The sequence below is a fragment of the Poeciliopsis prolifica genome, unplaced genomic scaffold, assembly GCF_027474105.1.
Source record: "Poeciliopsis prolifica strain line A6 unplaced genomic scaffold, Auburn_PproV2 SCAFFOLD023, whole genome shotgun sequence".
Classification (NCBI taxonomy): Eukaryota; Metazoa; Chordata; class Actinopteri; order Cyprinodontiformes; family Poeciliidae; genus Poeciliopsis; species Poeciliopsis prolifica.
This window is the reverse complement of record NW_026562398.1, coordinates 3226241-3655415: the sequence shown is the minus strand read 5'-3', so window position 1 is coordinate 3655415 and position 429175 is coordinate 3226241. Positions and strand designations below refer to the sequence as shown.

The window sequence follows — 429175 nt, the reverse complement described above, 5'->3', positions numbered from 1 at the left end:
TAACACTGTTCCCCCTGTGCAACGATTAAATGGCTTCGGGTTCTTCAAAGGGCCGTCTGAAACGAGCGCAGGGAACTCCCTGGGAACCCGGAGGGATTCACTTCATTTCCTGTTTCATAACTCAGAAGATGTGACACCAATTGACTCTGTGATTAATTTGCTATGAACAAACCTGAGCACAAACTGTCGCTGTACATTAGCCACACCCATCAGTGCTACCCGAGTTAATTGATACAGATGCCATAAATTAATGTGTTTCTATTTTTCGTCTTGTAAAGCACAGGGTCTCTGGGCGAGCCGGCTCCATTTTGTGGCCAGATCGGAGCGCTGGAACATTGTCTGGTGTTTAGCATTTCTTGGCACTCGTCGTCAAGAGACTATTTTTAAAGTTGAAAAGTGCTCACAGTGTGGCTGCAGGAAAGAGGGACACTGAGGTAGCAAAAACTGGTGATCCATGATGCTTTCATGAAAGGATGACAGAGCTCTGCAGCTTATAGACTCACACACACACACACACACACACACACACACACACACACAACACACACAGAAGCACGCATGCAAACACACGCAGCCATGATTTATCCTCATAGCCCATTTAGAGCAAGAGAAGCTAATTCTGCTGTGATGATGAAAAGGCTGATAATTATTATTCTACTTTCTCTGTTTTAACCCAGATGCCCACAGAGTTTCTAAATCATAATGCCAAATCTGGATTTATGTTGTTCTGGGTCACTGAACCTTCATATTTTTCTGACATTTATTCTGAGTGATTATTTTCAACATTTTTTTTTTTTTTTTATGCTCAGATGCTTTCGGTTTGTCCCAGACTTTCTGTCTGAGGTACTCTCACCCGAGAATTCAGAGCAAATAAATTAATGAATAACTAATCTACGCAGATGCATGAATCTACATATCAATGTAATCAGAGGAAGTTGTATGCATGGCTATTTCCAGCGCAGGGGCTGAGAGGATGTCAAGCATGCAAAGCCTCTCTGCATATATGCTAATCGGGCTCCCTTTTTGCACTCTGAATGTGAACCTTGCTGGAATAAACTTGTTTTCCAATTCACAAAGTGTCTTTTAGCAAATGCACAGTAGCTGCACTGCTGCTTGTATATTAAGCCCTGCATTTATGCTGTAACTGGAGACCCAAGATGAATGGCTGCACACTGGGACCCATTGTGGATTCCCAAAGTTTTTGCTGCTTTACATCGTGCCGTACTGACATGAGGATTTTTGTTTTCATGACAGTGATTTCAGTATGCATGCAAAAGAGAAGAGTCTGACAAATTATGTTTACAGTGTTCCTGCTTGAAGAACTAAATCTGCCTCTTTAACCAACTCCACAGACAGAGAAGAAATTAATCCACATCTTATTTTAACAGCACATCAACCTGTAACAACATTGGGGAAAATAAAGTCTCCCTGATATGAATTCCTACATGTCTCTGTGCTCGTTAAGAACTGAAAATCCAAACCGAAGGCAGCATTTTTTTTTCTCTCCAGTCAATCAATATATGAAAATAACTGCAATCAAAATAAGTCTTAGTGACTGATAGGGAATGCAAGTTTAGCTAATCAGGAGCCTGTCCTCCACTACCTTCAGTTGGCTCCAGCACTTCTTGTCTTTTGTCACAGCTTATAACATCTCCCCGATGTGCCAGCGGCTTATGGGGGAGTCACTGTAGATTACTGCCTGGGTCAAAAAAGGAATGCAAATCAGGCAGAGGAATAGGCGGAGTGAAACACAGAGAAAAGATTTAGGCAGCAGAATGTGTCCAAAGAGGAGGCAGCTTTTGTTCTAATATTCTCATTTAATGTGTGTGTATTCTTGAATCTGTCATTTTTCAAGATAGATTAACCTATGATGACACCCAAAAGTATTCAGGTCTCTTTTGCTTTTCTCATTTTGTTACAATGTAACTGCAAATACTCACGTAACATACATGGGGTGATATCTGACAGAAAAGCATCATGTTCTGTGAGAGGGGAAATATAAGTCTGGAAAATGCTGTACGTATCTGTGTTTAGTGCCCTAACTTAAAACCTTGTCAAAGCACCTTCTGCAGGAAAAGGCTGCAAGAGTTTTGGGCTTATGCAGCACCAGCTTTTGCAGAAGAATTTTTTTTATTTTTCCACTGGTTCTTGTCTGCAAAATATCTTAGGCTGGAGGGAGAATCTCTGTGAACATCACACTGACGTAAATCCAGATTCTCAGCTGGATTTAGGTCTGGACTTTGACTGGAACATTCTGACACACGAATATGCCTTAATATAAATCATTTCATGTTGTCTCTAAGGGGTATCGTCTTGTTTGGAGGTGAACCTCCTCTATGGTCTCAAGTGTTTTTCACTTTCTAACAGGTTTCCTTCTCGGATTGTCCTGCATTTACTCAATTCAGATGCTGCAGTGTCCATTTCCTTGCAGAAGAAAGGCATCTCTGTCACCATAGTGTTTCACCAAGGGAATGTTGTGTTCAAGGTAATGTGCAGAATAAATGTTTCCCCTTGACATAGTGTCAACATGATATTTTTTATTTATTTATGCAATGCTATTTCACAAATATTGTTTCAAAGCAGTATACAAAACATGAATTTTGAGAAAATATGTAATTGCAATATCACTGACATTAAAAAAAAATTTCAATGAACAATATTGATTACAAACACCCTAATCTTCAGAATATTTTTCTTTATTCACCATTACAAAATGTTTCCACTACTCCAAGAGCACTGGCATCTCAGTCACTAATAAATACACCTGGTGTGGGCAGTAACGGGCGTTAAGAGTTAATTCAGCTGACCCGACATGTTATAGATATTCTGAGCTTGAATGCATAATACTTTGGAAATAATCTTTTACAATTTGCACCCAAGTAGTCCTGTGCAGTAGCCATATTAGATCAGTTTCAGCGGTTCTAAAATGTTCTCTAACAAATCTCCGAGGCCTTCACAGAACAGTTCTATTCTCATTATTGGCTTACACCCCGCTGGACTTACTAGGTGACTTCAGAAGGACACTTATTCCACTGAACATTTTTGGAGTTGCTAATAAAGTAAATAGCTGTTAACGCTCAGCTATTTACTTCCTTTTCAAGTTTTCTTCCCAAAGTCTCCTTGCTCCCATTTATGCAATCAAACATAGTAAATAAATGATAAACTTCCATAGTTTATCATTTAAAAGGGATTAAAACAGAACAAAAACACACTGTGCTGTTCTCAAATTCATTATTTTCATGCTACTGAAACCTAAACTACAAGAAGCCATGCTTCCCCCACATTGGAGGTGCAAATTATTCTAATTGTGCATGTGCTGTGTAAGCGCTCAAGCTTGCGTTCGTGTGAATTGTCTTTATGTTAGCTTGTGTGCATCAAGTTACTGTATGCAGACGTGCACAAACGCTCCTGTTAAGCGTGAAGACAGGACTAGGCAGCTGCTTCAGGCGCAGCTTTACTAAAGACCTGCTTTCTAAATAAATTCTGTCAGATTACGCCAGCACACACTTAACATGTCACTCCTCGGGATGTTGTCCAAATCTGTTCAGTTCATGAGAATTCAAAACTGAATGTGGAAGGTTAATCAAATTTATGACACAAAACTGTTGTTTTTCTGAAAAATTAAATGCTGGAATTATTTGTATGAAATGGGCAATTGCTTCTTGAATGCACAAGAAATCTTTGTGTTTATGTTTGCATGCTAATCCGTGTTAATTTGATTATTTTTGGCACATGGTCAAACCCCAACTTAAACAAGTGACCTCCGTGCGTGCCATGAATTCATTCCCCATATTTAGCCCGACATTTTCTCTCATGTGGTTTTGCCCTTGACTGCACATTGTAACTCTGCAGAATCCACACAGATATTAAGGCTGACCCACATGGACAAATGCTGCTTCAAAGAGGAGACAAATAAAAATAAAAATGTGGCAAACGCATGAGATAGTTCTCATAGCTGTTCTCTGGGAGACACTCTGAAGGCCTGTTGAGATGTGCTTTACTCTTTCTGACACACAGAAACACACTGGCAACTTTTATAGAAGCGCTGTCATACAAAAACAGGCTCATTCATTCCTCGTCTGTCTCGCTCTCTCTCCCGTAAACAACGTCCACACATGCATACGCGATGATTAAGAGATCTGGCGGCCTTCTGGGCATCCTTGGTCTGGAGGCAGTGGTGAATCACAGCTATGATGTGGTACGTGCTTTCTACTCCGATCTGTCAGAGAGGTTTGGGAACCGTGCTCAGTGATGGGTGAGTCGGCCCAGGCTGATCCACAGCGGCCCAGTCTGCCCACTCTGTCCTGCCTTCCTCAGGCATCTGGGTCCTCCAGCTGCTGCACCCTGAGCTGCACGGTGACAGGTAAGACATCCTCAGGAACACTTTGACCAACACAAGGCTGAGGCAAGCAAAAGGATCAGGGAAGCTGAAGGAAACGCTGAACAGTGGAGCAAGCAGAAAGCAGCTTCCTAACTAAGGCAAACAGGAACAGCAACTTCTATTTAGTCGACAGAGACAGGTTAGTGTTGTGGACACTCATACTCAGAAGTAATATAATCATAGCGTGTTTCTATGTTTCACATTTCCACTGAGAGGAAAAAACGTGATAGCCATTTTGAAGTTTTAATTATTTTACTCAAGGGGAAACAAAGAAATTCAGATAAACTTTTATTTTTTTAAAATATATGTTTCTTTAAATATTTGCTAAAACTGCCTCCATGTTGCGATAATGTAATCTGCAAAAAAAAAAAAAATCATTTTTCTCAATGTGGTTCTACTGCCATTTGCAGAAATAAACTGCTCCTGGTCAGAAAGAGTTGTCAATGATAATTGGTTGTATCATAATTCCACCCAGAAAAATACCATTTCAAATAAATGATTTTGAAGGTCCAAATCAATATGACATGTATGCCCATGTTGAATAGTTGTGAACATCTGGTAAGTGAGGAAGGCAACTCAAATGAGCAAGAGCAAAGAATAGTCATTCATCTCTAAAACTGCTGGCCAAAATATACTTCTGATAATAGAAACTACAGAGAAAAGACTAAATCTGATGAACACTTTCAAACATATTTCATTTGAAACTGAGCCATAAATTGAGCCAAAATTTTCAGAAGTCAGTATAATTATTAAGATCTAATACTTATGATCTGGTTTTACGTCATGAGTGGGACCACAGCTCTGTGGTGAACTAAATTTTCCGTGCAATGTCAGACCCATCCTGTGGCCAACTCTAATGTAGCGTGTGACACGTCACACCCCATCACTCTGACCAATAGATGACCAGCTGCTTACGTATGCCGCGTGCACCACTGGATCCCAAACCAGACGCTGTCAGGTGCGATAACAGTTTGAGCACCAAACCCACTCTGAAGCTTTGCACTCCTCTGTTCCCCCTCACAGTTCATCTGATGCTGCTGCCACACAGTTTGTGGTCAGCCATGCACTTCTATAAGTCCATGCTATGACCTAACGATGCTTTTATTTCTGGTTTACCTGCTCATTCCCCCCTGGCTGAGGGTCAAAGATAACCCAGCCGCTCTGCTCCCTTCGACCAGCCAGTCGGTCTCCATCACCGGGGGCTTTAACAGAGATAAGGACTGCTGCTGATCCCAGCTCTCTGAGAGGAATGGAAACCTCCTCACCATCAACTAGGGTTCATTTTGGAAATAGTTTGAGTCACAGACAAAGATATATGCAAGTGGAGTGTTGCAAATCTGAGTAAATAAGAAATGTGGTTTTTAAATGATAAATTAACCATATATTTTGGTTCAATTTCACTCTGAAATCAAGAACTAATCCGATGATCGGATGGTTGAGGTTAAACGGAACCTTTCCGTCAACCTGAAGTAAGCTAAAAGATTTCAAAGAGCAGCAGATTATGTCATGATTCAAAAATAAATCTGATTACAAATTGACTGTGTGATTGACACTGCAACTAACAGTTACCTTTGTACAGTTTCAAAACTCATGTCAAAACCCAAAGGTGGTTCGTCTGGTCTATCCCACATGTTCACTTCATCCCAACTACCACCACTGCTCTTTCATCATGTTTTATGAGCACTGTTTTATTTAGTAGTTTGGGATATTGTTCTCTTTATTTTTTCAATGATGTCTTTTATGTGCTGTTCTTCAGAGTCTTAAAATGTACTGATACATAAAATGTTTATTCTCTGTGGTTGAGAAAGAATTGAGAGGAAAGCTCTGTTTGCTCAAATCTCTGGTCGGTGATCAATCTGTGATTTATTTATTATTCAATGCTCTGCCGACCAAAGAAAACCCAATAAAACTGTTGAGCCATGTCAAATATTTTATGGCAGAATTATATAGTGTCACTGAGTTAACCAACCTATGACTCTTCTCCTGTTTTGCTCAACCATGAACACTTCAAATAATGTTCTTTCTTTTCTCCTCCTTCCCCTCTTATATTTTGCATCAGTCTAATAATAAGCTTTTTACACTGATAACTTGCTGCCCATTTATTCATGGACAGGCATCCCAAGGAGATCAGCTGATTTATCTTAAATAAACCATTTTATGTTGCCTTTGCAATATAAAAAAAAATAAAAAAAAAAAAATGACTGGTCCAAAACCAGATAATTTCAAAGGCAAGTGCAAGACTAGATAGGTTGGTACAAAAATCGGATAATTTTAGCCCAAGCCAATTCCCAAATTAGCTGCCTTAAAGTTATTGACTGTTTTATGAAAGATAATGCAGAGGGAGAATTCAAGCACACAACAGCGCCTGTAAAATGCAAAGTTTTTCATTTGGTTTCAGCAATTAAAGCATTACAGCCATTTGTCCCCCTGCTTCCCAAACGGGAGATCGCTTTACAATGTAATGGTGAACCAAAAACAGTTGTGTTTCCCAGCATTATTTGGAAAAGTCACATCCTATTGACTTCATAACATCGAAGAGATCCTGGACAGTGGAAGACAATGGACATCTGCAGCATTACCATTTGGTTATGGGTTATGAAAACAGCATGACCTGTGTCATAACCAGAAAACAACATTCTCTAATAATACAGCCTCGTTTATGAAAAGGACTTAAACATATAAATAAAGGAACGATTGATCTGAAGGACAAGATGACTCACTTGCCAAAGGTGAATACTCTTGATTCAACAATGTGAAAGAATATGGCAGCCGTGGCAGAAGGACGAAGGTGAAGTTGCTGAGCAACAAGAGCACATGCTGGGAATCTGTCTCAAATTTACCTGAAAAACATCTATTTTGTGGACAGATGAAACAAAACCGTGACTGTTCGGGAAGTGACTTTCTCCTCAGTGTCCTAGTATGACTTTAGCCTGGTGGAAACCAGCTCCTTGTTCTACACTTCACTTTGTACAGAGGAATTGAACCCTCCGCTTTTGAGAAACGATCGCCTGCAGAAGCTGTGGACTTTGTTAAATTTTTCCATTTTGAATGTAACATACTGTATGTAATGCGCTAGTTTGACGCTATGACATTTACAATGAATTGCCTGCACTGTAAACAGCCATTCTCACCACAAAGAGAGAAATGACAAGATGACTGTTTAATAATGATTCAGTATTTAGAATTAGTATTATGACTTGTTCACTGCCAAACCATAAGCAAACTTTAATTCTAAACCAGTCCAGAACATTGATTGTTCACTACTTCTGTTTCTGTTCTCTGATTGACCTGGTCGAAATTCAAATAGAATGTCGAACTTTCATTGAACTATAGATATCGAGCTCAGTGGAAGAAAACTCAGACAGAGCACTGAAGGGAGATGAGAATTAAGCAGTATTGCATTGGAAAACAATGGCTAGATTAGTAAAGAACATGAAACAAGGGCTGCACTGTTTTACTGCTTCAGGACCTGGGCAACTTTCCTTAATCAATGGAGGAATGAAGGAGAAAGTCCAATTAGTACTATGTGACTTTAGGCTCAAGTACACTTGGATTATGCAGCAGTATTATTTTCTGAAGCAAATCAGCCTATCTACACCTGAATGAATCAACAGACAAATAAATAAAATTAAGGTTTTGGAGTGGCCTATTCAAAATCTGGACTTGAATCTGATTAAAATGCAGTGAACAGTCTGTTTGCATCAAAATCCCTGCACCATGGCTGAATCCAAACAACTCTTCTCAGAACTAAAACCTGTCCACTGCAATACTAATTGTGCCACGACCAGTTTCAGGATTGGAAACATGTCATGTTATATTGGTCTGATATTCAAATTTGCTGAATCCATCATAGGACAAAACCTTGTTTTAGAGAATGTAAATCTACCATGTATTTAAAGCACATCATCTTTTTAGTTGCAGTTTAACAGCTGCAGCCTCTGGTCTTACAAAGTGCTGTGTACAATTTGTTATGGACGGTAAACGTCCCCTCAGCACAGCCTCGTTATCTCAATGCTCACGAGGATGTGGACAGGCCGAGCCTCGTTGACAGCATTTAATGCAGTCTTGCTCTCCCTTCCTCTCCCTCTCTGCGTCGCTTTTTTCTTTTTGTTTCAGGATGAAAAAGAGCTTCTTGTCGTTGGCCTGTTCTCCTTTCAGTCTGCGTGTGATCATGTGCGGTTAAACGTTTCATAACAAGGAAAGAGACTTTGAGCGGAAATGCTTCTGGAGCGATGTTTTCAACAGAGTTGCATCAGGTTTAAGATGGAGGAAGTGCAAAGTAGATTAGATTTGAAAAGTTACGCCAATTTCTTGAGGCAGTTAAAAACAAAAAATCAACAAATCTCTTTATGTTATGTTAATTCTGACAAAGTATTACCTACCCAGCCTAATCTGGGGCTTTTTTCCCCCCACTTTTTTGTCTCCTTACTTTTTCTTCTTTCCTTGCCTCTTTGATTGGTTTTCTACAGGAATCCTGGAGCTGGTTATAATGCACTGTACTACACAGAAGTCTGAAAAAACAATGTAAGGGCTGAAGAGAGGAAAAATCAGCAAGGAGCTATTTCTCTGTGCTGGATTGTTCTCTTTGATCTGGAGTGCAGTGAAAGGAGGGCATTATGTAACGTCTTCAGCACACACATGGCCAACTGTGTGACTGCCAAACACACAACGGGGGGAGATGTCGTAGTAGCGGTGGTGGCTGTGGTGGAAGAGTTGAGGGGGAAAGGATGGTGCTGTGACAAAAAAAGGGGGGAAGAAGACCGGCAAGAGAAAGTGATAAGGCCACGAAGGGAGCAAATAGATGGCAGTGAAAGGTAAAATGCTGCCGCTCATGTTGGTGTTGGGTCACTTTCCTTATTAAGGCTGCCCAGTCAAGCAGCTGTAATGTGGGCCTTAACAAGCCTCATAATGAGACATGAGAATGCCCCTTAGTAATGGTTCAAACATCCATCTGCTGTTCGCTGCCCAAAACACGCCGTCTCAACGCACATCATCTTCGCCTGATGTTAAACGAGGAAATCTAAATGATTACATGGAGTCTTGACCCTGTAGGGGGGGGAATAGCAGCATTTGAGAATTTTTAGCTTATCATTAATTAATACAGTATCTTGAAAGGTTTTCATATCCATTGAACGTTTTTCTGCATTTGACAAACACAAAGTTCAATGTATTTAACTGGGCACCAGGGGGTCCACCACATGGCTCAGAGGTAGAGCAGGTGCACCATAAACAGAGAATATGGTCCTCAATTCAATTGTCCTCAATTCAATTCCCGGCCCCAGGCCATTTGCTGCTTGTCTTCCTCTTTTCTTTTTGCCCCTTTTCCTGTCCATCTACAGTTGATTAAAGGCCCTTCACAAATGTTTGCTACTTGTGTATTTATGCTTTTCTATGGACATTTCGTACCTCATTTGATTTTTTGATTTTTTCTCTTGCAGAAATTAGAAGTAGCATGCTTTTGCAGCAGATGGCTCTTTAAATCAATCATTACAAATCAATAATAGATAACACTGTACCGCCGATGCCAACCAAATCTCAGAAATCACTGGCTGTGTCAAGCACCATACGGTGATGCAGCAGGCCAAATGTTCCCAACAAAGCGGGTCAAACATGGAGCTGAGGCAGCACATAGTGCACAAGAAAGTAAAGTAGAGGGGTATTATTAGTTTCCCCGACAAATCAAGAGCATGGCTTATAGGAGAAGGAGCCGTACCAACTGATAGGAGGGAGGATTGAGGAAAAGGCAAAGAGCGATTGGTAGGTTGTGTTCGCAGTGGTGTGCAGCCTAAAACTGATGCTGAGACGGCCTGACAGGGTCTGTTTTTGTTCATTGCGAGACTGTTATCCAGAGTGACCGTGTTGTCTTCCCTTCCCTCTGCAAAGGTTATGCCATTGCCAGCAGTCCACATGACACATTGAATGAGCCACTGCTCCGTGAGCCGGAGATGTTCATCAGGTCCGTCTTGAAGCACAGGCGGCCGGCCCTCCCCTTAGATCCTGACATTGCTAAGAAGCCCTTTATGAAGGAAAATCTGCGTGGCTTCTCAACATTTTCTTCTATTTATTTACGACATATCGTACGGCTGCTGCTGCATTTTGCAAATGACGTGATTGGTAATCGGGTGTGTTGGGCTGTCAGCTCAGGGTGCATGATCTTGCCAGCATGACTCAAGTCTGCCCGTGAGCTGCTTCCTGTGCCTGTGCATCTACTCCAGTTGCTCGTATGATCTATTTTAGATTCTTTTGCCCAAGGATGTGTGTGCATCCTCACAGCGAAGAGCCACAAAAAAAATAAAAATTAAAAAAAACTGGAAAAAAAAAAGGAAGAGGAGGAGGAAGAGGGGGAGGTGGCAATGTTCATATAATCTACAGGCAATCATGCAAATTCCCCAGACATATAGTGCACTCATAGATGCTGTGGATAGGGGTGCAGCCCTGGACTCTGCTCAGGCACAACAAATTTGGAATTATGCAAACGAATGACTGAGATCTCTATCAGGCGTTTGAGCAGGACAGTATGTACAGAGGACGTGAGTCAACATGTGTGACACTGTAACAGACACTTTTTCTATTTAGCCTGCAGTGGAACCATGCAGTTATCCTACTGGATTCATTTATACGCCATACCATGGCCACAGTGCACCGTGTTAAGCTCTTCTCATTGGTTCAGTTCTTTTACAAAGGCGACGGAGCACACTATTTGACATATGTGTGTCCTGACTGTGTGTCTCAAAGCAGCAGAGTCTGTCCAGTTGGGGAAATAACACAAGGCAGCGGCCGAGAGACCTGGCCTCCATTTCAAGCACAGATGTCATGCTCCTTGTGGCCTTCACACATTGAAGAGGCCAAGCCGAATTTGGCATGACCCTGAAGTGTCATCTTGATTAAGACACTCGCCTCATGTCGGCTACCGATGTGGTCTGATATTTGCGTGCCTGCGTCGAGTGTGTCTATACAGGAATATTAAGGGGTTGCTTTCATATTTTTGTTTTTACGTGAACTAGAAAAATGTAGATTTCCTCTCCGTAAACCCACAAGAACAGGCATCCGTGGAAGGCATGGCAGCAACATTGGTGGTTATTGTATTTGCTGAATGGCGGCATCTAATCTTGTGGAGGCAGTGGACATTTTTAGGAGCTTTCCAGCAGATTTGAGAACAAGGGTCGAAAGCAGAAAAAGAAAAAATCATTTTCAAATGCAAAGAATTGACTGTTGTCATTTGCTTGAAATATATGCATTTCTTAATATTGCAGATATTTTGTATTTGGAAAGCTAAATTAAGCATGGTCTAGTTCCATAAATGACATAATAATCTAAAATAGTGTTTAAAAACATCGTAAGAAAACTATGCAAAATATCTTTACATGTTCTATGTTAAATTGATGTCACAATATCTCTTTTAACCCATTTGATATTTACTGTATCAAAAGGAAATATTTAGTACACAAAAAGACATATCAAAGGCATGCAGCATCCACTCCAATTGTCTGGGGATGATGATCCTCTTTGTTTGGTCTCCAGAGATTCAGGAGTTTTATAGCGCTTCAAGAGAAGCATAATAGTGCCATCTGCTGGTCAGGGGAGGAAAAACATAAAGCCAATAGTACTCAGCTGTTTAGTGTTATGGTATTTCAATTATATATCGTCATAAAAAAGTGCTATTTGCAAAAAAGAAGAAGGGGGGGGAAGAAGAATATTAATCACATTTTTATCGTGTCACACTTGCAGATTTGTAAATGTCAGTTACCATGGCACCAAACAAACAGAGAGACTGCAATTGACATCCAGGGGAAAATGGCAGCTGCTTGTGGAGAATAAGCCAGCCTGGCTGCAGAATGTATTGCACACACATGGTCAGTAAGTAGAAAATAGAAAGACATTAAATAAACAGTTGCTACAAAGCCTCCATGTCAACAGGACTGTTATGCTGTGGAAAAGCACGTCTGTGGATCGCAGAAACTTTCAAACAACGCCCGCCGGGACACGAGTGCGAAGACGAGGTGAGAGCAGTTTGTGTTTGACTTGCTCTTGAAACATCACTGCAAATGCTCCAAATCAGCCATGCAACTTTTTGTCAGAGGTTGCCGGGCAACCGATTGGCTTGAAACTCACCCACCTGGGCAGAATTTAGCAGGTAACATTTAGGATCAGCAGGCAGACAGGAAGGCGTTTATTGAAGCAATATGTAAAACTGCTGCAAAACCAATTTAGAAATGTCTCCTAAAATATTAGTGAATTGCTCTTTTCAGTTACAATAGCCAAGAATATCATGGTAGATGCTAAGGTTCAGACTTCCTTCTTCTTCTGTTAAAAATTTGTAGGAAAAATGGACAACAAAAACATGCAAATGTAGCCATTATAAGTTTATTTTGAAAATATTTAAGTACAAAAAGTGTTTTCTTCCAGAGAAATAAAGATGGAAAAACCCTTTATATTTTTCTACCAGGATGACTCCTAAAACCAGAACTTTATACAGTCTTAAAGACGCAGGTACTCTAAAAAAAAAAAAAAATTAAATATAGGCCTAAAACCGGCAAATACATTAGTGAAACTTTTACTTGTCTCAAACAAGCAGATCCCATAAATCACTCACTTCTACAAATACATACAGAAAGCTTAAACTCCAACCCGTTACAGAAGTCTACACAAAGGAAGCGTCAATGTCAGAAAACTGTTTCTGCACGTACGGAAAATTTAAGAAGACAAGCTGCATTGCGTCATTCTACATTGTAGAAGCATCATCTACTTCAGCGTAAGTAGATGACGCTGAAAGGAAACCAAACACTGATCATTCCGCACCGCGCAACGATGGTCCTGGGTGTGTAAAATAAAGTAGAAAAGATTACATTGTTTATTTAAAAAAATGTATATTAATAAAACCAAGGGTGTTATAAAAGAACCTTAGAATACCAAATGTTATAAAAAATGTCACTATCGCATGTAGTGTCATAAAAAAAAGTATCATAATCCCCCCCAAATTTGTCACATTAGTGCCACAAACATTGATGTAATGGAAACATTTAGATCAAAGTACAATTGTTACAATAACCCAGACCAGACTTTTTATAAATTATCAGGAAGGCACAGGACATATTGGTAAAAACTGTTGAAGATTTTGCATCATCCTTCCTCTACATCATAATTATGTGAAACATTGTGTTCACCTGTCAGGTAAAATCCCATTTAAACATTTTTGTTTGCAGTTCAACACAACGTGGACGGTTGTCAACGTGGAAGTTGAATTCCACTGCAAGACATTAAAATTTCTGATTTTGATAAAACAAAGAATTAAAAAGTTGGAAGACCTTTCAAAGTCAACAAGTTTTCGAATCTAGAAATGAAACAACTATCAGAAACGTGGCACTCTATTAAGCCATCATGAAATAAAACATTTGGAAACAGTAGACAGCTATTTAGATTTAGGGGAAAACAAAAAACAAACACACAATGTTGTAACAGTACCAGCTAAGCAACTGATGTGACTCCTAAAGATCAGCAGCATTGGTGGAATGTTCAATGCAACTTCTGTCTTATATTAATAACAAACCGAAAATCAACTTCTTTGTTAATGAAGTAGTTTAGGAATCCTCTCCAAAGCAAAAGTTTCACAACAAAAATCAACATGTTGAGAATAAATAAAGTCACTGCTTATCAACTATAATACAGAGGAGATTTAGCCATAATTCAGTCATGTGTTAAGCTACAACATCCAGCTCCGCAGAGTAACAATAATGCAGCTGGTAAAACTGCAGACAGCCTTGCCAGAGGCTGCGATTTGTTGATGGATGCCAAGCTATGCACCTAAATAGAGTCATGAAAACCAGATACAAAAACATACAGAGTACAACTGTACCAGCAGTGACTATTTCTAAAATATCACAGATAAAAATAAAATCTGGCTAAATACATAGTATAAGGATAAAGTTTGTAATAGAAACCAGCTATCAGAATCATGCTTTCTAGTTAAAGTTCTACTATGATTGATGTTAGTGGAAATATGTAATCAGATTTAGTGAATGTGTAAGCAAACTAAAGTTATTAAACAGTGAGTAAGTCCAGTTCACCATCATAAAAATAACAGTTTGATCTAGTGTTTTCTGAAAGCAACAAGGCCAAGGCAGTAATTTTTCTCATATAAATCTCAAAACGCATTTTTGCACATTACTTCCAACAGGTAACCTGTGACACCAGAGGTCAAGAACATAATAGTGCAAGAGACATAGCTGTCATTTTCAAGTAATATTGATTGAAAAGCAGTGTGATCTTAGAGTGGCAATGAAAGAACAGATAATATGGCTTACAGCAGGGGTGTCAAACTCCAGTCCTCGAGGACCACTGTCCTGCAGTTTTTCGAGGTGCCACAGATACAAAACACAGGAATGAAATGGCTTAATTACCTCCTCCTTGTGTAGATCAGTTCTCCAGAGCCTTGCTAATCACCCAACTATTCTATTCAGGTGTGATGCAGCAGAGGCACATCTAAAAGTTGCAGGACACCGGCCCTCGAGGACTGGATGTTGACACTCCTGGCTTACAGGCTGGTGGAAAAAGGCTGGAAAGGTCTTTGGCTATCAAATCAGATGACAGGCAGGTGAAAAACCTGTTGTTATGCCGGCAACTGACAACTTTGGGAATCTATGTTCAGAAACTTTCAGTGTGATTAATAATTTTCCCACAACAATCAAACGACTCAAAATTTTGTTTCTTCTTTGTGGGTGAAACTTACCAATTTTAAGAGACAAAACTGAGCCGCGTGTTCTACAAGATTGACTTTGAGGTCCAAAGAGCACCCACATATGTGAGCGCCACACGTCTTACACTGTACTGTTCCTGGCTAAGAGAAGTTGATTCTTGGCAAGAAGAGAGAACAATAAAATGATCCCTTTCAATCCTTCCCCCCCTCTTATGGGTCGTCCTCTGGAGACTGGTGGCTGCTACCTCTGGCCTGTATTTGAAGCCAGGCGTCTCCCAGCGCCTTCGCAAAGTGATCATCCACAGAACCCGTGATAGAAACTGAATTGGACACAGCCTCAGCTTCCTTGTAGTTTTTCCCAAGACTGCGGCGGAAGTGTTCCTCAATGTTGGTGTCGCATTCGGTCTCAGCTAAAAATAACATTTTGGAAAAACGAGGACAAAAAGAGAACAAGATTATTGACAAGAACTTCAATTACAAAGTAAAAAAAAAAAATTTTAAAGTGAATGACAAATTAATTATTAGATTTCATTTTAAAATAGTTACTTGAAAATATTGTCAAGTCAACAAAAAAGTTAACTTAATTAATTGTAAATGTAAATTAATTCCACTAATGTGAGACAACATAATTTAGGTAAGGAACCAAACTTTGGCTAAGTTATAAAAGAACCTGTCATCATTTCTACTAATTTTAAGAGACAATGGGAAGTTTAGAGAACCATCAGTGGATTTACACAGCAAGTCTTCATGTTCACCCTAAAACTAATTTCATGTTAATATTCTACTGAAACTTGAAGAAAAAGCAGGGTGAGATTTTCTGCATTGAGAAATGTCAGAACTTTGCTGTCCAATGTCTATAAAAAAAATTTTTCCACTTAAGGGGAAAAATGCGGATTTCAACACTGGTGTCTCAAAAATAATGGTTTGCTTAAATTAGCCAATCTAACAAGATTATGAGAATTAAGTACAAAAAAAAAAAACTACGAAAAAAACAAAACAAAACAAAGCTAACCATTGGTCTTTCTCTGATTGTCAGGCGGGGGAGGAGTGCAGCCATTCATGTGGCAGTGTGAGAGGTTACAATTCCGGTTATTTGCTGGAGCACATGTGATAACTGAGGGTCGATTCTGGAAAACAGGAAAATGAAAAAATCTGATGAGTTTCATACAACAAACTAAAGGAGACATTGATGAGTATTAATATTTTTGAACTACAGGGCCTGGTATCTATGACTGCCAAGGAATCTTTGTAAATACTTTAAAAACCACCAAACTACTACACTCAAAAATTGAAGCTTAAAGTGTAAACAAACATTTTGAATAAAGGTTCCAAACATCTGTTATTTTTATGAAGTGATAATTTTGCAGAAGAATTTCTTTTATGCAGAGGTTTTCTGCTCTGATCACCAAAAATTAACAAGCATTCATTTTTTAATTTAATGCCAGAATTTAATTCACAGAAACAATTAAATTTACACAACAGTTTGTTCCAAAAACTGGTTAAAACTAAATTCAAATGTATTTTTCAATCAACAAGAGGACTGTAGCAGTTCATAGAATATCATTTACAGATCATTTCAGTAAATATGGACGCACCTGCTGCCGTTCTGCGGTCCCACTCATGACAGGCCGCGACACTTCAGTGCCACTTTGGCCTTTGGTCAGAGCCAGCGGCTGGTCTATAGCATAGCCAGAAATGGTTGCATATGGGTTAGGCCGCTCCGCAGGACTGTGGCTCAGGCTCCAGTGCTCATTGCGGTTGTCTCCAGCAGACGGACGAGCGCTGAGAAAAACAAATGGAGATCGGAAAATCAACCTCACTGATGCATCTCTGCAGACACTTTAAGGGTCACCAGTTTTACCTTTATAATAAAAATATAATGCAAGCAGAGGTTACTCTAAAAAGACGTAGGCTTTCTCCAACACCCATTTCAGAAGTTAAAATGCAACAAAAAGTACAGGTGTGAACAAATATTTCTGAATCTCCTTGACATTTAGAAGATGACATTAGAAGGTGTAATATGAGGATTAGAGAAGCAATGACGTTACAAATTAGGATAAGGGCCGTATTCAAAGGTTTCAATTTTACCTCAATTTATTTCCACTTCCATTGACATAAATGTAGAAATTTTAAGCTAAGCTGCAAAACTTTGCAAAAATGCTATAGGGTTTTGACATTTTAGAGGGTGTGTTTATTGCATATTGTTTATGCTTTAATCTTATTTACAAGTTCCCTGATTTACAACTTCTATATGCAAATCAAAACTCAGAAAGAAACGTCAGCAGACTTAATTTAATTTTGTGACTTCTGCTCTTAAGTGCACTTACAGGTGAGTAGCAAACATTCTGCTCATTTTGGCCATGTGGTCATCATCACAGTTGAGTCTGTTTTCCATTTGTTCGTCCCCATACTTTCGTTTGTTTGGGCAGTGTGAGGAAGGACCAGTTATGGTTGACACAGCAGTAGACAGGGAGGGGATCCTGGACTCATCTGTGGAAAAAAAGTCAGCAGTTAATTCATTTCTTCTATCCTATATTAATTACAGTATTAAAAGACTTGTTTTTGCTGACGTAGTTTCAATTGACATATTGTTTTCAAATAACTACAAACAAAGACAATTATGAATTTAGCAGTTTAAAATATTTCCCAGTTATTTGTGAACAAGAATTTCAGCCATTTCATGCATTTATCAAAAGTGACCGAGCAACTACGTATGCACTTTATTTGTGATTCTTCATAAAAATCAGGAAAATTATGGATAACCCTGACAACCCTCTTTATCAGAGAAAACAGAGTATCTTAAGTCAGAGGCTTTATTAAATTTGCTGTAATACGGAAAGCTATAAGAGATTCTCCGAAAAACTTGAACTAACATGGAGTTACAACATTTTATTTACCTTCAGGAATAAAATATTTTTACATTTGAATCTAAATTCCATAACAACCATTCAGTTATAAAACGTCTTGCATATCATTAAGAAACTTGAAACACCACCTGCAGCAATTAATTACCACGCACCAATACGCCCTTTTGTGTTTAATTAAAAGCAATTGATTAATACTTGCCAAAAGGAGAACGCAATAAGTCCGAGAGAGTGAGGTCATATAAACAGGAATAAAATGTCATATAAACAGAAATAAAAAAGGCAACTTCACCGTCGTAGTGCAGTCTCCCAATGTTATTGTTCATCTTGTCCAGGAACTGAGAGTTCAACAGGTCCATTCTAGTGCACAGTATTTACATGTAGAGGCTAGTTGCTAACGTTGACATTAGCAGGCTATTCCATCCAACGCGAACGTATATCCTAAAAAGAAAAAAAAAATAAGAATGTTATAACACGCTTTAAGTCAAAATAGATTAAACAGAAGTCATTTCTTCAGAGAAATATTCCATTGGCAAATTGTATGTCGTAACACACTCAAACACCCACGACTAGCATGACAGCTAACCAACCGCAAACCACTAAGCTAGCGGCTAAAACGTTCTTTAGCCCTAATTGGTTTATTTTAACACTTCGTATCAATAGTTGTATCCCGAAACAAAGTTAAAGTAATTTTTAAAGACAATGTCGGAAAACTACAAATAAATTGTAAGTGTAATTACACGCGTCAACGAAGGAAATGGCTAACTTTAGCTCAAGTCACACAAAACTAATGTTAGCACAGTCGCAAACTCAGTTGGCTCGAAAAGTTAACATTCAGCTAAAAACTATGAACGACGCGTTAGCGACAATCCACTGTGTTGTAATTCAATAAAAATAATGTCAAAGAGGATAACGGCGAGTTTCTAATGATACCTACTCAATCGATAATGTTGGTCTTACCACAACAAAACCATAGTTTGTACTGTGCTTCGCGTACTTTCCCATCACAGGAGGCGGAGCCCCGAAACAAAAGACCAGCCCTGGCGAAGAGACGAGACATGTTTATGAACGCACCTGAATCACAATCATGTGATCCGTCAAGCTAAAGTGTATTTATAAGTTATGAAAATATTTATTATCTGAGAGAAAACAAAAAACAAAAAAGGTTGTTTGTGACAGCAAATTGAACAGAAAGGATAGTGGCTGGGATTTTAAAATGCAGATGCTTTGTCACCACTTGAGCTTTTTGCTGGATCATACTCTATTGAATGGATCTTTCTGGAGTATAAACTGGATCATACTTCAATTTGACTGCAATCTGCACTACTGTAAAACAACCAGTTGGTGTCCCTCTCACACACAGTAAACTCAAAGCAACAGCTTTTGGTATTCCTGGGATCTGCAATACTTGCAAACTAAAGAGACCTCTCTAATTACCATCAAACTCAAAATATCTCGGCATTTATATATTTAGATATATATTTATGTACAAAAATATATACAAACGTCTATATTTATACACTTTATATTTACAGAAGTGGTAGGAAATGCTTAAATGGCAGGAAGATATAGGAGTAGAGTAGAGGAAGAAAATGCAAGTCAACAACTTCAAAATCTGCTTCTACACCCTCCGAAAGAGACAAAAGAATAAAATATTTATACCTCAGGAACTCACAGCATGCATACGTAATAACAATTATAACATCACCAAAAAATACAAAGTACAAGTTAAAACAAGATGCATTCTGAGGCAAATGCAGCTCAAAGTAGAGTGTATGTAAAAAAAAAACACCTGAATATGAACACCTTTGTCTTTTGCATGATTAACATAAATAAAAGCTTTAAAACAAGAGTTTTAAGAGTGTGTAATTCAATTATATTGACAGAGTCTATGTGCCTTTTTAGACTTACGATCACTCTCTCAAAATGAAAAACAGAATGAGAAGCAGGTGAAAATATTCATTTCAAACTATAAATATTGTATATTAATCTGGGTGATTAAAATGTAAGTAGTAAGAAAAGTATACATCTATTTATTGCTTTTAACTGCTCATGAGTGTCCTTGTTAGAGACAAACTGTGTTGGCCTTTGTTAATATTTGTTTGGATCTCTGGACACCACAAGCTATTGATTAAGTGAATTCCTTCCCAACCATTTCCCACACATCCATCTCTCTCATTATACTTCATTCTACATTTTTCTTGCACATGCATTCCAGTTTTGTGAATGCAAATATATTTACAAAATAGTAGCTTTAGGGTTTGATAAACCACACCAGAGATTGTTTACTGGATGCATTTGTGCCTCAAGGGTCTGCTGCTGACGTTTTCTCCCTTTCAGTGCTGCCCACAGGTCCAAACAGCCATTTTAGAATTTGTGGCTGACAGAAGAGCTCCTCATAGACAGTGGGCAGAGAATCCTACCAAACATGGGTAGGAGGTGTGAAGCCATTGTGATGCATAACCCGGATACCCCCTTGCACCTCCACTGGGAACCCCTCTTTTTTTTTTCATGCTGTGGTTCAAAAAAGGATGATGTCGGTAAAGCAGAAAATGGGGGAGGGGTAGGGAAATCAGGCATGCCGCTGAGAGAGAGAGAGGAGAGAGGACGACGGGAGGAAGGCACAGTGGAGCATCATGTGCTATGCTTGATGAAAGCACAGGGTGAGGGGATTGGCTGCTGGAAGCTGTAGCGTCACTGCCAGTGAGGGAGAGCTTGGAGGATGCTCAGCAAAGCTGGGAGGTACTACATTCGTTAGGAGTTTGTACAGAGACCCCAGCCTCCATCCGCTACACACTCACAGTCAGGAGAAACCTGCAGGATAAATTTCCACACCCGGCTCTTGTTTACTCCGCTCCAGCCATGAATTACCTGCGCCGGCGTCTCTCGGACAGCACCTTCATTTCAAACCTGCCCAACGGCTACATGACAGACCTTCAGAGGCCTGACCCTGCTCAGCCTCCTCCACCTGCTTCCTCCACCCCTGCCAAGTCTCCAACAAGCGGGCCGACACCTCCAGCCGTTTCCCCTGCTCCTGAGAGGAAGCCTCAGACGTCTCAGTCGACCGGCGCTGGCTTCTTCAGCTCCATCACAAATGTTGTAAAGCAGACAGCTGCCTCAGCAGGGCTCGTGGAGCAGACCCAAGTCACGACACCCAAGAAGTTTAAGATTCTGCTTGTGATCGATGAACCCCAGCAGGAGTGGTAAGACAATACGTCTCCATTTCTAATTAGTTTATTGTGAGCCATTTTTGTGAGTTATTGCTGCTCCATTCTTACTGTCAGTTTTCTTTTTTTATCTCTCTCTTGGGTATCATGTAGTTTTGTAAAGCTTAGAAACTACTATAACAGTATTTCTGTCAAATGCACAGTAAATATTAACGGTTATTGTCAACTACTGGTGTTCAATTGCTGCCAATAATCATTTAGCATCCTTAGTGTTCAATAATTATTGAATACTATTCCATTTTGAGGAATGGTCCTGTAATGACATAACACCAAGATGGAGGATTCCAGTTTCCCTCCTTCATCTATTTGTTTTCCTATTTTGATGCATTTTTCTCTTCTCATACATAATTTTCTGGTGTTAAATGTGGCATTTTAATGATGTCATTACTTTGTAACATGGTATGCTACACACATGTTGAAACTGCTGTGCCACAGGTTGTGCTGAATCTAAAACGAAGTATCTTTTTTTTCTTCCTCTTGTTCCCTTCAAAGCACTGCAGCGTTTTCCCTCAATCAATGGGGTTTCCCCCCTGCTCACCAATTGCACATGCACAATTAAAGGACATGCTAAATTGTAAGACATTGCAACCCCTGATTTATTGGACAACAACAGTGTAAAATAGAAAGAAGCAGAAGGAACGTTAGATCGTTGTTGTATCTGTTTCCTGTCCTGTTCCAAGAGTAGACCTTCATGCCATTAATATGAAGAAGCTGGGGGAACCTTAATTATTTCAGCCTAATGGTGTCCAGGGTCCAGGGGGATCTTGCTCAGAGATAGGATAAACAAACATCATTGTCGGCTTGATGGACTCAAAATCAATAAAGGGAGTATTTTTCTGCTAGCTGTATGCAGTATTACTATGCAATTTTAATACATGGTGATTGTATTCTTTCATGGTGACTCTTCATTTGTATCAGATCAGAGCTAATTTTTCCTCTTTATGTTTGTGCTGAAATATTTGCCTCATTGTTTAATTTAAATAAAAAACAGAAGATTTGCTGAGACTTAAGTTTGACTCTAATCCTCAACCAATCACATTGCGGGAACTCAATGCATAAGATGTGGTGAAGATGATTTGGTGAAGTTAAAACAAATCATAAAAATGGGGAAAAAAAGAAGATTTAATGGACTTTGACCATTAAATTATGCTTTCTGCTGAGGTTTTTGCATGCACCAATCCCCTATATTTACAAAAATGGATAAAAAAAGAGAAACTATATTGTGAGTGACAATTGAGCAGATGAATAAAGTTTTATGTCGCAGTTCAGACGAGAATGGGCAAGATGATAGAAAGGCATCAGTAGCTGATTGAATGCCAGATTTTGATTCAAATGGGCTACAGCAGCTTGAAACCATTACCGGGTGTAATTTACAAAGGCTTGCTAAAACAAGATCACAAAAGATTGGAAAAAGTTTGTCTGTTTCTACGAGTCTTGAATTCAGCTGCAACATTTAGATGTTAGTGCTGAAATTTGGCATAAACATAAATAATCCATCCTGCTCTATATCCACAGTTTAAATCTGTGGTGGTGAAATTGTTTGGGATTATTTTCTTGGTATGCTTTGAATCTCTTAGTCTCAACTGAGCACCCTGACTATTGTTGTTCACCATGTTCATGATCCCTTTTCACCACAGTGTGTCCATTTTCTGAAGACTACTTCAGCAGGATATTGATAGATGAATGCATTAGTAGTGAGGAAATTATGACATAATGATGTAGGAAACATTCATCTGCAACGATTAGTTCAGACTCTTATCTGCAGGATGGATGTCAGCCATGTGTATTTGTTGCTTTTAAAAAAGTGAAGTTATTTTTTGTGAAGAAGGAAGGCTTCACAATGTGGCGCTCAAATGTACTCATATATCAGTATGCAAACGGATGCAGATCATGTCAAGTAAGATTTCTGTGTGACCTCATTCTCGCTGTTGGTTTTTATCCAAATCTGCTCTGAACCAGTTTCTGTGAGCAATTTTTTGCTCTGACATTGTTTTTGTTCTTATTGTACCAGTCTCTGGTGCTCAAAGCCCTTTATCTTCCTTAATGTGTATCAATGCGCCGTCACGTAGGAGATGTGCTAAAATAATTAATTTACAGGGTTTCCTCTGTCTGAGAGCTGCATCTATTTTTAATGACAGCTCAGCAGCACCACGCAGAGGTGTTTGACTTGGTTTGGCTTCTTTGGGTTGTTTTTACAAGACCTTTCACCCAGTAGTTCTGATTCAACTTGGCAGACAAAATTTGTTGTTCCTACAGTGTTTAGATAATGTAACAAAACAATTTGAAGTAGTATTTTTTGAGTATGAAAAGAAAACAACACCGAATACAGCTAAAAAGGATTAACATTAGAAGATTATTGATGCTTAAAAAGATAACCAATTTAGTATTTTAGTGCTCCTATTGGCAGGACGGAAAGTGGTTCTAATGTACTGAGCTTTTGGCAAGCCCTGGCAGGATGAAACAGCTTTTTATTTTCTTATGGTTTTGGCAGGCTTCTCATGTTCTCAGCGTTGCTGCACATCTTGAGTCTGGGATTTATGATCTATGCGACTAGCTGTACTTTGACGTTTTTGTTTGTCCTGCCAGAAATTAAAACCAAAAGGACCCTGCTTGCTTCCTATACTTTGAGAGAACGGTAGGTAGTAACGGTTCAGAAATTAAGAAAATTATAGCAAAGTACTGTAAGTTAATGGGAACAGTTGGTTAAATTTGGTCAAACTGACAGAAACAGTGAATTGTTACTAATGTAGTTGTAACAATTAATATTGAACATATTGCCAATATTTGTTTAGGCAGAAGAAATTAAGAAAACATATGGAATTTATTTAAAGAAGTGACAGAGTTTGTATGGAAAAGGAAATAAGAACATTGAATAATGTACTAATGATGTAATAGTAGACTACTTCTTGAATTTATTCCTTTTAGGATTTTTTTTTCCAATAAGGTATCTTGGCTGCAATGTTTTCCTATGTTGCTGGTGAGACAACAACATGTGGTCTTTAGATGATAAATACAGCATTAATAAGTAGATCAAGAGAGCTGGATCAGTCATCGGTTCATCCACAGACACTTAGGGCCTCTATGAATAGGAAAAGGAGGTCAAAAAGCAAAACCACCCACATCTTGTGTAATAATTTTGCAGCAAACACCGGGAAAACGATACAAATGTAAGATCGTACTGATGGCAGACTCAAAATAAATTAGAAAATAGAAACTACTTAAATAGATGTGTCTTTAAACTGTGAGTTTCTTATGCAATACATTTTACATAAGCAAGGTTCAGAGAAAAAAAATGAAATGGGTTGGCTGCCACGAAGAAGCATTCTGTCATCCAGCCAATGTCTAATGCTTTAGATGAGGCTACCAGTCAGCCAGACAGGTTTGGATAGTTCCAGGAATACTGTGTTATAAATTACGCCTATGACAAGAGCAGCAGATGAAACACTGTGTTACTTATGAGACTAGTGGCTGTGATGCTCGTTGCAATTCAATATGTTGTCATTTAAGGAACAGATATTGACAGATTCTTGTGATTTATCAAATGTTCTGATCTTTAAATTTCACCTTTCTACCTGACTAACAGCAGAAATGTACCTTGTACTGGGAGCTTAGTCTTATGCAAACATAAGAAGGAATTGAGAGTGAAAGTAATTAGATATTAAAATTCAGCAAGGTCTACTGCTTGCCGAGGTCTCAGGTGAATAATCAGAATGAAAGATTCTGCCACAGTACAGTGTGAAATATTTAATCAAGAGAGTTGTTTTTCTAGATTAGTTTTGAGAAAAATTGGAGACTAATTTATTGATTGACTGTTTCATATCGTCTCATTTCTTGACATAACAGAGCTTGCTAAATGCATCTAAGACCAGATGTTTGAATATTCCATATAAAACAGACACAATGTTTTTCTCACTGTGTAGCATTAAGTTAGATTGTATTGTTTTCGTTGGATATGCAAAAATGTATTTGTTGTATATATATATATATATATATATTCTATGGCAAATCTCAAATTGAGAAGCTTGTGAGAAGATATCTAAAATGTTTTATCCAAGTTGTCGTCTTTGTAAGGTTACTCTACCAAACACTAAATAAATAAATGTATATAAACTTCTGAATTAAAAAATGTAAAAACACTCCAATTATTCTGAAATTAGACAACAAATAAATTTGGTAAACCTAAGCAGCCTAAAGCAAGCTTATTCTAACTTAATATCAGACATGAAAGGAAATATGCTATTTGTCTTTTTATACAGTCAGTGTTATATTTAGATGCAACTGTGCATGACGTTTCAAATATGGAGTAACATTAACAGCTTAAATCAAAGTCCTTCCAAAATTGGAGGACCTTGCTCCTGTGGGGAACCTGATAAACCTTTCTGCATATTAATCCATGCACTAAAGGATCGTTGAATGTGCTACCTCTGATTTGCATGCTGTTAGTTGTCTTTTGCTTTGCAATACTGAAAAAAAAAAAAATCACCATATGCTACACCATCTTACTCAGCCTCATGCTGGGAAAGATTACTATTTAGATAGCAGCGAGGAAATCATATGCTTGTTTTCTTTGTGGCCCTTTTCTGGTCGCTGCTGATGTTTTTCTCACTGTATATTGAATTACAAATGTTGATGCTTTTCAGCTTTTCATGTGCGGGAGCTGTAATTCATGTTTTAATACCTATTTTTCTTCCCATGCTCTAAATGGGCTGTGACAGAATTATTCAGTTGTTTTCCCTTGATAAACAAGCAGCAGCAGCAGGAAATGCAACAGCAGAGCAACACAGACTAATGAGGAAAAGGATGGAATTGATTTTAAAGTATATTGAAAAATACTGCATGTATGTATGTTTATCGGATTTCTTCTGGGTTGAGCTGTCACCACACAGTACAAAATGTACCACTGCAGTATATGCTGTTAGTTTAAGGGCTGAGCTGTGGATAAAAACATGCCAAAATAAAGGATTCTCCATGGCAACTCAAGGAAATTCATGGGAAAGAGTGTTTTGTAGAAAAGCTCTTATTTGGTTACATATCGGCCATTTCTTTTGTCAAAACGTGTGTTGTTAGGTTTTCCCTCTGCATATTAACAGTTTTCTTGCAAATAAAATTCAGTGAAATTCATTGGAGTTGAGATGCTTTCAAAAGTGACTTACATATGTTAAAATAAATCAAATTCTATCATTACTGAAATGTCTCTTAAATTCACAAGCAATAAATTATGAGTGAGGCAAAGTTCAATAATTTTCTGGCATCTTGAATACAGATGAAATGTCACAGGTTTTTTTTTTTATTTGCATAAGCCTGATTTAACTTTTACGTGTTTAGAATGTGAAAACCACAAACTTCAGTCTACCTTATTAGGATATTATTTGACAGACTAGCACAAAGTAACATGTGATTGTGAAGAGGTTTTCACATTTTTCACAAATGAAATCAGAAAATCATAACATGGATTTACATAAAGCCCTTTATGCCTTAATTAGATCCAGTGCAAACAATTGCTTTGAGAAGACACATATTAAACCCATAGAAGCAAATGAGATCCACTGAGGTTCAAGGAAACTCTGGAGGAGAAAAATGCAACCTCAAGGTTGGGAAGATGGATGGAGCTAAATACAGAGCCTGAGACCTGAGAAGAACAATCTGTCATTGACCGCAAAAGACTTGAGACCAGGATGGAGGACAACAACTGGAAACATACAACCTGAGAATGAACATGAGAATGAGAGCAAAGCACATTCATAGGTCTGAATGGCACTGTCAAAGTCGAGATTTTTAGTATATTTGTGTTTATTGGTTGTCAGAATAAAGTGAGAAATTGTGAGCATTTCTGTGTTTCAGCAGTTTGAGAAAACTGCTGAAACACAAAGGGGCTTTTTTTCTTCTTTGGTTCACTCAGCAGATTGCCATTTATTCAGCAATGACTCACTTTTTTGCTTGTTGCAAAGTCAACATAATCGAGTGATTTGTTCACACTGGATCTGGCATTTACTGGACACCTGTAGTTCTGTTTAATTAAAAAAAATGCTTTTTCTGCTCCTCTTCTCCACCAGGGCGAAATTATTGAAAGGAAAGAAGGTTCACGGGGATTATGATATCAAAGTGGAACAGGTATGTTTAATGAAGACACTTAGATCCATTTCATGTGCTTATGCAACACAAAGAGGATTAAATTTACTCTCCCTGTGTTACGTTCTCCCCTTTTCTGAGTTTAGGCTGAATTCAGTGAGATGAATGTTGTTGCCCATGCCAGCGGTACATGCAGCGTGAACATGCAAGTCCTCAGAAATGGCACCAAGGTTGTCAGGTCAGACAAACAAACTCCAAATGAATCTAGTGTGCAACTGAAACTCTTTGTTTTGACTGTTCTATGTCCACCCACAGACTGACTCATCCACACTGCTATTATCCCTTGGCACAGTTTTGTTCACATTTCTGTTGCTATTCCATTCTCCAGGTCCTTCAAGCCAGACTTTGTTCTCATTCGCCAGCATGCCTTCAGTATGACCCAGAATGAAGATTTTCGCAACCTGATCATCGGTCTGCAGTATGGGGGTGTTCCAAGCATTAACTCCTTGGAATCCATCTACAACCTCTGCGACAAGCCGTGGGCAGTAAGTGCTGAAGCGACGTAGTGGAGCTAAAAATCTATTCTGCATTCTGGGCTGTATGGTTGCATTTTTTTTAGATTTTATAAATTTCCTTTCCTAATTTTTCCCAAATTAATTACTTGTGTGCACATCCAGTTTGCTCAGCTAATCAACACCTACAGGAAGTTGGGACCTGAGAAGTTCCCCCTCATTGAACAGACTTTTTATCCCAACTATAAGGAGATGGTGAGCATCCTATTAGATCCAAACTTGTTTTACTTGTGACAGTGATGTAATTATACAAAACTCCAAGTAAATGTCTTTCTTATTTAGGTGAGCATGCCCTCATTTCCTGTTGTTGTAAAGATTGGACACGCTCACTCTGGGATGGGAAAGGTAAAGTGACATGTCACTTGTTTTTGCTTTAATCCTTGTACATGTACTTTGCCTTGCAAAAGTATTCACATCTGCTGAAGTTATTTGGAAAAGTCAATCCAACCACCATACTTATAAATGTATTTTATAAGTATTTTCTGTAATAGACTAGTAAAAAGTAGTGCACAGCTGTTAAGCAAAATGAAAAAAATACATTAGATTGTCTTTCAAAATTGTAACTGTGACTTGGTTTTCAACCTAAGTCAGTACTTGGTATAACCATCTTTCATCAAAGTTACAGATCTTATTGTTTTGGTGTCTCTCTTAGCTTTTCAGATCTGACTAGATCATTCTAACTCATAAATATGATTTGATCTCAAGAGCTATCTGCAACTTTTAGATTCAATCCTAAAACTTACATTCCTTCTTCAATACAACTGAATGAAATGAATGGCTCATTGCCATGCCTACCAAGCTGAAAGTCATTTAAGGGAATTCATCCATTTGTCTCAGTTGTGTTGGCAAGTGGACACACTCAGAAGTTGCAGAAGAGTAGCTCTAGAGGACCAGACGTGGATCATTTTGGACCTAAACGACTCCTTTGCAGTTCTGTCAGTAAGTTTAGTCTCATCCTGCTGAAAGGTGAACTTCTACTCCAGTCTCAAGTCTTTATTACATTCCCACAGGTTTTTCTGTATGCTTCCTCCAATATTTATCTCCTCCACTCTTGCACATGTCAGTTTTTGACCAGCTTCCCTGACCCTGCAGAAAACTGTATGATGCTACTACCACCAGTATGTTTTGCATGTGGGCCAACAGGTTCAGTTTGGATTTCAGCTGTACAGACTCGTTATGCCCCACATAGCTTGACAGAAAATACAAACCGGACTTCCTATCACGTTCCACAAGAGTGGCTTTCTTCTTGCCGCCCTTCATTAGAGTTCAGGTTTGAGGAGTGACTGAGACCAGTTCTGTAAACAGGTTTTCCAAACTGAGCAGTGGATTTCTGCAGATCAAGCCTGAGTATGACTACTTTTGCAAGGCACTGCACTCGCTTTTTTATTTAAGCCTTCATCATCATAGGAATATGAGAGACATCTTTTTTACTTGACATTTTGTGTGTACAGGTGAAAGTGGACAACCACAGTAAGTTCCAGGATATAGCCAGCGTCGTGGCTCTTACTCAGACCTACACCACCACAGAGCCTCTCATTGATTCCAAATATGACATCAGAATCCAGAAGATTGGTGCTGACTACAAAGCTTACATGTAGGTATAACTAAGCTGTTGTTACTCCTCATCAAACAGAACAAAACTAATCTTTATTTTTTTTATTTGCATTGTGCATTCATCAGGAGAACATCTATATCTGGAAACTGGAAGACAAACACAGGCTCTGCAATGCTTGAGCAGGTCGCCATGACTGACAGGTAATTCATTCCTATTATTGTATGAAATAGAAAAGCTGAAATGTGTGCTTTGTTTCTTAATTTTTAAAAAATATTCCTTTAAACGTCTGACAATCTCTTCTGCTTATAATCGGAGCACATTGTGTGATTTGTTCCCCCGTGCTTCTTAATCATATGTTGACTGTTTTTAGGTACAAGCTATGGGTGGACACTTGCTGCGAGATCTTTGGGGGTTTGGACATTTGTGCAATTAAAGCTATCCATGGGAAAGATGGCAAAGATTATATCACAGAGGTAAAACTCTGACATAAATGGACATCAAATCAAAACCTGAAACTTCCAAATGGATTATTCTTTCAGAAGACACTTAACTGTTTAAATAAACTAAACACTTTATTAGCTTATTTGATATCTAATAAACTGCTTATAACTGCTTACTGCTTCAATAATTATATTGCATTGTTCTGTGATATTTCTCTGCCGTAACCATCTTCAATGTGGGGCAGGTGGTTGGTTCCTCCATGCCGCTGGTTGGAGAACACCAGGCTGAAGACCGGCAGCTCATTGCAGACTTAGTGTTGGCAAAAATGAACCAGTTAGCTGAGAGAGAAGCTAATGCTCCCCAGAGACCCACAACCATACAACCGTCCCAGGTATGAAAATACACTGAACGGAGCATTTTTTGTTTGTTTATTTTTTGTTGTTGTTTTTTTTTCTGTTACTGAGTTAATCACCTTTAAGGGATTTATTGATACTAATGCATTTGTTTTTTGTTTTGTTTTTCATTTTAAACGTGATACAGGGAACTGGCCAAAAAGGAGAGATTACTGGCGAACTCACTAAGAACGGTGCTGGGCGTCCACCTCAAGGTTGCCTGCAGTACATTCTCGACTGTAATGGCGTTGCAGTGGGTCCAAAACCAGTCCAGGCCAACTGAAACCTGCAGAGGGAAATGTTCTCTCAGCGTCTGGATGGATGGCGGTGTGCCCCCTAGCTGCGCAGACGTGTCGGTGAATGCTGGCAGCTAGAATCAGATCTGGTTGGTGTGAGCTCTCGGTGCAACTGCGAGTAGGCCTGGACTGTGTTTTTTCTTAACTCTATGCAGTGTCAACATGTACTGTCTACCTGTCCACCTGTTGGTTTGTGTGCTTGTATTGGCCACTTGTGTTTCAGCAGCCGTGTGTTTTCTGAATTTCTTTGAGCCTGTTGTTGATGATATAAAATGAAAATTGTGCCTACACTGAGTTCAGTGCTGCTCTGTGCTAACTTTCTAACCCGGCTATGAAGCTTTTATTTCCCCCTAACAATGTGTCTTCAGCTTATTTTGCATAATTTGGTGTGTCCCTCTAGTTATTATTCAAACTGTGGGTAACCATAGAGTTTGAACTTGTATATCTTAATATGTATAAGATAAATGTGTGTGTATGGTTGTAGTGGTGAATATTTTTGTACTTCTACTGATAGATATTTATTTTTATTTGTTTGCATGACTGACACAAAGACAGGTGCAAGTCTTAAACGTCTGATGATGTGGGATGTTTTATCTAACATGGCTGTTAAATCGCTGTGTATAACTAAGGTGTGTTTCCTGTGATTCCACATTGTGAATGTGTATGTAACAGCAGATACATATTAAGAGATTCATGCAGTATTTTTATTTTATTCAAATCAATATTTCCTCATAGAGTGCTATCCCTAGAAATTAGATTATTTAGTGGTAGAATATAAATTGATGCCCATGTAATAAAAACTAAAGGTCTATTGCAGATTTTATAATGTAGAAAGATTCTAAACTCAGAACTTCACTGTAATTGTTGAATTTTGAACCAAAGAATATAGTATTTAGTGTTAGTCTTTGCACTCCAGAAATTATCAGTGTAAATAAGAGTAAGCGGACTGTTAATCCTGCTTGTGGGCGGTGCAGATTAATGGACTAACAGTGGTACAAGCCAATAGTTATCCTTTCTAAACCCCTTGTTTCAGATGTGATTAAGTATCAAAGCTCTGTTTCTGTTGTTTGGAGGCAAAAATTATTTCTGATAATCAAAAGGTGTGTCATGTGTGAATATTCATCTGAAATATTTTAAATATAAAGTCCTGCTTACACCATTCACTTTATAGAAGCTTCTGAAGAGGCCTTTTTTGTTGCAACAATCATTGTTCTGAGGTCTAGTGTTGCCTTATCTGGCACTGCTGTGCTCAGATTACTGCCATTGCTGGGAGTTGATGGAAAGTGCAATATGAAATCTTATTTGTTTCGACTCAGTATGCTTACAGGTGCATCTCAGTTTGTTAGAATATTGTCAGAAATTACCCTTTTTTTATCCGATTCAAAACAGAAACTCCAATATTATCAATGTGTTCTTCATTCACTCAAATTTTCATGGCTAAAGATATGAAGGTATCTACTCCAAAACATAAAATATAACCTGATATGCTACGTTACTGCTATGTCACGGCATAGAGAATTGTGGTGGAGAAGGCTGAATTATCCAGTAAGTCACAAGTGATCATTGCTAAATAAGCTGTCTGTTCAAAGACTGCTAAATACCAACATCGTGAAGGAAAGTTGAGTGGAAGGAAAACATTTTGTGCAAGCAACAATGACAACTGGAATCATTGAGTTTGTTGAGAAGGTCATTTAAGAGATTGGGGACAACTCATAAGGTGAAGTCTGCAGCTGGAGTCAGTGAAATCAAGAACAACCACCAATAGATTAACAAGAAGTAAAATGTTTCTGGGTTTAAAGTTGTATAAAAAATACTACACTGTCGGAATGAAATACTGAATAAATCAGACAACTGATTATATTTAAATTTATTGAGATGCAAATGTATACATAAAATCAGATCTTCCATTTAAATATTTTTTCAAAAAGCGATAATCACCCACAGCCCGAGTAGTTCTTTTTACCGAGTGGCTTTTTGTTCTACTGTCTTTATGTGCTGTTGTCCAGTGGTTTACTTCAGAAGGCCATCTCCTTTATCCAATATCCTAAATGGTGAAAAACAAAAAAAATGTAAAAAAAAAACAAGAATCTTTTCAGCAAGTTTTGTGTGCAGTTCTTTTTCTCAGCTGTGATAAGTGCCATTGTTTTATCTGTGACTGTATCCCTGTAGAAAGCCATGCCTGAGGCTTTATGGACGTGTTGTTCCGTTTATTAGGAAATATGCCATGACATTGACCAGCGGAGAGTCACAAGTCTGTGACGGCTACGTTGTTCGGCCTCAGTTTGGAAACTAAATACATCTGAGCTTTGTCATTTGGCCTTTGTGTTGAGGTGATACTTCTGGCTGCAGATTGAAACTGCAACTGAGGCAGCAACTTTGAGAAGCAGAGTTAAGCTGTAAAAACCCAGATCTGGAAAAATACAATAATGTGTGAACTCTTTATGTCACTGGCAATAAAGCTTCCTTTGCAATAGCTTCTTTTTGTCTTGATGTGTTTGTGTAAAGGGAACATTAACACCAATATATCTACTTTTATTTGCACATTTGATGAAAATTTGTAAAAAGCCTTAAAATAAATGTATCTCCAATTACAGTTGCATAAAAAAATCAAACTTTATTTCAAGTACATTTATTCAGAAAAAAACAATCCATGTTAAAAAAATGTTTTCGATTAAATCCCCAATGAGATGCTTATTTCTTTAACTTTATACTTTTACTGCAATACCATGCTGTGAAAAAATATTAGACTTTCCACATATTTCTTCCATTTTTATTTTTTATACCATGTTTCATATCATCAAACACATTTTAATTCCAAACACAGATACAATAGAACTAAAAACAGTAAAAAATAAAATAATAATTATTAAATATATCAAAAAGACGTGTTATTTACTATTTCCCTTTCATCCAAGTAGTTGAGCCAGAATGTATTATTCACCCCACATTCATCAAAGCAATCATGCGTATTTCTGTTGTCTTTTTCTCTCTTATGATACCTTGATTGTCTTTATGACTCAAGGCTCAATCTCTGCAGACTCTTATGAGACCTGTCCACTGAAGGTTGATAGCACTGCAGATGCCTGTCTGGGACAGCAGGGACATTAACGCTGCAGAGAATTCAATGGTACCACAGCTGCTTTCAAAGAGCTGTTATGATTATATCACAAAATGTCAGCAGTCTTTCAGCAAACATCAGCAAGCTACTCCCAACAGATGCAATCTACTCTGCAAGAGGCATTTGACAAACATCCAGATGGTGCAGATGTTTCCCCCCTCCCCCATCTTAACAAGCTGACTGACCCGGCCCAAAGCCTACAAGAAGTACAGAGGAGCTCCGAGCAAAGTCAGCGTTGGTTTTTGAAGTTCCAGCTGAAAGGCTTCTGTCTAGACTCCTCCCAGCTGTCTGCCAAGCTGCTACTCTACATGAAACAAGTCGTGCCCTATGGAGGGAGGGGGGGTGACACAGTGCTGACCATCTGCTGAAGAGCACAGCACAAGACAAGCACTTGAATCCTATGATGAAGTTAAGTAAAAAGAGTGTCTGATAAATATTGTATATTTAAATATTCAATCATAGCAAAACTCGACGGGAGATTTTTTTATAACGCTACTACATGCAGTTGTAACACTGTACCACACAAGTATTATAACACTAAATGTAGCAGTAGAAAATTTCACAATTCAACACGTTTTATCATTTGAGAGTATTTTAGATCTGCTTATTTATCTCTGATAAATATGCAATCCAGTGGCAACTTCTGCATGAATAGTGCCATACGTACAGCATGTTTGCAATTAATGTCCAGGGATCTGAAATGATCAGAGATCCTGCAAGGGAATAAAATATTGCCCACCACAGAAGCAACTTCAGGTAATAGAGATAGATTCCCACAAGTCACCATTAATTTCATTCTTTAATTCTCTGATGTTTCTGGCTGAAAATCCAAAGAAAAACTTCCTATATTTTCAATTTAACATACCATGTGTGATCATGTGATAGGTGCAACTTAATAAGTGAAAAGCTGAAAATAAAGAAAAATCAACAAAACATAAGTATTAATCAATTTACTGAAAAGTTGACGTGCATTAACACGACGTCTGCAGTGCCATGTCACTAGAAAACGAAACGGGGAATAAATCCAGGTGAACTGCTGAATTTCTGTTGCCACCTGGTGGAGTGGATTTACAAGTCAAGAGGTCTGCAGCATTTTGGTTACTATGGCAAGCACAGATCAGCGTCTCCTGAGCTCCCTGTAGAAATAATAAAAAGAAATATCTGTCGTGGCAATCAACAGTTTTTTTCATTTTGTACAGCACATGTGTGGGTTTCTGATCCAGAGCTGAGTTCTACTGCAGAATCATGACAATATCATTTTACCATGCATTTGACTGACAGCTTTTATTATTAGCGACCAAATAAAAACTGGAGGATGTTAGACATAAGTGATCATGGGATTCTGCATAGTCTTTGTCATGTCACATTTGTTTCAAGAGTCTCTTCCTTTCCCCCAGAGCGTGCTTTGCCCGAAGGGAACGCTGCTGTCCAGTCCGGTCCAGTGAGTCGTGTCCTTGCTGTCTGGACATAAAAACTCACTCACACGCTCACCACGGTGAGAAACAACATGATTAATGTTGATCATGTTTTAAAAAGAACATTTGCTCTACTATTGTTCTCAACCAAAAAATATGCCTTGAAAATTTCTAATTGTGAAGTGGAAGGAGAAAGAGGCATGGTTTAACACGTAGTTAGAAAAGAGTGATGTGCTTTGGTTTTTAGTCCCTAAATAAAATCCAGCAGCAATTATAGGTCTACAGTCATTTGGATCATTTCTTTCTCAAAAAAAGAAAGCCTTTTTTTAATTAAAAGAAGATTAAAATGTGTTTACATCAATACACTCGAAGCAAAGAGTTTTTGGCAAAATGTAAACATCTACGTTCACAGACTCTCCATCTAATGTGACTCAGCTTGGGAGGAACAATTTGTCTCTGGATGTGCAAAGTTCATAAAAAAATAAAATAAAATAAAAACACTCCAAAGTATTTGTATATGTAGCAGGTGAAAGTTTTTACTCTATCACGTGTCGACTTGGAAGCTTAATACAAATGCATGTCACATTTTCAGATATTTGCTTTTGTATGTATAATTTTCCATCCATCTACATGTCAGGTTTGACACCTACTAAACACAGATTAAACAAACACAGGAGAAACAAGAGAGCTAGATTTTTTGTTAACTCGTGAGGACAGAGATGTGTTTTCAGTTATAAATCTCCTACCGCTCTGGAAACACATTTGCCTGCTCCTCTCTTTTTATTGCTTTCAGGATCCCTAATCACAAAGGACGCTGCAACTCTAAAGGGAGGGGTAAACACTTCATCACGTAGTTGCAGCGCCAATGGCAATCAATAACTAAAAGCACAAGGTATCTTGCACTAGATTATCTTGTTCCAGACACCGGTTTAAACAGAGCAAGTTGCACATCTTCACGGCGATGGTGTTCTAGCTATCTAACGGGTCAAGGAAGCAGCGCTTTCTGCTGAGCGATAACCCTGCAGAAAGCTGTTGTCACTGCTCTTCTTCAGAAAGGCCTTCTGAGGAAGGAATCAGAGTAATTCAACAGCACAGAAACATTCTTAATGCCAAGATGAAGCAAAAAAAATAACAGCATAAAAGGCAAGAACATTATAAAGGTACGTGAAACAACAAATATTTGATAATACATACAATTTACCTAACAGTATAATTTTCCATTAAGCAATATTTTCTGTGCAAACTCCTGAAAAAAAGTTTCAAAGCTTGACTTTATTTTATGAGAGTTGTATTTTTACTTTGATGAAACAAAAATTATTTCAATTATTTTATAGGACTTGAAAATGCCAATAAGAGCAGTTTGCGCTAAAATAATTAGTTCTTTCACATCTTTTCAGTGTTTTTCTTTTGAGCATTGGAGCATGTAGCAGCAATAATAATAAAATACTTTAAGGTTTCATAAACTTTCACCAGAGATAACAGTGAATATATTGGCTACGTGTAGATTCTTCAAAATTGGTGCCAAAACTAACACTAGGTGGTGCCGTTGCTTGAACAGAAGTAGGCCACTGAGCTCAGCAGGATGCAGAAATAGAGCAGATAAATCCACATGATGCTATTGTTAAGCCTTTGCTCTTATTTTGCTGAAATGCATCTTATTTGGACTTCTTCACCCGTGTGGTGGAACGTTTTGCACAAACAAGCCTTTGCAAAACGTGCTTTTTATAACCTGGCCTAAATTCAAAGGTCCATGAAACACAAAATAAAGCTACTCCCATATTTAGCTCTCATGTTTACTGTAAGCCTCAACGCTGAGTGGCAATACCCTACAGGAGCAGCCCGCTAAATGTTTATACTAAAACAAAATACTAGTGTCCTGCTCCTTTCCATCCCTTGGCCCCCAGCCTGCTGGTTGATTGTTGTTGCAGCATGCGCGCCAGTGACTGTGACATACACAGAGGCGGCAGCCAATGGCAGAATCCCCTGGTGGCGTATGTGGACTGGATCCCCAGTGAGGTTTCACCACGTTGCCACAGCGCTGCAGCAAACATTACACCCTGCTGCAAAGTCTTGCACCTGTGTGGGACTTTACTGTATCAGGAGGCCGAGCAGGGTTACACCTGTCACCACCACTCCCTTCAAAAACTAAGTTAAAGGGATCTCTTCTGCAGTTTTTTTTTTTTTTTGCAAATTTCTACATTAGTCTTTTTTTTTGCACAAATAAAATAGTTGTTTTTACCGTTGCAGTTTTTCTTCACTTTTTTGTTTATTTATAAAAATGCACTATTTTTCTATATTCCGTTCCACTTATTTAAAAAGTACTTTTTGTATTAAAAATACTCCTAATAGGTCAATTTTAGCTGATGGATTCTGTGAGAAAATGGATATTGTTTTTTAATTACCGTAGCTGTAAACTTTTAATATCTCAACATATATTTAAAGTACATCCTTTAAAGAAATTAATCTATAAAAAAATTATAATTACTTACTGGATTAATTTACTAAAAAAATAACTTTTTGATAATATTCTAACTTACTGAGATGGACCTTTACAAGACATAAAGAGTAATAACAGATGCATTTAAAAACATAAAATATAAACAACATATTTCATCAAAGGACTTTTTTAACTTAATTTTATTAAAATATTGAATAGACAACTTTCCCATCAAGTTTAAAATAAAACATTTAACCTCCTCAAGGTGACAGCAAAAATTAGTTCCCGAATCACTTTAAATATTTAAGACACGTGCCCAATGTCCAGTTCATAATAACCAAACAATAGTGTATAGAGTGTATAGGCATCGACAAATCTGTTTAGTGAATGTGATAAAACCCCCTTCCGCAGTGAGACACGACGACTTATCAAATATAACCAAAAAATAAAGACTGATTTTTAAGACGAAGCAGAATCAGCTACTGTGCAACTTGATGGGCGTCTTCCAGTAGCTTTCTGATAAACAGAGGAGGTGAAGTTCTTCAGAAACTTAGTCCAGGATTTGATTCCTCATAAGGCAGCAAAGCTTAAGTCGTCCTCTCTTCAAGCCTGATGAAGGCAGGACAGAAAACGGACCAGGAGACAAACATCACCTAAGCTTCCTTCAGTGTCCATTCATTGTCTCAGGTAGGCATGTGTGCTTCTGTATACAACTAAAATCAAATACAATGCGAACACCAAGCCTCAACATACTTCTTAATGCATGTGCAATGTACCTTGTGCAGATCCGATTGCAATCTTTCATAATTCATCTCAGATGCTTCTCCTTCTGCTACTCTCCTTTAATTACATAGTCATTGACTAACATTGGTTTATGTATGATTGCATGTATATAGATCTATACAAATGTCTTTAAAGAGGGAATTTGCGTTTACTGATGGAGCGGAATAATCTTGTTGCTAAGGAGAAGCCTATGTGTAAACAGGCAGCCTGGTGGTCAGAGTGCAGGCATTGATGTCCTCGGTCTGCGCGGCTCGGTGCAGGGACGGTTCTGAGGCACTGCGGTTTATCTTAGGGAGGGCATGCTGGAGGAGCTCAATAGAGGACAAGATCTGAGAACAAATTCAGATTTAAGGAAGATGCAAAGAGATTAGTTTGAGGAATTTATGGCTCAACCCAACAGCTTCTAATAGCAGAAGAACAGCTCACCTGTGGAAACAGCGGTCTTTCTTCCTTGGATTTCTTGATGCAGTCTGCCACCAGTCTCTTCATTGCTTTGGGGCAGTTTTTGTAGAGCTTACTGAGGTCTGGGCACAAGCGGCCTCTTCCCACCATGAATATAATCTAATGGGAAGGGAGTCAAAGAAAAAAAGACTTGGTGAAGTTGAGAGGAAAACTGATCACATTTGATTATTACAGATCCTTGGAAAAGCATTCATAGCCCAAAACTCATCCACAAAGCATTTTATGTAGCAGACCAACACAAAGTCATGGAAAACTGTGAAGTGGGTGCAAATGATGCTAAAATAAAATATTTTTTATTAATTAAAATACTAGAAATTCTGGTGTGTACTCATATTCAATCACCTGTACTCTACAGCATCTACATAAAATTTTTTGTTAAAAAAGTAAAAAAAAAATCTTTAGAGGTCACTTAAGTAAATAAATTCAGCTTTAGTGTAATTTAATCACCGTACTGTTTTGTGAAAGCTGGCTGGAAGATCAATGCAAAAAAGTTTCAAGAAAACCTGGAGAAAACACCAGACATTACCGATAAAGCTGGGTTATAAAACTAAACTTCCATCATAGATAAATCTATCAAAAATGGCCATTTCTAAGTAAGATTTACAAAAAAATATTTATTGTCACTATTTCCTTCCACTTCACAACCATGCACCATGCAGAGTTGATGTATTACACAGAACTCCATAAAAGCATGATCAAATTTGAAAATGATAGGAACATTTTGCAAATATTTTTAAATTAATGCTTTACTGACAGACATTTAACTTTGGTCCTAACTTAAAAAAATAATTTGTAACATCACAATACCATCTTAATTTAAAAAAAAAAAAAAAAAAAAAAAAACGGTAATAGTGGTACATGAACTGAAAAAGTTTTGCAAAGCTCTCTATTGAAGGCAAACAACTGTGAGAGAGGGCGACATTCACCCTGAAGCAGTGGTCATTCTAACATGCAATTTTTAAATATGGCGAGTTAGACTAAGGTGACAGATATCTAAAACACTAGAACTATTGTAAAGGTATGAGGGCCTGATGGTGCAGAGATAAAAGATGACAGGAGCATTCAATGTGCCTGCCAGATCAGCCGGGTACAAACTATTTTCACAGGATCAAGAAGAACAGGTTCCAGCAGTGGACCGTAGCAGTACTTAAGGCACAATTTGAAAACAATATTAGTCTGATTTTATACAGATGCGGAATCAGCTCTGATTTAGCCAACCCTTTGGCTCTAAAGAATAATAAAAAAATAAAAACACAGGACTCGCACTCTGAAATGCAAACCTGAGAACCCCTTTTCTCACACAGGGTTATGTTACGAGATCTAAAATTAGGCCAGTGGCTCCGTGTCGTCGGTCTGTGTCGGGCCAGAGGCCAGCCACGCAACCCCCTTCAGATAGGAGCACAGGGTTTTCATCATCAAGGACTTGAACTTGCGCAAATGTCTTATTGTGGAATGAAAGATCTGCCGTAAAAAATACTAAAACCTCCAGCCTGAATGCTGAGTCAGGCTAGCTGTGAGCCGACCATCTCTATGAGTTTTTTTCCCCCCCCCCAACTTCCTGCAAAATCTCTGAAATATACTTCCCTCACTTGTCCGCTTGTAAGAGATCCATTACTGACGACAACTTCAGAACAATTCAGTCCTTTTAAATGTTTAGGACTGTTAAAAGTGGACCATGTAAATACCAGCACTCAAAAACGAGCCAGACAAATGTAAGCAACTTTACCTGATCTCTGTTTGCTATGTGGGAGTAGGGGAGCTCTCCGGTCATCAGCTCAAAGAGAACAATCCCATAGGAATAGACATCTGACTGGAAGCTGTAGGGATTGTTATTCTCCATTCGGATCACCTCAGGAGCCTGCCAAGGATAGAGAGAAAAGGTTTACAGAACATCAAAACAGTACGATCAATTTGTCCATCTTCAGAGGAGAGGCTGTGACACTGAAATCAAAATGGTCACAGAGTTCTAAATGTACAATGTCTTTTAGAAATATTCCCATTTAGAACAGTGGTGTCCAAGGTTCTTGCCACAAATTCATTTCAAATTATATAAAAACTCCAAACTAATTTATTATGATTTTTTTCTGCTAAACAGTAAGCTAAATGAGGAACATTTTAAGGAAACAGTTAATGAGCCACATTTTAGCCACAGTTAATGAGCGGATGTGCCCAAGTCTGCTGTTGAGTGAAAACCTAACAAAAGACATTTTTTGTTGTACTTAATATTTTCTTCTTAAAGAGATTTTAATTTGTCAGTGAAAATCTCAAAAAAGTGTCCTCCTGTAACAAATACATGTGTTGCCAGGTTAAATTTGTATGAAGTACTTAAATTTCAGTCAGGGGCTGCAGGCAATTTTTCCACAGGCTGTGCTATGGGCTCAACCTGAATTAGCATGAATAGAATTAATAAGTGCTAACATCAGTTTGCGTGTAGTCTCTTGTAACTTGCACTCGATTATCTTGTTCCAGACACCGAGTTAAACAGAGCAAATTGTACATCTTCACAGCTGATATTTAAAAAAAATCCCAATTCAGCATGTTAGATAGCAAACAGAGGCTGGAAGTTCAAAAAGATAAAAGCTGTACAACTTTCGGCCTTTCTGGTATCTACTTAAACACATACATGTGTTTGTACAGGCTGCTGTCCAAACCAGACATTTAAATGTCAGTCTGGTTGGTTCTTCTGACCAAGAGCATCACAATGTACCAACCATCCAGAGAATGGATCCAGAGGGCTGCTCCACCTGTTGTGATCCGGTCCACCTGGACTTCACAGTCGCAAGACCAAAGTCCCCAATTTTCACTGTTAACCCTTCATGCAGGAAGATGTCTGCACAGATGTCAAAGATTTATAACTGAACCTTCTGAGGAAACCTGGTCTTTATGTTTTACTCACTGTAAAACCACAACAAAGACATAGAAAAGGATACTGTTGGACTTCATGTCACGATGAATTATGTTTTTTGCATGTAAATAGCTGAAAAATAAAAAGAAAGGGAAAATAATTAGTGGGGAGACATTTCTCATTAGCATCACCCACAAAGCTCCATTCTTCACAACTTACTCCATGCCCTGAGCGGTCTGCCTGGCAATATCTATAAGCTGGATCATGGTATAATTAGTCTCTAGGACGTGGATGTGTTTGTACAGGCTGCTGCCCTCACACCACTGGGTCACGATGGCCAGGTTGTCCTTCGTCATGTAGCCCATAAACAAAAGGATGTTAACATGTCTTGTTTTCCTGCAACCCAACCAAAGGGGAAGAGGAAATCAAGATACTATCAGATAAAAGTTTGCAATGAAGATGATTCACACACACAGTTTTAACAGCTGTAAGGAAAAAAAGCCTCGTACAAGACAGTAAAGGTATTTCTGTGGGCTGTTACCTCAGGACGGCGACTTCATTTCTGAATGCCTGGAGCTGCTCCGGAGTTGGGTCGGTAACCTTTAAAATCTTCACCGCAACATCACCTGCAAGAGAAATACTGTTACATAAAAGGAAACATTCAACTTTTTTCTCAATTTATGCATCATTTACCTAATCTATTGTGCAGGAGAATGTTATACCAGACTGTGCCCTGCATAACAGATACTTACCATGCCATTTTCCTTTGTATACTGTTCCAAAAGAGCCTGACCCAATGTGGGAATGTAGATAAACCTCGCTTGCTTCAATTTCCCAGTAATAACTCGAGTCTCGCTTATCCCGAGGCCTCTGAATGAAAAAACCAAAGATGCAACTACTCAAACACAAGTTTCACAAACGGTGCATTATTAAAAAGAGCTGGTTAAATATAAACGCAACACAGTTCGTACTATTTTATTTTTCTCCTGAGTGTTGAAGGTCGAGGCTCTCTCTCGCTGGGATGGTGCTGGAGCTTTGGACTGGGTCCAGCCTGTGGGGCTCTGGCTGGGGGAACTTCCAGCTTTTGGATGGGGGGGGGAAGAAAAAATATTAAATGGTAGCACCACAACTTTCAAAGAAGCAACTTCTTCCACATATTTAATGGTGCTCTGTACAAGTTCTAAACAAAAATGTTTGGTGATTTTTCCTCCCCAACAAGAGTTTTATTTTCTGTACTCCTGTCTGTCATGTATAATTTTAAATATGTCATATTATGTGACGAATCATGAAATGGTGCAAGGTACCTTTGCAAAGTACTGTACACTCACTGTTTTCAGAGGTCACTTCATATCTCAAAAAGAGATGGATGTAAATTCACTTCAGGTGATTTAATCTAACTTTCACAATCAAAAAGGTTCTAAACAGAAAAGCAAATATAAGAGAATGTTTCATTTGAGGAAGCACAAATGAAAATCCCCTTGAATTATAAATACCAAAACTAAGGGGAAAGGTGTCATTTTTCAACCAGTTCCCTAAAATAGTATGCTTCTTTTTTCCTTATATGATCATATAATTTATCATGTAAAATGATGAACATACAAGTTGACCATTTATGGATAAAATGAAATTTTATAGGAAGCATGCCATGCAAATATGCATATTGAAATGCTGAAAAGAACTTACCTGAGTCATGATCACGCACTGCTTCCTAAAACATAGACACACATACACACACACAAAAAAAAAACACACACACACATTAGGTTTGATAATCTTATTCAAACACTAAAATACATGCCATGCTGCCACTCATGGTTTGACAACTGCACTTCTGAGATATAATTTTCAAGGCATGCAAATCAGTTTGCACACAAGTGACTCTGCTTTCTAACCTTTTCGGCACTCTCTGACTCGGAGAAGTGCACAATACCTACTTTCCTCTTCAGCCAGAATCTGCGGCACCAGGAACTGGGAGAGGTACTCAGACAGTCTAGCTACTCCAGAGAAAGCAACGCAACAGAGCAATGAAGGGACAGGAAGGAAAGGACAGAATTAAAGAAAATGAGGATGAAATAGAGCTCAGGTTTTGGGCTTATAACAGAGTGGGTATAACAAATGAGAAACTCGCGAGTTGATTATGCAACAATGGTGGTGGTGATAAAGCAGAAACTGGAACTGAACATGGGGAAGTCAAAATGTGCAAGAGTGTTAAAAAAATTTGTAATAAGATGTCATCTGGGGCTTAAATAAATACACACAGCTCTGTTCAGGTGGGCAACTAACTTAAAGCCACAGTAGATAAGAGGTGAGACAAAGACGGATAGAATCCCTGAGATATAAACAGTTTGATGCCTGAGATGTTTTAGGTGTAGCACCCTTGCCCTGCAGGAGAACACAGCTGGCCTCCATGGTGAGCAGTTTACCTCAAACATGCTGCTGTCTACAGGCAGGGTCGTGCTGACCATGTGGACGTTGGGCGTGGAGGTGGAACGCTGCCTCTGGGAGAGCCCGCCGCCTGTGGGTGGGTACGTGGTGTAGTTGAAGGCATGAGGGGTGGAATTTCGGTGGGCCGAGCTGAAAAGAGGGGGCAAAAATAAAATTAAAACTACGCTGCAGAACCGCAGAGAAACAGCCTTTACACCGACAGTAAATTATCTACTTTGGTAACTTCTTTAAAAAATGGGCCAAAGTGGGTGTGGTGGCTGTGGGTGCTGCTAGTTTCATTTCTGTCATGTTTACTCATTTTCTCCATTTGAGTATTTTGTTTGCATTATTTGCTTGTTTTTTTTAATTAGGCTGCAAATGCACTGTCAGAACACACACAGAAAAAATACCTCACTCAAAAGGTAAGCTTGCAAACAACAAGGTTAAGTAAAAGCTTTTTGGGGAAGCAACTTATTGGTTAATATTTATTACGGCCTTCCTCTTTAAGCCAGTGTTGGTTACGTCAAAGCTACACTTTGCCAACATCGACACTGGCCCAGTTAAAGAGTACAAAGCTTACCAGCCAGATATGTTAATCTTAAAATGACCTGAATGCTGCTCAGATCTGAAGTCTGGACGTACAGCCATTCACTTTCTAATTTTAGCAAGTTCAAATATTTGTAGGCATACAGTGGCTGCTGCAGCAGATCATAGGTATAATTAGAGCAGAACAGCAGAAAGTAAACATATTACACTGTGTGAGCTCATTAGGCTTGTAAACCATTTTATTATTTCTCAAACTAAAGTTTTCACACTGCGTTTCATCAGGTCCTTCACAGATAAGAATCTCTAAGACACAGGAAGTCACTGAAGGCAGAACTCATTTCACACGGCATCATACAAAAGCATTCACGAGCCTTCAACTTTCTTTTTTTTTTAATTTAGTTGGTTACAACTGCAAACAGTCTTGTGTATTACTGGGATTGTGTTGCTAGATCAACACAAGGTAGAGGCTAACACTGAAAGAAGGAGGGGACAAAAGACTTGAGATTGGAGAGAAGATTCACGTTCTGGTAGGAAACAATGCTAAACACACTTCAATAGAACTGTTTTAATAAATGCATAGTTCTACGTTAGGATGGGTTAATCAAATAAAATTAGTGTGACAAAACATGTTGATTATAAAAGGCTCTCAGATGCTTCTTATGCAGTCTGGCAGGGTGTAAAGAATTTTGCAAAGAAGCTCCAAAGACATTTTCAGTCTCTGAAAAATAAATACCCCAAAATGTAATTCCATAACCAGTATTTGTAGTCTGGTTATACAAAGTACCCAGAATACAGATGCATATTTTGAAAGTGAATGAGTTCACAATTATGCACTACTCTGCAGTTATTAAATCAGCAAAAATATCCTGGTACACCAAGTTTATGATCGTGAGAGGACAAAATCTAGAAAAACTTTTGCAAAAAGTGTTCATACTTCTGCAAAAATCTGACCGCACCTGTGCTGCATATAAGCAATGACGGCAATGACTTTGGTTACTGAAAGGTGATAACACCAGAAAAAAAAAAAAAAAACCACAGCTTCCACATATAAACCCCTTATATAAAAAGTACTTGAAATCAATCTGATTGAAATTATTCATGTAATAAAATCAATACTCCAAAGAAAAACTTTTACATGGTTTGACTTAATATTCCTTCCCTCGTTAAAAAAAAAAAAAAGGAGTTACATTTAGAGGAAAGAAGTGATATCTAATCATAGTTGCCAATGTAGTTTCAGAGACTGCAATATTTCAATTGCAAATGCCTGCTTTGATGCAAAGTTCTGTAGGGTGCAATGTTTTAGTGGTCATACATAGGAACTGATTGTGAACTATATTTCTGGCAAGTTGAATTGCCAGAAATATAGTTCTGGCAATCTGACACTAACAATTAGTTTAGATCTTAGTGGGCACAATGCAAAAGCTGAAGTGGGGACATTGCAATGATGGACCACAAAAAGAGTATAGAGGAAAACTTGGCTCAACTGCCTTACTGAAATAGTAAACTGTAGTAGATTATTAATATCATTTCTTAGCATTAATCATCCCTTTTAGAGAAGAAACAAAATAGAAGAACCTATCGGTTTTTAGTTTTTGATGAATCAAAGTTTAATTCACCTTGGAAGCCTGGTTAGGGATTCTCTCATACGTCGGGATGTGAGCTGTGGCAGGGATGGGAAGCCACTCTCACCTGGTGTTGGACACAACCTGATGAAAGAAATAAACAAGTAATAAAGTGTATTAGGTGCCTGTGGGTACTTCACAATGAATTACTATTTCATCAAAATTTAGATTTCAGAAAACAGTCTAGTTTTTTTTTTCTTCTTAACTCAAGTGAGACGCCGCTGAGAATATTTCTTCATAAGAGGTTTGAAACATGGAATGCACACTACAAGTATACAATATAACGTGAGTTTGACTCTGAGTTCTGAAAATGTTCTAGAAGAAATTATACTATTGTTTACTGAGATGCACCTGCAGAGTGGGTGTCAGGTAAAGGGGATTCTCCTCTTTGTTAATTATTACTGCTGATTCTACATCCAGCACAGAAAAACATAAAGGTCTCCATTCAAAGTGCCTGTATGGAAAGCCATGCAAATGAGAATGACCTAGTCAGAAGTTTGATACCAGAACAGCTCAACTTCCCTTTTTTATCTTTGCAGGATTATGAAACTTACCTCACAAACATGTATAACCCATTTTTATTTGCATCCAATTATAATCATCTGCATGCAGATGTGATAATGATGAAAAGTTGGCTCTTATCAATTTTTAAGACGATCAGTGAATGCGCAAGAATTTTTTTAAACTCTGATTTTTTTAATCTAGTTTATCTGCTCAAGAACTCTAAATTATAGTGTCCAGTCCAGTCTAGAAAAAGTTAACAACATTACATTTTTTCCTCCTATATACTTACAGAAGCTGTCTAATGTTGCTCCAGTCCACACACATCGTGGGCACTTTGGTGCTACAATGCTCATGAAATTTATAGCCGCATGTTTGGCAACGGAATCCATTAAGGAGAAACTTCTGGCAAATGTCGCAGAAGGCTAGCTTCAAATAGGTCTTCCGGACCTAAATTTAAAAACAAGAAAAAGTGCAAGTTTTCTTTCTGCAGTAACGTTTGAGAACAAAGAAAGCTGTAATTTTTTGGAGTACTTACAAAGTTATGTGTTGTCAAAGGAACATGATCTAAAACCTCAACCAGGAGCTCTTCCCCTATCAGTGAGGTTGAATCGGTATTCCAGTCCATCCGGGATTTTTTACTGATTTGGACAAAAGTAATCAAACAAAAAACATATTTAATACTCACAACAGAAGGTTTAATAGTCTTTCCAAGCTCTGGCTGGACAATTTCCTGAATTTACCTTCTCTGTCCAGGATGCAGCTTGAAGACAGCACAACACTGGGGCTGTAGACCTCGCACCTTCAGGGCTTTGATCAAACAGCTGTAAAGAGTCATACCTGGTCGCACGTTGACCTAAAGTAACAGACCAACAACTAATATTAACGATACCGATCAATCGAATCTGAATCCTCATTCGGAACCTGGCATGTCAAGACTTGCCACAGTGCGCTGCTGATTTGGGAGGAAGACACGGATTGTGCTGCTGGCCTTGGAGTCCGTCATCTTGCTGTCGTCTGAGGCGCGTCGCTGGCAGCTGAAGCCCTGGACCATGGTAGGGGACAGGCAAGGGCCCTCAAACGGTGAGTCCTTCATTCCAAAGCCGTTGCTTAGAGTCTTCCATGCTCCCTGAAACTGCTCCATCACTAAAACTAATCACTCACAATGGTCTTAAAACAAAGAGAGAAAAAGAAAACATTTACTTACATTCTTTCTTTACTCAGACAACACTGTAATATATATTTAGCACAAAGGATAAGAATAAAATGCATGCATGCAAGGCAAGGAAAGGGCACAAAATACTCAAAATTTCCAATTGTTCAACCTTGAACTTTATTTCAACACCAAGGAAACCACAACAGATGGGTTGAGCACGACCTGATTACAACAGCGACTATTTTTGTCTGCAGGGGAAAAATGTAGCAAAAGAAGAGTTGTGGGTTACGGTATTGTAACGTTAGAGGTAATCCTTAAACATAATCTTGTTGAAAGCAACCTTCTAGGACTTTGCTAATGATTAGCTTAATTTTAGGGTTTATGTAATGGCAGCAAATTTCTTATTTTCGCTTTGCGCATACAAAACTCAAAGCAAATATGATACTGAACAGTTTTCCTGTTTTCAGGAAACAATGTAATATGAAATTTCCACTGTGTTCAGGGCCAGACTACACAAACACGAACAGGACAAAAATAAGTTGACTATGTGGTTCTTAAAATAAAGAGAAAAGAAAAAAGTAAGGCCCTCATAAGCAAACACGCCCTCTTTTCAGCTTTGTTTGTACTACAAACTGCAGTGCTATATTGTAAATACACAAAGGTTTTCACTCATTCTTGGCAGCAGCTATATGCATGAGCACCATCAGCTTGCATAGCTCCTAATTACCACTGCTGTATTTATACAAAGACCGGCTGAGCCTGGAGAGATGTTTCTTTTTTAACTGCTGTCAGTGGTTAGCTGTTCCAGCAGGCCTGTTGATTCATCAGATGTACAGAAAAAACTTTTTTTTTTTTAAAAAGAAGTTTTTTTGGGAATGGTGGGTTTTTACCCTTACCTTTATGCTTCTGGATTTGCATCTATAAATGCTGCATTGTATCAGAAAACAGCACAAATACAAAACAGAACTACATATGAAAGGAAGTATAAATTGCACTATAATGCAATGAGAAGTTTTACACAGTTCTCTAGTGATAGAAGTGAGAAAACGTACTTTGGGTTGCCCAAAATGTGATGAAGATTTAAAATAAATTTTTAAATGGAAAAAAAAAATAGCACACTTTAAAATGATCTAAATATTCTAGTTTTTCATAAGAAACATGATGAAGTAATTTAAAGTGGACAACAGTTAATACCAATTTGAACGAATACTGTATTTATATTTAATTTTTCTGTATTTATTATCATTTTATGTACAACTTTAAACTCTGGCTCATAGTACAAAACCCTAACATATGATCGGTTGATCTGCAGGACAAGTAAGTTTCGATCGATTACCTTTAACTTTCTCTGAGTTGGTTCACATCTACTGACTTAGAAACTTTCAAGATACCTTTGAAAGTTTCTAAGACTTCAGTTAGTAGATTCATTATTAAATTTATTTAAATATTTACAAAAAAAAAAAGATTTTGCAGCGAAAGAAAATCAACATTGTTACCACCGCTATCTTTAATTTCATTTGTAAATTGGGCAATTAATCTTCAACTGCTATATTTAAGAACATATGAAGATATACATTTGATGTATATGTTTATTTTCAATATTCTTTAAATAGTAACATAAAGAAAAAAAATTCAGAGGAATTCAAACATCGTGTTAAGTATCATTCAGTGTGAAGGTACCATTTAAGCTTCAATCACTAGACTGGCAATTATATTCCTGGCTTCCCCCTCAAAAAGCTTTTTGTTTAACCTTGTGAATTGCAAAATTTCCAGACAAAACCAGGAAACTATTTTTGTAAACAATGCACTCATGGATTATTGTTTAGGTTTTGGGATGACAAATTGGAAAATTCAACGAAAAATTGAGTTTTTTAGCCCTTTTCGTGTGGCAATTTTCCAAAAAGTAAACTGATTAGATATGCAAGCACGTATTTCATTATCCAGAATAAGGTCGAAAAAATTTGCAGTATTATCACAAATATATTTTTTATTTTAAGGTCAAAATTTTGTGGTAACGTTTATAACGCAAACTGCATGGCATTTTTGGGATCAGGCAGAATATTTCCTACTACTGCTTTCAAATTGTAAAAAAAAATATATTCCAACAACTATTAGAATTGGGCTGAATAAAGAAAGGATTACAAGTCAAGTGGCTGACACTCATGCAGCGCTGCAGGCACAAAAAGAAATGTGATAAAAGATGAAGCTGATAAAAACAATATTAATTAAGGGTTGTTTTTTTTTTGTCACGACATTTCACAGTCCAATTTAAGTTAAACAAATGAGCACATAATTTTATCTTTTAAAATGTTAAGGTTGAATCCTCTTGCCATGCCAGGTGAAACTGTTTGTTGACACAACTCTTAAACAGTCTGCAAAGATGCATGATTTACACTGTGGCACTTTCAACCCTCCACAGTCATCATCAGCGTGTTAGCCTTATGTATGATTCGGGACCGTTTCTCATTCAAACGTAACAAAAGAACTAAAACTAACCACTACCATTAAAACGCGTGCAGCCCTTTCTGAAACTATAAAAAGATAACCATAAATGTAGCTACGTGTTTTTTCCCCCGCACCAGGCCCGGTTGTTCCAGTTAAAACACTAACATTCCCCGAAGGCCCTCATAAGCAGACCGTATCGTTACATTTTACGTGCCTTCTCTCTCTGTTGCAGTTCATTAGCTTTAAACCGAAGCGTTTTAGCCAAGAAAGTTGCCTAATATACGCGTAATTCAAAAGAGTAGTGAGTGCTAGGTTCTGTAGGCGCTGTGTGCTCACCAAGAGAAGTTTAAAAAGTTGTGCTCCGCCATAACTTTAGGGAAAAGTGGCGTCGGTGACATCATCATAATTGCAACGCATTCAAAGAAAAAAAAAAGGAGGAAAAAGGAGTCAAAGCTGGTGAAGCTCCCGACGTTGAATCGAATGACCCTACCGCGGATGAATATTGCGTTAATCAAGGAAAGGGGAGGTCACAGGTGGGTCTCTTTTTTTTCCACGAACCACCTAAAACAACAGGAAAAAGTTCAATCCTGCAAGTCGTGATATGCGAGATGAAAAAAAAGAAAAAAACTCCGGTCCCTCAAAGTCATTCAACGAGGGATTTACTTCGGCTCCAGAGAAGCACCTTCCAAAGTACAAGTCCGACGAAGTGCTTCGTAATGCGGCGCTGTTCCAATCAATATTTACGTTGTTTGGGGAGAAGGTGAAGCGGGCTGAGTTGGTGTTGTGCGTCCGTCTGACGCCAGTGATTGAAACAGGACCTTGCAGTCATAACAAGACCTGCAAACATCGCTCACACTGCGCAAGTATTGCGCACGCTTAAACCCTCCCGCCGAGGTCACGCTGATGCTTTTACGTCGGTAAGATATGCAGCAATTTTTTTTAAACGCTCACATGTTGATATAATCGCATTCAACTTACACGCACTTCAAAGTCCTGCTGAGCAGTCGACGTAGTCTTTAAAGCTGTGCACATAAAAGCGTAAGAACAATAGTCGCCTTTTGGTTACGTTAAAACATTTGAGTCAATATAACCAGACAGTTTAGTCAATCTAAAAGTACATTTGTCTCGAAGAGTAAGTAAATTAGCAACTAGCGATTTGTTTTAGCAAATAACTCATAATGTTATCACGCGCGCCATCTGCTGGAGAAATGTGGGTATTGCGACATCTTCGCTTTGGAAAATTGCTTGCTTTTATTGCTGCTCTTCATGTTACATTGGAAATATTTGGTAAGAAAAAAAATCTGAAGATGGCGTGCAGGTAGGTTACACAAGCAATACATTCTCTTAAACCCCAACAGGCCTAAACACATTTCATCTCTTATTTGCAGTGTAGGTGATGTTTTTCAAATATTATCACTGTTTTTGCTACGCACAAAAATGGCTTATTCTCCCTGCAATTGACCTTGAAACAAAATATAACTGTATACAGCTACCCAGCTCCACTCACCATGTGTTCACCATGTCTGTGGCATCCCGGTCTGGGTCCCCTGAGGTGCCCAAATCACAGATGGCCTGGAGGTCCCTTCAGCAGGCTGGAGTTGACACCACCTTAGAGAGAAGCAGCTTTGTTAACATCCTGTATCTGCAGCTCCTGATGGATTCAGCATATATTGTTTCCATAAGGCCGCTCTAGACAATTCCGAGGAGAGATTGCTTTTGAACATCTATGTGGATGTTCAAAAGCAACTATAGGCATTAACTTTGACTTATTGAACTTTCCAAATACCTATGGCATTTTTACAGGCAAGTAATCAATCCAACAACTAACAGAAACACCAACTAATGTTTCTGTGAAGATGAGGGCAGGGCTTTGTCATTGTGAAGCTTTTTAAGGTATCCCTCTCCTAATACAATTGACCTACTGTTTTTAATTGGATTAGGATTTAATCAGCTTTGAATTTATGCCAGACACATTGCTATTGTGGTGATTTTCCTGACTGAAAGTTTACAAGCTTCTAAAACTACCATTATAGAAAACAGAAAACCTAGCGCTAGAGCTTTAGATCCAAGGCCACCTTAAGACAGATGAGAGCATCTCTTCCACCTATTGATCCGTGCACTGAGCACTCCTAGCTGAGATGCTTTCAGCTCTGAGTGTTTCTGTCAGTCCTCTTGTTTACTGCAGTTAAAATGCAGTAAAATCTTGTTTTCAGGAAATTCTCGTTGAATTATGTTACCGTACATATAAAAATTTGGGATTTCCTCAAAAATTTTAACATTGTTCAAATTATGTACGCTATTGTAAATGTATGCATACATCCATCGATATTTGGTTTAATGTATTTATAAGAGTTAGAGAAATTACAAACTTTTTGTCACCATCATGAAATAATTCTGAAATAATTGGAAATAATTCAATTTATTTACGGTAAATTGAATGGTCTCCTGGGACATGCAGTGTATTAAACATAGTTCATAAATGCTTTCTTAGGGTATAGGTCACAATCTTTCCAGAATTCTTTAAATTGAGCCGTGATCAATTCTTTGAATTGTTTCAATTGAGCCGTGATCCCACATCACGTCTGGTGGGGGACGTAATGTGGGATCACGGCTCAATTGAAACACTCAGCTGTTTCCAAATTGCAACCATTCAGCTTTTCAGTTGAGGTTGAGTTAAAGAATTTGGAGTCAGTGCTCTCCAGCTGAGACAGACACAGCACATGATAAAAGCTACCACTATGCTACACAGCTGGTAAATTTGGCCTTAAACTCTAGCCTTGACTTTACTCCTACAAACATGCTTTTTATCACTGAGGTCAAATACCTCAATCTTTGTCTTATTTTTCTACAAAACCCTCCTCCAGAAGCAGTCCATGTGGACAGTGGGTTTTTAGATAAGCTGCAAGATTTCAATTGTCTGGACATAATGATTCTCTTTGCTCTATCTTTTATCTCCTCACATGAAAATTACTGTATTATGCATAAAAGGTCTGTTCCAGAAAACCAACCAAATTAAATAAACGTTGTCACTTCTGATAACAAGAGTGACTGCGTATCCAGACAGAACTATGCTAAAAGCTTGTTACTTGCCACAAAAACGACGTAAATGAAACATCATCATGCATAATTTGAGTGTTTCATAGTAGTTTGGATTTCTGCATAGTGTTAAAGTTTATCAAATGGCTCATAGGTGTCATAAAAAATATTCAGATTTTAAAATACATTTGTAAATTGTGGTAATTATCTTGATGCTCTCAACACACGAAATACTGCAGCAAGAACTTTCTGTTGCGTTAGCTTTGTGTTACTGTGTTATTTGTATATCTTTTTTAAGTATCAGAGCTGATCAAACTCCGATCAATTTGTCAGATTCCAAAATCTGACAAATTAACTGTTATGAGGTGGACAGCATTGAATTATGAACAATGTTGGAGCCACTAGTGTTGTTCCATTAATATCTGAGGGTTGACATTTAAATCTGAGAATGAAATCAAAAGCAAATCAAATGAGTTTCAGGTCCAAGCTTTATTTAACTACGATTACAACTATTAGTAAGCGAAAACATTGCATTTATTGATTTGAATAAAAACAAAAAAACAATAGAAACATCTAATTCATGGGTTTAGTTTTTGAAAATGAGTTTTAAAAGATCCAAAATATAACAGTTTTTATATCCTATTTATTGTGGAGTTTGAGCGTCTTGGTTGATGAGAAACTGCTCACTTTTACAATCAAATTTTAACATCCAAAAATATTTATTTTCATTTTTGCAGCTTAAAATCTGGGAATATCGATTTGTGAGTAAAATTTGATGTTTCGTTCAATAAATAGTGCAAAGCTAACGGACAGTGTTTTTCTCTTTCATGTTTTCATGACAACACAACGACCCCAAAAAATATCTCAGCGTTCTGGTACAAGAAAAACCTGCTTGTAATTATTGAGGTGATCCGCATATTTAAAAGTTTGAGAGCAACTGCTTAATTTCTTCAACTTGAAAGAAGAAAGCGAAATTAAATCTACCGAAGGCAAAATGGGACCGTTCCGTGTTTCTGATTGGCTAATATCCAGAGGCGGTGTCCAGACTTCTTCGCATTTTATTGGTTGCTTGGCGAATCCGCGGCCAATGACTGTGAGGGTTTTTACTGGATAATGCGAATGACAATTCAGGAACTCCTGCTGGCACCGCATGTAGCGCAAAGAAGGAGGCGTAAACACTGACACAGCTAGGTAGCCATCAAGGTAAGCAATAAAACGGCTTTAATTCTCGTAATCATAACATCACTTATGCACATTCGTTTTCCGCTTATTGCGTGATGAAATCATCAGTGGCATAAACTTTGTTGTTTGGTTTGATTCCTCCCGTTAATAGGTTCTGCTTTTAATTATGTTTGCTCCCACTAAAACTTAGCAACGGGCTGTTAGCCCGGCCTGCTAACGTTAGCTCGTCACAACGACTTTGGTGTGTGCGCCCTGGCGGGAAATTTTGTTTTCAAGGCATATTTACCCGAATGCCCACCAAAATGCGTGTATTGTGGATATTTCTTACAATTAATGACGGATCGTCAAGTTCTTGCTGCGCAATGTGGCTCGATCGTCGACCGAAGCGCGTTTCTTGGTCGTGAGGTGTTGAGCTAGTGTTTGCTAGCAGCTAGCGTAGCTGGCGCTACTGTCTCGCGAGTACGCAGGAGAAAAATCAACGTGACTAGGCCGACGTTAGCGGAGTTTCAACCTTTGGCATTTTGTTTTCTGTTTTACAAGCCGGTAAACATTTAGTATCCTCACGTCTTGTCTCAATTCATGGACTGTGTAATCCGTTTATGCGTTCCAAGCTGTTAGTTTTTCTGTTTTAGTCGGTTAGACCTGCGGCTTTGTTGCTGTTGAACACGCTTCATCACATAACACGATGCAACGCGCTACTCACGGCGTGCTCTCGCAGTTATTCCTCTGCTAGTCAGCAGATTTCCACTAACATGGATTATTTAGATTAAGTTCATTGTGTCTGAATTTACCCTGTATAAACATGTACGTTCAACAGAGAGTTGTTTTAAGTTGCCCGTTTTAAACGTTGTAGCCTCCTGGTTTTGTGACTTTATGCTAGGTCCTATTTTTAGGAGCCTCATTACCTTACTTAGTATTCACTTTAGTGCTTCATTAACTTCCACTCTTCTTGACCTGATGTCTTCAGCAAACAGAAGGTCGACCTATGGCGATCACATCATGATCCCACTGAGGAAGTTTCTGTAAGTTAGCTCACTAGTTAGTCTGATGGTTGATGTTAGACGCAGCAGCTGATGAATGTGTCTCCCCGATCATAGAGTAGAACCCCACATGGTAGTCATTTTGTTGGTTTGACTGAATCTCGAAGAACCATGTTAAAATAAGTTTTTCAGCAATTAAAATATGCATATTTTAGAAACTGAAGCAGTCAGAATTATTTGATTTTGTTTATTTACATAGCTTCAATTTACTACAAATATTTTAATTTACTACAAATATTCTCCTTAGCCACTTTACAAGGCCTATTGTATTCATTTACAGAAGTCAATACACAGATTTATTTCAAATTTGATCCTAGTTATAATCCTAACTTGTAAAAATAAATAAATAAATAAATGACATTGTCCAGCTGAGTCTAAGCACATTTTACTGCAAATTTAAGTAGGCAGTAAAGTTGTTCCTGTTTTCCAGGAAATGACTGTATTGGAGAGAAGTGTTTACCTCTGTATTTTTCTTTCTGTTTAGGTTATGGAGATGAGCAGCAACAGTGAGTGCTTTGGATGTGGCCGCTCTGGTCATTGGGTCAAGCATTGTCCTAATGCCAGTGGTGCACGTGGACGTGGCAGGGGCCGGGGACGAGGAAAGGGTACTGTTTGAGTTTCTTTCTCTTATTTTTTTCCATATCGAGGATAACATTATTGTTTCAAATATTTGAGCTTTATTAAGGGCCTTTGGATATTCTATTCTGGTTTCAGATATAATACAATCTTATGTTGTTTCTTTTTTGTTGTTTTTTTACAATTGCATAACTTATCACATTTAGTTTTAGAACACGAATTGAAACCAATCGTATGACCCAACTCATTGTTTTAATCATATTTGTACATTGTAATAGTATTACAAACTGAGTATTGTTCTAGTGGCAGTTAACCAAAAATGTTATAAAAAAACAAACAAACAAACAAAAAGACATACACACCCTTATTTGCATACTGTTTTTGACATTACAGAGCTGTTTTGTTATCGCTGTGGAGACCAGGGACACATGGCCAGGGACTGTGACCAAACTGAGGATGGTGTGTAACATGGCTTTTTTATTTTTTTCTGTATTAGTTTTTTTTTCACAGGTGATAAAGTGATAACCCTTTTTTTACCACCTCCTCCATGTCCAGCGTGCTACAACTGCCACAGGAGTGGTCACATCTCCCGGGACTGCAAGGAGCCCAGGAAGGAGAGGGAGCAGCTCTGCTACACCTGTGGCAAAGCTGGTCACATGGCTCGTGACTGCGACCACGCCAACGAGCAGAAGTGCTACTCCTGCGGCGGGTTTGGTCACATTCAGAAGCTTTGTGATAAGGTGAAATGTTACCGGTAAGTGGAGTTTTTACGCAGTTGCTTAGCTTTTTTTTTTAAGTACTAGTATATAGCCTTCTTATTTGTTTTTATTTTGTTTTTGTCTTCAGGTGTGGTGAGATTGGTCACGTCGCTGTGCACTGCAGTAAAGCCAGCGAGACCAACTGCTACAACTGTGGAAAGGCGGGCCACCTGGCAAAAGAGTGCACCATCGAAGCAACCGCATAATCAGCACCCTCTGTTGCCCCTCCTTTTTTTTCAGATTGATGGTTGGTTGTATTATTTTCTCTGAATCCTCTTCACTGGCCAAAGGTTGGCTGACAGAGGCTAGTCCCAGGCCTGTGAGCCTCTCGATATGTAATACAAAGAAAGGGGTGATAAAAAATATCTTTCTGCATTCAATACAAAAAAATGTTTTAGTTTGGTAGCGGTGTTATGTATAATGCTTTGTTAAAGAACCTCCCCCTTTCCAGGCCACTGGTGATCAGTGAGGAATAAACGGGACTAAACATATGGGAATCTATAGGACCTCTGAGCTTGTGGACGTGCATCTCAGTAAAATGAGATGGAAGACAGGAGTAAATGGAAACCAAACATCCATGTGTGGTTATTTTGGTTTGTTTTAGTGGAATATGAGTTGGCCAAGAGAGTTTGACATGGAAACAGTTCATAACATGATGCATTTCAGCCCTACAAGCAGCTACAAGTGGGCGATAACAAACGCTATATTACTAAGATATGGAAAAAAAATTTTTTGGAGGTATTAAAAGAAACATGCTCTTTTATAGAAATCTGTTTACAATTTAAATATCACTTTGGTAGTCCAAGGTAGATTTTCTGTTTTAAAAAAAAAAGGCTTTGGAAATGTTCTGGTTTCCTTTTTTTATTTTCTTTTTCTTTTTTTTTTTTTTTTTTTATTACCTTGGCAAAAATTTAACATCAAGAACAGTCGTCGGAACAGCAGAATTAGGAGTTATTTGGGAATGACAAATGTTTTCACAGAAATCGAAATGTTATTTTTGTACAATATCACTTAGACTACTGTATAAATACCATTTGCTTGTACTCAGTTTTTAAGTCGGAAGGAAAGTGCAACTGAAGTCCTAGAAAATAGAAATGTAATTTTAAACTATCAATAAAGCTGGAGGAGCACGGGGCGGAGTGTTTTTGTCTGATTTTCTTTGCAGGATGTTTCAGAGTTTTTTCAGAGTTTTACAGGTATATTAATACAGCACCAGTTCAAATGTGAATCATGGACATTCTCAGTTAAATGCAGCAATATTCACTTTAATATCTATTGGCAAAGTTAAATTAGCAACGTCATTCAGTGTTGTTTCTTATGTAAACTTGATAAGAAAAATGCATTGGCAGAGGTACAATTTGACAGTTTTATGTAGTTCTCCCGTAAGTATTTGCAATACTGTATTCATAAAGTAACCATGTTTCCGGTATAATATCAAGCGACATCATTTTTGGGGGCAACAGCGCTTAATGGGGGGGATTCTTTTGTCGTGAATTTAGGACACGAGGGCAGCCAGCAGCACGCGTTTAAAATGTAGCACAATCAGGAACTTCGTGTTCATCGTGTGCTTTGGAGATCACGCACACAACCCCGCCCCCCCTTCACTCCCCGTTAATTGCATGCAGAAAATACGACGATCTCAAATTGGTTCTGATGAATGAAAATGAAAATGAGAGCTGGTAATCTCCACCTCGGGTGTCTAAAATGGCAGCGGGAGTTGCGGTGCAGATGCAGCGCATAGAGACCCTCCTCCTCCTCATTCCGCGTCACCGTCTCTGCTCCAGTCATATTTTAAAGAAAAAAAACAAGCCGAGCAGCCAGCCAGCCAGCGCGGCCGGTGTGAGCCGGCTCCAGCTTCATGTTTGGGGGGGTCGTTTCCATTTATTTATATACACGCCGTTTTTTTTTGTTTTGTTGTTTGTTTTGTTTTTTGTTTGTTTTCGAAACCCCTCAGGGGTAAGCAAAGGAGATGAGGGGACTCCTGCCGTTATTCCGGGGGCTGCACACCGTGAGTAACCGTCAAGCCAGGCACAAGGCTGGGATTGTCGGTTCTCGGTGCGGGCTTTGCGGAACTCAGTCTGTGAACAAGGTACGGTCCGAGCTGTTGCTGCTCCTCGGCTCAGAAGAACGGTAACGCTGTTGAACTCAGGCCGGGCCTTCAAGTCGTTTTGGAGATTGGTTTCAATCTTAACGAATAGGCGTTGGTGCAAAATGTTTCACGGAACTTTGTGAAGCCTGGATGCGATGACGACTTTGAAACGAAAGGAGGGGGCGGTGGAGGGTCCTGACATCAGGGCAAAGGCAGCTGGAGCCTTTACGCAACTGTTTTAGACAAACAGTTGCTTATATTTATATTGTTTGTTTTCAGGAAATTCTGCCTCAAATGACAGGAAAGCACATTCGGATGTGCTATAGACATGATTGGAAAATCTTTGAATGACTTGTGATGCTGTAATAGTCAGACCCGGCCAAAGGTACAAGCAAACTAAGCCGCTGCTGTTCCCCACCCAGACCAGCAGGGGGCTCCCAAGAGCTCTTCTGAGAGAGAAGACAGAACTCAAAACTCCAGATTTGTTGTAGGATCAAACTCAAGCTTACTTATTTTAAAGTTTCAGATGAACCTTTAATAGGGCATTTAAAATAATTTAAACTTCCTTATTAAGTTTAGCACAAAACATACTTTTTTTTAACTTGACATCTAAGTATAGTTTTTAAACTTAGTCACATAAATAAACATATTTTATTCCGTAAGACATCTACAGAATATTTAGATTACAATTTTCTGTATGACTGTATAAAATACTAATTTAGTTTTTTAAAAAATTATTTGTTGCTTGGCACAATTATCCTTAGAGACAAAATTAGAGCCTGTCAGCTTTATAATCCCCCAGTGTACTGCTGTATTATCGGTAGTATTCTGTCACATGTAACTGGCACTTATTATTACTGCATGTCCTACTTAACTAAATCACTAAACTACTCCAAAGAACAGCAGTGGGAATCAATTCTAGACATTATGTAGACCATTTGTGGCCTATTAAGGCAATGTATAGTATAATTGAGACCAATGAAAAGTAATGTCTAATTGCTGAATGATTACCGAATTCTTAAACATCATATCGATAAATACCAACCTTTTAGTGGAAGTTGGAGGCAGAGTGCAGATTGAGTTGGTAATAAAAAGAAGTTGGATGTCAAAACCCAGAACTTGGATCTGAAGGATGTTTGCCCCTAGGCTGAAGACAGTTAAGGGCTGTACCTTGCAAGATTTATATTACTCGCTCAAATAGCTAACACTCTGTAAGATACTCATCACTCTTAACTTTATGTGAGAAGTTTCGTCTGAAATTGAGCTTCTCTGTTACAGGACATTTTGTACTGACCGGCCAGAGAAGTAAATTGAACTGCTCTGCCTGGAACATTTTGTACCTGATTTATACACCTGACCGTTTAGTGTAAATTTATGTTTTCTATGTATAGTTAAATTGTGTTTAAGCATCACCAATAATGATGCCTTCCAGGTGGTTAGCCAGCGTTTCCAGTTTTTCCCAATCCATCAAATTGAAGAAAAGTCCCACAATTTTTAGAAGATACATAACAGAAATAATTTGTAAGAGGGATTTAAACATATTTTATGACTGCTTACCTTTGTAATTTATTTAAAATAGTTAACTTTAAACAGACACAAATAGATATTAAGTGGTGTAACACATGGGTATGGCATGGTTTGATTAAGGGTATAAGATTGGAAGGGGAAAATTGGGGATGAGTCGATAAAATAATATATATATGTAAATACTGTACATGTAATAAGAGGCCCCATCTAGCAGGGGTAATCTTTGTGCTTTGTCACTGATCTTCATTGGATTCAACTTTTTAAAACCAACTTTTACACAGCTTCTCAATATTTTTTCTCTGAATTTATTGCAGTTTACACCATTCAACAGTTTCTCTCTTTTTCCCCTTCAGCCACAGCCAAGATTTGGGCTGCTGTTCGACATCGATGGCGTGCTTGTCCGAGGACGGATGCTAATCCCTGCTGCCAAATTGGCTGTTGAGAAGTTGGTCGACTCTCAGGGAAGGTTTGTGGTGCCAGTTGTTTTTGTCACTAATGCAGGGAACTGCCTCCGACAAACAAAAGCAGACCAGCTCTCTCACATCCTGGGAGTGCCTGTGAGTTACAAAACATGATCTGTTCTTTTGATTGCTCTGGTTTGCCCTCATATTTCTGCTAATATTACTTGCTCTAATGTCAGATTACACAAGACCAAGTCATCATGTCCCATAGTCCCCTGAGGATGTTCAAGAAATTCCACGATAAATGTGTCCTGGTGTCGGGTCAGGGGCCTGTCCTGGAAATTGCTAAAAAGTATTAATAAATTTTATCCTTTTTGCGTTGCTACTTAATTCTTATTTTCAAAGCAAGACCTAAAGGTTTAACTAATTATCTGTTAAATTCCTGTATTTAGTGTTGGCTTTAAGAATGTTGTCAGTATTGATATGGTGAGGGAGTCATACCCCTTGCTGGACATGGTGGATCACAACAGACGTCCCAAACTGCCGGTGAGATATGACAATATTTGCTGAAAATTAGATGTGTTGCATAGAAATTCCCATATCTTAATTATATAATAAATACATTTTATTATGTAAAACAAAATGCATTAAGATTATTTTCTGTTGTTTCAGTCCACTCCTGTCGTCAGCCTTCCTACAGTAGAAGGTATGAAAACATTTTCTTGTAATTTCCTTCTCAGTGTTATATGTTTGCCATCTCAGATGTTGTATTCATTGATTTAACCTTATATGCAGCTGTGGTTTTGTTCGGGGAGCCAATCCGATGGGAGACAAACCTGCAGCTGATAATTGATATTTTATTGACCCATGGTAACCTCAACAGTCCTCACCAAACCCATGCAGTACCTCACCTCCCCCTGTTGGCCTGCAACATGGACCTGATGTGGATGGCAGAGGCAAATTCTCCAAGGTAATCTTGTAAAGTCTGATGTTGACACAGGGGTGTTTTTTTTATGTTTACAACTAACAAATCAGATGTTTTTTTTATATTGTTTTTGTTTTATTTTTCAGGTTTGGCCATGGAACGTTTCTTGTGTGCCTGGAGAACATTTATAAAAAGATAACTGGCAAAGACCTGAAGTACGACGCACTCATGGGAAAGCCCAGTGAGCTGACCTACCATTTTGCAGAGTATCTCATCAGAAGCCAGGCCATGCAGAAGAAATGGAAACTTCCCATCACTTCCCTTTATGCCATAGGGTGAGACCTTTTATCTCTTCAGGCAATCCTAATGACAGTTCTCACTTAAGTAATCAAAAAATACAAAGAAAGCCAAAGACTACTGATTAAAATGGTACGAAAATAATTTACTGACAAAATGAATGTGAAAAAATAACTAAGCCTGATTAAGTAACTACAAGTGATGTTTCAGTTTAACTTGCTTTTTTAATTTGATAATTTTAAGACCACTCTAACATAAACAATTATCCTTAATTTCTAGCAAATATTTATTTCTGGAACCGGAGGACATCTTAAATGTCTTCCAGTTAACAATGTTTGTTGTCATTTCAAACAAACAAGTGAAAAGACAAATAAAATGAATACTGAAGTCTCCGTAAACAAAATTGCCCTTCATAAAAGGGGATAGTTGAGACCAAAGCACCAGACTCAAACCTTTTGTCATCTAGTAAAGAGGAAAGAGAGAGAGACAAGGAAAACAAACAATTCCTGCAAATTTAAATTATTGAGCATATTTTAATTTCTCATGCAATTAATTGAAGGGCTTAACAATATCATTTAATTTCATTGGGATTTAATTGGATAGATCTACACAAAGTAATGCATATAATTACTTTATTGTATTCCCATTCCCATAATTATAAACATGTTCAACTACTTCAGCCAATCGGCTTTAGGGGTTGCCTAATTGGCAAATAAAGTTCACCTTTGTGTAATTTAATCACATTAGAAATACATGTGTTCCATGAAGGCTTGTTAGAGAACATTAGTGAACACACAGCATTGTGAAGAGCAAAGAACACAGCAGATAGGCAAGGGAAATATTGTGGGTGAGTTTAAAGAAGGATTAAGTTATGAAACAATCCCCCAACCTTTGAACATTTGGTCAAGTGCTGCTTAATCCATCATCCAAAAATAATAGTAGGATATGGGACACTTGCAAATCTATCTAAACATGGGCACTTTAAATGATATGCAAGAACTCTGACTATTAATTCTACATTCCATAAAGAGTGGCTGAAAGAAAGTAATTAAAAGTCCAGTTTGCCACAAGTGATAGAGGAGACAAAGTGAATGAATGGAAGAAAGAGTTCTAGTCAAATCAGACCAAAACTGAACCTTTTGGTTCACCAATATGGAATATTGAAACATGAATTAGAATGAGCTCATGTTTGAATTTCTGCTGCAGAAGAGCTGTTGCAGATATACTTCTGCAATGTAAGTAGGATCTACAAAGTGTTGACTCACGGACACTAAATACAAGTAAATCCCACACCATCCTTATGGATGTAAGATTCTGTGTCCTTCCTCTATCATTTTCATATGCTTACACACACACTGCTGGATGTTTACATAACTATAAAATATAAGGTTGGCGACAGTCACATATAAAGCGGATAAAGACAGGTCAGCACCTCTTACCCTGGGCATAGAATCAGGGATAGATAAAAACACACATGCCATTCTATGTTTCATTCAGTGGCATCCTTAAGCAAATATTGCTGAGTGGAACCCAGTTCGGGACGGTGACTGTATTAACTGTGTTACTGTTCCAAAGTAAATTTGTTTTATACACTTCATCAGTGGGCATCATATCATCTTATATATAACTAGCAATATTCTTATTTCTTAAGGTTGACTAACAAATACAACTCAGGGTCACCCCTCTGTATATTCTTTTTCTTTTCCTTTCACGTTACTATGATGTTCTACTAGGTCTATCATATAAAATCCCAATAAAACACACTGAATTTTGGGGCTGTAACAAGATAAAAGTTAGGAAAAAACATGTAGAGGGTATCAGTACATCTGCAAGGTAGTGTGATTTTGTAACTGTTCCCTATTTTTCATTACCATCATAGTTAAACAGATCAATAGAACATAAACTTGTTGAGGCATTTTCATTTATTTTAATTTCCCTCCTTTTTCATTTCCAGTGATAACCTTATGACTGATATATACGGAGCCAACATGTACAATCGCTTCCTGGAGGAGAGAGCCACTATTAAGAACCCCAAAGCTGTTGCCCAGGTGGTGGCTGCCACCGGGTCCAGCACCGCCATGCCTGGGGGGGAGGAGGAGTTCGACAGCATGTGGGAAAGTGAGCTGGCTCTGCCCTCTGCCACCTCCTGTAAGTCCATCCTAGTTTGCACGGGGGTCTACAATCCCAACGCAGAGGTGCTGTCCGACGCAAGTCGCTGCATTAAAGAGACAGTGTTCCACGGTCACCGGGACTTCAGGTTTGACCCTGCGCTGGTGGAGCCAAACTACATTGTGCAGGACGTGGCAGAAGCTGTGGACCTCATCTTCCAGCAAGAAAAGTTTGTGCCTCATTAGTGATTCGAGTCCCGAAAGGTTCTGTGCCATACAAGCACACGTGTGGTACAGTATTAAGCTGGGAACGCACCACTTAATGCAAGAAGCTGTTGGCAGGGCATCACTGTGGACTTTGAGTAATGAACTGACAGACAGGGCATTAACATAATATAGATCATCTTCTAACATTTAACATAAAGACAGGTTTAAGAGAATATGAATCATTTAACTGTGACCACCATTTGGTTTCGGTATCGTCTTTAACAGTGTGTTTTTCGTATGAAAACGTGTTATAGCTGCCTTATTTGACCATGGTTAGTTTTTAGATGATCAGCTGTTCTAGAGTGCAAGATATTTCCAGAGTTTTAGGAGAGTGTATTACAAGAAAATTTGACTTTATTTACTCCCTTTTCAGACCTATGTTTACTCAGTTTACCCTTAAAGATCTATGCATGAACACAAGAGGAATAGTCTTACTGTAATTCCAGCTGTTTGATGTGCAATATTGTTCCTTAAATTGTATTGTCGATCCACGTTTTGTCTTGCTATGAGAGCCATAACTGATATTTGCACAGATTCTTGACTTTTGTTAAAAGTTGCAGTTTTTCTGCCATAACGTGTGTTGTTTCATGTCCAACTTCTGTTTTTTGCTCTCAGACTTTTGTTCCATAGACAAAAGCTAACAGCACATCAATTAAGTCACACTTAAAGCCTTTACCAACTCATTTTTGCTGTAATTACCTTACTTTGGAAGAGAATATAAAGAATAATTGCAAAGTGAACTTAATGTGTGTTTTTCTCCGACACATTATTAGCAAATTCTTAAAAAGAGCAAATAAACATGTTCTTTTGATTATGTGTTATATAACATAATCCATGATGGAGTCTTAGGTGGGAATATTCTGCAAGGCTTCTCTTCCGGTACATTATTGTTAGTTTCTGTAAGTTGTCCTTAAGTCAGAGTTCAAATAACCATGCATTGCACACTCAGTGTCTGTGAGTGACTATGGGTGTTTACCATCTCTTGCCCAAATGGGCACCAGCTACCCTAGAAAGTATAGACAATAGGTGGATTTGACAATTTTTTTTGTCAAAAGTAATAAGGAAGTGACATTTTTTTTTATTTCAGCTATGTATTACAGCCTTAAAATTAGGTGAACTGCATTTGACTTGTGGATACAATAGAAGGGAAACAGTGGTACAAACCGATATACAAAATTTAGGTAATTGTTTAGAGCAATTTTATAGAACAATCAAGTTACTATACCAACTTCAGTTATTATAAAAATGCTGTATATGTATATATATATACATATATAACATAACTTAAAAAAATTGACTTCACAATTTGATGTCTTGAAATTGGGCCGCTGTCATTTTAAGAAGCAGCCGTTCTTTTAAACACGGCAGAGAATATCTAAAACATGCATGAAAGAGTCAAAGCAACACACCAGGTATGCTTTTGATGAGGGAAAAACATCATAATATGATGTAAAGCTAAAATAGTTCTTTTTACATAATAGTTCTTTTTTACCCCTTTTAAAAATTACAGTTGTTTGACATGTTGATGTCTGTACTAAAATATATATTTTTTAGTAGTTCTAAAATCTTTAGTTTCAGCTCATTCTGTGTTATATAATAAATGCTGACCACTAAAAGGACCAGATTTCGCAAGCTGTGACCTTTAAGGCATTAGCGTGAGAAACCACCATAATTATTTGACTGACTTTGGTTTAAATCCAGCTTTAGCCCATGAACACACAAAAATGAGACAACAGTTGCAAAAACAAGAAACAATGGTTGGTGTTTCCTTTGATGACTTGTCTGTACTGTAGAACTTGATTAGGATTCCCTCACTTGGTGCGCCATTGATTTACATTAATGTTTACCAGTCAACGTAGCTTATGAGCTAAGCCAAATCAGTCCATCCAATGAAGAAAATGAGCTATGTCCAGGCACAAGCTTGTAGGCTGTACTGACCGTCCCTTTTGCCGTACAAAACAAAAATTTTTGATGTGGAAAGGAAAAAAAACTGATCTTCTTTTTTTTAGAAATGAAACTCTTATGACTGGAACAAACATTAGTATTCAACCTTTTTACTCTTAAACTCTATAAACTCTCTTAAGCTATAAGGGGAAAGGAAAACATGCAAATAAGGAAAACAACATAATAAATTGTGAAAAATAGTAGTAAGTATCCCTACATTAGGATGTTTATGGAAGATGAATAGTTCAGTATTGATAGCAGAAAGCAAACTGCAATTGATTGTAAGAAATGTTGATATTTATTTAAGCAAACTTAGTTTGGATCGTAAAATATAAAAACAAATTAAATAAAACTTACAGAGGTGAAGTTTCTGATAAATGGGTTGGTGCAGTTTAGGATGAAAACAAATAATAAAAAAACCCATCTTGCAACTGTCTTTGCAAACACTCACAGCCTCACTTCCACTTCTTACTTATTAGTTCAGCTAAAGTATGAATAAAAGTCTGTTAAGTGGCCTTTATCTTTATATTGTGCTTCTTCTGTAATGTTTCTAGCACTTGTGGGAGTAACTCCATGTTGAAAAGTGGCCTCTCCAAGTCCTCTGACAAAATGGCAGAATCAGAGTCGGCGCCGAGCCCTGACAGTTCTGTGTGCAGCCTCCTCCTGTGTTTGGGTTTCAGTGAGCGCAGAGAGTCCGCCTCAAATCCTGAATGTCGCTCTTCCACGTACATGGTGAAAGTAGATTTTCTGGCAAGTATTAAGCTCCACAAAAGTAGAATAATAACGCAGCACAGCATCACCGATGCAATGGTGTTGTAAGAGACATAAACACAGCTTGAGGCGCTTATTTGACGTAGGAGTGGAAAGGTGCAGTAGGAGAAGTAGGTATCACTTAGGTCAGTGATGGCTTTCTGAGCTACAGAGCCTGGACTGGAACATAAAGGCTCCTCTGAGACAACAGCCCTGTTCTTCAGCATCCAATACCTCAGGTACTGGATGCTACAGTCACAGCGGAACGGGTTCGGAGACAGGGACACCTTTTTAAGGTAAGCCAACTGGTCAAACCTTCCTGGTGGCACTGAGGTGAGCTGGTTGTCTTGCACAAACAGTTCTGTGGTCTCTGAAGGCAGATGAGGCAACTCCATGAGGTTTAAAGAGCTGCAGTTGACTCTCAACCCAGATGGCTGGAGCTCTGAAAACACACAGGACTGGACAGTTCTCTGGGCACTTGATGAGGTCAGGAGAAGATAAACAGCTAAGGTCACACTGTGGAGCAGCATCCTGTAGGAACAAGTTATAATAATAATAATAATAATAACACAATTGAAAAGGTTTTGTACAGTTCAGCTTATTAGATGCATTTGTAGTCAGAGGTTTACATACATATCTTGAGCTACGGTCTGCAGTGAAGAATGTGCACCATTTATATGATTAATACAGAGCTGAACAGGGAGGAAGCACCTGTTCCGAAAATTATGTCTTCCAGCAGATTTGCAATCCATTACCCACATTATAAAGCTAGATGTTTTTTAAACATGTACAGTAGGCGGGTGACACAAAGATTGAACTGTCTGGAGGAATCAAACTGACGTTTTAGGCCTAAGAAAATGCATCATGGTAAGCCGATTTGACTGTATGAGTTAACTGATTGAACAATGCAGGTTTTTTTTCATTCTGAGTGATCGATGATCAGCCTGTACTGCATATGAAACCAATCTCATCCACTAATCTTATCTGTCTTCACAAAGCTCTGAAAATCAGCCACTGTCCCTTTTTGCTCTGCTGTGAGAGGACTGACTGACAGACATGGCGAACAGGTCATATGCAAACTTTTCATTTGTTTTATATATGAAAGCACCACTGTGTGCAGCAAAAAACAATTTTGTATTAGTTTATGAGTATTGTTAAATGTTGTTTTTTTTTCAATGAAAGAATATTGGAATATTGAAGGCATATTGTGATCTTATAACACATTGGTGTATCAGTTATAAAAACTAATAATCAATCAAAATCAAAATTAGCAGGTGAGGCTCTTTAAAGATTGGTGATCGGCCAGAAAACAGCAAAATAGTGTCTATTAGTATAGATAAGTGAATCTTCTCAAAAGAACAGCTGAATAGTTCAAATGTTCTCATAACTAGGTGTTCCAAAATGGTAATCATTCCAAACCCGCAGCAAAACTGGTTTTCAGGACAGATGAAATGTCCCTGGTCTGAAATGTAGTAATACAGAAACATTCAGACTATGCTTGATCAACTTGTATCCACTTCTAACTGACATTACCAATTGCAAATGAATCCAGGATTATGAATTTTGCCAGAATATCTTTGATGACTACAATTTATGTTTCTCTGCAATTCTGCAACAAATGTCAGTGGAGTGTATGCATAATTTTGACCCTTTGTGGAAACAATAACCCCTCCCCGCCCCCCCCCCAAAAAATGATTCAAATGCAAAATGGAAATTTTAAAATTTGTATGAAATTCATGCAGATGACGAATTTATTAAAATTTTTTGACTGACACTGTCAAAACCTAAAAGAGCTAGGCCTATTACGTTCAATAAATATCACTGAACACAAGTGAAAAAAAAGGTAACAGTAGTTTGACTTCAGAAATCCCTCCCCCTCCCAAAAAATAATAAAAAATAAAAAAAGAATACCAACCTTTATGTGTCAGGCCAATCTCACGATTTCTTCTGCAGATATCAGTCATCCTTATAAACTGTCTGCTATTGTCCAGTTAGAGCATTAGGAAGATCTTCTGAAACATTTACCCCTTCTAACTGATGCGCAGTGAGCACAGAGATATAAAACCTCAAACTGAACGGCGTCAGGTTGAGGAGTGCACCAATAGCACCGCAGTTATAATTCACATGACATGAAGGAAGTCCATCTGCTTTGAAGTGATAAGACTTATCTATGAATATGTTAGCTGAGGCTTTCCAAACATCCCTGCAGTGAATGCACTGTAACCATTCACTGCATGGCTCGAGACTGGGGATAATGGAAAACTATAAATGGTGTAGGTTTTATATGCCAAAACTTATGCGATCTGAGCTTAACGATACACTTCAGTTGTGTAGTTTAGAAAAGTAAGATTATACACTTCCATCAAAGAAATTCTGCACTCATACTTCTGACCTATAGGTGGTGTAACAGTGCAGGGTCTCAATTTTTCTGATTTAAATTTAACAGATGCTCTCATGTGGAATTATAGAAAGTAATATTTTAATGCTCCCCTGTTATGGAAATTAAAGTTCCTGAATCCTTTCTATACCACATCAAAACTGAAGCAAAAATGAAAATGAAATTAAATGTGACTTTTCTTATGATGAAAATCGTCAAATGTCACAACATTTGAGTATATTCTTTAATCCACTGAACATCTCACTTTAGCTAAGGGGATTTGAATTTTCTAACCTGGTTGTGTACCTTCTTTTTTAAACATTTTTACCAGATGTGTACCTGATATTGCATGCAGAATAGTTTTTTGTTGTTGTTGTTGATAGATTTCAAATTTCAAATCTTTAAAAACCAATGTCAGGACAGTGTACTAAAAGAAAAGATTCATATCTTGTTTTATTACTGTACACAAAGAAGAGACATACTATATCTTTAATAAAATGAGTAGGTATAATTGGTCTTATTTCTTAAAAGTGTTTTTCACTATCCATTCCATACAGGCCTGCTGAAGTTCCTGTATATGAAGTTTAAACACAGCAAGGGGAGTCTGAGCAAGATGCTGATCTAAGAAATGGACTGAAGTATAGACACTTGAATGAGTTACACATGCCTAGTCAGGAGGAATGGGAAGACTATCAAAAAAACATTTGATGCAAATCTAAAAGACAATTCTACTAAATACTACAAAATTGTACGAAATGCACCGGAATTATTATTATTTTTTTTAATCCATTGTTATTCTGGCATTTAGAAACAAGAAATAATTTGGATGATTCTAAATGAAAACTGAAAAAAGTCAAGTCAAATATCATCTTCAGATGTAGAGAAAAGCATAAGTTTTTACTTTTACCATTTGTGTAAATGCCTGTTTCCCCAACTCATTTTTCTTTGTTTTGCAGCAAGCTACAACAAAGAAGTCTATTAATTTTCACCCTGAATGGCAAAATTTACCAACGGAGAAACACAGCCAATGTACCATAAGTCATATATTTGTTTATTTTGCGTTCTCAACATTGTCACAGTTGAAGTTTTACAATAACTGGGGTCTTACTGACTCACTATTCACTGTACAAACAAAATGCACATTTAAATGAGGCCATTCCTGTCGTTTCCTTTCTTCAAAACATGCCACTCGTCAAATCAAACAGCTCGCAGCCGGTTGTGTGTACATTTGTTTGTGTGCGTGTGTGTTTGTGTGTATTTGCATGTATGAAAGGAAAACTGCATGTAATTGATGGCAGCGCACTTCCTATAACAGTCTGGTTTTGATTTTCACAGCAAATCTCAGTTCACAACTGCTGGAGGAAGAGAGAGTCGATCGGTTCAATCAGCACTGCTCCAATCCTTTCAGGAGGCGACATGTACATCCTGTTCTCAACTGCAGATGTCAGAGTAGAGCACTGGAAATATAGACATTATGTACATCTCCTTTTACCCCAGTTTTGGTCCCTTTACAGTCTTCACGAAGCTGAGCTCTCTAATCAAGCAGTTCATCAGCTTGCACAACAGATTCTTCTATTTACACAATGAAAGCCCTCAGCGACGAAGTGCAACGTTTTCTTTTTTTCTTCTCCTTCTTCCATGTTTGCAATTTACAAAATGGCTTTGTAGATGAAATGCATGCTGAGCTTCAATAACTACCAGGCAAAAAACATGGAGCGACAAGGACAAGCCACCATCGTAAAGTTCCAACTTATTCAAAACTCAAAAAAAAAAAAAAAAAAAAAAAAGAAGTCCAACGTGTTATAGGCTGATCTCTTCCCCATCAGCTCACAGTGAATAGGACGCATGATGCATCAGATCCATGCAGTGCATTGTTGGGGTACTTTTGGACAAAAAAAAAAAAAAAAAAAATCACAAACATTTAAAGCACAACACACCAAAATAAACATCTGCATCAGTTTCACACCATTTCCAAAAATTTCTGAATTATAGCAAAGATATGAAATTATCAGAAAAAGACACATTCAGCGTATCATTAATGTCCCGCGTGTGATATGTCTGTCGTCTAAATGAAAAACAACAAAACAAAAGATAATGTGTGAGCCTGACTTCTGTGGATTTCTTCATGAATATTAAAATACATTTTTATAACCTGAATATTGGGACAAACAGCTTACTGTCACTAATTTACACACTAGAATAGACTCTTATTTGTAGAATATAGAAAGATAATCTTTACATATACCCAGTTCTTCTGTTTAGCTTGCATTTGTGTAGGTTATAACTGCAATTCCTGAAAAAAATTGAACTGTCCTTTTATATGTGCTTGTCCAGCGAAATATTTCAGTTTCCTTTTTATTAAAATATATACACACATTCTTCTTTCCACTCTGAAGTGTCTAGGTACTTTTACGTCTTTTTAAAAGAACAAAGAAACAGTTTTTTTTTTTTTTCACCTGAATCTCATCCTGGACAACAAGACGACAGACTTTCACTCTCAAGTACAAGCCTGCATGATTGCACTTAAACTTACCATGGTAACACTGATTTGTTATACAATGTGCAGAGGATAGCCTCACATCAAAAACATTACATGCAAAACAAACAAAAACCTTACAAGACATTCCACTGAGCTCCAAGTCTGTACCCCTCATAAGACCACGAGGATAGGCGGACAATTTACAGAGAAAAAAAAACCACGCAAACATGGGGTCAAAGAGAAAATAAATAAATAATGACGCAAAATGACAAACTCTCAAAGAGGAGGGGAGATCTTGCTTGCTCTTGATGTACAAAATCAGTACAAAGATATTGCACATTTAATAGAAAAAAAAAAGAAATCCACCAAAACCGAGTTGGCGAATGAAAATAATCTGAACAAGGCAAAAACGAAGATTTCAGGATATTTTCCCAGTTGATTTCGAAAGCAAAGAAAACAGCTGCTGCATATTGGCTTTATTTCAGACCATTTGTAACAGAAACAGAAATTTTACCTTTTAAAAATATAGTTTTGCACTAAATTCTTTATTCTGAGTGTTTTTTTAGGGGAAACGTCTCCTTCAGGAATTCAGCTTTAATCAAACTGTTTTTAGATGTCAAATGTGCAGCAGCTGCCATCTATAGGCTTTGTTTTGGGTGATGGTTTTTTGTATTCACCAGAAAGGAAATAAAACAACTTTAAACCAGATCATAGGTCTTGACCGGACCAGGCCTGGGCAGAATGGGAGTTTGCTCCTTTTTCAGATCTACAACCCGTCACTGAAGTCAGCTTAATACTGAAGACACCATTTTTGCTGATAATAATTGTAAGTATAATCTTACAAATTACTTTACACACAATATACTGTACATAAAGTCTCGACTAAATAGATTATGCGTTAATAATTGGCACATTTATTTAATGAGAGCTAAGACACAAAACGTATAGCTGTCGTGTACAGTAAATACAGCACTAGAACTACTATGAGTTGTTTAGCTGTCTGCTGACAGTGTGAAATGCTTATATCTACGTTTTTTTGTATTATATATGAGCTCTAGAGGAGGCGACAACAAATAGCATTCACATGATGGCAGGATTTGCAAAAACCAAAGACTCAACAGCTGAAATTCTGAAATTGTGAAAAAACAGTCAAACATGTTCTCGTCGTAGGGCATCCTTCCTCCTGATTATGTGATGGTAGGAGCAGTAAATGCGGGAATAAAGCAGCAGGATGGAGCTTGTGGAAATTAAAGAGCATCTTCCTGTGCAGACCACCCAAACCCTCCACACGCAGAAGCCCCAAATCAGGCAAACTAGTGAAGGCCCCTATTGGAAGATTTGAATCCGTTTTCTATCCTGCATATCAGTTGGACCTGGAAGTGAAAGCTGTGTCTGGGTGTGACTGCTTCCCAGCACAGCAGCTAAAACACAGTGGACAGGCCATAGAGTTATGCTGTCAGTCCCTTTGGTGTGAGCGATTGTCCTTTCTTCATAAAATTTTCTCTTTTGTCTTCCTGTCTCCGCGTGAGGAGCATCACACTACGGTGCTGATGCCACTGTGTTTAGGTTTGTGCCCGCCGTGTGCTGGGCCCGCCTGCTGGCCATGGTGGTGAGGGTGCTGGGCGTGGTGAGGGTGCTGGCTGAAGTGGCCGTGCTGCGAGTGGTGGTGCGCGTGTGAGGAGTAGGCCGGGTGCTGGTGGTACTGCGTGTGGGGAGGCGGGTGGTAGTGGTGATGGTGGTGGTAAGGCGGGGGGTTCTGCGGGACCTGGCAGTACTGGGGATGTGGGCCGTGTAGCTGGGCCTGCACCGTGTGCACTACCTGGGCCGTGTGGTGCAGGTTGGTCGGGTGCGGCTTGTGCGATATGAGGGTGGGGTGGCTGGGTGGCGGCAGAGGGGGCTGGCTCTGAGACGACGGCTTCCCCCGCTTGCTGCCAAAGAGCGACCCAAGGATGGACGTTGATGCGGAGTTGGGGATGGAGGGATGGCCGCGGGAGGAGCCTTCACGTGCTGTTGTAGGTCTCCGACGTGTGTGCGGACTGCTAATGATGGACCCCTGGAAGAGGACAAAGTGAACAAATAAATACACTGTCGCTATGAAGCATTACTAGAACTATAGTGCCCTGCAGTACTATTCAGATCCCTTGAACAATTCTACCTTTTATCAGATTACAACCACAAACCAAAGGTGTAATTGGGAATCTGAAGGGAAATGAAGTGTTGTAGTGTAGATTTATATTTGGTGACTCTGAGTGAAAACTTTGAACCTCCTTTCAATGCAACTACAGCAATAAGTCATTTGAGGTGCGTCTCTACCAGCTTTGTTCATCCAGAGATTAATTGCTTTGCCCATTCTTCTTTGCAGAACACCTTAAGATCAGTTAGATTAGTTTGGCGTAATCTATGAATATCTTTCTTCAAGTCTTATTTTGTTTGTTTATTTATTTATTTTCTTTAAACAATTGCTCAATTTGATTTAGCACTTCACCAGGGGTCCTCAAAAACAGGCCTCCAGGGCTGGTGTCCTGCAACTTTTATATACATCTCTGCTTCAACACACCTGAGTCAAATAATGATGTCATCAGCAAGACTGAAAACTTGACTGCATACTGAGCAAGTAATTCGGCCATTTGATCCAGGTGAGTTGGACAAGGAATATCTAAAAGTTGTAGGTTACCAGCCCTTAAGGACTGGATTTGAGGACCCTGACTAGGCCAGACAAATATATGCTGACCTACACCAATTATGTGCAGTCATTCCTGAAGGACCAGAATCCTACATATTTTAGTTCTGTCCTTGGTTCAACACATCTGGATCAAATGATTGCTCATTACCAGGGACATGACGTGCTGAGGAGGTACAACCACCAAGGGGAGAATTAAAACATACAGGATTTGAGGACAGACTTTGGACAACCCTGACCTACATTTCCTACAGCTGTCTCAATGTTTTTTTTTTTTTTTTGAGAAAAGCTCTTTTCTCAGAACTTTCCTGCATTTAAGTCTAGCCATTTTCCCATGGGACTAACTTCCCTGTCTCTGCCTAAGAAAAACGTCTCGTAATGAGGCTGCCTTTATTAAGTTGAACTGTAGGGATGATCTGTGCAGGGTTGGTTTCCCATGTTGGCCAAGACATTCAGTTTTGTTATTGTTTGAACAGAGTAACTTCTCCCACATATTTGCTGTATCCAATACATGGCCTGCAGTGACCGGTGTTTCGGATGCCTCCTGAATTTCTTTCAACCTGACTTTCCGCAGGTCACTCTTCCTTTAAGACCAAATTTGTTCAGTTCAATGCTAATAATTGTCAACAGATTATTCCACCTAAGTTGATTATCTCTGCAGCTCCTCCAGCGTTACAATGGGCCTGTTGGCTGCTTCTCTCAAGATTGAATGGGCTCCTTGCCCTTTTTATCTCGATAGCAGTTGCAGCTGTGTCATAACCTTTCCATTTTTAAATGATAGAAGAGCATTCCATTAGACACTCAAAGCTTGAGAAATTGTTTTGTAACTTAACTCTGTTTTAAACTTCAACAACTTTGTCTCCGTCTGATTTGTCTTCATGACAGTTTGTTCACTAATGTTCTTTAAGAGACCTCCTCAGAGGGTAGTCACTTTTAATGCACAGATTGAATTACACACAGGTAAACTACTGGCAACCTAGTTACTGGGTGAATTATTAAGGTTTTAGGGGTAGCAGGCAAAAAGGGGATACTTATCACTCCATACATTTCACATTTTGATCTATAAAATATTTTAAAAGATCATGTTTTTTTATATTGCATATTAAGCGCAACTTTGTGCCCATTGCATGAAATCCTAAATACTACAAAAAAAGCATGTGGTTGTAACACGTGAAAGTTTGAAAAAGTTCAAGGGGTATGAACACTTTTGCGAGCCTCTGAATTACTGTTTTCTTTTCTCAGATAAAGAAGTAGCAAAATGTTATATAGCATGCAAATGAAAAACTAAAAATGTCATGATAGGCAGCAGCAGGAATATTTCAGCTTTCATGACAAAAAGGGAACCCATTTTCAGAGAAGCTCTGCTGGTATAGACAGGTAATCAATCATCTTGAAAAAGTAAATCTGTGGTCATCAATACTTTGACAAGGATAAATATTGAAAAGAGAAGGAAGTTGGGAAAACTAGATTTCTGTTTTATGCCTCTAAATTAAAAAGTCACACATGCAACTTGGCATTATTAATGAAGGCACAGTTTCCACATGCAGAGGGTGTGACAAGCAAACTTATCATTCACACATCAGCATTCAACTAGAAGTCAGATGGCAGAAGGAACTAAGCACTCGTGTGCAAACTTCACAACAGGGTTGGGCACTCTGCCTCCTGTTTTGGATCCAAAACTACTCCATGGGTGCAAAAAAAAAGCTTCTTTTTTTCCCTTTACCATGCTTTGTATAAAACTGAACAAACAACATTTGCACCACAAGATTTCCAAGATTCTACACTTTGACTCATGAATATATGGAATGAGTGCACAATGAATGGATGAAATCCACATCTTTCTAAAGTGTGTGAAGCCCATGGCTTTTTATGCAGGCTACACTCCTCGCTGAACCTTACAGCATCTAAGAAAAGTTGTGGATAAGAGGAAAAAATAAAAGACAGACCCAGACAGGGAGAGGGGCTGCAGGAAATGAAGAGTTTCCTAGTGTCTTTCAGAGCTACCACCCTGCCAAAGAGAAGAACCAAATGAAAACCGCTTGGATGTGACTGAATGAAAGACAGAGACAGGCGACAGGGAGAGGAAGGAGGAGGGATCAGATGAAGCATTAGTGGGAGTCATGCTTGTTTGAGGGTAGAGTGTATATTGGTCATATAACATGACCAAAACTGGAGATCTCTGGCTTCCAAAAAACTCCCCCCACCCCCCAAAAAACCCCCAAAAACAAAACAAAAAAAACAAGAGGGGAGGCAAGCAACCCATGCATGCACACTAACTGAGGCAAGCAGGTTATAAAGGCATCCCATCAAGAAAAATAAATGATCCAAACAAATGGACTGGAGTCTATGAAGCAAAGGAAGTATAAGACCAAAAAAATAAATGGAGTGTTTCACAGTGCACATCATCACAGAGAGAGAGGAGCTCGGATACCAGCTGCTTCCAACTTACTTCCATATTGCTGTCTAGTGATCCTGCACTGCTGCGACGCCCTCGCTTGCCTGCCCGAGACATGCAATACCAGAGATTAGAGATCGACAGCACTTCCTGGGTCGACTACAGACGTTCCGGCCGCCCAAAACCAAAAGAGGGTGTGGGTGGGGTGGGGCGGCGCAGTGGCTTGTGACGTTGAGTAAGATCCAAATACGAGAGATCGAGGCGTATGGAGAGAGGGGCGTTCAGGTCTGAGAGGGAAGTGGGAGGCAGGTGGAGCTTTGTTTTTTTTGTTTGTTTGTTTGTTTTACTTCCAAGTCAAATTAAAAATCGGTGAAGAGAAAAAAAAAATATTACATAATTTTGGCCGGATTTTGCATTACGTTTTAGTCTAAATTTTATTCATATCAGGAGATCCTAACTCCCAGGATTATTTCTAAATCCCGTCTCAAGGTTCATCAGTGGAGCAAAATGTCAACAGATTTTCTCTTGAGTAAATTGAGACAACTCATTCTTAAAGTTGTCAGGCAGGGCAAAAATAAAATAAATAAATAAATAAAAGCCAGTCTCAGCAAGAGTCACAAAGCAGAAGACAGATCAGAAGCAAAACTGTGGCTGCTGCACATTCGATGTGTGGGCACATCCAGGTCTAAGGGTGGAGCTTTAGGGCCCACTTAGCCAGTGATATATGACCAATAATTACACATAAGCAGGAAAATACCTGATGTGTATGGACAGTAAAATACATGTGGAATGGAGTATGGAGAAATAAAATAAAACAAACAAAAATGACCCCACTAACATGCCACATCCTGCACAGAAAAATAACAAAAAAAAACACAGGAGACAGGAGGGCAAAAGGGACGACTATGAACTACCTGACCTGGAGTTTCCCCCCTGAGGGTCAATCGATACAACAAGAAACCTCATGCTCAGAACTGTGAGGCAGACCCCCTAACTGGATTTCATCGTGTTATCAAGTTAATCACCTGATAACTTTCACATAGCTGTTATTTGTAATGAATGACATGTATTTCTGATTCTAAGACACAGTTATACACACTGACGTTCGGGATATGGGGTGATTCTCAATGCAAAGACTATCTTCATCTTGTTGCTGCTCAGATTGTGGTTTGCTTACAGGTGAAAGGAGACGGCATGGGATTTCTGAGTAAAACGTGTGTGTTAAATGTCTTTGGATATATAAAAAAAACAAAAAAGAAAAAATAAACTGAGGAATGCAAAAATGCTTGGGAACAAAAAAAAAGATAAGCAATTATAAGAATGAGACGATGTTTAGAAAGAAATTTAATCAAATAAAAACGAGTGAGTACTGCCCAACAGTTTATTTATTGATCAGGAATAAATGTTTAAAAGCTGCTAAAGCTGCTAAACCTTTTCTCAGTCAAGTCACTCTTAAATACAGTGTGTTGAAAGAGCAACCTTTGACCTTTCTCACATTTTGTGAGGTTTCAACAACAAACATCAATGTGTTGTATTAGGATGTTATGGGATACACCAACACAAAGTAGTGCATACTTATAAAGTTTAAGACAATTATAATTTATTTATTTATTTTCACATTTGTATTCAGCCTGAGTGAGAAAATACTTTGTAATTACAGGTGCAGGTCTTTTGGGGCGTGTCTATTAGTTTTACATGTCTAGAATATAATATCTTTGTCCATTCTTCTTTGCACAACAGGCCAAGCTCAGTGAGATTAGATGGGGAGCTTTAGTAAACACAGAGCTCCAGTTGAATTCAGGTGTAAACCTTGGCTTGTTCACATTAACGCATGAGTTTAATTTAGTCTCAAGTGACCACAGCACCTTCTTCTCTTCCACATACTAGCTGGGTTTCCTTAATGGATGATGGCAAACTGCAAACAGTTTTCTTGCAACTTACAGTTCTCCCATTGACAGATTGCCCTGGGGATGACCTGTGAGTCTCTGCAGCTCCTCCAGAGTAACGTGAGTCTTCCTTATTAACGTCGCTGTTTCACTAAAACCTCAGATAAATGGCTCAGACTTTCGACTGAACTGGGCACCTCGTGATGTTAAAACGTTGGGATCTTGTTTTACAACTTAATCCAGCTTTAAATTTCTCCACAACTTTTCCCTATCCTGTCTGGTATGTATCTTGGTCTTTGTGATGCTATTTCTTTTCTAATGAACATCTGAGACCTTCACAGAACAGCTGGATTTATGTGAGATTAAATGAACTCCATTTATTAATTACTGCAGGTGACTTCTGAGGATTAGTGGTTTCACTGGATTTTATAAACGATTTATTTGAGTAAAGGCTGCTGAACACAAATGCTGATTTTTTTTTTCTTTATTATTGAAAAACCATGCAAGATTTTTCTTCTGCTTCAACTATGCACAACTTTGTGTTTGTCTATCAGATAGAATTCAAATAAAACATATTGAAAGTTCTGGTTGTAACCTGACAAAATGGGTTAAAGTTCAAAGGTAATGAATACCTTTGCAAGACACTGTAAACCCTGAAAGAGAAACACAACTTCTAGACCAAACCGAGTGAGTTAATGATTTCGGAACGATGGTGCAGTGACAACATTTTGCTATTTTTATCCCCTTAAACTTCTCGGCAGAGAGGAGAATAAGAAAAGCAAACTGCTTTTTCTTTCAGTGTGAAAACCAGCTGGCAGAACACAAGCTCCGTATTTTTGCTCTACCTGCTTCAGAGAGGTCCCGCAGGGAGCTGCTGAGGGCGCTCCTCTTCAGACCCTCGCCCATGGCGTAGCTGTCGTCCAGACTGGCACGGTTCATACCCCCATTGCCGGCTTCCTTCTTCAGGCCGGAGCTTTGAGACATGCTGGGCCTCACCACCCCCTTCTGCTTCTCCAGCTCGGCTGTGAAAACGAACCGTGGAAACACCGGGGTTAAGTGACAAGGACTCGCCCGACATAAAGACATTTCAACATCCTGCTCTTTATTTTAGCATCGCTTCTCCAGAATAATCTGAGCCATGCTGGGAGCTCTTGTAATCTACTTTCTTATAAATTGAAGCAGCTGAATAATGAGGACCATGCCCTGTTTCTGTTTAACTTGGCCAGAAAGAGAGAGAGAGAGAAAGAAATAGAAGGGGGGATGGGAGGGACAAAAAATAAAAAAGTCAGCTCACACTCTATTCTGTATTTCTCCATTTCCTGGACCTCTGCAATTGACTCTCTCAGGTCGTCTGTGAACTTCTTACGGTCCTGGGGGTTGGGTGCATTAAAGTTGATGAGAACTTTGATGTCTGCACCTGGTATTGCTGATGTAAGTCTGATTCCATTTGGGTAATCTGGAAAATGAGGGAGCAATTTACAACTGGTCAGTTTAAGCCTGGAAAGTTTGACTAGCTTACTGACTTTATCAACCTCTGGGATGTGAACTGTCATCTGAAACACTTACACTGGTTTTCAAACAGCATCACTTGCATCCCATACAGAGAGAAGGACTGACGGAAGCTGTATGTAACCGAATTCTTCTTTTTCTGGAAAATCTTTGTTACCTGAAATCACAAACGAGATTGTTTTTATGGACCTGGGATGGAAGATGGAGAAGGAGTAAAGAGGGAGGTGGGAAGAGCAGACGGCTTTTACCACAAGGAGGTCATTGAACAGGAAGATCTCCCGCTGATGCAGGCCCAGCTTCTGAGGCTTGTTGGGGTCTGGCACTTCAAACAGGCGGCAGTAGCACACCAAACGTCTATGGGGCAGCGACAGCACCTATGAGACAAAAAAAAAAGTCCTCACAAATGCTTTAGAGGTTTTTATGGCCTCAGTCTACAGACTAATAGGGAACAGAAGTGTGTTGCAGATACAACAACTTGGATGAGTCACAAATCATTTAATGAGATTAATAGGTTACTCACACATCCCAGTCCATGGTGGAGTGAACCAATCTGTAGAGAGGACAGATTTTGGAATTACTTTTCAGTTAATGGTAAAATAAAATATTTCTTAATGAAGTCAATGGCCATTATAAATAACTTGAAAATCGCGCATCCAATAAAACTGGGGGTGAACCGATAAATATGCCGACTGATAACCTAGCCCCGTATCCCTTAGTTTTGGGAAATCAGCTCATGCATGAGAAAAAGATCTTATTTACCAATCTTATCAGTCTCTGTACAGGCCTAAAAATCCTCCACTGCTTTGTGACCGACAGACCCACCAACCAGGTCATGTCTGCACATGAGCAGTTAACTTTAGTCAGCAACTTTTCAGACAAAGAAAATTGTTGTCAGGTTTTCTAAAGATCACCGATCTAAATAAACCAGCTAAATAAACTAATTTTTGAAAGTCAGTAATTTCTGATGATAAATAACTAGTTAGGTTTCCAAGATTATCACTCAAATGTTCATGTAGGGGGGAAAAAGGTCATGATTGTTATATTTGCAATATATTTGCAACATTTTCTTTGTTGAATTTGAATGACACAAATACATCAACAACACTATAATAATGAATAATATAACCATTGAATTCTTAGTATGACCGATACAGTCAGTAGAATGTGTAATAAGAATGAAAAAGGCACTCATTTCACTCAGGGGTCACATTTGAATAGATTTTATGATTTCCAGTGGTGCAGAAGTAAAATTTGTGTCCTCTCAGCAAAGTGCTGGTCAAACCTTGTCATAAGTGGCATTGATATCATTATAGCTGACAAAACTGCACAAATGCAGCATTTAATTTACTTGACTTACCATTTTGTCAGCAAACCTCCAACAATTAAACACATTTTTATTGAAGTGAGGAACAAAAACCTAAAAGTGCTTCTAAACTTATTTGATTTTTAGTAACATTTTCAGATTATTTTGCTTTCTGACAAGTGACATGGGATACAGTAGCATGAAGGACAACAGTTATTTGGGAGGAATTTGGCCATAATTAAAGGCAGTTTTGCAAAGAAAGCAAATAGAAAAACTAAGAATTACAAAATTAAACATGTTAAAAATATATGATATTCTATTCTGTTTTCAAAGATTTACGTCATAAAAAGATTACGGAATGCACAGAATCCGGATTATGCTGGCGATGAGACTTTAGATCTGACCATTTTGGTGGTGAACTATGGTCATGTATAAATGCAGCTTTGGCCAGACTGAGCCGAAAATAGAACTAGTACTTGTTCAGGCTGAACTTTTAAAACACTGCTGCTATGCAAACCAAACCTCACTAGCAAGGCTTCACAGGTCAGTCACAGTTTTACCCTTTACACATGACAGAAACAACACTGCATGCTGAGCAGTGCAGAACAATGTAGAATAATGGAGCTGTGTTCACTGCTGGAAGAATAAAAGGCTCAAGTACATCCAAATCTGGAAACACTTTCAATTAAATGTAGAAATAACACTGGCCTCAGTGTTTCAACACCGCAGGTAAGTTTCTCTGAAATCTCATAGTTTCTACAGTGCGTCAAGGAGGAGGCAGGTAACCATTTGTTTTAATCAGTACTGCTGCACTGGGCAGCACATCTCAAGGGCTTTGGGTGTGTTAAAAATCACCAGCATGAAGGTCTATACTCAGACATGTCAGGAATTTCACAAGTGTAGCCAAAGGCATGTGTGCCATTTCTAAACTTAAATTCCTCACATTTCCTAAACTTTGTCATTAAAGAACTAGAACTGCAGGGAAAATTCTGATTTGACTTATAAAAGATAATTTTAGACTCTTGAGAGTAACTAGGTAAGAGATCAATTTCTTCAATTTCATCCAAAATCAAAGAGCTTGATGATGATGTAAACATCTCTATGACTGTAATAGTAAAACAAGTGTCATTACTCACTGGTTTCTTTCCCACTATGAGTTTCTCCACCTTCTGCACTTGTGACACATGGTCTTCATTAGTCTTAAGCTCTCGCTTGCGAATCCTCTCATAGATGCCGACCAAAGTTTCTCTAGGTATGTCCTCCCCATCATCCACACCTGGAGAAGACAAAAGACTTGATTTACTGCGTCAAGCACATTAAAAAGGATTTATATTATACATTTGTTAACTAATATTCTGGATGAGAGTATGGGAGACTGCCTTAATGTTCTTCCAGAAATAAAGCGTCTAGAAAAAAAAACAAAAAAAGAAAAAAAAAACACTCCTCCATATCTATTGGCATTTTGTGGTAAACTATGCAGAATGATTTAAAATAAATTCATTAAAAATAAACTTAAATACTGAAAATGAACCCAGCCTTTATTTTTGATTTCAGGTATTAAGTCTGGAGAAAATCTTACTTTAAGCCATAATTATTAATGACACCACATCAGCAAAGAACGTAGTTTTTAATTTACACTTAACACTTGAGAGTTCAGCCCTGATTTTGGGACTTCTTATTAGTTATTGATGACTTTGCGTTTTCAAGAAGGTAGAAATATGCAGTGACAGTAATTTCACTGACTGCTAGACTGGGTAAGGACATTTATTTACTGTGTTAACGTGGAAAGTCAAAATAATAAGAAGAAAGATAACAAAAATTTGCACATGGTTATGATCTATACCTAACAGTAACATCTTAGGATCATTAAGTGTCCAGCCTGATGCAAACCAGTTGCCCGGTAGGTAAAACTGGAAAAACCCTTTATTTTCTACAGTTATAAACACAAAAAAGTACTTTAAGATTTTAACTGGAATGAAAGCTTGTAAAATGCCTGTTGCATATTTTACCAAGAAACGAAGACAGCCCAGAACCTATAAGCGTAATTTAACACGCCAGTAATGACGGCCATTTCCTAAAACCAGCGGAAGCCATGCTAAAGACGAGAGTCACAAAGCAATATAAGAACCAGATGTACCAGCACATTCATATAGGTTTAATGTTTGATTTTTTCTTAACTCTGACCCTTTTTAGTATTTTCATCATAGACAGATATTGCAAGAACTGCAGTTATTGCCGCAAGACAGCAATGACTCAAGCGTTGCACCAGTGAATGCATATCTCCATCTGTACAGGAAACTGGTGGAGCAACTCTCTCTCTGAACTGATCTACGATTTGCTAAAGTCTGCATTCAATGAGGGGAGGGGCAACTTGACTTCATTTTCCCAGAATTATTTTGTGCTTTTTAAAAGCGCAATATAATTTTGTTTTTTTTATCCGTACGACTTGCTGTGTCAGAGTACTTTAAGTTTCATTTAAGAACAGGACAGGAAAACCAAACTTTGTACCCTCATTACAAGGAACACACTTTTTTATACATCAATAAACTTTTTTTTACTTTGCTACCTCTTAAATTCTTGATGAAGTCTTCCAGTTTCATTTTCCTCTCTGGCTTGACATTTGGGCTGTACATGTCAGTGTTGAGAAGAATGATGGCAAAGGCCAGGATGAAGATGGTGTCAGGGTTCCTAAACTGTCGCACCACCGTGGGGTTACAGATGCAGTACCGCTGGCTGAACATGTGAAAGCACATCAGTTTACAACAAAGAACACGTACAATACAGATCAATTTCATTGTGAGGAAATACTGTCAATGCTGTTCTACAAAAGCAGAAGTAATGATAAAAAAGGTCCTTTTTTGTCCACAAAACAACTATACAAACAATAGAAGAGTAACTGTCAAATTGCAAGATTTAATGAGATGTTAATATAAAAATGACTGTTTTTACTCTGTTCTACTTTTATTGGTTTCAGAGTAACTGTGAAACTGTTTTTACTGTGAGATTTACTGATGATTTGTTTTATATTTTTACGAGTGAAGTTGTAGCTCGCCGTCTGACCTGAACGCTTCAATGAGCCGCTCCACCTTCTGAGCTTCCCCTTGGACACGGATGTGGTTTTGAAACTTCCTAAGAGCCTCATCCAGCTCCATGCTCTGGAAGTCCATTTCATCTACCACACAGCTGGTACAAGAGGAGAGACAATGGATTTCCAAAAGTAAAGTTAATAAACACAGAATATAACTGTTTTCACAAAATAGAAACAGAATTTAAGAGTATTAAATTATATTTACAAATTAAATATTGCACTCTAAAGTCATAAAACCTACAAATTCTTAACAGTAATAGTACTAATTAAAGCTACAGTGGGTTTTTATTTTAAAACACTGACACATAAAGACTCTTTTGAGACAGAACCCTATAGTCACATGGCTTTAAAGAAAGTGAAGTTTTGCTATAGAGTTTATTTATAGATAGTACGATGATCTGGAGAATCCTGTACGGATCACTCATTGAAAAGAGTGTTTTTTTTATATTTTATTTTTTTATAAAGAAGCACTTGTCCAAGGAATAGGTTACAATTCCTTGGACCAATACAAAACAGAGGGTTGAAGATCCCTCTTCATCAAAGTGTGTGCTTCAGCTGTTTCTGACAAAAATAGCAGGAAGTTAACATCCAGACTCGCATCAGTAACTCCATTAAAGTAGTGTAGCATAAAACTGATATATAACACAAATTTGTAATGCAGAGAAAAGAGAAACGTTCACAACCACTGTTTGGCTCTCAAATATAACATTTCTGGTGACGCCAGAGTTGGAGAAAAAAGAACGTGTCAGAGTCACATCTGGTCAAATCTATAGTAGAAATTGCAAAGTCCGCCAGATGTTTTAATTAGTTTTTGTCGCAGTCAACCATTTGCCATTAATTGCTGGCAGACTGGAATTGCCACAGAACACTTTTATATCTCTGGGTCCATTGCTGGTATGTTAGGTCTCCAAGACACTGCTTTGAGAAAACATTCTTCTTTCTCACTGAATAAATAGCTCAGGGTAAATTTAACACCATGACCCATGGCTACTGTTGGCCCCATTCTTGACATTCAGATATGACAATATCTGAATGCTTGATATCCTTGGGTTTTCACAAGCTGCAATCCTGAGATGCAATTTGTTTCATTGTAAATAAATAAATGCTAACATTTATTGGAAAGTTCACTTGTTAGCTTAAAAGAATGACCACTATGACAACATAAATTTGAATAAAGGTTTTCTGTTATTTAAATTAGGGAGAGAATTGAATAAAAACAAATCAGACTTACTCCAGGACATCTCTGTTGAACTGTTTTTGTCGATTACCCAAAAATTCTCCAATCATCTGCCTGCTGAGCCCCTTCCTTTGAAGTAGGAAGTGGGCAACACCGACCGGCGTGTCAGGAATGAACCCCCGCTCGGTCAAGTACTGGATGCCCTTCTCGGGTTTCCTGAAATTTCAACATGCAGCATCATGTTAGAATTTTAATCACAATTTTAATACTTAATGCCAGAACTGGAGAGAATGATCTGTTAACTGCTTGAGCTTCTGAAAATTCCTATTGAAGACATCTTCAGGCAAGCTGGTTGATAATTTTCATTCAAGCATTAGATGACTGAGACGGGCAAAATTATACATTTAATTTTAATTGTTCTTTGAGTCCTCATTATCATTTGGATAATGGAGAAATATTCGCAAGGTTTTAAAACTATAAAATAATCTGTTAGAAACCTCTAATCGGCAATATCTCTGTAATTTAATAGTCAGCTAGGTTTAGCTTCTAACAACAATCTGTCACATTCATCCCCCTCTGCAAAACAAAACTAAATCTCTATTACACAACAAACACAAAGTGACCTTTTTTTTTTCTTTTAAAAAGCAGCTTTAAGACTGACTTTGTACTTGATATAGACACAACTGGATGCAATTTATAGAGCAAGAGAGGGCACAGCTTCTCCGATGGCTTTGCAATCACTCAGTCTATTTTCTTGGTACTAACAAGAGAAGTCAAGCAGCTGCTCCATCACAGCTGAGTACATACTTGTTGAAAAGATTGAGACCGATGCGGTAGTGTCTCTTGCGGATCACATCATTGCTGAAGATTGGCGAGTCCCAGCTGTTTCGAGTCTCTTTGTGGTACGTCTGCTTACTTAGCGTCTGCTCTCGAAGGCTGTCCCTCGATGAGGACTCGGAGCTGCAGTTTATAGTGTCGTTTGAGTTCGATGTGCTATTGATGCTGTCGTTGTCCCCATCTGAGAAGTCGGATTCAGACTTGCTTTGCCGGTTTGCTGAGCCATTGATTGCCAGGTGGCTTTCTAGCTGCCGGTGGCGATGGCGCAGAGGCGCGTCGTCGTCACGGGAGGGCGCTCGTGGCGGGGGTCCGTGGGATATGTGTTTGGGGCTTGCCTGGGAGGACGTCACGATGTGGCCGTGAGGTTCGTATACAGGCGGTCGTTTGACAGAGCTGCGGTCAGAGCGATCGCTGAGCTCAGCTGAACTGTCACTTGGAGGTTCTATAGTCAGAAGAGGGAGGTGGTCCACTCTAAGACGCTGTTCTTGGCACTCTAGAGAAGGAGTGCTGCGGCAGCTAGTGTCTGTGTCACGACCCTCATCCTTAGAGTCAATAGGCCAGTACTCCTGGGAGGAGTTTACTGACTGCAGCCGTAAGTCTGATTCTGTACTGGACGGCTGGTCTCCTGACCTCAGAGCAGCAGAATGGGGCATGTCATCCTCATCGATGAACAAAGTAACGTCACTATACGATGCAACAGTTTCATCTCGCATCCGACCAGCTGGCCTGCGGTGGGACTTCATCTGATAGGGCACTTCTCCTTGCACTTTGGAGCAGCCCATAGCCTCAGGGTCAGGCCCCTCATCCCCCTGAAGACTACGACAGTTCAGCGCATCATCTATGGACTCTGCCAGAGATTTAACCTGCCTGGAGAAGGCATCCTCCAGCTCTGTAATGGCATCGGTCAGGTCGGCCTGCGGCGGCGGATGTGACGTCATGTTTGCTGGCTGGTGGACTTCCACATCCCCACGTTCAGACTGCACCATGGACAGCGGGGTGCCATCCTCTGTCATGGACACCTGCCTCCCTTCAAAGTATGAGCTGTGCACTTTCTCAGGGCCCTCAAATGAAAGCTGCATCCTCATGTTAGAAAGAACGATGCGTCTGGACATACGGTTCTCTGACATAGAGCTCCTGAGACGTTCAAAGTTCTTGTTCATCTGATACTGCCTGAAGGCCGTCTGAATGGTGCGAGCTGCATGCCGAGTTATGAACCTTCCACCATATTTTCGCTCCAGCATTTCCACCTAAGCAAAGGAAGAAGAAAATTAACTGTAAACCTGCACTACCACCAGAGCACTACAGTAGTTGAGCACATAGGTTTGAATTTATCTTGGGTTTCCTCTGCTCTCAATGTTTGGAAATTAAAATAAATGACTAATGTCTATTAATATATTCACCTCAGATGATAATTATTAATATTAGAATCAAATGCCCCACAGAAAATTGTAAACCACACATTTTGTGGCTATGAAACAGCCTCTGACAGAGTTCTGTTTTGATATTTAACCACTGTTATCAGAAATGGTACAGAGGTCATTTAAACTGGTTGGTTTTTCTGGAGGGGATCTGGCTTTTAAGCTGTACATTTTCAGTAAGGTAGAAGTTGGGGCTTCGTAGAACCAGAAGTTTTATTTTCCATTCCATCTCGATGTTCCTTCTATTGGAACATTCATTTACAAACAAATGACAAATATCCTAACACAAACTTTTACTCTGCCAATGAACTGGAAACCTTGAGAACACTAATGTAACCACATGTAGTAAATAAAGAGTGGGTGACAACCAAGAAATACACCTGTGCTCCAAAATGATCTCATGGTGAAGAGTTGTAATAGCTGTAAAGCATGGTAGAGGCACCATTTTGTTGATGAGCTAGTTTGGTACCAGACGTACTGGTGTATTTTAAATGGTGGATGGAATAAAAGAAAAGGAGACTGTACCTCAATCCTCTGAACTCAAAACACTTAAAACAAAAACTGGTTTTCTGATAAATTTCAAAATTCTAGATTGTTTTTACAATTTTAAAAAATGTAAACTTGACAAGAAGAAACCTGTCCAGATAACTTCTAGGTATACCTGTTTATCCTGAAGGTCAGCAGAGAGCTCATAGCTCTCAGAGAGAGAACGAGACCGCTTGATGGCCTCCTCCTCGGCCTGCTTGCGGAGGATGGATTGCGAGTGCTGAAGTTTGGGTCGACGGGGCCTCTGCGGCCCGGGTTGGACCCCGTGGCTGTAAAGCGGCCCGTCGAATCGGTCGGGGCTGATGGCTGACCCGTGAGTTACGGGACCCTGGCCATAGTTGGCTCTGCCGTCCAAGGAAGGACCGCTCTCACTTGGCCGTCCATCTCCTTCCACACTGAAATCAGAGCAAAGGGATAGAGAGCGATTTTAAAAGCAGCGACAGAGATACTTTAAAGTTTGGGTCTGAATATATTGAGATTATATTTTGATAGTAGACAGTAGGTTGATGCTGGGGATTTATAAGCTTTTCAAATGAGGTACTGAAACCAGCAGATGTATTTTAAAAAGCTGAACAAGAGAAAATGCTTTTTCTAACATCTTTTTTGTCTCAAGTACAATAAAATGAGGCACTTTCATTAAGTTCAAAGAAGTTAGAACACATTACTTACAATAACCTTAGAAATTCAGAAAACACCAGTGCCATATAAACAGTCTCAAACAGTCAGACATCTATTATTTTTCACAAACTCCTCTCTTTACTTACACACTCTTGTGCTCTGAAGCCCTACGAGGCGATGGCTTACTGCGAAAAGATCGTCTGTTTTCAAAAAAATGCCAACTCTTCCTCCATATCTTGTCCACCATTCTTTCAGTCAAGTTAAGTCCAGAGTACACAGGCTCCTCCAGGAAACCAAAGTTTATGCCAAGTTAAGGGCCAATCAGTGACCAGTGGGGAATTACATCATGTGTGCAGGCGTGACGACACACTGTTCCACTTCATGATACAAAGTCCAGTTTAGAGCAGAAGCACAGAGCAAATACAGCTTCCAGTAAATCCTTAAGCGACTTGAAATGTCGCTGAATGTGTTGCCGATCTGCTCAATCGGTCACACCATACCAACATTCCTTCTCCGCCACAGAATGGTGTGCCCACGGTTCACTCACAGGCGAATGTGTTTGAACTGTGACTTGACACACCCATACAGTGTACACAATCCACTTCCTTCATTAGAGGGGCCTGAAATCAACATTCAGCAATGGCAGCAGCCTATCAAACAAGAGAAAGCTGCACTGAGTGAAAAAAGGGGAACTGAATGACTTCAGACACCAGATGCATGCAGTTTTGCAGTTCAACTTAGTATGGATTAATTGATTTGAAATGCATGCCAGTGAAATGACAACAACTAAAAGCACTATTGAATCTTTCTGAAATTTTAAACAAAAATAAATTTGATTCGATGCACTTTTAGCTGACCCAAATTTTTCTTGCTTTGGGAAGTGTATTTCTAACACAAACAATATGTTAGATTTTTTTTCTGCAGTTATGCTGCTTTTATGGCTGGCTAAAATACTGCAAATGCAAGTAATACGATGCATATATTTGATCATAAACCAACGTTTATGATAGTCTGTTTTTAAAAAATGCATTTATGTAATTTATTTAGCAACATGTCCTTATTCACAATCCTACAAATTCTAAAACACAACAAGAACAATTCCTTCAGAAAAGACCCTGAGGAAAATAGAAATAAAAAAAATCCACTATTGTAATATAGCTTTTTAATTCAGACAAATCCATCAAGTCTGCATACAATTTAATTTAAACCTATATGATTGGTTTGAATATTTGATTCATTTCAGAAAAATCAATCAAGTTATTGGTCCAATACTGATATGTTAAAAAATTACCAACATCGACCGATGAATTGGTTCGTCATTTGAAGGGATTGAAATGACGTGTTCCGAACTCGCACTATTCAGTTAACTAACTGAAAGTAACTGTTAACAGTTTCTTTTCAGGGCAGCACGAAGACAATGTTTAATTGAGATTAAGAATACAATAGCAGGGAAAAAAGAGCCACGCTTTTATACTGCTGCAGAAACACCAGAGCGACCACAAGTCACTGAAAATCCAACCTCATTGCATAATCACCACTGGGACAAATCTCTCCAGCCATCTGTCATGGCACTCCAAAGCTGCTATTCTGTGAGTTACAAGTGACACCTTGCCTTCTGTCACAGAGCCAGAATATGGCTGAGAGGTGTCACTGATTTCCTACAGCAATCAACAGAGGTTTAATTAGACATGTGGTTAAATGAAGGTTGTAAATGCTCTAATGCTTTTCTTTATTTTGCAAGCAACAATGACCACTGTTTGGTGGAAAGTTTGCCTCTCAGATGCTCAGTATAAATGAGAAGTTTTTCAAATAAATCTAACAAAACCTGAGATAGGGCTTTGACTTTTAGACTTAAGATTTTAGACTTACATCCTACTTAAGTCACAAAATCAGACTTTCAGACTTGACCTACACTCTAAAGACCTGTTGTTTAGGACACAAGTTTCATAAACAAGCTAATCTCATGTGAAAGTAAGAGTGAGCCATTTGAGCAAATGATTGTTTTCCCCACTTAATTACCATAGTAATATTCTGAAAACAGATAAATATGATGAATGTAAATTAGGCTTAAGGATGATAATTTGAATTCGTAACCAACAGCACTTCTTTTTTTAGGCATGCAAATCAGAAGCCATCTGACTGTGAAAATAAATTTCAGTAATTATATACATTAAGCTTACCTTGGACAAAAATGACTTCTGAACATCTGAAATCTCTTTTCTTTACACCCCAGGTCGTCACTGCAAACTTCAATTTACTTTATTACTATGTGTGAGATTGTTCAGCAAATGCTAACTAGACTCTGCTAAACTAAGACAGGTAAACTGTACCTCTGCAAAATTACTAAACCTCATGCTTAGGCAGAATTTAAAAAACATGACAAAGTTTTGAGTTTAAGCCCTTAACTGTCACCCTCAAAACACTTACACAGAAGTCAATAGATCCATGAGGACACTTGTATCATCTTGACAGTTAAGGGGTCAATCACAAAAAAGACACAAACTGTATGGATGCGTCACTGGGTGTGTTGTCTCACTCCCTTGACACTAAGAAAATCAACAGCTCTGACTCAAAACTTTAACTGCAAAGCTGGCTTTGCCTTTCCCCAATGAGGCTCATGGGCCAGAACATTTTTTCACTTAAGTGCCTTTCTTCTGCTTCTCATTTAACCATCCAAATATCCAGACCGGTATGGGATTGTGGGTACGTGGAGAAGTAAGAAAGTATGAGTAAGTGCGGCTGCGCTTTTTGCTCTGAGGTCACTGAATACTTGACTGAGTGAGGTCAGCTGCTCCTGATGGAGAAAACGGAGGGAGAAGGTGGAGAACAGAAAATAGAGGAGTTTATATTTTAAGCTGCAATGGACGTTGGAGAGAAAAAAGGGAGAGGCTGAAAAAGGGCAGGGGATCCATGAGAAGCAAAGAGTAAATGTTATGATTTATATTAACATGATGTAATATATATATATAAAGCACTCTGAAATAATAAGAAAACACTGTTAAGACATGAACAAGAATCATGACTGTATTAACTGTCCCTCCTTTAGGGTCTCTAACCAGCTGGAGTCCCTCTTGCTTATGATGTAGGGAAGCACAGCAACACGGCTGGCAGTGATTTTCAGATTAAACGATTTGGAGGAGTGGGATCGGGAACCGGGTGAGGAGGGACTGGACAATAACCCTTTTCCCCTCTAAACATCCTGAGTGAGCAGACCTAGGCCCTTGCCCAGGCCTCAACCCATTTCATCAGTAGGACCTGGGGGAGAACATTCCTACATCCCGGAAAAGAAGAGTCACATCAACAGGAGTTCTGAGAAAAGAAGAAAGCTAATGAGGTTCAGGCAGAGTGAGCTACAGCTTGGAACTAATTTAGTCCCCAAACAAGGTCACAAAAACAGCTACAAACTGTCAGCTCTCGGAAACACTTAGGAAATGTCTGCACAACAGTAGCCCCATCCCTTTGCAAGCCTTCCTGTAATAAAGACACAGATATTAATACGAGATCTGATTCCTTCCCCCCCCTGAAAACAGAGCTGTTAAATTACAAAATGGGTGTTAAATGTTTTTAATTTTAACCAAACAGCTCAACTTTTTTTTTCAGAAAGTGAAGAAATGCAATATATGCTCAGAGGAAATGTTGCAAAAAAGCATGACACTCACACAAACCACAAAAGTGACTGTTTATACCAAAAACTCACTGAAAACACGAATGCAAATCATTCTACCAAGTAGCTGACTAAATAGTTAAATGACCAGTTAATTTGGCTTATTTTACATATTTGCTTTCAAAAGATACTGTTATTATTGAAACAACTTTCTAAATACATTCAAGTCCAACAAAAGAGAGCTTCACAGAAGATATAAATGAAAAGCAATAATCAGGAGAGTGTAATAGCTTTTTTCATATTCAGTAAAGGCATTCCAACTATGAATGTGCATCATTTTTTGGTTTATACATCTATCAACAAATAATATTTCCATTGTTTTCAACAATTAAAATAATAAATGTTAGGCATATGTTTGACACAAATATATTCATTCCTTCTTTTCTGCTGGATTACAACATACCATACCTATTAGGAACCTGCTGCATATTTTTTTCTTTTATGTATAGGAATCGTCAGGGGAAAAAAAACTGTCAAAATCTACATGAATAGATCAGATCTTAAAGACAAAAAAAAAAAGAATTGAAATTCATTGCACCAAAATGTATGAAAAATAAGTGAGATGTAGTATTGGGGAAAAACTTCAGACATGACTCAGAATGATTATAAACGTAACACTTGTTTTGCCCTCATTTTGCACGAGCTGAACTGAAAGATTTCAGACTTTTTCCGCACACAAATCTATGTTGACATTGTCTGGATCTGGGTTAGTGAGCACTTCTCCCTTGCTGAGATAATTCATCCACCTCACAGGTGTGTCATATCAAAATGCTGATTAGACAGCATGGTTATTATACACAGGTGTGCGTGTTCAATAAAAGGCCTCTCTAAAATGTGCAGTCTAATCACGCAAAGATTGTTGAGAGCACAGCTTTCTTCAAATTTACACTTCAGCATCGTTACCTAAAAGGGTAGAGTATTCAAACTTTTAAAAGCACAATACTTTGAGGAACATTTTTCTAGAGTTTATTTTATTTTCCACTTAATTGTAAATAAATAGAAAAAAAACAAACAGCTGGCTGACATTGGTTCGACTGGTTTTTTTTTTAACGGTTTTTGGACTCTGCTGCACACCGTACAACTCTGACAACACAGGTTTTTGGAAACCCACATCTTTCTCGTGCTGCTAAATAAAGCAATGAGACTGGTCATCATTGTTCTGTGCATTTTCACCAGCTCATATTCTTGCATTGCTTTGGTAAGTGGTGCTTTAGATTGTACCTTCCATTTTCTTTTTCTCATTGAGCAGTAATAAAAAAGAAAGGGATTTGTCCTCTCCTGAATGAGAGAGGTGATGGCCAGTAGCTTACTATATTCCATTTGCTTGAGCACCATCATCAGCTATGAAGAAACAAACCTCATCTCCGCACCACTAATGTACATCCATAAGTACAACCCCCTTTAACCCTGTATTTTAAAGATGCCAGTTTTTATGAGAGCATATAAACACAAGCAGTTAGGTGACCCTTTCAATAAAAATCAAGCAGCACCTCCACATTACACTGCTTACCACACATGCAGTGATGTGCTCGAAGCTGCATCAAAGCAGATGTTTTCACCCTTGTCAAAGTGACTCAGAAAGCTCATAAATACAGATGCACCCAGCAGATCTCACGGCACACAGATGGAGAAGTGAGAAGACTTTTCAGGTAGAAGCTCAAGAGACGTCATGGTAGCATATGAATCAAGTCCAGCGTTTAAAAGGTGAAGCTGCTAATAAACACAGCAGCAACCCGACTGTCTCAGCTCCAATAAGTGGACTAATGAATTATCCTGCAGCTGCTATAAAACACACACAGAGGAACAAGTTAAAAATTTTACAGTTTGACCTGGCTGTGTACTGGAATCAGCACTGGCCAGCTGACTGACAGTATTGCTCCTGAGAGTATTCTTCAGACTGTAAATAGTCAACCGGAGTCTCATTACAACTCGTGATTGATGACTACTGTCAGCTCTGTAATTCATTTTGAGGGGTTTTACAGTATTTCTATGGATCAAAAATGGCTTTTTTTGGTAGCTATTTGTACAGGAAAGTAGTAACTAAATCTCCTAAGGGGCACAACTGGCTCTGTTTTTAGGTAAAAAAAGACCACAGATTGTAAAAAAAAGAAAAAGCAAAGGAAGGTGTATTAGTCATCTAAATGTCACTCATTGTTTTGTGTACGCATGTTGTGAAGTCTCGAGTTCAGCTCAAGGCTATATGAAACTAGGTCTTCCCAGTTAAAATGAAAAGAGTAATGAAATAAATCTACAGGTTAATATATTCTGGCTACAATAACAACTTTGGCACAAATTAAAATCAAGCTAAACTTTTCTTTGATAAATTTATGTTTCACAAGTGTGAAATATAGACAAGACTTCTATTAATTAATCAATACATGTACTGTTTATATATTTTATAATAATCACTGACCTGCTTCCAGTGTTTATTTTCCACTTTTTTACAGCACATGAGCTAAGTTGGACACTTGATAATCTTTGTCCTTACAGATGCAAAGATGATCTTTTTAGCAGATCTCATTGGGGATGTAAAAAACAATTAGAATGTAGTTCAGCATCACTGAAAGTACATGCACATAATATTTTCATTTTACAGAAAAGAAAGAAAAGAAAGAAAACAGGATTGGCTTCTTTTCTATTTTAGCAGTTGATGAGCAGTCATTATTTGTTGATCAAATGACAGCATCACACATTCAGGTGGAGCACATAAAATTTATGCTGCCAACAAAAGTTAGCTATCTGTTTGTTGTCACCATCCACAGACTTCTGAAGTAATCAGAAATCAGCGCTAATCTCCTGTTAACCACCAGGCCTCATTCTGTGTGATGAAGGCATTTCTCCTCCTCCTTCCTCACAAGATCAAACAACAGAATGAGCTTTCATTTTAAATGAGAAGAATAAGGCTTATGTCTGAAACTATCCTCAGCACCTGTCCTTGAGCCTTTCTAGTTATGGAGCAGCTCAAAGTCAGTTGGTTGGGGGGCCATGACACACCACAGGAATGCAATGCAATCCAGTTCCCAGATGGATCCTGTACAGTAAGACTAAACACACACATACAGTGAGTCAGAGCAGGGATCTGATCTGTTTTCCATTGGAAGGGAGACAAACTTAGAAAGGGGGACCAGTCTCTGGATAGATCTTCAAGATTTGCATTAAGCTAGTCATTCTCTGAAAACACAACACCAGCCTCTTTCATTTTCCTTAAAAGGAAAAAGAAACTGCCAACATGTCCTCACTCATAGGCAAATAAATATACACAGACGAGCTTAAAAAAAATTACATGCACATTTTCCACTTTTTTGATAGTCTTACCAGCCTTTCAGCTCCAGTTCCAGCAGCGACTGAGTCTTCTCTGAATTACACTGCAAACACCACATGCTGGCCGGCAATCACAAGACGATGTACTCCAAACATTAGTGGGTTCCCTCATGAATCCCCATACTGCCTAAAACATTAGTCCAACAGTAAGTGCATCTCAGAACCATCTTTTGTGTCAGGCTGCAGCCAACTGCATCTCACCAACATTCCCATTTATTTTCCTGTCCTATAGATGGTAGACTCTTAAGTCAGACCTAAGAGGCAGTCTGCGATCACTGACAGACACACCGAGCTCTCTCTTTTTGTCTTTCTTCCTCTACGTCCCTCTGTGCGCCGGGCTGGTAGGAGTTTCCAGGGGGGTGGAGGCTTGGAAACATGGGGAGTGTGCAAGTGTCTGCCAGACCCTGAGCAGTATTGGAAAGGGGGCGGGGTGCAGAGAAAGGGGGTGTGAAAGGACGGGGCTTTTAGCTGTGGAGGATTTGGAAGAAATATGCTGTTGATGTCAAACATCACGCATGACATGAAATGCAAAAGATCGAGGCAGCAGGGGAAGGAGATAGATAAAAGGTTTGTTCGGGCATGTTATGAACACGTGAAATGGAGAAATTGCAGCCCAGAGAGCAGAGAGTGTGATGGAGGAAGGTGCTAAAAATGCAACACAGGAGGGAGAGAGTGTATATAAGCCTATATGTTTAAACCCTGAACATATGGATGGAAAAGTGTAGACAAGAGGATGCATCATCCATGGAGGATGAAGAAAACAATGTACTACAGATTCAAACGAAAAGAAAAAGGGGAACATACTGGGGAGATAAAAGCAAATAAGTGGATCTCTATTAATAGAGCCTTTCAGGTCTGAGATGTGGAGAAGAAAAAGGGCCTGAAGAGATTTAATCTCTCTTAGCTGGAAAGAAAAAAAAAATCTCTTTCGCCTCCCCAACTTTATGTACAGTGCCTCAAAAATATTCATACCCATTAAAAAATTAAGAGTGCAATAATGCTCAACAAAAATAAAATCTATGTGTGCATTTAAATACAACCCAATGAGCCTACAGTATCCTTCTTTTGTAAAAAAAAAAAACAAAAAAAGATATACATTAATATCTCAGCATAAACCAGATTATCTAGGGACAATTAAGAGACTTTTACTGAGCCATTCTAACACTTGACTATGGTTTGACCTAAACCATTCCATTCTACTTCTGGATATTTGTTTAGGGTTGACTGAGAAGACAAAAGCTTATGCTTGATATGCTGATGTTGTTTCAGAACCATCAATGTTTGTTAGAAAACATTGTTGACTGATGTCTTCTAACAAACCCACAAAGCCTTAACAGAACTGCGGCATTTAAATTGAGTTGAAATGATACACAAATGGACCTTCAGTAAATGTCTCGTCATTAGTCGCACTGGTTTTTAATGACAGGTATCATACTAAAAGGAAGTCAATTCAAATAAATAATACTTTTCAGGTTTTTATTTAGATAAAGCTTTCAAAGTCATGGAACCTTTTCTTTCCACCCACAATTGCAAATCAGTTTGCAGTGGTCTTTTCCAGTACCTCCCAATAACATTCATTGGAGTTTGGGGTTGTAGCGTGACATTTTGTACCTCTCCTAGCGGACTGCAGCAAATCTACAACCCTGGCGTATGTACTCCCCATGCCTAACATGCATCAGACCGTTCTCTGACAGCCCCTTGTTGTTACACTTCACAGACCACAGACGAATCACTCCTCTGAGGCTGGGGGTGCGGGGGTAAACTTCCCCCCAGTCAAAAGTATTTTCTAAAGAATGACACGAGCACAGGAAACAGGGGAGAATGGCTCCCACATGCAGCCAGTTTACAGGGACACCAATCATCCAAACAGACACACACATACACCCAGAGGAAGATTCTTCTAATTACAGGCCTGGGCCCCTGAAATGATCACCTTCTGTCGCCTGTTTTCATCTCAGACTGTAATGAAAGACGCAGAATTAAAGACATAGCCAAACAGGGTAAGTAAAAGATATTATAACAATCCACTATAAATGTCTGACCTAAGCGGGGGGATTATCTGCTGAAATAGATCAGCAACTGACCAGCTGATCTATTTCAGTTTGAAACCTTGGCCCTGCACTCCGATGACTACAGCTGCTAATGCTTTGTGGAGATGCAGACACTTGGCTCGGCTTACATGCAACCACTCATCATAAAATAACAAAACAAAACAAAAAACAAAACAGCGGTGACTCATTTAAACTTTTCCTTATTAAACTGGGACTCTGATTATTCCACACACAGAGGCACAAAGCACCTTGTTTGGAAATGTCTGCGTTACATCAGACATCAGCCTCAGCGTCTGGCTTTGTTTTGGCGAAGCACCACAGGGAGCACCTAACCAGAGTTTATTTGTCCTATTGAGAGAGAGAACTATGAAGCAATTTATTGGTAAAATTATGATGCATTTGGCATTTTACCCCGTGATTGTTTTAGCACGAGGCTCAGGGGCAACATTGGTTTCGGAATCAAAAAGACTTCTTTCTAAACTCATTCCCACTTGATGAGTTTATGTAAACCAAGAAATTAAAGTCTTCACAGGATTAGTTAGACTCTCCGGCCTCCGAGTCTCACTTCCTCTTCTAAAGTTACGATGTCGTCTAGCCGTCCCGTCTGCTGAAGGCCCACTCCATCTCCAGAGTCCTGACTGCACGCCGCTCTGCTCCAGCATGATGTCATTGAGAATTCCAAGCGGAGGCCCACTCACTGCTCATAAAATACCATTTCTTCAACTCAATACATATGGTCTTTCTGGATTTCAGCTCCTTTTTCAATCAGCAACTCCTTATGGTTTCAAACCCTGCCCTTCTTTTAATCTTCACAGTCATGGCAGAGCAAAGACAGGCTGAGGCTGGATACGTTACAGTTGGACCGTTGCCAAGGAGGCATCCGCGAGTCAGATACAAGCAGCTGAAAACTGCTTTATCTGGTGAATTCCCACAGATGTGCTGCTTAAATACTGTCAGGGAACCAAAAAAAAAAAAAACTCTGGACTGTGCTTTTGCAAGAAGAATGAAAAAACACAGAGAAGGGGAAAATATACAGCATAGGAAACGGGAGGGGAAAGTGATGGCTTCCTGGAAAGTTGGTCACAAGATTTTGGCGCGATGCGTCTCGTCTACATGACATCATGTATCGTTTCTCCTCATCTTTTCTTTTTCCCTTTGCTAGATGCAGAGAAGCGAGGCCTGCGCAGAGAAATGGAAAATAGAATGAAAACGCAACCCTTCTCAGGTCTGGAAACAATTAGAGCAGGCTGATGTCATAGTTTGATACAACAGCATACTAAATGAGATGTAGTGGCCCGGTAGAGCTTTGTGAACACAGAGGACTTTGTGTAAGACAGGAGGGAAAGAAAAAAGAAAGAGTCCTGTAGATTCTCAGGAACAAAGAATGCCTGTGCATAACAAAGATCTGGCAGCAGATTTATAAATAGAGCTGATTTAGGAGTAATTAAAGGATATGTTGCCTCTGCTCATCACGTCCTGGCATCAAAGCTGGACCAGATGTGTTGGCAGGGGGATCCTATGGGAATCATCAAAGTTTATAAAAGGCAAGTGATATCTGAAAGGCTTTTCTTCTTTTTTCCATTTGTGCATCTCTGCAGTAAGCAATAGAAATGGCTTCCACCTCGAACAGAAATCATCTATCCAGATGCTGTGAAGCTGGAAGTTATCCTGTTTTAGCTTGGTATTAGCCGATTATTATTTCAAACTGCAGAAACAAATATTTACCAATCCTGTCCTGACTGGGTCAGTCTGTAAAATCTCTGCCTGACCCTGGTGTACATGATGTGTGTCCTTTATTGTCTCAGGCTACATGCGTCGGAACAGATCATTGAGGTGTTGACTAACCATCTTGGTGTTATCTTGGGAAGCTTGAGCGAAGAAAGAACTATCAAACACTCAAAAATATTTTTGTCAAGAAGTACATTTTTACCACAGTTCAAGGTGATAATTCAAACAACACACGATCTTGTTGAAGCTTAGCTGTTTCTCGTTTATAGCACGGGCTTCTAGAGTACAACATGCTGATATTAGTTGGTTAATGAGTCGTGTGGTTTTTATTCTCTGTATCTGACTGTCCTCACCTGTCAACAACAGGAAAGATATAATTTCATTTTTGTTTGCAAACAACGGGTGGGGAAGGGGCAGGCTTGCGTCATTCTATGCTCCATAAGGTCAAAAAAAGAGAGACTCCAGATACTCTGACACTTTCTCTAAATTGTTTCATTAAAATGACTTCAAACAACAGGAGTGGGATGACATTGATCCAGTAAACCAGCTCCTCCCAAACTAAAGGAGGAGAAATTAAAGTAAGGCTAGGATACCTTTAAAATATATTTTAACATATTGAAAATAATGCCAGCATTACTTAATGTTGGCACTAAAATAATGCTGAACAGAAAAGATATAGTGAACTGTAACAGATGTAACAGATCTATAATGATTTTGTGTCTGTGGAAACTTTTTTTTTTTACTTCCTGCAGTACTGAGTTGTACTGTACCAATGTCTTATTTATAAAAACATACATGCAATCCATGCAGCCAGTTCTAAAATAAAGAGTTCATGACCTGGTTAAATATATAATGTAATGTAAAAAAACACATTTGAAAAAAGATCAAAGGTTTTTCCTCCCAAATATAAAATTGGGAGGAAGTTTATTTTAGGTTAACACTGTATGAAAGAATAATTGAGCATGCTGTGGTAAAGATGTTCAAAGCTTTACAAAAACCAGAGTAGCAATCAGTCACAACTCTGCTTGGTGCATCTCTCGAAAATGTGTTTCTGTAAAAACCATAATGTCTTCAACCACATAAAAAAGAGAAAAAAAAATCTCTTGCTTCCTAATCCTTAGAATTGGTCCAAATAATCACCTTTGATTGATACATATGCAATAATATTTTTTTTTTGGGAAAAGTTACTGGATCCTTGCTTTACTAAAAAAACACAAGATAGATTTCAGAGAGGATTTATTTAGCACTTTCTTGGTGTGGCTGCATGTTTCCTTTCACATTCCAAGGTCATATCCAAGCCAGGTGCAGACTTTAAATTGCACTAAAATATGAATGCGGGCCACTAGTGACCAGCTCCTGGGCATTTCTCTGCAATGTTTAAAATGACTGAGTGGGCAGCGAAATTGCAAGAATTAAATAACACCCTTTCAGTGGAAACAGCAGACATGTACTTTACAACTCAGCCACATGTTTGCCTTTTCCGTCTGTGATTGCAGCTGGATGGGCTAAGCTTGAGAGCTGCATTTCTCCCTGATTTCTCTTTATTTTTCTAATTCCATTGATATTCTACAGTTCATGTGCTGCTTTCTGGTGGGATTATCAGAAGTGGGCCGTGTTTGTCCTGTTCAGCTTACCATTTATCGCTTTTCGTTGAAGCTGTTCACAGTTGCCCCACCCCGACATAAAAAAAAAAAAACATACTACAGCACAGTTCTCCCTCTGCTAAAAATAGCTCCATGTGAGGTGACACGCTCTGCTAAACACAAAGCTGCAAAGAAGTAGACAAAGAATACACATTCACACAATGGAAAAGCCACTGAATGCCCTGCTGATTCCATCTTGTTTGCTCCTTTTTGACACTGATGAGAGGTGCTTTTTATTCCCCCCCAATGACCCACACTGTCAAATCTGGAGGTCAGATGGAAAACAAAGCAGGACTCAGACGGTTTTTTTTGGTGGTTGGTGTTCAGTGTAGCCAAGATTTCTAAATACGACAAAGCCCACAGTGGGTATAAATACTCATGGTGGCCATAATGACTACAGCCAGGCAGCCTAAATGACAAAACAGAGGCCTTGCAGAATGGGACACAGTCCAGAGTGTGCACTTAGTGTCACATCGCCTCCCTCTGGTTATAGAGTACACAACATGCTCTCTTAAAGATGCAGTAAGCCGGATGGTGATGGGGGCGCTGGGGGTCTCAGAGCAGCGATGTCATTCAGGATGACTGAGGTCAGATATTTTTTGTTCTGAATGCAAGGCAAGAAGGGGGAGATGAGGGATTATTCAAAGGCACCAGGACGCAGCAGGCCGGCTTTTTCTGGTTGTGGAAAGTTTGCGTGTGAGGTGACAGAGGGGTTGGGTCCTGGGGGCTGTGCAGTGATCTATTTGTGGCGGCAGCAGCAGACTCGCACCTGTCTCAAGCAACAGCCCTGCGGTTTACAGAGCAAAGTAGGTCAGGAAAATGAATCCCCGCATTTGAGTCCTCTTCACTTCAAATCCTAAGCTTTGTGAGAATTTTTCAAAAATAAAAAAATGTAAAAAAAAAATGTAAAAAGTAGTTAAAAACGACAAATTTCACTGAGTGCTTTTTAAATATGATTCTGCATCTGGCAAATTAATGATTGTGGAGTCAGGAAGTGAAATGGATGAACAAATTTTGGAATTCAAACAGATAAACTTGATGTTTCAATCCAATTTCCTTTTTATTATCGGTTAAATCAGGGCTTCCAGGACTTTCTTTAAAACTTTAGTATTTAATATAAGGGGCTTTGAGCCCTCAAATGTAAAACTGAAAATAGATGCAATCATTATAATAGTATCAATGCTCTGTGAAAATAATGCAAGAGGCTAGTATGTAGCATTAGTATAAGATCCATGTGCTGTGATGTCTGACTAAAATCACAGTTTGCAGGGCATTAGCATAAAAAGCTTTTAGAAACATTTATATACTGTTAGTGCAAAAATAGTACAACATATTCATCACAGCTATCAAAATCGCGTGCTTGGTTTTATTTTTGATTCATTTCATATTTTGTTTGTACATTATAATAACAAATGTAATGTAATTACAATAGTTATTGTAATTTTTTTGTTACTTTGTCACCTGACAGAAAGGGAAATATAAAAAAACTGATAATAATGATCTGCTTAATTTAGCAGATTTTGAGTGCTTTTTGTGGTTTACGTATTAATATTATGTTTGTTTTTTGTTTTTTTAACTAAAGCAACTTTCGCAAGCTGATGATAGTTGATTAGTTGGCTACTTAGACATCACGTCTTTGCTGCTATTAAACCTGAATTTTTCTATAATGAAGAACAATCCTGTTCACTAAATGCATCTAGATATAAATCCTTCATTCTTTGGGTAGATAAGAGTTTCAAAAGCAGCATGCTCTTTGATGCCCGTTATGTTCTTTGAGCTGAGCAAAACACATAAAGCCTAGAGACATGTGCTTTGATGAATGAATGTGTTTAATATTGCCCTCTGTTCACTCTTCTACCTTCATCAACTGCAGCACAGTTTGAATTTTAAGGTCAACGATTTATGAAGTTGCTCAGCTGAAACAAGTTCACATAAACGACTGTATTCATTATAACCTTTTGAAAGAAAATTGAAATCAGTAGTCAGACCTCAAATTGGTTCATTTCTAAATATGATGCAATATACTTCAGAAAAATATGATGGCAAAGCAGACAAAAAAGATTGAAACGCGATAGACGTCACCATTTCTCACCTCCACCGATTACCGTAAAATCAGTTTGCTTTCCTGAACTCCACCTTTATAACACTGTCTCATTGCATATAAAACTCAGCAAAAACACAGTAGCTACTGATGCCTAAAAGAGCTCCTTCAAGTTCACTGGCAAAAGTCATTGTTTGTCCTGGCGCTGCTTATAGAAGGCGGCTTTCTCATATGCTAGTGTGCCTGATTCAGGCAAACAGTCAGTGAACAGGAAGGGCTGTTCTGTCATGACCAGCAAAGTGTCAACATGTCTCACAGCTCAATATTATTGTTTCCTTTGGGGACATCTGATCGAGAGGATATGCAGCAGCAGTCAGAAACAGTTTTTCATTTTCTGCTTTGCTTGGATAGTGTGTTTTATTTAATACATCTAGTTACAGTAGATGTATTAAATAAAATTATTTGAATTTTTTTCTTAGACAGGAACCCAGTTCCTCCATTATTATTATTATTATCATCATCATCATTGTCACAGTTCTGATTACAGACACTCTGAGTGTCTGTAATCAGTCATCTAGTTAGACTAGATGTATTAAATAGAAGGGAAAAACTGAGTTAGGAAACAGTGATGGCAGCAAAAGATCATGAAAACTAGAACACCTAAAATCTGGGACCGTTATGAGAAACTAATTTTTACAGTACTCAAACCCAATTAGCTATTCGTACATTAATTCCAGAATCTTCATTGGATTTTAATGTGCAAAAAAAAAAAAAAAAAAAAAAAAATCAAAACAAAAAAAATAATAATCTCCTGCAATTACAAGTTCAGGACTTTGGGTAAAGTTAGCAAATATAAGGACTGAAACTTTGCCCATTATTCTTTGTAAATGTGCTCAGATTTAATCAGGGTGAATGGAGAATATCTCTACAGCAGTTTTCAAGTCTCTCTTCAGTTTCTCAATTATATTGTGGTATAGATTTTGACTGGGCCACTCAGCATATAAATATGCTCTAGTTCCCAAACCGTGTCATTGCTGCTCTGACTGTAAATGTAAGTTATTTGTCCTGTTGAATGCAATTTAACTGATGAGAATCGAAACAACATCGGACAACATCAGAACGGAAAGGTTAATGATTGTACAGTCAAGCAGATTAAATGAATTTGGCATTACAAAGGCATAAATACCACTTTCCTGTTATTTTTCTTTGTCTCTGGGAGTGAAGGGTAATAAAAGTCAGTAACTCAGCAGAAATTGTGTGTCAGGGTCTCTAAATGTCAAAGGAAATCCTGACTGCACTGCTTTCTTTTCCCTTTTGTTCAAAAGTTTGCACATCCAAGCAGAAAACAGGTCTCATTCTAAACTGAGCTTTTCAAGAATGAGTATGAAAAAACTAAAGATACATTTTTCCCCACAGTGAGAACTTGATCAGCTGGGTTGAAATATTAATTCAAGGCCACAGTTAGAAATGTCTAAAGAAAGAAAACTATTAAAGAGATAATTTATGAATCTTGTTTCACTTGTCCATGCATTTATGGAAAAAAAAGTCATCCATGTTTTTTTGGGTTTAAACAATGAATGAAATGCCAAAAAGTCATCTTCATGAAAAGACAAGATTGTCGGGTCAGAGATTAATTCGCACAGGCAACCGGAAAGCAATCAATCTCAGAACAAAAGCATAGAGATAAAGCAGGCGCTCCTGACTCATTCTTTCTTCACACAAAATGCAAAAAGCAGCTGCAAAACACCTTATGTGCAGGTCATAGGAGTGCTGAGAAATTGATTCATGTTGACATATTCCAGAGGAACAAGATATCCTGAGTCTGCAAGTTCCATTCATACCACCTCTCCGCAGGACCTGCTGCCTGCACGTCAGCAGATCTTATATTTCAACCTGCGCTCCATTCAGACAGGCCGGCAGCCGTGCAGGACACGACGCGGAGCTTCATGCAGAACAACAAGCACACTCAAATTTATGATAACAACTCCTCTAGGAGGGGTTAATCAGTGCTGTCTCTATGGTTTCATTAGTCTCAACGCCTCCTGTGACCTCCTTAGCCGTTTACGAGGGAGTTGGGTTGCAGGAGTGCACAGATTAATTCACTGTCTCTGTGATGAACAAGACGATAGCTAATGATGTTTGGCTTCACAATCAAAGCTTAGTTTACTTTTCTTTTTTTTTTTGCGTCTGAGCGGGGGTCAATAACAACAGTCTTTTTCTAAAGAATTTACAAACGCACCAAAATGAATAAAATGATGATATATTGAAAAAAGAAGTACATTTCTCTGACTGCAAAGCAAGGAATTTCAATTGTGCCACATATCCGTTTGAATCCCCAGAACTTGCCCTTATGCTCCAGAAGCCTTATTATATTATCGACTAAACTTGCAGCTCAGATGTCTGCAGGATGCAGAAATATCGATCCATAGCCCCTCAGTTACTTATTAAAAGCTCTGTCTTGCTTCCCCAAGACCACATCATTACAGAGAATGGGTTTGGCTGGATCTTCGTAATTCAAGTTCTAATAATGTGATTGGTATAATTATAAAATAAAATAAATCTGTACACACTGATAGGTGTTTTTTTTTTTTTTTTTTTTTAAAAACAAGCCTTCTACACAACCTTACAAAAATATGAATTCACATTGAGATAAACCATAAAGTACAACACATTTTACTGACATTTTGTGCAACAGACCAACACTAATTATTGTATACTGGAAAGGCGGAAGTAAAATGATACACTGTTCTTTCAAATGGACAGTCACCTACAAAAGGTTTTCTTTCTGGACTGTCTAGCTCAATCCATTCCATTCTATGGAAGGAAAGCTTCCCCACAGCTTGATGTTGCCACCATCTTGTTTTCAGGTTCGCTTTCAGGTGCACATAATATTCTGCAACCATGTCTGGCAAACTGGGCTCTCTTTTAATAATGGCTTTCTTTCTAACACTCAGATTTGTTGAGTACTTGATTAAAAGTTGTCCTGTGCACCAAGTGTCCCACATGAGGTTTTTACATCCTTCAAGCTCCTTCAGAGTTATCATGGATTTCCTTGCAACTATTCTCACTATTTGCTTCTATGACCAGCTTGTACATTTAGAGGAATGACCACGCCCCTTTAGGATTGTAAGAGTTTTTCCAATTACTGTGGAAAAATAGTTTGAACAACACTCCAAGAGATGTTAGTTTATGCACAATTGTATCTCTGACCTTTCTGCTGTGGTCCTATGTCTTTGTGAAGCTGTTTGGTCATTAATGCTCTCTAACAAATCTCTGAGGATTTCACAGAACATCTGCAAATATACTGAGACACGCGCACATAGACTCTGTTTACTAATTTGTTCACTTCCCAAGCAAAGGAGGGATCAAACTAAATGGTGTTGAAGACACACACACACATCAGTTTTCAGAGTTTTTGTATAAAAAACCCCCAAAAAGCAAACAAACATGTATTAACTTCTCTCCATATCACATTAATGCATTTCAATAAAATACATAGATATTTGTGGTAGTAATTTTATGTGTTAGAAATTTCAAGAGCTACACATGTCTGCACAGCTTTTCCTCACAAAACACTTCCAAGTGAGCAGGCTTTAAGAAAACAGAGGATGTTTTCCCACCTCCCATTTTCAGGCATCCCACAGTTTTTTCCTGAGAATTCGAGTGTGCACAAAGAGACCTGCATGTTCCGACATGTTGGTTTTGGGTTCTTTTCATAATGAAACCAAACCAATTCTGTCATTTTAATCAAGCAAACTTCCCATTACCCTCAGTGAAAAGCAGGGGGTTGAATCTCACGCCCACATCATCCCCACTGTGATTATGACCGACATTAAAATCAAGAAAAGGTCAAATATAAATGCGTTCTGTCCTGGCGGAGTCTATTTTCTAAAGGTGATTCAAAGCAAGACCTTGAAGTACAAGTAAAAAAAAAAACAAAAAAAAAACAAAAACGATTTTTTTAAACTGCCCTGTCGAAACCACAGCAAAGGAAGTCAATATTTGAAAAATATGTATTTAATTTATAAAAAGCAGTGGTATTTATTGCTGTTTATCTGATGAGACCTAACACCCTGGCCTGAGATTGAGTTGCATCAAAGCCAGGGTAAGCAGAGACATCGACATGCAGCAGGTAATAAGAAGCAAAAATAATTAGGAATTCATGGCAGGCAACCTGATATATTCACTTCAGCCGAATTAATTAGGCCACCATTAGAACCAATTACTCTTGGTAGCTGCATCCTCCTAAATGAAAAATAAGAGTACAGTGCCTTGCAAAAGCCTTAATACATCGTGAACATTTTTCACTAATTAGGTAACTTCTGAAGGAAATTGGTTGCATTGGATATTTATTTAAAGCTATGCAAATACAGTGATGTGAATATAAATGCAGGGCATACACTCCACATTAACCCCTTAACCATCACCTCTCAGACATAGTTTCCTTGAGAAGATTGGTATTTTTCCTTCTACTTGACATGTATGAAGTACCGGAGTTCATATTGCTCTCTCTGACAAAATTTCAAGGAAATAGGTTGAGGTTTCCGGTTTTAGCGTGACACAATGTGAAAAAGACTCTGACACCACAGCGCAACATGACCCATAAGTTTGCATTCATTTTGGTCCTTATGAACTAAAATGCACTAGCACAATTTCATGCTTCCTTATTTGTGGTGACAGCTTAAGGGGAATGTTTCAACAAGGCATCCTGCGAGATCCATAAAGACCTATATGAACAAATATGGAGTCCTGACTTCATCCATCCATCCATCCATCCATCCATTTTCTAACATCCTTTTCCCTAGTGGGGTCGGGACGAGATGCAAGGTACACCCTGGACAGGTCACCAGTCTGTCGCAGCCTCAGTTCAAACCAATAAGACTCTGAACATCATCCAACATCACTGTCTGACCTCAGAAATGTACATATTCAAGAATCATCAATAATCCACATAGATGCACTTTTAAACCTTCTGAAAATCCTTTGTTTCTAGAAGATCTAAGCATCATATTGAACCCTGCTCATTTAGAACGGGATGCCGCTCAAGTTTATGTGAGAGAAGACAGAAGGGTCGATACTTTAATATTAGAGTGTATAAATATTTGGTGGCTTTTATGAGGTGATTATTTCAGGTACTGATTTTTCTTTCATAAGAACAGCAACACACAGAGAATCAATCTAATAAATGGCCAATATTTTGAAGCCAAAGACTTCTTGAAGCGCGGCAACACATTGTGTTTTAAGACATTGCCAACCCTGACAGTAATATATATATTCTTTATACACTAATGCAACTACACTTTGGTTTTTATACCTGGTCCCTTCTATTACATTTAAAATTTTAACTTAACTACTGACAAAAAATGCTATTAAAAGCTTATTTAATATTCAGACAGTGATACATTGTTTTGATGGAAGCATATTTTAGTTATTGTCAGTTTTCAAGATATATATCATCCCTGCTGTCTAACAAATCCATTGTGTAAATAAGGTCAACTGCCTGACTTAAACTTTGTGTACACCGTGCAGCGTACCACCACAAGCTTGCAGTGACAGCTGAAAGGAGCAGCATCAGAGTGAGGGATTTACAAGCTCCCTGAGAAAGGGATGAGAACCTTTTTTACTCATAATCCACACGTTTTCAAAACTAAACGCTTCAAGTTCCACAGGAGGGTTTTTGTGAGTGCGATGGGTCCCAATAACGCCCAACTTACATGTACAAATGCACAAACATCTGTTCAGTATCAACTAAACATATTCAGGAAACATGCTCTCAGATGCATTGTGTTTAAGCAGCTTTGGGAGGTTATTTCAGCCATGTCCAAAGCAGAATAATAAGCTGAAAAGCCAGGTCACTGCGTTTGCCACTTCACAATAAAGCACCACGCAAGATTGTGTAGTGAATTACTCCAGAGATTTGAAGCAGGCACCATTTGTCCCTGAAGGGTATTTCCTTTTATCTGCTGTACCATGAAATGCAACACAGCAACTACACTTCTGCCATGTTGAAGATGGGTTAACTGAGGGGAGGACAGGAAGAAAAGGGATAAGCCACAACATGTGCATGGGTGTGTTAAGCACAGTGCAGCTATGTGTCCTCTAACCACTGCTGCACTGTTCAGCAAGTCCAATGAGGTAGAAACCATTTCATAATTTGTGCAGCTAATACATTCTAATGATGTCCTCACAAAGCATTTATTTTACCAATCCGACTAATGGGAGGAAGTTGGGATGGACAAAGCAAGCGTCTTCATAGTAAAAGGTCCATCTAATGGCTGCACTGGAAAACATCAATAAGGTGCATCATGGTAACAAACGACCATCAGGGATGAGCTGTCAGAGGGACACAACTCAAAAACTTTCTGCAGTTTATAGGAAATCAGCAAACTAGGGAAAACCATAGAGAAATCAGATAACACCTAAAATCAGGAGACTTGACTGGGTCAGGCAGAAATTTGATGGTGGTAAAAGATAAACAGTGGGTTGCCGGTTTGATTCTCACTCTGTCTGCCTCTGTCATTGTGTCCTTGGGCAAGACACTTTACCCACCTTGCCTGCTGGTGGTGGTCAGAATGCCCGGTGGTGCCGGGGCAGCTTTGGCTACAATCCAGCACTTTGCCACCATAAGGCTGTGAACAGGATGAATGACTGAAAGCAGTGTGAAACACTTTGGGATCCTCTGAATTTAATGCAATTCTATACAAGTACAAGCCATTTGACAAGTTTTTAATCAGTGAAAAAGTAATAGTAATTATCACCAGTTAAGCTAACAACACTCTTCAGTGTAAATGCTTCTATTGAGGAAAGAAGATCTTATGAAGGTGTTTAAAAATGAAGTCAAAGGTAGCACACAATGACGTGAAGAAAATTATTCTCAGAAACTTGTTGGAACATGTCTGTAGTTTGTTCGTATTGCCAGAGAGCATAAAACATTTCAGGTGGATAATAGGAAGGCTAGTTTCTCATAGCAAGAGTAAGAGAAGTTAATATTTAAAGTGCATTAAATTTGAGGTCTTTGTTGCTTTTGATCTCAAATGGCCTGATGATGTCTGTCTTCTCATTTTTAGGACAATAACTCAGGTGGGGTTCAATTCTGATAGCTGGCTTCATTGTTACTCTCATTACAGGAATCAAGCAGGCAAAGAAGCAAACATATTTAAGATATAATATTTAAAATATGTAGTTAAGATGTTTTTGACCTTTTGCATAAGGCATATAAAATAAATCCAGATAAGCAGGACATTGGGAATCTGCCAACTCTGTTGGCATATCTGAAATCTGCCTCAAATTCTAATAAATGTGTTGCCTCATGCAAACACAGAGCAAACGTTACACATTCAATAAACTTATTATTAGCTGAAAAGGGTAAATACTATAAAAGAATGAAAATCACAGAGTCCCATAAGTCATTTAAAAAACAATCATTAAAGTCATCCCTCCCACAACGTTGACATTTATGCTTCATTAATGACATTTCCATTTATCAAACTTGCTGGTAATTACTGTTTCGACATGCAGCATGCCAGCCTGTCATACACCTGCAGGGATGAACAATGCAAACAGCTGCTGCTAATGTCAAAGAACCTATAGGAAGGCTTCGCTTCACAGCCAGAGAGATCACACACTCAGCGTAGAGCCCACCTACCTCCACACATCTGCTTCTGGGTTGGTCTGTGCAACGAGAAACCAGATCCAGGCTCTGGTGATAAGCCACAGACAGGTAAGGTGACTGTGGTGACTGGAAAGCGAGCCTGGCTCCGTCAGGCATGTGAGAAAGGGAACCACCATCTGACGCTTAGAGGAATGTGCCGCAAATCAGCACATTCCCCTAAGCGTCAATAAAAAAGAGGAGGCTATTTGTATTCCCCGCTCCCTCCCCCTGCCTCATTCAGCTGTGTCGCCCACAGCCTCACTCTGCCGTTGAATATGTCCCATTATTTTCCATCTCTCCCATTTTTACAATTAGTTTCCTGCTCGCCTTCAAACCTCCCTCTGCCCTCTGTGTGGTCAGCGGCTTTAGTGGCTGTGATGCCTGTGGCTCGGCTGGGACGGGTTTGGAGCCTGCGTGTTGCAGCTCTGCAAGGTCACCAATTGTTTCTCCCTCTTTCCTTTCCTCTTTCGGACACATGGTGTGGCCGAAGGGGAAAACTGAGCTCTCAAGCAGACAGCGAGAGTACACTCTGAACTGCACTAACATAGCAAAGTCTTTAAATTTAAGGGAAACCAGAATTTATTTTCACTTTGGTTAGAAGCTCAGAAACAAATATATACCTATAAAACCTATTTGGAAGTAGGAACATCTAAAAATAAAAACAGAAAGAAAAAAACTCCTTTGTGAACTAAAATCACAAACTACTAACTTATAAAAGACATAGTTGCTGCCAGGCATGAACATTCTTGTATTAAAACAGTTATGCAATCATTGGCACCGAAGCTCAATAGTAGCTATCTGGGAAAAAAGCCAGCAGATGGGCCCATCCGGCTGCAGCAGCCACGGTAGGACACCTGAAAAGGCAAGAACCCCATCTGCCTTAATTTGTTTTCCTTCCCTCCTCTTATGACCCAAACAAAAATTCTTCTTCTTCTTTTTTTAAAAAAAATCCCCCATTGTTTTATTTCTCTACTCTACGCACTCAAGCCACTGACAGCAATTGAATTGTTTGAAAAACTGGTAATTAGCAGTGTGATAACTTTGATGGCTTCTGACTGCAGATAGGCGTTCAAAAGGAGGCTTATTGACGTAAGGCCTCGATAAGTCACAAGAGATTTGTTTGGAGGCATTGGAGCTGCTCCCTGCCCTGACGTGTCTCTGCCAACAGATGGCACTACTGCACAGCGCACACGAACTGGCAGGGCTTCAGGATAACATGACCGATAGAATGGACTCATTCATCTTGATTGAAAGGAGGCAGGAAAACAAGATGGTATAAAACAGAGCAGAACTGGGAGGAGAGAGAGAAAAAAAAAAAACAAGTTAAAACAACAATAAAATCCCAGGTCCCTCTTGAAAATGAGATCCAGATCTCAACACGATTTACCTGGTTAAATAAAGGAAATAAGAATTTTATAAAATGGGTCGAGGACTGCAGAGGAGATTATTTGAACTGCAGAATGGTGTGTTTCAGTCCAAATCATTTCTTTCAGTTCATAACTCCATGATTTCAACCCTTGTTGGGCTTACATTGAACAGAAGAGATTATTTGATTTAATTAAGATTATTTAATAAAAAACAAACATTAATACTAATAATTATAATGCACCGTAATCCAAAGTTGCAATTTTGCAGGATGTGTGAGCGGTGGAGTGTCTCCGAGGAGGAATCAGGTGACTGTGGGAACCTCAATGATGCAGGTATCTACATCTCTGTGGAAAAAGGCTCATTGACGGGAGCAGGATTTATCACAACTGCACGTGCTCAAATCCAAATCCAGTTGTCAAGGCAACAGCTACAGCAGACCCACCATTCACCGAACAGCAGATACAGATATGTTCACATGCATTCACACAAGAACATCTGCTGCCATCTACACACACCCTCCAGCTGTAAATCCAGTAAGGATAAACATTTAAGTTTAATGACTGTTTACCAGTCAAAGTCTCAGCCCCCCGACAGCTCTGCTATTTCACTCTGAAGAACAGACAAGTGCTATTTTTCCAAGTAATGAGCCCACACAACACAAGGCAGAGAAAAACAAAACTGCTCTCGATTGAGTATTATTCAAAAGAAAATAGTAATTTCAACCAACACAAAGAAGAAAATAAATGAAACACATCTTTTTTCAAATTCTCACAAAGAAAAATGACAAAAGTGTGGCACAGATATGGACTTAATCAGTCCCCTTTAATCTGATGTCCCAAAATGAAGTCATGCGCAAACAACTACTGACTGAAGTCAGCTAATTGGTAAAAAAAATAAAAAATTAGGTTTATGAATATTTTGAGAAGCATTACATTCACACTTTTGTTGGAGAACATTAATAAAGAAAAAACCTTAATATAGACCAATAAACACAAGAGACAGGACAGGGACACGTTTGGAGACATTTGAAGCAGAAATATCATCCCAAATTGTTAAATCCATAATCTGAAAATCTAGATTACATCAAAACTGCAACCTTCTAAGAAATGTTCATCTGACTAAACTGAATGTAACAGCTGGCCATAAAAAAAGAAAATTATATCCTTTCCCTACCAACCCACAAATATCCACTTTCTTATGTTGGTATGACATAAAAGTTTGTGGTTAAAACACAACAAAGTGTGACAGACCTCAAGGGCTATGAATATTTTATCAAGACATAGTGTGATGCAGAGAACTGCAAACTATAATTTTGTAATACTTAAATCATTGGCAAACATTTTTTTATCCATTTGTTCTCCAGTCCAGGATGAGACCAAGCTGAAAGGCCTGATGGAGTACTTTGTTTAATAGAAAAAAATGCCATAAAACCAAGTGGCATAGATCTTGTGTCACTATTATGGACACCTATCACCTGACCTTGCTTCTCTTTGTACATTTCACACATAAATCAAAACATGTGCCAGATAATGAGGGACTTATTTGTCACATAAAAAAAAAAGAGTTGGTGAACCTAAAAGTGATTGCTGAGCTATGGCTCAGTTTGATCATGGCAGAACATAGTCTCTGTATCATCAGTGATGCAGGTAAAAGACAGTGTCACCTATAATACCTTTCAGAATTATTAATACAGACACTGAATGAAAAACCTGCCTGCAGAGCTTCACATTCTGCTAGAAAAATGTTTTTTTGAGGAACCACATTCATGCAAATCATCAATCAAACAATTACTGAACATTAAAGGAAATTGCATAAATGGACTTCAATATGCATAACAACATATGGCATGAAGCCAAAAGGTGCAGAGTGTCTATAAAAGCTGCAGTGCAGCAGCATGAGCTCATCATTCTTCTTTTTCTCCTCCCTCCTTCTCTTTTACTCCCCCCTCCCCATGTCTCAGGCCCCTGCTTGCTTGCCATTACATAAGTTAATGCAGCAACGAGCCTCATTATTCTCCAAGCAGGCACAGGGAAGAGATGCAAAAAGAACATGTCATCAAAAGTAAAACAGCAGCAAAATAAAGAACAAAGCTCTCACAAAGAGATGGTGCCCGTGTTTCTGAGCTGTCACAGTCCACTGATCAAAAAGAGCAGAGCAGAGGCGAAATATCTTTTTGCTCATCTTTAATCATACAGTGTGTCTACAAAAATAAAAAACAGCAATGGCGAACCAAACAGCTAGATGCCAATATTTCCAAATGAAGCATTCATATTCATGTGCATTTTTCTGATCAGACACCTCGATGATGAGGGCGGTGGGGGGAATGAATAAGACATAAAAATGTGCTCTGTTGAGAGGGTGGCATTCTTGTGCATTAAAGTAAACAAACAAGCCTCCTCAGATGATTAGCATTTCAAACGCTTCACAGCTTATGCATGCACCAGAAGCAGCGTTCCCAAATACTGTATCTTCCCCCCATAATGTTTCAGCCTTGCAGCCATGACAGGTGAAAAGAAAGTGATGGATGTAGTTTGTTTTCCTGCGATTCATTTATATGCAGACATTATCAGCACTAAAGGCTACAAACTATTTTAGAAAAATAATAACTCTTAAACAAAATTAGAAAAAAAGGAAAGCGAATCACCTCTCTGGGAGAGACATGAACATAAAATATTCAGTAGTTTGTAGACAGAGACTGCAGCTTAAGCGTAGATCTCTGTATAGAGATACATATCTATATGAAAGGCTCCATACAGATGGATAACTATAAAAGTCTGCAGGTAACTTTTTCAATAATGAAAAATTGTATCAATCAAAGCCGCACATGTAAGCACTCTCATATCACACTTAAAGTGTGGCAGTTGATGAGGGAATAAAATTCAAACTTCAAGCAGGTTTTTAAAAGGAAGTCTATTAAAGCGCACATCTTCAGAAGTCATTTCAAAGGAAAGTAAACTCCAGATGTTTGTACGGTTCTTTCAGATTACCAAATGGTAAGAGAGTGAGACTTTCAGCAGATAACAGGAAGGCTCAACAGAAAACAACGAGGGCACCAGTGCGCCCTTTAAGTATCTATGTCGGTCCTTTACCCATTTTTGAAGCATAAATAATAGTTGCTCCAGGAGTGCCATTCATATTCCATGGTGCTGACAGGTTCTACTCCCAAGACTGTAGATATTAGCTTCTGTGCTAGTACCAAGATGGTTTCTACTGTGAATATTAATATACAATATGGCGTTTTTGATGCTTGAACTAATAAAATAAACAACTAAAAGCATTTTTTAAAAGGAGTCTCAAGTATTAATACATTTTAGTTATTCATGGACGGTTAGAGTCCCAATCTCATGAATACCGGGGATCCACTCTATTGCATATCATAGTTGTATCACTTATTGCACATTATTTCTTTGCAGTGCAAGTGTTGCACATTGCCTATTTATATGAAAATATTAAATTTTGTCCTAAAATTAGCCGAAAAGGTCAGTGCAACTTCAGTTCTCAGGCATATTTACTGATAGGCAGTTTCTCAAATGGCAGCCTCTAGTGATGGAGCATAATACTGAAGCATGAGCACAAAAACAATGTTTGGCAAAAAGTGAATGGAAATGTGCTGAATGGACTATGAATGCCTTACCTGGGGTGACAAATAAATTCGTGCCTAAATAATTTTTTGAGCAAGACCCAATCTGATGTCCTGCAAACGGTAAAGCCTTTAACATGGTCAACATTTCTGTCATGTCTAACTGCAAGTCTAACCAAGGTAATATTTCAGAGCTGAGCATGGCCTCGATTTGAGACACGTCTCAGCTTTTCCACCTCCGAGGCTTTTTTTTCCTTCCTCTCCACTCACCACAGTGGAACTGTGAGTTGGCAGGTTAGTACATTTCCATTATCAACAGCTCCTCTCAAACCTCTCCCCAGAAAATGTGTAAGTTGTCTTAAAACCAGCACACTAAGGCAAAGAAACCAACACAAGGTCAAAGCCTGCTCTCATTTTATTTTTAATCAAGTCACAGTCAGTCACAATCACAACTAAGTTATTTTACCTTTTACGAAGCGCTGTGAGGCTGCCAGGAGGTGCTTTATCATCCCGGTTCTTGTCAGAGTTTTCTTTCTGCTGCTCAGTTACTTGGATATTCACAACGGGACGAGCAAGCACCGTTAAATAAGTAATGCTCTCGTCATTGCGCTCTTGAAACACAACACTGGCTCGTGTTTGTCACTGAGACGACTGAAGCAGCCAGATCAAATGCACCCTGGCGTCTAAAGTGTCACAGCTAAAGGTTTCCTGATGTATTCATGCATATTTGCACATAGCCCTGTTACTGTAATATGTCAGCCACCCAACAGGAAGATATTTCCACTTACCGTCAGTCGTCACTGACTGCATCGGCATTCGAACAGTGTTTATTTAACTTTACTACTGCTGTTTATGGAAATCACAGCTAAGTTTTAGTGGTAGCTAATAAGTCAGGAGCACAAAGCCTAAATTTAACACTAGACATTCACTAAAACTAACTCCTGGAGATCCTCCATGGTGTCCATTAGCCATGGCGAGGTTGACGATGTCACGGAAGCAAAACGCAAGATAAACATCTCATTTAATAACAATTCCCATGTCAAAGACTGATAGACAGACTTCTATCTTCTCACTCTGTAATGAAAGTCATTTTTTACTCCCAGCTCTTGCCAAATCTCACAAACAAAAGACAAATGAGAGGCAGCTCCTTTATATCTACGGTTGCTGTTTTCAAACTGAAAGAGGTGACCTGCTTCATCCAGGTCAGTGGTCAATCTCTGCCTCAAGTGGAGGAGTGCAATTATCTTGCAGTCTGCCTCATTCATGATGGATGGTAGGATGGAGCAGTGCATGCAGAGACGGATTGTTTCTTTTTCTGCAGAAATTCTGGTGCTGCTTCCACTGATTTATCTGCTGATATTTCATTTATCTGTCTACCTTTCTATTCTCACCAATGAAAAAAAAGATTATGACTAAAAGATTGAAATTGCTGACACAAGTGGCTCATAGGACCCTTGCAGCAAGAGGAGGCTAGACTCAACGTTTGCATCAAGAGAACTCAGCAGAGATGATATGAAGTTAGAGTTGTCAGAGCCCAGAATCTCTAAAACATGTTGGGAGAAGTTCACTGGGGAAGAAATGTCTGAGTTTTCCTTTTGGACTCGACACAAACCAGATTGCTTTCAGGTGGAAAGACAGTAGGACACAAGAATGGATTTGCTGAATCAAATTCGCTACATTAAAGACATCTGCCACCAATTTCAGGACAGTATTATAGTGCAATACTGCTGCTGAATTTCTTATATTGATCATTCAGAGGACACTTTTCTTCCTTCACAACTACGAAACATGTTCACTTCCTTTGAGATCCAGAACCTCAGCTGTTAAAGACAGACTTTTTACAGGGACTTTAGTAGTTACAGTAGTATTCATTTAGCTGGCCAAATACAATAAACAAGAAATGAGCATGAGACACTTAATGTAATATAATATTTGTCAAAATATTGCATTATATTCATATTCATAATATTGAGCACACAGCTCTAATGCACAGCATACAGAGCAAAACCAAAAGTCTCACTGACTGACAGCAGCATTATTTTAGTACCAAGTCAAAACTGTACCTGAAATTCCTCTTGAATGCAGTTTTAACAATGTGCTCTGTATGTCTTCTGGTTATACAAGATTTCTACAAGACAGAAAACCATGCATGCAAGTATTCACCACTGAATGTACTACATTTGTGTACCTGGAGAAAATCCAGGCGTGAACAGGAAGGAAAAACTCCACACAGGACCAGTTGTTGACCACTGACCCTTCCTTGCTGTGAAGCAATGGTGCTAAAAGCAATACCTCCATTTTGTGAAGCCCCAAATGGGTTTTGACTGACTTGTAGGTTTTGCTTTTCACACCTATTTACAAATCATTAAGTTTAATTAAAGTCTCTTTAAGTCTATGTTGTGGCTGACTGGGTGAGATGAATAAAAGCTCCAGGGAAATCTACATGGGAAAGTATCTACAGTGCAAATTCATAGATAAGACCATTTAAATGCAAAAACTCAAAATCAATCAAGCGTATGTGTGAGTGTATTCTTTACATAGTTGTTTTAAACTCCAGTAAACAAAGATGTTTAGAGAAATTATGCTGGCATGACTTTGATTATCTGAAGCAATTGTGATTAAATGCTTAATTAATTAGTACAAGCCTGATTGTAATTAGATTGGGGATTGAACCATTCACCGTGATGCACTGGCTTAATTCTTTTCATTAAGTGCCAGTTGCCAAGATGACGTTAAAACTGAGAATCTGTGGAGGCCTCAGACTGAAGCACGTTTGAGTATTTTAGTCCAAGAGAATTGATTCTTTATATTTGCTCGATTAAATGCATTTTGAAGTGATCTCATAATGAGTTAATCATTACACACACTATAATTAGAAACTACTCTGCATGTGTCCTTTTATTCATCAATTATAAAAGATCATTTGATCCAAGCATGAAAAGAAATGCTTAAGTTACATCTATATATGAGAAAGAAATACAGATGTCCACTTGCTTGGACAAGTGAATATTTTTTGCAGTCAATTTTAACATTGATAGAAGCAAAAAATGCAGATTCTAACAAAAAAAATGTTTTAACTGATACGATAGTAATTGTATCACTAGATTTAGTGAGAAAAAAATGTCACACAGAGCAAGGGAAAGCTTTTTTTCTTACTGGTTACTTTCAAAACATTTTATGTCTGGGAACATCTTGGATGAAGTCCTCTAATCCAAGACAAAGATAAAACTTTAATAAGGCTCAAGGAAGACAATAAAAGAAAATCCAGATTATATTTTATGCCTTTACGGTCAGAGACATGTCCTTGACAAAGAAAAAAGTACCAGGAAAGACCTTGAACATGTCTTCACTGTTTCCTCCCTGCCTTTTTTAGCTGGCTGATAATATATTTCCAATGGTTTCAGAGAGGAAACCACCAGGCTTGTGAGCATATGGACAGGAATGTTACTTGATCAGAAATATCTGCACAAACTGCTGCGGTCAGTCTGAAAAACAACCAGTGCTCCGACCGCAGGCCACTGCCATCAACACTCTTCGCCATATGCTCTCCTACCTTATAGTCCGACTGGCAATGCAGTACTTCCACATCTTGTTCCATATGACGGTGACATCAACGTGGGCATCAGAAAAACAGATACATGGCACCCAAAAGCACTTCCAAAAAAAAAAAAAAGTCTCAAAGTGCAGTAACTGCTCCCTAAAAGCAGCAGCAGAAGAAAAAAAAAAAGTCTGTGCAAACTGCTTCCTCAACCACAAATTACACCCCACATGTTTCACTTTCCATAGACGAAGCCACAGTAAGATTCATTCTTTCACTGCTGAAAGTTGCTCTGTCTTTGCCTTTCCGAAGCCCTCCCTGACCCACTTTATGTTGGGCTCAGAGTTGCAGCTCTTGCAATCTGTCTGATGACCAAGTAAGGTAAAGGACTAGAATGTAAAGAAGAAAAAAAAAAATCATCTCTCTTCTTAACAAAAGCTCTCCACCCACATTGACCCACACACCAGCCCTCGTTCTCCCCTCTGCAGACACTCCTTATTCCGTTCTGTTCTGTCCAATGCAATCCTTCACTCAGCTGCTACTAGCAGGATGCTTGCTTCCCTACAGTGTCGGGCAGGCCCTGCATTCACTTTTCTTTTTTTTTTTTATTTTGATGGGGAGAGAAGGGCTAAGAACTTTAAAAGCAAAAGACAAAGCACAATAAACTTTGATTCTTCTTGTGTATCATAATACCCGGGCCTGGGTCCAACAATCACTTCATTCTCAGCAGGAAGGTCATGCGGGGTGGAGGGTGAACCCCAGTTCAGCAGCTGGGAGAGGCTGTTTTCAGTTAGTTTTCCAACCTGGCTCAAACAGCACAGTCTCAGGACACAGACAACGCTATGCTACAGTCAAAGCATTGTAATGAGTTACACCCACTGACCAAAATATTCCAGTAACTTTGGAATTAGACACATAATGAGCTACTAAGATTGGGTGGAAAAATCAGATAATTCCAGAAAACACTGAGTCATAGACAGCTGCATGCAAAGTTAAACTTATTTATAACTACACTGAAAAGCAGCAGAAGTTTACGAAAATGTTGTATGCAGAAAATGTCAATGCGTATGCAAGGGAAACGGCGCAATAAGATAATGACGTACAGAAAATTAGTACAGTTTAAAATAGAACTGATCAAAGTACAGAACAAGTTTTCTAAGCATAAACTTCTTAACATTTGTTAATACACTATAAATAAGTTTGTTTTTTTCTCTTCTGTGAACACTGCACTCTGCAACTAAGCAACGCAATGTGATGCACTAAACCTGCAAAAGAAAAATGATGTTTATTTCACATTGTTCAATTCCAGCATGCTGTCAATTATGGATGCGTCATCGCAAGGCATTTAACGCCCAAGATGCCCAATCTGCATTGGTGTGTAAATGTCACCCAACTGAATTGATTTGAGTGGTCAGTATTCATAGAAAAGTGCTATATAAATTCAGTCCATTTTAACATAAATAAATAACAAAAACAACTGCATCAGAGCTAAGAAATGAAAATAAGATCTGCTTTTCTAAAAAAAAAAAACTAAAAAAACAACCTTTTGAGCTGGTTTATATAATCTTTCTCACTTTGTCATGAACACACACTCAATAATGGCTCTGCTAACAACTACTTAGCACTGCAAGCGGAAAAGCTTGTTATTGGGGGATTTTGTCGAGGTATGTGGCTATCTTTTTAGACTACTTAGCAACATTTACACCCCGATAAAACTATAGTTTAATTTACCTTTATGCTCTTAGGTCCACTTTGCACCTTACGTCCCTGTGACTCTGAACAGGTTACAGAATGGGCAGCTTTTTAATAAAAAGTTTATTTAGCCAATAAAGAGCTATTCTTGACCTTATGCAATTATAAACCGTGTATGTTAATACAGCTAAGAAGAAATGTCGGCAGCAGAGCTGGCAGCACAATATAAGCACAAAAGCAATACTAAATGCTAAATTAAAACTATTAAGTTTAGAAAAATATTAGTACCGGATATTTAATCTTAGATCTTGGAGCAAAACCAAAATTAAATCCTTATTGAAATAGTCTTTATTAAAACGAAGCACCAAGCAATTTAAAAATTTTAAATGAAAATGAAGAGAACCAGAAAAGAAGTCATGACAGTCGAGATCAGGACTTGCCTGCATTTGTCTTTTGGAAGTCAAGCTGAAGTGTTTTGAACAAGTTGCAATACTTTCCCAAAAGTTCTGAAGTTTGGAAAAGTTTTTTTTAAATAAACTTAAAATATCAACTAGAATTTTCAAAAAAAAAAAAAAAAAGTTTGTTATTTTCTTTTATGTTATGCCATTCATGATTTCAAATCATTCAGAGAATCCAGTGAGTTATTCAAATGGACTACAAAGTTGTTTCGATAAGGAGAAAAATCAGAGAATTATTAGCATAATTGTGAAATGAAAGATTATATTTCTTGAAATTCGAACAAAACGGGAAGACAGGGAGAAAAAACAAGAGTGGACCAAGAATGGGACCTTGTGAGACCCACCGCCTGGTGGAACAGGAAGATCATATGAGCGTCTTATTTTAATAAGAAAGGCCTTCTCAGTAGGAAACGCATTGAAAGCCATTTGTAGCTGAAGTTCACAGGAGAACAAAATAAAAAGCTGTGTGGAACACAAAATCCAAACAATAAAAAATAGGAGAAAATACACATTTTAAAGTACTTTTGAACTCAAACTAGTACAGTGAAGCGATTATTTCAAATTCAGAGAAACACAACACAACCTACAGGCAGGGGCTTCCCTGCAGGCTGGAGGCTAAAAGTGATAAATTATTAATAAATCCTGGACACACTGCATTCTGATTGAATTTTTATGGAGCGAGATCATGAGACATCAAGATTGCATGTGCATGTGTGTGTGAACAACACGAGAACAGATTAGCATATAGACAGAAAGCAGCATCTGATTTCAAACATATTTCACACTGCGGCTCGCCTCCATTCCTGACATCAAACATCTGCATGTCGGGGGAGCGCTCGCAAGAAATTTCCGACACACAGCGAGAAATCTTAAATGTAGCAGAGAGAATTTTTCTGGAGATATACGTCTTCTACAAATACTAAAATTTGAGGGCTTTGTGCAAAACAAATCAAATTGCATCTCAGCCTGAGAATGTAGAGCATATGTTGACGCACACATGGCAATAAGCTCAGAAGGTGTGAAAATATAAATAATGAGTTTGAAAGATGAGCTTAAAAGATAAAAAAAAAATTAAAAAATCTTGTGATTTTTCCTGCCACTATTTACAAATTGAAAACATTGGCAAAAGATCTCTAATTTTATTTGGTGTGATCCCAAGACTTGCATGTCATATTAAATCAAATAATAATTTGATGTAAACTGCAAAGACAGGGTTAAAAATGAGGAACCGGGTGTCCACCAGATGAGAGGTCAACATAAAGAGATGGACAGAAATGCAATCTGCTCAATACAGTGTTGTTGTTTTTTTTAAACAAAAAGTTATGAAGCCAAGAGTTTGTGGAAAAAAACAGATTCACTCAGACACTGATAATAGCCTGATGAAGTAATCGCACTCTAGTTTTAAGTGATGTAGTGTAGGAGGCAATTTAGCACACACAGAAACAATGACAGGCTCACAAAAAAAAATGCATCTGCATGCAGGGCAAACATATTGGCCAGATGCAACTATTTATAAACATACCTCTTGTAAAAGTTGTTGTGTGGGTGCAGACACAGCACGTGCCAATAATCCAGGCAAAACGCTTTGAATTTCCACATCTTCAGTTCAGAGAATCAACAGGGTAGAAGAGTATCCGACCATATTACAAGACATCCCTGCAGCAGAATCACAGCTGGCTGTTCATAATTTTTTTATTAGGCAGAAAATCCCGAGCATGGACGTCAGCTCCGTCCTCCTCTCCAAACTCCAGCTTCACCACTGCCTCTGGATGACAGAGGGAGAGACTTTAACCCGCCCAGAACAACCACATCAATCCTGGAAGTGGCCGCAGCCTTAAGAGCCAAATAAAAATAAAAATAAAACAGATCAGAAGTCCTCACGAACGGATTTAGACTCCGTATTAATGTCTGGGATCCACCTCCCAAAATAAGCAGAACATTGGCTGCTTTGGCTCTATTTTAAATCTTATCCAGGTCAGTCAGTGTGTCCTCTGTGGATGCCTCTCCTCACGTCTTGGGATCCTCTGAGACGTAACGCTACGGTCAAAGCTTGGCGCCCCTCCAGCACTGGCACTGGAATGTGTGAAAATCTCCTCAACTCCCTCATCTCAGTTTGAAAGAACTGAACGGGGTTCCCAAACCCCTGTTCCGGTCCATCTCCTCCTGCTGCAAGAACAAACTTTCCAATAGGGGTTTTTTTTTTTCCCCTCTCCTGAGCTTCTAGACATCCTCACCTTGAAACCATGAACCTTTCCTCTCCCTTCTCCTGCTTTTCCAAGTCTTGCTGTCTCTGTCTCTCTCTCCCTGTTACAGCTGCAGCCATACACACAGGACCTCCGAGAAATGTGCCGACTCCCGTTGCCGGGCAACACTACCGTACTACCGAAGCTTCAAATGAAAGCCTGCGATTGGCCGGCCTTTTGAACAGGGAGGGGCTGCTGCAATGTTACAGGACCACATGAGTTCAGGCAGGATCTTTGCTTAAATAAATGAGGTTTTAATTCTTCCCTCTTTTGTCATTTCATGCAAGAAGAACTGGTAAATGCAAGTCTAATCTTTATTCTTTTGGATGACAATATAATTTTTATCCACAATTAACCTTCAAATTTTAATTTCAAGGCACTTAGAAACCACCATTTTAAACCTAGACAACCTTCTTCAGTCACAGGTTCAGAAGTGCTGCAGCATTTAGAAACTGCTTCACCGCCCTCTTTTCCAGTTAAAGAGGGTTTTTGCATATGAACACAAGCAAAGTGCTGATCTTTCTCTGCCTGGGATCCAGAGCCACTCTGACACAGCAGCCGTGGGAAACAGGCATGGATGGGGATTGCAGGGAGGGGGTAGCGTTCATCAATATTCAGCCACTCACAGTGTCCGCAAACACATCGAGGATTTCATGGATTTACGCAGATGAGGACGCACTAATACTCAAACTGGAGAAAGACAAACATGCATCATTGCGTGTGTGTTAGAGTAATCGCTAGTTCGATATGTTGGTACTGACGAGTCGATCCACACAACTCCTGGTGAAAGTTTAACTTCAGCAGGGAGATGCTAATAATGTAAGTGCTATTCATTGGACTTTTGCCTCAATTTAGGCGCTCTCCATACAGTCATGACAGTAGGAATGCAATGAACTCCTATGGTGTTCATTCACTCTCAGGAAGAGCCATCGAGATGCTGTCAGCGAATGTCTTTTGCTGGCTGAATTCAGTGAGCTATTGCTATGAGCCCTGGAAAGAAGAGTGCTTTAAGCTCAACAACACAAATGTGTAATTACAAAAAATGCAAGCATATTCATTCTATGCGCCTGTGCCTAGCTGTTAGGTGAGGGTGACAATGTAATGCTATTCTAATGTTACTGCATTGTATTAACTTTCCCGTTTTAAAATTAAATTTCAACCATATTATAATATGAATAAAATACATTTTTGTTTCTTGATCAAAGCCCAGCATCACAGAGAAACATAAGCAAGCAAAAGCTTTTATCAGGTTCTTTCATTTTCTGTGCTAACACTAACTTGTTGAGTTCTGTTTCTCATTGACAAGTTAGCAAAAAGGATAATACAAGCTTTCAAAACCGTGCAAAAACAGAAACTCAGTCTAATTCAAGAAAGTCTAAGGCAAGACGTCAATATTTTGGACTCACTGTGAGAAGAGAAAGACATGCGAAAGGTTTACAGATTCTTTAAAAGCATAGCTGGTGATTTGTGAATCTTTTACTCTGTAATAATAAAAAAAAATAATGGGACCCTTAGTTTCTCAAAATGTAACTAGAACTTTGCCATGTGAAACCCAACATCCTTTACTGTCTACACATTATTACTGTATTTCATCTCTCTTATGACAATCTGATAAAAAATGGAAATTGCAACCTTACGGTTTTACAGAATGTAATAATATGACATTGTTAAAATACATTTCTATGTATTTGTTGGAAACAAATGGAGGGTATTAGTAGAATATTATTGGATTATATTTTTAAAAGAGTTGTCATGCTGAAGATGCAGAAGTCATAAAACACAATTAAATCACTTATAAGAAAAGCCTCTTTAAATTACATGCACAAAAGCTCATAACATCTGTCATCTGTTGTGATGATTCACTCAAGTAGAAACCTTTTAGTTCCTTTCTTTTTAATTCACGAAATGTTAACTTTAGAGGTGAGTGCATGTTTTGGCCCTGCTGAGTCTGTCACTCAAAAGTCAGAGCAGGAACATTTTCATTCAAACTGCTTGAAAAGAAAAGCTCATTTTCCTTTTGAGTGAAAGAGATTAGAAAACGTGTGTAGAGCATAACCGGTTTTCGTTTTGATGGTTCAAAATGGCAGGCATGTGACTAAGCTGAAAGCTGCCGGTTAATTGGATGCACCAAACAGATCCACCTACACAGGTTTTGCCAGCTACAGCACCACAGGACACAAGTCAGATTACTACCAGTGCTTTCAACATTAGAGAAAGAAAACATGGCAGAAACTTAATTAAAAGGTTTTAAGGCAGATGGGGATCTTCCAGTCGTCAGCTTGAGGTCCTGATTAAGACTTTTTTTTTAATGACTGGTTTTTGATAAACCTTCACTAATCGTAACACTCAGTTAAGATGGTACTTCACTAAGCGGCAAACTCTCAGACAGGTCTACTGTCTGAATTTCTGATTTTTGGAATAAAGATTAAAAGTATTGCACAAGGACAAAATTTCAAAAATAAATACAGTGTAGTTGTATAAAAAACAACAACAGTGCATGTCTACTTGAGCATTAAATAGACTGTCAGAATAGCCTGTAGTGAAAGTCAATCATCTAATGTATGACAAAGAGCTTCGAATTGTTTTTGTAAGTCAATCTTATGTAGAAATATTCAGAGAATATAAATGCCTTATGAAGGTTTTTCTTTGCATTGCACTGCAGGCAAATCAATACAAATCCTCCCTGTTTCAGACATCAAAACGCTATCATGGCTGTTCAACCATCAATCTGAACAAATTACCTCTTTGAAAAACCACCTGAATTGCTCAAAATGTCTCCTCTGCCTTGCCACTTTACACTGCCGTATAGGGAGCCGGCCTGATATGAAGGTTGAGGAGAAAAGAGAGCACACTTCCCTCTGCCAGTGACAAAGACACTGATTATCTTCCCTGTGGATTTCACGATGGCTCACTTTGGGCAAGGCTTGTGCAGTCAATAAACACATCAATCGAAAATGGGCCCCATGGCATAGGAGGAGGAGGCAGACAAGTGAAAAGAAAAAAGCAGAACAGAAAGCATCCCTCTCTTTCCCTAAAACCCTAAAAGGAATTTAAACCAGGTGGAAACGCATGTAAGATAATCCGTTTTACTGATTGCCAAATTCTTTCAAACTGTGTGGTAAAAGCACATGAAAAATTCTTCCTTGAGTTATACAAATGTTTACTAAAGAGTCGGAGCTCGCCCATATGAACAGAGACTGAAAAAATGTGTTAGAAAAGTTCACCCCCTGGTGGTAGACTCCAGCAGTTTCCATGTTTTGAGAGCTGAGGAGTCAATGAGCTGATGATGTGATGGGAGGAATGAGGAGTCTGGCGGATTTGGGGATTAGTCCCGAATGCATTTCAACACAAAGGTACATGTACCGTATTCTTTTCCCATTCAAACTGCATCTCAGGAGCATTCAGTGAACACCAAATAGGTAGAATCACATTATGTCATTCCTCAAAAATTGTAAGAATGAGATTTTAATCATGGAAATGTACAAATGTCAAACTCACCAAGCACCCAGCAGGGTGTTACTGTTGATGGCACAAGAGAAGCTGCAGAATATGCATGTGCACGTATGCATGTCCTTTGCATGTTTGTTTCTCTGTGACTACAGAAGTACCAATCAGAGTGTTTCCTACTGATTCCAATTTAAAATTTCTCTGTGCACAGGCTAATCAGTCTTAATATTGACTGATTTACTAATAACAATGCCACCTGAATGAGAAGAATGTGCTGCATATTCTTGAGTAACTAGTAGTTTTTGATCCAGATGAACCCAGATGAAAACTTTATGTGGCTGTAAACATGTACCTGAAATTGTGTGGGGTTTTTTTTAGTATTGATGCATTAAATAAATAAAGCAGAGCATCTTATCTGCTGACCAATGATCAGAGACTGACCAGAGGTAAAACTGGCAAATAAACTGGCTGATTGATTTCTGCTACATCTCTACTTGAGGTGAAATTATGACATGTCCAGAACTTGCGCCGCATTTCGCCCCATGAACATGCAAGGGTTAAACGGGCACAGAAATTTGATAAATGGACTAAAACCACAGAGCATAAGAGATCTAAAAAAAAATCAACATCATTCTATTTAATACAAACAGAAAGGGTCATATCATTTTTAATGAACAGCTTTTCACTTTCTACAGTTCTGTGTAGAAAGACCCCAGGCTGGTTTTCAAACCTGGCACTCTCTTGCTGCAAGGCAACAATGCTAACAACTAATAACCATCATGCAGCTCTTACTCAGGCCAATCTTGCATAAAAATTACAGCAAAGTCATATGCATTAATAAAAGCTCACACATATCCTACAGTACAACGGTGTAGCCATGCGGAGTGGAGGGAGTGGAAGGAGTGAAAGCGATGACAGAACAGAAGGTTCGTAGGGAGAAAGCATAGAAGAACTAGCAGAGAGGATAACTTAAACTAACGCTGATGCAGGATAATGCTCATATCATGATGCAGCTCAATTTACTGAGGGCCACCTTCTACATATTACACACAATCTGCAAACTGCATGTCATGATTATTGGGTTTTTTAATACTCTGCTACACCAGCTACTAATTTTCTTGCCATGTAAAGATTTATTCGGTTGCTGATGTTGGACTGCAATTATTTTGAACACAATTGTCTGAATGAACTGAGTCAGCATTAGCACATCAATATGATTTACAAATCAAAGCCTAACAGGATTATCATGCTTGCTGTGCTGCATGGGAATTAAACATTTGCAGAAATTCCAAAGTCATGAAAGAGAATACGTTTGCGTGCAAAATATAATTCTGACTGAAAATACTCATTACACACAACTGGACCTCGTTTAATTACAACCCAGTGAGGGGAGAACAGGAAATGCTTGCTCATGTCTTAATCTGGTTTCCTTTAAATAACATTGCTGTTCGCAAACATATCCTCATATGTATCCACAGGAACAAAATGTTCTGGAAATGCATCCTTTTTCCATTGCACCCCTCACTCCTTCGTGCTGTCGCTTCTGACGTTGCCGTTGGCAAAGGCAGGGGCTTATTATGGGCCGTTTCAAACCACGGATGCATCAGTAAGCGCCTCTCCCCGGAGGAAAGTTTAACTCAGTGAGATGCTCCCGTGAGAGCACTGCAGCTATCGCTGGTTTTGACCATCTTTCCACATGGCTGCCGCAGCTCCAGCTGCAGACTCAGCTCCTGGAAGCTGAAAGACAGACGGCAGATGTCCTGCAGTTGAAGTTCTCATTTGGAAATGACAGCTTTTTCAAGCTACACTGAGGCTGATTGAGGTTTATGCAAAACACATAGTGACTAATGTGTCGGATGAGAGAGGAAATACAATTCTGTTCATCGGATAATTGATGGACCCAGAGAAGAAATACCACACAAAGTTTCCACTAGTCAGAAATAGAGGAGACTGAACTGTGCTTTACAGGATCCTAGGCATAATGACTCAGTGCCAACAAAAGTGATTATGTCCACCTTGCCGCATGACAGTGTTTATTTATTGCAAAAGAAAGCCAAAGCTGATATCAAACTGAGTTTCCTTCTGATTTAACAACTGCTTCACATTTTGCTTTGTAGCATTAGGCTCCGTATACTTTGATATGTGAACTGACAGCATCCTCAATGCCAGATCATGTGCTTCCACTACACAACCTTGGATGGTGTTGTCTTATGCAATTGGACCATGCATCCTACAGTTGCAGTCTGCAGTGGAGGCATATTCGGAACAGCGCTGCCAGTTGCATACTCCCTCAGTCTGTAGACCGAGCACACTGTGTTGTCAGAAGGCTCAAGCTTATAGCAAAGGAATGTGCCATCAGTGCCTTACAGCTCTGGTGACGCACTCTATTTTTCATCATCGCTGGCGTCACTTGAACAGGAGCACTGCATTAAGTATGACTCCGCCAGAGATGGGGGAAAAGGGCATTCCTCCTGGAAACATTTCATAACGCGGCTGCCCTCTGAGGATACATGACATTATATCAGTTGAAGGGTAAAGCCTATCGGTGTTTATCTGGAGATCAAAAAGTACGGCTTCTCCAAGGAATCGATTACAAAATGCTGTTGTGGATAGAAAAACAACACTGTGATCAGATCTAAAGGCTATTTAAAAAAAAGAAATCATGGTTCTTTTTTGAGCCCAAGTTATACAAAAACTACCAGCAAGTTTAATAAATTTACAAAATATAATTAACCTGCAAGATAAAAATACAACACAAGTTGAAGCCAATTAATATTTTCTACACCTGCAAAGTGTGTAACAACTAAAGAGGCACAAAAAAAAAAAAATCTGCTGTTTACTGGTTGGCCACTCAAATATCCAACTTCTTTCGAATCAGTGAATGCAACAGATAAGCACTCGTTGGCCATGCTGCCAGTGACACATTTTGTTGTGGATGCTTTTTCTGAGCAAAGACACAATGTTGGCAATCCTAAGGATCAACAGAGTGTTTAGAATGATGACGTTTTATGACGAGAGTAACACAGACTTTTTGCTATATAAAATTGAAATATTCAAGTTTTTGTTGTCTAGGACATTTGCCAATATCCTTGTTTTATTCAGGCCATCAAGAACGAGACAGAGATTTTCAGAAGATAACAGGAAGGTTCAATTAGGTACAAAATTGTTCGGTTTATACATTTTGTAGATTCAAATTTTATTCTTTTATGATAATGTTTCTCCACCCTGTTCTCCAGGGCTGACTGCCTTGCTTGTTTTAGGTGTTTGTGTGCTCCCACACAACCGAATAAAAATAAAATCCTGATTACCAGGCTTCTGCAGAACTTAATGGCAAGCTTAAGAAATACTGCAATTATTCAAATCAAGTTTTCAGGGGCAGATTCACATCTGAAACTTGAAGAACAGTGGTTGAGAGTCCCTATGTATTGGAACATACTGGATAAGTTGGTGTGTTAAGGTAAGAATTTACATCTAAATTCTGTTGGGAATTGAGAAAATTCATCCTGTGCCAGCCACTCTAATTGCAGAGATGTAAAAAGCCTTTTGACTTTAATAATGTTGCCTTTGTCTATAAGTAATAGTAAAACTCCTTTATAGTGACAGGTCTTTCACACACGCAAACACACAGTGATGTCGCCTCTCTCACACACACACACACACACACACACACACACACACACACACACACACACACACACACACACACACACACATACACAGTGATGTCGCATCTACCCGTAGTCATTAAGGAGGGCTAGAATAGTTCCTTGGATCTTGTTGTTTATAGTTATTTAAATAACTGTAAAAGCCAGGGTTGTTGTTTTTTTCTTTACCTTATCTGCGTGTTGTTTGTACAGAACTGAAAATGGCTAGCGTCTAGCTGTCCGGATCTGCCTGTCAAAACAGGGACATGTTATCTTTAAAAGCTCGAGAAACATCTCTGCTTCTGGCCTTCCAATGAGGTACAATCAGCTTTAGTAATTCAGAGGGCTGCTGAGCTGCCAGCGATGATGAAATGTGACTTTCAACAGAACATCAGTGCGTCCAACCCGAGTTATTGGCAAGACACTGGCGTCTTAGTACCCATCCCTCACAAATCTCCTTTGTCCTCCATAAACCAATGTTAAACCAAGTAGTGGATTTGCATCATCTTTGTGAGATTTGTACCCTTAACCGGTCACATCACTTTGTACGACAAAAGCTTTTCTTAGATTGACCCAGAGACAGAGAAAGAAATCAGTCATTGCAGAAACATATGTCCATCTGCATTTTGTGCAGCTCCAAAAGCTTATCAGATTTGGGAATCTAGTAAATTCTTCCTCACATAGTTAAACTACGAAAATTTGATAATATGAGCTAAATATTAAAGCATGTATGCCTGGTGCATACAAAAAAAAGATGCAAGGCAGAGATTTAGGACACTAAAAGAGCAGCACCAGCAGTTTGCTTACAGAAGGCTACATGGAGACCAGTGAAGGTCTCACATTCATTAAGGTGACTGATCCCCACCTATCATGCCATGACAGGGTCATTTAACATTACCCATCAACTTGTAAAATGCATGTGCAAAATATATGCGCACATGCTCACAAATAAATTGCTTATTTAATTGTATCTCTGCAGAGGAATATAGTCGAAAGACCTTATTCAGCTGATTGTACGGTGCACAAGGCAACAGAAGTCGGTTTGAAGAATTGTTACACAACTGCCCAACGGTAATAAAACAAACATGACATTTTGTCAACCTTTTGTCCTCGCTGGATTCCTAGATGGTTTACTTTGGAAGAATTGTAAACCTTGCAACACACCGACTATGTGTAGGATCCATCCTAAAATAAAATGAAAGACCCAGCCGCATTTTGCACACATGCGCACAAGCTGACTTACGAGCTGTGCAACACACACACACGCGCGTGCGCGCACACACACTGAGATTGTACCAATCACGCACAGGACCACAATCACTCCCACAAAAATACAGCAGAGGCTGAAAGGGACTCATGTGCCCAGTACGGGCTGTCACAGCATCATGCAGAAATGAGTCATGTTTCCCCGAGGCTCTAAAAGCATCTCTCACATGACTCCGCTGTGATCACAGCTACAACGGCAGCTCCTCAAACACAAAACAACCCTGAGGTGTTATCATGTTACATGAACACACATGGCATTCATACATCTTGGTGTTATTGGAGACTGCCATCCAAACAAAAGCACACTGCACCGTACCACCCCTCCCTGGAACATAGACGTTGTTTACAAAGAGTATAGGAAGGGAACAGGAGAGACACAGCAAGGTCTGAGAGCCGTAGGTGACTCAGCATGGACTGTAGAGTGGGTAGACACAGTGCTTTCCTCTGCCACCCACTTGACTGCTCTGCCTGTGAATGGGAGCCGCACCAGCGCTGCCCAGGCAGGCGAGCCTGCCCGCCTGCCCGTCTACCTGTCCGACCATGTTCACAACCATCAGGCTTTACTCACATGTCGTAGAGCCTGTAGCCCATGGCCGAGCCCGGTCTGCTCGGGTGGGACCCGGGGTCTCGTGTCCTCCGGGGGTCCGTGCTGCTCACCACAGCGCGCCACACACTTGGCTTGTCCATCCTGTCTTCTGGTGAACGGGACGTGATGGTGGGACGGCGTGTGCACACAGGCTCACTCACTCAGACTCTCACTCTCCTTCCCAGTCACAAACATGGGCTGCCACAGAGCAGTGCGTGCGTGATGTAATGAGGAGCATCCAAGAGGCTGACGGACGATGGGGAGGTGCAGAGGGGTGTGGAGGACCAGCAAGAAAGGAGGAGGAGATGGGAGGGGATGTGGAGCCCGGGAGGTAAATGAGCCGTGTGGTGTGCAGCCTCTGTTCTAAGGCATGATTGGTAATTCTTCACAGGTAGGAGTGTGAAGACTGCCACACATAAATAAATGAAAAGAGGGCAAACCTGCAGGGAGGCTGCTGGGAGGTTCACTGGGATTACTGTGCATCTCCAAGATACTGGGAAGCATCTGCGGATACGTCTCTGCACCCTCTCATCTACTCTCAGTAGTACGGTCCTCAGATGGGGCCATTTGATTGGCTGCAAGGTCTCCATAGAAACAAGAGGATGTGTCAGAGGTAGGGCTCATTATCATGCCTCCTATTTCCCCTCCTTCCCATTTTTTGTTTTCTCTCCCTTTCTTCTCCAATTTCTTTTCTCCTCACACACTGAGCCCCACCGCAGCATCCCTCTCTCCACTGGAATCAATGATTTTTCTCTGCAGAGTCCTTAAAAACACATTCTCATTATGATCCAAAAAGCTAGAGATACCTACTGGGTATGCTTTCTTTATACACACTAAGTTACTTAGGGGGAAACGTAAATCAAATAAAGTATGCACCGAAAAATCCGCTATGGACCGGGGCGATCAGCTCTGACCAAGAGAAATGACCAAAGAATCTATTTCCAGTCAGTGAACACGCGATACAAATGCACAACCATATCATAGTAACAAAAATACTTCTTGGAGTGGAGGCTGTTAGTAAGGTAAATCTAATTTTAGAAATAAGAAAACACAAAGTGAGCTATTTTCAGTATATTGGGCTGTTAAAAATAAAGTCAGGAGAAGCACAAAACCTGTTGCAAGCTAAATTCAACACAAATAATAATAATAATACACTTTTAGTTTGATTGGTTATTTCTTTGTGCTAATAATCATTCTTGGCAATTCAGGACAATTGAAAAGTATGTTATTAATCCCAGATGTTGTTAGAACTTCAAGATTCTCCAAAGAGTCGTTTTAGACGTTGTTGGCTGTGGGCAGAAAGGATCTGCTGTAGCAGTCAGTATTACAGCGAATCTGAAGAAGCCTCTGACTTAAGACATTTTGTTGATGTCAGCAACCTGAAGAAGAGCATGATCAGTGAGCTACATAATATTCATCATTTTATGAAGAATCCTTTCGATTTTTGATTGGTAACAACAGAACAAGAAAAGCACCTGAGCTCAGCATTCAGAGAAGGATTTCTTACATCTCAATGATTTGAAAAACATTGGCTCAATGTGGAGGACTAAACAACTGAATATCTGACAAGCTCTGCTAAGATCCAGAAAATGGACATTTTATTTCAGTTCTTTGATTATGAACTGAAAAATGACATTTTGGCTGCAAAATGAGTCAGAACTGATGCTGCAAAATACATACAGCAGCCACAGTGTGCTGAGCTTCTGCTAAATAATGCAGATGATAATGTTCAAGCTCTCACCAGGTAACAGCAACTAAAGCGGGACAGTTGTCAGGGATGGGAGAGGGTGAAAAGAAAAACAGTCTCCTACGTGCATACATGCACACACAAGTTTGTATTTCTACTCATATTAGGGCTCTGTTTGATTCTGATTAATTTCAGTATAGAAGTATGTAACTCTAACCCCATGTAGTAAATATAAAAGAGTCTGCAGCATTAGGACCAGGCCTTAGTCCCTATAAGGCCTATTTGTCTTCAGAAGGTTAATGAAAATACAAGAAAAGTTCATAAAAAGCAAACAAAGAAACACACACCTACACACAATCATGGAACAGACATCCCAGGCGGATGGCCTCCCGTCTCCAGAGCGATGCACTTGATACATTGCTGTTGATATCTTGATCTTTAAGGTCAAAGAGAATAATAACATCAGACCTCTGTCTTTTTTGTTAATGAACCTGTCTGGCGTAGTAATGGTGTATGCACATCATCTAATCGTGATTACATCCACTGTGTAATTGCTTCAGTCTGTAATCATCAAGGATGAGAGCCCTTTCCGCCGTCAGACATACTGATCATGAAGTGCTGCGTGAGTCTGTGCATGCGATAGGACGCCCTGCATGATGTGTGAACAAGCACCAGCGCTACACTACATCTGAAACAGCCTCTACCTTTTATTTCACTCGATATTCTGAATGCTGGGGCTTCCGACTTACAGAGCTTTGCACTTTGAACCGCTTAACTCTTGTAATGCAGCTCCTCTCATGTCACTTCTAGACAGTTAATTTGTGGGGAATTTCCTCGAAATGTCAAGTACAATTCCACCAAAGCTGGACATGTAACTTCACTTCCAGGCCAATTTGCGTGCCCTCACTGCTGCACAATGTGTGTACTACATGCTGGTGTGTGTGAACAATGGCTTCTTAGAGCAGTGGAGACGACAGCTCAACTACAACAGAAAGTCATGTCTGTAAGATCCAGCAAAGAGCGGATATAGGACCTGTGAGATACACCATCTCTGGACCTTAGCTGTATGCTGATAACTAATAGAAATACAAGGATACAGCTCTAAGGGAATCATCTAGCTGGTATCAAAATACTATTTTATGTCTGTCAATGTGTGTTCACTGAGGTTTGGTTTAACTCAACAAAAGAAAAAGGAACAGTGTGACGCAGTCTTTACGGAAGAAAAACCCATTTAAAACTTATTTCAATAATTGTTATACAAATCTATTTTTTGAGGCATAGTGATACATTTCAAACTTTTTTGAGTTAATTGTGATAATTATAGTTTTTAGCTAACAGTAAATTACAAAAAAATTTACAATGTTAAGTTATGGCCATGTAGTGGCCTATACGATCATGGGGACTATCAAGATCGTCTGACTTGATATTTGTCCAGCAGATTGGAGGATAAGCTACAAAAGGGCACACCGTCAAAAGCTTACCATTTAACCCGGTGCTGTATCTACATGTATTAATGAATAGTTGCGTGGTAGGAAGAAGTACTGTTGAAGACTGTGCTGTGCTGTGCTGCATTGGGGGAATTGTGCAGCAAAGTCCATCAAAGAGTTTGTTGTCCAATCCTTTTCACCACACTGACATATCCAGGGGCTGCAAATGTCACACTGCTTCTGCTATATCCATAATGAACCAGAGACAATGTCAGAAGTGTCTTACCTGGGCAGAGGAGGAAAAAGACGGGACTGTTGCTTAGAAATCGAAATTTTCAGGAAAACTTTGCATTTCTTTTAGAAATGACGACCCAAAAATCTGGTGGTAGAGTTGAGAGGTATGGAGTCCAAGCTGCTTGGGGTCCATTGTGAGATGCTTTTTGCAATCAGTGATTCGAAGAGCCATGTTATCTCCTGATGTTGGTCCAGTGTGCTTTATAAAGTCCAAACCCAATGCAGCCATCTACCAGGAAATTTTAGAGCACCTCATGCTTCCCTCTGTTGATGAGCTTTATGGAAATGCTGACTTCATTTTCCAGTGGGATTTGGCACCTGCCCACACTGTAGTACGAAGCGACCCCGAGGCAGCTCCAAACTACTCCACGGTTGATATTTAATCTCCCTTGGCATTGGATCCCTCGCAGGCCTGAATGTAAACCTAAACTGCAAATGTACAAAAAGTTAAAGGGACCCTTTTAAAAAAACTGACAGAGGGTCGAACTTCTTGGAAGCTGCTTTGTGGGCTTTTAGATGTACAAATATTGCACATGTTAGTGTTCTTCTCCCAACCTCCCCGCTGTCCTCTCTCACCATATGGCCCCTTTTTGATCCAGCTGGCCTTGGTGAACAGTTTGATGTGAGCTGCTTAACTCTAGCTGCAGGAATCTGTTCAGGACTGCACAGACGGCATGCTATCCAAATCACAAACCCATGGCATGCGCAGCTTACTCATTCTTATTAGAACATAAATAGAAAAATCTCCCTAATAACTTGAATTATTAGTATATTTCCAGTTTCCATAATTTATTTGTGCAGTTTGAAGTATTTATTTCTCACAGTGGTCTGAAGTTTTCCCACAAAATTCAAATATCTTTTAAAATCATAAGCAATTTTAAACTGAAGAAATAACAAAAGAAAATGTTTTAATTCCCAAGCTTCAAAAGAAACTTTAAAAATGTGTGTTCAGATTGTTTTGTAGCACATCAGCCAAGGAGAACTTGGTGATCAAAGAGCTTGGTCCTGCAAAGCTGACCTGTCAGCTTCTGAGTGAGAACGTTAGAACCTGACTGATAAAGAAAAATCTGTGCTTCAAATAATTAAAGCTTTTACCGAAATCAGAGGAAAGGAAGCAAAGTACTAACCGTGGCCTTTGAATCTCTCTCTCTCTCTCCACGGATTTCATGAGATCATCTGAAAGCTCTTGATGAAAATGGTAAAACCTAAACCCAGCACACACCAATCTTTACCTTTAACCTTGCTCTCTTCCCTTATTAAAAACTTCTTCACACAAATGGATTCTCTGTTCCCTTTTCACAATACAACCATTTAAGTAAACCTAAACATTATGTATTTTTTTAATGACAATACCAACCCCTTTTTGAAGTATTAGTCAAATTTTTAGCTTCCGTTTATTTGAGAACATTGTAAAAACTGAGTAAATTATTCAGATTTCCTGACATTTATGACTAGTCAGTGTTTTACGGTCATAAGAAACACTAATGAGTTGTAAAACTGAGGATGCTCAGATCAGATTAATAAAAAAAAGTAAGAAAAAAGGAGTGAGACACCAGACGGCCTTATTAGATCTTTAACAACGGTGACTCATGTCCTCGCACTTGAGCTGAGACAATTAACCTTTGAGTCAAGCCTACAAGGATTAAAAACGGCAAACTCTGACAATGGCTTATAAACCATCAAAGCATATTTTTATGCAAAGAATTTGAAATTGTTTTGGCCATTTAAACAACTACAGGGCCTTAAAAAGTATTCACAGGTTGTCATGTTACAACCACAAACCTCAAGGGCTACTATTAGGAGGTGATGTGATGATCAACCTGAGGTAGTGCATTTTTCTGAAGTAGAAGGAAAATTGCCATTTTTAGGGGGGGTTATGATAAAAAGCAAGAAATGTCACTGTGGAACTCACCTGACAGGTCAAAGATAAGATGGGGATGGCAGTTCATTTTCAAGCAGTGCATCAACCCAAACATCCAGTCAAAAAGCAATATTGGAAATCTGTGGTTGATTTATACTATTGGAAACATCCTTTAAAAACTGATGTTGACCGACATTCTTTATCCAACCTGACTAAGACTAAACTAATTTACAAAGAACAGGCAACAATATAAGTCTCTAAACCAAAAAACTGGAAATACAGTCGAAGTTGATTTTTACAAAGTCTTGACTCAGAAGAGCCAGATATAAAAACACTATTTTTCGGATTTCATTCGTAGAAGTTATAAGGCTTGCCTCTTTTCCTTCCTCCTCCAAATTATGTCCCATTTAAATCTAAAACTATGATTAAATAAAGTCACGTTTGTGATTTTTAAATTCAACTGGACATTAGAGCTTTTGAATCTTGTATTTTTATCTAAAACCCGCCCCCCAAACAAACTACACTTCATTATACATGTAGTCAGTAATCAGGCAATACCAACAGCGTGTTGATTTCCCAAAATAATAAGCGAACCATTCAAGGTTTCTTAACCTTTGCTCGCCTAGTTTAGTGATATTGGGAGTTGATCTGGCTGACATAAACACAGATAACACAAGTACTGAAGGTCAGAAACATCATGTTTTGTGTTTGCCCTCTAACAGACTGATTCACCACTCTGCAATAACAGACCTTCAACCTGTCTGTGCCGTTATTTTGTGTATGAACCCAAGGAAGCTTCGATATGCACACACTCTTATGTGGGAGCCACAGCGCTTCAGAAAAATCTTCTAACAGTGAAAACCAAATAGAGAGACTTTTTTTTTGTTTGTTTTCTAAGACATGCAGCTCTGCAGAGATTTGGCCTCCTCTCATGAGGCTTCCTCCTAATTCAAACATCTTCAAAAGAGAGAGGTGGCGAGAGCTAATCATTTCCTGGGCGATAGATGCTACAAACCACAAGATGGCAGTGCATGATCTACTCTGCCAGAGGAAGCCTGCCTCTCTCTATCTCTCTCTCTCTCAACCACTGCTGCTGCTAACCTAATTGGAGTGTTTATGTATCACAAGATTAGACTACAGTTACATATATTTGGTCTCTAATATTTTAACTGCATTTACACACAAAAAAATAAAAATATAACAACCTATCGCCACTTTTGTTATTTCAGCTTTGCTGTGTTTAGTTATAAGCAACTTCCTCTGATTAAAACACACCCATAAAGTTTTTTTGTTCCATATAAATATTTTTCTAGCCTCCCCAGTAACAGCGTTTAAACGCCTCCCCCCGCGTTTAGATAAGGAGACCTCTCCGCCCTGCTCTGGGCATGAGAGACGAGAGGTTTAGTTCCCCTGCTGTTTTCCATGTTACGGCTCTGCACGGTCTCTCTGCGCCTCACTGGCGGAGGGTTCTGCTGCTGTGCAAAGGCTCCTTCTGTTCCCTGCTTGGCCTCAAGCCTGAGAAGATCAGAAGTAGAAGACAGACGAGCTTTTCATTGGCAGGCCAAACAAAGCGCTGTCTCTCTCTGTCTGAATGTGACACAGAGACAAGAGCGTGACCCCCCCAGCCAGCAGCTGAGTCTCTTTGCTGCCATCACAAAGATTTAGACTTCAGTAGAAAAACTGATATCAGTAGAGGAACTGGTATCTGTAATAAGCCACTCACCACCTCACATGCACAAATGTACACACATACCATTTTTAAATGCATAAAATTTTAGAAAGAAAAAAATCAGATGGCATCAAAGAGCATCCTTTTTGTTGATGATTTTCTGACTGAGAGTATTTTGTTTTCTATTTAGTTTTATTGTAATGAACAGAAAATAAGATTTAGATTTCCAAATGGTTGGCCTGTTGATCACGGAACAAAGCCTATCTTAGGAGGACAGCTTTTCAACATTGGTAAGTAATTATGGAATAACTCTCAGGCATTTCAGTCAAATTAATAACACTGACATTATTTGTTTCAGTTTAAATGACCAAGTAATATAAATTCACTACCTCATCTATTAGAGGAAAACTTATTTTCTTTTCTCCTTCAGCCTCTCATTTTCACATTTTACGTTGAGATTTGTCCACATTTTTATATGCCGTGTCATCAGACTGTCACAGGCAATTCCCAGTCAAGTTTTATTTCTTTTAATTCAAGTTAAAATCAATTCTCAAGTCTCTCATTAGATAAAAGCATTAAATCGGTTGTTGATTTACTTGATTTAGTGGAGATGCTTGTAGGTTCCATCAGATACAAATACATGTTGCTGCTATTCTGTATTCTAGGGAGTTGTAGCTGAAAAGTTTGATAAATACTAATCTAGAACATAACTATCTGAATCAATTGTTTTTTGGGGTTTTTTTTGGTACACCTTCATCTAAAGATACAGCACAAATTCAAACACCAATATATATCCAGGTCAAGCCTCTTGTCAATAAGTTGTTGCACATGTTCAGATTCCTTGAAAAATCAGCTGAGATCGGTCGTGGGTGCTCTCCGATCTCTAGGAAACTAGAGAAAAGTGTGACACACCGTGCTCTATTAGCTGATCTGTGTGACGCTCTCTTTACATCTGAGCAGCTTTGGAACAGCAAATTTCTATTATCAGACTGGCAGACAGATCTGATACGCTTTGAGGCTCTTTTGCCTAATATCACTGGTGCGTGGAACTGATGAAAGGATAAGCTGTGAGGGAGTTACAGTATCACTAATCTATCACTTGATCTAATTATCCAACCGAAGTGGCACGGGGTAATATGGAGGCAGTAAAGCTGGGAGAGAGAGAAAAAAAGCATGACACGTCGTTGCTATAGTGTGAAACATCTGCTTCATGTTGTTTCACTCTTGGGCTTTCTGAATCCCACTAACATCACATGAACATGACACACACCTATCTGGGTACTTACTGCTGAACCAATATGATTGTTGTGGACTTGCAAGCCTTTCTTAACCTCGAATGAAACACAAACTCCCACCTTTGTGATTGATTCTGATTTTAGAATCAAATTGCTTTATTATGCATGCAGTTTTTAGATTGAAAAGTTTTCTTTTCCACCCCATCAGCTAAAAGATAAATTGAAATTAATATTTTACAAGAGCAGTTGTCTTGATAATGACATTGCAATTCAGAGAGACGGCTTCCTGCCTGATATCTGATTCGGGTGGGGGGTTGAAGGCAACACAGATAGCAGGCTGCTCGCTGAAACCATAATAGTGTGTAAAAGGACAAATTGGTTATTATGACTGAAGGTAATCACGTACTTTCATGCTGACAGTTTCACCTTTAAACCGGATGGAACAGAACAAACTGAAATACAGTTTATAAATAGAAACATGTTAGGAAACATTGTTTTAAGGGAGAAGTGTAAATCAAGATCATTTCAGCAGTTCCCATGAAACATCCAAACTGTGCATTGATTAGATTTCTGAATATTAAATGTTTTAGTTATTTATGACTGTTTTTACCACATTTTTATTCATGTGGTCTGCTATTGTTAAGTGCACCAAGTTGGAGATAAAAAGCAGACACAGCCCCATTAGAACAGATTATGTGATATCATATATTAACAATATGTTAAATAATTTAAAAAACATTTTCCAGTAAAATGTGACATGATTATGCTATGTACAATTTAACTGAAACAAGAAAAATAGCTGAAGTAGAAAAATATGACCAGAAAAACTGCAAAGAGCTGGTCTGTTTAAATGTGAAACCTTTAACACTGTTTTGATTCAATCTTTGTGATTCGTTTTCCTGTCATCAATCTCACTGAACAGTTCAGTTCAGAAATAAGTTCAGCAGTCCTTGTCAAATTTTACTGACATGTGATCTTTTACATCCTTATTCTAAAGCTACAGTTTGCAGGCATGCTAAAAAGTACCGACAATTATATCATTGTGCAAAGGTATCAGTCAGCAGATCTGGCACAGAAACAGTACATTTTTTTTTTTTTTTATTGAAATCAAAATTGGAAATGAGTTAATTCTGATGCACATAAAAGGGTAATCAATACAGCTGATCCCTGCTTACCTTGCACTGCGTCAAAATTTCTAAAAATATTATGACATTGCATAGCTGCATAGAGGCTAAATAGTGTGCATACACACCACACACTCTGCGCATGGCTTCATGAAGTGAAAGGCACACTGCGAAAATGTTCTCCCATCTGACTTTCGGTCAAAGAAACTTATTCTAAGCCGAAAGGAAAAACCATGCGCTCCTTGATCAGAAGCATGCATTTCCTCAGATCCAGCCTCAGAGTCCCGAACTGAGCCTGTAATTAACTGTTGGGGAATATGGTGACGAAACAGAAGCTGGGAACCTCAAAGACAGCGTTCCCAGGAGTTCAGACTCATTACTGAAGTGGGCTTTTGGTTCTATAGGCCTATTAAATAATTGTGAAGTTGTGATTTCCCATCTGGTGGCATCAAAATTTTACAATACAAACAGCTGTAAATAAAAAGCCCAATAAAGATGGATTTCCTACAGCTGGTGGAATGTTATGTTCAGCAGAAGCCATTTTCTTTATTCCTTTTTTTTGGGGGGAGGGGGCAGCAGTATTTTATCCCCACAATAACTGCTCATTTATTTACCAAATGCTGTCTGCTGCCACATACAATAAATGTTTATTGTGCTGTTTAGCCTGTCTCAAAATGACTTCAGTTATAGTCATCCCTCACAAAGGGGAAATGCTGCGATGAGACAGTTACAATTAATGCCACAATGCGGGGTTCATGAACCTACGCATGGGAAGACATTTCCACTTCAACAGCGTGTCATTTTCCACCGTGTTCAGCTCTGCGACACGTTCTTATGAGCTGCCTTTCTGCCTCAAGCAGTCAGCAAATAACAGGGCAGCTTCTTCAGCAGCAGAGGCAGCGTCTCCGCGATTCTAAATCGATAGGCTCTGATTCTGCAGTGCTATTATTTAAAAGGCCTGGAGATAATCACAGGTTCTGTCCTGAAATGGACATTCGCTGTAATGAAGAACATAATGTGTATGAGTTATTTATGCGGCTCATTCTGATGATCACCAACTAATTAGGAGGTGTAAACCTAAATATGTGCCGAAAGACTAGTGAGCCTGATACGTTTTAGGAGCGTTCAAGAGATGGCACTTTAAAAGGCCTTGAAGGCTCTTAGATTTAGTCAAAACAAACTGTTAAGCATGCCAGATGTAGTCTGAGTATATGACGTTAGTTGTTCCTGCACTGTTTATCATTTGGGAAAGGTTTCGCTTAGATGAGCAAAATTGAAAATCTTATTTTCTTCATTTAGAAAACCAGGCTATGAATGTAATAACTTGGTGTTGAAGTAAAGCATCAAATTTTTTGTTCCTCCTGCTTCTTTTTTCGTAATGTTACACATTGCTTCATGGAATGGAAGTCTTAAATCTCCATATCGAGTTTGACTGATAGACATATGAACATAAATATAACTTACTGTAGTTTAACCCTATTAAAGGCCTTGGGCCGCAACACAGAGGGGAGTATAAATATGAGCTGCCAAGCTTACAATCTATATCTATATCTATAAATCCAATCAGATTTTCATGACTGACGACACAGAATGAGAGACGAGGAGAGTCGGAGAAAGTGGCAGGACTGAAACCTGCCAGGCGTTTTTTCAACTGAGAGGAAGAAGGAGAAAAACTAAAGTAAAGGGGAAGAAAAAGGGGAATCAAAAGAGAAGCGTGAAGTCAGGAAAAAGGGGAAGCTCAGAAAGCATCTTGGGTATTTAAAAGCCTTCATTCAGCCTTGAGCTGGACTTGATGGGTGCAGAGGCAGGGAGGTCTTAACTCCACACAGGACTGAACTAGAAGGCAGCTGCGGGCGATGAATGCAGCAGCTACTTCACAGGCAGTACACCAATCAGTTCAAACTTTATTTTTTTCTCCTGGATTTAATGATGACAAGGAAGTGCCTTGGACAGGAAAGTTGTTTCCTCCTTAATTGATGAGTTCATCTGTACTTCTGTAAGATTAGGAGATATATTCTATAAAAACCTTGTTCTCTTCATGTAAACCCGACAGTACAAAGCAATCCTTCTGTCTAACATTGCTTTTTGACATCTACTCTTCTTCCTGACCACTCCACTTTTACAGTCTCAGTCTGACATAAACACAGTTCCTGCGTTTACCTCTCAATGCCACAGAGCACTCAGCAGACACTGGAGAACACGGCGACCATGGAGCCGAGAGAAAAACAAAACAAAAAAGCAGCCAAACATTTTTAGAACAAAAGCTGCAGGTGTGAAAAATGTTGCAGATCGTCATCACACAGGAGGACATATTAAAGTAATATTAATAGGTGAAAGAAAATGCACCTATTTCTGTACTGGAGTCAAGTCAGTTTAGGACAACACTCTCCCTTGAGCCCTCATTATAATATTTTAGTGCAGATTTTTTTGACTTTTATTGAGATTAAGTGTTGCACAGCTTGGCATTCTCAGGAAGCCATTTTAAATGTATTGGCTTTTTGGCCGGTGAGACACAGTTTAAGCTAATGGGAGCTAAAGTATAACAATTAAAACTCACATTCAGGTAATCACCACTTTTATTCAGTTTATTCCATATTTACTCTTTAAATCTTCAGTTATTTTTTTAGTTTATTTCTAAATCCTGTGGCCTGCTGGCTCAGGATTACTGTCGGCTCCTGACTGGATGCGCTATGCCAAACGCACACAAAAACTACAGAGAAAGGACATTAAACACATCGAGGAACAGGTCTATGACAGAGATCAGGCAATGTAGTGCATTTGGTCAAGTTCAGAAATGCTACTTTAGCAGAAGCATTATAGTGCATGTTTCATTTACCTGTGCTGACCATTACATCAGCTCAAACATGTTGCTACCCAGGGTGCTAAACCCCAAGAAAAACATGTGGATGATAAAGACAAATTGTGCAAAAATAAATAGTCAGAAATCCCTTTCGCTCTGTTCTCCAACTCTGTGAAAGGTTGCAGAAGAAACATAAATACTAGGCATATTAAAATTAAATATTCCCCACTGAACAAAGCCTATAATGAATAAATAGTACAGCAGTAATACCTGTAATAGTTGAAAGGAGATTGTTTTTCTTTCAACTGAATAAAGGAAAAATCTCCCAGCAGTCTCTTAACGCTGCTTGTATATCACCATCACTTGACAATAGTCACCAAAGCTGGAGGAAATTTGATTTATTTATCAAGATTATGTCTCCTGAGAAAAATGGCAACGTTTTCCTATCACAAGCTCACTTCAGTTCCTCCTGGAACATCTGAATCTCTGTTTATTATTATTATTATTATTATTTGAACTTCTGTCATGCTGTCTCTGGATAATCAGTGGAATTTATCTTTCTGAAACTTTACTTACTTTCTTGTTGAAGTTACGAACAGTTTAGGAGGATTTCTTTTGTCTACAGCAAACCCCAACAAGAAAGGTTCCAATAAAAGTGATCAGTAGATCATTTGCTATTTAAAGTGAAACAATAAATCACTTTGTTAAATATTGGTTGCAACAGTTGCTTGTTGGCTGTTGCAGTGAGGTGCTCACTTGTGGAACTGTTGGCAAATTTGCACACAGAATCATCATAACGTGCACCGTCTCATAAACATTTTGGCACAGGAAGTAAGTCATCACATCTAAGCCTTTAGAGCGCTTGTTAAGTCCCTTACACTTGCAGATCAAATGTGCCTTATGCATGTAATTGTTAAAGGCAAGAGAAGCTTGAGCTTGCGCAGCAGAAAAAGAAAACCAGCATGGTGAGACACAAGGAGTGCAAACACCTCAGAGATGGAAGGAGACGAATACAACAGCAGTCCCGATTCAAGAATATCCCTTGAGTATTTTTTCACTATTACAGTAAGGCAGTCGTTCTGCTTGCTTTGAATCTGACTGCTCGTCTCCAGAGACTGCTCCAACTCCAGCTCTGATCACGTCTCTGTGAGTAGCATGACTCGAACGTCAAGATTCATATATTAATTTCCAATATCTTCTCAAGCTCAGAACTCAGAGGCTAAAGTAAATCACGGAGATATTAAAAAATAAGAGTTCTGAAAACATAAGCATACAACGCCTTGCTAAGCTATTTATACCCCTTTAACTTCTGCATATTTTCTCATGCTTCAATATTAGCTAGCTTGAATGCTGTATTATTGTGAAGTGGGAGTAAAACCACTTCACAAGTTTATTTGTATAGCACATTTCAGCAACATGGCAGTTAAAAGTGCTTTACATCATGCTTTACATTTCAACGTTTTTCACAACTATAAGTTTGAAATGTTGGCACTATCACTTATTTCCCAAACCAATACCACGTTTTACTGCAATTGGGGAATGTCTACAAAAATGTATGCCCATTTATCTTTGCAAATAAGCTCAATATTTATTTGTGAGTTTTGACTGGATCATTTCTGCTTTGATCTAAACCACTCCATTGTAGCTCTGACAGTCTTTTGCTGCTTTTAACACAATTCTTCCCAGGACTGCCCTGTGTTTAGCTCTATCCATCTTCCAAACCATTTCGACCAAGGGTATGCTGTGTTCAGGATGATGTGCGGTTTTAGTTTTCAGACTTTTATTTGTGAATTAAAAAAAAACATGTGATTTACTTTTCCCTTCACAATTAGCCATTATCTTCTGATGTTCTATCACACACAAGCTCAATAAGATCTCAAAATTTTGCAGCAGCAATTAGAAAATTCTGAAAGAAGTTAAGTTTTGAATGGTACTGTAAATGACCGGGCAACAACTCAACACAGGTCAGACTCTCCCTTTTCCAAACAACACAAATTCGTAATGATTAATTTAGTCCTCCGAATTCTTTGGATAATAGTTTTTTTCCTCTGCATGTTCTATTATGCAACACACACACACCTAAACCAACACACACCTAAACCAAAGCGAGGAAATGTGCATGCTGCCGGGCATAGTATCGCATATCAGAAGTGGCAAAGTAATTAATATTTCACCCACTCGTTTCACATTAACACCACGCAAACACAGTCAGAAAACACAGTCGCAAGAATCAGTCACTCATCAGGAGTCTCACACAGCCGCAGAGTTTCAGCGGGAAATGATTACACAATATCTTTCCTCATTTCGCTTCAAACACAATGCGAAAAATGCTGTTTTCCAGTGACTCCATGGTCAACAATACATCCCACATCAATGCAACATCCTGAGTTCAAATCTGGTGCATGACCTTTGTCACGTGGTGAGAGAGCTTCCACTACTGAAGGACATCATCCCTCAAAAATACTTCATAACAAGATAGTCGTGATGGAGGCCTCAGCGTTTGCTCTCAATCCATTTTGTGCAGCTATTCGTTTTTCAAACTTTCCTTCAGCCGTGGACAGTGTGTTTGTTTTCCAAAGCATGCATTCAGCAAGCTGCCCACTCATACTCATTGTTACACTTCAAACTGGCCTGACATGTTTGACACAATAAGCAGCTGAACAATGAGCTTCACAGTGTCACGGATGCTTGACACAGAAAATACAGAGAGAATCGAATGACTGGCACAAATTACCTTTTCTGGCCAGAGAAACCTGAAATGAAACGTTAGTGTTGGTTGATGTCCAAATTCCTGAAGGAAATCCATTTAGAAAACAGGATGGAACTGTTTACGAATTAGATGAATGATCAGCCTGTACTGTCTCGGTTTCTGAGAACACTTCACAGCTGATCCTGATACACCGTTTGTTACACATTTGTTTCAATGTGTAGAACAACAGAAATCAGCAGGGTTATCTTTACTAAGCTGCTGATATTAGGACCATTGCATATGCAATCACTAAGTTACCACTGACCTAAATTTACAGTGACATCGAGACTGTATTGACTGGTGCACCTCTCTGCCTTTCTGTATCTTGTCTGTATGCTGCCCACAAACCGCTGCTGAGTAAGAAAGAACTCCAAGAGAGCATCTGAAACATTAAATTATAAGATGTTCAAAGCAAATCGCTAAGCTATGGAAGAATGAGAGCAACTTTTTCTGCAAGTTGTGTCTTCACATTATTAACTCAAACCACACTAAAATATTTTATAAAAAGAATGATCAAGTCATATTAAAAAGAAAACAAAAGATTTAATGTGCTAACATTAACCTTGCACTTCACAAACTTCATTGTCAGCTGAAGCAAAATGTGACTTTCTACTGTAAACATTGACTCTTATCTTTAATTTTACAAATTAAAATTTGTAAAATTAAAATTAAATTATCTTTAATTTTACAAATAAAAGATAAAACCACATTTTACACCACATTTTTACAAATAAAAGATAAAACCACCTTACTATCCATAAATAGCTAATTTCATAGCAAAATACAATGATCAACAACACAGAAATGCCTAATGCAGCAGCATATCACATGTTACATCAGTACAATAATTGGCCAATATTTATTTTTTTTTTATTGCAATATATATGCTAGGTTACAAGAAAAACATTTCAGTCAACATGTCCGACAATTTTAAAAGTTTTCATTGAACAGTAATAAATTACGTTTGTTATGTCTGACTGTCCGACGTGTTTTCACAAACAATTCTGATCATTTATGCAGCTGGCTCCACCACAAGCTGACTCCGCCATGAACTGAATAACCAACTAGAAACACAAAAATGTAAATAGAACTGATGAAATGAAAAGAAACAAACGAATGCGCAAGGCCAGAAAACTGCAGCAACAAAGAATTCAAACAAGACCAAAGCCAGAAAAAAAAATACCAGCAGAAATATGACCATCATGGAGTTCCTTTGCAAAGCTCCCACTTTTTCAGAATTTAACTCAACAAGAATTCTGATTCATTTTTGTGACCCACTATACCCTTAATACTATCCTTTTTTTTTTTGGACCAGACTATGCTGTCTGTCAGAATACCTGAAACTCCTAGTCAACTGTATAGAAAGCAAAAAGGATTATCATGTTCTCCAGCCACAAAATCATAGCTTTTAGCATGGTATGGTGAGGTTCCATTATTCTTTTGACAAGAAAAACTAGCTTTTTTGCCATGTACCACAACTCTTAGCTCCAAATAATACTGCAGTTTGTGACAACCAATCCAGCAAGGACTAAAAAGCAGATTTTCATGGAGGCACACAGCATTCAACCATTATCATTTAGCAATCAGCTGATTGTAATTGTGTCAGGATAATCCTGCTGTACAGTAAACAAAGCTTCTCAGCTGCTTACAGTCATCATAATCCATTTAACCTAATAGCCTTTAGCTGTTTTTAAAAATGACTCACTAAGCAACAATCAAGCCAAGACAAGAGGAGAGGAGTGCATACATAAGTGAATTAATCGGTGATGTTTTTACAATTTAACAAAGTCTAAAAGCAACGTGCAAATGTTTCTCATCAGACACTGAACAGTTTTTTTTTTTTAAATCTATTTCTTTTGTGGAACTTCATTTTTTTAAACCATGAAGAATGATTTATTTTTGTGCTGCACATGAGTCAAAAGTGGGCTATGGATTAAACGCATATTTCTTTTTAATGATGAAGCACAAAGCACTAGGAGGCAGCTCTGAAACTCTCACAAGTCTTTTGAAGCTCCCACTAGTCAGTCCCACAGATTTGACAGGCTGCTCCCTTTTTCTCCTTGCTTGCCGAGAAGGTTTCTGAAGGTCTGAGCTCAGTGCAGGCTAATGGCTCAGCAGCACTGAAGGCTCATTTAAGAAAAGTTCATATTTCATTAAGGCTGAACCTGATTATCTCCTCCTGTAGTGCACATGGTCACAAAAAGATGAGCGTACACATCAGGAGAACAAAACACAGGCTCCCAGACCTGCATTCATGAAACGCTGATGACTGAAGGACAGCTGCAAAGCCTCCAACATTAAGACACGGCAAAGTTTGCAGCTGTCAAGCTGTCACTCCCGATACATCTGACGAAGAAAGGCTAACTACAGCAGGGCATTGATTTTAGCTGGGACAACTTCTGGACAATGACAGAAGGAAGACAGAAAGCCCCTGGTGTTTGGATGTGATGTATACATGCTGTTCTTATTAAGAGACACACTGCACATTTAGAACTATAACACCAAATAATATCTTACTGTACCCAAAGGATGCAGACTTCCACTTGCGGCAGGGGATGACCCTCTTGCAACCTTCGGATCCTAACCTCCCGGGGTTTTCTGTGGCTTCAACCGGCAGTGATGCATGCCTCCTAAAGAAAAAGAAAAAAAAAAGGACAGACAGTGTCACAGCACAAAACAAACCTGCAAACGTGCGATGACAGACGTAGAAGAAAAATTATCAGTGTGAAACTGCCACTTGGCAATGAAGTATTAGTTATTTGAAGGACTAATTCTCTTGATGATTTTCACTTTTTCCAATATTTTGCTTTGGAAAAATACATTTTTATAGAAGTAATCAAACATTTCAGATATCAACTGCAAACTGGAAATGACACATGGCTACAATGTGACATCAAAAGGAAAAAAAAAATAATTTGCTAAACAATACCTTTTTATCAGTTTGGCACAAATAATACTAAGAAAGAATATTACCTGAATTCATTTAAAACATACTAAAAGGTAAGTTATAGGAACAGAGAAACGGCCTCAGGTCTCACTATGATCAACTACAATCGACATATAAACTGTACCTGCTACCCGCCTCGGGCTCGTCAAGAGCAATGAGCTTGTATTCTTTTTTTTTATTCCTGTTCTATTGATCATATTTCTGTTACTTTTGAGGCATTTATTTTAATTTTCTCTCTTCTATTTTGTAAAAAGTCTCTACATCTTTTGAGCTGGTTGTTTTTGACATTTAGACAGCATTTCTTAGAAAGCTGTGAGCAATTGAAAATGGGATGAAGGATTTTTGTTATTGACAACATCTGCTGGGATTGGTTTTACACCATCTCCACCCAATTAAGTAAAACACCTGCACTGCACTACCAACGTTTTACTCTTTAAATTACAGTAAAATTTAGCTGTAGAGATATTCAGGAACCTAACCCTATTAATTTAAGAAGGTGGATCACTCATTTTGAAAACATTTTTCTTGAACTGAACTTTTCTCCACATTTCTCAGATCTCCCTTTGTGTAAAACAAGGTCTCTCAGAAAAACACAGTCCGCTCAGAATGGGAGAAACTGAATTATAAGCAACAATATCATCTAGTCCAACAAACATTAGAAAAGAAGCAAGGCATTCACTTTTTTGGACACAGACATACAAATTAAAGATAATAAAACTATTTAGTCAATGTACATACATTTCAGAAGGTAAACGCTGATCTGGCTTATCTAATAGATAATGTACATTCGTTGATCAGCTATGAATTATATGCATCATGATGTGCAATATTTATCTTCATCTGTGTTTTCATTGTTACATTTTCTAAACAAGTCTTCATCAGCAATAATAGGCTAATAGAAATTATAATCTCGTCCAATATGGAGGATCACAGAAAGGAAAAGTCAATAGGACTTCGGTTTAATTGTAGAGCATGTGACCTCACTTTTAAGCTTTGTTTGTATTCTACACAAGAGTGTTGCATGTAGAGATCTCCTAAGAGGCATGTCTCTCTCATCTATTGTTTACCAATGCTTTAACAAAACAAAGCCTTCTGGTTGTTTCAAATGGATGAAGCACAGTTCTTAAGCTTCCAGCTTGCAGCCCAACACTAAGAACAAAGTTGTAATCCAGTTATTTCAGTACCAGATCAATAAATCCAACTTTATTCAACGTTATTTCAAAACCACAACAATTTTCCATTTTATTCTTCCCTTAAATGAGATGGCAGAGAAAACATCAGGGTGGTAGACAATTTCTCTTGCTGTATGGGGCATAGGTCACAACCCTGCCCCTCCACCACTTGTTGCTGTGCACTGTCGGTCAGCTGGGTGTGAGACTGTTCTATCTTTGTATACTTGTATTACTCTTTAAAGACCACAAAAGCATTTAGTAGCATTAATGAGTCTTAATTATACATTAAAATGTAATGCTACAAATAACAATTTGATCATGTCATACAACTCAATCACCTATTTATAAATGTAAAACATTTATTGCTTTTAAATTTAATTATTATGGCTAAGAACTAAAACCAAAACTCAGTACTTCATAAAAATTTTATATTTTGTAATAAGACTTTTGACCAGACTTTTGACATATAACACTGCTCAGCCTGACACCCTCAGCATGCTTTGTCCAAGCATAGACATGGAAAGTTGAGTGGAAGAAAAAACTATGGTAGAAAAGGTTGCACAAGCTACAGAGACCTGAACCTGGTGAGGACTGTGAAGCAAAGAAAAAAAATTTAAAAAAAAAAAACTAACTTAAATGCTTTGTGTATTAAATTTATGAGCTTGAATATTTTGTAATCACTTAAAGGAGATGCATCTGTATATTTCTGGTTTTGAAATTCTGTGTGAATACAGCAAAACGCTGGTATTTTAACTCAAGGTTATCATGTCATGAGAATCCCATACCAGCCCGTGCTACTTAGAAGATCTCTGAAGATCTAGAAGATGTCAGATCTCTTCTGTGCTTTTATCTCCAAGCATTAAATTAATTTTATTGTTTAAAACAAGTTGCAGACACAAATCTAGCTCTGAAGTCTAGAGAGACAGAGGAGACTGATTGTGTCATGCCTTCTGCCATTTGCTGCTGTTTCTGCATAATGAAATATTAATTTGAAATATGCAAATTCCGGATTCAGAGCTATGGACCCTAACTAAGAAGGAATTTACTCAGTTTCTCACCTTTATCTACTCCAGGGCTGACACCAAGTCAAATGCTGTGAACTTTTTTCAGACCTGAAAGAGGCAACGCTGCTTTAGAAAGATTCTCTTCCCCAGACGTGTGTTGCAGACGAAGCCGTATGTCTGCTGTCATATTCTGGCATACACAGGTTACTGTAAATGGAGTTTATGTATAATGGAGTGGATTTAAATAGCACTCCTCTCGCCTTGTTGGTCTAACAAGTCCTACAGGCTGCCCCCTTTAACAGTATAACTACAGATTTTGGATTACTTTGATACTGGTCTTCAGAAGAATGAGTCCAAAGAAATGTCGTAAAGCTTTTTCTTGGTCTTTTGATGGCTGTTAATTTAGAAAATTCTTTAAACTTCAGCACATCAATAACAATGACGTGTTTTACATAACAGCCTTAGACATCCAACATGCATTTCTGGTTCTGCATTGACTTCTGTCCCTTCTATTTACAGCAATAGAGTTTATGATCACTCTTCAGTGAAAATGTCTTTAACCAGTGGGGCTCCCCAAGACTCAATACTCAGTCCAGGTATTTATTCAGTTTCAGAATTATATCTCTTACAATTTTCATGATATTTGTTGTCTTCTAAAACACATTAGCATGAAATGTTATCTAAATTGATCGACTGGGTCGGGCCTAATGCAAACCTCCTGGTCATTTGTACTTACCCAATAAGATTCATTAAGGATCCTTGTAGTTCAGATTTTTGTGATCATGGTGGCATAGAGGGCAGGGAAAGCCCATCCAGCCAGGAAAATATACTTTAGGTGTGCATTTTAGATGTGTGCCACTTGAAATGTAATATGAATAAACTCAGGATTGAGACTTGATATAATGTGCTGTTCTAATGGATTACAAAAGTACACTGATGCCGTCTAAGAGGCCATTGTAAAAATTGTACGACTTTGAGTGAAACATGCTTGTTCAGCTGAGCTAAAATGGAGCTCAGCTGAATGAAGTACTTTACTCATGAAAAACCTATCTGGCTTATAATTTCCAGAAACACTGATTATAGAATCGCCGAGAATTTACTCATACATCAGTCAAGTAATTTAATAAAGTCCAACATTTATAACCTCGGCTAAATTTTCATTCACAGGACTTGCATATAAAATGAATCTCTTGGTCTTTCATCATTCACTTAAAAATGTTCAGAGCATTGTGACGCCTCGTTTATCTAAGTGTAGAAAGCTTCTCCTTTGCTGAAGCAAGGTCAGTGGCATGTTGCAATAAGTGAGATCATATAACCCCCGTTCTAAATTCTTCACACTGGCTTCCTGTTGAGCTCAAAATTCATTTTGAAATATTAGTCTTTACACAAAGCAGCAAATAGTCAGGAAACAAGGATATCCTTTAACTACACACATACAGTTTCTTGTTCTCTAATAAGGAAAATCTTAATCTAATTTCCGTTTCAGAGTCATAAAATCATTTTAAGATGGATTAAAATGAACTGTATTGAATTAGGGCAATCAATTTAGTCACACATTTGGAAAACAATACCCAAAATTTAGGTTGCTTGTCAAAAGGGACTTCTACCCTTGTCAAGGACAGAGACAAAGGACACAATTGAAGCCCTAGATACCAAAGTTGAGTATTTGTCGGCAGCAGAGGACGGGTTTCAGTGATCCCTGAGGAATACTCCTGCTTTGGGTGTGAGACAGTCTACAGCAGGTGTTGAAACACAGCACTGTCACTTTCTGTCCCTGAAGATAAATATCAGCTCAGCTATTCTATCACTACATCAAAGGACTTTTTAAGGTTAGATATCTTTGTGAACTAAGTGTCGTTTGGTCCACACCGTGTGCCGTTTTAGAAACGCTTCCTCAGCTGCGGAAAACCGCTGCTCCAAGGGTTTTCCTGCAATAACTTACCTTGAAAAGAAACTGCAAGTGTGCATCCTCTGTGCTTCAGTTTTATAAATGCATTACATTAATTCCTTTGGCATAATATTCCGCTTCATTAATTATCTCACATTCCATTGACAACAATGCCATGAATAGAGCAAATGATGCAATTGATCGGACACGCTGTGCTTTGCTGCTGTGGTTTTGAAACGCACTAAAAGAGAGAGGTTCAGACCTCCAACACATCAGCCCAGCAGAGCTTTATTCTCTTCACTGTCATCTATATAATAATGGTTGAGCTATATAATCCTCGCCTCTCTGTTTTCTCCAAGTCTCAGCAGAGGAGTAAAAATAAAATAAAAGCCACAGTCCAAGGTTTTTCTACAATGCATGCAGTCAATCATTATGCTGGAGTCTCTCACGAGATCCCTTGTCTTATTTGGAGTCAATTCTAATAAATATGACATTTCAATTAGCCATAATTTCTTTTATACTCTGTCAAATACAACTGCCATCCATCCCAAAGCTCACTTTGCAGCTAAACTTTTATGAATGAGTGAAAAGGGCACAAGGAGGAGCGGTATTGTGGGAACATTCACTGAGGAACAGTCCAATGAAAGCAGGTCACTGTGAAGCTGTTGATCCCCTGCCTGAATATCTCAGCCAACTTCTAATCACGTCTGAATAAAGCCATCCATTCTGATTTCACAACAACAGACCAATTAAAAACAACCATGTCGGTAATCCTCTCTCATTAAACTCGGAGTGTGGTGGAGAGTATAGCCAGCAATGCTAACGTTTCTCCCCATACAAACCTCTTTCAAACCAGTGCAAAGCAATCCTGCAGGATTGTGCCTTATTTATTTATAGCGCCAGTGCCAAGTTCAGAGGCTTCTGCATTATTAATGATAATGAAACCTACCGAGCCATGTTGCACAGAATTTTTTTTTTTGAAAACTGCCAGTCTCACTGGCATCATGCTGTAGCATATTAAGGTGTGAGATGTAAGCAACTGTAAGGGTTCTGTGTGTTGTCAGCAGATTGCTGTTATGACAGTTCAGTTTATCCTGCTGTCGGTTCAGGTGACAAACAAGGAACAGCAAAATGATGGAGGAAATCACAATGACAGGTAACTGTGATGCTTCCCAAATAGATGCTACAGCAGACTTGCACGCTATTATTATCAATAGAGATTTATCTAGGAGATTTTACAAACTACAATTACAAACTGATTATAAAAGCACATACTAAACTGCTAAATTCTGATTTTGCAATCAAAACAAAAATCTTTCAAAGTAGTTTTTATGTTTCACTGGGACATTTCCAGTGAAACATCCTGGTAGCACTATTGCCTTTGAGCAAGAAAGTGTAGGTTTAAATCTGGGCTGAGGTGTTTATGCATGGAGTCTGCATGTTTTCCCTATGCATTCTATATGGGCACTCAAGACAATCCAAAAACATATGTTTGCTGGGTGAGAGGAGAAATCAACATGTCTGACAATTTTTGTTTGACTGTCTTAACTCATGTTTGCTACCAAATTGTGTGTTTTTTGGGGGGGACTTTGAGTGGCCTATGTGTTTGTTTGGCGTTGTGTTTTGTTGTTGATCATTCTTGTCAGACAAACAGAGAAATTATTCATGTCCAAAGACAAACTTTGTCACTGGCAAATGCGTCACTTATAACCAGCAAAACGCAGAAAAAATTTGGTTTCAGAAGGGCACCAAAAAGTTTAAGCTTTATGGTGCCCTATTTAGATGTGTGTTTGGGATAATTGTGCAGTTAAAGTCATTTATTCCTCTCATAAAAAGAGTATAAAACCAAAAGAAGTGACTGACAAAATAAACTGTTGACAAAAGCCATAATTTTTTAGTTTCAGAAAAGAGAAATTACTTGATTCTTGTTGCTCGATTTGCACCATTTGTCAACTTACATTTTTGGATCCAAGTTTTACAAATTAAATATGACTTTTTTAAATGATTTGTAGCTCCTACATAATAATATAGATGTACATAACATAATCAAACACTTGTAACCACAATAGGCATCCACCCAGATGTAACAGACCAGTGAACACTTGCTGACGCCTCATCATGTCAGATCTGTGAATAGCAGAACTGTTAAGAAAATGTAAACATGTTGATGTAAGTAAAAAAATAAATAAATGTTTCATCCTTCTGCGGTTCCAAAATAAACAGCAGAGCTGGAACACAACTCATTCATGGATTTTTGTAAGAGGTTGTTCATCAAAACATGCGCCTGCTTTTCACAGGATGATGATAATGAATGAGGCTTTGATGTGAAGCCACTTTGCTGTTGTATTTCGCATCCATAAAAAAGCTCTCAGTGGCCGTACTCGACCAGGTCTACTTTTGAAGCTAAAGAACCATGATGTTTAATGAAGCCCTGGATGCAATGGCACAGCTATTTCTTGTCCGTTCTATTTATCAAACCGTCTTCAGAAACATCATCTCTTGTTTCGCATAAAGCCGAATCTACACTTATCCATCATTTTTTTGTACAGAATGAGGATGTCGCCTTGGGCTGTGAGCTTAGTACCAATTAAAGAAATGTAATTAAAGAACAACAGCTAAGTATGTAGAGGCTGTTTGGTTTCCAAACACATCAAATTGAAGTTCTGTTTCCCCTAACGGTCTGTCTGCGCTGTAGTTTCAATTCCCACACCGACTCGCACAAAAATAAAAAGATCTATCTGTTTGAAAATAGTTAAAGCAATACTCTACATTTTTAGCACTCTGTAAAACATACTTTCCTGACTGTGATCAATTTTTTTTTCCATTAAATATTTTATATCAGGCTTCTATTATTAATGCTGGGAGCTACAGAGTACAGTAGATTCCAGCACTAGTCATAAAACAAATTGGTTCACAGGTGTTGAGCTTAACAGGCCAACTATACTGAAGTCAAATAACTTTATATTATTTAGTATTTCAGAAATATGGTCTTGCTCAAATGCTGCTGAACTTTGTCTGAAATTATGTCACTAAAAATCCTCAATTGTTAGATTGGAATTAGGGCTATGTTTATGTTTTAAAATTATACATACTAGTTTAGTTAAATGCTTTTGCAAGAATTCATATTTGGTTTTACATCCCTCATGAAGATGCAGTGAAATCACACACTTGTTGCACAGTCCTGGCATATCTCGAGCTGGATATTTGAGTAACCATCTCATGAGAATTGGTAGAGATCTTTCCAGGTGGTTGGGTTACGGTTCTGTATGGGTACGGATTTAGACCATTGATACCAGTTTATACATATATTCTAAACTGGTTTAGACAAGTTTAGATCATTCCCATAGCTTGTTAGTCTTTTATTTTGTTGAATCTATTACTAGTTTTGATAATTGTCTGGGATCCTCTTGAGACATCTAAATAACTGTTTGCATGTAAGGCAGCGCGCCTTCTTTAATATTTCACCTGATGAAATATCACCACCAAAATAGACTGAACATGGTGTTATTACTGCCATGCTTTTAATAAATTGTGAGTGTCCTTTGCTTGAATAGTCTACTCATGCCTCCTCCAAACATTCTTCTTGTTTTGGGGCTGAACAGCTCAATCTTTGTCTCCATTGACCATAAAACCTCCCAGTTTTATGTTCTGCAAATTTCAGCAGAGCTTGAAGGTGTCAATTTTGGAAAAGGAGCTTATTTGTTGGTCAGCAGACTCTCAGTCCATATTGATTTTAAACTTGCTTCCTGGTGGACAGTGACACTTCTGTTTCAGCAGCTTCCAGTTTATGAGGCACTTGAGTCTGGGTTTCTGGATTATTCGTAAACATCCTCACCAATTTCCTTTCACCTGAGGTGACGGCTTGATTTGGAGGATTGAAACTTCAAAGCGATTTGGTGTTTCTGCGTAACAACGCTCGCAAATACATCAAAGTTGGTCTTGGACATAAATAAATGAGGCTAAGAACAAGGTTCTGGGATAAATCTCAACACTATTAAAAATGAATGGGCGACACTTACGATTTGTGTCAGGCAGAAATATGCAAAAAGATTATTTGAGGTGTGAAAAAGCTTTTGGTTGAGGCACAGTTTGCTAAGTGATATACATTCATTCAATGAGGCTAAATATATTTAAGCCAGCATTTAAAAATTTTGAAGCTGTATGAATTGCATAAAATTTGTATCAAATTCAATGTGGAGGACCTGGGTGAAATCAGGACATTGCAGGGTTGGTAACCCCACTCCAGCCAAAGAAAAGAAAGTTTATTGCATCGTGAAAAGCCCAAAATCAACATGAAAATAGCGTCGATGATGAGTGAGCTTTAACTTTTAATCAGAACTGTACGTGAAGGCAAATAAGTAACTTTCAAGAACAAGTGTCCTTGTGCATCAGCTTCAATAAATACTGTTAGATATCACTTACAAAACATTTTGTGTATGCAACTACCTACAAAGAATTCATATTAACGTGTATCTGATCTTCTGAAGTATAAATCATTGATAATAGCAATTGCTGTGAATCTACTACCAAGAGTACAGACTTTTTCAGCTGACTTTCTTTATCCACACTTCTTTTATTTCTTTAAATTGTTTTAACAGGTAATGTTGCCAGTCTGCTGCATGACAGAACATAAACAACATAAAAACACAAGTTTTATAGCAGGAATTATTGTGGAAGAATACCGCAGGGAGAGCCTAGACTGCAGAACAGACCTGAAACGTTATTTATTTATTTATTTATTTATTTTTAACCTAAAACAGCAGACAGTTTGTGTGACACTTTCTAAAGTACTTAGACTGCCTTTGGCTGTGAAAACATAGCATTCTAAGGTTGTCTGAGGTGGAGGATGCTTGAAGAAAAACTGCTGATAAGAAGTGTGTTTACCACTGAGCAAAACCCATCTACTCTCTGCACATGGTTTATACTCCTCAGTTATGTTCCCAGTAAAGATTGGTTTACTTCGGTTTTAAAGCCACTCTAACTGCCAACAAGTAAAAACAAAGACAAGGGGCCTTGATGAAAAAAATAAAACATAAATCCCATCATTTTCTCTTCACTCTGTAAAATCTACCAGTCGGCAACACAAACAAAAGTGACGAGTTCTGTCTCTGTCGTACAGGTCTGTTCTTGTCCTTCAGAGAAAAGAAAACGTATCACCCCGACTAGTGTTCTGATTGCTGTTATTTACTTTTACACAACCACAGCTTGAGATTTTTGAAACCCAATCCCAATATTGTGTCAAGGATCTCCAAAGCAAAATGCTGTTGTAATGGAAAAAAAAAGAAAAATCTGCAGAAGTCTACTACTGATCATAAAAACTGGAATCACAAGAAGCAGCTTGACCTACCTGACCATTCTGGTGGGGTCAAACTCCAATCTGTAAGAGAGAAAATAAATATGTTAATTTTGCTTGAACAAATTGAAACTAGAAAAATATTTTATGAATAAAGCTTCAGATATTGCTACACAAAATGAATTAAATAATTTGATTCAGTGACGTCAGAGGTGAGATTGAGTGAAGCAGTGTGGAACTGCAAATGATCTCCTGAGAGATTGTAGCAACTTACGATCCCACAATGAAATATGGAAGTGAGATTAAACATGTAAAGCCATTTTTAGGTACGTCTTGTTAATGCAAAAGAGTGAATTAGCCAATCACATGGGAGCAACTAACTGTATTTAGGAGTCTGGATTCGATAAAAATGAGGTCAAACTGAGCATCAGAATCTAAATGAAATGGGATTTTAGTTACTTTTGGGCTGCTGTTGCCATTGACAGAGTCTGATCTGGGTGTTTCAGAACCTGCTGATCTAAAAGGACTTTCAAATACACACAATAAGCTTAAAAGCTTAAAAAGATATCTTGCCTTGTATTAAAGGTGTCATAGTGCTGATGGTGGAACAAGCAGAGAGAAGCTTTCTTGGCTTTCTTTCTTTATAATGAGAACCACAGCTGAGTATTGTTGCTGACCAGGTCTATTCTTTCATGACCACACTATACCCATCTTCTGATGGCTTCATCCTGCAGTAACGCACCATGACTACCGACTTAAATCCTTCCAAACTGCTTTGTAGAATATAACACTGAGTTCCCTGTACTCCTAAGGCCTCTTTAGTGACCAGAACTCAGTCCAACAGAGTACCTTCAAAATGGATATCAACATCGGAGAAGTGAAACCAACAAATCTTGTGTTGTGGCTTGTTATTCTGATACATAAAACTGTTTAATTGCATTAAATAGCAAATAAAGGCAGCAGATATCTGAAAACTAAATATTTTCTTATGTATAAATAACATAAGTCTTTTGTGTGTAAGGTCAGGAACACATTGCCTGTTACCAGCTTAAAGTATGGTTCATTAGTTATCAGCAATGTGATCATTGAAACTTAGGTACCTGTTAAGAAATTTGAGTTTTTATTTTTGATAAGCAGTTTGTAAAAAAAAAAAAAGAAGAAATTTTTAAATAAGCCTCTTAAAATAGGGCTTCCCAACTATTTAGTTTGTATTTGTTTTTGCTGTATTTATATGTCTGAAATTTTATGCGTGCATCTGGTGCATCTGGTTTTATGGGACTATGGATAGAAATTAGCATTTTGCTGAATCCTGTATATTTAGGACAATAATGTACATTCATTAATATGCTCCGCCCCATTTAAAATAAAAATCAAATCAATCAAAACACAATTTAATTTTCCTATGTTGCTTAGCTTTGGTTAAGGTTACATTTTGAGGTTTTAGTGAAGAGTTGAGCTTAATGTGCTCAAAAGCTGAACTCTTCTTTTTCACCTTCTGCATCCATGACTGTCATCAGATTTTCTGTTACATTAAATTGTTGCTAAGAAGTTTCAAAGGCACGATTCGGGGTCCACTGCAGTCGAGATGACTGCACAAGAAAGGGAAAGTACTCTTCACCATGCAGAAATAAAATGTGCGGCCTGTTCTTCAAACCATAGCACTGAGGAGCAATAAAGCAACTGCATGGCTGCGTCAGGCCAAATTTATGAGCCGCCTGGTTGGCTCCTCTCACTGTGGAGGAAAACGGTGAAGTAAAGTCCACACAGACTTGACTTTGTGTGGACTTTTTAAATACTGCAGGCTATGTGCAGAAATGTTGCACTGTTCACAAAATAACAGCCCTCTGAAACTTCATTTCTATTTCAGAAACATTTGTTTATGTTTCCACAGATGTCTGTAGAGCGACCCTAATCATCTCTTAATAATTCCTACAAAGCACAACAAAAACATGCTATTAGCTGTTTTTCTTTGTGCATATTATAATATTGAGATTGCAGAAAGTGGTTCAGGTGAAGGTTGCAGAAGTGTCAGTGAAACACGGTGGGTGGATGAGATTCACCGATTCACTCTCTGCGGTTCACTTACAACAGCAATTACTCAAGCTATTGATTGCCGTGTAAAAAACACATTACAGAAGAAAAAAAATTGGAAAAACTCAAACTAATCATGAATCAGTTGTTGAATGAAACACCTATCTTTTACACTGCCCTCCACCCACTCATTTATACGCAAACCATAAATGGAAGGAGTTATTATATTCTGAAACAACAACAAAAAAAACACTTCAGGCTACTATCACCACTATTAATATTACCTCAAACACCAAAGCTGTTTTCGTTACAATTTGTTTTAGTATGCTGACGCTGCAATGAGGGTCCCACTTCCACAGAAGACAGATGGAGTGTCTGCTGCAGCGTACGAAGCATGACGCATCATCAGTCACTATTATTCATGTGGAACGTCACTTTGTGCCCATCTTGAGCTGCTGTTTGATAAGTTCAAACCTTCTTGGCCACTTCAAGGCCAGCCCAAAGCAAACACCAACATATCAAGAAAAGTTCAGTTTTGCATGCTTGTTTTTAAATTAAGAATGTCAAAACAAATGTTTTCCTTTTTATTGTAAACTTGGAGCAAAACAAACGCATCTTTTATTTAAGGGTGCACCGATTGCAGTTCTCTGGTCGATCGCCAATGTCTAATAAATCCTGATCTGCCAATTCCATGTTATTTTTTTGTCTGAAATGTTATCACATACAGCAAAAAAAATCGCTGAATTGGTAACCGTACTATTCTTAACTGCGAATGTGCAGGCATTATCTGGTGGGCTGGGCTATCGCTCTCACCTCTCACAGAGGTTTTGTTGGTTTTGACGTAAGACTGAAGTGAAAATTAACTGAATTGCAATTGAAATTGAATATATACTTAGTTGAATACAAGAACAGAAAAATAGGACACAATCTTATCAAAACTACTAATTAATTATTGTATTTATCCTAAAGTTACACTGAAGCATTAGCATTCAGTTAGAATCAGTCTACTCTCCCGATATTTGCTCTTTGTCCTCTTAGGTAAACGTGTCTTGACACAGTAAATTCTCTATTATATTCACAAGCTTACTGCTTTTATTAAAAAATAAAGTTTATATATATATATATATATATATATATATATATATATATATATATATATATATATATATATATATATATATATAAATAAAAATTCCCTTCTCACCCACCGCGGGTGGTTCTTATCCTCTGAGCTCGGGTCCTCTACCAGAGGCCTGGGAGCTTGAGGGTTCTGCGCAGTATCTTGGCTGTGCCAAGGACTGCACATTTCTGGACTGAGATGTCTGATGTTGTTCCTGGGATCTGTTGTAGCCACTGCTCCAGTTTGGGGGTTACTGCCCCGAGGGCCCCGATGACCACAGGCACCACTGTGGTCTTCACCTTCCAGGCCCTCTCCAGTTCTTCCCTGAGGCCCTGGTATTTCTCCAGTTTCTCGTGCTCCTTTTTCCTGATGTTGCAATCACTTGGTATTGCTACATCTACCACAACGGCTTTCCTCTGATTTTTATCCACTACGACAATGTCTGGTTGGTTCGCCATTACCATTCTGTCTGTCTGGATCTGGAAGTCCCACAGGATCTTAGCTCTGGTGCTCTCTACCACCTTTGGGGGTGTTTCCCACTTTGATCTCGGGGTTTCCAGTCCATATTCTGCACAGATGTTTCTGTACACAATGCCTGCCACTTGGTTATGTCGCTCCATGTACGCTTTCCCTGCCAGTATCTTGCACCCTGCTGTGATGTGCTGGACTGTCTCAGGGGCCTCCTTGCACAACCTACACCTTGGGTCTTGTCTGGTGTGGTAGATCTGGGCCTCTATTGCTCTGGTGTTTAGGGCCTGTTCCTGGGGGCCAGGATGAGGGCCTCTGTGCTGTCCTTGAGTCCAGCTTTTTCCAGCCATTGGTAGGATTTACTGATATCAGCCACTTGGGTTATTTGCTGGTGGTACATCCCATGTAGGGGCTTGTCCTCCCATGATGGTATCTCTGGCACCTCAACCTCCGTTCCCTGTTGTCTGAGACATTCACTGAGCACATTGTCTGTTGAGGCTTTGTCCCTGATGTATTTATGGATCTTAGTTGTTTCGTCCTGGATAGTGGTTCTCACACTCACTAGTCCTCTGCCTCCTTCCTTGCGGCTCGTGTACAGTCTCAGGGTGCTGGATTTGGGATGGAACCCTCCATGCATGGTTAGTAGCTTTCTAGTCTTAATATCTGTGGCTTTTATCTCCTCATTTGGCCAGCTAATTATTCCAGCAGGGTATCTGATTACTGGTAGGGCATAGCTGTTTATCGCACGGATTTTGTTCTTGCCATTGAGCTGGCTTCTCAGGACTTGCCTTATTCGTTGGAGGTATTTAGCTGTGGCTCCTTTCCTTGTGGCCTCATCGAGGTTGCCATTTGCTTGTGGTATACCTAGGTACTTGTAACTGTCCTCTATGTCTGCTATTGTTCCTTGTGGGAGTGAGACTCCTTCTGTGCGGATCACCTTCCCCCTCTTTGTGATCAGCCGACCACACTTCTCTAGTCCGAATGACATCCCGATGCCTGTGCTGTAGATCCTTGTGGTGTGGATCAGTGAGTCGATGTCTCGCTCACACTTGGCATACAGCTTGATATCATCCATGTAGAGGAGGTGACTGATGTTGGCCCCATTTTTGAGTCGGTATCCGTAGCCAGTCTTGTTGATAATTTGGCTGAGGGGGTTCAGGCCTATGCAGAACAGTAGCGGGGACAGAGCATCTCCTTGGTATATGCCACATTTGATGGACACTTGTGCAAGTGGTTTGCAGTTGGCTTCAAGGGTGGTTTTCCACAGCTTCATCGAGTTTGCAATGAAGGCTCTCAGAATCCTGTTGATGTTATACATCTCTAGGCATTCAATGATCCAAGTATGCGGCATTGAGTCATAGGCTTTCTTGTAATCAATCCAAGCCATGCACAGGTTGGTGTGTCGGGTTTTGCAGTCTCGGGCAACTGTGTGGTCTACGAGGAGTTGGTGTTTGGCTCCTCTGCTATTTACACCGATACCTTTCTGTGCCGTGCTCATGTGTTTATCCATGTGTTTGCTTATCTTGGCCGCTATGATGCCTGACATGAGCTTCCAGGTTGTGGAGAGGCAGGTTATTGGTCGGTAGTTGGGTGGGACTGGACCCTTTGATGGATCCTTCTGGATTAGGATTGTTCGCCCTTCAGTTAACCATTCAGGGTGAGTCCCACTTTGCAGCAGCTGGTTCATTTGGCCTGCCAGTTGCTCATGGAGAGCAGTGAGTTTCTTTAGCCAGTAGGCATGGATCATGTCAGGCCCTGGTGCTGTCCAGTATATATATATATATATATATATATATATATATATATATATATATATATATATATATATATATATATATATATATATATATATATATATATATATATATATGTCCCTCATCCATCAAGCCTATAATGTACACCTAAATTAAAGCTCATATTTAAATCAAACTGTTTTTCTCCTGCATTGCGTAGAAATACAGTCTGCAGAAGCTCACTGAGGTCCATTCCCAAAGCCTTTTAAATAATGCATGAAAGGCCAAATCCCAATGGAAGCATTATTCCACAGTAAGGCCTCTGCGAGGTGTGTGATTGCTTCCTTCCATGCTGGACCAGGAGCGGCCAAAGCTGCAGTGGTAAAACTAATACTTTATCCCACCCACTTCCTTAAACTAAATCTTAAAGTTCTGCCTTTGCCTGTAGGGTCAGTGGCATCACTCTGCCCCACAGGGGCGGGCATATTCACTCCCCGTTTCCTCTACCTCAGATACATAATCTGTTGCTATGAGGACAGCCTGTTTCCTGTTGAGGGTGGAAAAGAACAGAGGGCACACCGAGCATGGAAAATGCTGACTCAGAAATTATCAATCTGCCTTTCTGCAGGAGTAAGTGCAACCGGACACGACTGCAGGAATGCAGCAGCCTCGCTCGTTTAATCATAGCTTGCTGCTTGGCTTCAAACGAACTGGAACATCATTTACTGCAGGCCATGCAGCAGCACTGAATCGCATCTTAGGGCAACGCTCCATCTGAGACTACTCCTTCTAAATGTGCATTAAACTTGTGTTTCAATATACTTTTTTCTTATAGTTATGCCTCTTAAACATGTTCTGTTAAAAGCTGTTTTGCTTTGGCCGGTGTGTTTGAGATAAAGTTAGTTTCTTGTACACTTTGTATGGATAAAAGCTCGAAGGTATATCAAATTGTTGCTGTGATCGCGCTAAAGTAAAATATCTAAGCTTCACAAATAAGTTTTTTTTTCCGTTGTTTAATTTAAGTTATACAGTTGATTTGATTTTGAAAAATAAAGAGTGAAAAAAAAAACATGACTTTTCTGACTATATTTGCTTGTTCAAGAAAACTTATGTAAGTCGACATCATCTACAAAAAGTATATAAAATGCTACTACATGACATTTCGGCGAAATATTTGCAAAGTGATTTTGCACTGGCTCTTTGAGGGAGAATCCCTTTTACAAGAGGAATACATTTACACTCATTTAGTGTATTTCCACTGCAGAACCTTTAGTGAGCCCTAAATACAGAAGGACATCTGACTGTACATGTGAATGAATTAACAGCAACACTTGTTGGGAGCATCTCACACAATCTGATAAAGAGTCATATCTTATCAAAAGAAGTTATAAATAGAAGTGAGTGAATGAGCAATCTAAATAAAGCCTTGTTTCTTTTAGCTGAAGCTGCTCAGGTTAATTATATGACCTCAAACTGCTGTGTCAGCATTCTCTTTAATCCCTTGACAAATTGATTACAATGACCAAAATCAATGCAGAAATCACAAAACAGCAGCCCAATTTAAGCAGCCTGTTTAAGATGAGACCACGTCTTAAGATTATCAAATGATACTGCAAAAAAATACACTTCTCTTACATTCCTGTGCATTACATATTTCATACATACTGAAACCAGAACTTTATTAACGCCAAGTTTCCTAAATGCCACAATAAAGACAGAACGGATATCTTAGAGATTTATTTCATTAATGTCTTCAAAATCTGAAATTTACACACATCCGGCTTTGTACTTGTGTAGCACGTCATCAGGCCCAGAGGACCCCAAAACGCTTCACACTTCAGTCATTCACCCATTCACATACACACTTTCACTGAGTAATTGGCAGCATTTCCATTGAATTGCATAACCTCGGTCAAAAGTTTGGTTGTCATTTTCCATAAGCTTCTTGATAGAAGTTCACTGGAAATCTGGTCCATTCCTCCTGACAGAACTCATATAACGGATTAAAGTTTTTATAGGCAACCTTTCTCTCCCACACCTTTTCAGATTCTCTGTAGGACTGAGATCAAGGCTTTGTAAAAGCCACCTGAAAACATTCACTTTGTAGTCCTGAAGCCACTTTGGATGTATGATGAGGGTTGTCGTCCATTTGGAGGATCAATCTCTGCCCAAGATTTTACTTCCTGGCTGATATCTTTAGATGTTGTGTCAATATTACTACATAATGTTCTTTCCTTTTCCATTTCACGAAGCGTAACAGCCGAACAGCCCCAGAACATGATGCTACTGTCCTGCTCTCTTCATGTCTATATGTAATGGCATATAATTGTTTAAACACATCTGGAAATTGTCTAAACCAGACTTGCACGATTCTCTTCCTGATGTCTTGACTGATTTCTTTTGACTTTGCAGTCATGTCAAACAATAAAGCAGTGTGATTCAGGTGTGGCCCTAAACAGCATCGACAAGTATTCCTCCAATCGGTTAGTTAACCATTCAGAAGTTTTCCTGGGCTTTCCTTGATTTTTAAAATTGGATATTAATCATTCTGTATGCAAACTTAACATTTTGAAGACATGCTCTCTCATTATTGTGGCAATAAAGCAAATATAAATATTTTTCATAAGAATTTAGTACAAGTATTTTACAAAATGTTGCCTAATTACATAGTTGGTGACTTCTACACAGCACCAAGTATTCAGGAAACTGAAGTTTTTCAGATTAAAAGCATATAAACAAGCTTGACTATGCAACAGAAAAAAGCAGTCATTTAAATAGTCAACTTGAACAACCGTTAGCGTGGTTATTTTCAAAGCAATGTAATTCCATGGCTCTGCTCTCATCAAATTCATGATTTTGAAGCCAAAAACATGACAAAACACAAGAATCATCCCCCACTAAAGTGAAAGAGGAAGAATACTTGAGTGATTTCCAATGTATGCACACCTGCTAATCAAGAGAAAATATTAAACTGGCTCAGAACACAGATTAATACCACTGTCTGATTGTGAAACATTGACAGGCTACATAAAAATAAAAAAAAAATAAAAAAAAACAGACACACCAAAAGAGCTCCATATGTTTGTCACAATGTCTGGGTTGCATGAAGATGCAAACAGTTGATACTGTGATTGAACATGTGATGATGTCTGTAAAAACCACATTAAAATGGCAAAAGATGATTTTAATTCTGAATAACAATTGTCCTTTCTGTGAACAAACAAAATTAAATTAAAATTAAAAAAACAAAAAATAAAACATGTCTCTTGTCACCTTTTTGCTGTGAAAAAAATTACCATCATTTAGTGACAGCAAGTAATTTACTGATGTCTGGAATCAGGCTATTATTTGGACCTGAGTGGCCCTGACCAGTGACAGACTGATCGCAAAAATCAAATAACCAACATTTTTGTGATCAGTGAATAAACCATATTTAAAACTCTACGACATGGGCAACAATCTTTGATGTGGAAGTTGTTACTTTCGTTAAGACTCTCAGTCAATTTGGGCATATGTAAAACTTCATGGCAAACCATTTTATGCAAAAGAACTCTGTTTTGTTATTGTAGACTTGAAATTCGCTACAAATCCCTGATCAGAGCATCATTTTTAGTAAATAAAGATGTCAACTAAATATGTCTTTAATCTTTAAATTTCAATAAACAAGCAAGAGAGAGACATAGAAAGAGATTAAGCTAAACACCAGGGGAGGAAAAACATTGCAGTGAAAATAAGATGAGTTCATTTAGCCTTGAAATGAAGGGACTGGATTGGTGTCCAGGCAACCGAGAATGATGATGAAATAAACTGAACTTGTTTCTATTTAAAGAAGAGATAGGACAAAGATTGTGTTAAATGTTTTATGCAAAGTCATTTAAAAATGAAAAAAGAACACATAATAAACAGAAAGCATATTTTTCTACAAGCAAAAACAATCTTTTTTTATTTCTACTTTTAACTTAGAAATATATAGGTATATTTGCATATGTATCTCCAAACTCCTCCAAAACTGTGCTTAATAAACCACGAGGTTATCATTGAACTTGGCCAAAGTTATTTATTTTCTTCAGCAGCAACTTTGAAATATTATGTGCTGTCCCTTATAAACTCCTCGCTGACAGAATAAAAACATAATGAATCACAATATTTGTACATTTGCCTCCATTCACAACAATGTCACAAAATGATCAATGAACCTGCAAACAAATTCAGCAGCTCATTAATGTTAGTAGGTTGCTTCAGCACTTCATCATGACTTACATTTCAGCCCATTAAATGTCAATATTTCAAAAGATCCATTTTTCACTGCGGTCATGATATAGTGTACAGCGTTTTACTCCTAAAGAGGAGTTTGCTCTGTTTTTTTTCCCAGATGCGTGGTTATGGGGGACTGGATTTGTCATTGCAACACTGTCTCAGTGAAATACTTATACTAGAGGTATTTACTGCACATTCTTAGCTCTGACTTACATCTAGCATTCATGTTTTCTGCAGAAACCAGCAGCACAAACATGAGGAAGAGCGCTCCTCTGTGGAGGTTTGCTTCTCACATTATGTGCTGCATCTGGATGGAGTTACTGGTGCGTGACCCTCAATAGCTGTCTGGCCCAGAAAAATGAGGGTGGCAATCTGTCGCAAACACACACACACACATACACATGCACACGCACTACTACAAAACTCTGGAAACTGTTCCAAATAGTTCGCCCACTTTCTTCACCTGCGTTGATTTCTCATTATTTACTCTGACACTGCACTACCAGCCAATACATTATTTAGATAAATGTCAAGAAGTGTGAGATGCACGAGCAGAGGGACTGAGCCCTAAAGAATTGATGTACTGACCCAGTGACATGTCATTTAAATTGAAGTCAAGACACATTAATCTCATTTCTTCCCAAAACATAAATATATTGTATTGATTTCACTGCCACAATTTGAAGTAAATTCTTTGTATTATAAGGAAATATGTCACCTTGTGGTTGAAAGCATAATTCTTTATGTTTGTGAGTCTTCTTTGATCCTTTTTTAAATGTGTCATAAATTTAGAATGCAAGATGATTCCCACTTTTGATATAAAAGCATCAGAAAAATAAAGCATAAAAAATGTGAAATATTGTGGGTTTCCTAGAAAATGCCCTCAACCTTGTCAGTTTTGACTTACAAATTCAAGCTGCAAGTCAAATTTCTCATTCCTGCTTCTGGTCACCCTTAAAGTTGCATTTAAAGGTGCATTTTCTTTCAATAAAAACCGCACACTTATAAACCACCACCCAACCCCACCCCCAAGAAAAAAACTGCTTGAGATTTCTTTCTGTTAAAGCAGTTAAGGATGAGGGATTGCTGTCCAGTTGTAATCATTTGTAAATTTGAGAACCTTGGTCATAAAAGCACCAAATACTATTTTTTTTTTTATTCACTCATGTTGTTTCTCTTAAATCATATCAGACTTCCAAAAAACAACAAATTCATTTGTTCTTAAAAAATTAGAACTCAATATGGCACTCAGGTCCACATTTATGTAAATATGTGGTAAAATTTATTTTTGACATATTTACTGCTGATATGTTCATTCTCATGCAAAACTGCATTATGACTTGAATCCACTCTGTGTGGCTGCACTATATAGGGAACCATCTGGAAAGTGTTTCAGAACAGAAAATGTTAACTGAAACCAAAGCCATAAAACCAATTACAAGAAATAGCAGTCCTGTTCTTATTATGGTATTTTTTTTTTTTGAGGCACCTACTACTTTATAGTATGGTAACCTATGAGCACATTCTCAAATCCCCTCAAGGAAGGCCTGACTCTCACACATCGGCCAGACGACTTCAGAAGGATTGCTACTGTTTTTGGTTATCATTGTATAATACATTTATTTACCCTTCATTTATTTGAAACAAACTACTTTTGCTTCGTAGAAGAAACCACTGGAACAGGTTAATTAGCTCTGACTTTTACATTTCGGTTCCCTTAAAGCATTTGTTCTCAATGAAAAACTGGCTGACCTTTATCCTACCTTAATTTGAGAAACTGCGAAACAGCGGACCTGACACATGGAGCAAGAGATACCAGGAGATCTGACTTTTATTCTGGATGCATTCCTGAAAATATTGCCAGGATTTAAACAAGCCCTAAGCGTTTTTTACAAAGTCCGAGGTTAATAAAAAAAAAAAAAAGAGGAAATAAGTACACACACCAGCAGGCCGAGTGGAAACAAATTACAGCCCCGAAGGAATGACTGGAAACCAATGTAAACCAGCAAGCCACTCTGATATTCGTCAGCTGCGTCTGACTCAACACAAGCCAGAAACCAAAACTACAGTGCCTACACTGTGTGCGTCTAAATTAACTCGTTTACATGTACTACTTCTCACTAAAATTTCAACCCAAACAATGTGTGGTGCAAGAAGAGGAAGTCTGTGTTGACATATTTCCCTGATGACTAAGAAGATGTGTGAGCAGCAGATCCTCGTCCGTGTTTAGCTGTTGACTCAGCCTCCACCTTGTCAGCTGCGCACACACACACACACCCACACACACACACACGCACACACACACACACACACTCCGGCTTGGCAGAAAACTAGTGGCAGCCTTTCAAATGGCTCTCCACAGGTACTACGCAACAAATTGCCTTCGATTCGGCTGCTGCATCAGCTGGTTTTGACAGCTGAGAGCTGGATAATTGGTTCAACTGTGAAGAAATAAAGAATGAACAAGCCAACCTCAGTTTGGCCTCCTGGCCCCTTCAAGTGTGATGTTTTAGTGTTGATTACAGTGTGGAATAATGAAACAGTGTGGAATGAGTATGGTGGGGCTTTACCAGGCTAAAGTAAAACCAGTCGTGGAGTGCATCAACATCAAGAAAGGCAGTTTTCTTTTCGAATATTTCTTCAGTAAAGGAAAAAGAATGTTTTTAAAGACATTTCCCAGTTGCATAATTGCTCAAAATCCTAAACAAATATTTTAAATATAACTAGTATCTTTTGGTAATTCATAAGTATCTGTTTAGTTGTTGGAAATTTTTGAATTTGGACTTTTTTTTTTTGTGAAAGTGTCCTGCTCACCGAGTTGTGTCAAAACATATATATGTGAGCAGTGTCTGAATAAAAAAGTGGGGCTCCATGTCATGTCATATTTACCCAGGGGATTTTGGGGTCATAAAGTCTCTATAGCAAGCCCAAAGTGTCTCTTATAAGCCAATATGTTGTTGGTCTAATGTCAGCAAAGAACTCTTATCTCCTAAAATCAAGTTCTTTCATCAAACCTGCAACAAATGGCATCTTGCAAAAATCTACTGTAAAAGTTAAAACCTTTTCAAAATGCCAAAACCCAAACCTAGTTTTAAAGGCTGAGTTTTAGACACCCACCACTACCAATGACAGGAATTACTGGACTATGGGTTAAACAGCAGGTAAACTCTCATAAACATCTGTTCTACTGCAAAATTGCACTGATGTAGTTCAGCTGGCTACAACTGAAGCCATCCAGCAGCTGGATCAATCAAACAGAATATGATTGACTCAGAAAAGATTCTGTCATTTCGACATCTACCTTTTTTCAAATAAGAAAGCAGATAGACGCACAATAATCAATGTTTATGCAAAGTTATTAACAGTTGACCACAACAGTGTGGGGGAGCAGCTTCCATGCTCAAAGCTAAGCAGAATGCCAACCACTCTGGCACTTTGTATAACTTTTTATTAAAATAACTTTAAACAGTACGGATGATATGATTTGAAAATTTTAGTGGTTCAGAACTTTTTAAAACCTTGAAATACCTAAATGACCAGCTACTGTCTCGTAATGACCATTTCATAAGGAGCCTGTGAGTGTGACAGGAAGTGGCCTGCAGTGAGGTCTGCAGCTCTCAAAGATTTATCATCTCTGTCGCTCCCTCAGCCTAACTGCTCCTCTCACTTTAAAGTCCCACTGCTGCTGGCTGGTCCAAGTCATATTTTCATTTTTACCACTGAGACTCAGGGCTGAGAACAGGATAGGGTGTTCTTTCTGCAAGCAGAGACTGGCCAGCAGGCAAATGAGAGGGAATTTTGAAAAAAAAGAGAAACATTTTAGAAAAGCAAAGCTTTTTCCCCATATCAAACTGTAATATCCCACTCCCTAGCTTGTAACCTAAGGAATGCTCTTAAAGATTTAATTATGCTTTCCCTTGAGGCAAATGACATGCAGCATCAAAGTAGAAAAGCATGTTTTAAACTCTACATTAAAGACTTGATTCAAGTAACAATGGGTCAGCAGTTGATGGCTTTCTTCAAGCAGGATTGCTCCCATACTAAAATGCTTGGAGAGACATGGTCTCTTACAGATGAAGGGAGCCTGCAGCTAATTTTGAGAGCAAGCTCCATGTCTTTGGCCATTGCCGCAGATTTATAGGTTAGACCAAATGCAAATCATTCCTGCGTAGACATTAATCTATCAAGGGTATTTCATTAGAAGGCATTTGTTGAAGAGCGGGAGAGTGTGTGCTCGTAAATTTTGTTTGGCGTACTGATTGTTCAGCAGATCACTGGGTAAACGTGTGGACAGCACCAGCCAAAGGAAAAGGCATTCCCCATTATGCTATTATTTCCTGCTGAGGGGCCTCAAGACACATGCTAACCCTGCTACAGCGGCTCGGGGTGAACTGTTTATGAACTTGCCAATCTTCAGTACACAGGCTCCATCCAGGAGCTTAGTGAGGGCAGCTGAAGTTTCCTCGGGCAGCAAATTACAGTAAAGAAGCCAAGATTATAACTAATAAAGAAGGCAATTATAAAGTCACCAGAGGTTTTAAGAAGATATATGCAAAGGCCAAAATCAACAACCTGAAACAGCCCTCATGCAGAACTTTAATATATGGTGCCTATTTCATTAAACCACATTATTTGTATTTAAAGTTGTCCTGTGGTTATCTGCAATACAACCATGTCCTAGTATTGCATATCTGCTTTGAATTTATATAGGAAAACCCACTGTTTTAGTTCAATAAAACTCTCTTTCAACACATCTGAGATTATAGCTTAAAGTGTTTATTATCAGCAAAGTGAGGCTGACCCAGGGTTTTCTGGATGTTCAAAGAAAGTTCTGCCACATGGGTAACACAATTCTGACAAAACTTATTTATTTAGCCACAGTATGCAGACGCTTCATCTGCTCTCATCAAGATTGATTCACCACAGCAGACCAAAAAAGGCTTTCAGTGGCTCCTACTCACTGTAGTCCAACCTATTTTTCTGGTAAATTGTGTTAATTGTTGCTGATTGTTCAAAGCACAGAGTTTTCATCCCTGGATGGTGAGGTCATTATAAAGTATGCAATACTGCCCTGATGAAGAAAGGCTTTATAAATTGTGCACGTTTTATCCAGAGACGGGCTTGAAATACATAAGCAACAAGCTACACACTAACTCTTACCTCTCAGTTAAAACAGAACTTGATTCACAAATCCTACTGTATTTCTTCACATCTAGAATCATTAAAACATTCTTAGATGGCATGCACAGCAAAATAAAATGAAGAACATAAAATAGACAACTAATGATACTCCCAGTTGACCTCTGGTTCTTCTAAAAGTACAATCCTGTAAAGTCAATTATTTAAATTGACAACATTTGAAACTTTTGTGTCCCTTCAGAGACCAGCAGGATATCCAATCTTAACCAATCAAAGTTTCTTTATCATTTCTACACATAATTAATGGCTGCACTGATCTGGTGCAGCAGGAGCATTAAGTCAATCACAAACTGGACACTTCTCTATTGATGTTCTCATGCTTCATTCAGACATGCCTGTACAATTGATAGGTGCTGCCACAGCGCATGATATGTGTTATTTAGTGAGACTGGGAACTACATTAAGTTGAGTGACCTGACATATGATGAACCTTATGAAATTTTAAATTGCTAAAACAACTTAAGGCATGCTAGCTGCAATATCTGCAAAGCAAGGTGGCAGCATAAGAAAGCAGATGAAAACAATTTTATTGCACATTAAGGGTAAATTTCTCAACTGTCACTATATCTAGGGAAATATAATTTCATTTCACTTGAGGACACCTTTGGTAGGTCTCGAAATTATTTCAGCTTTTCAATAGAAGAGCATACATTTTCTATAAAAATCCTATCATCCAAACAGATGCTGAGCAGCACCAGAGGGTTAAAAGAGCTGTGGATGGGACCAGCGGACCAGTTGAAGTAAATAACATTTGATTAGACCAAAAGAAGATCTCCAGCTGCAAATTCAACATTTCCAATATTCACAAACGAACTGGAAGATGTTGCGCAACCATGCGGGAGGAAAATTTAGACCGCACAGTTATTTATTTATGAACACAAACAATTCGAGCAGCTGGACATGTTAAATTCCCCATTATAGTGATCTACATAGGGCTTAGATATATTATGACACAAGTAAGTTTTACTCCACATCGAACTGAAGATGGAAGAATAGACAGCAATGAACAATGCATCATTTCAGCAAGAAATTAAATAAAAAATAAATAGAAATGAATTAACCTAAAATCTGTTCTTTTTCCTTATTGCCTGTGATATTTATGGAAACCTATTCTAAGCAGGCTTCAACTTTCTCTGAAACCTGAGTGAACAGAATATTAGGGAAAAGCCTTATTCAACCTAACAATTTTATCCACAATCTTATTTCCAAACTATTTACAAAAGTAGACAGGGGGTGAATCAAGAAACACCAAGGTTTAAAAAAGCTAATTTCAAATTCCCACAAGATTTCTGTCATGCTGTGCCTGCAGTTTAAGCTATTTTAATGGGGTACAATAGAAAAAGGGAGAGTGAACAGGGTTTTGTCCCGCTACATGGATCATAGAGCAGAGCTTCACTGTCCTTAGTATATTGGTTGTTGTGTGCTAACAGTCAGCTGGCTGAAAAGAAACAACAACAAAAGGTACTGCACTCTTTTTGGCTTCCAAGAAAAACATATTTTACTCTTTTACAAAATCATGATGTGGACACTGAAGTAGGCACACGAATTACAATTATTAAAGTAATGTTGCTTTAACACTACAGTGAGCAAACTATGAGTTGTAGGGTGGCCTAATTAGATATCTAATCGTCAGCTTCTTGTGCTTCTGTAACTACAACAAGTATAAAATGACAAAAAGCAGTTTTATACTGAAGAATAAGCTCTGGAAAAACCGCTATTCAACTTAACAGTGGTTTATAAACTTATATTTTTAAATATAAATAAATCTAATCAAAAATAGTTTTGAAATATCCAATATATTATTTTTGCAACACTAAAATTGTTGCTTTTTTATGTATAATAAAAGTTACAGATTATTTTATGATTTCTATTTAAGATATATTGTGATTATTTCTACTCAACGTTATTGTAAAAGTTTCATGATTACATTCCAAAATAAAAATAAATATTGATTAACTTTACTGAATTTACATGTAAACGGTTGGCAACTTCTGCATCATTCATGACAATGCCAATAATGTTATGTGCATATTAATAAAATAGGTTTAAAAGGAAAAAACAGTTTAAACAAAAAAATACAAATGCAAAAGAAGGTAAGATTATTTTTTGAATCTTACCTTATTCTGTTTAGTTTTACTGGTCAAACATCCAGAGATATGACAACATTTATTAATATTTTTATTTTTTTATTTATGTTTTAAGAAATTCTTCAAGCTAAATTGCTTAAATAGCTGTCCAAGTCTTTGCTGAAATAAAATGAATACAGTAAAGACATTTTCAATCAAAAATCCCTATTTGCATAATTTTGCTGCTGCTTGAATTCACCAAGAACATAAAAACTGCAGGGCTACGGCATCAAAGCAATTTCAGTTTAATCACAGCTAAAAATATACTGGTGAACATAAACACCATAAAACGTTATTTTACTGTATGTACAGCCTGGCCTCACAAAGCTGCAGAAATGAGAACGTGGAGGGAGACATCTTTTCACACATCGAGGTTGAGATGAATTGACACCTCCAGAGCTTTGATGCACATTCGTCAGCACGGAAACGCTCATTAGTGCGTTAACAAGACGGGTGCTGGAGTTTGTAAAGATTTCTCACGTCATTCATTAATAATTGATCTTTAAGTCTAATTTTGCTTCTTTACCCACTCAGATTTATGAGAAATTTAAATGACTACTTAGATAAAAACAACTTGAGAGATGACATCCTTTTGATGCCTGATTTTCCTTTATTCTGTCAGGAAACAACGAGTATGCCTCTCTCTGTGCAACACAAGATAAGCTGCCAAACCAGGCATTAAAGAGCTTCGAGTTTCAAGAACTGCATTCAAATACAGCTTTTCTGGAAACGACGCATCAGCTGATTTCCATCCCCGGCTGAAGAAGTTATCTCTCCAGAGATCGGGTCAGCATCCCAAATATTGTTTACACTCGGTTGGCTATCTGGGCCTGGGACAAAGTTTGAATGCTAAACATGGACTGGCAGATGCACCAAGCAGTTAGAAGATAAGAAATGAAAGTGATTGCAGGGAGTATACACCCACATACCCCAGAGACGGGTTAATATCGTGAGTGATGCACTCTGATTAAACCAGCAGCAACCTTTCATCAGAACCACTGTCAGCAGTGACTTTATACTGGATTTATACAGGAAAAGGAGACACGCATTTTTAAAATTAGTTTAGAAATAACCGTCATTGGTATATATTAGAAAAGAAAACTAGATAGTCAGAAATGTAAACAGAGAAGAGTAGCATGTTGTTTCTAACTTATCTCAAAATTTTGCAAATTGTTTTTACATACCAGGTGCCAATTCCCAAAGACAGATCATACAGTTTAGAATCAGGATCAGTGCTTACTATGTTTCCTAAATATGTGCAGCCTTTGTGTACACCCATAGAACTAGACTGACCATGTTATACAGGAGCTTGTTCTGCACAATCCACAGACAAATCTGTTGACTTGGCAACACCAGCTCTGCGATCTGTGGTGCATCACATTTGTGGCTCTCTGTCTTTTGTTTCTAAAAAAAGGGTCAAGGAAAGAAATACAGACACAACACGAAGGGAAAATAGCATCCTATTTTAGGCCAACCCAAGATAGCAGCAAACACATTAATGGAGTTCTCTGCTGAAGAAACACTCACTCACGTGTTTGGTTGTGCACAGTCTGTTTTCTTTCTCCCTTCCTTTATATTTCTCCGAACATGAAAGAAGACTTTGAAACATCTTCATGCTGAACCGACTTGGAAATAAAAGCAAACCTCACCTATTTCCACATAAACTATGAACAAACAGGATGTGCTGTATTTGCAGTAGGTATCTAATAATAAAAAGAAGGAGTAAATTAAGATAAAGGCAGCACATTGACATACAGTGCAATGGAAAAATATTTGGTCCCTTACAGATTTCTATTTTTGCTATTTATAATTTTGTCACACGAACATGTTTTAGCTCAAATGAATGTTATCATCAGACACACTACAATATGCAGTTTTGAAATGATGATTTCATTTACTAAAGGGGAAAAACATCTACCCCAAAAGCATCTATATTTAATGTGGAAGTAAAAGGAGTAATTGGCTTCCCAAAATGACTCCAAGAGCAAATCAACATCACAGCTATAAAGTCAGAAAAGAATCCAGAGTAACACCTAAAGTGCTGCAGATTTAATTTGCCTTAGTTAGGATCAATGCTCAGGATTCAACAATGACAAAGAGACTGAGAAATGATGCTATTAATGCTGGAGCACCATGGATGTAGCCACTATTGACTGAAAGTAATGAATGACCTGTGTCAAATCTACCAAATAAAACTGATGATCACCAAGACGTCTGGAAAAATATCAACAAGACAAAAGCGGACCTTTGTGAAAGATGTGAAAAGACTGAAGTGTGATCATCTGGAGTTGCTTTGCTGCTTTAGCCCCTGGACAGGTCAACATAATTGCCATGGATTCCTCTCTCTACCTTAAAACCTTAAAGAAGAATCCCCACCCATTGCTTCATCACCCTAAGCTAAACTGTTCTTGGGTTACACATCCAACAAGACAGTGATCTAAAGCAAATTAGTAAATGTATGTAAGGGCTAGAAAACCCTCCACTAAATAAAAGTTTGGGAGTCACCTAAACAAAGCCTAGATTTAAACTTGATTGAAATGGATTAGCATAGCTGTAAGCATGCCATTTATGTTGGGTATTTTACAAACCCACCAAATTAACAGCAACATGAAAATTAAGACAAGTGATGGCACTTATTGCTATCAAAGAGTGGCAGAACCAATTCCCATTACTTTCACATAGGGCCAGGGTAGTTTGGTTAGCTATTTTCATTCAATAAATATTGAAAATCTCATTTAAAATCACTTTCTGTATTCGTTCAGATTATCTATGTTTGGTATTAACATTTCTTTGATGCTCTGAAAAATGCAAGCGTGACAAAAAAGGAAGAAAACTTTTAAACTGCACTCCACGTCCACCAAATGTTTGAGCATTTCTTTGACAACTTCATTACCGTTCTACTTTTTCAATGTACACAGGGAAAATATTTCACCGAACTGAACACTGTCCATTTTACAGCTAGAAACTGAGTTAGTGTATACAAGCTTGGAAGTTTGGAGGTGAAATAGCACAGTCCCTAACTCAGCTACTCTATGTGCATGTCTTGTTTAGGGCCATTAGCTTTTACACTTCGTTTCAAGTTCACCTCAAAATGCTGATTCAGCAGGTTTCGGCATTAAAGAAGTGGACTGTAGTGTGTACTTATATCTACAAACACATCTGCAAACTACAAAATACTCCCTGGGTTTTCTGGCAGAGCCATACTAGCTGTAAAAAGTAAACAGCAGAAAAGGAACTGTTTGTTCTAATAAATCAAAAGTCTTATTTTTACACAATATGGTGTAAGTATACCACAATGACCATAGTGGTGTTTGTTAGATAAACACTAATTTAGACAATAACCACAAATGTTATTTAGCACAACTTTTGATTTATTTATGTCAAGTTAGTTGAATGTAATCCACTGAAAACACAAAAGCAACTTCTAATGCAGCATTTTTTTTTCCCCTCTTCCCCATTTGATAACCAACCAATCATTGGGGGTTGGGAGTCTCATGCTCTGCACACTTGCAAAGACAAGCGTCTGTCTGAGCTGCTGTAAGATTTTCCAAGTGCTATCAGTGATATCCAGCGATCAGTGGTTAATCAAGCAATGTGGAGCCAGTGGAGGTGAGGAACTAAACTCAACTGAGCCTATATAAAGCGTTACACAGAAAATCTGATAAACATCTTTCATGGTTTACTTCAGTTTCCTTTTTTAAGCCCAACTGATGCTGAACAGGTCTGAGCCAATCGCAGTGGGTTTCTACTGTAAATCTGCCAAGCATAGATTTCCGTAAATCTGTCGGTCATCCCTACATCGCACAATCAACATAAGTCAAGTGAAACGGGGCAGCTGACAAATGATCTACATGATGTTACCATACATGGATTTATTCAACATTATGATCAATTCATTGCCACAAACTTTGCGTAGCAACAATGAAGATTTTGGAGCAGCAGTGCAAGTTGTTATGTGAATGCCACAGAATATTCTGACATGGACGAAATGTATGTGAAACACCATTGCATATGCGACACGTAGCGTTTCCCAGCCTTGGTCCTCGAGGCGCTGTCCTGCATGTTTTAGATGTTTCCTAGCACACACCTGATTCAGATAATTGCAGCTCAACAAAAGCTTGTTAACTGGCCATCATTTGCAATCATGCATGTTAAAGCAGGGAAACACCTAAAATATGCAGAGCAGTGTGCCTTTTGGAGCAGAGTTAGAAAACCTTCTGCTACAGCACAGGTGCCTAAAAAAGTTACGTCTACACGTCATTTACTCAATCGTCAAATGTCCATATACACCATAAAAGATAGGCATTAGAACATGTAGTGGGGTATTTGTATAAACTAGGTATGCACTGATTAAACAATTTGGACAAATATTGATGTCTGAGTTTAACACCACTGGCTGATTTCCTGAAATTACACATAATATATACATTTCCCTTTTCTTTCAACACCATGTAAAAGCGACCACAGTGCCTTCATTGTTTCTCTGCTTCGGTTAAACAATCCTGTACAGAATACAGTACAGGACTGGTATTTGATCTAACAAATACCAAATGACTAACACCGTCTCCCTGAAACACAAGCAGGAACAAAATAGAAACAAACATTGGTTGTTCATATCAGCTCAGCTTTACTTATCGGACAGATATGGATATGTTAAAAAAAAGGCATCTGTTGATCCTTATGTTGATATCAATATATTGTGCATCAAAGAGTGCTCTAAAAGCACATGAATACGAAGTTCTTAAAATTAATTTAAGATTTCTCTACATGCGTTTACATCCTCTCTTCCTCTAGGAGAACTACACTATTCTGATGCTTATGCAACAAGGTGAATGTTGGACTCACAGTTCCAGCACTGTACAAACTTCACTGTTTGTACAGATGAAACCCAGAAATTCTGCAAATTTGTTCAAATATTCAAATATATTCTAATATTCAAAAGTTCTTAAGAGGTCAATGTACAATAATATCTTTCCCTTTTTATTTGACACAAGACAGAAAAAAAATTATAGTACAAAATCATGTTTTTCTTCAAGAGGAAAAGGCTATTTATTTAACTGGAGGAAAACCTACTTGCTTCTCTCATCCAGTTCCTGTAAGTCACAGCAATGACAACTATCATCCAAGTGAACAAGGAAAAGGAAAGTCTTTACACTACAAACAGCTTTGTCTACATTCTTGGCATACTGTTGAAAAGACACTTCAGTGTGTCATGTCACAAGAAGCCGGATATGCTTTGTCTTCGCCAACCTGCACAGCATTCATTTTAGAGGAAATAAAGGCAATGCCATGGACTGGAGCGTGTTCCTTCAAACATCTGCTGTTTGAAGATAGTGTTGATTTTCAGACACGTGATCCTTCATTTGCTCTGGAGTGTTTATTCGGTTGATAATGTGGCCAAAATATGTGTGAACATTCACACACTCAAATCAATTTTGGCTCAAAACAAAAGAGACAGCGTTCACCGCCTCAGAAAGAATAAAATTCTTAACACCAAAATAACTTGCACTCATGATAAATGTCAAATATGCATTTCTTAAACTCGGTCAGCATTTGCACTGCCTTCAAACAAAAGCTCCCGGAAGTAAAATAGATATAGAGATATGTATAAAGCTAGGATTTTGGGGTGTTTTCAGTGTTTTCTGATAAAACACAGAAATTGAATAGTTGTACGCCTTTTGGCACTTCTGATGCTGCTCCATACTCACTTTGAAATTATGCAGAGAAAGTCAGATACAGAGAACACTTTCAGCACAGACCTTCCTGGAAAACCCTGAAGGTAAACAAGGAACTAAAGAAAGATATATTTGCTTCCATTGCTATTCGCTGGTGACTAAACAGTTTCATTTGAAAGAAGAGACCACAGTAAGTTCTCAGTACACACCGTATATACATATATATACAAATACAAAAAATAGGGTAGTTGTGCAACAGAAGATAAAGTAAGCATAGTAATAACTTTTTGTCACTAATAAAAAACCTAGAGAGTGTGGAGTTTCAAGCTGGATTATGTTATCAATCCCCTACTATTCAATTTATGATTCAAAAAGAGAAACAGTCTGGCACATGTGTAGAGCTACCAACACCAAACCAGACAGGCAGAGCAAAAACAGAATTTGTCAGAAAAAACCCTAATGGGCCATGGAAACTTTAGAGAAGCTACAGAACCACCACTCAGGAGGGAGATTTCTATCGACAAATGAAAGTATCAATCATGCACTTCCCAAAAACAAAATGAAAGTAAGTCAAGAAAAACATATTATTTCAAGAAAACTACACGAGGTCCACTTTACAGTTTTCACAAACCATTAATGGGACGCAGTAAACTTACATAAAAATGTGCCCCGGTCAGGTCCAACTGAAATTAAGCTTTTTGGTTTGCATGTGCAATGATATATGTGGCAGAAAACATAGGCTGAACACACCTTGAAAACGCAATGTGAAATAGAATGATGTCAGAATCATGCTGTTGGGATTTTGTTCTTCAGTACAGCTGATTAGAGTTGAATGGAAGATGGATAAACCTAACTGACAACCAATCCAGGAGGGATTGGTTTTCAGTGTACACATTGCATTGTGTACAATCTCAGGCATTGAGATGCTTCCATATGCTCTCCAATGTTCCGATGTGCAAACCTGCTGGGGACACACTCCCAACGATTGCAGCTGTCTTTGCAGTTTAAGAAGTTTCTGTAGCGCATGGAAATATTGGACATGGTGCACCTTTCAAATTGTTGTTTGTAAATTAATATGAAAAGCAACTTCTTCTTCTTCTTCTTCTTCACAGTTATCTACTACTTTCTGTTGGTCTATCACATTGAACTCTAATAATATACAAGTTTATGGTAGAAAAAAGGTTATTCATGGAGTGATCAAACTTAAACTGGATAATTATCTTTAAAAAATAGACTCCTTTTATTTATTTCCTCACATTTCATACTGTGAGGAAATGTGAAGTGTTTAAGAGCTACACATACTTTTGCAAGGCACAGTGAGTACATATTAGAAATTGAAAGGTCCATATCCCTGGTGTAAGCTTTGCTGAAGGCCTCTGTATCTTTTTAAATGTCTTTCCATAACTAACATTTTAAATAATTCATTCTCCATAAACCAAACAGCAGTTACATATCCATCAGGAGTTGCTGAGGTAAACAGATTTCTGAGTAAAATTCAACACTCAACAGCCACTGAGGCCTTAGGGGGATCAAAGATGACAAAAGGCTGATTTTATGGAGAAGCCCCCACAGAATGCTCTTTCATGACGCTACAGCAAGATTTACAGATGGAAGTATGCTAAAGGTCAGCGGCCTAATCTCATGAGTCGGGTTTTATCAACCAGCAAAGACACACAGCCCCTGAGTCAAAAGTATTGATTTGCTGCCACTGATCCCCATGACATGGACATGTCCCCGGAGACAAAGGTCAGGCACAATCACATGATCCTAGAGGCTGTCAGAAGCTCAGTCAAATGTCTGCATGCCGAGGCATTTTGGGAATCCAGCTGAACAACAGTGAACTTTAACCGGGGAGGGTAATCCTGATGGTGCCCAACTATAAAGGTCTTTTATAGAAACTACAGCCAGATGCTCTGTGAGGTTACTCTATCTGCTCTCCTCTTCCTGAAGCTCAACCCACTGCCTTGCCTGAAGCATAGCTGCATAATCAATTAGTGTCCCTTGTTTTGTTACATAATTTCACAGATACTAATGTGTTTATCCAGAACATTTAAAGATAATATCCAGTGCACTTTAAAAAGCAAATGTGGATTGAAGATAAAAAAACAGACAAGTACTGAAATAGAGACTGCCACTGATGTTTTTGCATGGTATTCCAAAAGCCTTCAATGAAACACAAACAGCGTAATCAGCTTTGTGTGCATTTGACTTGACGACGTCACAAGAGGCCCGCGAAATGCGTTGATCTGCTGATATTGGTGAACAGATAGCGACTTTTCATTAGTTTTGACATCACTTTGAAGGTTGCCAGGGGTTCAACCTGATGTATTTGGGCCAGAGTTTGACTCTGATAACCCCAAAGATGATAAAGTTAGCTTATCATCAGTGCCACGCTAATAAACCATTTTAAGAACATATTTGAGCATATCTAATTCAAAATCTAAAATGCAGTGGTCAAACCTAAACTGAATAATTATCTTTTTTTTAAAAAAAAGAAACAGTTTAAGATCCATTTTGTGAAAACAAACAACAACAACAACAACAAAAAAGATCTTTTGTCACGTTTGACATCAGTAAATATTAGTTTACATGAAATATTGCTACAATAAACTTAATATCATGAGTTGGATGCATTGTTATGCTTCTGTCTATAAAGTGGCTTGAATGGTCCCAGAGGATTTGGGGTGATTTAATTTGACCATTCCAGATTGCTCTCTTGGTCCTCAAACCTCTTCCATGTGCTTCATCTCTGCCAAATTTTCCTGTGTTCTCACATATTGCTTAATTTAAGTAGATGTTTTAGAAAGAGGAATTTAAATACAAAGAAAGACACAAATTAACACAAAAATAGGGCACCATATGTCAAAGGGCATATACCTGGAAGCTTGTTTTGCGTGTGCGTGGGTGTGCGTGTGGATGATTTATCACCAAACAGCGAAACAAACGTGTTTTGGTGGCAGCAAAGTGAGTTTTACTGAAAAGTATGGCAACTTTTGCAGCAGAAATTATTGAACACGATTGCGACGAGGGGGAAATATTTGAATAGATGATCAGAGGCGGGGGAAATAAATAAACACACATTACCGACCACATTCGCGTCACTGACATCCCGTCTAAATGTGCTCATCTGCTGTGGCACGTCGGTCAGACAAAATGCAGCTCTGCGTTTTAAAACGTGTGCTTGCTGCTTCATCCTAACGCACACAGGGATGGCCAGGGTTTCCCCATACGCATTTTCAGGGCTCTTTTACAACCCAACTACAGCGATTTTCTGCTTTTCTGTGTAATTGAGCGACCCATTTTTAAGCAGCAAGACGCCACCAACCCCAGAATGAACTGCCGATCAGAGCGTGGCAGCCTGTCATTGGGGACATTTCCCAACTTTAATGAGTATGCTGATGAGCGTGGGTGGGGGGCATTTAACTTTGATATAGAAAAAGTGATGATTATTTGTCATCTCTTACTTGTCGTGAGTGACATGTTCCTTGATGGCTCCCAGGGTGACCAGGCTGCTGGTGCCCTGCAGCAGCCTGCAGGTTGCCAGGTGCCGCTGGTACTGCTCCTTCAGGCAGGCGTTCTCCGCGCACAAGTCGGACACTTGCTGCTCCAGCTCCTCTATCCTCCCTCTCTGCCTTTCCAGCAGCCCCTGTTGGGTCTCGATGATCTTGTTAAGCTCCTTCAGATATTCCGCAGCCCTGGTAGGGTTCTCGGTCGGACAATCCATGTCGCCCCCCCACCCCCTACCCCCACACCCCTGACTCCTTTCTATATCTTTTCGCCGATCTTTCTCCCCCCGAAGAAGCCGTGAGGTTGGGGCGACAAGGAGGAGGGGGGAGAGAGACAGCTGTTTGGTCTTGGCTGGGTTCAGGCGGAACAATTTGGTAGGTCGAGCCTTTTACGCCTCGTCATTGTTTTTTTTTTTTCCTCTCTCTCTCTAAGTCTATTAGTTTCAAAAGAAGAAAACCAGAAATGCTCCCAGCAGACGCGTGTCCAAGTCGCCACGAAGCTCCGCGCGTGTGAAACCTGGGAACGTCAGCGGACGCTAACCGCGCATGAGAGAGGCAGACTTCACGTCGAGGAGCGCAGCTGACTGTCCGCTCACATTGAGTCTGACTGTTCCCCCCGCTGGCAGCGCGCTGTTTCATTTCTCCGCTCGCTCCATGCTGCTCCCGTGACTTTTCGTAAACAGACGCTGGCCGCGCGGTGTGGGCGGGGCTTTTCAAGTTTTATGAATCTGCAGCTTCTCCGCGAGCGGTCAAGGTGTTGCTGCGACGCCGCAGATTTGAGTTGAAGCGCAACCGCACCGAGTTCCGCTTCTTCCTCCAAAAACGCACCGGATTGGGGAAACGGTTCAGGGTAACTTTGCTGCATTGATCGGGCTCTACCAGGCTGCGTGCCTCTCTGCTCTCCCTCAGAGCCGTTTACGGTCATAACGCAGAGCTCTGTGTCCCTTCTAATAAAAACAACTGCAACAACGAGAGTCAGGTATGGACTGCATATATTTTTCTAAGCTGCTCAAGTACAATTTAGGACAGCTCATATGATGATGTCATTCGTGTTTTTGATCCTCTAATGTTCATTCAAAACATTTCACACGAAGACACGCTGCTTCCTCCTGTGACAACATGGACAAATAGAAAACCAGTCAAAATATCAGGAAGGTAATTGTAATATGTATGTAAATATCTTGTTTAATTATCTTTACACACTCCTTTCTGTTAGAATGGCATGTCAGGCAGTGAAAGCCCCTAAAGTGTTAAAACCAGGAACAATGAACAAATGTGAGGATTTGAGGGAGTTTGGCTAAAGCTGACTAAATGACAGGATCAGAGCATCTTCAAACCTGCAGGTCCTGTGGGGTGTTCCCAGCCTGCAGTGTTCAGCTTGATCAAAAGTGTTCCAAGAAAGGAACGCTTTCTTGGAACACCCCAAGGAATGGGTAGAGGGTCAGGAAAAGGCTACTGGATGCACGGCGAGTGAAAGCTCCCTGCCTCAATAAGTGAATAAGTTAGTGCTGGATGTAATAGAAAGAACACGGAGTATCTCCTTTCATTGTACAGTATATGACCATATATCTGTGGACCATTCAGGTTTCCCATTTTAACCCCTGCTGACTCCACATCAAAATCAGGACCATACAGCATTAGAAAAAATAAAATAAGTGACTCAGAAATCTGGAACTGTGTTTTGAACTGTCTCTATTCAGAGCTGATTAAAGAAGTTCAGTTTCGTTCAGGTTAAGCACTTTTATTTGTTTAAACTGTACAGTAAAAAGAAAATAAAAACAGTTAAATGTTCCTTTAGAGTTATTAACCCACTGAACTACTGTTGCACAGCTTCATTTTCTCTCTATGCAAAATAACAGAAGGCCCCAAATCCCCATTCTGTGGATCCAAAATAAGCAACAGGAAACTCAGCTTGGGGCACAACTGACCAAACCTCTTTTTCTCTTCCTTTGCAGCCCATGAGAGAAGGGCGTCCAGGGCGCTGAACTCCATTGCATGCATCAAAACCCCTCACTGAGCGCATCTGCATAAATGAGTGTAGAGCTGCAGATTCTACACAAGCTGAGCTCAGTATGAGTTCCCGATCGGCAGCCCCGTCAAGCAAAAATCGATGTGGAAGTGTTCACTGGGTGGCCATCGCTTCTCCTTCTAGCACTGGATGATCCCAGAGAGGGGTGGCATTACAAACACCACCCCTGCAGAACCTGGTGTCACAGACGTCTGTACAGGAGCTGAGAGGCAAATCAATAAAGAATCCGAGCAATGGTGGCTTACATTAGTGGCCCTGCTTAGTGCAACTCACAGGGGGATTATGGGAACGTTAAAAATCTGTCATCAATGTCTTTTTCTCTGGATCTTTGTGTTAAATTATCTTTTAGTAAAAAAAGCGAGAGAATAACTGTAAGGTGTGTTGCTCCATAATTGTTGGCCGGACTCTGTTCTCCTACTGTTCTACTCCCTTCTCTTACATGCAAACTTGTCATAATCCTACGTTTCATTTAAATTTGTTGGCATCCAAAGTGAATTAACATAGAAAATTTTTAATATATACTTTTGTCATCTGTAATTTATGCGCTATTTGCATATTTAGAAAACAAAGATGAAGCCAAAATGGAAAACTTAGTAAAAACAAAAATCCAAAAAGCACAACTAAGAATCTGTAATCCTCTTGTGTGACACGTTTTTGAACTATAGCAGCCTGTCAGCCTTTCAGTGTTGCATCTCGACATCTTCCTCTGTCTCTTGTCTTTTCTTGCTCCTCCTCTTCACTTTTTATCTCCCAAGCTCTGCTTAAAAAACAAAGACACAATCACAAAGGAGCTGAAGTTTAAATAGATTTCTTCTTTTTTTTTTTACATCTCATAATTCGACTAAAAACTGATGTCATAAATAAGTTTATTTCATATAGAATCGAATTCAGCCAAACAGGCAGTTCAAGCACAAATGTGATTTATTTAGATGCTTTCTGTCTTTGCGTCTTCTTTGCTCACTATACGTTCATAACGAGGTTACATCATTTTATCATTTCTGTAATCTGAGCTTTTGTTATGTTTTTGGGTTTTTTATTTGTTCTAACATGAGAAATCCACAGTCTGTCTGGAAAAGATGCCTCACAGACAAAGCTGTCAAGAACAAAGTCTATTAGTCAAAATTACCAATGTTTGTAAAAAAATAAAATAAAATAATAAAAAACTTGTAAGTAAAGGTCTGTGTCTTAGAAAGTGACTTCATAAATAATCAGAGACTCACTGATTCAGTTTGTCGTCAGGAAGTTGAGATTATAATTGATGACGTTGGATTCTGCTGCCATCAGTAAAAGAGACACAGCTTCTTCTTCCTCTGGCCTCACCAAACTCACCCAGGAAAGAAGATAATACATATGTCATCAGCACCACTGCATATCTGCAAAAGCCAAAAATGATTTCCCTGGTGTCTTTGTATTTATTTGTTTCACCATGTATTACATGTATAGAGTTGAGGTTATATAGGGCAGGAATATCACATAATTTGAGGGAGTTTAATGATGAACCTGAACAGTTGATCAAATAAAATATGCTGAAATATGTACCAGCATTAATAATTGGCTACATATTTAGCAAGTCGGATGCAAAGTACAAGCTTTTGCAAAGTATCAACAAGCCTTTGATTTTGCTCTTGCTGGACATGTTGCCATTCGTCCCAGGAAAATACGTAGTTTCTTTTAATCGGTTCTTTGTTTGGCTAAATTTATGTTCCTTTTGCACCTATTTTCAAAAATTTTGCAAAAATGTTGCTTTCTCAAGCCAGTTTTTATTCAACAGGAGGTGGGAATGACATTCTGCCATTAGCGACCTGTTACTGAGAGTTTCCAGAACTAAACTATAGGAGGCAGTTTCAGCTTTTTACGGTGCATGTAGAATGAAGTAAATATACATTTAACTTGAAGTAATAATAATAATAATAATAATAGCATATCAGACATTTCCTCGTTATTTTTTAAATATTTAATACATGGGTCAGACGATGTTCAGGGCTGCAGCCTCGGATGCTCAGGGTTAATAATGCTGACGCTGCAGCACATGACCAAACTCAGTCACTGGGACTTATTTTATCAAGCAACATACATCTGCTCTGAAGAGTAGTAATGAAAAACTTTGCTGCTCTAGTTCTCTCTCTTCTCTCATTTTCTTTGATTCATTTTTCAAGGCCCTTTTGAAATGCTGCAGTTCCTGGCCTGGGCTGAAGTGAAAGTGGGAACGATGAGTGCTTTGTCCATGAAACTGGATGCTTTGTCTTCATGCCGTTTCACCTGAGGGCTGTGTTTATATGATCAGAGAAATCTGAGCTTTATTGTGGAGGGGGAGTGGCAGCAACCAAATGGGAACATGGCATGCAGATGAAGTAGGAAAAGCTATTAGCAGCGAATGTGAAGTGGTCCTAGGGGGGTGGCTAAAAATACAGAAATGTTGTAAACAAAAAATGGAATCAAATTTTTAGGCTCTGAGAGCAAAGTGTTGATAATTTCACAATTACATTTTGCACAGCAAAAACGGAAACATTTTACAGAACACAAGAGAAAGAAGAGTGCAAAAACCACTAAAAACAAAAAGCTTACATTTTTAAAAACACCAGGATTGCTTTAGTCGATGAAAACAGGAAATCAACAAACATTTAAATGCACAAAATTGCATCATAAACCCTCTTTGACCAAAAATACCAAAACTATGTTGTTGTTTTTTTTTAAAAAAAAAAAAGCATAAACACAGAAAAGAGAATCAAAGAAAAGCCAAAAAACATCATATGAAATAATAATCCTGTGATTCTGACAATCTATTTCTGATCTAAGATTCCACCATCAGATCACATCTTTTGCCATCAACTCTAAACTCAACCACAGTCAAGCAGCCATTTTAAAGTTTTGCCACAAATTCTCAATTTGATTTTGGTCCAACGAGTCCCTAAAATATAAAAGCCCCCCCAAAGCATGATACTTCCAATACCGGGTTTCAAAGTGAGGAAGTTGTACTCGGAGTAAATAGTACATGCTTTGTGTCATTTTCTCACAACACATGACTTCAAAGTTGAGTTTAAACTTCTCCATATTTCCATGTTGCGGGCTGCTCTCTTTCGTTTCCCTCGTCGTCAAATACTTTTTGAAGGCAACTGGATCTTGCATTTTGATTTGTAAAAACATTTTTAACATTCATTCCTTTCATTCTGGATTACTTTGTTAGTCACGAAGAATCCAAAGGAAATAAATCACGGCTCATAACTGTAGCAGGACAAAATGTAAAAACGTTCAGAGCATTGCACATATAACACCATGAAACCACATGGCTCAGCAGGTTCTACAGACGTTTAATTTATAGCAACTTTAAGAAGTTGCTATAAAAAAGTCACTTTGAAACACTATGTTGCTCATCATTAATATTGTCTTGTTCTCTCACATTTTTGGCTCACAGCTAAAATGCCAAAAATGAGAGCAGGTTTCTGTCAGCAAAATTTCATTGTCAAAGGTCAGACTGGAAAACTTTCCGGTAAGTTTCCCAGTTGTAAATGTGAGTCTATGGTTCACTGAATCTGCAACACCAAGAATGTAATAAGCCGTGTACTCTGTGTCCTTAATATTTATGAAATCCAGGATTAAAATGTTTAATAGCAAAACAAAACGTGTCATTGACTTTCCTCAGTTGTGCCACAGCATCAGTCCTATACAGCGGTAATTTACACAAAGCTTGATTAGGTTTAAATTGATTTGTGTGAAATGTATGAGAAAAAAAAATCCTCTTCAGCAATTTTCTCCTCACCCTGGCAGCTCTTACTCTGGGGAAACACACTGCCTTCTTTTTTTTTTTTTTTATCCATTCCCAAACGTTCCCAAACATCGTTTAAAAGTGTTGGTGGAAAAGTATTTGCCCCGGGGCAGATTTCTTCTGTTTTGGTGTTTTTCTCACCAAAATATCTGAGACCACCTGAGAAACTTTCTATCAGACTAAAACAAATTTAATTCAATGCAAAATACAGATAACAACTTATTTCTTTATGAGATGACAAAAATAACATTCAAGTAACCTGGATTTATGTTAGAAAGTCATCATTAAACAAGTATGACGTTTCAATAAAATAGCAGAATTTAACAGTGAAATACGGTGATGGCATTTGTCATGGATTCACTCAGAATGATTGGCAAATGATGTACATCACTCGGAAAAAATCCCAAAGAAGCAAAGCACACTCCAATTTACATTCCTGGAAAATAGAAAAAAAGAGTTTTGTACTCATCAAGTACATAGTAAGTATTCAAATCTGATATGATGCTGAGGTATGATTCTTACTAGGCATTCTATACCCCAAAACTCCAGTACGGCTGAATTAAAACAATTCTTTCAAGTAGAGTGGATCAAAGTTCCTCAGGGATTCTGTAGACTCGTGGTTGACAGCATTTCTCTTTGCTGCCAAGGACTGGACAATCGGTAAATTGGTTTAGGGGCTAATAACTGCTTCACGTAGGGTCAAGTTTGTTATTAGTATCTAATTTTTGACTGCATTTAAGTGTGATTTGAAAAAAGCAACAAACGGACATTGGTAAGTGTCACAAAAAGTGTTTGTTTTATTAATATCTAAGCTTCTTTCAGAAGTCCAGCAGAAGCAGGCTAACCCGGCTGGTCAGGTTCACTCAGTTAGGCCCTCATTGATCACCTCCACTGACAGCACAGTAAGCCATGTGGAACAGTTTCCCTTCACTGCAGGATCAGTGCGGCAGGCTGACATCAGGGGCTGGAGCGGTCCGCATGCTTTAATGGGAAGAATAAATTGAGTGTCATTTAAGCCTCCGTAACTGCTTTAATCATTTAGAAAGTGCAGTCACTCTGAAAACCTACATGCCACTACCTATTGATGAGAAAAACAAGTCATTTTCACTTTTGCGTTTCATCCCATTTTAACTGAAGGGGGCAGTTAATTAAAACTGGTTTGCAACAAATGTCTCCAATAGCCATCTGCTGAATTAGTCGGGCAGCCGGTGAGCTGGTTTGTTTGCTTCTTTGCACAATTCACTTGTTTACTTGTTTGTGCAGAAGACCAACAGTCAGGGCTCCAATGAGGCCCTCTAGAGCTTTATAAACAGCTTGCAGGCATGCATGTGGGAGAAACTGCAAACACCATAGTCCAAATTGTTTGGATGAGTTTACGTAGGTCGGGTCGTCTGTGGTTCACCTGATATCAAAAGACACAGTTAAAACTTAACAGATTTCAATTAAGGAACGTTTTCAGCACAATGTGAGGAGCAGTGAAACAGCTTTTGTATTATTTAGTGTTTCTTTTATACATTAAAGAATTTCATTGATATGTAAGAAAAAAAATTACAGACACTCATTGGAGTCAGTATTTACAGTGCTGACCCACATGCTTCATATCAGCTTCTGGGACAAATCCTAATGGATATTGATTCATTCTCATCCTATTAATGCCTTCAGTGGACCACAGTTTTCTTCTCTTCTATTTATGCTCCTACATTTTCTTAAATAGGTTAAAGATCAGTGGACTTTCCTGACCATGAGTTTAAAATTCGATATTGGGATCTGTGACTCACATTTCCAATCACTTTAGCCTTGTGGCACATTGATCCAACATGGTGGGAAATACACTGATCCTCCTCAGTTTGTTTACTGCATGTAAGAAATTGCTGACATTTTCAGCCCACTCTTTTTATGAAGGTATTTGGAGGCAGGACTGAATAGAAACCCACTCTGCTTGGTGAAAAGTAACTGTAATGAGCACAAATGATTTGGTTCATCATGTTTCCCATTTGACTTTTTTTCTCTACAGACAAGTTATTTTCTAGTTGTCTCATGAAATCAGAAGGAGCATTCAAATTGTCCCTTCTTGCACTTACTGCAAAAATGTAGTTTTTTCTTTATGTTTTCTTTAGGCCAGCTCTGCGATATTAGGAGAACTTTTTAGAATGACACTCCTCGATAACCCAAAGCATTTTTGTACAGTAACAGAACGTCTAACCTTGATGATCATACCAGCAGTTTTGGACGCAAATCAAAAATAGCTGTATATTTATAAAGGTCACAATTTCAAACAAAATTATTTAACTTCTGGAAAGCAGTTTGCAGATTTAATTGACAGAGCATTTTCAGCTCCACATCATCTTCTAACTTTACTGCAATAAGTTGGGTGGAATTTTGTTTTTTTTTGGTCAAAGCAAAAGTACTGAGTTACATAGGGTAACTAAATACAACTTTAGTCATTGTGCATCTGATCAATTTGCCCAACAATCTGAAAATAGTGTAAATAATCACAAACCTAAAGCTGTATTATTTAGAGTGTACACAGTTAGATAAATCAGAAAATAAGAGAAAAGATTCAAATATTTCTTATGAAACATCTTTCTAACAATATTTCACTGTTTCATGCGTAAATTGGAAATTTCAGTCAGAAACTATTTCACCAAATCAATCCTATAGGATTTGTCTTATCTATACATTTCTTTCAGAGCAACAACCTTTCAACTCCCCAAACAGCTAAAAGGTGAAAATATGCATGAAATAAAAACAACAACAAAAAAAAACACATCCAAAATAAGCCACTTTGACAGCTGCACAGCTTAAGTGAACCCCATTTGATGTTATGCTGCCTTCCATATCATATCGTAGTGTACAGTGTGCTCACCTACATGAGATTGTGAAGCGGTTTTTGACACAGGCTGCTGCTGCGGGCATACAAATGAGCCTGGTGACTAACACCACAGCAGTTCTGGGGAAAGTCACTGAAAAATGGGAGACAGACTGGATCACTGGCCAAAGGGTATCACAGAACCTGGGTGACAAAAAGCGTTCCTTCTCTGGAGGTTTGTTTTTGCATAAATATAAAGATTTATAGATACCAGTTCAATTTATCCAAACAGCGGCAATTCACCGCAAACAGCTCAAGGCACTTTAAGAAAACATATTCAGTTTATATACAGAAACAAACAATTAACATAATCCAGATTACAAATGAATTGGAATTATTACGATGTATGCAACCACTGGCATAAGTATAAATGTAAGTTTTCCGAAAACATTGCTAAACAATATCCTTTTTTTCTGGCATCATGTATTAGAATTGTCTAAGAAACCGACTTTCTCAGCTAACCCTCTGACATCTGGATTAAATGACAAATATTTTTACCACAGTTCTGTTAAGTCTCTGTTTCTTCAATTTAACAGAACTGAGGTAAAAATATTTGTCATTTAATCCAGAGATCTGGCTGGAAAAAAATCTGTGAAGAAAAGCTAAACTGTAGAGAAATTTGATGAGTCAAACTCCTGACATAAAAAGTAAAATCTTTAATTAGCCAAAACAAGCACATTCTCACAGAAGCAAACAAGATCATTTCAATCATGTGCCAAAAAGCTGTTCAGAGTTAAATGTAAGGCAAAACATCAATCAGATATAAGAAAACAAATATAATCTTTTGCCAATAATAATCAAATGCCAAAATATGTCACATAAAAACCAAGTTGCACTTTAATAAATCAGCATTTCAACAGTGTTGTAAGTCGTTCTTGAAAAGCTGGAAAAAAAACCAAAAAAAAAACATTTGTTTTTTTCCAACATGAGGCCATGTCACATTTGAGTGCTTTTATAAAGACACATCTACTGCAGATAAAATGAATGATGCTTCACATTTGCAACTGTTTCACATAAAAAAAAATAATAATAATTATAATTAAGAGCTGCTTTCATTGAGGCTCAAACATTTGAACAGTTAAATAATAATTAAAAATGCCCAAGACAGAAATTAGACCAACTTAGTTGGTGTTCAACACATTTGGAGGGTTCGGCACCTTTCAGGACGGATTCAGTGAACGGCGGTTATCAAAGCTCCAACCAACAGAGGTCATTTTGTTCTTGAAAAATATCAGGTTCCAATTATCTATAGGGTTGTTTTCCTGAGTTAAATATAAGTGGCACACAAGTTAACACCAAACACAATATACATCTTTTCAAGCTCAAACAAATGATTTGGTGTTAGAGCATTTTGCAAATACTTCAGTCATTAATGAAGAGGCGAAACACAACAAAACAGAATCATTTCTACACCACCCGCTCTTCATATACAAACCCCACATCACACTTCACAGAAAACATACCAAGAAACAGACAGAGCCTTGCAATCTTTCTGCATTAATTTTAAATGATATTTATATATATATATATATTTTTTTTAAGTTTCTGTACCAAAATTTGAAGGCAGATCTTCTGCAGCATCCCTCAGCTTTCCTGCTGAGGGTTAGAGGCACATTCTTCATATATTAATGACCCGAGGTGTCGTGTCGAAGAACAGAGGACGCAAACACGGCTCCCAATCAGGACTTGTAATCTGGAGAATAGAGCTGCGATCTGTACGTGCCGTTTGGACTAACTCTCGGAGTCATGCGGTTGAAAGAATTTGCTATGGGCGAGTCGAGACCTGAAAGAGTCAGACAAACAAACTTGATGAAGTATACAAAACACAGAGGAGCAGGTTCTGTTAGACAAAAATCATCAGCTACAGGTGGGTGACAGTCACATAAGAGAGCAAAGTTGGACAATTAAAATACAGAAGGATGGCATATATAACACATCAAAACATATTTATTATACAGAATGATTTTTTTTCCCCTGGAGCATTTTAATGAGTATGGTTTTAGAAAAAAAATTAAAAATATTACAAAAGACCAATTTAAATGTCATGGCTTATTGGAAACTGCTGACTTGATACTTACCCAGCAGTCACTGACACCCTGCACATGAAAGTGAAGCCACTTTAGAATACTGCATCAAAGTATATTAATGAAAGTTCAGTGGAAGGAAAAAAAATCAGTACAAAATGATGCACAAGCATTAAGAATAACCACATCCTTGAGAGGTTCCAATAAACTGGGATCAGTGCTGCAAGAGACATCACACGCTGACATGCAACTGCAATCACAACTACAACCTCAGAAGCTGCTCATCTGGGTTAAAGGAATAAAAGAATGGGACTGTTGCTCAGTGGCCCAAAATCCTGCTTTCAAATGAAAGAAAACACTGCTTTTCTTTCACCAAACAATATCCACAATATCCTCAGAAGTCAAAGTCTGAAGGAACATGTAGAGGAACACAATCCAACCTGACTGAGGTCCAGAGTGAAGTTTCCACACTCATTGGTAATTTGAGTAAATACAAACATGCCAATTCAGGTAAAGCAAAAGTCCCAAACACATATTATGAAGTATGTGGACTTCAGTAGGTCAATGACGTTTTATTTTGTCTAATGCAATTTTCTATTTTTTGATAAACTTATTTTTGCTGATTTCATTTGCTGTAAGCCGCAATCATTAATATTAAGTGAGATCAACACTTCAAACTATATTCAACAATTTTTTATGACATGTTTCTCTTTTTGAATCAAATAACTGAAAACAAAAAGTCAGTCATATTATAATTTATTGAGATGATCCGGTTTGAGATGCTTCTTTTCTAGCAAATTAATTTCTTCTTGATCCACATACGCAAGGTTGTACTGCAAGCTGCAGCCACTGGAAAACACTTGGACTCCATTTATTTTATAAAAACATCAACAAATACAGGCTGAGAAGGAACTATTCTGCCAAAAAGATAAACAGAAATCCTGTTCTTCCACCTGTGGGACAGTCAACCATAGCACGCCATCAGCCAGCAAATCAAAGTCTGTCTGAAAAAGAACAACTCCAATTGCAAAAACACACATATGTATACCTGGAACATACTATAGATAAGCCTGTTGAACTGCTGTGAAGTAACTATTTTATACTTTACAACTGATTCAAATAATACACTGCACCTATATCCCATTCCACCGGATGAAACGCAGCTGCATGTCTCATGTTACCTGTCAGTTTCTATGAAAGAGTCACCAGCTTGGCTGAAACTCCTTTTGCTTGCTTGTTGGTGCAAAGCATTTGAACAAACTCAGGAGCCAATCAATTAGTTAGTGATCACAATTAGCCAATATCTTTTCGATCAGCTCTGCCTGGTGACCAGCAGCCGTATAAATAAGGAAAAAGAATTTGATTTGTTTTGTTTCTGTTCGTTAAATTAACCAAATGGAAAGCTTCCACTTGGTTAATTTAAACCAAATGCTGTAAACACAGCACAAGCTGTAAACACATGGTGGCAGTTTTCTTTGTTAAAAATTAATGTGAGAGAGAAGTACTTTGAAACAAAAATGAGGACATAATCTTGATATTGTTATTTTGCTGATCTAAACTAATGTAATAAGGCATAGGATTTCTCTGAAAAGCAATGCAGTGACTGCATTGCTTTTCAGAGAAAAATAATATTTCCTTTTCACAAATCTATTAACTACCAATGTCCCCGAAAATCTCTAATTTTGCCCATAACGATGTGGAAAAGCTTTAGAGTGAATTCACATTTCTCACCAATGAATCGAGAAAAATGAACTGCTGTTTCATGGTGGATTCACCGGAATGGATTTGCTCTTAGGTAATTTTGCAGAGGTTTGCTTCACATTGTGTGTGTCATACCAGTAAGGGGTGGCGGTGTTCTCTGGATGAAAGCCGGGTGATACGACTGCTCCTTTGGAGACAACAAAGAGTGCAGGACTGCCAGGGAAAAAAAAGACATTAAAATTATTTCAGTTTTTTCAAACAGGGTGAGTTTACATGAAAAGTGATGCCGCAGCTTTTCTAAAGTTCTATGCATTCAGGGCAAAATACACATTCAAGATATGCAACATACCAGTCTGAGAATGAAAAAGAAATTATTGAATGTAAGCAACTAATAGGGAAAAATATCGGGAAGTTTTCATTCCCACAGTTTTACATTCAAGTAAAAAAAAAAAAAAAAAAAAGACAAAAAGAAAAAATCAAAACCAAAAAACAAACAAACAACATTAAAGAGAAAATGCTGAGAGATTTTCAGTAATGAACTAAAGTATAGAAAAACTGCATAGCAGAAAGTCCTTAGTTTGTTATATTTTTAGTTGGATTTAATCCAAACCACACACAATGGCTTTATGATGAAAATAATGCATAATAAAATATAGCTAAAAATATACATTAAGTAAAAAAAAAATAATAATAAAATAAAATAAAACCAATTAAAGTTATTTGAACAACGTAGCAAAAACATTTTTCACGCCAAATGGGATAACAAAGAACTACAAAGTTAAATAGGTTTTAATGACAGGTTTATATTTCAAATCGATACAGTACTTTTCAAGCAAATGAACATTTAAATATCATTTAATTATTTCTATTTTTAAAAGAAAGATCTGGATTTATTTTTTATTTTCCACATTTAATATGTGGTCAGAATGAGATTTAAATGGTTCTTTTGACAGAACTGTTAAAGCAAACATATCCTCAGATTTCATATTCCAGGTACCAACAGGAAACTCGTATCAGTGTGTGCAACATTGAAAAAACTAAAACTGCTTGGATGTAAAATTTAGTGCAGGGACATTTCTTTAAATAATAATTGGCCAGACTATGATCAACTTTCATAGCCAAACCTGATCCAAATCCTAATGACTGCTGTGCTAAAGCTCATTGAGAATATTGGGGTCATTGCGATGAAGGAAAAGAGGGATTAAGGTGAGTTATTTCCATTTTATAGAATTGCAGAAGTCATAAATAACATTACAATTTTCTGTTTTCCAAAGGTCGACAGAAAGCCATACAAAAATGTTCCACAAAAAACTGAACTACTGATCTCTGGAGCATTTGATGAAGTTTCTAACAAAATAATAGGACAAAGAGAGAAGGTGACCCTGAGCAGAACCTTGTGTGTATCGCTGATGTACTTCTGTTAATGGATGTGCTGCTGCCAATAAAACTGGCACATTTTGATTTTGTCTTTGCCAACAGAGTATGAAAAAAAAACAAGAGCCTGATGGAGAAGCATCTTGTACTCACATTGAGACACATACATCAACATTTACAGACATTTTATCATTTAGAGGCAAAACAATCTGAAACATTGTGCCAAGCAGCCACATAGCCTTTCCAGATGAAGAGGAGGGATGTCTGAGTGAATCAACAGTCTGATATAGATCCAATCCTTCAGCCAACCAGCTAATGAAGATCTGATTGATAGAGATATCCCACAGAAGGCAGGCAGCGTACAAGGATTATGAACACCTTTAACTTGATTTTCACTAAAATCGACCCTTTGAAGCAGCCATTTCTCTGACTTGCCTTTTCCCAATTAAATTTAGATTATTTTCCTCTAATATTTGATGTAGCTAAAACTAGCCGTCCAGATTAGACACTGAACGCATCATCAAGTCTTATTCTGTAGAATTCTTTGACTATGGACTAAAATACCACAAAACTTTAACTATTTGACTTTGTCAAAAGTTCCTCCACCTACAAAAATCAATATTTTGGAAGCAAAAAAGTGAGGTGACCCACCAATGATGATGATAGCTGTGCCCGCCAGCAGAGCGAACAAGGTGCAGAACATCATCTGGTAGCAGTTTATGAAGCTGTGGAAGGAGTTATCCTCTATGAAACTAGGAGAAGCTGCTGCAGAAAGGAAGCAGAGAAGAGAGTCAAAAGCTTTGATGAAGAGTTGAGAACATCACACAAACATTAACTTATTCTAGGAAATTGCACTGAAGTTTGTTAAAATGCTCTAGGTGTGTGAAATTTCTGCTCCTGCATTTATTATCACTGACAAAATGCATCAATATGTCCTTGTTTACCATAGATCAATTTAAAACAACTTCTTACTCAGAATAACTTATGCTTAACTTACTTAATGGGTTAAGAAAATATGTCTTTTTTAATGGTTGTGGAATAGTAAAAAAAATTAAAATAAATAAAAAAAAAGATACCACAACAACAACAAAAAAAACAAATAGCAGTAAGTGAGTGAGGCTGCACCTTTTTCCAAAACCTCAACTTGGAAAAAGCAATAACCTACAGTACATCAAGTCAAAATTTAATAACTGATCAAATTTTGTATACAGCTCTGTAAGATTGTATGTCTGCTATATTTCCTGAGAGCTGCCAAAAAAAGAGGAAAAAGTACATCCCTTGGCTTGTTGCTCAGCAGATTAACATTTGCACAGAAACAGTGACTGACCTTGCTTGGCAGCGTTGGGATCATTAACATGAATGAAACTGACAGGGATGACCAAACTCTGACCAGAAGAAGCACTGCTTATGTCGACAGAAGCTGAAACTGCTGAATGTGGGTCCACAGCGTTAACAATGTACTTCGTATAACTGGGGAATCCTTGCTGGACCTCCTTCTCATAGACGGCAAGACTGGGAGAAGTGGACGTCACCTAAAGACAACAAAATGTGTTTACTCACAGCTGCCTGTCGACATAGAGTAATATTGTGGAACATATTTGTGGTACATATTTCCCAAACCACTCCTGACCTCGATGGTAGACAGAAGAGCGGGGGGGCCGTAAATTGTGAACTCAGCAGATGGGTGCAGGTTGGAGAGCAGCAGCTCAGTCTGGTCTGAGTAAAGCCCTGGCTCGATGGGCAGCTGGGTGCTGACCTGCTCTCCGGTGAAAAAGCTGCCAACCAGGCCAGCTTTCACCAACAGGTTGGTCATGGACACGCTAAGCACACGGATCTGTTGATTAGTCGTGGGCTGCAGGGTCATTGTGCATGTGTAGAGACCTGGAGCAAAAACAGGAACAAGGGCTCAACTACTAGTCATACCACAAACTTTTTCCCCCACATTTTATCACTTTAAAATTTTTATTTTATTGTTATTTTATGATAGACAGATACAAAGTAGCACATGATTCTGTAGTAGAGGGAAATTAACATAGTTTTATTTTTTGTAGCAAGTTAACACATTTATATTCAGTCATCTATCATTTGATGCCCCTAAATAAAACCCATTGCAACTTGAGCCTTCAGAAGTCACCTAATAAAAAAAAATAAAAAAAATCAAAGCCCATCGAAGTAGAATTTTATCTCAGCATATATTTGGCATTCTATGAAGGCATCAGTTTATTAGAGGACATGAGTGAACAAGCAGCAATATGAAAATTAAGCAACACAGCCAGCAGGGCAGGGATAAAAAAAAACAACATAATCCCAAGTTTTCAAAATCTCATGGAAAACTGTTCAATCATATGCAAACTGAAAAAGCATGGTGACACTACAAACTACTGGATCTACTGCATCCCTGCTCCAACACAGCTGGATAAAAAAAAAATCACTGAATTATTCTTCAGCATGCCATCACGTTTGGCAAAAAAAATAAATAAAAAATGACTCAGCTGTGTTGGAACAAAAATGGAGCTAAATGCATAGCAACTGGAAGAATGAAAAGTGTTCGAGTCTGCAAAAAGACTTCAGACTAAAACATATTAATGTGTTAAAAGGGCCTAGTTAAAGTCTATATCAAAATCTAATTGAGAATATATGGTAAAACTAAGTTCACATTTCGTCTCAATCTACCGTAGTTGGACAGAGCTGGAACTGATTGCAAAGAATAATGGTCCTGACTCAGGGAGAAGGAATAACGATGCTTAGCACAGTTTGCTTTATGTTTTTCTAATCATCCATCATTTTCATTCCCTTTCATAATCTTACCAAGCTTGCACATTTCAATGTTATAAAAGTCAAAGAAACAGCATAACAATGTAAACTTGTGACATGAAAAGATTTACTGACAAACTAAACTCTGTAGTTTGTTCTAGAGTTCCTGGAGTTTTGACCTTTAACCTCAGGTTCACAATCAAATGGTACATTTAGAAAGTCAGTAGAAAGAAAGCCACAGTATTATTCAGTGGTACACACCCAATGGATCCAACAGTGATAAACAAGCAACAAGGGTGAGTCCCAAACCCCAAACACAATTACATCAGCGCTTTCAAGCAACATGGACTCTCCTCAGTTCGATACATCACTTGGACACCTTTTATGGCCTCTGTTAAATTCATTCCTTGGGCAATGCAGGTATTGATTAAGCCCTTGTAAACAGTATTTTCCCGTTCTCATAAAGTGCATAGACATTAACACTGCTAAAGTTAGATTTAAATGTACCATTTCTATGTTTTAGAACAGAACACCAGAAAAAACACAAGAAATGAATGTGAACGGAGCAGAACGGGCAATTGTAAGAGGTTAACGTGACATTATGGTCTTGTGAATAGATTTTCTGATCTGCTGCAAAAGTGAGTGATGTGGTTAGGTCCAAAAGTTTCTAAAAACAAAAAAGTGCTGTAAAAACCAAATTATGGGTGTTAAGTGGCCAAAGAAAAAACAAAAGCATCACCAAAATTAGTATCAGACATGTGAACTTTCTGTAATTTAATCCAACAAAGGCCATTAACCTCAAATGCATCAGAAAATTGTTTATTTGTACAATAACACAAGAAAAAAATGTGCTTAGAAGCATCTTTAGTCATGAACCTACTTTGTGACCTGAATTCAGATGAGTCTTACCAATACTGGAGTCAAAGCTCGTGTGTGTTTTGAGCACATCGTTGGTAGAGAAGTCGATAGTGTCGCTGGTGAAGCTGAGAAGGCAGCTGACAGATTTCTCTGGCTCAAGCTTTGCAATAGCTGCTATCTGGGTGGGCGAACAAGTTCCTGCAGGGTAAAACAGAACGGAAAGCTAAAACTTACTTTTAAAACAAATACATAAAAATAAAAAATGGTTAAACTGTTTTCTATTTATTACTTTATAGAAGGTGACTGTTTCTAGATTCTAGCTTGGCTAAAACATTTTAGCTTATTTGCGCTTCACACAGTTTATTTTTATGTAGCCAAAGCTAAAACATAACGGAACATTTCGATTGACTATAAAACAAAGTAGCTAAATCCAGAAACATTTCAGTAGTAAATTCATCTTGATCACCATTTTCTTTAAAATCATTCTAAAACAGATAACTGCTTTAAATATCTTTACCGATGAGGTTAGTTCCTTTCTCTCTGGTAGTAAGCAGAACTTTTGTCTCCTTTCCAGACCTGACAGGTGAAGGTTGAGCCATAGCAGCTGTTGTAGTAGGCGCTTCCACAATTATCTACAGAGTAACAAACACAGAAAATAAAGTTAAACTGGAAGATTTTCAATGTTTGTGTTTGGAAAGGAGAAGCTCATTCCCTTGCTTTCCCATTTTATATTTTTGTAGCTTTGATCACACTTACACTTTGAGGTCAGGAGAGAAAAAGGGCCGTGAACCATAGAAAAACAAAAATTTGTACTGGGCGGCTCAGACAGTCTTTGAATAGCCTATAATTTGTTTTTATTTATCTGCTGTGCTGTGATATATTTGGTTTTGTGACTCCTAAAAACGTAGATCTTTACTTATTTTTTTACTTATTTAAGAGTCAGTGGACATAGCGTTCAAAATAAAGTCCTCCAAAAATATATATTTAAAATTAAGAATATATGTGAGACTTACATTTGCATCTGCTGTACAGAAATAACTGCAATAATGATGGGAAAATATAGAAAAAACTAGCAAAAAAAAGACACCAACATGATCGTGCATTGGCATTTTACTTATTACTACAAAGTCGTCAATACTTATCCTCACCAAATGTTTCAATCTGCTTTGTGTTTGACCACGCAAAGCATGTTAAAAAGACACCCACAAAGCCAAATTCATCTTTAAGTAAACATTAGTTTTTCCATTGTGTACACTCTGTTGAGTCTTAATCTCCACGGCTCAAAAGTGGGTTCAACCATGACCTAGAGAGACGTCGTTTTTTCTGTCGACTAGAAAAAAAATGTACAACTTAAGCATTTTCCCCCTGGAGTTGAACTAATAATATATTGTTCTGGGTTTTGTTGTAGTTTGATACATAAAATTAAATTTCTGTTTGGATCTCCTGCCAAACCAATTCCAGTTTCAGTCACAAAAACCTGGTGTGAGGTGTCCAATTTGTTTATAACTCCTCAAGCACAATTTTTTCTTTTTTCATTATTATTAAAGATGAAAAATTCGGAGGTTTTTGTTTTATTTTTCTAAGTCTATTATTTTTTTTTATTAATTATTCATTTTAATACTTTACTATTAAGAGAAAAGCACTGATGAACAATGATTAAGTACAAAGGTATGAAATAGTTAATTGAGGGGTGCAAAAACAAGTAGGTTGAAACACAATGGCAAAAAATGTGGGTATATGCTGACAAACAGGCATATTGTATCCCTTTTCTCTTTTACTGGATGTAAAATGTAGGTGTGGGTGATGTGAAAATAAAATTTTATCACAAAATATTGTGCCATTATTGTGGCAATAAAAATGATAAAAATGCATTACTTTTTTTTTGGTAACTGTACAGCTGTCACTGCAGCCTCAGCTCCACAAACACAAATGCTGATCCTTATAAAAAGTTATTTTCAAAGAGACTTTTTCAGGACACCAGTGACAAAGCGTGATTCTTATCACTAAGCTACGAATACAACTGCATTTGATCATATTTTTGAACACATTGACGTTGAGTCATGTTCTCGTAGAACCGACAAATAAACCCAGAAAATACTGACAGCATTTTGAACCCTCACATATCATTCATTTCAATTTGTCGATATGATAACCAAAAATTCTTATATTTTTTACAACGAGCAATACCAGCTCAACCACCTCTTGCGTTTCTAACATTGACAGAAACTGTTCAGTTGAGTCTCATGAGCTTTTTAAGAAAATCTCAACACAATGTATCACCATGTCTCATTCTGCTAATGTATTTGTTTTTATTAATTTCCATTTGTTTTAAATTGCTGGTTCTATTGAATTCACGGGAAAATTAAATGTAAAGGTTGAAAACTAAGACACAGCAAATTATTGTTGTCTTCACAATTACTCTTGTCCAGTATGAGTTAAGAAAATATATATATATTTTTTGCTTTAATAGATGAAGAATAAACTTTATTGGTCTTAAAACCTGTGCATTATTTTTTAAAACTATATTATTGTGTGATGATTCATGAATCTCCAAAGGAAAGCTAGAGTTGTGCAATTTGCTCAAATCTGCCTTAATGAAAGATAAAACACATAATTTACCTCTCTGTAGGTTTTCAAAACACCAGATATCTCGTAGAACACAGTCACTATGCCAGAGTCTCTGGCTACAGCTGCTCCGCTTTTAGGGTCCACCTGGAGAACACCGTCTGCAGAGGAACTCCATGTGCCAGGAGCTCCTGAAAAGATAATAAAATAATCTGTTGCACATATCAGGTATTAAATAACAATTCTATACATTATGGGATATGCACAAAATATTAAGTTATGTAGCTGGAAAAAAAAAAACTGGTGAAGAAAAAAGATGTGGGGAAAACTGCAAACACAACAGAAAAAAAAGTGTGCAATATAAATCTATACTGACAGAGTTAATAAATGTTATGTTGGTACATTTTATACAAATGTCTTGGAGAAATTTATGGTACACTTACCATCTGGGTTTGTTAACTTGGCTTGGAAGCAGACCACATCACCCACAATGAGTTTATTGGTTTCATCCATATGGATAGCATGATCAACAGGAAGTGGAACGTAGTCCGCCATGCCCATGTTTTCATTATCCCACAGTGCCAGAAGTGTGAGACCCACATTGACTGTTCTCACTGTCACTGAGTGGTTAGTGGGGCCGACTCCAAGCTGGACCAGATCATCCCTGAGAGAAAGCACAGAGCCACAATGATAGGCACTCAGCAAGAAGAACATGAATTTGTTGTAAAAAGCATGCAACTCCATATATTTCCAGCTATTTGTTATTATTTTGATCTGGAAAGTCTCATTTCTCAAAAAGGCAAACGTGTTTAAACCTCATATACTGAAACCTATTAGTTCTTCCTAATAGTTATTTTAGGATGTGGGTGTAACCTATTAGGTTACTCATTGTGGGTGATGTGGTCTGCTTCCAAAAACACAGTTTTAAAGTCTAAAATTATCTCATGGACTGGAAAACAATGTAGCAGTGTAACAACGTATCAATTTACTGAGCAGGATGGTGAGGGAGTCACCTCCGTGAAAGAGCAGCAACTCTACTCTGTGTTCACTGCCTCTATTAATTTAGGTTCGTTCCTCAGGAGAAAATCTGAGGTGAGGTTACTAGTCGAGTTTGAAAAATTAATGTCAACTCCTCAAGGAGGCGGCTGAAACACTCTGAGGTGACCTTAGCAAGTATTATCAGACTGAACATATAAGAGACTAAAGTGTAAGAGTATCTACTCAGAAGAAAAATAATTGAAGTGTAAATGACCAGCTGTTCTGTAAAGCTGCTTTTTTCTTCAGTGTGCCGTCTAATTTAGCTCAGAAACAGTTTGAAACAGTTTTTCTTCACATGAATAATCAATTAGTAGATATGTACTGCAGGGCCAGATTTGGTCAATTTTTAGCTTGATTGTGGAAATCTTAGTTTTCCACAACAAATAGCATTTGACATGTAGGCAGAAACATGGAGACCAGAGCAACACAATGAACTTCCTTTTAAAATTCTTTAATAAAGGCCAGATTTGTAGAACAAACAGCTAATAGCTGTGCTGTCAATAGATTATCCACCTGAACTGCGGCTCTCTGCAACTTCTCCTGAGCTTCCATGGGTCTTTAGGCTGCTTTTATAATTAATGCTCTACTCATCTGTCATGTTAAGTAAGTTCTGGATCGAACCTCTGAGGTCTTTGCACCACAGGCATACAGGAAATTTAAATATACAAATGCAAGTGGGCGATTTATTAATCAGGGGATTTCTAAAGGCAATTCACTGCACTTGATTTCATCCAACAGTATTTAAATATTTGTAATTTTATCCTACTTTGTGTTGGTCATTAAAACAAAACAAAAAAAAAAAAAAAAAAAAACACAATAATATGCAGTTTGTGATTGCAACATGACAAAATATGACAGAGACCAAGAGGTATATGTACTCCAAAAGACAAGCACTGCCGACTCCTCATTAAAACATTGTAGTTGGCATCGAGTCGGTGTAAAAAGCTGCATGCCTTAAGGTCACAGAGCATTTAACAATATTTTGTCCCATCCTGTTTTGCAAGTGGGCAGGATTACAGGATGGGGATTCTGTAGTATGCGTTCCCCTACACACTACAAGTAATACTGCTCCCTCCTGTGTTCTGTACTGGTCATAGACTACTTTCATGATCCACATGAAAGCAGTGCATGTCCTTTACGATATTAAAAGCAGAATAATGTTCATCTCAGAAAGCAGAATGAAAAAAAAAAGACAACATTGGAAAGCCAATTTCTAAAAAAGGACTTGATTTATGTGTCCAGCAGAAGAAGGAAAGTTAAATGTGTCAACCTTTAAACTGTCATTTGGATCATTTTTCTCTGGCTTCAAGATTAATGGGATGATTTTTCAAACTCTGTCAAAAAGTTTTACTTTGGGATGTCAAGATAAGAGATGACTGACCTGCTTGTAGAAAATGTAAGCTGGGAGTTTGAGCTGTGCATGGCCTCTCCAGTGCTAGCATGAAAGTGGACAGTGAAAGTGAGCAGGATTCCCAAAGGAAAGGCGTTCAGGCCTTCTCTCGTGAGGGTGTTCAGCACTGGACTGGCACTGAAGCGGACATAGGACACAGGAACCACCTGAGGAATCAAGTAAGAGGTGTTGCAATCAGTCGGAGCTGTCAGCTGTCACTTCAAAAGCTTGGGAACAAAAAGAGGAGCCACATAGACAAGAGGCTCATATTTCTCAGCAGTGTGAATGTTTCATTTTTTTTTTATTCTTGTTCAACAGTTTTTAGCATTATTCAACAAGATTATCTGAAACTATTCTGCACAGATTTAGTGTTAAATAAAAAGTCAAAAAAGTATCTGCAAGTTAAATACAGAAAATACAAAGAAAATATTTTTTACCTACTTATTTAAAAAACATAATAGAGCTACCCTTACATTTTAACATCTACAAGGTCACTTAAAAAGTCATTGATTTTGCCAAAACAACCTTTATCCAAAGCACTTACCATCCTGAATCTGACACAGATGAATTTCTTCACCACGAAAGGCTACTCTCAAAAGAAATATCTGAATGCCTGTAAATATCTGTATTAATTCTCAGAACCTCTTGAATTAAAATTTAATTTTTGCTAATTTAGAAGTTGGGAATATTTTACTTGATTAATTGAGTATAAAGTAGCAACTGCTGGCATAAGATCATATTCAATATAAATGATAAATTATTTGCATTCCTGGCCGTTTATTTACAGAAAGTGGAGTGGGAAAAAAATAAATTAAATAAAATTTTTATTATCGGCTAACGAGCACCAAGTGGACACATGATTCAGCCATATGTGCATCTGACTGGTTGATCAGCCCCTCTTAACAACTTCTTCCCAGGAAGTTGTTGGTTTCTGGAGGAGCTCTCCTTTTGGACACACATGCAAGTGGGAAAGTTTTACCCAAATGGGATCAAGATTTCAGATTCTATCATTTTTAGTTGGGTTGTTTGCTTTGCTGTGTTAGCGAGCATCATTATGCAAGAAGGTACTGTAGATTTTATATTATTAATTTTTCATTTTTATGTCACAGTATTTAAATTATTTGTTAATGTTCTATATTATCAAAATAGCCATAACATTGATGGCTCCATGATGAAGCTTCCCTGCCTCATGGAGATGATGGTTCTCCCATATGCTTATTGCTTATAACTTGGCAATAAGCAAGTTGCCTCTGGCAATAAGCAATTAATTAATTAATTGCATGATTAATTAAAATGGGCTCCATAACTTCTGTTCTATTTATTAAGATGTTTTGAATGACAATTTTATTTTTGGAGACATCATAATCACACACAACTTGGCTTAAGTTGTGTGATTTTTATAAATTTGTTAACTTTCGTTTTTGTTCATTGTGTTATATTTTCAACACAAATATAACAATATTTATTATGACACAGTTTTGAGCTGGAAATTTTAAAAATCACACTTCCATTATAATGCCATTACTTCAAAATGGCTTCAAAAGAACAATATTATCAACTCAATAGATTCTGGGACAATATTTATTTTGGGTTTTTTTATTTCTAAAAAAATGTTTTATTTTAAATCAAAATTTATCAATTTAAGCCTTTAAAACCTTGTTGAACTGTTGGCAGGGAGTTCGATGGATTTCAAAATTACTCTCCAAAGGCTAGAGGTTACAAAAGCAAAAATCCTAAAATCATTTCGTTCAACTGACTGAGCTGACCTTCACAGTGAGGATGAGAGTTTGATTGACACCAAAAATCTCCTGTGAGGTGACCAGTAGAGAACACATCCCGGTGAGAGAACCAGATGAGAGGAGGCCCTTATTGTCAACTTGAGCAACAACAAGCTGGTCAGGGCAATCCAGCATCCGGTAGGAGAGCACACCCACACCATCCCTGTTAGACAAAGGAAAAAAACAACCACATCATGTTTCATGTTTATAAATAATGACTAAATACACTGTACAACAAGAACAGATAACTCACCTGTTAGTTTGGAGCTTGAGGACAGAGTTTGGAGCCATCAGGATCTCCTCAGCTTCTACTTGAGGATGAAGCACGTGTAGTTTGTCATAGACCTTGATTAAAGAAGAGCGTTAAAACTCAACTTATTAGATGACCTTTGATGTTTCCGCACAAGTGACATGTCATGGTTTATTACAGCCGGAAGCCAGGTGCATTCAGCTTCAACTAATCTGCAGTGTTATCTCTTCAAAGATCCTTCAAACCTCTGCATTTTCAATATTCTGCTGTCACAAAGAAAGCTTTCAACATTATAAAGCAGCAGGGAGCATAGTGGCGACGAGCAGAGAGGTGCATAAAACAGGTTTAAATTATTTATAATACTGGTGCTGAGATGAAAGATGAACAGTTCTTACACAAGATTACCCCCCGTATGTGTCGCTACCATACCTGGATCTGGATCTCATCTCTGAGCTCCAGAACATTTCCCTCTAGCTGCTGAGCATTTGGGTCAGAAACTCTGAGAACCACCTTCAGTCCGGTCCGGCCTCTTGTTCTTCCTGACACTGTCATGCCAAAATTATGCTCTGGCTGAAGTTCAACATTAGCCTGAAGAAGACAGAGATCATCAGAAGAATGGCAAAAATAGCAGCAAATCTAATAAAAAAGACAACAGCGATGAGAAAAGAGAAGCAAGACGGAGGCTATTAATGAGGAAGCGGTTGAGCAGAGCGGGACGGGGTTCTAGAAACTCCACCATAACAGAGAGACAACATTATCTTAATTTAATCAGAAAAAAGGATCAAAGAGAAGACAGAGCCTAAAATAGATATGGTTCAACAACAGAAACATGTGACAAGAACAGATCAAAGTTAAGTGGCGCATTTCCTCAGCTTATAATAGGACAAAAGCTACATAATATATTTAGCACTCCGAATTTAGTATTTAAATAAAATTAAACGTTTAAAGATTTAGTCCTGTTGGCTAAAAGACAACAATGGGATGATGAGCATTAAACTGGGGTCAGAAATGGCTACAAATGTTCCTAATATGGGTTTTTATTAATGGATTTGAATCTCTCTCAGGGTATAACAATTAAACATACAACTCTGAGCATGAGAATTTTCTCCAGTTTAGTTCAAATTTTGACACCTAGGCTCAATCATATACACAAGTCACCATTAGTATTTGGAAAATATCCCTTAGCAAATTGCAGAGAACCTACAAACGTCTTGCACCCAAAAAGCTGCTGTGTACCAAACTAAACTAACAGGGCTGTACTGGATGTTTCTGGTATAAATACATATACAATTAAGAGTTCAATTCTCAGTCCAAATCATTCCAGAAACTTCTAGTTCATGGCAAGTTTTCTTTTTTTTTATCACTTATGTTGTATGTTGTTTAATCATTCAACCCTGGCAAGAAAACACTTCAAACAAAATAATTAATTAATGTCAATGAGTGCATATTTTATATTCAACACTAGTAATAGTAGATAAAATAAGCAATATAAGAAAGAATAGAAATGTGAAGATTCATTTTACATGTTGGAAAAAGTGCATAAAGTGCAACTTTATTCAATCCCCCCAGTCATCCATAACATAAACTTAAAAGCAGGGTTTCCCCAGCGTATTATGAGCCGGGCAGGCTACCAGGCTTTACTTGCCCCCCAACAAATACCTAATTTGTTTATTAGGTATTTTTATACACCACTAACAGCGATAGCAAAGACGGGTTAAAGAGTCTCTTTGGTGAAATGATTGGAAGTACAAAGGCACCATATTGCGGTCAGTATATGAACAGATAGGAAGACTAGCTTCCATGATCACTCACTCTTCACCCATCTGCATGCCAACAACTTCAGCAAATGAAGTCACAAAAAAACAATCAAAAAATGTTTGACGCTTTCATTAGGATGAAGCAATTGAAGTACAAATAATTTATCATTTTAACAGTTTTGTATTTGTCTTTTTTTTAAGGCTTTAGAGTATTGTTGTTAATCATGTCTTCTGATAATACATAATTACTTTGTCATATTTTTAAGTTTCCTGTCAACTTTAAACATTTTTTAACTCAAAAACACAGTATGGTCCAGAATAAATACCAAAGAGCCCCTACTACCAAGCTTTGCAAGTTTTCTGGGGGAGATCACTGAACAATTATTTTCTTTAAACAAGATCTGAACCAGCATTTTTTGATAAAAATAATCAAATACCTCAGTGTGCCTGGAGTGGACATCCAGAATGTCTCTCTTCGTGGTAGACCAAGAAAAAGTGAGACGAGGTAATACGCTGCCAAAGGAGAAGGGCGTCTGGCTATTTGTCAGCCCCATCACATATACTGGCATCTACACACACACACACACATATTTTACAACAAAGAACATCAGAAAGTTGTAAAGAGTACTTAAAGTAAGAACTAAATATAAAACAAAAATAATCATACCTGCGCTCCAGTCTTTATTCTTGTAACTGGTGCTCTGATTCGAATAGCTGACAAAATAACAACTTCAACCTCCACTTGATCCTACAGTCAAAGGACAATTAGATTTAAAGCTGAAGGCAAGAAATCCATACACAGCTGAATCCACTGCCATTTACCTGAGATATGACCACAAGCTTCCCAGTTTCTGCATCAACAGCTTGGACCAATCCTGTCACTGTAACATTCCCTACAGAGACTCCCCTAACGTGGCCCACACCATTAACAGAAGCTATTTCCTCATCAGAAATGGAAAACAGGATGTTGGATTGAGGTTGAGGACCACCCTCAGATGTGATCTGTCAATGGCAACAAGAGTGAAAAGAAAATGAATAGCTCATTTGGAGTAATCAGGACCAGGCCTGTTGAAACATAAATGTTTAAAATTCCAGCTTTAGAGATGCAAAACATCCTGCAATGCAGAAGTAAGATTTTCAGCACCGAGAAGGCCACATAGTAAACATAATTTTTTTTAATTGTTGATGAAGTAAAAAAACCCAATTAGTGACATCAAGGTAAAGATTAGTCATTCTGAAAGATAAATGACAAGACAAACTCGCTTTGCAAGATGAACCGGTGCCATATTTCCATTTTACCGCACCTACCTGCATCATTGCTCCAATTAACAGGGTCATTTTCCTGGGAATAAGCTTGAAAGGCGGAAACACCTATAAAAAGCAGTGAAATATTACTTATTTTAACAACATCCTTTGGAACAAAAATATAAACCTGCTTTCTGAAAATTATACCTCAATTTGCTGTGGTGCTGAGGCTATTTTTCTCCCGTTTTTATCCACAACAACAGCTGACAGGGTGGTCTGACCGATGGACAGCCCTTTCACCCGGAACACTGCCGTGTCACTTTCTGTCAGCTCTGCTAAAGGACTGCAGGGAGAGTTATAGAAATGTAGCCATTGCTAATTGTTTCATATAAATAACGTTTCTAATTACTTACGTCAGAGAAACTATTACAGAGGCTGCCTTGAGTTTCAATTTCATGGATTGGAAATAGCTGGCTGAGAAGGGCTTCCTGTTATCATCCAACACTCTGACATAAGCTTTAACAAATTTGCCAATCTGCACCTGTAATCAAGATTAATTACAATCACAAGGAGGGACAAAATACTGGTGCAAACGATCCGTGTATAGTTTAGGACAAGGTGACATGGAGACCATTAAACCATATTTAATCTCCACACATCAGTGGTTTGCTTCATGGTACTCATGGTAATAATAATAAAGATAATGTGGTGTAGCAGGGCTTTGATGCTAAAATGGTAAGAGTTCAACTGACCTTGTCAACTACTCTGACATTAACCTCCAGGATGTCAGAAACATGAACTATTGATTTGGCAGGAGCTGGAAAAGCCAGACAAAGATCATGAACCATCACAGAAACTGTCCCTGTACGGACTGGAGAAACCTGGCAGAGATGAGAAAATAGTTAATGCAGAGAAACATCAAATGTAAAAATAAACTAAAGCATTGCAGGCAAATGTACAGTTAACTTTCACATTATATGCAGGAAAGTAATACTAATTGCTACCAGTTTTGTATTGTCTGGCTTCAGACAACTTGCCATGAACACAGTACGGATGTTCCTTACCCGAGCTTCGCTTTGCGCCTCTTGGAGCACGACATCCACAATCCCCTTCACGCTGGTGTTCAGAAAAAAGTGCCCTGAACCTTCTTGCATAGTCAGATCCAACTGCAGGACAAAACACAGAACACAGTTCTTATGTCACTTACAGACCAGCCTGTAAGTGACATAAACAAGGATTCCTGCAGAGACTCACATTTTACAAATCCTTTTACTGACCATGAGTTATCCCACTCAGTTATCCCACTCACCTATATAAGAATACTCTTAAATATGGCAGTTTTTAATTTTCTGATGAGCAAAAATGACAAGTTTCTACTGGGTCATTTTTGATTATTACTTTTATTTAAATTAATTCTAAATAAGCCAGAATGAAAAATACTGGATTTCTGTTTATTTAATTTGGAAAAATAAAATATTTCTAATGATAAAATTATCTAATTTATGGATATTTTTTTTCTGTTTTTTTTTTCTTATCCTCGAATCCAAACCAAGTAGTGATAGCAAATTGGAAACAAAAGACTAAAGTTTCCAACAATAATAATAGATAATAATAGTCACAAAATCTAACACTAATTTTCTACGTCTTAACATTTTGGATTTAATGTTTACTTAAAAACTACATTTACTTTGTTGCAATTAGAATATAATAAGAAAAGCTTGTGATACAAAACTTTAATTGCAATGACATTTTGTTCCTTCTGCTGGAGGGTCATTCCTGTTAAAAAGCTAAACGTTCCACTCTACCATCGCCACATGCTTGCTATGATCTAATTAGCAGGGCTTTGCTGCAGACATAACACGTAATCTGTCCTGTATTACACATAGGATCTTGCTGCACTAAGTGCAATTGAATCTAATTCATCTATGATTGAATTGAACAGATACAAATTTGATTCTGTGTATTTCTGTAAAGTTGGAATTAAATGAACCAGTTTTCCTAATAATGTGCTTCAAGACAACATTTATTAATAACTGCTAAGTAGAATAAATAACTGTATTCAATTGAGCATGCCACGCTGTTAACCTTAATGTATTTGATATTAGCTGCACCTTGTGAGTTCAGTGGATGCAAAGAAAACAATGTTTGAATAACTAAAACATAATTGTACCTACAGTGACTAAAATTTTACTGATGAATCCAGATCAATTTCCTAAATAGCTATAGGCTAATAACTTCATACTGAACACAGCAGTCACTGTTGAAATGAGCACAACCTAAAGTTTTAAATCAATGTAATGAGTGGCCCAGATACATCCCTAACTTACAAGTGAACATTTCATACAATCCAGTGCGACTGTCTGTGCTCAGTGCAGAAAAAGCACAGATGACAGAAAAAAGCAATGCAAATAAACAGCAGTGATAATTTTGCTCTTACCTGCACATCTGGGTGGTTATAAATAGTCACTTTCTCAGGAAAAACCTTCACATCTTCAACCAACAGAAGCTCCAGTGTGGCAGAGACAGGTGTCAAAGGTTCATACTGTCCAGGAAAGCAAAGTGTTTTCAACCTTTAGAATCTGACTTTTATTCACAAAAGCAAGTCGTTTGCATATTGTTAATGCTTGCACATAGTGATGGAAATAATAAACACACCAACTTAGTAGTAGCCTTTAGAATACTGCTGCTTTGTGTTACTGAATGACAAACCGACCCTTCAGCAGTGTGAAGGTCAAGTCCTGTTACGCCTTTGAAGTAATTGTGCTTCTGCCAATTAACTCCCATGCATGTGTATTAGGATCAAGTGTGATGAATTCACAATTTTCCACAGAGACAGGACGGTGTATGTTACATTTGCAGCAACATCACTCTAGTCACTGCAAATTCTTAAATATGATGGCTTTTTTTAGCCATCACATTTAAGAATCAACCAACTATTTGGGAATGAAATATCAATGCTGAGTGTCGCCATCCAGCCAGGAAATTGCTACATTTAATCAAAGTAGGTCATGCTATCAGTTTCAATTTTAGTTTCAAGCATCCAGACTACATATGGACATAATAGGTTTATGTGATTTTATTTGGGTCATTCCTATCAATAGTTTTCTTACAATTCTGCTAATTCTGTAGCAGTGGTGCATATGTGCAATATTCATGGTATGCACATACTGTGGCACTGTACCAAAAAAATCTGTGCCACCCTGATTTATCTGGTGATTTAATTGGGAATTGCCTGGCCATTGTCTTCCTATACAATTCCACTCAATTCTCATCTCTCTTCAATGCTCTATCTGGGCTTTCTTCCATTGAACACAATTTCTCCAGCTGAAAAAGAGAAGTTGTAAACGATATCATATATTTTGTGTGCCCTTATAGAACTGATAGTTGCTTACACCGCAATTTCAAAAACAGAAGTTTATTTTGGTCCTGAATGTCTCAAAGAGCAAAGCAGCAAATGTGAGTGAGATTAAGTTATGTTTCTTTCAAATTAACACTCACACCAACATGTTACTCAAATTCTTTGCAACTATTGTTACAATCTTATAAAAAGGTTTTTGAATACAACCTGAAAGTACGTTTTTCTTACAGGACTGGGAACTGCAGCAACTTGTAGATGTTGAACTTGGTATCCAACAGCTGTCACAGTAATGGCAGCATTTCCTGTCTGTTGATGGACAAGAACTGTCTGACGTCCTAACCACAAAAAATGAACAAGATTAAAAGCTATCACTTAAATTTCCTTTAAAAATGGACCTTATAAGGCATTTTTAAATTGGGACAATCATACACCACTTAATAAAAAAGAAAAAGTTACCATGTAGTTTCATCTGTTTTTTGCTGTCTTCAAACAGTTGAAGGTCCATTGGCATAGTGGGCTCAATACTAGCCAGGGACCCCTTTGATGACTCCCACAAAATGTCTAAAGAGCTAAAGTTGTCAAATTTCCTTCCTTGCTGATCAAAAGCTGCCAAGTCCAACACCGGGTTCCGATAATTTGAAACAGGCACCTGACAAATGAGCGCAAAAAAACACCCAAAAAGTTAGAACAAATTTCACAGATTTAGTTTTGAAAATGCAACATAAATCATTTGCATTTTAACAGTTTGTCACAATGACCTATTGTTCTATGTAAACAACCTGTAAAAATATATATATATTTTTTTTTTTTTAAATTAAACTTAGCATGCCAAACCATTTTTAAATCTCACACACCACTTGTTTATTCTGCTGCATCAGAGGGCAGGCCAAGTCCAGCTGTGGACTAGTATAAACTGGAACCAGTGTGAGCCGTGATGGAAGTGCACAAACAAACTTGACCACTGCTGGCTCCACAGCTGGAAATGGATTGGTCACAGTGGCCTTGTTTCCCACCGTGATCTCCAACACCTAAAGAATGAGAGGGTGACAGTTAGGATGACAAAAATAATATGGCTAAAGAACAAAAAAATTGTCTAATTTTGTTTAAAGTTTAGGCTACTTTAGTGCCAGAAAGTAGTGAATCTGGGACGACAATGATTTCCATCACCCTTACCTGTTCTCCCAGCACCCTGCAGGTTGCTCTAAGCCAGTGACGATTACAGTTCTGACAGGAAGGACTAATCAGATCGAGGCTCACGCTGCTCTCATCCTCAGCTCGTGAAGAACAGAAAAACTTTGAGGGCTCTAAAACCCAAGGACGTGGACCTCCTTCAAACAACATGTCTTTGGAAGATCCAAGTGTGACTACAGCCACCGACACAGGGTCAACCGCCTGAAAGATGACAAGATTTCATCAGTAAGTTCTGAAATGAAAAGAAAAAAAAAAAGCCTTACAATGAAGTTAGATTATTGGGGTGCGCGAATGGACAACCTTTCAAGATAAGAGTGAAAATCCAAGAAAAAGGTCTTTAACTTTACAAAAAAATAACAAAGAAAGTGTATAATGTATATTGCAGATCATTTTACTGTGAAAAGGAACTTGGATGGAAAACTGAAAACCTGAAAAACATCACAAGAAGAAAATGGGTCGATATTTAGCTACCACGGCAAAAAATAAACACAGCAAAATGGCAAAAAATATCTGAAATATCTGAAGGATGACACACTATTAACAAAAAAATCTCTTGTAGGACCTAAGGGATTCAAATATGTTAATGGTTCAAACTTTAGTGATGCACACATAAAAACCAGAGATAATTCTATAGATATTGTGAAGCAATTTATTCCCACTTTTTCAAATAATAGTTCTTTAAAATATTAAATCATACAGCAACAATTTACTATTTTTGCTTTAATTGAGTTTACATTTTACTAAACAACAATTTTGCAAATTTGGAAAGAATAAAATCTGAAAGGATTCAGGAATTTATTTTAAGTTTTCTTAGACATGAAATATTTTTTTTACTTGTTTATGAAGACAATATGTGGAAATCTCAGGCTGGCATATTACAGATTTTAATCAATCCATAATATGTACAGATTGATTAAAATGCCATGGTCAAAGTTCATAATTAGCAAATTCCTGAAAGGATGAGATTAAAAGACTCACTCTGAGAGGGAGGTAGGCAGCAACAGTGATCTTGGCACTGAGATGCACATTGCCATGAGTGTAGCTGACAGTAAGCACCGTGTAGCCAGGAGTCAGGGCCTTGGCTTGCACTCCACTGCAGTGCTTCTGGCCAGGAGCCAGCCTCCCTGAGGAAGAACCAAACGCAGAGGGACAAGCCAAAAGATGAGATCATTTAAAATGGCAACTTTAAATAGGAAAAAGACAATTGTTCTTCTGTAGTTGTTTCTCATTTAAACGCGACATGAATATCTGCAGCTCACTTTGCTGCTGGCAGCTTCTAGGAATGTTGTTTTGCAACTTTAAAAAACTAGATGGATGCCATTTAAAAGATGCCACACTTAGGATGGACTATTTATAGAGTTAAAATAGCATAGGGAAAGCTGTAGTGTATTGTCTTTTTGTGGAAAATCCAAGAGTTTGCAAACATTTCATTATGAACATTTAATGACTTAATTCAGTTCAGACAGAAATAAAACAAAGCAGCATCAATTACAATTGGCTGGTTGAAGGAGGAAAGAAAAAAAAAAGAAAATCTGACAATGCAATCAGTGCATCTTAACTTGGGACACAGCATAAATTTACAAAATGTGCAAAAGCATGATGAGTCAAAAGTAAAGACACTCAATCATGTAAGATAAAATAGTATCTCTTTCTCAACACCAACTCTATTTGTTCTAAAAGGCTCTTTAAATGTGCTCCTCTTACAGTCTTCACTTTTACACTTCACATGAAGATCTGGCACAAACTCCTCCGTTATTGTCTGACCTAGTCAAATCACAGACACTCACCTTCTAACAGTTCAAACACTCCTTGGTTGTCCTCCTCGACCAGCAGTTCAAAGTGGGAGCAGTCACTCAACATAACTCGCTCCATCTCCAACTCCTCCAGCAACCCAAAGATCCGGAGGGGCAGTTCCAGATCTTGGCCCAGGCGGGCTTCTACTGGACATGGAGCGAAGTCCATGGCAACAGGCTCAACAACATATACCTACGCAGGACAAATGATAGGAAGATTAATAACAGTAAATGTTTAACTGTAATGTCCACATTTTATTAACACGTGAACTTTTCCATTTTGTTTGTCAAGTTACGATGGCAACATCGGAGTATTTTAGCATAATTTTGTGTGATGGAGCAAAGTAAAGTGTAATAGTGAAGCAGAGAGGCTTTTTGGCTGGATCATTTTCAAAATGTTTAACAAGTTTGATATGAATTTGCAGCCAGCCCTCCAGAATGACACATTTTGTTTCTGAAAGCTTTGATATGAAGAACTGCATGACCAACAGATAAAAAAGTAATAAAAATCCAAATATTAGCCTACCTTTGTGCCACAGTAATATTGAAATGAGTGTCATTATCAACCAACCTTCATTTGTCCGAAGTGATGTGGGTTACGTAGATCACGAGCATAAATTACAGTGACGCCAATGTCACTGACTGTGGTCATTACTCCTTTCACAGTCACTGTGGCCACATCTGTATTTGATGAAGTCCAGCTGAAATTTCCACTTCCACCAGTTGCCTGGAGTGAGTAACAGAGAATACCTCATCAGATGCAAACACACAAAATTCCCTAATTTGATCTCACTCTAAGTCATGATGCCAAGAAAAAAAAAAACTTTTATTTTCCTTTTAAATTTGAATAAGTGGGTTTTAATATTGAACCCTTTATTAGCTGCAAAGCCCTGCCATCAGCATTGCTGAAAGAGAATAATTACCTTTATTGTGTACTGATATGCTCCAACTTTTGGTTGCCATGGAAACGTGAGAATACTGGGAGTGAGGACTATAGGGTTATAAATTTCCACATCCTGCTCATTGTGCACCGGGTTGACGAGTGCATGGACTTTTCTATTCTGAAGCAGAACAGTGGACACGGGAAATGATCAGATTCAGCAACATGAAGAGGAAGAACAGTGAGGAAGGTTAAAAACAAGAACGCAATGGTCCAAAATAACTCACTTCGTCTTCAACAGCTGTTAGGGTAGCATCAATAAGAGTAAGACCGTCTTTGAGAGGTCTGACATGATGATATGATCCATTCACAGAAGACTCTAGGACCTCAAAATACTCTTTAGGAAAAACAGTGCTTATACGGATATTCTGCAACATCAAAATAAATTGTTAAACTTATAAAACTGCTATATTTGTTTGATTTTTATTTATTTATTTTTTTTCAAATATGGAATCTCACCGATCTGCACTTACGTCAGAGAGGTAAATTTTGTTCCCAGACTTATCAAACACTTCAATAAGAACGTTGTACACTCTGCCTGTTTCAAGAACCCAGCTTTCTCCAGGAAGAATTTTAAAACCTAAATACAGAAAAAAAAGGTCAGCTAAAACTTTCAACAAGGAAATTAAAATATGTGTCAAAGCAGAAAGACAGACCGAGGTAGGCTGGCTCAACAACGTAGAGCGTGCTGTTGGGGAGGCGAGACACTCCTTGCATTCGAAGGCCTTTTTGGAAGCCATTAAAGAAAACTTCCTCAGGTAGACATGAATGAGAGCTTCAGCTATGAAATGTACAATTATAACTGAATGATAGAAAATTAGAGATGTATCGATCACACTATTCCTAGTCAATATCAATCATATTTGCTTTAAAACCCAGTCTCTTGCGATTGATTGGTGTGCATCTTGATAAAAAATGTCTCATTTAACCACTGGCTCTGAGATGTTACACCTTCAGCTGCTGGTGCATTTCATCAGAAGGATACTCTTGTGATCCAGCACCACATTGATGTGTCCCATTTGAACTCCTGTAACTTTGGAGGTACTCTGATCAAGAGAGGCCACAGTGACACCTGTGTCTCCATTGGCATCAACCACACTGTTTCTAAGGTGTAGTTCATACTGATCACAAGGCATTGTGAGCTCTGAAGAAACACAAAAACAGACCAAGATAGTGAATTTCAAGCAGCATGACATCAGTCTTCACTTCAAATTCTTTCAGCTTCAATTTCACTTGAACAACAAATCCATTTTTAGATGGATCCAACACCAGGAACTGTACAACATCATGAGTTTAAAGATAAAACTATCAGCTAAATATTCACACCTGTGATAGTGCCTTGTCTTATCTTAAGGACTCTGTATCTGATGGAAGTTCCTGCGATTAAGTAGACGTCGTGTGCAGGGCTCAGCAGGATGTTCTCTAAAATCAGCAGTCTCACTTCAGCAGCACCCACATCCTGTGGCACAGATACCATGGTGACAGAACAACAAAGCTTTAGCTTCCCGCTTCAATAAACGAATACAAGTTTCAGAAGTGTCCAAAAGAATAAGAAAAAAAAATCAAATGCAAATCAAATCACATGATTTTTTTTATATATATAAAATGTAGAAATAACACAATTTAAAAGCTTTGTCAGCTTAACTAAAACAACAGCTCAAATGATCAGAAAAGGCTGAAGAGCTCCTTTGGTCTTCACTATAGCATTGCATCATAGAACAAGCTGGTATTTGAGTTAGTTAAAGACAAAAGAGTTCATGAATGCACCAATAAAAGAAATCCTGGCAAATTACAATCTTTGAATGGTGCATGTCTAGTGAGAAACCCCATATGTTATTAGCAAGAGAAACAATTTCTCTGCAAAGCTATGAATAAAGCTATTACCTTATACAGAGATTCTTGTATTTTGGCCTTTAACTTAGCATGTCCTGTTTTCAGTCCCGACACCAGAATGATGTCGCCTTGTTTGCCCACTCGCTCCATTTCAGATATGTATCCAGGGGGAGTGTATGTGGACTCTGAGAATTTAAGCACCCTAAAGGTAACAAAGACAAAAAGCAATAAGCAATAAAGCCTCAGCACTGTAATTAAAAAGCAAAAGGTAATAACAAAAACAGCATAACCATTCTAAAAATTGCTTTTGGGGACATTTGGTGGTCTGTATAACAGATTTTTAGAGCGGATGAGAAAAGTATTAACAAAAGAGAGATTACCGTAACGAATTGTAGGAGTCTGTGAATCCATTCACATCTACATCTTTCACTAAGGTCCAGTCAAACACCAAACCAGCAAGGGTAGAGAAGGTATTTCCTACAAAATGGAAAGAAAAAAAAAACTTTATACTGCAGCCTCATTAAAAAATAAAACAAGAGGTATGCAAAAACTGATCAGGAATTGAGAATATATACAAACAAGTTTTCAACCGCACTGCTGGGCCAGAGGTGCCTTCACTTTAGTTGATAATAAATAAAAAATTGTTTTGTCCGATACAAAACTGGCAGTGATTTAATTAAGCAGCTCATTGCAATCATTTGCAATCTGCTCTGTTTGAAGAGTCTGAAATTGACTCTTACGCCAAAGCAAACAGAGCACCACACCCTGCAGCCATCATCAGCAAGTATCAGGCTCCAGCCACAGCTCATTAAACGAAGTGGGGCTGTCCTAAATGGAACAAGTCACACAGAACAAACAGCTACTTCACAGTGGCAGCCTTTATGAGAAGAAAGAGCTGCCTGCAGCCAGCCCCCTCTGAAGAGATCTCAAAGCAACGAATGAACAGCGTGATGACAGATCCTTATTATTGGAAAGCTGAGTTATTACAACATCTATTTTTTTGGGTCACACCTGCTCTAGGCAGGGTATTTACTTATTTAGAACCCCATTAGCCTTTAATTAGACAGCTGATCTACTGCAATAAGTCAGTGTACCACCTTCTGAATCCAGTGCATGAATTCTGAGCGCCAGAGGAGAGTCTTCAAGATGCAGCTCTCTAGTGGTGGAGACGATCTGGATCTCACTGATGATGTCAACGATGGCGTCGCAGCGGAGCACCTGTCCAGAGACTGCCAATGGATGAGTAAAAAAAAGGGTTATAAATGAAGCATAGTTAATGACAAATATATGCAAATGATTAGCAGGAAGTGACTGCTCTGTGGCTTCCTATAGTTGTTGGCAGGATTCTGGGTGCTTATCACTGTATTCAAATGATGTGGCTATTTGGTACAGCTATGGGGGTTTCATGGGAGAGATAAAATGTGTAAATATGATACAGATGGGTAATTTTATCCCACATTCAGACTTAGTTACTTTGATTTGTTGCTCACAGGGTGTGTGGCAGCAGATGGTATTACAGCAGCACAGGAGGAAGAATAACAAACAAGGAAAAAAAAAATCTAATTCCTATTTAGTTGACTGAGTTCAACCTCTTTAATGCAAAAGACTGGGTACCACGCACAACTCAATGTTCAATAAACATTCAAATTACAACTACATGTGACTTTCTGATAAACAACAACAAGAGAAACATTTACTTGAACTACAAAACAGCTGCAGAGTTACTGGAAAAAAAGTTCATTAGGTTGAGGATATATTCTCAAAATGCAGCTATCGATATTAGAGGAAAAGGCTTTCAACATTTACTTTAACAACTTGGCAGTGTTAATGGCACCCAAAGGGGATCTGAACTTTGCTTTCCTTCACACATTGTGATTTTAAATGTCATTGTTGTACTGACCAACATCTTCAGCAAAAATGATGCTGGTCAGTCTGGTGGGCTGGGTGGACAGAGCCTGCAGGACAGCCTTCCGAGAGCAGCCTCTGTCAACATCCTCTTCCACAGGCTGGATGCTTGCAACCTCAGGTCTGGTGGAAGACCTGGACAACAAATGCCATAAAAAAAACTGACTATACAGGTAACTGAATGTCACACAATTTCAATTTATAGCAACCGTATAATGTTCCCTATTCCTGGTGAATGAGTAGTCAGCTGTTTTGCTAAGATGTCAAAAACAAAAAAATAAATCCAAATTGGATTCATTATTTTTCCAGGAAGTGTGCAGGAATCTAATATGGGAGCCAAGTGGTCATTTGCCATGAGGATTGTGATGAGAAGTTAATGATTATGTCTGATATTGCATAGCAAGATCCTGTGATATTAATTCCCATTGCTTACATGATTTTGATGTAAACATCTCACAGTGTTAACATATTTTAAATTACTTACTATTACTATGAATTTATCTTATCTGTCAGCCTTAACAACAACCTCCAAAGTTGAAGGGTGTCACAGTTAAAAACAAGGTGATTGGTTTGCAGTTATACTGACAAATAATAACAGAAATGTCTGACATAAAGAACTGTAGTATAAGAAAGATAAAATTATTACATGCATGATAAAATATCTGCTTATGTTTTTAACATGTCAAATGAATTCAAAGTTTCTGTTCATTTCTACATTTAATTGTTTCATTATATGCACATTTAGAAATATGTATATAATTTACTACAAGTACACATTACAATTGTGTTTTGAACTATCACAAACATTTATTTGACAAATTATTCACGTGCTGAACTATGGCATTTCTGGCCCTCAATACAATGAATGAATGACAACATTTAAGACATAAATAAATATATTTTTTCATCTACAGCATGACAAAAAAAATCTAGGTTTTTTTTACGTTTTATGACTTTTATAGTTCCTCCTAAAAGTTTCTGAAATGACCCAGAAAACGTTATCTGTCCATTTTTAGTTGAAATACTATCAACAATTACTATAAGATTATATTTAGAAAAGAGAAACCAGCGACTTAAAAAAAAAAAAACACAAGTCACATTTGACCCCGAGTGAAAACTGACAGGAGGGGACTTAATTCTGGGTTTAAAAAAAAAAAAGATGCAATACTATCATATTAAAACAATCTTTTGAGATTCAGTAGGGCTGAACTCTTATAGCAAACCACTGTACTGTATATGGGAGTCCATGTGACTTGACTTGCTAGGTAATACGAGACCTCCATGCCCCACAAAGTGGGCCCGGGTCAAGCCTAAGTTTCACTCACCATCTGTAGCAGCCTTCAGTCGTTTCCAGTGTGTAGTTAATTTTTGTACTTCTCGCAAGTGGTAGCAAAACTTTGGGAATATTTAATTTCGACGAACCGTAGACCCGAGTGACGGTTATAAAAAGTAACACTAAAAATTTTACCAGACTCATTTCCGACTCCGGAGATTTATTATGAGCCAAGGGAAGGGGTCGAATGAATGGGCTATAGAGTCTATTCACGAGCTTAACTTTCTTTGTCTCATTAAGTTCAATATTGTAAACGGTAGGGTTGATATCGGAGCAGTAAAATAGACGTTTCTGTGAGTTAGCATAGCCAGCAGTTTAGCTAATGCTCAACTCAAACGCACGCCGTCTTCCTGTCCTGTTTCACTTTGACACTTTAGTTACCACACATGATGATGATAAAGATAACAGTGGCAAACTCCTCTGGCGCTGGTATTTGGCTCCGTTGTTGTCTTTATACTCCAAAATAAGTCAGAAATCAAGCGACTATAATTTGAAAATCGCTACAGCAGAATAACGCAACCGGATAACAAACAAAAGCGTAAAATCTGCGTGTTTTGTACAATACCCGCCATTAGCAATAATTGGACTTCCAGTGAGCATGCCGGGAGAGAGGTGACGTCACTACAGGAGAGGGCGGGTACAACATTTCTTAAAGGTACAGTTAGAAAAAGATTAGTTTTAGAAACAGAAAAAGCGCAATCGTGTATTTCATGTGTAATATGAATGCACACACACTCTCTCTCTCTCACACACACACCTACAATACAATAGTTTTGTTGCTGTTGTTGTTGTGGGTAACAACAACAGAGCTAAGCTGATGTGAAAATGAGCATTTCATGGTTAACTTCATAGTAGGGGGCTGCAGTGGCTCCAGTGGTATAGCAGGTGGTCGTGGCCCTGGGAGCTTCTGATTCAAATTCCTGTCTTTCGCAGGAATAAATGGGGTTTGCGTTATGAGGGCATCTGGCATTAAACATCTACCAAGTGTGTGTGCACACAGCTGTGGGGATGGAAAGACAGCTGCTATGGTAACTCCGTGGAGGGAGGAGACCAATAACAACATAGTGCTAAATTGCTTTGTTTGAGAATTGACAGTTAACATCTGATGATTTTAATGTTCTTCAAGTTAAGAAACCATATTTTTTGTTGCAATCCCAAGCATCCGCAGAAAAAGGGCTTCTACTGTGTGCATTATTTATTAACATTTGTGGTGTGCGTAACATTTACCAAGCTCAAACATAATAAGCAGCAGAGCTAATTATTTTATCTTTAAATGGTTATTCTTCAGCACCCATAAAGTTGAGCATCTAGAAATTGCAGATAATTTGAATTGTTTGAGCTGCATAAAAGACATTCAGGCAAAAGTGTTTGGCAACCGTGTGTAAATCCAACACGACACCAATAAAAGGAAGCCTATTTGATGGATCCATACTTTTCATGACTCTGGATAGTTGAATTTTTCATTCTTGATATTCTGCTTCATGCGGCAAGACAAACTATTTTGCACAAAAATCAATCTTAAGCTTATAAAGCTTATTTATTTATTCAAGATGAAACTGCTAAGGCACTATTCACCCTCCCCCATACCCTGCAAGGATAAGCACATGTAGACAAAAATTGTCAGATGGATCAAGCTGAATTAAACTGAAATAATTTAAAGCAAATTGAACTGATTAAAACAGGACTTAGTTAAATTTATTCTGCTTTTAAATAGCAGAATAAGTAATAAGCCAAGTGAATTATTATTTTCTTACAAAAAAGTCCAAACTGATTATCGTAGTGTAGATAATCTTGTTTACTTATGTAAATAAGAAAACTCATGTACTCTTATCTTAATTTGTGTTGTTAGTCAATATGTGTTGTCCTGCCTTCAGTTCATCAAAGATACTAAAAGAGTAAGCTGTATTCCTGTATTGCTACATTTATAGTGTTCATATTTCTAAATGTATGAACACTAACAGGGCAGTATTATATATCGTCATAGTTTATAGCACAATCAAGTAACTATGTTACCTTCAGTTATAAAAGTGCTCTATCAAACATAGCTAAAATAAAATTTGACCTGTTGTTTTAGTACAGTATAAAATGTTAGATATTCAGTCATTCAATTCATTTTCTGCGGCTAATAGATTTTTACCTTGGGTCACATTTCAGCAGTCTCACTGTGAGGGGTAGAATGCACCATGGGAAGGTTGCCAGTTCATTACATAACGTTCAAAAATAAATGTGCCTCTAAATCAGGCTTAAGAACTGAACAGGATAGACATCAAGATCATTTGGGAGCCACTTGTTCCTGCGTTTATCTTCTTGATTCGTTCTTATCTGACAGTTCTGATCTCTGGCCATCAGTGAAGCACATGTAACATGCAGCTTTTCACCCATAGGTGTCACTCACAGCCACCTATATCATAAAATCTGCAGCAGGAGGAAGGTCACTTTCATGGCACCAGTTCCATTCAAATAAAATAGGATTTGATAAAGGAACATTGGCTTCCAAAAAGAAAGCCTTCATAAAACAAGCTCAGTGTTGAACAATCCAAAATCATATTTCCCCTCAGTATGCCCTGGGAGCCTCCTCTGGCATTACAATTGGTTCTAACAGAAAACATAAATTTCTGACACAGTTCTAATTAAATTGGCAGCATTATTTCTTATCTACCCTCTTATCTGCTTTGAAGTTTCACAGCAGTGCTCCTCCCGGATTCAGCCTTTCTTTACACACAGAGAGGCACAACTTGATTAGCAACTTGTTCTGAAGTGCTTTTCCATAATGCTGTTTTATGCCAAAGGTGACATATTGTTTGATCGGAGAATGTTATCAATAAAAGCCCATCACCGATTGGTGTTCCGTTCCAATTGGCTGACTTAAATAACAGTCGTGTCGATGCCCCTACAGCAATCTAAGCATGATGTAGTTTGTGCTCTATTCACACATCATAAAAATCTTTTCAAGCAGTTTTAGGAATTGGATGTGTCATAAGAATGATTCTTGGTACTGAAACCAGAGAAGAAAATTCTGCTTTCATTTATTTTCACTGCCCAAGTCTGTGCAGACTTCAGCCCTGCATTAATTTTCACCTTTGTACCCTTTCCACAAGCAGCTAACATGCAATTGAAGCAAGAAGTGGATGATGTAATGTCTGTTAACATGAAAAACAATGTCTGAATGTTTGACTCTAAAGCTGGGACATTAAGGCTCAGTTGTAGAAAATGCGTGACAAAACATGTTCCAAGGAAAATGACTGGAACATGTCATTATCCAAGATTTTGAGATTTTGGATAGATTTCTATGGGATTCCTACCAGGTCTGGGCAATTTAAAAGAGGAAGTTCTCAAATGATTGAGTAATATTTTCTTGGAATTATCAGTTCTTTCAGATTTAGGGGAGGAAGGGGACTCATTGTTGAATATTTCTAAAGTATTATTTGTCAGTGGCTGACCTTTTAGTTTCACTTTGTTCTTTTGTGTTAGAATTTCAACCAAAAGGAAGCTGTTAGACATTTTTTGGGCTTTCTCTAATGCTCCAGGCAACCATATGTGGCACAAATATTTTCCTGCATCCTGAGTCACTGCATCTGCTTTGGTATCCTGTCTTGTGTCTCCTCATCTGGCATGCATCAGCAGTCACATTCTTCCTGCAGGACAGTTTTTCTGGCCACCATATTCTCCCCGTTCCAGACAAGTGCAGAAGGCCTCTGCGCTTACTTCACCATTTACACAATTGCAATGTGTTCAGCTGTGGCTCTGCTTTCAGCAGTAATGTAATAATCTTAAGAAGGGTCACTAATTCAAATAGTTTGGAAAGTACCCAGCTTAAACATTCTCTGGGTGTGAGGCACAGGAAAAAATTGCTGTAAGTAGGCATAATAAGAGGTGCTACTATCCCGTGAAATCTGTATTTGCCTGTGGGAGCTATTATGTGTGTTCTCAGAAATATGAAAGAGGGCATGAAAGTGAGACTTGCTCAAATTATTACGTTTGTGCAACTCTTTGATAAGATATCCAAAGGGCCCCATCCTCTATTTCCTCTACTGGGTGAGGTTTTTATGAAAAACACTGAAAGGAGAGGATTTCCTTATGAAAGTTTTCCCCAAAAAGTAAAACCTTTTTTTTTTCCTTATGGATGAACATGGTGCATAAAAAGCAGAGTGAAAAAGGTCAAGTCATGCAAGGCTTGCTTATCATACTGTGGTGAAAAAGTATGCCCTCTTTGTAGAGTTTTTTTTGACAATGTGTCAGATCATTAAACTAATTTAGCTAAAGAATGAGTACATGCATTCTGCAGTTTTTTGTTTTGCTAAACCTGACTTCAGTTTCACTTCCCACAGGTGTTATCAAGTCAGAGGACTCCAGTGCTTTACACAACATTCACTCTTTAACACACACTGATGGCGTCAGCTATATTGTAGCCACAGAAAGTTTGTAAGAAGCCCCATTTACAGTTTGCACACCAAAATTGAACATTCTAGCCTACATGCAGATGGAGGAAAACTAATATTGCATATCAACTTGAAGACACCATCCTCATTGTAAGACACCGTGGTGGTAGCATCATGCTGTGGCAATGCTTTTCTTTAAGAAGAAAGTTGGCTAGAGTTGATAGAAAGGGACAGCTAAATACAAGGTAATTAAAAATAAAAACTTAATGGACACTACAAAATATTTGGAACTTCTGGAGGTTCTCCTTCTGGGATCTGGCTGTAGATCTACAGTTTCATTCAAAGGTTATTGCTGTATCACAATGACTCAACCAATTTTCAGACCTAAAGCACACCTTAACATACTTCATTGAATGTGTATCTCAGTAATGGAGCAGAATTTTGTAAATAGTAGTCAAAGCAGTGTTGGGTGGCCTCTGCCAGCACACTTTTACATTCACCAAACCCCTGAAAAGTCTTTACAAGGTGCAGGTGGGGAGTCGCTTTCACCGCATTACATTTGGGTCTTAATTTCCCTTGGTGCAGTCTCCCGTGGTGCTTTGGTATTCCGTCTCTCTTGGTTTCTTTTAAAAACTTCCTCCCTCTCTTCACCTCCCTTGTGTTATATGGACCCACAGCGGTGCAATGAAGGGAAAATACTTCTCCATTTAGAAGGTTTACAACATTTTGTTGGCAATCAGTCACATGTGAGGTTCGTTCCTTGAAAACATTGATGAAAAAAAGACATCTGGCTGATGGTGTTGTAAGTACTTATTGCAGGGATTCTGGAATAAATCTTAAACTTTATTTTTATGATTAGATTAAGGATGTTTCCTGGCGCTGTGCAGTCCTGGATGAGTCACTCTTGTCTTACAGTGGAGCACATCACACATTACTTTGGTAAAAAAAAACAAAATCCAATCCACCTGTTTAAACAAAGAAAGAGGAGCAGAACGTTGTATTACACAGTGGACAGATAACATAAATGGCTCCTGCATTAGAAGACCCATGTAAACAATGATGTCACATTCATAGGAATCACTTTTATTGAAACCTTGTTGAACATTACAATATAACATTGCCTAAAGAGCTGCTGAAATAGACAGACTTAACTTTGTTTCAAGAAAAAATAATAAACATACAGTATTAGATTTTGTATGTAATGAAACACAGACATTAAGTGTAATTAGAAGATAGGGGAGAAGTCAGTGGGTTTTAGCTGTTATAATTGGTGCAAGGCACTATTCAAATGTGCTTGAATGACAAATTACAAGAGTTTTAGGTGCAATTAGCTCTGCCTCATCAGTGTGTGTCAATGTGGATTATCTCACACACTAAGAGTCCTTACAGCACTGGGTACTTGTAGTCCCAGAAGTGTCATTAGGGTCAACTAGTGTGGGGTGGAGAGGAAGACTCACCATTTGGTCCCTGCCTCCAACCACAAGGACAGCCTCACGTGTTCTGAATTGTGATTTATTTCCATGTAGATACTGATGACAGAGTGGAATTTAGATTAGAAACATGCTGTTGTTGAAAAGGCACACGGGGTAATTAATTTCTGAAGCGATCACTGCCAAGACATTCCAGGGTGTTTCAACAGATTAATAATGGCAGGTGGTCATGCAAAATGTATGTTATGCAATCAATGTCATAACTTACATGACAGCAATATGAGCATTTCTTAAATTCTCTCCAGGAATAAATGACCCATCTATCTGTCTATTTATGAATGAATGAATATTTGTGTAAATTGGCTACATACTGGACATAGTGAAGTGCAAGGAACATAGCAGATGAGGGATAAAATTGTGGAGCTGTTGCACTGGACACAGCATTTAGGCACACATGAAGAAAACCAATAATAGGGGCATTGACTCATCTCTGTCATTGATCATCCAAGGGAGACCCCTCAGACAAAGAGGCCACTGGCCCCATATGTTACTCTTTGAGACTTTCTGATTATTCTGTTCAGCCAGGGAAGAAGAGCTTTGTCATCATATGTTCTCACAAGTGGCTCAATGACCCTTTAAGATCAAGTCAGAAGAAAGATCACAGACAGCAGGCTTCATTTATCAGTGTAGCTTTATGGCATCTGGAGACGAAACCAGAGTCTTAAACTGATTGGGCAGCTTTTACGGGCAATGAAAACCTGCCTTAAAAGCTCTATCATAGTCATTTTACTAATTGTTGAGATGTTTTCTTTAACATCTATATCAAACATGCTGATACTAGCTGCAATGCTTACATCTGGCACTGCCAATTGTCTGGATTCTGAACTGACTGTGAACTCTGAGAGGTTACCATCAGTCTGCACTGGATAAGATCTCCCCATAGCTCCATCAAACTGAGCATCATTTCTCAATGTCCACAGTAAATTCAGCATCCATGAACAGAAATCAATGCTTTATGTTTTTTTAAGTTTTCTATAAAAAGTAACTTATTTCTTTTTTTTTTTCCCACATAAAGTCTCAGAGAAAGACTGCCTTGCTTCGTTACAGGCCATTCAAAATGCAATGAAACGACAATAAATTGAAGTGATTGTTAGATTCGCGCTGTCTTCTCACAGACAAGGTAAACCTGCGAATCCAACTGAGGAAACGTTCCCAATTTTTCACTGACACGCCGTCCTGGAGTCATTTGTTGCGTCTTGGAAAAACTTCTGAGACCCACGGAAGAGTGGCAGAAAAGAAGTTAGGAATGTTTCTCTAAATTGTCTTCGCCCCGCCCTCCACGAGAGGAGAGGCGCTCCCAGCCTCCGGAGTCAGATTCGGGACATAAACTTTACGCACAGGTTTAACTCAGAAGCGCCACTGCACCGAAGGATCAGATAGGCGAGGTAAGCAGCGAACATAACAACTATGAAATGTCAGTGAGCATCATACAGTCAGTATCTTGATGTCCATATGACGAGGGGAGAGAGTCGCTTGGTTTTAACCGGTGCGCTAATTCATGGATAATAATAAGAGTGCCGGAGCAGTCTGAGTGAATTGATGTCATCTGGTCTTCATATATTGAGACCACCTTTAAGCTTGGAAACTGAAATTAACTGCAGTGTGTTTCACGTACAAGGGAGAGAAAAAGTTCGCTTTTCATAAGCTGTCACATATTTGAGTATGGACCTTTTTGCATGTACTGTATGGATTGCGCTGAAACAGTGTTTTGTGTTTGCATATGGTTATACATATCACTGGCTAAAGGTCATTTTTGAAGCGTGTTTGAATTTCTTGAACACCAGCAACCCAAAATGTTTCTTTTTCTTTGGTTCTATCACAAGAAGACACTTTTAGATTCTCTGTATGAGTTAAATGCTGAAACGCTGTTGGATTTCATCATGTGTCCTTTTGCTCTGGCATGTCTTCTGTCACTCATTTAGAACATTGCAGGCACACGGTTAGTGGTTGGACTTTGTTTTTAAAGCTGAGGTCAGTACTGTTGGAGTAGAAGCTTAGGGCAAGAGGATCTGGTAAAATGATTTTGTACCTTCTGCACAGAGACATCATTGATTCCTTAAATGAATGCTGCAGTGCATTTTATACAATTTTGTGGGAAAATATCTAAGAATAGACACGTCTATGCACTTTAATTGAAATACTTTGAATATATTTATGGTTTATTTAAATTTGAAATAATGTGAAAAATTACATTTTGATTTAATTCTAATTGATGTGCAAGAGCTGTGCTACATATAACGCAGCAAATTAGCACAAGTTAACAGCTCATTTTGCTTTTATTTTTCTCCTTATGTATAAAACTGATCAGCTAAATTTGTAGCTACTGTTCAGTTACAGAAATTAATTTAATGTACAGATTTGGTCAGATGTGCTTCTCCAGTTGCATTTTACTGAACCGCTGGTAAAGTTGTGCAAAATAGCAAAAGGTGGAAGAAGATTTCTATTACAGTAACATAATCTCCCTCTGAAATTAATCAAAAATTATCAAAATACTTTATTTTTGATCATATTTCTGTATTTAAATTAAGAACAAAATTGCTGGTGCAATGTTAGTAATTCCTATAGTAATTCCTGCAAAATAAATGTAACTAGAGCATGTCTCACGTAAAAAATTATAGAGCTTTCCTATGGAATACAGCAGTAGAGAATAGCTTCTTGGAGTCATGACAACAATTAAATGAGCTCTGAATGCCAACTCTTAGATTTTGAGGAATGTCAGGAAAAACTCTTTAATGTCCTATGATTACAAAAGAAAACTTAAGGAATTTGCTAGACACTGCTGGGATGTTAACTCAAATTTTGAACAACAACTCCTTTAGCTGGGTCTGGAGTGAATGTGTGGAGAAATACATAATCATCTTTATTCAGTAGGTGTAGGAGCTGTAGTGCTGTGGATCTGTGTCTCATTTTCTGTAGACTTTAGTACACTTTTGAAATGCAATTTCAAGAAAAATCCAATTTACTTCTGCAGAAAGTCTGAAAAAGAGTCATTAATGGGTCTTTCATAAATCTAATAATCCAAAACATATGGACTAATGTACATAGACTCAGTTCACCACACTCAAAATAAAATGTTTCTATGCCCATGTCAGTCCTCTGACTTAAATTCTTACCAGCTGTTTGATGAGTTATAGAGAAGAAAGCTTTTGAAAGGATCCATTATTCTGGAAGAGAAATTGTGCAGAGAAGGGTGGTCAGCAATCCATCCTTTTGTAAGATTGCAGGACAAAATGTTATAGGAGAAGAAGGGTAAACACAGATGTGCCAAGATATAGTTTTAGACAAATGTTTTCTTATTATTGGATTTTCCTGCATACAACTGCTGAAATCGAAGGCTAGATTTTCTGGATTTCAGAGCAAAATGTACATTTATATGAACACTTCCATTTTGTTATAACGAAAATACGAAAATGTAACTTTTTACACATTGTTTCGAAATGTGTCAATAACAATTGTGAATACAGATGTTTATTGTTAACTGAAACAACATTCTCAATATACTTGTCATAACACAGATCTATGAAGCCAGGTTATTTATTCCCATTACAAAATATTAAATATTGCATTTTTATGAAGCAGAGTACAATGGAGAGGTTTTGTCATTTTTTACCCGACAGTAATTGTTGGGTAATTACTGTACTTTTTCCTTGGGTAAACTGTGCCACCAGCCAAATTTCCATGAACAGTTAAATATAAAACATAGCCTTCCTCCCTGGGGTGACAAAACAGTAGGAATGGAAAGTGTGCATTTGGCTGCTGAGCAAATCAAAGCAGACAGATTTTTACATTGAATTAATACCAGCATTGCCAATGTTTACACAAATTATTATCCAGCTATGTTATAAATGATATTTGTAAAGTCATGAAATAATTTATTACTGTTTGTTTTTGACAGGCTTCAAGACGCAACAATCTTTTCGATCCAAGGAAAAGTTTGCCTTGAAAAGACATTTGCAGACATTTTTGTGATTTTTAAGCAAAATGCAAACAAGATTCTTTACTTTTTTGTTGATATTGTCTGTGGATGTCACTCTAAGCCAGAAAGACTGCACAGGCATAACCTGTCCTGTCCTTCAGAACTGCATCGAATCAGTTTTAAATGATGGTGCCTGTTGTCCCAAATGTACACAAAGAGGTTGCACCTGCGAGGGGTACCAGTACTACGACTGCAAGCAACAAGGCTTCAAAGATGGGAAGGTACCAGAAGGGGAATCTTATTTTGTGGATTTTGGAAGCACTGAATGCTCGTGTCCCCAGGGAGGAGGAAACATAAGCTGCCTTTACATTCTGTGCCCTGAAATTTCCCCCAACTGCATTGATATTTCACAACCTGGAGATGGACAGGCTGCAGATAGGTGTCCACAATGTAGGCGTATCGGCTGTGCACATGGCAGCAAGACTTATGAGGCAGGACACTCCTTTCAGTTAGACCAGTGCCAGGTTTGCCACTGTCCAAATGAAGGGGGCAGGTTAACTTGTTCCCCAATCCCAGGTTGTCTCCTCCATGGTATTAATAAGCCCACGTGGGCAACAACTACTGAAAATAACAGCCACCTGAGAGACATTAGGGGAGGTCATGACACTCGATCAACAAGCTTATTTTCTAAGATTGGGTTGGCAAGCTCTCTCCCACTTTTTAAGAAGGGTCCACCCAGTTTTGGCTCAGAACACTATGACTACGAACTGGCAGAACCGACGTCTTCCACTATTCGAAATCTAGCCAAGTCGCAGGATGCTGCTACAGTTTCTTCAACTTACCCAGAGTCAAGCTCTGCAATCTTCATGTCTCATGATGTCAGAGGAAATGACCTGGCTGAAAAACCTCGAAGCCCAGTAAGCAGCAGTGAGAAAGACCTGATGCGAGTGTTGGATTCAACCACGACAGGAGCTCAAAGCAATTCATTCCCATTGACAACGAGCACAGCCACTCAGGTAGTTTCCACGGACAACCAGAGGTCAAAGCAGGGAACTGAAGAAAGACCCATGAGACATAACACACACAGAAATAAAGGAGTTAGACACTTTGGTGAACAGAAACCCAGCCGTCGAGGCCACACTAGACATCATGGTGAAACCTATTCTGTCAGCCACACTGAAGAGGCAAAAGCATCTCTGGAGCAAAAATCCCAGCTTGGCAAACAAGAACACGGTTTCTACCCCACAGTACAATTTAGTCCCACCAGCAGAGCTCCAGTTAGGATGAGAGAAGAGCCTCAAAGACAATCTCACACCCTCGACTACCACTCACAGGATGTGGAGGAAGAAGACACAGAAGGTAACTCTGACCTGTTGTATGCATTAGAACTGCTTTAAATATTTATGTGTGTGTGCATAACACAGCTGAATTTAAAGAAAACCTTTCATTTACATAATTCTATTCAGAGAATATTGCAGACTGAGATTTCAGTGAATTGATAAACAGACATGTAGCACTGCTGTACTTAATTTAAATTGATTTTTATAGCAATGCTGAGTTTGTATTGATCTATTGTCCTCTCAAAGGATAATATTTAGATATTCTTGAAACAGAAAAACCTATCTCCAAAGGCTTGTAAATAGTAAATCATATTAAGCTTTGAATTTCATATTATTATGTTTATTTTATTTTTTTAAGCAATTCAATGGGAGTGTTATTTCCTGTACATTTCTTCACGGATTGTGTTTTTATGCTTAAGTTGTTTTTTAGATTATTATGATTATTATGAAAATTGATGATGAAATAACGGCAATGGTGTGCAAAGGGGATACCTCATGACAGAGAGAAGTCTGTTGTGTGCATGTGTGTATATTTAACAGATCAAAATTCAACATCACACATTTTTTTAGAAACATCATGCTCCTCTGCCGTATGAAGGAAAATATGCCCAGAATGACACCTTACATTTAATTCAGGTCCATGTCAGTTTACTGGCCTGGATGTTTAGGTGTTTCATTAAAGAAAAAAGTTAGGAAAAACACAAGTATTGGTTTTAGTGCCACACCTCATCATTTGAAAAGGCTATGAGATAATTTCCCAAACCTTAAAAGATGATTGAAAATATCACAATGGAAAAGAATTTAAAAAGTTTGCTAATCATCCAAGTTGTGTGATGAACGTGGCCATAGAAATGGTGAAACTTGCCAAAATGCAGTTTAGCATGTGCAGCAGTGCATCAGCTGATAGATACAGTGATAGAGGTCCGGTGAGTTGGGCAGGGTCTGCTTCCACAGAATCCGAGTAGCTTTTAGTCACACAGTCTGCCAAATCTGTGCCAACTGTCTGACAGCTAAAGGTTGCCCAAAAGATTAATGCAAGAGAAATATATTCCTTGAAAAATAAAAGAAAAAGCTCAACAGACTGTCTAATAAAAGATCAAGGTGTTGCACCAGCCCAATTAAAGCAAAAACCTCAGCCAATACTAGAACGAATTTAAACAAACCTTAATCAACTAATGTTGCACTCTGAAGAAGGGTGGTGAAAAATGTCTTGTTAAAAAGAAGTGTTAGACTAGTCCAGTTTTACAAAAGCAGGTCATTTAAAGTGACTGGTGCTAAAAATGTGGCTCTAAAGATGTTTAATCATAGAATGCTTTTATAATACCTTAGAAAAGTATTCATACCTTTTAAGCGGTTTGCACCTTTTGTCTGGTTACAATGACAAAGTTTAATTGGTATTATATGTCATAGAGGATCCCAAGTAGCATAAAAGGAAGGAAAAGGCCACATGCTTTTAAATTTTGTCCAGTTAAAAATCTGGAAAAAGAGTTCCTGAGGGATTCTGATACAGTAAGACCGATCTTGAGTAACTCTGATTTTAGAAGTCATCTAATTTGTGGAGTCGTTCTATAAATGCAAAATACAAAGTACACATTTTTCTAAATATGTGACAAATAGGAATCTATTAAATGTGGTATGCATTTTATATTAAAGTACAAAAGGAACTTCTTTCAGCTATTTCTTTTTAAAACTTTTCCATAAATGCTAGATTTGTGGAGTGCATTACTACTATTTTTATGATAACTGATTCTTCCACCCGAGCGGTAGATTTCTGCAGCTCTTTTATATCCTGGCCATTGCCTTCCAACACAATTCTGCTTGATTCTCATCTCTCTCTTGTGCTCAGTCAGGGATTTCTCCCATTGAACTTGATTTCTATGGTGAAATTTCAACTGGGCCACTCAGTGAGCAGAAGGAGAAGATGTGAACGATGACGTAGATTTTTGGCACGGCTTTAAAACTGTAGTCTATCTATATATGAATATAGTTTCAGCAATGGCAGTAGAGGTATAGAGTCCATGCTGGTCACATGTCCAAATACTGAATCAACATTAACAGCCGTCTCATTCGCAGTCAACCTCCAGTAAGCTTCTAAGCGTTGAACTGATTCATCATGTGTCATAGCCAAATGTTAGCAACTGGGTAAAATGTAAAACCTTAAAAGAGTCCATACCTCCAGTAAACAATATTTCCAGCAAACAATCTTTCCCTTTAGCCAAGGGTCCAGAACCTCAGAAAGAAGCAAAGCGTGGAACAAAGAACTGATTTTTACCAGTATAGTTGTAATGTGACTAAATGTGAAAACACTTTAAGGGGCAGGAATAATGCTATCAAACTCTGTATCTGTTGTAGCTGTTTTACAACTTTGTGTGACGGTGTCAAATAGTGACATAATGTGTAATACTTGTTACATTTACCACATTTTATGGAATAAAAATGTTCTGTCTGTCTAAGCTGGCTTGTTTCACCTTGACAGTAAGTGCACAGTAAAAATTCTCTACAGAACTATACTTTATATTGAGACCTGTCAAGATAGTTATGTTTTTCAACACCCTTCATCTATATGTATGCAGAGGACATATTTAAAGTTGACTAAAAGCTTTCAATTGTACAGAAATGTTTTTGAAAACAATAATAATAATGATAATACAGACCTTTGGGCACTTAAATAACTTAGAAACATCATAATATGTAGGAGAAAACATAAAATGCAGAAACCACCTTTTCTATTTCTCTGTTATGCAGTTGTCATCAAAGGTTTCCCACACTGTCCTTAAATCCTTTTGGATTAACTTAATCTGTTCATATGAAGAACCTAAATTTAAAGATTTTTTTTTCCAGATTTGAAATGTGCTGGTCAGCAGTTAACACTTAGGCTTCACAGCACTACAGTAAAGTCAGATTTTCAGTATGGTGACATGCCAAAACACAAACGGGAAAATCCCCACTGATAAAGGCTTTGAGCGATGCATGTTATCATTGCTATTAGCACAGGATGCCAAAGTTATTTGGACAGGAAAAGAGAAAGTACAAATAACAAGCGCATGGCATTTTATTCTAAACAGAAGTGGATTTCTTTTCCCGTGAGGCACAGTGAAAGTTAGAATCAGACTTTTGTTTAGTCTATAACTAAAACTCATGCTTTTCTTCGCAGTTTGTGTACAAAAAGGGTGATGAGATTGCTTAGGAGTTCTAATACTAAACTGATCTGGTTTAGGATTTCTTTGTGGTGGGGGTTTTACCTGAGAGCGGCATAATTCCCATGTGATGAATGAGACCACTGTTATCGGTTGATTGCCAGGCTCTACTCCCTGTTCCCTATCGAGTCTGTGATTGCCCATCTCCCCAGAGACCGCTGCTTTCCTAATCTTCTTAGTAATAATAACCTCATCTGAACCACACATCCACCCATTTCCAGACATTAGGGAACACAACCTATTATGCTGATCTCAACTTAGAATTGTAATGTTAAAATGCGTCAGTAACACATTAAAAATCGTCTAGGTTGAGTTGAAGCAAACTGAGGAGGCACTTGTTTTGATCAGCAAAACTGTCACGACATGCTGCATGCTGGAGTGGATCGAGTCGATGTATAATTTTCTTTATGATGAAAGAGTGGGGTGAATTCCAGAACTGGTTGTGGAAGAGGTCGTTTCGACTGCTTTCAGATTTGGTTTGAAGATGATAGCTGGTTTATCTGGGGTGCCTTCCAGGTCATTTGCAGTCAATTTAGAAGTGTCTCTCATCCTCAATGTGGTTCTTTTCCCAATGCACATGTTCCTGGTGTTTCTAAATTAAAGCACACATTACTCCATGTGAAGATTGACCGTAATGAACACTCGCATTAAGCGAGAGCCCTGTCTGCTTCTTGAACTTATCTGCATCTATAGGTATGGGTGATATAAACTTAAACATTATATCACAATAATTTGTGGTACTATTATAATAATGATAAATGGCATGATAAGAATTTTTTTACTTCTTTTTTACATTTACTGTATGGCTTTCACTGTCCCACAAACACTGAAAATGCTCTTGAAATGCTTTTGCTAGATGTTTGAGGACATACAATCTGAGCCTCCAGTTTTCTTGACCATATTTACAGCAACCAAACTCTTTCATATAAAGTTGTTTAATTCACCCTAATCTGATGCAATAATTTCCTATGTGAAAAATAGCTTTTGAAGTTGAAAGCTTCTCGTTCAGGACAGAAGTGTTTATTTATATATCGCTCTACTCTAAAATCAAGAGTTGGATGGATTTCCTTTGGCAATAATTGAGCAGGTTTCCTGTATTCTGGCTCACAAACAGCTGTTGAAATATAAATGGCGTCATAAAACAGCGAGAACCAATGTTCAATTTACGAGGGTGGAAAATGCTTTTGATGGAGGCATGCAGAGGAAGCAGATGTTACAAAGCTAAATATTGATCTTGGTTTGGGTGTGTCCTGGAAATGTACAGCATCCTTTGGAAACTAGAGCAAGTGGTTTCAGAATAAAAATTTACATATGAATGATATGTCTTGACAAGTGAGTATTTTGATGCTGTGGGTTTGAAGGAAAAATAGATTTTAGAGCCATAAGTTGTTGTTTCCATGACAAAATAATATTCTTGAGTCACTCAGTCAATATGTCTGCAACAACACTGACTTAAAGCTGAGCACTCCATAAGGGTGTAAACAGAAAAATATATTTTTAATGGGTTAAAGTGATGCGTAACTACTTTTTGGCAACACAGAAAAAGAATGAAATCATCACGTTTGTTCCCAAGATCATCTTTGCAAAATGTGTCCAGTTCTTCTTCTCCTTAATTCAGGTAAAATGCTTGTAGCCCATTCAGGATGTATCTGTATAGTTTGTATGAAGTGGGACTTCTTCCTCAGTCCACTCCTTGTGAAGTTTCCCCAAATTCCTGAATGGATTTTGCTTGATAATCCTCTCAAGGTTGTGGTTCTCCCTGTTGCTGGCACATCTTTTCCTACCACATTCTTCCTTGCACTCAACTGTCTATGAATATGCTTGGATACAGAACTCTGCGAACATCCAGCTTATTTCACAAAGACCTTTTCCCCTCCTGATGACTGTCCTCTGGACATCTGGACATACATAGCAGGTGTTTGGAGTAAATTAGCTGATTAGGATGTGATGCAATGAGTTTCCAATATTTCACTTCTTCAGTGGTCTAAATATGAGACAGAGAATAATTTTTTTTTACTATCTGTGATCTATAAATCATCAAACATAACAAGAAATAAAAGTTTGAAATAGTTAACTTTGTGTTATGATTCTATTTAGAAAGAATTTCCTTTGTAAATAAGTGACAAAATACTTAACTTTTTAAGGATATAATTTTTTTTCGATATATTTTTAGTATATGCTAAATGTACATGCTTTGAGTTGTTTCTTTTTGATTGTTCAAAATTTTCAATGCGAATGATCTCACTAGTTTTGGACTCATAAAAAAGCAAAGCATCTGGTGTTCTTGTCAGTCTAATGAAGAGGTAATGACAGGCTACCAAACAGATAAAAGACACGTTAAGAGTATACTGTAACTCGGTCCTCTTTTGTTTAAGCACAATAAATCAGTGTTTAATTGTTGCACAGCTGGATTCAGGTTTAATTATAAGTGCTGTCAAGGAAAAAGAGCAGCTGAAAGATTTGTCATAGTGCAGTTAAGTCGTTCTTTCACAGTTGCTATTATGTGGAAGCATAATCCTCAAAAAACATCAGACATATATTGGAACCTCACGCTCCATTCAGTGTGAACACCTGGATAAAATGTGTGTTGTGTTCGCTGATTCCTTCTGGAGAAAATGAAAAGGAACCAGAAGAATGATGCCAAATGATTATGTTTTTCTGTCTTTTAATAAATATACTTCCACACAGGTTCAAAGGGACTTGTTTAACTGCACATCTTCCTCAGATGCTGAAGTTGTGTATCAAAGAGTTGTGGTGCCCCACAAGGTTTACATTTTTTCCTTTCTAAGTCTTTAAATGAAGCACATTGCACCAGTCACTTGCACTGGTCTGTGTAATTGCTTTGGTCTGACTTTGTTGCTTTTCAAGTTTTTTTTTGAAAAACTTCCTTTCAGTCAAAGGATGTAGATGAGAAAAAAAAAACACTAAACTGATGCTTGAGTCAGTCCAACAGTATCCTTAGTTATTGATACTCATTGTCTCAAAAAAATACCCTGCAGCAGTTGCATAAGCAAATCTTTCATTTGAATACATAAAATCAATTAAGTTCTAACCTTTAAAAGCATACACTATCTATTTAGCTGTATGTAGTAGTCCTGGATCTTCTCTTATACTCACTTTAGTTTACCCTAAAAGTTTTTCTGTGCCTTTTACAACATATAAAATGAACTTCTTGGAGATGTAACAGAATGCATGAAATAAATACAGCAACCGACGACCTAAAACTTCTGAACAAAACCTAGCTCTGCATAAAAGTGATTTAACTTTCAGTTCAGGAATTCACACATAACTTTAAAAGCGAAGCAACACACTTTAGTGTCTCTAAGGCCAAAAGAACAACAAGAAAAACTCATTCTGACTGAAAATAATACTTTTTATTTATAAAAACACCAAAAGTACAATGCCTAATCTCCCTGGCTTACATGAAACAGGAAGGAACTAGATGAAAGAAAGACAGAGTACGCCTACCAAACTCACCATCTAAGCACAAGATATCCTGAAATTAAACAAGTCCGTAAACAAGATGATCTCGTCATCAAATTGCTCTCACAGGGTTAAGTTTAACTTGGGTATGGAGTGGTACTGGATGACTGAAACTTTTCTGCAGACAACTTCTTCGATTTCTTCTTCTTTGATTTTACTGGTGGCTGTTGAACACTCTATTACCACTGAATTGGAGTGTGAACCAATGGCAGTTCATTGAGAAGCAGTTAATGATTTCAGCTGTGCATCAAGGTGCCCCAGCAGACCTGCAAACAAACAGAACAGAAGAAAAAAGCTCTCAAGAGACAGTTTCTAGACATCAGTGGATGTAGCAGTGCTCTACCATATTTTGGATCTTTACCCTTTTAAAAGACATAATAACTTCCCATTATCAAGATTTTTTTAAATGATTTACATTCTTAAAGTGAAAAAAAATCCCAGATACAACCCGGTTCAAGGAAATAGTTATAATTTTTAGGCATTACCTGACTGAAAAAGGCTGCCACACATCTGCTGTGTTCTCTCTCTCATTTTGGAGAGTGCTTAAGAGAAATGGGGCTTTGTGACACATCCTATTTGTGCTTCAGGAAAACAGGAATTGATAGATTACTTAAGTGGCAAAGAATGGAAGATTAATTTATTTAAGGCTTTTTACAGATCGTTCACAGTCAGAATATATTACCCTGTGACCCGTGCCCTCGTTTGAAACTTGTTTTGCAACAGACCATCAGAACAGCCTATGAGTCCAATTAAAGCCTTAAGAGAGTCAGACAGTTGCCTTTTTTATGTTTTCTTTTAGTTTTGCTGCATAATTCCCAATTGCACAGTTGGTTGGGCTACTCATTCTCAACTCCAGAGAAATTACCTTCAACACCAGCAGACTGCCTTGAATTTAAAGGTTTGTGTTCTCTCCTTTCACTGGGATTTGAAGAGAAACATTTCATCTGAAATGAAATGCTGTTTGGTAAATAATTTATTACTACCATGTGAACAAATCCAACAAACATACCTTTTTTTGTGGATGTGAGTGACATTGGTTGTGTGTCGCACAGAGACTAAATCCTTAAATCCCCAGGTATCAAATGGAAACATATTTGTGAATTTTACCTGAGAGGTTGGGTGACGAAGGTTTTGATCTGTACATTCCTTTGAAAAAATGTGCAGAAAAAGAAAAATACATGCTACACTTGGAGTTCTCTTTGTTCAGTTTTCCAAATAAGAACATCTCTATGTAACAACATTGCAGAACACATTAGATATTGTTGACCTGATAATATCACTAATCAAATTTTGCAGCTTCTCACGCACTAACTTTAACTTCATAGTGTAAACAAAATTTTCTCTCCTAATTGGATACACTAGAATATAATACATTTTTTTGTCCACCAGAGTGGAAAATTGCCTTTTGCTCAGCAACACACGGGACAGACTGACGAGAATTTTAAAAGGGACCATGCCCACTGATCACTAGGTGCACCGAAAGACTTAAATGAAGCTGTTTGTGTTTCATTTACAGTGTCTGTCAAAGAGCTGGTGAAGGCCTGCTGTGAGACCGGGGAGAAATGGGCTTCGGCTAATGGCCACTGCAGCAACATGAAGCCACCCACGGATGATAGACGCACCATTTGCTGGTGAGCTCATTATGTAACATAGAGGCACTGAACCTCGAAACAAGGTGATGTAATGGGGGAAAAAAAATATGCCTGACAGAAGTATTGCATTACTATACCAGTCATTTCAAATTTAGTTTTGCTTTTATTATTTAGCGAGCTTTCAGGTTTCTCTTAATTAAACTTCTGGAAACTTGAAGCCACATTTCATTCAGCTCTGTGGCAACCCTCGGGAGGACAGTTTCTCCTCCTGCATGGCCACGGTTGCAGTCTAGAAACGGCCGCAGTCGTTTTTCATGTGCACCTCTCTCTGTCAGGACTGCCCAACAACAGTGCTGTCTCGGCTCTCTGAAAGAACGCCAGTGCTTGGCGGGAATTGAGGCAGCCAGAGCAGGAAGCTTCTGTAGGGAGGACGCCAGCAGTGAATGTGGGACAGATTCCTACAAGGCAAGTATCCAGGAACAGGTACTAGGGCAAAAGTCTCAACAAATCCCATAATAACTGACTTCCCTAAAGTAATAAAACATGTAATTATAACCTCTGTGACAGTAGTCACAGAGTTCCCAAACCCACTCCTCTAACATTTCTTGATGTACTTCACAACCTCATATTATTCAGTTTACTGATGCCTTATTTATTAAGCTGTTTGTCAATAATACACATTACGCTGAAATGGTTTCTGTTTACATAGAACTTTAAATTAGGGTTTCAAATTGGAATATGTTCTCTGCGTCATAAAATACAATCCTTGAATGGACATACTTTCATTAAGCGATATGAACAAGCACTAACACAGCTTTTATAAGTCCTTTACAAGTGGAAGTAAATGTATCAAAACTTGAACTCAGTTTTTTTACTACTTTGTAAAAAGAAAATGAAACAAATGTCCAATCAGTCAAAACATAAACAGAACATCGCTTCAAATAATGTTCCTAGAAATGAGACACTACAGCTTTGAAGGCACTCTAATCAACGATACCAAACTTTTTCAATAATGAGTCAAAAAAACCTTGAAAAGATGCCAACTTTTCTGGATTTGTTTCTCAGGAAAGTTTTTGACAAGATCTCTGAGTCCAGTGCCAGAGTCAAATGATTCAGCTTTTCTGATTCCAGATCTGTGTTGATTTTTTAGCTATTTTAACTTAGAGGATGATTACTCACCACTTGTCTTTTGGACAGGGAATGTCAGGTAAAGCCTGAATAAAATGTACACATTTGGAAAGATGTACTGTAGTTTTTTTTTTTTTTTTTGTACAATTTGCTGTAAATGCAAAATGGAACAAATGTGATGCCTTTACCATGAACAGAATGGGCAAAATCCTCTAACAATTTTTTAAAATGTTTGCATAGTTAAGTGTGGCATTTGCTGATGAGCAGGCCGTTTGGTGTTGCAAAGCTGTCCTTGTTTTCACTGTGCTTGTTTTCATTTGGCTGAAGTTCATCTCTCACCACCTACCTTGGTGTTGAATTGGAGCAGAAGTTAAATAGGTTACACACAAACTGGAAAAAAAAATTAGCTGTCTCAAAACACCAGTTAACACTGACTCCAAACAAACTTGCAGTGTGTGCAGCAAACATGTTTAGGAGGTTGATTTTGTTTATGCATTCTTTATACCCCAGGCAGGATGACAGCGTTATCATACCATTGCCCCCCGCAATGTCCATAATAATCTCTTCCAAAACCTTGAGTACATACGTAAAGCTTATTTTGTATGACTTTCAATTAGTAGAAACTTTATAAAGTGATCCTGAGAGTGTCTTTCAGGTGACATATAGGACAAACAGAAGCTGATCAACCTGTGCCACATCTGGCACTGATTGAGAGGTGTTTTACATTTTTACTTCGCTTGAATACAAGTCGTCTAAATAAACTCCTCACATATTTTGGAAGATAGATATGAAGGTGTTCCTGCATCTGGGGCATCTTTAGAAAGAACTGAGCAATTAACAACCATTAAAATGAACATATCAGGAAACACTTTGCCACAGCAGGAGAAAAGGAAGATTCCTAATGAAGCCAAATGGTGGTTAACACGGAGAAGCCGGGTCAAATGAATGCTGCATCAGCTATAAAGTACATTTAGAGACAGAAACAGATTGAAATCAGTTATTATCAACACAAAGCTTTGGGAACCAACATGTTTTCATGCTTCTACAAACAGGATCTTTCAGTAACTCACCATGTTCAGAAAATTTAAGTCTCAATAACCAAATATTGCTGTTCAGTTTAGTTTTGTTGTCATTAATATCCCAAGGGAAAATAGGTTTTAGGGTATTAGATATTTTATGATTCAAAGAGAAAAATGGAGAATCCGAATGCAGAATGCTGGAGTCAGATTTATCTGGAGGCAGGAATTTATAACATAGAGTTTAATAAAACCAGGACCCTGTAATAAAATATTAATAGAGCAATATTTATAAATGTCAATTTTGAGCTGTAAAGGCAAAACCCTGGAATACATTTAGACAGTTCAAAACGTATTTAGGGGGAAACAGGAAATTCATGATGAAAAGGCACAGTCACAATAAACATGATTTGGCAAACGATGACAGAAAGCTGGTCCCTCTGTGGCCGACCACTTGATGCCCAGAATTGAATGACTGCCATGATAAACATCTCATTAAAAATGTGGTGTTTGTATGCAACATTTTATAAACATGACTGCGCGTGTTTGTGGTCTGTTCAGAAGTTTGAGCACCCAGACACAGAAGTCCATCGAAGAGAGCCACCCTGTCTGTTGTGCTATTAAAAGGAAGATTTCTAATTTAGCATATAATATGGACCGCAAGTTTTAATGCATGAGCTGAAATATTTCTATGATTTATTCGTGTAAATAGCTTTAAAAAAAAAAAACTCTGAACACTGCATAATTAAAGCCTGGTTTGTGTGAACTTCAGGAGTGCTGCAGTTGCTGCTTTCTCGGGCTGCAGCTCCACAGAGCTGGTCATCGCTGTGAAGCTCACCAGTACCCGGGTCTCCACTGCCAGCATGTTTCTCTAAACTGTTGCAAACAGGCTGAGGGGACACAAACTATCAGAGACAGGCCTGCTATGGACCCAACTCTGCTCCCAGTAAAAGGTAATCCAAGCTAACAAACGTATTGATGCAAAGTCTTAAATGCAACCTGAAGTACTGTGTCCTTCTTATTGGGAAGAATAATGAATTAACCTTAAAATGGTTGTTAAAATGAATCACTGTAGAACAGTCCTTTCACCCTGCTGCACCTAATAGCCTCACTCACAAAGTGTGCTGTAATTCTTAGAGGTCTGCCGTCTCCTGGGCTGCTGGGCCTTGTATACTGTGCTTTTCCAGTAACCTACTGCGTTTTTGTTGGATGTTGTGCAGCTGTAAATTGAGTTGGCTTAAGCAAGCTGAACATTTTGGCTCATCTCATATTCAAAATGAAACATTTTCTGCCTTGTGGTCAAGGGTGATAAGGAATATTTCACTGAGAAGATAGTTTGGATTTATTATTCATGCCAAAAGTTTTGCTCACCCAGCAGCAAGTTGATTTATGAAGGAATCAGAGACAGAGCAACAAGTTTTGGAGCAAACTGCTCTCATTATTGCTGTGGCGCTTACATTGGATGTGAATTGTTTTGAATTTGTTTGCTCTATTCTGTAAAAAGTAAAGTATAAAATATAATATTGAATGTCATACAAAAAACTTATCTCTCTCTGTTTGTAATATAGTATTTACTGGTTCGTTATAATTATGTTTTTGGACAATTAGAAGGAAAACATGCATTTGAAAAGGTTCCCCACTGCCTTGACATTCGGTTGATATGTGTGGCTTGCAGAGACCCAACTACAGAGATACACTAATGTTTCTTAATGAAAGTAAGAACTTTGAACAGAACAGAAGAAAAAACTTTGAAGAATAATAAATACTGGGAGCTGAACAGAATATGGTAAGTAGCACCAAACACCTGCAGGTTTAGGACTGTCACAGCCTGTCATGGTCTGCCACCATCAAACTCCTGAGCCAAAGACGGTATCTGAAGCATCCTGCCTTGGATAGGGAGAAGAAAGGAATAGATTCAGACTGGGTTTTGCATTGTGAAATAATGCAGAATCCAAGCTGCTTGAGGTCCAGTGTGAAGAGTCAATAGTCGGTGATAATCTACGGAGCCATGTCATCATGCTGCTGTTGGTTCACTATGTTTGATCAAACCCAAAGTCAGAAGAGCTGTTTTGAAGAAAATCTTAAAATAGTTTTGCTGATGAGCTTTATGGAGATGCTTATCTTTGCACCTGCCCACACTGCCAAAAACACCAATATCTGCTTTAATGACCATGGTATCATTTTTGCTTCAATGACCAGCACACTTGTCTGATCTGAGCCCCATAAAGAATCTATGAAGTGGGGAGATAAAGAGCAGATGAAGCAGACAAGAGAAAACACAGCCAAAAATGCAGAAGAGCTGAAAGCTACTATTCAAGCAACCTAAGTTTCTTTAACACCTGATCATCATGATATGCAGTTTGATGAGGTGGTGAGGAAGATGCTGAGGACCCAGGTTGGAATGAAGAAGTGATGATTTAATGATCCAAAAACACAATAATCCAGGCAGCACAGATGAGATGAAGGCTAATGCTCAGAACTGGTAGCAAATGGAAATATATACAACTGAAAACTGACAAGACGGCTTGAAACGACCAGACAGATTCAACAAAGACCCGACAAGGAACAAGGATCACAGGTGGGACTAAATACACAGAGGGTAATCAGGGAACAGCTGGGAAAGAAAACTCAAATCCTCATATATGTTTTAATGAAAGAATTTATGGAAAACAAACTCCAAGCATGAATTGCTACTACTGAACAATGCATAGAAATACTTTTCAGGAGGCCATCATTTTTGGATTAAAAAACAAAATCCTTTATTCATTTTTTTATTTTCTCAGAAGCTTGAATCTTCAGTTTTCATTAGCTGTAAGCCATGGACATCAAAATGAACAGAAATAAACACTTCAAATCCATAACTCTGTATAATGAAGCTGTACGTCACACAGATATTTCTTTCTGAATTGAAATACTGAATTAAAATGTCCTTTCAACGATACTCTAAATTACTGAGGCACACCTGCATGTTCTGAAAGGCCACTCAAACATTAATTATCCTTGTGCTTCAGTCTCAGACAGCCTATATCCCAAAGAAGCCTTCTCCATCGGCGAGGAGCGGGATGGTGAGAATGCTGTTGAGGGACCCATCAAGGATATGGATGAGTGCCTGATATATGAGGGCAACATCTGCCACCAGAGATGCATCAACACGCCCGGCTCTTTCCGCTGCGAGTGCTACCCCGGCTACGTGCTGCAGGAGGACGCTTTCACTTGTGCGCAAGGTAAAACGAAGACCACGGTGTGTCTCTGACATTTTCCAGTGGTGCAAACACACAAAGCGGGAGCAGCTTTCTGTGTCATTTGTGCTTTAAAGTGAGATTAACAGCCTGGTTTGTATGCATGTCAGAAAGACCCTATCTGTCATTGTTTTATTTTTCTGATCTATTTGGTTTCCTTCCTTTCTGCAGGGCCTAATAACAATTATTCTATTTTTATACTTCCATCCTGTTCCTGGATCTTACTCACATCTTTTTCTGGTGTCAAAAGGCATTTCAACACTGTTTCTTTTTTTTTCTTCTTCTCATTTTTGTTCTCACTTCTTGCTGAAGCCGAAAAAACTGACGCGTCTGCTCGGATGAACAGTTAAGAGGTATTTTCAGCTACTTTGCAACAGAGCAGACTTTAATCAGCAACACAAGCCTGTCTCAACAGGATACTAATGCCAGAGCTCTCAGCAAATTACAGTGAGGTATGGAGCTTACTAATAAACCCAAATGTTTGTCTGAAGGCAGTGTTTATTCCTGTTTCACCTCCAGTGGTGTGACAACCTCCATCCGTAGCCACTTGTCTCACATTATTGAGTTTAAATGCAATTATTTGACAAGTCTGTAACTAAGACCGCAGTACAGGACAGAGGGTTGGGATTAGTGATTGCAATTACATTTATTTCTTTTTTTCTGTCTTTTCTCCTGTTTGTGCAGAGAGGACAGATGAGGAGAACAGACTGAAGGAGTTTCATCAGGCAGCAGTGGAAACCACCTCCCCACTTCCACCTCCCACCCAGCCTTCTGTCCCTCTCAACCCCTGTGAAGGTTAGACATTTAGCTTAATTACAGAAGGAGCAGCTCGCAATGAGCAATTTTGTCACTTTGAAACTAAATAAATATGTTCAGTCAAAGAGCCTGCACAGGTTCCCATAAAATGATTCTTTTCATAAAGTGTAAAAAACACAAATCAAATACAGTGACTTGCAAACATGTATATAACTGTATTGAATTATGTCTTATTGCAGCCACATACTTCAATTTTTAAATTGAAGTATATAAAATCATCCATCCAGTCATCCATTCAGTACTTTGCATTTCATACCAGACTTTCACATTGTGCACACTTGGTTTTGGTCATCCACGCAAAATCCCAATGAAATATGCTGATGTTTGTGGTTGCCCTGTAACAAAATGGTAAGAAGCTTTAGGGTAATACTATTTTTTTAGACACTTGCCCTTATTCCAGCTCTATGATTTCATCATAGTCATAGGTTAGTTCCAGTGTGTACCAAGCATTGGAATATCAAAACATGTTATTATTAGTTAGCTTGTTAAGCTAGTATACATTGATGTGGCTTTTGCAGCGTAAGACTGAACTGGTGAAGCTTTCTTAGCTCCTGCAAAGGCTCTTGTGTGTTTTATTGTATCAAAATTGCTGTGTAAGCTAATGACACAAAATATTTCAATATTTTTAAGGAAACAGCATCTGTGAGCAACAGTGCATCCCAGTGGGAGGAAGGCCACAGTGCTCCTGTTCCTTAGGCTTCTCTCTCAGAGCAGATGGACGTTCATGCGACGGTAATGAGACGAAATGTCATAGTAATGCAGAAAGTATTTCGAATTGGAAATCTGTGGTGACAGAAGTGAACAGTAGATTGAAAATTATCCCATAACTCGGTCTTCAGAGGAATTTTGTTTCCAGTTGGTGAAGCTTTCCTGCAGAGACTTTCTGATCCTGATTTAAATCTTTCACTCATCAGTGCCTTATGATTTGAAGAGGAGATACAGCTCTAATCCCCTGTGGGAGAAGTTTTCATCTTGTTCCTGAACTGTCTATAATTGATGGATTATTCCAACTTTCCAGACATCATCAAAGTCTATCTCAACAGCAGTATACTATAAATAGCCATGATATTCCACTAAAAATGATGGCGGACAGACACTGATCTCCTGATCAATGAACTGGTATGACTGAATTTGGCCTGCTGGCTGCTTCACTCAGACACACCTCAAACATATCCACTATTTCTTTCAGTTAAAAACATTCACTTTATTGTCCTTAGGCCACTTTATAAATAATTGGTTATGCTCACAGTCAACCCATTCCAAGTTCGTTGGCTGATATCTTAAGGATGTTCTTTCAACATAGTGGAACCTCTTAGGCAGCAGTGGGCTTGAGGTGCTACTGTAAAATACATTCACATGTGCATCTAATTAACTAACATTTTTAATTCCTCTGGTCAGACAAAACCAAAACCTTTGGAAAACATGCAAACATATGTTGGAGAGCTAATGCTGTGTATCGACCTGAGCAAAAATATCTAACAAAATATCTTGTGGAAGAAAACCTGTCCTTGACTGGAGCGGAAGTTCACCCTGCAGCCAGACAACAAGTCTACGCATACAACAAGAGCTTTTTTTAGAGACTGCTTTAGATCAGACAATATCAATTTGTCAGAAAAAATATAGAATCATCCATCCAGTCATCCATACACTGATACACTGTCTAAGCAACCATTGTTATCCTCTCCAAATAATGTTGGAAAGAGACCAAACATCTCCTGAACAATGGCGTGTCTGTCCAAGCTGTCTCTTAGGTCAAACTTATAAGCTGCTTCACATCAGCTGGCTGTTGAAAGTGGCACAAATAGTGGCTCCGAGTGGTGACAAATTTCTTATTGTATGAATGTTGTTCTCAGTTTCTTTGTCTTCGATCTCTCTGCTGAAGGAGGCTCTGACTTGTCTCTTTAATCTGTTTCTAACTGCCGACTGTCACATTCAGAACGCACAGTTGTTGACATTTATTGTACATCTCCTTGTCTGCTTTTTCTAAATCTTCTTGCTTGTCCTTGCGTTCTAAGCGCCTGTCATTGTTTGTATCCTGAAGCGTCTTGATTCTCTTCTGCAGACGTGGATGAGTGTTTGTCTGCACATGGCTGCCAGCTTAACGAGCGCTGCGTGAACACAAGGGGGAGTTATGTCTGTCAGAGACTGATCACCTGCCTGCCTGGATACCAAATCAGCAACGACGTTTGTGAAGGTACTCTTCACTTTATCCGCACTGAGCTGTATCAGTGGGCTCACTTCCACCCACTGTGACCATTTTACCAAGGGAGGGATTTTGTATAGCTGGATGTTCACAATGTCAGGAAAGTGCATTGTTCAAGAAAAATCTGCTGTACCTCCCCTGGGAGTTTGGCATTGCACATTAAACAAACCCCCCAGCCCCTCAGATATACTAATTATTGAACTTAAAATGTCAACCCACACAAGAAAGCATAACGATGACCCTTTTTTTTTACCATCTTACTCGTTATTGTTGCTATTAACCCTTAAAAGGCTTGCCTGTGTGGTCATTGTGGGCAGCACCCAACCTTGAGATTGCAATAGTAATCCTCCCAATATGTCTCATTATTTTCATGCTCCATAAATTGGTACCTTTCAGAAATCTCACTCCCAAAGCTGAGATAAGGGTCTTCATGATGGGGGAGTTTCAGATGGACTATGAGGGCTATTTTCTGCCAGGCTTATGGATGCAGCTAGTCCTCACTCTTAAAGGAGGTTGATTCTTATAACAAGTCCTCTGTGGTTATTTGTTGTCTTTGAATAACTGGCAAAAAAACAGGCACTGCAAAATGAATATTCCATACTCAAACTACTCAAGGGACTTTGTTACGGGTGCTATTGAAGTATAAGGTCTTAAAGTTCCTTTTATGTAGCACCACAAATTCAAGCCCAGTCTCTGCTTTAAATGTAAGAGTTTAAGTTTCTTTATTTCTTGTGTATGAGTAATAAATAAGACAGAAAGGGAAAAATACAGAAGGACTACAAACAACTCAGCACAAATGCTTTAGCTTTATGGTCCACCCATGTTCTGTGTTTCACATGTGATTTTGAGATATATTGTACATTAAGGTAAAAAATAGATGCATCTGTTCTGGATGGTTTTTGGTTATCTCATTTTAAAGATTTCAGATCACATTCAGTGTAGTAGACCTTGAACTCCCTCGATTAATTATAAAACCTTTATGGGAGAAGGTTATTTTTGTTTATTTTTTCTTAAATGTTGCCACATTCTTCAGAAAAAAATATTTTTGGGTTGAGCCACAGACTTGAGTATGTAGGTTGAGTCCATATAAAATGTGTCAGTAACTCCGCTTAGTGGACTTCAAATCCAAATATTATATATTATAAGTTGCTGTTCTCTTACTCATTTTAAACTTGTGTTTTTTTGTTGTTGTTTCTTTTCAGTTGTACATGTCAACTGAAAAGTGCACAGTCCCACTCTCCTGCTCCTAAAAACTAACCTTATCTATGAAGGCCTGTCTGTTGCAGGCTTGCAGCTAATGGGCTTCTTTTCCGTTGCTACTGTGCCAAAAATCCAGCAAACCCACTAGGAACCAAAGCAAAATCATAAGAACTTTTTTGTCCTCAAAGATTTCAAAGTTTCATTTTAGTCATTGACAGCAGATGGGCAGGAATGATTTAGAAAGCATAAATCTTTCAGGATACAGGTGGTGGATTATTCTGGAGGAGGGTTTTGCATTTATCAATGTCACACAGTTAGAATTGAATGATGCATAGGTCCAGTGTTGTTTTCACTTTTCAGCAGTTTTCATCTAATAATAATAATAATAATAATAATAATAATAATAATAATAATAATAATAATAATAATAATAATTGGATTAAGACTGACTTGCAAAGAAGATGCTTCCAAGATGAAGCATCTTGGCAGATGTGCAGTTTACTACTGCACTACAGTGCCATCCAGTGGAAATGTGCTGCATTACATCCACTTAACTTATTTACAGTAAGTGATTTTCTCTGTCCTCGTTTGTTTGTCGCTGTTTGTTCCCAGACATTGATGAGTGCATGATGGGAAATCACAACTGTGGAGACGGGCTTGTGTGCTTGAACACAGCCGGTTCATTCAGGTGCAACCCCAAACCTGTCTGTCCTGCAGGATTTAAACAGGACGCACAGGGCAACTGCATAGGTAAGACAGGTTTTGTTTTACACTTGATTAATTGGTCAATGCTGATTATATAAAAAAGTTAATAAAATGAGAGAAAGATAATATTTTTTAGAAATAGATGAATATACGAAAGCTTCCACAAATAAGTTTGAACAATTGTTGACAGATCAAAGACAAGTAAAAAAAAAGTTTGCATTGTGTTGAAATTTGATGACATGCAACATTATGATATCCCTTATCTTATTTGCACACCGATGAGTGAATCAGCCAAGGAATTTTTCCACCAATGACTCACTGTCTATGAAGATGCACGGTTGAACGCCATGCAGATGAATCAATTTCGTTGCAGTGGCAGAGGGGTTAAATGCCACACAGACAGGAGATCAGAGTCGTAGCTGTGAGGGGCTGGAGAGGGGGTGGATAAAAGCCAATCCTCTGTCCTCCTCCAGTACAAACTGATGCCGTGGAATTAGCCCCCAGGGGCAGGAACTTGGGCATGTCAAGGCAGCAGACGCCTCTATAAAAGAACTGCAGCAGAAATGCTCTGAGAAATGACAAACTGGAGAAAGTGCAACAACAAAGCTGTCCAAGAGAATGTGACTGTGTGATGTGTTTGCTTTGATATCACAACTTGGTGTGGCTAAAGTAATGCCCCCTGGTCTCTCATGTCTTGTCTGTGTGGCTACAGGGTTCTCCTCCCATCTTTTGCTTTCTTCCCTTTCATCTCTTTCCCTTTCTGTATCTCTTTACCAGACATCGATGAGTGTACTACTTTGACCCAGCCGTGCAGTTCAGGATTTATCTGCACCAACACAGCGGGGTCATACATTTGCAAAAGGAAGATAATATGTAGCCGTGGTTATCATGCAAGCCCTGATGGATCCAGATGTGTTGGTAAGATTTGCAATCATTGCACAAGATGCACTAATCATCAGATTTGATATACAGACTCAAAGTCAATTTGAGCAGAACAGATTTGTCTCACAGGAATACCTGCAGAGTGCTTAAGTGGAATAGCCAAGACTGAGAAGATCATAATTTATATGATATTTAAACTGGAAATCTTAAAATGTTGCCATATTCGGCATCTGGATACTGGGAGTTTGACTTCTTTATGAGTTTTTATTTTTTATTTTTATCTCTTCTAGATGTGAATGAATGTGAGAGTGGCCTGCATCGGTGTGCAGAGGGACAGTTGTGCCACAATATGGCTGGCTCATATCGTTGTGAGTGCCGGACGGGGTACCAGTATGATTCATTCAGGAGGATGTGCGTAGGTATGCTGAACATTCTCCGTGCTTAATCGAAAGGAACAAAAATTCAGTGATAGATTCAATGATAGATTTAGATGATGGCATTGCAGATTATGTGAGCAAGTCTAACCTAAGTGTGATCAATAATTTGTTTAAAGTTTTTTCTAATGTTGAAATGAAAATGAAATTCTTATTTTTTTATGGTCTTATTATGACACGAGTGTTTCAGATTTCTAATGAGTTTTAAAGGCCAAAGTTATTGCATTTTTAGGTCTAAACAAGCATCAGCAGGCACCGTCAATGCTTCTTCAGGATTTTTTCTAGTTTCTTCTTGTTCTGGATTTTTTTTCTTCAGTTCTTAGTAATTTTTTCACTCTCACTCTTTAGATCCAGAGGACCATTTTAATTCTCTGCCTGCTCTGGGCCTGCTGTTTATTATTGTGGTTCTGAAGCAGCCCAGCCTTCTGCCTCTTGAATAAGCGAGTGATCTGGATTACAGATCACTGCTGCTGCTTCACTCTCAGCATGAGTTTCACTGTGTTGTAATTCTCATAATAATAATACACTCCACTCAAGTGTTTAGACTATCAGCAGACAGATGAGTAGCACACATACACACTTTTGTGCAGGACGCTAAGAATGCACATTCTGTCTTTAATACATGCACCTGCACATATGAGTGCCAACATGCATGAAGCTCCCTTTTCCAAGGTCTGATGATGATGATGGTCCTTCCTTCCCTCAGACATAAACGAGTGTTGGCGCTACCCTGGCCGTCTGTGTGCCCAGACCTGTGAGAACACCCCGGGCTCTTATGAATGCTCGTGCACCTCTGGTTTCCGCTTATCTGCTGATGGCAAGAGCTGTGAAGGTGTGTTTTTGTTAATGTCAGTCGACCTGGGCGTTTGTGCATGTTGCCGCATGTTTTTTTTTTTTTTTTTTTTAACTAGATTTGTGTGTGAAAATATGCATGTCCGGACAGCGAGCTTGTGTACATTCACAAACAGCGCGGCTTAAAGGGTGAAGCTGGTTCTGGAAGTTTGATTAGTTGGATTAGTGTCACTATATGCCATGCCTAGAAGCAAAAACACAGCCAAAAGTATAATTGTCTTAATGACAACTTCTTGTTTATACGTTATGATTAAAACATTGAAGATTCTTTGATCAAGTGAATTGTGACACTAATGAGTTCTAACCTCCAACCGGCAGATGTGAACGAGTGTTTGACTAGCCAGTGCAGTCAGAAGTGTGCCAACATCTACGGTTCCTACCAATGCTACTGCAGGAAGGGTTTCTACCTCAGGGAGGATAGACACACCTGTGAAGGTGGGCACTTCAAACCTCAAATTCATGACAGACTTATGAGACATTCATACCTTAATTTAATTAATGTTCTTTGTCATTCAGACATTGATGAGTGTTCCCAGAGGATTGGCCACCTTTGTACCTACAGGTGTGTGAATACTCCAGGCAATTACCAGTGCGTTTGTCCTGAATATGGCTACTCCATGTCCCCAAACGGACGCTCTTGCAGAGGTAAGTGACTTAATCCCTCCTCCCAAACTGGAATATATTTAATGTGTTGCAGCTAATTCTGCGCCGGTCTGCCTCACTGAGTTCTTCTCTGAAATTAATTTAGAAAATGCACAGCACCCATTTACCTTAAACAGAGTATGGTGTGAAGGTTCTGCTCAAATAAAAATAATTGGTGGTCTTACAGTGGTACAACAATTACACACTCTATAAAATTTTATAGGCCTAAAAGTCTTGTGTTGCTAATTTGATTTTTTTCCAGCTGGGTGGCCTCTTTTGTCTTTTGCTTTAATTTATCCTCCAGTGGTGATCACTTGGCAAATAAACCAATCATTTTGTGCTTTCACTCCTTGGTTTAGATATTGATGAATGTGCCACGGGGACTCATAACTGCTCTCTGGGTGAGAAATGCTACAACATCCAGGGAGGGTACCGCTGCCTTTCATTGAACTGTCCAGTAAACTACCGCAAAGTGACTGACACGTAAGTTTAAAGTCCCGGTTAACAATTCTGATTGAGAAAATATTAGAAATACATAATATATCTCTTGACTCGTTTTAAATATTTGTAATATCATCTTTTATAGTTATTGTTCTTTCCTTTAACATTAACTTCTCCTCCTGATCCTCAAAAATGAGATCTCTCAGAATGCTGCTGTAGGTAACATACTGACTACTTGTAGCTACTCTTCCCTTTCCCATAGTTTAAAAAAAAAACAGTTAAACAAACAATAAATTAAAAAAAAATGTTGAATTGTGCAACTGAGCAACAGCACCTTCCATGTAAACTTTTTTCTTCCTTCGATGCTTGTAGACGCTGTGAGCGGATCAGCTGTCCCAACTACCTACAGTGTCAGAACTCCCCTCAGAGAATCACATACTATTACCTCAGCTTCCAGTCCAACATCGTCATCCCGGCTCAGATCTTCCGCATCGGTCCGGCTCCCGCCTACTCTGGAGACAACGTTATTGTGACTATCACAGAAGGGAATGAGGAAAACTACTTCAGCACCAGGAAACTGAATGCCTACACTGGTGCTGTGTTCCTACAGCGACAGGTGCAGAGCCCAAGGGATTTTCTGATCACAGTAGAGATGAAACTTTGGAGGCAGGGCAAATTTGCCACCTTCCAAGCCAGGCTTTACGTCTTCATCACACCAAATTTACTCTAATGACTGCTTGTGGTGAGGCCATTATGGAATACAGTAAACTATGTCCTTTCCAATCAATATTTAACAATGCCATTCTCTGTTGTGATCAGTTTGAACAGTTTGAGCAAGTTGTTGCTATAAAAGTAGAATTTTAAAAAGATTACATCCTGTCATTTCTGTCACTAAGGCTGCAAAATATAGTTTTGATATTTTTGTTATATTTTGTCATATTACATTTCATATTTTCAAAATGTGTTTTCTGCAAAACTCAATGCCTCTAAGATTAAAACCTAAAAATCTAATTTTTATGTCTAGATTATTTCAGTTCAATCTAACATTTTTTCTTACTTTGTAACGTGCACTGCTGCCTGTGTGTTGTGTTTAAGAACTTAATTTAATACTACCATATTTGTATGAAAAAATGTTTATCTCTTTAATTAAATATATTGCAAGTAGATGTATCATATTTCTCTGTTTAATTCTGAGTTTAGGAAATTATTTCAGTAAAGTATTGAAAAGGAAATCACTATGCCCAAATATAGTGACTTCCTATATTTGTGTGTGAGTATATAAGATAAAGCTGTATCCTTTCTACTGATCTTTCACAGAAATTGTCTAAGATGCTGCATTATATATAGCAAAAGCATATATGTTACTGTATTAGCATTTTTACACACCTTTCTAGAAACTCATAGATAATAAATGATGGATTATAAAAGAAATGTTTGTAAGTCTAATTATTTTTAGGCTTTTTGAATGAGGGCATAAGAACTCAACACAAGATATAAAGTGTTGCACTTCCACCTGCAGGACTAAAAAGGTATTGCACTTTAGTCTGTATAATTTAGACCTAAAAAAAAGTATAAACAGAAGTAAATAATGATCTCCATACAAAACATACTTTTTAGTGCTGCTGTAATTACCAGAAAGGTTATTTATATTAATCTGTGTCACATATCAGTTTTCAGTTCACCTCAATGAATTATAGTTTCTTTCACAATCCTTCCTCTTCACATGACTCATGATAATAGCTTCCCTTTAGTGACTGAGATGTTACTCCTGGTATGCACGGTTCATGACAGGGCCCCGCACACTGACTGATGTCTCTTTCCTCTAATTTGTTTTATCTGCTCTTCAAGAAAAGGTAGCGCTACCTTTTTCGGAGTCTGAGAACTAAGGAGCCCTGAAAGAGGAGCTAAACACATATCTGTCAAAGATTTAAGGACCACTGACAGGAAATTTCATCTCACACAAAAGGGAAGTAGCAAATTGGGAAATATCCACAAAGTCGCTATAATTAGCATTCAATGTTTCAAAATGGCATCCAATATGGCTGGTGCTTCCTTTGCAATGTATCAATTGAAAGCAGCTACAACTATAAATAATTCATTATTTTAGCATCAGATAAATGTATTTCTTCAAAACCATAAAACATAGGGAGAAGAACTGATTTGAGGAAAATGAATGCAGAATGCTCACACTTTCATCAGGGTGAAATCACACTCCAGCATCTTTCTTCATGATGCTCCAGCTCGACTGCTTTGAAGCAAAATTATAAGTGGTTGAAGCAAAAATGTGATTAGTTTGCAGTTTTAGACATTATACCTATTAAATCAAGAAATATGACCCAAGCACTGCGTTTTGATGTGGTCCTCGACTCCCTGTGTCAGCAGTGAGCTTCAGATTCATCTCCAAAGGACAATTTGTCAGTGTGTCGTTTGTGTTGGTCAGTTACCTCTTCTTCTAAAGATCCAATCTGGGTGCACTAAATGGCTAATAAAAATACTACTAATTTTGTGGAAAGACATTTTAAATATTAACTTAATCAGCAGACTGACAGCAAATTTGCCTCAGGGATTTTCTTTTAAACCAGGACTGGGATGCAGAAAACCAAAGGTTTACCATTAACAAGAAATGTCAGCCAGGTCAGTCAACATGATTTCATTGACCTCTTTGGTAAAAACAGGATCTCGAAATTGATACCAAATGTTTGTTGGGTTGAGTTCAGGACAGCAGGCAGATCAATGGATCCTCTCCACTTTCACGGTAGTCGGCTCTATTAAACATCACTTTGTGGAGGAATGGATATCTTGGAGGATGTACATGTTATTTTTAAGAAGCATTGTTAGAACAACAACAAAAATTAATCAAACTCAAACATACCTGGATTTTGTGCTATGTTTATATAGAAATCTAGCTTAAAACTTGAGGAAAGTGAATCAACATTGAGGAGAGTTTTTGGGGTTCTGGTTCTGGTCTGTTTTTACTTTTAATCATTTTTAATTCTGTATTTACCTTCTCAAGTGCTGAATTGCATCTACATCTCAACATCATACTGTGAAATTAGTTTAGGTGAGTGGTTCCCAAAGTGTGGGAACCATCGACCTAACTTTATTTTCTTTTTGGGGCGGAGGGGAGGGGTAATCCATAGGGGAGCACAGAAAATCTTTGGGAACCAGTGGGTTAAGTCATTGGTGTCACGTCATCACTGTTAATTTATTTTCCAGTTCTGTATTTTCTCTCAACTGTCTTCCTTGTTTTGTTTACTTCCTTGTTTGTTTTTCTTCTATCTCTCTAGTTAAACCTGTTCCTGAGATAAATGGACTGAACTTCTATAGAGCTTTTCCAGTCATTTTGACTACTCAAAGCGCTTTACACTAGAGTCAGATTCACACACACATTCATACACCGATATGCAGACCGGTAGGCAATTTAGGGTTAAGTGCCTTGCCCAGAGGCACATCGACATGTGGCAGGAGGAAGCTGGAATCGAACCTACAACCTTCCAACTGCAAGACGACAACTTTGCCACACAGCCACAGTCGTGTTTGTCTATACTTCATTTCTAGATGATTTTTGTGATTTTTTTTTCTGTTTGTATTCATGTTTACCATCTACCTTGGTCATGGTTTCTTTGATTTCTGCTTCTCATAGCTGAACCTCATAAGGTAATCACCCACCTGGTTCCTATTGTGTAATCACCCCACCTTGTACACAACTGCCTGGACCTTTAAGCTCTTTGTAAGATTCTATTTATTTATTTATTTATTTATTTTAAGATTCTGTTTCATTAATCATACAGCCAGGTGCCACATTGCTGGAGTTCATAATGAACATCCTTATTCATTAAGGATGTCTATGTGTGTCCAATAGAAATGTGCAGGATTACTGCTTTATCATATTTAAAAAAAAAATACAAATTCAAAATTATTTAAACAGTAACTTATGATAAAAACAAACTAAACAAGACAAACAATTTTTTTTTTTAAATCAGGCTTTATAATTTTTTAAGACCATTATTTCCAGCATTGTGGCTCCTTTTAAGTTGGTATATTTAAAAAAAACAAAAAAACAATGTAAACCCTATTTATATCACTTATTTAAAAAATCCAGATCAGATGTTTAACATCATCAGCATTGTAGTATAGGTCTTCACACTTTTACAAAATGACCATACAGGACTGTTTTTAACTTCTATTTATGAAATAGTTCTGGGGGAAAAAACTGCATTCTTACAATATTGGTGAAATGTCAGACAAAATGTGAAAACGTTTCTCTCTTGCAAGGATGATAATGGCGGATTTGTACAAAATGTGCGTCCTCATTAAAAGGGGGAACCAAGAGCTCTCTAGTGATGTGGTTTAGCTGTACAGTTTGGGCGGAGGTCGCCGCAAAGGGAGGGTGAGGATGATGAGCTGGGGGGGGATGAGGAATGGGAAGGTGGTGTCACAGACAAGCTTGTCTTTGATAGCTCAGGTGGTCATCACCTGAGGGGGAAAAAAGCATTAATGGGCATTCTCTACAGCAGACAAGCACAGGCTAGCGCTCCTCTTCTCTGGCTGCCATAAACAGGGGGGAAGTATGCATCATTAGATAAAGGTGAGGCTAACAACCTGCAGTCAAACCCATACAGTGCATGTCGCGCTCCAAGAGCTTCTCACTGGCTCTGACTGGATCCACCTGCAATGGATCCACAACTGCTGCTGAGTTATTGATGTTTTTGTGGAGTGTCTTTATTAGAAAAAAAAATCTATTAATTAAAAAAAATACATAGATAAGCATACAAAATGAGAAAGCTGTGTGGACAGAAAAAAAAATTATGAGATTTAAAAAAAAAACGGTTAAACTTTTTATAGCCAGGTGTTATTGTGCTCATCTCTGTGATAGTTTGGAAGTTATAAGAGTAGAAGAAAAAAAAAAAGACAGAGGAGCTGCCGAAGGAGCAACAAACATAGAGGAATTTGCCTAAGAGGAAAATCAGGGAAGGTATGCAAGGTTGCCTGTCACTCTCAGGCGCCCGATAGCTTAACCTATCATCTTATCAGAGTGTCATCTCTTCACAGTTACTGAGATATTCCATAATTGATCTCATATTCTACGTCTGACATCAGAAGTGTCTGTAATGCATCCACAGTGAAGTCTGAAAAGCTTTCACACATATATATATAATATGATGAAAACTGATATAGCTTAACATAAAAAAAAATAAACTAATTTCTTCTGGAGCGGATGACTCTAGAGAAACAATCTCTCCTCCAGTTCTCACTGGGTGGGGCGATTTGTTGGAGTCCTAATCAGAGGTCGGTAACCCTGGCAGCAGGCCTCCTGACCAACGGCGGAGGAGTCAGAGATGATGATGCTCGGCGCTGGTAGCTGCCTTCCTGACAGCATGTTATGCAAAACATCTTTGGTATGTGTGACTTCTGAGACCGCTAACTGTGTTTTCTGCTCCCTAAAATTAGGATTACACCTGCAGGGCTACATGGTGGGTAATTACTAATTTGTAATGAATGGGTCAATACGTGCTGATTATATGTCACCAATCACTTTGATGGTTTTGGTTAAATTTGTGCAGATTTTCAAAGTATAGCTTGAAGCAGAGATGCTTTAAGCTATACCTGAGACATGAGGTGCTTGACCCTGCCCAGAAATAGTTTGATTATCAAAAGACTGCAGCATATCTTACTTGATTTAAAACCGAAAGTCAAAGTTATAAGGCTGTTATATTCACATTCTGCTCTTTTCAGCATGAAATAAACAAAAAAAAACATTGCACAGATTTTTGTAGTGTACATTTTAATTGTTTGAAACTTCATTAAAACATTTGGAAAAGCCTTTAAAAACAGAGGTCCATGATTTTTTTTTTTTAAGTGGACGTTAACTTTTGAAGACACTGAACCCCTTTTTGTTTCCCTTGTCAATATTTCTGTATGAATACAAAATTGTGATGATATCTAATGCATAATTTTAAAACTTAACAGGTATGTTTGAATTTCAACATACAATGATTCTAATGTCAAGTTATTGTGTTAGATTCCATTTCTTCTCCCCCGGTGTCTCGCCATCTTTCTCTCTCTCCTCTGCCTGCATGCTTTCTGCTCTCTCTCCGCACCTGCAATATATACACCAGTTCCTGTGACCCTATTACCTCGAGCAGGTAAGAATGGATTTTTAGTTACAGTTTTACATGCGTCAAACCTAACACCTTAATTTAGGTCCACAAGACACAGTTTTCTTTTTTTGATTACAGTCATGCTGACTGAAAGGCAATCCCCTTTAAATTCCACGGTCACATTATATCTATATGTTATTCTACCTATGTGAGTGGAAGGCATGGCACAGTGGTGCCCAAAGTCGGTCCTCAAGGGCCGGCATCCTGCATGTTTTAGTTCTCTCCCTGGTTTATCGCACGTGGATCGAATGATGTCTCTTTAGTGGCCTGAGAAGAACATTGACATCATGAAAAGGTTGTTGGTACCATCAGGGAGAAAACTAAATTATGCAGGATGCCGGCCTTTGAGGACCGACTTTGGGCACCACTGTCATACCATTTTGTAATCTGGGTTGTGTGTTTTTTGTCTAATTGATGTTAGATTTAAATCTTTTTAAACTTGATTAAGATTCAATTTCATCAATATAACAGATATATATGGTAAAAGCCTGTAATTATGAAAGGGAGCATTTTCTTCTTACAATAACTATGTTTTCAGCAATGCAACAGGTTGTCTCTCTCTATAAAAACTTTGATTATATTGTGACAAATCATCGTGAGTGCATGTGGTCTTAATAAAAAATATGTCTGATTGCAACTTGACATACCTGAACAGACAAATAAAATAAGCACATTTTTAAATAATAAGACAGCATAAATAATAATGAGTGTTACAACAAGAGGCAAATGGCTGTCTATCACCTGGAAACCCCACATCATTTGCATCTGCTTGTGTTGCTCCCCGATTTAAGTGGTGAAATTTCACAATATTGAGCAAATGAATTTGCAAGATGCAACAGGTACTGTGTTGCTTTCAAGGCTGTCTGCATACCAATGTGACCACAGTCTAACTATTACTCTCTTTATCTCTGCTCCCTCCGGCAGCGGAGCAGAAAACCTTGTGTTCTCTTTCCAAAAAGACACGTCTTCAAAATTTCTGCGGGACATGTACATTTGTTTATGTTTATGCCCAAAGCAAAGTATTTTATGGTCAGTCTTTCATTTATAAAAGCAAAATTCATTAAGTGCTGGAACAAATTACATCGGGCCAATTCTTGAAAACTCGCATTTGTTATTCGCTAAAGACAACATTCACCTGAGCGCTGGGAGTGTTTTGTTATAAAAAGATTGATGCATGTGTGCTTATGGGCTGTAAATCGTGCAATACGTGGCAGTGAGCAGTTTCATACTGACTGACAGCTGCTCAATATTCTTATTCATAAACACAAGCAGCAATCAGCATAAATCATGTCACTCACAGCTCTTTATACGCTTCAAGAAACCTTTTTTCAACGACAGCTTGATTTGTTGTTATTTCTGTCTAATTGTTGAACTTGTCACTGATGCGCACGCTTATGACTCACAAAAAAGCACGCCCAGATAATGGCCCTGTTGCAGAGGGAAATTTCTCCAGCTCTTCAAAATATCTTGCGCCAAACCAAAGGAATGGTGCAGATATATCTGCACCCTCAGGAGGCCTTCCAGAGGGGCCCACATTTCACTCAGGGATAAAAAGAAACCTCACCTGTCATCATATCTGTAGCTGACTGAAAAAAGTTACTAAACACTTGTGGAAATTTTTTTAGGTACATGGCTAATAAATAATGTTGATAAAATATAGTCTTTGTGTTTCTTGAAAAGCTTGCGGCAGCAGATTCTCTTCTCAAGAAATACATTCACTACTGCAATCTTTGTTGACTAAGTTTTAGTTTAAAATTAAAACTATGTCTGAACAGTGTGCTAATAATGTCCACTCATTGAAAAATATTTTTTGTGTGTTTTTGTTTATTCAAAATTCTGCTTACACTTAGTCACCAACATTAATATCTTTTAATAACCTTTTTTTAAGTGTAAAATTAACTCCCATTGGTTACATCTAGGCTAGAAACCTGAACCTAATGAGAAGAACCTGAAACTCCACGGAGTGGGAGTCATTTTGCAAAATAGCTGTTGTGCCTGCTCGATGTGCAGAGATATTTTCTGCTTCTCTGCTGTTAACTGATGAAGATCACACAAGCTATCAAGAGTTTACCACTTCAATAATGCCTTTACCAACATTGGAAACCACTACAGCCCAGCCAAAGGTATACACTCATCGGGTTTTTTCTTGAATCTAGGAAAAAATGTTTTATTAACGTTGCTTGAATACATGACGACTTCTTGATCCTTTTGTTTCAGGTTACTTCACTGCCCCAGTAAGAGGAGTGTTTTACTTCAGATTCACTGGCCAACATGTGTATAAAGATGATGTTATAAGGGTGAGACTTGTCAAAAATGAAGATCCCATCGTGTTTTTTGGGGATTGTGATTCTGATTGGGTTTTTGATCGTGAGGACAATGTATCCAAGGGAGCTGTGTTGCATTTAGAAATCAATGATGTTGCTATTCAGTTTGCTGGCCATGACTGGGATTACAATTATCACACAACAACCTTTAGTGGGTTTCTCCTCTTTGCCTTGTAGATGTTAATCTTTATGAAACATCACAAACACACTTATTGATCTACTCATTTATCATGAACAGACTTCTCCTTTTTCTGATAGGGTTAGGGTTAGGGTTACAGTGAGAAAGTCTATTATGAAATGCATTTACTAAAACGCAATTACTTTTTGATTTAACTGGATGCAAATTAAACCTGTTTGAATTTCAAAGATTCCTCGTGACTACATTTGTTGTAATTAGTGCTAAATAAAAATATTAGTTAAAACTCTCCTAACAATAGTAGTCAATGGCATAATGGAGTAACATGCTAAAGGTGGAGGGTAAGGAAGAGAGTGAACTGAACACAAAGACACGCTACACTTTCAGTTTTATTAGTCAAAATGTTTGACAACAATGTGTCCCTTATGTGCAACTTTTTGTTCATTAGTCATAATAAACCCAAATGAATGACAATAATGTTTGTTGTTGTTTAACTAAAGAATTGCTCAAAACTTTGTAATACTTTTATAGAAATGATTTTGCATTGCACCACACACTGTTGGGGAAAATATTATCTATTTGCTGGGTCAACATCCTTACTCCTTACAGCTTGGTAGATAACAATTCACTTGTCACATTAGGTTCACAGTAAACACAACACAAACAGGAAGACAGCAAACGACCCGCTGATCCTCTCCAGTTTATCATGAGAGTTTCTTTGATAATTTTCTTCATTTTGTTGCTCTGTAATTTGTACAGGGCACAAGAACACAGCAGGAGAGGAGCTACCAGTAGCAAGGATGATTCTGAGACCAAGATGTTCAAATCAGAGGAAAGTACAGACGAGCTGGTGCCTGAGAAAGACATCAGGGAGGAGCTGGGACAACTGAGAGATTTAGTATCGGCACAAGCAGAAGAGTTAAAGCTTCTGTCAGCAAAACTGGCAGAAAGTGTCAGTCGGATAAAGGTCCTGCAGGAGGAGATTACAGGTATAGAGATCATGTTTAAATTTACTAACCTACTTATATACCTGTGTTCAAATGTCCTGTCATGTTACAGTAATAAAGGACAAGGTCACTGCAGCAGAGACTCTGGTTAAAGAAAAGCAGATGGAGAGAGAAGGTATGTACTGAACCGTGGTTGAAGAAACTTTGATGTAAAATCTGTGAATTGTGAATATTTAAAAATTACATTTTTTTATCACTTCAGCTGAATCTGCTGAGCTTTCAGTGACTGAAAAAAAACTTGACATTGTCGAGGAAAGGCTATTAGTGAACATGACTTTTGTCAAACAGCTGAAGGACAAACACAACGGTAATGTTTAACTCTACATATTTGTGTTCTTAGTTACACCTTAAAGTTTGAATTCAAAAAGTATTTTTCAGCTGTGCTTATAAAATGGCAATATAGCAAAATCTGAGGTGTTTGGTTTCAGAGTAGATTGAAACTTTTAGAAAGATTATTGTGCTGATTTACTTTTGCTACAACTTTTGAAACATTAATTATATTATAAATAAGTAATATTTTCACAAATTTTGTTACAGTGAGCAAAGTGGCTTTTTCACCTCTCTACTGGTAACTGGTCAAGGAAACACATTTTACAGAGGCTATACCACCATGGTGTTCAGACATGTGATTACTAACATTAGAAACCACTATCACCCAATCACAGGTAAACCTTCTAGATTTTTATTTTATTTAAGAAAAAGTGACTTGTTTCTTCTCTTAAGTTTCAAAATACTTTCTGATCCTTTTTTCAGGTTTCTTTACTGCGCCAGTAAGAGGAGTCTATTTCTTCAGATTCACCGCTCAGATTGCACACAGTAAAAAGGTCAACATGGGAATAAGAATAGTGAAGAATAACTTTGTAATCTCATGTAGATCTCATAGTATTATCAGGGGACAGAGCCACAACAACTACAGATCCTGAGGACAATGTGTCCAATGGAGTTGTGTTGGAGTTACAGGTTGGAGATATTATTGCTTTGCAATTAAAGGGAAATTGTCATGTTACAGTAATGAAGGACAAGGTCACTGCAGCAGAGACTCTGGTTAAAAAAATGGAGATGAAGGGAGAAGGCATCTACTGAAAAATATTTGTGTTTTATGTGTGAATTGTGAATATTTTTTTTGTTTTCACTTTAGCTCAATCAATGACTCAGCAAAAGCTCAGCATTTTGCAGGAAAGACTACTAGTGAATGTAGCACATGTGGTAATGTTTTAGAGCTTTATTGTTGTGTCCTTGGTTTGTGTATGTCTTTTATGAATAGTACAATTGTCTTTGGTTTACAAATACAGTCAGATTTTTTTTGTTGTATTTCTAAATTAAACATCCACATATTAATATTCAAAGTTAGCAATGTTTGGCTTTTTTTTCCAGCTTTAGTTAAGATATGATGATGTGGCAGAATCTGTGGCATGTAGTTTTCTTTTAGAAAGATTGTCACTCTCATTTATGACCATAATCTTGTTTGACATAATAATTACATGAAAACTAACTGTGTAATTATTTCACAAACTCTGTGACAGTGAGCAAAGTGGATTTTTCCACATCTCCACTGGTAACAGGTGAAGGTAACACATTTTACAACAATGGTACCACCCTGGTCTTCAGAAATGTGATTACTAACACTGGAGACCACTATAACCTGTTCACAGGTAAATCTTTTAGATGGTTCTTTCACTTTAAGAAAAGTGACTTGTTTCTTCTCTTGATTAAGAAACAAGTCTTAATTGATCCTTTTTTCAGGTTTCATTACTGCACCGGAAAGAGGATTCTATTACTTCAGATTCGCCAGCCATGTGGCACACAATGAACACCGGTTGTTGATGAGAATCATGAAGAATGACAATCCCATAGTTTCATCAGGGGACCGACACACACAACTCACAGAGCTTGAGGACAATATGTCCAATGGAGTTTTGTTGGAGTTGGAGGTTGGAGATCTTGTTGCTTTGCGGTTATCTGGTGAGGTCTGGCACGACCTCACCAGAAGAAATCAACCTTCAGTGGATTTCTTCTCTTTACTTTGTAGCTGTTAATGTTTTTTTGTATTTTAGAAACTTCTAACTTATTACCACACATAGCAAGTACACTTGTAAGTGCTTGTTGGTGGGGACAAAAAAAAAACATCTAATTTTGAACCTATTTCTGTATTTGTTAAATATAATTCATATACTGTAAAATATTCTACCAGTCTCATCTTTAGTTATTCTTTTAACTTATTTTCTGACTTATGTCAAACATCTTCTATTTATATTTTTGTTTCAGGTAGTTTGAGGTATGTTTGAAATACTCTATCATAAGAAGACAAACATTTTATCATCCACAAGTAAAATCTTTTTTTCTAAGGTGGTCAAAACGTTGCTCTCTTTCTGAAAGAGACAACAAACACTCTGCGATCATGAGAGAGGTCCTATCAAAATACCTTTTTTTGAGTCTGTAGTTTTATCATACTGATTGAAGAATTTTACAAACAACCGTTCACATACAGTATAGAGTAGGTTGCTTACATTTTTTGTATTACTTAAATGGCTCTTCCCATGAGCATCAGTCATAGGCAATGTGCAAAATATAAAGAAAGCAATCCAGACTTCTCAAAAAATGCTATGTAATTGCATTTTATTCAAGCTGCAGTATATAACTTAGATAAAGAATATGTTTTCTCCACATTTGTTAAAGCTGTCACCACGTTGTGACAGTTTGTTATGAGACAGATAGTCTGTGAAAACAATCAATTCCCTGAATTAATATTGCAAACTAAAGTAATGCAACATTCTGTCCAAAAACAACCAATCAGAACCAGGAGGAGGGTCTCAGTGCTGTCAACCCACTTCATTCACTCACTGCTAAATGTGCTAATGGGGGAGAAACTATCTATCTTTGCAGGAAAACTGTTTATCTGCCATCATTGGTAACTATGCTAACCAGACTTAGCATTCACAACAGGTTGCACTAGCTACAGTATAGCACAGAGCAAGGGGAAGGAGGAAGCAGCCACCTGAGATTGTGATTGACAGCACTTAAACTAACCTGTCTCTGATCAGATGTTTCTAGAGAGCACTGGGAGAAGGCAGAGGAAATAGATTTTTCACAGATTGTCTTTCATGCCATGGTGTCACAATATAGTGGCAGTTTTAGCAAATATGTAAAAAGAATATCCTTTTTAAAAAGTTCCATACTTCAGCTTTAATTTCACTTAGGAGAGGACAGGTCAGGAGGGTTAGAGTTGCTGCTGACTGACTCATCTGTTTTTTCCCTTAATTCATTAAATGCTAGTGAAATGGAGGCTAACAGTAGTCTGTAGCTAAGCTAACTATGCTAAATTGTTGATCATCTCACAGTCTACTCACCTCTCGGAGAAAAACTCGGTTACAAATTGACACTCTTGACTTTTTCTCTTGTTGATAACACTTCCATGTTGATAACACTTTCTAATACTGAACTGGCATTATCCTCCACCTCATTCAGGATGACTCTCCTCTACTTGCAGTTGAGGATGTTTGTTTGTAGTGCAGGCATTTTCTGGTAAGCTTCATAGTGTCAAATTGAGGCATTACACACATCATGGACAAACATTAGCAATTGAGCAAAATTGCTAATGTAGGATCAAGGGCTGATTTTTACTGAGTCAGCACAGCATATGAAAACAAAGTCTTTTTACAAAGAATGTTGCACTTTGCTATGAGGTGACTATTTTGACTTTTTTTTTGCAGGCAAGTAATAACAGATGCAGCTTGGGCAAAATTGTCAGGCATCAGAGCAATGACTGATCCATGCCTGACAAAAAGATAAATAATGTATCAAAATAAAATTGAAGTGGTAAGTGTTCACAGCTTCAAGAAAAGAACAAGCAGATAGGTGCACGGTTTCTTTTGGTGGCCATTTTACTTTTCCTCAAGTTAGACGTGCTTTTATCCACATAGACTGTGGATTTATTCCACAGTCTTTATTCCACAGTCAATGTCCAGACCTCAATCCAATTAAAATGCTGTGCATGTATCTGTGTCTGCAAGCCTCAATATATTGAGAAGTGGGCCTAAAGTCCTAGCAATACACATACATGGATGTTGCCTCTTCCGATGTTGTGCAGAACTTTTCTCATGACTTTGGCGATTGAGATGAACGCTTCATTTATTTGTCACTATATTTGAACAGTGCGGCTGTAAGTCTGAATCCTCTGCAGCAGTAACTTCCATTTGCCAAACGAACAAAACACAGTTTTGATCACATTACATTGTGTAAAAGAGGTAAAATACTCAACAAATTCCAGAGATAAAAGTGGGAGAAAATGACATCTCATGAATGCGATCATTGTTTCCTTTCCTTTGGTGTTTCACATCATAAACCTCCGGGAATGCAGCTGCATCAGCGTTTGAGCTTTGACTAAATCCATTCAGACTCTTTGTTGTGCAGTCACTCAGATCGCACAAGTGCATGCAAACATACACACACTTACACGCACACACTTGAAGAGCACCACACCTCTGTTATCAGCCATCGCATATGGCTGATAACCATGATCAACACAGAGGTAAGTCTCTTTTCACAGCCAGCGTCTGTGGGGAATTCAGTCCCTGTTCTGCTGCTCGCTGAACAGATTATCTCTCACAATCAATCTGCAAACTATAAGATGGCACAATTTCTTACACCTTCACAACAAGTTATTGTGACACTAGAATAACACTCCAACTCCAATCCTGTGAGACACCTTCCGCCTTCTAAAAGTAAAATATAGGCCAGAATCAAGCAAGCAGGCTCAAAGGAATCATTCAGGTGTGTTTATGGAAAGAGCCTGGAGTGCATTGGAGACAAAGTGTCTCCTTTGAATCTGATGAGGTGTTTAGCTCAGACCTGAAGCTACGGTACAGCAGAGGAGCACAGTCTGATCAAACAGCTGCCAATATGAAAAGGACTGCCATATCCTCTAGGCACCTGGGGCTGTGTGAAGAACACAGCCTCTCTGGTTTCCCTCTCACAGGCACGTCTTTGGTTGGAAACATTTTTTCATAATTGCATTTAATTCTATGTTAGGTGTCCCCGCAGTGCCACTATTAAGGTTAAGGCTAAGCCGAAGGAGCTTTTCTAGCTTTTTCATCTGAGCTTCTTCCTCGTTTAAAACTTAGTATCATTCCCACAGTTCTGACAACACAAAAAAACACAAGATATTAAGTTGAAAAATTCCCATGCGCACAGCATTTTAATTAATTGAGTGTACCATCTCGGGAAATTCCTTTGTTTAGGCACAATTTAGAAATTGATGAATGCAATGGATCTTGGCTAAAAGTCTTTAATGAGGGAGGGATTCCCCATTTGAAAAGCTCAGTCATTGTTTCATTAAGATAGTCTTTCATTTGGATTTTTTTTTTCACATCTCTCTGGGGAAGCTTAAGGTGTGAAGGCTCATTAGACTTGTGATTGTGTCGGGAAGGCTGCGTGCCTTTTCTGTCTCACTTACAGCTTTTGCATGAGGATCTGCTGAACTGTGAATGTTTTGGTCAGGGCTGAATTCATGAGAAAGGGCTTTAGAGAGAATCACTTACAGCGTTTGTGGGACATCGTCTTGGTAGGTCAGGATTTCGCTGGATACACAGGGAGGAAAAACACAGAAAAACTGTCAAAACAGTGAAATATAGTAGAAAAAAACAGTGAAAGTTTACAGTCTACATTCGTGTCTATACTTGCATGTATGTGTTCATACACACAGAAACACATAACAAGGGAATGACAGCGCCTTCTCTGACTTTGAAATTAAAGGACAGATTCATTATGGGCTTAAAAAGTCAGTTCTGGGAAGAAGAATACGCCTCTTGAGAGATTAGTATTGGATCTGAATAAAGAATAACTAATTACGGGGTGATTTAAGACAATGACAATATAGCCATTGTGAAGTTCAGTGGGGGAGAAAGTATCCGACATGTCAAACAGCATTTTCTCACTATATGTATCTAATGGAACTACTGAAAGGCCATTTACACAAAATGCCATTAACAACTCAAATAATTCACACTTAAGAAATGAAAGAAAGAGATAAGGACATAAATCAGTTTTGTGCAACAAAGAGAATTTACAATGCACTGAGAACATGCTGCAGTCTGTCAATATTTGGTAAGCCATCTTGTTCCCTATCAATGCACCTTATTCAGCTGGTTCAGTCATAATTACTTATTTCTCTTGACAATTGTGTAACAAACAAATATTTTACCAGAAAATCCCTTGAGATAAAATCGTTTTGAAGCAGACGTGATTGGGAGTCAGGAAACATCTCTCAAGACTTTCACAAAGTGATATTTACAAAGTGTACTGATGGAATTGGTTACAGACAGATTTAAAAAGTTTCTAAATGTTTCAGTACGAATCCATTAATTTCCAGTCTAGAAGTGCAAAGAACATCTCGTCATCCTAAACAAGCCAAAACCAGGTGTTTATAACAAAGAATGTCAGTCTTTAAAAAAATTACAATGCAATTTCCCTTCATTGCATAAAATAGATACATTATTTGTATTTTTGGATCACATGGGTTGTTACGTTATCGAAGCCCCCAGTAGGCGCGATCAGTCTTCTTCCTTCTCTGCAAAAAGAAGAAAAAAAAAAAAGAAAAAACATGTTTGGTGCAGGCAACAGGCCCCAAGGCAAACAAAGACCAAACGTGCATTCCTTTCAGCCAGATTTAACAGAGAAGTCTCATCTGTTTTATGTATTTTGGTCAATCACAGATGAGCAGGAGACAACATTAAATCTAAAATGTTAAGTGACCAGTGTGAATTTTTCTGCACTTCTTTCACAGCTTGTTCAACAAAAATGAGGGAGTGCATGTGTGCAACAAAATGCATAATCGGTGTGCCTTTAGCTTTGTAAACCATGCTTTCTGGCACATAAAAGTTGCGAGCAAGAAAAACCCAAAGACCTTTGCATTCATGCATGCATGCAGAATCATGCACAAGCGCAGGTATGCAAAGAGAGGGCAGCCTGAGCCAACAATTCAGTGCAAATGAAGCCCTACGCTTTGGCCAGAATCTACAGATGCATATCTGCTCAGAGTCATGAAAACACCTGATTGTACTCACATTCAACTAACTCAGCAGGATAGATCAAAATTCAAGGAGTGTCTTCAGTCACTATTGTTAATATATTTCACCTAAATACATTTTTGAGTTTATGGCCCAAATACAGGGTCAAATGAGGGTTTTGCTTGTGAGAGGAACTGATTTCATCTCTTCACATGATACAATGCTGAAAGTGTGTGTGAGTTTTAGTTAAAAGAGGAGTTAAAAGGGACATGTAATATGGTTAATGTGCACATGTGAGGTTGTTAGGATACATTAAGTTGCAATGCAAGAAGAATTAGACCCTCTGGTTTGGACATGCACTCCTGCATTCACCTCCATAAAAAAATGCAGCAGTGGTTAAAAAAGACTTACAAATGAGACCTAACTTGCATTAAGATTTGATGACACCTGGAAAGTGCAATTTGACTTTTGAATGTAACAATGACTTGATTCACACTGTATAAAATTACATTACATTGGATTTGATATTAAGTTAAATTAATTCTATATAAATGCAGGTTGTTTTGCAGCAACCTATTGATTTGCATTTAAAGATATGTAGGTGAAAGGTGGGGAAACATTTGGCATAATTACTTCCAGAATCATTTCTAGACTTTACTAAACAATCAGGGTGTTGAGAAGCAGAAATGTCTTTACTCTGTCAGTTGGTGTTTGTACCACTGATGATATTATATTTAAAACTTGCTAGGTTGAGGACATTATCTTGAGTAATAAGAGGAAGTGAGTTTTATATTGAGCCACAAGTCATTTTTGTGATACACTTTCCATCTGGAAAAGAAAGAAAAACAATCTGATTTACTTTGGCTATGTGCTTATCTACCTTGATGATATTTGTTTGGTGAAACATGCAGTTCTGGGTGGCCTCAAAAAGGCTCTTGAAAGTCCTGGCTGCGCAACCATGACTATCTACTGCATGACAGTGTCAGTCAGCCTTTGTACTTCCAGAACCGGAAAACATTTGTTTATTATGTTACGATGCTGCGTGTCTAACTTTTAAATTCAAGTTAAGTCAGTGTGGTAGATTTATAATGGAGAAATCTCCTTCTCAGCCACAAAATAACAAATAGCTTCTTAGGTGAAAATGTCTGGGTGCATTAATAAAAAAATAAATACAATTTTGAAAAAAGAGCAAGTTCCTTTTATGGAAGCAGTTTAATGTGTGTGCTTAACTTTTTCAAGGCAGTCCATCCAAGCAGTTTGAAGCTTCCTCTTTACAGCAGAATTTTACCTTTGGGGCGGTGTTTTCAATATATTTATTAAACTCTGCCTCATTGACTTTAATATGGGCTTCCTGAATTAGTTATCTTCAAACTTGTTTCCACAGGAACTGATGACACAAAATGATTTCAAAGATGCATGATGAAAATTCAGATCTTTGTGGTCTTGCTGCTGTTTATTCTTGAAGACTTTAATCAAAACTTCAAAGTCAGTTAGATGTGGCAATCATGGCATAAAAAAAGACTTACAGATTTAAAAAAAAATCAAGACAGCTGTGTTTGCAGATAATTGGTTCACGACTACTGAGAAAAAAAAACAAAAACATTTTGTACGGTACTCTTTCCACGTAAAAACAAAATAAAATAGAAATAAAAGTGAAAGTAAATTGATCATTTCTAGTACAAAATAGCATGATATGACTAAACAAATTAATTAGTTGAAAATAAGGAGGAGAGAGTCTGATTAATACACTTCTCAGCAAATATAGTTCATTTTAAAAAATGTACGTATGTCACTCATGGTTAATAAAGGTAAGGAACTCTGCTCAGTGCCTTGTGGTGCCCCACAAGTAATTTGTAGTAAATCTCAGACCACATTATTTATTTGTACATTCTGATACAAATTTTGCTTGTGATAGTTAACAACAACTTGTTTGAAAGACCACCTGGATCATCAGTTACCTTAGCAATAGATACTAGTTTGTGCAAAAAAAACATAACTCTGATCTGCTGATTAATAATGGGGTACCACCAGGATCTGTGTTGGGTCTTAATAACTTTGTTTTTACACACACATATAAAATAGAGATTAGGTCATGTACCGTGGAAGTACATGCATGCAACGACATGTATATACACATGTCCATATGTGTGGATGCATATATATACATATATCAGTTTGTACATATTCAGTATACAAACTTTGCATCCTTCAGTGGAAAACTTAATTATAAGAAGATTCATAAAGATTGTCGGTAAACTGAAAGGAAATCCTTCCGTATTTGTCCTTCAAGGTTGATCAAATATTTTTAATTTTTTGGGGGTTTAACCAAAGAAAAAGAAGAGGATGTACACATCAGCCTGCAAGGCATGAGCATTTTGTTGAGTAACTTTCAGCTCTGCATCAAGAATACATGTGATGTAATCCTCAATGTGTTTTTCCACCCAGGCTGCTTTGCTAACGTCCATGACAATATGAATGTATCTGTGTTTTAGTGTATTTTCTTATGACAGTAATAGTGGTAGAAAAACGTTGATAGTTAACAACTTCAAAGAATATATTATTTGCGTACAGGTCATTTTGTGGTAACCATATGCTGAATACCAGCTATTACTTCACAACTGGAAATCCTCCTTTACACAAACTCATCAATGTTTGCTGCTTGGAGGTCTCAGTCAGCAGCAGAGCTGTGAGCCCAGGAGCAGCTGGTGATTGGGGTCTGCCCCAAATGGAGCTCCTTAATAGGGATATCAAAATGACCAATCCCAGAAATCGTATTTAAAGGGGCCAGCTTCAGGCTTTGAATCTTTTGTGACCTTTTCAAAACTGTTTCTTAAATAGAAAATTAATAAAGAACTTGTCAGAGTCAATGGTAATTTACTTTTCGTTCTGGAAACAGGGACAAAACACAGTAAGTGCAAGAAAATCTGTTCTTCTGAACAATAAACACGGTGGTCACTCTGGATAAGTTGCCACTCCCTAACACAGCAACAAAGAAACACAATTTAAGGACAATTTAGGGAGCCGAATTCACCAAACATTCGTGTTCTAGACTGTGGGAAGAAGCCAGAGTGCCTGGAGAGAAACCACACATGCACACGTCTGTGCAGAAAGAGATCAAACCCAGGACATTTTTGCTGCAAGAAGACAGACCTATCACTTTTCTGCAGCCCACTTTTTACAAGGAGATTAAAGAAATTGTTATACCTTTTCTTATGCTGCCATGTCATAGCCAAAGACTTCATTGCATTTTGGGGGATTCTTCTAGACCAGAAGTAGCGAAACCTTGTGAAGTGGAAGGAAAATGTGACATGGTTATTTGTTTAACAATTAAAAAATAATGAACTTAATCTAATGTAATTACCTCATGCTCCCCTAAAAGAAATCCCATGCAACTAACTGCCTTCAGGTAATGTTTAATTACAAAGCATAGTCAAACTACGTATAATTTCATCCCAGAATAAATTAAGTTGTTCTGTTGTTATGTTTGATTTGTTGTCTTTCCGCACAGCACTGTTCAATCCTTTATTTGAGAATTTATATTCCCCTAAGGCACAACTGCAAACTTACTAAGGGATGGCCATTTATCTAAGCTGAAATACCAAGCAAGAAGACCGAGATCCGCACCTGCCAACAGATGGGAGAATCTGTTGGCAGGATGAGTATTAATCATCCACAAATCTGTCCTTTGTGGAAGAGTGGAAAGATTAAAGTCTCTCCTGAAAAATGCCAAAGGAACCCAAAGTTATGGGTCATGGCAACTTGCCACCTAACATTTAAGGGACACAACAAAGTTTAGGAACATAGGAAGGCAATCTGTTTGGACAAAATCAAAATACATTTCTTTTAGCTAACATGTAACACACAACATAGAGGAAAACTAACACTAACTAACACAGAACTATATCTGACTGAGAATCTAAATGTTAGCAGATGCCTTTTATCTAGTCTGACTGAACTTGAACAATCTTGCAGAGATAATTTGGGCAACAATTCTAGTAGATGTTCCAGGGTGGTGGAGAACATGAAGATGGTCACTGGAAAACAATTTCCCCGTCAGGACAATAAAGTCTAAAAACTTAAAAGTCTAAAAGACTTGAAGCTCTGCGAAGTATTATCGCTGGAAGGCTGAACGCAGACGTACAAACGCTTTTGGAAAACAGCGTGAAAACATTTCCACTACATTAGTATATTGTATTTTGCCAAGCTATCTCATAAAATACTCTGGAGTTTTTGGCTACAGTGTGACAAAGTGTAAAAAAGTCCAAGGGCTAAGAACACATTTGCAAATTGCTGTATATATATATTTGTTTTTCTAATTAAATAAGTACAGCTAAGTAGAGTATGTTTTGATGTCTGCTGTAGCTTTCGTTCAGTCATGTACTTTTACTTGGATTTATCTCACAAGCAACACAGCTGTTTGCAGATTTTGTGGGTGAAATTAATTTGCAGATTTTTATTACTATTGGGTAACATTACAAACAAAAGATGCCTCTAGAATCTCTTACACTTGACTCAAAGCAACACATTTGAGTGAACGTCCACCCTGAAATAATTTTCATAGGTGAGTTCAAAACGTTTTGTGAAGTTTGTCCCATTTGAGGTAGACATTGACAGTACACTGGTGTGAATAAATTGAATGACTAAATTATTTCCCTGACTTACCACATTTACAATGAGTGAACTTATATTTATCCATTATTTTGTTGACTTTTGTCCCCTTTAATTACCTAAACAAACTTTGATGTGAAAAAAGTGATAAAAATGACCAAAAAAATTTTTTTTTTTAAATCGAAATGATTAACAGACATTGTGTCTCCATGTTAATTAATTAAGATATTACAGTGGTACTGGTGGGGAGTGTAGTGGCTGACAGTTCTGCATCTGTTATTGTCCTAGCTCCAGATGGATAGATAGCTGGATAGATGGATGGATAGATCTCTTGCATTTCTAACATAAACTATTTTTTGACTCCAACTGAGGTACCTGATAGTAGCATTACTTCAAACCCCTCCTATACACAACTACACCCAAACCTTGAGGTTTCAATTTCTTAAATTACTTTGTGTCCTTAAAAACGTGAAGCAATCTAGCAGCAGCAGTCTATTTGTGGTCAAAAAAGAGGTGGAGGTGTGGCTTCATACCTGACATCTCCTCAGCTGGTGTATGGCATTCCTCTCGAGCTAGCTTCAGCCAACAAGCAGAGGAATGCACACAGTCTGCTCTAAGTGGATTTGAGCAAAGGTAATAAATTTTCTGTGTGTGAGCAATGGGCAGAGTTTTGTATGACGATGAAGAGTTCAGGCTTGCCTTGGAAGGAACAATGTCACTGAAGTAAGGAGCTGGCTTTGAGCGTTTGTTATTTCAAAAGGCATTTTTCCTCTTCAAGGTGCAATCGTCATGCAGTTGTGGACTGTGCTGTGGCATGTTGTGTTCATGGTGAGAGGTGGAGAGGGATTTAGGTGTTCCCTAATATTCTTTCAGTCAGTGAAAATAACAAGACTCCAATTACAACATAATGGGAGATGATGCCTCTTTTAATTTTTAGTAAGCATTGCTTGTCATGCATACATTTCATAGATACAGTAGGTAATAAAAGTATTCATGCTGCTTGAACCTACTCATCCACTAGAAAAATGTGCATCATCTTCTTGGGTTAGGGATACGATTAGGGGATGGGAATACGGATGGTTTTAAATACAGGGTAATTAAGGAATAAAATTTTTGCAAGGTTGCAGATGATTTAATCCTGAAATGGACAAGACAAGGCCCTCAATGTACAGATAACGTCCTCCAGCTTAGCTTGTGACACAATAAGGTTCAAGTTTTCAGTCTTTGGATGCGCGAAGATGAGAAAAGTAAACCTAAAGAACCTCAAAAGGTCTGATTATGTTGCCCAAGTTCTAAGTTTATTTATCATTTTCTTGTATTAATGGGAGGTTTATTTCAACCATGTTTCTGCCTGTGTCCATTTTAATCAGTTAGCCCCTGTTGTTTTTATTTTACAGTGTTAAACTTAACTGTTAGATGTTACCAGCACATTTCTGTTTTTGTCCACTCCTATCTGGTTTTCCTCTGTTGTGTCTCCTGCTTTATGCTATGAACTAGTATTTTTTGTTTGTTTTTCTCTCCCTGCATTTGTTTCTATTTGTAATTTTTTGACTTTTGTTTTTGTAAATTAAACTTCACCCTTTCGATGATTCTGCCTCCTGCCTGTGTTTGGATCCATTCCAACAATTAAACATGACAGTAATTCTGGAAAAGGTTGATTCAAAGTTTAGTTTCAGAAGAGCTGCAAACAAATAAAAAACAAGAACTTTTAGACTTATATTTGCAAAAACGTAGAAGAATTGCTTTTGTGTACCACCACAATACAACCAGGGAATATTATATGTTGGTCTATTTCTTAATCTCACAGTAAATTACATTAAAATTTGTTTTTATGAAAAGCTAAAAGTGTGGGGAAAGTCTTTATACTTATCCGAGCTTTTTCTGTGTTTATGTTACAACAAGTTTTGAAATATTTGTACATTAACTGCGCCTCAGTGTTGGAACTTTTCACCGTGTAGATGCCCCATCTCAGAGCATGACAGAATCAGCAAGATGAAACATATAAATTAGATACTGGCATGTCTTAAAAACATGATAAGTCTTTTTTTTTTTGGTTATTAGGCAAAAATCAGTTAACACTGAGAGGAAACAATCACACTCACCAGGTTTTTAAGTAGCTGTTATTAGGTTCCTCTCAGTGAGCAGAAACATCTAATCTTTCTAATAAACCAAGAACACATGAACCTACTAAACCCCCTGAGGCTATTTAAAGCAAACTTCTGTATTTTGCCTGCACCTTATGTCTGTTGACTGTTACCACTTGATTAGATGATTATACCATGAGACACACTTCATATCTGTTTGTATAATCAGACAGGTGTAAAGCAGCACATGTTCTTCTCACTATTAGACAGTCTGTTTACCTAACCCCTGAAAGTAATCAGCTTGTGTGTTTGACTGAATCTTGTGCCGTCTGCTGTGGCAAGAATCTAAAGTTGTAAGTAGCTGTGGTCTTCAGTGTGGGAAGATTAGCTTCATGCAAATCCTCCCCCATCTGAAACTTCCAATGTGCAAAAACAGCAAGCGGGGTTGGCAGTCAGCTATGACAGACTGCTCTGCTCTCCTTTTTATTGAGTGGAAAAATTCAGGGAGTCCAAACATCAGCCGACACCGTTCGCCGCACACAGAGAAAGTTTTCAGGAAGCATGTTCACAAGCGCACGGTCAACTCTAGTCATCCATGCTGTGACGATACCTCTGTCGGTGTGGCCCTCACTTGTGAAATTACTGTCATAGTTGGCGAGATGACTCTCTTCAGGTAATAAAAGAGGTGTTGATACAGAAGCACCTGGCTTCTCCAGACAGATTCTGCTCTCACCCAAATCTATCAAACCGCATACAGGGCCATAGATTAGTCTAGTTAGCCGACATTGTGAATTTCAAAGCGTGTTTCTTGTGCACGGCAAAATATTAGCTTTGTTGATACAACTTAGATTAATCACAAATTCATCTGAGGGGTGAGCAGCGGAGTGGGTGGGTGGAGGTGGAGGGCGTGGGTGTTCACACTATCTCCGGCTTCTCCTCCGCAGATCTTGTGTTCAGTTGGGTTTTTCCTGAATATGTTGCTCAAGGCGTGTTTTTTGGAAGGGCTTTGATTGATTGCCGGGATTTAGGGAGGAATCTCACACAATTTAACACAAATCATGAAGGACTGCTAAAATAAACCAGGTTGAAGCTGGATGTGGGCTGCATTTGGAGTTTGCTGCTGTTTGTAGCAGTGGGACTGGCTCTGTCAGTGACACTGACTGATGTGGCAACTTAGTTTTGAATGATGTTTGTGTAAAAACTTTGGAGTGTATTGTATAACAATGACATTCAGACAAAAGATTAGGATCTTCTGAGAAGAACTTTCCGGCATTTACATTCAGCCTCCCAAAGGTCTTTGTTCCCATTTTACATTTTAGCACATAACTACAAACAGACTAACACAAAGTCACACATAGTTCACTTCAAGCTCAACAGATTGCAAATTGACTGAAGCATCACTTTTCAAGTGTTGCTGCAGAATTTCACTTAGATTCAGGTCTGGACTTTGACTGGGCCATTCTAACTCATAATTGGAAGGTAAACTTCCACCCTTGTCTCACTTTTTTGCAGCCTCTAACAGATTCTATTCCAAATTATTTCACTCAATCCATCTTCACATCAAATCAAACCGCACAAGAAAGGCATATCTGCAGCATGATACTACTGCCACCATGTTTCACTCTGTCCATAATATGCTCAGAGTGCACAGTGCAAATTTTCTGGCTCTATTGCTTTGCAGCATTGGTCTTTTTTCATTGGAGTTTGGATGTTCTTCCCCTGGATGTGTGGGCTTTCTCTGGAACTGTCCAAAACATGCATGCTAATTTAATTGGTCTTTTTGAATAGAACATAGGAGTGGGTCTGAGTGTGGATGGTCATTTGTCCTGTGTGTCTCTGTGTTGTCCTGTGATAGACTGATGACCTGTTCAGGGTTTACCCCGCTTCATGGTCAATTACTACTGGAGATAGACACCGGTCCCCGACAACCCCTCAGAGATAAGTGGGTCTCGATGACAGACGAATGGACTAAAGTTAACCTACATTTTCGTCAGTAATCCATGTTTTCTTTCTTGTCATAATATCCACACCACTCTTAGACATAGCAATTATATTACTGTATTGTCTAATTAGTGTAAAGACTAACCTGGAGGGGCTCCATATAGGAGCCCTTTGCTCTGAGGGGTTAAGATTAGAAAGTTATGAAAGTAATACATGTTGCTGACAAACTCTTCTGAATAAATAAATCTTGCATTTGTTTTTAAATTTGTTTCAGTGGTGTCCAACAGTAGTGGGGCACAATGAACAGGTGAAGAATTTACTTCCCTCAATATGAGTATTTTTTTTTTTAATCCAATCACAAAGTAGAATGACTTCGACTTCTATTTGTTTCATCCAAGACCAGTTTCACTGGATCTGTAGGAATTCAAATAAAAAGTTTAAAGACTGCTCAACTCAAGCAGAGGAAAACCGGTCCCAATGCACTTAAAAACCTTCTTGGAAAAACAGTTCACTAACATCACTGCATCCCATGAGGGATGCAGGACTTACAAAATAACCTCCAACAGAAGAAGTATCAAGTATTGCTCTGCTGATGTACTAATGTAGACATGCTCTCTTACCTTCGAAGATAACACTTTCAAACACTTGGTAATATTAGTAAATATTATAGTGATTGCCTTTGACAGTTTTTGTAATACTCATGAATCCCTGAAGCTATTGATCCTGCTGAGTTGGGAAGAAGAACATGTGAAATGTGTTGTAGACTTCAAATGTTGCATAAAAAAGTCCATTGAGCCTGCACCCTGTTGCAGCACCCTACAATAGGGTGCTGCAATTAACCCTGCATTACATTTAATTGCAGGGTCATTAACCCTAACATTTGAGTTGGTAAAACTCAGATGTTGTACTTAGAAAAAAACACTAAAGTACAGGGATGAGTCCAAAATAATATAGCACAAGGGAGCCAGGGTGTTTTTAAACAGGATGTTAACAGGAGGATCTGACTCAGAGCTGGCCAACCAGGAAATATTTACGCAGGAGAGTTGATGTCTTAACACACTAAGGTTGTTGGGTGGTTTAATTGGAAATTTGGGTGCAGCAGTGAGGGAAGGTAAATTCTTGTCTAGATCCAATCTCTTTACTGGTTCGTGGCAGTAATGTATCATATTATTGCTTGCCAAACACCACTAAAATCAAGAAAAAAGAAGGCGAAGAAGAAGATGGGAAGGTGAGTAGCTAAAGTTGAACTGAAGAACTGGGAGAAATTGCTCCAGAATCCCCAGTTAATAGTGAAACATCCCAGAATCATGACAGATATTGTAATAAATATTAGTTTATTGTGCAACTCTACTTGGTGAACGGGCAGACGCATCACAACGTCTCTATTTTTGCACATGAAACTGAACATAGCCCCTTGAGATGTTAAAAGTTTAAGATATTGTTTTAAAAAGAACTAACCCTGTCAAAACTTCCCCGTAGTTTAATCTCAAAGATAAAAGGAGCAAAATAAGCAAACAGTATGAATACAGTTGCAAGGTGTTTTGCAAAAATCTAACGAATATGAGGTTTGCATGTTCCATAACCTCTTACCTTCTTCTGCGTTTTATTGTTTCTCTGTTCCAAGCTGCGCATTCATACATGCAGACCAAGACACTTATTTTGTCTCCAAAACCCCAGAGGAACCCAAGCTATTTTTCATGTAATTACAAAAAAACCTGTCCAACTGGCTTTCAGGCAGCTTGCGAGAAGAGGGACAAAGTCATTCTTTAAACCAGATACTATTAGTAAAAAGATAATTTCACAGTTTTTCATTTTCAAGCACTGGTCCAATTTTGTCGATGCCTCTGATGGTTCTCAGAGGTGTGCCACTGCACCGGCCGGTTGAACAGCATAAGTGAGGTCCAAGTAATGTCTCACCTTCTAATACTCCTCACTTGTGCATCTTAATATTGTCTGTTAAATTATCGTAAACAATTAAATCCTGCACGCTGAAGTTTCCAGCCTGAACGTTCATGCATGTGACAACAGCAGTGGAATGTTTTCCACTACTGAAGCACACAGATATATCATCCTATGACCCAACACTGACAACTACAGTCTGCTGCAAAGAGGGACAGTGGTAGATAGGAATTTCCCCCGGGGACACATCAGCGCAGACTCGGTGAACTGACGCTGCTTTGGGATGTAAGAGCAAGTCTGCAGCAGCTCTGAGGTAATGTTTGTCTCTGACTCTCCTCAAGATAAACCTGTCATTACAGATCTAACAAACCTGTCACGTTTTCTGACTCTCTTTTATTTTGTCGTTTAGAAAAAGTCCAGCAAAAGTTAGTCAAACTTAATGAGAAGTGTGTGATCTAATGAGGCATGAGAGAATCTTTAGGTCTGATTTGATCTCATCCCTCCTTTGTTCTTCACTCTGAGTAACAGTAAATTATGTAGTTGCTTAAAAAGCAGAGCAAAATATCCCCTTAATGCCTCATGACTCATATTAAATCACTCATATTTCACCATGGGAGGCTTGTTTTTTCCTTCTAGTGTTCATTTATGAATCCACTGTAAACCACTGACATCCAAACAACCCAAAAGCTATTTTCTTTCGTTGCCTTTTTGTTTTCCTCTTGATTTGTTTTCTGCTTAAGAACAACATGTTTATTTAACAGTGGCAGGAAATCAGGAGTGTGTGCTCTCTGCTTTACATAGAGCACACACTCCTGTGCAGCTTTCTGATATGTAGGCTGCATGTGTCACTTGTATACTTCAGAACCAGCTCCTCTGCACTGACTTGTGTTTTGGTTTTCCAGCCAGCAACCATAAAAATTTTAATCAGTCATGTTATCGCATGAAAATGTCACAGAGTTTAAATATTAGAGAGAAAAAAACATAAGCTTAGATAAAACCAGACTTTGGATTCTTTATGAGTTGAAAATTTATCACTATTTTGACCAGTGATTCTACATTAAATTAGATTGTATAAAAAAGCAACTATTTACTGATAAGCTTGTGGAAATAAACGTTTGCATCGCTGTAAATTTGTGTGTTGGCACTGTGATGGACTGTCCAGGTTACACCAGGACGTTTTCATCACAGTTTGACCAACAAATTTGACATTTCGAAATTAAAGCTGAAACAGTTTTGCCCTTTGTTGTTCACAGTGAAACATCTTCAGACATGAAGGACTTTTTAACAGACACATCTATCATCCTGAGCATTAAAAGCACAGTGAATTTGAACATTTCATAACCAATTTGGACTGTTCTTTCTTTAAGTTCTGCTGACTGAACAACTTCAGAAAAATTTGAAAGTAAGAAGTTTGGGCTGTAATTTGTTGTGACTTTACTCTATTTGAAACAGGCACAACATTATAAGGTATCACAATAATTTTAGGTTGAAAATCTCTCGGTGAATTGCAGAGAAGCAATATAATCAAAGAGATTTGTGTAACTCCGCAAATTGTGTCTTTTTTTTCAACAATCAGAAAGATCTGAGGCAAAGTTTCAGCATTTGTTGAAACTCATTCCTTTTCATTGTTCCACTCACTTTGTGCAGTCCATTAGTACTGTGATAAAGACGGTTAAAGACGGTGATAAAGACGGTTACCATAATCCTGCCAACACCATGCTTGACCATTGGTAGAGGGTTCTTAAATTTGAAAGCCTTCTCTTTTCTCCAGAAAACATTTGGCTTGTCCACTAACTGCAGATCAACCAAAACCATTCATCTAAATATATAGGCATTAACCAGAGAAGTAGCCAAAAGTTTAAAAAATAAAATAGAGCAGTGGCAGAATCATGCTATGGAGACGTTGTTCAGACTTGATAGGAAATGGAAAAAGCAAAGTTTTAAAAAAAAGAAGATCCTAAGTCTCAAAATAATCTGAGACTGGGTTAGAGGTTCACCATAAATTAGGACAATGACAGTAAACATTCAGTCAGCACCTAGGAGGAAGTGTTTTGATCAAAGAAAAATTTGTGTTAGAATGAGCAATGCTTCAAAATAGTTTAATGACACTTCCTGTCCAATTTGACATGGCTGCTATTTCATAGCTCCCCTCACCTCCCTCCAATATTTTTACATTGTGACCTAACTTCAGAAAATCCAAACTATCCCTTTAAGGTAAAGACAGGGTGCGTAAGATCTTTGGTGGGATTCACAGTGATTTAAAGGAGCATTCCGGCCTGCCTTTAAAGGCTTTAGGAATATTAAAACAGAGATAAGTAATGCGTCTCAGAAAAGAGGTTAAACAAACTTTAACTGTTACTTTGAAAAGCCGCCTTTTAAGGTGCGCAGCATTTAATCAACACATAATCTGAGCTCCCGATGTGATACTTTTTTTTTGTTTTTGGATTGACTTGAAGCAGGTATATGGAGGGCCTTCATAGCTGCTCCCCCAGTCCCCTCCCCCCACCACTTCCATGTCAACCATACACACGCAAACGAAACGTCACCTGAGCTAAGCTTACAGTAATCCTCCGACGTCCCAAGCTTTCTGACACGGGATGTTTTGAGCAATAACACCAAACTCACTACAACCCTGTAAGACTCAGAGGCGCTTAGGATATATCACAGATCATCATCCGGCGTCATATGCACATTAGGTGTGATGCTAACCTGCCCCTTCCAGGGAAAAATCAGAAGATTGCTTCTCTTCTGATTTCGCAATCCGCTTGTTTCCGTATAAACCTCAGTTTTACAGGTGATAAAACACCTTTAACAAGAACATAAACAGAACTGACACAAAACTAAAAAGAGAGCCTCAGAGGATACTGTTTATCAGACAATCAATGAATCAGTCATTGCTGTCTGTGTTTCAGTTCTTTATTTCTTTCAAAGTCAGCCAGGTAAAGGTGCACAAACAAGCTGCTGGGAAGTAAACATTCAGCGTGAATTGATGGTGTCATAACTTCGACGTTCCTGACAAGTGGTTGAGTTCAGAGGGAGTTGCAGCGAATTCTCTCCGAGCATCTCGCAGCCTGTCCGGACACGCTCCCAAATGTATCATTGCAGAAAGCCATGAAACAATTTGAGCTGATGCTGCCAGTTTAAATAACTAAACAGTGTGGTCAGAGCTATTATATCATTAATCTTCTCACTCTCTCCACTCATTCTTTGCCAAGGTATGAAAACACCCTCAGCTCCCACCAAAACGAGGTAAGAAGATACTTGAAAGTACTTCTTTTGATATGTATCCCACTATGCAGGTGACAAAAAAACTGTTTTGAAGCCTGTGCCACATTTTCATCCATGCTATCTTCGTTGTATTCCCTTGCTACTGGACTGAAATGCATATTCCAGAAAAGATTTTGAAGCTGCAAAACAATTTGCAGAAAAGCCACTGTGCACATTTGCAGTTTATTGTAAAAGTCTGAACTTTTACATGCTTTTGCATGTTACAATCACTCTTCTCTGTATTTTATTGGGATTTTATCAAATAGACCAATACAAAGCGGTGAATAATTACAAAGTGAAAGTGGAAGGACGCACACTGTTCAAAAAACATGAGAACCCATTTGTAAAAACAGTCAACAAATGTAGCTCCTCCATGTAACTCTGGGGGAGCTGCAGAAATCCACAGCTCAGGTTTGAAAATCAGTTGACAGGAAAACTGTGCTGCATGAGCAAACATGTAGAAGAAAGTGGGTGATTCAGATGAAACCAAAATGATCTATTTTAGCTTATGGCTCTGATATTTTTAGGCTAATTTGATACATGACATGCTATGCATCCTTTTCTGTACAACTAATGGCAACCAAATCTATTGGGATAAAAGAGGAACAAACAATAAAGGTGCAATATCTCTTTTTTTTTATCTACTTTCAGCATTTAGTCTATTTGAGATGATTGAGAATCTGAATAACTTGAGATGAATTCAGCTGTCCAAGCACAGATTTTCTGGGTTATGTTCATTAGCATCCTTCAGCAACAGCCATGGTTTCCAGAGACACTTCAAGGGATCCAAAAGATCTAATTACATGTCAGTCAGAAAAACAGGGACTTTCTCTAAAGAATCCCTTACCTACATCCAGGTGTGCTGGTGGCAGCATCATGAGCTGGGATCACTTTCTTTCAGGTGAAACTGGAGCTTTGTTTAGTTAGATGAAAATATATACAAAATGAAATTAAGTTTTGATGCAAAGTCAACTGTGTGATGCCAGCAAAACACCTTTAAAAGTTATAAAATTTCATCAAAGTGCCATTTTTTATATCACAAAAGACTGTTGTGTGCTTTTTAAACTCACAACCATCTGCATACTTCTGATAGACACATTATTGTCTCAGTTGATGGAAAAGTGGATAAATACAGGGCAATCATTGAAGATAACCTCATAGAGACTGAAAATGACTGGGGTGGAGGTTCACATTCCACGAGGACAAAAGCCTTCAGTAGTAGCACGCAGAATGGCCTAGTAAAAGCCCAGACTATATTCTAAATTAAAATCTGTGGCAGTAGTTGCTGTTAACAGTTAATCCAACTGTGCTGGATCTAATGTTTCAAGTATTAGTTGATAATTTTAGTATGTTGATGTACAAAGCTGCTAGAGACACTTGCCCCAAAAGACTTGGGTTGTTCTAAAATGTGCTGAACACATCTGTATACCACAACTTCCAGATGTTTCTTCCGCAATTGTCTGAAAATAATTTGCATTTTGTCTTCTACTTTATTCACTACTTGATTTATCACAAAAAATCGCAATAAAATGCAATTTACGTTTAAGTTTGCAGCGTCAGAAAATGGGAATGGGTTCGTGGGGCACACTTTTGTTTATTGTCTGTTTTTGTGTATGGATCACAAACCCAGCTCACAATGTGTTTAATTACATACACAGTTCTTGACACTGATGTCATCAGGTCTAATAACCACTTATATGGGAGTTTTATGTCTGTGGCTCCCTGTAAATAACAGCCAGTGTTGGCTGTAAACAAGTCCTTCGTCTGATGGGTGATATCTTAGGTCATTTCGCTCATTCATCCAAACAAAATATTTTCCATTGTCAACCTTTCCCTCACTATGCATCACTATTAAGGTCTAAGCCCACTTAAAAAAAAAAGGCTGATGTGACAGTTGTGGGTAAAGTGCACCGAGTGACCTCTGAGCATCGCAGGTCGCCTGGTGACAGTGGTAGATGAGGCTGTGACAGTGCTGGATGATCCTCCAGTTCAGGACAGGGTCAGAGGTGTTTCGGTGGGGCAGGGGAAAACAGCTAGATCCTCCACGCCGAGGTCAGCCTCAGTGATGGTAATGAGATAACAAAAAGGACAAAAGTGAGACGAGACTAATGGAGCAGTGAAGTGGAGCTTACTTTCACACATCTCCGCGGATAGCCGAGACGCTTTATACCTACAGTATGCTGATTTATGGTTATTGTAACATTATATTGCCCTCATTGTCTTTCCAAAACAGAGCCAAGGCATTATAAATGGTGATTTTTGGTTAGGGTATTCATGAGTGAGTGTCTCCTGTTTTTCTTGTGAAATCCAGAATGAAAGCCTGATGGACAGAGACTTTAAAAATTGCGCCAGACAATAGCAAACACCCTGCAGGGATTGTGGCAGGAAGTCTTTAGACTTGTTCCTCCTTTGCATTAAAAACTGACTCTGTCATGAACTGACAGCGATATGATTAGGAAACAAACTCCTCTGTGAAGTTGAAGTACAATCCCTGGCTTCATGTGTCCACCCAGCTTTTCTCTGGGGAAGCGCAAAAAATACAATCTGATCCATGATCTTATGTCACCTGCAACTCTTGAGGAGGAAACAAAAGCAGCAGCGGCATTGTCAGCTGGCACAGATACCACAGTGATCGCTTCCACCATAAATCACCACTCTTCAAAAGGATTGGTGTCTGGTGACAGGATGAGCAGGCCAAACAAAGCAGTGTTCACTGTGACAGAAACTCATAAAGCGAAGGTGGCCTTTCGCATTGCGTGAGTTGAGGGTTTCTGTTGAGAATGCAATTGCAGAGCAACACGAGAGTGAGATTTTAAGAGAAATGGGCTACAAGGATCCTGACAAACAGGTTTTCCCCAACTGGAGGCAAATTATCGCAGCAGGTACAACATACACAAGTTATAAAATTGAGGGTAGTGCATGTCAACATTGACTTTACTGCTTCTGCTCTTCCATACAAGCCAGATTTATAAAGTACATGATTGATTATTTTCACCTGAACTGTTTATGTATGCAATAGGAGTTACACCTACAGTTCACATGAAACTCCTGGCTTTTTGTCTTAATAAAGCTCTCCTTAACCAGACTATATATATATATATATATATATATATATATATATATATTTATTTATTATTTATTTATTTTTTTTTTTAAAGCAATTACCACTTTGAAATGTGTGTGGTTGCACTGGGCTATACTTAAGGGCCACCAAGAAAAAGCGTAAACCAGGCTTTTCAGATATTTATTTGTAAACACATTTCAAAAAGTGTGTCTATTTTCTTCTTAAAAAACTATTTAAATCCTCATACTTTGTGACTTTACCATAGCTGAAGGTAGGAACCTGCATTACTGATAAAAACCTTCACAAAACCTCACTTCAAAAAATCTGAACTATCCCTTTAAGGCTACTAACAATACACTAAAGTGATTTGACCACGTGTTTACCTGTAAAATCAGATAGGTAGATAGGACCCGTGTGGATTTCTCTCTTGTGAGGAGTGGATATTGTCAGCTATCAGGAGCCTCCATCAAAGAGCCTCAAATGGCAGGCGGTTTTCAGAGAGTGCATGAATGAGCTCTGCACCCTTACAGTATCTCTGGAATCACATAAAGACAACCTTGTGCTCTGCAATTTAGTGTGCGAGCACTCAGGTGCTTGTGCATGTCTCAACCAGAGGAAAAACAAAAGTATGACTGACATAATCATGTGTCAGAAGATTTATGGTCAAGAGGGAGCAGAGGGGGAGAGAAAAACTGGAGAGCATATTTTCTTGCTCCTCCTCCTACTTGGAATTATTGTCTTTAGCTCTGTCCACTTGTTAGACTGAAGCATAGGAAGTTGCTTTAGCAGAAAATGCACATAAACAGTAAAATCTGTGTTTCAATAAAGGCCTTGCACAAAGAATGACTTAACAGTTTTATTAAAGTGAAACTATGAATCATTTTCTTGATTGTTGCTGGTATTTTTATTTCTTTTTATAGATTTCCTGCAGAAGATTGAATCTAATGTGTGCATTTGTGCATATTTGTGCAGAAATTTGGATTAGGGAGACAGGACTCTTTGGTTTCAACAAATGCCAGCATCATCAGATGAATTTTTAAAGTCAGTTATAAATCTGATCCACTCGTGCTGTCAGGCTTGATCTAATGATAAAACAGAGCAGGACGGGTCTTGCTTAAATATGTTTTAAAGACTCATTGTCGGCTTTGACGCTAATTGCTGGCTGGAGCATAGAGCTGGGCGGCCCTGATGTAACAGGGTCATGGGTGCAGATAGGGAAGCTGTGGCAGACCTCCAGCAATAACAAAGGGAGTGAGCCAGACTGCCGACCATAAATCTGCCGCTACCACCAATTTCCAGCTACTGCAGGTGATGGGGCCGAGGACGCGCGCTTGTGCGTCTGAGTGTGTCTCAATAAATAAAACTCCAAAGGGTAATGCAACCCTACTTCAGAGGAACAAGGATATTACACCCCTGAACGTGTTGGCATGGGCCTGGTCCTGTTTATGGAGAAACATGGCTAAGAGTATAATCAGAGTCCCAGTGATCCTGCAGGGTGTCTGACATGGGCTGAACTATCAAAGAGGGTGGCACTTTGTGGTTGTGACTCAACTGGGATGAAGTGCTGGGGGACTATGAGTGGTTGGGCTTTGCACCTGGCTGAGAAACACCGAAGGTGGATTTCCGAACTGAACTCACCAACCACTTTATTGGATACACCTGCTTGATTCCTTGCTAATGTATATAGTGAATCAGCCAATAAAGCTGCAGCAATTTAATGTACTTAGGCGTTAGGAAACAGTGAAGACCAAGCATTAGAATGGCAGGTTATTGGTGCAAAGGTTGGTCTGAGATTTGTAGAAAATTAAGGCAACATTTCATTCAGGCTTGCCAAAAATGGACAATAGACAAGATAAATGTTGGTTGGTGCAGTGAATTTATACAGCAGCTTCAACATTTAGATGGTTATATAAGAATTTGGACCAAACAGCATGGAAGCATGGATCCATTCTGACCCGTATCACTGGGACAGGCTACTGGTGGTGTAATAGTGTGGGAGACGTGGGATTTTACCTGATGCCCCTTTGAAGCAACTTAGCGTAATTTAAACCTCAGCCTATCTTATTTGTGGTTCAGTACCCAGCAGGTTTTACTGTGGAGCATAACAGCAAATATCCAACCATTCCTGGATTGTTTTCATAGAGCAGATTTGAAATATCACACAGACAATGCTACTCAGGAAGCTGAAATACCATGATGCAATAACATGATGCAATGTTACTTCACGTCTTGTTGGTCAGCATTTATTTTCTTTGGTGGTGATTGGTTACAACCCCAAGAACTGAAATAAAGCTAAATAAGTGTAAGGATTTTAGTTTTTCTGTGTGTTTATTTTAGGTTTCTGTGTCTTTTGAGTCTCCATCTTGTCCTGTCTTCCTCTTGATTGTTTCCAGGTGTGTTTCGTTCCCTGATTACCCTCTGTGTATTTAATGCCACCTGTGTTTCTGTGTCTTTGCCGGGTCCTTGTCGATTCTATCTCGTCTAGTTTAGGATTTGCCCATATCTACCAGTGGTGAGCCTAGCCTTTCCTCTCACTGTGTGCCGCCTGGTGTGTGCCGCCTGGTATTTTGGATTATTTGTGCATTTTTCTTCATTTAAATTGTCATCATTTCTCTCAGCTATGGGATCCTCTGCATCTGCCTCACCACTTCACACTGCAGCTCATGATAATAAGACTGTTCATATTCAAATCTGCAGTAGTGCTACACATTTCCAATGAGTGTAATAAAGCATATTATGTTAGAAAATGTAATATGCTAAAAGTGTTTCTCACTTTTAGCATAGTACATCCACATAAAAATGGATTTTAGATTTTTGTGAGTGGCTACTTCCCTCACTCCATGAACACTGTAGACCTCAATCCTTTAATGGCCTCAAACTTCAGTGACTCCATTGTGGCCAAATCGCAACCCACCAACGATTTGTAAGGTGTAACCTCATAAGTAGGTCTATTGTTGTTTTTGTTTTATTTTTTTTATTATTTTTTATTTTTCAAAAAGAGACTTTTGCTGCTGTAAATAACAGCTGCAAATCCTTACAGGTAATCCAGAATTAGCAGACCTTGGGGGGACCTCGTACAGAGAACATCACTTTAAAGGAATCAAAACAAAACTGGAATTTTAGGCGCTTTCTTTCAAAAGTAAATCACTGCAGGCGAAAGTTAATAGGAGACGAATAAAGGAGTCGATGCAACTGTCTGTGCACAAGATAATGTGATGTGAGTCCTTCACACAAAACCCTAGTTCAGCTTGAACCAGAAACTTTTGAACGGCTGTCTTTTCTTATACAAGCCTTTGGTATCAATATTATGAAAGCTGAAAGCTTTTGTCAGGCAGACAAGCCTCTGCTATTATCCCTTCACGCCCTTTTCCCTTCTTACTAGGTAGATTATCACTGTCACTGATACACAGTGAGGCTTATCTACTGTAAGTTAAAGAATTCTCTGCTCAGTTTCACAAAAATGTTTTTTTTTTGGTGAAAAACAAAAATCAGATCGTAGAAAATCCTGCACAGTTGAAAACTTTACAAGCTGCATTCATCGATCGATGGAGATTACTAGGAGCAGGTTTTCCATCAACACCTTTGGGCCCCGGCTCCTCATTCCACTTCCAGTTCCTTGTGAGAGAGGAATCCGTAACGACTGTGGGCCTTAGCATCGTTAACATTTCCCTGACACATCAGCCTGCCTCTCTTGGAGACCGCCCCGCATTTTCTCCGCTATGCTGGAGTTGTTGTAGCAACTAGTGGCCCAGCAGTGAATGAAGCAGATGTGCGAGTCATCTATCACCTGACAGCTTCCACTCCCCCGCCTGAGCAAGTCATCACGGTGACACGTCTGCCCCACCGGCCTCATCAATTACGGTGGTACCCTACCATTAGAAGACAAACACTCCTCTGCTTGGACACATTCAACTGCTTCCCAGTCTGCAGGATGGGCCCTCAATTAAGCTTGAATAACTTTCCCCCTCTGAAAGAACGTCTCTCTTTTGGCCCGGCACTGAACACATTGTGCTTGCCTCCTAAAAGCTGATTTAACACCATGGTGACCACATAGCACCGGATAACATTTATCTTTATCTTTTAATAAATGGTGGTGCAAGCCAGAACACAGCAACTATTAACCAAGTAAATTTTGGCTCTATGTTTCATTTTAATTTAACGCAATGTTAATCAACTGTTTTTTTTTATTGACAACTAATTTTATTTTTATTTTATCATATGAGGAAAATCTCTGCAGTTCCTCTCTTAAAAATCACTCATGAAATAGCTAAAGTTATTTGTTTTGATTTATGATAACCATAAATTTGATTCACATTGGCTCTCATGCTTACAAAAAAGGGGAAAACTAAACAACACTTAAAATGTTTTTCTATCTGCAGTATTGTTTTAGAGATTTGGATTTAGATGTAGTTCTCATTTGACCATATCATTATAGATTTCTCTTTAAGAAAAATTACATTTATTTTTAATTTCCTGAAAACTTACTTAACAATAAACCATTTCTTTATTAAACAAAAAAAGGGATTTCCTCTAGGACACAAGTGACTTGTTTTATTGCAGAACACATTTCTAATATATTAAGTGGAGTCCATTTTAATGGCTGAGAGAACAAAAAATGTTCTGGTTTTCTCATTTTAGCTTGTTAAAATATTAATAAATGTTTTGCTGCAAAATTTCTTATACTTCTATATCTTGTGAGCACAACCAGTGCGAGAGAGACCAGTCTGACTTATGCAGCTTTACAATTGAATAGAACTTCAAAAATTCTTTAAAAAGAAAATGGTTACAAAATCGACATAATGTTATTATTGGTTCTATTAACGATTAGCATTAACACGTATTGTATTACATGGACAATAAGAATACCCCCCAAAAGCTGTGAGATTACCCAAAGATTTTGAACACTTCCTAATCTAATAGTCATCAGAAAGAACTGGATCATTCAAAAGGATAAAACAGAGAAACTTTGTTGTAATACCATTAGTTTCCTGTTATCTCTTGATATCTTAGTCTGAGTGAAATTACAGATCCAGATCCATCAAGCACCTTCTCGTTTCCTCTGATTTTGTTTCAAAACACCTCACCAGCTGTGTTTCCATTATAAATATACACAAACCTTTGTCAATATTCTGCTAATGTCGAAAAGACTTGATTTTGCAATTGCTATCTTCTACACCAAAGAGTGTTGTAGTCAGTGTGGTCTTGTTCTGGCAGAGACATTTACTGTGTTCACTAGTTGGAAAAGTATCTAACTTTTAGTTTCCAACAGTACTGACCACCAATCAATGATTAGGACAAATCAAGTGTGGTGTCGTCAGATTCCGGTTATGCTAGTCATTTCGGTCACTCCAGTGTATTTCTCAGTACATCAATCGATTTTTTTTTGGCAATATTTAAGTGTTGTGTGATGAGTCAATAATGAAAATATGATCTTGTTAGCGTAGTTCTGTTCCTGTATTCCATCAGTAGTAGTTGTGAAATGCAGTAAACAAAGGTTTGAACACAAACAGATATAGACAGCCTCTATCTCGTACAATATACAACAAGCGATGGCCGTGACAGCCAACTGACATATATCAGCTTTTTTCACATGGGCTTTATAGACAGATCTCATTGTCCACATCGGACAATGAGTAGAAACAATAAGATATAAATAAAACATTCATATAAAAATAGTCCTTTACAAATATATACTCTATAACTATCATTTACCAAACGTGGAAAATGTGCCCTTGTTTTTGATCAGCAAATAAGTCCAGTAGAACCAGGTCAAAGTCAAGACAATAAGTACAGTATATAGACTTTTACCTCAACAAGTGGAATTTTCTAGACTAGCAGCAACAGAAGGAAAAACTCACAAAAGGTACATAGGTCAATGTGAGCAGCCTACAGTCATCCCAGAAGGAACAACACTATGCTACAAGATGACTCAAATCCAGTGTGTTAACTGTAGACATGTTTGATTGCTTCAACAAACTAAAAAACTGTTGATATTTAGTTATTTTTTTATCCATACAGGACAAGATCAGTAGTTTTTTTTTATAGAATAAATTAATATTAATAAGTCTCATTCTCTAAATACAGCATGTTAAATATTTCAAATGGCTATCTCTCTAATTTTGTCTGTGCACAGGGGGGTACGAACTACAGCAGTGTGTCCTGCTCAGCACCATATCCACCTCAATTCGTCTGCATCTTGTAGAGTCCAAACGGAGAAAATGTCAGTACAAGTCCATTCAGCTTAAAGTCTCAGATGTTTTGCTCCATTGACTGAAACTGTGATCCATTTTCAGGTTACAGTTGGTCCATTTCCAGTGTTTTATCAGATAGTTGTGCTGTGTCCCAACAAAGAGTCCAAGAAGAAGGGTGAAGAACTTCTTGTGCAAAACAACCTTGGTACCTCATCTTCAGCTGGCTGCATATGCAGCACAGCAGTGCTGTAGTAGTTGTTGCTAAAAAGAAAAGACTGCAAACGCAGACTTTAAACAGAAAGTAGACTGTGAAAACTTACAGAAACACACTCACATCTCCACGCACACAGACACACACCCTCCAATAAATATTCTCATTTGCATGTGTACACCTCTGTCCTTTCGCTGCAGGTGTTGCATTTAACATAGCAGCACCACAGGAACTTGCAGTTGCACTGCCAGACCCGGGAGTACTGGTGTGTATTGTATCCCCTTCCGCAGCACATCAGGTCACAGCCACTGATGTGCTGCATCATTGTCTTGTTGCACACCCTGCCCTGTGTCCCCAGGCTTCCCGTCACCGGGTCCGCCTCGCAGTAATTCGGCGACTTGTCTATGTACACCAGGTCCGTGTCCAGTGGCTTCCGGTAGGAATAAGGCTTCTTGATTTTCAGGAATTTTGGCCTCTTGTTGCGGCTTGCTTTGACTGGTTCCACGTGCACAGCATGGGCATATTTCTCTTTGAGAATGTAGCCAAGCTCGCGGAACTTGGGAAGTGTAGTCCAGCAGGTTTTGGTTGTGCAGGAGCCTGAGACACCGTGGCACTTACATTCCAGCTGCATATTCTTCTCCAGAATCTAGATGCAGAAAGAAAACGAGGTGAAACACTGAGAACTGGTGAGAGCATGGATTTTAACAAGTTCTGGTGTATTCCAATGCAACGCACAAGGCTTAAAGTCAAACTTAATGTCCTAAAGACAAGACTGCAACTACTGAAACTGACTCAATGTGACTTAAAAATGTACAATGGCAGATTAACTTCAGCCCCACCACAATGGAGCATGATACCAAATACACAGAAGCCAAAATAATGTATCAGATTTCATACCCTGTGTATGTAGTTACCACACACAACCCACAAAAGTCAAGAGTGACTGTACAAGGCGCCGAGTGACTAGGATTACTGCTAAATCCTGAGCTGATGACAATGAGAAGTGCCACTGCAGGTTTTTCTAAAGCAGCAAGGTCAATCACAACTTACTTTTTTTTCTTAAAATGCTGCATATGTAGTACATAATACTATTTCCCAAAGACCTGTGCAGGAAACTTATGACTTTATATTCTTGGCAAACAAAGCTGCATTAGTAACTGCTAAACCCAAAAGTGTTAAGAACTTTTTTCTCGGTGAATCCCTTCATGAAAACCTTGGCTGCAACTCCTTTAACCATCACTTGTCCTGAAGCTAACACTTGTGACAGCTATTGTCTACTCATCTTCCAGTCAGGAGCTGAGAACGCTGCTCCTGCTTGGTGTCACCGCTTTTGATTAGCATAAATAAAGGAGTTGGTGGGTGGGTAGGGCGTCAAAACAGAGGGTCTTTTTACCAGCAGAACGGAAAGAGAAAAAGAAAAGCAGTTCGAGGACTGAATCCACAAGCACAGTCTTTTCCTTGGGAGGCAATTTAGCTTTCCAGATAAGCTAATTTGAATTCAAGGTGCAAAAACATGCATGATCTACTTTATACAAGCAGGCGTGAGGAGACTTTTCAGCCACTGCTTTGGACGTGTTGGTTGTGTGAAGTAGGTCTTTTTGGCAGAGGCGGCAAGAGAAAGAATATCTGTTAACTTTGGTCAATGCTGCCTCTAACCCTGACTTTGGCACATTATTCCACTCAGTGTCTAGCTTTCAGACCCACTGGAGTCTCTTTGTCACTCTGCAGTGTTCTGCAACCATGCATGCAAGAAAAACACAATCAGGCGAGCTTCTCTCCTTGGTATTTTATCGTATTAGTCTTTTTCCTAGTTAAGTTTTTATGGCGTAATCTCCAGCGTTTTGTTGCTTTTGATGTTTTCCGCTGTGAATAACGGTTGATTGGATCTCTTTTGGAGCTAAACGTGACTGGTTTACAGTACATAATAAAATTTTTGTTTAAAGTCACACTCTAGATCTGGATACAGAAATCTTGTAAACTGACTTGTTATAAACTAATAACAGACCCATAATCAATGACAATCCAGACAAAAAGTAAACACCCCCAGGGTGCATGTGGAGACACATTTTACCTGATGTGGGTTTGTGAGATTAGCAAAACTGTTGGTTGCAGATTGTCATAACTGTAACTGAAGACTGTCTTAGTGGTGTACAACATGGGGGGAGAGACAGAGTTAATGCCTTTTCGTACAGTGTCAGTCTGTTTTCAGTGCATGGATCTTGGCTGTAATCAAACCCTGCCACTTAGACAGTTCTTCCTCTAAAAGCAGCTCTTTATTCCACTTCTTGTTTAAGCTCAGTCCCCTCTGCATAGGTCTTTGACAAGCCAAGTAATGGCAGAGACAGTTAGCACTTCTTGAGATCGGTCTCAAACTACTTATCAATGGTTTTAGCACCACGACTTCAAATCCATATTTTCTAAACGTATGTTTCCTCTGTCCATTTTGACAGTGAAATGTCTATCAAAAATGCCATAATACTTACATTGCATTGGCAGGTTATGATAAAGACCTCTATATCAAATATTAATTCAATAGAAGATCATGACCGCGGCTCAAGAGGTGTTCCACTAAAAACGTCCTATTGTAAAACACTGTTCACCATTTTCTTTTAATATTTAACTTTTTGTCCTTACATTTGAGGTTTAAGGAAAACAGAGTTGTGTCATTCATTCTAAAAGTCACTGGATATCTCTTTCACGCATGTCAGCCACATATAAAGTTTTAAAACATCAAAAGAAAAACAAAATAATTTTAGCTTATTTTTAACTTTGCCTTTCTTTAAAAAAAATAAAAATCTTAAGTTTCCATATAATGTTTATTGGGACCAAATCCAGAATAAACATGGTCAAATGTTCAATATTGCCCATATAAAAGTGGTTCTAACCTTGCCGTGCCTTTTAACATGAAAAGCATCAGAAAGTCCTGTTTTAAAGCTCTATTTTATCTCCTGACATCTGGACACTACTTTATAAAAATCGATTTTGTTCTCCTTCCAAAAACTCAGGAACCAACTCCATTACTTCCTTTTTTAAATTGATATTTTTATCCATTCTTAAAAGAAATATATGCTTTAGTAAAAAATGCTGTAGTAAATACCAAGCCAGTAGGTGGCAATATCATTGACACTATATAAAAATTTCCAATAATATTCTGAGCATGGCTAAAGAAGTGTTGGGATATAGATTCCCTGAAACTGGTGTAGCAAATTTTTATTAGCCCGCATTCCCATTGCTCCTGGTCATTAGGTTCTTCAGCTAACATTTGCTGTTTGACGTAAACAGAATGAGGACATTGTTGTGGGAGTTTCTCACATAAAAGGCAACAGTGAACATGTAGAAATTAAGCTTCTAAGTCATTGTTTTGAAATCCACTCTGGATACCTCAACAATTTTTTAAAAACCTCAACTTTTAGAAAGTATTCTGAAATTATTTTTTCCCACAAATAGTGGTGCAAATGGAGAGGAAAATCTTCTTTCCAAAATATTCACGTTAGCCTGGAAAGGTCTTAGGCATATTTTCTCTTTGAACTCGGATAGAGTACATCTTCTAGTCCCTTACCTTGCGTCCCACCTCATTATTGTGGAGGTTCATTAGCGTTCTTGCATTCTGCTTGACTTCCCTTGAATCTATGAAAACTTTGGAGAAGCCTAATCCGTAGCGGATGTCTGCCGAGCAGCCTCCCCACTTCCATCCTTGGTCTTTGCTGTAGAAACCCTGCTTTTCCTTGTCACAGCTGCAGTCACTCAGGTTGCCCTGCGTACAGGCCGCTGTGATGGCATGGGCCACCCCGGCAGCAATGATCGCGTAGGTGAATGCCGCTTCTTTGCTGCCTAGGGGAGCAGGAAAGAAGGTGATCAATAACACTGTCTGTGAAATATTGAAGTGATTGGCGTATCTCCTTCAGCTAAAGTGAATACAATAAATAGGTAAAGAGGGAGGTCAATTATTAACTAACCAGTTGTATGCTTACATCACAGCCTTGCTGACATATCACTCAAGAGCTGCAGTGTTTTGAAACCTAACCTGGAAACTGTCCTGCCCATGAACCAAAATGTCTGCTAGCAGTATAGTCAACAAAGCCGCATGAATAAGAGGGTTGTAGACAAGGAAGGGCTATTGATCCTCTTAGAAGCTGTTACATTGTGTGTACACTCCCAAGATAGGGATGTCAGAATCTTCACCCTGCTGTTATCTGTCCCCAATTCCAGCTAACAAATCATTTACACATACGGAAATATTGGGAAAATAAGTAAAGGTTTGACAGAAAGTCTGGTAGAAGTATAGACCGGGTTGGCAGAAAGGTTTTCAATATCTCAGTAATAAGCCAAGAGAAAAGTAATTATGGTCTCAAAGAATCCTAAAATCCCTTCTCATAATCAAAGCCGTCTTAAAACACCCTGTGATGGAATAAAAGTGTTTATTGTTAAACACAATAAGCAAGAAGAGTGTTTTACTTTTAAATTTCCAATCCGCGATTTATCAAAATGCAAACAGGAAACTGCTGATTACGACATCCATCATATCTACATGTAAATAAACTCCTCTTGTCACTGTTTGCTCTAAACAAACATCATACTTTCTTTGTGCTTCCTCCTGCCACACCATTCACTATGTAAAGCTGCCATGTTTTTGATAAACATCTTGGATGTGTGCCCTTGCCATTGAAAGAAAGGAGAAAAAACTAATATTGAGGCATTAATTATGTGGACGTTTTTATAGACTCGATTGGCGAGGAGCCAAAAAAGAAGGTGTGTCAGAGCAGACTGCACCGTTGTTAAGTCTTTCCCCTTCAGTCGTGAGTGCACGGGTTCACCGCAAAAGATGGAATAAAGGAGAGACGGAAGATCTAAGATCCAAGGCCTGGACAGGTTTGAGGAGGACGCACTTTACCATGTCTGTGATGAACTTCTGACCTAAGACAGCTTAGTGGAGGCCCAATTAACCCCTTCACTAGTTCCTCTCCCCATTTTGTCTCTTCCCACATCCATTTTGTAACTGTATGCAAACCAATGGTATTTTTGGTTACCACTGTAATTAGTCATTTTCATCAAAAAGCTCAAAAGTCAAGTATAATTTCATCCATCAATTTTCCGTTCCTGCATATCTGTGCAGAAGCCTCTTGCTGGTAGCTATGATGTGTGAAGTCAAATAACTGCATTTTGTTGACAGTGGACAATGATTACAATGTACAAAATTGTCTGAAATCATTGATTTAAGGTAGGTACAGCCTCTGTACTAAAGATCCAACAAAAGATGCCACTATTTAAAAAATCTAAGCACAAAAGGAACAATAGCTATTTTTAGTACAACTAAAAGGTTGTACTAACACTTGTTTTTGGCCTCAACTAAAAGATTGAGGCCAAAATATAAGTCAAATGTAAGGTTTTACACCATTATGCCACTTTGCTGATCTCTCATTTTGCTTCAGGAGCAACTGCAAACACCTCAGCTCCCCTTAGTCTGGGCATCAACAATACCATCTATTTAAAACCATTCACTATCTATGCTAATCTGACCAGTGAAACCAATCTATTTGGTATGGCTGTCCATACCATGGACTATAAGGAAAATAAAAAACTCCAGATTGGCTAAACCCCCCTTCCCCTCCATTCATAAAGCAGATTGTCAAACAGCACTGTTTCATTTCAAAAGAATACAGAGATAATCTTCTTTTTGCAACAGCAGAAGGCAGCAATGCCTCAAACAGCTGGTCCAAGCTGCCAGCCATTGTATTTAGGATATTTTTATTTAAATATATTTGTCTAGAGAAGGAGGTAGAAGGTCGAAGGAGGAACATTCCTAAAATATATTTCAGTACTTTCTAAAACAGTTAACTAAACTGATTCCTCTTCCTGGCATTATTTCAATTGCAATTTCCCTGAAAAGTTTTCCTTAAAGTGACAAAACTCCAGCTGTAATTTCCTCATCCCCTTTTGAGTTCGCCCATCTCAGCAGCAGGAATACTGACTTGAAATCATTTCTATCTCTTATTTAGCACTTGCTTTGCTCTGAGTTGTTATTCGGTGTAATTTATACCCGTGGTAAGCTCTACATCCTTACTGTGAGAGCCACAGCACCAATCACCAGACAGGATAAAGACCAGGGAAAATGTGTCTCTAGAGACTTTGACTGAATGAAAAGAAAGGTTGCCAACATTCAGAAGCGCTTTGTTCCAACACTGGCTTCAAAATACCTTTTATACACGTTCAGAAAGTCCCTCCTCGGAGAAAAATAAAGGGCAAATAGGCCTGGTGTAAACAACACTGACTCCTAAGGGATGCTTACAGGTGCAATAGCTATTTGTGTTATTCATAAGCAGAAAAGCTTGAAGAGCAAATGATCAACTGGAGAAACACCACCGAAGGTCTATGAAAAGTGATGTCTATCAAACTCGACCAGTTTCTGTTTTATCAAGAGAAAAACATCAATCATTTTATGTGTCCAACTTTTAAAGTTCACTTCTGTCTTTTTTGTTTTTTTCCAAATATTGGCTCACTTTTATAACAAAACAACAGAGCAAAAGATTAAGAATGGCACTAATCAATAAATTACCCCTAAAGCGAGCACACAGTCATCAAGTGTATACATTCTTAATATTTAATAACAAACGTCAACAGACAGCAACATACCCACTTTCAACTCTTTTCCGAAGACAGTCCTCTCTCCAAGAGCAGAGCAGTTCCAGCGCCCGTTTTTGAACTGAAATTGACACTCGTTGATGCCCATTTGTGCTCCCTCTCCGATGACGATAATGGCATCGGGGCGACTCTGGCAGATAATCCGTTGTCTGGGAGCCAAACCGGGGATCTTGTTACAGATTATACTCGCACCAAGGGCCACCACCGACGAGAATCCACTGCGAATAATAATAATAATAATAATAATAAAAACGGATTGAACTGAGAGCCTGCTCGAGTCATGTATTAGGCCTATTATAAAATTTATGACTATGCCGAAAACATTAAACAGGTAAATTATATTAAAAGTTACTGTTCAGACATTTTAGTTATATTATATAGCCTAGTTCCAGGAGTTTTTTTTTTTATTTTGTTTATTTTTTGCATAATTTACAGATAGACTTTTGTAAAGTAAAAGTGCCCGCTGCTATAATAATGTGTTCATTAAGTCAGCTACCTGTTTTGGAGAAAATAAAGACCTGTGTGTTTTGGAGAAATTAACCCCTTGAGAGCTGCTATTACTTCTGTTAAAGTCTTATCTTTCTGGGACATCGCTCTTCATTTGCTGATCAGAAATTGAATAAACGCTCCTTACCCAATTTTGAGGTAAACAATCCCTAAACAAAGCAGAACTCTTAAAATCCAGCGTCGTGTTCTCCGGCTCATTGCGGCCCAGCTTTCAGTTTCATGCACGGATCTGCAGAGCTGATTTTAATAACGCGCCTCGCTCCTGTTCTCCGCTCGACCGCAGCTCAGGTAACTCCAGGGGGAAGTCCAAAACCACGAAAAGCATCAAAAGCAGAAGAAGCCCGAAGGACTTTTTACAAACCAAGCGGGACAGCATCCAAACTCCCCTGGCGAGGCCCCCTCTGGATTGGCCCTCTTGTCATTGCGAGGGTGTCACAGGTAACCCTTGGGGGTGAGCAAGTGCGATTATCTCTTTCTCACAGTTCCTCTGCTACCCGCAGGTCTTGGTTATATATCTGCCTCATCTATCTGGGGCGTGTTCACAGGAGACAAGGGGCCCTTGCTGAAGAATCCCGCCAGGGGTGACTCTCAACACACACACACACACACACACACACACACACACACACACACACACACACACGCCGTCTCTCCTGCTCTCCTTACTTTCGCACACTCCTCTACTGAGAAATCACCTTGACTGATTGGAACTGCAATTAATTTGGCTTATTGTGAGTCAGCGTGTCATGCGCATGGGTTTGTTTCACCGCAGCTCACAAAATGTTTCCACACCTGCCAGGAAACACAAAGCAAAAGCCAAGAATAATCACGGCTTTAATTACTGTCTTATGATCTTCGAGCACCAACTCAGATAGAATCATAACCTTCTCTGTTTACTCTTCTGGCAACCGGATACGTTTGAATCAGCATTTGTGCAATTAATAATTTGATCACGAATGGATTTGACGTTTATTCTATTCGTGTTTATAAATGAAAAGGCCACTATTTTTTCCCCACTTTTATGCATCTGGTAGGGGCTTCTGCATGCGCGCGTCCCTTCTTGGCGCCAACATTTTACAATGGTGACATCCCGTGGCGAAATAAAAGCACTGCAAAAAAAAAAAAAAAAAAAAAAAAAACTGCGAAGTTCCTTTGCGCTTTCCGTAGTTTGTTGTTTTACGTACGGACTCCTGATCTCTCTGAAATCTCTCCAGGTTGAGAAAACTGACGTTGGAATGGATTTCCATCATCCACAGCTTATCGGTGACTGTCTCATTCACATTTTCACGTTTCTGAGTGGGGATGATTTAATCAGCGTTTCTACAGTGTGCAAGGTGAGACTTCTCGCTTGCGGAAGTGGCAGAAAACAATCACATCGCTTCAACAGCTTAAGTTTAGTTTGGTTTGTCACTGTATTTGTCAGGATTGGCATGAAGTTGCAGAGACTCCTTGGTTATGGAGGTGAGTTATTATTTGTCATATTTTTATTGTATTTGGTTGTATTTGGTTTTTCATGAAAAAAAAAATCTATCATCTGTTTCTTTTGTTTTGAAGTAATATTAATACTTGCCCAGGACAAATTGTGATTTGACTCCGATATCTGATTCAATCTGAAGGTAAAAAGTTGGGGGAAACCTTCAAAGCTAAAAGACTTGGAGCTAGTTGCCATAGAGAAAATGTCCAAATATCAGTCGAAAAATGCAAGATCCCGATGATTAAATATAAGAAGGGTTGATTGCTGTAATGGCAAATATTTTCTCCCTGTGTCAAGTTGTGGAACGTCACTCACTAAGAAAACAGCAATAGATTGCCCACATTTAATCTCTATTCACATTTGGTCTAAAGGTTTACAAATCCAGAACGGTATTATTGTCGTTTTGATTCGATACCATGCTGATGTCTGGTGATCTGATTCATATTTTCATCTACATACTGTAAACGTCACAGTGCTACTTCCCTTTTAATCCACAATTTGCAGGAAGTTGTTGAAAGTTGTTGAAAAATAATAAACGTATCCAAACATCAATGTTCGCCTCAGGAGGATGTGCCTGCAGCGCTGGAGTTTCTGTAACCTTGCCGCCTTGGGTGGTGACCAGGTCACTCTTTCATGGAAAAAATACTTCCAGCAGCGTTCCCACCTGGAGAAGAACATGACAGAAGGTCGGTCAGGAAATTACACATGCAAAAGCTTGAGAGGCCATACAGGTATGCATTATTTTATTCATTAGAAATATTCTTAGCATGACTTCACTATGCCGCTTGTCTAACCTGTGTGTCAAACATCTTGTTCTTCAGGCAGGGTGGTCGGCCTGTTGTACCTGCAGGGCAATTCACACCTGCTGCCAGACCTGTCCAAGACCAGTGCCATTGTTTGCAGTGCGTCCACTGATGGGACAGTTCGAGCATGGGACATCCAAAATGTCAGTGCTTCTCCTTCAGTAACATCACTCACACATAGTAGACATACACCAGTCTGACATAGCATTATGACTGTCCTGAAGTATCCTGCCCTACACACTGTAAACTGCTTTACATTGTTTGAGCCAGAATTAATGTCTTGCGCAGTTTTAGCTACAGTAGCTTATCTGATTGATCGGAATATGTGGAACAAATGCTCCCAAGGCAGTTTTGTAGATGCTCTCAGGCAGTTGTCGGGCCATCACAATTTTGTTCAAATTTTCACTCTTCCCAGTTGTTCCTGCTTCCAGGACAAGTTTTAGCCAGAAAATGCCCTGACTGTATTAGATACATAAAAAAATAATAACATAAAATCCCTTCTATAGCTTCAGCAATAGGGGAGATCCTGTTAATGCTCACTTTTAAATTACAGTGTTTGATTTTCCTTCTGCAATCATACTTTGAATTAGCCATTGTAAATCCGCTAAATTTTGTCCACTTATTTCTTGCAGCATATTTTAAACAGTGACCTTTGTTGGGCTTTTTGAGCCATGATTTTAATGCTTGTTTTGTTTCTCAGGGTGAGAGCCTGTGGTGTAGTCCTGTGCAGAGTCCTTTGACAGGGATTGTAGCAGACGAGAAGGAGGAAGTTATTATCACATCAGACTCTACAGGCCTCATTAAGACCTGGCAGGGTCAGACTGGTCAGGAGCTGGCCTCTTTTTCTACTGCGTCTTCACACTGTACACTACTGCAGTACAACATCCACAATAATTGGTTCCTGACTGTAAGTACCCCCACAATCTCCTTGATGATCATGTAGTTTTTTTTTTTTTTTTTTCCTTACATTATCTTCTCTTCCAGGTTGGAACTGGCCAGGGATCAATTTGCACTCTGGCTGATTTGACTTTGACGAAAAAGTCAAGTCTAATGGTGTGTGACTCTTTCAAAGTTAACATACTCCTTGTTTCACCTGACAAGAAGTGGATTGTAGCTGGAACCAAGGAAAATGATGATTTAAGTCTAAAGGTATTTGAGGTTGTCTTTGACTACATAATTGTCTGTGCTGCCTGCTCCAGATTGTTTCTGCATTACCTCTGTGCAAATACCACCAAAAGGAAAATTGATAAGAATGTAAAGTATAGACATATTCCTTGTACACCTGTGTTGCTTTGCTTATTTTTTGCCAGGTGATTAACGGTGAGAGTCTGACCTCACCGTCTGAAGATGAAGATTTTCTGTGCCAGACTGTGCCAGTCCCCGGGTGCCAAGCTGCTGTCTTCATACCCACCCAGCCTGCCAGACTGGCCATCATCCACCGCACTGAGCTCAGAGGCAACAAAGCCCTCACTGTCTTCGATGTCAGCATTAAAAAGATGAAGTACAAGACGGAGATCCAGGGTGAGCCCTGATGTTTAGTACAATGACTTGGAAAATGCTTTAGTTCTGAACTCAGATCATTGGGAAACAAAAAGTCTGTTAGTGAGTCATCCAGGAAAAATTTCTGCATCACCGCAGGAACAGTTTGGAAATCTTCCTGGCACCAGTATTTTATTTAGCTTATTCTCATGGCATGCAGAACATTTTTATTACTGGTTCATTGGATTTAATAACAACAATTTCCAGTGCTAGTGATGAGTTTACTTAATGCTCATCATTGGCTTGAAATTTCTTTTTTTTTTCAGGGTGAAATGACTGAACAGCGAACAGTTAACAATAATTTCTAAAAACAAATTTGAGTTGTTTCCTCTAATCCACACAGTATGATAATTATACATACAGGTACATACACACAAATCCCAAGTAATAGTTGAAAGAATCTCACTTAGCAGCTTACACCTCAACCACATGGTTTTTGTATTTGCATTATTAGCATTATTATGCCTTGTTGTTTTGTACAACAACAAGGCATAATAATGGCTAAAATGACAGCACACTAGTGCAAAAAGTAGTTTCCATAGATGAGTGAGTTTGGAATGGACGAACTTGACTGACCTACACAAAGTCCTTATCTCAACCGAAAAGAACACTGTAATGAATTAGAATGGAAACAACAAGCCAGATCTTCTCCTCCAACAATGTCTGACCTCATAAGTGCTTTCAAGGATAAATGGTGAAAATTCCTACATGCTCACCACCATAGCTTGTGGCAAGCTTTTCCGAAACACGTTCCAGTTGCCAGGGGTGGGTAGACATCATATTAAACCCTTAAATTACTGTAATAAATTCTAATCTCTTTCCAACTTCAGTCCAGCAGATGGAGTCCTTCCCCTTGATGTTGAACCACTACTCATCACAAATCCTTCTGGAGGCCAAGAACAGCAACTGCATAGTCCTGGCAGCCGGGGACCAGCTGTGGGTGTACTCGCTGAAAGGAGTCGTGCTTGCTAATTTTAAAGATCACATCATGCCCATCACCTCAATATGTGTGGTAGGCTGTTTTTATTTGAAGTTCAGTAGACCAGTTCCAGAATTGGTTGGAAGCTTAGCATTGAGTTTTGAATTTTGTTTTGTAGGACAGTTTTCGTGTCGTCACGGCGTCTCAAGATCTCTCCTTACGAGTGTTGACGTGGAAGAACGGCAAAGATGGTGGGCTCACTCTGGAGAGTCAGTACCAGTTACTGGGAGGCTCTCACACAATGTCCAGGTTAGTGTCTCAGACCTAACATACCGCCTTCATCTACCGAGAAGTCATTACCAAGGATGTCCCAGCCAGACCTGATCATGCTAAATTTTACACCATTAATGATAAACACAATTAGCGCCATGTGCCTTGAAAACTCACTAAAAGTGATGATACCAGTATTACATGGTTTAAATTGGTATTTAGACATTGTTTTCCCAAGTTTTTTTTTTTTTTTTTAGTAATGTGTATCACATATTAAAACATTTTTTGAGCTTTACAAATTAAAATCAGGCTAGTTAGAATATGTACCTATTTGTGCGTAGTGTTTATACATCGCTGTGAAAGAACTTTAGCTTTTAAAATATATTTCTTTGCATAATATTTTAAATTCAGTCATATTGAACAGCTTTTAAGGACCAACTGCATGTTTAAGCTCATGCCACATTATTTCAGTTGGATTACATCCCAACTTTAACTAGGCCATTCCCATTATTATAGGCCATTATTTTATTTTATTTATTTATTTTGCACCATTCTTGCAATAATAAATCAATGAGAATCTATATCATGATAGACATGTGATCAGTGTCAGTAGGTAATACATCTGATAAAATATTCTGTATATGATTATTAGATTGGGACACGCTCCAGTAATTACTGTTGACCTCTGGAAGAGCACATTTATTCGGTATTATTGATTACTGCATATTTCTCTGTTGCAGAGGGTTCACTCACGTTGCTTGTGACTACGTCAGCATTGTGGCTTCAGTAGAAGGAAATAATGGGAAGGACGTTCTTAAAGCTTACTCTTTCACATCCTGAGCGTTGCGGCCCTGCACAAAGACCAACAATGCAGTTTGCAAAACCTTCTGACATTTGATTTTATTATGGACTCTTATGCTCTTAGGGGGGTGGGTGTTGACAATTAACAGGAATGTAGCAACCTGCAATTTGGTTAAGAAATAAGAAATGACTATAAAATAGTTAATTGAGTGTTCGTTGACTGTGGGGTAAAGTAAGGAGAGATGAGTGATCAAGCTTAAGGCAGAATGTTTTAAAACTATCTGATTTGTTCTTTGAAGTGTCACCTAAACTCTACTAAGGTAAAGTTTGTTTTGTTTTTTTACAATATGGCGTTTGACTTATAAAAACAAAAAAAATTGTCACAAGGCACATAAGTATGTATTTCATTTACAGTAAGACCATAAGCTGAGTCATGCTGGAGGGAGCGCAGGTTTGGCTCTTTCCTCCTCCTCCACAGCCGTAGATCTTAGATCCAGAAGAACACATCTCAGGACTGCCGCCATATTCTTGTACAGCTTGCCCTCTTCCGTTGAATTAATGTTGATCTGTTAAAATCAACATTCAACATGAAGATAAACAACACTTGGTGAAACAATACCCTTGTGGTCCCAGATTGTCAGGAGTCATGCTTTCTTACCCAGGTGAATGCCTTGATCGCTCTATTCAGAAAAGCTGTTTCAACCTCCTCTGATATAGTCATCATATGAGCCATGCAGTTCAGTATGCATGTAACTGTTTCCTTGGGCGCCTGACAAGAAATGGCACAAAGGTTTAACTTAAAATATTTTTTTTTTCCTGTTATGTCTGTAGGTCAGAAGTTCAGAATAGCCTCTTACCTGTTCCAGTTTGTTGAGGGCAGTTTTAGCATCTGTGTTGCGTGGAGTCAGGGCTTTGGCATCTTTGATAGAGATGATTGGCTCTTTAAGCTGCTCCAGCCACGACCACATTAATCCAGTCAGGATGAACGGATCCCGCTCCGTGCAAAGTCTCTCCCATGCGCTACCTTGATTCATGTCCTCCTGCACACATTTCAACACTAACATTAGCTCCTGCAACATTGCAGGTTTGAATGCATCTTTGGTGTAATGAATTTTACACCAAAGATGCCCGGGTTAGTGGGCATCTTTGTGGAGAATCATTCTAAGTTTCTCCACATTGTGTTAATTGTGAAGTGGAGGAAAAGAATGCATAATTTTCAAAAGAAAATGGTGATTGCATCAGGTACAGAGAAACTATGCAGAGCTGATGAAAGCTCTGCATAGTTCTCTGAGGACATGACAATCCTCAGAGAAAACCTGTAGAAGCTGTAAAACACTGGAGACTGCAGTAGCATTTTGTTAAATGCATACATTTAACAAAATGTAGAAAAGTCAAAGGAATAGGAATAGGTTTACAATTACAAATGTGTTTTCTGTTATAGTATTGTATATCTAACAAACTTCAGCATGGTAAGTCAGTTACCTGCCAGGCCAATACTTTAGACTTATGCTCCTCGTCTCCTTCAAGAAAAAGGTCCACTGCCAGTGCCTGGGCCACCAGCAGCCTCCTGGCCTCCAGAGACAGCTCAGACTGCAGTGTGATGAAGGGAAGTGCTGATTGCTCATCATTATCTTTAGACTTTACCCCATTCATTACTAGCTCCTCTCTCTGTTCTGCCTTCCACCTGGACAACATGCTGCCCTTTTTAGTTGGCTTCTCATTTCCCACCGATTCGCTACGATGCATAGTTTTCCTTGTCAGTTTCTTCACCACAATCGTTCCATCCTTCTGGCTTTCCTCATTCTTAATTTGCCAGAGTGATCCTGTCGAACTGTGGGAAACATCAGACGTGTTGATGTTCTGGCCTTGCTTGTGGCATGAGGGGAGAGTTGTCTCTGATTTGGACACAGAGGTCAGGGGTTGTGTGAGAAGGTTTAACTGTGAGCCCAATCGTCTCAAGTCAGACTCACTATAGCTCAGACTTTTGCGGTGGTAAAAGATGGGAGGCTCGTGGAAATGCCTGGGTAAGGTGGGTGAACCGGGCAAGCGGGGTTCCTTTGCAGATAATTCAGACCCCATCTTTTCAATGAGACTGAGAGTCATTTCAATTTCCTGAATATCAGGGGCTTCAAGAATGTCTTCCTCAATCACCTGCCGGTTTTCTGCAATGTCCACCAAGAGCCCACACACTAGATGTATAATCTTGGGTAAGTGCTTCAGTTGCTTTCTCTCAATGCCATGCAGAATGCGTCTCTGACGGTTAAGGTACTGGGACAGGGTCACAGGTTGGGAGTGAGGCTTGGCATGGGAGAAAACAATTCTTAAAGGGGCAAGAAACTGGACAAACTCTCTGACGCATTGCAGCTGACTCCGGGTTTGGATGGAATTGGGCCGTTTGGCACGAACGTACAAAATAGCCTGGTTTGCAGTCATCCTGGTTGCGTAGGCCAAGAAACATGCCAAGAGAACCCCTGGAGTGAGATCAGGAAAACTTTAGCACACTGTACTAATCTGCATGTGAAAAATCACAATATGAAATAAATTCTGTTCAACAAACCTACCTGTTCTGCCAAGTCCAGCATGGCAGTGGACTGCTACCTTTCCTTCCTGCACTGCAAAGGCCATGACCTTGACCATGTCCAGAATGGCGGTAAGGTTGGTCACTCCATAATCTTGCCAGCCATAATTGTAGAAATAAACTGAAATGGCAACATGCATTGCATTCCTCATTTTAACATTATATATTCATGACTGAAAACATCTTAAAGAGAAAATATTCTGACTAACAAAGTCCCTCGTTTTGAGACTACATGTTTTGTAACCACAACTTAAATCTGGAAAACATTTTTCTATTTTGGTCTGAAGAGAGCATAGAATCCATTAATGATCTTCATAATAATTGAATCTTCATTGTTTTTGAGCCCACTGTAGGCAGACTTTCAACTTCCTGTTGCTATTTTTTGCATTAAACATTCTTCTCACAACTAGACTTAAAAGAGAAGGAATATTTCACAGACTAACACAATGCTATAGCAGTATTTCTCCTTAAAAACACAAAATTGTTATTTCTATATACACTCTCATATACCTATAAAAAAGTAAAATCTGAGAAACTGATCGTTTTAAGTGGTCTCTTAATTTTTTTCCAGAACTGTATATTTCAAAATTCCTGCAAAAGTACATACTGTTGTTTTCCATGAACACTTCAGGGCGGTATGAAAATCCACTTTCTGGTTCCAGAGGATTTCCACAGCTTGCATGTTCTCCAGGTAACTGCAGGTTGATCACTGTTTTGATTCCATTCCTTCAGCACAAGAACAAAAACAGACCACAGCCCAGGCCACTGTTCTCATTTCTTCCATGCTTCATTTAAAACATTCTTATATTCAAAGCCATAAATTAATGACGTGACTACCTTATGAACTGATCAATAATGTGATACTTCTTAATGATCTCTGTTGAAGGTCTAGACATAGCAAGAAGATGGTCGGTAACCCTGAAACAAGCAAAAGAACAAAACTGTCAGCAACTGTATGCACAGGTACCTATAAATTCAAACTTTTCTTCGTTCATCAAATATATTTTATTTAATCAACAAAAAAAAGTCATGGTGCTGACACAATGACATTTCAGATCACTAAACACAAAGATTACCATTCTGAAGTTTGATCAACTTCTTTCATTAAAGGGCTAAATCTATCCAAATCAACCAGGTCCCATGTAAAAGAGTAATGTTCATATAAAACTAATAAATGGTTTTGATGGTCAGCAACTGCAATCAAGTGCTTTGAATAAGACTTGCTTGTAATATTGCTGTAGTTGAGTGTTGGTTCACTCATCTTCATTTCTTAAATTCTACAAATAGGACGATGTGTGTCTACTTTTTTTTTCCCATTAGTAAATTACATCATCATCTGACAATGAAATGTTTAAAACATTCTTAAACTCGAAGCCATAAATCAATGGCTTTGATCATCTGTATTTACCCAGGTCATCTTTGTCTAACATTAAAATTAGTTTGATGATCTGAAACAGTGGAGCAACAAAGCAAAGACAAAAGATATCCATTAGGGAGCAAATACTTTCTACTGATACAGTAAGTCATAACATATACGTGTACCAGGATGAATAGAGGCCTCTTATTGCTTGTTTGTCCTCGCTCCAGTAGTTCGGGTTATCATACTTGCAGTCTTTCCCTCGACAGCCAATTGAACATTGCATATGTGGGGGAAAGACGCCTCGTATTGCTTCTCCTATGAATGTGTATTTTGCTTTGGGGGCTTTTACTGTCAGGGTGGAAGAAAAAGAGAGAAATCAGTTTAAACCAGATATGTTCAAATCAAGTTAGAAATGGTCAATGTCTATATATATATATATATATATATATATATATATATATATATATATATATATATATATATATATATATATATATATATATATATATATATATATATATATATATATATATATATATATATATATATGAATTCTCTGTTTTATTGATCTTGATCTTCTAAAAAACATCACACAAAACATACTGAAAAAGTCAAAGCTCTGTCAGTGTGCTTAGAAAAAAATATGTATTTATAGAGGTAATACTTGTCTTGAAAATAATTTTAGAACCACTTTGATAACAGTTGTGGTACTTAATAATTAAGGTCATCAGTGGTGAGGATTCTCTAATCCTTGCTCTGGCTGTGCAAGTTCGTCACCAGGGCATTACAGTAAAAATAGCAAGAGATGCACTAATCAAGCATTTAGTGACTGACACAGATTTCTGCTTTGGTTTGACGATTAAAGAGATGATTCTAATTTTGGCTGATCCCCATATGTCCCTTTTAACTGGTATAAACTCATTTATGTAAACTTTTTTTTTTCTTTAGCTAAAATTAATCCACATTGTCAGGTTCGATGATAGAGGAAGTAGTTTTCAATTGAACAGAAAACAAAGAGATTATAAGACAAAGTGGATCAAGGAACAAGATGACTGAAAAAAATACTCAGTTCAATCCAGTTTAGCTATGCAGAGCTAATTCACAGCAAATCTAATCTCTGCCACTTTAGGATGCAAAAATATGTCATTTCAGATGGATTTAAATTCAGCTACATAAAAGTGACCGTTTTTCAGTTTTTATGCATTTGATCTTTACATTTTTCCATGTTTGACATTTTCATCATTGTTTAGAGACAATCAAAAGTAAATTGGCCAACTGCCCAATACATTGGGTCAATACTAACCCAATGTATATCCAATGTACATAGCTGCTACTCTAGTATTTTCTATTTCATTTAATTGGAATATTTTGCTGTGATAAGAGCACAGATCTTTACCTGTGCTCTTATCACAGGAGTCATTGGCTGGTATGTTTTCAAGTTTTAATTATCCTTACTTACTGTATTCCATCAGAGATTCTCCTCCCAATCTTCCATAGAATGCCATGCGAACATTCACACAGACTGATTGTCATAGCAGAGCCTGGAAATCCAAATGAACTTTGTTATATTACTTAGCACACTTTCTGATTTACATACAACAAATGCTGTTAAAATTGCACTTGTGCAATACAAGAAGAGATCATTTTCACAGCATTCTCTGTGTATAAGTCAGAAAATGTGTAAAACAATAAAACTAATTGGCTGAACTCCAGTGTTAGGCTGCTAGCATTCTTTTATCAGTATCTAACTCTCAAGTATACTGGTGTTGCATTTTAAGCTAAAAGTGGCCATAATTCTCAAACCAATAGCTGGGAAAAATATTAAGTCTTAACACAACAAACAGAAAATCAGATCAAAATTTTAAAAAATACAAGAAAATATTTACCTTTAGAACTTGAGAGGAGCTGCCAGTGGCTCCAACATCAGAAGGAAAACTATCCAGTGCTCCAGTTGTCGCCATTTCTGACATAATTCCTCAGAGCTTTGACGTTGTCCTTCCCACGTTGCTCTCTAAGAAGTCAATCTTGTGGCCTCATTGCCTTCAGATTATCTCTATGTCGAGAGACGATGCAGCACAAGTGAAGCTATAGATTCGAACTCCTCTGTAAAAAGCCATGACAGATCAAGAGATCAAATCAACTGCAGAGTGTGGAGAGACTGCAGGCATTTTGTCAATTTTGCTTAGCACTATCCACAGGTTCTGTGTGTCTCTCTGATCCTATGAGGACATTCTGAACCTATTTTTGACTCCTCCCAGATTAGACCACTAATCTCATTAGATCAAGTTAAAGCAAAATGTTCCCACTCTTCAGGAAAAATGTCACATTTACATTTTTAATGGGCTTGCTTACATTTTGCATCCTCTTTTGTTACCAAGCTAAATGGTCGATACATTAGATTCTTAAATTATTTAATCAGATAAATGCATATTATTTAATGAACATAGCAATAATAATAGACATGATAGAAAGGTCTGAAAATTTCCCATATCAGCACACTAAAGCTGATCTGCCAATTGCAATGTACAAATCGTGTCATCCTAGTGATGTAGCACACAGATCAAATCTCATTAGCTTACCTTTCACCTTAATAAAGCAGGTTAGCTTCAGGTGATTGCAAAGAGATCAGTTTACTAAGTAAAGCATTTTGAGATCTCAAAGCCAATAATCCTCATCCAAGTTCAAAATTCTGCTGAACATTTTATAACAATGAGGGAAAAAATCAGACCTGTACACATTTGCATTTCGATATGAAACATGTTTCTTCTTAATGACAAAATAACAAGAATTTTAGTATGTTAAAACCTTAAGTCAGTTTGGAGATTTAAAGAATACCCTAGCACCTTTTTCCAGACATACTTACACAAAAAAATAATTTACATTTACCTTTTCAAGAGTATGTACCTTATCAAGACTTCTTCATATTACAACAAATGTTAATGGATCTTAGTATTAGTATCTGACTGACCAACACAAAGATGGGCAGAACTGTAAGGTGAAAGAAAAATTTTGCATCCTTTTAATTTTTTTTTCACAATACGTGGGGTGTATCTCTAACAGCTTTGGATATCCACAAAAAAAATATCTCTGCAGATTCTTTGCAAAATAGCTCAAACTCATAGAAAACAGTTTCCCTGGACAAAAGAATTCTCTCATAATGATTTTGTGATCATAGGGCTTAATACTTTTATGGTGATGTATAGCTTTTTCAATATAACAAGCTATACAAATATGTGAACCATGAAGTTTGATTTTGATCTCATTTGACGAGAGCATGTTCTTCCACAAGCTTTCTTATGACTTCCTTACAGTAGCGGATTTGTTTTTGCCTATCTTCCATACAGGTCAAGTTTATAGAGACGAATAGATTTTGTGTCAACAAATTTTATGTCTGGAGCTGCTCCAGGATAAGATTAGCATCTCAGATGTTTCTTTAATTAAGGCTCTCTTTTGCCTCGCCAACGAGATTAGGTCAATAGTAATGTTTTCTTAAGTCTGTTGTGGCAATTCATCCTTTTTTCAGAAGACTGATTCAGCAGCTCACCAGAGATGTTCAAAGTATTGAAATTGTTTTACAACCTAACCTTGCTTGAAATGTCACCATTACTTTCTTGATGAACTGTCTTAACCTTTGGTGAATGCATTTTGTTTTTTCAATTATTGAACTGTATCATTATTGGGCCTCCATAATTTCCCACTAGATTCATTTTGAAATAGAAAAGGACTCTCCAACAGATGGCGGCAGATATGCATCTGTCCACTTCTAAGGAGCCAATCTGCTCGTTCTATTTCTGCGACAGCAAGAGGATTTGTATGAAGATTTCCGCGCTCCACATAAGCAGGTCTCCAAGGCCTTGTGGGACATGAGTTCACGTTGCGTTGCAGTCATATTACTTCTATCACCGCAAGAACTACAATTCCCGAGACGCTCTGCTAGAAGGCAGGAGAAAGTCTTTCCCAGCTGATTGCGTCTGCGTCTGATTTCGGCAAACCGACAACAAGCTAGTTGAAGTACCAGAAAAGGAAAGATTTCGTTTTCAAAATAAAACACATAAGTTACGCTGTTTTTGCAAGATTATAAACTATAAAAACAGTATACATATATTTCATTAAGCTAGTGTTTTAATAGTGGTTTATTTAGACATGAATTTGTATTTATAGTTGAAGTCTTTCTTAAGTACTGTCTGATTGCCTACTTTAGCCGAGTGCGCTCTTATTCTGAAAGCAGGAAGCACGAGTTGCGTCCTCCCGCTCCTGCGTTGGCAGTTCGGTCCAGTGACTCCGGCTGAATCACTTCGACAAGCCGGTGGAGAGGTGAGGGGAAGCCTCAGCGCAACACGATGGAGCGTTTCTAAGAGATAACAGAAAAGCCGGCAGAAGAAAATACGGAGACAATTAAGCAACTACATGACCAAAGAAGCTGGACCAGCACCAAGAAACGCAGAGATATTAACCATGCAATTTAAATACAGGCGAATTTGAGCAGTCGCTGCTTCTTTCTTCAAGGTTACGCCGCCCCTACGTCTCCCCGTCGCACATCAGCTGGCGCACGTTGCAAGATAAGAGACCATGTCCTCGGAGGAGCGGGGATACGCTGAAGCTATGCTGCTGGAGGCCGGGCCGGTGTGGCTGCGGGCAGAAGTCGAGCGTCTTTCCCGGGAGCTGAGCGAGACGACCAGCGAGAAGATCCAGGCGGCGGAGTACGGGCTGGTGGTGCTGGAGGAGAAGCAACAACTCAAGCAGCAGTATGACGACCTGGAGGTCGAGTACGAGGCTGTCAGGCAGGAGCTGGACCAACTGAAAGAGGTAGAACATTAAAAAAAACAAATTCAAATCATCACATGACTCCGGGTTTATTAACCAGACATTCTAAAAGCATTTTAACCCAATTTTTGTTGTTGTTGTTGATTGTGGCAGTTTCATGTTATACACTTGTGCGCAAACAGAGATATCACATTGGAACATGCATCAGAATCATTCTGCACGGTCAAAACTGTAAAGGGAGGTAGGGATGCTTCTACTGGAGCCAGCCTTCCCCTTTCCACCTCCCCCCACAACTTCCCCTTCAAGCCCAGGGAGTCCCCACTGCACTGCAACCTTTATTTATTTATGGAGCTCCTTGTCTTCAGATCTTTCTCACAGATAAGGCGGTATGTTTCCACAACCTGCTTGCTCTTTAATTATCATTAGTGGATTTGCTAAGTGCACTGATGAGATCACTGTCAAATGCAGTGATCTGGGGAATGTGGCACAGTTACAGGTGAAAAGGTATACCAAGATTTGAAAAGTTGAACATGTTCAAAAATATTACTAACTAAGGGTATCGTACTAGCCCACGCTTAAGATTTTATTGCTTTGTGTTTTGTGGAGCGTTTAAGATACAAAACCAGAACTTCTTCGGTGTTAATGTTATTTTCCTGTATTTTTGGATGTCCTCATTTTGTATCCAACACATTTTAAGGTTCAGGATGTCGGTTTTAAAGCTCGTCAGGTTGTCTTCTGAGCTCACTCAGCCCGTGGAAACAAGAAATTCTGGCTGGGTTGAGAAGGGCGGGAGCAGGTTTGAATTTTGAACCTTCCCGCTCACATGTGAACAGCCTACAGCTGACGACAGAAGAGTTACAAGCCTTTGGGAATGGAAAGAATGCTGAGCGGCGTGGTTAAAAACGGCCCTGAGAGCCTGATAAAGGATGTGTCTGTTTCTTCCCGGACAATAGTTGAACTTATTCCCCCTCTATCGGATCATGCTGCTTGCAGTTTTCTTCTTGCAGCAGCAGTTAGTCACTGGGTTGCAATTGAGACAGGGAGAAGTGTGCTGCTCTCAAATGTGGATCTCGTGTCACAGTTTATGAGAATTTTGAATTTTGAATCACTGGCTTGCTCATGGTTGCTCATATCCTCCTCTGATTTACTCATTCTCCTGTGTCTTTTCAGTCAGAACAGCAACCAAAACTTACTTCATGGTGGGGTTTTTTTTGCCAGAAATTTGTTCCTTGTCTCTTTGAGTTTTTTTTTTTGAGGCTTAAAGGAATGTCTTACAGCCCCATATTCCTGCTGCTTTTCTCAGTCTTCCGGTGGCCATCTCTCTAGAGAGGTTTGTAAAAAAGAGAGGGGAGGTGGTGTTTGGGCTGCCTCAGCTGCTGCACAATTTTCCCATGATTCTTTTTTGTGAGAAGGTCTCACTACGTTGCAGAGGAACGGCAACAAAAATTTCTGGATAGAAGACGCCAGTGAGAAATTGTCTAAATGGTTATAACTGATGCTTGTATTTTTTTTTCTTTTATTTAGAAATACACTAAATGAATATTTATAAAACATCACAAAGTTTGTTTGGAAACGAATTGTAAAAAAAAAATATCGCTGTCCAGCTGTTCATTATTTTGTCTGTCCATCCAGTTATTCCATTTCATAGCTAACTTCTGCATCTGTAAATATTGATGTTTGTGCCAGAAGTTCAGTTTTTTCCTTCTCTTCTCTGTCATCATAATGTCTCATATGGGAGCTCAGCCTCCTGCATGTGGTTAATGAAATCAGTTGTTTGCTAAGTGACAGATTTTTTTTCTCTCTCTCTTTTGCTACTGGCTCCAGTTGCAATGGGTGGAGATATTTCCCTAGCTCTGCCCCTCAGTTCAGTTATGAAGGGCAGACATGATGCTATTGCAGGAGAACCACAAACATATTCTTCAAACACCCCCCAACACTTCCTCTGCACTGCTGAGCAAAGTATCAAGTTGTGAAAGATAAAAACACCATGGAAATGTTCAACATCATTGCTGGATTTCTGTCCAAAGCTTCAAATTGGAAATATTCCAGTTTCTTTATCTCCATGTTTTATGTGAAGGTGTTGCTGTCTGTAAGGTTGTCTTCAGCTGTACTATTTACACAGACAACAACAATGTCTGGAAGTGACTGCTCCTTTCTCTGGAAGACTTAATGAGTTGCTTAACACCCAATCCCATCAAGCGACTGTAAACCTTTTCCCTCGCTTGCTGGCATGCACAAAGTAAATCATTCAGGATTGTCAGAGTTGGTACTGCTTTACAAATGCCAACATGCCACTCTACTTCTTTGCAGATAAAACCACCAGAAATCACTAGGACAAGGGTAAAGTTCTGATGAATAGCCAGTTTTCAGCCTCCGGGCCACATTGCTCTTGTGCTCATGTACCACACCCGCCACCTCTTCATGCAACTCCTGTGGCAGGAAGATGGAGAAACGCTGTGCATTGCTGTTGCCTAGTAACACCCGTCCTAGTGGTTTAATTTGAGCTGCCATTCTGCTTCTTCAGCAGGTGCTGCAGTGTGAGAGTGTTTGTAGGTAAAGGCTGAAGGATTAAGCAAAGACTTAGGGGGAAATTGAATGCAAGTAACACAGATGAGGCAAACATGTTGCATCACATATTCAGTCAGGATGATCTCTGATGGTTTTATAGTTTTTTTTTTTTTTTTTTTTTTTTACTTAACATAGTCCATAACATTGGTGTTTTTGCTGACATTGGGAATATGCTGCTTACATACATCGATCCCACCACTTCTTTTCTTAATTTCTTGCTTCCTCTAAAGCTCTGCAGTTGCTTGGCTGCATGTGATGTCACCCCCTGTGGCTTTGTACTGCACACCCACTGCAGTACTCCAGTAAAGTGATCCCCCTCCTGTTTTATACTCATTACAAACCTTAATCCAGTGCTACTTATTGGACGCAGGAACAATGAAAAGCTTAGGTGTTGCTGTTCTTTCCAGAAATATAAGCACCCCTTGAATAATTTTAATTCTTATTTTAAATAGAAATCTGAAAAGTGTGGTGGGCCGATGTGTTCAGCACACTCTTTCCAATGATAACTCTAAATATAATCCACTGAAAGAAATCACAAAGACCCAGAAACACTTTAGAGGGTCGTGGATGAAGTTGTAGCATGCACCATTATGAAAAGGAAAAGAGCATGCCAGCATTGCAAATTTACAAATACATGGGTGTCTATCCAATTACAGGCTGGACAAGAAAAGTAATAATCAGAGGAAGCCACCAAGAGACCCATGCTAACTTGGGAGGAACTCCAGAAAGTCACATCTCTGATGGAAGAATCTGTTGATAAGAGAACCACTAGTCATCTTCTCCATAAATCTGGACTTTATGGAAAATAGGCATTAAGGATGAAATTGTTGAAAGAAGGGAAGATGAGAGATTTAAGTCAGATGAAAGCAAAATTCACCTTGGCCTACATGTAAAATAATATGTTGGGAAAACTGACAGAGCTTGATCTCTTTTTACATAGACAGAAGTGAAAGAAATCACTTTCCCTTTCTGTAGCTAAAGGTACTACTGTAGTACAAAATCAGTTAGACTGGATGCATGGGAACACAGCATTTTATTTTAAAAAACAATGTTTAAAGGATATGAATACATTGAATATCAATTTGAAGTACTTAAAATACCAAATTAAGATATTTTGGCAGCTGACTGAGATGTTGCTCAGTAGTGGAAACATTGTCTACTGAACCAAAGGTCTAAGAGCAGCATTCGGTGGTGGCCTCTCAGTTTTTAGTCATTTCACCTTATTTTTGCCTCCACACATGTCCAACCACATGTCTGTGCTCTAATGCAGTTCAGAAGGACATACATGCAGCTGTGACTTAGGGGGATTTTTTTGTTAACTGTGAATCTCATGAGATGAACACTGTGACCACGAAGACGTCATCTTCTCCCCGAAGACAGAACGGCTATTATGTGTGCCACAGTTTTCGTTTCTTATTTACTTGTTCTCTGCTCCTGGTTCTATTCAGCCTACTGTCTCCATTTTTAAACAAAAGCCTTCAGCATTGTATGTCTGAGACCCACACAGCCTGTCTGTCTTTTCTTCTAAACTCCCTTCCAGTTCTGGTGTCCAATCAGTAAGGCGGCAGCTGTACAATGCAGTGTTGAGGTCAACCAGAGAAACACGAAAAGTCATGAACCAAAGGCAGGCCTAGAGCCTTTGTGACTCTGCCTGTAGCCTATTGAGGTTAAGTAGTGTCACAGATGTAGAAATGGCTTGGTGAAATGAGAGGACTGTGTATAACAAAAAGAATATTGAAAGTCATTCCATTGTGGCTACATTTAAAAGGGTTGTCTTCTTTAGTCCCTTTTGAAATGGGAAACCTTTAAAGGATAAGAATCCCAGTGTTCCCTAACAAAAATCTCTGAGTCTGAACTCTATCTCTGATGTTAAATGCTTTGGATGGTGATTAGATGTCAGTGGAAAATACAAGGACACAAAAGTATCTGGTATTTGTTTGAAGTGGTATAAATAAAGCCAATGTTCTTCTGTGGAATTGTGAAGTCAATTGAAAAGACTCACTGTCTTTTCAATTCTGTTTTTCACTTCTCTGTTTGGACTTTACAAACCAACCATCCCCAAAACTTTCAGAACTCCTGATTTCAATATATATTTTTTTCTTTCTGGGCCTTAATATCTGTCCCCCATTATTATTTCTTCAACCAGAACAAAGCTTCCAACATTGTTTTGGGCAGCCTGATCTGCCCTTTTTATCCATGATTTTATTTTGCCAGAGAGCAAGGCTGCAGTTAAGGGGTAATCTTTTCTAAATGGCACTAAATAAAGTCCCAAATCCCCTTCCCTCTGGACATAAGAGGATGAATCCCAGCCGCTATGTGCAGGGCTTACAGCAGTCTGGGAGTCTGTTAGGCCCAACCACACTTATTAGCAGCTACATGCTTTTTGGGAAAAGGCTGCTGAGAGGCTCTAAGCTAAGGCCTACTTCTGGTATACTAGCCAATACTGCAGTGATCACCACACCTATTGGATGTGTAAACTCTACTCTGCATTTCAGAAAAGCAAAAAAACGTAGTTAATGTTTATATAAAGTGATTTCCTGTCCATCCTCATGGTTTACAGTCCACTTACATAGACATATGGTGAATGGTAATGAAAAATTTGCTGCACAGTTTAGGTGAAATGGCCCAGCCATAATCCAGAATCATTTTAAAAGCTTTTGTCATCCACTCAGATGAAGAGAATACCACCAGCACCCATCCACAGTTCAAACAGAGGTCAAGTTCACCCTTGACCTCTGTTTGAGTAAATACTGTAACCCTGAAACATTAGCGAGTATTTCAGATCTCATTGAATGCATTATTTGAGCTGCTTTTGGTGGTTTACTTAGGTTTTTGTTTTTAAATCTCAGTAGATATGTCAAGGTTTTTTTTTTATTTGTTTTTATTTTTATTATTTTTTAAAGAAAATATACATGAATACTTCACATTCACTGGTCCTTTCTTCTGTGGATTATTTGAGTTCAACTGAAGAAGTTACTTATCAATGTCTGTTAACAATGTAATTTTTTGAATAAAGTAATTTTCAGAAGCATAGTTACAAACAAAAGTTTCATAATTTTATAAATGCAACTTTTTGAGTGCCCTGGATGGAGGGGGTTATGTTTGGCCAATCTCTTCTTTAAGAAGTTTTTGAAATCTAAAATTTAAGGCTCTAAATTTTATTCCATACCATTAATGTATGGACCAAGAATTTCAGGGACTCTATAAATAATGAATTACTTTTACATCACGCTAAATTGTTTTCAGGCCTTCAATAGCAAGGAAGTTATTCCACTGTGCCTCCATACTGACATGCTTAAAATAATACTGTGTCAGAACCAAATTTCTGTTTTAGAATAATGTATTTTTTGAAGTTTGAATGAGGTTTTGAATAAAGTCAGACATACATGTATAGCAGCCTTGGAGGGTCATGATTCTGTTACTGTAATCCATTTAGTAAAGACTTGAAGTGGATAAGGCAGGAATCCAGGCTAAAAGCAGGCATGAGGTCATGGCAGTGGCTGTATGGCTTATGTAGTACAACATGATTTACTCAGTCAAAGGTCAGACTCCTGTTTTCCTTCCTCTAAACAGTTTTCTGACAGTGACAGAGAGAGAACTGTCTCACATAACACTTGCTCACCCTTAAACTCCCATGAGTAGCTCCACAAACTAATGATGATCATCCCTTATTTTTTAGGTAAACTTTTCTGCATCCCTCTTTAAATAGTGCCCAAAGGTTTTGTCTGGGGCTTGTATCAACAGACTTTCCTTATCTGCTTCGCTGCAGAGTCTAAGCAACATCATTGACATAATGGCACCCTCATAAGAAACATGTAAAGGCCGTCCGATGCTTGTTTGCATCTTTGTCTGATTGAGTCTTATCTCAGTCGCAAGGTCTTTTGCTTGATTCTCCATCAAATCGTTCTTCTTCCTTCTATTGAAAATAAGTGGAAGCTGGTCTCCCCTGCGCCCAGCTCGGCATCCTGTTTACACGTGAAGGCTCCTTTTTTTAACATAGAGGAAGTATATGAAATATGACCCTTTATCAGTCCGGATATTTTTTTCAGTGTTGTGTGGGAAGTGACCACATCTGGTTCATTAAGCAAGTCTCTTCATTATGCGTCTCACCCTAGTTTTTGTTTAAATGAAAGCAGTTGTTTTTTTTGTTTTTGTTTTTTGGTTTAATTTACAATACCAAGGAATGATAAAGTGAGAATTCTTTTTCTCCAAAGGAATTATCTAACTTTTTTTTCTCCTGTTTTGTTCTGAATTAAATCAAATGTCAACTCAAATGTCTGTCAATGAATAATCCCCTTTCTCTCCCTTTACACTTGTCTCCATCCCTTCATCCCAATAAAGTTTTATAGTTTAAGTCCATTACTTAACTCTAAAAATTAATTTCATTAATTGCTTGTGAACTTCTGTGTTCTCATTTTAAAAATGTCCAACTCTTGCTAGCTTCAAGGTGAAACTCTCCCCCACAATTTCACAAAATTAGAAATATGTATGGATCTTGTTTTAATGTGAAGACCATTTTAAAAACAGCTGCCAAAGTGTGTGTTTTAAATTGTATAGTAAAGTATTGCTGAAGGAACAAAACATCAAAAAATGCTGGCGCAGGCTTCTTGCGCATGCATTAAATAAATAAACTTGAGGTTGGTTCTTATGGACAGATGGCTTGTGCCCCACCCCACCCTCAGGTCTGAGGCTTTTGATGCGCTCCACCCATATGGCCCCACCACTAAACAGGAGTTTTGTTTGCATATTCTGCTTCCAAATCTTGCGCTGTCCTCTAATTTGAAGCAGCCGATAAGATGAAACTGTACACAGATGTTCCCTTTTGATGATATTATTACATTTTGGTGTGTCCTCCATCTACTCTTGCCTAGTCATCGTATTTATATTCTGACTTATTGAGTGGTGTTTTCTGTGTTAAGTAAAGTAATTTAACCAGATCCCAGATCTTCTGAAGCACTGTCAACTTTTAATAGTCCATCTATTCAAACATTAGCAAACTAAATTTAAAGGCCTGCCCTTTTGCCTTGGAGCTTTGTCTTGCTTTAATACCACTGTGCAATCAGAGAACAGTAGCATTCCTCCCACATGTTATGAACACCCTCTATCGATTTCCTCCATCGCCCACTTATCTCTCTGCTCTCGCCTGGCCCCCTTTTGTAAATAGACTACTCAGTTACAGTTTGCAAAATGTGACTTCCATCGGTCCCATACTCTGAAGCCCTTATGTTGGGCTTATCAGAAGTGGAGGAGTAGATTATCTAGCTAGTGGAAGGACTTAAGTTATGCAGGAGGTTGGATGGAACATTAATTTTTGAAACTGGAGAAAGAAAAGGAGTTGAGATTGTAACTGGATGTGTGCCAGACTCTCATGGGTCCTTGAGAAAAGCAGATGGAGGGGAAATGGGTTTGAAGGAGGAGTTACGGAGCAACACCTGGGTTTCCTGTGGGAACCACATTGGTGTTTTGTATTGTTTTATATGGGAGACAAATGAGGGTTACTCAATCAGCTGACTAAAAGGGCTTAAAAGGTCTTGGATGATCCAGCTCTCTGTTAAAGTTTCCCTTTCAGATTTTGGCTTTTGCTTTACAAAGGCGATGCACCACCTAAACCCAGCCTGGGCATTCTAGAGCCAGCCCATGATGGTCAACGGAAAATCAAAAATTAATTATCCAAAAGTGTTTATTCTTCATGCAAATCTGAACATGGTGTTTTTAAAATAAAAAAAAAAACTGTGTAAATGTAATCATTTTTTGGGGATGACCTCAGCACCCTTGTGTCTGCGCCAATGCTAGCGCATGCTTAAAGTAAACTGAGTAAGGGCTGCTGAATATACCACAATTTCAGCATCAGTGTGTGCATTCATCGTATAGCAACTGACTCTTTGAATCGCAGTATTTGTTTGCTCTTATAGCCAGTTGTCATGAATGCACACTTTGCATTCCCAAAGTCCCAAACCTGAATCAGATGTTAGACTGAGCCCAAGATGAAGGTTACAGAGAGTGAATAAGATCCTAGTGCAAACTCCTAATATATTAGTGGTAATGTGATTCTGTTTAACACGGGCTGCAGTCCTCACATTTTACAGCTTGAAACAACAAAATCAGACTATATGTCCAGTGGAGAACAGGGCTTTGTACATTTTTCTTTTCCATTTTTTTTCCAACAGTCACTTACACTAAGATAATTGGAGGTTCCAATTGTCAGTATAATCTATCACTTCTTATTATTCTATTGCCATAACCACTGTTAACAATAGCCAAGAAAAACCCAATTTCTTAGTTAAAAATTAAATGTATGTTTAGGAGAATAGCAGTATATTTCCAGTCCTCAACAACAATCACATCCACTCATGTGTCCTTTGGGAAAAAATAGTTGCCCACATCAAATTAATTTTTCACTCTGACTGTTATAATTGAACATGGCAGTGTTACTGTGTGAAATTCCAGATTAAAATAATAATTTGCAGGCATTGAACAGACGATTAGTTATCTTTATTCCGCAGCCCTTTTTTCACTTTGAATAAAATCCATTAAGCATACAGTGGTGGTAGGAAGGTCACTGAGCCGCCATTATTTCTTGCAAATTGAAATGAAACCGTTATCCACCTGACTCTAGACTTGGCCTGAATGTACTGGTGATCAGAACATGAGAATTGTTCTTCTGTAATTTGGAAAAGTAGGTCAGTGTTTTGTGTTTGGCCATTACCAAGGGCAGAACCCTGTCGCCTAACTGCCTGTTGGGGTTTCGATATATGGGTGGATTTATCACAGTTGATATGAAATGACAGGTTTGTTAGAAATGTTCTCGCACTAAACGAAGAGACGGAAGTTGTGATGCAGAACTCTATTATATATAGCATGAGTCTATAAAAGTCTTGATTTACTCTTTGCTGGCAGCTATGAAATAACAGATCAGTTTTTTTGTTTCAGTCTAACCGCAGCTCCTGCAAAGCTGAACTTCTTAACACTAGAGAGAGATCATTTTGTGTGGGTGGGAGTGTCAGAGCTCTCCAATGTGTCTGTGTGCACATGGTTCCAGCTGCTCCCCTTGTTGGTTGTTTCTGTCAGTCAGGGGAAAAAAATGGCTTTTCTGTTTGGGAAAACATATGCAAAGATTACACATTGAGCTGGTTCTCTGGTGGGAATATCCTAAAGATCTATTTAGTAGATTAGTAATTTTTTTGCTATCATGTAGACCTGATTAAAATAGCAATGAAAATAATCAAACCAATCACAGAGCAGATCAACCAGATCTCTGATTTGGCGATGTGGGTAACGGCTTCCACCAGAATACGAGGGAGGAGAGCTAAAACAGCCATCTGCGTAGCCCTCGCCTTAACCGGCTGCCTCCCGCTCTTGTCACTGTAATTGGCCTAGTAACCATAACGACGCCTACTCCCCTGGGGTGCGGGCGCGTGGACCTGGGAGATCTCATCCAGACAGACTGCCTGGCAGAAAGAGGAAGCGGCAGGCAGATTACAGGCAGGAACAGATAAGGCTCCTTTTGCATTGCAAATGACTGAGGTTGTGAATGCTCCAAGCTGGTGCCGTTACAGCTTCCAGAGATAAAGAAACCAGATTCCTGCTCTGACTCCGACGTACGGGGGCAACGGGAGGCCTATTGAATTTCTGCCTCCCTCCTGAGACCCCGAAGGCTTTTTTCCTCCATACTGTCGCAGTTGAACAATAGAATCAGTAAACAGACACAAACAGATGTATCCTTGTTATTAAATGATTGCTATGGTTAAGTAATTAAAACAATGACTTTATTACCAAGTGCTACACCACAAACAGAAAACAAATCTTGTCAGAAAACTTCTTATTTCCAATTCCAAATTTGTCTGTTACTTTTCTGTTCACACATGTATATTAGCTCGCCAGCATCATGTATGAGGCTTTTAAATGACATACAACCAGATTGAAAGCTGAGAAAATAACTGATTCTCTAGCTTACAGTTATGGCCACAATGACTATTTTTACTGTGTAATAGTAGAGGAACTCGTCTCTGCACACACACAGCGAAGCCTCAGTCGACTTACTGATGGTGTTTTCCTTGACTTGCAGGTGTTCTGACCTTTGAAGATTTATTTTTTCAGCCTTTGTTAAAAGCATGATGACGATAATTTAGCATTGTGTTTGACCAGGATTTCTGCTCTTACCAAAGGATCGCTTCACTTCTGATTATTGGCCGTTCCAATGTCAGAATAAAACATTAGATGCAGCCAGAGCTGGTGGAAGCATTTACCGCCGCTGAATCATTACAGACTTCAGAGAGCGGAGAGAATTCATGTACCAGCTGTGTATCACTGAGCTCCTGCAGCCCAATTATCTGAGTCTCATATTTTTATGATTGGGGATCAGCCTTTCAGTCATGCTTCCTAATGAGCCTCATGAGTGTTATTAGTGCTTGGCATGTAGAACACTGAATGCACTAATACATGTGTGCATTTATAGCATGTGTCTACTTTCTCCTGCTGCAGCTTCCCGGTTGTTTTTAAAGCTTTATGCCTTTCAGTCTTATGATTGGTGTCTACTTCAGGCAAAAGCATTTCTTTTGCAACACTTTCCTCTGACCTCTGCTGTCTTACGTCTGTGTTTGGTATTCGTGGCCACTGGAGTCCACGGCTCTTCCTGTGTGAATTAAAAGCACGAGATGCTTTTAGTGCTGGTGGAACCCCTGTGAGGCTCCCACCTCCTGCTCCTTTTCCATCGAAGGGTCAGCTTGCATCAGTATGACTGCAGCTTCTGGTGATGCAGAATGTCAGACTGCGAGGCGTGCTGCATGAATTTTAAATAGGACACGAGCGTGTATGTGTGTTGAGTCTGTGAAATTGCCCAGGCCTGTGTGTGAATAATAGCCCAACGGCTCTGTGCTTTGCAGAGAGTCGGTAGCTCTGCGCCAGGAAACATTTCTGTCTCCCTGGTTAGCATTTCTCTCACCTCCTCATTCTATTCTCACTCATGTTGTTTAGCACTGCTACACTTTTCAGTTATCTCACCTTAAACCATCTCCATTTTCTCTTCCTACACATGAAGAGCTGTTTTTGTGCTGTGACACAGTTTTTGTGATTTGCTGGTGCTGACCATAGGAACGTGCTAAAGCAGCAAAAGACGAGATCACTAGTAAGCTGCAAGACGACACTGGAAAGATGACCTTCAGGATGAAAGTGAATCTGTATTTAATTTCTCCCCCATTGCCCAATTTACAGAAGAGTAAATGATTAGCTGCTGTGTTACTCATTATAGCAAATGCCACGGGTGTAAGATAGACAAACAGCAGTGTTGTAAAACAAAAGAACTTGTACTGTGATACAGGTTTTACATGTTTTCACTATTAATACATGATATAACATGTAGAGTGAGAATGCACCAAAATGGCTAAAAGTGACTGATCTTCTGCTGGATTGACCCTGACCAGCCAGTTGGAAAGTCCAAAATAAAAACTTTTTTCAGTCACTGTCACTGAACCCACCATAAATAAACACGAAGAGGTGCAGTAACACACAAAAAATACTTTTGTTTGTATTTATCTCATAATGTTGTTTGTGTTGAATATGTTCAGCTTTAGCATTGTGTTGAATAATAAAGTCACAAGAAATACTTTCATAAAGAATCAATTTCCTACAACATGTTGGGATATTTCTGCAATTCTTTTGTGCTGCAGTAATGCTAGTTACGCTAAGCTCCTAATTATAAATTAAAAGGTCAATTCTTCATTTTATCTTCATTGTGGAAAAAAATATTCTGAATTAATATTTTCTTATTAAAAAAAAAAAAAAGAGGAATAGTAATCAGCTAAAGTCTCTACTGGCAAGTCAAAACCTAACCAAAAACTGAAGATTGGAGTTAAAATTCTGATTGGTGGATCACCAAAAAAGGTTTTAAATCCCAGACAAAAAAAAAAGTCTGTTTAGTATAGTCTTGTATCATGTTGGTCACTTTTGAACTCCATCCCTCTAGAGACATGGCCAGCTAAATATAGAATTAACACACAGCTCGGAGCAATTTGTGTTAAACTCACTGGATGCGCAGTGGCCTGCAAATTTAGTCCAAAGGGAAGAGGAAGGAAGCGAGCAGGACTATTTATCATCACAGTTTATGACTCCACGTGAGGCGAGATTCACGAGGCAGGAGATTCTATTCAGTGTGTGTAGTTGCTGTTTTTTGTCCCTCGCTGCTCCTCACTTCCTCTGCAGTTGCATACAATGAGAACCCTTCCACTGATCAGCCTTCAGGGTTGCTGAATCACTGCTTTGGCATCTGGAGTTGACCCCAGCTCTCCAGCCTTCTGTATATGAGTAACAGAACCTGTCGACACCACACAGTGTCATTGTTTAGCATTCGCTACAGCCTCTCAGAGCCCAAGAATGCTGCTGAGGAGACGAAAATCTCAGTTCAGCAACAGCCCCCACGACAGATGCTACCAAAATGTTAGTTTATTACATTTGTGCATGTCAACGTCTGTCAGCCAGCAAATTCTCAGTCATACTCGGTAATCCAGTGATTGCATCGAAGTCAGCTGTGATCCATTTCTTAGATTTTGAAGTGCTTCCCTCTAGATTATATCATAGGTGCCATTAGTGGGTTTTAGGTGTTTTCATACTGATTCACTCGTGTTACCTATTTCTAGAGTCTAGCAGTATTTTATGACCTCTGTGCTTCCTTCACTCCTACAAAAGCACCATCTTAGCCAGGAACACTGAAAAACTAAATAAGATGATATACTGTATGTGTATTTCAGCTCCATTGTGCCTCTGAGCACTGATGTATTGATCTATTTTTCACCTGCAAGACCCTGATGCACCACATCTCCCCTCCCCCGTTGTGTACTTGCCTTACAGGTCAAGTGAATCATAAACGGCTTATGTGTTGGAAAAACAAACAGTGACTGCTTTGGTCTGTGTTTCATCTGCGTTGCGTTCCTTTTCCATGTAAAGTTTTGAAACGAAGAAATGTTTTTGTTTAGCAAAGCCTGTGTGTCCTGCCATTCAGGACACACAGGTCTTTATAAAATGTTTGAATTTTTTAAGACTAATTTTCCAATGTTTCAATAACATTGGAATCAGTGGATTTGTCTTTGAAGGTTGCAACATTGTTCAGGTTAGAAGACATGCAGCATCACGAGTCCCGCCATGTTGAGCCATGTGTCTTTCATGGCATCTCTCGCTAAGTTGCAGTGTTTGTTTTCAAGTTTATATCTGTAAAACAAATATAAACTGAACCCACTATAAATAAACACTAAGACTTCTTTACATGAAGAAGACTTCTTGTAAAACTAAATTATTAAAATAGCAGCACACTTCCTCCTTCTGATAGTTTGTATCGGTCCACGCAGCAGTCTGTTGTGATTCACTTCAACACATTGATCTTCAGTTCTTATGTGTGAAGATTGTTTGAGGAAGTTATGATTCTAAAAAGATGAGCAAATCAAAACAATAACCTCCTCAGACACGTGAGGTCGAAGATCATTACAGTTCTGCACTTTGGCTTTTGAATTACAGTGTAGCTTATAAAAACCAGCACAACTGCAACATATGGTCGGCTAAAGATGAATTATAAATTGAGTTGGCCGCTCACTGGGAGATTACAGCCTTAGCTACGTGCAATCAATGTTCCCTCCCTCAAAAGTAGCCTAAACTCTTGCCTCCGTAGGAAACTGAGATTAAATTCAGTGGGTCAGTGGGGTTTTGGCAGGGGACTCTGTTTGCCTCAGTGATATCCCTCTTTAGATTTGACTGATTGTCCCCTCAGAAACCAAGCCTGTTTTCAGATTATAATGATGGGATTCCCCTGAGTTTGATTGGTTCCTGTGTGTTTAATAAAATTTTAATCAAACACGGCCCCCTGCTGATTATTGGTATGATTTCCTTCCTTGGCATGTGGCACAATTTGGGACACGCACCATAAAGCACAATTTAACACACAAATTGTCTGTTGACCTACACAGGCTTTCTTTAAAATCCCCACTACTGGTTATGTATTTACCAACCAACCACCACCACGTAGGTAGGAGATTGTTTATACTGATGTACAGAGACAATTTCTGTTGATGGATAATGGTTGAATTTCTCCTGGTTCTTCAGTCTTCCGTCAGAAACTAAAGATTTTAATAAACGGATGCAACCTCCTCCTTCTGCAAGATCCAGCTGACTGGAACACTATTAGTGTGGGTGCTGTTACAGAGCAAACAGAAATTTGAGTTGGTTACATTTCAGCATCAGTGAAGTGTTCATAAAATAAAACAGGAAGCACTAAAGCTGTAAGACGCAGTTTAAAAAGGAAAATATATTCCACATATTGTAATGTTTGTGCAGTTTATTGTGGCTGCAAGATCAAGACTTAAGGAGATAACATGAAGGCAGGAATGATAGAAAACAATATCTTCAATGGTCTTTCATGTTGCATTGTAAAGAGGATGATGAGTTTGGATGTTTGCCACAGAAGTTTATATTTATTTTTTGTACTAATCTTTGTATTTTATCTCATTTGTAAGATTGTTTCTACCATCTGAGCAAATAAAGAAAACGTTGCAAGATCATGCTGACTGGAACACTATTCAGCACCCACACTCCTTTCAACTCCTTTCAGCAAGTTGTGGCAATGATTTAATAAGTTGTGGTTCAACTCTGGAAGGTGTGTTGATGAGGAGCTGTTAGCAGATGCCACGAACCTTAAGAGAGATTTAATCTATTCTTCCATAAGGTTTCTCCCTGAAAATTTGTGAAACAAGCTGGTAGGGCATTTCGACAGTCAGTCATCCATTGGCAAGTTGTGTTTTGGAGTTAAACTATGTTTAGAGTTGACATAAAATTTGAAAATAGCCCTTTATAATTATGTGTTATTGAAACATTGGAAAATTAGTCTTAAAAAATTCAAACATTTTATAAAGACTTAAATAAATAAGTAATGCTTAACCTGATGGGGTCACAAATAAAGCCTGGTGGCCCACCAGGTATATAATACACTGAGGGGATCCCTGTTCCATCTGAATTTCTGCATGACTGGGAGCCATCGGTTAGTCGTATTGTGCAAAACTTTTCCACAATCTCCTGTTTTACAAATGCACAAATCTGTCCAGGTTTTGCTAAGTAGGTCAGTTTGATAAATATATATTTTTTTTCTTTTCTAGAAGCAATCACTGGGATTCATACAATGCAGGAACATGCCAGCAGCCAATTGTAATAGCTGGTCACAGAGAGAGGGAAATAAGGTCATGTTCTGCATGTGATTTTTAGATTACTGTCTGCACACCCACTCTGAGGAGAGATAAAAAAGAATATTTCCACCCAAACAATGACGTTTACGGGATTGAAAATGAAATCTGTTATCAGGCGGGTGATTAGTTTGAGAAAGCAGTGCGTGCCCTACCCTAGTTTTCCACTGTGATGAAGATCTGTCTCTTTTAGTGGTTTGACGTTTCTGCCTTGCAGGCTAATAACACATTAAGGTTGTATCAACAAGACAAAAAAAAAAAAAAACGTTTTCATGACAGTTTGTTGCCTTTTAATGCTGAGAAAAATTAGAGGCCAGACCTTCATGTCATATGTTCTTTTAATCTTCCTAAAGTTGATCCTCTCCTCATCTGATTTTGTGACCTTCTCCTGTTTTGCTATGATCTTCTAAGGTATTAAAGTGCATTAAAAACAGTCCTTTCACAATCACTCAGGCACTCGTCTGTTTGCTCTACTTTTGCTGTTTGCCCGTTTCCATCTGTGGGGTCACTGCAGTGCACAGGCTGGAGATCCTGCAGCCAAAGGAAGGGGGTGGGAGGAGATTTGGTGGGTAAGACACTCTGATGCAGCCCAGATGGACCCTAAATAATAATCTCCACCGAGCGATGGGACTGTGGCGATTCTGCTCCACAGTGGCCAGGTGAATCACTAAAGAAGAGATCAGAGTCAGGTTAAAATGGGTGAAGCACAAGCAAATGTTTCTTCCATCAAGTCCTGATCCTTATATTCCAAAATGTGACACTCTCTTAGTCGCCTTGTATCAAATATTTTTGTGGGACTAAAATAATATTTTCTGCACATTTAGGCCTTTGGACAAGCTTACACCAACCACAGGAAGGTAGCAGCAGATGGGGAAAGTCGGGAAGAGTCTCTCATCCAGGAGTCGGCGTGTAAGGAGGCCTATTATGAGCAGAGAGTCCTGGAGCTGCAGAACGAACTGCGGCAGACGCGCAACATCCTGACCAATACCCAGTCTGAGAATGAACGCCTTGTTGCCATCTCCCAGGAGATGAAAGAGGTAAGGAGTGATACGAAGCCCCTATTGTACAGTTCACCCTGTATTTGCTTTAAAGAGTAATGAATTATTTATATTTAATATTCTGGATTATTGCATTGTGTATCATGTAGCCAACACCACACAGTGAGGGGAGAGGAGGTCTCTATAGCAACAATTTGAAATGTTTTTGTACACATCGTTACCATGGTAGCCGATTTAAGTGGATGCTCTAGGATGGTTGTATGTTGCTGCATTAACTCTGTTGTATAAATATGTTAACTGTCCAGGTACTTTATTGTGTCTTTGATGGCAGAGATGAATTCTCATCTGCTTCTGACATGTTTTGACAACATTAATTACCTAATAATTACAGAAACGCCTCATCTTTGAACTTGATGTTCTTTACTCCACCCTATTGTCATGGGAGGTGTGGCAGTAATACTGAATAAAGTAGCTGGGCCAGTTTGTGTTTTTATGATGTAAATCACTTTGAACTGCCTTGTTGCTTAAAGGTGTTATACAAATAAACTTGATTGATTGATTGACCATGGGAAATGTCTACTCCAAAGAGATGACAGGATCCCACACTAATAATTGACCAATTATCTTAGTTCAGATTCATACATGAAAATAGTTCTCAGCCTGTTGCTTTTGCTGTTGCATCCTGGGCATGCTTCTTTATTAAATAACTCTCATCTCAAATAAAACAAACATGTCAGTGTTTGTGTGAGGCTCAATCCAAACCATTTCTCGGCACACATTCCAGCAAGCTTATCCTAATATCATGTAAAAAGCCATTATTCTTGCCCTACTTTGGACAAAGCCTGCCCTCTTCATTCCTGCTATTTACATGCGTTCACAGCCAATTGACCTTATTTGAAGAGACAACAGCCCAGTTCGGTGCGTGGGCTGCGTGTCCTTGCCAGGAGATGTGTGATGCATGTGCAGCAATTTCATAATGTGATTCCACAAGTGATGACATTATATTAGCAAGATACTAGAACAGGCTGGAATTACATTGACAGGTGTGTTTGAAGCAGCTGAGACAAGAGGACATGAAAGGATGAAATGAGATGAACAGAGGGTTACGTGGAGGCCCATGGACATGATTTGTTTCTTTGATGATGAGATCTATGTTCCCTTGGCAGCCAAGTCAAAAACTGGAATAATAATGAAGGGATTATGAGTAGAAGACTTTATGGTGAGATTAGCTTTATAAAGGGAACAGACACCTGGAGTGATTTGGTTTTAAGTTTCATCATCTTTAGTTTCTATAGCACGTCAATGAAGCTACATGGATCACCTTGAATTTTGCTTCTGACTTTGTGCTCTCCTCTTAGATGCACTGATCAAAATATTGTGGACAAATTCTGAGCTTTTTGACCTTCAGATGCTCATTTTAGCTAAATAAGAGAAAGAGAGCAATCACTGTTAAAAAGGATTTTAGAAATTGTTGACAGGTTTGACGTTTCAAACCATCTTTAGCAATTCGCAGTAGATACAGCACCATTCCAAAGGATTACACACAACCACCTGTAATTAGCAGGGTCAAACACCAAACATTCCATTCACTGAACTATATACATACTGTATGGGTTTTTTGCCATTATTTTTTATTGACTAATTGTCTGAAACATGTATTTGACCATCCAAAATCACCATCTGGTTGATTTGTGCATCTCCATGGGACTAACTGTGATTCCTGTTTTTCTTTCCGGTTTAATTATCTTTCCATAATATTGTTAGACCCAGCTGGTCTTCCACAGCAGATTTTGTGCCTAGTGCTCTATTTTTAAGGTCAAGTCCTCAATAAGGGAATTGGTGAATTTCTGAAGAAACCTCATTGGTACGTAGACATCTGCAAGACCGACTGCTGTTTTTTTGAGTCAATGTTCGAAACAGATGCCAGCATGCTTCTAACAGAGATTAGGGAAAGACTTAAAAATGGCATGTTTCTGCCAACGACTTAAGTTCTGAAAAGCTCTAAATACAGCAATAATTAGGTCAGCTGCTGCTTCTCCATGTTGGTGAAAGTTAGTATTATGGAAGCTCGATGTGCTCTACCATGCTATTGACCCACTGTGTAAAACATGCCTTGAGCCAACCATCTACTCAAAACATGTTTTCTTTTTCTTGTTACATTTTAAACATTAAATTCATCACCTGAGGATATTTATTACAAATACCTTAATGGTGGATTTAAATACAGAGCAGTTCCGATTTACTGATTTACAGGGTGGTTCACTGGTGTCTTTATGGCCAATGACGTCCCCTTTATGACCACCGTGCTGTATTGCAATGGACTTTAATCCACAGTAATTAGTAGGATAAAAGGTTCTGATGTGTAAATTACCTCATGTATTCGAGATAATGGCACCCCCACCAGTGCCACTTTACAAGGGTGCTAGGAGTGTGTTGTGGTAGGCAAATGGAGAAAGCCTGGGCACTGAGGCTGGCATTGTGACCACACTGGCAGGCCTGAAAGAAGCCTTTGTCTCTGGGATTTTGAATTAGCCCTGAGCTGATGCTGGAAGAGGAGAGGGGGAGGCAGTAGGACACACTGAGATTGATACAAAAGAAAAAGGAGACCTAAAATCCATTTTGAGAAGGAGCTGGGCTTAATGGGCACAAATCCATTGCCAATAATGGATTGCTCTGCTTTTTCTAACCATGCAGGGCTAATCATGTAGTCAGAAGGTGGACTGAATGACTCAATTATCATAAGTTTAACATGGAATGCAACTGACAGTCTGCAACTGTAGCTTCTTTCTTTTATTTGTTTGAAATGAGTAGCGATACGTCTGCATAGTTTTTTTTCAATCTGAGAAACAATGTATTTTAGTTAATAGCTTCCACTGACTCAGTATATTTGAAAGAAATGTATCCAAGCATTCTCAGTTTGATGGTTTTTGTTCCAAAACCAATTGTTTTAAAGCAAAATTTCACATATCTGGAAGCTCCATTTACTTAATTGGATTTTGTTGCAGCTGAAGCATCTCAGCTGATTTCATATTTCCCATTTAAACCAACCAGACAATTTCATGCCAAACACTCATATGGTGACACAAAGCAAAGATGAGACATATTCCACTGGTACGTCTCGGTCTATAGGATTATAGTAGGAGAAAGAGCCAGTAACATTGTGAGGAGGTGCGCGCTTATAGGCATGACTTCATTAAATCCAATCTCATGTATTGTGGGGAATATGCCTCTAGTGATGCGCCTCATTATCTTCACAGAATGGAAAGCCCCAATGGATAAGTGTCAAGACATTATCATGCAAAGCCAACATGTTGTAAATGTTATCAGTGTGGTTTAGCCTATCTTCACACTGTTTTCCACCCAGAGAAAGAGTTTCTCTCTACGCCTCCATTTTCAAAAGCTAAGGTTGGCCCTTAAATGATGAGATTTCTCAGCTCATTTTAACAGTTTGTAACCACAGTTTCTTTCAGTTTCTTTAAGAGTGTGAAAGTGGAAGGACTGTTTACTGACGGAATAATTCTCCAAAGGGGAAGGAAAAAGCTCACTACAAACAAGATAACTGTTTTTATTGTGCACAAAAGAAGTCTGAGTACAGAGCTTCATGTTTTCAGTTTTGAAATAGTGACCCACAGAGGCTCAAGAGTAATTTTGTTGGCATTCCCAAGGCCCTGCCTTGTGTTGAAAGGTCTGACTAGCGTTGTGTAGCGATCCAAGGAAGGTTGCTCTTTGTTCCCTGTTATTATCATCTACCGCCATGAGGCTAATGTAATAAGACTCCAAGTTCTGGAGGACTCCAGGGTGTTGATGTCTGCCTCCTCATCATTTCTCGTGACATTAAAGCTGAGATGGATTTGCCCTGTTTTTTTCTATGGCATATTGGAGGAGAGGGTGCAAGGAACAATAAATGGAGAGAAGGCTGACAAACTGCTTCTAAGAAATCACCAAAACAGCCGCCAAATATGAGGAGTGGGGGATAAGAATGGGCTATTCTTGAGTTGGATCAATCTGTTTTAGCAGCGTTATTCCTACTCCAGGAGACACAACCTAATGAATTTCTGAGTGAGTGTGTTTGAAAAAAACATTAGACTCCCTGAACTTCAGATTTTATTGCCTTCTAATTACAGGGAATGGTTTTTATTTGTTTATTCAGTGATAGACCAACATACCAAAGGCTGAGGCAGAGGTTCACTTCTCAGCAACACAAAGACCCCGAACATAAACAGTGGCTGAGTTTAAAGCATTTTTGTGTGTTAGAGTAGCTTAGGTTGAGTTAAAATATAAACTCAATTGAGAATTTGTGGAAGAATTTGAATATTTTTGCTGATGAATTCCATCCAATCATGGAATCAATCACTAGGTGTGGAAGAACTGGTAGAGACATCAGAGACATGGAAAGACTTGCAGTTGTAATTGTAACAAAAAATTATTCTCCAAACATTGTGTCATGGATCTAATAGTTTGGTTCCTATATTTAGAATGCATTTCTTAAACACGTTTAGGAGATTTTCAATTGATCTTTATAATTATTCATTTAACTGCTGCATCACTAGACCACAGAGATTTTCTGCTGTGGATCAATGTTTACTAATGAATCAACTACAGCTTATACATACACACACAGGCACTCATGGGCACTTCCATTAATGGGTGTAAACTCAGATTTTCCACTTTGAAAAAGGGAAAAGTACGACGAGCCAGTCACTTCTAGAGTTCTCTGTTTTCATATGATCTGCTTTCTTTAGATGTACAATGTTGTCTGTGGTTTCATGATGAGTTGGAGCTCCATGCAAACAATGGCAGCCCCTCGCAACAAAGACCAGGATAAAAGCGGATCGGCTTTCACCCTCCTTGTTTTTGACTGTGGCACAATGTCTCTGAGCTTTGATATTCTTGGCCTTGTTCGTGTAGCTGCTCTACATCTGTTATTCATGCACTGTCTCCACTGGAAGTGATTTGAGGTAGATTTGGCTTGGCGGGTTTAGCATAAGTTCTTATGACTTGTTGAAGGACGTGTTGGTTTGCTCCTCGTCCTTGACTTCGATTTGTGGCGCAGAGAGATTTCAGAAAGACGTTTCCCTCGCTTCTACTTTTCAGATGTGATGGAAGATAGATTTAGCATGTGGGGGAAAAAGTGATTGATGCATGGCTTTTAAAAGCACACGGATGCAGAGATGATGGAGGCGCAGTGGGGGTTGGGAAAACTAGAGCAACGAGGATGATGAAAGGGCAAGATGGAGGTCAGTGGTGTCAGTAGAAGTAGAGAAATGGAGTCAAAGTAAGCACAGGGAAGCTGGTGCTCTGCCTCTCTGTCTGTCTCTGTCGTGGCATTTCTGGGCTTCTGCACTTTGTGAGGAAATGTGTTTGGAAAGAACTGACACATACATGTTGCTTAAGTGCAAAGTGAATAACATGGAGAGGGAAATTGAGGTCAAGGGGCTTTCTGCGAAAGCAGAGAAGTAGGGCAAAATATGTATTTTCCCAGTCAGATTGGCCGAACGTATAAATAAAACAGTCTTGTACCATGTTAGAGTCTAGCCATCATTTTAGCAAGAGGTAGACTATGAGTAGAAGACAAGGAGATTGCTCTCTTTGTAATGGTTGTCATGCTCATTGCTAGACATTAAAGACTCCAAAGACTTCTAAATCCTTCACTGTTTAAAATGTCGTTAATTATGCCTGTAAACCAGCTAAATTCTTACTCATCATTCTTGCAAAAAAATCTAAGATGAAAATTAAAAAAAAATTGCCATGCCTTTGGAAATTTTACGATACAGTTTTGCACTTTGGCATAGCCTGCTTGTGTTGGTTCTGCCACCCGGTGATACTCTTGTCTGGAACGTGTGTGGCAGATAGGACAGCTGTCAAGGCGTCACCTGTGGTGACAGAAGCTACTGCCGCTGACCTGACGTAAGCCTGTGAGTGACGTCTTCCTAATGATCTCTGTTGGAGGCAGCAGATTGCTCCCCAGAATAATTCCAGTAACATTCCCCAGAGTGTCATTACGGCCCTCACACAAATAAATGTTATTTGCACTTTATAGTTTTGGAACACAATTTCCAATTTGGGGCACAGGGCAATAGAGGACGCAGAAGGGCGAAGGTCACCACCCATGTGTGCATTTTAATCAGATCGGAGCAGCGTCTTTTCATCTGGATCGAACAGAGCTAACCCACCAGCTGAGGCACATAGCCCTGACCAGGAGGAGACCTGAGCAGCCAGCTGGCTCCACATTGTTCAGCTAACAAAAAGAGATTATTCTGCTGAGGAGATTATCTTCACAAACATAATGAATTCACTGTTTATATTGTCTGAGACATCTGAGCTAATGATGCTCTTAATGCTGCTTCCTCAACTTTGCTTTGATTCTTGTCTCCCTCAGAAGTCATAGAAGTAAGTCTCTTATTTAGTAACGCACCAATATGGTTCATCAGACATGTGCATCTGATGAATCTTAATTCATCAAATGATGGTCTTAAATCTGCTCTGCACTTGGTGTTTAATTATCGAGCTGCTAACATGGATCATACTCTTGATTTCTCGAATTTAACAACATTTTACAGCCTTGCTATCCATCCGAACCAAATATTAAGAGTAGTGTGGTGTAAAAGCAGGGAGCGTTCAGAAACACTGTCGGTTGTTTAAGACGGCGTTAATAAATTAGGTGTTTAATGGCATCTAATTGCAGGGATACTCATATAAATAATACTTGTGAGCTTAAACTGCCTACAATCTGCACTATAATCTTTCATAAACCAGATTAAGCCCAAACAATAAAAGAATGAGGCATTTACACAATGATGTGGGTCAGACAGAACTATTGGGTAGTAAAAGACAGGTTGAGAACTGGAATCTTTTTGGTTTAAATTCCTTATCTTTAGCTCCTTGTTACCAGTTTAGGTGCACAGTCATAGTTTGGTATGTTTGTGGTGTACTCTTATGCTTTTAGCTGATGGATTGAAAACAGTGAGGTGTTCAAAGCTTGACGTAATGTTCTAGAAGGTAAACCTGCTTTCAACTTTTCTACAACTCTGTCTGAACTGTCTGCTGTGACTTTGTCTCATAATATGTTTTGCTCTCTGATGCTTTCTAACAAATCTTTGATGCTTTCAAAGAATATTTGGATTTATACTACGATTAAATTATAAGCAAGGTGATTCTACTGATTAATTGTGTGCCTTACTGAAAGCAAATGTTTGCCCTGAATTTAAGACATACATACAATAAATACAAAAGTACTTATTTGATTGAAAAAAAAACCCAAACAAACAATAAATACAACACAGTCCCTCAACTTTGCAATGATGTGCTACTTGTTGGGCTGTCATAAAATTCCTATGAAATATCAACACATTTTTGTAACGCATCTAAACTTAAAAGGTTCCAGGGGTGTCAATGTTGCTGCAAAGCCCTGCATCATAATGATAGTTAATCTACATGTATGTCTAAGTGAAACCCCCTCAAGAGCGACTTTGTCGGACCAATAAATTGACCCGAGAGGAGGGGATTTTAACGTAACCATATGGCAATGGCATGAGAGAAAGGGGCCAAATGGGCACATACAGATTGATAGTTAATAGTCTCTTCGTTATTAGAAAATCTCCTGAATGAGAGCCCACTCTCATTAACACATTGACACAAAATCCCAGACATTTTTTTTTCATTATTCTAACTAATCATAAAAGGCAACTAAGTACTTCCTTATAGGCAACTGGTAAGGTTTTGCATGGTTCAGTAGGGAGATAGAAGCCTTATGGTGGAAAGGCTGGTTCCTAGCTTCTCTGTGCTTTATTTTATTAATGAAGCGGGAGCAGCATGAGGTATCAGACTGCACTTACAGTACATTAGAAACAGAGTGGTGTTTGGTAATAGGAGCAAACAAAAAAGTCAAACCGCTTGTTTCTCTGGCACACTTCGGGGACATTTCAGCCAGTTTTTGCACTGTCTTTTTGCTGTAACTTCCTCACTTGTGTCTCTTTACTCTTTAGACACAAAGAAAGACTCATAATGAGGTTCTCGTTTGGATAATTAGACCATTGCAAAGCTTTCCACCCACTCACAGGAAGCACTCGTCCCTAAGAGAGACAAGGCAGGCTTCAGTCCCTGCCTTTAGTGCAGTTAGAAGTCTTAAGTGAGAGAGCTGATGGCCCACTGCCTGGAGCGACACCTGGTACCTACCTCCCAGCAGGCGCACATTTGGTTCATCCAGACGGGAGAGCTTTATAATTTAGTAAGATTGAAAACGTAAAAAACTGTTGCAGTGCTGCAGCTCTCATCAAAGTCAGCATTGCTCAAGCTGACTGCTTCTCTAATTCTGCTTACCTACAGAACGGGGAGATGATGGAGCTCCAGAGGAATCAGCTGCGTGACGACATCAAGGAGTACAAGTTCAGGGAAGGCCGTCTGCTGCAGGACTACACCGAGCTGGAGGAGGAGAACATCTCTCTGCAGAAGCAAGTCTTAGTGCTCAAACAAAGTCAGGTGAGGAAGTGCCAGAGGGCAGTGTTGCCACGGTAAAATCATATGCATGCAGAAAAAGATGAGATGACTAACCATAAAATAATTCGAGATCCCTCTTAGCAAATTTCTATTTTCTTCTGAGTATCATTTAGCGGCTTCTTAGGGCTAAAATCATTTTAAACAAGCCAATTATCAAATATAAACCCCAAAGTCAATTATCACTGCCTTGTTTTCACTGACAAAAAAAAAACATGACCTCTTTTTCATTTCTAGTAATGCTATTTTGTGTTGAGTTTTGCATGTCCACCATGAGAAGAATTAAAAATCAACCACTGTCACTAAACATCAAATTTTTTTTTTTTTAAGTTTATACTTGTATGTTATTGAAAGTTGTTTTGAACTTTAGTTAGTAATGGAGCAACAACATCAACAGCCTTAACACTGTTTAAGGCTCATTGTTACAATATATTGATACAGTACGATGCACAAGCCCCTGTTGCTTGTGGAAATTTTTCTACAACCCAAAATTTATTATGCTGCTGTGATAATATCACCCGTTTGTTGAACAACTGCTGAATCATTATTTATCAACTTCATATAGAATAAAAATTTTCCTTTTGTCCAAATTTAGCATTTTTGTTAGCTGTAAGTCGACATTTTCAAAACTAGCAGGAAAAAAAACATTTGAAATATATCAATTTCTGTCTGAATGTTTCATTTTTAATTGACTTAACGAACTAAATTAACTTTTTGATGACACTCTCATTAAAATGCAACCTGTATGGAACTACAAGCCCTTGTGCACACTGACCACTTCTGACGATTTTTGTCATAATATTTACAGGTGGTTTTCACCACAATCTCTGATCGACAATGAACTTTTGGTGTTTTATTTTGACCTAACCTAAACCTACTCATATGGATATATTAGTATGTGCTCAATAAAATTTTTCCAAATTTAGAAGGATCTCAAATATGTATTTAAAAAAAAGAAATGTTTTTATAATGATGCTTTTGTTTTTTAAGTCTCCTCATCAGTTAACTCAATGGCTGATTTTGTGAAATTTCAGAAATCTTGACTCCTCTTGCCTCTGCTCTGTCTAGGTGGAGTTTGAGGGTTTGAAGCACGAGATCCGTCGTCTGGAAGAAGACACCCAGTTCCTGAACAGCCAGCTGGAGGACGCCATCCGCCTGAAGGAAATCGCTGAGCGTCAGTTGGGTGAGGCTCTGGAGACCATCAAGACGGAGCGGGAGCTCAAGACCTCTCTGAGGAAAGAGCTCTCCCACTACATGAACATCGGAGACACTCTGTATCACAGGTAACCAGAACACAAACAAGCTGCTGTCAGGCTTTTTATGGAACACGTTCAGATCGTCAAATTACATAATTTCCCACATCTCTCCCTCAGTCCTTTAAGCATTTCTCTGGATGGCCTCAAGTTCAGTGACGATGCCACCACAGAACCTAACAACGATGAGGCTCTGCTTGGATACGAGAATAGCTTCACCAAACTGGCCAACACCATCAACGAGGACAACCGCATCTCCACTCCTAAGAAGGAGGAGCTCTTCTGCCCTGTGCCCAGCCTGGTCGACGACCTGCTGAGTGAGCTGAACATCTCAGAAATCCAGAAGCTCAAACAGCAGCTGATGCAGGTTGGTCTCTGTTCACATTTCTTTGTCACACAACAGAATTGCAATGTCTTACGGATTATTTGTTTCTGTCAGTTTTAGAGATAATCGTAATTTCAGTGGAATAAAAAACAGATAAAAATAGCAAAAGACAAAATCTGAATGGATCAAAAATCTTTTGTTTATCCTAAAGCATTATTTTTGAAAATGAACCAAGAAGGAAAGCTGTGGGGTACAGCCTGAACACATTGACAACTTTTAGGAAACCTTAGAAATTGTATTTATCACTATTATAAGATGTAAAAACAGTTTAAAAGATCTTTCTTTAAAATGTTTATAAATACTTGTTTTGCAGTTTTTGCTCTTACAGAAAGATCCGATTTTGCCTCTGCTCCTAAAATAAGTAATTATTAAAGAATGCAAAAAAAAACTAAAAAAAATTTTAAGTGTTATTTTGTTTTCCAGTATTTTTTTATAAGAAACTGGAATTTGCTATAATTGGCATCAGCATGTCAGCGTTTTGCAAGAAAACAAATGGATCCGAGAAGTTAACTTTAAAGTCCTGATTGGTCCATTTCTAACTACCAGGACAGAATTCATCTGTATTTAAAGGTGTGTTTCTCAGAGGAGAGGCTTGCTGTATCCTGACCCGTCAGCCTCAGGCATCTAAATCCCATTACAGCAAAGTTAATCCAAGGAGAGCCAGACACACACACGCGCCAGGCTCCACTGGGCTCCCAGGGCAGCAGGTGGTGCCACCGGAGGTCCTGCCATCTGCTTGCTCATCACCACAAGATCACTCACACATGTCTGGGTACCATGGTCACCAGAAACCCATCTGAACCTTTGGATAGGAATTGTTTTTCACACTATGTTTATTTTTATGTCTTGTGATGTCTTTTGCCTTCATCAGATGTAGAAATGGCAGCTGGGGAAAGTCTGTTTCAGTGACAGACCATCTGGTTCTTTTTAGGGGTGATATGATCTTGAAGCCTCCTAAAAAAGATCTAATGGGATAAAGACCTAAGACAGCTTTTACCTAGGCCCACCTTATGGTACCAGATTTATTTTAAGTCTAATTTTCTGAGCTGTTGTTCCATCTTTTATGAATAAACTTCATGAACATATCATGCGGGCATAGTTTTTGAAATAGCTCAGTGCTGACATAAACGAAGCTTTATTCACATGTGTAGGACCACCCTTGCCCAGTCGATCTGAACCGTTAAGGTCACAATGACCCTGATGCTGATTTTGCTGGCACGCTGCCTCATATTCTGCGATAACACCATCCTAATGCTGCCGGGGCTTATCACATGGACAGTTAATCCTCTGATTTAATATCATTTTTAAAAGCAGGAGTCCCGTTTCTCATCATTTAGTTATTAAAAAATAAATAAATTCCATCTCTATGCATCTCTTCTCAGATGGAGCGGGAAAAGGTCAACCTGCTGTCCAATCTGCAGGACTCCCAGAAACAGCTGGAGCAGGCCAATGGGGCTCTATCCGAGCATCAGGAGAAGGTCAACAGGCTGACAGAGAACCTCAACGCCATCCGTAAGCTCCAAGCCAGCAAAGAGCGTCAGTCTGCTTTGGACAACGAGAAAGAGCGGGACAGCCACGAGGACGGAGACTACTATGAGGTGGACATTAATGGACCGGAGATCCTGGAGTGCAAGTACAAGGTAACTCAAACTTCTCTTGAACACATCAACAAAATGTCTGTATTTTGACCTTTTAAGCTCAGTCATCATTTTTCTCTGGCAGGTGGCCGTGTCTGAGGCAGGGGAGCTGAAGGAGGAGCTGAAGACATTAAAAGCAGAATACCAGGCCTGTCAGTCGCGCTACGACGAGGAGCGCAGCCGTCTGGAGAATGACGTCAGGTCTCTGGGAGATAAGCTGTCCAATCTGGAGAGGACCACTTTTGCAGAAAGAGAAGAGAAGGCTAAACTGGAGAAAGAGCTGCGCAAGGTGAGAGACTTCTGTTTGAAACCCTTTCTGTGCTCCCAAAGAAGCAGGAGCTGATTTATTTCTTTGTGTTTTAGCTGAGTGATGTGGCAGGCGAGTCCCAGGGCAGTCTGAGCGTGGCCCAGGATGAGCTGGTAACATTCAGTGAGGAACTGGCCACCCTCTACAACCACGTCTGCATGTGCAACAACGAGACCCCCAACAGAGTGATGCTCGACTTCTACAAGGAGGGCAAAGGTGGTCGGAGCAGCCCGGAGGGCCGCGGTCGGCGTTCTCCCATTCTGCTGACCAAGGGTCTCTTCCCAGAACACGGCAGGGCTGACCTCAGTGATGGCGCGCCCTCACCCGTCTCCTCTCTCCCCTCCCCTGTGTCGGACCACCGTCGTGAGCCCATGAACATCTACAACCTGGTGGCGATCATCAGAGACCAGATCAAGCACCTGCAGCTGGCCGTGGATCGTACCACAGAGCTGTCGCGCCAGCGGGTAGCATCTCTGGAGCTTGGCACCGTGGCAGACAAGGACAAAGAGGCCTGCATGGAAGAGATCCTCAAGCTGAAGTCCCTGCTGAGCACCAAGCGGGAGCAGATCGCTACTCTGCGGACTGTCCTCAAGGCCAACAAGCAGGTGGGTGGATCCGTTTTGTCTGCTCCTGTCATTGTTTGTTCAGCCTGCTTGTCATTACTATCAGACAGAAACGGTGAAAGACGGAGCTATTTCAGGTCTGATCAGCTGCTGCACCAAACAGGTTGCAGATGGGTTACAATCGCAAACACACACTGAGGAAGCAGCCATATGGTGGCAGCTGCCCTGAGTATCAACGTGTTTAGGAAAACAGAGCTGCTGGGTGAAATGCAAAGAATTTTAGCCCTAATGTTGGGTGTGTTTGCAGTTGCTGTGGCAGCCCTTAAAGCTATGTGTGGGGCTATTCACTGAGAGCACACAGAAAAACAAATAACAGCTTGTAAATGAACATTTGACATTCAGCTGTGAAAACTGGCCCATTTAAACAGAGGTAACTCTGACTGAGAGGCAGACAATTTTAGACTGAGTCGGCAATCCGTTTTAGGCTTGTTTGTAGACCAGAATTTAGTGGGACATTTCCAGTCTGGCAGCTGGTTCTGATTTCTCTTTGAGAGCCATGATGATACTATAAGAACCACCTTCCTGTTGTGACGGCAGAACGGTGGTTCTTTACTCCCTCTGTATTGGAACTAGAAATTGTGTTCTTCTGAGATTGTACAGTAAATTACACAAACTGATTTCTGAGATGTCATGTTGAACTCTCTTTAGCATCTTATACAAGCAAATGGCAACAATTTTTACCCGTCATATTCTATGACGGGTAAAAAGCATCCTGGAATCCTCCGAAAGTCATATTGTCTGATTTATTCAGACACAACACGATGTAGAAAATAGTTAAATCAGCTTTTCCTCACTTAATTTTGTAACACCTCAGTGGTTGATTAACAAATGGTTAATTTTTAATCTTTTTATCTAAGTAACAACTTCCACACAGAAGAGTGTTGTCACCTGTACAGTCAGGAGGAGTCTTTGGGAGAATTCATATCCCCAATTAATATCACACTTACCAATTTTGTCCCTTCAAACTTCTATTTTTTATTTGTAAACAATCTATCTAAACAAACTATAGTGTACAAGCATTTTTATGTATTTCGGATAGAAATTGTCGCATCTAAATGTTATCTTGTTGGTAGATTTTGTTTATTTAAGTCATCAAACATCATTCTCTTGCATTTGTCTGAATGTGTTGATGATTTCTCAGAGTGTCTCTGCTTGTTATGACAGAAAAGACGTAACAAGCACTCTGTATTTCCCCTTGTTAACTCACAGACAGCTGAGGTTGCTTTGGCCAATCTGAAGAGCAAGTATGAGAACGAGAAAGCCATGGTGACAGAGACCATGATGAAGCTGAGGAACGAGCTGAAGGCTCTGAAGGAAGACGCTGCTACCTTCTCCTCTCTCCGAGCTATGTTTGCCACACGGTAAGAGGCACCTCGTAAGACAAAGCATTTTAAAACCTTCAAATCTTTACTATGTTTGTATCTCCTGGTAAATTGCCTTAGGCGGCATTTCCTCTTTACACAAATGAACTGGCGCCAGTCCTAATCTGTGCTAGTCTGCCATGTTGCTATAGGAAACCGGACAAGAATAATTTGTGTTAAGAAAGGGAATGGGTGTTATTCTTAGAGCTATTGTTGCATGCAAAGGCCAAGCACACTGTAAGCAGGTAGCTAAAGACAGGATTATTGTTAAAATGTAATCCATCTTTGCCATATGTTGTGTATGCCAAAGTTGAGCTCTCCTAGTTTTATTCATACCAAGGAAGAAGAGGTTCTTTATTATGATGAGACTGAATATTAAAGAGTGAATGAATCTCATCTGTTTAGCGCTAAAATATTCACGTAAGCATTGGTTTTGTTAACTGACTTGGTGTGTGTTTGTGTCTCAAATGGGCCGACATACTCACTAATCTTTTCTGATTCCCAAGAGAAGCCGGTCAGAGGTTGTGTCCATAATCCCACCTCATCTTGGCTGCGATTATGCTTTCATCACATAGCAAACTAAGTCCTGACACACTGCTTATTTGTTTACCTACGTTATGTGTACGTAGGAGGACACACTCCATGTTAAAGCTAACAAAGTGTGCATTTGTTGTAAGATCTTAAATTTAAATGCATTTAAATGTGATTTTCATAGCAGAGTCAGTCCATCTTCCTGCACTTGGGACTCCTTTTCAATACACAACTGAGTGATAAATCGTTATAGTGCTGAATGTTCTTTGGAAAATTGAAGTGAAAAACCTGCATTATTATGCCATCAATACATTACTGGAAAAATGGTCTCAAAACATCAACATTATGGCCTATTGCAATAATTACTAGGACAGTTTATCATCTAGCAAAATTTGTCATTGTAACTGGCTTAAATGCGGGATGAAAGTTGCTGTTGAGGGAAAGCCATCTTGTCACTAAAACTGAATTTTTTGGGCTACATAAAAGCAAATGATACACAACACTCTGAACACACCATTCCTATTTCCTTTCCACTTTAGTTCTGCACTTCTGTCATGTAAAAACATAAAAGTGAGTCTTTCTAAAGACAAAACAAAACAGTTCCAGGTCTAGAAAAACCTTTGCAATGCACTGTGGTCTGGATGAGCCCATTGACTTCATTTCTTTTGTCCTTCTGCTTTTCTGAAGATGCTGTTGATGTACCTTAAAACCTGCCATCAATGCATATATTCATTGATATGCTGAGATGACATTTGTTTCTGTGCCCACCCTGCCCCAGTTGTCCACCACTGTTGTAGGGTTACATTCAGTCTGTTTATGGGATTCATGCATTGGTATGTAAATTCTGTGCTATACGGCACAGAGTTTGGGTCAGGGGGTCTTTGAAAATCTGGGGGACTTGCCTGAGTGAAGTTTCCCACACTCCCCATCTCCTTTGTATCCCTTGTCCCCCTCCTGTGCTTCCTCTGCACCAAACACACACATCTTTAAGCATCTGGTGACAAGAGGAAGGACCAGGTTTGTAACTGAAGTCCACTCCACGAGCCCAATTTTTCAGAGTCATGAAAAGGGATTTGGGGAAAAATCTCTCGCACACAAATGATGTGTGGTCCTCATGGAAGAAAAACCTGGAGATGGAGGGGAATTGGGCAAAGCCTAGGGTTTTGTTGTAACACTTTACTTATGGAGTTGTTGAAAGCAGAAGTGGATGTTGGAGTGGGAAGTCCATGAGATATTTTTCACATGTGTTTACGTTCTCCTCTTTGTTTCCCTGCGAGAGTCTGAGCCCCTCCAGCTGCGGGCTCTGGTGTCATATTAACAGTTAAAGTCCTGCCTCCAACATTCCTCAGACATGCCTCAACATGCTCTCCCTTTCTGCTCTCACTCATCAACGGTCAAACCATTACACGTAACCCTAACCTGTGGTTTTCATGCTATTAAAAAATGTTGTTTTGTTCATTTTATCTGTGTGATCTCAACGTGATCAGTCATGTTCAGATCAGGGCTGCAGCTCAGGAAGTTGTTTATATGCCTTAAGATCAGTTTCAGTCATGAAACATCTTGTTTATAAGGGCAGTAAGATGCAGTGAGCCACTACATTTCTACAAAGGATGCAGATAATATGCTCATCTGTCACAACCGACATTACAGCTTGTATTCATCTTACACAACCCCACAGCCGCCTCCTGGCTCTCCTCTTATATCGTGCCACAATGGCCCCATCAGCGGGCCAAAACAGGCTCCTTTTGTATCCCGTCGTCTTTTTCCCGGGAAAAAAAAATTGCACAACCTCCCACTCCCAGGCAAGACACACTGAACTGTCTGAAGAGACACTACCACACCCCCACCCCCAGACACCTAACAGGGTCGCCCCCCAAAGTATCACACTGGGTTTAATGAAGAGGCACTGATCCCTTTTGTCTGGGTGTGTCCCAAAGGGTGGAGCAGAGCAGAGGTTCAGGGGTGGAGGTGTTAGTTTGTTTGTATGGTGGTCTGGTAAGGGGCAGAGTTCACATGGCCACGAACCACGTGCAGACCTGAACACAACAAAAACATCTGCAGGCACGGATGACTTTTGACTTCACAGGAAAGTTTTCCAAAAGGTTTTCATCCAGATGGTGTTGGCAGTCCCACTTGTTCTTTGAGTACTTTTGGGCTTCTTTCTGATATGTCTAAACATTAAAAAATCAGACTGATATTGAGAAATGCATTATAAGATATTTTAATGCATTTCTGTTGATCCAGTCCTTGGGGAAAATAAATCAAAATCGCAAAGTCAGATATATAAAAAACAGAAATCCTTGCCAGCCAGGAATAATCTGGCTGACAAGGTTATCCTGCCAGCCAGGTTATCTATCTGAAATGGTTTGCTGAGTAAAACCACAAGTAGTTCATTATCTAAATCACTTTGAATTGCCTTGTTGCTGAAATGTGCTTTACAAATAAACTTGCCTTGCCTTGGCACTAACAGCACTAATCAGGCTTTGCAAAATAGTGGGTTGTCGCTAGTAGTTAGCTAACAAAATGAAACAAAAGTTCTTTGTATTTTCCTCTTCACTCAGTGAAGCAAAGCCCACTGCATTTTGATATCAGCAAACAAAGAAAGTGTAGATGAGCACAAATGAGACTGAAAGGCTCTGATACAAGCAGCAGAAAATGTTGAGGCTTGTGAAGTGAGATAAGACCCAGGAGGAGGAGGATGAAAATGAAACAGGGGTACTGCCACAGCAGATGGAGGCTAGAGATACAACTCACTAAACCCAATCCTGTTGAGTGACCCGGTTTTCTTACCTGTCCAGCTTTAAATCATTCACAGACACACACACACATGCTCACACAGAGACACACACATGGAATGAGTGACAGGAAATAATGAAGCAGTATGCACACAGTTATTAGTTATACTGCATATTTGAGACAATATGTTTGAACTAAGTCTCAGTGCAGCTGGCGAGAGTGATGAAGCACAGTCTTCTTCTCATCCTTTCACTTTGTTACTGAATGACCACGAGGTTAATGCATTAATGATTTCATCCTTGCACGGAGCTTATTGAAAGAAACTGAGTTTTGTATCTGACCTGATCATATCATTTATCCCCCATTAAAGAAAATCTAAAATGAGAGGATTTAGATTGCTTTGAAGAAGTTGTTCAACCTTTTTTTTATTATTATTATTTTAATACTAGTTTAATCTATGTATTTGTAGCAGAGGTGGCAAAATGGCTGATTGAGTCAGAAGTTAATATTACAGGAAAATTTTTGGTGAGCAAGCTTGAGCTTTGTGGCTTGTTGCTGCCATCTGCTGGTTACAAAAACAACTGAGAATCTTGATCTTTCTAAAAGTTGGGTTAGTGGGATTTTGACAAAGATAGTGTTCTTCTGCACAGAATCTAATTCTGTTAAAAGATTGTGTGCAGCCTGGGGCTCACCTCACTGATGCAGTTATTCACATGAAAGGATCCCTGACCAAGTATTTGCTGTCTAATGATCATTAGACTGATATTCCTGTATAAAACGTTTTGTGAGAAATTTAAGTTGTGGTGAACCTGCAAGTCAAGCTTCACGTTTTCCTTTATGTTTCCCTCCTGCAGCTGTGACGAATATGTCACCCAGCTGGAGGAGATGCAGAGGCAGCTGGCTGCAGCCGAGGACGAGAAGAAGACCCTCAACTCTCTGCTGAGGATGGCCATCCAGCAGAAGCTGGCGCTGACGCAGCGCCTGGAGGACCTGGAGTTCGACCATGAGCAAACCCGGCGCGGCGGCAACAGCGGGCGTTCCAAGACCCGCAGCAAGGCTGCCGGCACCACCGCCATCAGCAACCCCCACGTAAGTCAGAGTCTCACCTGCTCTGGCTCCGGCCGTCCCGAGCTCAACAACGCCATGCCCAATGGCATCCTGGGAGGCCCTGCCATCTTCTGCAGTGAGAAGTACAAGATCTACTGCGACTGAGAGGCTGCTCGGACGTCCAGCTGGACTGCTGTGTACAGAGGACAGGGAGGGGGACCAAACCCTCCCTGTCCTTAGTGTAAAAGAGCCCCACTTGCTCGCTTTGCTCCCCGGCCAGCCTGCGCTCCTCTAGGGACTGCTGCGTTACTAACCGGCTGCTCGTTTGTGCTCGTGTAACTGCTTAGGGGAATGCAGATGTATGTACAGTGTGCTGTGGACTGTAGTAGACATAACTGGCATGTGGGTTCAAAGGCCCTGGTTATAATGGGGGGGTGTTGTGGATTTTATGGAGTGTCTATTCTTTCCGCTGTCATGGTGCTGTACCTATGATGTAAAAGGTTGCAGCTTCTGTGTTTATCTGTTCTGACCCAGTAACATAAACACATGGTGGGGGTTGTGGAGGCTTGTAGAGATGTCGGACTGAACGACATCCTCTGTTTGGCGTGTCTGTCGGTGCTCCTTTGATGAAAATAGCCCTTAACCTCTCTCCCTTCCTTTCTATCCTGACCAGGGACTGCTGTATGCAGCAGCCCATTTTTTAAATCAAGTAACTGATGTTTACAAGAAAATAAACTAAAATATGCAAGTTCCCTCTGCTTTGTGGCTAGGGGAGCATCAAAACGGATCTATGTACCAATTTAAACTGAGAAGGGGGGGGAAAGGTTTCTTGGTTTTATAATGAAAAGGTTCGGGCAGAAAAAAGGAGCACCTGTGACCGCAGGTGTATATTTCAGGATCAGTTTAAAGCTGTGATGCTAGAACACCAATACAATAACATCGGTAGGATTGCATGGCTTTGCAGCTGAAAGCGCTTTTAAAAAAAGATTTACCGTTACTTTCTGTCATCAGGTGTGTTATCAGACGAACTGCAGGGCTCTACATTGCAAAAATCCCAGTTAATTGGTGTACGGTGAAAACACAGGAGGGGCTGTGAGCTCCGCGCGACCCGACATGTCGCATTGGGTCCGATCAGAGCCATATCACAAGAGAGAGAGAAGGAGAACGTTTGACAAATCGATCTTCGTATCCAAATTAAGTGCACTTCAACATAGGTGCCTCAGGTTACTTCTTCTGTTTTACTGTGAACAGAGACACAATATAGTTTTGTTCAAAGGTTATTTTTTAAATAATCAGCGAAATTCTGGAAGAGCACAAATTATTTCAAGAGGAACTTCCTCAAATCTGGATTAAGCAAAACCGACTGCTCGGCGAAAGTGCCTGTCGACGCAAACATTCAGTGTATTTATCTGTTGATGATGCAAAGCCCTGTCCTCATGTCTCGGCTCTCCCACACTCATTATCATGTTCCTGCTTTACCCGTAGGAGATCACGCCATAGATTTCCAGTATATAATAGAGAACATAAAGTTATGTGACCGAGTAGGCATGGGCCGGTACCAGATGTTCATAGTTTAAATGATAAAAGGTAAATAGCCTGTAATTGAATAGCACATTCTTCAAGACCAGAGGACCCCAAAGTGCTTCTTGCTACCTTTAGTCATTCACCCATCCTGATGGTTAGAAGCTACATTGTAGCCACAGCTGTATAAGATTGAGTAAAAGTACCACAATTTGAACTCAAAAAGAAAAATGTATAGTGTGGCTCAAAATTATTGAATTGAACTGAAAATTATTCACATTCCTACCGGACATAGATTTAAAATAACTTTCCTTCATCCAGGAAGCAACTTCCTGGATGTTGCAACAGTCTCCCAAATGAAGCAACAGTCTCCCAAATGAAGCAACAGTCTCCCAAAAGACAAAACTAAGTTCAAAGGCATTTTTGACTTTTGAAGAAAACCAATTTGTCTTCTTATTTATAAAATGTCATATCAAAATATCCATACTTCTAAATAATCAATGGAAAAGTCTTTCTTGGGAGCTAAAGGCTTGTCATGAGTATTGACACACTGATATTTTGAGCATTTAGAGATGATAAAAGTCCTCAAGTTAAGACTCTGGCGGCTTCAAAACATTACTAAACCATCACTTTAAATCTACATCTGCCAGGAATATGATTAGTTTTGAACACAATTCTATAGTATGATCAATTCTTCTTGCTTGAGACAGAAATCAATTTATGTTCCTATTGCTCCTAAAACCTGTACATAGCCCATAGCTATAGATGTTAGAGGAGCATCGTTAAGTTTGAAACCTAACAATGCCCATACCAGCCCATGCCTACTGCTAAAAATAAACTCTCCTTATGTCTTCAAGTGTCTTGTTAGCTATAACCACCTTCTCTCTCGTAGATTGTCAGCAGCTTGCTCCCTCAGCATCACCAATCACCCTTTAACTAGAAAGAGGACTTGTGAGGAAAATATTTCTGTCAGGTAATATCCTCTCGTTAAGCTGCGTGTGTATAATATCTCAGTGTTGGAAGTGAAGGGGCCCTCGTGTGTGTATGCGTGGGTATGTGTGTGCGCGGTATGTTATTAACCATTTGCACAACGAGGGCCTCTCTTTTCTGTGTCGTTTGGTGTGCGAGAACGACACCGCACACTGTTTTAGTATTTACAATAGCTTTAAACCATTGCAAGCTAGTATTAAGCAAATAGTAAAAAAGAATAAAAGTGGGGCTTGTGTTTATTAAATCCATGTAGTGCTTGTGGATCATAAACATGTTCACTTTATGATGTTAAAAGCAGGGTTGATGGAAGGTGATCCTGCAAGGTTTTTTAAAAATTGTACCATTTTCTAACTCTGCAAAGCTCTATGTTAAACTCTATATTCTTGATATAATCCTTCAGGTGGTGATCTTGCAGGATCCTGCGACAGTATTCCACCATCTTTGATACAATGCGATGCGGATTGATTCCTAATAGTAATAAAAAGGAAATCTGTTGATCAACCCTGCTTGAGCGTGCATCAGTAGGCCACAGCAAAAGCACTCGAGGCTGTTGTACGACGTAATGAAAAAAACGAGCCTCCTTAGAGGTCAGTTACTTCTATGTTTTGTAATCACTCAGCATACAAGTAGAATGCATTCAGTTTCTATCAGTTTGTGCTGAAAAGGAAGGAGACCTACACGTTAGATGGGAAAACCAGATGTCTGTGTAATAATGTGGAGAAACAAGTCCTGGATTTTCCAGAGGGAAAACCTCCTGGTGATATTTAGAGGCAGGAAACCGATAAACGGTCACTCAGTTGACCCAAGGACATTGATTGAAATGATCTAACCTTCTCCCATGTATAGGCTCTGTGGTTTCACTGAGCTGTAGATAGATCTCAGGATGTGATCGTGACTAGAATCCTTAGGCGAGTGTCGACTGCCCCGTCGAATTTGAAATCAATGTGTTTTAACTCATCTGGTGTCATTACAATACGGCACCTGTGCAGCTCCTCCTACCTCTGCCTGCAGGCTTCTCCCTCACCACCTCTGAGTTTTCACCTTAAATCATGTTTGTATTTGTTCGTTAAAGCCTGCATGTGAAAACGTTACTCGTTTTTTCTTGACCCGCATGGCATCTCTCTGTGGCTTCATCGCTGTCTTTAGAAGAAAGGTTCACAGTACTTGTGACATTTTTTGGCTTCCTAATTGCATTTGCAGGGTAAAATGCAGTGTGTGCGCAGTTCCAATTTTAATTTATTGGAAAAGCTTCAAAATGAGACCGTATTTGGCTTTGAGCTCCTAAAATCGACTTCTGCTGCTTTGACTAACACTGGCTGCAGTCTTCTTCATCACCTGACTTTACTGACAGCTGCTTTCAGACTACCTGAACGCTAACAATGCTGATCGTTTCTTTATGTCTCCATTTTTGCAGTAATTTTACAGTAATTCCTCAAGGACGACGGCGTACCAACACAAAGTTATCCCTCGCAGCTCCAAAAGCTCTTAGAACTGTAGCCGATTTGGACGTGAAGACAAAAAAAAAAAACTAGCCTGCCTTCTACATCTGAACACTAAAATGTGGCACATCAAATCTTTTTTTTTTTTTTTTTTTAAATAGTGCATCGCTGCTGGAAGCAAACTTCTCACAAGTCCAGTGAACATTCTGAAACAGATTCTGATTGGCTAATCTAACCGTCCAATTAGAAGCCAGGGGACATGTGGCTGTTTCTCATTGTAAACAAGCTGTTCTTATTTTACTTTTTATTTTTATTTTAGTTTTTCTCTATGTGCACTTTGATTATATAGGATTATTACATATTATTGTTAACCTAATAGGAAAGCGTGGTAGTACTATGGTTTGTGAGTCAACCAACGTAAGTTTAACACAGATTAAATATACTAATTACTTGAGAAAACGCTCCACAAACCATAAGAGTACTATTATGGATCTGTCCTCAAGATTTTATCCATCAAGTAACCATTCTTAACTTGTTTTGTTACATTTTACATGTTATGTTGTTGTTTTTTTTCTTTGTATGTTCGTTCTACTGCCATGGTCGATATAAAAAAAATCCAGGGTGATCAAATTCTGGGGTTTTTTCATGTATTTATTATTCCTAGGAATAGTACAAAAAAAATTTTACGCAATGAAACTTGACAACGCTCTGATTCAAATGGGTAAGTTGTGTTGGGGAGATAAAATTCGGGTTGGCGTGACGAGATTTTCTCCGAGCTTCTTACCAAGGGCGTTCCATCGAAACCGATCACTGGCCTTCAGAATTCTCTGCAAGTTGCGATTATTAAATTCCAAATTGGAATTGCTTCATTCTCTCTTCGTTTATCGTGCCAAATGTTGGCACACCGTTTAGGTCGACAAGAATCAGAACTCGGAAGGAAGACGAGGCAGCCGCGGCTCTCCGTGCGAGCAGGCACCTGGGCTTTTGGGGGTTTTTTTTATGTTCAGTTGGTTTGTTTAGTTCTTTGTTTCTGACCAGTAGTGCCTTTCATTGTTTCAAGGGAGAATCTTAGATTAGGATTTTGCGGGGGTTCTTTTTGTTTGTTTTTTTTATAGGTGAGAAACATGGGGTTTGAACTGACTATAAGCAGCAATAAAGAGAAAAGTGATTTCAACCCCTTTTTCTGCGTGAGAGAGGTAGTAGTTTTAAAATTAGCTCAATAACTAAAATTGTATTGAATTGTGCAGGTCAGTGATCAAATAATTCAGGGGTATTAAGAAAAGGTTGTTGTTTTGTTTTTGTTTTTTTGTTGTTGTTTTTTTTTTACCAAGCTTTGGGAACCAAAAGAGTTCCTCTGGCCTCCCTCCTGTTGTTGAACTAAATGTGCTGAGGGGCAAATCGGTGTACAATTGGAAACATCTACGCATCTCTAGCTGTGTTTGGTGAAGGTAATGTGATCTTAATAGTATTGTTGGGGGGGAAAAATGTGCTTGGAGCACATTTTTTCTCTTTTCTTTTTGTCTCTTTTTAAGCTTGTTTTTTATTATTATCTCTTTTTTTTACATCATGTTTTCAACATTTACGTTTTCAGTAAACAGAAAACAAAAATTTGCATCAACAAGCTTGAATAGTGCCATTACAGCCAATGCTTGCTTGTTGAGGCGTTAAAAGTTACCAATATGGAGATAAAGCTGAACAATTAAAGTGCAATTCAGATGCTGTTTTACTTTTTTTATTTTTTTCAAATGAAAAGTTTTCTGTTTGCTGGAAGCTATAGCATTGTGATAATAAAATTAGCAGTGCAAACTATTGTCATATTGTCTTTCAGTATTGATCCATAAGAGTTTGATATCTTTATATAAAATAACCACTTCACCTGTATGTTGGTATTTATTTGAACTGTCATGCAGTACTGTATTCTTATCAATAATGTGCATTATGATTAGTGGCATATTGATTCCAGCTAAATGTCATATGCATGTTCCTCAGTCATGGGACCTTTACACAGGATTGAAAACAAACATGTTAAGTTTTGTCCGAGATGTTTTGAAAGAAAAATAGAAGAAAAAATAAATAAAATAAAGGAATCGAGTTGAGTTTGATGTATTACTGCTGAATTATTGCGCTAAAAGTGTTTGTTTTCGAGTTGAGAGGTGGGGTGGCTGTGTAAGGGGAGTCATACTGGTTAAAATCAATAAATGTGACTAAGTTTCATTTTGTTTCTGTGTTGTTATTTATAGCTCATGCACAGCAGGAGAGGATAAAGGGTTAACGTCTATTTTCTTCTACTCTGATGTCTGGTCTGAGTTCTCCAAGCTGGAAATCGGGGGCGGGGGGAAGATGGGGGTTCCCAGCTGTCCAACTGGGCTCCAGGATGTGATCACATTACACACAAAGGCACTTCCATCCCCCTTCTCAGCTCTTCTCCCTGTATTTTTTCTGCTGTCTCACTTAAATCTCTCTCCTTCCCCTCTGTCCTTCTCTCTCCTGCTTTACTCCATTTTCTGACTTCCGCCTGGTGACACGCCTACACATGACTGAACAAAGTTTGACCTACGGTCATTCAAGATGATCTTTTTTTTTCAGACTGTGGAGACCGGCTTTCCGACTAATTAATAGATAATGTGATATTAGATTTTTTTTTTCCAACTTTAAGAGGTTGCAGTGTAAACGTTTGAAATGTTAAAGGTGTGTTAAGTAAAATTGACTTTTTTGAGCTTTAACCCTACCTGGACCAATTTCAAAACATTGATAATTTGCATTTAAATTTCTCTTTTTAAGTCATGTTTGACTTAAGTGCTGAAAGTAACATAGGTAATAGTGCAATTTTATAGCACAATGTGCCTGGTAAATACATAATAATACCCTTTTATGCAAAGCTGTAACGTGTCTCCTTACAGATTTTTCTGTTTTTGCTTTTTTGTCTCATAAATATTTCAGATCATCAAACTAATCTTTAAGTCAGATAGATTCGTAAATACATATGTGGTGATCTGTACGTTAGAAATGTTATTCCTTGTGGTTTTCTTTCAACAAAGACTTTACTTTTGCCACCCCTCCATAAGGAACGCATGTGTGGGGTTCATGATTTGGCATCATTTCAAAAGAAGTTTTCATTTGAGTTGGAGATCTTTGCAGCTCCTCCAGACTCTTAATTTGACTTTTTTCTGCTTCTCTGATAAAGCCATGTTGTCTCAGTATGATTGTAAGAGTGCAAAAGTGAGGTTGGTTGCACAAGATTTTATTTAGAGGCTGACAACAAAAGTATTTTTATATATATATATAAAAAGGTAAAATAAGCTTTCTCCCCAGTTTTCTACAATTCTACACTTAATTGTGTTAGTCTGGTGCAAAAAATACCGATAAAATGTGTTGGGTACTGGTTGTCATACAATAAATGCAAAAAACATATATATATGTGAAATAAATGACTAGATCACATAACAGTAAGCATGAGAAAACTAATATTAACGCAGCTGCTAACATTATCTAGGTTTAGCCATGAGATCCGTAATATGAATGACCTCTCATGTCACCCTGACATGAGATGATGAACCAGTTGCTCCCACTTGCCATCTGCAGCGCTGATTGAAGTGAGCGTCAGAGAATTACTGAGAGCCAGAGAGAAGAGGTCAGCATGGGGGATAATATTGGAGCCACTCCCATCTCAAATCCACCCACAGCTGACAGTAGAGATGTGGGTCGGCATACCATCAGTCCTGCCCTTTTAATATGCAGGTGTTCTGGAGTCCGCCTATTACAGCAGCTGTTTCGCTTCTCATATCTGGGGCACTTTTAAAATCTGCCACATGGAGTCACTATACTACAACTGTTTCCGCCTCAAGAGCGGTAACTTACCACAACGGTGAGTGTTTGCCTTAAAAAAAAAAAAAAAAACAAGAGTGAGTGTTTCTTCAGCTCTTACAAAGAGTCTTTTTTTCATGTGAGTCAGACTGTGCTGCCATGTGATAAATCTACATGGAGCCTGAAGGACCAAGCAGCTGTGATCAGATGGTCAACAGCACACGTGCTTCACATAGACCTGTTTGCAATGAACACACAAACAAAAATCACATTTCTGAGTTGCACTACTGAGGCAGATATAATTTCATTAAAAGAAGGCTGAGGTGTGTCTCAGCTATGGACTGTGACCTCAGCTTCTTTTCCTGAACTTAACGTAGACAGAGGTTTTAAATGCCTCTGCTACTGTTTCCAATCAGCTGCTTTTGTCTGAGTCAAATATCAGATGAGATCTTGATAACCACAGTGTGAGGTTTTAATTTGCACATGAAAAGGAGTGAAAAGCTACAGAGTGGCACGTCTGTGTGGTGTGATCACCCATATGATTGGTGTATTTATATGTACACCCAAACGGCTTCAGATGAGTGTAAAGAGCTGATCTGACACACGTGTTGGCTTTCACACCCATTGTTCAGCTTGGATGCGCTGATCTTTTTTTTTCCTAATTGTCTTTTGTCTCTCACCTTTCCCCCTCTTCCTGTTAACATTTTCACCCTCTATTTATTTTTTCTCTTCATGAATGTTCTCTCTGCTCTGTAGCAGTGATTGGAAGAACTTCATGGGAGGGGAAACAGAGGACTTCTAGAGCGCTCTTTGGCGTTCTCCTTCCTGTGGACCAGCATGCTCCATTCACACTGACGGGCCGTTCAAAGCATTAGAAGGCGCCGAGGCCTCTGCTGTAACAAACACAAGTTTGTTCGCCATCAAAACCCTCTCTCTGATAACATGCTTAGATTGAATCCAAAGCAAATAACGAAAGAAAACATTTTTTTGAAACTAGAGTACACCTCATCATTTCTGATTACAGCGATGGATCTAAAAAGAGAAGTCAGGGAGAAGGTTCTACGCTGAGGAAGACCATCATTTAGAGACTGCTGTTGTCTGTGTCGATCCAAGCCGAAGGCAAGCGTGGCAAAGCAGCTGCAACAAAGAACTTAATGGTGTGTGTCTGAATAGACAAGTTTCGAATGAATGGAGGAGGAGGAGTGAGCACAAAGACAGACAGGCGTAGGGCTAGATAGAAGCCATATACCTCTAAGGATTGGCTGTTGGAAATATTAGTAAGGAAGGATTTCATGTGGTTAATGTGACAATGAAAAGATTAATCACCACCCACGTAGATGCTTCTGTGACTAATATTGAATTATTAATCATCCTTCACTAGATGAGCCTGTTGTTTTTGTTGTTGCAGCTGTTTAGGGTGGCACTGTAACTATGTTCTTTACAGTTACGGAGGTTGGATGTTGTCAGCACAAAGGTTTGGGACCTGGAGGATTTCGACAATAAATCTCAGAGCTAAAAAATGTGGAAGGAGTTGAGAGAGGGAGAAAAATACATAATGCAGCAGTGAAATACTGGACAAGATTAAACATGCTTACACATTTGTTTGTCCATAGATTTTTTATTGTTTTCTGTTCAATCAAATCATTTGTATCCTATTGCTTAGAAGGTTTTTAAGGTTTAACATTGCTATGACAAGTTGCAATACAAAATGAAAAATGAATCTATAGCAAATCAAGTATAAAATGACAAAATAACTTTCTTCTCTAGCATCACCTGACCTCCACTTTTAGATAAAAACGAACGTAAACACAAATAAAAAGGTTTTACTTTACCGAGATGGCAAATCCCAGCATTCTTCCTCCCTAGTCCTTTTCTTCTTGCTTATTAAGTTCACAGCAGTCAGTGAATACTCTGAAAACTTGGAATCAGTTAGAAGCTCAGGAGAAAGCCTGTGCAATGACATGGAAAGCTTGTCCCAGTTTGTGCTCCAAGATTTTTTCCACACTACTTGGCAGATGTGGAGCTCTCCATGCAGAGCCGCCTTTTGAAACGGGCCTCTTCATCCTTTTCATGACTTCACGTGACAGCCAGTGTCATGCCTCTGTGCCAGTGGCCATTTCATTTCTGAAGATACAGCAGTGCTGAAAAATAGAAAGCAATAATGAATTAAAATAAGCAAAAGGATAAAGTTCGATACAGCTTTAGAACATCCGCACTACCGAGATCCTCTTACACTTTTACAATTCTTCTGTTGTTGTTCTTTTTTTTTTTTTTTTTACCTCCATTTACTTTGAAACATTTATGTTATTTCAACATTTGATATATTAAAATGTTCTGCTCTTTTTAATAATACATTTTTTTTGATATGTCAAATTGAGATTTTGAGGGACACATTCAATGATCACTGCATCAAAGGACTTAATTAATAATAATAATAATAATAAAAATAGCTGTTTTAACCATAATCACTTTACTTTATATTTTATGATGCTACAAGATACACTTTTAGCTTTTATCTGTTTTTTTGATGTTATTTTCCAAAGTCTCGCTTCTGCATATAAATGAATGGGATTGTCGTGCTCGCGCCTCGCACAGACGGGAACGCGCAAGTCATTTTTCCAGCGGCACGGAGAGGAGAGAGTTCAGCCTCCGGAGGAGAGGGGAGGAGAAAGGGCTGCATGGAGGAGCACAGGGCTCCAGTTCTGCACAAAATCTGACCCGGATAACATTTTTGTTTCGTACATTGGGACGCAATGGAGAGTTCCCGGTGTCTCTGGTAGTTTTTGTCGGCGAAGAGGAGAAGAGGAGCGCTCTGAAGAGTTTTGTTCGTCCGCGGTTCGCCGGAGCCGCCGCTGTTGCTGCCAGTTTCTCCGAGGAAAAAAAAGAAAGAGAGAGAGAGAGAGACGACTTCAGCAGGGGAGGACCTGAGAGAAACTTTGTGGAAAAAAAATGCAGGGGGTTTCAGCGACGGGTAAGTGAATTGCCCTCCCGGATCATTCGGGCTGCGTTCTGGAGTTGTTTCCAAATAGTCGCGGCTAGTTTTGCGCACAAGGTTTGAGTCTCCAAAATGCTTTTGCCAGCTGTCAGCTGGGCAGCTGCAGGCCCGTCTCTAACAAGAGAATTACAAAAAACAAAAAAAAAATATAAAACACAAGACTTGCTCGTCAGGCGGCCTCATAAACACAAACTGAAGGGAGCATTAATATTGGAGCTTCTTGGGAGCTCGGACTGACGGGCAGAAAGGGCAAGAATAGGAGCAAAGCGGTGCCAAACCCTGAGAGAAAAAGCCTCTGACCTCACTGTGTCTCCGGTCTGACTGAGCCCCCTTCTCGCTGGAGCACACACAGACACTCACATTATATCTGCAGTAATTTAGTTAGTAAGCCGTGACCGGAAATCGAGCTGTAAATACACTCCGTGATAACAAGAGGGCTCCTGCACTGTCCTCTCTATTGTGAGTGGCTGGAGCTGTGTCCCTGTGAGGAATGTGATCCAAGTGTGTGTGAAGCACATATTAAAAGTCTGGAGGTCTGTTGAAAGTGTCTGGGTGTGTATCTGTCCTGCAGGTCTGTAGAAGGCCACAAGTTCGAGATGAGTATCTTGTCAGCTCTGTGGTTTCCCTTCTGCAGTGTGTGCAGGCATATTTTTAGTAGCACCATGATTTCATGAGATCCTAACTTGCATTTCTGCCACAGCTAAATAATTAACATGCTCCCCAGCTGTCCACCTTCATGTTGGTTCAGTTAAGTCTTAAAGATTTATCGAGTGCTGTATTTTATTTTATTTTATTTCTCACTGCCAGATGTACACTGTCAAGAAAGTTAAAGGTGAGTAATTAATGAAGTCTGGATTTCCAGTGCAAAATTTCAGGAATGGCTGATTTAATTACAAATGTACTGAAAAAGAAGAAGAAGAAATGCAAACACTATTTTGTACGTATTTGGGTCAGTGACATCACAAAAGGCTCATCTGTGGAGTTGAACACATCCAACTAATTTTCAATAACGCACAATAGAACAATGAATTAAATTTGTACAAATAGAATTATATCAGGTGGATGGATTAGCAAGTGACTTTGACAGATTTTTAACAACGATTGTGATAAATTCGATTGCAACACTGTACATTTTTGCATCTTTCCCAAGCCAGGGTTAATGGTGTGGTGACTGATGTAAATTTAACTATGACAGGACTTGCATAATGGTCTGACTCTATTTATATTTCTGTTTGAATGTTTTCCACTTATTGGTCCCTGTGCATATTCCTTGTTTGTAAAATGGGTAAAAGGTATATTCCGCCTGCAAGACCTAAATTGTTAAATGATTTGTCAGTGTTGTGGAGCTGACTGCTGATCTTTGGGATTACCTTTCTTTCTTCTGATGTTGACTGAATGATGGCAGTAGGACAGACTGTAGTATAACTGGCTGTATGAGGGTGATTTATATTTTTGTTTATTAGCAAACGTAGCTCGTGAGCTTGCAGGAAACCTTTGGACCTTAAAACCGTCTTAATGCAACACATTGACCAGACCAGATGGTTTTTATTTTAACTCGGTCTGATCTCTGATAAAGAAATCTGGCCATTCCGGACTGCACTGGTCCTCTTCACAAACCGCTTCCATGTGTTTCACTGGGCTTCAGGTCAGTTTGACATTTTCTACTCAACCCGTGCCATTTCATTCCTTCACGTTTCTGCTTGCTAATTGGACATAAACAAGTCATTTCGTCAACATGTGCATAAATAGCTGTGCGTCGTTTTATTGATATTTGTAATTAGGTAAAATAATGGAGATGATTTCTCATTAAAAGGCTAAACTTCTATATATGATTTAATAAAACTTTTGTTCATCCAGAACATCTTTAAATGTTCATTAGAACATCATTATTGGAGCTGCAAATGGTTACAGTAAACTGAGAACTCATGACAGAAAAAAAAGTTACAAATTGATGCAAAAGACCTTTCAAGGTTGTTTGGACTTATGCTACAAAGGTGTGAAATGACCAACATTTAGTTGTCAAAACAAAGTTTTCTGCTTTGTTGCTGCCATACAGAAGACTACTAAACATGTTTATGATTACAAATAAAAATGGGGAAAAAAAAAAAAAAACCAACGTCTTTAAATGAACTCAGATTTTACTAGAAATATCCACATAAAAGCTTTTTTTTTCCCCCAGGGAAAATCTGGACCATGTTACAATTTACAACTAAAAAAATAAGACCGAATAGAAAACCTGAGCATGATGTGTTCTAAGGAGATTGATTGATTTTACAGGATAGTCTGACTCATAGCTTTAATGTTTTTGTTTGTTTGTTTTTTTTATTAATATTAAACCATGGATTTACTGGAAATTAAGTCAGTAAAAATTGAGGATTTATTTCTTTCTATATATTTTTGTATACATCTGCTTTAGCAATGCCTAAGACAAAGAAGTGGTAGGAGAGGATGGCTGACATGAAGTGCTGATGGGACGATATCAGGCTGCAGCTGAGGTAAACTATGCAGAGTGAAAGAGAGTCTGTTTGTTGTGAGGCTCAGGGGAGGAATCGATCTGCCGTCCTCCTGGCTGACTTTCTTTTTCCTGTAGTTCAGCAGCGTATCGTTTCTCTCCCACACACACATTCATATTGACTCAAGGCCTTGCTCTTCATTTTTGTTTTGTTTGTTGTGTTTTTCCCGTTCCCTGGTTCTCTCCCACACTGCCCCAGATCAATCTTTTGCCCCCTCTCCCTTAAACCTTCACCCACCAGCACAGCACACACAATCAGATACGTTATTTCTTTTTTCCCTTAACTGTACTTCCACATGGGAACCCTACCCCAGTCAGAGCACTTTCCGACGCTTATTTTTGTATTTACGATAGCAGGGTCGTGCGGATTGCGGGCTGCTTGCATCGAATCATCGGAGAATCTATTAAAACAAACCACATCACAAATAAACTGTGGTGGGATGGATAGCATGCCTCTCAGTCTGAGGTCCACCACAGTCCTCTGACTTGTTTCCATAAACTTTATGGACAGATTTTGCTCTTATTCCTACACTCAGAGGTGGGTCAGTGTCTTTCTGACAAAAAACAAGGTGACGGTGGTTCATGAATGTCCTGGCTGGCTGTTTTGGAGTTTGTGTCATGAAAAAAAATCCTTCATCATCAGATCTACTACTAGCACCTCCTCTTTTCCTTAGGAGTTTGAGAACAAGACGGGAAGGAAAGTTTCCTGCGCGGCAAAAATTTGCCCACAACTATTTGCAATTTAGACCATTGTTTAGCTTAGCTGGTAAATATTGTCAATGCAACATAGCATAATTATCCCAGAGTGTGAATTAGAATACAGGAACCCAGTGGAGTACCGAGGAGGGTTACGGCCCTGTACTGTATCTTTTCTTGTTTATAGTAAAGTCTGTATGTCAGTAATGATGAATGAAACCGTTTACAGCAGCTCACAGAGGGAGTACCCAGCAGTTACTCTGGGTTAAAGGGGTCACAGAGTATTCAAGAAGAGATCTGGAACATAAAGCCACAGAACAGTGTGGCCTTTTTCTATCCTGGATTCTAAACAGGATTTACATACCCAGGGTCATTTTAAAAAACAGATTGAAATGAACCTAGCTCTATTAGTAAATAAAGGTTTCCTGACTCTGAATGTGTTCCTATGAACTGTTGGCGTTGGCATTATATGATTAATCATTGGTTCAAATGGGAAATTAAACACGGGCATGATAGAGGATGAGTTACACTTCTGCATAATGTGATGGCTAGAAAGATATGTTTGCTTATTGTAGCAAACTATAATACTACAAACTATATAAACTATGTAAACTATATACTACAAATGAGCCTCTGTAACCATCAAAGCATTATTTAAGTTGAAAAAGTGAATTGTATCTATAATATAAAGGTTCATTACACACAGTATTAATACATTTCAATTGTTTGCTAATTTTAGTCACTGTAACCTATTACAAAACACACTGAGCTTTTCAAAAATAGCATACCACTTAATTTCTAAGGCACTAAAAATACAAAATGGCAGCTGGCCAAAATACCGTACAGAAATAAAAACAAAGAACAATATTAAAACAATAAGGCAACTATAAGAAAATAGAAATTAAAAAATCACAGATGCAAAAAAAGAGCATAATATTAAGTCGCAGATGCTTCTCTCTCTGGGTTAAAAGCCAAAGAGAAAAAATTGGTTTGAAACAAGTTTAAAAAGCAGAAAGGGATGAAATCTTTTTTCATTATAAGTATAAAGACTTTTAATACAGATTTTGGCCTACTAAACAGTATTTCCATGTGGTACTGTTGGGCAAATGCACTCAATACTTGGTTTGGGCTCCTTTTGCAAGACTTACTGCATCATCTATCAGGCTGCTGAGCAACTTGTTGGATCTGGTGACTTTCACCTTCCTGGTGAGTTTCCAGGACAATCAAGAGCAGCGATAATATGATGATTAAAGCGGTTAGAGGTACTTTTTGGAGTGTGGGAGGCCACTCCAAGTCCGACTGGAAAATGAAGTCAGAGTCTCTTTAAATCCAGTCAGCAGAGGAACGTGCTGTAAAATATTCTCCCAAGCTGCTGCTCTGACTTTGGACCAATACCAACAGGTGACACGGCTCCACAAATCAGCACCGACTGTGGAAACATCACACTGGAACTCGAGCAGCTCCAATTTTGTGCTTCTCCTGCATTCCTCCCCACATTGGGTTTGGAGGAAGCATTTTTTTGTTTGCTTGTTTCTTTTGTGTGTGTTTTTTTCTTTGAAAATCAGCGTTATCTTGATTTGTTTAAAGTTTTATCGTGGTGCTGATAATGTAGTTCTTTCCTGGTCCCTGCCAAGCAGTGCATGTACTAGTTAGTATACAGGAGGTAAATATAAAGATGTATTTGGTCTTTAGTTTGTTGAAGCTGATCTACCCCTGAATTAACAATAGATATTGCACAGTTGAAGTGGAAGTGGACATGTGCAACACCTCTCTTGTGGGTGTTACTGTCGTCACTCAGCTCTGTCTACTTTGGGATCTTACACACTGAGTGATTGACCAAAGTGTAGCAGCATGTTAAAAAAGACACTTGGCTTTGGGCCCAAAAGACAAAATAAAGTGTTGTACTTTATTTTGGCCATAGAGTAAATATGAGCTTCTGGCATTTATACAAAATGTAAAGCCCTACTAACAAAAGTAGATAGCTGCTCTAGCCTTTGAAGATTGGAAGCAAATGGCCCACATCTGAGACAAATTTGCAGTTAGATTTGCAGCCACTGATCACCATGCTTGAATGCATGAAAGACGAGACTTGTTAGGCTTCTGCACACATTCCAGGAGCAGATATGAAGCACACTAAATGTTTTCTACTGATTGGTGAGAGAGAAGTTGATGCCATCATCGGCTGCTCATTGGCTGTGGCCGGAGTTACAATAATGCAGCACACTTTGACCATAGACTGTGCAGGGCTGTATATACAAAGTCAGAGCTCAGTGACCATATCTGGCAGCTAGAGTTAGAGATACTGCACAGATGTACAGAGCTGGAAAAAAAACAGCTTTTACAAGAACTCAAATTATTTCTCTTGAGAATGAATCAGACGGAGAGTTGAAAGATCCTCAGACATGCCAGCAGACACTCAAGGTGTCTTATAAATATTGATTGTATTGAGTTTCAGAGAGATTTCAGCACCCTTTCAGTCTGTGTAACTATGTGGATCGTGTAGCCGGATGGGTTAAATTAAATCAAGCTCAGGTTTTATTGAATTTCGTAAGAATGCTAATCTGATCTCTTGGTTGTAAGTATAGTTCTTCTCCATAATAATGACAAATTTTGTCATTATTTGTGGAACAAAGAACAAAGGTATTTTTGTTCTTTGACCTTTTTCAAAATTTGTCAAGTTACAACCACAAACTTCAATGTATATTGATTGATTGTATTCTGTAGACCACTCCAATGTAGTGTAAAGTGAAAATTAAGCTCTTTTTTGCTGCATTTATTCAGAAACTTTTGGCCCATTACCCTTTTTTAAAAAGCCCAATAGTTTGGATGGAGAACACCTGAAAACATAAGTTTTTAACTCTGCAAATTTTGTGTGTCACTTTGACTGAACCAATGTGACACACATAGTTTCAACTATATTCTATTACAGCTCTGGCTGGATGTTTATGGTTGTTCTGCTGGGAGATGAAGCTTGATACAGGTCCCAAGACTCTTGCAACTCTTAACCTGTTTCGTTTCATGATTGTCCTGTATTCAGTGACTTTTCAGAATGGACTTTCTGCTTGCCATTTTTTCATAATGATTATATTTGTGGATTGGATGGCTTATAGCCATCCTGTCACCAGATTCTTCCAGTTGAGCGGTGGACCTCTGCAGCTCTCTCAGAGTCACCACTGCTCGTTTCTCTGAATAATTCTCCCCTTGTCTGATCTGTCTGTATATGTAGGTGGACGGTTTTATCCTGGCAGGTTTGCAGTCTTGAGTCTTTCCATTTTTGGATAATGGTTTGAACAGAGCTTCATCAGATGTCAAAAGCTTTGGCTATAGTTTTATAGGCTATCATTGCTTCTCCAAATCTTCATCTTTGACCTTTTCGTTGTGTTCGCTTATTTCCTAATTCTCTAACAAACTTCTAAGACCTCCACAGAACCGTTATATCTATAATGAGACTAAGGCATGCACAGGTGGACGGTATTTCCTTATTTTATTTCATTGGAATTTGATCTGAGGTGTCAAAGAATAACAGGATATAAATGTATGTCGCAGCTGTTGGTGTTGAGGGAGCTGTTTGGCAACCCGCGTATCATTTTTCATTCAGTTTACAATTATGGACTCATTTGTGTCAGTCTGTTACATAAAATTGCCAGTAAAACACTGAAGTTTATTGTTGTACCAGGACAAAATGTGAAAATGTTTTTGGCGTATGAATACTATTGGATTTCATTGTATTCTCAGGGCTTATTCTCTTTTGTTGTGCGTTTCTTCTCCGTTCTGGAGGTTTAAAGTAAAACGAAAGACGACAGTAAAAGGTTTTAATAGAGTACTACAAAATGTACATCAGACATCTCTCATGTGTTGCAGACTTTTTGTCTTCACCCAGTTTTTTCTTTGCATTTTGGGAAACAATATCAGTTAAGAGGTTTTAGCCCATGTGAACATATGTACATCATGCCTTTCAACCCAGAAACCACAAAGCCTCCACCCTTCATACATAAATGTTGCCTCCAAATAACAGCAAACATGTCTGTCCTGTGTTGTTCTCCAGTGCATGTGCGGGAATCTGAGGAGCTTAATGCAATCATCTGCTTGACTTCTTACAGCAACACCCCGTTGAGTATTTGCCAACATAAAACTTCTTGGTGACTAATTCTTATAAACAGAAGAACTGGGTGTATTTTGGCTATCAGAATACATCCTGTGGATTTCTACATCCTCCTGTCTCATCTGGTTACAACTGTGTGAGACGGCATGACTCAAATCCAGGAACAGTGAGAAGCTTAAGGCTCTTTCCCGGCCAGCCTGGGTGTCAGTCTGATTTTCTTGATGGTGGTCATGCATGTGTCCTTGCTGTAGCTGAGATTCATCCAAACGTGACGCGGTTTGTTTGTTTGCGTGAGCGGAAAAGCAGCCCTGGAAGTGATGGAGTGTTTCTCTGACATGTCTTCTTTGTTATATGGTAACATGTGTACACAGAATTTTTTGGGTTTTGTTTTCTACAGCTCAAATATGTTTTACGGAAGAGAGGTGTTTCCAAATAATAATCAAGCTCTCTATTCAAACTGTAATAGCTTTAGAAGTTGGCTTCGCTTTTTTTTTGCGCCTAATAAATGCAGGTGCAACATTATTAGTTGATGAGGGAGAGCGAAGTGCAGGAGCATTTGAATGTGAACTGAATGGAATTAGGAACTGGTTTGTTTTGATGTGTTTTTATTCCCTCTCTTTTCTATTATAGTTACAGCAAACGCATAATTGACACTCCTGTTTGACTGGTTATTGCATAAGTTTTAGGCATGGCTCAGGCATTACATCCATAAGCAAGCACAGTAATACTAGGCCAAATGAGAGCAGGGTGACATATTGTGAATAAAATGTTTCTTTTTCTAGGTCACTCCTAAACATTAATATTACTTACAAACATAAAAAGAGTGCTGGTAAATTTTAAAACGTTACTGTAAAACAAAATTTGACAGGAGTATGAATAATTTTTTATTATTAAAACAAATGTCACCGACCTGATTTTAATTTTACTCAAAGCAAGTGAAGCAATGAGTAGGCTGTTAGTTCATTTGTTTCTTTTTAAATAAAAAAAGATTTCTTATATATATATATATATATATATATATATATATATATATATATATATATATATATATATATATATATATATATATATATATATATATATATATATATTAAGCAGTCACTAACTGAATTCAGATGTGTTGGAGAAGGAGCTCCTGCTAGGCTGTTTTGTGTTCAGTTAATTCAATGTACTGTAGAGAACGTGCAAGTTAGTTTCGTTCCTAATTTTAGGTATATTTTGTATTCTTGCAATGCATTTGTATTCATTTTGTATATTTAGTTAAGTGTCTATCTATCCACTTTGAATCATTCTGAACACTAAACGGCAGAGTTGTAACAGTTCATTCTACTAAGGAGACAAGACAATACTTGGGACAAGCTTCACAAGAACCAGACAAATGACAATTTTTGTTTACTTCAAAAATAGGATAAAATTGTTTTTAAAAGCTCTGTAATAAGGACACAGGAATCATGTGTAGTATATATATTGTTATATTTTACATGTACTTAATTTTAAGGTGGTGCTAATACAAAAAAATCAAAAAGATGTTTATTTGGATTTTCATGACTCTCAAAAAGTGTGTTGAAGAATCTCATTTCAGAGCAGAAAATGTCTAAATTGTCTTTGATAAATTAGATTTTGACCTAGAAAAGACACAGTGCACTCCAGGCTCTTTTTTATGAGTTAGTTGTTAGGTTTACTTTCAATATGTAGCTATTAATCAGATACTATCTATAGTGTATGAACACTGTAAATATATGTTTATACCAACTTAAAACCAAAGCCTCACGACTGAGATTCTGCACAAAAAAATGATTGAAAGTGCTGATCTATACTTGTCAACCTATTTGAGTCTGTATTAATTGACTTTGTCAAGGGAAACTTTTTTGCATACTTCAAAATAAAAGTCTCAAACATAGAAACAGTGTTTGCCGGCTTAACATGCTGGCAAACACTGGCATGTTAGCACATTGTAAGACAAAGTTTACTTGGACTGGAAAAGTAGTGCTGTTGTCAAAACACCTTGAAGTACAAGATTCTTCTTTTGGAGGCAAATATTTAGCCTCAGGAATGTTTTTGTGTTGTCATTCAAATCAAATAATTCCTACCTTACTATAAAATGTAGCCTATCAGTTACTATTGGTGGTTTTATGGAAGCCTCTTTGTTCCCTTAATTATATCCTTTAAGCGACAGCATAACCAAGCTATGAGGTGTACACTGCTATAAAAGTTTTTAGTAGAGAGTATGGGAGGTGTGGTAATAGCAGAGTGTGAACAAGTGCTGTGGACAAACTGTGATGTCTCAAAGTTACACAAAGCAGCCGTATTCTTTCCATAAAAGTGTATATATCTGGAAAAACCAGTGACATCAGATGAGATCTAAGTTGTAATTGCACCAAGTTAATTATCTCTGTGGTTTCTTGCTAAAGCTACTACGGATTAAGATGAACATAATTAAACAAATTGTAGTCTGATGAAAATGTTTTTGTGATGTGTTAATTCTTCTTTGTCGATTTTATGGGCTGTTTTTTGTTGTTGTTGTTGCAAAGAAGTCCCATTTCCAGATTAATAAGATCGTGCTGGAGTTTGACAGCGACGGCAGCAGAACTGAATCAACTGTAGTTTATGATTGGGATGTTTCTGCTCAGAGTAGCACTTCTTGCTGCACGTTTTGTTTATACTGGAGTTTTCTTGGCTCACACACTTTGCGCATACACGCATACACACACACACAGAAGGCGGAAGTGACCTAGTTTTCCTAAATGGTACCAACTGTGGAGGCCTTCCAGAAAAGAACAGAATTACTCGGTGTCACCCAATAAAGCGGGCTAATGTGAGATATTGAGCACCAGCTTCGAGACCAAATAAATCTCACGCTGGTCATCGGTGTAAGTGTTTGCAAGCCAGATGTTTGTCTGCAGAAGTTTGGGGCTTCTGGGAGTGGGAGTGTGGTCGCTCTTAAAGTGGTGGAAAATCATTTTAAATCTGCAGATATGCTCTCAGGTTTCGTCGCAGTTCAGTAGTCGGTTCCAGAAAAATAAGTATTTCAGTTACAGGAATGTTTCTGCACAGCGTTTTCTGCTGGTCTGCCTGTATCTTTGTCTCTCTTCTCCAGTCTGCTGTCTGTCTGGATCTGACCTTTCCTGATGAGGGGGATTTTCCTGGGAAAGTCATATGGAAAGTAAAAAAAAAAACAAAAACTGAGCCCTAATAGTAAAAGCATGTTCCATTATATTTTCTCTCTTTCTGTGTGTCCGTGTGTGTGCATTTTATGAGTTCAGCTCCTTCTTAGCACACAGAAAGCATTGTGTTTTTTTCTCTCTCTCTCTCATCATCAAGAAGAGCAGGCTCTACGGAATCAGAGCTTCCTGTACACAGTGGGTGAGGCCCTGGGATCGAGAGAGGAGGGGAGTGGGGCAAAAGAAAAGAGGTGGAAGTGCGAAACAGAATCACGTGAAGGTTGCTGTAAGGTTAGAGCGGTGAGCTTCAGTACAGCCCTATAACCATAAAAGCTCATCCATTGATAAAAAGAAAAAAAAGTGAGATACACACATTTTATTATTAAATATATGAATACTATGTTAAGGATATTTTAATAATTCCAAACAAAACCAACTAAAGCTCAAAGCCATGGACAAATAATCTATTGTCAGTATATACAAAGCCTGAGATTGCTCTTTGATGAGCTCTTTACTGCATGGCGTGCAACAATGAACTGCTTTAAATACTTTGATGTCCAAAAATAGTTCTGTCTCTGGAGATTTGTTCTTCAAGACTCTATCACAAAGACTGTAAAGAATTCTCTTTCTTTTTCTGTTTGCATCCTCTGTTGAAGGCAGATAATTTATTTATTTTGGATTTGAGAATAGTTTTTATAACTAGATTAAGCATCATGTGACTTAATAAACCTGGCAATGACATAATGTGGTCAAATGTTGGTGATGGAAGGGCTAATATCCACGATAGAGATATGTGGTTCAGTATCTGACTGTGTTGTCTCTTTCTTGATTTTGTTTGACAGTTTTTATTCATTAAATGCATCAGAAAGCAGGAGCTGTGGCCTTTTCTGTTCTATAAATAAATCACCTGACAGCATGTACTTTGTGATGTACTCTTCTGTAGGTTATTAAAAATCTAATCAGGGGTATCTATAGTTCAAACCAGATATTTGCATTTTTTTCTCTAAAAAGACTCAAGTTGGTTAGAATTCACTGTCCGGTCACTGGAAATGTTTATTCCACTATACTAAATAGGAATAGAGCAAAGTTAAACACTTAATATGTAAGATGAACTTGTGTGTTTTAGCAGCCTTCATTACAGGGTCTCAGTGGACTGTCATCAGCTTTTTGAGCCTGCGAGCTTTAGAGCTACGGCATAAACATTTTTAAAAAATAATTTCTAAAAGTATCACCATGTTGTGATGGGATAATATGAGACAGATAATCTGTGAGAAGATCAAGCTTCTCCACTCGCTCCCTAAGCTACTATTAGTGTATAAGCATGTTTTTTTTTCTTTATTCTAAAAGTGACATACTACTGCTTCAAAGCCATCCTGGATCTAAACACTTGAAAGTTGTCCTGTAGGGTTTTTCATGCTCGATGTTCCTCCTTCAGCCTAACCAGCCGCCTAATAAACTTTGCTATTCACACTGCCTCACCTGATGCAGCCATAAACCCTTCAGTAAATGCCGTCCCAGTCTGGCTGATTGCAGCCAACAACAGCAGCCTGTGTTCAATTCTCCATGGTCTCTCCCCCTGTGAATGCCCCTCCTTCTGCTCCGGCCTTCTGTTCTGATTAACCATTGTCTTTCTCTGTCCTTTTCCTTCCTTTTAAGCCTAAGTATGTATCCAAAAGAGACCAAGGAGACTTCTCGGAGTTGTGTGTGTGCTCTGTGTAACATTTTGCACATTTTTAAAAGCTGACAAATCTCACACAGGTAGGATTCACTCAGACATGAACAAACAGCCTCGGGGCCCGTCTGTCAGCTGGAAGCTCTAAACTTTTTTTTGTCTCTTTCCTCCTCACAGGCACCTGCTTCAATCTGTCAACAATTTTTTTTTTCTTTTTGGTATTTACACAGGGTATTTACTTCATTAGTGGTATCATGGTGTTGCAGTAAACCCTGTTTGGAGTCCTTTTGCCACTCTAGGTAAAATATAAAACAGAGCAAGCAAAGAGGCCTCACAAACCTCTGGGATGTAGTTTCCTTATTGTTTTGCTTTTAAAGCCAGAAACTTCAGGGTGCTTTTCTCTGCCCCTCCCCATTAAAATTATATTGATAGATCATTGTTGTACTCTGACTGTACAGCCATTATTTTGCCAGTAGGTGGCAGCATAATCTCTGCTTCAGGAGACCTCTAACAGTCTTTTCAGTTGATTTAAAAATTATTTAGATGCTGAAAGAAGGGTTTCTGCTTTAAGTTTGCTGTGAATATTTTTTTTTTTTTTTTGAGAAATGTCATTGGTCTGTATTTGTCTTTAACAGTTTTCCTGTATGAGAAAGACCTCAAACCCACAGGCCAGCAGACCAGAAAGTCTCCTGATAAAGAGTAAAACAGACCTCAAAATCTTGGAATCAGCCTCATGAAGACTGAAGCTGATGAAAGTCCACTGAGACCCTGTAATGAAGTCTGCTAAAACACACAAGTTCATCTTACATATTAAGTGTTTAACTTTGCTCTATTCCTATTTAGTATAGTGGAATAAACATTTCCAGTGACCGGACGGTGATTTGTAGTGACAGTGAACCCTGATGGCTCACCAGGATCCTGTCCTTGCGTTTCAGACTGGTTCAAAGCTTCATGCTGAAGGTCACCCCGGTAACAGACGACTGACTCTCGACGGACTCCTCTTCTTCTTCCTATTATAGCCTGTGCTGGCTCTCGGCCATTTATCATGAGCTGCTCCTCTAATGACTTTGTGAAGCGACGAAGCCCTGTCATATGGTCGTTGCAATTTTTCCAACTTTGAACAGATCATTGAGCACTGTTTTGTCCATTATCTAAAAATGGTTTCAATGACCTAGTCAAAGTCCAGACTTGCATCCTGTCAAGAGTCTGTGGGAAAACTGAAAATGTTCCCTGTGCTGACATTCGCCATCTAATGGTCGAGATGTACACACAGTGATTTTGTGCTATAATCGTAATTTAAGTGGTCTTACAAAGTATTTCTTGCAACACTTTTCAGAAAAAAAAGACACCAAATTTTTGTTACTTTTCAAAGCTATGTAGTACTTTATGCTGCTCTATCATATAAAATCCCAGAAATTCATTAAATTTTGTGGTTATTCTGTGACAAAACTTAAATTTTTTAATATAATTGGCTTTGACGCCTTTTTGTGATTTTAGCATTTGAGTTTAAATTCCCACTTCATGATGTTTGTTCCTCAGCTCTTATCACAGGACAGTCATAATGGCCTAGTCATAATGAGGAGATGAAAGGTACATCCACACAGATGGATCCTGTTCCTGTGTCCCGCTGTGGATTATCTTCCTCCTGCTGATATCTCAGGAGTTGCCGGTTTTCTAGTTAGTATTTTATGTTTTGTTATGTTTAATGGCTCACTAACAAGCTCCTCATTAAATTTAGGAAGAATCTAAAAGGTCGACATGTAACGAAACAATGACTGCCTTGGATGGTACAACATCTGGGTTTTAGTCCAAGCATGTGTGTGAAGGTTTGTGTCTGCATGCATTAACTCATTACCTGTGAAGCTGTCTCAGAGTTCCCTGATGCTAGCCTGTCTAATGACTTCCTGTAAAGGCATCCTTGAAAAATGCCTGGCTTGTACAATAGGTTGTTAAACTGTCATCTGTCACTCTGTGGTGTGAATGATGAGTATTTTTAAACCTGGCCTTCTGCCAAGTGAGACGCTGCTTCTCTGACTTCTCACTCAGTGAAGGATGTCTAAAATCAAGTCAGGAGGGTGTGCTGCCTTTACTTCTGATCTGTTTTGCAGCTGGGCTGAGACGTGAAAATCTGCTACTACCAGTTTAGTGTTTGTGATGGCTGAGCTGTCCAAGCTAATGATGCCTTGGCTCATTCACATTCCCTGAATCCTTAGCAATCTTGTTTTGTTCCAGTTCAATCCAGCTGTGCAACTCCTCCATGTGTCATACTTAGAAAAAGTATATACAAATGGCAGATTTTTGTTCAAAGGAAAAATAAGGCCTTGAGAGATCATTATTGACCTTTTTACACATTTGACACAACCTATAACCCACATAACTCGAATTAGAAGTGAACAGATATATTTTAGGGGTGGAAATACAAAGCTAAAATAATGCCGTGCAAGCACTCATACAAATGAGGATGTGGTTATCTAGAGAAATAACCACTACATTCAAACTCAAGTTTTAGAGAGGTCAGTATACAACCACCTTCACTCAAGTTGGCTCTGATTAAAACCCCAAATAAAGTCTGGCTGTTCTATAAAACATTCGCAACAAAACACTATGGTCCACTGAGAGCTTCCAAACTATTACAGAGATCTTTATGTCAAGAAGACAAGGAGAAGGATGTACAAGAATACCCAAGGCCTTTGATATTATTACGTAACATGGTTAAAAAAACAAAACATGAATAGTAACATTACCAAGAAATGGAATGGGTGTGGTTTTCTAGGTAGTCATGCTGCAATCTATAATTTAAGAATTTTATTTAAAAATTTTACATTACGTCACATGCTGATGTCCAACAATGTGGACATCAACAGGGAACCCGAATTTGCCTACTGATGTGCCTTTCAGTGTATGACCGTCCTCAACTTTGTGTTTGATGGAAGCAATAATTTGAACTTCCTTTGCGTCATCCTCTGCTCTATAATCCGTCTCTGCGTCCATGAAGCTTTCTGAGGTTCAGGGCTGTAGATCAAGAATTATTGGAGCTTTTGAGTTTCTGATCAATTGCTCCCAGTTCTATAAACGATATCGTGTTGCCATGGTAGCGCATCATAAAGACCGAAAGTAAAAAAGTACTGAGAAAAATCCTCGCTGACGCATAGCATCCAAAGCCAGGGGGAATAATTGTCCAAATATGAAATATGTCAACCAGAAAAAAATAAAAATAAAAAAGTCTGTAAAAGAACAAATCTGAAATCTGAACCAATATAATAGAGCTTCTCCAGCATTCTACCAGCATGGATATATATTTCTGTGTACCATAGATCAGAAATGTGCATTGAGGTTTTTTGCCATCCTTTGCTCTCTTGGACACATTCTGTGTTTCCCCTCAGGTGAAGCTGCAGCAGAGCGTTGATAATTTCTCATGTGACTCTGTCGCATGAAAAATCACACACAAGCCTGTTTGTGAGGCTTTGCAGGCAGGTAAAGCCTGAGTGCGATCCATCATTTCAGCCAGCTGCTGGGGACAAACGTCCCCAAGTGTATTTGTTGCTATAAACATTCTCATCTGATGCACACTCGCGTTTATCTGCCTGCACCGCACTCGCGCGAAATCTGAGATCATAATAACTGGCCGTCAGTATTTCTGAAACAAAAACAAGCAGAGGGACGTGATAAGTTGTTGAAAGTCTTTACGGTGCTGTGAAGAAGAACAGATGAGAGGTTGACCGCCTTCTGTCGTTGCTGCTGTGCCATGTTGTCGACCTGTTTCTTTGACCTTGCATACCCCCACGTTCATTTAATTCAAATGTATTTGTTCTTTATCCTAATTTGAACTTTCTTTTTTTTTTTACTCTCCATTTCTCTTCATCTCTTTGCTGCACGGTAATCTCTGCTGAGCCGTTCATAATCACAGGCCATCTGGGCGCTGTAGGAAGAGATGAGCCTGCAGCTCATCAGATGACCAAACCCACAGTGGGCAAAAAGACACGCACATCCACAGTCACACCATTAATGCTCACAAATTGCCATGTGGCTGTTTACGTTCATCACACCTTTACGAGAGCTTATTCAAGGACACAAAGTTCATCCAAGCACACCGCTGCTGTGACTCATGGTGGAGAAAATAACCTCATTTGTAGGTATTGATCCCCCACAGAGTGACTATTGTACCTGTGATGAGGATCAAGCCCAACAAGGCAGTGAGGGGAGGTGGAGGTGTGGAATGAATCCCAAAACAAGGTAGAAAAATAAAAAAAATAAAGGGGTCGTAAATTTTGCTTTCTACATACAGGCTTCACGTTGTCTGAAATTCAATAACCTGACCTCCAGACAGCCGTGCAATCCAAATATTATCCTCTCCGTGTTTTTCTTTTTTTTTTTTTTAAGGATCTTTCTAAAATTGCTCTGCAGTGTCCTTGATGGCCTCCTCATGGTGGGCTGCAGCAGAGCTTATTACCATTAGGAAACGCTGACTGCCGCAAAATTTTAAAAGATGCTTAAATCATCCTGTTTGTGGAAAAACCAATCACAGTTTTACATTATAAGCCACCTAATATCGATGTAATTGGTCTTCTGGGTTTTAACGTTTTAGACTGTGGCATAGGAACCAGGTAAGACATGTTTTAAAAAGTGCTGCGATGACAAGTCCAAGCAGTATTGACACAGAGTGTAAAATATTTTTTTTCTTCTCAATCCTAGTAGCTATACACTGGCAAATGTTTGAAGAAATTAAAATACTTGGATAAGCAAATCCTTTTAAATTGAAGTTTAATTTGTTACATTTTAGATATAACATAGACATAATAAAAGCCTTGTGCAACCACGTATTTCTCGTTTGTTCCATTTAGTGCCTGAATCAATAATAAAGGCTCATATTGTGTCTGTTTTGACAGAGTTTTCCCATTTCTGCTCAATCTTTGTTTAATGTGTAATGACATGGTGGAAATAAGAGTAGAATGTTCTCTTTAAGAACTTTGTAGCTGAAATAATTCCACAAATAAATTTGTGACTTAATATCGACAGTGTTGTTCTTTGAATAGTAATATAGATCAAGTGATTTTACTCCAGCAAGTGGTGACCAGTGGATGATCTGTTAGTTCTTCTGATGAGAGCCTGTTGGAAATGTTTACTTGGAAGTAAAGCAGGAAACTGAGATTGGGTTACATAACTTGTGAAAAATGTTAAAAAGGACATATTTACAATGTTATGAAAAATGAAGGATCTTTCTTCCCGAGTTATTTTTTGGAAAGAGAAGGAAGTCATTAAATAATCATTTACTGTTCAACTCCAGAACTAAACAGTAAATATTAATGTTTAGTTTAGTTCTACTTGTTTTAATTTTACCGCCTGCTTTTTACCCTGACTCATGGTGGAGAGAAAGTGGTCCCTTTGTTATCTCCAGGCTTAATCAAAAACTTATCTGGGCTTTGCCAAATTGTGCAATTCATTTTAATCTCATTTAATCTAAGCTATTTAATCTACAAGTGTACCAATCCACACACCAAATCCATTGTGTTTTTACTGACATTTTTTTTACTGACAATCAGACTTCTTCAAACTGGTTTCTTTCTCTTCAGCTAAAGTTGTACAAGAAACTTTTTTGTTCTGTTCCCGCCAAGACTTAATGACTGATCGCGTCAGTCAGGGCTCTCCTCGCTGTCTAGAAAAGACAAAAATGCAGCAACAAGTTACTTTCTGGTTTTGGCTTCCAGTGCCGCCTTCTTGGTAGACTTATAAATCGGTTCTAAAATCTCACAGCTCACCCTTAAACCCCAAATTGATTCGGAACATAAATGCTCACCAGACTCCCAACAACCTGGTATGTTCTTTCCTGCTCACTGAGATCCTGCTGACGATCCCCAGCTGGAAGCCTTTAGACCACTTTAAACTTTACTTTTTTGTGCAGTAATTTTGTGTGAGACATGTGGATTTCTTACTTGGCCTGCATGGTCAGCAAATACTCTTATGATAAAAGTGATGATAAAAAGTATTTAAAAAATTCAGTTTTTAGCAGTACTTCTGTCCTTGAATATTTTTGGTACCCCCAAAACACAAGCATGCTCTAAAAATTTAGCTTTTCCATAAATATGCAACAAATGCATTAGATAGTGTAATTATACCACTGAATAGCACACAATAATTGCAGGCTTGCTTTCAAGTACGCTGATGCTTTTTGATAATGTCAGCATAATGACGTATGCTGAAAAACGCAAACATCATAGGGCATTTTAAACCAACTCTTAAACCAGTCTGGTTCAAGACCAGATTGTTTTAAGAGTTCAGATGTTTTAGATTAAAATTATTCACTGTATAATTTCTGTGTAAATGTTTACCTTTTAGCTTAATATCTATCAGGATTATTATTCTAAACTGCAGCCCTCTGTGTCTGTTTTATGCTAGAGGAAAATACTATCTGACAAAATCTCCACCCTACCTTCCTTGGATTGCACCCATCGTTGCCACCTTGCCCCAGGGCCAGACACTTGCTCACAGCATGGGATCAATGCAGAACTATATTCTGCAGATCTCTGCAGCTCTAACAGAACGGGACAGAAGGTTTGCCGCCTCACTTTCCTCTCAGAAAGAGGGCGAGGCGGGGGGTTGTGTAGATGCACGGATTATCGTTGGCTCCAGACTCTTTGTAATTCAGATAAGACCTCTCTCCTCCTGCAGATAAGTTTAATCATTAATAATGAATTAAAAGATTGTCCTCCGGGTGAAATATTAATGACCTCTCCTTATGAGACGCTCCTTTGAGAGAGGGAGGCTGGTGGTGTGCTTGTTGGAGTAATTTTAAGCAGCTCTTTGATTTCTAGCTGCTGAATGTTTGAGATGTAGGTGGACACCAGTGTCAATATTTGAGCAGGGACATATTTGGGAATGACCACTAAAGACTTGTTTAAACAAAGATGGCAAAAGGTTCACTTGTAAAATCTCACCTCGCTGTTATTACCCGACTCCATCCTCGTCTCTAATCTACTGCAGGAAACAGATTTGAGTTTTGCATTGCACGCTGTCCTAGCTGAGGCAGAGGTTAAATGAGAAAACATGAGTGTGTGCCACCAACGGAAGAATAAAGCTCTATCCCTGCTCGATCACCAGACGCCTGAGCCGTTGTTGTGTCTCCCTGGAGCTGCAGGACCTTGAGGGATGTGTGAATAAGAGGGTTATTTATTCTCTCAGATTAAGTTTATGTCTGTCATCTGAGTGAGCGTGTGTGTGTGGGATTTATTCATGTGTCTCCCTGCGATTTAGAAAGGGCTTTCTGGTCGGTCCAACATGCAGTGGAATTTGAATTGTCTCCATGACAAAAACCCAGCGTCCTTCTTCCGGCTTTCCTCAGTGGGGTGCGCGCTGAGGAAACCGAGCCAGATCAGCCATGCAATTAGTCACAGATTTAAAAAAAAAAGAAAGAAAGAAAAAAGGAGTCCTAATAAAGAATTAACATGGAAGTCTTTATTGATTTATCCGTGCAGATGTCCTTTTAGAGTCTTTCAGTGAGTGGAGCAGACCTCTGAGGGGAAGCTGACAGAGTTCTGGCAGCCGTTCACACAGCGGCACTGTTTTGTTTAGCTTCTTGTTGACGGTGCATTGCTCATGTCGCAGTCTTGTCAAGTTATAAACTGTGACCACACAGTTTAAGCATGAACATCCACAAGAACAAACGTGAACAAAGAAAGAGATTGTTTTGCATGTCTATTTCTTAATAAAAGGAAGAAGTGGATTCCCTTTACTGATCTCCCTTCCTTAGTTAACTGAGGAAAGAAGAAAGTGTGTCAGCAGATGTCTGACAGATGCCATCTGTAGGTCAGTTAGGCAGAGGAGATTTAGGCGGTCGGTCGTCAATATTTCAGGGGGTTTGTGTGCAATGGGCAGAATGAACTCACAAAGTTTCCTATTTATGGACAGATGGGAAGAAAATGTGATTAGCGAGCGGAGGAAAATGGGTGAAAGAAAGACGGACAATCTGTGCTGGTTTTCTCCTGCTCTCCTTGGTGACTGTCAGTATGTTGCTGTTAAAAAGTAAAAACTGCCATTTTTTTTAACCTTTAAGGAATTGGACCTAAAAGTCATTCTGACAGCATAACCTTGAGTCAAAATACTTTTAACAGTATCATTCTGTTACCACAAACATTTAAATCAAAAATTTACAGTTAACTAAGTACCTTTTGTGAAATAAATGTGCACATAATATTAAACATTTTTTGCCAGATTCAATATTTTTAACTAACCATCAGCTAACACTGTTTGGCCTCGAAGCTATGAACATTAGGCCCATCACTCTGCTGCCAGCAAAAGAAAGTCTGTGGTCTTGTTTTCCTCATTTTAGATTAGACTCCAACGTGGATGCAGAGCTAAATCTTTACATGACCTTTTGCTTTGTGTAAGGAGAGTTCTCCTTGTCAGGTCTGCTGTTGGTGAGCAGCAAGTTTTATTGTAGCACCTGTTCCGTCCTTGCAGACTGATGCATAATTCACCATTCAAAGTAGTTTTAATCAGTTTAGTGAGAGCTGCAGGAGGTGAGGGGTTTGAGGAGGGGGATTCTGTCACTAATGATTGTGTAGAACGACAAGAAGATAAATTAAGGAGTAATTTAACCCACTTACTCCTACTCACAACTCTCCTCTGATTTTAAATTATCTGCACCCACCCTCCTCCCCCCGCACCCTCGCTACATTTAAATCGAACATAGACTCCCATCCCCCTCTGCTTGCTCTTCATCGCTTCCACTCTACTCCTCACACCCATATCCGAAGCCCTGTTATCGTTTTGAAACTGGTGATACTTCACCAGTGTTTCCATGGTTATTGCTGGCATTCGTCTCAGGATTCAGAGCCGGTGTCAGGCAATGTCACCCCGTCTTTAAAGCCCACATCAGCTCATGAGTGTTTAGAAGGGGGGAGCACAGCGAGATACGAAGAGGATGGGTTGGGGGGGATGAGGGGGAGTCGGCGGTTGTAATTATATGTGCATACGAAGAGGGTCGGAGCAGCTTGGGCGCGTCATTCTGCCAGCTTTTGTGTTTCGCATGTCTGTGGGGGGGAAGCTGCACAGGGATGCGTCCCCCTGAGAGCGCCGGTTAACTGGGTCCCCAGGAGACGCAACATGTTTTATTTATTTACCCATCAGAAACAGTAACGATCATAATGGCTACAGTTGTAAAGAGCATTATCCAATAATAGAAAGTCCTTCCTTCTTTTCATTTACAACACAATTTAAAAACTCCTCAAATTTTCCATCATGCCGTCCCTTCAGTCCTTCTAAGAGACCTCAGAGTTTTCTCTGGCTTTATGCTGAACAGTGATGCAACAGTGTCACTCCGCCACCTGTGGCTGCACACTGATGGTCAGCTGGCTGACCAGCTGACCACTTTTCCCCAGCTTACAAAAAAGGACAAATTAGGATGTTTGGGAAATAATTCAAAATGTAAAACAAACTTTTTGAGCCCGTCACTCTTATTCCGGAGATGCAGTTTTAAAATGTCGGCAATCAACAAGCAGTATGACAGTTTAATGGATGAGTTAAAATCTAACGTTTTTCTGAATATGGAAGTGTTTAAATTATTAAATTTTTGTGTAGTATTTATATTCAAACAGCAAAAGGTAAGTGTCAAAAATAAAGACTTCCACATGTCCATCTTTGTGTAGTTAATCTATATCGTGTTTCACTGAAGAGTTCCTGAAATAAATGGGCCTTTCAGAAATATTCAAATCTGTAAGTTGATATCATCATATTTAAAATAATTAAAAACAGAAGACATATTGGTTTTATTTGGAGAGCTGTTTTTTTCTGTTGCATTTTCTGAACAAAAAAATCAATTTTTCCAATAGATGAATTAATTGGATAATCAATTTTTCTCCCCTTGTGCCAAGCGGCAACTTTTACAGCAATTTTCTTCCCTCGTACCCCCATGCACTCTCTTGTGCAAAGACTGCGGTCACACCCACTTGTAGTCATACACACTTCCCCCATCGTTCATTCAGCCCCTTCTTCTCCTCTTTCCCTCCTCCACTCTTCTCCCTCTCACTTAACTCTCCTCTCCCTCTCCATCTCCCTGTGTTTCACCCTCCCTCCTGTCATTAGTTTCCATAGCGACAGTTGGGGAGGCATTATCGCCGACTGAGAATCGCTTCCAGGCTCTTTTCAGAGCGGCGGCAGTGGAGGCATTGTTTAGTCCGCTGCTCTGAATGATGTGGGGATCAGAGCGTAGGACAGGAGGAACGCATCTCACCCTCTGTTTTTTTTTTTGTTTGTTTTGTTTTTTTTAGGGCAGGCACTGTGCATTTGTAGGCTGTGAAGGGAGGTGGAGACAGAGCAGGAGGAGGGCAGGAGGAAAGAGGAGGAGAGAGAGGGGTGGCGTGGTGGTTAGACAGAATCGGTGAGGGAGCAGGAGTAGTAGTAGTGGCGGCAGTAGCAGACTTACGCTGCACGCCTAAAATATTCAGTCATCAGGAAACCTCCTTGTGGCTCTGCGATGGACTAGATCTTACTTTTTCTGTTCGTGTGTGTGTGAAACAGCTGGAGGTGACTGGAAATACCAAGTTTCTGGTCAGGGAGGACGAAGGGAATCTGAGTTTGTCCGGTGAGTTGGTAATTGTTCTTCACCATCTCCTCTTAAATAAACATGTTGTGTACCATACATTTAACATGAGGTGGTGTTAGGATGACAGCGTGCAGCTGCTGTATGTGCCTTTCCTCCAAACCAAACCTCTGTCTGGCGTACGTTTCAGTGTGTGGGCTTGCAGATGTCTCCTGAATCCAGGCTATTTTTCGCTGCCCTCTGAAATATAAATGCCAGGCTGCATGTTTTATTGAGAACATCAAGGGCAATTTTCTGCTGCCTTGATTCCTGGATTCCCTCCAGCGCTTTTTTTTTCAGGAAATATCACAGTGTAAGATGTTTTCTTCTTGCAGTTTGTTTGCCGTAAGCACTGAGCTCCTCTAGGTCTTTGAACTGCTCAGACTTGGTGAGTAATTTAGTTAGCGGGAAGCAGTGGCAACATTTCATCCTCCCTCTGATGTCTCTGTAATAAACCAGCGCTCAGATTCTTCTTCTTTGACAATTTTTCAACGACCGATCGATAAAAGGTCACTAATGTGGCAACTGAAGCAACACAAGATGACCCCCTTTTGCACAATGATGTCATTGCGAATCATTGTAACAGATGATTTAAAGCTTAGCAGATTGCACAGCTGCCACTTGTGTACTTTGACAGTTATTTCTCGCAGCTATGTTAGTGTTTGGAGCCAGTGTTTTCAAGTTGTTTCAGGCCACGCTATAATTTAACTGACTGACGAGGGAGTCGTCTTAAAGAGAGGGGAGTCTGTGTGTGTTTCCATGAGGACCGTCGGCAGCTGTGGAGAGCTGAAGCCCAATGTGTGCCAGACACTGTCGCATTGCTTAGACTGCAAGACTGATCAACAACCTTATGACCCAGATCAATGAAATGAGCCCAGCAGCCTGAGAGTGGAACTGATATGCATATATAGCATGAGGACTATTTATGCCCCAATCCTTCAAATAGCTTTGTGTTTGTGAAATCACATCACTCTGATAAGGCAGGCACCATGAAACTGGGTTTTACTATTCTAAATGATATTTTTAAGTCCTCATCGATTTCTTATATTGGTAGTTTGATTGTGGATCAGCTGTTACATTTTCAGCTGGTGCGGTTCACTGTGTCAAACCATCCGACAATTTGAAAAACTTGTTCACCTCGTCGTCTGTGGTGGCGCTGCACCAAGAACTACTGAAGGAAACAGCGCAAAAACATCTGAAGAAGACACTGAGTGCAGCTTCCTCCTTCACAAACTGCCGTCAAAATGGAGTGGCATTAGATTCTGTTAGGTTTCTCCCCTCATGTTTGTTTAGACTGTTTTTACCCAGAATGCGCAATAAATTGAAATTAGCATTGATGAGGTTTTAAGCATATTGAATCGATTCCATCAGTAAAATTGGACTGATATTATAATAGCCAATATATATTTCCGACTTGCTGCCATGTGACCGTGACGCAGCACAGGATTGTGGGCTGCTTGTTGATTGCTAAAATTAGTCATATTGAGTCACTCAATAGTAGTTGTAATCTCCATGTGTTCAGACTTATCTTTTAGTACTTCTACTACTCTGGGAAAGGTTTTTGAGTTTTCGGTCAATCACCAGTCGGGGATGATAGAAATAAAATTGTCTAATTTTGCTCGCCAGTCGGTTTCTCTGTGCATCTCTTGTGATTCTCTCTTAGAGATCTGTGTAGTGTTGGTATTCACATGCTCCACAACTAACTTTGCATCTTCACTCAATAAAAGTATTCACACCAAAGAGGGTTTTCATTACACTGATCTGGTAATGCTTATACATAATGCCTCAGATAATTCAGTTCAATTTCGAATATAAATCTCAAGAACAAACTCACAATAGTCTTAAAAGGCTAAATCATGTGAATTTGAATGCTCCTTTCCTGTATCTTAAGGGCATCTTTTGCTGCACAACGGCTGCTTCTTTTCAAAAACAATAAAAACATCCACGTTTTCCAAAAGACAGCATAAACAAAGTCAGTTGCTATGGTACGCTTTGAACAACAGCAGGTTAACCAGGAGATCTCAGATCAGTCAGAAACTCTTCAAGCTGAGATTTATGGTGGAGCTCCCATGTAGAAACTGTCAGCACTCGAGGCCAAAAGGGCTCACACAGTAACCTTGTGTGAAAAGCAAAGAGCCCAGAACCCCGTTGGCAGTGGAAAAAGTAGTTAGTCATACTGCACCCATTTTCCTGCGTCTGGTCAGGTTTGCTTTTAGAGGAAGCCAAAGGAAAGGATTTCTGTAAGCCCACAGTGTCCACAAATATTTAATGCTGGGCTGGGTCTGTAACCAGGATGGCACGTAGCTCTACTGCGCTAAAGACAAGGTTATCCTTAAGGTACTTGTGCTTTTACACTTTCTGAAAGCTGAAAATGTCTTAATCTTCTGGCTGTTGCTGACTAAAAAGAATAACATGGAATCTTGAGCCGAAATCCTTCAGTGAACAAAAACACTGGGTGCTAAAAACAGTCATGCTCTCAATCCTTTGCTTGAGTTGAGGTATTCACATGACTGCTGAAGCTCCTTCATTATTTTCTCACTTTACATTTCACCAGTAACATTAGCAGGAAAGCAGTCCCAGAGCATGATGCTGTTACCACCATGCATATCAGTTAGTTCAGTGCTCTTTACAACCCTCACCTCAACTCCTGTGAATATGCTTGTTGTTGTGGCCAAATAATTTTGGTTATAAGTGTCAAATTTATGTCAAAAGCTTCTTTCTTGGTTGGCTCCGGCTTAAGCCCTATGATTGCTGAACTAACTTCAGTTCCTACCTTAATAAGAGTTCAACATCTAAGTAAACAACAACAACAGAAAGATTGAAACAGTGAGTCAAAGATAATCAACTTGTCAAGTGAAACCTGCATTCAGATGCTGATAAATTAGCTCATGTGGTTGAACAATTGTTTCTATTTCAACAACATAAAAAAACCCCAGCAAGACCACTGACATTTTCCTGTTCATGATGACGACTCAACTGGTTTTGTTTGCACTTGAGTTTCATTTCAGTCCGCAACCACTGACATTGGTGATGCTCTTTTTCTTTTGACAAATTTTAAAAAAGCAAAATTTTAAAGTTAAATGAAAACATGGCAAACCAGTCGATTTTAGAGTGCATGTACATCTGTTATTGGAGGAGATCAAATATTTCACTGTCCCTCATCTCACTCAAATACAATATAGTCACAGGTTCTGTAAATTTGTAATAGAACAACACTGTAGTTTCTGTGTCCATTTGCAATTTAGTCTCGTTCCTTAAAACCGTTCCCCTTTATTAGAAAGATCATATTTGTGAAGTGCATTTTCTCATTTGACAAACTCTTGGGGATGTGAACTCTTTCAACTCCTTCTTGTGGTTTTTCTCTCAGTTCCTTGGTCAGACTCAGGGGAAGGAAGTGCTTCATGCTGGTCAGAAATAATGGAGAACGTGTGGTGACACTGACCGTGGTGCACACAGACAGAAAACAAAAAACATTACATGAAGGGACCATATTTACTTGTAAGTATGGGAACACTGGAAACTTCCTTGTAATCCGGCTCTTCCCCAACAGTTAGTTTTTTTTGTTGTTTTGTTTTGTTTTTTGCTTGGTTAACGTAAGAACCTCTTTTGAAGGGCGTTACAGAACATCTTGCCATTCAGTCTTCTGAAAACCTTTAGCTGTTTGACATTGAGTTCATTTTCTTCCCCATGCCTCAGGCTGCTCAGCAAGCAAGACAAATATTTTTCTGCTTTCTAGGATCATGTGTCTCCTCAAGTCGTTGCGTGCATCTGTAAGCTTCTCATACTTCCCCATTGAGTCGGGGCAGTCAGTCGGAAACTGTTAGATGCGCTCTTGTCTCCGCTGAAGCATGTGTCCTGCTTTCGTGCAAAACTTTGGCATCAGACGCTTGGAGTGAAAATGACACATGCTCACAAACGTCACTCACATGTTGCAAAAGTCTATCCAGGAGCAACTTCACGTCTTTTTAATGTGACCTCCCTCAGACGCAGGGGCCATTTGCCTTTAATTGCGGGCTTCTGCTGTAAAATCACAGCTTCCTTTAAACGCCCAGGCTTTCGCCGTTAACGCAGAAACTGGCTTTGTAGTTGCAGCCTGCTGCTGCAGGGTGGACAGAAAGGTGGCTTCCAGAGGCTGCCAAGTGGAGCAGAAATGCTTTTCTTCTGCTCTGAAAACTCTTCTGTTTTAATGTTTCTTTCTTTTATATTTCTAAGTTTAATTGTGAGACTTTTTTCATGAATATTGTTTTTTTTATCTCAATGAATGTATTCTATTGAGCCCTTTTCTTGCTGTATTCACATCAGTAGTAGGCAGAGTTTAATGTCTCTCCTCGTAAAGTGAAGTCAGTACCTGTGCACACATGGTCCTGCTTGCAGGGAGCTACCATAAATGGTCAATTTCATGACAGTAAGCCATTCTTTGTGATCTCTGTTTTGTTCTTCTCGCAGGCGGACTCATTTTTCTGAGCAGGAACAACCACGAGGGGCGGTTGTCAACGATACGAAAGGGAGGCAAAGTAAAATCCACAAAGTGCTGTCCTTATATAAATATGTTTATTTCGTGCTCGTTTTTATAGTGTTGTATATCTCGAAGAAATTTTCAGATTTCTGTGGGATCCCACTTGATAAATCTGGGTTATTAAACCCCCCTGAGGAGCAAACTAATGAGACAGAGAGAGGTGACAGATGACAGGTGGGCAGATTTGCCAGCTGCAAGCAGTTAAGTTTCCTGCAGCTCTTTGTAAAGTATCTCCACAAGAGCTTTGATTTAACCACAAGTTAGGTACAAGAAAAACAATGAGCAGCTTTTAGGAAGGTTGACTAACCATATAAGCTGTATAAATCAGGGTGGGTGTGTCCGAACTAAAATTTTCAAAGGCCTCTAAATTCTCTTTCCTAATATTACATTTCAAAGTTGTAATAAGACCAAATGAAAATAGTGGGTAACTAGGTTTTAATTACAGACTTGTGACAGTTTTCAAATCCATGTGAGTTGTCAAATCCATTCAAATTTTGGGCAAACTTCTTTACGGAGTAAGCCTTAAGTACATTTTACCACTGCAGTACAAAAAAGTGTCTAGTTTCCACTTTTTTGTGGAGATGCACAAAAGAAGTGCATCTTCACGATGAGGTTTTTCTTACCATATACCAATTTCAGGCATTCTGGTTTCAGATGACAGCAAAACAAAAATTTTGACTCCAACTGAAAACAAAGGAATTACAAGCTTATCCTAATTTATGCAATAAAAATGTTGGCCAGGTACATTAAGATAGCCAACAACGCTTCAGCCCTTTTAGCTTTTCTGTTATGAGCTGAAAGTCCTTCCTTCCTGCACTTTTGTTTTAAATGGCACAATTGTGCCCAAGTCTAGGCATTGAGATCTACTATCTTGCAACTTTTGAATACATCCCAGCTTCTAGACAACTGCTTTAAATGAATGGCTTGTTTCCAGGCCTCTGTAGAGCTAAAAAATGCTGGTGAGTCATTCGATTCAGCTGTGTTGTTGAAAAGCATCTAAAAGTTGCAGGATCATAAGAGCTGAACCTGTGATACTTAAAACTACCATTCCAGTTTCACTCAGATAGGGTGAAAATACAAATAATATGTTGACTAGTAAGAAAAAGATCTTTTTTTTCCCCTTAGTTTCCAACGGACAGTAATCCTGAGAGTCGTCTGATTCCAGTCCACAGCCACTTTCTGTCTGTGTTTCTAATAATTTCTGATCCGTTCTACATAGCATTGGTATCCTAATAACTGAGCAGCAGCACACTATCCAGTCTAAACAAGCATCCTCCCTCTTTCTGCTGCTATCCAATAACACTTGGATAAAGACTCCCAATGCTTATGCACAAACCTAAACAAAAATAATTTAAGGCTAGTGTTAATGAAAGAAGTCAGTATTTGATTAGGATTCAAGGTCGGGACATGACAGAAAATATTTTGGGAGATTTTTGACCGTTTCTTCAGTTAAGGTATTGACTCTAAAAAGCAATACATTTGTCTTAATTAAATCCCATGCTGAAAAATAATAAAATCTATAGTTTACGTCTCAGAATAATCCCTTAACGTCTTGCCCGTGTGTGGCTTGCATGTTAATTACATTAGAGATTATAATAATTGCATGTTTTCTTCCCAGAGGGACTAATCTATTACGGTGGAGTCATTTTGAAGGACAGTGCCAGTTTGCATGTAGGTCAGCACATATTTATCAAGATTAAATATCAAGACAGGTTCTTTAGTGTTTGATTTTATAAGAGTGTTGTTTGGTCACCTTCTTTCTGAGAACAAGAATGATCCTCCAAGCTGTGTTGTGCTTGCTGAACTCAAGGGAGCCATTACAGAGGAAACGGGAGCCTTTATTAGTCTGTCTACTGTACACCTGGCTCCTATAACAACCCTCTCCTTGTACAGTGGTGGTTGTGTGAGTGTTTCCTCATGGCTGTTGGTATGTCTCACTCTTTAGACGTTCATCTCAAAATTGTTTCAGTAGTTCTGTTTGTGTCGGTTTCAGGGCTTTCCCTACGAATATTAATTTTTAGTATAAACCTTATTTTGAAAATTCCTGTGAGTCAGGCATTTTCTTGAAAATTCAGTCTGCCTTCGATGCTGATTTTGCCTCCGAGGAGCCAAGCGGCATTTTGAAAATTATTCTGACGTCAAAAAAGACTTTTTCACCGCTCAGTACGAGTGACCTTTCTCTTTCTCTGTGTGTGTTGGTGTGAATCCAAGATGTATCAGCACAGAGGAGCAGCATCCCACTTCCTCTCCCCCTCAACCTTTCGATTTCATCAGCACAGTCCTTCACACCTGCATACACACACTCTTTCTGGATAAGACCAACCAGACTGGGCTGATCCAGACAGGAATGAGCAACACGTTGACCTGCACGGGGCCGGGCTGGGTCACTCTGGGGCTGTTTGACTGTCAGCACCTTTGCAGACACTCCTTGTTCACATGCTGACATCCATCCTGCCTGGAACAGATGCAGGGTGGTGTGAGAGGAGCCCGGTTAAAGGCATGGACACAAATTAAAAAATAGTTGTTGAGCACTGTGGATGAAATTAGTTGAAAGAGAGACTATTTGGACAAGTATATTATTTTGTTAAACAGAATAAAGAAATAAACCTGATACAGAGATAAGTGAAGGTTGCCAGAGGCTGATAGGGTAAAGCTGCGGGGGCTGCAGCACTTGCAGCTCGTGTCGCCAAGTCAAGCAAGGAACTCAGGAGCAAAAGCAGAAACAGATGGGATTTTTAAAATGGGGTTTATTCCCACTAAATCTTAAAAATAAGATTAAAGTAAGACGGTCCCCTCAAATAAAAACTGTATGGTGTGTAGCGCACACCCTGACTCTCACTGATTCACCACTGGAAACAGGCCTCAGCGTCACTGTGACCCCTCATGGATTAGACATGTTAAGAAAAAATATCTATTGTCTTCAATTAAAACAGATTAGTTTTATTGATCAGCGCTAAAAGCGCTGTGGGTTAGAGACGTTGTCTCTGCAGTGTAGGGTGTTTCATTTGTTTGTTTAGGAGCATATTGTGTCTGTTGTGATTATGTCTTTTGAGCTTCACAAGATATAATCTTGCGTGTTTCATGATGACACAGTTACACAGAAAGGTCTATGTAGTGAAGGAGTATAGCGTGAACTCCTGCCTGCTGCCAGTGTGTTGTATTTCTTACAGTTAAAATCTGAACCATCTCTGCATTGACATTGAGGTATGTAAATATAAACATTTATTCTCCCTCACTTTTAATAAAAGCTGTTTTAACTCCAGACGTTTTGCTACTCGTTTTGGGGTCAAAATACCCTCAAAAATATTTTATTCGGGTGAATATTAAATTAATGTAGAACCAGCAGTATAGTGTACCTGATTGAATGTTTCTGTGATGTTAAAGAAACACCAGCAACCTTGATTAAATGATTTTGTTTAATTATTTTCCTGTGGTTTCAAAAAACACCAGTTGCTTCTCTGTCTTTTGTAGAGGTGTAATTTTGTGGCCATTCCAGTTGTGTTTTGTTTGCTTGCAGAATGTTCTCTCCTTGTGGGCTGTGTTTTATTTGGGAAAGCCAATGATTTAGACGGCCGTGTTTTCGGTGACATGTGAATGTTTCTCTTTGGTGGGATTTGAACCCTTTAGAGTCTGCAATAAAACGTTAGCATATCGCTGTGTGATAGTTGCTATATGGGATCAGCGAAGTGTTCCTCTGTGGTCCGTGTTGCAGACGGGTTTCTATAACTTGGAAAAACTGAATCTATTTTGCAGCGCTTGCATGCCATTATGCATTGAGACTTAGCATCCATGCATTCATGCATTTGTTCCAGGTGGAAGCCGCATTTATTCATTCAATCAACATTTAATCAATCATGAATTAAGCCACTGAGGCTGTTTTCGATGAGTCTTGACTATGTTAATGATTGGCAAATCCCACCTGTCAGCATGAGATAATCAATGTATTTGTACTTCAAAGAGCCTTCGTCAGTACAACAATTGATCAAGCCTTGACCACAGAGGATTTTTCCTATTTAGTCCAGACCCTTGGGGTGGAAACTGATTGAAATTTGTTTTGAAAATGCTATTTTGGGCGTTAGGTGCTGGTGAGTCATGGAGCAGAACCGTGTTTGTAAAGACCTCCCTCACTCCCTTAGGGAATGGGAAAAAAAGCACCAGCTTTGATTGTTGTTCACAGAGTCCAGTTGGGTTTTTCTGTTGCACCGTGAAAAGCCACCATTGAAAGCAGCCACAGTAGCTTTCAGTAAAGCTTCAGTAGTTTCTGGGACAGTTGGGCACTCATCTCTAACGGCAGGTTTGTAAACCCCCTTGTTTTCATCAAAGCATGTGTGGGTATGTGTGTGCGCGCTGTCCTAATTGCCAATCTGTAGTTGTTTACGAGGATGCTCAGGGTTACAGAGCTGACTGCAGCCAAACAGGGACTCATTTCTCTGCACCATGCCTCTAAAACATCCGGTTACATTAGCTCTGGTAATGAGGAAGCAACCACAGGACTCTATTCAAATTTTAATAATCAAGTCCTGATGACATTGTGCTTTTATTGTAGCCTCCGACTGTCCTCCTGTGACTCTTATTCAATTCCTGGTTACTGAATGTGAAGCCTTGCGTCATGTGGTGGGGAAAAGGTCACTGAATGTGTCATATCTCACCCTCAGCTTTTCTTATGACCGGTCGCCAAAGAAAGTAGAACGTCTGGGGAATAAAGGATGCACATGTTTGCTGCTGTGTGCTGTGCTTTTCAGAGTGATTTCTGATTTATTCGTTTACTGAACATCTGAGCTTTTATCAGATTTGAGCTCCAACTAGAGGGAGTTTACATTTAAGAGAATACTCTGACCTTTTATATTAGCAGTATAAATCAGGTCTGTTGCCGCAGCAATGCCCTCTCCCTTGTTTTCTCAGGAAACATTCGAGCACATTTTAAAGGGAGCTGATTCATTTTGAGACTGTTTAAGAGTTACTAGTCTAATATTAACTTGCCAATCCCTGGTTTTGATTATTCTTAACTGATTATAATTGATTTTGTAAAGCACTGATTGGTCTGTATAAAATGTAGCATATTCCAAATTCTCTTTAAAAATGATAAATAACAGAACTATTTAAATTACAATTTTTTGAATCTTGGCAATATCTTTTTATGTGTGTCTACAAACACAGTAAAACCTGATTACTCCTTCACAAAACGTGCCGTGAGTCAAACAATTGTTTTTGCACATTTGATATTTGAGAGTAAACTTTAATTAGCTTTTCTGTTGTGATCTATTGTCTATTTTCACAAATATTTTAGCTTACTTAGTCCGATTAGCATGTAGCATGTACAGTTAAGGTCTACGTGTAAGTAGACCTTAACTGTCTTATTTATAAATGTTCCTAAATTCACATCAAATATCAAATAAACCTGGACTCTTCACCAGACTAAAACTAAGCAGACAGACTATGATATGTTCGGCTTCCTGGTCTCAGCTCCCTGTCATTGAAGTTTGAATAAATGCTTGCATGCCTCAGTAGGAAATGGTTTCCTTATAAGACCTTTGCACTGTTGAGCTTCTCTTCACTCTGAAACGACATTCCCCACTGAAGAGTGTTGCTATAAAATCATTTTAATCATAATTTATTCATTTTTGAATTCTTTATGAGTTCCTTAACCCAGTCCAGCCATCTGCTGCACCCTCATCCTCTTTCTAAGCTCTCAGCTTCTTCCTAACTTATCCTGCTAGCATATCACATAGTGCTTATCTGAAATCTTCCCACTTACTGTGGGAGACATGTCACTGTGCCCGCTGCGCCTACTGACCCGAATAAGGGCACCTAACAAGATATCCTACCACCCCCCCCCCATTCCTTGCTCCTTGCTCTGATACAGTAGAAACTTCAGGCGCCACTGATCCTTGAACAACATAATAAATATGGATCTGAAATGGATCTGCTGATGAGTGGAACTGGGCAGAGAAGAAGTAGGTTACTGTAGATGTACAATCTGCAGCCTCAATGGATGATTGGAAATCTGTTGATCCCTCTCCATATTATGTGTGCAAGTGCTCAGAAACCCAGTGGAGGGCTGACGGTTGAAGCTTTGTTGGTTCATGAAGGAAATAAGCCTCTTTGTAGAAACCGACTTAAATCCTACAACAGTCCTGTTTTTCTATGTTGTTGACGCTAATTCTCCACACTAATATTACTGCAGGTGTTTTTTTTTTTTGTTATTTCAGTGTTTGTAGCTGATTCTCTTAAAGTGAGGCTGTGGCTCCTGTCTCAAACGTTGTTTCCTCATCCCCTAATATAAACATTGAATGGCCAGTCAGTCGCAACAGAAACAATTAGAAAAATAATAAAATATTGTCAATTAAGAGAAGTTGGCAGGTCGCAGCTTCACAAACAAAACAAAAGCTAGAAAATCAGAAACCAAAAATAAATATTGGATCGTCTCTGGTTTGGATCCAAATTAAGTAGTCACTTAAAGATTAAATCTATTTTTGTGCTGAAACCTACCAGCTTTCTGTTTTTATGTTAATCCGTGTGTTTTTGTTTTCCTGTGGATTTATAGAAACAGAAAATATACTGTTGTATTTGCTATTGTCTCTGGATTTCTGTTTCTGTTGTTTAACCGTGGGGTAAAAGCTGAGGTAGATCGAGGTCAGAGCGCTCATTACTGTCTCCTGCTTCACTTGGAATAAAAAGACCAAGGGAGGCAAAACGAGGAGGAGCAGGAAGATTGGAAAAGAAAAAAACTGCAATAGTGGACATGAAATGGGGTTCAGATATTAGTGATGGGTCACCTATCTCTCTCATTTCTGTTGTGATCCAATATGTATGGGTCAAATTTGACGTTTTTTGTATTCAGTTAATATTTCAAATGTAGCCAATCAGAATTGAAATAATGGGTTGTGTGCAACAAAGTTAGAGAAACTGGGATAAGTGTGTTTGTGAGTGTATCGTTTCATTATTTTAATGTCTGCATCATAAACATGGCAGTCTGTTATCAGAGCCCTACTGTCAGCTCGTCCTCACCGGGGCTGGAGACCCGATTGACTGTCTGTCTGAGCGGGGAGACTCTGCTGACTCAAAGCAATCTGTCTCCCAGATATCAGTGGGACGAGAGGACTGTACTCAGGGGGTGGTGGGTGATAAATGATCGTGTGAGGACAGAGGGGAGTCGCCTCGGGGGCTGACAGTGACTGACAGGCGGCTGCATTTGTGAATTGTGTGTGTTTGCACATGTTTGAAGGCTGATAAGAAGTAGGGTATGAATCTTTCCCTTTAAATCACCATCCAGAGATTAGGGGTTCAGTTTTATTAATATGGATGTAACATATTTCACATTATCCATGTTTTCTACCAACATAAGGTTAAGCTGTTATTGCACTTTTAGTTTATTTTAAATAGCGCCGCAGAATGTGTTGAATTGCAATACCAGTGTGCAATGTTGCTATCACAAAGGTATTGCACTGATGTAATAACTGGTAATAATCAGTGTTGCTTCTTACAGGAATGGTTCCCGGGTAAAGTCCCTCCTTTTGCTGCTCTCCAACCAATGAAAATGTAGAAAATTATGTAGTTCCTGGAGAAATATAAAATGGCTACCATTTTCTTTCCGACTCTCTGTGCACATGCATGCAACGTAATTAAAGCAAAGCTGAATATGTTCTACTTTCATTATGTAGTGCTTGTGCATTGCTCTGTCCCTTTTGATGCTAACCTGGGAAACCGCCCAGAGGGCCGATACCAAAACCCACCACTGGTCGCTATGATAAGTTCTTTGTGTTGCTTATTGTTTATGAATCGCACACAACTTAAAAAAAATGGAAAGATAAATATGCAGAGGAATGCATGTTGTTTTTACTAGGATAAGTGTCACATTCCTTTAGGTTGTTCTTTGCTCTCGTCATGTTGCAACCAGCGATTTCAGACGGAGGACTCAAACTTTCCTTATGTTTGAGTCAGACTGAAATACCTGATGAAATACCTGAAAATGTTTGGATGTTTCTGTCACTCAGAAGTGCAGACACTGTGAATGGGTTTAAGAAAACATCTTAATGCAAGGTTTCAGGTTACAGCTTAAAATATTCCCACTCTCAGGATGCTGAGTCACACCGGGTGCAAAGAGACTTGTAAAACAAGAGATTACTAGTTTGTCTGTGACGTAAACAAAGAAAAAAAGTCTGAGATTAGATCTGTCTTGTTTTCGTTTACAACAAAAACTCTTTTTACAACTTCCCCGTTTTCGGAGTAATCATTTTAGGATCTCATCTGTACCGGACTGGTAAAACCTGCTTAGTTATTAAATGTCATATGAGTTGTTGCGTGTCCTGGACAAAGTCCAGGGATTATGGGGCTCCTCTGTGACATGCAGTCTTGTCACTCAGGGCCCCAGGAGGAGGAGGAACCAGGATCGAGTTCAACAGGTGAGCCAGACAGGTGCAGCTTCAGGAACACTGCTGGGAACCGGCAGGTAAAACGTGTGTGCTGGAGCGTAATGCAGAGGTGAGCTTTGAAGGACTTCCCAGGGCGTGTGCGTGACACATACTGGTCTCAGCTGCACACACGTGCGCTGGGAAAAACTGGGAGGGCAGGAATTATTGTGATACTGGCTGAACAGAGTTTTACCAGCACTTGTTCTTTGGACTTTGGATATTTGACGCGCAAAGACTTTGCACAAGGTAATGGTATTGTACATGTCTTCTTTTTATTTTTATTTAATTTCACCGATTCAGGGGTTATACCGATGGTTTAGTTGAGCTGTGCAGCTTTTTTTTTTTTTTCTTTGTTAGATTTTCCTATTAAAAAGTGCGAGAATCAGCTGCCTTCCTCTCTGCTGTGTCATCAAGTTGCTGCTCGACTTGAGGGCCAGGTTGAGCTCTCAGGTAACCATGGCTACACCGTGTTTCCATAGGTAACAGCTCTTGTGCCTCCCTCTGCCAAAGCTGTTTGCTTTTCCCAGGAGAGACTTCAGCCAGTCTTAGGTCTGGGAGTTCTTAACAATCTACTCCTTTGGCTGCTGGACATTTTCGTGCTCTTCATCACAGGTTGAGCATTTCCTGTCTTGCCTTCTTGAGTCATCTCCGATTACTGCGCTGATTTGGTGAGCCTCTCCATGGAGAATGTCTTTTTTTGTTTTTGTTTTTTTCTTTTCCTTCTTCCTGTGTAAAACGCAGAGCCCGAAGAGGAGCTGCTTTTATTCCGCTGCCGTCTGCCACGCGGGGTGGGAAGCGTAACAGGACTCATTACCGACTGAATCATTTTCTGTTTCTACTGCCTGCAGCACAGCTTCAAAACACCAAATTAGATGTGCCAGGACTCTTGCAAGGTGCTTCGGGTAGTTTTGGGTTCAAATTAATTTGAGAAAGAACCGCTGTGACACTGTGTCACTGTGTCACTGGGGTAAATTCAAAAATGAGGAAAAGAACCAACCACGAAATTAGATGCAATACAAAGTCTACTCTTCTGCTTTTGTAGCCAATCACAGGCCTTACATGTAATGTGTTTTAACATTTGATATATATATATATATATATATATATATATATATATATATATATATATATATATATATATATATATATATATATATATATAATTTTTTTTTTTTTTTTTACCAGTTAACTTAAATTATTGGCCAAAAGCAAAATAGAACAAAAAACTGAGCTGTAGAAGTTTAATATATCAGTAAACTCCTTTCCTTCCTGATTTTTCTTTGATTGATCTTAAATATGGTGCTTGGTATTTTTATGTATAAAGAAATGTAAGAAAACCCTTAAAATAAATTCATATTGTATTGCATTTTACACATTTTAGAAAAATCCAAATTTAACTTGATTATTTTTATTTAATGGAGGAAATAACAGCTGTCATTATTTTTACAACCAATAAGAAAACAGTCTAATTGTAGATGCTGTGTATATAGAGAGAAGGAACTGGGTCTTCTCTTAGTTACATCACAGCTTTCCTATGGGATTTAAGTTCTGGTAATTGTGCTACATTAACAGGTGGGATTTTGGTTCTGGTGAACCACTGGCTACACATTTTGGATCTTGATCTCACTATAAGATGGTAGTTAAAGTCCAGCTCATTGATATGTAAATGAACCTTTTGTTGTTTCAAAAGGTTCATGACGCTCTGCACTCTCACAGTGTTAGAGCGATGGATCGAACCAGAGTTTCGTAAAGTCAAGAAAATTACGTTGCAAAAAAATGCCCCCCCTTTTTTTTTTTTTTGCAATATCCGTTAAGGCACATCAAGCTCTTATAGTTCATAAAAATATCATATCTAAATCTTCCATCCAGCCATTCATTTTCTGACACCCTTGTCCCTAGTGGGGTCGCTTGGGGTACTGGTACTTCTCCAGCTAAGAGTCCGGGCGAGAGGCAGGGTAAACTCTGGACAGGTCGCCAGTCTGTCGCATTGAATATATATTAATCTTGTGAAATCAAATTACATTTTGTCTTGTGAAAGTCAGTTGACTGGAATATCTTGCATCTTTATTTTTATGTTGGGGAAAAAAAATAAAAGGCCATACTTCTGTTCTGTTTATGTAACTCACACATAGAAACACACAATCTATTTGTAGAATATGTTCAGAGTAGGTCAGATGTAATGAGTCAGACTCAGGCCACACAGACTGACAGAAGCCCGTGGCTCTTCTCTGCAGGACTGATGCTCTCAGGCTCCTCCATTTCTGATCTCAGAGTGACTTCCTAAAGCACACAGTTCCATGAAGGTCATTCACTGGCACCGCTGCGTTTCTGTGGCAGCAGGATTATAGTGGGATGTAGACGTGTTTTTCAGTGGAATCTTGTTAGGAGTGATCGATATCTAATATTGTGGGTGATTTGTTTTCCTGTCTGCAGATCTGCCGGCCTCCTCCCTGCAGTACTCGTGTGAATCAGTGGACTACCTGTGTTCTCCACGGCTGGCAAAGAAAGGCCCAACCACCAGACCATGTCACGACAAGCCCGCCATCAAGCCGCGGCCCCAGACCTCCACCTTACCCAGACCGCCGACTGCTCAAAAACCCCAAGGTAAAACGACCCCTGTTGTCGTAATTGAAGGGTGTCCGCAGGATCAGACTCCTGCTATTAACCTGTCATTGCTTCTGTGCCGACAAACCTCCTTTCTCCATGCGGCCTCACTCTGCCACTCACGCTGTTTAATAGGTCGCTGCTGCAGGAGCAGCTGGTGGAAAAGGAGGCCAGCGGTTCCCAAGTGTTTGTGTTTTGGTTTTATTTGAAGACTGAAAAATATGAACAACATGCGCTAAGTTTAGAGAGCTTCTGAGGAGCAATACTGGGACACCGCAGACTTGTCCCCGATTTTTAAAAGGCCTCTTATGCTGAGAGAAATGCTGGGATAAGTCCCTGCTAACTGTACATAGCTCATCATCAAAGTGGTGATAACTTTAAAGCAAAATCTCTTTCGAAATTTCTAAATCTGAAAAGCCCCGTGGGAAGATTAATATATAATGGCAGTTCATTCAAGTGTGTTAGTGGGTGAAATAATTTAACAAGATTCAAAGAATCTGGGTGCAAATCATATTTATTTGAAATAAAATAAAAGTCTTGATCCTTCAGAGAACTCAATATAACAAAGATGATGTTTACTTATTTACTTACTAATAGTAAATAAGTATCACACTTTTTGAATTTTTAGTAGGAACTAGAACTGGAACAGATATCTGAATATTTCTGATGCTTTTTACTCCTATCATTTTTAGGCAAATATTTTTAAACTAATAAATAAACTTTTTCAGCTCTTCATGGCAAAGCATTGGTTCCAGAATACCAAGGTTTTTTTGTGTTCTGAAATGCAAAGTAACTGCCAAAAGAGCTAAGATTGGCAAACCAGATGATTCCGTAAATAAGTAAATTACTACAAAGCTGCTTAAGGAAGATATATATACACATGGAAAAAGTGACTAAAGTAGGAGACCTCAAATAGATTACTCTCTAAAGTGCAACAAGATGAAAAAGCCTGATTTAGTCACCAGAGTCTATAAATGTGCTCTTTTTTTCCAAACAAAGAGAATGCAGTAAAGATTTGGAAAGGTTTTGAGTTAGTTTTCTTGTTGAACAACTTAAGTTACCCTGGTGCATTTAAAGTCCTCTGTGTAGAGAGTCATGCTTGAATGTACACAACACTGTACTCTACACAAGTTAAGAGGAAATTTAATCACTGTTTTGTCAACAGTGATTAGATGTGGGCTGACTTGAGTTTCTTTCCAGTTGATATCCTACTGAAGAAATGCCACGGTTTCATTGTCGTAACAAAACTGTAAATAGCAATGCATAACGGATCAAATTCTGTTCCTCAAACGGGTAAGGAAGAATTATTCTTTTGTCACTGGTTTGACACAAATTCTTCCTTTTGGACATGTCTCATGATCTGATAGAAATACCTGCTTTTTTCAAGATCCTAGATAAAGCTGCATAATCTGATATGAATTTCCAAAGCAGACTTTTGCAGAAAACCAAGCTTTGAAAAAGCACATTGGTTATGTTTTATGTGTATTTGAGCTGATGACATCACCAATCAGTTTGCATTAGTAAAAAGCTGTAAAAGAGAAATTTGACAGCAATCATTTGAATAAATTAAAAAAAAAAAATGAAGACAGAAATAGATAAAGAATTAAAACAACTCTGACCTTTGCCTCATGTGAGACCTGTGTACACGGAAAGCTTGCTTTTGTGTTTTATTTTAAGTGCACTGTGAAACAAATAACAACTGAACACAAAATGTTTTGAATGTTGTTGATTTCGCTGGAAGGTCTGGCTAATGGCTTTCAAAGTTCGGTTGGTTGGAGAAATTATGAGCTTTGATGAGATATAGGATTTAGTGTTGAATAGTTTTTGGTTTATCATCGTCACACCCACACTGAGGAGACATTTCATAAACTAATACAACACTTTATGGAGAAAACTTGTCACCATCCAGTTTGTCACAAATGAACACCTGACTGGAGGATAAAAATAGGGTTTACTCTTTTGTTCTGACACGAGAGGAAAAATGGGAGTGAAGCTCTTTCCTGGGATGGAATTATGAGTAAATTTTGGAAACAGGCTTTTTGTTTCAACACACATCTGCCAGTGAGTCAGTATAGGTTTGGCAGGAAGAAAGGGTCTATTTTCTTTTTAGATCCAAAATAAGGTCAGTAGGCGCTCCCCTAAAGGAGATCTGCAGTTAAATATCTTGATATTCTGTTTATGGAAAGTTTTCATAATTTCAGCGTTTTGGAACTACAGTTATATTTACTCCACATCTTTTCCTGTTCTTCTGTTTATACTGATGCTGCATTAATTTGCGTAGGGAAAACTTAATAATGACTATTTGTCATAATCTAAAATAAACTTGTTTTTAAGACTTTGTAATAATCCATTTCAAATTTGACATCTAAATGCATAATTTTGGTATTTAGTCAAAAAAATACTGAAAAATACAATATTGTGACTCCTAACATTGTCCAAATTGGATTAAAATATCTTTAACTCCAACTTCAGTTAAAGCTACTAGCGGCCGAACATTTCTCTAAAATTTGCCACCTGTAGAACATGTCATATTCAGTCATTTTGTTTGTCTCAAATAAACACAAATCCGCTCATTTGTTTTTCAACCTGCTTTTGGAAATTATTTGTATTTTGTAGAATCCTCCTACATTTTGTCAGTGCAAAAAGTCTTGGTTGTGTCTCTTTAACAGAGGCTCTGTTTGGACATTTGAATGCAGGCATGAAGCAAAGTTCTCCCTCTGTGTCTGGCTTCATCAGACTGAAACATGTCTGCTGAAACATGTATTTATTTCCTGCTTTCAAACAAATTGGTTTCCTAAAGTTAAACTAATGCAAATAAAAGCCTGAGATCAAAATGGTAAGGCAGTAATATGCATGCATGAAGCAGATTTGGTTTCAAGACTATAATTTTTTCTTTGCTTTTTTCTTGTTTTTTTTTGTATGGAAGTGTTGTGGCTTACACACACATACACCCACACACACACAGAGCTGTCAGCATCCTGTTCTGAAATAAGGAAGTACTCTGAAAGCTGTCACAGACGGTCGATGTTACTCTGCCTCGCTGCTACGGTTCCTTTCAGTTTTTAAAAGTTTTCTCTCTCGAAGCCTCAGGAAGGAGCAACCAAGGTTTTTGCCTCAGTCATGGAGATTTTCTCTCTGGGATTTATTCGTGTCACCTGATCGTTTCTCTTCATGCCAGCAGCCTCATGCGTCTCCTCCTGTTCTGATGCTCTTGTACTGTCTGGATTTATGCATGTGCAGTGCCCCCTAAACCTGCGCACCTGCTCGCCCTTGGCCAAGACAAGAAACCTAAGAGGATCCCTCCGGCGCCCTCCAGACCTCTTCCGGCGCCCCCTCCTCCTCCTAAGCCAAAGCCTTGCCTTAGCCCTACTGGCCAGGGAGCACAGCCACAGAAAGAGCCTCAGAAGGTCGTACAGCTCATCGAGAGGTTTAATAACTCCAGGTAAGAGGCTGGGAGGGAACTCCCAGTTCATTTATCAAAGTCATAATTTGCACTTTTTAGTGGTTCCATACCCCTTCCCTTGAATCTTCTCAGATCCTGTCATGTTACAACCACAAATCTTAGTATCTTTATTTAGATTTTTTGCCACACTCTGTGTAATTCTGAAGTGGAAAAAAAGTGTTTTTTTTAATTATTATTATTGTCTTCAATTGATACTGTGAAAACCCCAGAAGCTGCAAGTCTCTCTACCAGCTTTGCACATATAGTCATCTACGTTTTTGCTCATTCTTTGCATCATAGCTTAACCTCAGTGATATTTGATGCCACAAGTCTTGCCACATGTTCTGGGTTGGTTTTTGCTCAAGCTTTGACTTTATTATTTTGTGCTTTTCTCAAAACAACTCCACTGTGGTCATATCCTGTCTGTGGGTAAACCAGCCCCAGTCTCAGGTTTTCTTCTAACAGAAGACTCCATCCGTCCTCCCATCCACTCCTACCAAATTTCTTGTCCCTTGGGAAGAAATCTATTTCCATAGCATGGTGCTGCCACTGCCATGTTGTAGCATGCGGGTTGTGGATTCAGAGTGACGTGCCTTAACTCACAGAATAGTCCAAACATATCTGTCTTAGTTTCATCTGACCACAGCAGCTTCTTTCACCTGTTTCGTGTGAAAGAATATATATATCTTCTGGCAAAACATACGTGACTTACAGCTTTCTTTCAGCAATGACTTTTCTCTTGGCAATCTTCCATAAACAAAACTGTTCCTTGGTCTTCATGAAGAACTTTGGGGTATTGCAAACCTCTGATTTCACAGGTTAGCTGGATTCATACCGAGATTACAACACAAAACTGGATTTTATCCAACCAGTTTAATTAGGTTGGATGAGAATAAAAGGGACTGAATACAAATGCAGGTTACAATTTTCAGATTTTTATTTTGAAAACATTCTGAACCGTGAATCATTTTCTTTCCACTTCAAAATTATATGCTTTTTTTGCATTTATCTATCATATAAAATGGTTATAAAATACCATAAAGTTTGTAAAAAGATCCAATGTAAAAATGTTAAGGGGGTATGAATACTTTTTCAAGGCATTTTACAAACGTGTACTTGTTGGTGGATAAATATAAGAGATTTCTTTTTCCAGGCTTCCTGTTAGTCATTAATTAGTGATTAATAATATCCTTCTGTCCCAGAGTCCCCATCCTGGGGGTGCTCCCACGGTCGCAGCTGCATCTTTGTCTGAGAATGGACACTGCGTCTGACCTCCCTCCATCCTGCAGCGCAGACGCCTCAGCGAAGGTCGCAGGAGACTCCTCCTCGTTGGACAAAGTTGCACAAAGCCCCTCCGAACGAACTGACGGCGTGTCCGAACTTTCCCGTCTCGCCTCAATGCACATCGACGGCTCGGACGACGGCGGGCTGGACAACTGCGTGGAGCATGACATCACACAGGGGGTGGACTGTATCAACGATGCGGACCGCGAGCAGGATTCTTCCCATAAACTTACGGACAATCCCGACTCCTCGCAGCAGAACGGGAAGATTCCCAACCGGGACAGTGGCATCGACAGCCCATCGTGTGCCACCGAAGGGGAGGCGTTCCCCAACGAGGACGCCATCGACGAGGAGGATCATTACGACAGCGTCACCGAAACAGAAAGCGTTTCCTGCTGTGTTACGCTGGACAATAAGAGGGACTCGACGCAGGACGAGGACAGTGACTTGGACGAGGGGAGCAGTGGAGAGATTCCATCTCTCAATGACACACATACTGGGTATCTGACAGATTCACACTCAGACACACATAAAGTGAGTACCATGCATGCCTACCTCCTGCAAAACTTTCTCCTTAATACAATTCAAAGCTTTCATCTCTGCAGTCGGTTAAATTTTTTTGTCTTGAGGTAATTTCTCTGGATTTTTCAGCAGGTAAAAAACTTCATCTCAGACACTCAGACGGCCTTTTATGTCACGGAAAAAAACAGCCCGTGTCTATTATTATCCCAGCTTGGGTGAATGGTTTCAAAGAGTTCTTATGCATGAAACCTTAGACACTCTAGTAGCCTGAGTTTAGTCGGCCCAAATGACTGACTCTTATCTAAAAGCAGCTCTTCCCATACATAAAAGGGTAAATACCTGCCAGAGAGCTGTAACAGGAGCTGGAGCGGATCGCTCGATCAAAGTCCATGGCCTGAAGTTTTCCCACAGCTGAACTAAGATTTCAGTTGGGCTATTGATTGTAAACAGCACCTGTACTTGAAGCTGTGTGCATGCATTTCCCTCTGAGACAGACTGTCCTGTAAGTACCCTGCAGTTTCTGATTTCAGAGGATCAAATGGGACCAGTCCAGACCAGTCCAGAGAGATTAAGACGTGTGCAAAGGAAACTTTTGTGCCAACACAAAATGTTTCTCTCACAGATGATTTCCGTGCATATGAAACACACCCAGATCTCGCATAAGTGTCACATGAAAGCCAGCGCGTGCGGCCGCTGCCGTCTGTCCACACCCTGAGCGTTTTAGGAGGAAAAAGGCACCGCTGCTCTTCAGCACTTCCTGATCCCGACACTGCTGTGCAGAGGAAGGGTGTTCAGACACATGTTGTTGCTGTGTGAACCTAACGTTGCAGCTGACATGTTGATGGGTGCATAATGACGGCCTTGTCACAGAGGATGTGGGTTTTTCAGTGATGCACGCTGCAGGAGGACGACTGAAAACAAGTTCTGCTGACTTTGTGTGGCCTCCACTTTCAATGAGCAATGAATGTGCTCCTTTTCGTTTTCATCAGAATAATGATCGTTGTGAGGTTAGAGGTGAATTTTGAGTTCCCTCTAAGTACCCGGGAACATCAAAATCTTACTGTGGGGCAATGTTTGTAGTTATCTGGAATAAAACTGTTGTGAAACCCACGTTGTTGCGTCAGACTCGATCCTCCGTGACTTCAGTGCGTGTTCAGCCGGCGAAGCCAGAATACATTTTATCTGTAGCCTCGTTTTATTCAAGTTTGCTCAAACATGTTTCGGTTTATTGGACTGCTTCAAAAAGTCACTGAAAAAGTCAAAAGAAAGAGGAATGATGTTTCTCAGTTTCACTGATGGAGCCAATATACACATCCTGTTAGTTTCAACTGTTAAGTTTTCAATAATCTACTGCAATACTTTCACATCCTTTTAAGAGCTGATTGGCATTTTTAGTTCAGTTTTTTTCTAAATGAACTAAAATATGCATCTTAATCATGTCCTTGTTTATTTAAAATTCAGATCAGTTTGATCTGGCGTCTAAGAAATAAGCTTCCCACTTTGGTAAAAATATCAATTTGTTAAACGTTTTGTCTCTATCCGTTTTCTTCAGTGCTCAGAGGCTCAGAAGCTCCTCAACATCGCCAAAGAGCTCCTCCACACTGAAGAGGCCTATGTGAAAAGACTGAACCTCCTCGACCAGGTAACACACCGGCCGTCTTATCTCTTTCTGGTGGTGGCTCCATATCAGCTGGATTTATACTTTCACTGTGATTTAATTCCAGTAGACTAGGTTACTGGAAGCAGTGTAAGATTAATATTGTGAATATTTCTGTGTGTATGTGAGTTTTATTTAAATGAAATACAAAAAATCAGCTTTGAGACTTGAGTGTGAACATCTTCATCCGCTCTGCATCTGCCTTGGTCATTTTGCTTTGCCGGCTTTGGTAAGCAACTTGTGTTAAAAATAAACCCAATAGATGTTCACTCATGGAAATGACTACTTCGTTATTTGCTTTATGTAGACTATTCAGCAGATTTTTTTTTTTTTTTTTGCTCCTTGGTCTGTCAGAGTTTTGTTGCATTGTGATGAAAATCTTCTGCAAGTGGCTGACTCGTCTTCCTCTTTGCTCAGCTCATGTGGTGCAGCAGATAAGCAGCTGCCCTATCGCAGAGTGGCGTTGGTTTATTTGTTTCCCGAAGGCAGAAAAGCCTCATAGTTTGCTTCCTGTTTTGTTCTAGCTACATCAATGCCCGTTTCTATGGTTGCTGTAAAGCCCACCTGTGGTTGGGGCTGGTACAGATGTGAAAGTGGATGTAGGTAATGAGGGGAGTATATCACAGGTCGTGACAAAGGGTTTGTGTGTGATTATAAATTTTGACCTTACGTCTTCCTTGCTTTAATATATTGAGATTTTAGCAACCACATCAAGCAGGTGTTCCTTTTTTTAATATAAATATATATTTAGAATGAGACATCCCACTTTCATGAAGTTCTGCTTTCGTGCATGTCGTACAGAAGCAGTTTGCATGCAAGGAGAAGTGGAATTTCACTTTTTTGAAAATATTTACATCAACTGTTAAAGAACCAAATTAGTGAATCTTTCATTTGTTGCTTCACCCATTACAGCTACCAGCACTCCTGATAAAGATGCGTTTCTCATAGTCACTCTTCAAAATGTGAAAGACAACAGAACATGCCATTCAATTAAAACAAATATGTGTCTGTCTTGTCAAGTCAGGAGACACAGTTGATTCAAATGGTCCAACTACTTCCTCAGCGAGTCATAATGTGGTGCAGATGCCTGCTAATGAACCATCATTTGCTGCAGCTGTGTTGAAACAGGAAAAAATTCAAACCTGCAGGATATTGGCCCTTCAGGACCGACTTTGGGAACCACTGATCTGGAGATTGCGCAAAGGAAAATCTTCTTTCTGTTTGCTCCAGCCTTGTAAAATGTTATAGGAGAACACTAAGTGCTTTTCCCTTGGCTAACATAGGGTTGTGCAAAATAGTAGCTGTAAATGTACCAGTGAGTGTGGCACCAGTAATTTTGTTTGAAAATTACAGGTTTGATTATTTTTAATTTTTTTAATGTTTTCAGTGTGAGTTTGTGGAACTGCGATAGAAGAGAAAGTTTACTTTTTGCTTTATTCACATTTTCTTTTTCACTAAATGTGCAGTGCAATGGGGAAAGGACTGCTGTGAAAGTTGGTTTGCAACCAACCATCGGTGGAATATAACCTCTTTTACTCACATTTCAGACTCTTCCCCTCCCCCCAAAAAAATTCACAACTGGATACTTTGTTGTATCCAGTGATTCAAAGTTGAACTTAGATCAGAAGAAAGGGCTTTTGGAATGAATTAAACAGCTGCAACAGAAGACAATATCTTGATAACTGCTCTGTGATATGGCTTAAGATCCTTAAACATGAGAAACAGACTCATTGCAGCATGCCCTCTTAATAGCTGGGTGGTTTCAAATTGAGCCTTGTCTATGGTGCAGCTATCAGTCACACTCAAACACAACGATGTTGTGCAGCCAATAAATGAGAACTTGCAGAACAGAGTGTAATGTTTCATTGTTAGCAGCTGGTATTTGAAATGATAATAATGGTTACAAGGTGGCCATTATTATCTGTGACACACCTTGTGTGTTACAGAACTTTTTTAGAGCCAATGACTCATTCTGGGTAATTAGAGAGATGTAATAATGCGTATTGGAGGTATTTTTTCAGGTTCCATTAAGGTACAACGGTCCCATCAACTTTCAGTTTTGTATGTACAAATGAAAAGCGCTGTTTATGTTCACCACGGACGTGGTACTAGAGGTTGAGAATGATGTGGCACGTGATTGCAATACAGTGACACCCAATCATTGTTTGTAATACTGCTTGCAAGCATTATTTTAAGTTGTGTTTTCTGCATGCAAACACCACTTTTTTTTTATTTGTTCAGTGTAGATTTAAAAGCGCTAAATGTAACTTTGACTTCAGACGAGCGTGTCAGCCAACGTGTTCCACTGCAGCTGCTGTTGTTGATCCCGGGAGCTGCCATATTGAATTTCAAAGTCGTGGTTAGAAAATGTGTCTGACTTTCTGAGTGACTTTTTGAGTCTGGTTTCAGGAAATCATTTCATTTGAGTTTTCCGACTTGGAAGTGCAAGTTAACAAATTCCGACTACAAATGAAACGTATTATTATTATCATCATTTATTTACAGTTTATGAGTCTTGTCTGCTTTTGCTACAGAAAATTATGAAATTGTTTTTTGTTTTTTTTTGGTAAAGGCTTTGCCTTAAAAAGTTATGGGGTTAATGTTGATTTTGGTCAACATAATCTCTCTGAAAAAGGATTATTGTCTGTTTAAATAATTTAAATGATTTCATTGTGCTGGTTTGGTGAATTTCATATACAAGTATGTAATTTATGACGTTTAGATAACTCTGAATACATACTTTCAGTCGAACAATGTCTCAACAATGACATCTTTTTCAACATCTCAGTTACTGTTTTCTACAGCCGCTTCCACAATAATAGCTTCAAGCTGTTGAGATGTGTTAAAAAGGTGTAATGTAAATTTGCATTACTTTGAATAATCTTGTTTCAGCTCTCAGAATTCAACAGATTATTTCGAACCAATCATCATGAAACATTTTCTGTTAGTGTTAATGGATCTGAACCTAAAATTTTTTTTTTATATATATGGTTTTGATTTTCACAAGGTTTTTTTTTTTTTTTTTTTTTTTTTTCTGCAGGTATTTTGCACTAAGCTCACCGAGGCTTCAATCCCTCAGGACGTCATTACAGGGATCTTCTCCAACATTTCCTCCATCTACTTATTCCACGATCAGTTCCTGCTCCCGGAGCTCAAGACAAGGATTACTGGAGAATGGTGAGGAGTCAACACACCATCACAATATTCTCAGCATGATGTTGTGGGGATGTTTTTATTCAGGAGAGAAGGACAATCTGGTCAGCGTTCACGGAGGATGAAGAAAGCTTTTCAGTGACACTTGTGTTTTTTGCTCCAGGGAATCAAACCCTCGCATTGGAGACATCCTCCAGAAACTGGCTCCTTTTATGAAGATGTACGGAGAATATGTGAAGAACTTTGACCGATCCATGGACCTGGTCAACACTTGGACCCAGAGGTCATCTCAGTTCAAGAGTGTTGTCCAGAACATACAGGTTTGTTTCTGTGGTTCAATGTGTAGCTTGATGATGATGGTTCATCCATTTCATCCTGCAGCCTTTTTTTGTTTGTTTCTACTTCATTTGTCAAAAACGTACAATGTACCAGGTTGAAAACCAGTAAAAAAGTGCCAAATGTTCAAATAAAAACCTTCAGAAATCCTGGAGAATAATTTATCAGGATCATTTTAGAAGTCCAGCCATAAAATATGGACATCAAGAAAAGGTTTAAATGAATGTCAGTAGAGTCAGGAGAAAAACTTAGTACATACTTTTCAAGGATATAAGAGGCAACATTGTAGCCAATAGATGTTCAGATACATCTTTGATTGACTATCAAGCATCACTTTCTCTATAAGTAGGAGTTTAGCTTGTTTAGCTTTAGGATACAGGTGAGTATTTCCCCAAACCAGAATGAAAAGATATCAGCAATAATCTCAAATGTGAGTTTGGAAAAGTGTTTTTTTTTTTCTCTCTCTCTCTAAGATTAGAGAACTACAGTCTCAATTTGTGCTTGATTCAACAGAAACAGGAGGTGTGTGGGAACCTGACGCTGCAGCATCACATGCTGGAGCCGGTCCAAAGGATTCCTCGCTACGAGCTCCTGCTCAAAGACTATCTGAAGAAGCTGCCCGATGAGGCTCTCGACCGCAAAGATGCAGAAAGTAAGACATGATGAAGCGAGCGCACAAACACTGCTGTCAGTCACAAACTAGTAAACTACAGACTGAAAGGAAACCCTTCAGTTTTTTTCACTTCTGGGATTTCAGTTTTGAAATCTTTAAACTTTGTATCAACATGCAAACAGGTTCTTTGTGCTCATTGGTTTATGTAACAAAGTAATAATTGACCAAACGCAGGATTCTCTATGATACAGACACAGCTTCAAGGAGCAAATTGTGGACAATTTGTCGGCTGAAAGTAAAACTGTTTTCTTACATCCTGCAAAAGCTGTGAAATAACTTGTTCTACAGGTTTAAGCTTTAGTGAAATAAAATGAAAGTACTTGAACCAGTGCAGACCTCCTTTCTGTTCAATGACAATTAACAACCAGCGTGTTAACAGCCGAGTTGTCACGCTCACAATAAGTCTCTGAAACATTCATTAATTTTGCTTGTTCGCGAGGTGGGAAAATGGCAAAATTGTGCAGTTATCAAATGGAGCCAATCAGTTTTATTGTTGCACACATCATAATTATACTCCCATAGTTAGAAAAGACCAGAAATATTTCCTCAAAGGCTAGTTACAATATTCCTGTAGCAATTTACTTTGATGACGAGACAAAAACACACTGACCAAATTAAGAAACTAAGTAGAATGAGTGTGTAGCAATAATAGGAAATACACACTTTTAAAAATCACCCCCTGGACTGACCCAAAGACAAAGGTAGAGAGCTACTGGAAGAGCACAGAGTCGAGTATTATGTTTCAAACTGCAATAAGTTATTTAACTTTTACTGTCACAGAGAAATGCATCTGACTCAGAAAAGATGTTACTTGTTGGTCTGCATCTGGGAAGATTAGCAAAATGTTCTTAAACCTGCATAAAGAACATGAAAACCTGAGAAAACAATTATGAGCTCACCTTCAGAATTTCTTTTTAAAATTGTAAAAAAAAAAAAAAAAAAAGTTCTTCAAGATTTAATGAGAAAACGTTAACATTTGATACTTTTGAGGTTTTAAATGAATAAGAACTTGAGGATTTTCAATGAAACGGTTATACTCTTTAGAGGGAGAAACACATGTGTGGCCTGAAGTTCATCTAAACTCAGCCTGTCTTAACACCTTTTACCCTTTAATGATTTGTTTGAACAGTCTTTTTTTTCCAGACTAATACCATAAAGCACTTGAATAGTTTTTTTTAACAGGACTTCACAAGGTCATCCCCATATTGGTATCTGGACATCGACCCTCAGCTGGTTGCAAAGAAACCAAACACTTTTGGTAGCCATGAGGATTCTGTCAGAAATGGCAGACCTCATTTAGTTAATCAGTTTCTTGGTCCTCATCTAACTTTTAAATACTTCCCATATTTTTTAAATAGATTGGGGTAGTTCAGAGCCTTAATTTTAGTTTGTATTATTTTTGAAAAATGTAGAGGTCGTCTTGCTTAATTCTTCTTTCCCCCTTGTGCTATGCTCCTTTGTTAATCTTGAAAGGGTCACAAGGACATTTTACTGTAGGTTGAAGGTGTCAGTGTAGAAATAGACAATTATTTGTTGGTTGTCACCCTGTCTGCATATGTTAACGTTAAAATCACTTCTCTGTGACTGTGATCTTTCACTGTCTTCCACTTTAGATAATCCTAGACTTTCATGTTTATCCCTAAACCTCCAAGCCAATTTCTTCCCATTTGTGTCACTCTGGATGTTTCTTCGGGATAAAAACCCTGATTTATCAAAACTTCTGTATCCAGAACTAAATGTATTACAAATAGTAGAAGTTACAATAAAGCACACATTACATATTGTCCATTTGCAGAGATGCTGCAGTGTATTTAACCTAATCTGATAAATTCAATCATCCCTGTCTTCATTTACTAAAACCATAGCTGTTTGTTTGGAGTCCCCTGTCCGCTCCTGCAGAAGAAGCAATTCATTCCAGTTGCTCTGGCCTCTCTCCGCAGCCTGTGTGTCTCTTCTGTTTATGTGAGGTTATGATTGATACAGCCGGCTAATGTGCTCACAGTCGTGTTACTCCTTGCTGGCTGGAAGCCTTTCTGAAGCACAATGTTTTATTAGAAATAACCATTAACCTTTTGCAAACAACACACGTCTGTTCATCTGTGTGACAAGTGGAAAAAATATTCCTCTGTTTGAATTTCAGTCACATGATCTTGCTTGCCAGTTTTGCACTTTTTAATCACTGTTCATATTTGCACTGCAGAGGCACTGGAGCTGATCTCTACTGCAGCCAACCACTCCAATGCAGCCATCAGGAAAATGGTATGGCCTTAAATTCTTTTTACACACAACCTATCTAACTATTTTCATCTGTCTGGTGTTGTCTTGGTCAACTTTATAAGAACAAGTTTCCCAATCAGACACTTGCTAGAGTTAACCCAGACAGGAAGTTGCTGCTTCCTGCCTGATGTGTCATGACTGAAGCATCATGGCCGCATGTTTTCAGCGCTTTCCTTTTATTTGCCTCTCCATAATTCCTACTTTTCACACGTCCTTCAAACAACTTACAAATGCTAGTATGAAGAGGGCAAAACTTCTGCTTTCCTACTTTTAATGTGAAACCACAAAAAAAGGGAAAACACGAGCTTGACACAGATCACCACCAGAGGGAGAGCTGAGTTTAGAGCTCCATCTGTCTTCTGACTGGAGAGTGCCTCTGCTCCTCTCATTCTCCTGCTTTCTGTTATTTCTGTTTATTTATTTATTTTTATTTTTTTCAGGAAAAGATGAACAAGCTGTTGGAGGTTTATGAGAGGCTCGGGGGAGAGGAGGACATAGTAAATCCTGCCAATGAACTCATAAAAGAAGGGCATATTAAAAAGATGTCTGCCAAAAATGGAACAGCACAAGACCGATACCTCTACTTGGTGAGAAGACTGTAATTATAGACGCGTCACGCACTTTTAATGTCAAATCTACTCAATAAACGCTTAACATCTTTTTCATTTTCAGTTCAACAATATGGTGCTATACTGCGTCCCTAAACTCAGACTGATGGGGCAGAAGTTCAGTGTCAGAGAGAGGATTGATATTGCAGGAATGGAGGTATAATCCTGTTGTATTTTTTCTGCTTGCGTTGTCATGCGTTTAATCCACATTCATTCTGCTTTGTTTATCTCAGGTCCAAGAAAATGTGAAGCAGAACCTTCCTCATACATTTGTTATAATTGGTAAACAACGTTCACTGGAGCTGCAGGCGAGGTAAAGGCAATTAAAATCGACCAATGACACACATTCATATGCATTCAGATGTGAAAGTAATTGAGTTCATATCTGTTTTGGGTATAGCAAGTATCAGATTATTATGGTGTGACAAAGTGGAGTAGAAATGCCACAGACTCACAGTATTCACATGTACACTTTAAACCAAAATGTTATATTTTTGAATATGCTTCTACATGTTTTTATTTTCATTTGTATTCATAATTTTCAAAAGTTTCTGAATTGTTGAAAGAAAACCAAAAGAAGCCATCTGCAGGAGGAGACACAGTAAACCTGCGGTCGTCAGATGAAATCCAAATTTACCTTTTTGGCTTACATGCAGAATGCTGTGTGGTGCAGGATTATGCACTTAGTGCATAATCCTGAACAAACAATCCTCATAATAAGGAATACATGGCTCTGCTTCATGATGAGTTGAAAAGATGGTGGTGGTGGTGGCAGCATCATGCTATAGGGATGTTTCTTTTCTTCAGCAGGGACATAAATGAGGACAAATACAATCCAAAAAGGTTAATAAGATAGGAAAACTACTACGAGGAAAGCTCTACTACATATTTAAACTGATCTCTTCTGTAAGATGTGCATAAAAGTGATGGCTAAAAGTGACTTATTCACATGATGAACTAATGTACTCTTGCTTACAAGTGTGTTGTCCATTTTAAATTATTTTAGGGTACAGATAATCTAGTTTTTATAATGTTTCATTTAATTTCTTTTAAGCAGTTTCACATTTCTGTAAATTTAATTTCTAGTGTCGAGAAAATTTCTTCTTTTTTTTATCTAGATATTTAATAAATATGAAATGTCTTTGCTCTACAGGACAGCAGAGGAGAAGGAAGATTGGATCCAGGCAAGAATAACACACCCACACACACTTGAGCTCACCATCTGAGTCCCTGAAGGACAGACGGCACTCTGATCATTCTATTTTATCAGGGAATGGAAATAGCATAAATCTTACTACATCATTTTTTTCAGTATTTGAGTCTTGCTGAACTATAATAAAATCCTTTTGTTGTTTTTTTTTACTTATTTATCCCATTAAAACAAGGCAGCAATGCATTCTGCTGATTTTACTAGGAGCTAATAGTTTTTAACACTGACCTTGCTGCTGGTATATAGCAATGAGTGACAAGTGGAAATTATTATATGGTTGCCTAATCAAGATTGATGATATAGTGGAAGGTAAACAAAAAGCTGCAGTAGTGGGATTGTGATGCATTCAGTCTGAGTTTATCTTCTGAGCCCAGACGGGACCTGAAGATTAGATCAGAAATGTTTATAATGCTCCAGCCTTGTGCTGCAGGTTTTCAATCTTTTTCCTGTCTGTCTCTTCTGCCCTCTCGCTCTCAGGTGATCAAGGCCACCATCGAACGGCACAAACAAAACAGCGAAACGTTCAATAAAGCTTTCAGTAGCTCCTTCTCCCGTGAAGACGACCATGTGCCGGAGTCTCCGGTGAGTGTCGATCTCCCCCTCCTCTCTTAATGACTCCATTGTGAAGTCAGAGTGAGGGTCATGATGTCCAGTGAATCATGGTAGACGAATGATCCACCAAACGATTTTGTCATAGTCTGGCCTTTGTCTGCCAGAACAGCCCTCCATCTATGGATGTGGGTAGAATCACTCAGACAAAACACTCCCAGAAAGAGGCTCTTTATTTCCAACATGTAGCGTCTGCGAGTCTCTTCTCCCAGAGATGGCTCATGACCAAATAGGGAAAGCACAAGTCAAAGTTTATACTGAACAGTTATGGATCTTCTTTGACCCACTTTGTGTTGGCCTTAGCTGGAACCAAGCCAAACACTTCCTTCAGACTCCTGAGAGGGGGGTTAGGCTGACACCTTGTGGTAGATATAGATTACTGCAGGAAGATGATCTTGCTGAGAGTTTTTCCTCTTGTCCTCAGGGTTCCAACTCTTTTATGGACTCAGATGGACTTCATGAGAGGGTAAGATGCTGTCATACTCACTTGCATTAAAACTGTTCCAATATTATTCATGTTTACTTGATTTAATAAGCTGATCTCACTTTGAACCTGCTGGTGATATTAAGAAAATAGGATAATTTTGTCTAATTTTCTGTTCAGAATTACTAAGCAGAAAATGTGTCTAGCTGATTGAGACAAACAACATTTTGTAACTCTGTCTTTGCTAACCTAAATTTGAAGAGGAAGACAAAACAAACAATCCAATTTTGCTTCCTCTTACCTTGTTGCGACACCTTAACACACCTTCCTGTTGTCTTTTTTGTCATTATTATTTTTAGAAGAGCTCTAAGAAGAAGGAAAAAGAGAAGCAGACATGCAGAGGCTGCCATGAGAGCTTCAATTTCACAAAGCGCAAGCATCACTGCAAATCCTGTGGAGTGGTAGGTTCAGAGGAAGCCATTTCATTCTGAGGGATAAGGAAAGGGAATGATGGAAAAGAAAGAGTTGGAGCAAGTGGAAAATATAACCTAGACAGTCAATGTGCTGGGTTTTTTCCCCTCTGTGTCTGTCTGCAGCCCATCTGTGCAAAATGTTCAAAGACCTTGGACAACAAAACGAGCCGAGTGTGTCCCGAATGTTTCGAAGCCAGTCTCAGCGTTGAAATGATGTGTGGAGGTGAACAGAAGAGAAAAGCTGCACCTGAGGTAAAATAGCACTAAAAGTTGGCGTACTTATAATGACAGAAGTGCATAATTGTAACAGGAAAGGAAAAACACACACGATTTCCGAAGAAAAAATTATTATCAAAAATAAATCAGAGGAATGTTGGATGTGTTTTTATTACACCTCCTATAATTGGTGAAATATAAAACTATATTGTCTTCAGAAGTCTTCTAATGAGTGAAGTATAAGTACCGCTGTTCTGTTTGGGTCTGAGAAGTTTGTTAGAGAACAATAGTGAAGAAAATACATTGTGAAGATCAAAGAACATGGCAGACAGTTCAGGAAGAAAGTCGAGTTGTAAAACATGCATTAACATCCAAGGGAGAAAAGTTCTATCGTCTAAAAATAGAAAGCATACAGCACTTCTGCAAACTTACCAGGGCACGGCTGTCCACATAAACCACACAATCAGAGAATAGCCAGGAGGCCCATGGTAACTGGAGGAGCTGCAGAGATTGACAGCTCAGGTGGAAGACAGAACAACTTGTAGTTTTGCTTTCTGCAAATTTGACTGTAATGGAGGAGAAGCAAGAAGACAAACCATAAAAAGTCAAGTGCTCAACAGGCAAAACCATGGAAGAACATATTGTTATGGTCGTGGCAACATTATGCTATGGGAAGACCTTTGTCTTGCAACAGGTTTTACAAAGCTTTGAATCAGAGAGGCCAAATACAAACACTAATCACATCCCCTATTTTCATTAAAAAAAAATAAAAAATACATGAAAACCACATAACATTATCCTTCATTGCCATAATTAAGCTTTCCTTTGTCTGTCCTACAAAATCCAGATAAAATATATTACTGTTTCTGGTTGGAAAGTGACTATATGTTAAAAAGTCCAGATGACAAGTCCATGTCAAGCAGTATGGACTTAAGCTGCTGTCTTTGCATCAGTTTGGCCCGGAAAATAACAGTGATGTCTCTTGCATGAAATATTGGGATTAAAATAAAATTGCATGACCTCATAAGTTGACTGTTTTCACACAATGCACTAAAGTACACTTTGTACATATAATGATGACCCATATTCTCTCTAGAAGATAAGATAAACTCTCTATGATGTCTAGTAATTATGCTAATACGATCTCAGCTATAGATTGGCTCAGTCACCTCTGCTGACATGACAGTCTGGCAGCTTCAGGTAGCTTACCTGACCGCCTGTCTTGTCTTTCAGTCTTCTTTATGTTCACTCTACACCTAAAACAAGCCACTGACTGCAAAGTTTACTGAAGGAGGTTACTGGAGTCGTCACACCTTTGTGTTTCTGATTCATTTCATGTGTTTAAATGACTAGACTGAAAGCTTTACAAGAACAACCCTGTAGAGAGACATTTTCGCCACAAGGGGGAGCTGTAGGTTACAAGAGATTTAGAAAAGGACCACAGAAGCGTAAGCTCCTTTCCCTGAACAAATCCCATTGTGTCCTACATTGTCGTTACATAAGATTGGAGGATCTGTCCTCTCCTTTACTCATCACATTTAAATCCCCGTCAATATTACACAGATACATTTGAATCACAAACTCGTTTAAATAAATTGTGTCTGTGATGCTGAAAGCTTCTATTAACCTTAGGTTTTGTTGTTTCTTTTGTTTAGAGACAGTTATCTCTGACAGGAGACAGCTGCCTGCTGTGCGGCTACCTCCAGGTCCAGGAGAAGGGGAAGAGTTGGACAAAGACGTGGGTGGCTCTAACAAAGACTGAGCCAATGGTGCTGTACCTGCAAAGCAGTGGACAGGTAAAATATGTTCACTCTCTGCAGAAAGGTTTTCAAATAGCTATATTCAGATTTAGACTTTCTCCTTAATCCTGATAAAGATGGGGAAAATTTCTAGAAACTCGCAAGTTTCATTAATTCAACAAAATAAACCTCAAGAATAGAAACTGAAGTTTCTGGACTTCGTTCTCCAAGATGAGACAGGACAGCCTGAATTAAAGAAACAGTGATAGAGTCAGTGGACACGCATATCCCTCACTGCAAAAAGTGACAGCTTCAATCTGGGGAGATATCAAGATGAGATAAAGCACCTGGCAGTATCTCCATATCTCTACTTTAAAGCACTCAATTTTCTCCTCCAAGATATCAAAGCTTGCCCCAATGGACTGGGTTTCATTTGGGTGAGGGAGACTCATTAGAGCAGTGTTTCCCAACCCTCGTCCTCTGGTTGTTTTTTACATTTTGGATGTTTCTCTGCTTTCATCCACACGATTCAGATGATCGGCAGGTCAACAAAAACCTGTTGATCAGCAGTTCAAATCAAGTGTGCCTGAGGCAGAAAAATATCTAAAACAGTGTGCCTCAGGGACCAGATTTGTGGAACATGGAATAACGTCCCTGCAGCCCTGACCTCCGCCCTGCTGGATGTTTGTAGGAGCAGCATGGTTGTGCTGTTCATGACATGTAGACTGACATGCAACAAATACTGGTTGAACAATGTGATGCCATCCCACAAGAGTGTGTGGCTGAGCTAATAACCAGCCTGAGGAGAAGGTGCCAGCCTGTTGTGGCTGTGTACCTGTGTCCCATACATCACTGTGGATGCTGTTTGTTAAGTAAGTAAGTGGTTAAGTAGTCAATATGTCTTGTTTCTACAAGTTTTAATTATCCAATCCATTAAATATCAAGTGAGAGCCAACAAGCACTTTGGCTCAACACACAGATGCACACTCAACTCTGCTCCGCACAGATGCATTTTCCTTACAAATGTGGCTCAATTTAAAAGAAAATGAGCAGCTTTACCTACAGTAGACAATCAAATACTTAAAAACCAGCATTATAACAAAAAATCAATTTCTTACCACAAATTCAAAATGATTTATTGTTGGTTTAAAGCCTTCTTTTAGCAGTTATGGGGTATAAGTATAAAACTTTAAGAAAAGCTGAGAAATTGTTCATCTTTCCTTGCTTTAGGACAATCTCTCGCTAAAAAAATAGTTTCAACAATTTTGGGGGGTTTTCACACCTTTTTCTGAAGTGCCTGTTGCCAATGCTGTGGAAACATGATGAAATTTCAAGTTAATTTATTCAGAATGAAAAATCATTGATGATAATGATTGGAGTGACTCTATTTCCTCACTCCAAAGTACATTGTCAGTATGTGTAACTGTTTTTATTAAACGTTCATCACATGCAAATTATGAGATCTAGTTTTCATTTAGATGGAATAAAAGAGTAACAGCTACTAAACATGCAACATCTACCACAGAGAACTGAAACAATCTTGCAATGTTTAATCATTAACATCCTTGCAGAAGTCATCTTATGCAGTAAATGTGATCAGTTCAAACATTTAATTCCTAAAATATTCAACCAATATAAATTCAGTCAGTTGTTGGTGTTTTTGAGCTGATTTCAAGATGTTTTAGCATCAGTTAAGTGTCTTTTTTTTCCGTCCTACCTCACTAGGACTTGGATAAAATTCTAGGTTTTTGGTTGTTTGAATAAAAATATAATGGTCACCGTTTCATCTGAGCTGTGAAGATATTCAGATTCAGAGCTTATCTGTTCAAAACAGAGCTTTTAATTCCTATATACAGGATATATAAGAGAGTAGAGCAGGGATTAAACAACTGGATTGGAACGGCAGTATCATTTAGCGGGAAAGCACTGCTCCCTATGCTTAGCAAAGATCCTGCACACACAGAACCAAACAACGCTGGCTATACTCTCAACAGAGTATAGCCAGCTGTACTCTGCATCTTAGCAACCAGGGTTTCCCATTACAGACAGTAATTATTAGTCTGTATGCATGATTCAACATTACAACATATTGTAATGTTGACATCTTTTTTGTTTCATTTACAACAGAATGCACGGAAGGGAGAAGCCTCCCTGCATTTCATTTCTAAGATTAATGTCCCACTCCCACAGCTGGAAGCTGCCATCACAAAGATTAGGATTAATAGAAGATGGATGGGCATTTCCTGAATCAACAGAAAAAAGGAGGGGATGGGAGAGAGCTGTGCATCTCTCGTGAAATACATGTGCACCTCGATGAATTAAAATATCCTCAAAGAATATCTGCTGTTAAAAACACACACACACACACACACACATATATATATATATTCCTTTATTCATTTTTTTTCTTTTCTTTTAGACTTCCTTGTCCTTTTCTACTTGTTTTTTTTCTGTAAAGGAAGGAAAGAACCCCTCTTCCAGTGTCCCAAAACGTAACAAAAAAAGTAAGAGAAAAAAGTTCAACAGAAAGGTGGACCTGGTGAGCCGGTCCAAAGAAACAAAAAGGTACAGCAGGGGGCCAACCCTATACAGGGCCGTCGAAGCCCCTGCTAGTACCAGACTAAAGAAAATAGGAAAAAATAATATAGGCTATTAACACAAAATGACCGAAAACAGGACAACCGGACTCACCAGGCCAAAACAAACCAAAAAATCCCCATGGCAGGCAGGAGGCGTCACATGGGTCCAAAGGCCGACAAAGTTGGAGGAGCCTCCTCTGGGCGCATCCCTCTTGGAGGTGGAGATGGAGGTGGATGAGCGAGCTAGAGAGAGAGCGGCTGGGCGGGGGCAACCATTACAACCCAGCCTATATATAGGCCGTCCTCGCCCACCAATTAAAGCCAAACTAATTACAAAAAGAATCACTACACTGAAAATATATTAAACACAAAACCACTCAACTTAAATCAATACAAAATTATTTAAGAAAATAAAAATAATTAGAGAGTGCCCAAAGAACATAACTATATATATATATATTTTTTATCTAAAAGGTAGTTGCTAAAAACTGGAGGTCCAATAATTTTCTGTATCCAAGCATATAGTTGAAAAGCTACGTAGAAGAAAAAAACATGAGAAATTGACCATAAGCAACTGGAATAACTGCAGATTTCAGTATTATTGTGAAGGAAATACACTTCATAATGCACAGACTTATAGACCATGTGTATATTTTAATCTATATTAGTTTCATTGTTTGAATGAAATAAAGTAAACTTTTTAATAACATTTTTAATTTATTGAGATGTAAAAGTACGGTATATGCAAGCTGTAACTCGTAGAAGTTGTCAAATGTTCTTTATTTCTTTGAGTCAAAAACTTCACCTTTACCTTAAAAACAAATTTTCCACTGTTTTGCAGGACTTGAAAGGGTCGCGGGCTGTCCCTCTGCCCGGCTTCGAGGTGAGTATGGTCCCATCGGCCACAGCTGACAAACCAGAAGTCAAAAACGTGTTCAAGCTCAGCCACTCCCAGCAAACCTTCCTCCTAAGTGCTCAAGATGCAGAACTTCAGGCCAAATGGGTGGAAGTCCTCTCCAAAGCTTCCCGCGGCGAAGCGCCTGCTGAGGCATCGATGAGCCTGACTGAACACAGGAAGAGCCAGTAACAGCCACTCTGAAACAGCCGGACTCTCTCCCTCTCCCTCTCCTGTGTATGAAGCACACATTACTTGAATTCACTTTACCTTGGCACTTTTGTTTTCCCTCCTCTTCGAACGGACCACTCAATAGTTCTGACTCGTTAACCTCTCGACCACACAGCTACTTCTTTTTCTCCGTCTTCGTGTTTCCTTGAAAACACACAAACCGATACTCCGATGCCACTGGTCATGTTTAATTTTTCAGTGTTTTGAACAACTGGATCTCTGAAGAACATTTATTTGTAATATAACTGAAGGAAAATCCAGTTTTTAGATGAAGTTCTTGTACATTATTCCAAGGTGTCATGAAGCATTAACTCTTAGGTGTGTCTTTGCATTAGGGTGCATGTGTGTGTGTGTGTGTGTGTGTGTGTGTGTGTGTGTGGGGGGGGGGGTGTGGGTGTGTGTGTGTGTGTGTGTGTGTGTGTGTGTGAGTGTTTCTGAGCGTTTGAATCCCTTCCGATGTTAAACTAAGTATTGAATGCTTGTGTAAGAAACCCCCTCTGTGGCTTTCACTCCTTTTGAGAGCACAGTGTTGGTTCTGTGGGTCTTGTACAGTGTGAGTACTATAATGTGATGTAAGGAAACAAAGTAAAAATGACATTTAACTTAAAAAAAACAACAAAAAAAACATGCATTTGTGGCTGGCCACCTGATGTTTCCACTTTTAGCCCCCATCCCTCTGACCCCATCCTGTTTTTTTTTTTGTGGTACTTTGGTACTGATTCCCTCTCTGTCATTGTCACTGGAGCCTGAGACGTCTGATCCGAGTGTGATTTCCACTCATGTTATGTTGTGCGATAGATCTCGATCACATGGCTTCACTTCAGGGTCAGCCTTAATATCTCCACTTGCACACAGACAAAGAAATCCCAGTCTGTGCAGTTCAGTCTTTCACTGACTCTCCCTTTTAGTGATGTGATGGAAACCAAGTACTGTACTGTAAAAAAAAAGAAAAAGTTTATTCTGCCTTTCCCCTGCGTCCCTTCCCCCTATAAGCACCAGCCTTTAAATAAAAGTAGCAAATAAAGTCATCCTTCAGTCTCCTTTTGCATGTAAACTAACTCATATTTATATGTTGTGCTATAAAAATCTTCGCCTTGTCCCTCTTTTTATGCTTCACAGCTTATTCCAGTTTTTTCTGTATGTAAGCAAAATCGTCACTGTTTTTGAACGATTGTGCTGTGAAAAAAGAAAGGAGTTGCGCATATCATCAATAAACAAGCATGACTCGTTTGAGGCCATGCTGTCCAGTAAGAACGTGTCTCTAGTTTCTCTTCATGAAATAAAAACGCATGTATATGCAGCACCTCTTGGGTAGAACAATGCAAGCACATGACTCAAAAGTGGACGTAAATAAAGCCTGCTTTATAGTTTCATATCACCTCTGAGTTTTTGCAGAAGCATCTTTCACTTCAATTACAGCGGCAAACCTAAGGGGTCTCTGCCAGCCTATGAATAGATAAAGTAACTTATGTTTTACTGTGCTTTTAGTAGCCTGGATAGTAAAAGAGGCCCACACTATAGTAGAACCTACACTGTTTTTTTTTTTTACCTATTTTATTTTAATGTCATTTACTGAACACAGAAATACATTTTCCCAGTTGTTTTTGTTCCTCTGTTCTACTTTTGGTTTGACCACTGACATGAGAAACTTCTCCAGGTCAGCCTGAAGCTTGTAACACAACTCCTCACGAAATGTCACAGAAATCCTTTTTTCTTGGCATCATTTGTCAAAAAGGGGATTTCTAGATCTTTTGTTGTTGCTGTTGTGTTAAATCAGACAAAATTCAATCCGTGTTTCACA

At 38.7% G+C, this 429175-nt stretch overlaps 14 protein-coding genes and 1 long non-coding RNA gene across 38 annotated transcripts; 8 read left to right on the top strand and 7 right to left on the bottom strand.

Annotated features, from left to right (window-relative positions):
- Nucleotides 1-12723: 12723 nt before the first annotated feature.
- vgll4a (vestigial-like family member 4a) lies at nucleotides 12724-18951 on the bottom strand. The gene is made up of 6 exons (XM_055046431.1): nucleotides 18876-18951; nucleotides 18231-18379; nucleotides 17402-17564; nucleotides 16670-16856; nucleotides 16087-16201; nucleotides 12724-15484 (listed from the first exon to the last, which is right to left on the bottom strand). Exons 2-6 carry the CDS (start codon nucleotides 18295-18297, stop codon nucleotides 15285-15287), a joined length of 732 nt encoding a protein of 243 aa, XP_054902406.1. The 5' UTR covers nucleotides 18298-18379; nucleotides 18876-18951; the 3' UTR covers nucleotides 12724-15284.
- A 1639-nt stretch (nucleotides 18952-20590) lies between these two features.
- Nucleotides 20591-32963, top strand: syn2a (synapsin IIa). Its single transcript, XM_055046357.1, has 11 exons — nucleotides 20591-21141; nucleotides 27219-27276; nucleotides 27381-27472; nucleotides 27623-27779; nucleotides 27912-28001; nucleotides 28089-28151; nucleotides 29258-29400; nucleotides 29487-29561; nucleotides 29732-29834; nucleotides 30047-30193; nucleotides 30343-32963. The coding sequence occupies exons 1-11, from the start codon at nucleotides 20801-20803 to the stop codon at nucleotides 30475-30477; spliced, it is 1404 nt and encodes a 467-aa protein (XP_054902332.1). The 5' UTR covers nucleotides 20591-20800; the 3' UTR covers nucleotides 30478-32963.
- Nucleotides 32964-37642: 4679 nt separating this feature from the next.
- Nucleotides 37643-55010, bottom strand: raf1a (Raf-1 proto-oncogene, serine/threonine kinase a). Of its 3 annotated transcripts, XM_055046155.1 has the most exons (19): nucleotides 54791-55010; nucleotides 51752-51852; nucleotides 47587-47813; nucleotides 47387-47499; nucleotides 47182-47284; nucleotides 46936-47093; nucleotides 46137-46226; nucleotides 43974-44124; nucleotides 43443-43544; nucleotides 43234-43258; nucleotides 42522-42631; nucleotides 42303-42420; nucleotides 42092-42176; nucleotides 41770-41946; nucleotides 41636-41682; nucleotides 41417-41535; nucleotides 40432-40563; nucleotides 38670-38804; nucleotides 37643-38572 (listed from the first exon to the last, which is right to left on the bottom strand). In XM_055046155.1, the coding sequence occupies exons 3-19, from the start codon at nucleotides 47785-47787 to the stop codon at nucleotides 38432-38434; spliced, it is 2007 nt and encodes a 668-aa protein (XP_054902130.1). In that variant the 5' UTR covers nucleotides 47788-47813; nucleotides 51752-51852; nucleotides 54791-55010; the 3' UTR covers nucleotides 37643-38431. The 3 variants fall into 3 exon arrangements, with proteins under 3 accessions (XP_054902130.1, XP_054902129.1, XP_054902131.1); XM_055046154.1 differs by lacking the exons at nucleotides 51752-51852; nucleotides 54791-55010 and adding an exon at nucleotides 50581-51030; XM_055046156.1 differs by lacking the exons at nucleotides 43443-43544; nucleotides 51752-51852; nucleotides 54791-55010 and adding an exon at nucleotides 50581-51026.
- On the top strand, nucleotides 51057-57971 carry cnbpa (CCHC-type zinc finger, nucleic acid binding protein a). 4 transcript variants are annotated; one of them, XM_055046158.1, is made up of 6 exons: nucleotides 54420-54483; nucleotides 55430-55484; nucleotides 55987-56107; nucleotides 56472-56537; nucleotides 56634-56832; nucleotides 56925-57971. In XM_055046158.1, exons 3-6 carry the CDS (start codon nucleotides 55990-55992, stop codon nucleotides 57040-57042), a joined length of 501 nt encoding a protein of 166 aa, XP_054902133.1. In that variant the 5' UTR covers nucleotides 54420-54483; nucleotides 55430-55484; nucleotides 55987-55989; the 3' UTR covers nucleotides 57043-57971. The 4 variants fall into 4 exon arrangements, with proteins under 4 accessions (XP_054902134.1, XP_054902132.1, XP_054902133.1 ...); XM_055046160.1 differs by lacking the exon at nucleotides 54420-54483 and adding an exon at nucleotides 54990-55005; XM_055046159.1 differs by lacking the exons at nucleotides 54420-54483; nucleotides 55430-55484 and adding an exon at nucleotides 51057-51161.
- A 681-nt stretch (nucleotides 57972-58652) lies between these two features.
- On the top strand, nucleotides 58653-65028 carry zgc:77375 (uncharacterized protein LOC402927 homolog). Its single transcript, XM_055046368.1, has 8 exons — nucleotides 58653-58925; nucleotides 60806-61009; nucleotides 61093-61205; nucleotides 61306-61399; nucleotides 61526-61559; nucleotides 61649-61823; nucleotides 61925-62113; nucleotides 64030-65028. Exons 1-8 carry the CDS (start codon nucleotides 58806-58808, stop codon nucleotides 64427-64429), a joined length of 1329 nt encoding a protein of 442 aa, XP_054902343.1. The 5' UTR covers nucleotides 58653-58805; the 3' UTR covers nucleotides 64430-65028.
- A 315-nt stretch (nucleotides 65029-65343) lies between these two features.
- gp9 (glycoprotein IX (platelet)) lies at nucleotides 65344-69170 on the bottom strand. The gene is made up of 2 exons (XM_055046369.1): nucleotides 69060-69170; nucleotides 65344-67675 (listed from the first exon to the last, which is right to left on the bottom strand). Exon 2 carries the CDS (start codon nucleotides 67672-67674, stop codon nucleotides 66901-66903), a length of 774 nt encoding a protein of 257 aa, XP_054902344.1. The 5' UTR covers nucleotide 67675; nucleotides 69060-69170; the 3' UTR covers nucleotides 65344-66900.
- Nucleotides 69171-70551: 1381 nt separating this feature from the next.
- On the bottom strand, nucleotides 70552-186861 carry LOC129370430 (IQ motif and SEC7 domain-containing protein 1-like). 10 transcript variants are annotated; one of them, XM_055046425.1, is made up of 17 exons: nucleotides 186602-186861; nucleotides 160583-160612; nucleotides 150747-150854; nucleotides 88955-89234; nucleotides 86846-88122; nucleotides 86093-86254; nucleotides 84834-84956; nucleotides 84340-84506; nucleotides 82910-83049; nucleotides 80991-81020; nucleotides 80719-80844; nucleotides 80528-80627; nucleotides 80256-80417; nucleotides 79807-79983; nucleotides 77130-77179; nucleotides 76627-76688; nucleotides 73992-74053 (listed from the first exon to the last, which is right to left on the bottom strand). In XM_055046425.1, exons 1-16 carry the CDS (start codon nucleotides 186859-186861, stop codon nucleotides 76665-76667), a joined length of 3216 nt encoding a protein of 1071 aa, XP_054902400.1. In that variant the 3' UTR covers nucleotides 73992-74053; nucleotides 76627-76664. The 10 variants fall into 10 exon arrangements, with proteins under 10 accessions (XP_054902393.1, XP_054902395.1, XP_054902397.1 ...); XM_055046418.1 differs by lacking the exon at nucleotides 76627-76688 and having other exon boundaries at nucleotides 70552-74053; XM_055046427.1 differs by lacking the exons at nucleotides 76627-76688; nucleotides 77130-77179 and having other exon boundaries at nucleotides 73938-74053.
- A 172-nt stretch (nucleotides 186862-187033) lies between these two features.
- Nucleotides 187034-189847, top strand: LOC129370431 (uncharacterized). The gene is made up of 2 exons (XR_008607057.1): nucleotides 187034-187622; nucleotides 188599-189847. It is a non-coding gene; the product is annotated as an uncharacterized LOC129370431 (long non-coding RNA).
- A 6098-nt stretch (nucleotides 189848-195945) lies between these two features.
- nup210 (nucleoporin 210) lies at nucleotides 195946-226993 on the bottom strand. 4 transcript variants are annotated; one of them, XM_055046413.1, is made up of 40 exons: nucleotides 226384-226993; nucleotides 225054-225193; nucleotides 224251-224382; nucleotides 223534-223630; nucleotides 223205-223355; nucleotides 222647-222779; nucleotides 222306-222464; nucleotides 221977-222045; nucleotides 221794-221900; nucleotides 221548-221688; nucleotides 221304-221441; nucleotides 220952-221107; nucleotides 220375-220573; nucleotides 219566-219711; nucleotides 218570-218788; nucleotides 218251-218424; nucleotides 217853-218045; nucleotides 217604-217731; nucleotides 216476-216580; nucleotides 215103-215204; nucleotides 214791-214919; nucleotides 214452-214579; nucleotides 214246-214381; nucleotides 214102-214164; nucleotides 213616-213795; nucleotides 213461-213541; nucleotides 213231-213362; nucleotides 211466-211624; nucleotides 211040-211131; nucleotides 210775-210949; nucleotides 209000-209175; nucleotides 207024-207244; nucleotides 206635-206771; nucleotides 204533-204647; nucleotides 204067-204213; nucleotides 202034-202284; nucleotides 201731-201935; nucleotides 201055-201168; nucleotides 199165-199242; nucleotides 195946-197087 (listed from the first exon to the last, which is right to left on the bottom strand). In XM_055046413.1, the coding sequence occupies exons 1-40, from the start codon at nucleotides 226533-226535 to the stop codon at nucleotides 196984-196986; spliced, it is 5664 nt and encodes a 1887-aa protein (XP_054902388.1). In that variant the 5' UTR covers nucleotides 226536-226993; the 3' UTR covers nucleotides 195946-196983. The 4 variants fall into 4 exon arrangements, with proteins under 4 accessions (XP_054902388.1, XP_054902389.1, XP_054902391.1 ...); XM_055046414.1 differs by having other exon boundaries at nucleotides 201055-201165; XM_055046416.1 differs by having other exon boundaries at nucleotides 217625-217731.
- A 6585-nt stretch (nucleotides 226994-233578) lies between these two features.
- Nucleotides 233579-260777, top strand: LOC129370440 (fibulin-2-like). 2 transcript variants are annotated; one of them, XM_055046445.1, is made up of 17 exons: nucleotides 233579-233645; nucleotides 236156-237535; nucleotides 245713-245827; nucleotides 246124-246253; nucleotides 248705-248885; nucleotides 250944-251156; nucleotides 251856-251966; nucleotides 252618-252719; nucleotides 254050-254181; nucleotides 256003-256140; nucleotides 256873-257013; nucleotides 257268-257396; nucleotides 258118-258243; nucleotides 258582-258698; nucleotides 258780-258908; nucleotides 259265-259388; nucleotides 259719-260777. In XM_055046445.1, exons 2-17 carry the CDS (start codon nucleotides 236242-236244, stop codon nucleotides 260074-260076), a joined length of 3540 nt encoding a protein of 1179 aa, XP_054902420.1. In that variant the 5' UTR covers nucleotides 233579-233645; nucleotides 236156-236241; the 3' UTR covers nucleotides 260077-260777. The 2 variants fall into 2 exon arrangements, with proteins under 2 accessions (XP_054902420.1, XP_054902421.1); XM_055046446.1 differs by lacking the exon at nucleotides 258118-258243.
- Nucleotides 260778-298273: 37496 nt separating this feature from the next.
- On the bottom strand, nucleotides 298274-306992 carry LOC129370446 (protein Wnt-7a). Its single transcript, XM_055046456.1, has 4 exons — nucleotides 306517-306992; nucleotides 305874-306100; nucleotides 302803-303074; nucleotides 298274-299889 (listed from the first exon to the last, which is right to left on the bottom strand). The coding sequence occupies exons 1-4, from the start codon at nucleotides 306585-306587 to the stop codon at nucleotides 299407-299409; spliced, it is 1053 nt and encodes a 350-aa protein (XP_054902431.1). The 5' UTR covers nucleotides 306588-306992; the 3' UTR covers nucleotides 298274-299406.
- Nucleotides 306993-307561: 569 nt separating this feature from the next.
- On the top strand, nucleotides 307562-312282 carry fbxw12 (F-box and WD repeat domain containing 12). Its single transcript, XM_055046455.1, has 10 exons — nucleotides 307562-307723; nucleotides 307813-307850; nucleotides 308428-308594; nucleotides 308685-308809; nucleotides 309367-309573; nucleotides 309651-309815; nucleotides 309977-310187; nucleotides 311036-311217; nucleotides 311303-311433; nucleotides 312135-312282. Exons 1-10 carry the CDS (start codon nucleotides 307625-307627, stop codon nucleotides 312232-312234), a joined length of 1425 nt encoding a protein of 474 aa, XP_054902430.1. The 5' UTR covers nucleotides 307562-307624; the 3' UTR covers nucleotides 312235-312282.
- A 290-nt stretch (nucleotides 312283-312572) lies between these two features.
- On the bottom strand, nucleotides 312573-320433 carry ptpdc1b (protein tyrosine phosphatase domain containing 1b). Its single transcript, XM_055046454.1, has 11 exons — nucleotides 320330-320433; nucleotides 318020-318236; nucleotides 317593-317674; nucleotides 316316-316481; nucleotides 315611-315691; nucleotides 315381-315499; nucleotides 314757-314894; nucleotides 313678-314666; nucleotides 313053-313235; nucleotides 312854-312964; nucleotides 312573-312761 (listed from the first exon to the last, which is right to left on the bottom strand). Exons 3-11 carry the CDS (start codon nucleotides 317636-317638, stop codon nucleotides 312627-312629), a joined length of 1968 nt encoding a protein of 655 aa, XP_054902429.1. The 5' UTR covers nucleotides 317639-317674; nucleotides 318020-318236; nucleotides 320330-320433; the 3' UTR covers nucleotides 312573-312626.
- Nucleotides 320434-320702: 269 nt separating this feature from the next.
- LOC129370442 (protein bicaudal D homolog 2-like) lies at nucleotides 320703-362214 on the top strand. 5 transcript variants are annotated; one of them, XM_055046451.1, is made up of 12 exons: nucleotides 320703-320939; nucleotides 337504-337716; nucleotides 346003-346155; nucleotides 347239-347453; nucleotides 347544-347790; nucleotides 349191-349448; nucleotides 349531-349734; nucleotides 349809-350357; nucleotides 351585-351736; nucleotides 355858-356092; nucleotides 358464-358544; nucleotides 359976-362214. In XM_055046451.1, the coding sequence occupies exons 1-11, from the start codon at nucleotides 320703-320705 to the stop codon at nucleotides 358509-358511; spliced, it is 2511 nt and encodes an 836-aa protein (XP_054902426.1). In that variant the 3' UTR covers nucleotides 358512-358544; nucleotides 359976-362214. The 5 variants fall into 5 exon arrangements, with proteins under 5 accessions (XP_054902426.1, XP_054902425.1, XP_054902428.1 ...); XM_055046450.1 differs by having other exon boundaries at nucleotides 358962-362214; XM_055046453.1 differs by lacking the exon at nucleotides 358464-358544.
- Nucleotides 362215-366450: 4236 nt separating this feature from the next.
- fgd (faciogenital dysplasia) lies at nucleotides 366451-427761 on the top strand. Of its 2 annotated transcripts, none has more exons than XM_055046247.1 (19): nucleotides 366451-366775; nucleotides 404876-405046; nucleotides 408287-408488; nucleotides 409691-410306; nucleotides 411847-411936; nucleotides 414992-415128; nucleotides 415268-415424; nucleotides 415954-416092; nucleotides 418314-418372; nucleotides 418831-418977; nucleotides 419063-419155; nucleotides 419232-419311; nucleotides 420152-420182; nucleotides 420686-420790; nucleotides 421242-421283; nucleotides 421601-421702; nucleotides 421838-421966; nucleotides 423586-423726; nucleotides 427090-427761. In XM_055046247.1, exons 1-19 carry the CDS (start codon nucleotides 366754-366756, stop codon nucleotides 427333-427335), a joined length of 2709 nt encoding a protein of 902 aa, XP_054902222.1. In that variant the 5' UTR covers nucleotides 366451-366753; the 3' UTR covers nucleotides 427336-427761. The 2 variants fall into 2 exon arrangements, with proteins under 2 accessions (XP_054902222.1, XP_054902221.1); XM_055046246.1 differs by lacking the exon at nucleotides 366451-366775 and adding an exon at nucleotides 402358-402433.
- Nucleotides 427762-429175: the final 1414 nt, after the last annotated feature.

What these genes read in the sequence shown, in the direction of transcription:
- vgll4a (XM_055046431.1), bottom strand. Translation starts at nt 18,297, where the DNA reads ATGGACCTGTTGAACTCTCAGTTCCTGGACAAGATGAACAATAACATT. An exon ending in TGGGAGACTGCACTACGACG is followed by an intron (nt 17,565 to 18,230) that starts GTGAAGTTGCCT and finishes TTTTTTCCACAG; the next exon opens with ATGAGTCCAGGATCCCCTCC. An exon ending in AGAATGTTTGCTACTCACCT is followed by an intron (nt 16,857 to 17,401) that starts GTAAGTGCACTT and finishes TGTTTTTCTCAG; the next exon opens with CGCTCGTCCGTCTGCTGGAG.
- syn2a (XM_055046357.1), top strand. Translation starts at nt 20,801, where the DNA reads ATGAATTACCTGCGCCGGCGTCTCTCGGACAGCACCTTCATTTCAAAC. An exon ending in ATGATATCAAAGTGGAACAG is followed by an intron (nt 27,277 to 27,380) that starts GTATGTTTAATG and finishes TTCTGAGTTTAG; the next exon opens with GCTGAATTCAGTGAGATGAA. An exon ending in TCTGCGACAAGCCGTGGGCA is followed by an intron (nt 27,780 to 27,911) that starts GTAAGTGCTGAA and finishes GTGCACATCCAG; the next exon opens with TTTGCTCAGCTAATCAACAC.
- raf1a (XM_055046155.1), bottom strand. Translation starts at nt 47,787, where the DNA reads ATGGAGCAGTTTCAGGGAGCATGGAAGACTCTAAGCAACGGCTTTGGA. An exon ending in CTTTGACAACACATAACTTT is followed by an intron (nt 47,094 to 47,181) that starts GTAAGTACTCCA and finishes TTTTAAATTTAG; the next exon opens with GTCCGGAAGACCTATTTGAA. An exon ending in AATGAAGTCGCCGTCCTGAG is followed by an intron (nt 41,947 to 42,091) that starts GTAACAGCCCAC and finishes GTTGGGTTGCAG; the next exon opens with GAAAACAAGACATGTTAACA.
- cnbpa (XM_055046159.1), top strand. Translation starts at nt 55,990, where the DNA reads ATGGAGATGAGCAGCAACAGTGAGTGCTTTGGATGTGGCCGCTCTGGT. An exon ending in CTGTGACCAAACTGAGGATG is followed by an intron (nt 56,538 to 56,633) that starts GTGTGTAACATG and finishes CTCCATGTCCAG; the next exon opens with CGTGCTACAACTGCCACAGG. An exon ending in GATAAGGTGAAATGTTACCG is followed by an intron (nt 56,833 to 56,924) that starts GTAAGTGGAGTT and finishes TTTTGTCTTCAG; the next exon opens with GTGTGGTGAGATTGGTCACG.
- zgc:77375 (XM_055046368.1), top strand. Translation starts at nt 58,806, where the DNA reads ATGAGGGGACTCCTGCCGTTATTCCGGGGGCTGCACACCGTGAGTAAC. An exon ending in CTCACATCCTGGGAGTGCCT is followed by an intron (nt 61,010 to 61,092) that starts GTGAGTTACAAA and finishes CTCTAATGTCAG; the next exon opens with ATTACACAAGACCAAGTCAT. An exon ending in GCAGAGGCAAATTCTCCAAG is followed by an intron (nt 61,824 to 61,924) that starts GTAATCTTGTAA and finishes TTTATTTTTCAG; the next exon opens with GTTTGGCCATGGAACGTTTC.
- gp9 (XM_055046369.1), bottom strand. Translation starts at nt 67,674, where the DNA reads ATGCTGCTCCACAGTGTGACCTTAGCTGTTTATCTTCTCCTGACCTCA.
- LOC129370430 (XM_055046418.1), bottom strand. Translation starts at nt 186,861, where the DNA reads ATGGATTGTCCGACCGAGAACCCTACCAGGGCTGCGGAATATCTGAAG. An exon ending in CGGCTCATTGAAGCGTTCAG is followed by an intron (nt 84,507 to 84,833) that starts GTCAGACGGCGA and finishes TCACATGTTCAG; the next exon opens with CCAGCGGTACTGCATCTGTA. An exon ending in GATGCTGTTTGAAAACCAGT is followed by an intron (nt 80,418 to 80,527) that starts GTAAGTGTTTCA and finishes CTCATTTTCCAG; the next exon opens with ATTACCCAAATGGAATCAGA.
- nup210 (XM_055046413.1), bottom strand. Translation starts at nt 226,535, where the DNA reads ATGAGTCTGGTAAAATTTTTAGTGTTACTTTTTATAACCGTCACTCGG. An exon ending in CATATCAGTACACAATAAAG is followed by an intron (nt 221,108 to 221,303) that starts GTAATTATTCTC and finishes TACTCACTCCAG; the next exon opens with GCAACTGGTGGAAGTGGAAA. An exon ending in AGTGTTTGAACTGTTAGAAG is followed by an intron (nt 219,712 to 220,374) that starts GTGAGTGTCTGT and finishes GTTCTTCCTCAG; the next exon opens with GGAGGCTGGCTCCTGGCCAG.
- LOC129370440 (XM_055046445.1), top strand. Translation starts at nt 236,242, where the DNA reads ATGCAAACAAGATTCTTTACTTTTTTGTTGATATTGTCTGTGGATGTC. An exon ending in GGAGGAAGAAGACACAGAAG is followed by an intron (nt 237,536 to 245,712) that starts GTAACTCTGACC and finishes TTTCATTTACAG; the next exon opens with TGTCTGTCAAAGAGCTGGTG. An exon ending in ATTCAGGAGGATGTGCGTAG is followed by an intron (nt 257,397 to 258,117) that starts GTATGCTGAACA and finishes TCCTTCCCTCAG; the next exon opens with ACATAAACGAGTGTTGGCGC.
- LOC129370446 (XM_055046456.1), bottom strand. Translation starts at nt 306,587, where the DNA reads ATGAGCCGGAGAACACGACGCTGGATTTTAAGAGTTCTGCTTTGTTTA. An exon ending in ATTGTTTACCTCAAAATTGG is followed by an intron (nt 306,101 to 306,516) that starts GTAAGGAGCGTT and finishes TATTATTCGCAG; the next exon opens with TGGATTCTCGTCGGTGGTGG. An exon ending in ATAATGAGGTGGGACGCAAG is followed by an intron (nt 299,890 to 302,802) that starts GTAAGGGACTAG and finishes TTCTGCATCTAG; the next exon opens with ATTCTGGAGAAGAATATGCA.
- fbxw12 (XM_055046455.1), top strand. Translation starts at nt 307,625, where the DNA reads ATGGATTTCCATCATCCACAGCTTATCGGTGACTGTCTCATTCACATT. An exon ending in GAGCATGGGACATCCAAAAT is followed by an intron (nt 308,810 to 309,366) that starts GTCAGTGCTTCT and finishes TTTGTTTCTCAG; the next exon opens with GGTGAGAGCCTGTGGTGTAG. An exon ending in GTACAAGACGGAGATCCAGG is followed by an intron (nt 310,188 to 311,035) that starts GTGAGCCCTGAT and finishes TTCCAACTTCAG; the next exon opens with TCCAGCAGATGGAGTCCTTC.
- ptpdc1b (XM_055046454.1), bottom strand. Translation starts at nt 317,638, where the DNA reads ATGGCATTCTATGGAAGATTGGGAGGAGAATCTCTGATGGAATACA. An exon ending in AGTGTTCATGGAAAACAACA is followed by an intron (nt 314,895 to 315,380) that starts GTATGTACTTTT and finishes TTGCCATTTCAG; the next exon opens with TTTATTTCTACAATTATGGC. An exon ending in CCCTCAACAAACTGGAACAG is followed by an intron (nt 312,965 to 313,052) that starts GTAAGAGGCTAT and finishes ATTTCTTGTCAG; the next exon opens with GCGCCCAAGGAAACAGTTAC.
- LOC129370442 (XM_055046448.1), top strand. Translation starts at nt 320,703, where the DNA reads ATGTCCTCGGAGGAGCGGGGATACGCTGAAGCTATGCTGCTGGAGGCC. An exon ending in TCTCCCAGGAGATGAAAGAG is followed by an intron (nt 337,717 to 346,002) that starts GTAAGGAGTGAT and finishes GCTTACCTACAG; the next exon opens with AACGGGGAGATGATGGAGCT. An exon ending in TGGAGAAAGAGCTGCGCAAG is followed by an intron (nt 349,735 to 349,808) that starts GTGAGAGACTTC and finishes TTTGTGTTTTAG; the next exon opens with CTGAGTGATGTGGCAGGCGA.
- fgd (XM_055046246.1), top strand. Translation starts at nt 402,358, where the DNA reads ATGGGGCTCCTCTGTGACATGCAGTCTTGTCACTCAGGGCCCCAGGAG. An exon ending in TTGATATTGCAGGAATGGAG is followed by an intron (nt 419,156 to 419,231) that starts GTATAATCCTGT and finishes TGTTTATCTCAG; the next exon opens with GTCCAAGAAAATGTGAAGCA. An exon ending in TCACTGGAGCTGCAGGCGAG is followed by an intron (nt 419,312 to 420,151) that starts GTAAAGGCAATT and finishes TTTGCTCTACAG; the next exon opens with GACAGCAGAGGAGAAGGAAG.